This window comes from Hyla sarda, chromosome 5 (genome assembly GCF_029499605.1).
Source record: "Hyla sarda isolate aHylSar1 chromosome 5, aHylSar1.hap1, whole genome shotgun sequence".
NCBI lineage: Eukaryota > Metazoa > Chordata > Amphibia > Anura > Hylidae > Hyla > Hyla sarda.
The window spans coordinates 33,131,520-33,588,046 of record NC_079193.1 but is presented as its reverse complement, the minus strand read 5'-3'; the positions used below and the strand labels follow the sequence as shown (position 1 = coordinate 33,588,046).

General features: G+C 45.4%; 3 protein-coding genes and 1 long non-coding RNA gene across 12 annotated transcripts in view; 1 reads left to right on the top strand and 3 right to left on the bottom strand.

The window, feature by feature from the left end:
- Window positions 1-38,372: 38,372 nt before the first annotated feature.
- Window positions 38,373-107,021, bottom strand: LOC130273045 (macrophage mannose receptor 1-like). Its single transcript, XM_056519207.1, has 18 exons — window positions 106,902-107,021; window positions 91,408-91,800; window positions 85,888-86,061; window positions 84,943-85,104; window positions 82,260-82,373; window positions 81,614-81,757; window positions 80,250-80,432; window positions 77,248-77,405; window positions 77,040-77,153; window positions 75,369-75,484; window positions 72,397-72,545; window positions 67,516-67,712; window positions 66,406-66,533; window positions 61,284-61,365; window positions 49,144-49,273; window positions 48,185-48,217; window positions 41,973-42,136; window positions 38,373-38,480 (listed from the first exon to the last, which is right to left on the bottom strand). The coding sequence occupies exons 1-18, from the start codon at window positions 106,957-106,959 to the stop codon at window positions 38,472-38,474; spliced, it is 2,508 nt and encodes an 835-aa protein (XP_056375182.1). The 5' UTR covers window positions 106,960-107,021; the 3' UTR covers window positions 38,373-38,471.
- On the top strand, window positions 65,187-76,304 carry LOC130273052 (uncharacterized). The gene is made up of 3 exons (XR_008843854.1): window positions 65,187-65,310; window positions 75,930-76,053; window positions 76,144-76,304. It is a non-coding gene; the product is annotated as an uncharacterized LOC130273052 (long non-coding RNA).
- Window positions 107,022-130,365: 23,344 nt separating the features above from the next.
- LOC130273041 (macrophage mannose receptor 1-like) lies at window positions 130,366-406,415 on the bottom strand. Of its 6 annotated transcripts, XR_008843850.1 has the most exons (26): window positions 400,182-400,305; window positions 387,503-387,742; window positions 385,931-386,085; window positions 385,719-385,832; window positions 368,638-368,753; window positions 359,701-359,849; window positions 337,873-338,069; window positions 336,443-336,570; window positions 325,709-325,796; window positions 300,340-300,481; window positions 300,086-300,118; window positions 296,288-296,451; window positions 271,757-271,830; window positions 250,038-250,138; window positions 228,645-228,787; window positions 211,400-211,514; window positions 195,711-195,871; window positions 192,080-192,191; window positions 188,737-188,972; window positions 185,642-185,807; window positions 183,902-184,051; window positions 154,920-155,036; window positions 150,884-151,051; window positions 137,068-137,103; window positions 132,719-133,094; window positions 130,366-130,478 (listed from the first exon to the last, which is right to left on the bottom strand). XR_008843850.1 is itself a non-coding variant. In XM_056519198.1 (25 exons), the coding sequence occupies exons 1-25, from the start codon at window positions 406,333-406,335 to the stop codon at window positions 132,832-132,834; spliced, it is 3,447 nt and encodes a 1,148-aa protein (XP_056375173.1). In that variant the 5' UTR covers window positions 406,336-406,415; the 3' UTR covers window positions 132,629-132,831. The 6 variants fall into 6 exon arrangements, 5 of the variants coding, with proteins under 5 accessions (XP_056375173.1, XP_056375171.1, XP_056375172.1 ...); XM_056519198.1 differs by lacking the exons at window positions 130,366-130,478; window positions 400,182-400,305 and adding an exon at window positions 406,257-406,415 and having other exon boundaries at window positions 132,629-133,094; XM_056519196.1 differs by lacking the exon at window positions 130,366-130,478 and having other exon boundaries at window positions 132,629-133,094.
- A 26,789-nt stretch (window positions 406,416-433,204) lies between these two features.
- STAM (signal transducing adaptor molecule) overlaps window positions 433,205-456,527 on the bottom strand; it is a 222,722-nt gene continuing 199,399 nt past the window's right edge. For all 4 annotated transcript variants that reach the window (XM_056519183.1, XM_056519186.1, XM_056519185.1 and 1 more), the window contains 4 exons: window positions 450,949-451,065; window positions 443,254-443,421; window positions 441,371-441,406; window positions 433,205-433,497 (listed from right to left, as the gene is read on the bottom strand). In XM_056519183.1, the coding sequence (XP_056375158.1) occupies window positions 433,268-433,497; window positions 441,371-441,406; window positions 443,254-443,421; window positions 450,949-451,065 (551 nt within the window). In that variant the 3' untranslated portion in view covers window positions 433,205-433,267. The remainder of the gene's footprint in view (window positions 433,498-441,370; window positions 441,407-443,253; window positions 443,422-450,948; window positions 451,066-456,527) is intronic.

Here is a 456,527-nt window from a genome sequence, read left to right as displayed (position 1 = left end):
CTATTTACATCACTTGCCAGCGGAGTATAGTGCAGAGATGCGAGCACAAGGGAAAGCCGCTCCAACTCTGCAATAGAAAGGACAATCGCATCACCCGGGGCGATCTGTCTATTAGTACAGGTAATACAGCTCCCATCATGCTGGAAGTAGTAGTACTACCTAAAAATTTTAAAAATAGAGAAAAAAAAGTGAAACACACACACTTTATTAAACACAATATTAAAATACATTACTAATAAAAAAAATTATTATAAAAAATATGATCCCTGTTCAAAAAATAACATTAACATTTTTTTTTTTTTTTTTTGGTGGCTTCATAATTTTTTTTTATATACCCAAGAATGGAGTCTACGTTTTAGATTGCTTTCACACTATGAATATTCCGTTATTAAACATCTGTTTTCTGTATTGTACAATTAAAAACCGGATGTATAATAATGGATGAAATAACGGGTGCTAATGGCTGAATAACGTCTGTCAAAATAACAGGCATATTCATCCGTTAAGACCCGCTATAACATCCGTCATGTACCGTTATTTTATGGCCATTTAAACACCTCTGCTTACAGACTCCCGCAGCCGGGACTACTACTACTCCCATCATGGAACATACTTGTTTCCATGATGGGAGTAGCAGTGCCCCTTCTGTGGGAGTCTGCCGGTGGCTGGGGAGGCTACATTAGTGTTTGTACTACTACCCCCATCAGGGAACAGACTCTGTTACATGACGGGGGTTGTAGTACATAGTCTGAGGGATTGATCGCACCGGGTCTCACTTCTGAGACCCGATGCGATCAGAAATTATTAAACAGGGGTGCGGATGGCATGCTGCGCTCCCCTGCAATGAATGGTGTATTTTTACTTTCACTTTTAAATTCCCAGCTTGGAACCCTGAATGGCCGCCACCGAGGAGCCATTCAGGGCTCCCGGCGGGATTTTTAAACTACTAATTTGACCCCCAAATGTATGCCCCCCATGCATATTTATAATAATTAATTGGCCCAAGTTTATCCTTATCCCCTCCCCCCCCCCCCAGTGTCTATATTTCCCCTCCCGCTGCCTGCTCTTCATCTTCTTGGAGCGGGGCAGCAAGTAGCCTTCATTCATTCACCACCGCCGCCCGACATGTCCCCGCTGCTACCCTACTCCTAGCGCAATCAGCGCACCGCCGGGACATGTCTATTCTCTGCTGCTCACAGCCACCACACCCCCTCTATTCATGTCTATGGGAGGAGGAGTGACGGCTAGGATGTAGCTGTCACATGATTGGAGGGGGCGTGGTGTGACGTAACTCGGAAGCTCCAAGCTTCCGTGTTCCAGACACAGTCGCTGCTGGCATGAAGATCTTGGGGGTCCCCAGCGGCGGGCCCCCATGATCAGACATCTTATTCCCTATCATTTTGATAGGGGATAAGATGTTTTCTGGCAGAGTACCCCTTTAAAGCTCTTTAAATGGCTATGCTGCGTTCACAGCTCTTTAAATATAAATTGCTAACAGACAGGTCCCTCTACAGTTGTACAGATCAGTTGTACAGATATTTGAAAGTGATACTATTTATGGCCTGGAACAGTGCTGGCTGACATTTGTAGTTATCGTCCTCGTTCGGGCGGCAGGTTTGGGGCACAAGCTTCCTGACGTTACCGCTGCTGCTTTCCCAAGCCTGCTCGCAGTGGGGTCCAGCAGAGAAGCAGCAGTGACATCAGGAAGCTCGCGCCCCAAGCCTGCCACTTGAAAGAGGAAGATAACAGGAGAACAGGATTGCAGAATGGGAACAGGTAAGTATTGTTATCATCAGTGTAACTTGCACTACCTGCCTGTACCAACAGGTTAGTGCGGTGACACTAATGACAGTTTTCCTTTAACCGCTTCTCTCTCGGGCCATTTTTAATGTTGGCACTTTTGTTTTTCCTCCTCACATTCTAAAAATCATAACACTTTCAATTTTCCACCTACAGACCCATATGAGGGCTTGATTTTTACGCCACCAATTTTATTTTGTAATACCATTAATCATTTCACCACAAAATCTATGGCGAAACCAGAAAAAAATATTTGTGGGGCAAAATTGAAAAAAAAAAAAAACAGCCATTTATTTTGTAAATTTTTGGGGTTTCTGATTATTTTTTTTTTTTAATCAACTGGTGCCAGAAAGTTAAACAGAGTTGTAAATTACTTCTATTGAAAAATCTTAATCCTTTCACTACTTATCAGCTGCTGTAGGCTCCACAGGAAGTTCTTTTCTTTTTGAATTTATTTTCTGTCTAAACACAGTGCTCTCTGCTGACACCTCTGTCCATGTCAGGAACTGTCCAGAGCAGGATAAGTTTCCTATGGGGATTTGCTCCTACTCTGGACAGTTCCTAAAATGGACAGAGGTGTCAGCATAGAGCACTGTCGTCAGACAGAAATGAAATTCAAAAATAAAAGAACTTCCACTGTAGTATACAGCAGCTGATAAGTACTGGAAGGATTAAGATTTTTAAGTACCCCTTTAAAGGGTGAAAACCAGGAAATCACTTAAACACTACTCTACAGTTTAGTCCAGTTCAAAACCCATGCACAACTGCCACCAACTATGCTTTGTGTATATTTTCTTGACTCATTTATCCTTTAATATCTGATTAATTAAGAATAGTCAACACAACAATATGATGAAAAATAAATGGTCCCTGACAATACAGACAATGTTCTTATACTATACCTTCCACATTCTTGTATAGTCCAATCCAAAATGCACTTTGCTGGTCACTGAGTAGCTCAGTATGATGGAGGAGGAAATCCAGTTCCAGTGAATCCTCAATTGAAGTTAAACTGGCACCTATAAAATTCAATAGTGAATAATTAGTTTTTTCAGGTACACTTAAGGACTGAGTGTTTTTCCGTTTTTGCACTTTCGTTTTTTTTCCTCATCTTTTAAAAATCATAACCTTTTTCAATTTTGCACCTGCAGACTCAAATCTATGGCTAAGAAAAAAAAAATCATTGTGCAACAAATTTATTTTTTTTTAAACGCCATTTTGTAACTTTTGGGGGCTTCCGTTTCTACGCAGTGCATTTTTGGGTAAAAATTACACTCTTTATTCTGTAGGTCCATACAATTAAAATGATACCCTACTTATATAGGTTTGATTTTGTCGTACTTCTGGAACAAATCCTAACTACATGCACGAAAATTAATACGTTTAAAAATGTCCCCTTCAAACCCCTATAACTTTTACATTTTTTTTTGCATATGGGGATTTATGAGGTGTAATTTTTTGCGCTGTGATCTGAAGTTTTTATAGGTACCATTTGTTTTGGTGAGACTTTTTGATCGCTTTTTTATAAAAAATTTAATGGTATAAAAAGTGCCCAAAAATACGCTATTTTGTACTTTGGAATTTTTTTTTCGTGTACGCCATCGACCGTGCGGTTTCATTAACGATTTATTTTTATTCTTCGGACATTTACGCATGCGGCATTACCACATATGTTTATATTTATTTTTATTTACACAATTTGTTTTTAATGGACAAGGGGGTGATTCAAACTTTTATTAGGGAAGGGGTTAAATCATCTTTATTTACTTTTTTTACTTTTTTTTTGCAGTGTTATAGCCCCCATAAGGGGACTATAACATGCATTACACTGATTGTCCACACTGGTCAATGCTATGCCATAGCATAGCATTGATCAGTGTTATCGGCGCCCGACTGCTTTCGGCGCTCGTGCCTGGATCTCAGGCACGGAGCAGTCATTCGGCGATCGCACAACGAGAAGGCAGGTGGGGACCCTCCTCATGTATGTACAGGTAATTGGTTTCACTGTGGTGGTCCCGATGAGCCCGACTGAGCTGCCGGGAATGTTTTTTAACGTTAGATGCGGCGATCAACTTTGATACAGACAATCACTGCGATCGGTTCTGTCCGGAATTAGCCACGGGTTTCGGCTACCGTTAGCCACTGGGACCGATCCAATATGACCGCGTGACCCTGCGTTATATTGTGGGAGCGGACGCAGGGCATACAGGTACGCCCTGCATCCTTAAGAGGTTAAATAATTAAATTTTTTGGCCCAAATAATCCACACTCGCCCCTAGCATTCCTTCAGTGTTATATGTTTTATCCCACCTCAACTGCATCAATATATTTAATAACTGCAGCTGGGTTATATGACCACCACTAGAGTTATACAAACTTTTGAAAAGTTTGACTCAGTGGGCTCGCTAAACTTTCTGTTAGGAACTTTTTACTGCTAGGAATAAATTTAAGTAGTTTTAAAGTAGTTTACAAACACACTGCACTAGCGGATTTTGTATGCTTTTTAACACTAAAATAAAAGTGCATAAAATATCCCTTTTTGTTTGAAGATGCCCGCCAGTGTTAAAATGCACACAGAGGTATTGGAAGATACAATGTTTTCTTCCAAGCGTCCCAAACATTATCACTTTTTGGGAGTAGCAACAGGATTTGAGTTTGGAAAGTGAAGATACAATTGATTTTTCCAAGAGTTCAAAAAATGTCCCTGTTTGGAAGTAGCAACAAGATTGGTGTGCAAAAATAAAGGGGAAAAATTGCTTTTGTAGGAAATGCCGAAAAAATAATTGTTTTTTGGGGGAACATGTGGTGTGCATTTGTAGGTATTTCGGGAAATAGCAGTAAAGGTGATAGTTGGCTGGCGGTAGTTGTAGCCACGATAAAACAGGCTGTGGTGGATTGCTTGTAGCTGTAGTAGCCAGCAGACAGGACAGCAGGTAATGGTGGACTGGTGGGAGTAGTAGTTGCGAACAGACAGCAGTCAGTGGTGGACTGCTGGGAGTTGTAGCAGCCAACAGACAGCAGGGTTTTTAAATTTCTCACTGCACAGACGTGTGTTTTTCCATATAGCACGCAGACAATGTTGTTCACTTAGGGGTGATAGCGCCACCTGCTGTGCTGAACTGTCACTGATGCTACACTAGAGGGTGCACAAGATAAAACACTGATGGCAAGCTGGGCAAGTTCTGGCCAATTATCTAATCTGGAGGCCCAGAAGTCCACAGGGTCTGTTCTCATGATGTCTTAGGGCACAGCTTAGGTATGCATCAACCATGTATTGGTGGTAGTTTACATCCCTTTGGTGACGATTCATGCTAGGGTGTAATACCGAATGTAAAAACTTCAACATCATGTACTCAAACGTGAAGATGCAGCTGCTGTTCCTGCCTCTTGCCTGTGTAGTTCTGGCAGAGAGAAGAAGAGCATTGACTCAGCAAGGAGTCTATAGAGTCTACCTCTGTTCGGTAGGTGTTTGTTGCTGGAAGACTATGGCAAGCTGGCTGCATACCTTCTCACTACAAGAATCCAATTTATCCTTCTCACCAGGTAAAAAAATAAATAAAAAATCCCTCATTCTGGCTTTAAACCAAGGGTCTAAGAGTGTGGCTATCCAGTGCTGATCTCTTTCCTTTAAGCACTTAATGGCCCGACATTTGCCATTGTCTTTAGACTGTTTTTTGTGTCTAGAAAAGGCGCAAAAAAGGCGCAAGCAGGGTTTATTTGTGCCTTTTTTGCGCCTTTTTGTTTACACATTTCTGCTGATTTGGAGTTGCAATCCACTGATTTTGGCAATACACATGATATGGACGGGATTTATGAACTGCGCCTTTTTGTGAAAAGGTGGAATAAAGGCGCAAAGCCACTGAAAAGTCTCTAAAACTACTCCAGCCCAGACTTAGCTTAGCTTTTTGGTGTATGTGAAGAGAGAAATTTCAGAAAATGTGACCTGCACAAAATGTATCAAATGCTCTGTGACCATTTTAATAAATTTGGTGGTCCTACACATTACCAGCACACAAAAAAAAGGTGTAGAAAAATGCTTCACTTACACCTACAATGTTGGATGCCAGCCAATATGCTTATCAGTGCACAAGCAAGAAACAGAAAAGCTTGACATCCATGTCAGTTTTACTGCCAAGATTGATCATCATGGTCCTCTTTAGGGATGTCCCGATACCATTTTTTTAAGACCGAGTACGAGTACCGATACTTTAATTTTAGTACTCGCCGATACCAATTACGAGTACTTTTATTTTAAAGGGAATCTGACACCAAGGTGATGCCGTTTCTGACGCTGGTTACCGTGCTGATATGTGGGTTACTTGTTGTGTGCAATGGAGGTGAGTGCTGTAGTAGAGCCAAGATTTCTCTCTTCTCCATTGGACAGAACAGGGAATTTGCTTTGGCTGTGAGACCGATGTCTCCGTAGCGATTGCGCTGATGTTCACATGGTGAGCAGTGGTAGGAATTGGGTCACCTGCACTATCTACCTATAAATTCAAGTTGGTGCAGGTGACTCTGCTGTAAGATTGCCTTTAATAGTAGGTAGTATCCCCTTGTAGGTAGTATAGATAGTTGCAGACATTAGTAGCAGCCCCCCTGTAGACCGCAGCCCCACCACTGTAGACCGTAGCCCCCCTTGTAGACAGTGCCCCCCCTGTTGTAGACAGCACCCCCTCTTGACCCCCTTGTAGACAGCGCCCCCCCCCCATGTCCCCCTTGTAGACAACAGGCCCCCCCTTCTAGACAGTGTGCCCCCTCCTTGTAGACAGGGAACCCCCCTTGTACACAGCACCCCCCCTTGTAGACAGTGCCTCCCCTTGTCCCCCTTGTAGACAGCAGGCCCCCCCTTGTAGACAGAAGGCCCCCCCTTGTAGACAGCAGGGTCCCCCTTGTAGACAGCAGGCCCCCCTTGTAGACAGCAGGCCCCCCTTGTAGACAGCGCTCCCTCTTGTCCCCCTTGTAGACAGCAGACCCCCCCTATAGACAGCAGCCCCCCCTTACAGACAGCAGAGCCCCCCTATAGACAGCAGGGCCCCCTCCTCTTGTAGACAGTGCTCACCTGCGGCTGTCCTCGGGTGTTGCCGCTCCGCTGTCCCATTCTCCCAGTCGCATCATGGTGTCCTATGGAGGAGCATGTGACATACACGTCGCTCTGCTTCCTCCGTAGCCTTATGCTGGGTGCAGAGGAGGAGGTGGAGTGACGTGTGTGTCACATGCTCCTCCATAGGACGCCATGATGCGATCGGGAGAACGGGACAGCGTAGCCGGGTCGCACAGCAGCAGGTATCAGACATGGTATCGGGGACATTAAACGAGTCCCCAATACCATGCAAATGCAGAGTATCGGCACCGATACTAGTATCAGTATCGGGACATCCCTAGTCCTCTTCCTCGTTGTTATCATTATCTTTATCACTGCCACTTTGTGGCCATTTGACAGATCATATCTTTCTCCTTAGGTTCCATTTCTCATCCTCCTCATCAAACCCTCTCAAAAAGGACCTGCATACTGCTGCCTAACTCTTTTCCTAATTATAACCATAAGCGCTTGCCCCAGAAAAAGTATAAGTGGCTTTACATTACTAGTGTTCCTGTTGTCCATGGTGAGAAATCTTGCTACTTCTTCAAAAGGTCTGAAAACGTGATAGGTGTCTTTGATTTGCTGCCAATGCCTCAGCTGAAAGTCCAACTGGCTTCAAAAACTGTGTGTTTGCTTCATGAGGAAGTCTGTCACCACTTTGCTGGTACAGGGAGTCCAGCAGGTGTAATGTTGAGTTCTACGGTGTTGGAACATCACAAATGAGGGGGTGTTGAGGAAAACCATTTTGGTGCTGTAGGTCAAGGAGGGCATGTTTAAAAGCATAAGAATGGCTAAACTAACTGCAAACTTCCCTGCCCATAGCCATCACATCACTGAGACCGCCACAATTTTTCAAGAGCATTTGACGACAAGATTTATGCACATATGCCATCCAGGGAGAGGCATTTACACGCAGGACGGCCACAATGTTTGTGCTGTTATCGGCAACCATGTTTCCCAATCGCAGATTACGACCAGAGAGCCAGTGTGAATCCACCTGCAGCAGACAGACCAGCAATAATCTGTCTCTTTTGGTCTTTCTTTATGAAGAAGTTATTTCTTCTATAATATATTGATAAAAATCGGTCTATTTTTCAGCTAGTAGTTAAAAAAAAAAATTTCTTTTAAGATGTAAGTCTCAATCCTTTAATTTTTTTTAATAATGTTTATGTTGTGTTTATTGTGCATAATTTGCACAACCTGCTATTTGTTATTTGCTATTTTTATTGTCGTTCCATTTTCCCTGATAAGAAGTAGAGTTGTACATTTTACATTTTTTTTATGTTTTGTAAAAAAAATCTATCCTATTTTATTTAAGTATCTCCCAATATCGTAGAGTTTAGCACTAATTTTTTATCTAGTTTTTTTTTATATACTAGTTGAATGGTCAGCTTCCCCCCCCTCCCTTGTTATATTAGACAAAGTTGGACCAGTATAACATTGTAAACTAGCCTTATATGGGTTGTGCATTCTCTGACTGGCGTACATTTTTGTTGTGCTTTTAAATGGGTACAATGGTGTCGTTGGGCGGGGGGGGGAAGCAGAGGGGGCCATGGCCCCCTCTACATCATGATGTGCCCTCCTAAATCATATTGCCCCCGGGGCCGGACTGGCCATCAGGCTCACTGGGTACACTGGTCCAAAGGGCCATGCCCTCCAGTGGGATGTCAGCCTACTTCAACACAATTTTTTTTTTATTTTAAGTTTGGGGCTCCTCCCGCTGTGCTTCCTTTGCTGCCAGATAAAATGAGACAGGGACACTGCCTCTTTAACAGCAGTAGGGGAGCAGATGTGCGTGCCAGCATGGGGCACGTCTTCTCCTAAGGTAACCAGCAACTGCCTCTGGAAAATTTAACCTCGATGGGGGGACAGAAGTGGAGGCCGGCATAATACTGTAGTCAACCGTTCTACATTCCTGGCATCTGATTAGGAGCAGGCCACGGTGAAAATGCAGGTCAGGAGGGTTGTATGTATTATAGATGAATGTATAAATTAAGTGTGTATGTATGAAGTATGTATGTGTGTGTGTATGTATGATAGATAAATACACAAGGGACTCAAGGGACTACTATTACTACTGCCTAAAGGGGCTACTACTACTACGGCCTAAAAGGGGCTGCTGCTACTACTACTGCCTAAAGGGGGCTGTAACTACTACTGCCTAAAGGGAGCTGCTGCTACTACTACCTAAAGGGGGCTACTGCTATTACCTTGGGGGGGGGGGGTTGCTACTACTATATGTGGGGGGCTGCTGCTACTAGATATAGGAGGCTTCAACTTAAAACAGGGGAGTGCAACTATATGGAGGGGGGGATACTATTTACAATGAGAACTACCTACCAGAAGGATATATCCCCTACTCATAGGAGGCTGATATTGCCTACAGGGAGTAACTAGAGTAACTACCTACATGGGGACTTGCCTACAGGTGGCACCTTCCTATTCGGGGCTTGTGTGTAATGGGGGAAACCACATGGAGGGACCTGTCTACCTACTAGAGTGACCCACCTACTCTTCCCCCAACCCACTTATCTACCCACTGTACTGTGGGACACTACATAGTAACATAGTTCAAAAGGTTGAAAAAAAGACCAGAGTCCATTACGTTCAACCTATAACACTAATGAGTCTTTACTGAGTTGATCCAGAGGAAGACAAAAAAAAAACCTCATCTTAGAGGTAAAAATTCCTTCCCGACTCCAAATATGGCATCAGAATAAATACCTGGATGAACCTTCTGTCCCTATAAATCTCATATACATAACCAGCGATGTTATTACTCTCCAAAAATCCATCCAGACCCCTTTTGAACTCTTTTACAGAGTTCACCATGACCACCTCCTCTGGCAGAGAGTTTCACAGTCTCACTGCTCTTACAGTAAAGAATCCCCATCTGTGCTGGTGTAGAAACCTTCTTTCCTCAAGATGTGGAGGATGCCCCCTTGTTATAGATACAGTCCTGGGTATAAATAGATCATGGGAGAGATCTCTGTAAGGTCCCCTGATATATTTATACATACCGTATTGATCGGGGTATACCACGCACCGGCCTATAACACGCACCCTCATTTTACCACGGATATTTGGGTAAAAAAAGTTTTTTACCCAAATATCCATGAAAAAATGAGGGTGCGTGTGTGCGCGTGTATACCCCGATATACCCCCAGGAAAGGCAGGGGGAGAGAGGCCGTCGCTGCCCGCTTCTCTCCCCCTGCCTTTCCTGGGGTCTAGAGCGCTGCTGTCGGCCCTTTTCACCCCCTGGTTATCGGCGCCGCTGCCCGTTCTGTCCCCCTGACTATCGGTGCCAGCGCCGACAGCCAGGGGGAGAGAAGGGGCAGCGGCACCCATTGCCGGCGCCGCTGCCCCGTTGCCTCCCCCCCATCCCCGGTGGCATAATTACCTGAGTCCGGTCCGCGCTGCTCCAGGCCTCCGTCGTGCGTCCCCAGCGTCGTTGCTATGCACGGCGCGGCGCTCTGACGTCATGCGCCGCGCCGTTCAGCGCATAGCAATGACGCCGGGGATGCACGACGGAGGCCTGGAGCAGCGGAGCAGCACGGACCGGACTCAGGTAATTATGCCACCGGGGATGGGGGGAGGCAACGGGGCAGCGGCGCCGGCAATGGGTGCCGCTGCACCTTCTCTCCCCCTGGCTGTCGGCGCCGCTTCTCTCTCCCTGGCTATCGGCGCCGGCACCGATAGTCAGGGGGACAGAACGGGCAGCGGCGCCGATAACCAGGGGGTGAAAAGGGCGGACAGCAGCGCTCTAGACCCCAGGAAAGGCAGGGGGAGAGAAGCGGGCAGCGACGGCCTCTCTCCCCCTGCCTTTCCTGGGGGTGTATCGGCGTATAACACGCACACAGACTTTAGGCTAAAAATTTTAGCCTAAAAAGTGCGTGTTATACGCCGATAAATACGGTAGTTATTAGGTCGCCCCTAAGCCTTCTTTTTTCTAAACTAAATAACCCTAATTCTGATAATCTTTCTGGGTACTGTAGTCCTCCCATTCCCCGTATTACCCTGGTTACCCATCTTTGAACCCTCTCCAGCTCCACTATATCTTTCTTGTACACTGGTGCCCAGTACTGTACACAGTATTCTATGTGTGGTCTGACTAGTGATTTGTACAGCGGTAGAATTATTTCCTTGTCGTGGGCATCTATGCCCCTATTGATGCCCCCCATGATTTTATTTGCCCTGGAAGCAGCTGCCCGACTCTGGTCACTACAGCTAAATTTACTATTAACTAAGACTCCCAAGTCCTTTTCCACGTCAGTTGTCCCAAGTGTTCTCCCATTTAATACATAATCCCAGACCAAATATTTCCTCCCCATGTGCATTACCTTACATTTATCAGTGTTCAGTTTTTATGCCTTTTCTGCTGCCTACACTACTACCGGACCAGATGATACCTGGGATCGGGGAAACCAAGCTGCAGGACCCCACTCTATTCTACATGCGCATTTAGATGTTGTGCTCTGAGGGCAACACCACAGGGTGAGTGTTATAATCAGTATCTCTACACCTGTGCCTAACATACTTCACCAGGGACGCTTTCGTGTTCCTTTTTCTCTCTTTTTCTAGCGATACGCTGAGGGCAGTATGACTTACCATTCCCAGGAAGAAGACTGGCATCGTAGGACCCGGTACACCGATACCGGCACAACAGGGAACGTCAGAAGGTGAGTTAAAGTTAGTTTTTTTGCAGCCCAGGCACAGAGGCAATGAAAATATTTTCACTACAGATTTCCTTTAATGCCATTGCCAGGCTCATGCGAGCCAAACCTGGCAAAGTTTGAAAGCTTGGCATGATATGGATAGTAAGCTGATTTTACCCTAAATAACCTGTTGCCAGCAGTAATTTAAGGTAAAATCTGATGACAGGTTCCCGTTAAATACATTTGCATTACATCTATTATATGATTATATGACAAGCAATCACAGCTACCACCAATATATAATGAAATCAGTGTATTACATGTGTTATAAATTCCTTATATCTATAATTTATTTCTAGAACTTACCATGATTGAGACAATGTAAGTATGCCTCAGACCACTGACTGTTGGAGGATTCAAAAAAATAGCAATGGTTACGGAAGGGAATCCAGGACACTGATGTTGTGTTTGGACATGTTCCAGATATTCCAGGTGGGTCAGTGGGAGCAACAACTATAAGATCAAAAGGTACAGGAAGACATGAAATCTAATGAACGCTACAAATTGTGATACATATGTCCATTCTATTTTGTTATCCCTTTACAACACCGTGAGGAGAGGATCTCTGGACTCTGGCTAATACTCATGTTTTAGAGCAGGAGTACTGGGAACATTTAGAACATACTTTGAGGCATGATTAAAAGAGTTGTCCACTTTGGTGGTCTTCTGGCCAGTAGCCATTTTCCTGTGTATAGCAGGACATAATCAGGGTAATCCCCCTATATTACTCTATATGACCTAATATAGACGTCTTTACCAGTTCTATCATTATTTGAATAGTCACCTATGTTCTAGATCCATGATAATGGTGCTGATAATACAAGGTTTTGTTGTGTTGGGAAATAAGTAACTAAATGCAGATTCTAAAACTTCAGGTTGGTCTTGTTCAATAATGGTCTAACATTTATTTTTTTATTTTTTTTTTAGCAATACAATGTTTGTTGAATGTTTAAATTGTCAATATCAACTAAAATTGGCCCCTAAAAATTTACCTTAATTTCTAATCTAATCTCCATGTCTTCTATGTTCACTAATCCTAAAGCTACCGTATATACTCGAGTATAAGCCGACCCGAGTATAAGCCGAGGCCCCTAATTTCAACCCAAAATCCCAGGAAAAGTTATTGACTGGAGTATAAGCCTAGGGTGGGAAATACATCATCCCCCCGTGTCATCATCCAGACCCCCGTCATTAACATCCTCATCATCATCACCGCCTGTCATCATCCAGACCCTCATCATCATCACCTGTCATCATCCCCTTGTCATCATCACCGCCTGTCATCATCCAGACCCTCATCATCATCACCTGTCATCATCCCCTTGTCATCATCCCACACCCCCCCTTCATCATCCCCTTGTAATCATCCCACCCCCCCCTTCATCATCCCCTTGTAATCATCCCACACACCCCCCTTCATCATCCCCTTATAATCATCCCACACCCCCCCCTTCATCATCCCCTTGTAATCATCCCACACCCCCCCCTTCATCATCCCCTTGTAATCATCCCACACCCCCCCCCTTCATCATCCCCTTGTCATCATCCCACACCCACCCCCTTCATCATCCCCTTGTCATCATCCCCACCCCCCTTCATCATCCCACTCCCCCCCCTTCATTATCCTCTTGTCATCATCCGCCCTCAGTGGTTTTCAACCTGCGGACCTCCAGAGGTTTCAAAACTACAACTCCCAGCAAGCCCGGGCAGCCATCGGCCTTCGACATCATCCAGCCCCCTCTCACCCCCTTTAGTTCTGTACAGTACTCGCCTCCGCTCGGCGCTGGTCCGGTGCTGCAGGACTGTCCGGTGAGGAGGTCGTATGGTGGAATAGTGGTTCCGGGCTGCTATCTTCACCGGGGGCGCCTCTTCTCCACGCTGCGGGCCCGGAATAGAGGCGTTGCCTGGACGATGACGCAGAAGTACGTTGGTAATGAACGTACCTCTGCGTCGTCAAGGCAACGTGACTATTCTGGGGCCGGGCCCGAAGCGCTTAGAAGAGGCCTCCCCGGTGAAGATAGCAGCCCGGAACCACTATCCCACCGGACCACCTCCTCACCAGACAGCCCTGCAGCACCGGACCAGCGCCGAGCGGAGGCGAGTACTGTACAGAACTAAAGGGGGTGAGAGGGGGCTGGATGATGTCGAAGGCCGCAGTGGTCTTCAACCTGCGGACCTCCGGAGGTTTCAAAACTACAACTCCCAGCAAGCCCGGACAGCCGATGGCTTGCTGGGAGTTGTAGTTTTGAAACCTCTGGAGGTCCGCAGGTTGAAGACCACTGCGGGTGGAGAGTTCACTCGAGTATAAGCCGAGGGGGGTGTTTTAAGCACGAAAAATCGTGCTGAAAAACTTGGCTTATACTCGAGTATATACGGTATGTTCACAAAGCTATGAAAATATGCAGAATGTCCTCCCAGAAAACATTGGCGGACATACCGCACGTTTGCATGTTCCATTGGCATTAGGACCACTTGGAAATGCGCTGTCTTCATAGAAGGCCATTCACTTCCAAGCAGAATACATTTGCCACGGGAATTCAGCTGTGTGTACAGTGCAGCAGAATTCCATCAAAATTAATAGGACTCAGAATTTCCAAGCTGAATATTTCTGCAGAATTCTGCCATGTGAACATGGTCTTAAAGGGTACCTCTCATCAAAAAAACTTTTGATATATTATAGATTAATGTATGCAGAATAACTTTACAATTGCATGTTATTAAAAAATAAGCTTCTTTCTATTTAATGTTCCACTTTGAAGAAATGACCACTAGGGGTCTCCCTACCAGTCCTGGCAGCAAGCATTTCAGACTCATGCTGAAGTCCTAAACACTACCAGCTGCCAGTCTGCTTTGTTCACAAAGGAGAACACTCAGAGCTGCCAGCCTGCTTTGTGCACAGCCTGTTTGGCTGTGAACAAAGCAGGCTGGCAGCTCTGAGTGTTTAGGACTCCAGCATGAGTCAGAAATGCTTGCTGACAGGACTGATTGGGAAAAATACAATAGAAAGAAGCATATTTTTCATTAACATGCTATTGGAAAGTTATTCAACATTCATTAATCTAAAATATATCAAAAGTTTATTTGATGAGAGGTACCCTTTAAAGGGAACCTGACACAGTGAGCTAGGTGTCTGATTTGCAGATAGTAGGTTATAGAACAGTAGTCTCCAAACTGTGGCCCTCCAGCTGTTGCAAAACTACAATTTCCAGCATGCACGGACAACCATTGGCTAGGAATTGTAGTTTAGCATCATCTGGACAGTCACAGTTTAATTTTTGTTTAATTAATTTAAATCCTTGCACTTTTTGTACTTAAGAATCCAATGAGAGGTCCTTTTTTGCCATTCCCTGTATAGTTGTGATTTCAGGAAGAGCAGGGACTTTAATGAACAAAATAAAAGTTATACTGATTATTTTTCTTATAAAACGAAATCTCAATCTTCCCAGTTCCTCCTGCTCTATAACATGATGCCCATAATATGACAGGTCCCCTTTTAAAATTTAACTCAACAACTGACAATGGAAAAATGGAGCTCCAACTCTACAAAAATATATTGGAAAATGTATAACAAAGAATGTCTATCCATACACTGTATTCGGTGTCCATTTATGATCTTAGATATCTGGGAAATGATCACTTACCATCTGTTTGTTTGCAGATTGAAGAATAACTCTCATTACAAGATGATGTCTTCCATTGTCCATCCGTATCCACATATACACAGGAAAGGTCTTTGCTTGGCTCCTCAGCCGCCCATTTTGTGTAGTGAATTTTCCAGTTATCAACCCATTTATATGTGTTTTTAGTCTGAAAGAAATGTAATTGTATACAAGGAAATGTTGTAATTGATTTTATGAGTATACAGCTATAGTATGTGATGATTCACGGTACATTGCTGCGTGTGTTTGGGTTGCTGCGTGTGTGTGGGGGGGGGATGTGGCGGTTGATGGGAAATACACATTCTGCAAAAGACACAGAGAGACAGTAGAGGCTTCTTTGTAAGAGATCTCATCCCACTGCTCGCTATTGCTTTATAGCCTCTTCCATGCTGCTGATGCACTTTAGGCTGCGCACAGAGACATAGAAGTGCAGGATCTTCTCCTTTGTGTGTGTTTAGTGTATAGAGGCAAAGAAGTTCATGATTTCCTACTCTTTATTTGTGCCATATATAGAGACCTAAAAGTGCAGGATCTCTCCCTCTGTGTGCAGTGTGAGGGATACACGAAATACATAAGGCTGAAAATTATAGATGAGGCCTGCAGAGCAGAAATCTGCTAAAAATAACATGTTCAGCAAATTTCTGCTCTGCAGGCTTCCTGTATAATTTTCAGTTCTTCAGGTAGAGCCTTATGTCTATTATGTATCCCATACACCTCAAAAAGGGGGAGAAATCCTACACTTTGATGTCTCTATACACAGCACACATGCAGCAGTTTATCCTGAAAAATCACAAATGTATTTGTCTGGAACAATTTGTTATGTTTTGCAACATGCATGTGATTTTTTTTTTTTTTTTTTACAGCTTTTGCTGTAAACCAACTCTTTTGAGCATGTTAAGGCTCAAATTTGTGTTACTATAAATCTTTAGATATGTATAACACGTCCATATATAGTTACACAATTTCATCTCAATAAAAATGTTTAAAAAATATTCACACCTCATTGCTACTGTATAGGCCGATCCAAAAAGGCTCCTTATGTTTAATCAAGTGAAGTTTTAGAAAAGATGTGATGTACTCGTCTAAGATGCTGGCTAGCTGTGAATTATCCTTTAGGCACTCCTGACGCGCTTCATCCCAACTCCTCTTGGTTTTATCAAACTTGTATCTGGCATCTCCGTAGGTATAGTAGTTACTGGCAGAAGGAATGGTTGGAATAACTGGAAGACGTGGATCTAAAGCAAGGAGGTATAAATAAGTTGGAAGAAGGTAATAAACTATTAAATAATAATTATAATAATAACATAATATTTATTTATATAGCATTAACAAATGATGCAGCACTTTACAAAATAAGACATTACAATAATACACACTCATTGTTCAAACAAAAGGAGTGAGGGCCCTGTTTGCAAGAGCTTACAGTCTATTATAGCTTAAAAACCTGAAATAAAAAATGTATTTATATTATGGTAGGAGCCACATTTGGCTTGTGACCTCTTTGTGCAGATCCTGACTCCTCAATCCTATTGCCCATAAGTGTGCTAGATCCAATGCTGGGGATATGCACAGGAAGAGCTATAACATTATATTGACTGCTAAAATGCAAGTTCCTGTTAATAGAGTAAAGAGTGGGGAATAGTGTTGAGAGAACTTATTCAAAATTTTCAGTTTGATACGGCTCAGTTCGACATGAGCCGGCAATGAAATAAGCTCCTGAACCTGTTTATAACACTCCCTAATGGCTCTAAAACCCTGTAAAATACTGACAGGAATGTATTCAAGTAAGTGTTTTTAAGGCTCAGTTATAGTGATATGCACTAACCCATGGTAACTAAGAGCTTCTTTTTAGGCTTATTCACACTAAAATAAAACGGCATCGAGTATCCCTGGTTGCTGGTAGATGCCTGCCGGAGGTTTGGAATTGCACACGGAGTTATTGGAAGACGCAGTGGCTTTTTGTAAGCATTCTTGCTTAAAATAGAGAAGAACCTGATGAAAGTTTGACAGTTTTTAAATGAAGTTTAGTTTTTAAATTATTAAAATGTGAAAAAAAAACTAAAATTCGTCCTTTAGGAATGTGTTTAATTGAAAATGAAGACCCTCTTGACAGTAAAATAGCATTTTTAATTTTAAAATGTTTAAACTGAAGTTTTTAAATTTGGAAAAAAAAATTATTTACACTTAAATGTGAAGACACTTTACACAGTAATAACGTTTTTTTTATTATTATTATTTGAAAATCAGCAGCTTCTTAATCTACCAAGCGAAGAAAATGGCATTAATTTTTAGAAGGTTCCAAAAATGTTTCTTTTTGTGAGTAGCAACAGCTTTTTAGTCTACCAAGCAAAGAAGTTGGCAAGGATTTTTTCAAGGATTCCAAAAATGTTCCATTTTTGGGAGTAGCAACAGCTTTGGTGTCCCAAAATAGTGAAGAAGAATTAGCTTTTGTATTAAAAGATGAAAAAAAGAATATATTTTTTGGGATGATGGGTTGTATATGTGTAGGCCTGATTGAAATCACCAGCAGCAAGGGTGATGGTGGACTAGAGGGATTTGTAGTATCCAGAGTACAGCAGTAGGAGGTAGACTGGTAAGAGTTGCAGTAGCCTGGGAACAGCAGGAGGTTTAAAAATTGATTTGAATAAAAATTTGCCATCCAAGGCGGTCCAGGCCTGTCTGGAAGCTGTCAAATTATGCACAGCATGAATTGGGCTGCACACTGACAACCACATGGAGTCGCCCACCCTCTGCACCACATGATTGCGCACAGCAAGGAAAATGTGATTAAAATTTTACCAGCCAAGCACCCCAGGCCTGGCTAGAAGTAGTCAAATTCTGCCCAGCATGGATTGGGCTGCACACCCAACAACTGCATCGAGTGAATAACATGACTGTGCACATCGGGGGGGGGGGGGGGGGGGGTAAATGTAGCCACCAGACAGCAGGCATTGGTGGAATAGGTATACTTGTGATGCCTCTCCATGTGCTGATGTAGAAGCCTTATTGGCCTGTCTGGGCAATATTTTCTCTCTGCAGATACAGCACTGTGCCTGGTTTCCAGCATCTGTTCATTTTAGACTGCTGCTATGTTACAACCTGTAGGTATACTGTTTTTTTTTCTTTTTATTAACCCCTGTACTTGTGAGTAAAGGCGCTATGCTGCGTTTATGATGCTTTCCATATGTATTGCTATCGTACAGGTCTGCAGCAGCACAGCTTTGCTCTGTTCAGTACTTGTTCTGTTTTTTTGTTTTTGGATGAGCCTTGACAAAGGCTTGATTGGCTTTGAGGTACACGACTGGGACCGGTTTGTGATCCTTTACCTGCTCTTCACCCTTGCCGTCTCCTATTGGCCTTTGAGCTGATTGACACTTAAACCAGCAAATCATATGATGACCTGGATTATCATGGGATATGCTGGTTACCCTAACGTCATGCCACCGCCCCTGCTCCATCTTCCTTTTCTGGACACCAAAACGCCTTGCTTTTTATGTGTTTTTGCACTTTTAATTTTAACATTGCATACTAATAGTTATGGCCTTTCCACACGTGGCAGTACTAAATATTTTTGTGTTAAATTTAGTTTATTTCATTTTAAAAATGGTAAAAGGGTTTATGTAAACTTTTATTGGGGGGGGGGGGGGATTCACATTTATTACACTTTTTTAAATTATATTATTTACTATTTTTTAGTCCCCATGGGAACATATTTCTGTTTAGTGAGTCCAGCATTGGTGGCGAGTCCAGGCTGTTGATAACAGCCATTTCTCACTGGCTTTGAAGTGAGCTTAGCTTGCTTCAAAGTCATGTAGTGGGGTTAAAGGCATCAACATAAAAGAGATTTTTCAGCTGTACTTAGTCTGAACTTACCCATATATTTCTGGCAGATGTATCCTATGTCCAGACTACAATCGTCGTGAATCCAAGTACCGGCATTTAATATAGTTCCATATTGCAAAACCACACATTGAGCCTTAAAGATAAAAGATGACACATATTATTGTATATCAAATGCAAACAGCTTAGACTGGGTTATCTCTATATGGTGTATCTGTTTGCACACCAAAAAATTGCAATGAAGTACCATACAATGCATGTGAATGGGGTTTATAAACTAGGTAGAAAAATATGGTAAAAATCTCATTTATTTACACTTTATTGCCCTTTGTTGTAAAATTCTAATGAAAACTCTGCAACCCCAATTCTGCAAGAAATACACATTTTGGGGGACATGTATCAAAGATTTTACCCCTGTTTTGTGTGTATTTTTTTGCGCAAAATTTTGCGCAAGCCCTTTTTTTGCGCATTTTTTTGCTCTCGTTTTGGTAGAGCATGTCCTCCAGATGTGGCCCAATCGGGGTACCTTGGAGTGACATCTATAGTACACATGGATTTATTAACTGCGTACTTTTCCTTTACACCAAAAATTTTGCCGCAAGAGCTGTTTTTTTTTTTGCGCAAATATAAGCCATCTTGGACTTAACGTAGCAAGATGCTCTAAATCATTGATTCTATTTTCCAAAGAGTGGATTGGGGAGATTACTATATTTACCTGCAATTTATGAAGCTCATTGCGCTTGATTGATAAATTTAGCTCTTCTGCACATAATTTAGAATTCGGGAAAAGGGGTAAACTGCTTCTACCATACACAAATAATGATACATGTCCCCCTATGTACATAAAACAAGAAAAGTCATATACTGTTTTGGAATCACTTTAAATGGAATCTTTTTGGATATTGGGGGAGATTTATCAAAACCTGTGCAGAGGAAGAGTGGTGCAGTTGCCCATAGCAACCAATCAGATTGCTTCTTTCATTTTCCACAGGCCTCTTTAGAGGCCTGTGGAAAATGAAAGAAGCAATCTGATTGGTTGCTATGGGCAACTGCACCACTCTTCCTCTGCACAGGTTTTGATAAATCTCCCCCTTTGAACAAGGGCTACAAAGTGTATTTTATAATCTCTCCAAACTGTGGACCTCCAGCAGTTGAAAAACGACAACTCCCAGCATTCTTGGGATAGTGGAAGTTATTTTGCACTACAGTTCTCCTTTAAAGCGTTACCATCTTTCAAAAAAAAAAATATTTCGACATAGTGCCAGACAAAAGTTTTGGTCGCATTTTGTCTGTGGTGTGGCAGCGTACGTGTCACGATTCGGCTAGCTAGAGGTGGATCCTCTGTGCCAGAGAGGGATTGGCGTGGACTGTGTCGGTGGACCGGTTCTAAGTTGCTACTGGTATTCACCAGAGCCCGCCGCAAAGCGGGATGGTCTTGCAGCGGCGGTAGCAACCAGGTCGTATCCACCGGCAACGGCTCAACCTCTCTGACTGCTGAGATAAGCACGGTACAAGGGAGTAGACAAGAGCAAGGTCGGACGTAGCAGAAGGTCAGGGCAGGCAGCAAGGATCGTAGTCAGGGGCAACGGCAAGAGGTCTGGAACACAGGCTAGGAACACACAAGGAAACGCTTTCACTGGCACAATGGCAACAAGATCCGGCGAGGGAGTGCAGGGGAAGTGAGGTATAAGTAGGGAGTGCACAGGTGAGGATACTGATTAGGCCTGCTGCGCCAATCAGTGGCCCTTTAAATCACAGAGACCCGGCGCGCGCGCGCCCTAAGGAGCGGGGCCGCGCACGCCAGGACAACACAGACGGGGAACGGGTCAGGTATGGGAGCCGAGATGCGCATCGCGAGCGGGCGCGTCCCGCATCGCGAATCGCATCCCGGCTGGGAGTAATATCCCAGCGCACCCGGTCAGCAGGTCCGACCGGGGCGCTGCGAATGAGAGAACGCTGCGAGCGCTCCGGGGAGGAGCGGGGACCCGGAGCGCTCGGCGTAACAGTACGCCTTACTACCCGGCTGTCAGGAGTGAGAGTCTGTGTGATCCAAACTTGACTGTTCCTACAAGTACAGACCCCATTGACCAAATATTGTTGTTGCTACTAGAAAAGTGCTCAGGGTCCAGCTATTGCCCTCCAGCTGCTGTGACACTAACATCTTTGCACAGAGAACTGCTAGTACCAGCTGGCCCCCCCATAACATGTAGTGCCTTTCATTGTGGCCATGACACATGTATCATTTCCTATTTTATGCACAATAAAGAAAAACACTAAAAAGTGGACAACTCCTTACAGTCATGTACGTCTGAGAACATTGTTGTGCATTTCTCTCAACTTCTTGCACCTTCTGTAACCCTTCCCTTGTCCCTCTCTGGGTAGAGGAATACTGTGAGTATAAATTATATATAAACACTTTATATACAGATATACGCTGTTCAGTATATTTATCAGTAAATGTCTCTATTCATGCCTATAGGTACAGTGACTCCTCGACCTACGATGGCCCCAACATACGATAATTTCAACATGCGATGGCCTCTCAGAGGCCATCGTATGTTGAAGGCAGCATCAACATACGATGCTTTTTTATGTCGCATAAACGGCTATCCGGCAGCGCTGACAGCTTCAGCTGCCGCCGATTAGCCGTTTACGGTGCCCCATGTGCTCCGGTGACGGTCACTCATCTGTCCACGGGGCTCCGGCGCATCCTCTTCGGGATCCCCTGCATCGTCGGTGCTCTCCATTGTCATCATCACGTCGCTGCGCACGCCGTCCAGTCATCCAATAGGAGCGACGTGCGTAGCGACGTGATGGCGGCTACGGAGAGCGAGGATGCCGGGGAAGCAGAGGCCTTGCCGGAGCGTCGGGGACACGGCGACAGTGATGGAGGGCGACATCCCGGGCAGCGGTGACGAGGGTTGACGGTCCGGAGCGGCGGGGACAGGTGAGTACAACTTTCTCTAACAGTGGTCTACAACCTGCGGACCTCCAGATGTTGCAAAACTACAACACCCAGCATGCCCGGACAGCCAACGGCTGTCCGGGCATGCTGGGTGTTGTAGTTTTGCAACATCTGGAGGTCCGCAGGTTGTAGACCACTGTCCTATACTTTACATTGCACGGATCCCTCAACATACGATGGTTTCAACAAACGATGGTCCATTTGGAACGGATTACCATCGTATGTTGAGGGACCACTGTACAGGCCTATTCAGCCTACAGAAAAATACAGCCATGCACATAGAAAACTAAAAGGCGTTTCTTGGCCCCTGCATTGTTAATAACTAGTGTTATATATAAAATGTATAAACATAATAAATTACTTACAGAAACACCATAATCATCATCATCAAGATAATCATTATAAAAATAAAAAGAAGAAGATCTCTCCTCTGGCCAACCTTTGGCCCAGTTGGTATAATAAACTCCACTTTGATCCGTCCAAACAAACTTTGCGTCATTCCTCCTATGTAATCCAATCCATACATCAGCCTTAAAGTTTCTTAAATTAGTCATCAAAAAAGCTGAAATAAAACATATATAAGTATCATCATATGGGTAAATGTAATGTAGTTCAATGACATATGCAACAAACAGGTGAGTAATCCAGCTCACCTTCCCTTGTGTACGGTGCACGGACCGGTGCCCGGCAAGGCATCCAATGTCAAAGCAAGAATGTATAGAGGGTCCAGCACTTCGTTGCAAGCAGCTTTATTGAAGATATATCACACCATAAAAACAACAATCAGTCAGACATGTTTCGAGCGCGTGCATACGCGCTCGAAACATGTCTGACTGATTGTCGTTTTTTTATGGTGTGATGTATCTTCAATAAAGCTGCTTGCAACGAAGTGCTGGACCCTCCATACATTCTTGCTTTGAAGTGTAATGACATAGTCAATGAAAAAGGTTAATCATTTCTAGAACAAGCCGTATTGTCATGAAAAAAATTCTTAAAGGGTTTTTTTCAATGATGAGAACTTTTTGTGGCCTTTTATGTGTCTTTTTCTGCTTCTCGTGCAAACTGTCTGCTTTGTAGTCTAACTTAGTCCAACTTCTTTACTAATGTACATCCTGCAATTGACTTTATGTTCCGTCTGTACACTCTAGTTGGAAGTTCATCCAATTCTATCTTCCTACCACTACACTTTCCCATCCTGATTATAAAGCACTCCATAGAAACAGATGGTTGGCACAACGCAATACACAGAGTCCCAGATCCAGAACAATTAGGAGAATACAGCAAAATCACAGGGAGGTGGTCACTAACAGAAGAAAGCAGGCATCACAAATCCATGTAGTAGCAGGGCCTGGAGGTAGCACTCACCTAGGTTCATGATACAATATTTATTAATTTTTTTCTTTGCATTTGAAAATCACAAGACAGTAGTGCAGGACTGTTGTCAGAGGCCGCGCCGCGTCCTGCTGCCCGGCACGAGGTAGCCTGCAGCTTCTCTCCTGTACCTCTGCTCCGACGAGCTAGCGGTCCTCACCCCGCTGCTCTCCTCCTCCCTCTGGCTCCTCTCCCCGGGGCGTCTCCGGTGTGTGGCTCCCTCCTCGTGGCCCCACGGCAGCCGCATCACTGTAATGTCGCGGCGCATCTCCTGTGGTGCCAGTGCGCGCGCGTCTCTTCCTTAGGGCCGCGCGCGCCAGTCACTAAGATTTAAAGGGACAGTGTCCTTTTAATTGGTTGTTGCCTGAACCACCCTTATTTAAGGATGTCACTTCCTATGTCTCCCTGCCGGATCTTTGTGCTCAGTGCCTTTGAGAAAGCGTTCCCACTGTTCTGTTTCTGACCTGACCGTGTACTGAACCCTTGCTACGTTTCTTGACCACGAACCTGAGCCGCCTGCCCCTGACCTTACTGCTATTCCTGACTACGAGTATTCTCCCTGCCTCTAGCATCCCAGCTCCATCACTCCGAGCCAAGCGTCACCTCGGCTACCCGTCCGGACGAGTCGTGCCAGGCATAGCGACCTGGACGTCGCCTGCCGCAGCAAGTCCATCCTGCTTTGCGGCGGGCTCTGGTGAAGACCAGCGGCGTCTTAGATTCTGCTTGCCTGGTACGGCTCTCTACTCCTTCCACGCGGGTCCAGAGGATCCACCTCCTGATTCATCCCGGTGAGTGTGACAACAGTGAACATGCAGACACCACAGAGCAAAGGAGGCTACACAACTTCTTCATTATAACCCCTCCAACTACAGCCACAGGAGCCTCCCACATAGAAGGAGGGAGATAGAGTTGACTGAGTTGCCAACTGGAGTGTAGAGCAGAGAGAGGTAGTCCTTTACAAGATGTATACTAGACAGAAACTGTGGCAATAGATACAACAGAACAGACTGTTTGAATCAGAAGCAGAAGGAAAGCAAGAATAAACACAAAAGGGTAGTAAAATATCATTATTTACCAATATATTATAACTTGTTAGATGAAAAATGTTTTCTGGTGGCCCAGCACAGCTTTACTGGTTACTATACTGAATTTAGCTCAGGTGGTTGTAGTCTTTAGTGCAGGACAGCAAAGTCTTTATCTAGAAGCTGGGGCCTATATCTCTGAGTTTTCATACTTTGTAACTGTATATTTATGTGTTTCAGAGGAAAACCATGCATGAGTTCTCTGCACAGTGTTAGGGGTTATAATTGCTTTCCAAAAGTCTGTGGCATTATGAAAACAGAAGCAGTATCTGGTAACATTAATGCTAAGAGTAGTCCAACACCACCCCCTATCCCAGGATAGGGGTAGAAACATTTTTCTCTAGTAAGTGAGTTCTGGTTAGACCAGAGAAGTGTGAGCACACATGCTCTCCAGCTCCTCTCACGTTATAGTGGGCTGCATAAGTGAGCCACAGGCAGGGGCGGACTGACCGGCCGGTCTATTCGGTCGTAGTCCGAAGGCCCAGCCGGGTAAAGGGCCCGCTGCAGCTGCTGAGGATTCAGGACACTTGTCCCAGATCCCCAGTTAGACAAGCACTACTTTCAGGTGATGTCTTTCTCTATATAAATATCCCTGCACTTCTTCTGCTCTGCGAATCATTAGCGGAAACAGACAGCAGCGCAGGGATGAAGAGGACCTGATTGTTGGCTCCGCCCCCAATCACAAGAAGATGACGGGGCCGAGAGCTGACTGGCCTCCCGGGAACACAGATCGGCCGCTTCAAGTGAGGTAGAGAGATGTTCCTGTGTGCTGACTCTCTCCCCTCTGATCAGCAGTATACCCTGGGGCTGGGTGATGTGTTTAGTAGCAACCCAGTGAGGTCACTTTCCCTCCTCCTGTGTCTACAGGTCACCAACAGGTCACATTACCAGGACAAGTTTTAGGAAAAATCGCGGCAAAAATGGCGCGGTTTTACCCCAATTTTTCGAAATCGCTGTTAAACTGCACAATTTTTGCCGCGATTTTTCAAAAAATTGTTCTGGTAATGTGACCTGTTGGTGACCTGTGGACACTGGAGAAGGGAAAGTGACCCCACTGGGGCGACAACATGTGACCACACTGCTTGTTTATTTATCATTAACGCCTTAAGGGTACATTCACATGTACAGGATTTGCTGCATATTTTGTGCAGCTGACTTTGCAACCCATTAGCTTCAATAGGTAGCAAAATCAGCTGCAGAAAATATACAGCAGATCCTGTATATGGACATGGACAGATCCGCAGTGTATTTTACGCTGCGTATCCGCCAGCAATCGACCCTACAGTGCTGCCTCCATCTGTGTCTGCTCATAGCGGCAATCCACCGCTACAAGTAGACACGCTTTGAGGTGCGTGTTTGCCTCGCGCATGCGCAGGATACTCGCACACATCGAACATGCACATCAAAGCGTGTCTGTTTGTACCAACAGATTGCCGCTATGAGCAGACACAGATGAAGGCATCACTGTAGGGTCCATTGTCGGTGGATCCGCACCGAAACATGCGCTGCGGATTCGTCCGTGTAAATGAGCCCTAAAGACATAAGGCATACATGTACGCACAGTGCCTACTCCACTCCCTTGGCTAATGCCAGACATCACCAATCAGGATGATGTCCGAATAGGGGTAGGGCAGAGGTGTGACCAGGGGTCGACTGGGGTCCCTTGCTTTATTTGGTCCGGGGGCCCTGAGTGTTGACAGGTATTTTCCCAAGGTATTTACTAAGGTTTCCCTACATTTTGCACTTTTCCCTACGTTTTGCTTTTTTCTACAACTGGTCTGATCTGTCGGTTTTTCCTCAGCTCAAATCCACCACATTTTCTGTGGAAACCTTAATAAATATGTTGGGATTCTTCAAAACTGTCGGGGACACGCCCATTTTGTTGATACCACGCCTACTTTCTCCTGTGACCACGCCCCCTTATCAGGTAAAATGGAGGGTTTTGGGGGTTTTTTTGGTCACAAATTGTGTTGCATGGAACGTGAAAAACGTTAGTAAATAAACCCCACTGTCTGTATCACTGCTATGACCAGATGTCAATAAACACTTCAGTTATTGCATCTAACTTAGTGAGTGCTGGGATCTACTAAATACTGTTATTATTGCCTTTGATGCCACAATGCGCACCACCACCAGCAAGTTGTGCTGTTAATTGTCTACTATCTACTAGCTAGAGTTATGCACACCTTACCTAAGGGTCACAACATCACAAGCACTATCCCAAGTTACAGTAAGTCTTCTGCCTAGGAACTGCTGCAAGGGTAAACAGGATAATACCCACATAGGGGGAACCCAGGAGAGGTTCTCACCTTATTCAATTGCATGTCGAACGCAACTACTCATGGACAGGCAGGAAAAAAAAAGGCCCTGCAATTCTGTAGCCAACACTCCGTGAAGAATAGACTAGGAAGTTCGATAGTGTGCAGTCTTAAAGATTTCTTGATTCAAATAAATAAAATGTATGTAGAGCACCATAACAACCATACTCATGACCAACCCTTGCCAAAATCCTTCATATTCTGTTGTATATGGGTACTGTGACTGACTGTTATGAGGACACTGTCTTGAACATACAGACAGGGATGTGCACACATAGGGTTCAAAGGGGGCTTGAGCCCCTGCCCTGTTTCGCCCATGCCTCTATAATGCCCTTTTTTGCAAAACTGCAGAATTGTAGACAAAGCGAGTCCGCTCACTCTACAGCGGTGCCCAAGTCCGAGCAGTGCAGCAGCCGACACCACCACCACCACTGCAACACAATCCCCAGAGGCCGCACATTGTATTGCCCTGCCAAAGGCCCGGCAGCGCAACAGCTTGTGAAAACCAAACCCCGACCCCCTATGCCCCCCCCCCCCCCCCCGAAAACAAATGCTTCCACTGTCCACATAGGTGCCGAAAACAAAGCTGCGCAACACTGCTCCACCCCCCCCCCCCCCCCCCCCACAAAGTCTGGTCACTCAGCATCAGCAGCAGGGTCCTGCAGGGGCTGCCTGGGTATGTCACATGACCCCACCAGCGGGATAAAAGTGAAGGAGTAGGGGCCTGTCTGCCTTCTTGAAGTGAGGAGTCTCCGTTGGCTGGTAAGTGTCTGCCCTGGTCATAGATTTTAATTAGTGTGTAACCTTCAGTATACAAAGAATAAAGCACTACAACCATTGTTGTGTTTTCTTCCTTTGCATACTGGGGATTGTAGTGTTATGTTCCTTTACTGTTGGGGTTGGGTTGGAGCAGAGTCGGGGGGAATGTTGAGGAGATCAAGCATATAATGGCCAATATTCTGGCCAGCCCCCATCCATGACGTGAGAGCCGGGTGTATTGAGGAGCAGAGCGCTCAATACCCTACCCTTCTCCCTGCTCTGATGTCAAGGAAAGGGCAGGCCAGGCAGAATATTAAAGAGGCAAGGGGAGCTGCTTAAGCCAGCTCCTCGCCTCCATTGCGTGCTGGGACGCAATGACAAAAAGCTTATAACGGGTAAAGCTATGGATATACCTAAGGTAAAACTGTTAGTGACCCTTCTTTGTACAGCTATTCACCCACTTTATAACCCAATATATTGTGTTTAGTTCAGGTAAAATAGCTGTCAGATTACCTTTAAAGGGGTACTCCGCCCCTGGCATCTTATCCCCTATCCAAAGGATAGGGGATAAGATGTTAGATCGCTGCGGTCCCGCTGCTAGGGACCCCAGGGATCACCGCTGCGGCACCCCGCCATCATTACTGCACAGAGCGAGTTCGCTCTGTGCGTAATGACGGGCGATACAGGGGCCGGAGCAGCGTGACGTCATAGCTCCGCCCCTCATGACATCACGGCCCGTCCCCTTAATGCAAGTCTATGGCAGGGGGCGTGACGACCGTCATGCCCCCTCCCATAGACTTGTATTGACGGGGGTGGGCCATGACGTCACGAGGGGCGGAGCCGTGACGTAATGATGCTCCAGCCCCTGTATTGCCCGTCATTACATGCAGAGCGATCTCGCGCTATGCAGTAATGATAGCGGGGTGCTGCAGCGGCGATCCCCGGGGTCCCCAACAGCAGGACCCCGGCGATCTGACATCTTATCCCCTATCCTTTGGATAGAGGATAAGATGTCTATGGGCAGAGTACCCCTTTAAGCAAAGAGGAGCCACAGCCCTCACTTCATTCTGATGACTGCCATGGTCCTGGAAGTTGGACCCAAATGATTGACCATAGATGGCTTATCCTAAAGAGTGTAGTAGTACTGTATTAGTAAAACCCTTTAAGATACAATAACAGAACTTTACACAGGGTATTTACAAAATTATGACAGTAGAAAAAGTCTATACATGACTTACATTGTACCAAATCATCATTTATGGTGGCCAGATTTCCTCCTAAGGACTGACAGTTACGTCTGGCATTATGCCAGTGAACTCCTTCATCCTGTCCTGTGCCAAATATTCCATAACACTGAAATATATTAATAGAATTATGTTATAGTTTCATATCAAACTTCTTATGTGAAGTTAATTTAACCACATAGGAATTTACAATACCTAACCTAAATACATAGGGATAGGCCCTTATGACTGCGGATTGAAGGGAGGGGTATATGTCCTAATGCTGGGAAGTAAGGTAAAGAGAAGTTGTTGGACATGATGACTAAGTCTATTGTGCAGTATTAAAGGTAAAGTATTACCGATACAACTTACATATTTTAAACATTTAATATCTTGTTAAGGCTCTGTTACCAACATAGTAGTCTCCTACTACACATCATAATTCACTGTAGCCTACATGTAGGGCTGGATACACAAGTTACTATAGTACACTCATTGACAAAAAAAATAATGCTATAACCTAGAAAAATGGAGCAAATATAAAACTGTCTCGATACAAAAATAAACGTCCGGTGTACAATAAGAACACCCTACAAATCTGACCACACCATAGGACAACTATTTAAAATTATTTAAATTTTATTGACAATGACGTAAAGAAATCTGACAGACAACTTTATTAGTAAATCACACATAAAAGGTAAAAAAAAGAAGCACCACAAGGAAAAAAGAGGACAGGGTCACTGAGGTACATAGGTAAGGCTGCATTCACACCAAGTTTTGTACATATGGGTGCCGGATCCGGCGGGGGGAGGGGCAAACCGGGCGCTCCCGTACCCCGGCCGGATCAGCCCGTGCCTTTACTTTAACAACCCTACAGGAGTTAAACGGTGACTCAGGTCGGCTCAATATTGACCCGTATGCGGTTTCCTGACCGGACCTAAAACCGTAGTTTATTGCAGTTTTAGGTCCGGTCCAAAACCGCATATGGGTCAAAACTGAGCCAACGGAGTCACCGTTTGACTCCGGTAGGGTCGTTAAAGTAAATGCAGTCACGGGCTGATCCGGCCGGGGTACGGGAGCGCCCGGTTTGCCCCTCCCCCCGACGGATCCGGCACCCATATGTACAAAACTTGGTGTGAATGCAGCCTTACCTATGTACCTCAGGGAGGGGACCTGCCATGGCGATCTATGTCCTCAGGGAGGGGGCGTGCCGTAGAGATCTGCGTCCAGCCGAGCTCAGGGAGGGGAGATGAGGGAGGGGGCGTGAACCTCCTCCCTCCCCTTGCTCTGCCCTCCCCCAGTTCTAGCTTCGGAAATGTTCGGAGAGCTGGGGGAGGAGCGGACGCATGGATCTACGGGGGCGCAAAAAAACACCTCATACCGTCACCTGTATGTACAAAACATGGTGTGAATGCACCCTAAGTAAGACTAAATTAGTAACATATATCTGAAAGAATGCACAAAACAAAGAAGTAAGCAGGAAGAAAAGACACAAAAAAAATAGTGTACCAGAATATAGATTACATAAATAACACAGAATGTACAAAAATGCCAGGATGTAAAAGCCATGCTATGGTCAGTATATATCCATGTTAATGCATCCATTCAGGTAAAGTGCCATGTGCAGTATAAAGTACAAACTGCATATCAAAGACCAATAAAGTGCTTATGACAGGTTTATACAGCGTGAGCCAAACTGGACCCAGGACCTCAGTGCCCCAAATTGCCTTTAACAAAGCAATTTGTGAAACGTGTCAAGTGTGGTGGGGCACCGAGGTCCAGGGTGTGGTTTGGCTCATGCTGTATGTTCTTGTCGTAAGCACTTTATTGGTCTGTGATATGCACTTTGTACTTTATATTTTGTATCTGTATTTATACTGCACACGTTTGATCTTGCCACAAGAGGGTGTAAAACGTGTTTTCCACCTTGCACTATAAAAAAAAGGCTCTCAAAGGCCTCTTTTGCATAGTGTACTTCTTGGTAAAAGATTGTTGATTGCTAGATATGCCTCTATGATGCACTTGGACTGCCCACCATCTAGGTCTTTCTGACCAAACTGTTAAAGCTTTACTGTCATTAGAAACAACTTTTTTCCATGTAATACTTCCTTAAAAACAAAGCATATTCCTAATATACTTCATAAAAAAATGTGATTGATAAAGATGTGAAAAAAGGGTTTAAGGGGTCTCTGTCTTTTTAGTTTGCCAGCAAACTCAGAAAGTTCAGCCTTTTTGGTCCTTTTTTAAAACTAAAAAAAGGCTAAAATATGTGAGGGGAGAGAGGTGTGTTTATCTTCATGCTGTTCCTCAGAGCACAGACAAGATCCAGACAGATGCAGTCTTTGAGAAGCATCCACAGCATGCACAGTTACAAGCAATACAAGGTGCTAAACTATTATTCATATGCAGAATGATTTTTGTTTGGTCATTTTATGAACTTTTTTCTTGTGTATTTGCACCATATAGGTTCACATAGCTGCTTTAGGGTTATAAAAAGCATGTACTTTGCTTAAAAATCTTATTTCTGGGGGAAAAATGCAGGTTTTGTCCTTCCATATTGTTTCACATGGCTGCATTACAGTTATATAGAGCATACATAGCTGCATTACAGTTATACAGAGCATACATAGCTGCATTACAGTTATATAGAGCATACATAGCTGCATTACAGTTATATAGAGCATACATAGCTGCATTACAGTTATATAGAGCATACATAGCTGCATTACAGTTATATAGAGCATACATAGCTGCATTACAGTTATATAGAGCATACATAGCTGCATTGCAGTTATATAGAGCATACATAGCTGCATTACAGTTATACAGAGCATGCATTTAGACAGTATGTTTTACAAATTAAAAAATTTGTTTGTGCAGTTTTTCACTGTTTGTGCAACTTATGACAGGGGAAAGACTAAGAAAGCCTGAGTACAGGAAAACATACATCAAAAGGGGTATTACAAAAAGTGGTTACATCAAGGCAGACACATACAGACAGCCCAGACAGTACCTTTGTCCACCATTTAGACACAGGTGGGCTCCTACTATTACACCCCTGTCTCTGCAAGGACCATTTGCGCGTTAATTCTGCATTTGCTGTGTAGCGACACAGACTTTTTTTTGTAATATTATTAAAACACATTCCAGTTATAAACAGAATAGCAAAGAAAATTCTGATTTAATATACATTATATGCAAAAAAATCTAAGCACCTTCTTAAAGTGTACTTGTGTAGAGCAAAATATGTTATTCAGGGACCAACTTATCCCTTATCCAAAGGATAGGATGAATTTTAGATGGCCGGAGGTTCGACCGCTGGGACCCCCCACAATCTACTGTACGGGGCCTTAACTCTCTCCAGGAATAGAGCGCCACGACCCCTGTATGAATCAGCGGCAGACATGCCGCCTCTCTATATCGCTATGGGAGAGACGAAGATAGCCGAACGACTCTCCCATAGAGATACATGGAGGAGGCGTGTTGGCTTTGGGGGGTTCCTAATGCTCCACTCACGCCAGGGCCCTATACAGGAGCTCACAGGGAGTCCCCTGCACTCTAAAACGTATTCCCTATCCAAGTTTTTTTTAGCATGCTCACGTTTTACACGTTGTATATGTATGGACAATTAAGGGGCAGCGTTTTAGAACTATGTCAGTACCCCTTGGTGTTTAAGTGTATTTGGTATGTCTCATTTTTGATTGATGATTGACGAATAAGAACATGTGCTAGTAGTCGAAACTGGTTGACATTTATTTACATTGTGATGTCACCGCCGTTTGGATTGTTACAGTCACTTTCCTCTCTCTGGACTCCAGTTTTTTTTTTATATGTTGTATATTAGTGTTGAGCGGCATAGGCCATATTCGAATTTGGGATATTTCGTGAATATATGGACAAATATTCATCATATATTCGCAGCCTTTTTTTTACTATGCACCATCAATATGCCCGAAAATTCGATTGTGCGAATATTCGGGCGCCCGTCAGTCTGACACAGTAACTAGTATTGGAGCCTTGTTTACACCACAAGCTGGAAGCAGGGAGGGATGACCACTGGGATGTGTACTGGGAAAAAAAAAGCAAATATTCGGAATTGCGAATATTTAGTGCTATAATCGCGAATTCGCGAATATGCGATATTCGCGCTAAGTATTCACATTGCGAATATTTGCGCCCAACACTATTGTATATGTGATGAAAATTACCTTTCGTCCAAATGAGAGCCAATCTGATGGGCATCCACCGTCTGGTGCAGGAATAGTTGGGGAGAATGTTGCATTGCTGGAACTATTTGTCCTTTCACAGATAAATGCTTTAGGATAACCACAATTTATGTTATTCCAAAGTCCTATAAAATGAAATAAAAAAAACAAAAAAAATAAAACAAATGACATAGTTTGAGATTGTACAAAAAAATGGAGTTAGGATACATAGACTATACTTTTTAAAATAATCTTTATGATTTCTCTGTAAATTGCCTTTTTTAAATGGACTGTTTTTGGATTTGAAACAGATTTTGGACAAATCAACACATGTCAACAGGATGTAACAATGTATGAAGAAATAAAGGACATATGGAGACACAACACTGATCAGTGCAAAATATATTGTAAAATGAATCAATATTGTTAATAATTGTACCACCTACTTTAGAAAATCTAAGAAGATCACTACTTCCACTACTTTGGGGTAACAGTGAACAGAGAGGTGAGGATGCAGCCGAATAGTCTTCTATGGTACGATAACCCATTATACAATCAGGACTGGTGCATTTGCCACCCTAGGCAAATGCTAATTTTACAACCCCCTTGACTTCTCCCATTGACACGCCTCACCTTACTACTGGGGCGACACACTGTAACAAACCTCTTTGTCATGTGATTTCCTTACTTCTGGGATGACACACTGTAACAAACCCCCTCCTCATGTAATCTCATTATTAGGGTGACACACTGTAACAAACCCCCTCCTCATGTAATCTCATTATTAGGGTGACACACTGTAACAAACCCCCTCCTCATGTAATCTCCTCATTATTAGGGTGGCACACTGTAACAAACCTCCTCCTTATGTAATCTCCTTACTACTGGGGTGACACACTGTAACAAACCTCCTCCTTATGTAATCTCCTTACTACTGGGGTGACACACTGTAACAAACCTCCTCCTCATAAAATCACCTTCCTACTGGGGTGACAGTGTCACCCCAGTAGGAAGGTGATTTTATGAGGAGGAGGTTTGTTACAGTGAGTCACCCCAGTAGGAAGGTGATTATATGAGGAGGAGTTTTGTTACAGTGTGTCACCGTGACACACTGTAACAAACCTCCTCCTCATAAAATCCCCTTCCTACTGGGGTGACAGATTAACAGCTGTCAGCCCTGGAGAAATAACTCTCTTGCGGAGGGCAGAACAAGACAGCTGCCTATTTGCCTATAGGTGGAGCCGGCCCTGGATAGAGTGTGGCAAAATAATTTATAAATACTGTTTGCAAACTATGAGACATAAGCCAACTTTTTTTTCTCTCTCCCATAACACGTAGAATCCATTCTTGTCAAAGTTTCTCATGATTTTGCACATATGGAAACATCACTCACTATAGGTTTAATCCATACCTTTGGATGTAAGCACTTCAGTGCAAAACGTATCATAACTGGCATAGTCTGGTTCATTTACATTCCAGGCAACAAAGTCAACTGGAGAACCGTCCATCCACCTAAAGACAAACAAATATAGGATAATGTTATAGTGTAATAGAACACATGTATAATATAGAATGTTCAGAAAGAATTTTTACATCTGATAACCAAATGGTTACAAAAGTAGAGTCCTCCTTAAAGTGTTCCTGTCACTATAAAAAAATCTTTAACATATCAATAGTTTTTCAGTCGGGGTCTGAGATTTCAGACCTCCACCAATCACTAAAATGCAGCCCGGCATGCTCCTCTGTCCGCTCTCTGTCTATGGGACCAAGATGGCCCAATAAACTTCCATTATGAGACCATCTCAGTCATGTGACATAGAGACAGAAGAGAACATTTTAGCGACTTGTTCTACTGATCACTCTAAATACTTAGACCCCCTGACCGATCAAATCTTTTCATATGTATCTTATGTCACATATCAAAAGTTATTATTTTTTTAATAAAGACAACCCTCATGAAACTTTTATTTAGTACTATTTAGAATAAGAAAATGTGAAAGAAAGTTAGAATAAAAGGCTTAATGGGGTGTTCAGGGCAAAAACATTTCATCCCCTATCCAAAGGATAAGATGTCTCATCTATGTCTGCATTCTATGCGGGGGCTGCGTCTACAGTTCCGGAAACCTCCAAGTTTCCGGAATTGTGGACAAGATGTCACGCCACGCCCCCTCCATTCATGTTTATGGGAGGGGGCATGATGGCCGCGAGTAAGTCCATTAGAACTCAGTGTTGTTAGTGTTAGTACATTGTTGTTAATAAACCTCATGTTGGATATCTCTACCTCTATGACCTCATGCCAGACGGACATATATCATCTACATACACTTACCATTGTTGTGTATGAGGGTACACAACTCATATCGGTAAGCATTGATTTACCCTCCCCCTCCCCGGTATCCTTGTTACACGCGATACTCCACAAGGACCGTCTTCTGTTTCTCTCTTTTGAAGGGGTACTCCCGTGGAAAACTTTTTTTTTTTAATCAACTGGTGCCAGAAGGTTAAATAGATTTGTAAATGACTTCTATTAAAAAATCTTGATCATTCCAGTACTTTTTAGGGGCTTTGTACTACAGAGAAAATGTTTTTCTTTTTGCATTTCTCTTATGTCCCGACCACGGTGCTCTCTGCTGACCTCTGCTGTCCATTTTAGGAACTGTCCAGAGCAGGAGAAAATCCCCATAGCAAACATATGCTGCTCTGGACAGTTCCTAAAATGGACAGCAGAGGTCAGCAGAGAGCACTGTGGTGGTGACAGAAGAGAAATCCAAAAAGAAAAACATTTCCTATGTAGTATACAGCCCCTAAAAAGTACTGGAAGGATTAAGATTTTTTAATAGAAGTAATTTACAAATCCGTTTAACTTTCTGGCACCAGTTGATTAAAAAAAAAAAAAGGTTTCCACGGGAGTACCCCTTTTAGGATCTCTAGTGACAACTTTAATAGAACTGTGTAAGGCTGGGTTCACACCACGTTTTGTTAAATACGGCTCCCGCATACGGCTGGGAGGAGGGGGGCCGGGCTTAATCGCGGCGCCCGCACTCAGCCGTATTCGGGAACCGTATTTAATGTATGTCTATGAGCCGGCCGGAGTGAACCGCAGCCTCGGGTCGGCTTCGTTTTCGGCCGTATGCGGTTTCCCCACCGCAGGCAAAAACGTGGTCGACCACGTTTTTGCCTGCGGTCGGGAAACCGCATACGGCCGAAAAAGTAGCCGACCGGAGGCTGCGGTTCACTCCGGTCGGCTCATAGACATACATTAAATACGGTTCCCAAATACGGCTGAGTGCGGCGCCGCGATTAAGCCCCGCCCCCTCCTCCCAGCCGTATACGGGATTTGTATTTACGTGGTGTGAACCCAGCCTAAGACTCCTCTAGAGGTGGAGGTTGAAGATACTTTTGAGCCCTCATGTATTGTTGGCATCTGCTGGAATAAAAATCTTTTCACGTACAGGAGAAGAGTTGTTTCTTTTTTAGCACCTCACTCTTCCCGGTCTGCATCAACCATGCAAACAACAGTTCTATTCAGTATATCATCCATATACATTTCATGGCCAACAATAATATCAGCGCCTTTATCTGTTAAGTACCTACTTAAATTCTTTATCCGGTCCCAAACGGAGGCCAATATAATACGAGTATTCTGTTATTTTGGTTGAAATCTAAAAACAGAAAATAAAAAAATCAATGTAGTATGTGTGGTAGCTTGGGGGTGTAGGATAGGTAGTGTGTAGCTGTGCAGTGATGAAAGGGTGTTGGATTTAACCCTTAACTGTCGTGACGCCAGGGTGTGGGTTCCTCTCTGTATATATATATATCCTACCACCACCTGTCCCAGGAACGATAGGGAGGAATAAAGGATTGTCCACAACCGAAGTTTAAGTAAACTGAAGATAACTTTACTGCAGATTTTATGCAGGTTAAATGTAGTAACAGTCTTTACAGAGGACCGGACTTTAGGTTCCTCACAGGTTTGGTTGGGACCTCTTAGGGAATAAGCTTGAAGTAATTGCTTTACGCTGTTCCACTGGATTTAGGGGTATTGTTTAGGTCCAGCAGTCACGTAGGATTAGGATTGAGTTAGATTGAACTCACGGTTTTGTATTCGGCTGAAGTGAGCAGGCTTCAGGCCTAGATTTGTCTTGCAGGTATACACAGAACTCCACTCGCTGTCATATCCCAAGGGAAAGAGCCGGACAAGAGAGCGAGGATTGGATAACAGATCCCTTATATCTAAAGGGGCAGGCTTCAAGCTTATTGGTTCCCCAGACCTGTCAGTCCTAATACAAAGCATTATGGTACAACACGTGACATGAGCACCTGACCTGGAAGGTCCTTAACCTTAGCAAAACAATATAGTTATTAATCATGTGACCTAAGGTCCTGGAAGCAATATTTACACTATACATTATATATATTACAAACATATAAAATTAAAGAAGGAAGAGGTGACTAGGGGTTACCCCACTAAGAGCATCCTATCAGTGCGGAGGAACTCTGACTTTGGGGACTTATAAGACAAGGTACAGTACGTGTAGAGTACCGGGACACCACATATGTTTCTGTACACACTAGCATCATGGCCTCATGACACCTGGTTCACCCGCGCTAAACCCAGAACATAGGGGGGAGATTTATCAAAAATTTGATCAGTTAACTTTTCCTCTGCACAGGTTGAGGAATCTACCCCATAGGATTAAACTTCGGGTGAACCAGATTGGAATGATAATATGGTCCTGGAGATACACACTGTATGAGACCACGTTCACAAGATGGAAAAGCAGAGTGAAATCCGGCAAAAAAATTCAGCTTGAAAATTCCGTATTAGCAGAGACCTATTGTTTTTAATTCTGTCGCACCGTGCAAACGGCAGAATTTCCAATGTGCATTTTCAAGCGGCCCTGTCGGCAGAATGTTTCAGCCGGCAGGGCCGCTATTTGCGTATTGTATGATTGTGTTTTCTGGGTGGACATTCCACAAATTTTCCTCTGTGTGAACATAGCCTTGGTGTCTGTTGCTGATATGTTAATGAAGCCACTTTGTGCAATGAAGGCGGAGCCGGTGTCCTGAGCTTGCTTGTCCTCGCCCCCCTCTGGGTGGGCATATCATGTATAACCCTGTGTATTGGGTTCAGTGAGGGTGAACCATATGTCAGATTCATCTGGTGATCTTGGAGTCATCCTGTATGTTGTCATTTTCTCACAATGTGCCACACAGTTAACTCATTCAGTAAACAAAAGAAGTGTACCAATCAGAGAGTTGTGTGGTGAGTGCACCCTTACCACCCACTGGTTTAACTATGGATATGTTACTATTTTCATACAGACCTGCATGGTTTATCTAAACAAGATTCTCTTGTCCAACCTCTTCAATATTTGCATGTATGGTCCTTCTTTTATATGTATTTGTACACTCAGGGCTGCACTGTAGTCTATTAATACAACTCTGTTGTCAGTTACGCTATAAATAAAAGTGGATGCAATATAATTTTATTATTTCTATTAAATTTTATAGCACCCTTTTTCCAGGGTGCTATGCATTTGAGAAGGGTTAAAGGGGTATTCCAGGCAAAAACTTTTTTTTTATATATCAACTGGCTCCGGAAAGTTAAACAGATTTGTAAATTACTTCTATTAAAAAATCTTAATCCTTCCAATAGTTATTAGCTTCTGAAGTTTTCTATCTAACAGCTCAATGATGATGTCACGTCCCGGGAGCTGTGCATGATGGGAGAATATCCCCATAGGAGCTGGACAGCTCCCGGGACGTGAGTCATCAGAAAGCAGTTAGACAGAAAACAGCAACTCAACTTCAGAAGCTAATAACTATTGGAAGGATTAAGATTTTTTAATAGAAGTAATTTACAAATCTGTTTAACTTTCCGGAGCAAGTTAATATATAAAAAAAAGTTTTTGCCTGGAATACCCCTTTAAAATATACAGCATGAACATGATACAGAGTGAATAAAAGATTAATATATATATATATAGAGAGAGAGAGAGAGAGAGAGAGAGAGAGAGAGAGAGAGAGAGAGAGAGAGAGAGAGAGAGAGAGAGAGAGAGAGGGCATTGGAGCTACAAGTGGAGGGAGACAATGGGTGAGGGAGACAGCTTGTGAACTGTGAGCAGAGAGAGAAACAGCCATTCACAGTGCAGTGGCAGCAGGGTTATTATCAGGGGTCAAGTCCTGGGAAAAAAAAGTGTGGGAACTCACCCTAGGTTTCCACTTAAAGGGGTACTAGACATCTTATACCCTATCCAAAGGATAGGGGAAAAGATGACTGATCCCGAGGGTCCCGCCGCTGGGGACCCCCACATTCTCCCTTCTGCTCCTGGCGTCCATTTAGAACGTTGGGTGCAGCGCCAGAGGCTCATGACGTCACGGTCACTGCCACTCAATGCAAGTCTATGGGAGGGGGCGTGACACGCCCCTCACATAGACTTGCATTGAGGGGCAGTGACCATGACATCACGAGCCTCTGCCCTGCATCACCAATCATCCTTCACGGAACGAAGTTCGCTCTGTGCACCAGATAGCTGGGGTGCCACAGCCGAGATCGCGAGTGTCCCCAGCAGCGGGACCCCTTTAAGGGCTGGTCCTGCAGGACTCCTGCTAATGGGAACTGCGTTCCTGCTGTGGAAAAAGTGCAGGAACTCCGTTCCCATGAGTTCCTGCAGGACTTGAGCCCTGATTATTATAGATCATAGGCTTTCTTGAAGAAATGGCTCTTTAGGTTGCTCTTAAAGGTCTTGTTAGTGGGTGAAAGCCGGATGTGTCAGGGTAGTGAGTTCAAGCATATGGAAAAACACAGGAGAAGCACAAGTGGAGGTCTTGAGAGGATCAGCGATAACATGGGGAGCAGTATCGGGAGATCAGATAAAAGTTGTATGGGAGGATTAGACTAAATTTGTTGGGCAACGGGTAGCCAGTGAAGAGGTTGGCCAAGTGAAGAGGTAGAGGATAAGAGAAATGAGAGGTGGATTAGTCAGGCAGCAGAGTTGAGGGGGGATTAGAGGGGGGCATTAGTGTTTGATGGAAGGCCATAGAGGAGGATGTTGCAGTAGTCCAAGAGGAAGATGATGAGGGCATGTACCAGTAGTATAGTTGAGTCAAAGTTAAAGGTTCACTCCGCCCCTAGACATCTTATTCCCTATCCAAAGTATAGGGGATAAGATGTCTGATCCCGGGGGTCCTGCCACTGGGGACCCCAACGATCTCAGCTGCAGCATCCCGCTGTCATCACTAGCAAACTCGCTCTGTGCGTAATGACGGACGATACATGGGCTGGAGCATTGTGACGTCACGGCTCTGTCCATTGTGACATCACAGCCTGCCCCCTCAATACAAGTCTATAGGAGGGGGTGTGGTGGCCCCCAGGGGTGGAGCTGTGACATCACAATGCTCTGGCCTCTGTATCACCCGTCATTACGCACAGAGTGAGTTTGCTCTGTGCAGTGATGGCAGCAGAGTGTTACAGTCGAGATCATGGCGGTCCTCCGCGGCGGGACCCCCACGATCAGACATCTTGTCCCCTATCCTTTGGATAGGGGATAAGATGTCTAGGGAAGAGTAACCCTTTAAGGAATGTGTGGATTCAAGAAATGTTTTTGAGGTAAAGGTGGCAGGGTCTGTGTGATGGGTTTAAAACACGGAATTAAAGTGCAGAATCAAAGGTGATGCCAAGGCAGCAGACGCAGAGGACTGTATTGAGAGTCATGCGATTAACTGGAATTGATAGATTGAGTGGTGGGGTTGAGTGAGATGGGAAAAAGATAATTCATTCTGTTTTTTCAATAAGGAAGAATGAAGATCCACTCACCACCTCTAATCAGCACAGCCTGGTCTCTAAACCAATATACAGGCCCATCGCTAAAGGACAGGCAAACCAAGCAATTTCTTGGGGCCCCTAGCTGGCCTGGGGCCCCAAGTAGAGCTGGTGCTTGCTGTGCTTCCTATAAGGCTGCAGCTGTCTGAGCGCTCTATAGAGAGCCTCAGGCGACTGCAGCACTCCTGGTCACCTCCCGAGTTCCTCCCCTTCCCTGTAGTGTGGCCGAGCTCCTCTTCCTCCTGGCTGTCAGTCCATGATGGCGGTGACGGAGAGCAGGGATGCCGGGGAAGCAGAGGCCTTGCCGGAGCGTCGGGGACACCCCGGGGACGCGGCGACAGCAATGGAGGGCGACATCCAGGGCAGCGGTGACGAGCGGTGAAGGTCCGGAGCGGCGGCGACACGTGAGTATAACCTCCAATACCAGTGGTCTTCAACCTGCGAACCTCCAGATGTTGCAAAACTACAACTCCCAGCATGCTGGGTGTTGTAGTTTTGCAACATCCGGAGGTCCACAGGTTGTAGACCACTGTCCTATACTTTACATTGCACGGATCCCTCAACATACGATGGTTTCAACAAACGATGGTCCATTTGGAAAGGATTACCATCGTACGTTGAGGGACCACTGTATTGTTCCTTATGCAATTATAAGACACTTTGGCATTTACTTGATGTTTAAATTGTCAACCTTTATATGTTTTTAATGTGATTGAAAAAACGGCCTCTAAGGTGGCTCTGTTCCGTTCCCTGCCATAAGTTAGTTTGGTCTCCTCCCAGCCTGGCAGGAGACCAAACCTAGGAAGTGAGTGTGGTGCATGGCAAGGCACAGCTCTCACAGGCTTCAGTGATGTCACGCCTGCTGAGGAACACCTACTTTCTCCTGCCGGGAGCTCACACAATGTGAGCAAGGGGAAAGGTATGATAAACAGCTTTTTAAAGCACGTTGAAAAAATTTAAGGGAAAGAGGGGTGTTAGGAGTTGTTGGAAAATATAATCTGAGTCAATTTAGAAAACATGGTTTGATGACAGGTACTCTTTAAGATTTCTTTAATAAAAGCTGAAGAGTTCTTGAGGTCACCAAGGATTCCAAGCATAAAATGAGAAGAATAATATTCAGAACTTACATATCTCCAGAGAAATCTCCGCTCAGATTCACTATTAATGGTGACAAGATGGGAAAAATTGTGATTACAAAATTCTTGCGCTTTCTCCATTGGCAGTTGATCCTTGCTAATATAGTATTGGCTGTCATTATAGATTAGCCAGCCGTCACTTGTAAATTTATATTCTGTAAAGGGGATATAATAACATGATTATAATGCTAAAGTTATTCGGACTGACACATATAGTGTGTTACATATGACAGTTGTTTTTGACCATTTTTACCTGCAATAGTAAATGTTAATTCCAGCACTGGAATCATGTAAAATTTCTAATCTTTATTGATCCATGTTAAAGGGGTACTCCGGCGCTTAGACATCTTATCCCCTATCTATCCCCAGCGGCGGGACCCCCGTGATCTTCCATGCCGCACCCCGTTAGAATCAGCCCCCGGAGCGTGCTCGCTCCGGGTCTGATTACTAGCGATCACAGGGACGGAGCATAGTGGCGTCACGGCTCCGCCCCCATGTGACATCACACTCCGCCCCCTCAATGCAAGCCTATTGAGGGGGCGTGACAGCTGTCACGCCCCCTCCATAGGCTTGCATTGAGGGGGCGAGCCATGACATCACACGGGGGCGGAACCGTGACGTCACTATGCTCCGTCCCTGTGATCGCTAGTAATCAGACCGGAGCGAGCACGCTCCGGGGACTGATTCTAACGGGGTGCGGCGTGGAAGATCACGGGGGTCCCCAGTGGCGGGACCCCCGCGGTCAGGCATCTTATCCCCTATCCTTTGGATAGGGGATAAGATGTCTTAGCGCCGGAGTACCCCTTTAAAAACATGACAAAAATATTGATTTACACAGAAATGCACATTCACATATAGCAGAAAAAAATGGCCGTAAGACTGACACATTTATATAGACTCCTCCCAATTCCCTTGCAAGAGATGAGTGAGGTAAAACCTTAGAACCCAGTCTCCCTCAGAACTTTGCCTTAAATTATTGTTTGTGCACATAAGAACTTTTCTAGGTTAAAAAAAAGCAAACAAAATCCACTTGTGCAGTGTGTATTTAAATAAGCTGTTAGTAACCCTGCAATTTATTGATTATCATGAATGGCACAGACTGCTAAAAATAGCAAGTTTTTTCCGCAAACCACCTGTTTTGTGCAATAACAACTTCTTTTAACTTTTTTGCTGTCTGTGCCACTCATGCCAAGGTGACAGGAAGGGGGAGGGGGGGGGCTCATCACATGTGACTTTTGCCGCAATTTGAGCCTGGAACACAGGTGAGAGTTTAAAGCTGGCTTAGATTTCTAGACCTGGCAAATGGGCAGCCGCAGATCCGCTTACTGACATGCATTTACCTCTTAGTAAATCTAGTCCAGTGCACATGGGCCAAGCTTTAAATAATATACAAATGAAGGTAAACAGGTACCCGCACTCACCGCGAGGAAACAGCAGACTCTCCTGGACTCTAGGAAATTCCCGGCATCAGGCTGGTAGCAGGGCGCTCAGAGTGGAGGCGACTGAGTTTCGCGCTTCTTCCGGCCTTGTCTTGCGCAAAACTTTGCCGGCAGTCGCCTCCACTCTGAGTGCCTGCTACCAGCCTGATGCCGGGAATTTCCTAGAGTCCAGGAGAGTCGGTTTGCTGTTTCCTCTCGGTGAGTGCGGGTACCTGTTTACCTTCATTTGTATATTGTTGAGTGACTTTGGATTTCTTGGTCCCCAGCACCCCTGGACTCAAGGGCACCAGGACTCCGTGTGGCCACAGTGAGGCCTTATTATATGCTGTTATACAGCTGGGCATAGGTGTCGGTCCCTGTTTTCAGCAGTGCCCTCTATCTTGTGTTTGTCAGCAAGCTTTAAATAAGACTGGCATATGAAAATGCCACACATAGTAAGTCCCCCATGCAGGCTATTCTCACACAGTGTGAAATAAGACATTTTTTTCTTACAAAACTACGTCCATAAAATTGAGTCAAAATTACCAAAACCTGTGTAGAGGAAGAGTGGTGCAGTAGCCTATAGGGACCAATCAAATCATTAATTTCATATTTAAAAAGGGCTGTGAAAATTGGGCAACGGCACCTCTCTTCCTCTACGCAGGTTTTGCTAAATCTCCCCCAATGTATTGTATGAAAGTCTATGGAACAGCGGCCATAAGTGCACACATTGTTTGAAAAAAAAAAAGCCATGTTTCTTAATTGCCATTAAAATAATGAGCAGGTATATTATTTGCGGTCATATGCTCATATTTGCTTGTTTGGAAAAACTTCCCAATTTTTTACAGCTACAAAAATTACCAAAATTACACTGTGTGAACAAAATCTAATAATGGATGTGGCATTACAGTATTCAATAAAAAAATCCAATGTGTATCCTCAAGCTTGGAGATAAAGGAAATAGATTGGTTCTTTTTATTGGATTGAGCACTGAGCTTGATACAACTGGCCTGGCACTCAATACATCATGTTGTAATGGACCGGCTCTGTACAATATATGGAACCCGTCTCCTGCGACGACCACTGCCAAATGCATCACCCAGTTGTATCTAGTTATCGTGAGGGGGGTCTCAGCACTGAGACCCTGACCAATCAAAACTTTTTGATTGTCAAAAGTTTTCTATATAATGACAGTTGCAGATTACAACATGCATATGGGCAGGCCCGTCGCTACAGGACAGGCAAACCAAACAATTGCTTGGGGCCCCGAGCTGGCTGGGGGGCCCCGAGCAGAGCCCATGCTTGCCAGTCATGTAGCGACGGGGCAATTCCCCCCCATCACCAGGGCTGGATTAGCAATGGTGCTCTTGGAGCTTGTGCTCCGGGCCCCAGGCACCCAGTCAAACAAGAGGGCTCCCGAATGTCTGACATTTTTTTTTTAAATAAACTCATTTGCAGCTTTGGATTTCTTTTCACCTTACCACAATCACGGGAGGTGAGAGCTGTGAGGAAAGGAGACCGCAGAGGCTGTACAACATGGGGCCTGACTAAAGTAGGTGCCCCTGAATGTATGTGTATAAGCGTGTGTGTCTGGATATATAAGTGTGTGTACATATGTGTATGTTTATGTACTGTGCCTGTGTGTGTGTTACTACTGTGGATGACTATATGTAAAGTGCATGTGTGTATCTATATCAGTGTTTCCCAACCATGGTGCCTCCAGTTGTTGCAAAACTACAACTCCCAGCATGCCCGGACAGCCAAAGGCTGTCTGGGCATGCGGGGAATTGTAGTTTTGCAACCTCTGTAGGCATCCTGGTTGGGAAACACTGATCTATTCTATCTGTGTGTGTATGAAGCATGTATGTACAGTATGTAATGTGTACAGTGTGTGTGTATAATAAATGTACAGTATGTAATGTGTACAGTGTGTGTATAATGCATGTACAGTATGTAATATGTACAGTGTGTTGTGTGTGTATGAAGCATGTACAGTACGTAATGTGTACAGTATGTGTGTGCATGAAGCATGTACAGTATGTAATGTGTACAGTATGTGTGTATGATGCATGTACAGTATGTAATGTGTACAGTGTGTGTGTGTATGATGCATGTACAGTATGTAATGTGTACAGTATGTGTGTGTGTATGAAGCATGTACAGTATGTAATGTGTACAGTGTGTGTGTATGATGCATGTACAGTATGTAATGTGTACAGTATCTGTGTGTGTATGATACATGCATGTACATGATGTAATGTGTACAGTATATGTGTGTATGAAGCATGCATGTACAGTATGTAATGTGTACAGTATCTGTGTGTGTATGATACATGCATGTACAGGATGTAATGTGTACAGTATATGTGTGTATGAAGCATGCATGTACAGTATGTAATGTGTACAGTATGTTGTGTGTGTATGATGCATATACAGTATGTAATGTGTACAGTATGTGTGCATGAAGCATGTACAGTAAGTAATGTGTACAGTATGTGTGTGTATGATGCATGTACAATATGCAATGTGTACAGTATCTGTGTGTATGAAGCATGTACAGTATGTAATGTGCAGTGTGTTGTGTGTATGAAGCATGTACAGTATGTTGTGTGTACGAAGCATGCATGTACAGTATGTAATGTGTACAGTATCTGTGTGTGTATGAAGCATGTACAGTATGTAATGTGCAGTGTGTTGTGTGTGTATGAAGCATGTACAGTATGTTGTGTGTACGAAGCATGCATGTACAGTATGTAATGTGTACAGTATCTGTGTGTATGATGCATGTACAGTATGTAATGTGTACAGTATCTATGTGTGTATGATGCATGTACAGTATGTAATGTGTACAGTATGTGTGTGTCTGTTTGATGCATTTACAGTATGTAATGTGTACAGTGTGTTGTGTGTACATATAATGCATGCAGTGGCGGATCCAGGGGAGGAAACAGGGAAATTGCCCCCCCCCCCCCAGATTAATTTCCCCATCAGCAAACAGGACATGCCCTGGCCAGCATGGTAAGTGACCAGCGGCACATCAGCTTCAGTGCTCCAACCACCGCTCCTCCAGTCCCGGGACCTACTGCTATGGTGGTCGGACCAGAGGAGCAGTGGTCGGAGCACTGAAGTAGGTCTGTGGGGGAACATACTACACCTAATGTGGGGGAACTATAGTCTAATGTGGGGAGAACTATACTGCATCTAATGTGGGGAGACTATACTGCACCTTATGTGGGGGAACTACAGCCTAATTTGGGGGGAACTATACAGCACCTAATGTGGGGACCTATACTGCCTAATGTGGGGGAACTATACTGCACCTAATGTGGGGGACTATACTGCACCTAATGTGGGGAGCTATACTGCACCTAATGTGGGGAACTATACTGCACATAATGTGGGGGACTATATTGCACCTAATGTGGGGGAACACTGCTAGCCTAATGTGGGGAGAACTCTGCTGCACCTAATGTTGGGGGAACACTGCCTACCTAATGTGGGGAGAACTCTGCTGCACCTAATGTGGGGGGAACACTACCTACCTAATTTGGGGGAACTCTGCTGCACCTAATGTGGGGGGAACTCTGCTGCACCTAATGTGGGGGGAACTCTGCTGCACCTAATGTGGGGGGAACTCTGCTGCACCTAATGTGGGGGGAACACTGCCTACCTAATGTGGGGAGAACTCTGCTGCACCTAATGTGGGGGGAACACTGCCTACCTAATGTGGGGAGAACTCTACTGCACCTAATGTGGGGGGAACACTACCTACCTAATGTGGGGAGAACTCTGTTGCACCTAATGTGGGGAGAACTCTGTTGCACCTAATGTGGGGAGAACTCTGCTGCCCCCAATGTGGGGGGAACTCTGCTGCACCTAATGTGGGGGGAACTCTGCTGCACCTAATTTGGGGGAACTCTGCTGCACCTAATGTGGGGGGAACACTGCCTACCTAATGTGGGGAGAACTTTGCTGGACCTAATGTGGGGGGAACACTGCCTACCTAATGTGTGAAGAACTCTGCTGCACCTAATGTTGGGGAAACACTACCTACCTAATGTGGGGAGAACTCTGTTGAACCTAATGTGGGGAGAACTCTGTTGTACACAATGTGGCGAGAACTCTGCTGCACCTAATGTGGGGGGAATTTTGCTGCACCTAATGTGGGGGGAACTCTGCTGCACCTAATGTGGGGGGAACTCTGCTGCACCTAATGTGGGGGGAACTCTGCTGCACCTAATGTGGGGGGAACTCTGCTGCACCTAATGTGGGGGGAACTCTGCTGCACCTAATGTGGGGGGAACTCTGCTGCACCTAATGTGGGGGGAACTCTGCTGCACCTAATGTGGGGGGAACTCTGCTGCACCTAATGTGGGGGGAACTCTGCTGCACCTAATGTGGGGGAACTCTGCTGCACCTAATGTGGGGGGAACTCTGCTGCACCTAATGTAGGGGGAACTCTGCCGCACCTAACGTGGGGGGAAATCTGTCGAACCTAACGTGGGGGGAACTGTGCCGCACCTAACGTGGGGGCAATTGTGCTGCACCTAATGTGGTGGCCTTGTATCAATGTTCGCCCACGTTGCGCTCCCAGAATTCAAGGGCCTGCGTTACTATGTCCTGACGCCAGCCCTAGAGGGTGACGTGCTAGTCCTAAGACTGTATTAGTTAATGAGGTCTATTCTCAAGTCTATATTCATTTGGTGGGTCTGATCTTTCTTGTGTTGTATCTACCAGAACACTTATTGGCAGATCAGGTTGATGAACGGAAAATAAATTGCTTACCAATAGGTTTTGGTTCTTCCTGTAACACCGCTCCTAGACGCAAGAAGAAAGAGTAAATGTTTTATCAGAAAATGACATGTGTACAACAATCTGTCTTAGTTTTATACTGGTATAATGATATCGTGTAATATTCCAGGTCTACAGCCCTTTGCCCCCTACTCTAAGCCAATAGTGGGGCATTTTAATATAAAGACCATTGTAATTAATAAAAGACCATTGCAGCAAGAGGGATTTGTGTCTTCAATTACTGAGTATAATAAAGATTGACCCTCCAACAGCATTTACGCAGTAATACACAGTAACTACACAAATATAAGGTAGAAAGACGGATGATTGTACCAGAAGATGATTGCTAACTGCTAACTGAATGCTATAGTGGAAAAGCAATGTATGATGTTTTATTGGTATGCATTAAAGCAGACATTAAAAATTCTGATTCAGTGTACAATTTGGTTACACAAGAGGCTATCTAAAGGTGGACAGCCTCCCTAAAGAGGTATTCCAGGATTTTGTTTATTTGGCTATGCTACAGGGGCTGTAAAGTTAGTTTGGTTCATTATATAGTGTCTGTATCTGTTTCGTGGTAGTCTAGCAATTCTTCTGTGATTTTTGCCCCAAGGTTTATTTTTAATCTGAGTGTCGTCTCGGGTTTTCCCAGGTTGCAGTGTGGTCCGAGACATTAAATCACTAGTCAGGTGATCAGAGGGAGCCTGTCTACTTGGAATCACAGGGTGGAAGAAAAAGCTGGAGGCACCCTGGTCAGAAAACAGTGGTCTTTTGCATTAAAGGGATCACAGTTGTGTTTCAATGGGTGGGGTGGCTGATGTGTGGGTGGGAGAAAAAGTGACCTTATGCCTACAAACAAGAAATCATTGGATTTGGAGTTTAAGGGAACAAACTCCAACAGGAAATAGTCAGTAAAAAAATGGATAACTCCTTTAACTTTGAATGGTATTTACCTTTTTTAAGCTTACAAATCCATGGCCTTGCTTCATCACAGGGTGCAGAGTGCCAACCATTGCCTTGCAGAATCACACAGAACTCACTCCCATCTACATTGCTTTTTGTCATAAAGTTTTGATAAATCAGCTAATAAAAAAAATAAAAATAAAATCAGATAAGGGGCTAGAAAAAGAGACAATAAAAAAAAAAATGGAGGACACATACTTTGCAGACCAAAACCGTCCAAAAACCACCCTAGGAAAAGTAAATAGGGACAAAAGTACTGCCAGAGCTATAGGGGCTCAAAAGAGGCACATAGAAGTAAATTCGACAGAGGGCATTAACCCCTCAAGGACTCAGCCCATTTTGGCCTTAAGGACTCAGACAATTTAATTTTTACGTTTTCGTTTTTTCCTCCTCACCTTCTAAAAATCATAACTCTTTTATATTTTCATCGCCAGACTAGAATGAGGGCTTGTTTTTTGCATGACCAGTTGTCCTTTGTAATGACATCACTCATTATATCATAAAATGTATGGCACAACCAAAAAACACTATTTTTGTGGGGAAATTAAAAAGAAAAACGCAATTTTGCTAATTTTGGAAGGTTTCGTTTTCACGCCGTACAATTTACGGTAAAAATGATGTGTGTTCTTTATTCTGAGGGTCAATACGATTAAAATGATACCCATTATTACATACTTTTATATTATTGTTGTGCTTAAAAAAAATCTGAAACTTTTTAACCAAATTAGTACGTTTATAATCCCTTTATTTTGATGACCTATAACTTTTTTATTTTTCCGTATAAGCGGCGGTATGAGGGCTCATTTTTTGTGCCATGATCTGTACTTTTTTTTTATACCACATTTGCATATAAAAAACTTTTAATACATTTTTATAATTTTTTTTTATAAAATGTATTAAAAAAGTAGCAATTTTGGACTTTTTTTTTTTTTTTACGTTCACGCCATTCACCGTACTGAATCATTAACATTTTATTTTAATAGTTCGGACATTTACGCACGTGGCGATACCAAATATGTCTATTACTTTTTTTTTTTATGCTTTTTGGGGGTAAAATAGGAAAAAACTGACATTTTACTTTTTTATTGGGGGAGGGGATTTTTAATTTTTTTTAACTTTTACTTTTAAATTTTTTTACATTTTTTTTTACACTTGAATAGTGCCCATAGGGGACTATTCATAGCAATGCCATGTTTGCTAATACTGATCTGTTCTATGTATAGGACATAGAACAGATCAGTGTTTTCGTTGATCTTCTGCTCTGGTCTGCTCGATCTCAGACCAGAGCAGGAGACGCCGGGAGCCGGAAGGAGGAAGGTGAGGGGACCTCCGTGCGGCGTTCTTAATGATCGGATCCCCACAATAACTCTGGAATGCTTTTAATTATCATTCTGATTCCAAGATAGTTTTTTCGTGACATATTCTACTTTAACATAGTGGGAAAATTTTGTGGTAACTTGTATAATTTCTTGGTGAAAAATCCCAAAATGTGATGAAAAATTAGAAAATTTTGCATTTTTCTAACTTTAAAGCTCTCTGCTTGTAAGGAAAATGGATATTCCAAATAAAAAAAAATTTTGATTCACATATACAATATGTCTACTTTATGTTTGCATCATAAAATTGACAAGTTTGTACTTTTGGAAGACACCAGAGGGCTTCAAAGTTCAGCAGCAATTTTCCAATTTTTCACAAAATTTTCAAACTCACAATTTTTCAGGGACCGGTTCAGGTTTGAAGTGGATTTGCAGGGTCTTCATATTAGAAATACCCCACAAATGACCCCATTATAAAAACTGCACCCCCTTAAGTATTCAAAATGACATTCAGTCAGCATTTTAACCCTTTAGGTATTTCACAGGAATAGCAGCAAAGTGAAGGAGAAAATTCACAATCTTCATTTTTTACACTTGCATGTTCTTGTAGACCAAATTTTAAAATTTTTACAAGGGGTAAAAGGAGAAAATTTATACTTATGTTTGTAGCCCAATTTCTCTCGAGTAAGCACATACCTCATATGTCTAAGTAAATTGTTCGGCAGACGCAGTAGAGTGCTCAGAAGCAAAGGAGCGACAAGGGGATTTTGGAGAGTAAGTTTTTCTGAAATGGTTTTTGGGGGGCATGTTGCCTTTAGGAAGCCCCTATGGTGCCAGAACAGCAAAAAAAAAAAAAAAAAAAAACACATGCCATACCATTTTGGAAACTAGACCACTTGAGGAACGTAACAAGGAATAAAGTGAGCCTTAATACCCCACAGGTGTTTCACGACTTTTGCATATGTAAAAAAATATATTTTTTTTCACTAAAATGTGTGTTTCCCCCCAAATTTAACATTTTTGCAAGGGTTAATAGCAGAAAAGACCCCCCAAAATTTGTAAGCCCATCTCTTCTGAGTATGGAGGTACCCCATAGGTTGACCTGAAGTGCACTACGGGCGAACTACAATGCTCAGAAGAGAAGGAGTCATATTTGGCTTTTTGAGAGAAAATTTTGCTCGGGGGGCATGTCGCATTTAGGAAGCCCCTATGGTGCCAGAACAGCAAAAAAAAAACACATGGCATACCATTTTGGAAATTAGACCCCTTGAGGAACGTAACAAGGAATAAAGTGAGCCTTAATACCCCACAGGGGTTTCACGACTTTTGCATATGTAAAAAAAAAAAAAAATCACTAAAATGTGTGCTTCCCCCCAAATTTCACATTTTTGCAGGGGTTAATAGCAGAAAATACCCCCCCAAAATTTGTAACCCCATCTCTTCTGAGTATGTAAATACCCCATGTGTGGCCATCAAGTGCTCTGCTGGCGCACTACAATGCTCAGAAGAGCTTTTGGGAAAAAAATTGTTTGGAATGGAAGTCAGGGGCCATGTGCGTTTACAAAGCCCCCCCGTGGTGCCAGAACAGTGGACCCCCCCCCACATGTGACCCTATTTTGGAAACTACACCCCTCACAGAATTTAATAAGGGGTGCAGTGAGTATTTACACCCCACTGGCGTTTGACAGATCTTTGGAACAGTGGGCTGTGCAAATGAAAAATGACATTTTTAATTTTCACGGTACACTGTTCCAAAAATCTGTCAGACACCTGTGGGGCGTAAATGCTCACTGTACCCCTTATTACATTACGTGAGGGGTGTAGTTTCCAAAATGGGGTCACATGTGGGTATTTATATTTTTGCGTTTATGTCAGAACCGCTGTAACATCAGCCACCCCTGTGCAAAACACCAATTTAGGCCTCAAATGTACATAGTGCGCTCTCACTCCTGAGCCTTGTTATGTGGCTGCCGAGCATTTTGCGCCCACATATGGGGTATTTCTGTACTCAGGAGAAATTGCGTTACAAATTTTTGGGGTCTTTTTTTCCTTTTAACGCTTGTGAAAATAAAAAGTATAGGGCAACACCAGCATGTTAGTGTAAATTTTTTCATTTTTTTACGCTAACAAGCTGGTGTAGCCCCAACTTTTCCTTTTCATAAGGGGTAAAAGGAGAAAAAGCCCCCCAATATTTGTAGTGCAATTTCTCCCGAGTTCGGAGATACCCCATATGTGGCCCTAAACTGTTTCCTTGAAATACGACAGGGCTCCGAAGTGAGAGAGCACCATACGCATTTGAGGACTAAATTAGGGATCGCATAGGGGTGGACATAGGGGTATTCTACGCCAGTGATTCCCAAACAGAGTGCCTCCAGCTGTTGCTAAATTCCCAGCATGCCTGGACAGTCAGTGGCTGTCCGGAAATGCTGGGAGTTGTTGTCTTGCAACAGCTGGAGGCTCCGTTTTGGAAACACTGCCATACAATACGGTTTTAATTTTTATTGGGGGGGACAGTGTAAGGGGTGTATATGTAGTGTTTTACCCTTTATTTTGTGGTAGTGTAGTGTAGTGTTTTTAGGGTACATTCACACTGGTGTGTTACGGTGAGTTTCCCGCTAGGAGTTTGCGCTGCGGCGAAAAATTTGCCTCAGCCCAAACTTGAAGCAGGAAACTTACTGTAGGCTGCCCGTGTGAATGTACCCTGTATGTTCACATGGGGGGGCAAACCTCCAGATGTTTCAAAACTACAACTCCCAGCATGTACTGACATACCGTGCATGCTGGGAGTTGTACTTTTGCAACAGCTGGAGGCACACTGGTTGGAAAACCTTCAGTTAGGTTCTGTTACCTAACTCAGTATTTTCTAACCAGTGTGCCTCCAGCTGTTGCAAAACTACAACTCCCAGCATGTACTGATCGCCGACGGGCATGCTGGGAGAAGTAGTTATGCAATAGCGGGAGGTACGCAACTACAACTCCCAGCATGCCGAGACCGCCCGGATCGGTAAGTGGATCTTCGGCGCCGGTCCCCGTCGTTTCCCCGTCCTGCCCCGCCTATTGTGGGTGGGCAGGATGGGGAAAATGAAAGTAAAGCCCCCGATCTGCTATTGGTGGTCGCGTCTAGACCACCAATAGCAGGGATAGGAGGGGTGGCACCCGTGCCACCTCACTCCTATCGCTTCAGGGGGATCCTGGGTGTCTTAGACAACTGCGATCCCCCTTACATTCCGGGTCATCGGGTCACTATAGACCCATAATGACCCAGAATTGCGCAAATCGCAAGTGTGAATTCACTTGCGATTTGCCGTGATCGCCGACATGGTGGGGTCTGATGACCCCCCTGGGCATTTGCACGGGATGCCTGCTGAATGATTTCAGCAGGCATCCCGGTCCGATCTCCGCCAGGCGCACGGCGGGGACCGAAACTGCCCATGACGTAACTGTATGTCATGGGTCCTTAAGACCCAGGGTGTCGGGACGTAACGTTACGTCATGGGTCCTGAATGGGTTAAGGGGTTAAAGGGGTATTCCAGGCAAACCCATTTTTATATATATATATATATATATATATATCAACTGGCTCCGCAAAGTTAAACAGATTTGTAAATTACTTCTATTAAAAAATCTTAATCCTTCCAATAGTTATTAGCTTCTGAAGTTTTCTGTCTAACTGCTCAATGATGATGTCACGTCCCCATAGGAACTGCACAGCTCCCGGGACGTGAGTCATCAGAGAGCAGTTAGACAGAAAACAACAACTCAATTTCAGAAGCTAATAACTATTGGAAGGATTAAGATTTTTTAATAGAAGTAATTTACAAATCTGTTTAACTTTCCGGAGCCAGTTGATATATATAAAAAAAAAAAAGTTTGGGTCTGGAATACCCCGTTAATTTATGGACACCACAACAAATGCACAACAGATGCTTTTCCAGAAGATTTCTGCAATTGGTCACATGTTCTTCTATCCTAAGAAGGTTGGGCACTTGGTGGAAGTTAGGAGGGAAACTGGACTTCCAAACGTGAGGAATAACAGTTTGAGATGTTAATAGTAGGAACCAAGGCAGGGATTTCGCCCAGTTGGCCACAGTCAGGTAGGAAAGAGAGTAAGTAGGGAGCGGAGTCTTAAAGCATAGACACCAAGGTGACTCGCTGTATAATCTCAAGGACCCTCAACCAAAATGGTTGCAGTTTAGGGCAAGACAACCATACGTACAGCATGGAGCCCTCTGGGTTGCCGCATCGCCAGTATTTACCAGAAATGAGAAAATAAAGATGCTCCTTGTGGAGTATCGCTAGCACCATAGGCTGGAGGGGAGGGTAAATCCCTGCTTACCAATATGGGTTGTGTACCCGTATACACAACAATGGTGGGCGTATAAAGAGGAGATATGATCCCGTCTGCAGCCTTTCTGAGATGTGTAACCAGATAGAGCAAGACTTCAATGGTTCCGGATTCAAGGTGCTGATCAGGATACAAGAACTAGGGACATGGAATTCTCCACCAACTGGTTTATTAACCACAATGCAACACGTTTCGCTGTGCATGTGAAGCTTCATCAGGCATAGCAGGTAGAGGAAACACCCAAGGTTATATACCTTAGTAGTGTTAACCCTGCATAATACAATTCTCAAATTGAAGTTACATTCAAATAACTGTGAACATTCATACCACACCACAATACGAATCAATAAGATATACAGGGGGGTACTGAGGTATGTCCTTCATATAAGGATATACTGGCTAATGTCTCAACTTTACATCAGTTTTGAGGATTAGTTTATGTCATTGTTTACATCTACCACAGGAGTGAAACCATATTGTGGTCCACAAGTGCAGGTCCTCCACTCCAATGTAGGTGCACAACTGCACTTTGGTTTTGAGCACCTCCTATCACCTTAGACCACCTTAATGTAATGGTTTAATGTTAATCATGGATTGCGTATCCACACACATTTATCTGGTGTTAGGATGCCATTGTGGTGCTTATGACCGTTTGCAGGCATCCTCCATTGGATGGATTTTTTTGCTGGGGATCGTCCATAGCAACGAATCACAAGTGAAGGATCTCTACCCCAGCGAAGGTGCACAACTGCACTTTGGGTCGAGAGTTTCCTGATATAACCACGTTCATGTAAATATAAGCCGTTTTCTTTGTTTAGGCTTATACTAATGCCCCCTTTTATCTTGCTGGGTAGCATTAAGGTTCACCTGTGAGGCCGGCTATATATGAACTAACCAGTGTGGGGCTTGTAGCCTGTCTCCCCCCTCCCATTGTAGCCTGTCTCCCCCCTCCCATTGTAGCCTGTCTCCCCCCTCCCATTGTATGTGTGCTGAGCCCACACTGGAGGAGCAGTCTGCAAGTCGGATCTAAGGCTGCTGTAATTTGGTTTCTGGCTTTACTTATCTGGCCAGGTAGGTAGTTTATTGTTAGGTCCTGTACCAGTTGAGAAACCTTGGCGTTGGTTTGTGGGCTGAGGTATGTCCTTCTTATAAGGATACACTGGCTAATGTCTCAGTTTTACATCAGTTTTGAGGGTTAGCTAATGTCATTGTTTACATCTACCACAGGAGTGAACCCATATTGTGGTCTACAAATGCACTTTGGTTTTGATCACCTCCTATCACCTTAGACCACGTTAATGTAATTCAATAAGATATACAAACAAATAAAGGGAGAGGGGGAATTATTATATGTAAATAGTTTTTAGATAAAAAGTAAGAAGGAATTTTTAAATAAAGCATATGAATCGCATAAGAACCGCAAATGGGTATTTACATTACTAATCATTATGTATAAACAATTCATTAGAAGCTGGAATGGATGTTCATCTTATAGTTATGCGCAGGTACATTGCACACAAATTATTTTATAAAGATATATACTATTAATAATAATTATTTGGTATTTTGGTATTATTACTATACATTAGGGGTACAGATCATATATGCTGTATAGGTCTTTATAAAGTAATTTGTGTGCAATGTACCTGCGCACAACTATAAGATGAATCCATTCCAGCTTCTAATGAATTGTTTATACATAATGATTAGTAATGTAAATACCCATTTGCGGTTCTTATGCGATTCATATGCTTTATTTAGAAATTCCTTCTTACTTTTTATCTAAAAACTATTTACATATAATAATTCCCCCTCTCCCTTTATTTGTTTGTATATCTTATTGATTCGTACTATGGCGTGGTATGAATGTTCACAGTTATTTGTATGTAACTTCAATTTGAGAATTGTATTATGCATGTTAAGGGTTAACACTACTAAGGTATATAACCTTGGGTGTTTCCCCTTCCTGCTATGCCTGATGAAGCTGCACGTGCGCAGCAAAACGCGTTGCATTGTTGTTAATGAAGCTGTTGGTAGAGGATTCAATTTCCCACGTTCTTGTATCTTGATCAGCACTGTGAATCCTGAACCATTGAAGTCTTGCTCTATCCAGTATTTATCAGAGATAATCAAACGTATGCCAGAAAGTAGGGTTGGGACTCTAATCTACCATCTAATCAGGATTTTATAGCTGGTCTCCTGAGCTTTTCAAGAAATTAAGGTTTTTTGCAGGCCCGGACTGGCCTATCGGGATACCGGGAATTATCCCGGTGGGCCGCTGGGCCTGGGCCCGCTTTGGGGCCGAATTAACGTAGGGGCTCCAGGCCCCTACAAGAAAATAGGTCCAGTGGGCTGCACAGGCGGCCCACATAGGCCACCTGGCTCAGACAATAAATATCTTAACAGAAAAAGAGGGCCAGCCCTGCACTGTCCCAGGCTGGCCCTGCTTCTTACTTATGGCCCTGGGTGGTCGGCTGCCTGGGAGAGGCACTTTGCTGCGCTTAGACGTGAGGTCACGTCACCGTGGGGGTGACGTGACCTCACGTCTAAGCGCAGCAGCGCAACGTCGGAGTTCACTGTGCCACCGATAAATGTGCCCGCCACCCTGGCTGCTCTCTCTCTCGTACAGAGCCCTGCTTGTCCTCAAGTACAGAGCCCCGCTTGTCCTCAGGTACAGAACCCTGCTTGTCCTCGGTGTACAGAGCCCTGCTTATCCTCGGTGTACAGAGACCTGCTTATCCTCGGTGTACAGAGCCCTGCTTATCCTCGGTGTACAGAGCCCTGCTTGTCCTCATTGTACAGAGCCCTGCTTGTCCTCAGTGTACAGAGCCCTGCTTGTCCTCAGTGTACAGAGCCCTGCTTGTCCTCATTGTACAGAGCCCTGCTTGTCCTCAGTGTGCAGAGCCCTGTTTATCCTCAGGTACAGAGCCCTGCTTGTCCTCAGTGTGCAGAGCCCTGCTTGTCCTCAGTTTACAGAGCCTGCTTGTCCTCAGTGTACAGAGCCCTGCTTGTCCTCAGTGTACAGAGCCCTGCTTGTCCTCATTTTACAGAGCCCTGCTTGTCCTCAGTGTGCAGAGCCCTGCTTGTCCTCAGTGTGCAGAGCCCTGCTTGTCCTCAGTGTGCAGAGCCACGCTTGTCCTCAGTGTGCAGAGCCACGCTTGTCCTCAGTGTACAGAGCCCTGCTTGTCCTCAGTTTACAGAGCCTGCTTGTCCTCAGTGTACAGAGCCCTGCTTGTCCTCATTTTACAGAGCCCTGCTTGTCCTCAGGTACAGAGCCCTGCTTGTCCTCAGTGTGCAGAGCCCTGCTTGTCCTCAGTGTGCAGAGCCCTGCTTGTCCTCAGTGTGCAGAGCCACGCTTGTCCTCAGTGTGCAGAGCCACGCTTGTCCTCAGTGTACAGAGCCCTGCTTGTCCTCAGGCACAGAGCCCTGCTTGTCCTCAGGTACAGAACCCCGCTTGTCCTCAGGTACAGAGCCCTGCTTGTCCTCATTGTACAGAGCCCTGCTTGTCCTCATTGTACAGAGGCCTGCTTGTCCTCAGTGTACAGAGGCCTGCTTGTCCTCAGTGTGCAGAGCCCTGCTTGTCCTCAGTATGCAGAGCCCCGCTTGTCCTCAGTGTACAGAGCCCTGCTTGTCCTCAGGTACCAGGGATGTGGAAATCCTATTGCCCGACGCCCGGGACAAGTAGTTTTGGGCGCCGGGCAGGGGAATTGTTCATAGATTTAGCCCTGTATCGGGCTAACAGGGACAGACCGACTTCCCCCTTATTTTTCTTTAATGCTGGTGTGAGGTGCAGGAGCCGATGCAAGTCTGCACCTCACACCGGCGCTCAGAGTGTATGGAGGGGGCGGTGGCGGCCCCAAGCTGATTTCAGTAGCCGGAGGCCGCTGCTCAGAGCCCCCACAGCCGGTGTGAGGGGATCTCACCTCACAGCTGAGCCCGAGCAGAGCCCGAGATAGCACGTCTGCTGGAGATGATTAAGCCACGCCCCCTCATCCCCCCTCCCAGAGGATGGAGAGTGCAGCTCTGCAAAACACAGGAAGACAGGGGGAGAATGAGGACATCCACAGCTCCTCCCTCCCCTGCTCTGTACACACAGGACCTCATTCATCACGGGGAGGTTTCAAGTATTCACGGGGGAAACACAGAGCAGGGGGAGGGGAGAGGACATGTGTGTGAAGATCACATACTGCACTGCACGGGCTGGGGATTTCACCTCACACCGGCTCAGGTGAGGAGGCCGAGCATGCAGGCGGCGGGAAGGGTGGTTATATATGTATGTAATGTATGATTAGGGGGGTGTATGTGTCATGTGTATATATGTATATGTGTATGATTTGGGGTGGGCAGCGGCAGGTGTATGTATAATGTGTGCATATGTATGGTGTATGTGTCATGTGTATATATGATGTGTGTATGGTGTATGTGTGATGTGTGTATGTAATGTATGATATAGGGGGCAGCGGCAGGTGTATGTATGATGCGTGCATATATATGGTGTATGTATGATGTATGCATATGTATGGTGTATGTTTGATGTGTGCATATGTGGTGTCCCGGTACCGCATCCTATACGGTACCTATATATGTCTGTGGGTCCCCATAGCCAAAGTCCCTAGGACGTAGGGGTCCACGTTATATAGTCTGCCCTTGTCACCTCTATTCCATATAGTAAATCAGTAGTTTACTCAAGGTTTATGTAAATATAGTGATATACATGTAAATAAATGGTTAATTACCTGTACGTAGCGTACCAGGACCTGCGGGTCACATGACTAGGTGAACTCTATGGTATATCTGCTTTAGGACCTTTTGGAGGTCCTTATGATGTATGCAATCCCATCATACTGTGTAACAGTGAATGACAGGTATTCGGACCAATCAGATTTACCCCGCCCCCTGCCCATATAGCAGCGGCGGCCATTGTTCTCTCTCTTGTTCCAGGGCTGGCAAACGAGAAGGATCTGCGCAGCTATTATCGCAGTGAGTTAGGCCTGAGCCTTACGGCAACAGCTGAATCTATTCAGAATCGTGAGTGTATTAATCCCAAGCACTCTGCAAGATCACCGGACCTTATCTATCCCCTAAACCAGGACGGATCTGCAATAATTACCCTAAATTCAGAGACTTGTAATATTACTCAAGGTCCGCAACAACTGTCAGTCACTGAGCAATATAGAGACTGTATATATAAGACTGTCATCGTGCATTGGATTTACCGCAAGCATTTAAGTAAAGTTGTTCAAGTTCCTGTTCAACTACCTTGTGGACCTTCAGTCATTACATGCACCTATCGTTACTGGGAAGGGCAGCGATAGGCTGGAGAATTACCTCAGCATACTAGCCCTCAGCCTGGCGTCACGAACTATCGGGTTAATATTAACCCCTCATATACCGAAACAACATCCCCACTACCATACACCCCCCAAGGTCTACCACACATATGTATGGTGTATATTTATGGTGTGAGTGTATGTGTATATATGATGTGTGTATGTAATGTATGATGTGGGGGGGGGCAGCAGCGGGTGTATGTATGATGTCTATGTATGATGTATGTATGTTATGTATGATATAGGGGTCAGTGGCCCGGTGTATGTATGATATGTGTATGCATGTATGTCTTGTTCAGGGGCGGACTGACAAGTGTTGCTGCCAGTTGTGCCATCTAATTTTATTTATTTTTAGTGGCTTCTGGCCACCCGCACTGAATTGCACCACCAGAATCCCACCCCCCTTCATACTCGCCCGACGACGAAGAGCCCCATGGATGAACGCAAACACGCCCAAACCAAAACTCCCAGCTTGTTGCACCATAACCTAAACTGTAGAACTATAAAGTGCAACATGCTGGGAGTTGCAGTTTTGGTTCAGGTCAGCTGCAAAGCTATAGGCTGCATCAGGGCATGCTGGGAGTTGTAGTTACTAACTGCAATTCCCAGTATTCCTTGACATAGCCTATGGCTCTGCAGCTGACACGAACCAAAACTACAACTACAAATGATGTCTCATTTCCGGTTTTTTGGTGCTTCATTTAAAAAAAAGTGCTACACAGGCATTGGAGGTACACTTTAAGTGACAGCAAGCAAACCTTCTCTTTTCCTAACCCTTCCCTGCCTTGCATGATGAATGTACAGGGTTTGGCTTCCAGCACAGGGCCTTGTACATCAATCATGCAGGGCAGGGTGGAGTGGAGAGTAATGCATCCTGCAGCTCAGCCTGTCCTCTAGACTCTTGAGCTTAGAAGGAAACTTGATTTTATAACTATGCAAACAGTAATCAGCTAAGAGATGTGTATCTTTTGTCTACATGGATTTTGATACAGAAACCGTGCCAACTTCCCCATCATCAATGGAGGTCTTGGGCAGGAGAAGGGTTAATATAAGCATCCCTGGTGATCTAGTGAGGTAAAGAGGTTGATGCCAGCATCCCTGGTAACAATTGTTTTGATAACACACAAGGCAAAACTTACTGGGTTTCCATCTGACCACGTAAAACCTTCATAGATATTGTTGATCACTAGACCAATCCACATAGGCCCAAAGTCCTTGGTTCTGTAGAAATAAATAAATACATGCATTTGACCTTGTAATGTCTTGTTTCTGCTCCAGTACACTCCCTGTACCTGGATTATACATTGTGTCTCTTGAAGATGCAAACTGACTAGTGTGGCTCTAGCATTGGGGTATGTGACTTGGTGAGGCTCTAGCTTAAGTCCAATGTCTGAATTAAAACTGTAGGATTCCCACGCCACTTATTTCATATGGCCTGTGTTGTGACCCATCATCTTAGGTGTGTCCAGATCAGGTATGCCCAGGTGTGTGACTGAACCAAGAGGTAAGGGTCATTTCAGTCTTCTGTGCAATGGGGCTCCACAATTCTTCTTCCCAATGCCACCACTTTTTCTATCCTTGCCTAGGAACATGTGTCCTCTTTGTGTGTTTCTGCCCTGTCCCTTTCCTAGACTCTTTGTCTCTCTTAGACTCATTCTCAACTAACTGGCTGTAGTTCTGGGTTTTTATTACCCCAGGCCACCTTTTTCTAGAATTTTTTAGAGGTACCAGAACAAAATAAAAATCACCCAAAATTACCCTATTTAAAAAACTAGACTTAAAGTGTTTACAAGGGGGTATAGTGAGGGTTTTAGATCACATTTTTTATTGCAGGAATTCACGCAAATTCAAGTAAAGCCGAGTAAAGGGCCCACCGCTGCTACTGAGGATCGGGTACACTCGTCCTGGAACCCCAGGCAGACAGCGCTGCTTTCTGCTGTATGCGCAGTTCACGCACATACAGCAGAAAGTCTTCTCTCTGTGTGAGCCACATCTGTGGTCTAGAAAGAGAGGAGACGTAACCTCCGCCCCCACTGTGCAGTGTCGGCGCTGATGACATCACTCATCCATGCCAGCACTATGGAGGATAGAAGATACAGTCCCCTGCTGTGCTCTAGAGGAGATCGCTGAGTGTGACATAATCAGGTGAGCAACATTTTTTTTCCATCCTGGAGTGAAGAGGGGAGGAGAGGAGGGACTCTGCTGTCTATACTTAATGTTGGGGGACTCTGCTGCCTATACCTAATGTTGAGGGACTCTGCTGTCCATACCTAATGTGGGGGAACTCTGCTGCCTGTACCTAATGTTGGGGGACTCTGCTGCCTATACCTAATGTTGAGGGACTCTGCTCTCCATACCTAATGTGGGGGAACTCTGCTGCTTATACCTAATGTTGGGGGACTCTGCTACCTATACCTAATGTTTAGGGACTCTGCTGTCCAAACCTAATGTTGGGGGCCTCTGCTGCCTATACCTAATGTGTGCGAACTCTGCTGCCTATACATAATGTTGGGGAATTCTGCTGCCTATACCTAATGTGAGGGAACTATGCTGCCTATACCTATGTTGGGGGAACTCTGCTGTCTATACCTAATGTGGGGGACTATCTACTACGTTCCTGTCCAGCTAATATGGGGGACAAACCACAAAACTAATAGAAGGCCTACCTCCTACCTACATATGGGGTTTTCATAGAGGGGGCAGCTATCTGGGGGTTTTACCTACAAAAGGCATGACTACCTACCTGGGGGACATAAACTACCTGGGGGCGTGATCTACTAGGGGCCAATACCTACTGGGGACATTACCTACCTGTATATAAGCAACACCTTATTTTCTGTCCGCAAAAAAACACAAAATACTCTACACTTAGTAAATCCCCCAGATGGTTGCCCCCTCTATGAAAATGTAGGTAGTAAGTAGCCCTCCTATTAGTTAGCTTTTTTTGTTAAGGGGGCTCTGAGTGTTGTCAGTCTGCCTCTGCAGTCCTCATGCTTAGGCCATATTTTGTTGCTTTGCCATGTGGTGGGACCAAGAATAAAAGGAACATTTTTTAGGCTTTTAGGCAGAGGTGTAGCTTGTAGCTTCTGGGCCCGGATGCAAAATCTGCAACAGGGCCTCATATGTCAAATATAATACTGGTCTCTTATAGGGCAGATGTGTTTTCTGGCACCTTTAGGCACCAGGGCCCCTATGTGACTGCTACTTTTATAGCTACGCCCCTGCTTTTAGGACATCCTTATAAAAAAGGGAGTAACAGCGAGTGATGTACTGTGTGGGACACAAGGAGAACAGAACTGGGATGTTAGAAGCTTTGCTGGGCTTTCTGTTGCAGTTCTGATCTCCTCTACACACATTGACAGGAGTGAAGGAGACGGGAGCTTCGACAGAATATTCTGACTGACCAGGAACTGCTCTGATTGGTCCTCAGAAATAAGCACCTGTTCATAAATTATGTATCCATAATTGGATGTAAAAAGGCTTTCCCGGATTTAAAGGAGTTCTGAAGTGAAATATAACTTATCCCATATACATGGAGGGGGCATGTCGGCCGTGGCCTCCTGCGGGGGTAAGAATGGCAGCTTCCGGCAGACTACCGGGGCTCCATTTAGAAGATCAAAGCAGTAGGACTCCCCGCGATCCAGACAGCAAAAAATGTGCAGAATGTCCACCGAAAAATAGACATTTTGCACATTGCTTGTTTCAGTGGCACAAGGACTGTACGGAAATACACCGTCTTCATAAACAGCAATGCATTCTCCAGAGGAATCCGCAGAAACAATAAACAGGTTATTGTTTCTGTGGACACCGGAATCAGGATTTCAGAAGCAGAAACATCTGCTGTGGAAATGATGTTGTGTGCACAGTGCAGCAGAATCAGACTAAAATCAATGGGACTCTGCTGCAGCGGAATTTCTAAGCAGAAGATATCCGCAGAATTCCTTTGGAAATTCTGCTATGTGAACGTAGCCCAATAAGAGAACATTTTAGGGTTAATTTTACTTTGATACCTTTATCTGTTTTTGCATCATTTATTTTTTAATCCTTAATCTTTCTTCACTGTGCTCTTGTTTTAATAGGTAAAAGGTTTTCTTTGTGTTACATTTTGTCCCCTTTACTTTCTGTTTATCCACATTCAAGTTTATTCTCAAAAGGGAAAAACATTAGATGCTTTTAAAAACATCCAACTTAGTGTCTGTATTTTTATTTTTGAGGACATTCGAAAAAATGTATGAAGGTGTCTTATAGCAAGGTTCTCTTTGTTGCCCATTGCATCCAATTAGAGCTTAGAACAACTAATAGATTGAATATCCCAGGTATTTGAGTGTTTAAAAGTTAAAACATAACCTTTACCGTATATACTCGAGTATAAACCGACCCGAATATAAGCAGAGGCCCCTAATTTCACCCCAAAAACCCAGGAAAAGTTATTGACTCGACTATAAGCTTAGGGTGGGAAATACATCATCCCCCCCATGTCATCATCCAGACCCCCATCATCATCACCCTGTCATCATCCCCCCCTTCATCATCACCGCCTGTCATCATCCCCCCCCCCCCGTCATCATCCAGACTACTGTCATCATTCCCCCCCTCCCCTTCATTATCACCATCTGTCAATCCCTTCATCAGTGGTCTTCAACCTGTGGACCTCCAGATGTTGTAAAACTACAACTCCCAGCATGCCCGGACAGCCATCGGCTGTCCGGGCATGCTGGGAGTAGTAGTTTTGAAACACCTAGAGATCTGCAGGTTGAAGACCATCATCTAGACCCCCCCCCCCCCTTTAGTTTTCTACTCACCTCTCCTCGGTGGGAAGGAAGGGTGAGCTGGTCCAGGCCATCTATGCTGCAGGGACCTTCCGGTGGGGAGGGTTAGTCATTCCGGGCTGTCCATCTTCACCAGGAGGCCCTCTTCTCCGCTCTGGGCCAGCCCCGGACTAGTGACGTTGCCTTGACGACGACGCACAGGGACGTCTGTCCCAGCGCATGAACATCCCTGTGCGTCGTCGTCAAGGCAACGTCACTAGTCCAGGGCCGGCACGAAGCAGAGAAGAGGGGCTCCCGGTGAAAATGGACATCCCGGAACAACTAACCCTCCCCACCGGACGGTCCCTGCAGCATAGATGGCCCGGACCAGCTCACTCTTCCTTCCCACCGAGGGGAGGTGAGTAGAAAACTAAAAGGGGGGTCTGGATGATGACGAAGGCCACAGTGGTCTTCAACCTGCAGACCTCCAGGTGTTTCAAAACTATAACTTCCAGCATGCTGGGAGTTGTAGTTTTGCTACATCTGGAGGTCCACAGGTTGAAGACCACTGAGAAGGGATTGACAGGCGGAGAGTTCACTCGAGTATAAGCCAAGGGGGGGCGTTTTCAGCACGAAAAAATTGTGCTGAAAAACTCGGCTTATACTGTAATTAAGTCCCATTAAAATGTAATATCAATAGATATTCTACTAACAAGGTGCAAAAAAGTGACCAATGAAAAAGTGTATAAAATAACCACAGCATATATTAGCACCTAATAGTATAGGGTATGTTGACAGTGTAAGGTAGATAGCTAACAGTAGTTAGGTAGGGAGTTCTCTGAACGCAGGTCTGCACGGGCTGCTCTGTCTTCGTTCTGACCACCGGACTCCGAAGTTCAGAGATTGCAAACAATAGATAAATACATTTTAAAGGGGTACTCTGATGGGAAAAAAATATATTTTAAAAACAACTGGTGCCAGAAAGTTATACAGATTTGTAAATTAGTTCTATTTAGAAATGTTAAGCCTTTCAGTACTTATTAGCTACTTTATGCTCCAGAGGAAGTTGTGTAGTTCTTTTCCAGTCTGACCTCAATGCTCTCTGCTGCCACCTCTGTCCATGTCAAGAACTGTCAGCAAATCACCATAGCGAGCTTCCTCTGCTCTGGACAGTTCGTGACATGGACAGAGGTGGCAGCAGAGAGCACTGTGGTCAGACAGAAAAGAACTACACAACTTCCTCTGGGGCATACAACAGCTGATGAGTCCCGGAAGGCTGAATGAAGTAATCTAAAAATCCGGATACTGACACCAGTTTGGAAGAAAAGACATTTCCACCAGAGAACTCCTTTAAATATTTTCAAGAAAACTATAAATCAATCTGATCTGCGCCTCCTGCTGTGAACAGATAAAGAAACCTATCAAACTGAATGTGGGGTCTAACAAGCTTACAATTTATTATGTTGTCTTTAATATACTGTAATGTGTTATTTGTAACAAGATCACTGCCCACCCCATTTTATTAAGGACAATCGTCTCATCCTCCTCGCTGGTGATACTGAGCAAGTCACCTCCTAAAGCTCTGCAGAAGTATCTTGCTTCAAACCAGGTCTTTGTTTCATAATTTTCTGAAGAGTAATACTGTTAAAAAATAAATAAATAAATAAAAAAATAAAGCTTGCATACAATATTATTATAAATAGTTAAAAAGTATTTTATTTTATAATCTCCTACGGGTCCAAGCTTGGATACACTTCTGCAAAGCTCTGAGATCTCTCCCTATTAAAAAATATTTAAAGGAAAAAAAACAAAAAAAAAAAGAAAACAATATACCAGCCAAACGGGTACGTTCAGACAAGCGGATTTACAGCGTATTTTACACTACGGATCTGCTGCTGAAGGACCTCTGTATGCTGGCTTTAAGTGTGCCTGCTCGGAGCAGCAATACGCCGCTACGTGCAGACACACTGAAGCGATGTGCGAGTCGCCGCGCATGCGCGGTGTACTTGCACGCATCGCGGCCCGCTCCCCGTGCTCTATGAGCTAGGCCGAGAGCTGCCGCGATGTGCGAGTATACTGCGCATGCGCGCGGTGACTCGCACATGTCAGTGTGTCTGCTCGTAGCGGCGGATTGCTGCTCCAAGCAGGCACATGTAAAGCCAGCATATAGGAGGTCCTTCAGCGGCAGATCCGCAGCAAAATAAGCGCTGTAAAGCCGCTCGGCTTAACGTACCCTAAAGCGGTACTCCGCCCCTAGATATCTTATCTCCTATACGATGTCTGATCGTGGGGGTCCCGTAGTTGGGGCCCCCTTCAATCTCCCACAGTACCCGGCGTGTTAAACAAACGCTTGGTTCCTGCGTCAGTGGTTGTGATATCACGGTCACCCCCCTCATGGCGTGACACCATGCCCCCTCCATTCATGTCTATGGGAGGGGGCGTGTCGGTAGACACGCCCCCTCCCATAGACATGAATGGAGGGGGTGTGGCATGATGCCACGAGAGGCATGGCTGTGATGTCAGGGTCACGGCCTCCGGCTTCGAGCATTCTGAACAAAAAGTGTGAGAGTTAAACAGACAAACAGTACTTTAGGTTAGTTTTCACGTTTATAGATGTCCGTACCTTGTAGCATGCATGGCCTAGTGAACTCCAATTACTTGGACACGTTGGTTCTGCTGTTGTTGTCGGGATAGGTGGCGGTGGTGTCACTCCTTGCGCCAACTTTTTGCACACATACTTAGACTTCTCTTCACAGTCTATAACATCCCATAATCCAGCTTTGTTTCCAGTTCTCACAGCTACACAGCCCTGTCTTCTGTCTTTAAAACAAATTTAAAAGTGATTGCAAAACCATGTATTTAAGTTTGTATTATAACATTTTATATTTCCATGAATGACAATAAACTATCTATCTTTAAAAAAATTAAAAAGATTTAAAAAAAGGGCTTGATAATGGCCATGTGAGATGGCCGAAACGTTGCTTGTGATATAATGGTTAATAAAGGCACACATTGACCGCACCTTCTGGAGTGCTACTGACCATCTGTATCTATCTATTTATCTATCCATCTATCTGTCTATCTATCTCATATCTATCTATCTATCTATCTCATATCTATCTATCCCTATCTCATATCTATTTATCTTATCTATCTATTTATCTATCTGTGGTGACCCACCGGTGAATGGCGGGATCAAGGGTGTGAGTGGTGGGATCAGATGGTATAAACCCGGGGGGGGCAAGTTGTTGTTAACCCCTAGTGTTCGTGACAAATGTGTGGTCCGGAACAGCACACGCCCGGTTTCTCCGCTATCCCAGTTGCTCGTAGTGAAATAAGAGTCCACAACCAGTTATGGTCAAACGGAGGCTTTACTGAGTATAAGACAGATGGAATTATCTTCACAGCTAAGGCCACCTTTCCCAGAGAGGTGGCCAGAACCCAGAGGACCTTGCAGCTTGCTGGACCAATATACTTGTAATTAACTTGACTTGAGATTGGACTTGACTTGAGTATGTGCAGGACTTGACTAGTTTCAGTGACAGCAGACATAGACTTGAGACTTACTGGAATGACTGTAGCTTTTGGGGTCTTCCAGATGCTGATCACTTGCACTGAGATCTCTGGTGGTTGCTGTGCTCAGTAGGGTAACAGGTGGTAAGAGCTAAGAGAGTGAATTGTAATAGCTTCCTTGCATTGGCTATATAATTCTGTCTATGTCCCTATGCATACCCTGTGCAGCCCCTGATGAGGTCAAACATATGAGTGTCTGAAACACGTCGGTCAGGGCAAGGAAGGATCTATGTGACAGCTAGTGACAGCTAGTACATTTCACTACATATTTAACAGTGAGTTATTTGGAATTTCACGTCTCTATTTTGAAAGGAAACCATCATCAGTGTTTCCTACTTTACATTCACTTTATATGTGTGATAACTTTTAATGCACCAGATTAAAAGTAAAATTTTAATTTACTCCCCCTCCTTTCTGTATATTTGATTCTGTTGGGAGATTTCAGATAATTCGGTGGGTAGATACCTGCAATTATCTACAGTTGTAGTTTCTGCACAGTGTGTCGGGATCCTCAGCTAGCTGCAACATGTGACCTTGGTTATGCACCCCCTCACCCCCCGTAGTGAAAACCCATGTTGTTTAAAGGTTTGACAAAACAATGATGTACTGCACAACCTGGTTAACAGCATTTTGTTTGGCATACATTTCCACCTTTGGACACATTTGGGAAGATTTATGAAAACCTGTGCAGAGGAAAAGTTGATCAGTTGCCCATAGCAACTGTTACGCCGAGAGCTCCGGGTCCCTGCTCCTCCCCGGAGCGCTCACGGCGTTCCTCTCTCTGCAGCGCCCCGGTCAGACCCGCTGACCGGGAGCGCTGCACTGACACTGCCGGCGGGGATACGATTCGCATAGCGGGACGCGCCCACTCGCGAATCGCATCCCAAGTCACTCACCTGTCCCGGCCCCCGGCTGTCATGTCCTGGCGCGCGCGGCTCCGCTCCTTAGGGCGCGCGTGCGCCAGCTCTCTAAGATTTAAAGGGCCAGTGCACCAATGATTGGTGCCTGGCCCAATCAGTCTAATTAGCTTCCACCTGCTCCCTGTCCATATTACCTCACTTCCCCTGCACTTCCTTGCCGGATCTTGTTGCCTTGTGCCAGTGAAAGCGTTTAGTGTTGTCCAAAGCCTGTTTTCCAGATCTCCTGCTATCCTCATTGACTACGAACCTTGCCGCCTGCCCCGACCTTCTGCTACGTCTGACCTTGCCTCTGCCTAGTCCTTCTGTCCCACGCCTTCTCAGCAGTCAGCGAGGTTGAGCCGTTGCCGGTGGATATGACCTGGTTGCTACCGCCGCAGCAAGACCATCCCGCTTTGCGGCGGGCTCTGGTGAAAACCAGTAGCAACCCTAGAACCGGTCCACAGACACGGTCCACGCCAATCCCTCGCTGACACAGAGGATCCACATCCAGCTAGCCGAATCCTAACAGTAGATCCGGCCATGGATCCCGCTGAGGTGCCGCTGCCAAGTCTCGCTGACCTACCCACGGTGGTCGCCCAGCAATCGCAGCAAATTGCCCAACAAGGACAGCAGCTGTCACAGTTGACCGCCACGTTACAGCAACTTCTGCCACTGCTACAGCAGCAACCATCTCCTCCGCCAGCTCCTGCACCTCCTCCACAGCGAGTGGCCGCTCCTAGCCTCCGCTTGTCCCTGCCGGACAAATTTGATGGGGACTCTAGACTCTGCCGTGGCTTCTTGTCTCAATGTTCCCTACATATGGAGATGCTGTCGGACCAATTTCCTACAGAACGGTTTAAGGTGGCGTTCGTAGTGAGTCTTCTGTCTGGAAAGGCCTTGTCTTGGGCCACACCGCTCTGGGACCGCAATTATTCTGCCACAGCCACAGTCCAGTCCTTCTTCGCTGAAGTCCGTAGTGTCTTCGAGGAACCAGCCCGAGCTTCTTCTGCCGAGACTGCCCTGCTGAACCTGGTCCAGGGTAATTCTTCAGTAGGCGAGTACGCCATCCAATTTCGTACTCTCGCTTCCAAATTATCTTGGAATAACGAGGCTCTCTGCGCGACCTTTAAAAAAGGCCTATCCAGTAACATCAAGGATGTGCTGGCCGCATGAGAGATTCCTGCCAACCTGCAAGAACTTATCCATTTGGCCACCCGCATTGACATGCGTTTTTCTGAGAGACACCAGGAGCTCCACCAGGAAAAAGACGTTGATCTCTGGGCACCTCTCTCACAGTATCCTTTGCAATCTACCCCTGTGCCTCCCGCCGAGGAGGCTATGCAAGTGGATCGGTTTCGCCTGACCCATGAAGAGAGGACTCGCCGTAGGGATAAAAATTTATGTCTGTACTGCGCTAGTACCGAACATTTCTTGGTGGATTGCCCTATTCGTCCTCCACGTCTCGGAAACGCACGCACCCAGCTCACGTGGGTGTGGCGTCTCTTGGTACAAAGTCTACTTCTCCATGTCTCACTGTGCCCGTGCGGATTTCTCCTTCTGCCAACTCCTCCTTCTCAGCCGTGGCCTGCTTGGACTCTGGTGCTTCTGGAAATTTTATTCTGGACTCTTTGGTGAATAAGTTCGGCATCCCGGTGACCCGTCTCGTCAAGCCGGTCTACATTTCTTCGGTCAACGGAGTGAAGTTGGACTGTACTGTGCGTTACCGCACAGAACCCCTCTTAATGTGCATTGGACCCCATCACGCAAAGATTGAATTTTTCGTCCTTCCCAACTGCACCTCTGAAGTCCTCCTCGGTCTGCCATGGCTCCAGCATCATTCTCCCACCCTTGACTGGACCACCGGGGAGATCAAGAATTGGGGCCCTGCTTGCCGCAAGAAATGCCTCACGTCTGCTCCCAGTCCCGTCAGGCAAGCCTCAGTGCCTTCTCCTACACCTGGTCTCCCCAAGGCCTATCAGGACTATGCTTTGCCTCCTCATAGCCCCCGTCCTGGTAACACTCTGCCCCGTGCCAAGCTTCACCCTCTGCCCTCCCTCCCCATTCCCACTCCTTCTGAACTGCCTGCCTTTGATAAGGAAACCCTACAATCGCTCCCAGTGTCCTCGTCCCACGTGAAGCAATTACCGGACAAAAAAAGGTGGAGACCTAAGGGGGGGGGGTACTGTTACGCCGAGCGCTCCGGGTCCCTGTTCCTCCCCGGAGCGCTCGCGGCGTTCCTCTCTCTGCAGTGCACCGGTCAGACCCGCTGACCGGGAGCGCTGCACTGACACTGCCGGCGGGGATGCGATTCATATAGCATCATAGAGCGCCCGCTCGCGAATCTCATCCCAAGTCACTCACCTGTCCCGGCCCCCGGCTGTCATGTCCTGGCGCGCGCGGCTCGGCTCCTTAGGGCGCGCGTGCGCCAGCTCTCTAAGATTTAAAGGGCCAGTGCACCAATGATTGGTGCCTGGCCCAATCAGCCTAATTAGCTTCCACCTGCTCCCTGTCCATATTACCTCACTTCCCCTGCACTTCCTTGCCAGATCTTGTTGCCTTGTGCCAGTGAAAGCGTTTAGTGTTGTCCAAACCTGTGTTCCAGATCTCCTGCTATCCTCATTGACTACGAACCTTGCCACCTGCCCCGACCTTCTGCTACGTCTGACCTTGCCTCTGCCTAGTCCTTCTGTCCCACGCCTTCTCAGCAGTCAGCGAGGTTGAGCCGTTGCCGGTGGATACGACCTGGTTGCTACCGCCGCAGCAAGACCATCCCGCTTTGCGGCGGGCTCTGGTGAAAACCAGTAGCAACCCTAAAACCGGTCCACCGACACGGTCCACGCCAATCCCTTGCTGACACAGAGGATCCACATCCAGCTAGCCGAATCCTAACAGCAACCAATCAGATTGCTTCTTTTAATATTCAGAGGCCTTTTTAAAAATTAAAGAAGCGATCTGATTGGTTGCTATGGGCAACTGGTCAACTTTTCTTCTGCACAGGTTTAATAAGAGCCCCATAAAGTGTATGGACTTACCTGGCATGTTAACATTCCAGTGTGTATATAAAACCTTTTGCCCGTTGGCCCATTTATAAGTGTTCTTATTCTCCGTATCAGAAAGCCCGGTCCAGAAATATTTCTCAGGTCTAAACCCAATCAGACTTGTTATATATGACTGTTCAACCCTGCAGTGAGAAGCCAACATTATGTCGTATTTTATTTTTGGCTTAAGACAGAAAAATTAGGAAAGTTCATTGAAAATTGTGGTACAAAAATGCAAAGCAAATAAATGAATTCAGAAATAGAATACAAGGACACAAAGTTTTTCTACCAATGCCAAAGGCAACGGGGAAAAATCTCAGGGTTTTATGTTGGAATTTATAGCCTAATTGTTTTCTAAGCAACAGGTTCTTTGGAGATTAAAGGGGTACTCCACCCCTAGACATCTCATCCCCTATCCAAAGGATTGGGTATAAGATGTCTAAATGTGGGGGTTCTGCCGCTGGGACCCCCTGCGATCTCCCTACAGCACCTGCCATTTGTTTAGAATGTTGGGTGTTGCACCTGAGGCCCGTGATGTCACGGCCATGCCTCTTGTGACATTACAGTCACGTCCCCACAATGCAAGTCTATGGGAGGGCACCGGGAGCTCGTGATGTCATAGCCCAGTCCCTTCATGAAGTCATGCCCCGCCCCCTCAATGCAAGTCTATGGGAGGGGGTGTGACGGCTGCCACGCCCCCTCCCAAAGACTTGCACTGAGGGGGCATGGTGTGATGTCAAGAGGGGACGTGGCCATGACATCACCAGCCTCTGGCTCCGTATCATCAGTCATCTGGCACTGAGCGAAGTTCACTCCATGCACCGGATGACTGTGGGCCGCAGTAGACACCGTCGGGGGTCCTAGCGTGGGACCCCCGTGATCAGACATCTTATCCCCTATCCTTTGGATAGGAAGTAAGATGTCTAGAGGCAGAATACTCCTTTAATGGGGGGATTCATCAAGACCTGTGCTAAGGAAAGTAGCTGAGTTGCCCATAGCAACCAATCAGATCGCTTCATTTGTTTTTCAGAGGTCCTTTTAAAAATGAAAGAAGCGATCTGATTGGTTGGTATGGGCAACTGGTAAACTTTTCCTCAGCACGGGTTTTGATAAATCTTCCCCTATTTCCCTAAAAGTGTCAGAAGCTTAAACTAACACTTGTCACTTGTATAATAACATTTAAAGGTAATCTGTTAGTTGGTAAGAGTTTCAGACAGTGTTGGATAGCTGATAGGGTATGAAAGAAATTGGACCTTTCCTGGAGCTGGTGGTAGTTGCCAAAATCCCCTTCTTATTTCTCAGCTGAGTGTCAAGGAGGAGGGGCTGAGCTACCCACAGCCTGGCTTGTTGCTTGCCATCACCTACCAGACCCTCTTTGCTCTGTACATAAGCCAAGGAAAAGCTGAAAGGAGAGGGTGAGTAAGAAGTTGTGCAGGATGTGGCACTTGAGCAGCTAGGCCCCGCCTCCCTGACATTTGGCTGAGACAATTTTATAGGTAAACCATTACTGTAGTCTGGGCACAAATTAATACAAAATAATAACTTTTTTTTTCACAAAGTCATATTACAACTTCCCCAGGATAAGCTCACATGGGGCAGAAATACTGCTCTACAGGGAAATCTGCATCATGACTTTGTCTTTCATCTCGATTTTTTTGGACGATTTGTGGCTATTTATGGAGGATTAAAAAGTTGTCAATAAGTTTAAAAAAAATAGTAGTTAAAGGGGTACTCCGGTGGAAAACTTTTTTTTTTTTTTTTTTTATCAACTATTGCCAGAAAGTTAAACAGATTTGTAAATTACTTCTAATAAAAAATCTTAAAGGGGTACTCCGGTGAAAACCTTTTTTCTTTTGAATCAACTGGTGCCAGAAAGTTAAACATATCTCTAAATTACTTCTATTAAAAAATCTTAATCCTTCCAGTACTTATTAGCTGCTGAATATTACAGAGGAAATTATTTTCTTTTGGAGCACAGAGCTCTCTGCTGACATCACGAGCACAGTGCTCTCTGCTGACATCTCTGTCCATTTTAGGAACTGTCCAGAGCAGCATATGTTTGCTATGGGGATTTTCTCCTACTCTGGACAGTTCTTAAAATGGACAGAGATGTCAGCAGAGAGCACTGTGCTCGTGATGTCAGCAGAGAACTCTGTGTTCCAAAAAGAAAATAATTTCTTCTGTAATATTCAGCAGCTAGAAGGATTAATATTTTTTAATAGAAGTAATTCACAAATCTGTTTAACTTTCTGGCACCAGTTGATTTAAAAAAAAAAAAGTTTTCCACTGGAGTACCCCTTTAAAGGGGTACTCTGCCCCTGTCCAATGGATAGGGGATAAGATCTTCTATTGTGGGGTCCTGCTGCTGGGACCCCCACGATCTCTGTGCAGCACCCGGAGTTCGTTTAGAACACTGGGAGTGGGCGGCGGGGTTGTGACTTCACATACACGTCCCCTTGTGACACCACGCCCCTTCAATGCAAGTCTATGGGAGAGGGTGTGGTGGCCACCACGCCCCCTCCCATAGACTTGCATTGAGGGGGCTTGACGTGACGTCACGAGGGGCGTGGACCTGATGTCACAACCCCGCCACCCGCTCCAAGCATTGGGAACAAATTTTCCGAATGCTGGAGCAGTGGAGTACCCCTTTAAAGGAAAACTGTCAGCTTTCTTCCCCCTACACTAACCAGCGGTACTGGCTAGTAGTGCGAGGGACGCTGATCAGTTCGATCCTTACCGTGCCCGGATCTGCCGCGCCGTTCGGCCCTAATCTTCTATTATCGATATATTCAAATGAGATGCTAACTGACACTCTGATGTCAGTGCCGGGCCGCAGCACCGCCAAGCTCCCTTCTAAACATATAGCCTTAAGAAATAACTAAGGATGATATATATATATATATATAGAGAGAGAGAGAGAGAGAGAGAGAGAGAGAGAGAGAGAGAGAGAGAGAAATAATAATCACCTGTCCTCAATAGTCATCAGAAAGGCTCCATGATGGTCACATGTGCTGTTAGCTTGTGAAAATGTACTAGGGGCTTCACCTATCAGAAAACAATAGAAGCCGTGTCTCCTCCAACCCTGGGAACACATTAAAGGATGAGAAATCACTTTCATGCAATTTGATTACATTATTGTTTAATTCTATTATCTCTATTTACAGGAAGATGGTATGGAGTGGGGGTGGGGATGGGGTGTAACATGTATTTATGTAACACATGAATAAAGTTTAACAGTTACTGTATATATTGAAACATTGTGCAACTTTCGAATATCCATATTTAGTATTTCAGTATGTCATCATTCTTCTCATCTTTGCTTGCTGAAGACCTATACCAGGCATAGGCAACCTTCGGCACAGCAGATGTTTTGGACTACATCTCCTGTGACGCTCTAATTCCATTCAATGCTTCCTTAAAAACTAAGCATTTTACTATTATACTTCATTAAAAATTTTGATTGCTAAAGCTGTAAAAAAGGGTTCAAAAAATGCCCACTAGGGGTCTCTGTCTTTTTAATTTTGCAGGAAGGAACTGTGAAAATCCAGCCTTTTTGGGGAGAGGAGGTGGGAGAGGAGCTCATCATACTCCAGGGGAAACACTTCAGCCTCCCAGAGAAATTCAGAAAACACTCTTTACTCTTTCCAAAAGGTATTTTACATATTAACACATGCCCATTATTATTTACAGGTCTTAGGGCATATTACCACACTGGTTTAAGAATTTTCTTTCTAATTACAGCAATTAGAATGCGTCACATTGCCGCTAAGCCAATCACTGGCCACAGAGGTGTCCTGCCTCAGCCTGTAATTAGATGAGTGTCGATGTGACATATCAGGCTCCGGAACCAAGAAGTGGAGCATGGCATAGACTGAGAGCAACAATACCAGAGGATATGGGGACCCACTGAGAGGTAAGTATAGATTTTTCATGTTAGAGCAGGCAGTCTGGTCATGTTTTTACACAAAAAATAATAATAAAAAAAACTCGACCCAGCTGCAAGCTTGCCCACTTTTTACTCCAGTTTTACAAACTAACACAGATGGAGCCAATAGGTAAAAAATGTGTTCTAGAGCAGATTAAAGGGGTACTCTGGTGGAAAACATTTTTTTTAAATCAACTGGTGCCAGAAAGTTAAACAGATTTGTAAATTACTTCTATATAAACAATCTTTATCCTTCCAGTACTCTTTAGCAGCTGTATGCTACAGAGGAAATTATTTTCTTTTTGAATTTCTTTTTCTGTCTTGTCCACAGTGCTCTCTGCTGACACCTGATGCCCGTATCAGGAACTGTCTAGAGCAGTAGAAAATACTCATAGCAAACCTATGCTACCTCTGGATAGTTCCTGACATGGACAGGTATCAGCAGAGAGCACTGCGGACAAGACAAAAAAGACATTTAAAAACCTAAGAATTTCCTCTGTAGCATACAGCTGCTAATAAGTACTGGAAGGATAAAGATTTTTTTTAATAGAAGTAATTTATAAATCTGTTTAACTTTCTGGCACTAGTTAAATTTAAAAAAAAAAAAATAACGTTTTCCACCAGAGTACACCTTTAAATATTATTTAAGGACAAAAAGTTCTAGAAATAAAGAGGCAAATGTAATGATACCATCAGCCTTACTGTACTCTACCTCATCACATCCAGGGTGATCATCGATAACTGGCCCTTGGTCACTTGGCAGGGATTTTTTTTTGCACATATATGGGAACATTTTCTGACATTTCTCGTCCGCCCATTGTCCGTTCTGGTAAAAAGTTTTACAGGGAGGTTAACACCTTATAAGTGAGGACATTATTAATAATTTTACCTTCATGGTCCTCAGGTTCACAATGTCATACCTTAGTGGATAATGCAACACAATCCTCTTGTCTGTTATTGAGGTGAGATGGTTCTCCTCTCTGCCATGTCGTATACGTCACTGGAGATCCATCGCTCCATTCAAAAAATAGATGAGTCTTCAAGTCATTCAACCCAAGCCAAACATACTCTGCATCTCCTGAAAGAAAATGTTATTTATATATGATATTTAAAGGGGTTATGCAGGAAAAAACATTTATGTATGTATATATATATATATATATATATATATATATATATATATATATATATCTCAACTGGCCCCAGAAAGATAAACAGATTTGTAAATTACTTCTATTAAAAAAAATCTTAATCCTTTCAGTACTTTTTAGCTTCTGAAGTTAAGTTGTTCTTTTCTGTCTAAGTGCTCTCTGATGACACCAGTCTCAGTAACTGTCCAAAGTAGAAGCAAATCCCCCTAGCAAACTTCTTCTACTCTGTGCAGTTCCAGAGACAAGCAGAGATGTCAGCAGAGAGCACTGTTGCCAGACAGAAAAGAACAACTCAACATCAGCAGCTGGTCATTATTGGAAGGATTAAGATTTTTTTTAATAGAAGTAATTTACAAATCTGTTTAACTTTCTGGAGCCAGTTGATATATAAAAAAAAAAGGTTTTTTTTCCCCCTGGAATACCCCTTTAATTGTTATCATATACTCTCCTCTAGGTGGCAGTATTTTACTATCTTTAGCTACCTATAGAGAGAAATTATGAAATGATTCTAAGGGTTCGTTCACACTGACGAAATGATCCTCTAGGGAGCCCTGTCAGTCAGTCCGTTAGAAAGATAGGAGTTGAACGGAGAAAACAATAAAACATGTGCTTTTTTTTTTTACTCTGCTCAACTTCTGTAAAATATTGGGCACCCGACGGATCCCATTCAAGTCAATGTGATCCCCACAGAGAACAATGGCAGTGTGAATTTAGCCTTAGTTTTGTGGTTCTCACTCTGAATGCAGGTTTTGTAACAATCCCTGCTGGCTCAATGTCTGCACACTGCTTGCGCTGGTGTTTTGCATTTCCGTAATGGTAATCTTTACTACCAGGGGGCGCTGTGCAGTTACTGTATGTGATGTATTGATAGGCTAACCTACACAATAACTGGTGCAGATGCCCTATTGGTCTTTCTGCATCTCCTGAAATTTGTTTTCTAACCATAGGGCACCAACTGGGATGCCTCCAGCTGTTGCAAAACTACAACTCCCAGTATGCCCGGACAGCCTTTGGCTGTCCGGGCATGCTGGGAGTTGTGGTTTTGCAGCAGCTGAGGGCAAGATTTTGGGAAACACTGCCATAAGCCTTTTCATAAATCAGATCTAGAATAAAAGCGGTGGGATCAATGTTTGCCCCATCCTATCAAGTCATATTGTGGTGGCCCAGTACAGGACTTGCACCCCTGTACCCTTGCTGCCCTGTCAGGCAGACTCCATTCAGTGACTCCTAACCCCCCCTTCACCTATGTGCCCTAACTAGTTAAGCAGTGCCTATGTTATGTATTGTACATATATTGTTATATACCTTTAAGTAATGTTGCTATGTGTTGTAACCAAGGAAGGTACCAGTGACATGTGACCTACAGGGTGACCTATGGGACCCCTCCAGAGTCTCCCCCATATAAACCCTGGGAGGAGCTTTCTCAGTCTCTTTAGTTCCTGCTTAGCTGAGAGACAGAGCAGTGAAGTCCAGAGAGAGTGTCTGGTGTCCTGAAGAGGCCCAAAGTCTACCAGGCAGCCACAGATCCACAAGTCCGCTACCCCACAGTCAAGTCAGTCTAGTCAAGTCGGTCAAGATCAGTCTGTATCAAGTCAGCGTGGGCTTGCTGCAAATTGTCCAAAACCACTATAAGTCTCAGTGAGCCCTAAGGTCTCTAAAGTCACTGGTCACCTCCCTGGGCCTAACTGAGCTGTCAAGACTGTTACACCTGTCTACCTCAGAACAGCTGCCGTTGTTCCATAACTTGGCGTCGGAGTCATTATTTTCCCCGTGCCTAGCCCAGAATCCAGCGGTATACCTTCGGCTGGTGAAGAAGTTAAACCATGCCCTGGCGTCACGAATACAAGGGGTAAATGCCATCTGCCCCTAGGGTAATAACAACTGCCCTCACCACAATATAATCTCATATCATTGCATATTTATACTTTTAGTGAGCCAGTATATACCGTATTTTTCGCCGTATAAGACGCACTTTTTCTTCCCCAAAACTGTGGGGAAAAAGTCGGTGCGTCTTATACGGCGAATACACCCCTATCGCGGCGGGCCCTGCGGCCATCAACGGCCGGGACCCGCGACTAATACAGGACATCACCGATCGCGGAGATGCCCTGTATTAACCCTTCAGACGCGGCGATCAAAGCTGACCGCCGCATCTGAAGGGAAAGGGACACTAACCCGACTGTTCAGTCGGGCTGTTCGGGACCGCCGCGATTTCACCGCGGCGGTCCCGAACAGCCCGACTGAATAGCCGGGTTAGTGCTTACAGGACACCGGGAGGGACCTTACTTGCCTCCTCGGTGTCTTCTCCGTTCAGGAATCCCCTGTATGGCCGGCGCTCTCCTTCCTCGTCATCACGTCGTCGAGTGCGTGCGTCGGCGTGCGTAACAACGTGATGGCGGCGACGGAGAGCGAGGATACCCGGCCGGCAGCAGAGACGTTCCGGAGCGACGGGGACACGGCGACAGCGATCGAGCGACATCCAGGGCAGCGGTGACGGGTCCGGAGCGGCAGGGACACGTGAGTATTACCTCCTATGCAGTGGTCTTCAATCTGCGGACCTCCAGATGTTGCAAAACTACAACTCCCAGCATGCCCGGACAGCCAACGGCTGTCCGGGCATGCTGGGAGTTGTAGTTTTGCAACATCTGGAGGTCCGCAGATTGAAGACCACTATTGGGTTCAAAATCTTAACTTTTTTAGATTTTGCACCTATAAATTGGGTGCGTCTTATACGCCGGTGCGTCCTATAGGGCAAAAAATACGGTACTTACCGAACTCAAACTGTGAGGCAATAGCACTTGCTTCTTCAATATTGTGCACACTTACAAGATCACCCTCTTCTTTCCTACAAGATGACAAGGCGTCCTTCCAAGCCCTTGATTCACTAACCAGGTTATAGCAGTATCCATTATAAGGGGTCCATGATGAAAGACAAAATGTGGGGTCACTGGTCCCTGTAAAGATAAGAAGAAGAAAAAAACAACCATAATATGTGAACTAGAAACAATAATGTAATGTTTGTGTGTCCATTGGATTTGTTCCAATGATGCCCATGGGGGCCAATCTATGCCCTTGTTGTTTTGTTTATGGGGAAATTGCTCGTAGCCTTAGGGCTTATTCCCATTGCCATTGGGCTCTGCTACATGAAGCTCGGTCAGCAAGTCTGTCGTAACAAAGGAGTCTAACGGAGAGAAATTCAAGCTCCATTACATAAAACTCAAGCTGTATTACTTATTCAAGATGCATCTAAATGTCTCAAGAAAATAACCGGAGCGCTGACCTTTAGATCAGCATTTTCCAAACAGTGTACCTCCAGCTGTTGCAAAACTACAACTCCAAGCATGAGCATCTGCAAGTATCTGTAATCTGTCCAATCCTTTTATTCTCAGAGGACATTAAAGGGGTTATCCAGGAAAAAAACTTTTTATATATATATATATATATATATATATATATATATATATATATATATATCAACTGGCTCCAGAAAGTTAAACAGATTTGTAAATTGTAAAGAGACAAATTAGTGATCATGGGACAGAAGGGGAGTAAGATGCTGCCAGACACCTCAGGTGTCAATTAAAGGGGTATTCCAGGAAAAAACTTTTTTTTTTAATATATATATATATATCAACTGGTTCCAGAAAGTTAAACAGATTTGTAAATTACTTCTATAAAAAAATCTTAATCCTTTCAGTACTTATGAGCTTCTGAAGTTTAGGTTGTTCTTTTCTGTCTAAATAATCTCTGATGACACGTGTCTCGGGAACCGCCCAGTTTAGAAGAGGTTTGCTATGGGAATTTGCTTCTAAACTGGGCGTTTGCCGAGACACGTGTCATCAGAGAGCACTTAGACAGAAAAGAACAACCTTAACTTCAGAAGCTCATAAGTACTGAAAGGATTAAGTTTTTTTTTATAGAAGTAATTTACAAATCTGTTTAACTTTCTGGAACCAGTTGATATATATATATATATATAAAAAAAAAAAAAAGTTTTTTCCTGGAATACCCCTTTAATTGACACCTGAGGTGTCTGGCAGCATCTTACTCCCCTCCTGTCCCATGATCACTAATTTGTCTCTCACCAGTTGAATTAATCAGCTGTATCTTTGTTACATATATCATTGTTTCTTACCTGGTGATGGACCCTCTGAGGACTTGCTGTTGCCTTTCTTACAGATATAGCCCAGTTTTTGTTTGCATTCCTTGCTTTCCCACTTTGCGCTTTTTCCAGGATTTACCGCTACACAGTTCACACCGGGTTCATCTGATGGATTTCCTAAAGAAAACAACAGATATGGGTAAAGGTTATTTTTATATACGTTTTATTGTAGGCCTGTAGATTCTTGATCTAAATAAACTTTTGATTGGTTGATATTCGAGCTTCATCATAACATCATCATGTGACCAGTCCAGTGTCCAGGAATGGCCATCCTTTATGGAATATTCATGTTTCTGATAATCTCTGTTATTGTACGGTCGTATCATACATTTTTTTAAATAACTTTCAGCACTTAGTTAAATTCCCTTAGGCCGGGTTTACTTCCTTACTTACTGTTTGCCGAGTCCATTTAAATTACAAGAGTTATACAATGAACACCAAATGGAAACCTAATGGACCACATTCACAGTCAATGGGGCCCATCGGGTCCTGTCTGTGTTCATTGTTAGTGACTGTCATAGACTCTGCCGTGGAGCTCCCAGTATTTATGCAGTGCAGACTACAGATAAATGTGATAAATTGTGTAAATTACCACCCAAAGATCAACTTCAATATTTACCTGGAAGCCAGTTAAGATATCTATAGGGATCTCCACCTTCCCATCTCCAGCCATTGTTAAAGTCCAGACTATTGAGCCCAATCCATAAAGCTGTAGTGAGACCATTCAGTAATCCTACAACATATAGAGAAATAACACACTGCATTACATATATATACTATATATATATATATATATATATATATATATGTATATATGTGGTATGCCTCGGGGATGTAGGGTAGTTGGGGTGTTGCTGTAGTATATGAAGGGTTAATTTAATCCTTGTCACTCGTGACGCCAGGGTGAGGGTTAAAACTCTGAGGTAATGCTGGGACTATCGCCACCCTTCTGAAGAGCGATAGGCGAGTGTAGAATAACGGATTGTCCACAACCGGTGCTGAACTGGAAAACTTGTAGAAACTTTACTGAAGATTTTCTGTACATGCAGTAACAGTCCAAATAACAGAGTCTATATAGAGCACGGCAATGACTGACAGTCGGTTGGGACCGGTAAGCTCTCTTTGGAGTAGGAGAATTGGATTGCATAGATCCGCTGGATTTAGGGGTTGTTTTAGGTCCAGTGATCTTGCGAAGATTTCGGGGGAATTATAATAACTCACAATTTGGATTATGGCCGAGGCCGCAAGGCTTTGGCCTAGTGGTTGCCGATGGCAGCTGCACAGATCCTACCTCATCAGCAGCCCACGAGGAAAGAGAGAGATTAATGGCCGCAGCTCCCTTATATGGGCAGGGGCTGAACCGTTTTAGATTGGTCCATGTCAGCTGTCACTTACTGTTACATAGGATTGTGGGTGATCACCTGACTAAAAGCACCAAAGGTCCTTTAACAAACCATAGAGTTATGAGAACCAAGTCACATGACCCGCAGGTCCTGCGACGCTAACAAGGTAGGCATCTTAAATATACATATTTACACTTTTATATTTAAATGAATATTAGCTAACTGAGGGGTGACGAGGGGTTAACTAAAGAAGAGGACCCCCACTGTTTCTAGGGACTCTGACTTTGGGGACCCCACGACAAGGAACGGTATGAAATACGGTACCAGGACAAAACATATATATATGTTTTTCCAGCGTATAAGATGAACCCAAACTTTTGCAGTTAAAATATGGAGTTTGGGATATACTCGCCGTATAAGACTACCCCTCTACCGCGATGCACGGTACCTTACCAGTGATTGGCTGGTTGTTATATAGAAAGCCTGCTTGGATTGGTCAGCTCTCCCTGTCAGCCCAGTCCACCCTGTCTCCAAGACTGTCAAAGCGGTACATGCCTCTTTCACCAATCTGGCCCGCCCTTGTATCCTATTACCGTACCTCCTTCTCTGCCTCTCAGATCTCACACATGTGCCACCCTTGTATCCCATTAACGTACCGCCTGCGCCACCTCAGATCTCGCACACGCGCACCGCTTCACTGCTGTCCTCAGAACCGAGATCTGAGAGGCAGAGAGAGATGTATGGTAATAGGATACATACAAGGACGGGCCGGACGGTTGAAAGATGCCTGTTTTTAAGGGCACAGCACCGCTCTCTTTCTATCCATACCCGAGTGCCCTGCTCTTTCTATCCATACCCCAGGCATCATGGCCGACTGCAGCACCCACCCTATAAGACAATACCTGGCGCATAAGACGACTCTCGACTTTTAAGAACATTTTCCCTGGTTAAAAAGTAGTCTTATATGCCAGAAAATACAGTATATATGAACCCCTTAAGAACACAGCTTATTTTGGCCTTGAAGAGGTACTCCAACCCTGGACTTCTTATCCCCTTGCCAGGGGTCGCTGTGAACATTAACGTTCAGGATACTGGGTTCGGGCAGCCATGGTCGTGAGATCACACCCTGCCCCCCTCCATTTATGTCTGCTATTGACACCCATAGTGACTTCCATAGACATGAATGGAGGGGCGTAGTGTGACATCACGACCACAGACGCCCTAACCCAGTGTTCTGAACATGAATATTCAGAATGCCAGGGTGCCAGTCCGGAGATCACGGGATTCCCAGTGGTCAAACCCTGCAATCACATATCTTATCCCCTATGATGTCCTGGGGCAGAGTACCCCTATAAGGATACAGCCAACTTTATTTTTGCATTTTTGTTTTTTTTCTCCTCGCCTTCTAAAAATCATAACTCTTTTATATTTCCATCCATGAATTACTTTGAAACAAACCAGAACATAAAAATGGCACCGTCTAAGAGCTCTAAAATCCCTGTGTAACAAACACAGTTAGGTCACCTAAAAGTGTATCCAAATTTTTTTTTAAATAGCTTCATACTCCATGTTTCTGGAACCTAAGACGTGATGTCATGCAATGCTCTCTTGTGACGTCATGCCATGCCCACTCCATTCATGTCTATGGGAGGGGGCGTGACGGTCATCACACCCGCACCCATAGACAGGAATGGAGGGGGCGTGGTATCACATCATGTTTCCAGTTCCAGAAACACCAAGGTTTCTGAGACTGCAGCAGCAGGCATAGAATCAGACATCTTATCCCCTATCCTTTGGATAGGGGATAAGATGTATATGGCTGGAATACCCCTTTACCTCTACTCCTGTGTATGCATGCTAGAGAAATAGGTTTTGATAGACAACCTGTGTGTGATTCCAGTCATCATATGCCAGTCATCTGATTTATCCCTTCCATTCTGGTACCATATCGGTTCTTACCTGAGATGTAGGCTTGTTCATGTAGTTCAGTTATACTCAGCAGTTCTCCATCTTGTTGCTGGCAGCTTATTCTCGCTTGATGCCAAGTGAGGGCTGAATCGGAATTAATCTGATAGAAGACACCACTAACAGAATCCGTTGTCCACAAGATATCAGATGTGGCTGTGAAGAAAAATATGTGACTTACTAAAAGAACTATACGGTAGATTTATCAACCCCTATCCAGAAGTTGTCCAGATGTTTTCAGTGTTTAGTTTTATATTTTATGTCACTTTTGTTAATAAAAAATAAAAAAAATCTTAAGGGGAGATTCATCAAAACCTGTCCAGAGGAAAGGTTGCTGAGTTGCCCATAATAACCAATCAGATCGCTTCTTTAATTTTTCAGAGGTCTTTTCAAAAATGAAAGAAGTGATCTGATTGGTTGCTATGGGCAACTCAGTGACTTTTCCTCTGGACAGGTTTTGATAAATCTCCCCCTTAATATTTTCCAATTTGGAGCCACAGCGCTCACGCCCACCAGCAACTCCACATTAATAGGACTTGGAGTCACAGACCATGAATATGTAAAAATGAGCAGGCGTAGCCCTGCCTACAGTGCGCAATTCATGGAATTTAGCAGAGGATCTTCTGGGAGACACATCCGGACCTACTAGATGTATTTTAGTAAGTGACCCCTCGTTGGACTCCTGTTCACCCACACTATAGCCTAGTGTATTTAGTTTAGTGTGGGTGAACAGGCTGACAGTTTTCCTTTAATATAAAATATGCGCTGGAAATTTTATATTGCGTGGACCCAGCCTTGTGCTAACATTTTGTATCCTTTTACACCACTACTCCGATCTGCATTGTATAATCAATTTTCTTTGTACCAAATCAGAAGTTTGTGATTAAAAGTCAATGATATAGGTAACTTCATCGATATAAAAAGTGCTATAACACTTACATTTTGATGGACATAGTCCATACAGTCTGTCTGCGTCATAATCTGAAGTTGTAGAGCACCAGAGCCTTCCATCAGATCGTCCAACAGTTGTGCAGTCTACATAAATCTTGTTGACAAACTTGAAAGGAAACTTGCAGGGTTGACCATTACCGTTTCCTTTTACAGTGTATATTTCTGTGGAGAAACATATGTCATCATTTTCTATAATATTTAGTATTGCTTGTTCAGTATGTAATATAAAATTAACAATCGTTAATATATTAATCCTCAAAGGGATATTTTGAGTAAAAATGATTTATCCCCAGGTGGCGGCTCAGGTGGGAATGACTATGGGAGGCAACTGGGCCTTGTCTCCAAATGGATGCAGCCAAGGCATTTGACTCGGTTGAGTGGCCTTATCTATTTGAGGTCATACGTAGGTTTGGCTTTGGCCATATATATCATATAGGAGTCTATCTTGTATAAGAGACTAAGGGCAAAGGTGCTGGTTAATGGTTCCCTTCCTTTCTCACCTTGGAGAGGCACCTGACAGATGTGTCTTCTGTCTCCACTGTTGTTCGCGGTGGAACCCCTGGCCCTTCTCATCAGACAGGACCCTTAATATGTGGGAATGAGTATAGGAGGGGGTGAGGAGAGAATTGGTTTGTATGCCAATGATACCATCCTTTTTTTTATGTCCCATCCTGCGTCCACCTTGCCATATGTTATCCAGGTCATGGACCACTTTGGGTTTGTCTTGAGCCTCCGGATAAACTGGACTAAGGCTGCATTTACATCTCGTTTTTACATTACGGGTGTTGGATCCGGCTGGGGGAGGGACAAACCGGGCTCTCCCATACCCCAGCTGGACCAGTGCTGAACTCCATTTACTTTAATGAGTGGACCAGAGTCAAACGGTGACTCCGATCGGCTAATTTTTGACCCGTATGCAGTTTTGTGACCGGACCTAAAACCGTAGTATACTACGGTTTTAGGTCCGGCCAGGAAACTGCATACGGGTCAAAAATATGCCGACCGGAGTCACCGTTTGACTCTGGTCCGCTCATTAAAGTAAATGGAGTTCAGCACTGGTCCGGCTGGGGTACGGGAGAGCCCGGTTTGTCCCTCCCCCAGCCGGATCCGGCACCCGTAATGTAAAAACGAGATGTGAATGCAGCCTAAGTCAGCATTCATGCCACCTCTGGACAAAGACTGGACCAAACCAAGTGTGGCCTTCCAGTGATGTTACATTAGATTTGTCCTCCAGCATCCTTTCTTTGCTTCCCTATATTCAAGAGAAATTTAAGATATGGAGCTTTCTTCCCCTAGCTCTTGCAAGGCACATCAATCTAATTAATCATCATTTTCCTCAAGTGTTTATATGTTTTAGAGCATTCCTCTGTCCTGGTACCTAAATCCTTCTTTGTTGATATTCAGTCTTCATTTTCTCCCTTTATATGGAACCACAATAGGCCTAAGGTCTGTCTGCAATGTCCAAAGGCACATGCAGGTACATATATCACTGGGTGTTGACAGGTCCCTTACCACGCGTAGAACAAGCCCTTGCTAGATTTGCTAATTTGGCTTCCTTACAGCATTTATTGGAGGGTGCTACCGCCTGGTTATCCAGGTCTGGAGGGCGACTAAGCATTTACATGCATATAATGATGTCCCCTAAGATCTCCCACTTTGGCATAACCCTTATCTTTCCCATTCTATGGATGATTTGGATTTACAGTTCTGGATAGAAGCTGGGGAGTTAACACTAGAGCACTTATATTCTGATAATGTGGTTAAATCATTCCTTCAGCTCCACATGAAGTTTGCGATCCATTGGAAGGCTTTTTTTTAAATACTTACAGTTAAGGCATGTCGGTAATGCTCAGTTTCCAGCTGCAAGTCCTTCTATATCTCATTACCCGCTGATTGTGGTTCTTAAATCACATGGTCCTCTGGGTTTTGTGTCCATCCTCTACACCCACTTAATTTAAGCCAAAATATCTCAAACGCCCCTGCCGGAGGACAGTATTGGTGTACTCACATTCTAACTCACTGGAGATGACTGGGAATAAGTGATGTCATCGCAACCTAGTGTTTCACCTGCTGCAAATAATTAATTGATCCAACTCTATATGATCCATCACAGTTATATCACACCCATCAGACTTCATAGAATGAGGCGTTCTCCCTCGGACAAGTCATGAGTTTTACTAACCTACAGCAGACTTCTGGAACCCCTGATTTATCTCTCTGGGGTCCTGTCCGAGAAGATCTGGCCACATCACATTTGGATATTTCTCCAAGGGGTATTCTTTCAGGCCTGAAAGGTTATTGCTCTGAGGTGGATGGACCCGAGACCCCCACCTCTTGCCAAATCAAGAAAGTTGGTGAATTCTTTTCACCCATTTTCCCAGTTGGTATATAAACATCGAAAATGAAAATGTTCTTCTAAGTTTGAAAAGGTGTGTGGCCCCTGGTGTTGCTCCCCGTTACACACTGTTTCCTCTCTGCAGTTAGTTGACTGGGCCCGCCTTCCCCTTCAGAACCTACTTTCACTTATTGAGGTCTAATTAGTAGCTGTATGGGCAGTCCCCCCACAATGACGGCTTTCCCCCATAGACTAATTGTGTGATGGTAAGGTGCTAGAGATCAGTGCTGCTTAATGTTTAATGTTTCTGAGTTCTGTTGTCTCGGCAGTCCAGGCTGTGCACTGAGGACAAGCAGGTCTGTACACTGAGGACAAGCAGGGTTCTGTACACTGAGGACAAGCAGGGCTCTGTACACTGAGGACAAGCAGGGCTCTGTACACTGAGGACAAGCAGGGCTCTGTACACTGAAGACAAGCAAGGTTCTGTACTCTGAGGACAAGCAGGGCTCTGTACACTGAGGACAAGCAGGTATTTGTACACTGAGAACAAGCAGGTATCTGTACACTGAGGACAAGCAGGGCTCTGTACACTGGGGACAAGCAGGGTTCTGTACATTGAGGAAATGCAGGCCTCTGTATGCTGAGGACAAGCAGGGCTCGGTACACTGAGGACAAGTGTTGTCTGTACACTAAGGACAAGCAGGGCTCTGTATGCTGAGGACAAGCAGGGCTCCGTACACTGAGGACAAGCAGGTATCTGTACACTGAGGACAAGCAGGGCTCTGTACACTGGGGACAAGCAGGGCTGTGTACACTGAGGGCAAGCAGGGCTCTGTACACTGAAGACAAGCAGGGTTCTGTACACTGAGGAAATGCAGGCCTCTGTATGCTGAGGACAAGCAGGGCTCTGTACACTGAGGAAAGGCAGGCCTCTGTATGCTGAGGACAAGCAGGGCTCTGTACACTGAGGACAAGTGGGGTTTGTACACTGAGGGCAAGCAGGGCTCTGTATGCTGATGACAAGCAGGGCTCTGTACAATGAGGAAATGCAGGCCTCTGTACGCTGAGGACAAGCAGGGCTCTGTACACTGAGGACAAGTGGGGTCTACATTATATAAAATGTTTTTGCAAACAACAGGTACACTTTAAGGTTTGAACATTGAATACAGACGAAAAGATAGGTCTGGTTAATTAAATGGGCACTATCATTAAAACGAATGTTTGCTATTGCACGCCTTATGATAAATAAAAATCTCTCTAATGTACTTTGTTTAAGAAAAATGAAGTTCTCTATGTTTAATTTGTGTTCAAATAGTTGGCACTAGGTGTCTCCCTACTTGTCCAGAGCACTTCTATTTTAAAATCTGAATCCTTCCAGTACTTATCAGCTGCTGTATACTACAGAGAAAATTGTACAGTTCTTTCCAGTCCGACCACAGTGCTCTCTGCTGACACCACTGGCCGTGTCAGGAACTATCCAGATTAGAAGCATATTCCCATAGAAAACCTCTCCTGCTCTGGACAGTTCCTGATATGGACAGAGGTGGCAGCAGAGAGCACTGTGGTCAGAGTTCCCCTTTTACTGGAAAAGAAGATGTGCTACCAAGAAGAGAGAAGAGACTGGATGTAGCAAAACAGACAGGAAACTCATAAGGAATATGAAGCCTGAACCCCATCTATACATTTCTGTGGACATACAGCGTGCTATATATTATTACTTTATTTTGATCATTTTAAAACACAAAATCTTAACTTTGAGATGTGTAAGAAGGCTACACTTGGATGGATTCCATTATATGATGGAAAATGTAAGGACGCCCCCTTCCCATAGACTTTCATTGAGGGGGCGGGCGTGAACACGGAAGCCCAAACACACAACGTTCGGAACTCAATTTTTATATATTTATTTATTTTATTTATACAGCGCCAACAGATTCCGCAGCGCTTACAATTATGGGGTACAAACAAAGACAAGTATCAGACATAAAATTACACAATAACTATTCAAACAAGAGGTGTGGGGATATATTGAGGAAATGTTGAGGATATGTTGAGGATATGTTGGGGATATGTTGGGGATATATTGGGGATATGTTGGGGATATGTTGGGGATATGTTGGGGGTATGTTGGAGGTATGTTGGGGATATGTTGGGGATATATTGAGGATATGTTGTGGATATGTTGTGGATATGTTGGGGATATGTTGGGGATATGTTGGGGATATGTTGTGGATATGTTGGGGATATCTTGGGGATATGTTGGGGATATGTTGGGGATATGTTGGGGATATGTTGGGGGTATGTTGGGGGTATGTTTGGGATATGTTGGGGATATGTTGGGGATATGTTGAGGATATATTGAGGATATGTTTGGGATATGTTGGGGATATGTTGGGGGTATGTTGGGGATATGTTGGGGATATGTTGAGGATATGTTGGGGATATGTTGAGGCCAATTAGAGACTGTTATAGGCCTGTCTGAAGAGATGTGTTTTTAGGCCACGTTTGAAACTATGGATGTTGTTGTTGAGTCTGAGGGATTGAGGTATAGCATTCCAGAGAACCGATGCAGCACGAGTGAAGTCTTGGAGATGGGAGTGAGAAGTTCGGATTATAGAAGATGTTAGTGTGAGATCATTAGCAGATCGGAGAGAACGTGTAGGATGGTAGACTGAGATGAGAGAGGAGATGTAGGGAGGTACAGCACTGTGGAGGGCTTTGTATGTGAGACTGAGGATTTTGTACTGTATTCTGGACTGAATTGGTAACCAGTGTAGTGACTGGCACAGGGAGGAAGCGTCGGTGTAGCGGCTGGAGAGGAAGATGAGTCTGGCTGCGGCATTAAGGATGGACTGGAGAGGAGAGAGTTTGGAGAAAGGAAGGCCTATTAGTAAAGAGTTACAGTAGTCGAGGCGGGAGTGAATCAAAACAATAATGAGAGTTTTGCTTTGTTCAGGACGCTGGGTAGCGGAGTAACCCTTTAATGTTCCATGATACAGATAAAAAAAAAAATCTTTGCTGTAGTTCACAATGTGAATTCCAGTCCAGAGAACAAAGGGTTATTTACATACAGCTTAAAAGTGAATTTCAGTGGGGAATATGCTTCGGGATATGTGTGTAAAATACATTGTGTGAACAAACTCTTTAAATCACAGGGATAAAACCTTTCTTACCTTCATAAGAATTAACACATAAATCATTGTCAGTTGAATAGATTTTCCATCGACTCCCGTCTTTTGGTTGTGAAGAGAGAACAACTTTTCCTCTATCTCTGTCGGTCATGTAAAGATCAACTTTCTGGACCCCAAACAAAGTCTCATTCTTACATTCCCATTTTTGGAGGCCACTTTTGCCATCACATGTATTCAGCGTCACTGCTGACCCTTCTACTAGAGATGATACAGACAGACATTGTGATGTCCCCACATTTATAAGCTGATCTTCAGAAATCCATTGAAATTTCTGCATTGTAGACTTTTCATTACATTCAGCCATGACGAGCCCAGAATTCTCTGCTTGTAGACATTGCTTGCTGGAGTCATTGTAGATTAGAAATGTTTTGGCACCTGAAAATAAGACGATTTTTATGAATTTATTTCACTAAAATTGGATTTGTTTCTGTAAACCTATATTAAATTTCCTAAAGAGGCTACAAACAGATATAGGAAGGTTTAGCATTTCACAAGGTCAAAGTCTGCAGAGGCTTCTACGGGGTCATAGTAGGTTTTTGTGAGAAAATGTTGGATAATAGCTCAGATATATATCAGACTTCAGGCACAGCTGGCAAATCTTCCTAAGAAGCTGCCACTAGGTGATGTTAGCTGCTTATATACTGTATCTTATTTATTACATCTATTGACTTGAATTGCTGACGCTAGTGACAGCTAGAGATGCCGCAAATTGTTAGGCGTCGAACGGTTTGCAGCGAACTTCGCATGTTCGGGTTCGCCTCGCCGGGCGAACATATGTGAAGTTTGATCGCCCCCTATTCATTAACATTGCGGTAAACTTTGACCCTGTGTGTCACAGGGCAGACACATTACAGCCAATCACTAGCAGACCCTCCCTTCCAGGCCCTCCTACCTCCTGCACGGACGCCATTTTACTTTCATTCGGCATGCTGCAGGCTTAGAGAGAGGAGGGAAAGTGAAGCTGCTCTTGCTGTATAGGGAAAGCAATAGCTAGGGGGTTAATTCAGGGTCCACAACACTCCTAAACCACTAATATAACATCTGCTTTAAGGACAGCACCCAAAAAAGCCCTTTTAGGGCTCAAATATCAGTCCGTGTCTCTTGCAACAGCTGGAGGCACCCTGGTTGGGAGGGAACCACAGGTTAAAAGGGGTACTCCGGTTGAAAACTTGATTTTTTTCAAGCAGCTACAGTATTAGAAGGGCTCAAAGATCAGTCCGTGTGTTTTGCAACAGCTGGAGGCACCCTGGTTGTCTAACCACTGTTTAAAAGGGGTACTCCGCTGGCAAACTTTTTTTCAGTCCAGCAACTACAGTATTAAAAGGGCTCAAACATCAGTCCATGTGTTTTGCAACAGCTGGAGGCACCCTGGTTGGGGACCACTGCTTAAAAGGGGAACTCCGCTGGTAAGCTTTTTGCTCATTGTCACACTAGTGCAGTGATGGCGAACCTAAGGCACGCGTGCCACAGGTGGCACGCCGAGCCCCCTCTGTGGGCACACGGCCACAGGCCCCCGTCACATTCGGGACATCCCTGTGTCCCGAAAGTTTTTTTCGGGATACAAGGATGTCCTGGTTACCTCTCTGCGGCCCCGCGTTAACTTTAAAAACGCGTGACCGCCGAGAGGTGGCGCATGACATCCCGCTGGTCACTTACCATGCGCGTGTCATCCTCGGTCCTCCCTGATGCTCTGCTCTGCTTTACGGGCGCACGCATGCGTCGGGGAGGACCAAGGATGACGCGCGCATGGTAAGTGACCAGCGGGACATCATCTTCTGTGTTCCGACCCAGACATACAGCCTCCAGCCATACACTGTATGTGGCTGGAGGCTGTATGTCTGTGGGGGAACACTGCCTGTCTAATGTGGGGGGAACTTTACTGCACCTAATGTGGGGGATGGACTTTACTGCCAACCTTGTGGGGGAAATTATACTGCCAACCTTGTGTGGGGGGGGGGGGGAACTATACTGCCAATCTAGTGTGGGGAAATATACTGCCAACTTGATGTGGGGAATTATACTGCCAACCTAATGTGGGGAACTATACTGCACCTAATGTGGGGAACTATACTGCACCCAATGTGGGGAACTACACTGCCAACCTAATGTGGGGGAACTATACTGCCAACCCTAATGTGGGGAACTATACTGCCAACCCTAATGTGGGGAACTATACTGCACCCAATGTGGGGGAACCATACTGCCAACCCTAATGTGTGGGGAACTATACCGCCAATCTAATGTGGGACATTTTTCTGGTACTCTCTGCTGACCTCTCTGTCCATTTTAGCAACCGTGGATATTAGATGTATGCTAAGGGTAGCATGGTGGCTCAGAGGTTAGCACTTGCAGCGCTGGGGCCTTGGGTTCAAATCCCACTATGTGCTGCCTCAAGGGGGGCTCTAACTATGTGCTGCCTAATATGGGGGAATCTATGTGCTGCCTCAAGGCGGGCTCTATGTGCTGCCTAATATGGGGGAATCTTATGTGCTGCCTAAAGGGGGGCTCTAACTATGTGCTGCCTAACATGGGGGAATCTATGTGCTGCCTAATATGGGGGAATCTTATGTGCTGCTTAAAGGGGGGCTCTAACTATGTTCTGCCTAATTTAGGGGAATCTTATGTGCTGCCTAAAGGGGAGCTCTAACTTTGTGCTGCCTAACATGGGGGAATCTATGTGCTGCCTAAAGGGGGGCTCTAACTATGTGCTGCCTAATTTGGGGGAATCTTATGTGCTGCCTAAAGGGGGAATCTAACTATGTGATGCCTAAAGGGGGGCTCTATGTGCTGCCTAAAGGGGGTTAAGCACGTTATTCCAAACCATTTAGGAATAATAGGTGATTTATGCACTTTATGGATTAAAACCAGACTCTGCATCAACTATGTAATTTTCCATGGGAGTTTTGCCATGGATCCCCCTCCAGCACGCCACAGTCCGGGTATTAGTCCCCTTGAAACAACTTTTAAATCACTATTGTGGCCAGAAAGAGTCCCTGTGGGTTTTAAAATTCGCCTGCCTATTGAAGTCAATGGCGGTTCGCCCGGTTCGCAAACTTTTGCTGAAGCACGCATTCGCGGTTCGCGAACCGAAAATGTTATGTTCGTGACATCTCAAGTGACAGCTGGAGGCAGCCACAATTACTTGGTATTCTATGGCTGTGAGAAGGAAGATACTTTCCTACTAGCAATGTTTATGGAAGACACTCTGATGCCACTGTTTATGGTTTACTGTTTATTATTGCCATTCTGCTCACACTGTTTATTATGTGCACTCTGCTGGCACTTATTATGTGCACTCTGCTGGCACTGTTTATTATGTGCACTCTGCTGGCACTTATTATGTGCACTCTGCTGGCACTGATTATTATGTGCACTCTGCTGGCACTTATTATGTGCATTCTGCTGGCACTTATGTGCACTCTGCTGGCACTGATTATTATGGGCACTCTGCTGGCACTGATTATTATGTGCACTCTGCTGGCACTTATTATGTGCATTCTGCTGGCACTTATTATGTGCATTCTGCTGGCACTTATTATGGGCACTCTGCTGGCACTGATTATTATGGGCACTCTGCTGGCACTGATTATTATGTGCACTCTGCTGGCACTGATTATGTGCACTCTGCTGGCACTGATTATTATGTGCACTCTGCTGGCACTTATTATGTGCACTCTGCTGGCACTTATGTGCACTCTGCTGGCACTTATTATGTGCACTCTGCTGGCACTTATGTGCACTCTGCTGGCACTGATTATTATGGGCACTCTGCTGGCACTGATTATTATGGGCACTCTGCTGGCACTGATTATTATGTGCACTCTGCTGGCACTTATTATGTGCATTCTGCTGGCACTTATTATGTGCATTCTGCTGGCACTTATTATGGGCACTCTGCTGGCACTGATTATTATGGGCACTCTGCTGGCACTGATTATTATGTGCACTCTGCTGGCACTTATTATGTGCATTCTGCTGGCACTTATTATGGGCACTCTGCTGGCACTTATTATGGGCACTCTGCTGGCACTTATTATGTGCACTCTGCTGGCACTTATTATGTGCATTCTGCTGGCACTTATGTGCACTCTGCTGGCACTGATTATTATGGGCACTCTGCTGGCACTGATTATTATGTGCACTCTGCTGGCACTTATTATGTGCATTCTGCTAGCACTTATTATGGGCACTCTGCTGGCACTTATTATGTGCACTCTGCTGGCACTTATTATGTGCACTCTGCTGGCACTTATTATGTGCACTTTGCTGGCACTTATTATGGGCACTCTGCTGGCACTGATTATTATGTGCACTCTGCTGGCACTTATTATGTACATTCTGCTGGCACTGATTATTATGTGCACTCTGCTGGCACTTATTATGGGCACTCTGCTGGCACTGCTTATTATGTGCACTCTGCTGGCACTTATTATGTGCATTCTGCTGGCACTTATGTGCACTCTGCTGGCACTGTTTATTATGGGCACTCTGCTGGCACTTATTATGGGCACTCTGCTGGCACTTATTATGGGCACTCTGCTGGCACTGTTTATTATGGGCACTCTGCTGGCACTTATTATGGGCACTCTGCTGGCACTTATTATGTGCACTCTGCTGGCACTTATGGGCACTCTGCTGGCACTGATTATTATGGGCACTCTGCTGGCACTGATTATTATGGGCACTCTGCTGGCACTTATTATGGGCACTCTGCTGGCACTGATTATTATGGGCACTCTGCTGGCACTTATTATGTGCACTCTGCTGGCACTGATTATTATGGGCACTCTGCTGGCACTTATTATGTGCACTCTGCTGGCACTGATTATTATGGGCACTCTGCTGGCACTGATTATTATGGGCACTCTGCTGGCACTGATTATTATGGGCACTCTGCTGGCACTTATTATGGGCACTCTGCTGGCACTGATTATTATGGGCACTCTGCTGGCACTTATTATGTGCACTCTGCTGGCACTGATTATTATGGGCACTCTGCTGGCACTTATTATGGGCACTCTGCTGGCACTGATTATTGTGGGCACTCTGCTGGCACTGATTATTATGGGTACTCTGCTGGCACTGATTATTGTGGGCACTGTTTATTGTTATAAGGGCCATTTCTAAGTGGTCTGTGTGCTCCCTTTTCCCTAAAATTGCAGTCTCTTCTAGGTGCAGTCTTTTTCTTTTAAAATATGTTTTTAGTTAAAAACAAAATGTTCCATCACAAAGATACAAAGTAACAGCATAAGCATGGACGTTTTCCAACAAGGTGGGTGAAAAATAACAAGTGAATAAGAACTGTACAATGTGGACACTAGAAGAGCCTTGAGAAAATACACAGAAGTTGTAGTCATGTACAGACTATTCATTAGTGTCCCTGAGGATCGTGATGACCCTTTTTCCTTCCTATGACTCATTTAGTGGGTTTATCACCATTTAAAAAGTCTTTGTATTGCAAAGAAATACTTTTTATTTTTTTTTTTTTTGCTGATTTCAGAAATTATACAATTTGTAACTTCTCATCTGATAATCACAAGTTTCTGGCTATTTATGTCGGCCAAGGAGCACTTTCTTAGTCGAGAGGCCATTCCCTATGAACTATGCAAAAATTCAGATATTGGGAGATTCATTCATTTTGAAGAATTCTCCAAGGGCACAAGAAAGGCATTGGGCATTATTAGGCTCCCAAAGGATGGCTTCATTTTATTATAAGAATATCCTTAAAGAGTACCTGTCATCACAAAAACTTTTCATATGTTGGTAATTAAAGTGTACCTGTCTTCAACAAAAACTTTTTATATAATGTAGATAATACCATTATATGTATATTTGTAATATACATTGGTTAAAAAAATATGTATATATTTGTCCCTGCAGCTATTGCCTGTGTGTCTCTATGAGGAGTCCAAATACAGGAAGTGAGGGTGGACAAGCAGGACTCTGTGCACTAAGAAAGCAGGAGAGTGCACTGAGGCTCTATAACAGGCTCCTGGCTCATACATCAGGATGATTGACAAGCCAGCAGTCTGCACAGATCCCTGCTTGTCCCCCCTCACTCCCTGTATTTGGGCTCCTCATGGAGACACACAGACAATAGCTGCAGGGACAGTATTTTTTTACCTAAAAATATACACAATTTTTAACCAATGTATATTACAAATATACATATAACGGTATTATCTACATTGTATAAAAAGTTTTGTTGATGACTGGTACACTTTAATGTATTAGAAACAACTTTCTAATACTATATCATAAAAAAAAAATTATATTTATATGTTTATTTTGACTTGTAAAAACTGACCACTAGGGGTCTCCTTACATGTCCCAGCCTCAAGTCTCTCAGAGAGTTCAGACTCATGCATAAGTCCTAACTCTCATAGTGCAGCCCGGACACTGACGAGCACAGCGCAGCTCCCTGCCTGTCAGACAGACGGGAGCGAGCTCTGCGCACGCTGCGTGAACGCTGCCTGCAGTGAACGAGCTTTGAAAGAGGATTATCAAGGAAATACTGGGTGAAGATGAAAAACAAAAACTGTGGGGGGCAGGTAATGAAGAAGGCAACCTACCAGCAGCATAATATAGAGCAACAGAGATGGTGGCAGGTACTCTTTAACCCCTTAAAGTCCTTTCTCTTTCTATAACGTGGGGTTACGACGTGGCCTCGCGTCATAGCGGGTCGGACCCGGCCTCTAACGACGACCGGAACCCGTGGCTAATAGTGCGTGGCAGTGATCGCGGTGCCACACGCTATTAACCCTTTAGACACGGCGTTCAAAGTTGAACGCTGCATCTAAAGTGAAAGTGAAACCATGCCGATTAGCTCAGGGAGCTGTTCGGGATCGCCGCGGCGAAATCGCGGCATCCCGAAAAGCTGCAGGACACGAGGAGGGTCTCCTACCTTGCCTCCTGGTGTCCGGTCACCGAATGACTGCTCAGTGCCTGAGATCCAGGCATGAGCATTCAAGCGGCAGAAACATCGATCAGTGGTTTCCTATGAGAAACCATTTATCAATGTAAAAGAACAGTGCGTGCAGTGTTATATGTCCCTATGGGATAACAATGATCAGTGTGTGCAGTGTTATAGGTCCCTATGGGACCTATAACACTGCAAAAAAAAAGTTTAAAAAAAAAGTGAATAAAGATCATTTAACACCTCCCCTATTAAAAGTTTGAATCACCCCCCTTTTACCATAAAAAAATGTGTAAATAAACATAAAAATAAACATATATGGTATCACCGCGTGCGGAAATGTCCGAATTATAAAAATATATAGTTAATTAAACTGCACGGTCAATGGCGTACACGCAAAAAAATTCCAAAGTCCAAAATAGTGTATTTTTGGTCAATTTTTAAATCATGAAAAAATGAATAAAAAGTGATCAACAAGTCCGATCAATACAAAAATGGTACCCTTAAAAACTTCAGATCATGGTGCAAATAATGAGCCCTCATACCGCCCCATATGTGGTAAAATAAAAAAGTTATAGGGGTCAGAAGATGACAATTTTAAATGTATACATTTTCCTGCATGTAGTTATGATTTTTTTCAGAAGTACGACAAAATCAAACCTATATAAGTAGGGGATCATTTTAATCGTATGAACCTACAGAATACAGATATGGTGTCATTTTTACCGAAAAATTTACTGCGTAGAAACAGAAGCCCCCAAAATTTACAATTTTGTCTCACAATGATTTTTTTTTCCCGTTTCCCCGTAGATTTTTGGGTAAAATGACTGATGTCATTACAAAGTAGAATTGGTGGCACAAAAAATAAGCCATCATATGGATTTTTAGGTGCAAAATTGAAAGGGTTATGATTTTTTTAAAGGTAAGGAGGAAAAAATGAAAGTGCAAAAACGGAAAAACCCCTAGTCCTTAAGGGGTTAAATCAGCAATAAAACATCAAGTTTAGAAAAGCTACAGAATTAGACATACTATGAAAGTTTTAAAAAGGCAATAATGCAAGTCCACACTGGGAGAGAAGGGAAGGTGAACCATCAAAAAGCATGTGAAGAAACAATCAAAACTAAACAAAGAACAATAGTTGTGCCAGGTATAGGTGTAGAGGGAGTGTATGTCACTAGACATAAGAAGGGTTTCCCATAAACAGTAATCAGATAACAGAGAGTATCACAACTATCTATCGGTAATTATACACCCTACAAAGACATGCGGAAAACACCCACAAAAGTGCTTAACAAAGTATATTTCATTTATTGAATACGCCAAACATATAAAACCTTCAATAGTATTAAATAATTCATTCACAAACATGAAGGGACATACACTGTATGGGGATCAGAACACTCACAACAGGTAACAGGTAACTAATGGAAAGTTCACGCGAATGCTTCACTTTTTATTGTCTGTTCCTCTATATGTATTTCTTTAAGGGCCAGAGGAATTGTCGAATATCTTTATGACTTGTGTATGTATTTATTTATGAATTTATTTTGGTCCTATATATTTCCATTCTTAGCCCTGTAATTATTTTGTAAATGCACAGTATGTATAGTGTCTACAAGGAGAATATATAGGAGTCATATGTGAGATTCACATAGGGAGATAACATTCACCTGCACAGTCCATGCTTGGTAAGCAGCAATGGGAGTGTAATGGTTTACATGATACTATAGTAGGACTGGTGCACTATTACATTGGTTACCTTTTACATTGTGGGTGTTCCAAGCCCCATACAGTGTTCTTTGTATGTCCTTTCATGTCTGTTTCTATTTTGTATTTTTTATTATATCAATTGGTTGCGTATTGTCACTTGGTGTGGCGTTAAAGGGGTTCTCCGGTGTTTAGACATCTCATCCCCTATCCAAAGGATAGGGGATAAGATGCCCGATCGCGGAAGTCCCGCCGCTGGGGAACCCCGTGATCTTGCATGCGGCACCCCGTTTATAATCAGTCCCTGGAGCGTGTTCGCTCCGGGTCTGATTACCGGCGACCACAATGCAAGCCTACGGGAGGGGGCGTGATAGCTATCACTCCCGGGGACTTATTATAAACAGGGTGCCGCATGCAAGATCACGGGGGTCCCCAGCGGAGCAGCTATCAGGCATCTTATCCCGTATCCTTTGCATAGGGGATAAGATGTCTAAGCACCGGAGAACCCCTTTAAGCGTTTTTATTTCTTTTTGTATTGGTCATCGGGGAAGACAACAGTAGTAAGAAAAACAAAGGTAATTTCCTTCAAAAACACCCCTACGTCTGTCTCCAGATAGGGTATGGTTTTACAACTTGGCTCTATTTACTGCAATGCAACTGAGCTGCAGAACCACACCCAACCTGGAGACAGACATGGAGTGGTTTTTGAAAGAAAGTAGCTCTGTTCTTCTATTCCTGGATTACCCCTTTAAGTTAAATACAATCACAAAAGTTAATGAAAAGGGGATATAAAATTGGTCAAGCATGCCAGTCTTCATTTTTGAGCTTTTCTCAGATGTGGCTAGGATCCAAGGTGATATAACAGTGATGTCTGGGAGGGCCTTAATTGCGGACCAATCTGTTATATCATAGTCCTAGCTTGTAGGCTACTGCCTTTGTATACTACATTTTCTTGATATGTTCGGTGCAGTCAATAGTGGTGGCAAGGCCAAATGGAAAGAGCCATCTGTAAAGTATTTGTTTTTTTCTGAAAGTAATGGTGATTGTTTACAGGCAGTGTCACTCTTGAGAGGGATTGGAACCAGATCAGCAAAAATAGAATTTTCGAACCTGAGGACTTTGCGAGTACACTCTGTATCAATCTACCAATTCCAGTAGTACTGATTATGGGAACCCTCTAATTCGCATAATATATTTCCTTCCCCTGTTTTCTTAATCTTTCAAATAGTCATACAGGGTGTTTACATGCTGCTGTGTGGTGGCATGAGAGAAATTTACTTATAGATTAATTTAAAGTTAAAGGGTACCTCTCATCAAAAAAACTTTTGATATATTATAGATTAATGTATGCAGAATAACTTTACAATTGCATGTTATTAAAAAAATATGCTTCTTTCTATTTAATTTTCCACTTTGAAGAAATGACCACTAGGGGTCTCCCTACCAGTCCTGGCAGCAAGCATTTCAGACTCATGCTGGAGTCCTAAACACTACGAGCTGCCAGTCTGCTTTGTTCACAAAGGAGAACACTCAGAGCTGCCAGCCTGCTTTGTTCACAGCCTGTTTGGCTGTGAACAAAGCAGGCTGGCAGCTCTGAGTGTTTAGGACTCCAGCATGAGTCAGAAATGCTTGCTGACAGGACTGATCGGGAAAAATACAATAGAAAGAAGAATATTTTTCATTAACATGCTATTGGAAAGTTATTCAACATTAATTAATCTAAAATATATCAAAAGTTTATTTGATGAGAGGTACCCTTTAACCCAATAATCCCTTTTTCCCACACCACTAATAAAATGTGTTTATTTTATTTCTTTATTGCACACACATTGATATTTAAATTGGTATCTTTGCCACGCTATTGTAATCATATATAACAGTCCTTCAGTCCAGCTGGCCTTATCCTGTGGATAAAACAAAATGGAAGAGTGCTCCATAGCATAAAATCGCCACTGTAAGGTTCAGTTTAATGCAATGAGGAATTCTTACCAGAAGCAGTTGTGTGAGCTCACACACAACAATGGTCAGCATGGGTGAGTAGACAAGCCTGGTCTGCAGCCTCCCGACCTTACAAGACAGAGCAAGAGACGACTTCCACAGAGCGGTGGGTGGATAATGGCGCTGACCAGGAGAGGACACGTCCGGTGGAGAAAAAGGATTTATTCAAATGCAACGCGTTTCACCACGCTTGCGCGGCTTCATCAGGCATCTGCCTGATGAAGCCGCGCAAGCGCGGCGAAAGGCGTTGCATTTGAATAAATCCTTTTTCTCCACCGGACGCGTCCTCTCCTGGTCAGCGCCATTATCCACCCACCGCTCTGTGGAAGTCGTCTCTTGCTTTATCCTGTGGATGACCATATTGCTAACTGACAGCGTCTACTGTCCGCTCTGTTAGACAATAATTATTTTCAAAACCATTTCTCTCCAGTCCCCCTCGACAGTTTTGCCCCGTCCATGGCTTTATCAAGAGGCTGCAGGACTGAATGTAAAACACCGTAACTGGGGTTTTTAAAAACCTCCTTTCATGACAACACTGTGGATGTCAGACACTTAGAGGACCAATGGGACTTTGATTTTCAAAAGGAACCTATCATGCACACGAAATTCCAGATTGACAAAGTATAAGTCTTATCAGAAATCAGCCTCGCCTATCACATTCCCAGAATAGGTAGAAATGCTTTAATTCGGCCCCTCACTCCTGACATGGATCAGCTTATGTGCTACTCAAGCCCTTGCCATAGTGGTAGGCCAACTGGAATAAGATACAGTCCCCAACCCAGACTGTTGTAGAGAATAATAATGATACAAGGGAAGTAACAGCAAAGGGTTAATGCCCCTCTTAGAATTTCCTCAGTAGTTGAGTGTCCCTATATGTGATACTAAGGGAGTTATAGGAAGTCTCTGGGCAGTATTGAAAAATAGCCACTAGACAGCACTGATGTATAAGAAATGGTAATATTGGAATAGAATATTGGAGATTTTTCTTGTGAATTGTTTGGGTTGAGATTTAGATAACTCAGCATTGTCTCTTAATGTATAAGTTTTGCTTCTTTTTAGAACCCCTGCGTACAATGGCAGCATTGTGGCTCAGTGGTTGGCACTTTTGCCTTGAAGCGCTGGGGTCCTAGATTCAAATCCCACCAAGGACATTATCTATAAGAGTTTGTCTTTTCTCACTGTGTCTGTGTGGGTGTACTCCAGTTTCCTACCACACTCCAAAATGATAAAGGAGTGATTCTGCAGGTAGTAACCACAGACCACTTCTCAGTTCCTATCCTTCCTGCCTGATGTTTTGGTCACTTTTAAATGCTGGCGGTGCTTTCACTCTAGTGATAGCATGAGATGGAGTCTACAACTCACACAATTGGCTCAGGTAGTGCAGCTCATCCAGGATGGCACATTAATGCGAGCTGTGGCAAGAAGGTTTGCTGTGTCTGTCAGCGTAGTGTCCAGAGCATGGAGGCGCAACCAGGAGACAGGCCAGTACATCAGGAGTCGTGGAGGAGGCCGTAGGAGGGCAACAACCCGGCAGCAGGACCACTACCTCTGCCTTTGTGCAAGGAGGAGCAGGAGGAGCACTGTCAGAGCCCTGCAGAATGACCTCCAGAAGGCCACAAATGTGCATTTGTCTACTCAGACAGTCAGAAACAGACTCCATTAGTGTGGTTAGAGGCCCGATGTCCACAGGTGGGGGTTGTGCTTACAGCCCAACAACATGCAGGACGTTTGGCATTTGCCAGAGAACACCAAGATTGGCAAATTCGCCACTTGCACTCTGTGCTCTTCACAGGTTCACACTGAGCACATGTGACAGACATGACAGAGTCTGGAGATGCCGTGGAGAACATTCTGCTGCCTGCAACATCCTCCAGCATGACCGGTTTGGGGTGGGTCAGTAATGGTGTGGGGTGGCATTTCTTTGGGGGCCGCACAGCCCTCCAAGTGCTTGCCAGAGGTAGCCTGACTGCCATTAGGTACTGAGATGAGATCCTCAGACCCCTTGTCAGACCATTTGCTGGTGCGATTGGCGCTGGGTTCTTCATAATGCAATACAATGCTAGACCTCATGTGGTTAGAGTGTGTCAGCAGTTCCTGCAAGAGGAAGGCATTGATGCTATGGACTGGCCTGCCTGTTCCCCAGACCTGAATCCGATTGAGCACATCTGGGACATCATGTCTCGCTCCATCCACCACAGACTGTCCAGGAGTTGGCGGATGCTTTAGGCCAGGTCTGGGAGGACACCCTTCAGGAGACCATCCGCCACCTCATCAGGGGTATGCCCAGGCGTTGTAGGGAGGTCATACGGGCATGTGGAGGCCACACACACTACTGATCCTCATTTTGACTTGTTTTAAGGACATTACATCAAAGTTGGATCAGCCTGTAGTGCGGTTTTCCACTTTGATTTTGAGTGTGACTCCATATCCAGACCTCCATGGGTTGATAAAATTGATTTCCATTGATAATTTTTGTGTGATTTAGTTGTCAGCAGTGCATCCAACTATGTAAAGACGAAAGTATTTCATGCGATCAATTCATTCATTCAGATCTAGGATGTGTTATCTTAGTGTTCCCTTAATTTTTTTTGAGCAAGTAGGGAACAGGGAGGGAGGTAATAAGACTTTTCTAGCACTTCATGGACCTTGTGCATACTTTGCAATAGATCCTACTTAGACAAGGCTGATTGCTGTGAAAGGTTAATCTAAGTGTCTACTGAGAAAAGTGGAGTGTACTAGGTAGCACTGACAGAAAAAGTCCCAGTGTGCTCAAGTCCCCCACAGCGAAATGAGCTTTATGGGAGCCACTATGGAAGCAAAGCAGGCAAGTAAGGTTGCCATTGGATGCCCCTTCAGGTGCTTGTAGGAGAGGCAAGAGGTGCCAACCGGTTATGAATTGGTGGGTTGGATAAGAAGAAAGAGAGTATATAAACGCAGCAAAGCAGGAGCTCCAGCAATGTACATGCTCCCAGCTCTGCTGCTAGTACTGCCCCATAGGCACTGTCTTTTTCAATGAACTATCATTCTGATGAGAAGAAAGAAGTTCATGTTAAGAACAAATAGGAACAAGCTTTTTTCTTGTAATTTACAAATGTTAGGAGGAGGATCAGGGCAAACTGTACCTTCAATAGAGACTAACTGCAGGACCACAGTACAGGACCACAAATAAAAAAACACTGATATAGGTGAGATCATTTTCTATGACAAAATATGAAAGAAGTAAAAGGGTCGGCACAGATACCAAATATGTATATTTTTATTTATTTTTTTAATTAGCAAAATTGGAAACAGGGTTGATTTACATTTCTTTTTATATTTTTCAAAAACTATTGTTTCACGCTACTTCAGCGCTTTATCCAGTCCAAAATTTTTGGGTTGGATGTAGCGCTGAAGTATCGTGAATCAATTGTCGTCCTCTGTCTATGTTCTCCCTCGCCTCATGTCTGTGATCCGTTCCCCCAACACCTGTCTCATTTCTACTGTGTGTGCTACAGCATATCAAAAATAAAATAAAAAGGATCATCGGGTGAGTGCTCAATTACTATTTTCTGCTCTTGATTACATTGCTTATGATATCTAGATGCATCATTTGTAGTGCACCGCCCGTACCAGCTCATGGGGACAGGCTGCATGTTTGTTCCCCCGTGATATAATGTGGAGCCATGGAATAGCAGTACCAGTGTTATTTGAACTTTCTTTTGATACATATGGCTTTCCCTTGGAATCACCTCACAGTTCTTCCGACTCCTTTCCACACTGCAGCTCACATGGAGCTCTGCACACAGCAGCAATTGAACTCCGAACTAGAGCTCAGCTAAACTTAGTAGCTCCCCCCTACCCTATATACAGGGCAATTTGGGTGTTCCCATTGGGCAATCAGGGTCACATGGGTACTCTGCATCATAGCTCCTCACTAATATCCAGAATATTCCTTAAAGGGGTAGTCCAGTGGTGAAAAACTTATCCCCTATCCTAAGGATAGGGGATAAGTTTGAGATCGCGGGGGTCCGACCGCTGGGGCCCCCCGCGATCTCTCTGTACGGGCCCCGGCTCTCCTACCTTTCCTCGGGGCTCCAGCGCATCCTCTTAGGGATCCCCTGCATCGTCGACGCTCTCCATCGTCGTCATCACGTCTCTGCGCACGCCGTCCCGTCATCCAATAGGAGCGGCGTGCATAGCGTAGCGTGAGAGCGAGGATGCCGGGGAAGCAGAGGCCTTGCCGGAGCGTCAGGGACACCCCGGGGACGCGGCGACAGCGATGGAGGGTGACATCCAGAGCAGCGGTGAGGAGCAGTGATGGTCCGGAGCGGCGGGGACATGTGAGTATAACCTCCAATACCAATGGTCTTCAACCTGCGGACCTCCAGATGCTACAAAACTACAACTCCCAGCATGCTCGGACAGCCGTTGGCTGTCCGGGCATGCTGGGTGTTGTAGTTTTGCAACATCTGGAGGTCCGGAGGTTGTAGACCACTGTCCTATACTTTACATTGCACGGATCCCTCAACATACGATGGTTTCAACCAACGATGGTCCATTTGGAACGGATTACCATCGTATGTTGAGGGACGGGACCACTGTATATAATTTTCAAGTTTACAGCCTTAGGTCTTATAGGTTCCAACTGCTGTGACCCCCTGATCAAAATAGTACTGTATGAGTGGTCTCCCGAACAACAGTTGGACCCCCACCAATCAGTCTAGTGACATATCCTATTAAATCCTTCTATTGATATTTGTTATTGTGATGATACAACTGCTGAAGGATCATATATTGGTCATATAGATAGGCTGCCTGTATGTCAAGACAAATCAATAACCAGAAATATAGGAAATGTAAGTACAGGATTACTCACCCAGCAGGCAGGATGGCCACAGTAGACATAGAAGAACAAGTAATGTGAAGAAAGTCATTGTAGATATCTCATTATTCTTTCCAGTTCTCAAAAGAATAGTGTGACCATAAGTGCACCAAACACAGTCCACCAAGGGAAGGGTGTAAATGTGGTGACTAAAAAAGAAATTTCCTGTCACATGGAGAATGAAATCACAGAGGACCTCCCATCACCTTCTGACTTTTCATTTCAACAGAAAGCCACAATTCTGCTCATATGATCAAAACCTGTTGATCAATTAGTTGCATCATTTTTTTTTAGGAATTTGTGCAGATAACATTTCTTTACTGTATTGAATGCAGCAAAAAAATATTTAACTGCACAGCAATGACATGTATGTATATATATATATATATATATATATATATATATATATATATATATATACACAGTACAGACCAAAAGTTTGGACACATCTTCTCATTCAGAGTTTTCTTTATTTTCATGACTATGAAAATTGTAGATTCACACTGAAGGCATCAAAACTATGAAGTAACATATGTGGGATTATAGACATAACAAAAAAGTGTGAAACAACTGAAAATATGTCATATTCTAGGTTCTAGCCACCTTTTGCTTTGATTACTGCTTTGCACACTCTTGGCATTCTCTTGATGAGCTTCAGGAGGTAGTCACCTGAAATGGTCTTCCAACAGTCTTGAAGGAGTTCCCAGAGATGCTTAGCACTTGTTGGCCCTTTTGCCTTCATTGGGTTCAGGTCCGGTGACTGTGGAGGCCAGGTCATGTGGAGCAGCACCCCATCACTCTCCTTCTTGGTCAAATAGCCCTTACACAGCCTGGAGGTGTTTGGGGTCATTGTCCTGTTGAAAAATAAATGATGGTCCAACTAAACGCAAACCGGATGGAATAGCAGCCGCTGCAAGATGCTGTGGTAGCCATGTTGGTTCAGTATGCCTTCAATTTTGAATAAATCCCCAACAGTGTCACCAACAAAGCCCCCCCACACCATCACACCTCCTCCTCCACACCAGCACACCTGTGAAGTGAAAACCATTTCAGGTGACTACTAGTGTTGCTCGCGAATATTCGCAATTCGAATATTATTCGCGAATATCGCATATTCGCGAATTCGCGAATTTCGCGAATATAGCGCTATATATTCGTAATTACGAATATTCGTTTTTTGTTTTTTTTTTCTTCACAGTACACATCACAGTGATCACCCCTCTCTGCTTCCAGCTTGTGTGGTGTAAAGAAGGCTGTAATACTACTGTGTGAGACTGGCGTGCGGAAATTCGCATATGCTAATTTTCGCATATGCGAAATTTCGCGTATGCTAATTTTGTATATGCTAATTTTCACATATGTTAATTTTCGTATGCGCGAATTTTCGCATATGCGAAAATAAAACGAGAATATAACGAATATGCGAATATTCGCGAATATATGACGTATATTCGTCCATATATTCACGAATATTCGCGAATTCGAATATGGCCTATGCCGCTCAACACTAGTGACTACCTCTTGAAGCTCAACAAGAGAATGCAAAGGGTGTGCAAAGCAGTAATCAAAGCAAAAGGAAGAACCTAGAATATGACATATTTTCAGTTGTTTCACACTTTTTTGTTATGTCTATAATTCCACATGTGCTAATTCATAGTTTTGATGCCTTCAGTGTGAATCTACAATTTTCATAGTCATGAAAATAAAGAAAACTCTGAATGAGAAAGTGTGTCCAAACTTTTGGTCTGTGCTGTATATATATATTATTATTATTATATAATAAAGGTCAAAGAGGTAAGATTTCTCCTTGAGAAGAATACCATTGGTGGTGTGTAAGGATTCACAGGCTGTTAGCACTCCCCTGGGAATTCTGGGAAGGAGCAATATGTAAAGTAGCTCAATCACGCCCTCATTTCAGGTAGTTTTTCCTAAATATTAACTTTTTATTGCAGAGTTTTAGAAACTGGAAGGGAATTTATGCATAGCCAGGAATCTCTCCAGAATGAGAGACCATGGGTCAAGTCCTGGGGAAAAAAAAGGGTGTGAACTCAACCAAAATTTTCACTCAAGGGCTGGTCCTGCTAATTGTAACAGTGTTCCTGCTTTGGCAAAAGTGCAGGAACTCAGTTCCTATTCGTTCCTGCAGGACTTGATCCGCAGGGTGTTCTGGCTCACATGGTTAGTAGCCTGTCGATGTAGGTCCAAGAATATATTGTCTGGTTGCTGCAAACTGGCTCAGGACTTTATTTTTCCCTGTGTACTCTGCAATCTCCACTGGGGCTTCCAATATAATTACGTCTCCCACTGTGATACAATTCCTATGAAAAGCTGCTTCTCTCCTTTTGAGCAGCTCCTGTAGTGGGCTGTCTCTCTCTCTGCATACGAGCTGTTATACCACGCTGGTTTTCCCTCTGATTGGCCTGCTCCACCACACAGACCACGTACACCACACACCCAATGAAAATTGGGTGTGGCACTCGGGAAAGGGGGCGTGTTCACATAAAATATGGTGGATTTGTGCTCTGGGAACCCGATAGCTCAGAGCAGGTTTTAAAAAAAAAAAAAAACACACACAAAAGGAAAAGCACCAAATTAGTAAATAATATGGGACATTAATAAACAGGTTGGGAGTCCCATTTTGTAGGATAAAGAAACAGTCCTGCTGCTGCCTGTCTCCTTCTTCGAAGAAAGGTGATGGTCCCAGAGGCGTGATCCCACCAATAAGATGTTGATGGTATCTTCTGCGGAATACTCTTTAAATAGAGAATTGCACAATCCCAGTGTAAGAACAAAACTTGTTCTCCTTTCATTAGAATGAGTAATAGATTATCTCAGATGGAGAAATTCTCATGAATTATTATAATGTTAACAAATACAAGAGCAGCCTCTCTGCATGGGTCAGTATACAGTTCAAGTAAAGATAATAAAATCAATATAAACTAATGATCTTTTCTCTGATTTGCTGTATATCTTGAATTATTTCTATTTCATCCTGCGGTATTAATCATATTTCTTTGAAAATAAATTTAAAAGGAATCTATCAGCTGCAATTCACATTCTGCCTTTCCTATATCTGTCTGGGCTATGACATAGAAAAATAATTTTATTCTCTGGTGACAAGTGCCAAAAAGGCGTTCCTAGGCCCCTGAAGTGCTGAGGGCTGGAACACCTCCTCGCTCCCCCCTCATCTGCTGGCACTGATCCCAAATCTCATTATTGCTTCATACATATAAATTGGGCACAGGTGTGAGATTTGGAAACAGGACTCGGCTTCCACCTTACTGCCAATCAAGCAGGGACAAGGATGGGGGGGGGAGCGGCTGAGGAGGAATTCCAGCCCTCAGCACTTCAGGGGCTTGGGAAAGTCAGATATAGGAAAGGTACCATATGTCTCCTTGCTCTAGCAGTCATCTAACAGTGCCAGTAGTTTGGAGCGTGAATTACCGCGAACAGATTCCCTTGACATAGAGGATTGCTGATAGGGTAAACATTTACAGTCCCCCCTCTGCACCACATCATGCAGTGACACATTATTTGCCCCTACTTTCACTATTACAGAGCAGGGACAGCCTACGAATCATTCAGAGGCCATTTGGCCCAAACCTTACAAAATGTATCTTGAGGTAGGCCAGATTTCCTGTATCGGTTCATCTCATCTCAACATGACTAGAAAGAGGAACCAGACATGGGTGGAGGTCACCTGTGCAACATAACGTAGCTGTACGTCCGGCGTCTCTCCGGGGATGCGGGCCGACGAGCGCTCTCTCCTGACGGATCAATGAATCGCGCTGCCGACAGGGGACCCCACGTTTGGCCTGGAAGTAATGTGGAGTGGGCACCGTGCTATGGAGGTGGAGGCGAGCGGCGGAGGTCCTGCCCGGAGATACCAGGAGATACCCAGGAGTTGGGTAGATGCGGCAGTGGGAGCCGAAATGAGATGCGACAGCGGGGCGGGGGAGGAGGAGGAGCGGCGAAGAGAAGGTACCATACAACACTTATATGCTGCCAGACTGGATGAATAATTTCAGCAAAATAATAGCTAAAGAAGGCTGCCATACTGGGAATATATGTATATACTATGAATGAACAGCTCCCTGCTCAGCCAGTAAATATTACTGTGGGCACTGTTATGGTAACAAGTTCTATATACAGTTGGGATGGGGCCGTTAAAAGCCCCCGCGGCAGGCCCTATAGAGGGTGCAAAGGGGGCAGTGTAAAGAAATCCTGCTACACATCTATATGATACTTTTTTTTTTTTCACTGTGGGATAAAATAATGAAGGGCGCTGAAAATGCCAATAAAGGAAAAAACGAAATTTAGATTTGTGTTCTTGGATAAACCAGAAATATTATGAAAAGATATTAAATGCATCATCTTGCAGTAGCACGGAGCAACCAAGCTATGGTAAAGTTTGGACAGTAATACATGTGTCACGATTCGGCTTACGGGTTGTGGATCCGCTGTGTCAGCGAGGGATTGGCGTGGACTGTGCTAGTGGACCGGTTCTAAGAGGCTACTGGTTTTCACCAGAGCCCGCCGCAAAGCGGGATGGTCTTGCTGCGGCAGTAGCAACCAGGTCGTATCCACTAGCAACGGCTCAACCTCACTGACTGCTGAGAAGGCGTGGGACAGAAGGACTAGGCAGAGGCAAGGTCAGACGTAGCAGAAGGTCGGGGGCAGGCGGCAAGGTTCGTAGTCAGGATGGATAGCAGAAGTTCAGGTACACAGGCTTTGGACACACTAAACGCTTTCACTGGCACAAGGCAACAAGATCCGGCAAGGGAGTGCAGGGGAGGTGATCAGATATAGCCAGGGAGCAGGTGGAAGCCAATTAAGCTAATTGGGCCAGGCACCAATCATTGGTGCACTGGCCCTTTAAGTCTCAGAGAGCTGGCGCGCGCGCGCCCTAGAGAGCGGAGCCGCGCGCGCCAGCACATGACAGCAGGGGACCGGGACGGGTAAGTGACCAGGGATGCGATTCGCGAGCGGGTGCGTCCCGCTGTGCGAATCGCATCCCCGCCGGCCATGACAGTGCAGCGCTCCCGGTCAGCGGGACTGACCGGGGCGCTGCAGGGAGAAAGACGCCGTGAGCGCTCCGGGGAGGAGCGGGGACCCGGAGCGCTAGGCGTAACAGTACCCCCCCCCTTAGGTCTCCCCTTTTTTTTGTCCGGTAACTGCCTCCCCTGGGATGAGGACACCGGGAAAGAATGGAGGGCTTCCTCAACGGGAGGCAGTACAGCAGGAGTTGGAATGGGGAGGGAGGGCAGAGGGTGAAGCTTGGCACGGGGCAGGGAGACACAAGGACGGGAGCCATGAGGGGACACAGAGGCTTGCCTGACAGGACTGGGAGGGGGGAGAGGCACTTCCTGTGGCAGGCAGAGTCCCAGTTCTTGATCTCCCCGGTGGTCCAATCAAGGGTGGGAGAATGAAGCCGGAGCCATGGCAGACCGAGGAGGACCTCAGAGGTACAGTTGGGGAGAATGAAGAACTCAATCCTTTCGTGGTGGGGTCCAATAGACATCAGGAGGGGTTCTGTGCGGTAATGCACGGTGCAATCCAATCTGGCTCCGTTGACCGCGGAAATGTAGAGCGGCTTGACGAGACGGGTCACCTGGATGCGGAATTTATTAACAAAGGACTCCAAAATAAAATTCCCAGAGGCACCAGAGTCCAAGCAGGCCACGGCTGAGAAGGAGGAGTTGGCTGAAGGAGAAATCCGCACGGGCACCGTGAGACGAGGAGAAGCGGACTTAGAACCAAAAGACGCCACACCCACGTGAGCTGGGTGCGTGCGTGCATTTCCCAGACGTGGAGGACGGATAGGGCAATCCACCAAAAAATGCTCAGTACTGGCACAGTATAGACAAAGATTTTCTTCTCTACGGCGATTCCTCTCTTCCTGGGTCAGGCGAGACCGATCCACTTGCATGGCCTCCTCGGCGGGAGGCCCAGGCGTAGACTGCAAAGGATGCTGTGGGAGAGGTGCCCAGAGATCTAAGTCTTTTTCCTGGCGGAGCTCTTGGTGTCGCTCAGAAAAACGCATGTCAATGCGGGTAGCCAAATGGATGAGTTCTTGGAGGTTGGCAGGAATCTCTCGTGCGGCCAGCACATCCTTGATGCGACTGGATAGGCCTTTTTTAAAGGTCGCGCAGAGAGCCTCGTTATTCCATGATAACTCGGAAGCAAGAGTACGAAATTGGATGGCGTACTCGCCCACTGAAGAATTACCCTGGACCAGGTTCAACAGGGCAGTCTCGGCAGAAGAAGCTCGGGCAGGCTCCTCGAAGACACTCCGGACTTCAGCGAAGAAGGACTGGACTGTGGCTGTGGCAGGATCATTGCGGTCCCAGAGCGGTGTGGCCCAAGACAAGGCCTTTCCTGAAAGAAGGCTTACTACGAACGCCACCTTAGACCGTTCTGTAGGAAACAAGTCCGACAACATCTCCATATGCAGGGAACACTGAGACAAAAATCCACGGCAGAGTCTGGAGTCCCCATCAAATTTGTCCGGCAGGGACAAGCGGAGGCTAGGGGGCGGCCACTCGCTGCGGAGGAGGTGCAGGAGCTGGCGGAGGAGATGGTTGCTGCTGTAGCAGAGGCAGAAGTTGCTGTAACGTAGCGGTCAACTGCGACAGCTGCTGTCCTTGTTGGGCAATTTGCTGCGATTGCTGAGCGACCACCGTGGTAAGGTCAGCGAGACTTGGCAGCGGCACCTCAGCGGGATCCATGGCCGGATCTACTGTCACGATTCGGCTTACGGGTTGTGGATCCGCTGTGTCAGCGAGGGATTGGCGTGGACCGTGCTAGTGGACCGGTTCTAAGAGGCTACTGGTTTTCACCAGAGCCCGCCGCAAAGCGGGATGGTCTTGCTGCGGCAGTAGCAACCAGGTCGTATCCACTAGCAACGGCTCAACCTCACTGACTGCTGAGAAGGCGTGGGACAGAAGGACTAGGCAGAGGCAAGGTCAGACGTAGCAGAAGGTCGGGGGCAGGCGGCAAGGTTCGTAGTCAGGATGGATAGCAGAAGTTCAGGTACACAGGCTTTGGACACACTAAACGCTTTCACTGGCACAAGGCAACAAGATCCGGCAAGGGAGTGCAAGGGAGGAGATCAGATATAGCCAGGGAGCAGGTGGAAGCCAATTAAGCTAATTGGGCCAGGCACCAATCATTGGTGCACTGGCCCTTTAAGTCTCAGAGAGCTTGCGCGCGCGCGCCCTAGAGAGCGGAGCCGCGCGCGCCAGCACATGACAGCAGGGGACCGGGACGGGTAAGTGACCAGGGATGCGATTCGCGAGCGGGCGCGTCCCGCTGAGCGAATCGCATCCCCGCCGGCCATGACAGTGCAGCGCTCCCGGTCAGCGGGACTGACCGGGGCGCTGCAGGGAGAAAGACGCCGTGAGCGCTCCGGGGAGGAGCGGGGACCCGGAGCGCTAGGCGTAACAACATGGAAGAGCAGCGATACTACTCACAATGCAAAAATACATATCCAGAGAAGTAGAAAGAGGGCACAAGATATATTAACTGGGCGCACTTGCTGTGGTACTGCAATAAAATGGGCCTTCAATAAAGGAACAGATATAAGTAATAGTGTTGAGCGGCATAGGCCATATTCGAATCCGCGATATTTCGTGAATATATGGATGAATATTCGTCATATATTCGCTAAATTTGCATATTCGTAATATTCGCGTTTTATTTTCTCATATGCGAAAAATTGCATATAAAATTAGCATATGCAAATTTTCGTATATAGTCTCACACAGTAGTATTAGAGCCTTCTTTACACCACACAAGCTGGAAGCAGAGAGGGATGATCACTGTGATGTGTACTGTGAAAAAAAAAAAAAAAAAAAACAATATTCGTAATTACGGATATATAGTGCTATATTCGCAAATATTTGCGAATTCGCGAATATGCGATATTCGCGATTAAAATTTGCATTGCGAATATTCGCGAGCAACACTAATAAGTAATACAATTTGATATTAGCAGCGGGAAAAACGACATTCTTTAGAGTTGGATATATTCTTCTCTTATTGGTTACAGTAGATCCCCGGCACATTTAGGAGCAGGAAAAATTGAGTAAAAACTCAAGAATAAGGAGGAATCTGGCGGTTTTGAACGTATATAACTCAATTTGCAATTGAAGGAGTAAAAAAGGTACAAAATTTGGACTTAATTCTCTTGTCAATGCCTCATCTACCCAATGTACATTTCTATATACCTTATACTTTTTTTTTTTTTTTAAACATTTTTATATTTTTACTTTGAAATCCCCTATCTGTGATTTTTTTGATAATGATCTTTTTTTGTTTTTTTTTTCGTATTCCTCTTTTGTGTTGATTATTCAATTGGCATATATGAATTGACTCTGAGGTAAGCCTCAAAATAAATTAGGATTATGAAAATTTTGTGTAGCATATTATTTTTGTCTGTGCTTTTTACATAGTGTTGTATCAAATTGATTCCCATTTTTAGTAACTTCTAAGTCCAAAAAATCGTACAGTATTTCGATGGTATGTGAGCGCAAATTTTATAGATGGATGAACCTCATGTAAAGTGTCCTCAGTTCCCTCCCATAGCATAAACACATCATCCACATAACAAATCCACATGAGTGATATATCCAGGCCACAGGGGGGGGGGAAATCACCTCGTTTTCTAATACTGTTATGTAAATATTTGCTTGGGGTGACAGGCGAGCCCATCGAAGTTCCGCCATCTTGGAGGAAAAACTCTATATCAAAATGAAAATAATTTATTTGTGAAAACAAAATCCAATAGACCCATTAGAAAAGCAATCATCCAGTTACTTAATGATTTGCTTTTATATAATACTTCATATATATACATTGTGTGCCCTCTTTCTGGGGAATATTAGTACAGTGATCCCTCAACTTACAATAGTTTCAATATACAATGGTCTTTTCTGGACCATTGTAAGTTGAAACCAGACTCAACATACAATGTACAGATAGTCCAGATCTGTGGAACGTGTCAATCGCTGGAAGAACCGACCAATCAGAATGGGCATTCACTGGCAAAACCCCTGTATTACTGAAGTGAATGCACTGACTGGTGTCGGGTAGCGCCCCCTACAGTACAGGGAGGTATTACATGTTCTGTACTCTTTACCTGTATTACTGAAGTGCATGCACTGACTGGCTGTCTGGTAGCGCCCCTACAGTAGAGGGAGGTATTACATGTTCTGTACTCTTTACCTGTATTACTGAAGTGCATGCACTGACTGGTGTCTGGTAGCGCCCCCTACAGTACAGGGAGGTATAACATGTTCTGTACTCTTTACCTGTACCAGAGTTAGCTGCTCCTTTGGACACCAGGTGAGGGCGGCTCCATGTTTCTTTTTTAGGACATTGCCTGTACTGTACAGGACCCCGAAGAAGATCCTTTCCTCTACATAGACCAGTGTTTCCCAAGCAGGGTGCCCCCAGCTGTTGCAAAACTACAACTCCCAGCATGTAGTTTTGCAACAGCTGGAGGCTCCCTGCTTGGGAAACACGGGCATAGACAGTGATTTACAGCTCCCAGCAGATCTTTATTACTTTTATATGTAAGGATTTGCTTCATCTATATTAGTTATCTACTTATTTCTTTTCAATCCTCACTTTTTCCTATTTTTTGGATGACATTTTGCTGCCTTTAAAACCAATTACCGGCTGCTCAGTCGGGCTTTTCGGGACCGCCGCGGTGAAATCGCGGCGTCCCGAACAGCTTGCAGGACACCGGGAGGGATCTTACCTGCCTCCTCGGTGTCCGATTGGCGAATGACTGCTCCGTGCCCGAGATCCAGGCAGGAGCAGTCAAGCTCCGATAACACTGATCACAGGCGTGTTAATACACGCCAGTGATCAGCATAGGAGATCAGTGTGTGCAGTGTTATAGGTCCCTACGGGACCTATAACACTGCCAAAAAAATGTAAAAAAAAGTGTTAATAAAGGTCATTTAACCCCTTCCCTAATAAAAGTTTGAATCACCCCCCTTTTCCCATAAAAAAAAAATAAAACAGTGTAAAAAAAAATTAAAATAAACATATGTGGTATCACCACGTGCATAAATGTCCGAACTATAAAAATATATCATTAATTAAACAGCACGGTCAATGGCGTACGCGCAAAAAAATTCCAAAGTCAAAAAAAGCGCATTTTTGGTCACTTTTTATACCATTAAAAAATGAATAAAAAGTGATCAAAAAGTCCGATCAAAACAAACATCATACCGATAAAAACTTCAGATCACAGCGCAAAACATGATTTCTCATACCGCCCTGTACGTGGAAAAATAAAAAAGTTATAGGGGTCAGAACATGACATTTTTAAACGTATAAATTTTCCTGCATGTAGTTATGATTTTTTCCAGAAGTGCGACAAAATCAAACCTATATAAGTAGGGGATCATTTTAACCGTATGGACCTACAGAATAATGATAAGGTGTAATTTTTACCGAAATATGCACTGCGTAGAAACGGAAGCCCCCAAAAGTTACAAAATGGCGTTTTTTCTTCGAATTTGTCGCACAATGATTTTTTTTCCGTTTCGCTGTGCATTTTTGGGTAAAATGACTAATGTCACTGCAAAGTAGAATTGGCGACGCAAAAAATAAGCCATAATATGGATTTTTAGGTGGGAAATTGAAAGGGTTAGGATTTTTAAAAGGTAAGGAGGAAAAAACGAAAGTGCAAAAACTGAAAAACCCTGAGTCCTTAAGGGGTTAATATTGTAACTTGAGGGACCACTGTATATAGACTTTGAACATACATTACTTGTATTGATTTTAGATTTTTGGTATCTCACAAGCAATTGTCAAGTTTTTTTTACTTCTGGTTGAAAAAAGCTATCAACAAGGATCATGAGTGGCTCCAAAAGGGAAACCATACCTGAAATGGGAACTTTTTCCTTTGCCAGTTTTTACTTTCGTTTTTTCTAAAAAATGTGACTCCCTTTTAGGAATCTGTTCAGATTTCTCAGTTTCAGAAAGATCTGATGACTTAGAATGGCTCAATGGTTCAGTTCTTGTATATTCTCGGTAAGTAGTCTCTCATATCTCTTTCCAACTTCTGGAGTTTATTTTGCAGTGTTGTAGTTTTTAATTTCTCAATATTATCTGTTATTTCGCTTCGTATTTGTTCCAGTTCAGTTAATGATTTCAATGTTTTAATTTCTCGTTAAAGGAAATCTGTCACAAGTGTCACCTATAGTGTTGAGCGGCACAGGCCATATTCGAATTTGCGATATTTCGCGAATATATGGACGAATATTCGTCATATATTCGCAAAATTTGCATATTCGTAATATTCGTGTTTATTTTCGCATATGCGAAAAATTAGTGTATGCAAGAATTTGCATATGCGAAAATTAGCATATACAAAAATTAGCATAACCGAAAATGCGCATATGCGAAAATTGGCACGCCAGTCTCACACAGTAGTATTAGAGACTTCTTTACACCACATAAGCTGGAAGCAGAGAGGGGTGATCACTGTGATGTGTACTGTGAAAAAAAAAAAAAAAAAAGAATATTCGTAATTATCAACGGCCGGGACCCGCGGCTAATACAGGACATCACCGATCGCGGAGATGACCTGTATTAACCCTTCAGACGCGGCGATCAAAGCTGACCGCCGCATCTGAAGGGAAAGTGACACTAACCCGGCTGTTCAGTCGGGCTGTTCGGGACCGCCGCGATTTCACCGCGGCGGTCCCGAACAGCTTACAGGACACCGGGAGGGACCTTACCTGCCTCCTCGGTGTCTTCTCCGTTCAGGAATCCCCTGTATGGCCGGCGCTCTCCTTCCTCGTCATCACGTCGTCGGCGTGCGTAACGACGTGATGGCGGCGACGGAGAGCGAGAATACCCAGCCGGCAGCAGAGACGTTCCGGAGCGACGGGGACACGGCGACAGCGATGGAGCGACATCCAGGGCAGCGGTGATGGGTCCGGAGAGGCGGGGACACGTGAGTATTACCTCCTATGCAGTGGTCTTCAATCTGCGGACCTCCAGATGTTGCAAAACTACAACTCCCAGCATGCCAGGCTTGCTGGGAGTTGTAGTTTTGCAACATCTGGAGGTCCGCAGGTTGAAGACCACTATTGGGTTCAAAATCTACATTTTTTTTTATTTTGTACCTATAAATTGGGTGCGTCTTATACGCCGGTGCGTCCTATAGGGCGATAAATACGGTACATGATGTCATAGACATTTTCTTCCTTATCTTTGGAAATGGAAGTTAGGCCAAATTTATCTTAACACAACTGTTACTAAAAGGGTATGGGGTGATTTATCAAAACCCGTGTAAAGGAAGAGTGGTGATAAAGAAGCAATCTGATTGGTTGCTATGGACAACTGCACCACTCTTCCTCTACACAGGTTTTGATAAATCTTGCCCTAAGCGTCTACGTCTAGGACCACCCCAGATCCAGAGAAAATGTCTTCTGGCTTATTGAGAACATATACATGCTAAGCCAAACCAAATGTGCATTTGTATGGGGGTTGTCAAAATAGGGTTGTGGCCATCTATAGGCTTTAAAGTGGAATTGTCAACAGGTTTTTAAGGCATAAAGTAAGGGCATAGATTGATTTTGATCCTGATTAACCCCTCCAGCACCTCCAGCAATCTCAACATTTAAAAAGATATGCAAATTAGGCTAGATGCTAGATTACAAGGGAGAGGTGAGAAATACAGTAAAGCTGTCAATCAGGGAGGATGAAGAGGTGACCGGTGCACACAGGGGAGGGACTAAATGGTAAAGGGCCCAACTGTCCTGGGCTTTACATACAGCCGATGGGAATGCCTTATTGGTTTTGCATATATTTTATACTATATTATCTCAGCACTGGAGTGCATTCTGGAATTTTTAAAGCTTTTCTTCTGCTGTAGAGAAAAATATGTACAGTGATCCCTCAACTTACAATGTCCTTAACATACAATAGTTTCAACATACAATGGTCTTTTCTGGACCATTGTAACTTGAAACCAGACTCAACTTACAATGTACAGACAGTCCAGATCTGTGAAACGTGTCAATGGCTGGAAGAACCGACCAATTAGAATGGACATTTCACTGGTAAAACCCCTGTATTACTGAAGCGTATGCACTGACTGCACTACAGGGAGGTATTACATGTTCTGTACTCTTTACCTGTGCCAGGGTTAGCTGCTCCTTTGGACACCAAGTAAGGGGCGGCTCCATGTTACTTTTTTAGGACATTGTGTACTGTACAGGACCCTGAATAAGCTCCTGTCCTCTACATGGACTAATGTTTCCCAAGAGGGTGCCTCCAGCTGTTGCAAAACTACAACTCCCAGCATGCCCGGACAGCCAAAGGCTGTCCGGTCATGCTGGGAGTTGTAGTTTTGCAACAGCTGGAGGCACCCTGGTTGGGAAACACTGACATAGACAATGATTACAGCTCCCAGCAGATCTTTATTACTTTTATATGTAAGGATTTGCTTTATCTATATTAGTTATCTATTTATTTATCTTTAATCCTCACTTTTTCCAATTTTTGGATGAGATTTTGGGGCTTCAGAACCAATTACCAGGTTTCCATAGAGTTATGGTCTCAACATACAATGGTTTCAACATACAATGGTCGTCCCAGAACCAATTAATATTGTAACGTGAGGGACCACTGTATTAGAAAATTATTGGCCCTCATTTACTTAGAAAATCGGGTTGTAAGTCTATCTTGCTTTCTTACCCGATTGCTTTTTTCCCTGGTATTCATTATTATGTTGCATCCTGTTTGTCGCACGTGGGTTTTGTTGGTTTTTGTTTCCAACTCCTCTGAGCTGTCGGGAAAAAATCCACAACAATTGAACAAATTTGCGTTGGAAACCTTAATAAATACGTGGGAAAGCTCAGAAATGTCAGGTTCTGCCCCTTTTTCAGCTTTGGGAGAATCCACATCGGGTCCGTCGGGAAAAAATGTTGCATCGTGTCGCAGACTGGTGCATGATATCTGCGACATGGCGCAGAAAAAGATGCGACAAAAAAACCCGACAAAACAAGTCGGGTTTAGAATAGTAAATGAGGGCCATAATGTACAGTACAGACCAAAAGTTTGGACACACCTTCTCATTCAGAGTTTTCTTTATTTTCATGACTATGGAAATTGTAGATTCACACTGAAGGCATCAAAACTATGAATTAACACGTAGAATTATATACATAACAAAAAAGTGTGAAACAACTGAAAATATGTCATTTTCTAGGTTCTTCAAAGTAGCCACCTTTTGCTTTGATTACTGCTTTGCACACTCTTGGCATTCTCTTGTTGAGCTTCAAGAGGTAGTCACCTGAAATGGTTTTCACTTCACAGGTGTGCTGGTGTGGAGGAGGAGGTGTGATGGTGTGGGGGGGCTTTGCTGGTGACACTGTTGGGGATTTATTCAAAATTGAAGGCATACTGAACCAGCATGGCTACCACAGCATCTTGCAGCGGCTTCTATTCCATCCGGTTTGCGTTTAGTTGGACCATCATTTATTTTTCAACAGGACAATGACCCCAAACACCTCCAGGCTGTGTAAGGGCTATTTGACCAAGAAGGAGAGTGATGGGGTGCTGCGCCAGATGACCTGGCCTCCACAGTCACCGGACCTGAACCCAATGAAGGCAAAAGGGCCAACAAGTGCTAAGCATCTCTGGGAACTCCTTCAAGACTGTTGGAAGACCATTTCAGGTGACTACCTCCTGAAGCTCATCAAGAGAATGCCAAGAGTGTGCAAAGCAGTAATCAAAGCAAAAGGTGGCTACTTTGAAGAACCCAAAATATGACATATTTTCAGTTGTTTCACACTTTTTTGTTATGTATATAATTCTACATGTTAATTCATAGTTTTGATGCCTTCAGTGTGAATCTACAATTTCCATAGTCATGAAAATAAAGAAAACTCTGAATGAGAAAGTGTGTCCAAACTTTTGGTCTGTACTGTACATAAATCCTGCAAAATGGGAAGTTGCACAATATATTTCCCAAACAGAATGAAAGTACTTCTCTTACTTTTAAGGTTATTTTTAGCATAGGAGGAAAAGTTTTTTTTGCAATAAATTATGAAATAATACTGTTGTAGGCACATGTGATGCAAGGTTCTGTTTACTGTACTTCTGCATTGCTTCCATTTATCTACAACACCCAATGGGCACTAGCATTGATTGACAGACCCCCAATGACTTATAATGTGACTCACTGGGTTCTTCTTAGGAATTATAGTAAAATATTTTGTATGTGTCAGCAATTTTGAGCCTAATACATTTTAGGACAAATATTGCTAGAGTGAAAGAGCTTGGCACTGCTTCCCCTATGAGGGTCCTAAACTCTGATCGGCACAGGTGTGATATCAGTCCCTTGTGCTTCGGTGCGGTGCAAGCGTGGGAAACCACATAGGCTAAATGCAGATAAGAAAAGAAACACGCTGCGACTCACCACCACTTTTGCTTCGTCTTTAATGCCACAGATGGTACATCAGTACTGGTATAGGCAGTCACAAGACATCGGGACGGTGCGGGAGGGGAGAAAGGTGAGAGCCGACACTGCGGGGAGGTTCCGAGACGACCAGCTAGTTTCGTATCACATGATGCTTCTTCCGGTCTTAGAAAGGTACAGGTGTGCAGTAGTGTTGAGCGGCATAGGCCACATTCGAATTTGCGAATATTCACGAATATATGGACGAATATTCGTCATATATTCGCGAATATTCGCATATTCGTTATATTCTCGTTTTATTTTTCGCATATGCGAAAATTCGCGTATACGAAAATTAACATATGTGAATATTAGCATACACAAAATTAGCACACGCGAAAATTCGCATATGCTAATTTTTGCATATGCGAATATTCGCACACCAGTCTCACACAGTAGTATTAGAGCCTTTTTTACACCACACAAGCTGGAAGCAGAGAGGGATGATCACTGTGATGTGTACTGTGAAGAAAAAAAAACAAACAAAAAAAAAACGAATATTCGTAATTACGAATATATAGCGCTATATTCGCAAAATTCGCGAATTCGCGAATATGCGATATTCGCGAATAATATTCGAATTGCGAATATTCGCAAGCAACACTAGTGTGCAGTCATTAAATAGAGGAAATCCCGCAGATGGGCGGGCAAAGACACCTCTAGTGATGCACACGGACAATGTGAATACATGTATAACCATAAAACATTCACCAACTGTATTAACACCTTGTTTAAAACCAAACGTACTGTAAGTTGGCTAGAGGTAAGGGGATAGATCGTTTCTATCATTTTGTCCCTGTGCACCAAGTGCATCGGATTTCTTTTTTCATTAATATTTTATCTCGATCTATCCCCTGTCCTACTGCCACCACTCGTTCGATGCCTACAAACTTGAAATGCTGTGCGTTGTTATTATGGACATCTTTCACACGGGTAATTCGTTTTTGTGCCCCCTTGCCTGTATTGAGGCTATATAAATGCTCTTTTACCCTCTTGTTCAGATTTCTTTTGGTTTTCCCTATAATACATGCCACAAGTACACACTAACTCATAGATCACGTGTACTGCGGCATGTAATGAGTTGCTTTACTTGTATATGATTGCCGCCTAGTGTGAATTCAGACTTTTGCAGATTCATGTGACATATATTACAATTTTTACAGGGGAAGTTGTCTTTTGGAGCCGCATTGTTAAGCCATGTATTCATTTGTTTCTGGCTATTGTTTCGTTCTTTATTAATGTATCCTCCTATGGTTGTATTTCTTTTATAGGTTATGATGGCACAATTTTTAGTAACGCTGGCAATGTCGGGATCTGTTTCTAATATGTGCCAATGATTGTGGATTATTTTTTTTTTATGGTGTCGTTCATGGGGGAATCATGGAAACTGAACACAAACCTTTTTTTTTATCTTCATCTTGTTGTGTTTTTTTCTGTTTTTAATAATTGTGCTTCTTTTTTAGTTTTTCTTTGTACTCGCTGATATGCCCTCTCTATTACATCCTGTGGGTATGCTTGTTCTCTGAGTCTAAATTTCAGCTCCTCCGCCTGTACCTGATACCGGGATTCCTCCGTGTTAACCCTTTTCAAGTGGAGAAACTGGCCATAGGGGATCCCTTGTTGTACATGTTTAGGGTGGGAACTGTGATAATGGAGTAGGGAATTTTGGGAAATTGTTTTCCTATACCCTGTGGTTTTGATTTCATTGTTTTCAACCCACAGATGGACGTCCAGAAAATCTAATTTCTGGCCTCCAAAATGATGGGTGAAATACATATTTTGATCATTAGTATTGTTCAGGTACTGCACAAACTCTGCAAAGAGCTCTGCTGACCCGTCCCAAATAACGAACACGTCATCGACGTACCTTAAATATAACTTGATGTACCTGATATATGGATTGTTTGATGTGTAGATGTATCTACTTTCCAACATTGCCAAAAATATATTAGCGTATGTGCAGGAGACCGGGGTACCCATCGCGGTACCCCGGTCCTGCACATACCAACGTCCTGCCTGCTGAAATATGTTCTGACTTAAAGGGGTATTCCAGGCAAAAACTTTTTTTTATATATCAACTGGCTCCGGAAAGTTAAACAGATTTGTAAATTACTTCTATTAAAAAATCTTAATCCTTCCAATAGTTATTAGCTTCTGAAGTTTTCTGTCTAACTGCTCATTGATGATGTCACGTCCCGGGAGCTGTGCATTATGGGAAAATATCCCCATAGGAACTGCACAGCTCCCGGGACGTGAGTCATCAGAGAGCAGTTAGACAGAAAACAGCAACTCAACTTCAGAAGCTAATAACTATTGGAAGGATTAAGATTTTTTAATCGAAGTAATTTACAAATCTGTTTAACTTTCCGGAGCCAGTTGATATATATAAAAAAGTTTTGGCCTGGAATACCCCTTTAAAATTAGCTCGACTCCCTCTGTGACAAACTCACGAAAGGTTGCTGACTTATCTGCACCCGCAAGGAAGACCCTGAGAGCCTGTATACCTGCATCGTGCGGGATGCGAGTATATAGGCTCTCAACGTCTATGGAGGCCAAATTATAAGTTTCTTCCCACTGAAAGTCATACAATGCCCTCAGCAATTCATCCGTATTTTTGAGAAAAGCTGGTATACGGGGGAGCAGAGGTGATATTAACCATTCAAGGTAAGAAGAGAGGGGCTCGGTGGCCGACCCAATCCTTGAGACGATCGGACGTCCCAGGGGTTGGGTCGGCGATGGTTGCTGTTGTTCATCAGACGAACTTGTCTCAGTCTCAGTTGTGAGATAATCGGTTTTGTGTTTTTTGTTTATTCTTTTGTTTTTACCATATTTAAATGGTCTTTTGTTTTTACCAAATGGTCATTTTCATCAAAATCTTTCTTGTCTCTGATGTATTTGTCTCTTTTTTGAGCTTTAATCTCATCCTGTAATTTTGACAATCGATCTTCTTATTGTTTTAGCATGAAGCCTTACTTTTCTTATGAATGTGCTTTTGCACAGTACAGTCAGGGACAGGGGCAGGTGCTCAAGTAAAAAAAAAAAGGGGCACTACTAATAATTATTTAAAAAAATAGTAGTAAAGCTGCTTTACAATTTTAAATAGCTAAAGAAGGTTAGTTGTTTGCTTTGCGTGACCGAGAAAACACCATTTTAACCTCTTAAATGGGCACTCTCATAAAAAAAATTTCGCTATTGCACTCCTTATGGTAAATAAAAAATATTTCTAATATACTTTGGTTAAAACAAATGAAGTTTTCTATGTTTTATTGGTGCTTAAAGGGGTACTCCTCCCCTAGACATCTTATCCCCTATCCAAAGGATAGGGGATAAGATGTCAGTTCGCCGCGGTCCCGCTGCTGGGGAGCCCCGGGATCCCCGCTGCGGCACCGCGCTCTCATTACAGCACAGAGCTAGTTCGCTCTGCACGTAATGATGGGCAGTAGAGGGGTCGGAGCATCGTTACGTCACGGCTCCGCCCCTCGCGACGTCACGGCCCGCCCCTTTCAATACAAGTCTATGGGAGGGGGTGCGGCGGTCGTCACGCCCCCTCCCATAGACTTGCATTAAGGGGACGGGCCGTGATGTCACGAGGGGCGGAGCCATGACATCACGCTGCTCCGCCCCCGTATCGCCCGTCATTACGCACAGAGCAAACTCGCTCTGTGCTGTAATGAGAGCGCGGTGCCGCAGCGGGGATCCCGGGGATCCCCAGCAGCGGGACCGCGGCGCTCTGACATCTTATCCCCTATCCTTTGGATAGGGGATAAGATGTCTAAGGGCGGAGTACCCCTTTAAAAAAAGCTCACGAGCACATTTTCCCCCATCTTATACATAGACTTAGGGCCGAAGCCCAAACACAGGAAGTGCAGCCTGGAGTGCTGAGGGGGGGGGGGGGTCCAACCAACAGCATATGGCAGCTAAGTGTGAGAGGAGCTATGATTGGATGAGGCTGGACCCCCCCCCCTCAGCACTCCAGGCTGCACTTTCTGTGTTTGGTCCTCAGTCTGTGTATGAGATGGGGGAAAATGTGCTCTTGAGCTTTTTTAAGCACAAATAAAACATAGAAAACTTCATTTTTTTTAAACAAAGTATATTTGAAATATTTTTTATTTATCATAAGGAGTCCAATAGAAAAAATTAGTTTTAATGAGAGTTACCCTTTAAGAGATTTTTTATTTTTGCACTCTTTTTTTTCCTCCTCGCCCTTTACTCTCAACTATTCAACTTTAGATCCATATGAATACTGGAAATGAAGAAAGAAAGAGCTTGCACTCACCATCCAAAAGATGTGCTTTATTTACTTCTTGTCAGGCATGACAGGCTGGTGGAGGGTAGAGGCGGGTGGGAAAAGACTGGGACAGACTGTTTCACGCCGCTCGGGTGCTTCTTCCAGCCGGTATACCGGCTGGAAGAAGCGCCCGAGCGGCGTGAAACAAAAAGAGGAAACTTTTTTGATTTCTACACAACTCTCAGTAAGATAAATGGGGAAAAAATTGCTGCTATCAGTTGTATTCATAATTGCTCTTAAAGGGGTACTCCACTGCTCACTGTTTGGAACAAACTGTTCGTAAAGCTGGAGCCGGTGTGAGGTGGTTTTTTGCACCCCGTAGATCCATGCGTCCGCTCCTCCCCCAGCTTTCCGAACATTTCCGAAGCTAGAACTGGGGGAGGGCAGAGCAAGGGGATAGAGAAGTACACGCCCCCTCCCTCATCTCCCCGAGCTGAGGACATAAATCTTCACGGCAGGTCCCCTCCCCGAGGACGTAGAGCAGTGCTCCCAATGAGCTCTATGTGTAAAGGGGGACATGCTGCACGGGCTAAAGGGGGACATACTGCACGGGCTAAAGGGGGACATTTAGCCCGTGCAGTATGTCCCCCTTTAGCCCCTGCAGTATGTCCCCCTTTAGCCCCTGCAGTATGTCCCCCTTTAGCCCGTGCAGTATGTCCCCCTTTAGCCCGTGCAGTATGTCCCCCTTTAGCCCATGCAGTATGTCCCCCTTTAGCCCCTGCAGTATGTCCCCCTTTAGCCTGTACAGTATTTCCCCCTTTACACATAGAGCTCATAGGGAGCACTGCTCTACGTCCTCAGCTCGGGGAGATGAGGGAGGGGGCGTGTACTTCTCTCTCCCCTTGCTCTGCCCTCCCCCAGTTCTAGCTTCGGAAATGTTCGGAGAGCTGGGGGAGGAGCGGACGCATGGATCTATGGGGGCGCAAAAAACCACCTCACACCGGCGCCGGGAGCTCGTAGTGTCATAGCCCCTCCCCCTCAATGCAAGTCTATGGGAGGGGGCATGACGGCTGTCAAGCCCCCTCCCATAGACTTGCATTGAGCGGGTGGGGAATAATGTCATGAGGGGGCGGGGCTATGACACCACAAGCTCCCGACGCTTTCTCCATCGTTCCGAACAGTTTGTTCTAAATGCCGAGCAGCGGAGTACCCCTTTAACAGTAATAAAATATATTAATGGTGGATATAACATTAACTATACCTGGTTTCTCTGTTATCTATTCTGTGGATAACGGAACTGTAAAAATAATATACAACAGGTTATAAATCTGAGCTTTATGTTTTTTATAGAAAAACACTATCTATGTTCAGTGACAGCGCTCATCAGTTTTATTCAGAATTTGTTTTAAAGACAATGGCGCTGATTTCCTAAGACTGTAGTGTAGTTTTCTTTGTGGGTTTTAATTCCCTATAAGTATTTATCCACAATATTTACTAACGTTTCCCTATGTTTTGCACTTTTCCTTACATTTTGCTTTTTTTTACACATGTTCTGATCTGTAGGATTTTCCTCAGCTCAAATCCACCACATTTTCTGTGGAAACCTTAGTAAATATGTTGGGATTTTTTTTAAATGTCGGGGACACCCCTCCCCCCCCCCCCCCTTTTTTTTTGGCAGCCAAAACCTTTTCAGGTCTCATGAGTAAAATGGAGAATTGGTTGGGTTTTTACATTTTTTTTCATCTGAACAATGCCCAGGAGGTAGTGCTGGGGTTTTAAATCATACAACACAATTCCAAACCCCACACCAAGAAACAGTTCAAGGTGGGGGTGCAAAACCCCTTTTAGTTCAGTTCCCTGGAACTGTTTCTAGGTGTGGGGTTCGGTATTGTGTGCAAATTTTGGCGCAGACACAGTTTGTGGTGCACAACCTGACAAAACAAGTCAGGTTTACAATAGTAAATTAGGGCCAATGTGTCACCCAAATGCTAAACCCTATACTTTCACATGTTCTTTATTTGTGTAATTTGTCTCTCTATTCTAAATGGATTTTTTGTTAATTATAGGGACAGTCATCTTACCTGAGATTCACAGGTTATTTTTTTTGGGTGACTTGCCACTCATCTACTGGTCAAATTTCCTTCTCAATGTTTTTAACTGTGTAGTTGTGCACAGCCCATTTAGAAATACTACAGGGTGGGCCATTTATATGGATACACCTTAATAAAATGGGAATGGTTGGTGATATTAAGTTCCTGTTTGTGGCACATTAGTATATGTGATGGGGGAAACTTTTCAAGATGGGTAGTGACCATGGTGGCCATTTTGAAGTCGGCCATTTTGAATCCAACTTTTGTTTTTTCAATAGGAAGAGGGTCATGTGACACATCAAACTTATTGGGAATTTCACAAGAAAAACTATGTGCTTGGTTTTAACGCAACTTTATTCTTTCATGAGTTATTTACAAATTTCTGACCACTTATAAAATGTGTTCAATGTGCTGCCCATTGTGTTGGATTGTCAATGCAACCCTCTTCTCCCACTCTTCACACACTGATAGCAACACCGCAGGAGAAATGCTAGCACAGGCTTCCGTAGTTTCAGGTGCTGCACATCTCGTATCTTCACAGCATAGACAATTGCCTTCAGATGACCCCAAAGATAAAAGTCTAAGGGGGTCAGATCGGGAGACCTTGGGGGCTATTCAACTGGCTCACGATGACCAATCCACTTTCCAGGAAACTGTTCATCTAGGAATGCGCGGACCTGACACCCATAATGTGGTGGTCACCATCTTGCTGGAAAAACTCAGGGAACGTGCCAGCTTCAGTGCATAAATAGGGAAGCGCATCATCATGTAGCAATTTCACATATCCAGTGGCCTTGAGGTTTCCATTGATGAAGAATGGCCCCGCTATCTTTGTACCCCATATACCACACCATACCATCAATTTTTGTGTTCCAACAGTCTTGGAGGGATCTATCCAATGTGGGTTAGTTTCAGACCAATAGCGGTGGTTTTGTTTGTTAACTTCACCATTCACATAAAAGTTTGCCTCATCACTGAACAAAATCTTCTGCGTAAACTGAAGGTCCTGTTCCAATTTTTGTTTTGCCCATTCTGCAGCACCTGAAACTACGGATACTGGAAGCCTGTGCTAGCATTTCTCCTGCGGTGTTGCTATCAGTGTGTGAAGAGTGGGAGAAGAGGGTTGCATTGACAATCCAACACAACGGGCAGCACATTGAACACATTTTAGAAGTGGTCAGAAACTTGTAAATAACTCATGAAAGAATAAAGTTACGTTAAAACCAAGCACATCATTGTTTTTCTTGTGAAATTCCCAATAAGTTTGATGTGTCACATGACCCTCTTCCTATTGAAAAAACAAAAGTTGGATTCAAAATGGCCGACTTCAAAATGGCCACCATGGTCACCACCCATCTTGAAAAGTTTCCCCCGTCACATATACTAATGTACCACAAACAGGAACTTAATATCACCAACCATTCCCATTTTATTGAGGTGTATCCATATAAATGGCCCACCCTGTATATTAGTTTAAACCCAGAAAATACACGCAACTGTGCTTTAAATGGCTATGTCACATTCCCTTTCAATGCTTTTAACTGTGTTATGTTAAACACATAAAAATATTTTGTTTGACTAAAACCAGAAAATACACATTACTCACACTTAGCTGGCTATGCCGCGTTCCCTTTCAATACTTTTAACTGTCCAATATAAGAGTATAGTGGTGGTCAGCTCACCTATTCCCAGTGCACAAGCCCGATCTCCAGATGAAGCAGGAATAAAACAATGGAGGGCAAACAGATAAAGTTGTCTTCAGTCTTTATTAAAAAATCATTTAAACAAGCAAGTGACATCAGCAGATAAAATAATCCATAAAACATAAAAAAAACACAGGTTGACGCATTATAGGTCACATGATCCAGTGGTGTCAGGTGTCATAAATACGATGGTCAAAAAGGAGAAAAGCAAATGGAAAACACCTTCAGCTTAACCCCTGCCTCACCAAGAAATATCTTTACAATTTGTGGTGACAAATCATTCTGTGCATTGCGGGTGATTCTAGATGGAATGCAGAGATTATTTCTATTTTCATATGAAACCCTATTTTTAACTATGTTGTTATGTTAAACACAGGTGAAAATACTTGTTTGATTAAACCCAGAAAATATACTTAAAGGGGTACTCCGGTGGAAAACTTTTTTTAAATCAACTGGTGCCAGAAAGTTAAACAGATTTGTAAATTACTTCTATTAAAAAATCATTACCCTTCCAGTACTTTTTAGCAGTTGTATGCTACAGAGGAAATTATTTTCTTTTTGAATTTCTTTTCTGTCTGTCCACAGTGTTCTCTGCTGACACCTGATGCCCGTATCAGGAAATGTCCAGAGCAGGAGAAAATCCCCATTGCAAGCCTATGCTGCTCTGGACAGTTCCTGACATGGACAGAGGTGTCAGCAGAGAGCACTGTGAACAAGACAAAAAAGAAATTAAAAAAGAAAATAATTTTCTCTGTATCATACAGCTGCTAAAAAGTACCAGAAGGGTAAAGATTTTTAAATAGAAGTCATTTACAAATCTGTTTAACTTTCATGCACCAGTTGATTTAAAAAAAAAAATTCCACCGGAGTAGCCCTTTAACTGACAGCTAAGTTGTTTTCACTTTCAATGCTCTTTAAGGGGTACTCCGGAGGAATAAAATGTTTTCAAATCACCTGGTGCCGGAAAGTTATACAGATTAGTAAATAACTTTTATTTAATAATCATGACCCTTCCAGTACTTATCAGCTGCTGTATGCTCCACAGTCTGACCACAGTGCTCTCTGCTGACACATCTGTCCATGTCAAGAACTGTCCAGAGTAAAAGCAAATCCCCATAGCAAACCAATCCTGCTCTGGAAAGTTTATAAAACAGACAGAGGTGGCAGCAGAGAGCACTGTGGTCAGACTGGAAAGAACTACACAACTTCGACTGGAGCATACAGCAGCTGATAAGTACTGTAAGGGTTAAGTTTTTTTTACATAGAAGTAATCTGCAGAACTTTCTGCCACCAGTTGATTTGAAAACATTTTTCCCCTCTGGAGTACCCCTTTAACTGCGTTGTTATATTAAACCCAGCTGTAAGGAGTCCTGTTCTTCTCCAAAATATGATTGCCCCTGAAACCCTGAATATTCTGTCTGAAGAATGTGTTCCCTTGGCAAAAGAGTCATGGCATAAATTGGGGTATTAAAGGGGTATTAAAGGCATTAAAGGGGTACTCTGCCCCTAGACATCTTATCCCCTATCCAAAGGATAGGGGATAAGATGGGGACCCGCTGGGGACCCCGTGATATCGGCTGTGGCACCCCACTGTCATCATGATGCCGAGATCACAGGGGTCCCCAGCGGGTCCCCATCTTATCCCCTATCCTTTGGATAGGGGATAAGATGTCTAGGGGCAGAGTACCCCTTAAATTCTGGGCTGTAGATATATAGTGCTAATGCTTAGGAGCAGCTGCCATGCTGATGACAGTGATGGGAGTGAGAGAATTCCTGTGGGGATAATGCTTTACTAGGAAGAAGTGGTGACATGATTAAAGGGGTAGTCCAGTGGTGAAAAACTTATCCCCTATCCTAAGGATAGGGAATAAGTTTGAGATCGCGGGGGGTCCGACCGCTGGGGCCCCATGCGATCTCTCTGTATGGGGGCCTGGCTCTCCGGTCAGATAGCGGGTGTCGACCCCCGCACGAAGTGGCGGCCAACACGCCCCCTCAATACATCTCAATGACAGAGCCGGAGATTGCCGAAGGCAGCGCTTCGGCTCTGCCATAGAGTTGTATTGAGGGGGCGTGTCGGCCGCCGCTTCGTGCGGAGGTCGACACGCCCCCTTCCCGCGGGCTGTCGGGGCTCCGTACAGGAGATCGCGGGGGGCCCCAACGGTCGGACCCCCCGCGATCTGCAACTTATCCCCTTTCCTCAGGATAGGGGATAAGTTGTTCACCACTGAGTCACCACTGGACTTCTCCTTTAATTTATAATTTATAATTAATTTCCACTTAACAATTGTACAGTAACTTACTTTCTCTAATTTTTATATATAGATCATTTTATTACAGTATGGATCATCTTGCGCACCGTCCTATTTATTCCTTGTAGATGAGTGTCACACATGAGCCTGTTACAGCCTGGATATTATAGTGCAGTTGCACTTGGATCATACATAAGATTAGAATCTTCATGTTCATTTTCCTCGATGTTTTCCACTAAAATGTTTGTATCATGTGTCACAGCCGCACATTTACTGTCAAAGTATATTCTGCTATCCAAAACATTTTCTGGTTGTGACTTGTCCTTTTTCCTCCTATATACAAAGACGACAGCAATGGCCGTGCCAGCAACAACAAGAATAATAAGAACAACCACACCAATGGTCATGCCATGTGATGATTTTGATTCTGTAAAGAAAAATATGGATTAGAAAGTTATAACATACGTAAAACCTGTCACACTAAATATTTTATATCTATTTACTCATCTCTACTAGTTAGCAATGCAGAGTATCAGAGCTCTAAGCAAGAACAGAGTGTGGTATCCTAGTAATAAAAGCTGAATAAAAAGGCGAACACACTCCCTGAAGGGATAGCATTGTGTATAGAAGATGCTGCAGCTGGTGCCATGCAGGGAATCATAACAATAAACCATCAGTACTTTTTTTCTGTAGTAGACTGGACTGCACCTACCTCTTACTTCTGTAAGTATCTAATCGGAAGGAGGAGTTGCTGAGGAAAAGACTGAATGGATGACCATGGACTTGGGGAAGGGGGTCAAGCAGGGAGGCAAAGTGACCACCACATGGCCAAGGCTACAGATGTGTCTACCCTTACCATTTCTTTAATTTAGTTAAAGGGGTACTCCACCCCTAGACAAAGGATAGGGGTTAAGATGTCTGATCGCGGGGTCCCGAAGCTGGAAACCCCCGTGATCTCGGCTGCGGCACCCCAGACATCCGGGACAGAGGCTCGTGATGTCACGGTCACACTCCGCTTGGGGCATCACGGCCCTCCCCCTCAATGCAAGTCTATGGGAGGGGGCATGATGGCCATCAGGCCCCCTCTCATAGACTTACATTGAGAGGGGGCATGCCCGTGATGTCATGAGCCTCCAGCACCTGACATCTGTAAACGAATGCTGGGTGCAGCAGGGAGATCGCGGGGGTCCTGCCGCTGGTCCTGACATCTTATCCCCTATCCTTTTGATGGAGGTTAAGATGTCAGGGGCGGAGTACCCCTTTAAGGATTCCAATTTCTCACAAAACCAATTTAAAGGGAACCTGTCACCCGGTATCACCTGCACTAACCTGTTGTACAAGCTTGTAGTGTGGGTGACACTGATGACAATGGTACTTAGCGATCACCACTCCATGGTGCAAGTGGGGCATTCCCAAGCTCCCTGCGCATGGTGACATCTGACCGGCATCTTCCAATTATTGCCTTCTCCCCTGTGCTGAGCCGCCTCTGATACAGACGCTGGCCTAATGTCACCGTGCATGGAGAGCTTAGGTGGGACCTTGGAAGAAGGTTGTTCACCAAAACATATGTTAGGGCTGGTGTTGCCCTGGTTCCTCGGCAGACTGACATTGTGTGGGTATCCTTATGCTCTTTTTGATGTATTGTTCACTTTAATTTGCATTTGCCCTTTTTATTTAGTAAGCCTCTCTACAAGCTTTTTGTGCTTTAGCTTGTCCTTTACATCATTGCAATTTTTTCTTTATAGTGCTGCACTGCCTTTGAATACTATGTGAACATTTCTCATCTATTGCTGCTTTGTCCTGGTTTCATGAACTTTGTATTTACGCAAAAAAAAACAACAACAACAATGTTCTGTCTATTTTTTAATACACACAGAGTATAATGTGCTGATATTGTGAAAAATTGGTAAAATTATATCCTGTCTATAGAACTTCTTGGCCCATCAATATTTGTTACCGTATTTTTCGCCGTATAAGACGCACTTTTTCTTCCCCAAAACTGGGGGGAAAACGTCGGTGCGTCTTATACGGCGAATACACCCCTATCGCGGCGGTCCCTGCGGCCATCAACGGCCGGGACCCGCGGCTAATACAGGACATCACCGATCGCGGTGATGCCCCGTATTAACCCTTCAGACGCGGCGATCAAAGCTGACCGCCGCGTCTGAAGGGAAAGTGACACTAACCCGGCTGTTCAGTCGGGCTGTTCGGGACCGCCGTGATTTCACCGCGTTAGTGCTTACAGAACACCGGGAGGGACCTTACCTGCCTCCTCGGTGTCTTCTCCGTTCAGGAATCCCCTGTATGGCCGGCGCTCTCCTTCCTCGTCCTCACGTCGTCACGTACGTGCGTCGGCGTGCGTAACGACGTGATGGCAGCGACGGAGAGCGAGGATACCCGGCCGGCAGCAGAGAGGTTCCGGAGCGACGGGGACAGCGATGGAGCGACATCCAGGGCAGCGGTGACGGGTCCGGAGCGGCGGGGACACGTGAGTATTACCTCCTATGCAGTGGTCTTCAATCTGCGGACCTCCAGATGTTGCAAAACTACAACTCCCATCATGCCCGGACAGCCAACGGCTGTCCGGGCATGCTGGGAGTTGTAGTTTTGCAACATCTGGAGGTCTGCAGGTTGAAAACCACTATTGGGTTCAAAATCTTTATTTTTTTAGATTTTGCACCTATAAATTGGGTGCGTCTTATACGCCGGTGCGTCCTATAGGACGAAAAATACGGTAATTGTTTTGCTTTTATCATTTGTTAGTATGTACTGAGCATACTGGGGGTTTCTTAATCAAAAGAGGAAGACCCTACTACGTTCCTACAGAGCTCCCAGTAATATTGGTTAAAGCTAAGACATTGCTTCACAGTAAGGCTAGGTTCACACTACGGAAATTCAGCCTGCAATTCCGCATTGAAATTGCAGGCAGAAATTCTGCTTACTAAAATTTACTGTATAGTGAATGGGTTTCCATTCACCAATTCACGGTGAAGCAGAATTTGTGAATGGAAAATCCCCTTTAACATTTTCGCCTGAAGAATGGTAAAACGGAAACGGAAAATACTTGCGGAACACATTGCAGTGTATTGGAGACTGCAGTGTTTCCGTGCGGTCCTAGCACTGGCCACACTCTGAATCTCCGGGCGGAAATTTTCTTCCTGGAGATTCCGCAGTGTGAACCTAGCCTAAGGGTACGTTCACACGCGCGGATTTTCGCAGCATATTTACCTGCGGATCCGCAGGTGAAGGCCCCGCTCTATGCTGGCTTTACATACGCCGCTACCAGCAGACACAGTGCAGCAATGTGCGCAGCGTACTCGCACATCGCAGCCACTCTCCCTGCTCTGAGCTAGGCAGAGAGCTCCCGCGATGTGTGAGTATACTGCGACTCGCACATCGCAGTGTGCCTGCTGGTAGCGGCGTATTGCCACTATGAGCAGGCACATGTAAAGTCAGCATAGAGTGGGCCTTCACCAGCGGATTTTCAGCGTAAAATACGCTGTAAATCTGCGCGTGTGAACGTACCCTAAGGGTCTATTCTCACGGCAGAATTTTCGCTTGTGGAATTCTTCCTCAAATTAAAGCCCATGGAATTCTATGGGATGCCGCACACCGATTTACACTTCTGTATTTCCGCTTGCGATATGAGATAGATAGATAGAAAACAAAGCATCACTTGGTAAACACAAGCTATGGAGTGGGCTCCAAGCATCAGGAAAGCAGGAAACTGATCAGGGATCCTTGGAGGACGGCAGCGCACTGTAGATTAGAATCCAAGCAGAGGTTATGGGTGAATAAACTGCTGCTTTAGATTCTAATCTACAATGTGCTGCAGTCCTTTTGCTATAGATTGATATATAGATATATAGAGGGACATTTATCAATGTTTGCTTATGTATTCTTTTTTTTAGTAATTTTTTCCTTACTTTTTTTTTGCTTATGTGTGACTTATTTATCAACTGGTTTCAGCCTGTTGATCATTTTCTTTCACGTAAGCAATTTTTCCTTTTTTACTTTGGTAGTAGCTTTTTCTGCTCCATGTTTGAGCTGGAGTAAATTTAGTCAATTTTTTACCCTGTTGCGACTTTTTTTTTGCGCAGTTGCGACTGTCGCAGTTAATAAATACCTGACTACTACTGAAAACTTGCTTTTCTCGCTTTCCAGTCAAAATGTTGCACGAAAAATCGCCTAGTCGCAGTTGCGACAATTTTGCGACAATTATAGTAAAGAAAACCTGACTAAACCCGTTGATAAATGTCCATAATAGATGGTAAATATTTTGTGGTTAAAATTTACCCCATAGGAGACAAGGTATTACTGATGGTAATAACTGTTTCTTGCATAGCTATATTTCTCTTTATAATAAAATATATTAGTATTGGGTGTAGTGCTTACTGTACCTGTTTGCTCGATTATCGTTTCAGTGGGCAGAGGAGCTGAAAAAAATACACAGGTGATAAATCAAAATTTTGTTCATATTCAATGGAAAAAATCAGACACATTTGTTGTACTTCATCCTGTGTTCAATGACGGGTGTTAACATTTTTATAATTTCATTTTATGGTTTAAATGATTTTTTATTGGTTTTTGAGAACATTTTTACAAGAAATGTAGGCCAAAGAAAACAAAACGCGGCCAAAAGAACATTACAAAACAATGTATCATATCCGTATAGAATTAGAATCGAACAAACACTCATTAGTATTATAGGTTTTTCTATCTATAAAATTGAATAAAAAAATGATAAAGGATATTGTATAGTCATATCCGGTTAAAAGAATTAAAGTTGCATATAATCATAACCACTAAGTATTATATAATCATACTTATGATGCGTCAGCAATTGTGTTGCATTATTTTTTCTAGTCAGTTTATCTCTTCTGAATCAATATATTTATTTTTTTTGTACACTATAATGGGGGCAGTCATCTTACCTGAGCTTCTGCTCTGTTTTATTGTAATCATTTTAAGAGATGCCTTACAGCAGCTACATAGACTATAGGGCACAATACTCTGCTGACTAATTGGGGCCCCTAGCAACCAATCCGGCAGAGCTCAGCTTTCATTTGTCACACATCTTTTGCAACATGAAAGTTGAGCTCTGATTGGTTGCTGCTAGAGGCAGGAAAAAAAACTTACCGTATAGGAGTTTTCTAGGCATGCCCTGTGACCTGTGCAGAGATGGGGGAGGAGGTAAGCTGTGAATAACTTGTTGTAAATGGCCTGATCCTGTCTTATCTACTGTATATACTTGTGTCACCTTTCATTGTAATCCTGCCTGTTGTGATAAGGAGCAGACTGCTGAAAAGTTTTCTCTACAGAATATGAAATGTCAGCTTATTATTAGTGGTCAGAGTGAAAACTGCACAATTTCAGGATTATTTTCAGACTTTTGTGCTGCACTATGCATTTTAATTTCAGTATCTAATTTCCTGAACCATTCCCCCTGCTCTCCACTGTATATTTATATGCATTATGAGACAAAGCTTCCAACTCTACAGCATAAATCTTCAGCTAGAGCAAATTCAACATAGCATGAGAGATATGCTTTAAAGGGGTATTCCGGATTTAGACATCTTGAGGGGAATTCATCAATACTTGTCTATTTTTATTTTTTATTTTACTATTTTAGCCATGAAAAGTTGCCTTGTTTTTTAATTCCCTGCACTAAATTCATGAAAAGTCCCACGCCACTTGATGAATTTGGTGCTCGTGTACATTACTGAAAATTTACCTTATAGTTCTCCTACATTTCCCACCTGTTCAGGCACGGTGAGTAATTCTATAATAATGTGTCATAATGTCGGCCAGCACGCGCTCTGGGGGGGATCATCGTTCGGGTGGTGTGCAGCCAGGAGCGGAGGGGGGGGGGGTGCTTTAAGGTTCTTTTATTCCCTAGTCTTGCTTTACTCTGCTCCCCTGCGATGTACACAGTTTTACTTTCAGTTTCAAATACCCCGCCAGGAGCCCTGAATGGCCGGCACCGATTGGCCATTGAGGGCTCCCGGCAGGGTTTTTAAAGTCAGTCACTGAGGATTGTGAAGTACACTGGCGGCATTGAGCTGCATTCCCTGGCTGCCCTGATGCGCTGCAGAGGGCATAATCTATAGCTAGCGAAGCGGAGGCAAGCATGTAGCGCTATATGTCTAGCCCCCCACTGCGCCAACTATATATTTTGCACCCCGCTGTGCTAGATATAATAATTTCCCCTCATAGCGCATACATATGCCCCCCGCAGGGCTATCTTTGTAAAGCATGATATAAGCAGCACATCTGCCATCCGATAAGGGGCGGGGCGGCATGCGCAGGTGGGGTGAGGGTAGGGGTTGTACTGGGGGTGTTGGGGACTGTGTGCAGGTGTTTAGAGTACTTTTCAGGGCTGAAGTAAATTGGTGTGGTTTGTTGTGTAAAGGACAGGAGCTGCAACTTTTGTGTGACTTTCAGAGAAAAGTCGCACATCATGAATTGATCACCACTGCATAAAACTAGTCTAAAGCACTGCACATGGTAGTTCACTTTCAGATATGATCTATAGCAAAAGTCACACAAAAGTCGCAGGGGAAGTGATTGAGAATTTTGATGTGATTTTATTTTAGAATTTCCTTCCTTATCCCCTATCCTTTTGGATAGGGGATAAGGAAGGAAATTCTAAAATAAAATGTCTGATGTCTGATCATCACGAGGGGGCGTGGCCGTGACGTCACGTTTCAGTCTTGGGAGCAGCACCAGGCTCAGAATGTTGGGGGCTGCAAGAAAATTGCGGGGACCTCTGCGATCAAACATCTTATATAAAGCCGAAAATAAACAGAAAATTTGAAGGAAAAAAAATTACCAAAAAGAATAGTAGTAATAATAGTAATAAAAATTTAAGTTAAACAATATGTCATTTTCTATTGATACCTCCCCCTAATTGGGGGAATCTTTACTATTTAATAGTTCTGCAAAGAGTAAATCAATTCCCAGCTGTGGGCAGGCTTACACACTGGATTTATGTATATATATATACTAGCTGAGTACCCGGCGTTGTCCTGTTTTTCCTTCCTAATCCTTGTTGGGGAGGAAAATCAACAAAGGAGGAAGCTTTTGACTTCTTATCCCATCCCCATATATTGTTGTCATATCCCAACCCCATATCCCGTCCTCATATCCCGTCCTCATACCACGACCACCTATCCTGTCCTCCTATCCCATCCTCCTATGCCGTCCTCCTATCCTGTCCTCCTATCCCGTCCTCCTATCCCGACCTCCTATCCCGACCTTCTATCCAGTCCTCCTATCCCGACCTCCTATCCCGACCTCCTATCCCGTCCTCCTATCCCGACCTCCTTTCCTGACCTCCCATCCCGTCCTCCTATCTCGACCTCCTATCCCGACCTCCTATTCTGTCCTCCTATCCATCCCCTCCTATTCCGTCCTCCTATCTCTACCTCCTATGCCGTCCAATCTCGGCCTCCTATCCCATCCTCCTATCCTGTCCTCCTATCTCGACCTCCTATCCCGAACTCCTATCCCTTCCTCCTATTTCGACCTCCTATCTGGACCTCCTATCCCGACCTCCTATCCCATCCTCATATCCCGACCTCCTATCCCGACCTCCTATCCCGACCTCCTATTGCATCCTCATATCTCAACCTCCTATCCTGACCTCCTATCTTGACCTCCTATCGCGACCTCCTATAGCGACCTTCTATCGCGACCTCCTATCTCGACCTCCTATAGCGACCTCCTATTTCGACCTCCTATCCAGACCTGTAATATGTGTACCAGGAATTGAAATATCTCCAGTCGTACTGAAGTTATGTGGTAACATACGTTTCCCATTGATTTGAAACAAAAACCCCGACCCTCTCAAATGGGGGTAGCTAAGGGTTAAATGAACTATCCTATATTTTTAGTGGACATATAAGTAACATGTGACCAAGTATTATGGAAATATCTCCAGCCGTTTGGAAGTTATGCAGTAACATATATTTCCCATAGACTTGTATGGGACTTTAAACATAAACCCCGCCCCTGGCAAATGGGGGTGAGTAAGGGTTAAATTACCTATCCTATGTTTGTTGTTGACATATAAGTAACACGTGTGCCAAGTTGCATGTTAATATCTTTAGCCGTTTGGACATGATGCTGGAACATACATACATACATACACACATACATACACACACACACACACGTTGAGTTTTATATATATACATATATATATATATATATATATATATATATGCAGGCATTTGTTTGGGGACATTTGAATTATTGTTCAAGCATTTTTGAGCAAGCAAAAACTATGTAATATGGCACGCGATAAAGATTTTGTAGGGGAGGGACTTAATATTACTTCAAACAGGCATACAAATGTTAGCGGTATGTCTGTGGCTGTCCTTTAACGATTCAGCACGATACAGCCTTTGCAATAAAAAAATAAAATAAATAAATGCATTGTATGCATTTACTTCCATGGCAAAAACTGCATACGTCACTCAAAGCATATAAAAATACCACTTTATAAAAATATCATGGTTATAGACTAAGATTTGTTTTATTTTTTAACTCTTTAATTTCTTTTTCCATAATGCATACAAAACATGGAGTAGGAACTTACCTGTTCTGCATCCACGAGTAGAGATGAGCGAATTGAAGTTGACGAACCCAAATTCGTTACGAATTTCATGAAAAATTCGATTTGCAACGAATACGAATATCGCCGCGATTCTATCGCATGAATCGCTTCATTAAACTCCATTTTACAGCGTTCCAGCCTATTGGAGACCTAAGATGGCGGATCCACATGTGAGTGCATGGGGCAGGGGATTATGGGAGGGGGGGAAACAGCGGCGGGAATGAAGGTAGGTGGGCTGACCCTGAATCACATGTGAGATGCAGCCTATCAGTGTTCACTGACCCCTGTGATGTCACAGCCCCTATATAATCGGCGGCCATCTTTCCTCTCCTCATTTCATCTGTGCACTCAGATGGAGAGGACGGGACTGCGTGTGTGTGAATAGCTCATACCACAGAGTTACACTGCAACTGCTAGTCACATCAGCATTAGGGAAAGACAGGACTGCAGAGTGCTGTGCTGTTACTCTGAGAAGGATCATTGATTGCTAAACCTCCTATTCACGTTATTGAGCATTGCAGCAGAGAGGGGCAGATAGCTGTCGGCTGCCTCATACAGATCTCCAAGCTGCCGGAACTTTCTGAAGCATCTTATCTCCTCATTTCTCAGCCCAATTGAGTTTATTTTTATTTGCTCCACAAATCTTCTGCTGCTCAGAATTGTGTGACAGAGTGCAATTTAGGGTTTAATCTCTGGATTTTTTTTGTGGTGCTGTACTGTTGGGTCCTGCTGCTGTTTAGAAATAAGTCATATTAGTGTGTACTTTAGTGCCTTTTTACCATTTTTCACCTGTTACTCTGTCTCTGTGCTAAATTCAGTGTTATACCACACGTTATACACCTGCCGGTGTATTAAAGAAAAAAAAGTTTTTCCTACGTACAAATACACTTAACAGTGCGCTCATCATTGCAAAGGGCATACATACAACCAAGTAGTGTACTATTTAGTACCTGTTATTCTGTCTCTGTGCTAAATTCAGTGCTATTCCACACATTAGTATACACCTGCTGGTGTATTTAAAAAAAAAAAAAGTGTTTTTTCAGCATGGAAATAAGCATACCAGTGTGCTCATCATTGCAAAGGGCATACATACAACAAAGGAGTGTACTATTTAGTAACTGTTATTCTGTCTAGGGCCTACATACTGTGAAAGGACAGCCGTAAGTAATCGCCTGCTGCTGTTCTAGACAAATACTGTTTAACTCATTAAGGACGCAGGACGTAAATGTACGTCCTGGTGCGGTGGTACTTAACGGACCAGGACGTACATTTACATCCTGTGCATAACAGCGGGCATCGGAGCGATGCCCGTGTCATGCGCAACTGATCCCGGCTGCTGATAGCAGCCAGGGACCCGCCGGCAATGGCCGACGCCCGCGATCTCGCAGGCGTCCACCATTAACCCCTCAGGTGCCGGGATCAATACAGATCCCGGCATCTGCGGCAGTGCGCGATTTGTATGAATGATCGGATCGCCCGCAGCGCTGCTGCGGGGATCCGATCATTCAGAACGCCGCACGGAGGTCCCTTCACCTTCCTCCGTCCGGCTCCTGGCGTCTCCTGCTCTGGTCTGAGATCGAGCAGACCAGAGCAGAAGATCGCCGATAACACTGATCTGTTCTATGTCCTATACATAGAACAGATCAGTATTAGCAATCATGGTATTGCTATGAATAGTCCCCTATGGGGACTATTCAAGTGTAAAAAAAAAAAAAGTGAAAAAATGTAAAAGTAAAAGTAAATCCCCTCCCCCAATAAAAATCCCCTCCCCCAATAAAAAAGTAAAACGTCAGTTTTTTCCTATTTTACCCCCAAAAAGTGTAAAAAATTAATTTTATAGACATATTTGGTATCGCCGCGTGCGTAAATTCCGAACTATTAAAATAAAATGTTAATGATCCCGTACGGTGAACGGCGTGAATGAAAAGAAAAAAAAAAGTCCAAAATTGCTACTTTTTGAATACATTTTATTTAAAAAAAAAATAATAAAAAATGTATTAAAAGTTTTTTATATGCAAATGTGGTATCAAAAAAAAAGTACAGATCATGGCGCAAAAAATGAGCCCCCATACAGCCGCTTATATGGAAAAATAAAAAAAGTTAGAGGTCATCAAAATAAAGGGATTATAAACGTACTAATTTGGTTAAAAAGTTTCTGATTTTTTTTAAGCGCAAAAATAATAGAAAAGTATGTAATAATGGGTATCATTTTAATCGTATTGACCCTCAGAATAAAGAACACACGTCATTTTTACCGTAAATTGTACGGCGTGAAAACGAAACTTTCCAAAATTAGCAAAATTGCGTTTTTCGTTTTAATTTCCCCACAAAAATAGTGTTTTTTGGTTGCGCCATACATTTTATGATATAATGAGTTATGTCATTACAAAGGACAACTGGTCGCGCAAAAAACAAGACCTCATAGTAGTCTGTGGATGCAAATATAAAAGAGTTATGATTTTTAGAAGGCGAGGAGGAAAAAATGAAAACGTAAAAATTTTATTGTCTGAGTCCTTAAGGCCAAAATGGGCTGAGTCCTTAAGGGGTTAAAGAGTAGTGTAACGTATTGTAATACCCTCATAAACGCACTCAGTATGTCAGGCAGGGAAGTGCCAGGACGTGCACAAAGAAGGGGCAGAGGCCTACATACATCAGGCAGAGTTGGCAGCAGACTTGGGGCGAGTGGCAGCAGGAGTCGCAGCAATAGGCCTGAGCTCCCGTTAACACATAGCGGTCGTGTCGTCGACCCATCTCTCCTCGTCAATTGGTTTGCACACTCATCCCCATCATCACAAACGACATCTGACAACCCCAGTCAAGAGTCGGTGGGTTCCTCAGGCACAACCCTCAGTTGGCATGGCCCGGGAGCAGTCCCCGTAATCCCATTGCCTTTGTCCTATGCTGTTCCCTCTCCCAAAGAAGTATCTCATGCTTTGGGTTCAGCTCCACTATTTAGTGAGGACGATGTAATAGAGGACAGTCAGCAGCTAATGGGCAGCCAAGAATGTGAAGAGACATGCGTCGCTTGCTCCGCAAGGAGGGCAAGCAGTGATGCGGAGAGTGACGTGGGAGGTGTTGTTTCAATTGTTCAGGGTCCTGAGGCAGACACTGTAGTGGAACACGAGGAGGACATCAGTGAAGTGCACACATCTTTTGATGATGACAAAGCCGATCGCAATTGGGAGCCGGGTGCAGAAGCCGGGGCTTCATCATCATCATCAGGAGAAGAGATTTGCTCTTTGTCTATGAGGCAGCAAGGCGGTAGCACGGTTGGCAATCAGTGGTGGCAGTAGTGGAAATTCCGGAGCCAAACGTGCCAGGGGGAGACCACCTGCTTCGCGGCAAGCTACCATTCAGGGAGGTAGTGGAACAGGGGTTCCTGGAGACGGCGCCAATAGCAGTGAAATAGTGCGGACTGCAGGTGGGAAAATCAGCTACTCTGCGGTGTGGTTGTTCTTCATAAAGAATCCGGAGGACCTTAGCGCAGTCACATGCAAAATCTGTGGGCAGAAAGTGAAGCATGGCCATTGTCCCAATCTCGGCACCACGGCCCTGCGTCAACACATGATTCGCCACCATAAAGTGGCCTGGGATAACCGTGGCTCCGATGTAGGGGTCCAGCCTGCCGCATCACCCAGTGGCCATCCGCTCCCTCCGTCATCCAGTCAAGGCTCCACCACCTCAGCCGAATTGAGCATTGTGTCAAACCCTCCTTCTTGCGCTTCTGCTTCTTCCGCTCGTAGTCAGCCATTCCGCCAACAATCGATCGGCGAAGCCATGTCCAAGAGACAACAGTATGCGCCCACTCATCCAATGGCACAGAAGTTGAATGTGCTCCTGTCCAAGTTGCTGGTGTTGCAGTCCCTCCCTTTCCAACTGGTGGACTCTGCAGCTTTCAGGGAATTGATGGCTTGTGACGAGTCGAGGTGGAGAGTCCCAAGCCATTATTTCTTTGTGAAGAAGGCAGTACCAGCCCTGCATAAGTTTGTACAAGAGAAGGTGGGCCAGTCCTTGAGCCTGTCGGTGAGTTCAAAAGTGCACGGCAGCGCTGACGCGTGGAGCTGTAACTACGGGCAGGGACAATACATGTCTTTTACGGCCCACTGGGTAAATGTTGTTCCTGCACAGCCACAACAGCAACTTGGACAGGTCACACCGCTTCCTCCTCCACGCTCTCGCTCCCAGGCAGTTGGTCCTTTTACAGTGTGCGCCTCCTCCTCCCCCGTATCCTCGGCCTCCACTGCACATCCAAATCTCGGTGGCTCTTCATGGTACCACGTGTGTAGGGCACAGCGGTGTCAAGCCGTCCTTCACATGGTTTGCCTTGGCGAACGGAGTCACACAGGGGAGGAACTGCTGAAGTTCATTAGGGAAGAAATCCGAGTATGGCTTACTCCACAAAATCTGGAAATGGGAACCATGGTGACCGACAATGGGAAGAAGATTGTGGCCGCGCTGCGACAAGGAAGTGTGAACCATTCGCCCTGCATGGCACACGTGTTGAATCTGGTTGTCAAGAAGTTCATCAAGTCTTCACCCCATTTGCAAGACATCCTGACAATGGCAACGACACTGTGCATGCACTTCAGCCACTCGTACACCGCCAAGCACACTTTGCTTGAGCTGCAGCGTCAGAACGGTATCCCACAACATAGTCTCATTTGTGACGTTGCCACACGTTGGAATTTCACCCTGCATATGTTGGACAGACTATACGAACAAAGAAAAGCCATCACGGATGAGGCCCTTTGAGGAAGCCACATTTTTTGTTAGTCGCTCGAATTACGCCATGAACGACGTAATACCACTCCTACATTTACTCCAAAAAATTATTGAAAACATGGCTGGTCACGGCAATGGAGACGTTGCGCCTACATCAGAAGGCTACATGAGTCCTGTGGGGGATGAACTGGAGGAGGATGAGGGGCAGAGCGGAGCACAGTTTACGGTGGATGAGATGGCCGGTGTTTCTGGTCATTGGACAAGGGAGGAGGAGCAGGAGCAGCCAGAGGAGCTGGAGGGTTATTACGAGGGAGGCGAGACAGAGGACCCAGACACACCGTGGAAGTATGCAGTGGAGATGGAGGTAGGTAGTCCCAGCGAATCACTGTCACAAATGGCATGATACATGCTGAGTTGCTTGCGTAGTGACCCCCGAATTGTCAAAATTTGTCAACGCAATGACTTCTGGATCTCCACCTTATTAGACCCTCGCTACCGGCCCAGAATGGGGGCCTTTTTTACACCCACTGAGAGGGAGGACAAACTGACCTACTTCAGGGAGCTTCTACGTAGTCGGTTGGCCGATGCCTATCTCGGGGGGCCCTCTGCGCTCACCTTCCACTGCCACGGCTGCTGGGGAGGGGAGGGGTGGCAGGAGCAGCTCAATCAGCAGCAGCCTTTTACAATCAGAGTTTACAGTCACTGATGAGTTGCTTCCTTCAGCCGCATAGGGAAGCTACTCATCAGCAGCAGGTGGACATGGAGCAGGACCTGAACCAGCAGGTGGTGGCTTACCTCGACATGACCCTGCCAACAACCGTTGAAGATCAGCTGGAATTCTGGGCAGCCAAACTCGATTTATGGCCACAACTAGCGGAGTTTGCCCTGGAAAAGCTGTCCTGCCCGGCCAGTAGTGTGCCATGAGAGCGGGTGTTTCGTACGGCCGGGGCCATAGTCACCTCAAGGCGAACTCGTCTGTCCACTAAAAATGTGGAGAGACTGACGTTTGTCAAGATGAATCAGGGATGGATCAGCCAGGATTTCCAGCCATCAATGACAGATGGGTCTGAGTAGATTGACCATGCTCCTACAACAAAATTTTCTCTATTGTGGTTGGTTATGAAACCCTCTGGGGCAGACCTGGGCATTGTACGGCCCCCTTGCCATATACGGCCCTTTGATTGGCTCTGACCGGCCCGCGCTGATTCGGGGACAACTATGCTGCCTAATCTGGGGGACAACTATGCTCCTTATCTGGGGGACAACTATGCTCCTAATCTGGGGGACAACTATGCTCCTAATTTGGATGGACATCTATGCTGCCTAATCTGGGGGACAACTATGCTCCTAATCTGGGGGACATTTATGCTGCCTAATCTGGGGAGACACAACTATGCTCCTAATCTGGGGGACATCTGTGCTGCCTACTCTGGGGGACAACTATGCTCCTAATCTGGGGGACATCTATGCTGCCTAGTCTGGGGGACAACTATGCTGCCTAGTCTGGGGAGACACAACTATGCTCCTAATCTGGGTGACATCTATGCTGCCTACTCTGGGGGACAACTATGCTCCTAATCTGGGGGACATCTATGCTGCCTAATCTGGGGGACAACTATGCTCCTAATTTGGGGGACATCTATGTTGCCTAATCTTGGGGACATCTATGTTGCCTAATCTGGGGGACATCTATGCTCCTAATCTGGGGGACATCTATGCTGCCTACTCTGGGGGACAACTATGCTCCTAATCTGGGGGACATCTATGCTGTCTAATCTGGGGGACAACTATGCTCCTAATCTGGGTGACATCTATGCTGCCTAATCCGGGGGACATCTATGCTGCCTACTCTGGGGGACAACTATGCTCCTAATCTGGGGGACATCTATGCTGCCTAATCTGGGGGACATTTATGTTGCCTAATCTGGGGAGACACAACTATGCTCCTAATCTGGGGGACATCTATGCTGCCTACTCTGGGGAGACACAACTATGCTCCTAATCTGGGGGACATCTATGCTGCCTACTCTGGGGGACAACTATGCTCCTAATCTGGGGGACATCTATGCTGCCTAATCTGGGGGACAACTATGCTCCTAATCTGGGGGACATCTATGCTGCCTAATCTGGGGGAAAACTATGCTCCTAATCTGGGGGACATCTATGCTGCCTAATCTGGGGGACAACTATGCTCCTAATCTGGGTGACATCTATGCTGCCTAATCTGGGGGACATCTATGCTGCCTAATCTGGGGGACATCTATGCTGCCTAATCTGGGGGACAACTATGCTCCTAATATGGGGAAAACTGATGCTTCTGGCCTTGGGCCTATAATTTTTTGAAGTTTAGCAGTAGCGAAATACATGCTTAATGCAAATGTCAACATTGATCTTTAAATGTAAGGGGTTATGAAACCCTTTTGGGTACTGTGAATGACTGCTCCAGACTCATTCTGTGTCTTTCACAAACTACTTGCCTCCCTGGTGCCTCAGGCCTTGGGCCTATAATTTTTTGAAGTTTAGCAGTAGCTAAATACATGCTTAATGCAAATTTCAACAATGATCGTTAAATTCTCGACGCTCTGCCAGGGCCTTCTCCTACCCCGCCTGGGCCGATCCGAGGACCTCACTAACTAATCCAATCGCTTATAGCGACGGGCGGTGTGTACAAAGGGCGGGGACTAAATCAACGCCAGCTGATGACCCTTACTTACTGGTAATTCCTCGTTTTAAGGTTAAATAATTGCAATCCCAGATCCCTATCACGAACTGGTGTCACCAGGCTCTGTCATTGTGCTGCTGTGCGACAGTGATTCTAAGAGCGATGCCGGTAATCTGCATGTTATTCTGAATAACAATATTATTTCACTACCCCAGCACACTCCATATGCGTTTTAGGACACAGCAAAGTGTTCTATACTCCTATAGAGGCTGTATGTAGGCTAGAAATAGCCTTTTTTAATATTGATTCGCCGCGAACAAATTCGGATCGAAACAAACTTTTCGGGAAAATTCGGCGGATCGGCCGAATCGAATTTTTTAAAAGTTCGCTCATCTCTATCCACAAGCCATTAAAGGGGTATTCCAGGCCAAAACTTTTTTTTATATATCAACTGGCTCCGGAAAGTTAAACAGATTTGTAAATTACTTCTATTAAAAAATCTTAATCCTTCCAATAGTTATTAGCTTCTGAAGTTGAGTTGTTGTTTTCTGTCTAACTGCTCTCTGATGACTCACGTCCTGGGAGCTGTGCAGTTCCTATGGGAATATTCTCCCATCATGCACAGCTCCCGAGACGTGACATCATCATTGAGCAGTTAGACAGAAAACTTCAGAAGCTAATAACTATTGGAAGGATCAAGAATTTTTAATAGAAGTAATTTACAAATCTGTTTAACTTTCCGGAGCCAGTTGATAAATATAAAAAAGTTTTTGCCTGGAATACCCCTTTAACATACATAAAATTATCCATACCCTCATACCAACCTCTCCTTGCATGTGGGGAAAAAAAGAAACCCTTATTCATCATGTGTGTGTATATATATACATATATATATATATATATACATACATACATATACTTCAATTTCTTTTTTGTAAGGCAAAAGCAGGAATTTAGTAACTACACTTTAGATTCATTCCAAAGGTTCTCCTCCACTTTCTCTTTCATTCTAATCAAACCGCCAAAGAGCTTGTAACCAATCCCTGCAAAAATATATCATCCCTTAAAATAAACTATCACATCTATCTATCACTGAAATAATGACCCTTTATATTTTGTCTAATTTACCGTAGATTTTTTTTAAATTATATTCCTAACCTCACCAAGTCTGTCATCCATTATAATTCCTCACATTAGACAAAATCTATATAGGTTACCAAGTACTGTACCCCATACCTTCTCATAGTACTTCATTCTTTTTTTGTTAATAGGGATCGACCGATTATCGGTATGGCCGATATTATCGGCCGATAATCACGATTTTGGGCATTATCGGTATCGGTAATTACCTTGCCGATAATGCCCCGCCCCCCACACCGCCCCCACCGCACCGCGACCGCACCCCCCACCGTAGTGCTGGGCGGTATACCGGTATGGATTTTTGCCCATACCGCTATACCAGTCGGGCCCCTCCCCCACCCTCCGAGTCAATAAAAAATAAAAAATAAACTTACCTGTAATGGGGGTGGTCCGGGCCATCCATCCTTCCTTCCTGTAGTGTCCGGCGGCATTCCGGGTGGAGGGTGCACCGGTACGGGCTGTCCTTCTCCGGGGGTCCTCTTCTCCACTCCGGTCAGGCTCCGGCCTAGTACGCTGCATAGACGCCGCTACGCCGTGACGTCAGGTGCGTCGCTGTGCACGGGCGTCACTGCGTAGCGGCGTCTATGCTGCGTTACTAGGCCGGAGCCTGCCCAGAGTGGAGAAGAGGACCCCCGGAGAAGAAGGACAGCCCGGACCGGTGGACCCTCCACCCGGAATGCCGCCGGACACTACAGGAAGGAAGGATGGATGGCCCGGACCACCCTGACAGGTAGGGGAGAGAAGCGGGTGGCGGCGGCGGCCTATGGCACCGCAGAAGCCACTGCAGTGCATTGATTTAAAGCGCCCACTTTAAATCAATGACCTGCAGCGGTGTCCAGGGGGGATAAATAGCCGATAACTTATACCGGAATATCGGTATAAGTTATCGGCTATCGGCCCTAACCTCCACCGATTATCGGTATCGGCCCTAAAAAAACGATATTGGTCAATCCCTACTCTTTAACTACTCATTCTGTATTTTATCTATAGACTAAGATCAGATGTATATTTTGGACTCTCTTGTCAATAGTAAAAATTGTTAAAAAGTTTATGAAGATTTATGATCACTTACTTTTTAATGTTTTACATATGTACCCAATGAATCTACCGCACCATACAATGTTCCACGTTCCTTTTTCGGCATCCATCATCACACAGAATGAAGATATATCTCCATGGGGTGCCTCATTTTCCCAGTTTATGAAGTCCATGCTTGTATTGTCCAACCAAAGCCATTTTCCTAAGAGCACAAATATTTCCTTCTTATAAAAAGACACAATATATATTGTATTGTTGCAGTTGTTATTCTCCTATTACCCTAATGATTCCATTTTTTTTTTTTTAATAATCACGGTCACTCACCTACTGTAAGCTGAGGCTTTATTGTCAATATGGCGGCCACTTCAGGTCCAATAGTGTCATTGTATGTTCTAAATTAGAAATCTGTTTAGCTTTGTAGCAATCAATCCCCTACCTGTGTTTCCATGTAATGTAAATGATGCCTTTGAACCTCCACAAGTTTTATATGTAACTACTACAGCCATAGGCCTCATGCAATCCTGTCACTATCAGTCCCAGTCGCAGCACTCTCCCCCTCCGATGCTGCTTTTCCCTCTGCTGCCGCTGCACCAGGGCCATTGTGTAGCAAAGTTCTGTTTCACACACCAGTGCCCTTTTGCTTTAGGGGATTCCAGTAGTCTGGTTGAAGGAACTGCTCTTCATTGCTTTAGTTGATAGTAGGAATCTTCCTGAAATCATCTGCTTTACCACTGCACCCTTGGGTCTTTAGATCTCCAAAATTAAAGGGTTAGTCCAGTGGTGAAAAACGTATCCCCTATCCTAAGGATAGGGGATAAGCTTAAGATCACGGGGGGTCCGACCGCTGGGACCCCCTGCGATCTCTCTGTACAGGGGGCCAGGCTCTCCAGCCAGACAGCGGGTGTCAACCACTGCACGAAGCGGCGGCCAACACGCCCCCTCAATACAAATCTATGGCAGAGCCGGAGATTGCTGAAGGCCATAGAGTTGTATTGAGGGGGCGTGTCGGCCGCCACTTCGTGCGGAGGTCGACACGCCCCCTTCCCGCAGGCTGTCGGGGCCCCGTATAGGAGATTGCGGGTGGCCCCAACGGTCGGTCCCCCGCGATCTGCAACTTATCCCCTATCCTTAGGATAGGGGATAAGTTGTTCACCACTGGACTACTCCTTTAATACATTTAGTTTTATGTCCTTCCGAAACACATCAGCCCTTTACTTTTGGTACTTCCATTGCTCCAAAACACACAGTCTTCATAAACTGGAACTTTGGCCAGACTTTAAATTGGAAAGAACTTAAGCCTAAAAAAAGGCATAAACTACTTACCTTCCTCGCTTCCACCACTGCCAGCACTCTCCCAGTGATGCTCCCATGCTCAGCTCTTGCAGTGTTTGGGGTTAGCGGTTGCACTGCCCACTCACTCAATCAGCTGCGGCAGCAGTGCCCTCCCTCAGCAGCTGATTGGCAGATCAGAACCCACCCCCTGTGCATCAGGACTGGCTCCAGGAGAACGGCAGCAGTGGGAGAAAAGAAAGTAAGTACCGTATATGCTTTTTTTAATGCTTTTCCCAGGGCTGAACACATTACATTAATGAAAAAAATAAAAAATAAAAAACAGTTTTCGAGCCGTTCAACATTTTTTATTTTTTTTTGCTTCATCAGTTATTATGGACAGTTCATTTCCTATTTTTCAACTCTGGAACCTATTACTACCTTGACCAAGAACAGTAACAATGCCAAGAACTAGGCTCCTTAGGCTAAAGCACCTTGTATGATTTTGTCTCCTGTCAGGTTCTTCATTATGAACTGGGTCCCTCAAGCTCTTTATTCCTAGAGGTAGATGCTTCCTCTGCAGCTGCTGGAGCCGTTATCTCTCAGAGGGCACAAATGAATAAGACTGGCCTGTGGCTTCTTCTCTAAAGCCCTTTCTCCTGTAAAAAGAATGAATACTTGCATTCAAATTGACCTAGGAAGAGACATGACATTTGCTGGAAGGGGTCCCTCATCCGGTGACCATCTAGACCAGCCGGTAGCTCCTCTCTTTCTCTATGATATTCCACCTAGGAAAGCCTTGGTTCCACTAAACCAAAGGAGGCAGTTTTTTTTCCTGGGGTCATAAGTTGAAGTTGGCCAGTCATCCTGGTGTGCACAAGTCCTTGGATTTATCTCTCATGATTGCTGGTGGCCATGTCAGCCCCATGATACCAAAGACTTAGTGTAGGCCTGTTCGATAGATACATACAGCAAGTGTTTTCATAGCACTATGGATTTAAGTATTGATTTGCCCAGTTCTTCTTCATGGTCAAATGAATGTGGTCATCTCCAAGATGGCACCTTGTATTCTTTTATCCTTCCCTCTTTCTGCCATTTGCCTATCCTCTTTATATATTTCTTCTTCATGCCTTACCAATGCATACTGTATCAGACAGTGGAGTTTAATAAGGTTCAAGATATTGGCATGTTCTCTGTGGACTATTAGAAGTCAAGCTCAAATTCTCACTCACAGACCGTTGTACAAGTTGAATGTGTCAATCAAGTTCTGGAGAATTACCTTTGGCACTTTATCTCCTCTTAACAAAAGTTTTGGGAAAATTTACTTCCTTGGGCTGTGTTCCCCTAAAATAATTATACAGATGAATCTAGTAGAACTTTACCATTTTATTGTATACAGACAATATGCCACTTCCTGACTCCTTACTTTCTGATGTTCCTGTTGACAACTTCACGCTCTCAGGTTTAATTCATATTTGAAAGGACATTCAAAATGCTCCACTCAGAACTATCTCCAAATTTTAAAGTAATGTATATTAAAAGTCCAGGCCTCCCCTTCAGCCCAGGGATAAGGTTTTGAATGCTTCCAAATGTACAGACCTTACGACTTCTTGATACAAATTGGCTCCACATTTCTGTGGATGGTCTTTAAACAGATTTATCTAGAATGCAAGAAGTATCTCTAGAGAAGCATGCTCATCATCAATTGTTTTTCCTGCCTGTGTAAAGATGTTACATAGTTACATAGTTAGTACGGTCGAAAAAAGACATATGTCCATCAAGTTCAACCAGGGAATTAAGGGGTAGGGGTGTGGCGCGATATTGGGGAAGGGATGAGATTTTATATTTCTTCATAAGCATTAATCTTATTTTGTTCCAGGAATGTATCTAATCCTGTTTTAAAGCTGTTAATTGTTCCTGCTGTGACCAGTTCCTGAGGTAGACCGTTCCATAAATTCACAGTCCTCACGGTAAAGAAGGCGTGTCGCCCCTTGAGACTAAACTTTTTCTTCTCCAGACGGAGGGAGTGCCCCCTCGTCCTTTGGGGGGGTTTAACCTGGAACAGTTTTTCTCCATATTTTTTGTATGGGCCATTAATATACTTATATACGTTTATCATATCCCCCCTTAAACGTCTCTTCTCAAGACTAAACAATTGTAACTCCTTTAATCGCTCCTCATAGCTCTATTAACCCATTTATTCTAGTTCTGACTTGGCTTGTTGCAAACTTTATTCATCTACTGCCAGCCCTGACCTCCTGCATGTGAATTTTGCCTGCCCTTGGCCTGTTCTTTGTATCGACTGAACATCACCTTCTCTGACCTCTGCTGGCCTGACTATCCTAATTGTCTACTTCTTTGGTACTGTGCTTAGATTTGTCTTCCCTTGCTAACAGAGACAACTCTGAGGTTAATGACCTGGGATCCCCTGCAGAAGTACAGATCTCTGGATATTCGCTCATTAGTTTAGCTCATCATTAAACTCACTGCAAGGATAATTCATTGTTCAGATTAGTCAACACAACAATTCAAGAGGAAAAGAGGGAGGGATAAAGTACAAATGTGATAAAAAAAATAAAATGTTTTTTTAGTCTACATTCACAAGTACATAATTTGCTGGGGATTTCACATTTTACGTTGTGGATTTAAGATTTTATCACTGATTTACCAGCATAAAATCTGCAGCATAAAATCTGCATCGTAAAAATTGCAGGAACTAATCTGCAGCAGATTGTGTGAATGACCCTAAAAAAAAAATATATATATATACATAGAGTACATAGTCTCATACTATACTATACCTTCCACATTCTTGAACAGTCCGATCCAAAATTTTTCTTTTCGGTTGCCGACTAACTCAACATTACGATGAAGGAAATCAAGTTCAGTTGAATCTTCAATTGAAGTCAAAATGGCATCTGTAAAATTTACATAGTAAATATTTATGTCGGCTTGTAATTTCTCTACCCTTAGGGATATAGTTTATGCAGATCACTGAGATGATGCTTCTTCTAAAATAAGTTAAATACCTGATGCTTTTGGGGCCTTCAGAGGCCAGAATATTGACAGCAAAAATTCACTAATTGTAATTTTACATTCCATGGTGAAATATGGTTTTCTAATTATTTTATACTTAGAGAAGGGGAGCACTTTCCTCAAATATGGTCTTTTATAGGCTCATGGATGAAAGCATGTATAGAGATTGTATAGTATATTCACAGCTGTGTATACAAGATTTGTGGGATACAATATAGATAAAAGATAATATATTTATTTGTACGCAATGTAAATATATTTATATATATATATATATATATATATATATATATATATATCTCTATATATATAAAACTAAACGTGTGTGTATGTATGTATATGTATGTATGTATGTATGTGTGTATGTTCCACAAAAACTTTCAAACGGCTAAAGATATTAACATGAAACTTGGCACACATGTTACTTATATGTCAACAACAAACATAGGATAGGTGATTTAACCCTTACTCACCCCCATTTGCCAGGGGCCGGGCTTATGTTTAAAGTCCCATGCAAGTCATCGGGAAATATATGTTACTGCATAACTTCCAAACGGCTGGAGATATTTCGATAATACTTGATCACATGTTACTTATATATCCACTCAAAATATAGGATAGTTAATTTAACCCTTAACTACCCACATTTGTGAGGGTCTGGGTTTTTGTTTAAAGTCCCATGCAAATCAATGGGAAATGTATGTTCCCACATAACTTCCGTACGGCTGGAGCTATTTCAATACCTGGTACACATATTACAGGTCGGGATATGAGGACGTGATGGGAGGTCGGGATAGGAGGTCGGGATAGGAGGTCGGGATAGGAGGACGGGATAGGAGGTCTGGATAGGAGGTCTGGATAGGAGGTCGAGATAGGAGGACGGGATAGGAGGTCGAGATAGGAGGTCAAGATAGGAGGTCGAGATATGAGGACGGGAAAGGAGGATGGGAAAGGAGGTCAGGATAGGAGGTCGGGATAGGAGGACGGGATAGGAGGTTGAGATAGGAGGTTGAGATATGAGGACGGGAAAGGAGGACTGGAAAGGAGGTCGGGATAGGAGGACGGGATAGGAGGTCGGGATAGGAGGTCGAGATATGAGGACGGGAAAGAAGGATGGGAAAAGAGGTCAGGATAGGAGGTCGGGATAGGAGGACGGGATAGGAGGTTGAGATAGGAGGTTGAGAAAGGAGGACGGGATAGGAGGTCGGGATAGGAGGACAGGATAGGAGGTCGGGATAGGAGGACGGGATAGGAGGTTGAGATAGGAGGTTGAGAAAGGAGGTCGGGATAGGAGGACAGGATAGGAGGACAGGATAGGAGGTCAGGATAGGAGGTCGAGATAGAAGGACTGGATAGGATGGGATAGGAAGACGGGATAGGAAGTCGAGATAGGAGGACGAGATAGGAGGACGGGAAAGGAGGACGGGAAAGGAGGACGGGATAGGAGGATGGGATAGGAGGTCGGGATAGGAGGATGGTATAGGAGGACGGGATGTGGGGTTGGGATATGACAACAATATATGAGTACTGCATATGAAGTCAAAAGCTTCCTCCTTTGTTTATTTTCCTCCCCAACAAGGATTAGGAAGGAAAAGCCGGGCAACGCCGGGTACTCAGCTAGTGTATATATATATATACATATATATAATGCCATAAAAGAATAGTAGCTTCCACTCACCGCTACTGTAAACTTATTCATACGGACAATCCGTTCCGGCAAGGAGACTCCATTGATGCGGGGTACCCCGCATCAATGGAGTCTCCTTGCCGGAACGGATTGTCCATATAAATAAGTCTACAGGAGCGGTGAGTGCAAGCTACTATTCTTTTATGGCATTTTGTATTTTTGCTTCGACTTTCGCAGCTTAGCACCTCGCAGTAGCTATCTTTTTCCATTTACCGGCTTGCTGTCCTGTTCATTTGATGATTAGCATATTCCCTGGCTGGAGATATTGAGCAGTCTGATTGTGCCCTCTGAATCTGTCTTTGCTACTTTGTATAGATATATATATATATATATATATATATATATATATATATATATATATAAATTGCAAGGAATGAAGCAGCACAACCCAAACAAAGAGAGATGATGCTGGGTGCAAGGCTCTGGTCAGGAGTCCTATATATAGTATCCAAGATAGAAGTACCGTAATTCCAGCAGCACACCATGGATTGTGAAAGAGAAGAAGTGGTTTATTAACCCCGTGTCTTGCGACGTTTCGGTCGCAACCGAAACGTCGCAAGACACTGGATGAATAAACCGCTTATTTTCTTTCACAATCCATGGTGTGCTGCTGGAATTACTTCTATCTTGGATAATATATATAGTGATATGGGTGGAAATATTACAATATATAAAAAACAGCATCAATATAAAAATGTAATAAAATAAAATGTATGTAATACACATAACAATGCACTTATAAGGATATCCCCACTGGGCCCTAGTGGGGTATCTGATAGATTAAAATGCTAAAGAAAATGCATGTAAGAATATAGTCCGATAATCCGGAATGTGCAAATACAGATACAGTCCGTTAATCCGGTACCTGTGTAAAAGTCCTGTTATAAATCAGATGGCAGGAAATGCGCTTAATGGATATGGTACAGAGTCAATTTCCAGGTAAATAATATGATGTATTATGAGGACAATATTAGCTGGGTTTCTCACCACCTATGGCCGCCTGGTTCTCACTGGTGTGGACCGATGGATTGCGGCTATATAGTCCTCTCCCGTATGTCCTCAGATAGTGGTGAGCGATCTCACGCTGAACTCGCGACCCCGATGGCAGTGGGGTGTGACGCGATGTTCCGTGCAGCGAACTGCGGCCGCTCTCCAGCTGCTTGCTGATGGTAGAATGCCGACATTCTGGCAGGAGTGACAGTGTGCATGGGTGCGGCGTCCCACGTGGAGATCCGGACTGCGGGTGGTAGTTGAGGTGAGATGCCGCCAAGCAGGGCGGAAAAAGGCTGGATTAATCCCATAATGCTGGGACTTTCACAGTTAGGTACGGACACTCATAGATGCGTATTAGCAAAAAGTGTGAACAGTGCCGAAACCTAGATGCATTTCGGGGTTGCTGGGAATTGTTGCCCTCCGACCCCTTCCTCAGTAGATCAATGTGTATCTATACACATTGATCTACTGAGGAAGGGGTCAGAGGACCTGCTGCCGACGGGGCTGGGACTCGCACTGCGGGACGCACCCGCATGCGAGATCCAGTCCGTCACTCTCCGGGTGTTTCCCCTGCCTCTGCTTCCGCCTCTCTGCTCCGGCGCACGTGTCCCTGTCCCTTAGGGCGTGCGCATGCCAGAGCTTTAAGATTTAACCCCTTAAGGACCAAGGACGTACTGGTACGTCCTTGGTCCTGCTCCCGTGATATAACGCGGGGTTACACGGTAACCCCGCATCATATCACGGCGGGCCCGGCGTCATAGTGAAGCCGGGACCCGCCGCTAATAGCGCGCAGCACCGAGCCGCGCGGCTAAAAGCGAAAGTGAAAGCTGCGGGTTAACTCAGTGGGCTGTTCGGGATAGCTGCGGCGAAATCGCGGCATCCCGAACAGCTTACAGGACAGCGGGAGGGCCCCTACCTGCCTCCTCGCTGTCCGATCGCCGAATGACTGCTCAGTGCCTGAGATCCAGGCTTGAGCAGTCATGCGGCAGAATCATCGATCACTGGTTTCCTATGAGAAACCAGTGATCAATGATAAAGATCAGTGTGTGCAGTGTTATAGGTCCCTATGGGAGCTATAACACTGCAAAAAAAAAAGTGAAAAAAAAAAAGTGAATGAATATCATTTAACCCCTCCCCTATTAAAAGTTTGAATCACCTCCCTTTTCCCATAAAAAAAAAAAAACACAGTGTAAATAAAAAGAAACATATATGGTATGACTGCGTGCGGAAATGTCCGAATTATAAAAATATATAATTAATTAAACTGCTCGGTCAATGGCGTGCGCACAAAAAAATTCCAAAGTCCAAAATAGTGCATTTTTGGTCACTTTTTATATCATTTAAAAATGAATAAAAAGCGATCAATAAGTTCTATCAATGCAAAAATGGTACCGTTAAAAACTTCAGATCACGGCGCAAAAAATGAGCCCTCATACCGCCCCATACACTGAAAAATAAAAAAGTTATAGGGGTCAGAAAATGACAATTTTAAACGTATTAATTTTCCTGCATGTAGTTATGATTTTTTCCATAAGTCCGACAAAATCAAACCTATATAAGTAGGGTATCATTTTAACCGTATGGACCTACAGAATAATGATAAGGTGTAATTTTTACCGAAAAATATACTACGTAGAAACGGAAGCCCCCAAAAGTTACAATTTTGTCGCACAATGATTTTTTTTTCCCCGTTTCACCGTAGATTTTTGGGCAAAATGACTGACGTCAATACAAAGTAGAATTGGTGGCGCAAAAAATAAGCAATCATATGGATTTTTAGGTGCAAAATTGAAAGAGTTATGATTTTTAAAGGCAAGGAGCAAAAAATGAAAATGCAAAAACGGAAAACCCCCCGGTCCTTAAGGGGTTAAAGTGCCAGTACGCTCATTAGTGTAACCACCTGTGTCTTGTTGATAAATTCCTCCACCCTCCTCAGTTCTCTGTCGGATCTTTGTTGCCTTGTGCCATAGAGAAAGCGTTCCTTTGTATTGCCTTGCCATGTACCAGATCTCCTGCTCTTGTGACCTTGACCTTGCTTCACTGCCGCCTGCCTACTGAACTTCTGCTACGTCCCGACTATGCTACTGTGCCGCCTGCCCTGACCTACAGCTATCCTGACTACGAGTTGTCTCATCCCTTCTGTGCTTCGCATCTCCTCAGCCGCCTGTGTGGTTGAGCCGTTGCCGGGGGTAGCGACCTGGGTGTCGCCTGCAGCTGCAAGCCCATCCTGCTTTGTGGCGGGCTCTGGTGAAGACCAGCGGCACCTTAGACTCCGCTCCCTGGCACGGTCCAAGTCATCTGCCACACAGGTCCAGCGGATCCACATACACCGGAGTTCCTGTCTTCAGAAACGTGAGTGTTACAGTAAGATCCGACCATGGATCCCGCTGAGGAACCCCTGCCTGAAGTTGCGGATCTTTCCTCCGTTGTGATACGTCACTCACAACAGTTGTCCCGACAGGCGCAGCAATTTTCTCAACTTGCAGCCATGATGCAACAGCTTTTGGCCTTGCAGCAGCAGCAGGTACCACAATCTGGCCCACTCCCACCTCCAGCTTCTGCAGTGTCTCCTGGCTCCCAGCTGCACCTGCCTTTGCCTTCCAAGTATGATGGGGATTCCAAGTCATGCAGAGGCTTTGTTACACAGTGCCCCATGCATTTGGAGCTCATGTCTGAACTGTTTCCGACTGAACATAGTAAGGTGGCCTTTGTCATTAGTATACTTTCTGGAAAAGCCCTGGCTTGGGCTACACCCCTTTGGGACCACTGTGATCCAGTATCCTCCAATTTTATCGGCATTCTTGGCCGAATTTCGCAATGTCTTTGAGGAACCCGCACGTGCCTCTTCAGCTGAGATGGCGTTGCTGAATCTCTGTCAAGGAGATTTTACCGTTGGTGACTACGCGGTTCAGTTCCGCATTCTATCCTCTGAACTTGCCTGGAATGAAGAGGTCTTGTGTGCCACATTTAAAAAAGGACTGTCAAACAGGATTAAAGATGCCCTTGCAGCACGAGATCCTCCATCTTTGTCTGAACTTATCCACTTGGCCACACGCATTGATGTGCGTTTTGCCGAAAGACAGGAGGAATTGCGCTTTGAGAGGGAATCTGCCCGCCTGACACCTGTGTCCCAACGTTCTCCTCTTCTGTCTCTTGCGCCTCTTGACAAAGAGGTTATACAAGGAGATCATCCTCGTCTTACGCAGCAGGAGAGGTCACGACGACGCAACGAGAATTTGTGTATGTACTGTGCTAGCCCGGAGCACTTTCTCAAGGACTGTACTGTTCATCTGCACCTAGGGTATGTGGGAGAGGCATCCCTGGGTGTGAATACTACCTCTCCATGCCTAACTATTCCTGTACAAGTTTTTCGCTTCAGCCAAGTCTTCCTTCAGCGCTACAGCATTTTTGAACTCCGGATCTGCAGGTGACTTTATTGATGAGGCTTTAGTCCACAAGTATCATCTTCCTCCTACTTGGCTTGCCAAGCCCTTGTTCATCTCCTCTGTAAATGGACAAAATCTGGACTGTAAGTTTCACTTCCGTACTGAATCTCTCGTCATGCAAGTGGGAGTATTGCATAAAGAGAAGATTGAATTCTATGTCCTGCCACACTATACTTCTGAGATTCTTCTTGGTCTTCCTTGGCTGCAACGACATTCCCCGCAACTGGATTGGAGAACTGGAGAGATAATTTGCTGGGGACAATCCTGTCAAAATTTTTGCCTCCAACCTGTTCTGCGTAAAGTTGTTTCTCCTTTTCCACCTTTACCTGGCCTGTCGCCACCTTACCAAGATTTCTCGGATGTCTTCTGCAAGAAACAGGCTGAATCTATGCCTCCACATCGTCGTTACGACTGCCCTATTGATCTTCTGCCTGGTACCACTCCTCCTCGTGGGAGGATATATCCTCTTTCAGTTCCTGAGACCAAAGCCATGGCTGAGTATATTCAGGAGAATCTCCAAAAGGGATTTATCCGTAAGTCCTCTTCTCCTGCAGGAGCAGGTTTCTTCTTTGTAGGGAAGAAGGATGGCTCACTCTGTCCATGCATTGTTATGATTCTGCTAGCTGGATGTGGATCCTCTGTGTCAGCGAGGGATTGGCGTGGACCGTGTCGGTGGACCGGTTCTAGGTTGCTACTGGTTTTCACCAGAGCCCGCCGCAAAGCGGGATGGTCTTGCTGCGGCGGTAGCAACCAGGTCGTATCCACTGGCAACGGCTTAACCTCTCTGACTGCTGAGAAGGCGTGGGACAGAAGGACTAGGCAGAGGCAAGGTCAGACGTAGCAGAAGGTCAGGGCAGGCGGCAAGGTTCGTAGTCAATAGCAATAGCAGAAGGTCTGGAACACAGGCTTTGGACAACATTAAACGCTTTCTCTGGCACAAGGCAACAAGATCCGGCAAGGAAGGGAAGGGGAAGTGAGGTTAAATAGACAGGGAGCAGGTGGAAGCTAATAGACTGATTGGGCCAGGCACCAATCATTGGTGCACTGGCCCTTTAAATCTTAGAGAGCTGGCGCGCGCGCGCGCCCTGGAGAGAGGAGCCGCGCGCGCCAGAACGTGACAGCCGGGGACCGGGACGGGTAAGTGGCTGGTAAGTGGCGCATCCCGCTATGCGAATCGCATCCCCATCATGAATGTCAGTGCAGCGCTCCCGGTCAGCGGGTCTGACCGGGGCGCTGCAGAGAGGAGAATGCCACGAGCGCTCCGGGGAGGAGCATGGACCCGGAGCGCTCGGCGTAACAGTACCCCCCTCCCTTAGGTCTCCCCCTCTTTTTGTTTCCTTGTCCCTTCAAATGAGACGAGAACATAGGGGATGCCTCTTCAGTTTCCTTCTGGAACAAAAAGAAGTCCTGGGTAGCTACATCAGCGGCAGGTAAACCAGAAGAAGTGGGAATGGGGAGGGGGGGGGGCAGAGGGTGAAGCTTGTCACGGGGCAGAGTGTCACCAGGAAGGGGGCTATGAGGAGCAGATGTGAGGCATCGTTTGTGACAAGCAGGACCCCAATTCTTGATCTCCCCGGTGGTCCAGTCAAGGGTGGGAGAATGACGCTGGAGCCATGGCAGACCGAGGATGACTTCAGAGGTGCAGTTGGGCAAAACAAAAAATTCAATTTTCTCGTGATGCAGTCCAATGCTCATAAGCAAGGGCTCTGTGCGGTAACGCACAGTGCAGTCCAACTTCACTCCGTTGACTGAAGAAATGTAGAGCGGCTTGATGAGACGGGTCACCGGAATGCAGAACCTATTAACCAAAGAGGCCAGAATAAAATTTCCAGCAGAACCAGAGTCCAAGAAGGCCAAAGCTGAGAAGGAGGAGTTGGCAGAAGGAGCAATCCGCAAGGGCACAGTGAGACGTGGAGAAGCAGAATTCACACCAAGGGACGCCACTCCCATTTGAACAGGGTGCGTGCATGCGTTTCCCAGACGTGAAGGACGAATAGGGCAATCCACCAAGAAATGTTTGGTACTAGCGCAGTACAGACATAAATTTTTATCTCTGCGGCGAGTCCTCTCTTCATGGGTCAGGCGAGACCGATCCACTTGCATAGCCTCCTCGGCGGGAGGCATAGGGGTAGACTGCAAAGGATACTGGGAGAGAGGTGCCCAGAGATCAAGGTCCTTTTCCTGGCGGAGCTCCTGGTGTCTTTCAGAAAAACGCTTGTCAATGCGGGTGGCCAAAAGGATAAGTTCTGACAGGTTAGCTGGAATTTCTCGTGCGGCCAGTACATCTTTGATGTTGCTGGATAGGCCTTTTTTAAAGGTCGCGCAGAGGGCCTCGTTGTTCCAAGATAATTCAGAGACGAGGGTACGAAATTGGATGGCGTATTCGCTTACAGAAGAATTTCCCTGGACCAGGTTCAGCAGGGCAGTCTCGGCAGAAGAAGCTCGGGCTGGTTCCTCGAAGACACTACGGACTTCAGCGAAGAAGGACTGGACTGTGGCTGTGGCAGGATCATTGCGGTCCCAGAGAGGTGTGGCCCAAGACAAGGCCTTTCCAGACAGAAGACTAACTACGAACGCCACCTTAGACCATTCTGTAGGAAATTGGTCCGACAACATCTCCATATGTAGGGAACATAGTGCAGGAAGCCACGGCAGAGTCTAGAGTCCCCATCAAATTTGTCCGGCAGGGACAAGCGGAGGCTAGGAGCGGCCACTCGCTGCGGAGGAGGTGCAGGAGCTGGCGGAGGAGATGGTTGCTGCTGTAGCAGTGGCAGAAGTTGCTGTAACATGGCGGTCAACTGCGACAGCTGCTGTCCTTGTTGGGCAATTTGCTGCGATTGCTGGGTGACCACCATGGGTAGGTCAGCGAGACTTGGCAGTGGCACCTCAGCGGGATCCATTGCCAGATCTACTGTTATGATTCGGCTAGCTGGATGTGGATCCTCTGTGTCAGCGAGGGATTGGCGTGGACCGTGTCGGTGGACCGGTTCTAGGTTGCTACTGGTTTTCACCAGAGCCCGCCGCAAAGTGGGATGGTCTTGCTGCGGCGGTAGCAACCAGGTCGTATCCACCGGCAATGGCTCAACCTCGCTGACTGCTGAGAAGGCGTGGGACAGAAGGACTAGGCAGAGGCAAGGTCAGACGTAGCAGAAGCTCGGGGCAGGCAGCAAGGTTCGTAGTCAATAGCAATAGCAGAAGGTCTGGAACACAGGCTTTGGACAACACTAAACGCTTTCTCTGGCACAAGGCAACAAGATCCGGCAAGGAAGGGAAGGGGAAGTGAGGTTAAATAGACAGGGAGCAGGTGGAAGCTAATAGACTGATTGGGCCAGGCACCAATCATTGGTGCATTGGCCCTTTAAATCTTAGAAAGCTGGCGCGCGCGCCCTAGAGAGCGGAGCCGCTCGCGCCAGAACGTGACAGCCGGGGATCGGGACGGGTAAGTGGCTTGGGATGCGACTCGCGAGCGGGCGCGTCCCGCTATGCGAATCGCATCCCCATCGTGAATGTCAGTGCAGTGCTCCCGGTCATAGGGTCTGACCGGGGCGCTGCAGAGAGGAGAACGCCGCGAGTGCTCCGGGTCCCTGCTCCTCCCCGGAGCGCATGCATTGACTACAGGGGACTTAACAAAATCACGGTCAAGAACCGTTACCCTCTACCTCTTATCTCAGAACTTTTTGACCGTTTACGTGGACTTACACGGTGCGTATAACCTCATTTGTATCCGCAAGGGAGATGAGTGGAAAATGGCCTTCAATACTCGTGACAGACATTTTGAGTATCTTGTTATGCCATTTGGTCTTTGCAATGCTCCAGCCGTTTCCCAGGAATTCGTTAATGATATCTTCCGTGATCTTCTTTACACCTGTGTTTTCGTATACCTTGATGACATCCTAATCTTCTCTTCCAACTTAGAGGAGCATCGTGCTCATGTTCTTCTGGTTCTTCAGAGACTACGGAAGAATCATCTCTACGCCAAATTGGAGAAATGCCTGTTCAAAAAGTCTAGTCTTCTGTTTCTTGGCTACATAGTCTCTCATCAGGGCCTGCAGATGGATCCAGATAAGTTATCTGCAGTTTTGGGTTGGCCTCATCCCTCTGGCCTACGTGCAATTCAATGCTTTCTGGGATTCACTAACTATTATCGTCAGTTTATCCCACATTTTTCATCCTTAGTTGCTCCTATTGTAGCTCTCACTAAAAAAGCATCCAATCCTAAGTCTTGGCCTCGAGAGGCTGAAGAGGCCTTCTCCCATTTAAAGTCTGCGTTTGCCTCTGCTCCCGTGCTTACAAGACCTGATCTTTGCGTTGGAGGTTGATGCCTCATCTATTGGAGCGGGTGCCGTCCTGACACAGAAAAAAACGCCAAGGGCAAGAGTGTAACTTATGGGTTTTTCTCCAAGACTTTTTCTCCTGCTGAGAGGAATTACTCCATTGGAGATCGTGAAATCCTCGCTATTAAGCTAGCTTTGGAGGAATGGCGACATTTACTGGAAGGTTCTTCTCATCCGGTCAGCATCTACTCCGATCATAAGAATCTTCTATACCTTCAATCTGCTCAGCGTTTGAACCCCCGCCAGGCAAGATGGTCACTGTTCTTTTCCCGTTTTAACTTCTTCATTCACTTCCATCCTGCAGACAAGAACATTAGGGCTGATGCACTCTCCAGGTCCTCTGATGTCATTGGTTTGGACTCCACGCCTAGGCACATTATTCCTCCTGACCGTTTGATTCCTGCCGCTCCTGCCGAGATTCAGCAAGTTCCTCCGGGAAAATCCTTTGTGCCCACCAGATTGAGACGCAAGGTCTTGAAATGGGGTCATTCTTCCTTGACAGCAGGACATCATGGAATACGCAAGACCCTACTTCTTATTTCCCGGCACTACTGGTGGCCCCATCTTGAACGTGATGTTTCTGATTTTGTTCGGTCCTGTGTAACTTGTGCCTGTGACAAAACTCCTCGGCAAAGACCTGCAGGAGTCTTACAGCCTTTACCCATTCCAGAGACTCCCTGGTCCCATATCGCCATGAATTTCATCACCGATCTGCCATCGTCTCATAATAACACCTCATCTGGGTCGTGGTAAATCGGTTTTCAAAGATGGCTCACTTCATTGCTCTACCAGGTCTTCCTTCTGCTCCGCAGCTGGCAAAGTACTTCTTGTCACATGTCTTTAGTTTACATGGTCTTCCACAGCATATCGTTTCGGATCGAGGTGTGCAGTTTGTCTCTAAGTTCTGGCGAGCCCTTTGTAACTGTCTGGACATCAATCTGGACTTTTTCTCGGCCTACCACCCTCAGTCAAACGGTCAAGTGAAAAGGGTCAATCAAATCCTTGAGACTTCTCTTTGGCATTTTGTTTCAGCTCGCCAAGATGATTGAGTCGACCTTCTCCCCTGGGCTGAATTCTCATATAATCTGAAGGATTCCGTGTCCACGAGGTCATCTCCCTCTTTTGTTCTCTACAGACTCCATCTCCATCCTCCTCTTCCTCTCCCTGTCTCCTCCCGGTGTTCCTGCTGTTGATGAGCTGGTCCGTGACTTCTCTGGTCCGTGACATCTGGCAACAGACCCGACAGTTATTGTCCTAGGCTTCTTATTGTCCTAGGCTTCATGAAGGCACAAGCGGATAAAGGTAGAAGACCTCCCCCATCCTTCTCTCCTGGTGACATGGTGTGGCTTTCATCCAAATACATCCGCTTCAAGATCCCCTGTTACAAGCTCAGTCCCCGTTACCTTGGTCCCTTCCAGATTCTACAAAAGATCAATCCTGTCTCCTACAAACTCGGTCTACCTGCAACGTTACGTATTCCCAATTTCTTCCACGTCTCTCTCCTCAAGCCTCTTGTTGTAAACCGGTTTTCTCAGAAGAATCCTGTCCCAACACCTGTCTCTGGCTCATCAGATGTCTACAAAGTTAAACAGATCCTTTCTGCAAAAACTGTGAGAGGTAAACAATTTTTTGGGGTCGACTGGGAGGGTTACGTTCCTGAGGAGAGATCTTGGGAACCTGAGGAGAATATCCTGGACCGTGACCTTATCAGGAGTTTCCTCTCTCGTAAAAGGAGGGGGAGACCAAAGGGGAGGGGAACTGTTACGCTATGCGCTCCAGCCTCGCACGCTGGCCGTGAGCGCATGGTCCCCTTACCTTCTGCTGCCGATGGGGCTGGGACTCGCACTGCGGGACGCACCCACATGCGAGCCCAAGTCCGTCACTCTCCGGGTGTTTCCCCTGCCTCTGCTTCCGCCTCTCTGCTCTGGCACTCGTGTCCCCGTCCCTTAGGGCGTGCACGCGCTGGAGCTTTAAGATTTAAAGGGCCAGTATGCTCATTAGTGTAACCACCTGTGTCTTGTTGATAAATTCCTCCACCCTCCTCAGTTCTCTGTCGGATCTTTGTTGCCTTGTGCCCTAGAGAAAGCATTCCTGTGTATTGCTTTGCCGTTTACCAGATCTCCTGCTCTTGTGACCTTGACCTTGCTTCTCTGCCGGCTGCCTACTGAACTTCTGCTACGTCCCGACTACGCTACTGTGCCGCCTGCCCGGACCTACAGCTATCCTGACTACGAGTTGTCTCATCCCTTCTGTGCTTCGCATCTCCTCAGCCGCCTGTGTGGTCGAGCCGTTGCCGGGGGTAGCGACCTCAATACAAGTCTATGGAAGTGGGCGTGGCGGCCATCATGCCCCGTCCCATAGACTTACATTAAGGGGGCGGAGCGTGAAATCATGGTTCTCCGGCACCTGTATCGCCCCGTCATCACGCACAGAGGTTTTCCTCTGTGCTGTGATGACGGTTGGGGTGCCGCTACTGAGAAAGCGGGGTCCCCAGCGGTGGGATCCCCGTAGACATCTTATTCCCTATCCTTTGGGGCAAAGTACCCCTACACACATATACTAATAGCAGTAAAGCAGCATTCTGCATCTGTTCTGTCAGTACAAAATCTGTTTTAATTGGAAGTTAAGTGTGACAGTTTTTGGGTTTTTTTTACTAATTGTGTAAGGGTTTTATGTCACTTTTTTTGCACTTTTTAGGATGCCAAGCCTTTTGCTATGTCCTTAAATGAAAATAATTTTTCAAAGCTTGTACAAACAAATAATGCTTCTTCACTTTCAGGCACAAAACATGTTGCTACTCCCAAAAAAAGGGATAATTTTGGACCATTTGGAAAAGCTATTGCTTCCTTCGATAACTCTGTGTGTGACAAATGTGGATATTAATGGTGACAAAAGTGGATATTTTTTCTTTCTCTTGACTATAAAATAAAAATAAATAAAAGTGTGTGCATTGCCATGTTTTGACCCCTACAGCTTTTTTTTTATCTTTTATACCTACTGATCTGTTTGAGGGCTAATTTTTGTGCTGTACTTTGTGCTGTTACTTGTACCATTTTTGAATAGTATTTTTATTATTAACTTTTTATTAGTTTTTTTGGGATGTTGGGCATTTCGGAATTTTTTGCATTTACACTGTTGACTGTGCAGAATCCAGAATTGGTACTTAAATAGTTCAGAACTAGTAATAGTACAAATAGTACAAACTTTTCTATCTGGTGTCTGATGGAAAAGTCTGGGTTTGGTAAATGCCAAGAGAACATCACTTGCCTGACCATTGTATGAGCTGTAAAGTTTGGTGGAGGAGGGATCATGCTCTTGGCCCTTAGTTCCAATAAAGGGAAATAATGCATACCAGGAAATTTGTCATAAGCATAACCGTCTCCTACAACTTTATAGAAACAGTTAGGAGAGGGCTGTGATGGTGCACCAATACAAAATTATTCCTTATAATTATTTCTGAGTTTCTGATGTATTCTAAAGGTAACTTAGGTCATTTGTCTATGTATTGTGGAGGGGCAGGGTGATCTGTTGTCATGGTGGCTATAACTGGACATAAGATGGACACAGGAAGATGCTGAGCAGAGGAATGTGGATTGACCCTGCTGTGTATGTCTGGTCTGGGTGGGGCTGGATGGACACAGGAAGATGGGGGGATATTGACCAAAGGAATGCAAATTATTCCTGGTGCCCACCTCAGGTCTGGGGCAGACACCTTGGAGACGCTGGAGATGCCTTCCCTCCCCCCTACAGGAATCTGGGTACCGTAGATAAGAAGAGCTGGGTGGGGGATTCTGAGTGTAGTGTGTGATGTCCCAGAGACAGGAGCTGATGCTAGTACAGAGCCTGCTGAGACCTGTAGTACCCCGATAGCTGAGGAGTCATCTGATGGAGTTGCTGTGATGATCTCTAGGGGAAGAGTTGCTGCCAGTACAACACTGCCCTGGAGATTGGGCCCCAGAATCTGGAGAATTTCTGGGATAGAGGAGCTGAGGCTGAGGCCACCCTCTGGAACAAGGCATCGTGTTGGAGTTATCTGTGGACTTATCTGTGGATCCCTGTGAACTGAGGAGCGGATGTGCGGACCGGACCTCCCAGGGGACTTGAGGTATCACTAGATGTGGAGCTGCTGTTATCTGTGGACTGCAGACAATACATTGGAGTGTGGAGTGTTGGACCCGGAGCTGAATCCTGGGATCTGCAGTTTGTTCCTTCCCTGTGCCCAGTGACTGTCCCCTTCTGTTGCCCATTGTTTGCCCAGACTCTGGATCACCCCTCATCGTGTGGATTATGTTTTGTTTTTGTGATTTCTGCCAATAAACCTGGTGCTGTTCTCCCTATGTGGTGAACCCCGTCACAAGGGCCAATTTTGGTTCCAGAATGACTGTGCACACAGAAAGGTCTATAAAAACATGGTTGGCTAAAGGGGTTATCCACTATAAGGTGACCTTAATGCTTACCTGCCAGACAGTAATGGACCTGGTTAGGAAGAATCCGTGCTTGTCTTGGGGCTAAATGGCTGTGTTGTGAGTCCACCGTAATGCAGCTGCTTTCTTTTTGTTAAATTGCTGTTTCCTGTTGGCGTTCCCTCCCTCCAACTACAAGTCCCAGGATCCCTTGTTTTTAAGTATGAGGTCACTATTCTCCCTCCGACACATAAGCCACTTCACCCATTGAAACCCACAAGAGCTCCCTTCAATGTTGTGTTGTGATTGAATCTACAGTTCTCTGCAGCCTTGTGAAGAATGATCTCCCTCCCACCCACTGGTCACTCCACCCATTGAAGCAAGGACACCTGACTAGTGATGTAATGTCTCGGTTTGTACTGCAACCTGGGCAAAGTGAAGACAATACAAATTTTTATGATGCTAAAAATTTAAATAAGGGCAAAGGTCACATAAGAATTACGAAACCAGCGAAAAAACACAGGTAAAGACACTATATTATGAAATAGACTAACTATGCAGCTGCTGTAGAACAGCCAAAAAAGTTTGGTGGGGAAGAATTTTATTGACCATGACCTTAACCCATCAACCTCATCAAACAACCTCATCAACAAAGCCTTTCTGGGTGTATGGGAAAAATTCCCACAGACGCACTTTATAATCTTGCAGAAACTCTTCCAACAAGAGTGTAAGCTGTTATAACTGCAAAGGAGGACAAACTCCATATTAATGCCTTAAAGCTCTTCTACTTGTAATGTGTAGGTGTCCCAATTCCTAAATTGTCGAAAGTCAATTTGGCTTTGTTATTGATGTCCCTCCATGTTTGGAGTGGGGAGTTTTGTTTGTTTCATTGTTCTATGTCCAGTGTGAACTGTATTCTATGTTTCCTGACCTGTTTAGTGTTTGACATTCAATTCATCTGTTCATCCCTGCATCTCCTGGCTTCTGCTGTATATTTATTCCATATCTAGTTCATTTATTCACATCTGCCATTCATCTTGATTCCGGTTTCTGAGCTGTACGCTATATCCTGCCCTATTTGTATATTTAGATCCTGTCTGGATTATCTGGTTGTTTTCCCGTTATGTTTCTGACCTGTCCCCGACTTTATACAGTACAAGTACAACATCCACACAGGACCGTGGTGGTCACTAAAATGATGCAGGGGCCGGGATTGGTGCCATCCCGGCCCCTGCATCATTTTAGTAACAACCACGGTCCTGTGTGGGTGTTGTACTTGTCAATTGTTATTTATTACCTTATGCACTTTATTTGGGTATCCTATATGTGTACCAGCATGTAGCACCTTATGTCTATATGAACTTGATGCATGTACATTACCTGTATAGTGATCGACTTTGTTTTGACTGGTGCTTATGCATATTTATTTACAATACTAGCTTAATACCCGGCATTGCCGGGTTTTTCCTTCCTAATCCTTTTTGGGGAGGAAAATAAACAAAGGAGGAAGCTTTTGACTTCATATCCTGTCCTCATATATTGTTGTCATATCCCAAACCCATATCCCGTCTTCATATCCCGACCTCCTATTCTGACCTCCTATCCCATCATCATATCTCGACCTCATATCCCGTCCTCCTATCCCGACCTCCTATCCCGGTCCTCCTATCCCGGTCCTCCTATCCCGGTCCTCCTATCCCGACCCGTAATATGTGTACCAGGTATTGAAATATCTCCAGCCGTACGGAAGTTATGTGGGAACATACATTTCCCATTGATTTGCATGGGACTTTAAACAAAAACCCTGACACTCACAAATGGGGGTAGTTAAGGGTTAAATTAACTATCCTATATTTTAAGTGGACATATAAGTAACATGTGACCAAGTATTATCGAAATATCTCCAGCCGTTTGGAAGTTATGCAGTAACATACATTTCCCATTCAAGGAAAGTTGCTAATAGCAGCTTATAGAAGAACCGATCCTCCTGGCGCTCAACCGATGTAAGGTAATAATGAAGGTTTATTTATATGATTTCCTTCCTCCAGTCACACAACCCTGGTCATAATGTCTCAGAAGAAAGTCTCTAAGAAGAAGAATTCCAAGGAGAAGAGGGTGGTGCCCTCTGTGGCAGCCAGCAGCTAATACACGGACTCCCTGGGGTTCATGGCTGTCACGATTCGGCTTCCAGGTAGTGGATCCTCTGTGCCAGAGAGGGATTGGCGTGGACCGTGCTAGTGGACCGGTTCTAAGCCACTACTGGTTTTCACCAGAGCCCGCCGCAAAGCGGGATGGTCTTGCTGCGGCGGTAGTGACCAGGTCGTATCCACTAGCAACGGCTCACCTCTCTGGCTGCTGAAGATGGGCGCGGTACAAGGGAGTAGGCAGAAGCAAGGTCAGACGTAGCAGAAGGTCGGGGGCAGGCGGCAAGGTTCGTAGTCAGGATGGGTAGCAGAAGTTCAGGTACACAGGCTTTGGACACACTAAACGCTTTCACTGGCACAAGGCAACAAGATCCGGCAAGGGAGTGCAAGGGAGGAGACTAGATAAAGGCAGGGAGCAGGTGGGAGCCAATTAAGCTAATTGGGCCAGGCACCAATCATTGGTGCACTGGCCCTTTAAGTCTCAGAGAGCTGGCGCGCGCGCGCCCTAGAGAGCGGAGCCGCGCGCGCCAGCACATGACAGCAGGGGACCGGGACGGGTAAGTGACCTGGGATGCGACTCGCGAGCGGGTGCGTCCCGCTGTGCGAATCGCATCCCCAACGGCCAAAACAGTGCAGCGCTCCCGGTCAGCGGGACTGACCGGGGCGCTGCAGGGAGAAAGACGCCGTGAGCGCTCCGGGGAGGAGCGGGGACCCGGAGCGCTAGGCGTAACAGTACCCCCCCCCTTAGGTCTCCCCTTTTCTTTGACCGGCAACTGCCTCCCCTGGGATGAGGACCCCGGGAAAGAATGGAGGGTTTCCTCAACGGCAGGCAGTACAGCAGGAGTGGGAATGGGGAGGGAGGGCAGAGGGCGAAGCCGGGCACGGGGCAGTGTGACACCAGGACGGGGGCCATGAGGAGGCACAGAGGTTTGCCTGACGGGACTGGGAGGGGGGGAGAGGCACTTCCTATGGCAGGCAGAGTCCCAGTTCTTTATCTCCCCGGTGGTCCAATCAAGGGTGGGGGAATGAAGCCGGAGCCATGGCAGACCGAGGAGGACCTCAGAGGTACAACTGGGGAGAATGAAGAACTGAATCCTTTCGTGGTGGGGTCCGATAGACATCAGGAGGGGTTCTGTGCGGTAACGCACGGTGCAGTCCAATCTGGCTCCGTTGACCGCGGAAATGTAGAGCGGTTTGGCGAGACGGGTCACCGGGATGCAGAATTTATTGACAAAGGACTCCAAAATAAAATTCCCGGAGGCACCAGAGTCCAAGCAGGCCAAGGCTGAGAGGGAGGAGTTGGCTGTAGGAGAAATCCGCACGGGCACCGTGAGACGTGGAGAAGAAGATTTAGAACCAAGAGATGCCACACCCACGTGAGCTGGGTGCGTGCGTGCGTTTCCCAGGCGTGGAGGACGGATAGGGCAATCCACCAAGAAATGCTCGGTACTGGCACAGTACAGACAGAGATTTTCTTCTCTACGGCGATTCCTCTCTTCCTGGGTCAGGCGAGACCGATCCACTTGCATGGCCTCCTCGGCGGGAGGCCCAGGCATAGACTGCAAAGGATGCTGTGGGAGAGGTGCCCAGAGATCTAAGTCTTTTTCCTGGCGGAGCTCTTGGTGTCGCTCAGAAAAACGCATGTCAATGCGGGTAGCCAAATGGATGAGTTCTTGGAGGTTGGCAGGAATCTCTCGTGCGGCCAGCACATCCTTGATGCGACTGGATAGGCCTTTTTTAAAGGTCGCGCAGAGAGCCTCATTATTCCAGGATAGTTCAGATGCAAAAGTACGGAATTGTATGGCGTACTCGCCAACGGAAGAATTACCCTGGACCAGGTTCAGCAGGGCAGTCTCAGCAGAAGAGGCTCGGGCAGGTTCCTCAAAGACACTTCGGACTTCAGCAAAAAAGGACTGGACTGTGGCTGTGGCAGGATCATTGCGGTCCCAGAGCGGTGTGGCCCAAGACAAGGCCTTTCCTGAAAGAAGGCTTACTACGAACGCCACCTTAGACCGTTCTGTAGGAAACAAGTCTGACAACATCTCCATATGCAGGGAACACTGAGACAAAAATCCACGGCAGAGTCTGGAGTCCCCATCAAATTTGTCCGGCAGGGACAAGCGGAGGTTAGGAGCGGCCACTCGCTGCGGAGGAGGTGCAGGAGCTGGCGGAGGAGATGGTTGCTGCTGTAGCAGGGGCAGAATTTGCTGTAACATGGCGGTCAACTGCGACAGCTGCTGTCCTTGTTGGGCAATCTGCTGCGATTGCTGAGCGACCACCGTGGGAAGATCAGCGAGACTTGGCAGCGGCACCTCAGCGGGATCCATGGCCGGATCTACTGTCACGATTCGGCTTCCAGGTAGTGGATCCTCTGTGCCAGAGAGGGATTGGCGTGGACCGTGCTAGTGGACCGGTTCTAAGCCACTACTGGTTTTCACCAGAGCCCGCCGCAAAGCGGGATGGTCTTGCTGCGGCGGTAGTGACCAGGTCGTATCCACTAGCAACGGCTCACCTCTCTGGCTGCTGAAGATGGGCGCGGTACAAGGGAGTAGGCAGAAGCAAGGTCAGACGTAGCAGAAGGTCGGGGGCAGGCGGCAAGGTTCGTAGTCAGGATGGGTAGCAGAAGTTCAGGTACACAGGCTTTGGACACACTAAACGCTTTCACTGGCACAAGGCAACAAGATCCGGCAAGGGAGTGCAAGGGAGGAGACTAGATAAAGGCAGGGAGCAGGTGGGAGCCAATTAAGCTAATTGGGCCAGGCACCAATCATTGGTGCACTGGCCCTTTAAGTCTCAGAGAGCTGGCGCGCGCGCGCCCTAGAGAGCGGAGCCGCGCGCGCCAGCACATGACAGCAGGGGACCGGGACGGGTAAGTGACCTGGGATGCGACTCGCGAGCGGGTGCGTCCCGCTGTGCGAATCGCATCCCCAACGGCCAAAACAGTGCAGCGCTCCCGGTCAGCGGGACTGACCGGGGCGCTGCAGGGAGAAAGACGCCGTGAGCGCTCCGGGGAGGAGCGGGGACCCGGAGCGCTAGGCGTAACAATGGCCATGGAACGCAACGTCCCATTGACTTGTATGGGACTTTAAACATAAACCCCACCCCTGGCAAATGGGGGTGAGGAAGGGTTAAATCACATATCCTATGTTTGTTGTTGACATATAAGTAACATGTGTGCCAAGTTTAATGTTAATATCTTTAGCGGTTTGGACGTGATGCTGGAACATACACACACACATACACACGTTGAGTTATATATATATATATATATATATATATATAAATACATATATATATATATATATATATATATATATATATATATATATATGTATATAGACTAGCTGAATACCCGGCGCTGCCCGGTTTTTCCTTCCTAATATTTGTTGGGGAGGAAAATAAACAAAGGAGGAAGCTTTTGACTTCATATCCCGTCCTCATATATTGTTGTCATATCCCAACCCCATATCCTTTTTTTTTTTTTTTTTTTTTTATTCAATCTTTTTATTAAGTTTTGAACAATATGTGAGCAGTCAAAATGTTAAATAATAGGCCGTAGTGTGGGCCCTAAACAAAGCAAACATTATACAGTAAGTAATAAACATAGTACATATGGTGTACAGGAGGGAGTATTCAGTCCGCAGTGTGGACAGTCATCCAGTATTGGTGTAAAGGAAGGACAAATCAACATCAGTGAAGATAGACAAAGTATTTTGAAAGGAAACTATCTCCATATGAATACAAGGAAAATAGAAAAGAATAAAAAAAATAAAAAAAAAATAAATGTATTTTCGCCTACTTGGGCGAACCCAAAAAGATATTTAACCACAGTGTGTGTCGACACGGGGTGTGTGGAAGTGTATATCAGGAAGCCACCCTTCAATCGGGTTTCAAGTGCGGACAATGGGGGCTGGACAGCCAGGAAGACCAATGTTTCAAAAAAGATTTATATTGCGAGTGTACGAGTGCAAATGTTCTCTCATATCCACATGACAGATTAACAACAATAATTAGCTCTATGAGTTCAGGTATTAGGTCAGATTTCCAGCGCCTAGTTATCAGGAGCTTGGCTGACATCAAAATATGGGCAGTAAGTTTACGGAAGGTAAATGGGACACGATCCAAGTTTAAAAGGAGAATAGCTAGAGAGGGGGTCAGCTGAAAACCTGGTCCTAAAAATCTCTGCAGCAAACTAGTTACTTCTCTCCAAAATGGCGTAAGCTTAGGGCATCCCCATAGGATATGCAGGAAAGTGCCCTCCCGCCCACATCCGCGCCAGCAAAATTTAGAACATTCTGGGTTAATGTGGTGTAGCCTGGAGGGGGTAAAGTACCATCTAAAAATCGATTTTAGTACCGCTTCTCTGTGGTTTGTAGAGCGAAACATTGTTTTCACAAGACCTATAGCGGACATCCATTGGTCCGTTGTGAAGGATTCTCCCAACTCTTTTTCCCACTTGTCCATATATGGAAGTTTTGCTAGGTCTGTTCTACCATTAAGTAGGTTGTAGAACACATTAATCCCCTTTTTAGATTGTGCCGTAATCTGGAAGAAATGCATTATCCTAGATGGAATTAGTAGGCCACGACTAAATTTAGCAGTAAGGAGGCTTCTAATTTGTAGGCTTTTATAAAAGTCAGATCGGGGTATACCATATGTCCGTTGTAGATATGGGAAATGTACAGTATCATAGGAATCAAGCAAGTCGCCGAGGAAGTTTATTCCCCTCTCTGTCCATGAGCTCAATGATAAATCTGGGATAAAATGGGTCAGGAAATCTACGGGTACATCCTTCAATCGACACAACCTTTTAGGTAAGGGCTGAGCCAAAAACTGTCTCCACACTCTATCCGAGAGATTAACCGAGGTTAAGTGAGTTGGGGGAGGAGGGGGAGAGAGGGAGGGATCTACAGTCTGGACAAGAAGGCGAGCTCTAAGGGAAAGTGGGGCAGAGCCTTCCTTTTCAATGTCGACCCAGTATTTGTCGGGATTGTATGACCACCAGTATTGGAGTTGATCTAAAATACATGCTTTGTGATAGTCCTCTAAATGTGGGAAACCCAGTCCTCCAGCATCAGAATGAGCGGTCATAAGTTTACGGGCTACCCTAGGTTTCCTACCTGCCCAGACATAGTGATAAACAGCTCGATTTAAGGAGGTAAAGTAAGAACCTGGGATAGAGATGGGCAGGGTTCTAAATAGATAGAGTAGCTTTGGGAGGAGAAGCATCTTGAATGCCGCCAGACGACCCAACCAAGAAGTCAGCTGTGTAGAATAGGAGAGAAGAGAGGTCATGAGAGAGGTGGCCAGAGGAGGGAAGTTCGTACGGAAAGTGTTTTTGGAAGGGACGGTAAGTTGTATGCCTAGATAGGAGATAGATTCCAGCTGCCAGTCTAGTGTGAAATGGCGTTTAAGAGAGTCAATTGCTGGTTGTTGTAAGTTGACAGGTAAAATTTGAGACTTTGTGGTATTAAGCTTATAGTGTGAGATTTTGCTAAAGTCGTCCAGGAGGGCAAAAAGGTGGGGAAGGGAAGTCAGGACGTCCGTCAAGGTCAGAATAATGTCATCCGCGAACAGTGCCACTTTATGGTTCCTTTTACCTACAGAAATTCCACGAATGTCGGGATGGGTTCTTATTGCCTGAGCTAGGGGTTCAACGGAAAGGACAAACAGTAGGGGGGGAGAACGGACATCCCTGCCGTGTACCATTCGACAGAGTAAACTGGTCGGACAGTGCCCCATTTGCAAAAACCATGGCAGCCGGATTGGAGTATAGCGCTTTAATTGCGGTAAGAATGGTGCCAGAAAAGCCAAAGGCCTCCAAGGTGGAAAAAGCATACTGCCAGTTCATTCTGTCAAATGCTTTTTCAGCATCGAGGGTTAAGAAAGCTGCAGGGAGATGAAGATGTTCACAGCGTTGTATAAGGGATAGGATTCTTCTGGTGTTATCAGGACCTTGTCGTCCAGCTATGAAGCCAACCTGGTCGGCATCAATGAGAGAGGGGAGCAAGGGCATGAGTCTAGATGCCAAGATTTTAGCGTAAACCTTGATGTCTCCATTGAGTAAGGAAATAGGCCTGTAGCTAGAGGTATCGTCTGGGGGTTTACCAGGTTTGGAGATAGTTGTTATTAAAGCTGTCAGCATCTCTTGGGGAAGGGAGCCCGTGGTCATAGCCAAGTTAAACACAGTCATCAAGTGAGGGGCAAGGATGTCAGAGTATTTTCTGAAATATTCATTAGGGAGTCCGTCAGGTCCGGGGGCTTTATGTGAGGGTAACGATTTAATGGCTGTCACAACTTCTTGCAGGGAGATAGGAGAGTTAAGTGTTTGCAGTGCGGAGTCAGAGAGCCGAGGTAGAGAGACAGACTGAAGAAAGGAGTCAATGGAGAATTCAGTCGGTTGGATCGTCAGGGGGTCAAGACGCAGATTATATAGGTTTTTGTAGTAGTCTCTAAAGGCATTAGCAATGTCTCTGGGTGACAATTCGGTATTTTTAGTGGTAGGGTGGACCATAGATGCTATTCTACTTTTTCTCGTCGGGGGTTTGAGTGTCTTGGCAAGTAAGGAACCGGGCTTATTGTTCTGGGTATAGAATTTGAATCTAGATTTATGTAGGTCTTTTTCAAACCGGTATAAGAGAAGTTGGCGCAGTTTCGTACGGGCAGACACTAGTCGAGAGAAAATATCAGAGCTGGGTTTCGATTTATGGAGAGCTTCCAGCACAGCGACCCCGTCTAGCGCTTCTTGTAAGTCTCTGGCTCTCTGCTTTTTGAGCGTAGATCCAAGGCGGATAAAATCGCCCCTTATGACTGCCTTATGGGCCAGCCACAAAGTCGTCGGGGTGATATCAGAGGATTGGTTGAGGCTAAAGTATTCCAGAAGAGAGCTCTCTATTACTTTGCTATGTGAAGAATGGGCTATAATATGAGAATTCGCTCTCCAAACGAAGTCGCTATGCTGGGGCTTAGAGTCTGTGAGTGAGAGGAGCGTAGGAGCGTGGTCGGACCACGTCAGCTCCCCAATCTCTGAGTGTTCAAGTCTATCTAGGAGACCCCTTGATATCAGAATCAAATCAATCCTCGAGTACGTGTGGAATCGAGGGGAAAAATAGGTATAATCTCGCTCCGACGCATGAGACATACGCCAAGCATCAAAGTAATCATATCTAGTGAGGATGTCTCCCAGACAGAAAGAACGCTTACCACCTATTTTGGAGAGGTCCATAGATAGATTAGGCACCGAGTTAAAGTCTCCACACAAGATAACCTCTCCCACTCGGACCTCCGTGATCAAGTTAAACACTTTCTTTAAGAATCTACTCTGTTTGTTGTTAGGAGCGTATATATTCACAATGGTATAAGGGACATGGTTAACGTAGCACAGTAAGATGATAAAGCGGCTGTGAGGATCTATTATCTGTTTGGAGATAGAGACTGCCAGATCATCCCTAAAAGCAACTAGAACGCCTCTCTTTTTCTTGTCCAAGGTAGAGGACACTATGGTTGAGAACCTCCTGTGACGCAAAGTAGGGGGACTTTTAGAGGAGATATGTGTCTCTTGCAGGCACAATAGCGTAGTATCTTGCCTCTCCACTTCACGCCACATGAAGTATCTTTTTTGTGGGCTATTAAGCCCGTTAACATTCATGGACAGCAGGCGAATGCTCATGCTGGCCACTAGGAGAAATGTAGAGGTGACCAGGAGGGGGAGTATAATGTAAGTCTGACCAAGCATCTGGAGGTACAATCAGGGGTGACACACACTAACCTGTGATTCAGTGGAGGAGTCAACACACACTGGGCGTACAAAGTTGGTAGTTAAAAACCCAACTTGGCTCTGTGAGCCACAGACGGGGATGTCACACAATTGCTCCTACTAAAACCAAAAAAGAAGGAGCATTAGAACAACAAATACAAAGAGGAAATAAAATAAGAAAAATAAAAAATGTAAAAAATGTAAAAAAAAATGGCAAGAAATCAAGATAGTCAAACAGTAATAGAAAAGTGCGGTGTATAGATGGTATAGACACCGGTACAGTGGGTGTGGAAAATAAAGTCACTAACTGGTCAAGGGAATTGCTAACAGCCATTCCACTGGGTTAAGATAACATTCTAACAGGAGAGTAATCATAGTACTGGAAAGAAAGTCACTCTGGATCCTTTCTAATGGGAGAGCCGGAACGAGGAGACGGAAGCTCATCTTGATCAGGCAGCATACCCCAATCCTTGAGGATGGATAGTCCCATTTCAGCATTCGGCAAGGCGTGGACTTTTCCCTGTCTGTTGATCAAAATCTTCGCAGGGAAGCCCCATCTGTAGGGAACACCTAGGTTGCGGAGAGTTTCAGTCAGAGGGCCGAAACTACGCCTAGCTTGCAGCGTAGCCGCGGAGAGGTCTGCAAAGAGTTTAATATCTTCATAAGGATCAGCAAGAACCTTGTGTCTGCGAGAGTATTGCAAAAGTAGATCCTTGGTTTGAAAGAACGTGAACCTAGCAAGGACATCTCTTGGCAGTTCATCAGGAAGGGATCTCGGCTTGGCTACCCTGTGTGCCCTATCTATGCTATACTCGTAATCCTCCAAATCAGGGAGCAGTTGTTTAGTAAGTTGCTTCACATATTTAACAAGCTGGGACCCAGGTATGCTTTCAGGGATGCCCCTGAACTTCACATTATTACGCCTATTGCGGTCTTCTGAATCAATCATTTTGGCGTGCAGGGAATCAACCTTCTCATCTAAGGCATTATGGGCATCTTGCAACTCATTGTGGGCTTCTGCAAAGTAGGTAAGTTTAGTCTCAGTGTGGCACATTTTCTGCTCCAAGATAGAGGTAGAGGCTTGCAGTGGGTTTAACAGCTTGCTAAAGTCCGTCTGCAAAGAGCTACGCAGGGCCTGCAGCATTTCTTTAAGCATAGTGTCAGAGACAGCTGCATCACTTGTTTTCAGAGAGGAGAACTTATCATTATCAGTCTCTGGAGCAGGAGACTGAGGAGGCCCTAGGTCCCCGTCTGGGGCAATCAGACGGGGTCTCTGCTTCTGAGGACTAACCTGAGGAGATGACAGAGTGTTTTCAGCAGCGGCGCTCCACGTATTGCAGGCCTGCGAGGAGTCATCAGTATGTGCTTCTAGCACTGGTTCTCCGCTCGATCGCCTCGCTGCTTCAAAACAGGTAAGTGGTGGTGAGCTCCAGTACTGCGGCATCTCGAACGATAAGGACTGGTTGACCTTAGTGGAAGGAAGCGACTGGTAAGGGCTCCGCACAATCTCCGAGCCGTCTCCCTCACCTTGCTTCTTCTGCCTCCGTCTTCCCGCCGCGCTTCTAGCATCGCGTGCAGCGGCGCCATCTTGGGTCTGAGTGCGGGCGGAGCCCTCAGAGTGAAAATAGCTCGTTAGAGTCTGTATACCTCCTTTATGGAAGTTTCTTTTCCTGCCCGGAGTCGCCATGAAGGCTGAGACAGCCACAGAAGTAGGAATGAAGTCGCTGGCAGGTGAAAAATGCTTATTTTCCCGGTGTTACAGCAGGAGCTCTGTATTCAAGCAGCCATCTAGTCCGGCGACCAAGCCACGCCCCCCCCCAACTCCATATCCTGTCCTCATATCCAGACTTCCTATCCTGTCATCATATCCCAACCTCATATCCCATCCTCACATCTCGTCCTCATATCCCGACCTCCTATCCCGTCCTCCTATCCCGTCCTCCTATCCCGACCTCCTATCCCGACCTCCTATCCCGACCTCCTATCTCGACCTCCTATCTCGACCTCCTATTCTGTCCTCCTATCCCATCCTCCTATCTCGACCTCCTGTCCCGACCTCCTATCCCGTCCTCCTATCCCGACCTCCTATCCCGACCTCCTATCCCGACCTCATATCCCGTCCTCCTATCCCGACCTCATATCCCGACCTCATATCCCGACCTCATATCCCGACCCCCTATCCCGTCCTCCTATCCCGACCTCCTATCTCAACCTCCTATCCCGTCCTCCTATCCCGACCTCCTATCCCGACCTCCTATCTCGACCTCTTATCCTGTCCTCCTATCCCGTCCTCCTATTTCGACCTCCTATTTCGACCTCCTATCTCGACCTCATATCCCGACCTCCTATCCCGACCTCCTATCCCGACCATCCCGTCCTCCTATCTTGACCTCCTATCCCGACCTCCTATCCCGTCCTCATATCCCGACCTGTAATATGTGTACCAGGTATTGAAACATCTCCAGCCGTACGGAAGTTATGTGAAAACATACATTTCCCATCGATTTGCATGGGACTTTAAACAAAACCCCCGACCCTCACAAATGGGGGTAGTTAAGGGTTAAATTAACTATCCTATATTTTAAGTGGACATATAAGTAACATGTGACCAAGTATTATCGAAATATCTCCAGCTGTTTGGATGTTATGCAGTAACATATATTTCCCATAGACTTGTATGGGACTTTAAACATAAACCCTGCCCCTGGCAAATGGGGGTGAGTAAGGGTTAAATCACCTATCCTATGTTTGTTGCTGACATATAAGTAACATGTGTACCAAGTTTCATGTTAATATCTTAAGCAGTTTGGAAGTTTTTGTGGAACATACACACATACATACATACATATATACATACATACACACACACACATACATACACACATACATATACACACACATACATACACACGTTGAGTTTTATATATATAGATTATTTGTGTACCTTTATACCCATTACACTTTAGCACAGTGAGGGACCGGCTCCCGAGTTGTCCATCTGCTCTTTAGGGTGGATGGGCAAGTAGGCAGGGATAGTGTTTCTAGGGACAGCTTAGGGCTCACTCTCCCTGTCCACCCCTGGTCATGACAATGGCCCTCATTTACTAAGAAAATCGGGTTGTAAGTCTATGTTGCTTTCTTACCCGACTGCTTTTTTCCCTGGTATTCATTATTATGTTGCATCCTGTTTGTCGCACGTGGGTTTTGTTGGTTTTGGTTTCCAACTCCTCTGAGCTGTCGGGAAAAAATCCACAACAATTCAACAAATTCCGGTTGGAAACCTTTATAAATACGTGGGAAAGCTCAGAAATGTCGGGTAACGCCCCTTTTTCGGGTTTGGGAGAATCCACATCGGGTCCGTCGGGAAAAAAATGTCGCATCGTGTCGCAGACTGGCGCACGATGTCTGCGACATGGCGCAGACAAAGATGCGACTAAAAAAAACCCCGACAAAAGAGGTCGGGTTTAGAATAGTAAATGAGGGCCAATGTCTTATATGTCTTAAAGGGGTAGTCCAGTGGTGAAAAACTTATCCCCTATCCTAAGGATAGGGGATAAGTTTGAGATCGCGGGGGGTCCGACCGCTGGGGCCCCCTGCGATCTCTCTGTACGGGGCCCCGGCTCTCCGCCGAGATAGCGGGTGTCGACCCCCGCACGAGGCGGCGGCCGACACGCCCCCTCAATACATCTCAATGGCAGAGCCGGAGATTGCCGAAGGCAGCGCTTCGGCTCTGCCATAGAGTTGTATTGAGGGGGCGTGTCGGCCGCCTCCTCGTGCGGAGGTCGACACGCCCCCTTCCCACGGGCTGTCGGGGCTCCGTACAGGAGATCGCAGGGGGCCCCAGCGGTCGGACCCCCCGCGATCTGCAACTTATCCCCTATCCTTAGGATAGGGGATAAGTTGCTCACCACTGAATCACCACTGGACTACTCCTTTAAGTAATTAAGTAATTCTAGCTTTCTATAAAGTAATTCTAGACCTTACCATGTTGTTTGCAACTTCTGGATGCCTGAGACCACGCACTGGTGTTAGTTGATTCAAAAAAATAGCAATGGTTACGGAAGGGAATCCAGGCCTCTGATGTTGTGTTGGGACATGTTCCAGGTCTTCCAGGTGGGTCAGAGGGAGCAACAACTATAAGATCAAAAATTACAGGAATACATCAAAGTTAATAAACATTACAAACTTTCTTTGTACTATAGGAAATGTCAGGTCTGCATGAATCCCTCAGGCTTCCTGTAAATATATTCCAGAGAGTCTCTGGATCCAGGCGGATGTAAAAGTTTGGAAGAAGTTGCGCTCAAGAACATTCATCGGCAGCATACTTCATGATAAAATAAGTTGCCCACTCTGGACATCTTTTGCCTAGTGGCCATTTACACTGTGATCAGCTGGATATAAGCAGGGTATCCCTGCTATACTACATCTGAATGACCTAATGGGGTAGTATTTACTAGATTTATTACGAAGTAAATGGTCACCTTTAGTCTTAATCCATAAAAAATACAATATCATAGCTTTATTAGTCAGAGCATTGTTCACTGGTTGGCTTTCAGCTGAGTTAAAAACAAGTAGAAATAAAGTACGATACTTAAATGATATTTGGGGAGATCTATCAAAACCTGTGCAGAGGGAGAGTGGTGTAGTTGCCCATAGCAACCAATCAGATTGCTTCTTTCATTTTCCACAGGCCTCTTTAGAGGCCTGTGGAAAATGAAAGAAGCAATCTGATTGGTTGCTATGGGCAACTGCACCACTCTCCCTCTGCACAGGTTTTGATAGATCTCCCCCATTGTCCATCTGGGGCATGTTGGTCAAAACAAAAAATATGTTGCTAGATAGCAATGATGCACTGGCCCAGATCATGCAGGTACCAGAAATGCAATGAGGTACTTGTACAGTTTATGCTCAATACCGAAGAAAAGACTCCTTTTTTGGAGGCGAAGGATTAAAGGGGTATTCCAGGCCAAAACTTTTTTTTTAATATATCAACTGGCTCCGGAAAGTTCAACAGATTTGTAAATTACTTCTATTAAAAAAATCTTAATCCTTCCAATAGTTATTAGCTTCAGAAGTTGAGTTGCTGTTTTCTGTCTAACTGCTTTCTGATGACTCACGTCCCGGGAGCTGTCCAGCTCCTATGGGGATATTCTCCCATCATGCACAGCTCCCGGGATGTGACATCATCATTGAGCTGTTAGACAGAAAACTTCAGAAGCTAATAACTATTGGAAGGATTAAGATTTTTTAATAGAAGTAATTTACAAATCTGTTTAACTTTCCGGAGCCAGTTGATATATATAAAAAAAAGTTTTTGCCTGGAATACCCCTTTAATTAGAAGATGCTAGAGGTGAAATGATTGAGGGGAATTACTGGGGTAAATAGGTCCCTGACTGAAGTTATCATTACGTGGTCCTGGGAAAGGCTTAGGGCCTAGCTGTGGAGGAGAGGAGATCGGGTGCTCCTTGCTTGTCCTGTAAACCAGATTCCTGTCCTGTAGCTAAGAGGGGGGGCTAGGGAGTCTCCATTGTATTAGTCTTTTATGGAAGTTCTTATAGAAGTCCTATTGGCAACTGTAGTGAAGATGAACTTTATCCTTTATTTAACAGCTGACAGAAAAAAATGGAGCTCCCACTGTATAAACATAGATCATGAAATTGGTCTACACCATTGGATGTTGAGCTTATTTATGATCTTCGGATATCTAGGGAATGATCACTTACCATCTGTTTGCTTGCAGATTGAAGAATAACGCTCATTACAAGGCGATGTCTTCCATTGTCCATCTGTATCCACAAATACACAGGAAATTTGTTTGCGAGGCTCCTTAGCAGCCCATTTTGTGTAGCGCACTCTCCAGTTATCAACCCATTTATATGTATTTTTAGTCTGAAAAAAATATAATTGTTTACATAGCACAGTGATCCCTCAACTACAACGGCCTCAACATACAATAGTTTCAACATACAATGGTCTAGTCTAGAAAATTGTATGTTGAAACCAGACTCAACATACAATGTACGCACAGTCCAGATCTGTGAAACGTGTGAATGGCTGGAAGAATCGACCAATCAGAATGGAAATTTCACTGGTAAAACCCCTGTATTACTGAAGTGTATGCACTGACTGGCTGTCTGGTAGCGCCCCCTACAGTACAGGGAGGTATTACATGTTCTGTACACTTTACCTGTCCCAGGGTTACCTGCTCCTTTGGACACCAGGTGAGGGCAACTCCATGTTACTTTTTTAGGACACTGTGTGTACTGTACAGGACCCCAAAGAAGACAACCTGTCCTCTACATAGACCAGTGTTTTCCCAAGCAGGGTGCCCCCAGCTGTTGCAAAACTACAACTCTCAGCATGCCCAGACAGCCTTTGGCTGTCCGGGCATGCTGGGAGTTGTAGTTTTGCAACAGCTGGAGGCTCCCTGCTTGGGAAACACTGACAGACAATGATTTACAGCTCCCAGCAGATCTTTCTTTAGTTTATATGTAAGGATTTGCTTTATCTATATTAGTTATCTACTTATTTTTCTTTAATCCTCACTTTTTCCTATTTTTGGATGACATTTTGGGCCTTTTTAGAACCAATTACCAGGTTTCCATAGAGTTATGGTCTCAACATACAATGGTTTCAACATACAATGGCCGTCCTGGAACCAATATTGTAACTTGAGGGACCACTGTATATTATCTTGTTGTATCTCAATTGTTTTGTAATGTTCACAAAAAAAATCCAGAATCAGATCTACCATCTTTAACCCCTTAAGGACTCAGGGTTTTTCCATTTTTGCACTTTCGTTTTTTCCTCCTTACCTTTTAAAAATCATAACCCTTTCAATTTTCCACCTAAAAATCCATATTATTGCTTATTTTTTGCGTCGCCAATTCTACTTTGCAGTGACATTAGTCATTTTACCCAAAAATGCACGGCGAAATGGAAAAAAAAATCATTGTGTGACAAAATCGAAAAAAAAAACGCCATTTTGTAATTTTTGGGGGCTTCCGTTTCTACGCAGTGCATATTTCGGTAAAAATTACACCTTATCATTATTCTGTAGGTCCATACGGTTAAAATGATCCCCTACTTATATAGGTTTGATTTTGTCGCACTTCTGGAAAAAATCATAACTACATGCAGGAAAATGTATACGTTTAAAAATGTAATCTTCTGACCCCTATAACTTTATTTTTCCACGTACAGGGCGGTATGAGGACTCATTTTTTGCGCCGTGATCTGAAGTTTTTATCGGTATGATTTTTGTTTTGATCGGACTTTTTGATCACTTTTTATTCATTTTTTTAATGGTATAAAAAGTGACCAAAATGCGCTTTTTTGGACTTTGGAATTTTTTTGCGCATACGCCATTGACCGTGCAGTTTAATTAATTATATATTTTTATAGTACGGACATTTACGCACGCGCGATACCACATATGTTTATTTTTTTATTTTTTTTACACTGTTTTATTTTTTTTATGGGAAAAGGGGGGTGATTCAAACTTTTATTAGGGAAGGGGTTAAATGACCTTTATTAACACTTTATTTTTACTTTTTTTTTGCAGTGTTATAGGTCCCATAGGGACCTATAACACTGCACACACTGATCTCCTATGCTGATCACTGGCATGTATTAACACGCCTGTGATCAGCATTATCGGCGCTTGACTGCTCCTGCCTGGATCTCAGGCAGGGAGCAGTCAGTCGCCGATCGGACACTGAGGAGGCAGGTAAGGGCCCTCCCGGTGTCCGATCAGCTGTTCGGGACGCCGCGATTTCACCGCGGCGGTCCCGAACAGTCCGACTGAGCAGCCAGGTCACTTTCAGTTTCACTTTAGAAGCGGCGGTCAGCTTTGACCGCCGCTTCTAAAGGGTTAATACCGCACATCGCCGCGATCGGCGATGTGTGGTATTAGCCGCGGGTCCCGCCGTTGATGACCGCTGGGACCGACGCAATATGATGCAGGATCGCGGCGCGATCCCGCTTCATATCGCGGGAGCCGGCGCAGGACGTAAATATACGTCCTGCGTCGTTAAGGGGTTAAAGTGAATTCATCATGAAATTATTATTCCCTATTTAATAGAAGTTCCAACTTTCTCTTATACGAAACCATACAAAAATATTCTGCTGCCCTGTTCTCTTTCATGAGTTGTACTGGTGTATAGAAATAATTTGCATGCCATATTTCCATAAGAAGTTGGAGAGAATTTATATCTATTGTGACGATCCGTCTTGGGGATTAGCTCTGGGATCGTCCTGGACCACGCCACAGGATGTGCTTCTTCTCAATAAACCAGCAAACAAACGCTTATAATGCAAATCTGGCACCTTGCCAGTTTTATTAGACAGGTTGCAGGGTAAGAAATAAACAAAAAGCAGGAACAAAACAAAATCCTAGACCATCTGGTCACTGACTAAACAGATCAGTTTGTACTGACTAACAACCGCTGAGCTTCCCTCAGCCGGTTAAACATATGTCCCCTGCAACCTTCCACTCACAATTCATGTCAGTCTCTTTGAGCCCCTCATAGCTCGGGCTGTGTACTCCTCAGCAGGCTCTGTCTCTTCCCTACAGCCCACATGCTGTCTCCTAGGAAGAGCCCACATTAGACTGAGTCTCCATCTCATATACACCTCCCTTCCCTCCTGCCTCATTACTTAAGAAGCAGGTGAGAGCTTCTGCAGGGTGAGCCAAGGAAATACACCCTTTCCTTGCCACACTGCCACACTATTTATAATGTCCTAATGTTTTAGGGTTTGTAAAATTTAGTTTTTTCTCAATGTTTGTATCAATAATAATAATCATAAATATTCACACCTCTTTGCTACTGTATAGGCCGATCCAAAAAGGTTCTTTATGTTTAACCAAGTGGAGTTTTAGAAAAGATGTGGTGTACTCGTCTAAGATGCTGGCTAGCTGTGAATTATCCTTCCGGCACTCCTGACGCGCTTCATCCCAACTCCTCTTGGTTTTATCAAACTTGTATCTGGCATCTCCGTAGGTATAATAGCCATGAGCAGGAGGAGTGGTTGGAATAACTGGAAGGCTCGGATCTAAAGTAAGGAGGTGTAAATAAACAGATTATAAAAGAAATTACATTATAACTTACAAATCTGAAATTTGCCTTGTGACCTTTTCGTGCAGCTCCTGACTCCCCAATTCCATTTTCTGCTTCGTCAGTCTCCTCATCAACCTATTACCCATAATAGCAAATATCCAACATTGATCACTTCTACTTGATAGAAAGCTCCAGTGCTGATCTGACTATGGAAAAAGCTCTACATTACATTAGCAGAGGAGTGGAGAGCAGTAAATGACCATGGAGACAAATGTATTGTATTATAAATAAACTTTGTCGTGCATCTTTCTTACCGCCACTGCTTGAATTTCCAATTGTGGGACATTCAGTGTGATGTTTTGCCCTGATCTACCCAGAAGTGTCCAAAAACTGCCTAGAGGCAACCCTTTTGAGTTCACTTGCATATACCGTATTTTTCGCCACTATAGGACGCACCGGCATATAAGACGCACCCAATTTTAAAGGTGCAAAATCTAGAAAAAAAAAGATTCTGCACCCAACAGTGATCTTCAACCTGCAGACCTCCAGATGTTGCAAAACTACAACTCCCAGCATGCCCGGACAGCTGTTGGCTGTCCGGGCATGCTGGGAGTTGTAGTTTTGCAACATCTGGAGGTCCGCAGGTTGAAGACCACTGGATAGGAGGTAATACTCACGTGTCCCCGCCGCTCCGGACCCGTCACCGCTGCCCTGGATGTCGCTACATCGCTGTCGTCGCGTCCCCGGCGCTCCGGACGTCTTCTTCCCCGGGATCCACGCTCTCCGTCGCCGTCATCACGTCGCTACGCACGCTGCTCCTATTGGATGACGGGACGGCGCGCGCGACGACGTGATGACGTTGAAGGAGAGCGCCGCCATGCAGGGGATCCCAGCACGGAGCAGACACCGAGGAGGCAGGTAAGGTGTCCCTCCCGGTGTCCTGTAAGCTGTTCGGGACGCTGTGATTTCACTGCGGCGGTCCCGAACAGCCCGACTGAGCAACCGGTTAGTGTCACTTTCGCTTCAGACGCGGCGGTCAGCTTTGATCGCCGCGACTGAAGGGTTAATACAGGGCATCAACGCGATCGGTGATGTCCTGTATTAGCCGAGGGTCCCGGCCGTTAATGGCCACAGGGACCGACCCGATAGATGTGTATTCGCCATATAAGACGCACCAACTTTCCCCCCCCCCCCCCCCCCACAGTTTAGGGGAAGAAAAAGTGCGTCTTATACGGCAAAAAATATGGTACCTAATTCTATTCTAGTCCCACAAAAAAAGAAATGGCACTGCTAGAAGATATGTGTTTGTATGGATACTACTATGTGATTATTTTACTGTCACTAGTACAAATTTTATTGTAACTTTATTGGTGTAATGGAAGATGCACTTCCACATAGATTAACCCCTTAAGGACCGGGGTTTTTTCCGTTTTTGCATTTTCGTTTTTTTGCTCCTTGCCTTTAAAAAATCATAACTCTTTCAATTTTGCACCTAAAAATCCATATGATGGCTTATTTTTTGCGCCACCAATTCTACTTTGTACTGACGTCAGTCATTTTGCCCAAAAATCTACGGTGAAACGGAAAAAAAAATCATTGTGCGACAAAATTGAAAAAAAAACGCTGTTTTGTAACTTTTGGGGGCTTCCGTTTCTACGTAGTACATTTTTCGGTAAAAATGACACCTGATATTTATTCTGTAGGTCCATACGATTAAAATGATACCCTACTTATATAGGTTTGATTTTGTAGGACTTCTGTAAAATATCATAACTACATGTCATCTTCTGACCCCTATAACTTTTTTATTTTTCCGTGTATGGGGCGGTATGAGGTCTCATTTTTTGCGCCGTGATCTGAGTTTTTAACGGTACCATTTTTGCATTGATAGGACTTATTGATCGCTTTTTATTCATTTTTAAATGATATAAAAAGTGACCAAAAATGCACTATTTTGGACTTTGGAATTTTTTTGCGCGTACGCCATTGACCAAGCGGTTTAATTAATTATATATTTTTATAATTCGGACATTTCCGCACGCGGTGATACCATATATGTTTATTTTTATTTACACTGTGGGTTTTTTTTTATTGGAAAAGAGGGGTGATTCAAACTTTTAATAGGGGAGGAGTTAAATGATCTTTATTCACTTTTTTTTTTTTCCCTTTTTTTTTGCAGTGTTATAGCTCCCATAGGGACCTATAACACTGCACACACTGATCATTGTTATCCCATAGGGACCTATAACACTGCACACACTGATCTTTATCATTGATCACTGGTTTCTCATAAGAAACCAGTGATCAACGATTCTGCCGCATGACTGCTCATGCCTGGATCTCAGGCACTGAGCAGTCATTCAGCGATCGGACAGCGAGGAGGCAGGTAGGGGCCCTCCCGCTGTCCTGTAAGCTGTTCGGGATGCCGCGATTAGCCGCGGCTATCCCGAACAGCCCGACTGAGCTAGCCGGCCACTTTCGGTTTAGCTTTTAGCCGCGCGGCTCTGCTCTGAGCGCGCGGCTAAGGGTTAATAGCGCGCGGCGCTGCGATCGGTGCTGCGGGCTATTAGAGGCGGGTCCCGGCTTCACTATGTGTAACCCCGCGTTATATCAGGAGAGCAGGACCAAGGATGTACCGGTACGTCCTTGGTCCTTAAGGGGTTAATATTTAGCCTACACTAATGTATGTACGGTGATAAATATCTGAATGTTTGGGTATGGCACTAGATGATTCCCTAATGGGTTTATCTGCTGTAAGATCTTTAATGGGGTACTCAGTGTTTGGAACAAACTGTTCCGAACGCTGGAGCCGGCGCCGGGAGCTCGTCATAGCCCCGCCCCCTCATGACATCACGCCCCACTCCCTCAATGCAAGCGGAGTACCCCTTTAAAATATCAGATCCATCATTGCTATAACTAGGTCTGGGATCTCATAGGTCACAATATTATTTTGAGAATAAATCAAATGATTTCCAATGGTAATTATTGTGACACCCAAATAACAGCCAACTCCACTATTATATAGTCTCTGGCAATATGGTTGTAGAGGTTTTAGTCCACACCAACATGAAAAAAAATTGTTTCCACCATGTCTGAACATACCCTTATATTTCTGGCAGATGTATCCTTTATTCAGACTACAATCCGTGTCCATCCATAAACCACCATAAAATATACGTCCATATTGTAAAGCCACACATTCAGTCTTATGAATCTTAAAAAGTTAAAAGAAAAATAAACATGTATATAAAATGAATTAAACAGAACAGACTGGATAAGCTCTATATGGCCATATTCACATGTGGTGTGTCTCTTATGAATTACACATTGAAAATCTGGAACAAAGTACAGTATATAACATGTGAATGGGCTTTAAAAAACTGTACATATTGAACAGTGAAAAAGAATTGAATCTTATTGTGTTGTTATTTTTTTTTTTTTTAAAGTGAACCTACCATTACTTTTATGCTGCCTAACCCATGTCTCACCAACTTACCGGCCTTGATTGATAGATCTCTCCTTCTTTAGGTATAGGAGGAGATTTATCAATTAAGGCTGGTGGGGTGGATAGAATCTGCCTGGGACCGGCCCACAAGGTCAGGCAGCTGGAACTGATGACAGGTCCCCTTTAAAGGGGTACTCCGGTGAAAACCTTTTTTCTTTTAAATCAACTGGTGGCAGAAAGTTAAACATATTTGTAAATTACTTCTATAAAAAAATCTTAATCCTTCCAGTACTTATTAGCTGCTGAATGCTACAGAGGAAATTCCTTTCTTTTTGGAACACTGATGACATCACGAGCACAGTGCTCTCTGCTGACATCTCTGTCCATTTTAGCAACCATGCATAGCAGATGTATGCTAAGGGCAGCATGGTGGCTCAGTGGTTAGCACTGCTGCCCTGCAGCTCTGGGGACTTGGGTTCAAATCCCACTAAGGACAACAATAAATAAAGCGTTATTATTATTATAATAACATCAGCAGGGAGAACTGTGCTCGTGATGTCATCAGAGAGCATTCCAAAAAGAAAAGAATTTCCTCTGTAGTATTCAGCAGCTAATAAGTACAGGAAGGATTACGATTTTTTTTAATAGAAGTAATTTACAAATATGTTTAACTTCCTTCCACCAGTTAATTTAAAAGAAAAAAGGTTTTCACTGGAGTACCCCTTTAATGTTATACTGGGTTCAACAGAAAAAAAGAGGATAAATAATTTCAAGCTTATGTATATCATTACAGTGCATCAACACCACAGGTGCTGCAAACTCCTCCACTTATACCTGAGATGGGTCTAGGGAGAATTTAATAATCTGGTCCCAAAGATACAATATTTTCAAAACAAGACAAAATTGTCTCTTAGATTGTTCATGGTACACATTTACATACTAACATACATATCAGAAACAATATTGATATAGTTTCTTAAAATAAAACGAGCACATATGGAAATGTATGAAGACAATTAAAGTGGGACACATAAAAACTTTGGACCACCTGAGCACCATTGCATTGATGAATATGCCCCAGTGCACATTAACAGAGCTAGGAATGTTGTATTTTGTCACATGATAAAAGATGCTATGTAGCCTTCATGGCACTTGCCTGGGACTTTAGACCCAGAGTCCAGTGATGCCCCTTTGGTCCTCACTGCTGCCATTGTTTACTTCCCAGCATGACACACTCTTCCTCATCTACCTTAGTCTTCCCCGGGCACCCTGCAGCCAATCACTGACCTCAGGAGTCATCGACACAAGACCACTAAGGCCAGTGATTGGCTGCAGTATGTTTTCTGGACATTGCTACAGGATGTAAGCAAAGGCAGTGGGAAGGACCAGAGCTGCGTCACTGGACTCGGTAAGCATAACACAGGTGAGTATAGTATATCTTATTATTCTGTAACCGTAACAGGCTGTCATTTTTTCATATACATAGTAACATAGTTCATAAGGTTGAAAAAAGACCAGAGTCCATCTAGTTCAACCTATAACCCTAATGAGTCGAGGATACCCCCTTGTTATAGATACAGTCCTGGGTATAAATAGATCATGCCCCTGATATATTTATACATAGTTATTAGGTCTCCCCTAAGCCTTCTTTTTTCTAAACTAAATAACCCTAATTCTGATAATCTTTCTGGGTACTGTAGTCCTCGCATTCCCGTATTACGCTGGTTGCCCGTCTTTGAACCCTCTCCAGCTCCACTATATCTTTCTTGTACACTGGTGCCCAGTACTGTACACAATATTCTATGTGTGGTCTGACTAGTGATTTGTACAGCGGTAGAATTATTTCCTTGTCGTGGACATCTATGCCCCTATTGATGCACCCCATGATTTTATTTGCCTTGGCAGCAGTTGCCAGACACTGGTCACTACAGCTAAATTTACTGTTTACTAAGACTCCTAAGTCCTTTTCCACATCAGTCGTCCCAACTGTTCTCCCATTTAATACATAATCCCAGTGTTGAACCTAATCTGCCACTTCTCAGCCCAAACCTCCAACCTATCCAGATCCATTTGTAACAGTGCACTGTCCTCTATAGTGTTTACCGCTTTACAGAGTTTAGTATCTTCTGCAAGGATTGCTACTTTACTCTTCAACCCCTCAGAAAACAAATTTAAATGCAATCTTTAACTTCAAAACCACTTCTATTTTATTTCTTCAATTCATTAACAATTAGGCTAAATTTCCACTTGTTTTTTTTTCTGGCAGTTTTTGGAAAACTGCCACTGCAGTTTTTAAGCCGAAGTCAGAAGTGGATCCATAAGGGAGGAGAAGTATAAATCCTTTCTTTATATTTCCTATTCCTTTTGAATACACTTTTGGCTTTGGCTCAAAAACTGCCAGAAAAAAAAAAAAAAAAAAAAACAAGTGGAAACAGCCTAAAAATGTAAGCAACTTTGCAAATAGTCAGCAGCATAAATGTCCTCAACATTATGTGTCTTTATATTGTATGCAGACCTATGCATCTCCATGGTAACAGTCTGATCATGTGGTCATACTCCCTTCTATCTGTCCTATATGTCTTACTGATATACATTTGGTAGATTAGCAGAAAGCAGGGGACAGATCGAAGACAATGGCCTTGATTGAAACAGATTTTTCTTGGGGTGTGCGCCAAAATGTGGTACCACAATTTGGAGCATTGCACCACAAATTGTGTCTGTGCCAGATTTTGTGGTGCATTGCACCAAAATATACATACAAAACCCAGAAAGGGGGTGTTATGGGCCATAGAAGGGGCGTAGTCTGCTGGAAAGGGGGCGTGATTTTGCATCCCAACCTATTTACTATTGAATTCACAGAAAATCCTGGAAATTTCCACCAAGAAAAAGCTGGTGAGAAAACATTCTGGACTTGTGAATCTGTGAATCCCCGTAGTAAATAGAGAGGAATCCTGCAAGTTGGAAACAACATTTCGCACTAATAAAAACCCAACAGAGAGTCAATATGACTGTAATATCATACAACACATGGTTGGTTGTTTGCTCTCTTACCATAGAGATGCATAGATGTGCACAAAAGCTGTAGAAACAATTGTCTCACACCCTCAGCACAGTAAGAATAAATACACGTAAATACATAGATATACATAGATAAATGCTGTTCAGGTGAATGTCTCCACTTTATATCACTGAATAATTCGCAGGAATGTCACTAACTTTTTTATATGCATTAAGTATCAAAAGTATGTCTAAAAAACATAATATGTATAAACATAATAAATTACTTACAATACCAAGACTATTCCAAATTGGCATTGGTCGACCTTTGGCCCAGTTTGTATAATAAACTCCACTTTGATCCGCCCAAAGAAATTTGCGTTTGTTAAACAAGTCATGTAATCCGATCCACACATCTACCTTGACATTTTTTAAATTAGATATCAAAAAAGCTGAAAAAAAACATATCATATATGTATTACCATATGGGAAACATAATACTGATTACTGTATTTTTCGCCCTATAGGACGCACCGGCATATAAGACGCACCCAATTTTAAAGGTGCAAAATCTAGAAAAAAAAAAGATTCTGCACCCAACAGTGATCTTCAACCTGCGGACCTCCAGATGTTGCAAAACTACAACTCCCAGCATGCCCGGACAGCCGTTGGCTGTCCGGGCATGCTGGGAGTTGTAGTTTTGCACCATCTGGAGGTCCGCTGGTCGAAGACCACTGGTATAGGAGGTAGTACTCACGTGTCCCCGCCACTCCGGACCTGTCACCACTCGTCACCGCTGCCCTGGATGTCGCTCCATCGCTGTCGACGCGTCCCCGTGGTGTCACCGACGCTCCGGACGTCTTCTTCCCCAGGATCCACACTCTCCGTCGCCGTTATCACGTCGCCGTCATCACGTCGCTACGCATGCCGCTCCTATTGGATGACGGGACGGCGTGCGCGACGACGTGATGACGGCGTAGGAGAGCGCCGGCCATGCAGGGGATCCCGGCACGGAGCAGACACTGAGGAGGCAGGTAAGGTCCCTCCCGGTGTCCTGTAAGCTGTTCGGGACGCCGCGATTTCATGGCGGCGGTCCTGAACAGCCCGACTGAGCAGCCGGGTTAGTGTCACTTTGGCTTCAGACGCAGCGGTCAGCTTTGATCGCAGCGTCTGAAGGGTTAATACAGGGCATCACCGCGATTGGTGATGTTCTGTATTAGCCGCGGGTCCCGGCCGTTGATGGCCGCAGGGACCGACCTGATAGGTGTGTATTCGCCATATAAGACGCACATACTTCCCCCCCCCCCCCCTATTTTGGGGAAGAAAAAGTGCATCTTATAAGGCGAAAAATACGGTAATTACATAGTTATTGTACAATTTTACTAAGATTTCTACGGATACGTTTCTTATCGGCAGAGAGGTTGACCTGCAGTGGAGATATTCAAACCCTCAGCATGTTGACTTTTAGTAGATATAGATAGTTAATTTATTGATCATTTTCCCCATTGACTTTATTAGAGAAGCTAAAGAGATATTCCAGAAAGCAACTTTTTAGTATTTCTGCTCAGACTGGTGGTAAAGAGCAAAAAACATAACAAAACATATCTTTGTGTATTGTGGTACCACGGCTCTGGCAAACAGCTGATCGGTAGTTTGTTGGATGTCTACACTCATACCCATACCAATCATACCCTAACAACCTATTTTGTGGATAGGTCATCAATAAATGTAGCTCAGAAAACCAAATGACCCTCCTTACAGGTTAATATTTAATATTGGTATTGATCTAGGGTAATGTAGGGCTTAAAAGAAATAGGGTAACATGTTCATGGTGGTATGATAATAGTGACAAATTCCCTTTTTTTGCTGCTGCATATTTTCCTACTCATTAAATGGGCACTCTCATTAAAGTAAACTTTTTATATAATATAGATCTTTAAAAAATAAAAAATCTTTCTAATATATTTCTGTTAAAAAAAGAAAAAGTACTTTTACCATATTTTTTGTCCTTTGAAAACCTGGCCACTAGGTGTCACCCTACTTGGTCCAGGATAGCATTTTCCCCCTTACTTAATGCACGTTTGGACCACTGCTTGCCAGGGCAGTGGTCCCACTGCAGGAAGTCACGTCCGACAGCTCTCTCTCTCTGCAGAGAGCGAGCGCAGTGCTCGTGCGCGCGAGGCAAGCACCTCATTTATATATGCCCGCCCCGTGTATCTCCCCCTTTCTCCTCCTATATTATCCCGCTGCGCGCAACCCCAGTGCAGTGCGAGCGGGCGTGAAGAGAAGAGAGAGAGGAGAGAGGTGTCAGGGACCGACCGGGGGGACAGGGAGAGTGAGCCCTAAACTGACCCTAAAACATCTCTCCCTGCCTACTTGCCCATCCATCCTAAACAATGGATCGACAACTGGGAGCTGGTAACTTCCTGAGCTAAAGTGCAGTGGCGTAAAAACAAATAATAAACATAGTCGGTCACAGGCCAGAAACAGAAACCTACTAGACAACCAGATATACCAGACAGAATACAAATACTAACAGGGCAGAATATAAACTCACCAACCTCCGAAACCTACTAGACAACCAGATATACCAGACAGAATACAAATACTAACAGGGCAGAATATAAACTCACCCACAGAGCAGAATATAGTGAATTAACAAACAGTTCATAAACCGGATATCAGATAAACGGCAGACATGATAAAATGAACAAGACTAGACAGAATAGAGTATACAGCAAAATCCAGGAGATGAAGGGGATGAACAGAAGAACTGAGTGCCAAAACACTAAAACTGAACGGGTAATATAGAACACTGTTCACATACACGTACAAGTACAAAGGACAAAGATCAGATCAACCAAGCAGGATATAAATATAAGACACTGTTCACACTGGGACACAGAACCAGGATACCAAACAGGAATATGCAATACAGAGCTCAGGTAAAACTAGACTAGACTCAGAAAGTGTGAACACCGACTAAGCAGAAAGGACATACAATCCTTAACCCCTTAAGGACGCAGGATGTAAATGTACGTCCTGGTGCGGTGGTACTTAACGCACCAGGACGTACATTTACGTCCTAAGCATAACCGCGGGCATCGGAGCGATGCCCGTGTTATGCGCGGCTGATCTCGGCTGCTGATCGCAGCCAGGGACCCACCGGCAATGGCCGACGCCCGCGATCTCGCGGGCCTCCGCCATTAACCCCTCAGGTGCCGGGATCAATACAGATCCCGGCATCTGCGGCAGTGCGCGATTTGAATGAATGATTGGATCGCCCGCAGCGCTGCTGCGGGGATCCGATCATTCATAACGCCGCACGGAGGTCCCCTCTCCTGCCTCCGTCCGGCTCCCGGCGTCTCCTGCTCTGGTCTGTGATCGAGCAGACCAGAGCAGAAGATGACCGAAAACACTGATCTGTTCTATGTCCTATACATAGAACAGATCAGTATTAGCAATCATGGTATTGCTATGAATAGTCCCCTATGGGGACTATTCAAGTGTAAAAAAAAATGTAAAAAAATGTAAAAGTAAAAAAAATGTGAAAAATCCCCTCCCACAATAAAAAAGTAAAACGTCCGTTTTTTCCTATTTTACCCCCAAAAAGCGTAAACATTTTTTTTATAGACATATTTGGTATCGCCGCGTGCGTAAATGTCCGAACTATTAAAATAAAATGTTAATGATCCCGTACGGTGAACGGCGTGAACGGAAAAAAAAAAGAAAAATCCAAAATTCCTACTTTTTTAATACTTTTTATTAAAAAAAAAATTATAAAAAATGTATTAAAAGTTTTTTATTTGCAAATGTGGTAGCAAAAAAAAGTACAGATCATGGCGCAAAAAATGAGCCCCCATACCGCCGCTTATACGGAAAAATAAAAAAGTTATAGGTCATTAAAATAAAGGGATTATAAACGTACTAATTTGGTTAAAAAGTTTGTGATTTTTTTTAAGCGCAACAATAATAGAAAAGTATGTAATAATGGGTATCATTTTAATCGTATTGACCCTCAAAATAAAGAACACATGTCATTTTTACCATAAATTGTACGGCGTGAAAACGAAACCTTCCAAAATTAGCAAAATTGCGTTTTTTGTTTTAATTTCCCCACAAAAATAGTGTTTTTTGGTTGCGCCATACATTTTATGATATAATGAGTGATGTCGTTACAAAGGACAACTGGTCGCGCAAAAAACAAGCCCTCATACTAGTCTGTGGATGAAAATATAAAAGAGTTATAATTTTTAGAAGGCGAGGAGGAAAAAATGAAAACGTAAAAATTAAATTGTCTGAGTCCTTAAGGCCAAAATGGGTTGAGTCCTTAAGGGGTTAAAACCAACACATGTAACACAGACTAAAATCTACAATATATAGCAGCAAAGAGAAAGCACACAAACTGGCACTGCCCCACTCACTACCCTACCCCCGGCAACCAACGATACCGGGACGCTACAGCACGGGTACAGAAAAAGAACTAACAAGGAGGTAGATCGCTGGAGGTGCACACCTGTAAAAGGACTATGCAAAGATGTAAAAAGAAAGAGATGGGTGCACTCACACAGCTGAGATCACGCCAACACCGATCCAGGTTCCAAGGGAATGACGAGCTGGTTAGCTCATAGGGTCCAAGGAAGGGCGGTATACGGGGGGAGTCTCAGACGTAGGCCACAGACCGTATCACGCCTTCCGGCGATTCGTCAGGCCTGGATGTCACCGCTGCCCTGGATGTCGCTCCATCGCTGTCGCCGTGTCCCCGTCGCTCCGGAACGTCTCTGCTGCCGGCCGGGTATCCTTTCTCTCCGTCACCGCCATCACGTCGTTACGCACGCCGACGCACGTACGCGACAACGTGATGACGAGGAAGGAGAGTGCCGGCCATACAGGGGATCCCTGAACGGAGAAGACACCGAGGAGGCAGGTAAGGTCCCTCCCGGTGTCCTGTAAGCACTAACCCGGCTATTCAGTCGGGCTATTCGGGACCGCCGCGGTGAAATCGCGGCGGTCCCGAACAGCCCGACTGAACAGCCGGGTTAGTGTCACTTTCCCTTCAGACGCAGTGGTCAGCTTTGATCGCCGCGTCTGAAGGGTTAATACAGGGCATCACCGCGATCGGTGATGTCCTGTATTAGCCGCGGGTCCCGGCCGTTGATGGCCGCAGGGACCACCGCGATAGGGGTGTATTCGCCGTATAAGACGCACCGACTTTTCCCCCCCAGTTTTGGGGAAGATATAGTGCGTCTTATACGGCGAAAAATACGGTATGTAACCGTCAGCTACTGATATGCCATAGGCCACAAATACAAAGAGACCTCTATGACTTCTGAGCCTTGTTGTGCGCCCGCCCAGCACGTTACCCCATATGTGGATGTGTTTCCATAGTCAGGAGAAAAAGCCCTCCAAAATTTGTAACCCATTTTCTCCCCTTGAGAAAATGTTAAAAATTGGGTAACTCCAGCATTTTAGTGTAAAAAAATCTAATTTTTTAATTTACGGCCCACTGTTCAAAAAACCTGTGAGGTATAAGTACTCACTGTACCCCTTGTTACCTTCCTTGAGAGGTGTAGATTTTATGTCAGAACCTCAACCATTGCAGTGCAAACCACAACTTTAGGCCTCAAATCTCATCGGTGCTGTCTCACTCCTAAACTCTGTTTTGCACCCGCATAGTGCTTTGCCGCCATATATGGGGTATTTCCTTATTCTGGAGAAATTGGGTTACAAATTTTGTGGAGCTTTTTTTCTCTTGCTTGTGAAACTTAAAAAAATTTGGGTAATACCAGCAATTCAGTGATAAAAATCAATCCTTTAACTTTTAGGGTATGTTCACACTGGTTAATGCCGTTTTTTTTCTGCGCGGAATGCGTGCGGAATTCGCACTGAATTCCGCTCTGATTTATTTGCGGAAATGAAACAGGATAGGACACACAGTAATGCGCAAATTCCGGGCAAATTCTGCGCGGTAGCATGGCAGGCTGCCAAAATTTGTTACATTGACTTCTATGGAGTTACGAGCCGAATTCCGCTGTATCCCTATGCCCGGGCTGCAAAAGATACACGAAATAAACTTTAACTTACCTACGTCGGCCTTACGCTGGGGACTGGAACGTCGGACAGCCGTCAGCCTATCACCGGCCGCAGCGATGTCCCGCTCCGGCCAGTGATAGGTTTAACGCACTGTCATGTAAGAAGCCGTCCAGAGCTTCTTACATGACAGTGGGCTCAGCCTATCACTGGCCGGGGCGGGACATCGCTGCGGCCGGTGATAGGCTGATGGCTGTCCGACGTTCCAGTCCCCAGCGTAAGGCCGACGTAGGTAAGTTAAAGTTTATTTCGTTTATCTTTTGCAGCCCGGGCATAGGGATACAGCGTACAGCAGTGATAATTAATTGGGGGGGAGCAGAACAGCGCTGGCGGGTAACATGATTTTGGGGGTGGAGCAGAACAACGCTGGCGGGTAACATGATTTCGGGGGGGGGGGGGGGTTTGAAGCAGAACAGCGCTGGTGGGTAACATGATTTGGGGGGGAGCAGAACAGCGCTGGCGGGTAACATGATTTTGGGGGGGAGCAGAACAGCGCTGGCGGGTAACATGATTTTGGGGGGGAGCAGAACAGCGCTGGCGGGTAACATGATTTGGGGAGGGAGCAGAACAGCGCTGGCGGGTAACATGATTTGGGGGGGAGCAGAACAGCGCTGGCGGGTAACATGATTTCAGGGGGGGGTTGAAGCAGAACAGCGCTGGCGGGTCACATGATTTGGGGGGGGGAATACCGTTATATACCGTGGAACCGCCATAAGTTACAAAAATACCGTTATACACATATTTGGTCATACCGCCCAGCTTTAATGCTGTCTCATGAAATGAAAGAGGATAGGACACACAGTAATGCGCAAATTCCATGCAAATTCCACGCAAATTCCTCGCAAATTCTGCACAGAAACGCGGCAGACTGCCAAAATTTGTTACATTGTCTTCTATGGAGTTACGAGCCGAATTCCGCATGAAGAAAGAACATGTTCATTCTTCATGCGGAACGGAATTCTGTGACAGAATTCCGTTAGCGGAATTTCCTCAGTGTGAACTGCGGAGAGGTAAGTTAACTACATACTATGGGGTATGGCACTGCTGAATGAATTGGAGAAGAATAAGCGAGCAGAATTACTCATGGAAATTCCTCTCCAATTCCTCAGTGTGAACATACCCTTACGGCCCACTGTTCAAAAAACCTGTGAGGTGTAAGTACTCACTTTAACCCGTGTTACGTAACTTGAGGGGTGTCGTTTGTAAAATGGTATCACATGTGTGGCGATTTTGCTGCTCTTGCACAATGGGGGCTTTGTAAACGCACATGGCCCCCGACTTCAATTCCAACAAACTTTTCACTCCAAAAGCCCAATGGCGCTCCTTCTATTCTGAGTACTGCAGTGCGCCCGCAGAGCATGTAACATCCACATATGGGGTATTTTCTTTCTCAGGTGAAATTGCACTACAAATTTTGTGTCACCCCAGTAAGGTAATTACATGGAAGGAGGTTTGTTACAGTGTGTCACCACAGTAGTAATCAGATTACATGAGGAGGAGGTTTGTTACAATGTGTCACCCCAGTAGTAAGGTGATTACATGAGGAGGAGGTTTGTTACAGTGTGTCACCCCAGTAGTAAGGATATTACATGAGGAGGAGGTTTGTTACAGTGTATCACCCCAGTAGTAAGTAGATTACATGAGGAGGAGGTTTGTTACAGTGTGTCACCACAGTAGCAAGGAGTGTACATGAGGAGGGTGTTTGCTACAGTGTGCCACCCCAGTAGCAAGGAGATTACATGAGGAGGGGGTTTGTTACAGTGTGTCACCCCAGTAGTAAGGAGATTACATGAGGAGGAGGTTTGTTACAGTGTGTCACCCCAGTAGTAAGGTGATTACCTGAGGAGGAGTTTGTTACAATGTGTCACCCCAGTAGTAAGGAGATTACATGAGGAGGGGGTTTGTTACAGTGTGTCACCCCAGTAGTAAGGAGATTACACGAGAAGGAGGTTTGTTACAGTGTGTCACCCCAGTAGTAAGGAGATTACATGAGGAGGAGGTTTATTACAGTGTGTCACTCCAGTAGTAAGAAGATTACACGAGGAGGAGGTTTGTTACAGTGTGTCACCCCAGTAGTAAGGAGATTAAATGATGAGTAGGTTTGTTACAGTGTGTCACCCCAGTAGTAAGGAGATTACATGAAGAGGAGGTTTGTTACAGTGTGTCACCCCAGTAGTAAAGAGATTACATAAGGAGGGGGCTTATTACAGTGTGTCACCCCAGTAGTAAGGAGATTACACGAGAAGGGGGTTTGTTACAGTGTGTCACTCCAGTAATAAGGAGATTACATGATGAGTAGGTTTGTTACAGTGTGTCACTCCAGTAGTAAGGAGATTACATGAGGAGGAGGTTTGTTACAGTGTGTCACCCCAGTAGTAAGGAGATTACACGAGGAGGGGGTTTGTTACAGTGTGTCACCCCAGTAGTAAGGAGATTACATGTGGAGTAGGTTTGTTACAGTGTGTCACTCTTATACTCCGTAGGCAGCTGTATTCCTGTGGCCTGTAAGAATCCTGGAACCGTGCAGAATGTCAAGTTTTAGCTTGGACATTTTCAGGTTTTTTTTCCCGCAAACTAGGGGAGGGGGGGCGTTGTGTATTAGAAACCTTGGGTGAGTTCCCACACTTTTTTTTCCAGGACTTGACCCCTGGTGTAGTTTCCAAAATGGGGTCACATGTGGGGGGTTTCTGCTGTTCTGGCTCCATGGGAGGTTTGTAAAAGCACATGGCCCAGACTTCAATTCCAGCAAAATTCTTTCTCCAAAAGTCCAATGGCGCTCCTTCTGTTCTGAGACCTGTAGTGCAGAGCACCTAACGTCCACATATGGGGTATTTTCTTAAACGGGAGAAATTGGGCTTCAAATTTTAAGGTCCATTTTCTCCTATTACACCATGTGAAATTGAATAATTTGGAGTAACACCAACATTTTAGTGTTAAAAATCTAATTTTTTATTTTCTCATCCAAGTTCAACACAAACCCGTCAAGCACCTGTGAGGTGTTAAGGCTCACTATACCCCTTGTTACGTTGCTTGAAGGGTGTCGTTTCCCAATAGTGTGCTATGTGTTTTTTTTTTAGTTTAGTTTTTTTGCTGTTCTGGTACCCTGGGGACTTGCTAAATGCAACCATTTCAGCAAAATGCTCTTTCAAAAAGCCAAATTTCAATTTTCACGTACAAGTTCAAAGCAAAGTCGTCAATCACCTGTTAAATGGTCACTCTCATTAAAACTAATTTTTGCTATTGCACTCCTTATGGTAAATGAAAAATCTTTCTAATATACTTTGTTTAAAAAAAAATAAAGTTTTCTATATTTTATTTGTGCTTAAAAAAGCTCAAGAGCACATTTTACCCCAACTCATACACAGACTTTGGACAAAAGTCCAAACACAGGAAGTGCCGCCTGGAGTGCTGAGGGGGGTGTGTCCAGCCTCATCCAATCATAGCTCCTCTCACACATAACTGCCATATGCTGTTGGTTGGACACCCCCCCCCCTCAGCACCCCAGGCGGCACTTCCTGTGTTTGGACTTTGGTCCAAAGTCTGTGTATGAGTTGGGGTAAAATGTGCTCTTGAGCTTTTTTAAGCACAAATAAAACATAGAAAACTTCATTTTTTTTTAAACAAAGTATATTAGAAAGATTTTTCATTTACCATAAGGAGTGCAATAGCAAAAATTAGTTTTAATGAGAGTGCCCATTTAAGGCTCACTATACCCCTTGTTACTGTCACGATTCGGCTGGCAGGAGGTGGATCCTCTGTGCCAGAGAGGGATTGGCGTGGACCGTGCTAGTGGACCGGTTCTAAGTTACTACTGGTATTCACCAGAGCCCGCCGCAAAGCGGGATGGTCTTGCAGCGGCGGTAGTAACCAGGTCGTATCCACTAGCAACGGCTCAACCTCTCTGACTGCTGAAGATAGGCGCGGTACAAGGGAGTAGACAAGAGCAAGGTCGGACGTAGCAGAAGGTCGGGGCAGGCAGCAAGGATCGTAGTCAGGGGCAACGGCAGGAGGTCTGGAACACAGGCTAGGAACACACTAGGAAACGCTTTCACTGGCACAATGGCAACAAGATCCGGCGAGGGAGTGCAGGGGAAGTGAGGTATACATAGGGAGTGCACAGGTGAACACACTAATTAGACCAACTGCGCCAATCAGTGGCGCAGTGGCCCTTTAAATCGCAGAGACCCGGCGCGCGCGCGCCCTAGGGAGCGGGGCCGCGCGCGCCGGGACAGGACCGACGGAGAGCGAGTCAGGTACGGGAGCCGGGGTGCGCATCGCGAGCGGGCGCCACCCGCATCGCGAATCGCATCCCGGCTGGGGGCGGTATCGCAGCGCACCCGGTCAGTAGATCTGACCGGGGCGCTGCAGTAGCGAGGATGTTGCGAGCGCTCCGGGGAGGAGCGGGGACCCGGAGCGCTCGGCGTAACAGTACCCCCCCCCCTTGGGTCTCCCCCTCTTCTTGGAGCCTGAGAACCTGAGGACCAGACTTTTGTCTAGGATGTTGTCCTCAGGTTCCCAGGATCTCTCTTCAGGACCACAGCCCTCCCAATCAACCCAAAATTTTTTTTTCCCTCTGACCGTCTTGGAGGCCAGTATCTCCTTCACGGAGAAGATGTCAGAAGAACCGGAAACAGGAGTGGGAGAAACAAGTTTGGGAGAGAAACGGTTGATGATGAGTGGTTTAAGGAGAGAGACATGAAAGGCATTGGGAATACGAAGAGAAGGAGGAAGAAGAAGTTTGTAAGAGACAGGATTAATTTGGCACAAGATTTTGAAAGGACCCAGATAGCGTGGTCCCAGTTTGTAACTGGGGACACGGAAGCGGACATATTTAGCGGAGAGCCATACCTTGTCTCCGGGAGAAAAAATGGAGGAAGCTGTTCTTTTCTTATCGGCAAACTTTTTCATGCGAGATGAAGCCTGTAAAAGAGAATTTTGGGTCTCTTTCCATATGGTGGAAAGATCACGAGTCACTTCATCCACAGCGGGCAAACCAGAGGGCAAGGGAGTAGGGAGGGGGGGGAAGAGGGTGACGGCCGTACACCACGAAAAATGGGGATTTAGCAGAAGATTCAGAGACTCTGAAGTTGTACGAGAATTCGGCCCATGGTAGAAGATCTGCCCAGTCATCCTGGCGGGAGGAAACAAAATGCCGTAAATAGTCACCCAGGACCTGGTTAATTCTTTCTACTTGCCCATTGGATTGAGGATGATAAGCAGAAGAGAAGTTTAATTTAATCTTGAGTTGTTTACAGAGAGCCCTCCAGAATTTTGACACGAATTGGACGCCTCTATCCGAGACGATCTGCGTGGGCAAACCGTGAAGACGAAAAATGTGTACAAAAAATTGTTTTGCCAACTGAGGCGCTGAAGGAAGACCAGGAAGAGGAATAAAATGTGCCATCTTGGAAAATCGATCAACGACCACCCAAACAACAGTGTTGCCACGGGATGGGGGTAAGTCTGTAATAAAGTCCATACCAATCAGAGACCAAGGCTGTTCGGGACAGGCAGAGGATGAAGGAGACCAGCAGGCTTCTGGCGAGGAGTCTTATCCCGGGCACAGACAGTACAGGCCCGCACAAAATCAACAACATCCGTCTCCAGAGTCGGCCACCAATAGAAACGAGAGATGAGTTGCAAGGACTTTTTGATGCCCGCATGGCCTGCGAGGTGGGAGGAGTGACCCCATTTGAGAATCCCGAGACGTTGGCGTGGAGAAACGAAGGTCTTCCCTGGAGGAGTTTGCCTGATGGAGACTGGAGAAGTGGAGATCAGACAGTCAGGAGGAATGATGTGTTGCGGAGAGACCTCTACTTCCGAGGCATCCGAGGAACGAGAGAGAGCATCGGCCCTAATGTTCTTGTCGGCAGGGCGAAAATGAATTTCAAAGTTAAAACGGGCAAAGAACAACGACCACCTGGCCTGGCGAGGATTCAGCCGTTGGGCAGACTGGAGATAGGAGAGATTCTTGTGATCGGTGTAAATGATAACTGGAAATTTTGATTCCTCCAGCAGATGCCTCCATTCCTCAAGTGCCAATTTAATGGCCAGTAGTTCTCGATCCCCGATGGAGTAGTTCCTCTCCGCCGGAGAGAAGGTCCTAGAAAAAAAAACACAAGTAACAGCATGCCCGGAAGAATTTTTTTGTAGAAGGACCGCTCCAGCTCCCACTGAGGAGGCATCAACCTCCAATAGGAAGGGTTTAGATGGGTCAGGTCTGGAGAGCACGGGAGCAGAAGAAAAGGCAGACTTGAGCCGTTTAAATGCGTCTTCCGCTTGGGGAGACCAGGACTTAGGATTGGCATTCTTCTTGGTTAAAGCCACGATAGGAGCCACAATAGTGGAAAAATGTGGAATAAATTGTCTGTAATAATTGGCGAACCCCAAAAAACGTTGGATAGCACGGAGTCCGGAGGGGCGTGGCCAATCTAAGACGGCAGAGAGTTTATCTGGGTCCATTTGTAGTCCCTGGCCAGAGACCAAGTATCCTAGGAAAGGAAGACATTGACATTCAAACAGACATTTCTCCATTTTGGCATAAAGTTGATTGTCTCGAAGTCTCTGAAGAACCATGCGGACATGCTGGCGATGTTCTTCTAAGTTGGCAGAAAAAATCAGAATATCGTCCAGATACACAACAACACAGGAATATAAGAGATCACGAAAAATTTCATTAACAAAGTCTTGGAAGACGGCAGGGGCGTTGCACAGGCCAAAGGGCATGACCAGATACTCAAAGTGTCCATCTCTAGTGTTAAATGCAGTTTTCCATTCGTCCCCCTCCCTGATGCGGATGAGATTATAAGCACCTCTTAAGTCCAGTTTGGTAAAGATGTGGGCACCTTGAAGGCAATCAAAGAGTTCTGAGATAAGAGGTAGGGGGTAGCGGTTCTTTACCGTGATTTTATTAAGTCCGCGGTAATCAATGCAAGGACGTAGGGAGCCATCTTTTTTGGACACAAAGAAAAATCCAGCTCCGGCAGGAGAGGAGGATTTGCGGATAAACCCCTTTTTAAAATTTTCCTGGATGTATTCAGACATAGCAAGAGTCTCTGGGGCGGACAGAGGATAAATTCTGCCCCGGGGTGGAGTAGTGCCCGGGAGGAGGTCAATAGGACAGTCATAAGGCCTGTGAGGAGGTAAAGTCTCAGCTTGTTTTTTGCAAAATACGTCAGCATAGTCCATATAAGCCTTAGGGAGACCGGTTACAGGGGGACCCACAGGGTCACGGCAGGGAGTACTGGGAACCGGTTTAAGACAGTCCTTGAAACAAGAAGTACCCCAGCTCTTGATCTCTCCTGTGGACCAATCAAGGGTTGGGGAATGGCGTTGAAGCCACGGTAGTCCAAGGAGAATTTCGGAAGTGCAATTGGAGAGGACCAAAAACTCAATTTTTTCGTGATGAGGTCCGATGCACATTAGGAGGGGCTCCGTGCGGTAACGCACGGTACAGTCCAATCTTTCATTGTTAACATAATTGATGTAGAGGGGTCTGGCGAGACTGGTCACCGGGATGTTGAACCTGTTGATGAGAGAGGCCAAAATAAAATTTCCTGCAGATCCGGAATCCAAGAAGGCCATAGTAGAGAAGGAGAAGGTAGAGGCAGATATCCGCACAGGCACAGTAAGGCGTGGAGAAGCAGAGTTGACATCAAGAACTGTCTCACCTTTGTGCGGAGTCAGCGTACGTCTTTCCAGGCGGGGAGGACGGATAGGACAATCCTTCAGGAAGTGTTCGGTACCGGCACAGTACAGGCAAAGATTCTCCATGCGGCGTCGTGTCCTCTCTTGAGGTGTCAAGCGAGACCGGTCAACTTGCATAGCCTCCACGGCGGGAGGCACAGGAACGGATTGCAGAGGACCAGAGGAGAGAGGAGCCGGGGAGAAAAAACGCCTCGTGCGAACAAAGTCCATATCCTGGCGGAGCTCCTGACACCTTTCGGAAAAACGCATGTCAATGCGAGTGGCTAGATGAATGAGTTCATGCAGGTTAGCAGGAATTTCTCGTGCGGCCAGAACATCTTTAATGTTGCTGGATAGGCCTTTTTTAAAGGTCGCGCAGAGGGCCTCATTATTCCAGGATAATTCGGAAGCAAGAGTACGGAATTGGATGGCGTACTCGCCAACGGAAGAATTACCCTGGACCAGGTTCAGCAGGGCAGTCTCAGCAGAAGAGGCTCGGGCAGGTTCCTCAAAGACACTTCGAATTTCCGAGAAGAAGGAGTGTACAGAGGCAGTGACGGGGTCATTGCGGTCCCAGAGCGGTGTGGCCCATGACAGAGCTTTCCCAGACAGAAGGCTGACTACGAAAGCCACCTTAGACCTTTCAGTAGGAAACTGGTCCGACATCATCTCCAAGTGCAGGGAACATTGCGAAAGAAAGCCACGGCAAAACTTAGAGTCCCCATCAAATTTATCCGGCAAGGATAGTCGTAGGCCGGAAGCGGCCACTCGCTGCGGAGGAGGTGCAGGAGCTGGCGGAGGAGATGATTGCTGAAGCTGTGGTAGTAGCTGCTGTAGCATCACGGTCAGTTGAGACAGCTGGTGGCCTTGTTGCGCTATCTGTTGCGACTGCTGGGCGACCACCGTGGTGAGGTCGGCGACAACTGGCAGTGGAACTTCAGCGGGATCCATGGCCGGATCTACTGTCACGATTCGGCTGGCAGGAGGTGGATCCTCTGTGCCAGAGAGGGATTGGCGTGGACCGTGCTAGTGGACCGGTTCTAAGTTACTACTGGTATTCACCAGAGCCCGCCGCAAAGCGGGATGGTCTTGCAGCGGCGGTAGTAACCAGGTCGTATCCACTAGCAACGGCTCAACCTCTCTGACTGCTGAAGATAGGCGCGGTACAAGGGAGTAGACAAGAGCAAGGTCGGACGTAGCAGAAGGTCGGGGCAGGCAGCAAGGATCGTAGTCAGGGGCAACGGCAGGAGGTCTGGAACACAGGCTAGGAACACACTAGGAAACGCTTTCACTGGCACAATGGCAACAAGATCCGGCGAGGGAGTGCAGGGGAAGTGAGGTATACATAGGGAGTGCACAGGTGAACACACTAATTAGACCAACTGCGCCAATCAGTGGCACAGTGGCCCTTTAAATCGCAGAGACCCGGCGCGCGCGCGCCCTAGGGAGCGGGGCCGCGCGCGCCGGGACAGGACCGACGGAGAGCGAGTCAGGTACGGGAGCCGGGGTGCGCATCGCGAGCGGGCGCCACCCGCATCGCGAATCGCATCCCGGCTGGGGGCGGTATCGCAGCGCACCCGGTCAGTAGATCTGACCGGGGCGCTGCAGTAGCGAGGATGTTGCGAGCGCTCAGGGGAGGAGCGGGGACCCGGAGCGCTCGGCGTAACAGTTACATTCCTTGAGCGATGTAGTTTCCAAAATAGTGTGCCACGTGTTTTTTTTTTTTTTTTTTTTTTTTGCTGTTCTGGCACCATGGGGGCTTCCTAAATGCAACATGGCCCTCAAAAACCATGACAGCAAAATTTGTTTTAAAAAAATCCCACAGTTGCTCTTTCCCTCTTGTTCCATGTTGTGAGCCTGTAGAGCACTTTATGTCAACATATGAGGTATTTCCATACTTGAAAGAAATTGGGCTACAAATTTTGGGGTGCTCTTTCTCCTTTTACCACTTTTAAAAATGAAACAAATGGGTCTACATGTACATGTTAGTGTGAAGATACCGGAGAAGATTTCAGGAGATCCCCGCCACGGACCGGGACAAGGTTAGTAACGTTGTCATCAGTGTCACCTGCACTACCTGTCAGTACCGACAGATTACACTGGTGACAGATCTTCTTTAAGCCAGAAATAAATATAAAATCTTGGAAATCCCTTTAATAAAAAATTACAGAAAACACAGTACAAAAAGTCTATACAATACTTACATTGTACCAAATCATCGTTTATGGTGACCAAGTTTCCTCCTAAGTACTGACATTCACGTTTGGCATTATGCCAGTGAACTCCTTCATCTTTTCCTGTGCCAAATATTCCATAACACTGAAATATATTAATAGAATTATGTTATAATTTGATATCAATCTTCTTATATGAAATGAATTACACAACATAAGAATTTATAATATCATCTTAATATAGCAATAAAGCCATGAGGTGCAATTGAAAAATGTTAAAGGGGTTATCCAGAAAAAAACATATATATATATATATATATATATATACTGGCTCCAGAAAGATAAACAGATTTGTAAATTACTTCTATTAAAAAACCTTAATCCTTTCAGTACTTATGAGCTGCTGAAGTTGAGTTGTTCTTTTCTGTCTAAGTGCTCTCTGATGACACGTGTCTCGGGAACCGCCCAGTTTAGAAGCAAATCCCCATAGCAAACCTCTTCTACTCTGTGCAGTTCCCGAGACAAGCAGAGATGTCAGCAGAGAGCACTGTTGCCAGACAGAAAACAACAACTAAACTTCAGCAGCTGAAAATTATTGCAAGGATTAAGATTTTTTTATTAGAAGTAATTTACAAATCTGTTTACATTTCTGGAGCCAGTTGATTTAAAAAAAAAAAAAAAAAAAAAAAAAGGTTTTTCCTGGAATACCCCTTTAAGTTTACCTTACACATATAGAAAAGGAAAAAATTAGCACAAACTCATCTCACCATTCAATTGTTCCCATCACAGAGGGTTGTATGTGGAAGCAAGGAAAGTAGTTGGGCAGGATCCCAGGAGAACACGTAGTAGAAAAAAATTATGATTCCAGCTCCCATAAAAAGCATAAATCTTTAATCAATCCATAAAAAAATAGTGCAAAAACCCAAGATGGTAAAAGCCAAATGAAACACTGACGCATTTCGGCTGATCAATAAACCTTAATCAGGGCTTTAAACTACAGGAGGATCATACCTGATATATATATATATATATATATATATATATATATATATGTATCTGAAATCCAAAGCAGGTCAGTTTGTTTTAGACACGCCCCCAGAGTGGCGTGGTCACATGATTGGTAATTAGTTCTCTCACTCTTAATCCCTGTGGGCATCTGATGTTGAAACCGAGGATCCGTTTAATGCCTCGGGGCATTAGAGTTGTCCCTCGCAAATGTAGATAATTTTCTAACCAGCTTTTCCTCCAGTGATTTTTCCAGTAACAAAAGAGAAAAAAAACACCTGGCTTAAAGGGGTACATAAATTTACATAGGCTACATCATGTATGGTTGCATTTATAGTTTCCTTCACAGTTAATGGGGTACTCCGCTGCTCAGTGTTTGGAACAAACTGTTCCTAACGCTTGAGCCGGCGTCGGGAGCTCGTGATGTCATGGCCCCGCCCCCTCATGCCATTATGCCCCGCCCCTCAATGCAAGTCTATGGGAGGGGGCATGACAACTGTCACGCCCCCTCCCATAGACTTGCATTGAGGGGGCGTGATGTCATGAGGGGGCGGGGCTATGATGTCATGAGCTCCCAGTGACGGCTCAAGCGTTCAGAACAGTTTGTTCCAAACACTGAGCAGCGGAGTACCCCTTTAACTGTAAAGGAAACTATAAATGCAATCATACGAGATGTAGCCTATGTAAATTTATGCGCACATCCGTCAGGTTCAATCTCTATCCACCAATACCTCATATGGAATAAAATCATCCATAAATTGTGAAACGACACATGTAATCTGTTCAGCTATCTGCCGGACCTGCAACCTAAAATACATAGGATACACAACCAGGAAACTTAAAGGGGTATTCCAGGAAAAAAAACTCTTTTTTATATATCAACTGGCTCCAGAAAGTTAAACAGATTTGTAAATTACTTCTATTAAAAAATCTTAATCCTTTCAGTACTTATGAGCTTCTGAAGTTAAGGTTGTTCTTTACTGTCTAAATCCTCTCTGATGACACCTGTCTCGGGAAACGCACAGTTAAGAAGAGGTTTGCTATGGGGATTTGCTTCGTTTCCCGAGACAGGTGTCATCAGAGAGAACTTAGACAGAAAAGAACAACCTTAACATCAGAAGCTCATAAGTACTGGAAGGATTAAGATTTTCTGGAACCAGTTGATATATATAAAAAAAAGTTTTTTCCTGGAATACCCCTTTAATCCTTTCAGTACTTATGAGCTTCTGAAGTTAAGGTTGTTCTTTTCTGTCTAAGTGCTCTCTGATGACACATATCTCGGGAACCGCCCAGTTTAGAAGCAAATCCTCATAGCAAGCCTCTTCTAAACTGGGCGGTTCCCGAGACATGTGTCATCAGAGAGGATTTAGACAGAAAAGAACAACCTTAACTTCAGAAGCTCATAAGTACTGAAAGGATTAAGATTTTTTTATAGAAGTAATTTACAAATCTGTTTAACTTTCTGGAGCCAGTTGATATAAAAAATAAAGTATTTTCCTGGAATACCCCTTTAAAACAAGAATTGCTGAACATCTACAAATGCCGCAAGCTATGGATGGAACTCACAGATCGATGTCTGGACTAGCACTTCTTTGAAGACCACGCAGGAATCCTGTCCAGCTTGCAAGTTCAAGGAATTGAGAGAGTTAAAGGGGAACTCCGTTGCCCCAGCGTTTGGAACATTTTGTTCCGATCGCTTGGAGCAGGCGGTGGGTGTTGTGACATCACAGTCATGCCTCCTCGTGATCTTGCCATGCCCCTTCTCATAGACGTGCACTGAGAAGGCGGGGCATCACGAGGGGTATGGGGGTATGGGCGTGACATCATGACACCCAACACTGGCGCCCAGCATTCTAAACAAACTCCGGGTGATGCACAAAGATCATGGGGGTCCCCAACGGCAGGACCTCCACGATCAGACATCTTATCCCCCATCCTTTGCATAGGGGATAAGATGTCTAGGGGCAAAGTACCCCTTTAAACCTCCCGGCCGGGGTGGAGGCTGGGGTAAGCTGGTGTTCAGACGGGTGGCATTTTGGATTTTCCTTTTAGACACCAGACACTTACTAGGATTAAATTACAAAAATGATGTTTTTTAGACAAGAGTATTGCTAGTAATGATAGAATATCCATTTTAGTGTTGTTCGATTTCTACATTTATCCCACATACCTGATCCTGCACTGGCCTGTAGCTGCCAATCATGTGACCACGCCACTCTGGGGGCGTGTTTAGAATGAACTACCCTGCTTTGGATTTCAGGTATATATATATATATATATATATATATATATATATATCAGGTATGATGATTAAGGTAACACGTTGGTGTGTTTTTGCACTATTTTTTAATGGATTGATTAACCCCTTAAGGACACAGCCCATTATGACCTTAACCTGTTGGGGACTGTTGGGGCATACAGGTACTCCCTCGCATCCTGGTACTTAAGGACGGAGGGCGTACCTGTACGCCCTCCGTATTTCCGATCACCACTGCACACCGGGTGGTGATTGGACCGGGATGACTGCTGATATCTATCAGCAGGCATCCCGTGCAAATGCCTGGGGGGGGGGGGTGTCCTGAACCCCCAAATGTCAATTCAGACTGGCGATTTGCGGTGATTCCAGGCCAATCGGGTCACAGGTGACCCGATCGCCCGGAAAATAAGAGTCATCAGAGCTGTCACAGGCAGCATCTGATCAGCGGCGGCGGTGGTGGCAGCAGGAGGAGGCATGCCGGAAAGTGCTGCGGTGGAGGAGGCTGGTAAGTGATGGCTGGTAAGTGATCTTCACTGTGGCTGTCTGGGCATGCTGGAAGTTGTAGTTTTGCAGCATCTGGAGGGCCACAGTTTGGAGACCACTGTGAAGTGGTCTCCAAACTGTGGTCCTCCAGATGTTGCAAACCTACAACTTTCAGCATGCTCAAACTCCCAGTGGAAAACTTACTGTGAACCCCCGCCAGTGCGAATGTACCCAAAAAACACTACACTACACTAACACATGATAAAAAGTAAAACACTACATATGCACCCCCTTACACATTGTCCCCCCCCCCCAATAAAAATGAAAAACGTCTCGTACGGCAGTGTTTCCAAAACAGAGCCTCCAGCTGTTGCAAAACCACAACTCCCAGTATTGCCGGACAGCCATTGACTGTGCTGGCAGGCTGGGAGTCTTGAAACAGCTGGAGGCTCCGTGTAAATGCTCACTGCACCCCTTATTAAATTCTGTGAGGGGTGTAGTTTCCAAAATGGAGTCACATGTGGGGTGGGGTCCACTGTTCTGGCACCACGGGGGTCTTTGTAAACGCACATGGCCCACGACTTCCATTCCAACCAAATTCTCTCTCCAAAAGCCCAATGGCACTCCTTCTCTTCTAAGCATTGTAATGCGCCCGCAGAGCACTTTACATCCACATATTGGGGTAGCACCAGCTATCTTTTTTATTTAATTTTTACGTCCCAATTTAACGAAAGTTCGTAAATCACCTGTGGGGTGTTAAGGCTCACTGTACCCCTTGTTACTGTTACGCTGAGCGCTCCGGGCCCCCTGCTGGCCTCGGAGCGCTCACAGCGTGTGTCCCCAGGCAGCGCTTCGGAGTCTCGGCATGTGCATCCCCGCTCTCTAGGGCGCGCATGCACCGGGACGCTTAGATCTAAAGGACCAATGCACAGGTGATTGGTGCCTGGTCCAAACTGGTTTATTAAGGGTTAAGCCTTGTGAGAGGGAGTGAAGTTTGGACTTAATTAGGCCTCACTTGTGCACTGCCTATAAGTACCGTCTCCTCCCACAGCCTCCTGATGGATCTTTGTTGCCTTTGTGCCTGAGAGAAAGCATTCCTTGTTCCTGTGTTACCCTGCCTGTTGCCGTTCCTGTTGCTGCTGACTACCGCCTGTGAACCTGTGCTGCCTTCCCTGACCACTTGCTACATCTGACTACGCCTTTGCCTGATCCTCTTGTACCTTGCCTTATCTCAGTAGCCAGAGAGGTTGAGTCGCTACTGGGTGGAACGACCTGGGGGTTACTTGCCGCAGCAAGTCCATCCCGCTTTGCGGCGGGCTCTGGTGAAAACCAGTAACTCCTTAGACTCTGTTCCCCTGGTACGGCCCACGTCATCACCTCTCTGGCACAGCGGATCCACCACCAGCCTCAGCTACCAGCCCGGATCCTGACAGTAAGATCCGGCCATGGATCCCGCTGAGGTACCTGTTCCTGGGGATCTTGCAGCCTTGCTCACCGAGCAAGCACGTCAGCTACACCAGCTTCTAGCCCTGCTCCAGCAACTCCAGTCAGCTCAGCAGCAATCGCCACCACAGCCTGCTGTCGCTTCCCGCTCTTGTTTCCACCTGTCCTTGCCAGACAAATATGATGGAGACTCCAAGCTGTGCCGTGGGTTCCTGACACAATGCTCCTTGCATCTCGAGTTGATGGCATACCTGTTCCCCTCAGAACGTGCCAAAGTGGCATTCATAGTCAGCCTACTCTCCGGGAAGGCTCTGGCCTGGGCTACGCCGCTATGGGACCGCAACGATCCTGCCACTGCCAATGTCCACTCCTTCCTACGAGAATTCCGGACTGTTTTTGAGGAACCTGCCCGGGTTGCCTCTGCAGAGACTGCTTTATTAAACTTGTCCCAAGGAAGTTCTTCTGTGGGCGATTACGCCATACATTTCCGTACTCTGGCCTCAGAACTTTCTTGGAATAATGAGGCGCTCTGTGCTATTTTTATGAAGGGCTTGTCAAGCAACATAAAGGATGTTCTAGCCGCACGTGAGATGCTGTCCTCTCTGGGTGACCTCATCCATTTGGCCACCAGGATTGATTTGCATTTCGACGAGAGGAACTCCGTCAGGAGAAAGGAAATGTTTGTATTAGACGCTATCCTCGTTCGGCTCCTGTCTTCCTGCGTCCACTGCAACCCTCTACTGGGCCTCTTGCCAAGGAAGCCAAGCATGTGGATCGGTCACGCCTGACCCCTCAAGAAAGGAACTGCCGCAGAGACGAGAATCTGTACTGTGGCAGTACACAACATTTCCTAAAAGACTGTCCTCTCCGTCCGCCTCGTCCGGGAAACGCGCACCTTGTTACGTTGGAGAGGCGTTGCTAGCTGTGAACGCTACCTCTCCACGCCTTACGGTGTCTGTGCGAATCTGTGTCCCAGCCAAGACATCCTTCGTTGCTATTGCCTTTCTGGATTCCGGCTCCGCAACTTCATTGACGCCTCACTTATAAGCAAGTTTAATATTCCTGTGGTCCGTCTTGTCAAGTCCTACTACATTACCACTGTCAATGGTGAGAGACTGGATGCTACCGTTCTCTACCGTACTGAACCCCTCCAGATGTCTGTTGGAGTACTTCATTCTGAGAAATTGGAGTTTCTTGTTCTTCCTCACTGTACTTCGGAGATTCTGCTAGGTCTGCCCTGGCTCCAGCGTCACAGTCCTGTCCTGGATTGGTCCTCCGGAGAGATCCGAAGTTGGGGGTCATCTTGTTTTGGCAAATGTCTCCTGCCATTTCAGCTAAACGTGCATCTTATACTCCACCTCCTCCAGGCCTTCCGGAACCATATTTGGACTTTGCAGATGTCTTCTGTAAAAAGCAAGCAGAGACTTTGCCCCCTCATAGGCCTTATGATTGTCCTATAGACCTCATGCCTGGCACCACTCCACCTCGAGGAAGAATTTACCCTCTCTCTCCAACTGAGACTCAAGCCATGTCAGAGTATATTCAGGAGAACCTACAGAGGGGGTTCATCAGGAAGTCTTCCTCACCTGCTGGAGCAGGTTTCTTCTTTGTCTCAAAGAAAGACGGCTCTATGCGACCCTGCATCGACTATCGTGGTCTAAACAAAATCACCATTAAGAACCGATACCCCCTTCCACTCATTTCAGAGCTCTTCGATCGACTTCGAGGTGCCAAGATCTTCACCAAATTGGATCTGAGAGGTGCCTATAATTTGGTCCGAATTCGAGAGGGAGACGAGTGGAAGACTGCCTTTAACACACGGGATGGTCACTTTGAGTATTTAGTCATGCCTTTTGGCCTATGTAATGCCCCGGCCATCTTTCAAGAATTTGTTAATGACATTTTCAGAGACCTTCTCTACACTTGTGTGGTGGTGTATCTGGATGATATCCTGATTTATTCTCCAAACCTTGAGCAACCCCGTACTCATGTTCGTCTGGTTCTGTCTCGTCTGAGAAGAAATCACCTTTATGCCGAGTTTGAGAAATGTCTCTTTGAACGATCTAGCCTGCCTTTTCTTGGTTACATCATCTCTGCACAAGGCCTACAGATGGACCCTTCTAAACTCTCAGCAGTTTTGGATTGGCCTCGTCCCACAGGTCTATGGGCCATACAGAGGTTCCTGGGTTTTGCCAATTATTACCGGCAATTTATTCCACATTACTCCACCCTGGTGGCTCCAATCGTGGCCCTGACTAAGAAAGGGGCCAATCCTAAGTCATGGACTCCTGAGACGAAGAGGCTTTCCACACCGTGAAGTCCGCCTTTGCTTCTGCACCTGTCCTCACCAGACCGGATTCCTCGAAGCCCTTCTTCTTAGAGGTGGATGCCTCCTCTGTTGGAGCCGGAGCCGTACTAACCCAGAAGTCCTCAAAGGGGAAATCCGTCACCTGTGGGGTTTTTTCCAAAACTTTCTCGCCTGCTGAGAGAAACTACTCAATCAGAGACAGAGAACTTCTTGCCATCAAGTTGGCGCTGGAAGAATGGAGACATCTCCTAGAGGGATCTGTTCACCCTGTGAACATATTTACGGACCACAAGAATCTGTCCTATCTTCAGTCAGCTCAAAGACTTAATCCCCACCAAGCCCGCTGGTCTCTGTTTTTCGCCCGGTTTAATTTTCTTATTCATTTCAGACCGGCTGCCAAAAACATCCGGGCTGACGCTCTCTCTCGCACCTCTGATGTCACCGGAGAAGAAGTGTCACCTCAGCATATCGTTCCTCCCGAGCGATTGATTGTTTCTGCTCCTGCGGATTTATGTATTTTTCCTCCAGGCAAGACCTTCGTTCCACCTCGTCTTCGTCTTAGGGTACTCAAGTGGGGACATTCTTCACTGGTGGCCGGCCATCCAGGTCTATAAAAAACCCTACTACTGATCTCCAGAAGGTTCTGGTGGCCATCTTTGGAGAGGGACGTTAAGGATTTCGTCCAGGCCTGTGCTGTGTGCGCCCGGGACAAGACACCCCGCCAGAGACCGGCAGGCCTGCTTCAGCCGCTGCCAGTTCCAGAGACTCCATGGTCCCATATCGCCATGGACTTTGTCACCGATCTCCCACCTTCTCATGGCAAAACAGTTATTTGGGTGGTTGTGGATCCGTTTTCCAAGATGGCGCACTTTGTACCTATGCCTGCTCTTCCTTCTGCGCCACTGCTGGCAAAACAATTTCTTTCTCAAATTTTTTGTCTCCATGGTCTGCCCACACACATTGTATCAGACAGAGGGGTACAGTTTGTGTCTAAGTTTTGGAGAGCCCTCTGTGGTCAACTGAAGATTAACAAGTCTCCTTTTTTCGTGGTGTATGGACGTCACCCTTTACCACCTCTTCCATTGCCCACCTCCTCGGAAGTACCCGCTGTCGATAATCTTGTCCGGGATTTTGTATCCATCTGGCGCGAGACGCGCCAATCTCTTCTTGCAGCCACCTCTCGCATGAAGACACAGGCCGATAAGAAACGTCGGGTTCCTCCAATTTTTGCCCCAGGGGACAAAGTGTGGCTGTCTTCCAAGTACATCCGATTTAGGGTCCCAAGTTACAAATTAGGTCCCCATTACTTGGGTCCCTACAGAATCAAGAAGAAAATGAATCCCGTGGTCTATCAGCTCCATCTCCCTTCCTCCCTCAGAATACCTAATTAATTTCATGTCTCCCTTCTGAAGCCAGCAATCTTCAACGTTTCTCCCCCAAGGACATTTCTCCCACTCCTGTGTCTGGAACTTCAGATGTGTTCTCCGTCAAGGAGATTTTGGCAGCCAAAGTGGTTAGAGGGAGAAAATTCTTTCTGGTCGACTGGGAGGGCTGCGGTCCTGAAAAGAGATCTTGGGAGCCGGAGGAGAACATCCTAGACCGCGGCCTCATCCTCAAGTTCTTGGGTACCAAAAAGAGGGGGAGACCAAGGGGGGGGGGGGTACTGTTACGCTGCTGAGCGCTCCAGGCCCCCTGCTGGCCTCGGAGCGCTTACAGCGTGTGTCCCCAGGCAGCGCTTCGGAGTCTCGGCATGTGCATCCCCGCTCTCTAGGGCGCGCATGCACTGGGACGCTTAGATCTAAAGGACCAATGCACAGGTGATTGGTGCCTGGTCCAAACTGGTTTATTAAGGGTTAAGCCTTGTGAGAGGGAGTGCTGTTTGGACTTAATTAGGCCTCACCTGTGCACTGCCTATAAGTACCGTCTCCTCCCACAGCTTCCTGACGGATCTTTGTTGCCTTTGTGTCTGAGAGAAAGCATTCCTTGTTCCTGTGTTACCCTGCCTGTTGCCGTTCCCGTTGCTACTGACTACTGCCTGTGAACCTGTGCTGCCTTCCCTGACCACTTGCTAGGTCTGACTACGCCTTTGCCTGATCCTCTTGTACCTTGCCTTATCTCAGCAGCCAGAGAGGTTGAGTCGCTACTGGGTGGAACGACCTGGGGGTTACTTGCCGCAGCAAGTCCATCCCGCTTTGCGGCGGGCTCTGGTGAAAACAAGTAACTCCTTAGACTCCATTCCCCTGGTACGGCCCATGTCATCACCTCTCTGGCACAGCGGATCCACCACCAGCCTCAGCTACCAGCCCGGATCCTGACAGTTACGTTCCTTGATGGGTGTAGTTTCCAAAATAGTATGCCATGTGTATTTTTTTTTACTGTTCTGGCATCATGGGGGCTTCCTAAATGCGACATGCCCCCTAAAAACCATTTTTGCTAAATTTGCTCTCTAAAAGCCCAATGTCGCTCCTTCCCTTCTGAGCCCTCTAGTGCACCCACAGAGCACTTGACATCCACATATGAGGTATTTCCTTACTCAAGAGAAATGGGGTTACACATTTTGGGGGGCATTTTCTCCTATTACTCCTTGTGAAAATGAAAAGTTTCGAGTAACACCAGCATTTTAGTGTTAAAAATCACATTTTTCATTTTCACGTCCCACTTTAATGAAAGTTCATCAATCACCTGCGGGGTGTTAAGGCTCACTGAACCCCTTGTTACGTTCCTTGAGGGGTGTAGTTTTCAAAATAGTATGCCATGTGTTTTTTTTTTTTTATACTGTTCTGGCATCATGGGGCTTCCTAAATGGGACATGCCCCCCAAAAACCATTTCAGCAAAATTCGCTCTCCAAAATGCCATTGTCGCTCCTTCCCTTCTGAGCCCTCTAGTGCACCCACAGAGCACTTTACATCCACATATGAGGTATTTCCTTACTCGAGAGAAAATTTATTACATGTTTTGGTGGGCCTTTTTACCTTTTACCCCTTGTAAAAATGAAAAAAAAAAAAAACAATGGGGCTACAATAACATTTTTGTGTAAAGATTTTAATTTTTCTCCTCCATTTTGCTACTATTCCTGTGAAACAACTAAAGGGTTAAACTTTTTGAATGTAATTTTGAATACTTTGAGGGGTGCAGTTTTCATAATGGGGTCCATTATAGGGGATTTCCAAAATAAACACCATCAAATTCACTTCTAAACTTAACTGGTCCCTGAAAAATTCAGATTTTGAAATTTTAGGGAAATATTGGTGTTACGCCGAGCGCTCCGGGTCCCCGCTCCTCCCCGGAGCGCTCGCTACACTCTCTCCGCTGCAGCGCTCCGGTCAGATCCACTGACCCGGGGCGCTGCGATTCTGCTTCCAGCCGGGATGCGATTCGCGATGCGGGTAGCGCCCGCTCGCGATGCGCACCCCGGCTCCCGTACCTGACTCGCTCTCCCTCGGTCCTGTCCCGGCGCGCGCGGCCCCGCTCCCTAGGGCGCGCGCGCGCCGGGTCTTTGCGATTTAAAGGGCCACTGCGCCGCTGATTGGCGCAGTGATTCCAATTAGTGTCTTCACCTGTGCACTTCCCTATATCACCTCACTTCCCCTGCACTTCCCTGCCGGATCTTGTTGCCATTGTGCCAGTGAAAGCGTTCCTTGTATGTTCCTAGCCTGTGTTCCAGACCTCCTGCCGTTGCCCCTGACTACGATCCTTGCTGCCTGCCCCGACCTTCTGCTACGTCCGACCTTGCTTCTGTCTACTCCCTTGTACCGCGCCTATCTTCAGCAGCCAGAGAGGTTGAGCCGTTGCTAGTGGATACGACCTGGTCACTACCGCCGCAGCAAGACCATCCCGCTTTGCGGCGGGCTCTGGTGAAAACCAGTAGTGACTTAGAACCGATCCACTAGCACGGTCCACGCCAATCCCTCTCTGGCACAGAGGATCCACTACCCGCCAGCCGGCATCGTGACAATTGGAAAATTACTGCTGAACTTTGAAGCCCTCTAATGTCTTCAAAAAGTAAAAACACGTCAACTTTATGATACCAACATAAAGTAGACATATTGTATATGTGAATCAATATATAATTTATTTGACATGTCCCTTTTCCTTACAGGCAGAGAGCTTCAAAGTTAGAAAAATGCTAAATTTTCAAATTTTTCCTGAAATTTTGGAATTTTTCACCAAGAAATGATGCAAGTATCGATGTAAATTTACCACTACCATAAAGTACAATATGTCACGAAAAAACATTCTTGGAATCAAATTTATAAGTAAAATCATCCCAGAGTTATTAATGCTTAAAGTGATAGAGGTCAAATTTGCAAAAAATGCTCCCGTCCTTAGGGTTATAATGGGCTCCGTTGCCAAGGGGTTAAAGGTGTACTCCGCCAGTTCCAGAGACTCCATGGTCCCACATCGCCATGGACTTTGTCACTGATCTCCCACCTTCTCATGGCAAAACAGTTATTTGGGTGGTTGTGGATCCGTTTTCCAAGATGGCGCACTTTGTACCTATGCCTGCTCTTCCTTCTGCGCCATTGCTGGCGAAACAATTTCTTTCTCACATTTTTCGTCTCCATGGTCTGCCCACACACATTGTATCCGACAGAGGGGTACAGCTTGTGTCTAAGTTTTGGAGAGCCCTCTGTGGTCAACTGAAGATTAAGTTGGACTTCTCTTCTTCCTACCACCCCCAGTCCAACGGTCAAGTAGAGCGCATTAATCAAATTTTGGGTGATTATCTCCGGCACTTTGTTTCCTCTCGTCAGGATGATTGGGTAGACTTGCTCCCGTGGGCTGAGTTCCATTGGAAAACTTTTTTTTTTTTTTTTTAAATCAACTGGTGCCAGAAAGTTAATCAGATTTGTAAATGACTTCTATTTAACAAAATCTTATTCCTTCCAGTACTTATTAGCGGCGTTATACTACAGAGGAAATTCTTTTCTTTTTGGATTTATTTTCTGTCTGTCCACAGTGCTCTCTGCTGACACCCCTGTCTATGTCAGGAAATGTCCAGAGTACAAGAAAATCCCCATAGCAAACATATGCTGCTCTGGACAGTTCCTAAAATAGACAGAGGTGTCAGAAGAGAGCACTGTGGACAGACAGAAAATAAATCCAAAAAGAAAAGAATTCCCGCAGTCGCTAATAAGTACTGGAAGGAATAAGATTTTTTAATAAAAGTAATTTACAAATCTCTTTAACTTTCTGGCACCAGTTGATAAAAAAAAAAAAAAAAATAATATATATATATATATATATATATATATATATATATATATATATATATATATATATATGTGTATATATATATATATATGTTTTCTGCCGGAAAACCCCTTTAAGGACCAGAGCATTTTTTTGCACATCTGACGACTGTCACTTAGCAATTAATAACTCTGGGATGCTTTTACCTTTTATTCTGATTCCGAGATAGTTTTTTCGTGACATAGTCTACTTTAACGTAGTAGTAAATTTTCATTGATACTTGCATAATTTCTTGGTGTAAAATTCAAAAATTTCATGAAAATTTTGGAAATGTTTCTAAATTTGAAGCTCTCTGCTTGTAAGGAAAATAGGCATACCAAATAAATTACATATTGATTCACATATACAATATGTCTACTTTATGTTGGCATCATAAAGTTGACATGATATTACTTTTGGAAGATATCAGAGGGCTTCAAATTATGGCAGCAATTTTTCACAAAATTTTCAAAATCAGAATTTTTCAGGGACCAAATCAGCGGATTTGAGGGGCTTTCATATTAGAAATACCACATAAATGACCCCATTATAAAAACTGCACCCCTCAAAATATTCAAAATGACATTCAGAAAGTTTGTTAACCCTTTAGGTGTTTCACAGGAATAGCAGCTAAGTGAAGGAGAAAATTCAAAATCTTCATTTTTTACACTCGCATGTTCTTAAAGACCCAGTTTTTGAATTTTTACATGGGGTAAAAGGGGAAAAAGCCCTGCAAAGCACTTTATGTCCACACATGGGGTATTTCCATACTCAGAAGGAATGAGGTTACAATTTTGGGGGGCATTTTCTCCTATTAACTCTTGTAAAAATGGTAAATTTGGGGAAAAACTGCATTTTAGTGAAAAAACATTTCATTTTACACATCCGACTTTACCAAAAAGTCGTCAAACACCTGTGGGGTTTTAAATGGGTAATTTAAAAAAATTATTAAATTATGTAAAAAAAAATATTTCTAATATATATTATTTAAAAAAAATTGTGTTATATGTGTTCTTTTTTTTACGTTTGTAAACCTGGCCACTAGGTGTAACCCTATATGACTCAGGATTACTTTCCCCCCCTGACGTTCAGCACGTTCGGACCAATGCTGGCCGGGCAGCGTGGCACACCGTGGTCCGGAACGTGCATTCACATGAATGAGGAGAGGGAGATGCAGGCGGGTGGGGATATTTAAATTTTGCGCGCCGCACGCGCATGACTGCTATGCTCGCTCTCAGCCGATTTCCTATACAGGCAGAGAGCGAGTACAGCAGTCGTGCGCACGCGCGCCACGCAAAATTTAAATATCCCCACCCCCTGCATCTCCCTCTCCTTATTCATTGCAGCACGCAAGCTGCAGGAGAGAGAAGAGACAGGCGGAAGCAATCTCCGACCAGGCTTCAGATGACGTCGAACCTGCCCTCACCAGAGAGCTCAACTCTGAGCTCATGCAGCTGTGCCACAAAAGGTATTTTTATGGGGATTTGGGGGAAAATAAAGACAGCTATAGACGTAGTTAGTGTCAGGGACAGATGGGGAGGGGGAATAGGGAAATTTAATTTAGTGATAGCTACTCTTTAAGGCTCACTGTACCCCTTGTTACATGCCTTCAGGGGTGTAGTTTCCAAAATAGTATGCCATGTGGGTGTTTTCTTTGCTGTTATGGCACCATGGGGGCTTTCTAAATGCAACATGCCCCCCAAACACCATTTCAGCAAAATTCACTCTCCAAAAGCCCAATGTCGCTCCTTCCCTTCTGAGCCCTGTAGTGCACCCACAGAGCACTTTACATCCACATATGAGGTATTTCCTTACTTGGGAGAAATTGGGTTACACATTTTGTGGATCCTTTTTTTCCCTTTTATTTCTATAAAAATTAAAAGTATGGGGCAACTCCAGCATGTTAGTGTAAAAAATGTAATTTTTTTACAATAACATTCTGGTGTAGACCCCAACTTTACCTTTTCATAAGGGGTAAAAAGAGAAGTAGCACCCCAAAATTTGTAACACAATTTCTCCTGGGTACGGAAATACTCCATATGTGGCCCTAAACTGTTGCCTTGAAATATGACAGGACTTCGAAGTGAGAGAGCGCCATGCACATTTGAGGCCTAAATTTGGGATTTGCATAGGGATGACTCGAATGCAAGCATTACAGTTGCCTCCAATACCAAAAAAAAAACCTACGGCAGTGTGTTATAAACAGGGTGCCTCCAGCTGTTGCAAAACTCCCAGCATGCCCGGACAGTTAATGGCTGTCCAGCAATATTGGGAGTTGCTGTTTTACAACAGTTGGAGGCTCTGTTTTGGCTGATTTTTTATTTTTTTTTATTGGGGAGGGGGGGGGGGGGCAGTGTAGGTATATATGTATATGTAGTGTTTTACCATTTATTTTGTGTAGGTGTAGTGTAGTGTTTTTAGGGTACAGTCACATGGGCACGGGTTCACAGCGAGTTTCCCGCTGGGAGTTTGAGCTGCAATGGAACATTTGCCGCATTTCAAACTTGCAGCAAGAAACTCACTGTAAACCCCCGCCTATGTGAATCTACCCTGTACATTCACATGGGATGGGGGTGGGGGAGAGCAAACCTCCAGCTGTTGCAAAACTACAACTCTCAGCATGCCCTTTGGCTGGGGGTTGTAGCTACCAGTGTGCCTCCAGCTGTTGCAAAACTACAACTCCCAGCATGTACGGTCTGTCAGTACATGCTGGGAGTTGTAGTTTGCAACAGCTGGAGGAACACTGGTTGCGAAACACTGAGTTAGGTAACAAACTCTGTGTTTCGCAACCAGTGTGTCTTCAGCTGTTGCAAAACTACAACTCTCAGCATGCACTGACAGACGAGGGCATGCTGGCAGTTGTAGTTATACAACAGTTGGAGGCACACTACTAAAACTCTCAGCATGCCCTATGGCTGTCCATGCATGCTGGGAGTTGTAGCTATGCAACAGCTGGAAGTGAACTGGTTGCAAAACACAGAGTTTGTTACCTAACTCAGTGTTTCGCAACCAGTGTGCCTATAGTTGTTGGAATCACCGCTAATCGCTGGTCTGAATTGACATGGGGGGTCTCAGGATCCTCCCAGGTGTTTGCACGGGGTGCCTGATCAATAATTTCAGCAGGCATCCCGTTCTGTTTACTGGCGGTGAACGGAAATGTCCAGGGGGTACAGGTATGCCCTGGGTCCTTAAGTCCCAGAAAGCCAGAGCGTACCTGTGTGCCCTGTGTCCTAGCCAGTTTAAAGATTTATACTTTTTATCGGAGCTGGAATCATCGTTTTTTTTTCTACTACGTATTTTACCTTACATATATACAGAACTTTACCAAAATACCTGTACAACTATCTACCTATCAGAAATCCAGAATAATTTAAAGCTTCAAAAATAGGATAATAAAGAGAGAAGTGACTGCAGGTGGAGTCATAGGGATAGGCCTGTATGGCTGAGAATTGGAAGGAAGGTTATACATCATACAGTGGGGAGTGAAACACGGGAAGTTTGGGGACCTGATTACATTTCCTAGGCAGATTTAAGGGTCAAATGGGCACCGTCATATTAAAAAATAAAAAAATATATATTTTTTAATATATTGTACATCTTGGCAAAACTCTAACCTATCTAGTATAATTCAGAAGAAAATTTGATGGGTTCCTATACCATCCAGAACACAATCCTGTCCGGCTACAGCATCATCTTTGTCCTAGCTGAAGTACAGGCTGGAACAGAGTCCAGATAGTGAGGGCGGTACTAGGACTCCTCTGTGCTCGCTCCTGTCCTATCAGACTGAGGCATGAAAAAAAGGGAGGAGGGGGTTACAGAGCAGACTGCAGTGATTGGATGAATAGACCCAGCACAGCAGACTCAGGGAGGAAGATGAGTCATGCAGAGTGAGAACACAGCCCCTCCAAAGCACAGAATGACAAACCAAGTGGGCAACAAATAGAAGGTATATGTAAAAGAAATATAGGTGCTATACACATAAAAATTGTCTGTATTTTTTGTGTAGGATATGACAGGTATTCTTTAAATGAGTACTTCATCCCTAGACATCTTATCCTCTATCCAAAGGATAGAGGATCAGATGTCTGATCGCCGGGGTCCTGCCTCTGGGACCCTCCACATTTTCCAGCCCGGCGTTTTTATGTTCAGAACACTGGTTTTGGACTGCCATGTTCGTGACGTCATGCCCCTCCATTCATGTCTATGGGAGGGGGCATGAGGACTGTGATCGAATGGCCACACATCAGGGTGCCAGGCCAAAGAACACGTGGGATCCTAGCGGCCGGACCCCCTGTGATCAGACATCTTATCCCCTATCCTATGGATCGGGGATAAGATATCTTGGGGTGGAGTACCCCTTTAAGCCTCACCAACATGTGGAGACACCTTAAATATTTAATGTCTTGTGTAGGTTCTAAATTAATGTCCAACCACACATCACAATTTACCATAGAATACACTTGAGTTGGATACACAAGTTACTATATTATTTATCCTGTAGTAATATCTGATAATATTAATACTGTACTTATTTGATTAAAATTACCTTTTGTCCAAACGAAAGCCAATTTGATGGGCATCCACCGTCTGGTGCAGAAATAATTGGAGCAAATGTTGTATTAATGGAACTATTTGTCCTTTCGCAGATAAATGCTCTATGATTACCACAATTTACGTGATACCAAAGTCCTATAAAAATTTTGTAAAAGAAAGAAATGACAAATAAGTTAAAGAGGCTCTATAAAATTTGGACTAAGGTTACACAGCATCTACTCCTAGTATTGTATACTACATAGCAATGGCAGACTGACAGGGTAGTGCCGAGTGCCCTGCCTACCCTGGGGCGGGGAGGGGTGGGGCGCAACTGCCAGTACTTTTTAAATCCTATCTCTCCCCTGCATCTAGCTGGTATTTGTCAAGCAGTCACTTGGTATTTAGTCAGCCACCAATCCCAATTGTGCACATTCTCCCACTTAAAAATATGAGAGAGGCCTGTAATTTTCATCATAGGTATACCTCAACTATGAGAGACAGAATGGGGGGGAAAGAATACAGGAAATCACATTGTAGGATTTCTAATGAATTAATTGGTAAATTTCTCAGTAAAATTAGTATTTGATCACCTACAAACAAACAAGCAAGATTTCTGGCTCTCACAGACCTGTTGTCACGATTCGGCTGGCAGGAGGTGGATCCTCTGTGCCAGAGAGGGATTGGCGTGGACCGTGCTAGTGGACCGGTTCTAAGCTGCTACTGGTTTTCACCAGAGCCCGCCGCAAAGCGGGATGGTCTTGCAGCGGCGGTAGCAACCAGGTCGTATCCACTAGCAACGGCTCAAACTCTCTGACTGCTGAAGATAGGCGCGGTACAAGGGAGTAGACAAGAGCAAGGTCGGACGTAGCAGAAGGTCGGGGCAGGCAGCAAGGATCGTAGTCAGGGGCAACGGCAGGAGGTCTGGAACACAGGCTAGGAACACACTGGGAAACGCTTTCACTGGCACGATGGCAACAAGATCCGGCAAGGAAGGGAAGGGGAAGTGAGGTTAAATAGGGAAGTGCACAGGTGAATGAACTAATTAAGCCAAGTGCGCCAATCAGCGGCGCCGTGGCCCTTTAAATCGTAGAGACCCGGCGCGCGCGCGCCTTAAGGAGCGGGGCCGCGCGCGCCGGGACAGGACCGACGGAGAGCGAGTCAGGTACGGGAGCCGGGGTGCGCATCGCGAGCGGGCGCCACCCGCATCGCGAATCGCATCCCGGCTGGGAGAGGTATCGCAGCGCACCCGGTCAGCAGGTCTGACCGGGGCGCTGCGATTGCGAGGATGTTGCGAGCGCTCCGGGGAGGAGCGGGGACCCGGAGCGCTCGGCGTAACACCTGTAACTTCTTCTTTAAAGGGGTACTCCTCCCCTAGACATCTTATCCCTTATCCAAGGACCCAGCAGTGGTACCCCTGCGATCTCTCCTGCAGCCCCTCGAATCATCAGCTCTCCGGAGGGACCACACCCCTCCCATAGACTTGCATTAAGGGGGTGGGGCGTGATGTCATGAGGGGCGGAGCCAAGAAGTCACGAACCACCGGCCCCTGTCATCAGCCACGGAGCAAACGTAGCTCCGGAGAGCTGATGACTTGGGGGGCTGCAGGAGAGCTCATGAGGGTCTCCAGCAGCAGGACCCCTGCAATCAGACATCTTTCCCCTATCCTTGGATAGAGGATAAGATGTCTAGGGGCAGAGTACCCCTTTAAGAGTCTCCTCCTTAACAGTCACACTCCAAACTCCACTATGGCCAAGACCAAAGAGCTGTCGAAGGACACCAGAAACAAAATTGTAGACCTGCACCATGCTGGGAAGACTGAATCTGCAATAGGCCAAGCAGCTTAGTGTGAAGAAATCAACTGTGGGAGCAATTATTAGAAAATGGAAGACATATAAGGCCACTGATAATCTCCCTCGGTCTGGGGCTCCCCACAAAATCTCACCCCGTGGTGTCAAAATGATCACAAGAACGGTGAGCAAAAATCCCAGAACCACATGGGGGGACCTAGTGAATGACCTGCAGAGAGCTGGGACCAAAGTAACAAAGGCTACCATCAGTAACACACTACACCGCCAGGGACTCAAGTCCTCCTTCCATCAGCAAGGGCATTGAAGATGGCTGGGTCTTTCAGCATGACAATGATCCCAAACACACTGGGCAATGAAGAAGTGGCTTCATAAGAAGAATTTCAAGGTCCTGGAGTGGCCTAGCCAGTCTCCAGATATCAACCCCTGCTCTAGAGGAGATCTGCATGGAAGAATGGGCCAAAATACCAGCAACAGTGTGTGAAAACCTTGTGAAGACTTACAGAAAACGTTTGACCTTGTCACGATTCGGCTTACAGGTAGTGGATCCTCTGTGTCAGCGAGGAATTGGCGTGGACCGTGCTGGTGAACCGGTTCTAAGAGGCTACTGGTGTTCACCAGAGCCCGCCGCAAAGCGGGATGGTCTTGCTGCGGCAGTAGCAACCAGGTCGTATCCACTAGCAATGGCTCAACCTCGCTGACTGCTGAGAAGGCGTGGGACAGAAGGACTAGGCAGAGGCAAGGTCAGACGTAGCAGAAGGTCGGGGCAGGCGGCAAGGTTCGTAGTCAAGATGGATAGCAGGAGTTCAGGTAACACAGGCTTTGGACAACACTAAACGCTTTCACTGGCACAAGGCAACAAGATCCGGCAAGGGAGTGCAGGGGCAGTGAGCAGATATAGCCTGGGAGCAGGTGGAAGCCAATTAAGCTAATTGGGCCAGGCACCAATCATTGGTGCACTGGCCCTTTAAGTCTCAGAGAGCTGGCGCGCGCGCGCGCCCTAGAGAGCGGAGCCGCGCGCGCCAGCACATGACAGCAGGGGACCGGGACCGGTAAGTGACTTGGGATGCGATTCGCGAGCGGGCGCGTCCCGCTGTGCGAATCGCATCCCCGACGGCCATGTCAGTGCAGCGCTCCCGGTCAGCGGGACTGACCGGGGCGCTGCAGGGAGAGAGACGCCGTGAGCGCTCCGGGGAGGAGCAGGGACCCGGAGCGCTCGGCGTAACAGACCTCTGTCATTGCCAGCAAAGGGTATATAACAAAGTATTAAGATGGACTTTTGTTATTGACCAAATACTTATTTTCCACCATAATTTGCAAAAAAATTCTTTAAGAATCAGAATGTTTAAGAATGTGATTTTATGATTTTTTTTTTCTCATTATGTCTCTCCTAGTTGAGGTATACCTATGATGAAAATTACAGGCTTCTCTCATCTTTTTAACTCCTTAAGGACCAAGCCCATTTTCACCTGAAGGACCAGGCCAATTTTATTTTTCCGTTTTAGTTTTTTCCTCCTCTAAAATCCATAACTTCTTTATATTTCCATCTACAGACCCATATAATGGCTTGTTTTTTGCGTGACCAATTGTACTTTGTAATGAAACCTCTCATTTTACCATAAAATGTACGGCGAACCCAAAGATAACATTTTTGGGGAGGAAATTTAAATGAAAACCACAATTTTGAGCATTTTGGAGGGTTTGTTTTCACACTATATACATTACGGTAAATATGACATGTGTTCTTTTTTCTGTGGGTCAATGCGATAAAAATGATACCCATGGCTAGATACTTTTATATTTTTGTACCGATTTAAAAACTCTAAAACTTTTTGTACAAAATCAGTAATCTAAAATCGCCCTTTTTTGACCACCTATAACTTTTTCATTTTTCCATATATAGGGCAGTATGAGGGCTCATTTTTTGCGCCGTCATCTGTACTTTTTATCAATACTACATTTGCATATATAAAACTTTTAGATCATTTTTTATACATTTTTTTTTCTAAAATGTGACAAAAAAGCAGCATTTTTGGACTTGTTTAATTTTTACGTTTGCGCCATTCACCGTACAGGATAATTAACATTATATTTTGTTAGTACTGACATTTACGCACGCGGCGATACCAAATATTTTTATTTAAAAAAATTACGCTTTTTGGATATAAAATAGGAAAAACTGACAATTTTCATTTTTATTCGGGGAGGAGATTTTTCACTTTTTTTTTTTTACATTTTTCTACTTTTATTTTACACTTTTTATGTCCCCATAGGGGATTATCTATATCAATCCTTTGATTGCTAATACTTTTCAGTGCTATGTATAGGACGATCAGTATTATCTGTGATCTTCTGCTCTGGTCTGCTCGTTCTCAGAACACAGCAGAAGACCCGGAAGACGGCCGGAGCCAGGTAAGGAGACCTCCGGCCGCCATGCTGGATGATCGGATCGCCGCGGCAGCGCTGCGGGAGATCCGATCGTCCATTCAAACTACTGCAATGTCGCAGATGCCGTGACCTGTATTGATCACGGCATCGGAGGGGTTAATGGCGGACATTCATGCGATGCCGGATGTCGGCCATTACGGGCGGGTCCCCGGCTGCTACTAGCAGCCGGAACTTGCCATGTATGACGCGAGCACCGTTCCGATGCTCGCGGTCATACACAGGACGTAAATGTACATCCTGGCGCGGGAAGTCCTGCCAAACTAGGACGTACATTTACGTCCGTAGTCGTTAAGGGATTAAGTGGGAGAACTTGTACAATCGGTGGCTGACTAAATACTTTTTTTCCCCACAGTAGATCTCCACACACAACACAACTGTAATGATTGCAGAACAGTGAGTACAGCTCTGGAGTATGAATGATTTTACTCCGGAGTTACATCCTATATTAACCTGTACCAATCCTAATCCTATACCAAAGGGTATACAGGTACGCCCATGTGTCCTGGTACTTAAAGAAGTAGTGCAGTGAAATATAACTTATCCCCTATGCAAAGGATAGATCACATGGGGTCTAACTGCTGGGACCCCCCGCAATCTCCTTAATGTGGCCCCGGCAGTCTGCTGGAAGCGGCCATTCTGACCCCCACCCCCATGCGATACATGGAGGGGGCGTGTCAGCCGCCACTCCTTGCGGAGGTTGGCACGCACCTTCTAGCAGACTGCTGGGGCCCCATTCAGGAGATTGCAGGGGTCCCAGAGGTCGAACCCCTATGATCTATAACTTAGTTATCTTTTACTCCACTACTACTATAAGGACCGAAGACGTACCTGTATGCCCTGGTCCCATTTCTGGGGTTTAAACCGTTCTTACGAGCAGAGAATACTTCAAACTCGGTGGATCCCGATTGCTATGAGCAGCCAGGACCCGGTTAATGGCAGACATCACGATTGGGCCGATTCCCAACATTAACCTTTCAGACACCGCAATCAAAGCTGATCATGACATCTAAAGTGCAGTGTTAACGGTGGCTCAGTGTAGCTGATTGGAACATCTGCCGCAAGATTGCGGGTCCCGGTCAGGTGAGTGGATGGCGGGAAGGCCCTTACCTGCTTCCTCGTTGTCCGATCGGTGCTCTGAGGCTCTGGCCAGTGATGGCGGGATAGAACAGCAGAGCACCGATAACAGTAAAAGAGTGTAAAAAAAAAAGTCAATAAAAGTGAATTAAATTGTTACTCCAGTGAAAAACATTTTTTTTAAATCAACTAGTGCCAGAAAGTTAAACAGATTTGTGAATTACTTCTATTTAATTCTATTAATTGTCTGACCACAGTGCTCTCTGCTGACACCTCTGTCCATGTCAGTAAATGTCCAGAGCAGGAACAAATCCCAACAATAAACCTCTCCTACTCTGGACAATTCCTGACATGGACAAATGTGTCAACAGAGAGCACTGTGGTCAGACTGGAAAGAAATTCAAAAAGAAAAAACTTCTTGTGGAGCATGCAGCAGCTGATAAGTACTGAAAGGCAGTGGGGTAACAATAAATTTGGGGGTCCCCCTGCGAGACCTACTGAGGAGGCCCCTAAGCTCCTCCCCACAAGGTATGCCACACCCATGCTAATGTACCCACCCATACCAAATACTGTGGTGTACAATATATAGAAAAGAGGTACGGATTGAATAGCAGAATAGTGTTAGGGACTTCCAAGTCTGTGGGTGCCAGTCCTCAAGCTTGACCTAGGCTATGTAATAAAGAAGATGGAAGACGGCACTCTAATGATGTGGTGTCCAAAAAGCGTGAAGTTTTATTGGCCCATCAATATACAAGGTGATGCTTGAGAAAGACCTTATTGTCAGGTCAAAAGGTAGCATCACCTTGTATATTGATGGGCCAATAATACTTCACCCTTTTTGGACACTACATAATTGGAGTGCCGTCTTCCATCTTCTTTCTACTGTAGCGTACAATATATAGGGGGAGATTTATCAAAATCTGTGTAGAGGAAGAGTGGTGCAGTTGCCCATAGCAACCAATCAGATTGCTTCTTTCATTTTTAACACCTTGGGGACAGAGGGTTTTTCCGTTTTTGCACTTTCGTTTTTTCCTCCTCACATTTAAAAATCATAACCCTTTCAATTTTGCACCTAAAAATCAATATGATGGCTTATTTTTTGCACCACCAATTTAACTTTGTAATGACATCAGTCATTTTACCCAAAAATCTACGGCGAAACGGGAAAAAAAAATCATTGTGCGACAAAATTGAAGAAAAAAAAGGCATTTTGTAAATTTTGGGGGCTTCCGTTTCTACGCAATCTATTTTTCAGTAAAAATGACACCTTATCATTATTCTGTAGGTCCATACGATTAAAATGGTAACCTACTTATGTAGGTTTGATTTTGTCGCACTTCTGGAAAAAAACAACTACATGCAGGAAAATGTATACGTTTAAAATTGTCATCTTATGACCCCTATAACTTTTTTATTTTTCTACGTATGGGGCGGTATGAGGGCTCATTTTTTGCAATGTGATCTGAAGTTTTTAGCGGTACCATTTTTGTATTGATAAGACTGTTTAATCGCTTTTTCTTAATTTTTTCATGATATAAAAAGTGACCAAAAATACGCTATTTTGGACTTTGGAATTTTTTTGGCGCGTACGCCATTGACCATGCGTTTTAATTAACAATATATTTTTATAATTCGGACATTTCCGCATGCGGTGATATCACATATGTTTATTTTTATTTACACAGTTTTTGTTTTTTTTTATGGGAAAAAGGGGGGGGGGGGGGATTCAAACTTTTATTAGGGAATGGGTTAAATGATTTTTATTCACTTTTTTTTCCCACTTTTTTTTGCAATGTCATAGCTCCCATAGGGAGCTATAACACTGCACACACTGATCTTTTATATTGATCAATGATTTCTCATAGGAAACCATTGATCAATGATTCTGCCGCTTGACTGCTCATGCCTGGATTTCAGGCACTGAGCAGTCATTCGGCAATCGGACAACAGGAGGCAAGGTAAGGGACCCTCCTGCTGTCCTAGAGCTGTTCGGCAAGCCGTGATTTCGCCGCGGCTATCCCGAACCGCCCCCTGAGCTAACGGACAACGTTTTACTTTGACTTTAGACGCAGCGTTCAACTTTGAACGCCGTGTCTAAAGGGTTAATAGCGCACAGCACCGCAATCAGTGCCGTGCACTATTAGCCACGGGTCCCGGCTGTTATGAGGCAGGGCCACGGCGTGACCCCGCGTTGTAGACAGGGAGTGGGCGGAGGGCATACGGGTATGCCCTCTATCCCCAACAGGTTAAATAGGCCTCTAAAAAGTGAAAGAAGTGATCTGATTCCATGGGTTTGTTGCAGAGTGACCAGAATATGAAGTGTAAGGAGTTAAATGGTGATGCTATTAACTCCACAGCCTGTACAGTAAACAGCGGTGTACAGTGCACTGTATACAGTGTTCACTGTACAGTGTTCCCTATATAGGAGCCCTGACAGGAGTCCCTGCTCTAAAAGGGATTTGCAGTTTAAGAGCAGAAGGCACCGGAGCTGGGAATACAATGTAAGCCTTCTGCCAAGTCAGCCAAGAAGGAGTTTAGAGGCGATGCCATTCATCACCCCTCACATCTTTTGTGGCCAGACACAAAGCAGCAATATATATATATATATATATATATATATATATATATATGTACTAGATATATCAAATACTATTGGTAAAGAAAAATGCCCCCATTCTTCCTGATAGTATTAACAGAGTTAAAAGAAGAGGAATGCACTTGTGGTGTCCGGGTACAGGACCTGTCCTGTACCATCCTTAAATCCCCTCAGGAAGAGTCCCTTAGGTCCATTGGGCTCTCCTGCAGGGCTCCCCCTTGTTGCCTCATATAAATGCAACGTATATTCATTATGTGTATCTATTGTTCATATGTATAAAGTTGTACAGTTTGTATAAAATGTATAGGACCGTCCTTGGTTATGTGATCTACTGTCATGTGATATACCTAGAGTTCCGTGGAACCCCAGGCATTAGCAACCAATGGGCTTTAATCCAGCCCCCTAGTATATATAAGGGGCAGTGGTCTCTCAGTTAGCTCTCTTAGTTCCTGCTTCTCATCCTGTACACTAAAGCAGCATAACTTCCTGCACAATTGCCTCTAGGCCAAAGCCTAAAGAAACACAGCCACTTCTAAAATATGAGTTACAATTCTCTCTACAAATCCAGTGACTACTACTCAGCTAAGGAATATATTAGTAGCACAGTGGCCTGCCTAAATATCTCAATAACTGCAAGTCCAAGCAAGCCTGCGAGGTATCCTGTGTCCCTGTTGCCTCTGAAGGAACTGCATAATTGTAAAGACTGTTTCCTAAGCATTTCAAGTAAAAGTTCCAGTTTATTAAGAATCCTTGCTGTGGACATTCCTTTATTACAAACCGTTTTTGGGTTGGTTGATGGCGGTTACCATACCGGAATAACCACATCCAGGAGTCATGAACACTAAGGGGTTAACAACATCTTGCCCCCAGGGTTTATACCACCAGACCCTGCTACATACTGCAACACCCCAGTTACTACATCTCTTTTGGCATCCTACGAACAGGATACGAGTGTGTGCCACCTGGGCCACCCGCAATGAAAAACGGGTGTATACCTTTATTGCAAGTGCCACTAGTCCTCCCCCTATTCAGAACTGTGATTGCAAACCTGTTCAGTATTGTCGCAAGCCGCGACCGAAATTGCTCCCAAAATACTAATGGACATATTTATAGACGGGGCTCACAACAAATGGGACAAAGCCCAGCTTAGAATGCTGGGAGTGCAGAATCCTACTTTATGCTTTCCTGCTTTCAAAAGACTAGCCATGCAAGTTGTTGAGTCTGGGGCTGAGGCTGAAGAAGTTAGCGCCTCTCCCTTTGAGACACTAAGAGCGTCTGCTAGGTCAGTGCCACCATCACCATCTGCTCCTCCAAGGCCGTCAAGGAACTTGCTAGCAGTACCAGTCTGACTAGCCAGGAAGCACCTCCACCTAGAGAACCTGTCCATGCTCCCCGTCCTGCTAATTTCTGTTCCAAGTCAGGACTCTCCATTTACATCGCCCAATGCCCCTATGTAAAGGTTGTTGTGGAAGGGGTACAGTTAGAGGCCCTTATTGATAGGGGTTCCCAGGTGTCTACAATACCTAAGGATGTTTTCTATAAATACTGGGGTCCTGAATTATTATGTGAACCTGACGACGTTGCCTTTAAAGTGATGGTAGGGAACGGGAAACCAGTACCCAGGCTTGGGTACTGGGAGCCCACCATTCAAGTGGGAGAGTATGTCCTCAGAGGGCAAGGTGTAATTGTGACTAATGTAATTGATAAATGGGCAGCGGAGTTCATTTTAGGCATGAATATTATGAGACATTGTTTTGATGAGATAGTAGGGTCCTTGCATGCATCTCTCCCTCACATGTCAACCTTAGGCCGGCGAGCTGCGCAACACCACCTGAAGACTCTTCAAGCAGAACAGAAGTTTGTCAACCGCCAGTGGTCCTACAACCTCAGACAGAAACCATCATCTGGTGTTGTGCCCGATCTGGGGTCAAGAATCAAGATTATCAAGCGTTGCTGGAGCCGATACAGCTAGAAGACTACCCCTTGGTCTGTGCAACGAGGAGTCTGGTTACAGTGTCTAACGGGAGAGTCCCGGTTCGAGTAGTCAACCTGTCTGATGTTGCCACCATGCTGCCGAAATACACTCCGGTTGCTCAACTATACCATCTTGGGCCCAAAGACATACTAACCAACCCGCAAGTGGCTCTACAGCAAACTGCCCAGACAGGCCACGGATCCGACAGCAGCCATCCAGAGCCGTGGTGGACCCAGCTGCAAATAGGGGATGAGAATACCCCAAGAGAACAGGTTGGTGAAGTCATTCAAGTGGCCAAACAACACCAGGAGGCCTTCAGCAAGCACCCCACTGATTTTGGCCGGACCACGATGATCCAGCACCGGATCCTAACAGGTTATAGTCCTCCAATCAAGAAAAGGCACCGCCCGGTAGCCCCAGGTATGTACCAGACAGTCAAGAAAATGCTGACCGAGATGAAGGAGGTTGACGTCAACCAGGAGAGTCAAAGTCCCTGAGCTGATCCTTTGGTCCTTGTCAAGAAAAAAGATGGAACTATCCGTTTCTGCATGGACTACCGGAAGCTGAATAACATCACACACAAAGCTATCACGCCCCCTCCCGTAGGCTTGCATTGAGGGGCGGAGCGTGACGTCACACGGGGGCGGAGGCGTGACGTCACACGCCGCCGGCCCTGTGGTCGCCGGTAATCAGACCCGGAGCGAACACGCTCCGGGGACTGATTACAAACGGGGTGCCGCGTGCAAGATCACGGGGGTCCCCAGCGGCGGGACTCCCGCAATCAGGCATCTTATCCCCTAGCCTTTGGATAGGGGATAAGATGTCTAAGAATCGGAGAACCCCTTTAAGGAACCTTGTCTTGACCATTAAATGGTTCCTTATATGCAGCAAGTACTAAAGTTAACCAATGTCATCCTGTTCGCCAAGTTACAGAGCATGTATGGACATTTTAATGTGTACAGAAACTCTACACTTTTTCCTTATTATTTTCTTGTTCATCAGCCTGAAATTGGACATTATAATTAAATGCTTCAGGACTGCATCCAGCCCAATGGCCATTTCGCTGCTCCCCCTAAGGGGACAGATGTCGAGGGTGACTTTCATTAAGTAAGGGGGTTTGTGGTGTCCCGGTACAGGACCTGTCCTGTACCATCCTTAAGTCCCCTCAGGAAGAGTCCCTTAGGTTCACTGGGCTCTCCTGCAGGGCTCCCCCCTTGTTGTCTAATATAAATGCAATGTATATTCATTATGTGTATCTATTCAAGTAAAAGTTCCAGTTTATTCAGAATTCTTGCTGTGGACATTCCTTTATTACAAAACGTTTTTGGGTTGGTTGACGGTGGTTACCATACGGGGATAACCAGATCCTGGCATCACGGACACTAAGGGGTTAACAACATCTTGCCCCCAGGGTTTATACCACCAGACCCTGCTACATACTGCAACAGCCCAGTCACCACACACTTATCTATACTAAAGGTAGGGTCACACATACAGGCAGGGCCGCCATCATGGGGGTACAGGCAGTACCCCAGTACGGGGCCCGGTGCCCAGAGGAGCTCGGGCTCCGCGACTGACCCCGCTCACTGCCCGCAGAAAGTAGACCCTGCCCAGCTGGGTTAAGGACCCGCCGCCGCTACTTAGGATCCGGGACTCGTCCCAGATCCCCAGCAGACAGCACTGCTTTCTCCGGTGTGCGATACACACACATACAGGAGAAGGCGTCCCCTCTGTCTAAGCTGCATCTGCAGCTTACACAGAGGAGACGTGACCTCCGCCCCCACACAGCATGCAGTACAGTCGCTGATGACATCACTCATCGACCTGTACTGTGGAGGGGAGAAGACGCGGGCCCCTGCTGCTGAGGCGATCGCTTCGTGGGACATCAGGTGAGCATAATTATTTTTTTTTTACCTCTGCCTATACCTATAGGGAAGAGAGGGGAGGGAGGGGAGGTAACTCTGCCTATACCTACAGTGAAAGGGGGGTAACTCTGCCTATAGCTATGGGGAAGAGGGGGGTGGGTGAGTAACTCTGCCTATACTTATGGGGGGGAGGGTATGGGGGTTACTCTGCCTATACCTAAGTGGGGGGGGGTTACTCTGCCTATACCTATGGGGAAGAGGGGGGATGGGTAACTCTGCCTATACTTATGGAGAAAGGGGGAGGGGAGGGGGGGGGTAACTCTGCCTATACCTATAGGGAAAGGGGGGGTTACTCTCCCTGTACCTATGGGGAAGAGGGGGGGGGCACTCTGCCTACACCCATGGGGTGTAACTGCATATGGGGAAGAGGGGGGGGGTAACTGCCTATACCTATGGGGAAGAGGAGCGGGGGGGTAACTGCCTATACCTATGGGGAAGGGGGGGTAACTCTGCCTATACCTATGGGGAAGAGAGGGGGTAACTCTGCCTATACCTATGGGTAAGAGAGGGGGTTACTCTGCCTATACCTATGGGGAAGAGAGGGGGTTACTCTGCCTATAACTATGGGGAAGAGAGGGGGGGGGGTAACTCTGCCTATACCTATGGGAAAGAGGGGGAGGGTAACTCTGCCTATACCTATGGGGAAAGGGGGGGGTAACTCTGCCTATACCTATGGGGGGGTCTACCTTACTTTATACCTGGATGCCTAACTACTTACCTACATATAAGGCTATCTAACTACCTACATACCCAGCTATCTAACTATGTACCTGGCCTTCATACATGGCTGCCTAACTACCTAGCTATCCCCCTACCTACCTGGCTTTTCACCTACCTACATATCTGGCTTCCTGATCTACCTACCTAGTTACCTATTTACCCAGCTACCTACCTACCTGCCCTTTTACTGTGCAGGACACCAAGGGGGGGGCATTATTACAGTTTGTGGGCCTATAGATAGAAACATTGTGTAGAGGAGGGGAGGGCACTGGAAAAATGCAGAGTCTGACATGTTTTTCCTGCAGATGTTAAGAGATCCACATGGTGATCTGATCCGGACGGAGAAGAAAAGGAAAGTGGACGCCACTGATCAGAAAAGACGTAATTGTGAGTCCCAAAATTAAATTGTAATCACTTATATGGTGTACGCATCCTGTGTACAGCTGATATCTACCGCCATATGGTTCTGTATATAATCACTTATATTGTATACAGATTCTTTATAGTATACTGGTCTGTGTATAGTGGTTTTATTCAGTACAGTATGGCGGTATTATCCAGTTATTGTGTGGTGGTATATATTTACTCCTTGTATACCTTGTTTACCTACATTTAAAGGAGTATTCCAGCGCAAAATAATTAAGAGGCAGCCCATAGATTTCTGCCACTGATGTGTTTCCAATATGTAATTGGAAAGGCTTTGTAACTCCAAAAGGATTAGCCCCATTGTCATTTAATAAGACTAATCCTCTCCTTTTTCATGCAGAATTTAAAGGAATACTCCAGCGCAAAATAATTTATCCCCTATCCAAAGGATAGGGGATAAGTTATAGATCGCGGGGGGTCCGAGCGCTGGGGCCCCCCGGGATCTTCTGGACGGGGGCGCGGCAGTATATAAATATATAATACTTAGCAAGAAAAAATAAAAAGTGGCACCAATACCTAAAGGACGCAGCCCTCCGAGATGGACATCAACTTGCGGCGGTGCTAGGACAATATGAGTAGCACATCAATAATACGAAAAAAGAAATAACATACAGGCGTCCTGCACTAACCGCACAAGTTTACGTCAGTCAGCTCCCATCTCGGGCTGCTCCTCCGGATCAGTATATAAGGTAGCGTGGGGCGCTCAGAGGCGACTGCCAGTTGTTTCACGCATAGGAATGCGCTTCATCCGGCCTCCTGTATCCTCCTATATCTATAAATATCTATAAATATATATGGGGGAACCAAGAGGGGTGTACATATATATATATATATATATATATATATATATACAGGGGCACAAAGTGGGCACTATTAATGTGTGCAGCCATACACATGAGGAGTCTGTAAAGAAGTGGGCATTGTGCTGAAGAAAGGCGCCTGAAATGTTTGTCTGGCAGGTTCTTTGGAGACGAGTCTTCGTGATGGCCTCTAATCAAAGTAGTCATAGCTTGTGAGTCAGTAAATGTAACTGTAATCCCTTATAATGGCTGCAGAGCCCTTGCTAGTATCGACCTCTGTATGATCAGTATGTGGCACTATTGTTGAATTTTTAGGGAAGTTTCACAGTAACTAGATTAGGGTGCATTAGAATACAGCAGGATGCAGTGCAGTAAAATACTGTGCAGCACAATGTCTTACTGCACTGCACTCTGCTTTAATCTAATTAGAAATATATAATTAGAAAATAAAATAAGAATAAGGATTCTGGGGCGTGCCACGTGGTGGAAGGGGGGGGGCAGGCCTTGAGCTATGTAAGGGGCCCCGAAATTTCTGATACAGGATCTTCTGCATATTTGATGCACACTATTTGAAGCTGCAGATTTCAATGTAAGCTAATTGACTGAACACAGCTTCAAATCTGCAGCTTCAAATCTGCAGCTTCAAATAGTGGACATCATATAAGCAGAAGATCCTGTACATGTGACCCAACCATAATAGTATTTTACCTATATTTAACCCCTTAAGGATTATGCTTATGCATATGCCCTGCATCCCCGATCCAAAACTTTTTTTTTAATCAACTTGTGCCAGAAAGTTAAACAGATTTGTAAATTACTTCTATAAAAAAAATCTTAATCCTTCCAGTACTTATTAGCTGCTGAATACTACAGAGGAAGTTATTTTCTTAGTGAATTTCTTTTCTATCTGACCACAGTGCTCTCTACTGATACCTTTGTCCATGTCAAGAACTGTCCAGAGCAGCATATGTTTCCTATGGGGATTTTCTCCTACTCCGGACAGTTCTTAAAGGGGTACTCCGCCCCTAGACATCTTATCCCCTATCCAAAGGATAGGGGATAAGATGTCAGATCGCCGCGGTCCCGCTGCTGAGGACCCCTGGGACCCCTGGGAGTTCGCTCTGCACGTAATGATGGGCAGTACAGGGGCCGGAGCATCGTTACGTCAAGGCTCCGCCCCTCATGGCGTCACGGCCCGCCCCTTTCAATATAAGTCTATGGGAGGGGGCGTGGCAGTCGTCATGCCCCCTCCCATAGACTTGTATTAAGTGGACGGGCCGTGATGTCACGAGGGGCGGAGCCATGATGTCACGCTGCTCCATCCCCCGTATCGCCCATCATTACGCACAGAGCGAACTCGCTCTGTGCAGTAATGATGGCGGGGTGCTGCCGGGCCGTCCTCCTGCCCATATGCAGGTTTGGCATCTTGCCCTGTCGGCTGGCCGGGCCAGCAGTGCAAGAGCCTGGAGCGGGACAGAAGACAGAGACTAAAGCTCCTCCAGTCCTATAGCATGGCAGAGCGGGAGCTGTCAGCTGTCCTGCTCCACCATTCTCTCACCTTTCTCACACGCTGCTCCGTTCAGGCAGTGTGAGTCGCCGGGACGCCATCCACGGCAAGCCGGTGCGATGACGTCACACCATCGCACCGGCATATAATGCCCCCCTGTCATGTGCCCCTCATATTTAAAACCCCCTGTCCTGTGCCCCCCATATATAATGTCCCATGTCCTGTGCTCCTCACATATAATGCCCCATGTCCTGTGCCCCCCATATATAATGTCCCATGTCCTGTGCTCCTCACATATAATGCCCCATGTCCTGTGTCCCTCACGTAAAATGCCGCCTGAGGGGGCAGGACAGGGGGCATTATATGTGAGGGGAACATGACGGGGGCATTATATGTGAGGGGCAAAGGACATGGGGCATTATATATGGGGAGCACAGGCGAGGGGGTATTATTTATGAGGGGCACATGACAGGGCCCCCCCTGTCATGTGCCCATATAATGCCCCCCTGACATCTGCGCCTGACTTATAATGCCCCCCTGACATGTGCCCCTCACATATAATACCCTTTGACATGTGCCCCTCACTTATAATAACCCCTGTCCTGCGCCCCTCATATATAATGCCCCATGTCCTGTGCTCCTCACGTATTATGCCCCCTGAGGGGGCATTATATGTGAGGGGAACATGATGGGGGCATTATATGTGAGGGGCACAGGACATGGGACATTATATGTGAGGGGCGCAGGACATGGGTTATTATAAGTGAGGGGCACATGTCAGGGGGGCATTATATATGGGGGCACAGGACAGGGGGTATTATATATGAGGGGCACATGACAGGGGGGCATTATATGTGAGGGGCACATGACAGGGCCCTACCCTGTCATGTACCCATATAATGCCGCACTGACATGTGCCCCTGACATATAATGCCCCCCTGTCATGTGCCCCTCACATATAATGCCCCCCTGACATGTGCCCCTCACTTATAAAAAAAACCCTGTCCTGTGCCCCCCACATATAATGCCCCATGTGGGGAGGGGGGGGGGCCTCCATGTCTATTTTGCTTGGGGCTCCCAAATCCCTCCCAACGGCCCTGGCTCTAAACACACACTAACTGGCCCTGAGAGATCTTCTTCTGATACTAAACTGACAAGGCAAATGAAGCCCAAAAGTCCACACCCCCACAATAAAGCTGCTATAGTGCTTTCTTTTGTATTCATTAAGTGGAGCAGTGCACTTCTGGGCTCTGGAAAAACACAATGGGGGAGATTTATCAAAACCTGTGCAGAGGAAGAGTGGTGCAGTTGCCCATAGCAACCAATCAGATTGCTTCTTTCATTTTCCACAGGCCTCTTTAGAGGCCTGTGGAAAATGAAAGAAGCAATCTGATTGGTTGCTATGGGCAACTGCACCACTCTTCCTCTGCACAGGTTTTGATAAATCTCCCCCAATGTCCCTTACTAAGGTGTTAATAATGTATTCCCTCTCCTTAAAATGGTGGCCACAGCTCCCTGCATAGTCTTTTCTGGTGCCTCTGATCCAACCATATACTGCCTCTGTTTTGGCTGGGAACTGTATGCAAGCCATTATAAACTAACTTAATGTCATATGATCTTGATAGTTTCAAAGTATTCTCTACCCTGACATCATATCTGTGTTGCTACTTCCTGCTTCTATGCTCAAATGGCACCAATGTCATGTGTGCAATGTTACTAGGCTCATCCTAAGCGGGCCAGCCACCTTCCATAGACTTGCACTGAGGGGGCGTTGCGTGACATCACGAGGGGCATGGCCGTGACTAGGGTTGCCACCCTGCCGGTATTTCACCGGCACAGCCGGTATTTTCATCTACATTCCGGGCTGTACCGGTAAGTTTGGATGAAAAATACCGGCCATGCAATGGCCGGTATTTTTCATTCACTGACAGGGGCGGACGGAGCGGCATCCCCAGAAGAGCACTGCTTTCATGACCGGCCGTACAATGCCCAGGTCTGACACCAGCAGCCTGTGACAGGGAGAGCTCCGTGCGATGACAGGAAGAGACTGTACAGTGCTGGGGAGGGGGCGTGACCTCCTGTCTCCTCTCTCCCCCTCCCCCTCCCCCTCCCCTCCCCCTCCTTCCCTCTGCCGTGCAGTCTTACAACCCTCCATAGGCAGAGCAGGGAGGGGAGAGAAGGAGAGGCCATGTATCCTGTCTCCCTCTGCTGCACAGGGTGGGTGAGTGTCTGTGTATATATATATGTGTGTGTGTGTGTGTGTGTGTATAAATGTGTCTGTGTATATATGTGTCTGTGTGTGTATATATATATATATATATATATATATGTGTCTGTGTGTATATATGTGTCTGTGTGTATATATGTGTCTGTATATATGTGTCTGTGTCTCTATGTGTCTGTGTATATATATATGTGTGTGTGTGTAGGGGGGGTAAACTGCCTAATCTGGGGGACAACTATGCTGCCTAATCTGGGGGACAACTATGCTGCCTAATCTGGGGGACAACTATGCTGCCTAATCTGGGGGACAACTATGCTGCCTAATCTGGGGGACAACTATGCTGCCTAATCTGGGGGACAACTGGGGTACAACTATGCTCCTAATCTGGGGGACAACTGAGGGACAACTATGCTCCTAATCTGGGGGACAACTGAGGGACAACTATGCTCCTAATCTGGGGGACAACTGGGGGACAACTATGCTCCTAATCTGGGGGACAACTGGGGGACAACTATGCTCCTAATCTGGGGGACAACTGGGGGACAACTATGCTCCTAATCTGGGGGACAACTGGGGGACAACTATGCTCCTAATCTGGGGGACAACTGGGGGACAACTATGCTCCTAATCTGGGGGACAACTGGGGGACAACTATGCTCCTAATCTGGGGGACAACTGGGGGACAACTATGCTCCTAATCTGGGGGACAACTGGGGGACAACTATGCTCCTAATCTGGGGGACAACTATGCTCCTAATCTGGGGGACAACTGGGGGACAACTATGCTCCTAATCTGGGGGACAACTGGGGGACAACTATGCTCCTAATCTGGGGGACAACTGGGGGACAACTATGCTCCTAATCTGGGGGACAACTGGGGGACAACTATGCTCCTAATCTGGGGGACAACTGGGGGACAACTATGCTCCTAATCTGGGGGACAACTGGGGGACAACTATGCTCCTAATCTGGGGGACAACTGGGGGACAACTATGCTCCTAATCTGGGGGACAACTGGGGGACAACTATGCTCCTAATCTGGGGGACAACTGGGGGACAACTATGCTCCTAATCTGGGGGACAACTGGGGGACAACTATGCTCCTAATCTGGGGGACAACTGGGGGACAACTATGCTCCTAATCTGGGGGACAACTGGGGGACAACTATGCTCCTAATCTGGGGGACAACTGGGGGACAACTATGCTCCTAATCTGGGGGACAACTATGATCCTAATCTGGGGGACAACTGGGGGACAACTATGCTCCTAATCTGGGGGACAACTATGCTCCTAATCTGGGGGACAACTATGCTCCTAATCTGGGGGACAACTGGGGGACAACTATGCTCCTAATCTGGGGGACAACTATGCTCCTAATCTGGGGGACAACTATGCTCCTAATCTGGGGGACAACTATGCTCCTAATCTGGGGGACAACTATGCTGCCTGATCTGGGGGACAACTACCCGACCCTCCACAATATTTTTAGTTTGTCATGTGGCCCCATGGGATAAATAATTGCCCACCCCATTCCTCCTCAACCCTGGACATTCCTTAACCTGGAGCCGCCCGGGGAAAGGAGAAAGTGAAGACAAGAGACTGGTGAGACCTCTCTGCAAAATTGTGTATTTAATGCAGTGTTTCCCAACCAGGGTGCCTCCAGCTGTTGCAAAACTATTACTCCCAGCATGCCCAGACAGCATTTGGCTGTCCGGGCATGCTGGGAGTTGTAGTTTTGCAATAGCTGGAGGCACCCTGGTTGGGAAACACTGATTTAATGTGTGAAACTATCTGCTGCGCTCTGTATCTAATCCTGTCATGTGCGATACTGTCTGCTGAGCCTGTGTATCTAATCCTGTCATGTGTGATACTGTGAGCTGAGCCTGTATATCCAAATCTGTCATGTGGGATACTATCTGCTGAGCCTGTGTATCTAATCCTGTCATGTGTGATACTGTGAGCTGAGCCTGTGCATCTAAATCTGTCATGTGTGATACTGTCTGCTGAGCCTGTGTATCTAATCCTGTCGTGTGATACTGTCTGCTGAGCCTGTGTATCTAATCCTGTCATGTGTGATACTGTCTGATTAGCCTGTTTATCTGACGTTGCGCAGGGGGACGTCACTCATCATCAGAGAGAGCCAGCGTTGCTGTCGTGCACCACCACTACCGCCGCCGCTGGCATAAATAGGGTTTTGGTAGGTATTCTCTAAATGTAAATTTTTTTGTGCGATATAGGAAAACTCCCCCCGCATATATATTGTATCCCTCCAATCCCCTATGCCATTTCTTAAACCCCCCTCCCATCCCCATGCCATTTCTTAAACCCCTGATCCCTCAGCCCCTGTGCAATCTGGCCCCTCCCCTTTTGTAGCTCCACCCCCACATAGCCACACCCATGACCGGTATTTTTCTGAGGGAAAGGTGGCAACCCTAGCCGTGACGTCACGACCCCCGCAGCCCGCACCCAGCGTTCGGAACAAAATGCAGTCACCACGCCCACTTCCATAGACTTGCACTGAGGGGGCGTTGCGTGACATCACGAGGGGCATGGCCGTGACGTCACGACCCCCGCAGCCCGCACCCAGCGTTCGGAACAAAATGCAGTCACCACGCCCCCTTCCATAGACTTGCACTGAGGGGGCGTTGCGTGACATCAATAGGGGGCGTGGCTGTGATTTCACGACCCCCGCAGCCTGCACCCAACATTCGGAACAAAATGTTCTGGACGCTGGGGCAGTTGAATACCCCTTTAAAGTAAAAATATTGGTTCTACAGTTCAATTCGCTCAACACCAGCTCTGATCCCTGTGAAAATACTGTGTATACTGTGAAAATAATCAAACCAGAACTTTGGACCTATTAGGAATAATAAAAGAATACACCTCAAGTTATGGGGTATTATTTTGCACCATTACATTTCATTATGTAATTCAAATACTGAAGAAAACTTGCAAATTTTATTGGCAATAGAAACATTTCCCAGATCTGTATTTTATTTTTTTTTTATTTTTAGAGAACTGCCTCTTTTGCTTTCCCCTCCACTATTGTATATGCTGTTTTTGGTGTACTGTAATTGAGTGCAAGAATTAACATAGAAGTAAGGGATTCCCCATAGCAAATTGGGCTAGCCTGTGGTTCTGGTTAACACTTACAAAACCCTAACCATTTATTTGGTTTCATTTTCCGTGGGTTCATTCTTCACACTCTTATCCGTAGGGACTTGTGGAATGAAGAATACTTCCCAGATTTACAGCCCGGTTTAGGCTTCCTCTCCTATAGCAGCAACATGGTCTATCCCTATAAGGGCTCGTTCACACGGCCGTCTGTCCCCGTTGTTTTATCCCCGTTTTGTTCCCTTTCTTGCAGGCTTTAAATGGATTCAAAACGGTTAAAAAAAAAATCCCATTCATGTGAATGGGATTTTTTTACAATCCTTTTGCACCCGTCTGCACTCATTTCTGTTTTTTTTTTTTACGGCAGAAAAAACGGCACACGCAGTCTTTTTTCTTCCGTCCAAAAAACGGAAGAAAAAACGGATACAGTAAATTTAACATTGAAGTCTATGGAAAACGGATGAGCCTTTAATGTCATCCGTTTGCATCTGTTTTTTCAATCCGTTTTTTCATCCGTTTTTACTTTTGCAGAACCAAAAAATTTTTTTGGGGGGGTTTATTAACTGAACAAAAATGGATACAAGGGGATAACATCCGTTTCCATTCGTTATTGTCCGTTTTTTTTAAAGTCCGTTTTTTAATCTTTGACGGGAGAAGAACGGGACGGGTCTAGACGGGCCGTGTGAACGCAGCCAAACTGAGAAATACTTTCAGGAAAAAGTGAGGCAAAAACAAAGTTGCAAATTTACATGGTTTTGTTACATATAGAAATGTAGAGATTTAAGCCATACCATTGTATGTAACCAAATCAGTGCACAACTCATTTCTATGGACAAAGTCAAGTTGGTTTTCCTTCCAGGCAACAAAGTCAATCGGAGAACGATCCATCCACCTAATGACAAACAAATGCCACTGTCATTAAAGTGTAATATAAAAGTGTAATTTAACACATTTGTAATGGACAATGATTAGAAAAAAAACAGTTAGAGAGTACCTGTCATCATCTAAACTTTCCCTGATCCCCCTCTCCATCTGTCCCTTACTCTAACTATGCTTATCCCTGTGTTTATTGAGGTTTAAAACGCTGTGGAAATACCTTTTTTTATCCCTCTTCATTAGCTCAGGAGCACTGTCTTTCTGGGGGGTGGAAGGAGGCGGGTCCCGACAGGCATGATGTCACATGAAGCCTGGCCGGGACTCTGCTTCTGCCAGTCTTCCTGGATGCTGCTCTCCCTCTGCAGCAGTGTTTCCCAACCAGGGTACTTCCAGCTGTTGCAAAACTACAACTACCAGCATGCCCAGACAGCCAACAGCTGTCCGGGCATGCTGGGAGTTGTAGTTTTGCAACAGCTGGAGGCACCCTGGTTGGGAAACACTGCTCTGCAGTGTGCATACAGACTAAGTACAGGGGAGGGACGGCAGCCTGTCTCTATCTCCTGTGTCTCTCTGCACTAAAAAGTCAATGCTGAGAAACAGGGGCGGTGGGAGCAATTACAGAGGCAGTGATTAAGATGAATGTTGGGGGGGGGGCACTGAGCAGGGAGTGCAGTGAGATAATACAATGTATAAGATAACATGTGGTGAGGGGCACGGAGAACACAGAGCAGGGGGGAGGGGGAGGTGACTGGCTTGTAGCTCACAGGCTGGGTGCGAGTCCTGAGCTGAGAGTTCTGAACTTCCTGTGGAAGGACCAGTGCCCTTTCAGCATTAGTCCTAAAAGCTGTACACTTACTATGAAAAGCATAGGAAGCTGCCTGCAGACCAGGCATAGAAGAGAGACCCCTAGTGGCCAAAAGTATAAAATGAAAAAACTGGTATAAATATTAATATTTTTTAATGAAGATATATTACAATATCTCTTCATTAATGATTATGAACAACATATTAAAAGTTTCTGTTAATAACAGGTACTCTTTAAACATATCAAGAGTTTATCTTAACCTGTTCAGGACGCCAGGCGTATGCATACACCCTGCATCCCGAGTCCTTAATAACGTGGGGCGTATGCATACGCCCGTGGGAATTCCGGTCCCCGCCACTAGCCGGTTGGGGACCGGACCGGAATGCCTGCTGAAATCATTCAGCAGGCACCCCGGCACATCGCCCAGGGGGTTCCTGAGAGGGGGGCCCCCATGTCGGCGATCGCAGAAAATCGCATGTCAATTCAGACATGCGATTTTCTGCTATTCCGGGCTGATCGGGTCTCTGGTGTCCCGATCATCCGAAAAATAGCGATGATCGGAGCTGTCAGGGACAGCCCCGATCATCTTGAGGGCTAGGAGTGAGGTCGCAGAGCTGCGATCTCATCCTATCCCCTGCCATTGGTCAGAACTGATTCTGACCAATGGCAGAGCAGGACAGTGGGTTGCCATGGCAACCCCCCGTTCTGCCCACCCCTGGATGTCGAGGGGATCGTGGGAAGAAGATGGAGGCCATTACCTGCAGGAGAAGATGCCTGGAGATCCCCGATTGTCGCTGGAGACTGCTAGATCCTGGGTCAGGTAGGGAAACTACAGTGGGGGGGGGAATTGAAAGTGAAAGTAAAGTGATCTTTACTGTGGCAACCACTAGGAAGGCCAAACTGCAACTCCCAGCATGCCTGGACTGCCCAGGCATGGTGGGAGTTGTAGTTCTGTAACATCTGTCCCTTCAGATTTAGCAATTCTCATGAATTTTTTGAAAATTGCTGCTCTAATTTGAAGCCCTCTAATTTTTTCAAAAAGCAAAAATATGTCCATTTTATGATGCCAACCTAAAGTGGACATATTGTATTTGTGAATAAAAATAAAATGTAATGGGAATATCCATTTTCCTTACAAGTAGAGAGCTTCAAAGTTAGAAAAATGCTAAATTTTCATAATTTTCATGAAATTTTGGGATTTTTCACCAAAAAAGGATGCAAGTAATGCCGAAAATTTACCACCAAAATAAAGTAGAATATGTCACGAAAAACTATCTCAGAATCAGAATATTCGGTAAAAGCGTTTCCGCGTTATTAATTCGTAAAGCGACGGTGGTAGAATTGCGAAAAAGGGCTCAGTCCTTAAGGTGAAAAAGGGCTGCGTCCTTAAGGGGTTAAACAAAATTGCTAAAAGAAAAGTTTGTTTCTCTTTCCCATCTGTCTGTGGGCTCGTATTGCAGCTTAGGCTGCTTTCACACTATAAAGTTCTTCCGTTTAAAGATCCGTTATGAAATTCCGTTATAAAGTCTTTTATAACGGATCCTTAAACTTCCGTTAATAAATCCCATTAAAGTCTATGGGATTTTTTAATCTTCCTTTTGTACCTTTTTGGTTCCGTTAAACTAACGTCCGTTAGTTATAAAGGAAGAATAGAACGGACATGCAGTATTTTTTTCCCGTTTATAATTAACATTGAACGTCCGTTAATTATTAACATTGAAGCCTATGGCGTAACGGACGTTACAAAATACACCCGTTATTGTCCGTTAATTTAACGTCCGTTAGTGCTACTGAGCATGCTCAGTAGAGACTTCACACTCTTGAAGTCACATGGGAAAGTTGAGTAGTGCTCACACCCCCTGTCACACCCCTCTACTTTCTGGTCAGACAGCAGGAGGCAGCAGTAGGAGTCTGTTCTGGGTATCCTTATTCATCCGCCGCCATACGCCTGATAGCACCCCTAATAGCACACTATTAACAGCCCAAGAACCAGAGCAGTGCACCCTCCTGCACCCCCCCCCCCTCCAGGAGGCAGAGTAGTGCATCCTCCTGCACAAGGCAGAGTAGTGCACCCTCCTGCACCCCCCCCCCCCCCTCCAGGAGGCAGAGTAGGCAGAGTAGTGCACCTTCCTGCACCCTCCCCCCTCCAGGAGGCAGAGTAGTGCACCCTCCTGCACGAGGCAGAGTAGTGCACCCTCCTGCACCCCCCCTCCAGGAGGCAGAGTAGGCAGAGTAGTGCACCCTCCTGCACCCCCCCTCCAGGAGGCAGAGTAGGCAGAGTAGTGCACCCTCCTGCACCCCCCCCCCTCCAGGAGGCAGAGTAGTGCACCCTCCTGCACGGGGCAGAGTAGTGCACCCTCCTGCACCCCCCCCCCCCTCCAGGAGGCAGAATAGTGCACCCTCCTGCACGAGGCAGAGTAGTGCACCCTCCTGCACCCCCCCCCCTCCAGGAGGCAGAGTAGGCAGAGTAGTGCACCCTCCTCCCTCCAGGAGGCAGAGTAGTGCGCCCTCCTGCACGAGGCAGAGTAGTGCACCCTCCTGCACCCCCCTCCAGGAGGCAGAGTAGGCAGAGTAGTGCACCCTCCTGCATCCCCCCCCCCCTCCAGGAGGGAGAGTAGTGCACCCTCCTGCACGAGGCAGAGTAGTGCACCCTCCTGCACCCCCCCCCCTCCAGGAGGCAGAGTAGGCAGAGTAGTGCACCCTCCTGCACCCCCCCCTCCAGGAGGCAGAGTAGTGCACCCTCCTGCACCCCCCCCCCTCCAGGAGGCAGAGTAGGCAGAGTAGTGCACCCTCCTGCACCCCCCCCTCCAGGAGGCAGAGTAGTGCACCCTCCTGCACGAGATGGAGTAGTGCACCCTCCTGCACCCCCCCCCCCTCCAGGAGGCAGAGTAGTGCACCCTCCTGCACAAGGCAGAGTAGTGCACCCTCCTGCACCCCCCCCTCCAGGAGGCAGAGTAGGCAGAGTAGTGCACCCTCCTGCACCCCCCCCCCTCCAGGAGGCAGAGTAGGCAGAGTAATGCACCCTCCTGCACCCCCCCCCCCCTCCAGGAGGCAGAGTAATGCACCCTCCTGCACCCCCCCCCCCCCCTCCAGGAGGCAGAGTAGGCAGAGTAGTGCACCCTCCTGCACCCCCCCTCCAGGATGCAGAGTAGGCAGAGTAGTGCACCCTCCTGCACCCCCCCCCCTCCAGGAGGCAGAGTAGTGCACCCTCCTGCACGAGGCAGAGTAGTGCACCCTCCTGCACCCCCCCTCCAGGAGGCAGAGTAGTGCACCCTCCTGCACCCCCCCCCCCTCCAGGAGGCAGAGTAGGCACAGTAGTGCATCCTCCTGCAACCCCCCCCGATAGTCTGATAGCAAGCAAAGCAAACGATAGTACTCTCCCTCTCAATGCTGAAATGCAGACTGCGACAGGATCATTGTGGAATCCATTTATAACCTCCCCTTCAGGTAGGAGGAGGAGCTTCAGCTGTTGCAAGGTGTACAGGTAGGGAGAGGTCAAACAAAGGTGAATATAACGGATGTTAATAATAAGGTACTAACGGATAATAACGGATAAACATTTATCCGTTTAATTAACGGACGTTAGAAATCTATTCATCCGTTATAATAGTTTTATTCATTCGTTTTATATCGTCCGGTAAATCAGTATAGAATTGAATATAACGGATGTTTTATAACGGATTTATGAACCATAGTGTGAAAGTTGCCTTAGCTCCTTCAGTTTTACATGTCAGGCCCATTAACTTTAATAGATCTAAGCTGCAAAACCAGACACAGCCCTTGGATAAGAATGGTACAGTAAGGGGCCATAGAGGGAAAGGGCCTGTTATGTTATCATGCCATTTCTGGGTAGGTAGCCCGTCAACTAATAAGGTAAGTATATTAGAACTATGTGTTAGTCTAGTACAGAATCACAGAATTCGTTTTTTTTAGTATAAATATAATAAAAGTAACAAAGCTACACCAGTGTTCTTCAGTGATAGTTGCTACAATATATCAAATTGCCCTAGAGGTGTGGCGGAGGATGATTTTTATCACTCATTCAGCGATAGTGTCTGTTTATAAGGCTCACGGATTATGATGGTGGCAAGGCTTGGGGTTATCTGCCCTGTGAGTTTTACCCATAGTAGAGTCTTGGGATGCCAAGCTGGGGTATCACAAACTGAAAAACTTTTTTCACATTTTGTTATGTTGTAGCCTTGTACAAAAAAATAAATAAATAAAAAAATAAACAAAATTAACCCCCCCAATCAATCTGCATTTAGTACCTCATAAGGTTAACGTGAATACCGAATTTTGGAAATTTTGGGCAAATTTATTTAAAGGGAAAAAGGTTACATTTCATATTGACATAACTATTCAGGCCCTTTACTATGACGCTTGAAATTTAGCTTTAGGGGTCTCCAATTTCTACACCTTGCTTGGAGTTGCCTGTGGTAAATTCAACTGACTTGACAGGATTAGCAAAGACACAGTCCTGTCTATGTAAGCTTTAAAGGAGTAGTCCAGTGGTGACCCAGTGGTGAACAACTTGTCCCCTATCCTAAGGATAGGGGATAAGTTTGAGATCGTGGGGGTCCGACTGCTGGGGCCCCCTGCGATCTCCTGTACGGGCCGACATGCCCCCTCAATACAACTCTATGGCAGAGCCGAAGCGCTGCCTTCGGCAATTTCCGGCTCTGCCATAGAGATGTATTGAGGGGGCGTGTCGGCCGCCGCTTTGTGCAGAGGTCGACACCCGCTATCTGGCCGGAGAGCCTGGCCCCCGTACAGAGAGATCGCAGGGGGCCCCAGCGGTCGGACCCCCCGCGATCTCAAACTTATCCCCTATCCTTAGGATAGGGGATAAGTTTTTCACCACTGGACTACCCCTTTAACAGCTGACAATGCATATCAGAGCAAAAAACCAAGGGGGAAAAACTGCCTGTAAAGCACAGAGACAGAATTGAGTGGAGAAGAGTACAAAAACATTTCTGCTGCACTGAGAGTTCCCAAGAGCACAGTGGCCTCAGTATGGAAGTGACCTTCTTATGGAAGACGACAGGAATAACCAGCACACTTCCTAGAGCTGCCGCCCCATCACACTCAGTAATCAGGTTAGCAGGGTCTTAGTGAGAGAGATAACCAAGAATGCAAAGGTCACTCTGGATGAGCTCCAAAGATCCTGTGTACATATGGGCAAAACTTCCAGAAGTTCAACTAGTCATCCCTTGTGACTCTTACCACCTCCTCTCATATGCTTAAAGGGGTACTCCGGTGAAAACCTTTTTTCTTTTAAATCAACTGGTGCCAGAAAGTTAAACATATTTGTAAATTAATTCTATTAAAAAATCTTAATCCTTCCAGTACTTATTAGCTGCTGAATGCTACAGAGGAAATTCCTTTCTTTTTGGAACACTGATGACATCACGACCACAGTGCTCTCTGTTGACATCTCTGTCCATTTTAGCAACCGTGCATAGGAGATGTATGCTAAGGGCAGCATGGTGGCTCAGTGGATAGCACTGCTTCCTTGCAGTGCTGGGGACTTGGGTTCAAATCCCACTAAGGACAACAATTAATAAAGAGTTATTATTATTATAATGATTTCAGCAAAGAGCACTGTGCTTGTGATGTCATCAGAGAGAATTCTAAAAAGAAAATAATTTCCTCTGTAGTATTCAGCAGCTAATAAGTACAGGAAGGATTAAGATTTTTTTTTTATAGAAGTCATTTACAAATCTGTTTAACTTTCTGGCACCAGTTGATTTCAAAGAAAAAAGGTTTTCACCGGAGTACCCCTTTAAGAAAAAACCTGTCTTTCAACTACATCTCCTGAATCCTTATAGAAACAATGGGGGGTATTTATCAAAGAATGTATGTGGTTTTTTTCACGTAACTTTGGCGCAATACTTTGGCGCAGTGTCTTTTTGCGCCAAAGTTTGGCGCATCTTCTCCACTGTCATTTTTACAATGTTCTCAAAATCACACGGTCCTGTGTGTGATTTTAACTTTAGTCAGTAATTCATCATTTGCGCCAATTGATCTTTGCACATGGAAAACACACTTAGCACTGTCAGAAAATGTAAAGGTGTCAAAATACATTAAAAACATTTTTTTTGTGAAAGCAGCGACGCCTCCGGGGCTGCGCAATACTATCCTGCGACATAGTTGTCTCTGAGGAACCTTCACCCTCCGTTGAGCCAGCATTGGACATGGCCGCACAGGTTCAGGAAAGGTAAGCACTAAAGCAGTGTGGTCTCCAACCTGCGGACCTCCAGATGTTGCAAAAACTACAACTCCCAGCATGCTCGGACAGCCAACGGCTGTCCGAGCATGCTGGGAATTGTAGTTTTGCAACATCTGGAGGTCCGCAGGTTGAAGACCACTGCACTAAAGTAACAAAAAAAAAAAACTACCCAAGTTGAAAATAAAATCCATTTCACATGGTGGCTATAAACCCCACAAAAGAAAATACGGTAACTCACGTCGCTTGCTGATATACTGCAGGAGGGACTCCGAAATGGCCGCTCTACAGGGTAAAATACGCGTCCTCTGTGGTGGTAAGTTCTGTGTAAAAGGCGCTGGGAACAGCTGATTTCAACATTTGAGCCAAAACTACTAACAACTTGCACCAAATGATAAATTTGGTGCATGTCCACGAAAACCAAAGTGAAAAAAAAGGGTAAAAAGAAACTGTCAACAGGCAAAATTGATAAATACCCCCCCCCCCCAATATCCTGTATTTGCTTATACAAACAGACCACTGCAGTAAAGGTGCTGTTTATTGCAGTGTGCAGTATTGCAGACATGTGTCTGGCCACTGGTGCTTGCACCAACATCACAGGCATTCCCCTTCTGCACCCAGACTCTATAACTATAGGAATACCCCAGGGTCATAGGGGGGGTATTTATCAATTTTGCCTGTTGACAGTTTCTTTTTCTTTTTTTTTTTTTTTTTTCACTTTTTCGTGGACATGCACCAAATTTATCATTTGGTGCAAGTTGTTAGTAATTTTGGCTCAAATGTTGAAATCAGCTGTTCACAGCGCCTTTTACACAGAACTTACCGCCACAGAGGACAGAGCGTTTTACCCTGTAGAGCGGCCATTTCGGAGTCCCTCCTGCAGTATATCAGCAAGCGACGTGAGTTACCGTATTTTCTTTTGTGGGGTTTATAGCCGCCATGTGAAATGGATTTTATTTTCAACTTGAGTAGTTTTTTTTAATTTATTTATTGGTTACTTTAGTGCAGTGGTCTTCAACCTGCGGACCTCCAGATGTTGCAAAACTACAATTCCCAGCATGCCCGGACAGCCGTTGGCTGTCCGGGCATGCTGGGAGTTGTAGTTTTGCAACATCTGGAGGTCTGCAGGTTGGAGACCACACTGCTTTAGTGCTTACCTTTCCTGAACCTGTGCGGCCATGTCCAATGCTGGCTCAACGGAGGGTGAAGGTTCCTCAGAGACAACTATGTCGCAGGATAGTATTGAGCAGCCCCGGAGGCGTCGCTGCTTTCACAAAAAAAAAGTTTTAATGTATTTTGACGCCTTAATGTATTTTTCCATGTGCAAAATTTCTTGGCGGGGATTTGCGCCAAAAAAAATGAGATATGCGCCAACATTGCGCAAATGATGAATTACTGACTAAAGTTGAAATCACACACAGGACCGTGTGATTTTGAGAAAGTTGTAAAAATGACAGTGGCTTTGGGAGACCCCATGCTATCTGGCTCCCATATTTTAATTGTTTTTAAATGTGTGCTACATACACTGTCATATGATCTGAATAAAGTATTTATTGTCATTTATCTATTGGTGTGCGCCCTTGTGTGCTTTAGATTTTTCTTGTTTGTAATTATTAAAAATAAATGTATGACCCCATATCAGCATGGCTTTAGGAGGGATCGGTCCTGTCAAACTAATCTGATCAGGGGCAATCGCTGGATGTCGTATATCTGGATTTTTCTAAAGCATTTGATACGGTGCCACATAAAAGGTTGGTGCATAAAATGAGAATGCTTGGACTGGGGGTAAATGTGTGCAAGTGGGTAAGTAACTGGCTCAGCGATAGGAAACAGAGGGTGGTTATTAATGGTACTTATTCTGATTGGGTGACTGTTACTAGTGGGGTACCACAGGGGTCAGTCTTGCGTACTATTCTATTTAATATATTCATTAATGACCTTGTAGAGGGATTGAATAGTAAAGTAACAATCTTTGCAGATGATACTAAACTCTGTAAAGCGGTAAACACTATAGAGGACAGTGCACTGTTACAAATGGATCTGGATAGGTTGGAGGTTTGGGCTGAGAAGTGGCAGATGAGGTTCAACACTGATAAATGTAAGGTAATGCACATGGAGAGGAAATATGCAGGCTGGGATTAAGTATTAAATGGGACGACTGATGTGGAAAAGGACTTGGGAGTCTTAGTTAATAGTAAATGTAGCTGTAGTGACCAGTGTGGGGCAGCTGCTGCCAAGGTAAGTAAAATCAAATGCAACCTTTCTAATGTGGGGAAACCCCTATCTTCCTAATGTGGGGAACATGCTACCTTCCTAATGTGGGGAAACTGCTACCTTCCTAATGTGGGGAAACTGCTACCTTCCTAATGTGGGGAAACTGCTGCCTACCTAATGCCCCCCCTCCCCTTGCACCCCCATCATCCGTCAGCTCATGCTATTACCACAGGAGGTAGGGGGAATGTGGAGGGGGGTTGCTGGTGGATGATGGGGGTGCTACTGCTGGTGAGGGGGTGTTGCTGGTGGATGATGAGTGGCGCATGATGGGGGCATTATATGTGAGGAGCGCATGATAGTGGCATTATATGTGAGGGGCACATGATGGGGGCATTATATGTGAGGGGCGCATGATAGTGGCATTATATGTGAGGGGCGCATGATGGGGGCATTATATGTGAGGGGCACATGATGGGGGCATTATATGTGAGGGGCGCATGATAGTGGCATTATATGTGAGGGGCGCATGATGGGGGCATTATAGGTGAGGGGCGCATGATGGGGGCATTATAGGTGAGGGGTGTATAATGGAGGCATTATATGTGAGGGCGCATGATGGGGGCATTATATGTGAGGGGCGCATGATAGGGGCTTTATATGTGAGGGGCGCATGATGGGAGCATTATATGTGAGGGGGGCATGATGGGGGCATTATATGTGAGGGGCGCATGATGGGGGCATTATAGGTGAGGGGCGCATGATGGGGGCATTATATGTGAGGGGCGTATAATGGGGGCATTATATGTGAGGGGCGCATGATGGGGGCATTATATGTGAGGGGTGCATGATAGGGGCTTTATATGTGAGGGGCGCATGATGGGGGCATTATATGTGAGGAGCCAATAATGGGGGCATTATATGTGAGGGGTGCATGATAGGGGCATTATATGTGAGGGGCGCATGATGGGGGCATTATATGTGAGGGGCATATAATGGGGGCATTATGTGTAAGGGGCGCATGCAGCCCAGCCTCACCCAGCCACTACCTCCAGTGGCTCACAGATAATTTGAGTTTGAGACCCCTGAATTAGAATGTATAGTGAATTAATCCTTCCCTAATCTCCAGGTTGAGATTGTAGGTTCTATAATATAGAGTATCCTCCCTTCTTCTGCAGAAAACGGGGCGTGTTCTATGTATATAAGTGCATACATATAATGTATATAGCATAGTTTTGTCTTTTACCATCTAACTGACAAAATAAAAGTATATCCACAAAGAAACCTTCAAATTTCCTAAAATAGACATTACATTTTATATTGTACCTTAAAATGTTGTCACGATTCGGCTGGCAGGAGGTGGATCCTCTGTGCCAGAGAGGGATTGGCGTGGACCGTGCTAGTGGACCGGTTCTAAGTTACTACTGGTTTTCACCAGAGCCCGCCGCAAAGCGGGATGGTCTTGCAGCGGCGGTAGTAACCAGGTCGTATCCACTAGCAACGGCTCAACCTCTCTGACTGCTGAAGATAGGCGCGGTACAAGGGAGTAGACAAGAGCAAGGTCGGACGTAGCAGAAGGTCGGGGCAGGCAGCAAGGATCGTAGTCAGGGGCAACGGCAGGAGGTCTGGAACACAGGCTAGGAACACACAAGGGAACGCTTTCACTGGCACGATGGCAACAAGATCCGGCGAGGGAGTGCAGGGGAAGTGAGGTATACATAGGGAGTGCACAGGTGAACACACTAATTAGATCAACTGCGCCAATCAGCGGCGCAGTGGCCCTTTAAATCGCAGAGACCCGGCGCACGCGCGCCCTAGGGAGCGGGGCCGCGCGCGCCGGGACAGGACCGACGGAGAGCGAGTCAGGTACGGGAGCCGGGATGCGCATCGCGAGCGGGCGCCACCCGCATCGCGAATCGCATCCCGGCTGGAGGCGGTATCGCAGCGCACCCGGTCAGTGGATCTGACCGGGGCGCTGCAGTAGCGAGGATGTGGCGAGCGCTCCGGGGAGGAGCGGGGACCCGGAGCGCTCGGCGTAACAGTACCCCCCCCCCTTGGGTCTCCCCCTCTTCTTGGGGCCTGAGAACCTGAGGACCAGACTTTTGTCTAGGATGTTGTCCTCAGGTTCCCAGGATCTCTCTTCAGGACCACAGCCCTCCCAATCGACTAAAAAAATTTTTTTCCCTCTGACCGTCTTGGAGGCCAGTATCTCCTTAACTGAGAAGATGTCAGAAGAACCGGAAACAGGAGTGGGAGAAACAATTTTGGGAGAGAAACGGTTGATGATGAGTGGTTTAAGGAGAGAGACATGAAAGGCATTGGGAATACGAAGAGAAGGAGGAAGAAGAAGTTTGTAAGAGACAGGATTAATTTGGCACAAGACTTTGAAAGGACCAAGATAGCGTGGTCCCAGTTTGTAACTGGGGACACGAAAGCGGACATATTTAGCGGAGAGCCATACCTTGTCTCCGGGAGCAAAAATGGGGGGAGCTCTTCTTTTCTTATCGGAAAACTTTTTCATGCGAGATGAAGCCTGTAAAAGAGAATTTTGGGTCTCTTTCCATATGGTGGAAAGATCACGAGTCACTTCATCTACAGCGGGCAAACCAGAGGACAAGGGAATAGGGAGGGGGGAAGAGGGTGACGGCCGTACACCACGAAAAATGGGGATTTAGCAGAAGATTCAGAGACTCTAAAGTTGTACGAGAATTCGGCCCAAGGTAGAAGATCTGCCCAGTCATCCTGGCGGGAGGAAACAAAATGCCGTAAATAGTCACCCAGGACCTGGTTAATTCTTTCTACTTGCCCATTGGATTGAGGATGATAAGCAGAAGAGAAGTTTAATTTAATCTTGAGTTGTTTACAGAGAGCCCTCCAGAATTTTGACACGAATTGGACACCTCTATCCGAGACAATCTGCGTGGGCAAACCGTGAAGACGAAAAATGTGTACAAAAAATTGTTTTGCCAACTGAGGCGCTGAAGGAAGACCAGGAAGAGGAATAAAATGTGCCATCTTGGAAAATCGATCAACGACCACCCAAACAACAGTGTTGCCACGGGATGGGGGTAGGTCTGTAATAAAGTCCATACCAATCAGAGACCAAGGCTGTTCGGGGACAGGCAGAGGGTGAAGGAGACCAGCAGGCTTCTGGCGAGGAGTCTTATCCCGGGCACAGACAGTACAGGCCCGCACAAAATCAACAACATCTGTTTCCAGAGTCGGCCACCAATAGAAACGAGAGATGAGTTGCAAGGACTTTTTGATGCCCGCATGGCCTGCGAGGTGGGAGGAGTGACCCCATTTGAGAATCCCGAGACGCTGGCGTGGAGAAACAAAGGTCTTCCCTGGAGGAGTTTGCCTGATGGAGGCTGGAGAAGAGGAGATCAGACAGTCAGGAGGAATGATGTGTTGCGGAGAGACCTCTACTTCCGAGGCATCCGAGGAACGAGAGAGAGCATCGGCCCTAATGTTCTTGTCGGCAGGGCGAAAATGAATTTCAAAGTTAAAACGGGCAAAGAACAACGACCACCTGGCCTGGCGAGGATTCAGCCGTTGGGCAGACTGGAGATAGGAGAGATTCTTGTGATCGGTGAAAATGATAACTGGAAATTTTGATCCCTCCAGCAGATGCCTCCATTCCTCAAGTGCCAATTTAATGGCCAGTAGTTCTCGATCCCCGATGGAGTAGTTCCTCTCCGCCGGAGAGAAGGTCCTAGAAAAAAAACCACAAGTAACAGCATGCCCGGAAGAATTTTTTTGTAGAAGGACCGCTCCAGCTCCCACTGAGGAGGCATCAACCTCCAATAGGAAGGGTTTAGATGGGTCAGGTCTGGAGAGCACGGGAGCAGAAGAAAAGGCAGACTTGAGCCGTTTAAATGCGTCTTCCGCTTGAGGAGACCAGGACTTAGGATTGGCATTCTTCTTGGTTAAAGCCACGATAGGAGCCACAATAGTGGAAAAATGTGGAATAAATTGTCTGTAATAATTGGCGAACCCCAAAAAACGTTGGATAGCACGGAGTCCGGAGGGGCGTGGCCAATCTAAGACGGCAGAGAGTTTATCTGGGTCAATTTGTAGTCCCTGGCCAGAGACCAAGTATCCTAGGAAAGGAAGAGATTGACATTCAAACAGACATTTCTCCATTTTGGCATAAAGTTGATTGTCTCGAAGTCTCTGAAGAACCATGCGGACATGCTGGCGATGTTCTTCTAAGTTGGCAGAAAAAATCAGAATATCGTCCAGATACACAACAACACAGGAATATAAGAGATCACGAAAAATTTCATTAACAAAGTCTTGGAAGACGGCAGGGGCGTTGCACAGGCCAAAGGGCATGACCAGATACTCAAAGTGTCCATCTCTGGTGTTAAATGCAGTTTTCCATTCATCCCCCTCCCTGATGCGGATGAGATTATATGCACCTCTTAAGTCCAGTTTGGTAAAGATGTGGGCACCTTGAAGGCGATCAAAGAGTTCAGAGATAAGAGGTAGGGGGTAGCGGTTCTTTACCGTGATATTATTAAGTCCGCGGTAATCAATGCAAGGACGTAGGGAGCCATCTTTTTTGGACACAAAGAAAAATCCAGCTCCAGCAGGAGAGGAGGATTTGCGGATAAACCCCTTTTTTAAATTTTCCTGGATGTATTCAGACATAGCAAGAGTCTCTGGGGCGGACAGAGGGTAAATTCTGCCCCGGGGTGGAGTAGTGCCCGGGAGGAGGTCAATAGGACAGTCAAAAGGCCTGTGAGGGGGTAAAGTCTCAGCTTGCTTTTTGCAAAATACGTCAGCATAGTCCATATAAGCCTTAGGGAGACCGGTTACAGGAGGAACCACAGGGTCACGGCAGGGAGTACTGGGAACCGGTTTAAGACAGTCCTTGAAACAAGAAGTACCCCAGCTCTTGATCTCTCCTGTGGACCAATCAAGGGTTGGGGAATGGCGTTGAAGCCACGGTAGTCCAAGGAGAATTTCGGAAGTGCAATTGGAGAGGACCAAAAACTCAATTTTTTCGTGATGAGGTCCGATGCACATTAGGAGGGGTTCCGTGCGGTAACGCACGGCACAGTCCAATCTTTCATTGTTAACACAATTGATGTAGAGGGGTCTGGCGAGATTGGTCACAGGGATGTTGAACCTGTTGATGAGAGAGGCCAAAATAAAATTTCCTGCAGATCCGGAATCCAAGAAGGCCTTAGTAGAGAAGGAGAAGGTAGAGGCAGATATCCGCACAGGCACAGTAAGGCGTGGAGAAGCAGAGTTGACATCAAGAACTGTGTCACCTTTGTGCGGAGTCAGCGTACGTCTTTCCAGGCGGGGAGGACGGATAGGACAATCCTTCAGGAAGTGTTCGGTACCGGCACAGTACAGGCAAAGATTCTCCATGCGGCGTCGTGTCCTCTCTTGAGGTGTCAAGCGAGACCGGTCAACTTGCATAGCCTCCACGGCGGGAGGCACAGGAACGGATTGCAGAGGACCAGAGGAGAGAGGAGCCGGGGAGAAAAAATGCCTCGTGCGAACAAAGTCCATATCCTGGCGGAGCTCCTGACGCCTTTCGGAAAAACGCATATCAATGCGAGTGGCAAGATGAATGAGTTCATGTAGGTTAGCAGGAATTTCTCGTGCGGCCAGAACATCTTTAATGTTGCTGGATAGGCCTTTTTTAAAGGTCGCGCAGAGGGCCTCATTATTCCAGGATAATTCGGAAGCAAGAGTACGGAATTGGATGGCGTACTCGCCAACGGAAGAATTACCCTGGACCAGGTTCAGCAGGGCAGTCTCAGCAGAAGAGGCTCGGGCAGGTTCCTCAAAGACACTTCGAATTTCCGAGAAGAAGGAGTGTACAGAGGCAGTGACGGGGTCATTGCGGTCCCAGAGCGGTGTGGCCCATGACAGAGCTTTCCCAGACAGAAGGCTGACTACGAAAGCCACCTTAGACCTTTCAGTAGGAAACTGGTTCCGACATCATCTCCAAGTGCAGGGAACATTGTGAAAGAAAGCCACGGCAAAACTTAGAGTCCCCATCAAATTTATCCGGCAAGGAAAGTCGTAGGCCGGAAGCGGCCACTCGCTGCGGAGGAGGTGCAGGAGCTGGCGGAGGAGATGATTGCTGAAGCTGTGGTAGTAGCTGCTGTAGCATCACGGTCAGTTGAGACAGCTGGTGGCCTTGTTGCGCTATCTGTTGCGACTGCTGGGCGACCACCGTGGTGAGGTCGGCGACAACTGGCAGTGGAACTTCAGCGGGATCCATGGCCGGATTTACTGTCACGATTCGGCTGGCAGGAGGTGGATCCTCTGTGCCAGAGAGGGATTGGCGTGGACCGTGCTAGTGGACCGGTTCTAAGTTACTACTGGTTTTCACCAGAGCCCGCCGCAAAGCGGGATGGTCTTGCAGCGGCGGTAGTAACCAGGTCGTATCCACTAGCAACGGCTCAACCTCTCTGACTGCTGAAGATAGGCGCGGTACAAGGGAGTAGACAAGAGCAAGGTCGGACGTAGCAGAAGGTCGGGGCAGGCAGCAAGGATCGTAGTCAGGGGCAACAGCAGGAGGTCTGGAACACAGGCTAGGAACACACAAGGGAACGCTTTCACTGGCACGATGGCAACAAGATCCGGCGAGGGAGTGCAGGGGAAGTGAGGTATACATAGGGAGTGCACAGGTGAACACACTAATTAGACCAACTGCGCCAATCAGCGGCGCAGTGGCCCTTTAAATCGCAGAGACTCGGCGCGCGCGCGCCCTAGGGAGCGGGGCCGCGCGCGCCGGGACAGGACCGACGGAGAGCGAGTCAGGTACGGGAGCCGGGATGCGCATCGCGAGCGGGCGCCACCCGCATCGCGAATCGCATCCCGGCTGGAGGCGGTATCGCAGCGCACCCGGTCAGTGGATCTGACCGGGGCGCTGCAGTAGCGAGGATGTGGCGAGCGCTCCGGGGAGGAGCGGGGACCCGGAGCGCTCGGCGTAACAAATGTGCTACCAGATATTTCCTCTAAATTAAGTACTAGAGATTATATACAGTAAATCCTATATTGTACTTAAAGATGTACTGCCAGATATCTTCCCCAAATTAAAGGGGTACTCCGGTGAAAACCTTTTTTCTTTTAAATCAACTGGTGGCAGAAAGTTAAACATATTTGTAAATTACTTCTATTAAAAAATCTTAATCCTTCCAGTACTTATTAGCTGCTGAATGCTACAGAGGAAATTCCTTTCTTTTTGGAACACTGATGACATCACGAGCACAGTGCTCTCTGCTGGCATCTCTGTCCATTTTAGCAACCATGCATAGCAGATGTATGCTAAGGGCAGCATGGTTGCTCAGTGGTTAGCACTGCTGCCATGCAGTACTGGGGACTTGGGTTCAATTCCCACTAAGGACAACAATAAATAAAACGTTATTATTATTATAATAACGTCAGCAGAGAGAACTGTGGCCGTGATGTCATCAGAGAGCATTCCAAAAAGAAAAGAATTTCCTCTGTAGTATTCAGCAGCTAATAAGTACATGAAGGATTAAGATGTTTTAATAGAAGTAATTTACAAATATGTTTAACTTTCTGCCACCAGTTGATTTAAAAGAAAAAAGGTTTTCACCGGAGTACCCCTTTAAGTACCACAGATTTATTTCTACTTAAAGGAGAACTCCGGTATGGGTGGGAAAAAACAACTTATCCCCTATCCTAAGCATAGGGGATAAGTGTTAGATTGCGGGGGGTCCGACAGCTGGGGCCCCCTGCGATCTCCTGTACGGGGACCCAGCTCGCTCCTGCTCAATGCAGGAGCCGAGCGTTTTCGACCACAGCCGAAGCTGCGGCCGACACGCCCCCTACATACACTTCTATGGCAGGGCTGGAGTGCTGCCTTCGGCAATCTCCAGCCCTGCCATAGAAGTGAATGGAGGGGGCGTGTCGGCCGCAGCTTCGGCTGTGGTCGAAAACGCTCGGCTCCTGCACTGAGCAGGAGCGAGCCGGGTCCCTGTACAGGAGATCGCAGGGGGCCCCAGCTGTCGGACCCCCCGCGATCTACACTTATCCCCTATGCTTAGGATAGGGGATAAGTTGTTTTTTCCCCACCCATACCGGAGTTCTCCTTTAAAAATGCACTACCAGATTATGTAATACAATTATAATTAAGTCACCATTGTTGTAGACTGATAATATTTTCTATAATGTTAGTTTTAATGATACTACTACTACAGGGTTGTGGAAATTTAAAACAAAATCTACTTGCCTAAGGGACTAAAACTGAACACAATCTACTTGTCTCCTTAATGAAAATCTACTTGTCCTGGTAGAAAAAATAATTTCAACCAAAATAGTACGTAAATAATGTCTTTCTAAGTTTCTGCACTTTTAGTTTTTTCTTCCTCGCCCTATAATAGCCATAACTCTTATTTTTCCACGTTCAGACTCATATGAGGCTTGTTTTTTGTGGGGCCATGTATACTTTGTAATGACACCTTTCATTTTTTCACAACTCTGAAACCATAAAAAAGTTATTTGTGAGGGCAAATTCAATTCGCCATTCACTTTGTGGTCAAACTAACATATTATTTTGATACTTTAGGTCAGCCTTATTATGCCAATACCAAATTTGTTTAGTTTCCATCATGTTTTACTGAGTTAAACTTTTTAATAAAAAAAAAAAAAAAAAAATCCTGACCCCCTATAACATTCTATTTTCTATTTCTATTATTTGTACGAGGGCTCATTTTTTGGGCTGTAATCTGCTGTTTGTGTCAGTACCATTTTGGTATTGTTCAGTCTTTTTGAACATTTTTTGTTAATCTTTTTCTGGGATATGATGTTAACCTAAAAAAACAATTCTTTGACTTGATATATTTTTTTTTTTACATTTTTTTTTACGGGATAAATAATGTTTTTTTTTAATGGATTGGACAATTACGCACGCGCCAATACCAAATATGTTTATTTTTATTATGTTAACATATTTTATGTATGGAACATGGGAAATGGGGGTGATATGAACTTAATATGGAAGGGGTTAATGGGTGTGTTTTTTTTAAAAACTTTTATTTAAAACTTTTTTTATATACTTTATTAGGAGGAATCATGAGATTCCTCATACAGATCAATGCAGTTCTATTGAACTCCATTGATCTGTGTTCATTTGGTTAAGCCTGCTCAAGGAAGGGTCAATCAAGCCCTCCGGCTACCTCCACAGTGGATGCATTGCGGGGTCGGGCATACACCCCACTAGACCACCAGGGATGGTTAACAGGTCCCTTTAGATGCTGCTGTCAACTTTGACAGCAGTGATCTAAAGGATAACTAGCCAGCCGCTTTTTCTCCTTTTAGCCCTTATGAAAAGGAAAAGTTGGGTGCTACACCAGCCTGTAAGTGTAAAAAAATAAAAATGTTTACATTAACATGCTGGTGTTGCCCCATACTTTTTATTTTCACAAGCGGTAAAAGGGAAAAAAGACACCCAAAATTTGTATGGAAATACCCCATATGTGGGCGTAAAAGGCTCTGCGGGCGCACAACAAGGCTCAGGAGTGAGAGAGCACTATGCACATTTGAGGCCTAAATTGGTGATTTTCACAGGGGTGGCTGATTTTACAGCGGTTCTGACCAAACACAAAAAAATAAATACCCACATGTGACCCCATTTTAGAAATTACACCCCTCACGGAACGTAACAAGGGCTATAGTGAGCCTTAACACCCCATAGGTGTTTGACGAATTTTCGTTAAATTTGGATGGGAAATGAAAAAAAAAATGTTTTCACAAAAATGCTGATGTTATCCAAAATTTTTCATTTTCACAAGGGAAATTAGGAAAAAGCCCCCCAAAATTTGTAACCCCATCTCTTCTGAGTAAGAACATACCCCATACAATGCTCAGAAGAGAAGGAGCGCAATTGGGATTTTGAAGAGAAAATATGTCTGGAATTGAAGGCCACGTTTGTTTACAAAGCCCCCATAGTGCCAGAACAATGGACCCCCCCCACTTGTGACCCCATTTTGGATACTACACCTCTCATGTAATGTAATAAGGGGTACAGTGAGCTTTTACACCCCACAGGTGTCTGGCAGATTTTTGGAACAGTGGTCCGTGAAAATGAAAAATTTTATTTTTCATTTGCACAGCCCACTGTTCCAAAGATCTGTCAAACGCCAGTGGGGTGTAAATACTCACTGCACCCCTTATTAAATTCTGTGAGGGGTGTTGTTTCCAAAATGGGGTCACATGTGGGGGGGTCCACTGTCCTGGCACCACGGGGTGCTTTGTAAACGCACATGGTCCCTGACTTCCATTCCAAACAAATTCACTCTTCAAAAGCTCACTTGGCGCTCCTTTTCTTCTGAGCATTGTAGTGCGCCAGCAGAGCACTTGCCGTCCACACATGGGGTATTTCCATACTCAGAAGAAATGGGGTTACAAATTATGGGGGTCATTTTCTCCTATTACCCCTTGTAAAAATGTAACATTTGGGGGAAAAAACAGCATTTTAGTGCAAAAAATTTTTTTTTCATTTACACATCCAACTTTAACAAAAAGTCGTGAAACACCTGTGAGGTGTTAAGGCTCACTATACCCCTCGTTACGTTCCTTGAGGGGCGTAGTTTCCAAAATAGTATGCCATGTGCTGGCATCATAGGGGCTTCCTAAATGCGACATGCCCACCAAAAACCATTTCAGCAAAATTTGCTTTCCAAAAGCCAAAATGTGGCTCCTTCTATTCTGAGCATTGTAGTGCGCCCGCAGTGCACTTGACATCCACACATGGGGTATTTCCAGACTCAGAAGAGATGGGGGTTACCAATATTGGGGGGCATTTTCTCCCATTACCTTTTGTAAAAATTGTAAATTTGTGAAAAAGCCTTCTGAGCCATCTACTGCGCCCGCCAAACAATTCACATACACATATGAGATATTTCCTTACTCGAGAGAAATTGGGTTCTAAATTTTGTGGGGCTTTTTCTCCTATTACCACTTGCAAAAATTCAAAAACTGGGTCTACAAGAACATGCCAGTGTAAAAAATGAAGATTTTGAATTTTCTCCTTCAATTTGCTGCTATTCCTGTGAAACAACTTAAAGGTTAACAAATCTTTTGAATGTCATTTTGAATACTTTGGGTCATTTATGGGGTATTTATAGGGTCATTCATATAATGGGGTCATTTATGGGGTATTTCTAAAAAGAAGGCCCTTCAAATCCACTTAAAAACTGAACTGGTCCCTAAAAAATTTCGATTTAGAAAATTTTGTGAAAATTTGGAAAATTGCTGCAATACTTTTAAGCCCTCTGATGTCTTCCAAAAGTAAAAACATGTCAACTTTATGATGCAAATATAAAGTAGACATATTGTATATGTGAATAAATATATAATTTATTTGGAATATCCATTTTCCTTATAAGCAGAGAGCTTCAAAGTAAGAAAAAAAAATGCAAAATGTTAAATTTTTTCATCAAATTTTAGAATTTTTCACCAAGAAATGATGCAAGTATTGACAGAATTTTACCACTAATATAAAGTAGAATATGTCATGAAAAAACAGTCTCGGAATCATAATGAAAGGTAAAAGCATCCCAGAGTTATTAATGCTTAAAGTGACAGTGGTCAGATGTGCAAAAAATGGCCGGGTCCTGCAGTGAAAATTGGCTGGGTCCTTAAGGGGTAAAATTTCACAGAGCCGACGTGCGCGTGCTCTAGGAGGCGGAGGCGCATGCCGTCACGCTGGCAAGCAGGAAGTTTATGGAGACGATGGAGGGGGTAAATGGCAGTGGCCAGGCTGCGATCGTATCGAGGGATGCGACACGCAGCAGGAGGTAAGCCAGCATGTCTGACCGCGGCATGACTCCTAATATCAATCTCATATCTATCTCATATCTTATCTCAAAGACAAAAGGAAAAATGTCGGCGACTCACCAAATCTTTTTTCTTGAGCTTTATTTTACATACTCACATATTACAAACATGTAACGGGATGGACGGGTCCAGGGGGGGTGCAGTAGGAGACAGCGGCCGTTGTTTCGCACTGGTGTTGTGCTTCGTGGGGCATCGAAGGAGGCCCGAAACAGCACAACACCATTGTGAAACAACGGCCGCTGTCGCCTACTGTACCCCCCCTGGACCCGTCCATCCCATTACATGTTTGTAATATGTGAGTATGTAAAATAAAGCTCAAGAAAGAAGATTTGGTGAGTCGCCGATGTTTTTCCTTTTGTCTTTGAGATAAGAATTGTTGACTACTACTTGACGTCTGAGCACCACTGAACTACAATAGACAGTTATCCTTCTACATCTAACCTTATACTCCTCAAGGTATGCCGAAGTATGCAGTGCTGAACTATCTTACTTGTCCTATCTATCTCATATCTATAAATCTATATTTATAGCCAGATTATCTGTTAAGCACCTACATGAATTCTCTGTCCAGTCCAGAACGTAGACCAATGTAATAAGCATATTGCCTGTCTTTTCTTTGGTTTCTAATCTAGAAAGAAATAAAAAGATCAAAGTGAGCAAAGTCCTGCACACACTAGTGTCATGGCTTCTATTATAGGTTTTTTTCTTCTTTTTTTAACCACTTAGGGACCAAGGGCGTACAGGTACACCTTCGCTCCCTGGTACTTAAGGACCAAGGGTGTACCTGTACGCTCTGGGGAATTTCGGTCCCCGCCGTGCGCCAGGTGTGGACCGGACCAGTTTGACTGCTGGTATATATCAGCAGGCATCCCGTGCAAATGCCCAGGGGGGTCCTGAGACCCCCCCATGTCGGCGTTCGCCGCAAATCTCCGGTGAATTCACAACGGCAATTTGCCGCAATTCTGGGTCATATGGGTCTCTGGTGACCCAGAAAATAAGGGGGATCGGGGTTGTCCAAGACACCCACAATCCCCCTGAAGGGATAGGAGTGAGGTGGCAGGGGTGCCACCCTTCCTATCCCTGCAATTGGTCATCTAGAAGTGACGACCTATAGCAGATCGGGGGGGGGGGGGGTTAACTTTCAATTTCCTCGAGATGTTGCTAGGCAACTCACCGACGAGGACCGGCGCCGAAGTTCACTTAGCCATCGACGGGGGCAGCAGGCGACGATCGGCGGTGGTGATTGGCGGCAGAAGATAATGGCGATGCGGCTCCCTGGATCCTACGGAAGCCGGTGAGTTTCCTAGCAACATCTGGAGGGCTACAGTTTGAGACCACTATACAGTGGTCTCTAAACTGTAGCCCTCCAGATGTAGCAAAACTACAACTCCCAGCATGCCCAGACAGCTGTTTGGGCATGCTGGGGTTTGTAGTTTTGCAACAGCTGGAAGGTCACAGTTTGGAGATCTCTGTGCAGTGATCTCTAAACTGTGGTCCTCTAGATCTTGCAAAACTACAATTCTTAGCATGCCCACACAGCAGTTTGCTGTCTGGGCATGCTGGGATTTGTAGTTTTGCAACATCTGGAGGGCCACAGTTTGGAGATCACTGTGCAGTGGTCTCTAAACTGTGGCCCTCCAGATTTTGCAAAACTGCATGCTGGGAGTTGTAGTTTTGTACCTCCAGCTGTTGCATAACTACATCTCCCAGCATGCCCTTCGGCGATCAGTAAATGTTGGGAGTTGTAGTTTTGCAACAGCTGGAGGCACACTGGTTGGAAAATACTGAGTTAGGTAACAGAACCTAACTGAAGGTTTTCCAACCAGTGTGCCTCCAGCTGTTGCAAAACTACAACTCCCAGCATGCACGGCCTGTCAGTACATGCTGGGAGTTGTAGTTTTGAAACAGCTGGAGGTTTCCTCCCCCCCCCCCCCCCCGTGTGAATGTACAGGGTACATTCACATGGGCAAGTTTACAGTGAGTTTCCTGCTTCAAGTTTGAGCTGCTGCAAATTTCTTGCCGCAGCGCAAACTCCTAGCAGGAAACTCACGAAAAACACCCACCAGTGTGAATGTACCCTAAAAACAGTAACACAAAATAAAGGGTAAAACACTACATATACACCCCCTTACACTGCCCCCCCCCCAATAAAAATGAAAAACGTATCATGCGACAGTGTTTCCAAAATGGAGCCTCCAGCTGTTGCAAAACAACAACTCCCAGACTTTCCGGACAGCCACTGACTGTCCAGGCATGCTGGGAGGTTAGCAACAGCTGGAGGCACCCTGTTTTTGAATCACTGGCATAGAATACCCCTATGTCCACCCCTATGCAATCCCTAATTTAGTCCTTAAATGCGCATGGTGCTCTCTCACTTTGAAGCCCTGTCGTATTTCAAGGAGACAGTTTAGGGCTACATTTGGGGTATCTCCGTAATCGGGAGAAATTGCGCTACAAATTTTGGGGGGCTTTTTCACCTTTTACCCATTATTAATAGGAAATGTTGGGGGCTACACCAGCCTGTTAGTGTAAAAAAAGAAAAATGTTTACACTAACATGCTGGTGTTGCCCCATACTTTTTATTTTCACAAGCGGTAAATGGAAAAAAAGACCCCCAAAATTTCTAACACAATTTCTTCTGAATATGGAAATATCCCATATGTGGGCGTAAAATACTCTGAGGGCGCACAACAAGGCTCAGGATTGAGAGCGCACTATGTACATTTGAGGCCTAAATTGGTGATTTGCACAGGGGTGGCTGATTTTACAGTGGTTCTGACATAAACGCTAAAAAATAAATACCGACATGTGACCCCATTTTGGAAACTTCACCCCTCACGGAACATAACAAGGGGTATAGTGAGCCTTAACATCCCATAGGTGTTTGAAGAATTTTCATTAAAGTTAGATGGGAAAATTAAAAAATTATTTTTTTTCACTGAAATGCTGGTGTAACCCAAAATTTTTCATTTTCACAAGGGAAAATAGGAAAAAAGCCCCCCAAAATTTGTAACCCCATTTTTTCTGAGTAAGAACATACCACATATGTGGATGTTAAGTACTCTGGGGGCGAACTACAATGCTCAGAAGAGAAGGAGCGCCATTGGGCTTTTGGAGATTAGAAAATTTGTCCAGAATTGAAGGCCACGTGTGTTTACAAAGCCCCCATGCTACCAGAACAGTAGACCCCCCCCCACCATGTGACCCCATTTTGGAAACTACGCCCCTCATGTAATGTAATAAGGGGTACAGTGAGCATTTACTCCCCACAGATGTCTGACAGATTTTTGGAACAATGGTCCGTGAAAATGAAAAATAAAATTTTTCATTTGCATAGCCCACTGTTCCAAAGATCTGTCAAACGCCAGTGGGGTGTAAATACTCACTGCACCCCTTATTAAATTCTGTGAGGGGTGTAGTTTCCAAATTGCGGTCACATGTGGGGGGTCCACTGTTCTGGCACCTCGGAGGGCTTTGTAAATGCACATGGCCCTTGACTTCCATTCCAAACAAATTCTCTTTCCAAAAGCTCAATGGCGCTCCTCCTCTTCTGAGCATTGTAGTGCGCCAGCAGAGCACTTGACGTCCACACATGGGGTATTTCCATACTCTTACTCACAAATTTTGTGGGTCATTTTCTCCTATTACCCCTTGTAAAAATGTAACATTTGGGGAAAAACCAAACTTTAACAAAAAGTCGTCAAACACCTGTGAGGTGTGAAGGCTCACTGAACCCCTTGTTACGTTCCTTGAGGGGTGTAGTTTCCAAAATAGTATGCCATGTGGGGATTTTTGCTGTTCTGGAACCATAAGGGCTTCCTAAATGCAACATGCCCCCCAAAAAACATTTCAGCAAAATCTGCTTTCCAAAAGCCAAATAAGACTCCTTCTCTTCTGAGCATTATAGTTCGCTCGCAGAGCATTTTACGTCCTATCATGCGGTATTTCCATCCTCAGAAGAGATGGGGTTGCAAATTTTTTGGGGCATTTTCTCCCATTACCCTTTGTACAAATGGTACATTTGGGGGAAAAAACTGCACTTTAGTGAGTTTTTATGGTGTTCTGGCACCATAGGGGTTTCCTAAATGCAACATGCCCCCCAAAAATCATTTCAGCAAAATTTACTCTCCAAAATCCCATTGTTGCTCCTTCCCTTCTGAGACCTCTACTACGCCAGCTGAACACTTGACATACACATATGAGGTATTTCCTTACTCGAGAGAAATTGGGTTACACATTTTGGGGGTCTTTTTCTCCTATTACCCCTTGTAAAAATTAAAAAACTGGATCTACAAGAACATGCGAGTGTAAAAAAATGAAGATTTTGAACTTTCTCCTTCACTGCTGCTATTCCTGTGAAACACCTAAAGGGTTAACACACTTACTGAATGTCATTTTGAATACTTTGAGAGGTGCAGTTTTTATAATGGGGTCATTTATGGGGTATTTCTAATATGAAGGCCCCTCAAATCCACTTCAAAACTGAACTGGTCCCTGAAAAATTCAGATTTTGAAAATTTTGTGAAAAATTGGAAAATTGCTGCTGAACTTTAAAGCCCTCTGGTGTCTTCCAAAACTAAAAACATTTCAACTTTATGATGAAAACATAAAGCAGACATATTGTATATGTGAATCAATGTATCATTTATTTGGAATGTCTATTTTCCTTACAAGCAGAGAGCTTCAAAGTTAGAAAAATGCTAAATTTTCAAGAAAAAATTCAAAAGTTTCGACAAAAATTTACCACTAACATAAAGTAGAATATGTCACAAGAAAAACAATCTCGGAATCAGAATGAAAAGTAAAAGCATCCCAGAGTTATTAATGCTTAAAGTGACAGTGGTCAGATGTGCAAAATACGCTCTGGTCCTTAAGGTGAAAATGGGCTTGGTCCTTAAATGGGCACTGTCACCAACTTTATCTTTTGATATGTTGTAGTACTTATGTACTACAACATATCTGTAATATATTTTCGTTATTAATTTTTTCATTTTCATGGTGAATTTTACGTTTGAAAACCGGCCACTAGGGGTCTCCCTCCTAAAGGCCGGCTGCAGCACGGCGTGACATCACGCCTAAATTCGGACCGATTGCGGCCGGGCAATCGGTCCTAATTCATTTACAGTGCGCTCGCTCCCTGCCTGTCAATCAGACAGGCGAGAGCGAGCGCATTGGCTCCCCGGCCACTGGCTGGGAGGCCACTCCTCCCGCACATGTCGCCGCCGCCGCTGCCCCTGCACGCCCGCTGCCGGACTCTGCAGTATCAGTAAGTATGTAGGAGAGATGTTTAGGGGAGTTGGTGGTTATAACGGGGGTTGTGGGAGACTGGGGTTCGGGGTTTCAGACCGGGGGCGGGGTTGTGACGGAGGGAACGGGGTAGCGCCGCATGGCACTAACTTATAGTTTATCTACACAGGGTGCCTCCAGCTGTTTCACTACTACAACTCCCAGCATGCCCTGACAGCCAATAGATGTCAGGGCAAGCTGGGAGTTGTAGTGGTGAAACAGCTGGAGGCACCCTGTGTAGATGAACTAAGGGCGAAAGTGTCGGCCCCAGCAGGCATCAGTGACGTGATGCCTGCTGGGGAAGTCTGCCTGGTAGTGAGCACGCTACCAGGCAGACATAAAGTTATTTTTAATATAGTAAAAAAAATAATAATTAAAAGCAGGGAGGGGGTTAGGGATAGATGGGTAATAGGCAGGGACAGAAAAAAAAAATATATAGGATGGTGGGAGCTAGGGGTTAAATAAAGTGGATGCAAGAGTATGCGCATGCTTTATCTGAGCTGCAAAGAATCGAAGGCAACAAACAGAAAAGTGTCCATAGACTAATAATAGAGCTGTTATCTGTCATTAAAGGTTATTCTGGGGTAAATGTATTGATGAGGTGTCCACAGCATAGGTCATCGATATCAGATCGGTGGGATGTCAACCATCTCCACTGCTGATCAACCGTTTGCCAAAGTTGCGGTTTCCACATATACAGGATAAGGAGACAGAAGTAGGCAGCAGAAGTGTACATTGTGTAGTAGCTGTGCTGTGTTTAAGGAGTCCTACATTGCTAAACATCTTTAAGGGGTACTCCCTTGCTAAACATCTTTGTATTCACAGGGATAAGAGACAGAAACACACATCTGTATACATTGGCCCTCATCTACTAATAGTGTCGGGTTTATCTCTGAGTGTTTCTTCATTTACTCTGTGTATTTTTCTCCCTGATTTACTAATGTGTTGCATGGGGAAAAAAATTGTGTCGGGTTGGTTGGAAATTGTGTAAATTGTATATATGTCCCCTGCACAGCGCATGTTATATATGTCCCCTGCGCAGCGCATGTTATATATGTCCCCTGCGCAGCGCATGTTATATATTCCCCCCGCACAGTGCATGTTATATATGTCCCCCGCACAGCGCATGTTATATATGCCCCCCGCACAGCGCATGTTATATATGCCCCCCGCACAGCGCATGTTATATATGTCCCCCGCACAGTGAATATTATATATGTCCCCCGCACAGTGCATGTTATATATGTCCACCGCACAGCGAATATTATATATGTCCCCCGCACAGCGCATGTTATATATGCCCCCCGCACAGCGCATGTTATATATGTCCCCCGTACAGCGCATGTTAAATATGTCCCCCGTACAGCGCATGTTATATATGTCCCTCACAGCGCATGTTACATATATGCCCCCCGCACAGCACATGTTATATATGTCCCCCGCACAGCGCATGTTATATATGTCCCCCGCACAGCGCATGTTATATATGTCCCCCGCACAGCGCATGTTATATATGTCCCCCGCACAGCGCATGTTATATATGTCCCCCGCACAGCACATGTTATATATGTCCCCTGCGCAGCGCATGTTATATATGTCCCCACACAGCACATGTTATATATGTCCCCCGCACAGCGCATGTTATATATGTCCCCCGCACAGCACATCTTATATATGTCCCCTGCGCATGTTATATATGCCCCCCGCACAGCGCATGTTATATATGTCCCCCGTACAGCGCATGTTATATATGTCCCCCGTATAGCGCATGTTATATATGCCCCCCGCACAGCGCATGTTATATATGTCCCCCGTACAGCGCATGTTATATATGCCCCCCGCACAGCGAATGTTATATATGTCCCCCGCATAGCACATGCTATATATGTCTCCCGAACAGCACATGTTATATATGTCCCCCGTACAGCGCATGTTATATATGTCCCCTGCACAGCGCATGTTATATACGCCCCTCACAGCGCATGTTATATATGTCCCCCGTACAGCGCATGTTATATATGTCCCCCGCACAGCGCATGTTATATATGTCCCCCGCACAGCGCATGTTATATATGTCCCCCGCACAGCGCATGTTATATATGCCCCCCGCACAGCGCATGTTATATATGCCCCCCGCACAGCGCATGTTATATATGCACAGCGCATGTTATATACGCCCCACACAGCGCATGTTATATATGTCCCCCGTACAGCGCATGTTATATATGTCCCCCGCACAGCGCATGTTATATATGTCCCCCGCACAGCGCATGTTATATATGTCCCCCGCACAGCGCATGTTATATATGCCCCCCGCACAGCGCATGTTATATATGCCCCCCGCACAGCGCATGTTATATATGCCCCCCGCACAGCGCATGTTATATATGTCCCCTGCACAGCGCATGTTATATATGCCCCCCGCACAGTGCATGTTATATATGCCCCCCGCACAGCGCATGTTATATATGTCCCCCGCACAGCGCATGTTATATATGCCCCTCACAGCGCATGTTATATATGCCCCCAGCAGCGCATGTTATATATGCCCCCCGCTTAGCGCATGTTATATATGCCCCTGCACAGCGCATGTTATATATGTCCCCCGCACAGTGCATGTTATATATGCCCCCTGCACAGTGCATGTTATATATGCCCCCCGCACAGCGCATGTTATATATGTCCCCCGCACAGCGCATGTTATATATATGCCCCTCACAGCGCATGTTATATATGCCCCCAGCAGCGCATGTTATATATGTCCCCCGCTTAGCGCATGTTATATATGCCCCCGCACAGCGCATGTTATATATGTCCCCCGCACAGCGCATGTTATATATGTCCCCCGCACAGCGCATGTTATATATCCCCCTCACAGCGCATGTTATATATGCCCCTCACAGCACATGTTATATATGCCCCCCGCACAGCGCATGTTATATATGTCCCCCGCACAGCGCAATCATAAGCTCCCGGTAGCGCTATCATTGACAAGCATTTTATTAGCAGAGCATCTCTCCGGGAAGCCGCTGTCTGATGCTCTGCTAATGCTCCGCTTGTGAGTGATAGCGCTTCAGAGGCATATGCGTATAGAAGTGAAGTGGGGACCAGACATATAGCGTTATCTGGTCCCCACTTCGCTTCTATACACAGTCCTCCTGAGTACAACCACCACAGCTGCCCCATCACCTCCCCCATCCCCGGTGTTATAATCACCTGTTCCCGGGGTCCGCGCTTCTTCTGGCTCCAGCGCTGTCACTGTGCGCACTGACGGTGACGTCGCGTTGGGGACATCACTCGTCATTGTGCATCGCAGCGCACAGCCACAGCGCCGGAGCCAGAGGGATCGCGGACCCCGGGAACAGGTAATTATAACACCGGGGATGGGGGAGGTGATGGGGCAGCTGTGGTGGTTGTACTCAGGAGGACTGTGTATAGAAGCGAAGTGGGGACCAGATAACGCTATATGTCTGGTCCCCACTTCACTTCTATACACATATGCCTCTGAAGTGCTCTCACTCACAAGCGGAGCATTAGCAGAGCATCAGACAGTGGCTTCCCGGAGAGATGCTCTGCTAATAAAATGCTTGTCAATGATAGCGCTACCGGGAGCTTATGATTGCGCTGTGCGGGGGGCATATATAACATGCGCTGCTGGGGGCATATATAACATGCGCTAAGTGGGGGGCATATATAACATGCGCTGCTGGGGGCATATATAACATGCGCTGTGAGGGGCATATATAACATGCGCTGTGCGGGGGACATATATAACATGCGCTGTGCGGGGGGCATATATAACATGCACTGTGCGGGGGGCATATATAACATGCACTGTGCGGGGGGCATATATAACATGCGCTGTGCAGGGGACATATATAACATGTGCTGTGCGGGGGACATATATAACATGCACTGTGCGGGGGGGCATATATAACATGCGCTGCTGGGGGGCATATGATAGCGTTGTGCGGGGGACATGTATAACATGCGCTGTGCGGGGCATATATAACATGCACTGTGCGGGGGGCATATATAACATGCGCTGCTGGGGGCATATGATAGCGTTGTGCGGGGGACATGTATAACATGCGCTGTGCGGGGCATATATAACATGCGCTGTGTGGGGGGCATATATAATATGCGCTGTGCGGGGGACATATATAATATGCGCTGTGCAGGGGACATATATAACATGCGCTGTGCGGGGGGCATATATAACATGTGCTGTGCGGGGGACATATATAACATGCGCTGTGCGGGGGACATATATAGCATGCGCTGTGCGGGGGACATATATTACATGCGCTGTGCGGTGGACATATATAACATGCGCTGTGCGGGGGGCATATATAACAAGCGCTGTGCGGTGGACATATATAACATGCGCTGTGCGGGGGACATATATAACATGCGCTGTGCGGGGGACATATATAACAGGCGCTGTGCGGGGGACATATATAACATGTGCTGTGCGGGGGACATATATAACATGCACTGTGCGGGGGGACATAATTTACATGCGCTGTGCGGGGAGCATATGATATATAGAGATATATAGAAGCTGTGGGGACATATACATTCCCCCAGTGATTCTATATATATCTTTCCCACGGCAGGTCTTCTATTTGAGAAGCCCGCAGGGATCCCTGAATGGCTCTTCAGTACCGGCCATTCAGGGATCCTGGTGGGGAATTTGAAAATGAAAGTAAAATACATCGGACATCACTGGGGAGCGGACCATGCCGCCCGCTCCCCTGCTTAATAACTTTTGATCGGATTGGGTCTCAGAAGTGAGACCCGATGCGATCAACCCCTTTTCCCCTGTACTACTACCCCCAACATGGAACAGACCCTGTTCCATGATGGGGATAAAATTTAGTCAGTTTGAGTCATTTCCGGACAGCTCAGAGCTGTCGGGTTTTGGTGAAGAAAAATTCACAGGTTTTCCTGTGAGTTTTTCATCATACTCCAAGTGTTTTTTCTTTTTTGTCAGGAACACGCCCCTTTTTGTGATAACCACGACCATTTTGACGGGTTTAAAAAACACTCGGACTGATTATATATTTTGTCAGGTGTGCGACCAAATTTGTGTTGCATGGGCTATGCGATACAAATTTGGTCGCACAACCCGACAAAAAAGAGTTGGGTTGACATTAGTAAATGAGGGCTATTGTGTATTGTCCGTGCTGGGTTGTTACAGATCACCTTCCATTCACTTTAAAGAGTACCACTCATCAAAAAAAAAATGTTATATTTTATATTTTATTTTATATATAAAACAATTTACTAATAGGGTTCTATTAAAAATTTTTATTCTTCTATGTTTTTTTTGTGTTTAAACTGTTGGCCACTAGGGGTCTCCCTAGGAGTCCCTTTTTTGGTGATTTCAGACTCCCGCCGGCCTGGCAGCTGAGTCTGTAATCTGATACTCAGCGCAGCTCCCGCCTGTCAAGCAGACAGGCGGGAGCGAGCGCTGTGCGCGCATCCCTACCAGGTGCGCTCCTGACTCTGCTGGCCAGCTGTGTCTCAGGCTCCTCCCGTTGACAAGGAGAGTCGGTGTGAGGTGGATTTTTCAAACCCATGCAAAAGTCGGACCGCGGTCCGACTTTTGCATGGGTTTGAAAAATCCACCTCACACCGTCCCTGCCCTGCATTCCGCCTGTATGCGCGCTCCTAAACATCTTATCCCCTATCCAAAGGATAGAGGATAAGATGTTAGATCACGAGGGACCCCCTGCAATTTCCACTGCGGCACCCCAGTCATCCGGTGCACGGAACGAACTATGCTCCATGCCGGATGCCACGCCCCTTCCATTGACCTCTATGGGAAGAGGCATGATGGCTATTTACTAGCCGTCATGCCCCCTCCCATAGACATGAATGGAGGGGGCGTGGCATGATGTCACGTCCCCAGTCCTGGAAACCTGGAGATTTTCGAAACTGGAGATTCAGCACCCGCATAGAATGATCAGACACCTTATCCCCTATCCTTTGGATAGAGGATAAAATATTTTTGCCCGGAATACCCCTTTAATTATGTTTGCACTTTATTGAAAAGTAATATATTTTTCTAATTAATTCTATTGTTGTTTTCTGTATAAATGTCATTCATGTGTTACTGTACCCTTAAGAGAAGAGCTGTGTAAACCCCATGTGACCCTGTCTGCCAATGGGAACCCCTAATGTCTCCCCTATATCGTGTAGTGGGGGAGGAATCGCCCCAGTTGAGAGTGCTAGTCCAGAGTAGGCTGAGCAATAATGTGGGTGAGGCGTGTTGTGTTGTGTGTTCTAAAGGAAGGCCTAGCTCAAATTTACTTCATCTGGTCATTCTGCAAGGATCACCTGTACAGTGGAATTTCATGCCCCGGCAGAGAAGGCTTCAATACCTTGACAGAACCCTACCTACCAGGATTCATCTACCCATCTTACAAGTCAGTATTAACCCCTTAACGACGCAGGACGTATATTTACGTCCTGCGCCGGCTCCCGCGATTTTTTCAGAAGTGATACAAATTCAAACCTACCCAAGTAGGGTATCATTTTAACCATATGGACCTACAGAATAAAGATAAGGTATCATTTTTGACAAAAAATGTACTGCGTAAAAACAGAAGCCCCCAAAACTTACAAAATAGTGTTTTTTCATCAATTTTGTCGCACATTGATTTTTTTTCCCGTTTCACCGTAGATTTTTGGGTAAAATGACTAATGTCATTACAAAGTAGAATTAGTGACGCAAAAAATAAGCCATCATATAGAATTTTAGGTGAAAATTTTTAAGAGTTATGATTTTTTCAAGTTAAGGAGGAAAAATTGAAAATGAAAAAACGGAAAAAGCCCGGGTCCTTAAGGGGTTAAGGGGTTAAAGGGGTACTCCGGTGGAAAACTTTTTTTTTATTTTATTTTTTTAAATCAACTGGTGCCAGAAAGTTAAACAGATTTGTACTTCTATTACAAAACCTTAATCCTTCCAGTACTTATTAACTGCTGAATACTACAGAGGAAATTCTTTTCTTTTTGGAACACAGAGCTCTCTGCTGAATTATAAGCACAGTGCTCTCTGCTGACATTTCTGTTTTTTCCGTTTCGCCGTGCATTTTTGGGTAAAATGACTAATGTCACTGCAAAGTAGAATTGGCGACGCAAAAAATAAGCCATAATATGGATTTTTAGGTGGAAAATTGAAAGGGTTATGATTTTTAAAAGGTAAGGAGGAAAAAACTAAAGTGCAAAAACGGAAAAACCCTAAGTCCTTAAGGGGTTAAAGGGGTACTCCGGTGGAAAACTTTTTTTTAATTTTTTTTAAATCAACTGGTGCCAGAAAGTTAAACAGATTTGTAAATTACTTCTATTACAAAATCTTAATCCTTCCAGTACTTATTAGCTGCTGAATACTACAGAGGAAATTATTTTCTTTTTATAAGCACAGTGCTCTCTGCTGACATCTCTGTTCATTTTAAGAACTGTCCATAGTAGGATAAAATCACCATAGCAAAACATATACTGCCCTGGGCCATTCCTAAAATGGACAGAGATGTCAGCAGAGAGCACTATGCTCATGATGTCAGCAGAGAGCACTGTGTTCCAAAAAGAAAATAATTTTCTCTGTAGTATTCAGCAGCTAATAAGTACTGGAAGGATTAAGATTTTTTTTATAGAAGTAATTTACAAATTTGTTTAACTTTCTGGCACCAGTTGATTTAAAAAAAAATAAAGTTTTCCACCGGAGTACCCCTTTAACCCCTTGGGGACGGAACCCATTATGACCCTAAGGACGGGAGCATTTTTTGCAAATCTGACCACTGTCACTTTAAGCATTAATAACTCTGGGATGTTTTACTTATAAATTTGATTCCAAGATTGTTTTTTCGTGACCTATTCTACTTTTTGTTAGTGGTAAATTTTCGTCTATACTTGCATAATTTCTTGGTGAAAAATTCAAAAATTAGATGAAAAATTCGAAAATTTTGCATTTTTCTAACTTTGAAGCTCTCTGCTTGTAAGGAAAATAGACATTCCAAATAAATTATACATTGATTCACATATACAATATGTCTACTTTATATTTGCATCATAAAGCTGACATGTTTTTACTAGAGATGAGCAAACTTTTCAAAAATTCGATTCGGCCGATTCGACGAATTTTCCCGAAAAGTTTGTTTCGATCTGAATTTATTTGCGGCGAATTGATATTAAAAAAGGCTATTTCTAGCCTACACACAGCCTCTATAGGGGTATAGAACACTTTGCTGTGTCCTAAAACGCATATGGAGTGTGCTGGGGTAGTGAAATAATATTGTTATTCAGAATAACATGCAGATTACCGGCATCGCTCTTAGAATCACTGCCGCACAGCAGCACAATGACAGAGCCTGGTGGTGGCATCAGTGTCAGGAGACCATGTAGTGATGAATGACATAGTGTGGACATGTTGGCAGCAAGAGGAGACCATTTAGTGTGGAGTTGGCTGATGCACTAGTACACTAAACACCAGGGCTTCACAGTCCCCCCCCCCCCCCCCCCCCCAAAAAAAACAACACCATATATGAAATGTTTGACAAAGATTTCTCATTGGTAGCACCCGCTATCCAAAAATTTGAAATTTCCAGAACCAGGCCCCACCCCTGCGGCATCAGTAACCCATATATTGCCTGCATGACACAGCCTGGAGTTGGCTGATTCAAGAGTACACACCAGGGCCTCACAATCCCCCCCCCCCCCCCCCCAAAAAAAAAAACCCACAATATATGACATTTTTGACAAAGATCTCTCATAGGTAGCACCCGCTATCCAAAAATTAGAAATTTCCAGACCCAGGCCCCACCTCTGCGGCATCAGGAACCCATATATTGCCTGAAGGACACAGCCTGGAGTTGGCTGATGCACCAGTACACACCCGGACTTCACAATCCCCTCCAAAAAACAACAACATTTTAGAAATTTTTTAAAGAAATACCTTTGTGTAAGAACAAGCGCATATCCAACAGTTCACAAGACTCTATAATGCAGGACGGTGGACCGCCCAAAGATATTCTTCTCAAAAATAATAAACCACACAATGTTTGAAATTTTTTTACAAAAACTCATTCAATATGTGAGTAAGCGCATCTGTCTCCAAAAGATCAGATCACCAAAGGACTTTTTTCGCCCAAAATGATGAAGCAGAGTTAATCCCTGTCCGTATTTATTTATTTATTTATTTATTTTATTTTTTTCATAAAAAAATAACATGCAACAAGCGTTCCGTTGTGTAACGATTAGCATTCTGGAAAATTCAATTTTATTGCTGATAAAATTATCAGTAAATAAAAAAAAAAAGACTACCCAAGAGTGTTTAATTACCCCATACATTGCACCAGGAGCAGTCAGGAGTAGGCCTCAGCAGTACCCAAGAGGCTTCAATAACCCCCTACCTTTGCACGATCAATTGCGAGATCAAGCAATACCAGGTGTGTTATGCCCTCTGATTTCCAGGGCCGCAGGCGCGCTCCACTGAACGGATTAGCGTGTCTCTATCTTTCATCGACCAGTGCTGGTAATCCGCTAACACCCGGAAAGGTAAGCTGCTGCGAAGCAGGTGGTCTCCCCCGGGCATGTTTGGCTCCAGAATTTCCACTACTGCCACACCACGCTGACTGCCAACCGTGCTACCACCTTGCTGACTCAAGGGCAACCTGCAACTCTCTTCTCCCGATGATGAACCCCCCTTCTCCTGAGATCGAGCAATAACAGGTGTGTTATGCCCTCAGATGTCCGGGGCCGCAGGCGCGCTCCACTGAACGGATTAAGGTGTGTCCATCTTTTTTTGTAGCACCCGCAATCCAAAAATGTTTAATTCCCAGACCCAGGCCCCACCTCTGCGCCATCAGGAACCTATTTATTGCCTGAAGGACAAAGCCTGGAGTTGGCTGATGCACCAGTACACACAGGGCTTCACAATCCGCCCCAAAATCAACAAAATTGTATAAATATTTTTTTTTAAATTTACAACTTTGTGTAAGCACAAGCGCATATCCAACATTTCAGAAGACTCTATAAGGCAGGACGGTGGACCACCCAAAGACTTTCTTCTCAAAAATAATGAACCACACAATTGTTGAATTATTTTCAAAAAATTGAAATTCCTAGACCCAGGCCCCACCTCAGCTGCATCAGTAACCCATAGATTGCCTGAAAGACACAGCCTGGAGTTAGCTGATGCACGAGTACACACCCGGGCTTCACAATCCACCCCCAAAAAACGCAAATTTTTTTGAAATTGTCTGACAAAATACCTTTTTGTTAAAACAAGCGCATATACAGCAGTTCAGAAGACTCTATAATGCAGGATGGTGGACCTACCAAAGAAATTCTTCTCTAATATAATAAACCACACAATATGTAAAAAAAAATTTAAATAATTGAAATTCCAAGACCAAGGCCCCACCTCTGCTGCATCAGTAACCCATATATTGCCTAACGGACACAGACTGAAGTTAACTGATGCACGAGTACACACTACACACCCGTCACCCAGGCTTCACAATCCACCCCAAAAAAAACGCAATTTTTTTTCGAAATTGTCTGACAAAATATCTTTTTGTTAAAACAAGCGCATATACAGCAGTTCAGAAGACTCTATAATGCAGAACGGTGGACCACCCAAAGACATTCTTCTCAAAAATAATAAACCACACAATGTTTCAAATTTGGTTAAAAAAATTATTACATGTGTGTAAGTGCATCTGTCTCCAAAAAATCAGATGGCAAAAGGATTCTAATCGCCAAAAATGATTAAGCAGAGTTAATCCCTCTCCATCTATTTTTATTTTTTTTTCATTAAAAAATCACATGCAGCAAGCGTTCCGTTGTGTAACGGTTAGCATTCTGCAAAATTAAATTTTATTACTGATAAAATTACCAGTAAATTTAATAATAACACTACCCAAGAGTGTTTAATTACCCCATACATTGCACCAGGAGCAGTCAGGAGTAGGCCTCAGCAGTACCCAAGAGGCTTTAATAACCCCTTACCTTGCCCGATCAATTGCGAGATCGAGTAATAACAGGTGTGTTATGGCCTCAGATGTCCTGGGCCGCACTAGCGCTCCACTGAACCGATTAGCGTGTCTCTATCTTTCAAGGACAGGTGCGTGTTGCACGCTGAAACCAGTTCATGATAGGGATCTGTGATTGCAATTATTTAATCTTAAAACGAGGAATTACCAGTAAGTGAGGGTCATAAGCTGACGTTTATTAAGTCCCTGCCCTTTGTACACACCGCCCGTCGCTATAAGCGATTGGATTAGTTAGTGAGTTGGTTAGTGAGGTCCTCGGATCAGCCCAGGCAGGGTAGGAGAAGGCCCTGGCAGAGCGCCGAGAATTTAACGATCATTGTTGAAATTTGCATTAAGCATGTATTTAGCTACTGCTAAACATCCAAAAATTTAAGGCCCAAGGCCAGAGGCACCAGGGAGGCAAGTAGTTCCTGAAAGACACAGAATGAGTCTGGAGCATGCATTTGCAGTACCCAAGAGGTTTTCATAAACCCTTACATTTAAAGATCAATGTTTACATTTGCATTAAGCATGTATTTAGCTACTGCTAAACTTCAAAAAATTATAGGCCCAAGGCCTGAGGCACCAAGGAGGCAAGTAGTTTGGGAAAGACACAGAATGAGTCTGGAGCAGTAATTCGCAGTACCCAAGAGGGTTTTATAACCCCTTACATTTAAAGATCAATGTTGACATTTGCATAAAGCATGTATTTAGCTACTGCTAAACTTCAAAATATTATAGGCCCAAGGCAAGAAGCATCAGTTTTCCCCATATTAGGAGCATAGTTGTCCCCCAGATTAGGCAGCATAGATGTCCCCCCAGATTAGGAGCATCGTTGTCCCCCAGATTAGGCAGCATAGATGTCACCCAGATTAGGAGCATAGATGTCCCCCAGATTAGGCAGCATAGATGTCCCCCAGATTAGGAGCATACTTGTCCCCCAGAGTAGGCAGCATAGATGTCACCCAGATTAGGCAGCATAGATGTCCCCCAGATTAGGCAGCATAGATGTCCCACAGATTAGGAGCATACTTGTCCCCAAGAGTAGGCAGCATAGATGTCACCCAGATTAGGCAGCATAGATGTCCCCCAGATTAGGCAGCATAGAAATCCCCCAGATTAGGAGCATAGTTGTCCCCCAGATTAGGCAGCATAGATGTCACCCAGATTAGGAGCATACTTGTCCCCCAGATTAGGCAGCATAGATGTCCCCCAGATTAGGAGCATAGATGTCCCCCAGATTAGGCAGCATAGATGTCCCCCAGATTAGGAGCATACTTGTCCCCCAGAGTAGGCAGCATGGATGTCACCCAGATTAGACAGCATAGATGTCACCCAGATTAGGCAGCATAGATGTCCACCAGATTAGGATTTTAGTTGTCCCCCAGATTAGGAGCATAGTTGTCCCCCAGATTAGGCAGCATAGATGTCACCCAGATTAGGCAGCATAGATGTCCCCCAGATTAGGAGCATACTTGTCCCCCAGAGTAGACAGCATAGATGTCACCCAGATTAGGCAGCATAGATGTCCGCCAGATTAGGAGCATAGTTGTCCCCCAGATTAGGAGCATACTTGTCCCCAAGAGTAGGCAGCATAGATGTCACCCAGATTAAGCAGCATAGATGTCCCCCAGATTAGGAGCATAGTTGTCCCCCAGATTAGGCAGCATAGATGTCCCCCAGATTAGGCAGCATAGTTGTTCTTCAATCAGCGCGGGCCCGTCAGAGCCAATCAAAGGGCCGTATGTGGCAAGCGGGCCGTACAATGCCCAGGTCTGCCCCAGAGGGTTTCATAACCAACCACAACAGAGAAAATTTTGTTGTAGGAGCATGGTCAATCTACTCAGACCCATCTGTCATTGGTGGCTGGAAATCCTGGCTGATCCATCCCTGATTCATCTTGACAAACGTCAGTCTCTCCACATTTTTAGTGGACAGACGAGTTCACCTTGGGGTGACTATGGCCCCGGCCACACTAAACACCCGCTCTGATGGCACACTACTGGCCGGGCAGGACAGCTTTTCCAGGGCAAACTCCGCTAGTTGCGGCCATAAATCGAGTTTGGCTGCCCAGAAGTCCAGCGGATCTTCAACGGTTGTTCGCAGGGTCATGTCGAGGTAAGCCACCACCTGCTGGTTCAGGTCCTGCTCCATGTCCACCTGCTGCTGATGAGTAGCTTCACTATGCGGCTGAAGGAAGCTACTCATCAGCGACTGTAGACTCAGGCTGCTGCTGATTGAGCCGGTACTGCTCCTGCCACCCCTCCCCTCCCCAGCAGCCGTGGCAGTGGAAGGTGAGCGCAGAGGGCCCCCCGAGTCAGACCTGCGAGTGGATGGACAATGTGGCCACGCTTCACTTTCTGCCCACAGATTTTGCATGTGACTACGCTAAGGTCCTCCGGATTCTTTATGAAGAACAACCACACCGCAGAGTAGCTGATTTCCCCACCCGCAGTTCGCACTGCTATTGGCGCCGTCTCCAGGAACCCCTGTTCCACTACCTCCCTGAATGGTAGCTTGCCGCAAAGCAGGTGGTCTCCCCCTGGCACGTTTGGCTCCGGAAATTCCACCACGCTGATTGCCAACCCTGCTACCGCCTTGCTGCCTCATAGACAAAAAGCAAATCTCTTCTCCTGATGATGATGAAGCCCCGGCTCCCAATTGCGATCGGCTTCATCCTCATCAAAAGATGTGTGCATGTCACTGATGTCCTCCTCGTGTTCCACAACAGTGTCTGCCTCAGGACCCAGAACAATTGAAACACCGCCTCCCACGTCACTCTCCACATCACTACTTGCCCGCTTTGCGGAGCAAGGGACGCATGTCTCCTCACATTCTTGGCTGCCCATTAGATGCTGACTGTCCTCTATTACATCGTCCTCACTAAATAGTGGAGCTGAACCCAAAGCATGAGATACTTCTTTGGGAGAGGGAACAGCATAGGACAAAGGCAATGGGATTACAGGGACTGCTCCCGGGCCATGCCAACTGAGGGTTGTGTCTGAGGAACCCACCGACTCTTGACTGGGGTTGTCAGATGTCGTTTGTGATGATGGGGATGAGTGTGCAAACCAATTGACGAGGAGAGATGGGTCGACGACACGACCGCTGGGTGTTAACGGGAGCTCAGGCCTATTGCTGCGACTCCTGCTGCCACTCGCCCCAAGTCTGCTGCCAACTCTGCCTGACGTATGTAGGCCTCTGCCCCTTCTCTGTGCACGTCCTGGCACTTCCCTGCCTGACATACTGAGTGCGTTTATGAGGGTATAGAACAGCAGCAGGCGATTACTTACTGCTGTCCTTTCAAAGTATATAGGCCCTAGACAGAATAACAGTTACTAAATAGTACACTCCTTTGTTGTATGTATGCCCTTTGCAAGGATGAGCGCGCTTATTTATACGCAGAAAAAAACTCTTTTTTAGTTGTATACACCAGCCACTGTATACTAATGTGTGGAATAGCACTGAATTTAGCTCCGAGACAGAAATACAGGTACTAAATAGTAGACTACTTGGTTGTATGTCTGCCCTTTTCAATGATGAGCGCACTGTTAGGCGTATTTGTACGCAGGAAAAACTTTTTTTTTTCTTTAATACACCGGCAGGTGTATAACGTGTGGTATAACACTTAATGTAGCACAGAGACAGAAAAAAAGGTGGTATATGGTACGCTATTTGCTTGTATGTAGGCCCTTTGCAATGATAAGGCCACTGAAAAAGCGTATTTGTACTCAGGAAAACCTTTTTTTTCTTTAATACACCGGCAGGTGTATAACGTGTGGTATAACACTGAATTTAGCACAGAGACAGAAGAAAACGTAGTAAATGGCACGCTATTTGCTTGTATTTAGGCCCTATGCAATGATAAGGCCACTGTTAAGCGTATTTGTACTCAGGAAAAAAAAAATTCTTTAATACACCGGCAGGTGTATAACATGTGGTATAACACTGAATTTAGCACAGAGACAGAGTAACAGGTGAAAATGGTAAAAAGGCACTAAAGTACACACTAATATGACTTATTTCTGAACAGCAGCAGAACCCAACAGTGCAGCACCACCAAAAAAAAAATCCAGGGATTAAACCCTAAATTGCACTCTGTCACACAATCCTGAGCAGCAGAAGATTTGTGGAGCAAAAAAAAAAACTCAATTGGGCTGAAAAATGAGGAGATAAGATGCTTTAGAAAGTTCAGGCAGCTTGGAGATCTGTATGAGGCAGCTGACAGCTATCTGCCCCTCTCTGCTGCAATGCTCAATAACGTGAATAGGAGGTTTAGCAATCAATGATCCTTCTCAGTGTAACAGCACAGCACTCTGCACTCCTGCCTTTCCCTAATGCTGATGTGACTAGCAGTTGCAGTGTAACGCTGTGGTATGAGCTATTCATACACACGCAGTCCCGTCCTCTCCATCTGAGTGCACAGATGAAATGAGGAGAGGAAAGATGGCCGCCGATTATATAGGGGCTGTGACATCACAGGGGTCAGTGAACACTGATAGGCTGCATCTTACATGTGATTCAGGGTCAGCCCGCCTACCTTCATTCCCGCCGCTGTTTCCCACCCTCCCATAATCCCCTGCCCCATGTACTCACATGTGGATCCGCCATCTTAGCTCTACAATAGCCTGGAATGCTAAAAAATGGAGTTTAATGAAGCGATTCGTGCTATAGAATCGCGGCGATATTCATATTCGTTGCAAATCGAATTTTTCATGAAATTCGTAACGAATTCGGGTTCGTTAAGTTCGATTCGCTCATCTCTAGTTTTTACTTTTGGAAGACATCAGAGGGCTTCAAAGTCCAGCAGCAATTTTCCAATTTTTCACAAAATGTTCAAAATCAAAATTTTTCAGGGACCAGTTCAGTTTTGAAGTGGATTTGAAGGGCCTTTAAATGAGAAATACCCCATAAATGATCCAATTATAAAAACTGCACCCCTCAAAGTATTCAAAATGACATTCAGTAAGTTTGTTAACCTTTTAGGTGTTTCACAGGTGTTTCACAGGAATTCTAGATCTTCATTTTTTTACACTCGCATGTTCTTGTAGACCCAGTTTTTGAATTTTTACAAGTGGTAATAGGAGAAAAAGCCCCCCAAAATTTGTAACCCAATTTCTCTCGAGTAAGGAAATACCTCATATGTGTATGTCAAGTGTTCGGCGGGCGCAGTGGAGGGCTCAGAAGGGAAGGAGCAACAATGGGATTTTGGAGAGTGAATTTTGCTGAAATGGTTTTCGGGGGGCATGTCACATTTAGGAAGCCCCTATGGTGCCAGAACAGCAGAAAACCCCACATGGCATACCATTTTGGAAACTACACCCCTTAAGGTACGTAACAAGGGGTCCAGTGAGCCTTAACACCCCGCAGGTGACGACTTTTCATTAAAATCGGATGTGTAAATGAAAAAAAAAAATTCACTTAAGTGCAGTTTTCCCCCAAATGTACCATTTTTACAAAGGGTAATGGGAGAAAATGCCCCCCAAAATTTGTAACCCCATCTCTTCTGAGTATGGAAATACCCCATTATTAGGACGTAAAATGCTCAGAAGAGAAGGAGCGCCATTGAGCTTTTGGAAAGAGAATTCGTTTGGAATGGTAGTCAGGGGCCATGTGCATTTACAAAGCCCCCCATGGTGCCAGAACAGTGGACCCCCCACATGTGACCCCATTTTGGAAACTACACCCCTCACAGAATTTAATAAGGGGTGCAGTGAGTATTTACACTCCACTGGCGTTTGACAGATCTTTGGAACAGTGAACTGTGCAAATGAAAAATTAAATGTTTATGTTCTTACTCAGAAGAAATGGGGTTACAAATTTTGGGGGGCTTTTTTCCTATTTTCCCTTGTGAAAATGAATAATTTAGAGTAACACCAGCATTTTAGTGAAAACATAATTTTTTTCATTTTCCCATCCAAATTTTATGAAAATTCGTCAAACACCTGTGGGGTGTTAAGGCTCACTATACCCCTTGTTAAGTTCTGGGGGGGGTGTAGTTTCCAAAATGAGGTCACATGTGGGTATTTATGTTTTTGCGTTTATGTCAGAACCGCTGTAAAATCAGCCACCCCTGTGCAAATCACCAATTTAGGCCTCAAATTTACATAGTGCTCTCTCACTTCTGAGCCTTGTTGTGCGCCCGCAGAGGATTTTACGCCCACATATGGGGTATTTCCGTACTCAGGAGAAATTGCGTTACAAATTTTGGAGGTCTATTTTTTCCTTTTACTGCTTGTGAAAATAAAAAGTATGGGGCAACACCAGCATGTTAGTGTAAACATTTTAATTTTTTTACACTAACAGACTGGTGTAGCACCCAACTTTTCCTGTTCATAAGGGGTAAGATGAGAAAAAGACCCCCAAAATTTGTAGTGCAATTTCTCCCAATTACGGAAATACCCCATATGTGGCCCTAAACTGTTTCCTTGAAATACGACAGGGCTCTGAAGTGAGAGAGCACCATGCGCATTTGAGGACTAAATTAGGGATTGCATAGGGGTGGACATAGGGGTATTCTACGCCAGTGATTCCCAAACAGGGTGCCCCCAGCTGTTGCTAAACTCCCAGCATGCCTGGACAGTTAGTGGCTGTCCGGAAATGCTGGGAGTTGTTGTTTTGCAACAGCTGGAGGCTCCGTTTTGGAAACACTGCCGTACAATACGTTTTTCATTTTTATTGGGGGGACAGTGTAAGGGGGTATATATGTTGTGTTTTACCCTTTATTTTGTGTTAGTGTAGTGTAGTGTAGTGTTTTTAGGGTACATTTGCACTGGCGTGTTACGGTGAGTTTCCCGCTAGGAGTTTGCGCTGCGGCGAAAAATTTGCCGCAGCCCAAACTTGAAGCAGGAAACTTACTGTAAACCTGCTTGTGTGAATGTACCCTGTACATTCACATGGGGGGGGGGCAAACCTCCAGCTGTTTCAAAACCACAACTCCCAGCATGTACTGACAGACCGTGCATGCTGGGAGTTGTACTTTTGCAACAGCTGGAGGCACACTGGTTGGAAAACCTTCAGTTGGTTCTGTTACCTAACTCAGTATTTTCCAACCAGTGTGCCTTCAGCTGTTGCAAAACTACAACTCCCAGCATGTACTGATCGCCGAAGGAATGCTGGGAGATGTAGATATGCAACAGCTGGAGGTTACGCAACTACAACTCCCAGGATGCCAAGACAGCTGTTTGCTGTTTGTGCATGCTGGGATTTGCAGTTTTGCAACATCTGGAGGGCTACAGATTATAAACCACTGCACAGTGATCTCCAAACTGTGACCCTCCAGATGTTGCAAAACTACAAATCCCAGCAAGCCCAGAAAGCAAAGAGCTGTTTGGGCATGCTAGGAGTTGTAGTTTTGCAAGATCTGGAGTGATACAGTTTAGAGACCACTGTATAGTGGTCTCAAACTGCAGCCCTTCAGCTGTTGCAAAACTACATATTCCAGCATGCCCAAACAGCTGTCTGGGGATGCTGGGAGTTGTAGTTTTGCAACATCTGGAGGGCTACAGTCTCAGACTGTAGCCCACCAGATGTTGCTAGGGAACTTATCGGCTTCCGTAGGATCCAGGGAGCCGTCCTCTTCTGCAGCACGACATGCCGCCCGTGCCGATCACCGCAGCCGATCACGTCCCACAGCCTCCGGATGGGTAAGTGGATCTTCTACCGTCGGTCCTCTGTCGTTTCCCCATCCTGCCCCGCCTATTGTGGGTGGGCAGGAGGGGAAAAACGAAAGTTAACCCCCTGCCCCCGATCTGCTATTGGTGGTCGCTTCTGATGACCAATAGCAGGGATAGGAGGGGTGGCACCCCTGCCACCTCACTCCTATCCCTTCAGAGGGATCGTAGGTGTCTTAGACAACCGCGATCCCCCTTATATTCCGGGTCACCGGGTCACCATAGACCCGTATGACACGGAATCGGCGCAAATCGCAAGTGTGATAGCCGACATGGGGGGGGGGGGGGGTCTAATGACCCCCCTCGCATTTGCACGGGGTGCCTGCTGATCGATATCAGCAGTCACCCCGGTCCAGTCCCCGCCCGGCACGCGGCGGGGACCGAAATTCCCATGGGAGTATGGATACGCCCTTCGTCCTTAAGTACCAGGACGCAAGGGCGTATGCAAACACCCTTTGTCCCCAACAGGTTAAACACTGTGGATGCCCAGCCATAATCATTTCTTTTAAGAGACTTCAGTACCTAGGGATTCCCTCACACTGAACCACCCAGATAGTTCATAGAGCATAGGTGGCATCTTCTACAGATGCATTACTTGACTAAAATATTTTTATTGCCCCAGAAACATATATATTTTCCCCCCACTGGATAAAATGACAAAGGGTGTGGAATCAGAACACTTAGGGATATTTATACTTAATAATTAAAAAAAAATTGTTTAGTAGAAAATGAAGAATCCTTGAAGTCTATTTTGGTCACCAGACAGTCACAGTAACCATCATTGTGCGACTTTAAAGAGCCTTCCAGAAACAGTGCCATGCCTGTCCATCTGTTGTGTGGGGTATTACAACTTGGCTTTATTCACTTCAATGGAGTCCATCTGCAATTCCACACACAACCTGAGGACAGGTGTGGGGCTGTGTTTGGAATAAATTTATTTCATTTTTCAATTCCTGGATAACCCCTTTAATGTCTCCATATGAGGGAAAAAGTTGCACAACAATTGAAATCCCATGAGGGTCACAATTGTACCTCATAAGTATCTGCCAACTCCTAGCCTAAAATTAAGTGAATTCAATATACTCACATATTTCCAAAGGAATTTCCACTCAGATTCACTGTTAATGGTGACAAGATGGGAAAAATTGTGATTACAAAATTCTTGCGCTTTCTCCATTGGCAGTTGATCCTTGCTAATATAGTATTGGCTGCCATTGTAGATTAGCCAGCCGTCACTTGTAAATTCATATTCTGTAAAAGGGAAACAAATATCTCATTAAAACATGTATTTGAAAAGGACACAAATAATGCATTATATGTAACTGGCAACATGGCGGCACACAGGGGTGGATTGACAACACTCAGGGCTCCTGGACCAAAAAAAAAAGAAAAAAAGCAAAGGCCCCCTGCGAGGCTACGCCGCTGGTCACACTTCTGCCATGCCTCTATTCAACCCAAATCCCTCCACCACCCCTACACACAAAACAAACCAATATATATATATAGCAAACATCCAAAATCACAGCACAAGACAGGTCACGGATTTTCAAAGCAACTGGGTAGTCTTTATTATCCCCATAACAAGTGCAACATTTCGGCAGTAATAGCCTTTATCAAGCATGCTTGATAAATATATATATATATTGGTGTATGACTAAGGCTTCGTTGTAAAGCCGAAACGCGTCACTGTACCCTGTGTTCCTGTTATGACCATCTGGTGAATAAATATTTTCCTCCGAGTTTCTGGACGCTGGACTCCTCTTTCTTCTGCTGTTCAATTGGGCGAGGTCCGCGCTCTGTCCGTGCGCACCTGGGGTGAGCTGAAGCATTGCTGTTTCTCTATATATATATATATATATATATATATATATATATGTCCCGAAATCACAGCACCAGCCAGGTCATGGATCTTGAAAAACTGGTTGATAAAGGCTACCGCTGCCGAAACGTTTAATTTGATATCGGGACAATAAAGTAATCCAGTTTTTCAAGATCCATGACCTGGCTGGTGCTGTGATTTCGGGACTTTGACTACATTGATCCTGGGTTGGCTACCTTGGTATTCACAGGCACAGAGGTCGACCCCGGTGCTGTCTCATACTCCCTCTTATATATACACATATATGATACACTTTAACATAGGTAAAATAATTTTCCATGACCAATAATACCAATATACAAGGAACAACACAATTATATATACCACCACACAATAACTGCATAATACCACCATACTGTACTAAACAAAACCACTATATACAGACCAGTATACTATACAGGATCATATACAGTGCCCATATAGCAGTAGATATCAGCTGTACAGCAATCTGTATACAATTAAAGTGATTATATACAGGATCATGTGGCAGTAGATATTAGCTGTACACAGGATCTGCATGCCATATATGTGATTACAGTTACATCTAGGGACACACAATTTTCGTTTTTTCTAATCGGTGTCCTCTTTTCTTCTCCATCCGGATCAGACTGCAATGTCAATATCTTAACATCTGCAGGACTAACATGCCCTCCCCTCTCCTCTACACAATCTACCCATCTATAGGCCCACAAACTGCAATATTGCCCTCCTAGGTGTCCTGCACAGTAAAATGGCAAGTAGGTAGGTAGCCAGGTGAATAGGTAACTAGGTAGGTAGATCAGAAAGCCTGATATGTAGGTAGGTGACTAGCCAGGTAGGTAGGTAGCTAGGTAGTTAGGCAGCCATGTATGAAAAGGACAGGTATACATAGGTAGTTAGGTAGCTAGGTAAGTAGGTAGGTAGCAAGATATGTAAGGAGGTAGTTACTCAGCCAGGTATATAGGTAGTTAGATAGCCAGGTATGTAGGTAAGTAGTTAGGCATCCAGGTATAAAGTTAGGTAGCCAGGTAGTTAGTCAAGTAGATAGCCAGCACTCCCTTCCACCCAGTGGCTGATCCAGAGTCTAGTCTCGGGAGGGGCACTTTCAATGTATTTTGTGTTAGCGGACAGAAAATAAGGTGTTGCTTAAGAAAGTTACACTTAGGTAATGCCCAAAGGTAGGTAGTTTCCGATAGGAAGGTTAGTCATTCCCCCTGTAGGTAAATCCCCCAGAAATCTGCCCTTCTGTATGAAAACCCCCTATGTAGGTAGTAGGTAGCCCTCCTATTAGTTTGGTAGTATTTCCTCATATTAGCTAGGCAGCAGAAGTCCCTCACAATAAGTGCAGGCAGCAGAGTTCCCCCCCAGTAGGTGTAGGCAGCAGAGTTCCCCCACAGTAGGTGTATGCAGCAGAGTTTCTCCACAGTAGGTGTAGGCAGCAGAGTTCCTCCACAGTAGGTGTAGGCAGCATAGTCCCCCAACAGTAGGTGTAGGCAGCAGAGTCCCCCCCACAGTAGGTTTAGGCAGTAGAGTCCCCTACAGTAGGTGTAGGCAGCAGAGTCTCCCCACAGTAGGTGTAGTTAGCAGGATCCCCCCACAGTGGGTGTAGGCAGTAGAGACCCCACCCACATTAGGTGTAGGCAGCAGGGTCTCCCCACATTGGGTGTAGGCAGCAGAGTCCACTCACATTGGGTATAGGCAGCAGAGTCCCCCCACACTGGGTATAGGCAACAGAGTCCCCCCACACTGGGTATAGGTAGCAGAGTCCCCCCACACTGGGTATAGGCAGCAGAGCCCCCCCACATTGGGTATAGGCAGCAGAGTCCCCCCACATTGGGTATAGGCAGCAGAGTTCCCCACCATTGGGTATAGGCAGCAGCGTTCCCCCACATTGGGTATAGGCAACAGCGTTCCCCCACATCTGGTATAGGCAGCAGAGTTCCCCCATATTAGGTATAGGAAGCAGAGTTCCCCCACATTAGGTATAGGCAGCAGAGTACCCCCACATTCAGAATAGGCAGCAGAGTTCCCCCACATTTTAAATAGGCAGCAGAGTTCCCCCACCCCAGCCCCAACCCCCCTCCCTTCGCCAGGATGAAAAGAACATTTTGCTCACCTGAATATGTCCCACGTAGCCATCTCCTTCGGAGCGCAGCAGAGGCCCATGTCTTCCATTCTCCACAGTGCAGGCGCCGATGAGTGACATCATCGGTGCCTGCACTGCACAGCGGTGGCAGAGGTCACTTCTCCTTCCTGTGTAGGCCCCTGATGCAGCTTAACCAAAAGGAGGAGGCTTTCTGTTGTATGTGCGTAAGCAGCACATACAGCAGAAAGCAGTGCTGTCTGCCTGGGGATCCGCGATGAGTGTCCTGCATCCTCATTAATGGCGGTTTGGTGGGCCCTTTACCTGGAGGGGTCCCTGGACCATGTCCGTGTGGACTGGCTGGTCAGTCTGCCCCTGGCGGCACAGTGGACACTGGATTTGGTTAGATTTTCAACCATTGTCTTCTTATGTTTAAAATTCATTGGGCTCATTAGGTGTTCAAGTACTTAAAAAAAAAATCAGATTGTAAACTCCAATGATATACTGTATGTGAAATTTTGTTTGTGAAATTCCACATTGCAAGATGAGATGTAGATCTAATTGTCATATACTGGTCTTTTAAGAAAAACTTCCAGATTAATGTCTGGTATAATGTCTACCACAGAAGCATCAAGAGAAATTCACCCTTTTAAAAAGAATCTTCATTATTCCAAAGATTTAGAGTTCCATGTTTCCTACCAGTAGGTAGGTAACATACTTGTCAACTCTCCTGGAATTCCCCAGAGGCTCCTGGAAAAAGGGGAAACCTCTTGGATGACTTAAACAGCTGTCAAGTTTTCTTGTTCATGCCATTATTATCACTCCCAGACATGTCCATAGACAACAGAGTTTAAAACTTAACATTTTCTGTGGTGGCATTGAGTAGTAGAAAGTTCTGTGAGAACAAGGGGAGGTATGTATCTGTAGAGTCTAGTCTTGCTTACCAGTAGCCTTTGGTTCTTCCTTTAATACCGCTCCTAGAAAAGAGAGAAACAAATTTTTTTATCATCAATTTAAATATGGGCCCAATGATGTGTTGTGACTTTTTAGGTAGGTCTACGGCCCTTTCCCTTCTTGCCTCCTTACTGTAAGCCATTTTATGAAGCATTTTGTCAATGACACCCCATTCCATATCAGAAAGTGGAAATTTTGAAATTATTTTTAGAAGAACCTTCTATTTAAATAGATAGGTTTGTACCTTTTTTTATCTTGCAAAACCAGTGCGTTGCAGTGTCACAGTCTAACAATTGCCATTGAGCAAAAGAAAACTTAATCGCTCCACAGATCCTTTTCCCTTTTTCACTGTTTGGTTCACCACGGTCCCAATTTCCATAATAAAACTAATATAAAAAAAAAATATATATATATATATTATTAATCAGATAATAAAATCAAGAGTCAAATTTACAGCATTAGGGTGTACAGTATCCTGCGCATATTTGATGCGGCTTTACAGCTACAACTGTGTTCAGTCATTTATTTTACATTGAACTCTGCAGCAAAAAGTCTGCAGATTCAAATCCTGCATGTCAAATATGTGTAGGATACTGCATGTGTGAATACACCCTTAAAGGAGTACTCTGGTGCAGAGTATTCCTGCTCCGTCCTGCCCGGGCTGCAAAAAAAATGAAAGTAAACCATCACTCACCTTCCTAGGTTCCTGCGGAGCGCCACTACAGCTGATCGGTCCTCCGGTCCATCTTCTTCATACTTCCGTGTGAAAGAAACCCCACATGGCGCTCAGCCTATTATGGGCATCGCAGCGGCCGGCGATAGGCTGAGCGCCATGTGACGCTTCGTTCACACGGAAGTATGAAGAAGATGGACCGGAGGACCGATAAGCTGTAGTGGGGCTCCGCAGGAACCCAGGAAGGTGAGTGATGGTTTACTTTCATTTTTTTTGCAGGACGGAGCAGGAATACTCTGCCCCAGAGTACTCCTTTAAAGGGAAACTTTCACCCACACTAACCTTTTGGTACAGGCTAGTAGTACGGGTGACACTGATGATAATTATACTTACCTATACCCGATCTGCCGCTAAGTTTGTTCGTTATCCTCCTTATTCACACGGTAGGCTTAGTGCACAGGCGGTGCTCCTGGAGCACGCTGACATCACTGTTGCTGCTTCTTCAAATCTCCACAGCTGAGCTGAGTGAGGAAGCTACAGCGTTGACATCGGTGTGCTTCAGGAGCATCACCACCATGCACCAAGCTTGATGTCTAAATAAGGAGGGTAACAGGCGAACAGGACCACGGATCGTGAATAGGTAAGTATCATTACTAGACATAAGCGAATTTCTGAAAAATCTGATTCGGCCGAATCGCCAAAAATTTTTTCGGTTCGGACCGATTTCATATACAGCAAATCGCTATTAAAAACGGCTATTTCTGGCCTACAGAGAGGCTCAATAGGGGTGTAGAACACTTTGCCTTGTATTAAAACGCATAGGGAGTGTGCTGTGTTAGTGAAATAATACTGTTATTCAGTATGACATGCAGATTACAGGCATCGCTATCAGGCTAAGTTTCCACTTGTTTTTTTTTTGTGTGAAAACAACAAGAAAATGCCAATTCTGCCGCATGGCGTTTTTTCGTCCAAAAAACGCTGCAGACAGATGTTAGCTGTAAATCAATGAGAAATCGCAAAATTCTTATTCCACTTGGCGTTTTTCACTTTGGCATTTTTTTTATCCTTTTGGCGTTTTTTCACTCTTCTCTTGCGTTTTTGAAATTGTTGGTAATCGCAGCATCTCGAGCCACTAGCAATTTTTTTGGCAAAATCGTGGCATTTTCTTCCATAGAAGTCTATGGGAGTGAAAAAACACCAAGAAAAACGATATGTGGGTTTTAACCTTGGCATTTTTGCCGGCGGTTTTTATTCTTTTTTGGACTTTAGCGATCCAAAAAAGTGATGGAGATACCTTTTTTAATAAAATTTCGTAGGGTACCATTAAAAAATAATAATAAAAAAGATACAGTAGTGAAGGAAAAAATGGTATCTAACGTAATGTATCTTTTTTATTACAAAACTTTTATTAATTTTTAAACAGGGATCAATTTATGTGGGCGGGTGGGGACCTAAAAATGTAGCCGACAATTATAAAAATGTAGTGTATGTGTTTTTCACTTTATTTTATTTTTTTGTAATTTTTTTTAGGTAGTACTACTACTCCCAGCATGGAACACACTGTTCCATGAAGGGAGTAGTAGTACCTGTACTAATTGACAGATCGCCCGGTGCGATCCTCCTGTATAATGTATAGATGCGGCCAGCCGCTCTTCTATGGTCTCCTGCACTGACGTATATATACACCTATTTATATTTCCCGTAGAGAGCTGTGATTGGCCAGATGGTTCCAGCCAAACACAGCTCTCTGTGGGAAATCGGAATGTGTATATATACGTCAGGGCAGGGGACTAGAGATGAGCGAACTTACAGTAAATTCGATTCGTCACGAACTTCTCGGCTCGGCAGTTTCTGACTTATCCTGCATAAATTAGTTCAGCTTTCAGGGGCTCCGGTGGGCTGGAAAAGGTGGATACAGTCCTAGGAAAGAGTCTCCTAGGACTGTATCCAACTTTTCCAGCCCACCGGAGCACCTGAAAGCTGAACTAATTTATGCAGGATAAGTCATCAACTGCCGAGCCGAGAAGTTTGTGACGAATCAAATTTACTGTAAGTTCGCTCGTCTCTACAGGGGACAATAGGAGAGTGGCCAATGCATCTATACATTATACAGGAGGATCACAGCGGGTGTCAGGAGTGATACCCGCTGTGATGTGTCCTTAACTGCAGGTACTACTACTTCCAACATGGAGCACACTCTGCTCCATGCTCGGAGCTGTAGTACCTGCATTAATAGACAGATCGCAGCGGGTTTCAGAAGTTACACTAGCTGCAATCTGTCTATTAATGCAGATACTACAGCTCCCAGCATGGAGCAGAGTGTGCTCCATGTTGGGAGTAGTAGTGCCTGGAGTTAAGGACACATCACAGTGGATGTCACAACTGACACCTGCTGTGATCGTCCTGTCTATAGCAGAGATGGAGCGACTGTATACAGCGCTCACATCTCTGCTCTGTACTCCTGCCACTCATTGATATTTCCCTCAGAGCTGTGATTGGCTGCAACCATCCGGCCAATCACAGCTCTGGGTGCGAAATATGAACAGCCAGTGATGTGAATAGAACATCACTCAGAGTACAGAGCAGAGATGTGAACGCTGTATAGAGCCGCATCTCTGCTATATAATGGACAATCACATCGGGTGTCAGACTGATACCCGGGGTGATATGTCTATTAGTACAGGTACTACTACTCCTATCATGGAACAGTCTGTTCCATGCTGGGAGTAGTAGTACTACCAAAAAATGTAAAAAATAGAGGAAAAAAAGTGAAACACACACACTTTATTAAAAAATAATAAAAATGTTGTTATAAAATATATACATTTCGTTTAATAAAAGTTTTTCCATCACTGCTGCATCCTTTTATTTTTATTTTTTTGCTACCCAACAAATTTTGTGTGCAATTTCCACACAAATGAAAAAACGCCAGAAAAAACGTCAGATGCAGGAAATTTTTCAGGCGTTTTTTTTAGCCATTTTTTTAATCCCATAAAACGCAGCACAAAAAAACAAGTAGAAACTTAGCCTTAGAATCACTGCCACAGAGCGTCTGGATGTGGCAGATTTTTTATGTAATTTTTATTTAAATTTAATTTGAATTTATTAAAAAATTTTTGATTACCCATTCTGGTGAGCATTGAGCTGGCGGTCCTCCGCCAGGCGAGATACCACCTGTTCCAGCCCCTGCCTCTCAGCGCCCCCCTGACTGTGAAAGTGCAAATGTTTAATTTAATCAGTTATGGTTTATTGTTAACGCTCCAAGCTGTTTCATTGGATTCTTATGATAATTCCACAGGTAATGTATGATGTAGACAGCCCTTCGGCTGTCTGGGCATGCTGGGAGCTGTAGTTTTGCAACAACTGGAGGCACACTGGTTGGGAAACTGTCTGTTTCCTAACTCAGTGTTTTCCAACCCGTGTGCCTCCAGCTGTTGCAAATCTATAACTCCCAGCATGCACTGACAAACCATGCATGCTGGGAGTTGTAGCTTTGCAACAGCTGGAGGCACACAGGTTGGGAAACACTGAGTTAAGTAACAAACTCTCAGCATGCACGGACAGCCAAAGGGCATGCTGGGAGTGTTAGTAGTATGCCTCCACCTGTTGCATAACTACAAGTCCCAGCATGCCCTTCTGCTGTCCGTGCATGCTGGGGGTTGTAGTTTTTGCAACAGCTGAAGGCACACTGGTTGCGAAACACAGAGTTTGTTACCTAACTCGGTGTTTCGCAACCAGTGTACCTCCAGCTGTTGCAAACTACAACTCTCAGCATGCCCTTTGGCTGTCCGTACATGCTGGGTGTTGTACTTTTGCAACAGCTTGAAGCACACTGGTTGCAAAACTTTGAGTTAAGTAACAAACTCTTAGTGTTTTGCAACCAGTGTGCCTCCAGCTGTTCCATAACAACAACTCTCAGCATGCACGGACAGCCAAAGGGCATGCTGGGAGTTGTAGTTTTGCAACAGCTGGAGGTTTTCCCCCCATGTGAATGTATGGGGTACATTCACACAAGCGGGGATTTACAGCGAGTTCCTCGCTGCAAGTTTGAGATGCAGCAAATTTTCCGCTGCAACTCAAACTCCCATCAAAAAACACGCTGTGAACCCCCGCCCGTGTGAATGTACCCTAAAAACACTACACTACACAAAAAAAAAGTCAAACACTACATATACACATACCAGTACACATTTATCCCCCTCCCCTCCAATAAAAATGAGAAATGTCTGGTACGGTACGGTTTCTAAAACGGAGCCTCCTGCTGTTGCAAAACAGCAGCTCCCAGTGTTGCCAGACAGCCATTGACAGTCCAGGCATTCTGGGAGTTTTGCAACAGCTAGAGGCACCCTGTTTGGGAAACACTGCCGTAGGGTAATTTTGGTATGGGAGGCAAGTCTAATTCTTGCATCCGGGTCCTCAAATGTGCAGGGCGCTCTCTCTCACTTCGGAGCCCTGTCGTATTTCAAGGCAACAGTTTAGGGCCACATATGAGGTATCTCCGTACTCAGGAGAAATTGCCTAACAAAATTTGGGGCGCTTTTTCTCCTTTTACCCCTTATGAAAACATACTACTCCAGCATGTTATTGTAAAAAAATAAAATATTTTACACTAACATGTTGATGTTGCCTCATACTTTTACTTTTTTAAGTAAAAGGAAAAAAAGACCCCCAAAATTTGTAACACAATTTCTTCTGAGAACGGAAATACCCCATATGTGGATGTAAAATGCTTTGCGGGCGCACTACAGGTTTCAGGAGTGAGAGCACCATGTACATTTGAGTTGATTTGCACAGGGGTGGCTGATCGTTACAGCGGTAAAAAAAACAGTATAGTGAGCCTTAACACCCCACAGGTGTTTGAAGAATTTTCAGAATTTTCGTTAAAGTTGGACGTGAAAATTACTTTTCTTTTTTTCACTAAAATGCTGGTGTTATCCCAAATTTTCATTTTCACAAGAGGTAATAAGAAAAAAGCCCCCCATAATTTGTAACCCCATTTCTTCTGAGTATGCAAATACCCCATGTGTGGATATAAAGTGCTCTAAGGGCGCACTACAATGCTCAGAAGAGAAGGAGTGCCAATTGGGCTTTTGGAGAGAGAATGTGTCTGGAATTGAAGGCCATGTTTACAAGGCCCCCATGGTGCCAGAACAGTGGAAACCCCCCCCCCCCTCCCCACATGTGACCCCATTTTGGAAACTACACCTCTCACGGAATGTAACAAGGGGTGCAGTGAGCATTTACACCCCACAAGTGTCTGACAGATTTCTTGAACAGTGGTCTATGAAAATGAAAAATTAAATGTTTCATTTGCACAGCCCACTGTTCCAAAGATCTGTCAAACACCAGTGGGGTGCAAATGCTCACTGCACCCCTTATTACATTCCATGACGGGGTGTTATTTCCCAAAATGGGGTCACATGTGGGGGGGGGTTCCACTGCTCTGGCACCAAGGGGGGCTTTTTAAATGCACATGGCCCCTGACATCCATTCCCAACAGATTCTCTCTCCAAAAGCCCAATGGTGCTCCTTCACTTCTTCTTTTCCCCTTGTGAAAATAAAAAAATTGGGGTAACACCAGCATTTTAGTGAAACAAATCTAATTTTTCATTTTCACGTCCAACTTTAGCGGAAATTTGTCAAACACCTGTGGGTGTTAACAGAGGCGGCTCTCTGCTTAGGCGATTTAGGCGGCCGCCTAAGGCCTCGCGCTAAAAGGGGCCTCACGGCCACCTAAGTCATGTAATTAGAGAGCTGCAGGCTGCTGTAATTAAAAATATGTCAGCAGCCTTTCCCGGTCAAAATGTTTAATTGTTTGGCCCCTTTCTCGCTGCCCCATCGCATCTGCGGTATATTACTGTTCGTTTCGTCATGATGCTGGAGTGAGTCCCCTCCCATCCTCCTTCTGACCTGGCAATCCACCAATCCGCATTGCCGATTATGTCATGACGCGACGTAACCCCTCCCTGCATTCCCCTGCCTGCGGTACCAAGAAGAAGAGAAGAGGAAGAAAGAAGACTAGCAGCTGCTGCAGGAAAGCAAGCACAAGCAGAGCACAAGAGAGAAAAAGGTAAACAGAATAGAGAAAAGGGGAGAATAGCAGGGGAAAGGGAAGGTTGAGCAAAGAAAGGGGATATTAGAGCAGCAGATAAGAGGAAGGAGAGCAAAAAAAAATGGGAAGAGACAACAAAATGGAACAGAGCAGAAAAAAGGGGAAGAGTAGCAGAGAAGGAGAGCAAAGGATAAGGGAGCAGAAGGAGAGCAAGGAAAAGGGATATTAGAGCAGCAGATAAGAGGAAGGAGAGCAGCAGGAGAGCAAATACAATGGGAAGAAGAGACAACAAAATGGGATGGAGAGCAGAAAAAATTGGAAGAGGAGCAGAGGAAGGATAGAAAAGGGAAGGGGAGCAGAGGAGAGCAAAGAAAAGGGGAATGAGAGCAGAGAAAAGGGAAGGAGAGCAAATAAAAGGGGAAGAGGAGCAGGGAAAAGGGGAAGAGGAGCAGAGAAAAGGAGAAGGAGAGCAAAGAAAAGGGGAATGAGAGCAGAGAAAAGGAGAAGGAGAGCAAAGAAAAGGGGAATGAGAGCAGAGAAAAGGAGAAGGAGAGCAAAGAAAAGGGGAAGGAGAGCAAAGAAAAGGGGGATTAGAGCAGAGAAAAGGAAAGGAAAGCAATAAAAAGTTGATTCCTTGGCTGACATCAGAATTGAAGTTTTAAGCCAATCCAATGCTTTCCTATGGCAAAGCACTGTGATTGACTGAGATTATTAATTTAGATTATGTCAGCCAATTTGGTGCATCCAGCCCTGGCAGACTTGTGCGACTCTAGAATTAAGGTACCTTTTTTCTAAATTTAAAGGGGATGTGGGTTATTAAATAGTATACCACTATAGGGTCAGGAATACACATTTGTGTTCCTGATTCTATAGTGTACTTTGAATACCCGGTTGCCAACTTTATTTCAGTTTTAGGAGACACCAACAAGAATAACTGAGTAGTCAGACACTTTTGTTTGTGTATAGATATTTTGTAGAATATTTTAATTAGAAAAATAAGATTTGAAGAGCTGTGAACAGCGAGGTTATGATATATATTAAAGTTTGCCTTAAAATATGCAATTTTTACAGTTAATTTTAATATATATATTTTTTCATTTATTTTTTTCTTCTTTTAGGGGGCCTCAGATTTATTTTTGCCGAAGGCCTCAAAAAGTCTAGAGCCGCCTCTGGGTGTTAAGGCTCACTGTACCCCTTGTTACGTTCCTTGGAGTTGTTTCCCAAATAGTATGCCATGTGTTTTGTTTGTTTTTTGTTTGTTTTTTTGCTGTTCTAGCACCATAGGGGCTTCCTAAATGTGACATGCCACCCAAAAAACATTTCAGAAAAACTCACTCTTCAAAATCTCATTGTCGCTCCTTCCATTCTGAGCCTTGTAGTGCACCCACAGAGCACTTTACATACACATATGAGGTATTTTCCTTACTCGAGAGAAGTTGGGTTACAAATTTTAAGGTGATTTCTCCCCTTTTACCCCTTGTAAAAATTCAAAAACTGGGTCTACAAGAAAATGCGAGTCTAAAAAATTAAGATTTAGAATTTTCTCATTCACTTCACTGCTATTCTTGTGAAACATCTAAAGGGTTAACAAACTTTCTGAATGTCATTTTGAATACTTTAGGGCCGCATCAGCAGTTTGGTCACCCTCAAAGGGCCGGTTGTATCTGTAGGACCCCTCCCCCGCCACCACATACCGTATATGCCGGCATATAAGACGACTGGGTGTATAAGACGACCCCCAATTTTTACAGTTAAAATGTAGAGTTTGGGATATACTCGCCATATAAGACTACCCCTCCTACCGCAATGTACAGTACCTTGTAGTTCCCCCCACATTAGGTAGGCAGCATAGTTCCCCCACATTAGTAGGCAGCATGTTCCCCTACATTAGGTTTACAGTATAGTTCCCCCCACATTAGGTTGGCAGTATAGTTCCCCCCACATTAGGTAGGCAGCATGTTCCCCCACATTAGTTGGCAGCATGTTCCCCCACATTAGGTTGGCAGTATAGTTCCCCCCACATTAGGTTGGCAGTATAGTTCCCCCCACATTAGGTTGGCAGTATAGTTCCCCCACATTAGGTAGGCAGCATGTTCCCCCACATTAGTAGGCAGCATGTTCCCCCACATTAGGTTGGCAGTAGAGTTCCCCCCACATTAGGTAGGCAGTATAGTTCTCCCCACATTAGGCAGCATGTTCCCCCACATTAGTTGGCAGCATGTTCCGCTACATTAGGTTGGCAGTATAGTTCCCCCCACATTAGGTAGGCAGCATGTTCCCCCACATTAGTAGGCAGCATGTTCCCCCACATTAGGTTGGCAGTATAGTTCCCCCCACATTAGATAGGCAGTATAGTTCCCCCACATTAAGTAGGCCGTATAGTTCCCCCCACATTAGGTAGGCAGCATGTTCCCCCACATTAGTAGGCAGCATGTTCCCCCACATTAGGTCGGCAGTATAGTTCCCCCCACATTAGGTAGGCAGTATAGTTCCCCCCACATTAGGTAGGCAGCATGTTCCCCCACATTAGTTGGCAGCATGTTCCCCCACATTAGGTTAGCAGTATAGTTCCCCCACATTAGGTAGGCAGCATGTTCCCCCACATTAGTAGGCAGCATGTTCCCCCACATTAGGTTGGCAGTATAGTTCCCCCCACATTAGATAGGCAGTATAGTTCCCCCCACATTAGGTAGGCAGCATGTTCCCCCACATTAGTTGGCAGCATGTTCCCCTACATTAGGTTTACAGTATAGTTCCCCCCACATTAGGTTGGCAGTATAGTTCCCCCCACATTAGGTAGGCAGCATGTTCCCCCACATTAGGTTGGCAGTATAGTTCCCCCCACATTAGGTTGGCAGTATAGTTCCCCCCACATTAGGTAGGCAGCATGTTCCCCCACATTAGTTGGCAGCATGTTCCCCCACATTAGGTTGGCAGTATAGTTCCCCCCACATTAGGTTGGCAGTATAGTTCCCCCCACATTAGGTTGGCAGTATAGTTCCCCCCACATTAGGTAGGCAGCATGTTCCCCCACATTAGTAGGCAGCATGTTCCCCCACATTAGGTTGGCAGTAGAGTTCCCCTACATTAGGTTTACAGTATAGTTCCCCCCACATTAGGTTGGCAGTATAGTTCCCCCACATTAGTAGGCAGCATGTTCCCCTACATTAGGTTTACAGTATAGTTCCCCCCACATTAGGTTGGCAGTATAGTTCCCCCCACATTAGGTAGGCAGCATGTTCCCCCACATTAGTTGGCAGCATGTTCCCCCACATTAGGTTGGCAGTATAGTTCCCCCCACATTAGGTTGGCAGTATAGTTCCCCCCACATTAGGTTGGCAGTATAGTTCCCCCCACATTAGGTAGGCAGCATGTTCCCCCACATTAGTAGGCAGCATGTTCCCCCACATTAGGTTGGCAGTAGAGTTCCCCCCACATTAGGTAGGCAGTATAGTTCTCCCCACATTAGGCAGCATGTTCCCCCACATTAGTTGGCAGCATGTTCCGCTACATTAGGTTGGCAGTATAGTTCCCCCCACATTAGGTAGGCAGCATGTTCCCCCACATTAGTAGGCAGCATGTTCCCCCACATTAGGTTGGCAGTATAGTTCCCCCCACATTAGATAGGCAGTATAGTTCCCCCACATTAAGTAGGCCGTATAGTTCCCCCCACATTAGGTAGGCAGCATGTTCCCCCACATTAGTAGGCAGCATGTTCCCCCACATTAGGTCGGCAGTATAGTTCCCCCCACATCAGGTAGGCAGTATAGTTCCCCCCACATTAGGTAGGCAGCATGTTCCCCCACATTAGTTGGCAGCATGTTCCCCCACATTAGGTTAGCAGTATAGTTCCCCCACATTAGGTAGGCAGCATGTTCCCCCACATTAGTAGGCAGCATGTTCCCCCACATTAGGTTGGCAGTATAGTTCCCCCCACATTAGGTAGGCAGTATAGTTTCCCCCACATTAGGTAGGCAGTATAGTTCCCCCCACATTAGGTAGGCAGTATAGTTCCCCCCACATTAGGTAGGCAGCATGTTCCCCCACATTAGTTGGCAGTATAGTTCCCCCCATATTAGGTGGGCAGCACCCCACCTCCCTCCCCACAGACATACCGCCTCCAGCCATATACAGTGTAGGGCTGGAGGCTGCATGTCTGTGTGCTGCCCCCACTGTGATCCGGTCACCGCTCCTCTGGCCCGGGGTCACAATCTACTGCTATGGCCTATGGACCATAGCAGTAGGTGCCAGGACCGGTCGAGTGATGACCGGAACGCTGAAGAAAAGAAGATAACGCGCCACCGGTCACTTACCAGGCCGCGGCCGGAGAACGTCCTCCTGTGACGATCCTGCCGTCCTCCTGGTACTCCCGCGTCTCTATGGTTGTACCCACGGGATGTCACTGACGACGTCCTGTGCGTACAACCATAGAGGCGGAGGACCGAAGGAGGATCGCTAGAGGGCAGATGTTGGTGAAGGCTGGCGGCCGGCGGCGGCTACGCGGGCCACATGACGAGGTCTGGGGGGCCGGATTTGGCCCGCGGGCCTCATGTTTGACACCCGTGCTTTAGGGGGTGCAGTTTCTATAATGGGGTAATTTATGGGGCATTTCTAATATGTAGGCCCTTCAAATACACTTCAAAACTGAACTGGTCCCTGAAAAAATCCGATTTTGAAAATTTCGTGAAAAATTTGAAAATTGCTGCTGGACTTTGAAGCCCTGATGTCTTCCAAAAGTAAAAACATGTCAACTTTATGATGCCAACACAAAGTAGACATATTGTATATGTGAATCAACATAACACTTCTTTGGAATGTCTATTTTCCTTACAAGCAGAGAGCTTCAAAGGAAGAAAAATGCTAAATCTTTTATTTTTTTCATGGAATTTTTGAATTTTTCACCAAGAAATGATGCAAGTATCGATGAAAATTTACCACTATGTTAAAGTAGAATATGTCACAAAAAACTGTCTCGGAATCAAATTCATAAGTAAAAGCATCCCAGAGTTATTCATCAGAGATGAGCGAACCGAAGCTGACGAACCCGAATTCGTTACGAATTTCATGGAAAATTAAATTTGCAACGAATGCGAATATCGCCGCGATTCTATCACGCAAATCGCTTCATTAAACTCCATTTTACAGCGCTCCAGGCTATTGGAGACCTAAAATGGCGGATCCACATGTGAGTACATGGGGCAGGGGATTATGGGAGGGCGGGAAACAGCGGCGGGAATGAAGGTAGGCGGGCTGACCCTGAATCACATGTGAGATGCAGCCTATCAGTGTTCACTGACCCCTGTGATGTCACAGCCCCTATACCCTATATAATCGGCGGCCATCTTGCCTCTCTTCATTTCATCTATGCACTCAGATAGAGAGGATGGGACTGCGTGTGTGTGAATAGCTCATACCACAGCATTACACTGCAACTGCTAGTCACATCAGCATTAGGGAAAGGCAGGACTGCAGAGTGCTGTGCTGTTACACTGAGAAGGATCATTGATTGCTAAAACTCCTATTCACGTTATTGAGCATTGCAGCAGAGAGGGGCAGATAGCTGTCAGCTGCCTCATACAGATCTCCAAGCTGCCTGAACTTTCTGAAGCATCTTATCTCCTCATTTTTCAGCCCAATTGAGTTTATTTTTATTTGCTCCACAAATCTTCTGCTGCTCAGGATTGTGTGACAGAGTGCAATTTAGGGTTTAATCCCTGTATTTTTTTTTTTTGTGGTGCTGCACTGTTGGGTCCTGCTGCTGTTCAGAAATACGTGATTGTTCAGTGGACTGTAGTGCATTTGTACCATTTTGTACCTGTTAATCTGTCAAGGGGCTACATACTGTGCAAGTCCAAACAATAGTATTCACCGGCTGGTGTTTTACAAAAATACAGATTTTTTTCTGCGTATAGTTACGCATATATAACTGCCCTCATCAGTGCATACCGCATAGGTACATCCAAGTATTGTACCATTTAGTACCTGTTAATCTGTCAAGGTGCTCCATACTGTCAAAGTCCAAACAATAGTATTCACCGGCTGGTGTTTTTAAGAAATGCAGAGTTTTTTCTGCGTATAGTTACGCCTATTACTGCCCTCATCAGTGCATACCGCATAGGTACATCCAAGTATTGTACCATTTGGTACCTGTTAATCTGTCAAGGTGCTCCATACCGACAAAGTCCAAACAATAGCATTCACCGGCTGGTGTTTTTAAAAAATACAGAGTTTTTTCTGCCTATAGTTGCGCATCTTACTGCCCTCATCAGTGCAAACCGCATACGTACATCCAAGAAGTGTACCATCTAGTACCTGTTAATCTGTAAAGGGCCTACATACTGTGAAAGGACAGCCGTAAGTAATCACCTGCTGCTGTTCTAGACAAATACTGTTTAAAGAGTAGTGTAACGTATTGTAATACCCTCATAAACGCACCAAGTATGTCAGGCAGAGAAGTGCCAGGACGTGCACAGAGGAGTGGCAGAGGCCTAAATACTTCAGGCAGGGTTGGCAGCAGACTTGGGGCGAGTGGCAGCAGGAGTCGCAGCGAGAGGCCTGAGCTCCCGTTATCAGCCAGCGGTCGTGTCTCGACCAGCAACCCATCTGCCGTCGTCGATTGGTTAACACGCTCATCCACATCATCACAAGTGACATCTGACACCCCCAGTCAACAGTCGGTGGGTTCCTCAGACACAACCCTCAGTTGGCATGGCCCGGGAGCAGTCCCTGTCCTCCCATTGCCTTTGTCCTATGCTGTTCCCTCTCCTAAAGAAGTATCTTATGCTGTGGGTTCAGCTCCACTATTTACTGAGGATGATCTAATAGAGGACAGTCTGCAGCTCCTGGACAGCCAAGAAGGGGAGGAGACATTCGCCGCTTGCTCCGCTAGGCAGCCAAGTAGTGATGCAGAGAGTGACGCGGGAAGCGGTGTTGCAAGGGTTCAGGGTCCTGAAGCAGACACTGTTGGGGAACCTGAGGAGGACATCAGTGACATGCACACACCTGTTGATGATGATGAAGCCGATCGCAATTGGGAGCCGGGTGCAGAAGGGGCTTCATCATCATCAGGAGAAGAGAGTTGCAGGTTGCCCTTGTGGCAGCAAGGCGGTAGCATGGTTTGCAGTCAGCTTGGTGGCAGGAGTGGAAATTCAGGAGCCAAACGTGCCCGGGGGAGACTACCTGCTTCGCGGAAGCCTACCTTTCTGGGAGGTAGTGGAACAGGGGTTCCTGGAAACGGCGCCAGTAGCAGTCAATTAGTGCGGACTGTGGGTGGGAAAATCAGCTACTCGGCGGTGTGGAAGTTTTTCATAAGGCATTCAGAGGAGGTTCACGTTGCCACACGCAAGATCTTTTGGCAGAAGGTGAAGCGTGGCCAGGGTCCCAATGTCGGCAACACGGCACTGCGTCAACACATGCTTCGCAACCATAAAGCGGCCTGGGAGAACCGTGGCTCCGATGTAGTGGTCCAGCCTGCTGCATCACCCAGTGGCCATCCGCTCCCTCCTTCATCCAGCCAAGGCTCCGCCACCTCAGTCGAAGGGAGCTGTGTGTCAGATCCTCCTTCTGTCGCTCCTGCTTCTACCGCTTTTAGTCAGCCTTTCCGCCAACAATCCATCGGCGAATGCCATGTCCAAGAGACAACAGTATGCGCCCACTCATCCAACGGCGCAGAAGTTCAATGTGCTCCTGTCCAAGTTGCTGGTGTTGAAGTCCCTCCCTTTTCAAGTGGTGGACTCTGCACCTTTAAGAGAATTCTTGGCTTGTGCCGAGCCGAGGTGGAGAATCCCAAGCCGTCATTTATTTTAGAAGAAGGGAGTACCAGCCCTGCATAAGTTTGTACAAGAGAAGGTGGTCCAGTCCTTGAGCCTGTCGGTGTGTTCAAAAGTGCACGGCAGCGCCGACGTGTGGAGCTGTAACTACGGGCAGGGACAATATCTTGTCTTTTACGGCCCACTGGGTAAATGTGGTTCCTGCACAGCCACACCAGCAACTTGGACAGGTCACACTGCTTCCTCCTCCATGCTCTTGCTCCCAGGCAGTTGGTCCTGTTACAGTGTGCGACGCCACCTCCTCATCCTCCACCGTGTCCTCGGCCTCCACTGCATGTCCAAATCTCGGTGGCCCTTCATCGTACCATGTGTGTAGGGCACAGCGGTGTCAAGCTGTTCTTCACATGGTTTGCCTTGGCGAACGGAGTCACACAGGGGAAGAACTGTAAAGAAATCCGAGTATCGCTTACTCCACGAAATCTGGAAATGGGAACCATGGTGACCGACAACGGGAAGAACATCGTGTCCGCGCTGCGACAAGGAAGTGTGAAACATGCGCCTGCATGGCACATGTGTTGAATCTGGTTGTCAAGCACTTCCTCAAATCTTCACCCCATTTGAAAAACATCCTGAAAATGGCAAGGAAACTGTGCATGCACTTCAGTCACTCGTACACCGCCAAGCACACCTTCCTTGAGCTGCAGCGTCAGAACGGTATCCCACAACATAGTCTTATTTGTGACATTGCCACACGTTGGAATTCCACCCTCCATATGTTGGACAGACTATATGAACAAAGAAAAGCCATCACCGATTTCTTGCTGATCCAAGCAGATAGGAGTACTCCCCTGTGTAACTTCAATGTGAACCAGTGGCAGGTCATACGTGACACCTGCCATTTGCTGAGGCCCTTTGAGGAAGACACATTATTTGTAAGTCGCTGGGATTACGCCATGAACAACGTAATTCCACTCCTACATTTCCTACAACAAATGATTGAAACCATGGCTGGTCACGGCAATGGAGAGGTTGCGCCTACAACTCAAGGCTACATGAGCCCTGTGGGGGCTGAACTGGAGGAGGAGGATGATGAGGGGCAGAGCGGAGCACAGTTTAGGTTGGATGAGATGGCCGGTGTCTCTAGTCATCGGACAGGAGAGGAGGAGCAGGAGCAGCCAGAGGAGCTGGAGGGTTATGAGGAAGGCAAGACAGAGGACCCAGACACACCGTGGCAGTATGCAGTGGAGATGGAGGCAGGTAGTCCCTCCGAGTCACTGGCGCAAATGGCACGATGCATGCTCAGTTGCTTGCATAGTGACCCCCGAATTGTCAAAATTTGTCAGCGGGATGACTTCTGGATCTCCATCTTATTAGACCCTCGCTACAGGCCCAGAATGGGGGCCTTTTTTACACCCACTGAGAGGGAGGACAAACTGACCTACTACAGAGAGATTCTACGTAGTCAGTTGGCCGATGCCTATCGGCCACATGGTCCATCCACTCGCAGGTCTGACTCGGGGGGCCCTCTGCGCTCACCTTCCACTGCCATGGCTGCTGGGGAGGGGAGGGGTGGCAGGAGCAGTACCAGCCCAATCAGCAGCAGCCTGAGTCTACAGTCGCTGATGAGTAGCTTTCTTCACCCGCATAGTGAAGCAACTCATCAGGAGCAGGTAGACATGGAGCAGGACCTGAACCAGCAGGTGGTGGCATACCTTGACATGACCACGCCAACAACCATTGAAAATCCGCTGGACTTCTGGGCAGCCAAACTTGATTTATGGCCGCAACTAGCAGAGTTTGCCCTGGAAAAGCTGTCCTGCCTGGCCAGTAGTGTGCCATCAGAGCGGGTGTTTAGTGCGGCCGGGGCCATAATCACCCCAAGGCGAACTCGTCTGTCCACTAAAAATGTGGAGAGACTGACGTTTGTCAAGATGAATGAGGGATGGATCAGCCAGGATTTCCAGCCACCAATGCCAGATGCTTCAGAGTAGATTTATCATGCTGCTACACCAACATTTCATAATTATGGTTGGTTATGAAACCCTCTTGGGTTATCAATTAGGGTTATGAAACCCTCTTTGGTACTGCCATTGCCTGCTCCTGACTCATCCTGTGTCTTTCAGGAACTACTTGCCTCACTGATGCTTCTGGCCTTGCGCCTTTAATTTTTAGAAGTTTAGCAGTAGCTAAATACATGCTTAAAGCAAATGTCAACATTGATCTTTAAATGTAAGGGGTTATGAAACCCTCTTGGGTACTGCGAAAGCCTGCTACTGACTCATCCTGTGTCTTTCAGGAACTACTTGCCTCACTGAAGCTTCTGGACTTGGGCCTTTAATTTTTGGATGTTTAGCAGTAGCTAAATACATGCTTAATGCAAATTTCAACATTGATCTTTAACCCCTTAAGGACTCAGCCCATTTTGGCCTTAAGGACTCAGACAATTTAATTTTTAAGTTTTCATTTTTTCCTCCTCACCTTCTAAAAATCATAACTCTTTTATATTTTCATCCACAGACTAGTATGAGGGCTTGTTTTTTGCGCGACCAGTTGTCCTTTGTAATGACATAACTCATTATATCATAAAATGTATGGCGCAACCAAAAATCACTATTTTTGTGGGGAAATTAAAACGAAAAACGCAATTTTGCTAATTTTGGAAGGTTTTGTTTTCACGCCGTACAATTTATGGTAAAAATGACATGTGTTCTCTATTCTGAGGGTCAATACGATTAAAATGATACCCATTATTACATACTTTTCTATTATTGTTGTGCTTAAAAAAAATCACAAACTTTTTAACCAAATTAGTACGTTTATAATCCCTTTATTTTGATGACCTCTAACTTTTTTATTTTTCCGTATAAGCGGCGGTATGGGGGCTCATTTTTTGCGCCATGATCTGTACTTTTTTTTGATACCACATTTGCATATAAAAAACTTTTAATACATTTTTTATAATTTTTTTTTAAATAAAATGTATTAAAAAGTAGGAATTTTGGACTTTTATTTTTTTACGTTCATGCCGTTCACCGTACAGGATCATTAACATTTTATTTTAATAGTTTGGACATTTACGCACGCGGCGATACCAAATATGTCTATAAAAAATTTTTTTTTACGCTTTTTGGGGGTAAAATAGGAAAAAACGGACGTTTTACTTTTTTATTGGGGGAGGGGATTTTTCATTTTTTTTTACACTTGAATAGTCCCCATAGGGGACTATTCATAGCAATACCATGATTGCTAATGCTGATCTGTTCTATGTATAGGACATAGAACAGATCAGTGTTATCGGCGATCTTCTGCTCTGGTCTGCTCGATCACAGACCAGAGCAGGAGACGCCGGGAGCCGGACGGAGGAAGGAGAGGGGACCTCTGTGCAGCGTTCTGAATGATCGGATCCCCGCAGCAGCGCTGCGGGCGATCTGATCATTCATTCAAATCGCGCACTGCCGCAGATGCGGGGAACTGTATTGATCCCGGCACCTGAGGGGTTAATGGCGGACGCCCGCGAGATCGCGGGCGTCGGCCATTGCCGGCGGGTCCCTGGCTGCGATCAGCAGCCGGGATCAGCCGCACATGACACGGGCATCGCTCCGATGCCCGCGGTTATGCACAGGACGTAAATGTACGTCCTGGTGCGTTAAGTGCCACCGCACCAGGACGTACATTTACGTCCTGCGTCCTTAAGGGGTTAAAGGGGTACTCCGCCCCTAGACATCTTATCCCCTATCCAAAGAATAGGGGATAAGATGTCAGATTGCCGTGGTGCCGCTGCTGGGGAGCCCTGGGATCCCCGCTGCGGCACTGCGCTATCATTACAGCACAGAGCGAGTTCGCTCTGTGCGTAATGACGGGTGATACAGGGGACGGAGCAGCGTGACGTCATGGGTCCGCCCCTCGTGACATCACGGCCCGTCCCCTTAATGCAAGTCTATGGCAGGGGGCGTGACGACCGCCACGCCCCCTCCCATAGACTTGTATTGAAAGGGGAGGGCTGTGACGTCACGAGGGGCGGAGCCGTGACGTAACGATGCTCCGGCCCCTGTATTGCGCGTCATTACGTGCAGAGCGAACTCTCTCTGTGCTGTAATAATAGCGCAGTGCCGCAGCAGGGGATCCCGGGGGCTCCCCAGCAGCGGCACCGCAGCGATCTGATATCTTATCCCCCATCCTTTGGATAGGGGGATAAGATGTCTAGGGGCGGAGTGCCCCTTTAAATGTAAGGGGTTATGAAACCCTCTTGGGTACTGCTCCTGACTCATTCTGTGTCTTTCAGGAACTACTTGCCTTCCTGATGCCTCAGGCCTTGGGCCTTCAATTTTTGGATGTTTAGCAGTAGCTAAATACATGCTTAATGCAAATCTCAACATTGATCTTTAAATGTAAGGTGTTATGAAACCCTCTTGGGTACTGTGAATGCCTGACTCATTCTGTGTCTTTCAGGAACTACTTGCCTCACTGACGCTTCTGGCCTTGGGCCTTTAATTTTTGGAAGTTTAGCAGTAGCTAATACATGTTTAATGCAAATTTCAACAATGATCTTTAAATTCTCGGCGCTCTGCCAGGGCCTTCTCCTACCCCGCTGGGGCCGATCCGAGGACCTCACTAAACCATCCAATCGGTAGGGACTTAATGAACTTGAGCTTATGACCCACACTTAGTTGTGATTCTTCTTTCCTGGCAAATAATTGCAATCCCTGATCCCTATCGCAAACGGGGTTCAGCGAGTTACCCGCACCTTTCGGTGAAAGATAGACACACGATGGTCCGTTCAGTGTTTTGCACGTGCAGCCCAGGACATCTGAGGGCATAACACACGTGTTATTGCTAGATCTCGCCATTTATCGTGCAATGTAAGGGGTTATTGAAGCCTTTTGGGTACTGCTGATGCCTACTCCTGACTGCTCCTGTGTCTTTCAGGAACTACTTGACTTCATGATGCTTCTGGGCTTGGGCCTTTAATTTTAGTATTTTTGAAATACATGCATACATGCTTAATTAAAATTTCAACATTTATGGTGCAATGTATGGGGTTATTAAATACTCTTGGGTAGTGTTTTGTTCAAATTTTCTGATAATTATCACAGTAATAAACTTGAATTTTCCAGAATAATAACCATTACACCATTGAACGCTTGTTGCGTGTGATTTTTTTTAAGGAAAATTTTCAAAAAAAATTTGGAGAGGGATGAACTCTGCTTTTTTATTTCATAAAAAATTATTTTATAGAAGAATGTCTTTTGGTGGTCCACCGTCCTGCATTATAGAGTGTTCTGGACTCTTGGATATGCGCTTGTTCTTAAACAAAGGTACAAAAAACAAAAATGGCCGCTCAGGGCTATGGAGACGTCGTGCCTACATCTTACGGCCACATGAGCCCTGTGGGTGCTTGTGAGATTAGGTCCTTTATACCCACACGGCGGGGTCCGGGACACAAATTTTGATTTAAATTTCAAATAAAAAAATCACACATTTCAATGATCTCCTCATGCTGCAGCCAACTCCATGCTGCATCATTCTGGTAATATATAGAGAGCACTCGCTGTCCTAAATTTTCGTTAAAATTTTTCATCAAAAATGTTTGTCTTTTTTATTAGGGATTGTGAAGCTTTGATGCATACTCATGTATCAGCCAACTCCAGCCTGTGTCATTCAGGCAATATATGGTTTACTGATGGCGCTGCTGGGCCTGGGTCTGGGAATTTCAAATTTTCTCATAGGTAGCACCCGCTATCCAAAAGTCTTCTTCTTAAATTTCTACAATTGTTGTGTTTTTTGGGGGGGATTATGAAACCCCGTGTGTGCTCATGCATCAGCCAACTCCAGGCTGTGTCATTCAGGCAATTTATAGGTAGCACCCGCTGTCCTAAATATTCGTAATTTTTTTTTTTTTTTTAAATGGTTGTTTTTTCTAGGGGATTCTGAAGACTTGGTGTGTACTCAATGCTGCTTCCTGCTACACTCTGTCAGCCCGTTGGTCTTGTGACAGTGTGCTACTCCGCCTCCACATCCTCCACTGTGTCTTAAACCTCCACTGCCCGGACAAGTCTCAGTGGCCCTTCAGCATACTATGTGTGCAGGGCACGGCAGTGTCACGATGTTCCTCATATGGTTTGCCTTGGCAAAAAGTCTTGGAAACAATGGCTGGTCAGGGAAATGGAGACGTTGCACCTACATCTCACGGCCACATGAGCCCTGTGGGGGCTTGTTGGATTTGGTCCTTCGTACCCACACGCTGGGGTCCGGGACACTCAAAGGTTGTTTTCAATTTCAAAAAATGATGGCGCTGCTGGGCCTGGGTCTGGGAATGTCAAATTTTCTCATAGGTAGCACCCGCTATCCAAAATCTTTTTCAAAAATTTCTAAAATTGTGGTGTTTTTGGGGGGGAATTGTGAAGCCCTGCTGTGTACTAGTGCATCAACCAACTCCAGGCTGTGTCATTCAGGCAATATATGGTTTACTGATGCCGCTGTGGGGCCTGGGTCTTTCAAATTTTCTCATAGGTAGCACCCTCTATCCAAAATCTTTTTCAAAACTTTCTAAAATTGTTGAGTTTTTTGGGGGGAATTGTGAAGCCCTGCTGTGTACTCGTGAATCAGCCAACTCCAGGCTGTGTCATTCAGGCAATATATGCTTTACTGATGTTGCTGTGGGGGCTTGTTGAAATTGGTCCTTAGTACCCACACGATGGGGTCCGGGACACTCAAAGTTTGTTTTAATTTTCAAATAAAAAAATGATGGCGCTGCTGGGCCTGGGTCTGGTAATTTCAAATTTTCTCATAGGTAGCACCCACTATCCAAAATCTTTTTCAAAAATTTCTAAAATTGTGTTGTTTTTTGGGGGGGGATTGTGAAGCCCTGGTGTGTACTCGTGCATCAGCCAACTCCAGGCTGTGTCATTCAGGCAATATATGGGTTACTGATGCCGCTGTGGGGCCCGGGTCTGGGAATTTCAAATTTTCTCATAGGTAGTAGTGATGAGCGGCATAGGCCATATTCGAATTCACGATATTTCCCGGGGTGAGACGGAGTTTTACAGTGTTGTGGTTAAACTTTACTTTACTGGAAACGCTGCTGAGTTGCCCATAGCAACCAATCAGATTGCTTCTTTCATTTTTCACAAGGCCTCTGCAAAATGAAAGAAGCGATCTGATTGGTTGCTATGGGGAAGTCAGAAACTTTTCCTGGAAAAGTTTCTGAGTTGCCCATAGCAACCAATCAGATTGCTTCCTTCATTTTTCAGAGGCCTTTTCAAAAATGAAGGAAGCAATCTGATTGGTTGCTATGGGTAACTGCACAACTCTTTCTGTACACTGGTTTTGATGAATCTCCCCCAGAGAGGGAGATTAATCAAAACCTGTCCAGAGGAAAAGTTTCGGAGTTGCCCATAGCAACCAATCAGATCGCTTCTTTCATTTTTCAGAGGCCTTTTCAAAAATGTAGGAAGCAATCTGATTGGTTGCTATGGGCAACTGCACAACTCTTCCTCTACACTGGTTTTCCGCATATTAGCATATTGGTGAATATTGAGTCCTCCCTTCTTTAATGGTATAGGGAACTATGACTGGTGCATTAACTCTATGATTTTTTGCCCATTGAAACCAATAGGCGCGTTGTGGTCTATGGGGATCTCACGGCATGTAAATCAATAAAATAAGCAAAACCGTCTCGGCAGCACAATGGAATGGGAGACCACCACGGGTTCGAGTCCCAGGGGGTGGGACAGAGTGTTACAGTTAAATTTTACTTTCCTGGAAAAGCAGCTGAGTTGCCTATAGCAACCAATCAGAAAGCTTCTTTCATTTTGCAGAGGCCTTGGGAAAAATGAAAGAAGCGATCTGATTGGTTGCTATGGGCAACTCAGAGACTTTTCCTCTGGACAGGTTTTGATTAATTTCCCTCTATGGGAGAGATTCATGAAAACCAGTGTAGAGGAAGAGTTGTGCAGTTGCCCATAGAATTGCTTCCTTCATTTTTGAAAAGGCCTCTGAAAAATGAAGGAAGCAATCTGGTTGCTATGGGCAACTCAGAAACTTTTCCAGGAAAAGTTTCTGAGTTGCCCATAGCAACCAATCAGATCGCTTCTTTCATTTTTCACAAGGCCTCTGCAAAATGAAGCAAGCAATCTGATTGGTTGCTATGGGCAACTCAGCAGCTTTTCCAGTAACACTGTGACACTCTGTCCCACCCCAAGACTCAAAACCATGATGGTCTCCCATCCACTATGCTGCCAAGACAGCCCTGCTTAGCTTACTGTTTAACATGCCGTGAGATCTCCTTAGACCACAATGGGCCTATAGGTTTCAAAAGGCAAAAAATCACAGAGTTAATGCACTAGTCATAGTTCCCTATACCATTAAATAAGGGAGGACTCAATATTCACGAATATGCTCAAAAGCGCATAGATTTACGCATATGTGCATAAAATTTCGCATATGTGAAAAAAACGAATATTCATAATTACAAATATATAGTGCTATATTCGCAATATTCGCGAATTCGCGAATATACGATATTCGCAATTAAAATTCGAATTGCGAATATTCACGAGCAACACTAATAGGTAGCACCCACTATCCAAAATCTTTTTCAAAAATTTCTAAAATTGTGTTGTTTTTTGGGGGGAATTGTGAAGCCCTGCTGTGCACTCGTGCATCAGCCAACTCTAGGCTGTGTCATTCAGGCAATATATGGGTTACTGATGCCGCTGTGGGGCTTGGGTCTGGTAATTTCAAATTTTCTCATAGGTAGCACCCGCTATCCCAAATCTTCGGTTTAAATTTCTTAATTCATCTTTTAATCTTAGGGATTGTGAAGGCCTAGTGCCTACTCATGCTGCTGGTAACTCCGGGCTGTGTCATTCAGCCACTATATGGTCTCCTCATGCTGCCAACACCTCCACACTGTGTCATTCAGCTACTATATGGTGTCCTCATGCTGCCAACACCTCCACGCTGTGCCATTCAGCTACTATATGGTGTCCTCATGCTGCCAACACCTCCATGCTGTGTCATTCAGCCACTATATGGTGTCCTCATGCTGCCAACACCTCCACGCTGTGCCATTCAGCCACTATATGGTGTCCTCATGCTGCCAACACCTCCACGCTGTGCCATTCAGCCACTATATGGTGTCCTCATGCTGCCAACACCTCCACGCTGTGCCATTCAGCCACTATATGGTCTCCTCATGCTGCCAACACCTCCACGCTGTGTCATTCAGCCACTATATGGTGTCCTCATGCTGCCAACACCTCCACACTGTGCCATTCAGCCACTAAACGGTTTCCTCATGCTACCAACACCTCCACGCTGTGTCATTCAGCCACTATATGGTGTCCTCATGCTGCCAACACCTCCACGCTGTGCCATTCAGCCACTATATGGTGTCCTCATGCTGCCAACACCTCCACGCTGTGCCATTCAGCCACTATATGGTGTCCTCATGCTGCCAACACCTCCACGCTGTGCCATTCAGCCACTATATGGTCTCCTCATGCTGCCAACACCTCCACGCTGTGTCATTCAGTCACTACATGGTCTCCTGACACTGATGCCACCTCCAGGCTCTGTCATTGTGCTGCTGTGCGGCAGTGATTCTAAAAGCGATGCCGGTAATCTGCATGTTATTCTGAATAACAATATTATTTCACTACCCCAGCACACTCCATATGCGTTTTAGAACACAGCAAAGTGTTCTATACCCCTATAGAGGCTGTATGTAGGCTAGAAATAGCCTTTTTTAATATAGATTCGCCGCAAAAAAAAAAATTCGGATCAAAACAAACTTTTCTGGAAAATTCAGCGAATAGGCCGAATCGAATTTTTGAAAAGTTCGCTCATCTCAATTATTCATGCTTAAAGTGACAGTGATCAGATATGCAAAAAATGCTCTGGTCCTTAAAGGAGTACTCCGCACCCCTAGACATCTTTAACCCCTTAAGGACCAAGCCCATTTTCACTTTAAAGGGGTACTCCGCACCCCTAGACATCTTATCCCCTATCCAAAGGATGGGGGATAAGATGTCAGATCGCCGGGGTCCCGCTGCTGGGGACCCCTGGGATCTCGGCTGCAGCACCCACCTGTACGGCTTCCACCTCACACCGGCAACGCTGGAGGCTTCGGATCCCGACCACAATGGCAGAAGAGCGTGACGTCAATACTCCGCCCCGTGTGACGTCATGCCCCGCCCCCTCAATGCAAGTCTATGGGAGGGGGATGGGCATGACGTCACACGGGGCGGAGTCGTGACGTCACGCACTTCTGCCATTGTGGTAGGGATCCGAAGCCTCCAGCGTTGCCGGTGTGAGGTGGAAGCCATACAGGTGGCTGCTGCAGCCGAGATCCCGGGGGTCCCCAGCAGCGGGACCCTGGCGATCTGACATCTTATCCCCTATCCTTTGGATAGGGGATAAGATGTCTAGGGGTGCGGAGTACCCCTTTAAGGTGAAAATGGGCTTGGTCCTTAAGGGGTTAAAGGGGAACTCCGGTGGAAACAAGTAGAAAACAAATGTTTTCAAATCAACTGGTGCCTGAAAGTTAAGCAAATTTGCAAATTACTTTATGAAAAAAACCTTAATCCTTCCAGTACTTATTAGCTGCTGAATAAAACAGAGAAATTTGTGAATTTCTTTTGTCTGATAACAGTGCTCTCTGCTGACACCCCTGTCCGTGTCAGGAACTGTCCATATTAGAATCATATCCCCATAGAAAACCTCTCTTGCTCTGGACAGTTCCTGACACGGACAGAGGTGTCAGTAGAGATCACTGTTGTCAGACAGAAAAGAACTTTACAAATTTCTCTGTAGTACATCTGTAGTATACAGCAGCTGATAAATACTGGAAGGGTTAAACATTTTTAAATAGAAGTGATTAACAAATCTGTTTAACTTTCTTGCACCAGTTGATTTGAAAACATTTTTTTTTTCCCCCACCAGATTTCCCCTTTAAGGTTACCTATATAGACAGTATATTCAGAACTGGGAGCTCTCTTGACCATCTACCAAACATAATGAAAACCAAAGTCTAAACAGAGTCTTATCTGACTAAACGTAATAATACCAGTAGTAAAGTGAAGATAATTGTTTTGATAACATACAAGGCATTACTCACAGGTGAGCCATCCGACCATGTAGGGCCTTCATATGGATATCTGTACTGTAGGCCAATCCACGCACTTGAAAGGTACACATTAAATTTTCTGTACAAATAAATAAATAATCATCAATTCCGCTCCAATTCCCAGTGCTTTGGTCAATATGTCACATCACCCAGCCAATCTGGCAGGACACCACTGTGGCCAGTGATTGGCTGAGCGACAATGTATTACACTAACCCCAGCAACTCCTCTCAACTGAGCTTCACTTTCTGGTGCCGTGATAACGGAGGTTGCATGGGAGTGAGGGGGATAAATACAGTACAGTTCTGCTGGACAACCTCTTTAAGGACGTAGCTTATTTTGTTCCACTATGCCCCTAAGGAACTGTTCCACTATGCCCTAATGATCTGTGTCACCATGCCCCTAATGAACTGGGTCATTTAACCATAAATCATTGTTTCCCAATCTGTGGCTCTCAAGATGTTGAAAACTACAACTCCTATTGGACCCTGACAGCAGGACATCATGGTAGTTGTAGTTTTGAACCATTCTGGAGAAGCACAGATTGGGAAACAGTGTCCCTATATAACCTGCCCCCTTGGTAATATTCACCTGCCCCGGCTCCTGTGCTGCTCTAGGCTCCTCTGGTCAGGTCTGACTGCTGTGGATGCAGGCAGTACTAATCACTCCCGTGCCACACAGCAAGGCTGATCTGCAAAACAGGGAGCAGAGTGCACTCTTGTTCTTGCGTCGATACAGTTGAATAGAGAAAGGTGCGAATAGTGCTGGAGATCTCCAGCGGGCCACATTTTGCCTACGGACTACATGTTGGATATGATGGATCTAAGGGGTTTAACTGCTGGAATCTTAGTTATCAAAACAGGATGTTAGATACAGTCAGTACCCACTGGAGATGGCATGGGCACAGCTCCTATTGTGGTGTCCCCGTACCGCATCCTATACGGTACCTGTATATAGGTCCCCATAGCTAGTCCATAGGACGTCGGGGTCCTTCTTATCTAGTCCGCCCCTTGTCACCTCTCATCTAAGGATTAGTAGATCTAATAGTTTATTCAAGATTTATATAAATATAAATGTACAAATGTATATAATTGGTTAATTACCTGTACGGAGCGTAGCAGGACCTGCGGGTCACGTGATTAGGTAAACTCTATGGTTTTTGCTTAAGGACCTTTGGAGGTCCCATCATTCCTTGTAACAGTGAGTGACAGATATTCGGACCAATTAAAACGGCCCTGCCCATATAAGGGAGTGGCAGCCATAGCTCGCTCTCTTGTTCCTGGGCTTTGGTGAGAGAAGGATCTGCGCTGCTGTCATCAGTGAGTTTAGGCCTGAGCCTTGCGGCAACGGTTGATCGTTACCAAACCGTGAGTGTATCAATCCCTAAGCACTCTGCAAGATCACCGGACCTTATCTATCCCCTAAATCCGGACGGATCTTCACAATTAACCCTAAATTCAGAGACTTATAAAACAAGTCAAGGTCCGCAACAACTGTCAGTCACTGAAGTGTATAGAGACTGTAGTGATGAGACTGTTACTGTTCATTGAATGTACCGCAAGTCTTTATAAGTAAAGTTTATCCAAGTTTAAGTTCAGCTACCTTGTGGACCTTCAGTCATTTTATGCATGCACCTATTGTTACTGGGAAGGGCAGCGATAGGCCGAAGAATTACCTCAGCATACTAGCCCTCAGCCTGGCGTCACGAACAATAGGGTTAACCTTAACCCCTGATATACTGAAGCAAAACCCTGACTACACTACCACTACCCCAGAGGCCTACCACATTATGCTTACCCTATCTCCATGACATAATAGTATGAGTATTTGAGGGAACAACCCAGTTACAATGAGACAGAAGAAATAGGCATTCATATGATAGACAGATACATTTTATAGGTTCTATCCATCTCACAGGAACATTTATTTTTTATTTTATTTTTTTTATATTTTATAACAGCCTTTAGTCACTAAAAGCTCCCCTAGTGGTTGTATCTCAGTTTTGGGTCATGCCTCTGTCACATGATTCCATAACGTCCATGGAGTTCTATTAAACATTTGCGCTGCACCCATGTCCCTTCAAAAACTGAGCTAGCCCAGATAATTGCTATGACTGCTTCGGCTCCTTTTACTCTCTTGTCATCTAGAAGTGTATTAGGGTTAAAACACATGATTAGGTTACATTGCGGTTGTATGCATTGTAGTGTGGTTGTGTTGTGGCTGTATGCAGTAGCTGCTTTTGATATATATATATACAGTGGTGCCTCAACATACGATGGTAATCCGTTCCAAACGGACCATCGTTTGTTGAAACCATCGTATGTTGAGAGATCCGTGCAATGTAAAGTATAGGACAGTGGTCTACAACCTGCGGACCTCCAGATGTTGCAAAACTACAACACCCAGCATGCCCGGACAGCCAACGGCTGTCCGGGCATGCTGGGTGTTGTAGTTTTGCAACATCTGGAGGTCTGCAAGTTGTAGACCACTGTTAGAGGAAGTTGTACTCACCTGTCCCCGCCGCTCCGGACCGTCACCGCTGCCCTGGATGTCGCCGTCCATCGCTTTTGCCGCAACCCCGAGGTGTCCCCGACGCTCCGGTAAGGCCTCTTCTTCCCCAGCATCCGTGTTCTCCATCGCCGCCATCACATCGTTACGCACACCGCTCCTATTGGATGATGGGACGGCGTGCGCAGTGACGTGATGATGTCGCTGGAGAGCGCTCACAATGCAGAGGATCCCGAAGAGGACCAGCCGGAGCCCCGAGGACAGGTAAGTGATCGTCAGCAAAGGGCACGGGGCACCGTAAACGGCTATCCGGTGGCAGCTGAAGCAGTCTGCGCTGTCGGATAGCCGTTTATGCGATGGCCCCGACATACAAAAGCATCGTATGTTGATGCTGCCTTCAACATGCGATGGCCTCTGAGAGGCCATCGCATGTGGAAATTATCGTATGTCGGGGCCATCGTAGGTCGGGGGGTCACTGTATTGTGTTTTTCAATTTTTATACAGAAAATCAATCAAAAGAGAGAAAAGAATTGTCTACAATTTGCAGCAAGTGAGAACAACACTGGTCCATCCACATCTGGACAACTTGTAGATTTTAATACTTGTCAGTTTTAGCAATTACTCCATATTTGAATCCAAGAGAACAAAAAACGTGACTACGGATCAATGACTTTTTTGAGGTATAATCATTAAAAACTACAACAATAAAGGCCAAAGGGCCTATGCAACAACATGTACATCCAATAACATAAATTTAAAATTTTAAACTGGACACACAAAGAGGAGAAACTGCACAAAAAAGGCACTACCTCAAGGAAGAAAAAAAAAAACAGGTAGGGAACAAATGACAGATATAGGGATCACTCAAATGAGTTAGAACCAACCATAAATGAGGCATGGATTAAGCATATTCATATTACCTAGTGGTATAAAAGTACAAATGAGGAGCGCCACTGCCCAACGTTTTGCCAAAAGTAGGCTTCTTCCGGGGCGTGATCTACTAGCGGACCGGTCCGGATTAAATATAGACCCCCAGCCAATCAGAGTGGGTGCCGCGATCACGTGTCCACGACGCCACCAACGCGAGACAGGAGTGAGCAACCAACTGAGCACACATATGTTGGGCGCTCGTTCCGGTCTCGCGTTGGTTGCGTTGTGGACACGTGATCGCGGCACCCACTCTGATTGGCTGGGGGTCTATATTTAATTCGGACCGGTCCGCTAGTGTTACGTCTAGCGCTCCGGGTCCCCGCTCCTCCCCGGAGCGCTCACGGCGTCTCTCTCCCTGCAGCGCCCCAGTCAGTCCCGCTGACCGGGAGCGCTGCACTGTCATGGCCGTCGGGGATGCGTTTCGCACAGCGGGACGCGCCCGCTCGCGAGTCGCATCCCAGGTCACTTACCCGTCCCGGTCCCCTGCTGTCATGTGCTGGCGCGCGCGGCTCCGCTCTCTAGGGCGCGCGCGCGCCAGCTCTCTGAGACTTAAAGGGCCAGTGCACCAATGATTGGTGCCTGGCCCAATTAGCTTAATTGGCTTCCACCTGCTCCCAGACTATATCTGCTCACTGCCCCTGCACTCCCTTGCCGGATCTTGTTGCCTTGTGCCAGTGAAAGCGTTTAGTGTGTCCAAAGCCTGTGTTACCTGAACTTCTGCTATCCATCTTGACTACGAACCTTGCCGCCTGCCCCGACCTTCTGCTACGTCTGACCTTGCCTCTGCCTAGTCCTTCTGTCCCACGCCTTCTCAGCAGTCAGCGAGGTTGAGCCGTTGCTAGTGGATACGACCTGGTTGCTACTGCCGCAGCAAGACCATCCCGCTTTGCGGCGGGCTCTGGTGAACACCAGTAGCCTCTTAGAACCGGTCCACTAGCACGGTCCACGCCAATCCCTCGCTGACACAGAGGATCCACTACCTGGAAGCCGAATCGTGACAGTAGATCCGGCCATGGATCCCGCTGAGGTGCCGCTGCCAAGTCTCGCTGACCTTCCCTCGGTGGTCGCTCAGCAATCGCAGCAGATTGCCCAACAAGGACAGCAGCTGTCGCAGTTGACCGCCATGTTACAGCAACTTCTGCCTCTGCTACAGCAGCAACCATCTCCTCCGCCAGCTCCTGCACCTCCTCCGCAGCGAGTGGCCGCTCCTAGCCTCCGCTTGTCCCTGCCGGACAAATTTGATGGGGACTCTAGACTCTGCCGTGGATTTTTGTCTCAGTGTTCCCTGCATATGGAGATGTTGTCGGACTTGTTTCCTACAGAACGGTCTAAGGTGGCGTTCGTAGTGAGCCTTCTTTCAGGAAAGGCCTTGTCTTGGGCCACACCGCTCTGGGACCGCAATGATCCTGCCACAGCCACAGTCCAGTCCTTCTTCGCTGAGGTCCGTAGTGTCTTCGAGGAGCCAGCCCGAGCTTCTTCTGCCGAGACTGCCCTGCTGAACCTGGTCCAGGGTAATTTTTCAGTGGGCGAGTACGCCATCCAATTTCGTACTCTTGCTTCCGAATTATCATGGAATAACGAGGCTCTCTGCGCGACCTTTAAAAAAGGCCTATCCAGTCGCATCAAGGATGTGCTGGCCGCACGAGAGATTCCTGCCAACCTGCAAGAACTTATCCATTTGGCCACCCGCATTGACATGCGTTTTTCTGAGAGACATCAGGAGCTCCGCCAGGAAAAAGACTTAGATCTCTGGGCACCTCTCCCACAGCATCCTTTGCAGTCTACGCCTGGGCCTCCCGCCGAGGAGGCCATGCAAGTGGATCGGTCCCGCCTGACCCAGGAAGAGAGGAATCGCCGTAGGGAAGAAAATCTTTGTCTGTACTGTGCCAGTACCGAGCATTTCTTGGTGGATTGCCCTATACGTCCTCCACGTCTGGGAAACGCACGCACGCACCCAGCTCACGTGGGTGTGGCATCTCTTGGTTCTAAGTCTGCTTCTCCACGTCTCACGGTGCCCGTGCGGATTTCTCCTTCAGCCAACTCCTACCTCTCAGCCGTGGCCTGCTTGGACTCTGGTGCCTCTGGGAATTTTATTTTGGAGTCTTTTGTGAATAAATTCTGCATCCCGGTGACCCGTCTCGTCAAGCCGCTCTACATTTCCGCGGTCAACGGAGTCAGATTGGATTGCACCGTGCGTTACCGCACAGAACCCCTCCTGATGTGTATTGGACCCCACCACGAAAGGATTGAATTATTCGTCCTTCCCAACTGTACCTCTGAGGTCCTCCTCGGTCTGCCATGGCTCCGGCTTCATTCTCCCACCCTTGATTGGACCACCGGGGAGATCAAGAACTGGGACTCTGCCTGCCATAGGAAGTGCCTCTCCCCCCCTCCCAGTCCCGTCAGGCAAGCCTCAGTGCCTCCTCATGGCCCCCGTCCTGGTGACACACTGCCCCGTGCCAGGCTTCGCCCTCTGCCCTCCCTCCCCATTCCCACTCCTGCTGTACTGCCTGCCGTTGAGGAAACCCTCCATTCTTTCCCGGTGTCCTCATCCCAGGGGAGGCAGTTACCGGACAAAGAAAAGGGGAGACCTAAGGGGGGGGGTACTGTTACGCCTAGCGCTCCGGGTCCCCGCTCCTCCCCGGAGCACTCACGTGCACGTGCTCTCTCCCTGCAGCGCCCCGGTCAGTCCCGCTGACCGGGAGAGCTGCACTGTCATGGCCGTCGGGGATGCGATTCGCACAGCGGGACGCGCCCGCTCGCGAGTCGCATCCCAGGTCACTTACCCGTCCCGGTCCCCTGCTGTCATGTGCTGGCGCGCGCGGCTCCGCTCTCTAGGGCGTGTGCGCGCCAGCTCTCTGAGACTTAAAGGGCCAGTGCACCAATGATTGGTGCCTGGCCCAATTAGCTTAATTGGTTCCACCTGCTCCCAGACTATATCTGCTCACTGCCCCTGCACTCCCTTGCTGGATCTTGTTGCCTTGTGCCAGTGAAAGCGTTAAGTGTGTCCAAAGCCTGTGTTACCTGAACTTCTGCTATCCATCTTGACTACGAACCTTGCCGCCTGCCCCGACCTTCTGCTACGTCTGACCTTGCCTCTGCCTAGTCCTTCTGTCCCACGCCTTCTCAGCAGTCAGCGAGGTTGAGCCGTTGCTAGTGGATACGACCTGGTTGCTACTGCCGCAGCAAGACCATCCCGCTTTGCGGCGGGCTCTGGTGAACACCAGTAGCCTCTTAGAACCGGTCCACTAGCACGGTCCACGCCAATCCCTCGCTGACACAGAGGATCCACTACCTGGAAGCCGAATCGTGACAGCTAGTAGATCACGCCCTGGAAGAAGCCTACTGGTGGCGAAACGTTGGGCAGTGGCGCTCCTCATTTGTACTTTTATACCACTAGGTAATATGAATATGCTTAATCCATGCCTCATTTATGGTTGGTTCTAACTAATTTGAGTGATCCCTATATCTGTCATTTGTTCCCTACCTGTTTTGGTTTTTTTCCTTGAGGTAGTGCCTTTTTTTGTGCAGTTTTTCCTCTTTGTGTGTCCAGTTTTAAATTTTACATTTATGTTATTGGATGTACATGTTGTTGCATAGGCCCTTTGGCCTCTATTGTTGTAGTTTTTAATGATTAAACCTCAATAAAGTAATTGATCCGTAGTCAAGTTTTTTGTTCTCTTGGATTCAAGTGTTTACTTGCGTGGGATCTTCATGATATTACGGGAACCACACAATTTGGGCACAAAACCCGACAAAAAAGTTGCGATCAAGTTAGTAAATAAACCCCACTATACGCATGCGCAGCGCCCATTAAGCGTCCTTCCGTCAATTAAGCAGATAACAACAACACGTCACAGCTGCGCACAACGTCTAGGTCATGTGACCCATGACCCATCACAAGACACACAATGAGGATCGGAAGTGACGAAGGATTAGCGACGTCACGGTCATGTGAGCGGAGTGAAAGCCGGTCATGTGAGCAGAGTACAAGCCGGGCGCGATCCCGAAGACGCCCATCGCTAACCCTAAGGGAGGGGTCAGCAGTGACATCATCCAGAACGATCAGCAGCCCAGCCCATAATAGCAGCAGGACTGAATAGCAAACGAAATATAACATATGCATAATGGGCCATAATAATAATAGCACCATCATATGTACATGCAACCTAGGTAGACAGTAATATTAAGGTATAAGTATAAGAAGTTAAATGCACAAGGTTAATCACAAAAATGGGCTAACTTACAAAAAGAAAGTATATAAATATAAATAAATGGAATCCTATGGACCATATAACAACTTGCCTAATCATAATAGTAATAAGAGGAGTTATACTAACTCCTCAATGTACCTAAAGACTCTGCATGTATATATGATAATAAAACATAATATGGAATACAGTACTATCGACCAAGGAATTCACCTAAAAATGTATAATCATATTCATATATACTAAGATATATACTAAAAATGAGAGCTAATATAAAAAAAACATAAGCAAAAAGGGGGGCCCCAAGATTAAAATGACTAAGTAAAGTGCACTGTGCACAGATGACAGGACAAAAAAATTTCCCGAAAGTGCAAGAGGCAGGACCTTGCATCTTTCCTGTACTTGTCTCATGTATGAATAAAATATACAATACTTGTACCCTTACTCGACTCTGCTTTTGGATCCACCGAGGCAGCCCCACCACAGAGGTTTTTTCCCGAAACTTTACGCTTATCCTAATACCGACCCCCGAAGAGGAGACCGGTCATCTCTGCAGGCTGCAGCCCAGGACCACACATCGCTACCCCCCGCCGCTAAAGGGGTGATATGCATGAAACCAAGGTTCACACAAGGTGAGCATAAACATGACCTGCCCTATGTTTATGATTGGCTTATTCTACATATATATATATATATATATATATATATATATATATATATATATATAAAGCAGCCACCCACCCACCTAGATCACACCCTGGAAGAAGCCTTAAGTGGTGAAACGTTGGGTGACGGAGGTCTGGCACACACAGCTATCTGGTCCACTTGGTAATTACTTTGTTGTTATACACTGGTATTTGTGTTAGGCAGGTTGTTTTTCTCTACGGCTTTATACCCTTAGTCACTTATGATTGTTTAGTACTTATTACACTGTGGGGTTTTGTGTTTATTTCTTCTCCCACTTTACTTGGTTATTATATTGGGCCTTTTGTTTTTGGTGTTCCATATATTGTGTCATAGCTACACTCATTATAGAACCTATACCTACCAGACTCTCCTTCTTTTGCCTCTGTGGCTGTAGAGTTGGATTCCAGCTCATATACACATGTTTATATTTATTAAGTGATTTTAAATGTATGTCTTTTTCGCATCTATAGTAGTAGTAGTAGTTGCAGTTGTAGTTTTTAAACATCTGGAGGTCCACAGGTTGAAGACCACTGCGGCCTTCGACATCATCCAGACCCCCCACCCCTTTAGTTTTGTACTCACCTTCGCTCGGCGGGAAGTTAGGGTGAGCGGGTCCGGGCCATCTGTGTTGCAGGGACCGTCCGGTGGGGAGGGATAGTCGTTCCAGGCTGTCCATCTTCACCGGGGGGGGCCTCTTCTCCGGGCTTCAGGCCCGGAATAGAGACGATGCCTTGACGACGACGCAAAGGGACGTTGCTCATGAACGTCCCTGTGCACCGTCGTCAAGGCAACGTAACTATTCCGGGGAAGTGCGGAGAAGAGGCCCCCCGGTGAAGATGGACAGCCCGGAACGACTATCCCTCCCCACCGGACGGTCCCTGCAGCACAGATGGCCCGGACCAGCTCACCCTAAGGTCCCGCCGAGGGGAGGTGAGTACAAAACTAAGGGGGGGGGGGGTTGTCTGGATGATGACGAAGGCCGCAGTGGTCTTCAACCTGCGGACCTCCAGAGGTTTCAAAACTACAACTCCCAGCATGCCCGGACAGCCGATGGTTGAAGACCACTGAGGGCGGAGAGTTCACTCGAATATAAGCCGAGGGGGGTGTTTTCAGCACGACAAATCGTGTTGAAAAACTCGGCTTATACTCGAGTATATACGGTATGTGCCTAAATTTTTGTTTCACCATCCGTGCGACTAATTCTGTGCCCAAATATTACACCGCACAACCTACACTTTTAAAAACAGTGTTTTGTTTTTTCTTCAAGAAAATGGGTGTGGCTAACCAAAAAATGGGCGTGTTTCCGACAAAAAGCAAAAATTACTCAGAGTACTTCCAAAATCCCTCTTGAAAAAGCGTGAGTTTGGCTCACAGAATAACCTACAGCGAAGAGGACGAGTGAAAATCAAAAAATGGAGTGATTTGTAACAAGGGACTGTTTACCATTGTGGTTGGTGTGTGTTAAAGTAACTTGTTTTCTAATTTGAAGACAGTACAGTTCAACACTTTTATGAATAAAATATTGAATGCTTTTGTGATAGTTAATGTTTATTTTTTTATATATATTTTTAACATATTTGTAATATTAGGTTTAAATCAATTTAACACCCAACCTGATAAACAAGGAGAATTGTTGTAATGTTTGAAAAAATGATAACACATGAATACATTTGATTCATGGAAACATTTTTAAACAAACAAAGTCTAAACCATTTTGACTCACACAACTAATTTCTTTATCTCAAATGGGCTCTAATCTCCCCAAAAAAAGTTTGGGTTACGTCACTTCTCTGAATCACTTAGGGGGAGATTTATCAAAACCTGTGCAGAGGAAAACTTGCCCTGTTGCCCATAGCAACCAATCAGCTCGCTGCTTTCATTTTTATGAAGGCCTGTGAAAAATGAAAGCAGCGATCTGATTGGTTGCTAGGGGCAACTGGGCAAGTTTTCCTCTGCACAGGTTTTGATAAATATCCCCCTTAGAGTTTGTGCGACACAATTGACTAGTGCGACACAAAAAAAAAAAAAAACGAAATGTGCGACAGAATAGTAAATAAGCCTAAAAAAAAGAAAAAAATGAGTGATATTGAAATCACTCCGGAATAAACACTCCACTCTTAGTAAATCAGGGCCACTGTCTGAAGATAGGACCCCTGGTTATGTGTGACAAGTTCTCTTTAACAAACATTTGGAATTTTTGTGTTTCTGTGGCATAATGTGTTATTATCAGGGGTCAAGGCTTGGAAAGTGGGAACCAAGATTTACATCAAGGGCTGGTACTGCTAATGGAAATGATGTTCCTGCTGAGGAAAAAGTGCAGGAACTCAGATTCCACGCATTCCTGCAGGACTCGACAGCCCTGGTTATTATTATAACAAAATTAAGGATTACCTCGTAATTATTTGCACTGCAGCTTGATCATCCCTGTTGGTGATACTAGGCAAGTCACCTCCTATAAATCTGCAGAAATCTCTTGCTTCAAACCAGTTCTTTCTTTCATAATCCAATAATGAGTAAAACTGTTGAAAAACAAACAAACAAAAAAAAAACCTTGTATATATTTTTTCTAAATAGTTTAAAATACCTATATCCTCCTATGGGTCCAAGCTCAGGTCTCCTACAGACCACTGCATTCCCTAGTATGAGTGGATGGAGTGAAATAAAAGAATTCTATTGGTACTGGCCAACTGCATCAGTTAAGATCCCTCAACTTACAATGGCCTCAACATACAATAGTTTCAACATACAATGGTCTTTTCGGCACCATTGTAAGTTGAAACCAGACTCACCATACAATGTTACGGACAGTCCAGATCTGCGAAACGTGATGTCTGGTAGCGCCCCCTACAGTACAGGGAGGTATTACATGTTCTGTACTCTTTACCTGTATTACTGAAGCGTTTGCATTGACTGGTGTCTGGTAGCGCCCCCTACAGTACAGGGAGGTATTACATGTTCTGTACTCTTTACCTGTATTACTGAAGTGTATGCACTGACTGGTGTCTGGTAGCGCCCCCCTACAATACAGGGAGGTATTACATGTTCTGTACTCTTTACCTGTATTACTGAAGTGTATGCACTGACTGGTGTCTGGTAGCGCCCCCCTACAATACAGGGAGGTATTACATGTTCTGTACTCTTTACCTGTATTACTGAAGTGTATGCACTGACTGGTGTCTGGTAGCGCCCCCCTACAGTACAGGGAGGTATTACATGTTCTGTACTCTTTACCTGTACCAGGGTTACCTGCTCCTTTGGACAATAGGTGAGGGCGACTCCATTTTTTTTAGGACACTATGTACTGTACAGGACCCTGAAGAAGCTCCTGTCCTCTACATAGACCAGTGTTTCCCAAGCAGGGAGCCTCCAGCTGTTGCAAAACTACAATTCCCAGCATGCCCGGACAGCCTTTGTAGTTTTGCAACAGCTGGAGGCTCCCTGCTTGGAAAACACTGACATAGACAGTGATTTACAGCTCCCAGCAGCTTTTTCTTACTTTTATATGTAAGGATTTGCTTTATCTATATTAGTTATCTACTTATTTTTCTTTTATCCTCACTTTTTTTCTATTTTTGGATGACATTTTGGTGCCTTTAGAACCAATTACCAGGTTTCCATAGAGTTCTGGTCTCAACACACAATGCTTTCAACATACAATGGCCGTCCTGAAACCAATTAATATTGTAACTTGAGGGACCACTGTATATGGAAATCCAATAAAAATAAAAATAAAAAAGGCATTGGTGAACATCCAGACTATAACTCAATAAAACAGATCTATGTTTTTAAGATCTAGTTCTCACTTTGGTATATTTCCGCACCTTGTAGCATGCATGGCCTAGTGAACTCCAATTACTTGGACACGTTGGTTCTGCTGTTGTTGTCGGGATAGGTGGCGGTGGTGTCACTCCTTGTGCCCACTTTTTGCACACATACTTAGTCTTTTCTTCACAGATTATAACATCCCATAATCCAGCTTTGTTTCCAGTTCTCACAGCTACACAGCCCTGTTTTTGGTCTTTTAAGGATTAATGCAAAGAAAAAACAGTTTGAGATATTTGTACATAGTGCCCAATAAAAAACAATTCATTGTTATAAGTCTGGCAGCTAAAACCAGCATCAGCCACTGCAAGAGAATTATAATATTACTTCCAAATCTGAGCAACGTGGGCAATGCCATGGAGAGGCTTTTAGCAGGGAACATCACACCAGACCTCCTCCTGGGATTATGATCTGAGGTGACTTAAAGGGGTACTCCGCTACTCAGCGTTTGGAACAAACTGTTCTGAACGTTGGAGCCGACGCCGGGAGCTCGTGATGTCATAGCCCCCTCATGACGTCACGCCCCGCCCGCTCAATGCTGGCAGTGATGGCAGTCACGCCCCCTCCCATAGACTTGCATTGAGGGGCGGGGCGTGATGTCATGAGGGGGCAGGGCTATGACATCACGAGCTCCCGGTGCCGGCTTCAGCGTTCGGAACATTTTGTTCCAAAGGCTGAGCAGCGGAGTACCTCCTTAATGTACAGTATCCAGACCACTCTAGTCTTCACTCCAGGCAAACTAACAGTTTAGAGTTACATTGAGTTGGTCATGGAACCAGTGGTACCACCATTTCTCCCAAGTGTCCCAGGAGCTGTTTTACCATACAACAATGCCAGGCCGCATGTTGTTTGTACTACTGTGAGCAGATAGTGTGGCCTATATGTGCTACCATGGGCTGTCATCAAGCACATCTAGGACATTGTGGTAACTGCCTTGGGGGGTGTAGTGTAGTTGGGGTGTTGCTTCGGTATGTGAGGGGTTAATTTAACCCCTGTCACTTGTGACGCCAGGGTGGGGGTTAATACGCTGAGGTAAATCTTCGGCCTATCGCCACCCTTCCCAGGAACGATAGGTGCATGCTTAAATGACTGAAGGTCCACAATAGGGATGAACTTGAACTTGCATAAACTTTACTGAGGTACTTGTGGTACATCCAATTAACAGCAACAGTCTTAGCAATACAGTCTCTATACAGCACGGCAGTGATTGACAGATGCTGAGGACCATTGACTTATCCAAAGAGTTATTAGAATTAGGATTGGTGCAGAGATCCGTCCGGATTTAGGGGTCTATTTAGTTCTGGTGATCTTGTTGAGTTAATAGGGATTTAGATAACTCACAGTTTTGTAAGATGGCCGTTGCCGCAAGGCTTGGGCCTGGTTACTGCTGATGACAGCTGCGCAGATCCGTCCTCATCAGCAGCCCACGAGGAAAGAGAGGGTAGTAATGGCCGCCACTCCCTTATATGGGCAGGGGCAGGGCCCTTTTATGATTGGTCCGTGTCAGCTGTCACTCACCGTTACAATGCATGGTGGGTGAACATGTCACGGGGACCTCCAAAGGTCCTAAAGCAAAACCATAGGGTCAAGTGACCCACAGGTCCTGCTACGTTCCGAACAGGTAAATAACTAAATATATAAATTTTTATACTTATGACTATATAAATATTGAATAGAACTGCACTATACTTACTGATTAAGTGATAGGTGACAAGGGGAAAACTAGACAAGAGGGACCCCGATGTCCTAGGGACTCTGACTATGGGGACCTCTATACAGGTAATGTATAGGATACGGTACCGGGACACCACAACATCATTGGTCCTGCTTTCAGCTCAGCCAATCACTGCTCTGAGCCAAAGAGAGGGAATTCTTTGGAAACTGGCAGAACAGGAGTGTATCGGGAACCAGAAGATTTCACAGTGGGAGCAGTGTGGAAGTGAGGGAAGTATACTTTCTTTTGTTCTTTTATTCCACAGGGAAGCATAGAGTTAAGTGCTACATTTGCCAGGAAAAACCCTGATTCTCGTAAATTACGTCCCAAAATTTTTTTCCACCAAATAATGAATCAAAGTGCCATAATGTAAACTAGGTAAGCACAAGATATCTTTGTTCTGAGGGCTGCATTGTAAGATTGTTTAAAGGGGTACTCCGCTGCTCAGCACTTGGAACAAACTGTTCCGAATGCTGGAGCTGGTGACGGAAGCTCGTGACGTCATAGCCCCGCCCCTTCACGATGCCATGCCCCGCCCCCCCAATGCAAGTCTATGGGAGGGGTGTGACGGCTGTCACGCCCCCTCCCATAGACTTGCATTGAGGGGGGGGGGGTGTGACATAATGAGGGGGCTGGGCTATGAGGTCACGAGCTGCCGGCTGCTACCAGTGGAGCAGTGGAGTACCCCTTTTACCTCATAGACCACAATAAAACTTTTGTGTTCCATTGTTTCAACAGCCTTAAAGGGAAAATGACAGCAAGTTAGGGCAACCCTACCTGCTGATAGATGCTAATAGGGGACATTACCATAAGCATGGTAGCTATGCCCCTCTGAATACTAAGCCACCCCTGAGGAGACATTGTTAGTAGTGGATTAGTAGTGGGTGGCCATATCGGTGAACCAAGGGGTAAAGGAATGCCCCCAGTGCATAGAACTGCCTTATCTGCATACCAATAAAACTGATATTATAGATAAACAGTGCACCAGAGCTCCGTAAAAAAAGGTACTGTAATGCTCATTGTAACTGCCCCTATTAGCACCCATCACCAGTTTAGGATGTTCTAACCTGCTGTCAGTATTTCTTTAACATATTCCGGTTTATACACAAATATTGAACGCACCCTTTTGGGGTACATATCTTCATCATTAGAATAGTAGCATAGTTGAAGATAAAGCTGGAGCATAGGGTGAGGGAGAGGAAAGCGATCCTTCAGTTAGTCAAAGGACATAAATACATTCTCAAGAAAAAGAAGTCATACTCTCCTTAGGCCAGCCCTCTGCCAGTCCTGGAAAGCAGCTAGAAAAAACAAACTGGGAAACCATGGCGTGTCCCACACCGAAGTATACTGCGTAGCACCCTGAAAATCCCTAAAACCACACCTTATGCATTAGGAGAATAGTGGGGCAGCCAACTCCTGCAGTTTTAAACTTATATGCATCCAAGGACTCCTAAAAGAGAGGGAGTATGAAGGAATTGCTGCAGTAGACAGGCTGACGGCCCAACAAAGTCTCCATCCCACCCCCTAAGATGCTGTAATTGGGAGGAAAGAAAATACACCCACATCAGTCTTCCCCCAATGCCAATCCCCCATCAGTCTTCCTCCTCTGCAGAGTCTCGAACTTAATGCAAGCATTACAACCCCTCCAAACCAGCTCCCTAAACAGATTATTAATAGGGATGAGCGAATCGAATCTGACTATTCTGAATTTGTTACGAATTTCAGGAAAAATTTAATCAGCAAAGAATGCTAATATCGCCGCGATTCTATCGTGCAAATCACTTCATTAAACTCAATATACTGTGGTCCAGACTCCAGGGCATCTAAAATGGCGGATCCACATGTCAGGCCTATATAATCGGCAGCCATCTTCTGGAAAGTGACTCCAGCGTTCTATTGCAGAGAGAGTGGGACAGAGAGAGACACAGAAAAGCATTTTTACACAAGTTACATAGTTACATAGTTAGTACGGTCGAAAAAAGACATATGTCCATCAAGTTCAACCAGGGAATTAAGGGGTAGGGGTGTGGCGCGATATTGGGGAAGGGATGGGATTTTATATTTCTTCATAAGCATTAATGTTATTTTGTTCCAGGAATGTATCTAATCCTGTTTTAAAGCTGTTAATTGTTCCTGCTGTGACCAGTTCCTGAGGTAGACCGTTCCATAAATTCACAGTCCTCGCGGTAAAGAAGGCGTGTCGCCCCTTGAGACTAAACTTTTTCTTCTCCAGACGGAGGGAGTACCCCCTCGTCCTTTGGGGGGGTTTAACCTGGAACAGTTTTTCTCCATATTTTTTGTATGGGCCATTAATATACTTATATACGTTTATCATATCCCCCCTTAAACGTCTCTTCTCAAGACTAAACAATTGTAACTCCTTTAATCGCTCCTCATAGCTAAGATGATCCATGCCCCATATTAGTTTAGTCGCGCGTCTCTGCACCCTTTCCAACTCCGCAGTGTCCCTTTTATGGACAGGTGCCCAAAACTGAACAGCATATTCCAGGTGAGGCCGTACCAATGCTTTATAAAGGGGGAGTATTATGTCCCTGTCCCTTGAGTCCATGCCTCTTTTGATACATGACAATATCCTGCCGGCTTTGGAAGCAGCAGCCTGACATTGCATGCTATTCTGTAGTCTGTGATCTACAAGTACACCCAGATCCTTCTCTACCAGTGACTCTGCCAGTTTAATCCCCCCTAAGACATACGACGCATGCAGGTTATTAGTACCCAGATGCATAACTTTACATTTATCCACATTGAACCTCATTTGCCAAGTGGATGCCCAGACACTTAGTCTATCCAAGTCATCTTGTAACTTATGCACATCCTCTATAGACTGTACCGTGCTACAAAGCTTGGTGTCATCTGCAAAGATAGAAACAGAGCTGTTAATACCATCATCTATATCATTGATAAATAAATTAAACAACAGCGGTCCCAGTACTGAACCTTGGGGTACACCACTAATAACCAGGGACCAATCAGAGTACGAATCATTGACCACCACTCTCTGGGTACGATCCATGAGCCAGTGTTCAATCCAGTTACAAACTAAAATTTCCAAACCCAAAGACCTTAACTTACCTGTCAGACGTCTATGAGGGACAGTATCAAATGTTTTAGCAAAATCCAGAAACACTATTTCCACAGCCATTCCTCTGTCAAGGCTTCTACTCACCTCTTCATAAAAGCAAATTAGATTGGTTTGACAACTTCTATCCTTAGTAAACCCATGCTGGCTATCACTTATAATACAATTATCCCCTATGTATTCCTGTATGTAATCCTCAAGCCAAATTCCAGCCTACAAGCACTGATAAGGAAGGGAGAGAGATTGAGAGAGAATGTTCACCTGTGGGTGTATTACAGTAGGCTGTCAGCAGAAATTCTCTTCAAGCCCAAGTCCAGCCTACAAGCACAATAAGGAAAGGGAGAGAAATAGTGCACCTGTGGGTGTGTGGTAGCAGCCTTGGGGTGTAGTGTAGTTGGGTTGTTGCTTCGGTATAAGAGGGGTTAACTTAACCCCTGTCACTCGTGACGCCAGGGTGCGGGTTAATACGCTGAGGTAAATCTTCGGCCTATCGCCACCCTTCCCAGAAACGATAGGTGCATGCTTAAATGAATGAAGGTCCACAATAGGGATGAACTTGAACTTGTATAAACTTTACTGAGGTACTTGCGGTACATCCAATTAACAGCAACAGTCTTAACAATACAGTCTCTATGTAGTACGGCAGTGATTGACAGATGCCGCGGACCATTAGCTTATCCAATGACTAGCAGAATTAGGATTGATGCAGAGATCCGTCTTTAGGGATTTAGGGGTCTGTTTAGGTCCGGTGATCTTGCAGACTTTACAGGGATTGAGGTAACTCACAGTTTTGTAAGATGGCCTTGCCGCAAGGCTTGGGCCTAGCAAGTGCTGATGACAGCTGCGAAGATCCTCCTCTATCAGCAGCCCACGAGGAAAGAGAGAGATTTATGGCCACCGCTCCCTTATATGGGCAAAGGCAGGGCTGTTTTGGATTGGTCCATGTCAGCTGTCACTCACCGTTACAATGCATGGTGGGCGATCACCTGACTTCCTCCAAAGGTCCTTGAACCATAAAATCATAGAGTTTTGGAACGCATCACGTGACCCGCAGGTCCTGCGACACTACAACAAGGTAAGTACACTTTATTTATATATTTACACATTAAATCTGAATAATTTTAACTATGAAGGGGCTAACTATTGATGAGGACCCCACAGGTACCTAGGGACTCTGACTTTGGGGACCTCACCACAAGGTAACGGATGCAATCCGGTACCGGGACACCACAGGTGTATTACAGCAGGCTGCCAGCAGCGATTCATCTCAATCCCAAGTCCAGCCTACAAGCACTGATATAGAAAAGAGAGAGAGAGTGCATTTTTGGGTATATTACAGCAGTGATTCCCCTCAAGCCCAAATCCGGCTTAGGCTGGGTTCACACTACGTTTTGTCCCATACGGGAGCGCATACGGCAGGAGGGAGCTAAAACCTCGCGCTCCCGTATGTGACCGTATGCGCTCCCGTATGCCATTCACTTCAATGAGCCGACCGGAGTGAAACGTTCGGTCCGGTCGGCTCATTTTTGCGCCGTATGCGCTTTTACAACCGGACCTAAAACCGTGGTCAACCACGGTTTTAGGTCCGGTTGTAAAAGCGCATACGGCGCAAAAATGAGCCGACCGGACCGAACGTTTCACTCCGGTCGGCTCATTGAAGTGAATGGCATACGGGAGCGCATACGGTCACATACGGGAGCGCGAGGTTTTAGCTCCCTCCTGCCGTATGCGCTCCCGTATGGGACAAAACGTAGTGTGAACCCAGCCTTAGAAGAACTGATAGGGAGTGAGAAACTGTGAAAGGCCAGCCAAAAGTATACACCTGCTGGTGTTGTAAACAAATACTGTTTTAAGCTTAGTGGAGTACCTTGAACTCCCCTCATAAGTGCATACCACATATGCACATCTAAGTGGTGTACCATTTAGTTCCTGTTAAAGTCTTAAGGGACTAATTCAATGCAAGGCAAACAAAAAGTACACACCTGCTGGTGTTGTAGACAAATACTGTTTTAAGCGTACTGGAGTGTATTGTCCTCCACTCATATGCGGACTAAGTATGTCAGGCACAGAAGTGCCCGGACGTGCAAAGAGGAGTGGCAGAGGACTAAATTCACCAGGCAGAGGTCGCAGCAGACTAGGGGCGAGTGGCAGCAGGAGTCACAGCTAGAGACCTGAGCTTCCGGTATCAGTTAGCGGTCGTGTCTTGACCAGCATCTGCCGTTATCGATTGGTTAACACGGTCATCCACTTCATCACTGTTACGCCGAGCGCTCCGGGGCCCCGCTCCTCCCCGGAGCGCTCGCAGCGTTCTCTCATTCGCAGCGCCCCGGTCAGACCTGTTGACCGGGTGCGCTGCGATATTACTCCCAGCCGGGATGCGATTCGCGATGCAGGACGCGCCCGCTCGCGATGCGCATCTCGGCTCCCGTACCTGACCCGTTCCCCGTCTGTGTTGTCCCGGCGCGCGCGGCCCCGCTCCTTAGGGCGCGCGCGCGCCGGGTCTCTGCCATTTAAAGGGCCGCTGCGCCACTGATTGGCGCAGCAGGCCTAATCAGTATTCTCACCTGTGCACTCCCTACTTATACCTCACTTCCCCTGCACTCCCTCGCCGAATCTTGTTGCCATTGTGCCAGTGAAAGCGTTCCCTTGTGTGTTCCTAGCCTGTGTTCCAGACCTCCTGCAGTTGCCCCTGACTACGATCCTTGCTGCCTGCCCTGACCTTCTGCTACGTCCGACTTTGCTCTTGTCTACTCCCTTGTACCGCGCCTATCTTCAGCAGTCAGAGAGGTTGAGCCGTTGCTGGTGGATACGACCTGGTTGCTACCGCCTCTGCAAGACCATCCCGCTTTGCGGCGGGCTCTGGTGAATACCAGTAGCAACTTAGAACCGGTCCACCAGCACGGTCCACGCCAATCCCTCTCTGGCACAGAGGATCCACCGCCTGCCAGCCGAATCGTGACAGTAGATCCGGCCATGGATCCCGCTGAAGTCCCACTGCCAGTTGTCGCCGACCTCACCACGCTGGTCGCCCAGCAGTCGCAACAGATAGCGCAACAAGGTCACCAGCTGTCTCAACTGACCGTGATGCTACAGCAGCTATTACCACAGCTCCAGCAACAATCTCCTCCGCCAGCTCCTGCACCTCCTCCGCAGCGAGTGGCCGCTTCCGGCTTACGATTATCCTTGCCGAATAAATTTGATGGGGTCTCTAAGTTTTGCCGTGGCTTTCTTTCGCAATGTTCCCTGCACTTGGAGATGATGTCGGACCAGTTTCCAACTGAAAGGTCTAAGGTGGCTTTCGTAGTCAGCCTTCTGTCTGGGAAAGCTCTGTCATGGGCCACACCGCTCTGGGACCGCAATGACCCTGTCACTGCCTCTGTACACTCCTTCTTCACGGAGATCCGAAGTGTCTTTGAGGAACCTGCCCGAGCCTCTTCTGCTGAGACTGCCCTGCTGAACCTGGTCCAGGGTAATTCTTCTGTTGGCGAGTACGCCATCCAATTCCGTACTCTTGCCTCCGAATTATCCTGGAATAATGAGGCCCTCTGCGCGACCTTTAAAAAAGGCCTATCCAGCAACATTAAAGATGTGCTGGCCGCACGAGAAATTCCTGCTAACCTGCATGAACTTATTCATCTTGCCACCCGCATTGACATGCGTTTTTCCGAAAGGCGTCAGGAGCTCCGCCAGGATATGGACTTTGTTCGCACAAGGCGTTTTTTCTCCCCGGCTCCTCTCTCCTCTGGTCCCCTGCAATCCGTTCCTGTGCCTCCCGCCGTGGAGGCTATGCAAGTCGACCGGTCTCGCTTGACACCTCAAGAGAGGACACGACGCCGCATGGAGAACCTATGCCTGTACTGTGCCGGTACCGAACACTTCTTGAAAGATTGTCCTATCCGTCCTCCCCGCCTGGAAAGACGTATGCTGACTCCGCACAAAGATGAGACAGTTCTTGATGTCTACTCTGCTTCTCCACGCCTTACTGTGCCTGTGCGGATATCTTCCTCTACCTTCTCCTTCTCTGCTACGGCCTTCTTGGATTCCGGATCTGCAGGAAATTTTATTTTGGCCTCTCTCATCAACAGGTTCAACATCCCGGTGACCAGTCTCGCCAGACCCCTCTACATCAATTCTGTTAACAATGAAAGATTGGACTGTACCGTGCGTTACCGCACGGAACCTATCCTAATGTTCATCGGACCTCATCACGAAAAAATTTCCAGTTATCATATACACTGATCACAAGAATCTCTCCTACCTCCAGTCTGCCCAACGACTGAACCCTCGCCAGGCTAGGTGGTCGTTGTTCTTTGCCCGTTTTAACTTTGAAATCCATTTTCGCCCTGCTGACAAGAACATTAGGGCCGATGCCCTCTCTCGTTCTTCTGATGCCTCTGAAGTAGAGGTCTCTCCGCAACACATCATTCCTCCGGACTGTCTGATCTCCACTTCTCCAGCTTCCATCAGGCAAACTCCTCCAGGGAAGACCTTCGTTTCTCCATGCCAGCGTCTCGGGATTCTCAAATGGGGACACTCCTCCCACCTCGCAGGCCATGTGGGCATCAAAAAATCCTTGCAACTCATCTCTCGATTTTATTGGTGGCCGACTCTGGAGACTGATGTTATGGATTTCGTGCGGGCCTGTACTGTCTGTGCCCGGGGTAAGACTCCTCGCCAGAAGCCTGCTGGTCTCCTTCATCCTCTGCCTGTTCCTGAACAGCCTTGGTCACAGATTGGTATGGACTTTATTACGGACTTGCCCTCATCCCGTGGCAACACAGTTGTTTGGGTGGTCGTTGATCGATTTTCCAAGATGGCACATTTTATTCCTCTTCCTGGTCTTCCTTCAGCGCCTCAGTTGGCAAAGCAATTTTTTGTACACATTTTTCGCCTTCACGGTTTGCCCACGCATATCGTCTCAGATAGAGGCGTCCAATTCGTGTCTAAATTCTGGAGGGCCCTCTGTAAACAGCTCAAGATCAAATTAAACTTCTCTTCTTCTTATCATCCTCAATCCAATGGGCAAGTAGAAAGAGATAATCAGGTCCTGGGTGACTATTTACGGCATTTTGTTTCCTCCCGCCAGGATGACTGGGCAGATCTTCTACCATGGGCCGAATTCTCATACAACTTTAGAGTCTCCGAATCTTCTGCTAAATCCCCATTTTTCGTGGTGTACGGCCGTCACCCTCTTCCTCCCCTCCCTACTCCCTTGCCCTCTGGTTTGCCCGCTGTGGATGAAGTGACTCGTGATCTTTCCACCATATGGAAAGAGACCCAAAATTCTCTTTTACAGGCTTCATCCCGGATGAAAAGATTTGCTGATAAAAAAAGAAGAACTCCCCCCATTTTTGCTCCCGGAGACAAGGTATGGCTCTCCGCTAAATATGTCCGCTTTCGTGTCCCCACTTACAAACTGGGACCACGCTATCTTGGTCCTTTCAAAATCAAGTGCCAGATCAACCCTGTCTCTTACAAACTCCTTCTTCCTCCTTCTCTCCGTATTCCCAATCCCTTCCATGTCTCTCTCCTTAAACCACTCATCTTTAACCGCTTCTCTCCCAAAGTTGTTTCTCCCACTCCAGTTTCCGGATCTTCTGACGTCTTTTCTGTGAAGGAGATTCTAGCATCCAAGACGGTCAGAGGTAAAAGATTCTTCTTGGTCGACTGGGAGAATTGCGGCCCTGAGGAGAGATCCTGGGAACCTGAGGACAACATCCTAGACAAAAGTCTTATCCTCAGGTTCTCAGGCTCCAAAAAGAGGGGGAGACCCAAGGGGGTACTGTTACGGCGAGCGCTCCGGGTCCCCGCTCCTCCCCGGAGCGCTCGCAGCGTTCTCTCATTCGCAGCGCCCCGGTCAGACCTGCTGACCGGGTGCGCTGCGATATTACTCCCAGCCGGGATGCGATTTGCGATGCGGGACGCGCCCGCTCGCGATGCGCATCTCGGCTCCCGTACCTGACCCGTTCCCCGTCTGTGTTGTCCCGGCGCGCGCGGCCCCGCTCCTTAGGGCGCGCACGCCGGGTCTCTGCCATTTAAAGGGCCGCTGCGCCACTGATTGGCGCAGCAGGCCTAATCAGTATTCTCACCTGTGCACTCCCTACTTATACCTCACTTCCCCTGCACTCCCTCGCCGGATCTTGTTGCCATTGTGCCAGTGAAAGCGTTCCCTTGTGTGTTCCTAGCCTGTGTTCCAGACCTCCTGCCGTTGCCCCTGACTACGATCCTTGCTGCCTGCCCTGACCTTCTGCTACGTCCGACTTTGCTCTTGTCTACTCCCTTGTACCGCGCCTATCTTCAGCAGTCAGAGAGGTTGAGCCGTTGCTGGTGGATACGACCTGGTTGCTACCGCCGCTGCAAGACCATCCCGCTTTGCGGCGGGCTCTGGTGAATACCAGTAGCAACTTAGAACCGGTCCACCAGCACGGTCCACGCCAATCCCTCTCTGGCACAGAGGATCCACCTCCTGCCAGCCGAATCGTGACAATCACAAGTGACATCTGATACCCCCAGTCAACAGTCGGTGGGTTCCTCAGACACAACCCTCAGTTGGCATGGTCCAGGAGCAGTCCCTGTCCTGCCATTGCTTCTGTCCTATGCTGTTCCCTCCCCTACAGAAGTATCTTATGCTGTGGGTTCAGCTCCACTATTCAGTGAGGATGATCTAATAGAAGACAGCTACTGCCCAGCCAAGAAGTGGAGGAGACATCCGCCACTTCCTCCGCAAGGCGGGCAAATAGTGATGAGGAGAGTGGTGTGGGAGGTGGTGTTGCCAGTGTTCAGGCTCCTGAAGCAGATACTGTTGAGGAACCTGAGGAGGACATCAGTGACGTGCAGACACAACTCGATGATGATGAAACCAATCGCACTTGGGAGCCGGGTGCAGAAGGGGCTTCATCATCATCATCAGGTTGCCGGTGAGGCAGCAACTGAGCCAGCAAGGTGGTAGCATGGTTGGCAGTCAGCATGGTGGCAGAAGTGTCTAGAGCCAAACATGCACGGGGTAGACCACCTGCTTCGCGGCAGCCTACCTTCCTGGGAGGTAGTGAAACAGGGGTTCCTGGAGTCGGCGGCAGTAAAAGTCAATCAGTGCGGACTGTTGGTGGGAAAATCAGCTACTCGGTGGTGTGACAGTTTTTCATCAAGCATCCGGAGGAGGTTAACATGGCCACATGCAAGATGTGTCGGCAGAAGGTGTAGCGTGGCCAGGGTCCCAATGTTGGCACCACGGCCCTGCATCAACATATGCAACGCCACCATAAAGTGGCCTGGGAGAACCATGGCTCTGATGTAGTGCTGCATCACCCAGTGGCACGCCGCTCCCGATTTCAGCTAGCCATGGCTTCACCACCTCAGCCAAAGGGAGCTTTGTGTCATACCCATCTTCTGTCGCTCCAGATGTTCCTGCTCCTCCTACTTCCAGTCAGTCATTCCACCAGCAATCCATCGGCAAAGTCATGTCCAAGAGACAACAGTATGCGCCCACTCATCCAAAGGCACAAAAGCTGAATGTGCTTTCAAGTGGTGGACTCTGCCTTCTTCGCAAACAAATGATGGCTTGGGCCGAGCCGAGGTGGCGAAGAAGGCAGTACCAGCCCTGCAGTACCAGAAGGTGGTTGAGTCCTTGAGCCTGTTGGTGTGTACCAAAGTTCCCGGCAGTGCCGATGCATAGAGCTGAAACTACGGTCGGGGACAATACATGTCCTTTACGGCCCACTGGGTAAATGTGGTCCTGCAAAGCCACAACAGCAACTAGGACAGGTCACGCCACTTCCTCCTCCATGTTCTCAGGACGTTGATCCTGTGACAGTGTGCCACTCCGCCTCCTCATCCCCCACCGTGTCCTCAGCCTCCACTGCACGGACAAGTCTCAGTGCCCCTCCAGCATACCATGTGTGCAGGGCACGGCGGTGTCATGCTGTTCTTCACATGGTTTGCCTTGGTGAACGGAGACACACAGGGGAGGAACTGCTAAAAGTCATTCATCAAGAAATCCAGGGGGGCGTGGCTTGGCCGCTGACCGGAATGGCCATGTAGAGATAGAGCTCCTGCTAAGCATCGCCGAAAATACAGCTTTCACTGCCGATATCGACTAACAAACCCCACGGGGACCTAGCTGATGACTATGGCAACTTATGGCAGAAAATGCAACTCCAAAACGGGGCGCTACAAGCCGATGCAGCAGTTTTTTCAGGTCGGTCCTAAGAAGACGACTGAGAGCAAAGATGGCACTGAGGAGCACGCCGCGCAGGAACCCCACATGCGAGAGGCTAAAAGAACTAACTCGCAGAGAGGCGGCACTACCTGGAACCCATCCCGGCACAGCTCGGCAGTGGAGGGACAACCCCGCAGACTGCACTTCAACTTACCAGACCCGGAGAGGACTTCCCGCCGCCGCCATGGTGAGTCCACTCCTAATGACGCCCGGGACTCTGCTCTGAGTGAGAGTGCAACCCCCGCCGGGGGCCTGACAGCCTCGGTGGATGTATCGGCTCCCTCCATGTCCCCGCAAATAAGCCCTCTTAAACAACGTCCCAGGCTCCATGCCTCGAAGGGCCTGCCAGCCCTCCCTGATCTAGATGACACCCTTCCACTGCCGGAGCCTGACTTGTTTAACACTTACCCCACTTCTGACTCAGTTTTCTCATATACAATGCTAAAGGACATGCTACTGGTGTTCCGCAGTACCCTGCATAAAGACTTTAGTCAGTTACTCTCACCTGTCCTGGCCTCTATACACACTTTGGAACGCAAAATGGCCCACATAGAAACTAGCATGACCACCTTTGCGGCAGCGCATAATGAATTTGCTGACTCCTATGACGACCTGGAGGATAAAGTGGCGGCCTTACAATCGAAGCTTACAGATGCCGAAGATAGAAATCGGCGCAACAATATAAAGTTTAGAGGCATCCCTGAAGATATAGCGCCTTCTTAGCTTCTACAGTATGTTCAAGACCTTACTCACACCTTATTGCCTAATATGGAGACATATCATTACAGCATTGACAGGGCCCACAGGGTCCAAAAACCTTGCACGCTACCAGATGAGATTCCTAGGGATGTCCTGGCATGCTTTACCTTTTTCCAGACCAAAGACAAATTGCTCCAGTTCTCCAGGAAACATCCCAAACTCCCGGCTCCATATGAGGGACTTAAAATGTATGCAGATTTATCAGCCGCCACTCTGCAGGCTAGGAGAGATTTTGGCCCGCTTACTGGACTTCTCCGGGACCTTGGTCTGCCCTATAGGTGGGGATACTCGACTAAAATACTACTACAATGCCAGGGCCGGACCCTTGCCTTCTCCTCAGTAGATGAGGGTATAGACGCTCTACATTCCTGGGGCCTCCTTGCTGATGATGATCTTTATGAGCGCTACGCATCTTCCAATGGTCCCCCAGCTGTGGGCTCTGACCGGCCCAGATCTGCGGATGCCAACAGCCCTGGTTAACTGTCGGTGCTATGCAGACTGTTATATCTGCTTTTTGAGTATAGTTTCACACTTCCCATAGTGCTGGTATTCCTGTGTGTAACGTACCACCTGGTTCAAACTGTATCCTTCTACTGTCCGTCCTTTCTCCTTTTTCTTTCACCTTCCCTACCTTGTTTCTAGTTTTCTATTTTGTTTACTTAGTTATTGTGCTCTGACTGTGTCGGGGGTAGTGTGACATCCCTGTCTAGGTGTCAAGGGATACCAGTCAGGTTTTTAAACTTCCTTACAGCAGCCTCCCATAGTTCACTCCAACCTGTCCATTGTTAAGATTTATTCTGTGTATCAATCCAAGTGTTGTGTGACATCCCTGTCTAGGTGTCAAGAGACACCAGTCAGGTTTTTAATCTTCCCTATAGCAGCCCCTCATAGCTCACTCTAACCTGTCCAGTGTTAAGATTTATTCTGTGTAGCTTCCAGTTACTCCGTATATCAATCCAAGTGTTGTGTGACATCCCTGTCTAGGTGTCAAGAGACACCAGTCAGGTTTTTAATCTTCTCTGTAACATCCTCACACAGTCCATTACAGCCTCTCCACTGATAAGATCTCTAGTATGGGCATTAATATTGTTTCGCTCAATGTAACATCCTCACACAGTCCATTACAGCCTCTCCACTGATAAGATCTCTAGTATGGGCATTAATATTGTTTCGCTCAATGTAAACGGCTTCAACAGTCCGTTTAAAAGGCAGTTGTTATGGCGAGAGTTAGAACACAGGCAAGCAACAATTGCCTGTATCCAGGAGAACCACCTTTCGGCCACTAATACTCCATCTATTCGCCACAGAAATTTCCCACATGTAGTTTACTCCACCTATCGGTCAAAAAAGAGGGGCGTTTTAATAGCAGGTAGTAAAAATATTGATTTCCACATCTCAGATCAGATTGTTGACCGTAATAGCAGGTATTTGATATTGCTTTGCTCCATTGATGGCATTGACTACACTATTGTCAACTTGTATGCTCCTAACTCCCACCAAATTAGATTTTTCAGGAAGGTATGGCGAGTAATCAATAAACACAGGAAGGGGGAACTGTTAATCTGCGGGGACTTTAATACAATCTCAGACCAGACACGTGATATCTCCCAACCTACAGTCAGACGACGTCCCTCACTGACAGACACATTAAGAGACAACGACCTTTTTGACGTGTGGAGACTGCAACATGCCACAGAACGTGACTACTCCTACTTCTCCCCTAGATTCCATACGTATTCTAGGATTGACATGATTCTAACTAGCAGGTCACTTGTAGACAGAATTGAATCCACTGCAATCGGGGATATTACATGGAGCGACCACGCTCCTGTCCTCATGACTATCTCTGACCAACTGCCCAAGCACAGCGATTTTGTATGGAGAGCAAACACTCACATTATTGCACATTCCGAACACTCGCAGATGCTCGCTAACACCCTCTCTGATTATTTCCAACAGAACTGCACTCCAGATATGGACTCCACGACAGTCTGGCTAGCTCACAAAGCGGTCATACGAGGCAAATTTATCCAATTAGGGGCTTATCTTAAAAAACAACTCACTTTGCACATTGATGAAGCACTTGCACGTATTGCCACTTTGGAAGTCATCCAAAAGTGCAGACCCTCACCAGAGACAGCCTCAGACCTGATGAGAGAATGGGTCCAGTTGCACAAATTGTTGCTTTATCAGTGTGAAAAGAGCTTTAAAAAAACTAGATTGAAATATTATTCCCAAGATAACAAAACCAGTGCTCTGTTGGCAAAAAAAACTAAAGCCTGCTTATATTAAACAGAGGATCCCTGCTATGACCCACCCGTTTACTGGCAGAAAGGAATTAGCGCCCAGAGCAATTGCGAATGCTTTTAAAGATTATTATGATGCATTGTACAATCTTAACAGAGACACCAACGTTACACAGCCAGTAGCTCCTCAAATTGCTGACTTTTTAACCCCCTCAAACCTGCCAAAACTTTCTGTAGTAGCCCTGGACTCCCTAAACCGTCCGATCACGTCTCAGGAAATTTTAGATGCGATTACATCGCTCCCGAGCAACAAAACGCCAGGCCCTGATGGTCTGCCTAATGAATGCTATTCTAAATTTGGCGCTATACTAGTGCCACATTTATTGAGGGTGTTTGGAGGTGCTATGGAGTCAGGTTGCTTCCCACAAGAAATGCTCTCGGCATTGATCACCACTATCCCTAAACCCGGAAAGTCAACTAGTCAAACGGCCCACTTTCGTCCCATATCCTTATTGAATGGCGACGTAAAAATATACGCTAAAATACTTTCCTCCCGTCTTGGCCCTTTAATCCCCCAGCTACTGCACAAAGACCAAGTAGGCTTTACCTATGGGAGGCAAGCTCCTGATAATACTAGAAGAGTGATCTCCTTGCTACAACACTCAAAACACCACAAAATCACCACACCACAAAATCCCCACAGCATTCCTTACCTTGGATGCGGAAAAAGCCTTTGACAGGGTGAACTGACAGTACACATTCTCAGCCCTCGAGGCCTTTGGCTTCACTGGCCCCATTGTCAGGGCAATCAGAGCTCTTTACTCTAACCCTGCTGCTCGAGTATTTACGAATGGAGTATTATCTGACCAGTTCACCCTGTCAAACGGCACGAGACAGGGCTGCCCCTTCTCTCCCCTTCTTTTTAACCTATCAATTGAACCCCTAGCCCAAGCAATTAGATTTCACCTAGACATTAAGGGTATCCATGTCGGATCCCACAAACACAAATTGGCTTTATTTGCAGACGATGTCCTGCTGTCTCTATCAGAAGTTGAAACGTCCTTGCCCAATCTATTTAATGTAATAGCTAAATTCAGTTCTGTCTCGTATTACAAATTAAATGCCTCCAAATCACAACTTTTACCTTTTAATTTACCTGCTGATGCACTCCATACCCTCAAGTCCAACTTCCCTTTAGATTGGCAAGATCACAAAGTCACATATATGGGTATACAGCTTACCAATCCCACCTCCCATCTTTTTAAAGCCAATTTCTTACCTATGGCCAGCTCACTCTCCACATCGATGACTGAATACTCCAAAAACATCACATCCTGGTTCGGCCGTATAGCTGCATTTAAAATGATGCTACTCCCAAAGCTACTATACCTATTCCGCATCATCCCCATAGTTATTCCCAGGTCCTATTTTTGCTCGATACAGCGACAGGTGTCACAATTTGTGCGGGCCTTACGAAAACCTAGAATTCCTAAACATGTGATGACATCGCACAGACTAGTAGGAGGCCTTGGTCTCCCCCACGTGGAAGACTATTACATCGCTAGTCTACTAGACCAAGCACAACACTGGTGGTCCCTGAACCCAGACAAGTTGTGGATTGACATGGAGAATACCTTCTCCCACCCTTGCTCCCTCAAATCCCGCATACTGTTACTGACACGGAATCTCAATCCACCTACCTCACATATTACAGCACTTATGTCCACAGATAAAGCCTGGAAGTATGCCCTTAAAACATTTACATCAGACACAGCATGCTCCCTTTCTGACCTACCTCTGGACTACATAGAACACCTTATCCCTGATCTGGACCTCAAATTATGGGGCGTACATGGCATATATACTGCTAAAGACCTGATCAGTCCTATGGGTGACGTTAACTTTCCCTATCTGCAAGAGACATACCATCTACCACACAAAGAATTCTTTAAAACTCTACAAATTAGGAGCTTGGTAACCTCTAGTTTTGCAGCTGCACACAAAATGCCTGCTATCTGTCGTAGATACTTGAATAGCGACTCACACACGGAGGGAGGAATCACCTTTTTTTTACAACTTATTACACGACAAACAGACTATCGTTAAGCAACACTATATGGATAAATGGGAGAAGGACATTGGCCGGGAATTTACCATGGATCAGTGGGCAAATACCTTTAGTTACAAACACACCTTCTTTAGAGCCACTAACCACCAAGAGACAAAACTATTTACAGATGGTGCTTTACCCCCCCTAGACTACACTTGATAGACCCGACCTGTTCTAATTTGTGTTGGTGAGATTGTGAGGAGGTCGGAAGTCTTTTCCACTTGTTTTGGAGTTGTGCAAAAATTGAACATTTATGGAGGGGAATTGAGTTGCTTGTTCAAAGGCTGACACAGATCAAACACTCCCTGAAACCTTAGGTAGAGAGGAGAGACAGCACCGATCCAATAAGCATGTGCAGGTGATCATCCGAGAATGCCAACCCGGAAAGGCATACAGAAGTTCAGGGTGGATACAGCACCAAATAGCTGAGGACTCAGGCTAGTAGATGGAACAAGACTTTATTTGCCATCCATGTGCAACGTTTCGGCAATAAACTGCCTTTTTCAAGCATGCTTGAAAAAGGCAGTTTATTGCCGAAACGTTGCACATGGATGGCAAATAAAGTCTTGTTCCATCTACTAGCCTGAAACTTGAAACGGCTCTATTACTGATTGATTTGGATATGTTCTCTCCTGATGTCAGAATGCCCCTTGCTCAGCAGTTCATGTCCACAAAATTATTGCTTGCTAGACAATGGAAATCTAACCGCATTCCTACCCTGTGTGAAGTTATCAACTTAGTAAATCTTACCTGTGACTATGAGAGAGCGTTCGCGTTTGCACACAAAACTGTTCATAAATATCAGAGACAATGGGAAGTTTGGTTATCCAGCCCTCATTGCCCTCTCAGGCCTAGAGTTGGGCCTGCTTGAAGGTTCTGAGATATTTTTGCTATTTCTTACACATGTGTATTAGCCCGTGTTCTTTTGGACTATGTTCTTATACTGTTTTGTCATTTAGAGTGTTCCTCGAGTGCATTTACATTATGTGCTAATGTCATTATGTAGTGATGTTGATGTACATTACTCTTTATGTGCTTTTTCTTTGTGCTTTTCCCTGATTACTTTAACAATGATGATAATTGTGTTGTTCTTTGAAATATTTCAAAATAAAAACTTTTTGGAATAAAAAAAAAAAGAAATTGAATCATGGCTTACTCCACGAAAACTGGAAATGGGAACCAAGGTGACTGGCAACGGGAAGAACATCTTGTCTGCGCTGCGACAAGGAAGCCTGAGACATGCGAGAGTTTCCTGTGTGGGGCCTCCCTTTTTAGGGCGAGTAACACTTGCCAAGAAGGGAATAAATAGGGTGAGAATAGGGCCTTACAGGGGAATTTTTTTTACCCCCACCTGCTACAATGGACAATACGTTATTCCCTTCCACCTTTTAAAGGAAAGTGTTACTCGTCTTAAAAAGGGCAGCCCCACACAGGAACCTTTCCATATGTCCACCTAAAAACCTTGGGAAATGGCAGTGTTTGCAGGTGGAAACAGGAAGAGGTTCCTGTGTGGGGCTGCCCTTTTTAGGGCGAGTAACACTTGTCCAAAAAGGGAATTAATAATGCGATAGTAGAGACTTACAGGAGAAGTTTTTACCCCCACCGGTTACATTGAACCATGCGTTGTTCCCTTTCATCTTTTTGAGGTCTTTTCATCACATCAATACTTGGTGGTGCAGGTGGCACATGGTGTTTTTTGCACACCTTTCCTTTTGTATGATTTCCCAAAAATTTCGGGTACGTATATTTTATCCTAACAATATTATTAAAAGTTAAGTTTTACGAAATGCATTTCCTCAAAACTTACTTGTGCACACTAACACTTTTACAAAACAGACCATTTCCTTCTGCCTACCTGCCTCAGCTACTATTCTGATTCTGCCACCCGCCGGATGGCACACATCTGATGCCAAGTTCTCTTTTTTTCACCCACCTTCGTCACCGGGTATTGGTGTTGCTACCCACTGCCCCACTATGTCACCGGGTCACTTTCAGGACTCCTGATGCTGCTGATGCCAGCTCCAGGCGGTCTGATATGGCCACCTAGTTCTCCTTATGCTGATGCCAGCTCCAGGCTGTCTCATTCTGCTACCATATATTCTCCTCATGCTGCCGCCACCTCCACGCTGTGCCATTCAGCCATCATATGGTCTCCTCATGCTGCCACCAACTACAGTCTGTGTCATTCAGCCACTATATAGTCTCCTCATGCTGCCGCCAACTCCAGGGTGTGTCATTCATCCACTATATGGTTTCCTCATGCTGCTGCCACCTCCACGCTGTGTAATTCAGCCACTAAATGGTCTCCTCATGCTACTGCCACCTCCAGGCTGTGTCATTCAGCCACTATATGGTCTCCTCATGCTACCAACATGTCCACACTGTGTCATTCAGCCGCTATATGGTCTCCTCATGCTGCCGCCACCTCCACGCTGTGTCATTCAGCCACTATATGGTCTCCTCATGTTGCCACGACTCCATGCTGTGTCATTCAACCACTATATGGTCTCCTCATGCTGCCACCAACTCCAGGCTGTGTCATTCAACCACTATATGGTCTCCTCATGCTGCCACCAACTACAGGCTGTTTCATTCAGCCACTATATGGTCATTTCATGCTGCCACCAACTCCAGGCTGTGTCATTCATCCACTATATGGTCTCCTCATTCTGCCACCACCTCCACGCTGTGTCATTCAGCCACTATACGGTCTCATCATGCTGTCGCCACCTCCATGCTGTGTCATTCAGCTGCTATATGGTCTCCTCATATTGGTGCCACCTCCAGGCTGTGTCATTCAGCCACTATATGGTCTCCTCATGCTGCCACCAACTCCAGGCTGTGTCATTCAGCCACTATATGGTCTCCTCATGCTGCCGCCACCTCCACGCTGTGTCATTCAGCCACTATATGGTCTCCTCATGCTTCTCCCACCTCCACGTTGTGTCATTCAGCCGCTACATGGTCTCCTCATACTGGTGCCACCTCCAGGCTCTGTCATTGTGCCGCTCTGCAACAGTGATTCTAATAGCGACGCCTCTGATCTGCATGTCTTACTGAATAACAGTATTATTTCACTAACCCAGCACACACCCTATGTGTGTTACAGCAAGGCAAAGTGTTCTACACCCCTGTTGAGGTTCTCTGTAGGCCAGAAAGGGCCATTTTTAATAGTGATTTGCTGCAAATAAATTCAGACCGAAACAAATTTTTTGGGAAAATCCAGCGAACCGGCTGAATCAAATTTTTCAAAAATTCGCTCATCTCTAATTATTAATCTTATAAAAATATTGCAGGGACATCCAGATAGGAGCATTATGAAGTAAATAGAGCAGCTAGGGTATCCATATCATTTTTATAAGATTACTTTGCTTTGATCACATAGATGCTGCAGGCACTAGTGACAGAAGTGTTTAAGTAGATAAATGGCTGTGATCAGAGTTATGTCTAATTTCAGCCATTGCCATGTGAGGCCAGCTCAAGTACAGCCATCCTTCTGCAGCTGGTGGCTCAGGCACAGAAGCTGTGTCTGCATCTTCACTATGCCACACATTTATGGCACTGATCCTTGATCAAAGAAATTATCATCTATCCGCTTGGTTAAAACATTTTGGTTGGCAGAATGTTACATCCGCATTAACACTGACCATGATAAGAGCACAGCAAGTGTAGAATGGACTTACCTGGCATGTCAGCGTTCCAGTGTGTATACAAAACCTCTTGCCCATTGGCCCATTTATAAGTGTCCATATCCTCCGTATCAGAGAGTCCGGTCCAGAAATATTTCTCTGGTCTAAACCCAATCAGACTTGTAATATATTCCTGTTCAGCCCTGCAGTGAGAAGCCAACATTATGTCACATTTTATTATTTTAGAAAGATTAATTGTAGTTTGTGGTGCAAAAATGCCTTTACCAAAGCAAATAAATAAATGCAGAAAGAGAATACAAGGACACAATTCTAAAATTTATTAGACTTTTATGTTGGAATTTTTTCCTACTTAAATTTAATTTTTTGTATCCTAAAATAATACAATTTTCTTACATTCTTTTTGTATAAGTTCCTCAACTTTTAGGAGAGGAATCGCTAAAGTGCTATGGCCTCATGCATAAAGCCGTATTACAGCTTCCACAGTAAAAAAAAAAGCACAGGCCTGACTTGCTGCTTTTTTATGCAGCAGAAAATTTGCTGTAGTCGACATCTAACTGCAGATATTGATGCAGATAGAGAATAAACTACAGAGTATATAGAGAATAAACCACAACAATGAAAACTTCATTGCAGAATTGTGGCAGAGTTTCTGACTTCCCCATTTAATTTAGTAAGGAAAATCGTCAACAAATGTAACACAAAACACTGGTTTTCACAGCTTTTCCCCCCTAAGTGTACCACAAACAAGAAAAAGAAAAACAGGCACACTTGACACAGATTTGTTTTCCTGACAGAACAAATGTAGCACACTTGGGGGTTATTTATCAATGTTTTGCTTTATTGGTTTTGCTTTATTGGTTTCATTTTGAATTTTAAGGCAAATTAATGTCTAAAAAAGGTCTGCAAAAAGAGTTTCTGTAACGGCAGTGGAGCAGTGAATCCGCTGAACCTGTGGGGATGATTACGTGGGACGCACCAGGTAGCGGAGTCTAAGGTGCAGCTGGTTTTCACCAGAGCCGCCGCAAAGCGGAATGGACTTGCTGTGGCAGGCGGCACCTAGATCGCTACCCCTGATATGACTCCACACAGGCTGCTGAGGTGTTACCTGGTACAGGTAGGATGAGGCAATCTCTTAGTCAGGACAGGAAAGAGGTCAGGGCAGGCGGCACAGAAGCAAGTTCAGGTCACAAAGCAAGAGGTCTGGAACACTGTAGAAAACACACAACTGAAATGTTTTCTCTAGGGCTGTGAGCACAAAGATCCGGAAAGGGGAAACAGGAAGTGCTTACTCTTATAGTGTCAGCAAGCAGCAGTAACCAATTAAGGGCGTCCTGGCCCTTTAAACCATAGAGAGCTGGCACGCGCACGCCCTAGAGGGCGGGTACACACACGCCAGCGACCTGGGACAGCGGAGGAAGCAGGAGGTGAGTAATGGCCCAGCGTTCGCATGCAAGTGCGTCCCACAATGCGAACGGCGGCACTGTTGGTGGAGGAAGATGGGGCAGGAGAGCTCTCACGGCCAGCATGTCTGGACAGAGCGCTAGTTGTAACAGTAACCCCCTCTTTGGTCTCTCCCTCTTTTTAGGTCACAGAAAATTAAGGACCAGTTCATTGTCCAAAATATTCTCCTCTGGCTCCTAGGACCTTTCCTCCGGACCACACCCCTTCCAGTCCACTAGAAAATAACGTCTCCCTCTTAAGGTCTTCGTCGCCAGAATCTCCTTAACTTCGAAGACATCAGAAGAACCAGACACGGGAGTGGAAACAATATCTTTTTTTGAAAACCGATTGATAACAACTGGCTTGAGAAGGGAGTCAAGAAAATAATTAGGAATACGTAGGGAGGAAGGCTGACGGAGCTTGTATGAAACCGGATAAATTTTTTGCAAAATTTCGAATGGTCACACGAATCTAGGGCCAATTTGTAGCTGGGAACCATGAAACCCGAGACAAGACAAAATGACAAAGATAATCTCCCAGGATTTGATTTACTCTTTCTACCTGGCTGTTGGTCTGGGGATGACAAGTAGAAGAAAAGTCTAGCTTGATTTTTAGACATGAAAAGAGGGCCCGCCAGAACTTGGAAAGTAATTGCAGCCCACGATCCGAAACAATGTGAGTAAGAAGGCCATGTAAGTGAAAGATATTTTGAAGAAAGTGTTTCGCCAGCTGTAGAGCAGGTGGAAGACCAGGTAAAGGAATGAAATGAGCCATCTTAGAGAACCGATCTACAACCACCCAGATGACCGTATTGCTACAGGAAGGTGGCAGATCGGTGATAAAGTCCATAGCAATGTGACACCATGGAGTTTCCAGAATAGGCAAAAGCTGTAAGAGTCCTGCAGGTCTCTGCAGTGGAGTCTTGTCACGGGCACAGATAACACAGGAATGGACAAATATTGTGACATTGCGTTCTAGGTGTGGCTACCAATAATGCTGAGAGATTAACTGGAAGGACTTCCGTACTCCTGAATGTCCAGCCAATAAAGAGAAATGTTTCCAGTTCAAAACTCTACATCTCAGTTTAGGTGGCACGAAGGATCTTGCTGGTGGAACCTGCTGGAGGTCAACTGGAGCAGCAGAAATCAAACGCTCAGGTGGTACAATATGCTGTTGAGTGGAATCTAGCCCAACCACATGAGAGGACCTAGAGAGGGCATTGGCTCGGACATTCTTATCAGCCGGACCGAAATGAATTGTGACAACTTGCGCTTCGGCCACTCACTCTGGCCGTGAGCACATTGTCCCCTTCTCTTCCCCGCCAGCGGGGCTGGGATTTGCATCGCTCACCTCTGACCTCTGCAGCTTCCTCTCCTCACCCCCTAGGGTGCACGCGTGCCGGAGCTCTAAGATTTAAAGGGCCAGTGCACCCATAATTATCCATTGCACCTGTCACACTGTTATAAGTTTCTGCACCTCCCACATACCCCTGCCGGATATTTGTTGCCCTATTGCCTGCAAGAAAGTGTTCCTGTGTGTTGCCTTGCCATTATCTGACCTCATTGTTCCGTGACCTGACCTTGCTCCTTTGCCGCCTGCCTACTGACCTCCTGCTACGTTCCTGACTACGCTCATGTGCCGCCTGCCCTGACCTTTTGCTATCCTGACCACTAGTTGCGATATCCTATCTGTGCCTTGAACCTCGTCAGCCACCTATGTGGACGAGTCATGCCAGGGGTAGCAACCTGGGTGCCGTCTGCCGCTGAAAGTCCATCCCGCTTTGCGGCTTGCTCTGGTGAAAACCAGCGGCACCTTAGACCCCGCTCCCTAGTACGGCCTGTGTCATCTGCCACACAGGTCCAGCGGATCCACTACCACAAGTGTTTCTGTCTACTGAACCGTGAGTGTTACATGAATAAAGAAGTTAAATCTGGAAAAGAAAAGAGACCATCTAGCCTGCCGAGGGTTCAGGCGCTGAGCAGACTGAAGATATAAGACATTCTTATTACAGTTCTTTTTCGTGAGAGCCACAATCGGGACAACCAAGGAAGAAAAATGTGGAATGAACTGATGATAATAATTGTCAAAGCCCAAAAAGCGTTGTATAGCTCGAAGGCCAGAAGGTCAAGGCCAGTCCAAAACTTCAGACAACTTTTCAGGGTCCATCTGCAAACTTTGGTTGGAGACAATATAACCAAGAAATGGAAGACTAGATCTCTCGCATAGACATTTCTCAAACTTGGCATAGAGATGATTATCCCTGAGGCATTGAAGAACCTGTCAGACATGAGAGTGGTGCTTCTCCAAATTGGACGAGAAAATCAGAATATCATCAAGATACACCACTACACATGTATAAAGTAAATTGCAGAAGATGTCATTAGCAAATTCCTGGAATACAGCAGGTGTGTTACAAAGGCCAAAAGGCATCACGAGAAACTCAAAGTGTCCATCACGGATATTAAAGGCCGTCTTCCATTCGTCTCCTTCACGTATTCAAATGAGATTGTATGCTCCCCTTAAATCCAATTTGGAGAAAATCTTGCCACCCCATAGACGATCAAAGAGTTCAGAGATCAAAGGTAGAGGATAGCGATTCTTTATAATGATTTTGTTTAATCCCCGGTAATCTATACAAGGACGGAGAGAACAATCCTTCTTCCCGACAAAGAAAAATCCAGCACCGTCAGGGGAGGAGGATTTTCGGATGAAACCCTTTTGGAGGTTCTCTTGGATATATTTAGCCATAGCTAGCATCTCTGGAACTGACAAAGGATACATTTTTCCCCGGTGAGGCGTAGTTCCAGGCTGTAGATCAATTGGACAGTCATAAGAATGCTGTGGTGGAAGAGACTCGGTCTGCTTTTCGCAGAACACACCTGAGTCATCCTGATAAGGAAGAGAAAGCCTTGGCATAGAAGGAGGCGAAGAGACAGTCTTAGGCTGGGTAGACTCAAGACAGTGGTTTTGGCAAAAAGGTCCCCAACGAGTGACCTCACGAGATTTCCAGGCGAGACGTGGAGTGTGACGTTGAAGCCAAGGAAGACCAAGAAGAAGCTCTGAAGTACACTGAGGAAGCAAGTAGAACTCTATCTTCTCCTTATGTAAGACTCCTACTTGTACGATGAGAGGTTCAGTGCGGAAAAGCACCGTACAATTAAGGTTTTCTACATTGATAGAAGAGATATACAAAGGTTTAGCAAGCCGCGTCATAGGGAGACAATGTATATGGACCAAGGAAGCAGCAATAAAATCTCCTGTGGAACCTGAGTCCAAAAAGGCTGAGGCGAAGAAAGATGTTTTAGAAGAGGTATAGACTTGGACAAGCATGGTCAAATAAGGAGAGGTAGTATTCACACCCAGGGATACCTCTCCTACGTGCCCTAGGTGCAAGCGCTTCCCAGACGCTGTGGAGATAAAGAACAGTCTTTGAGAAAGTGCTCCAGACTGGAACAATAGAGGTATAAATTCTCACTGCGTCGATGGATTATTTCCTGCTGTGTTAGCTGAGTTTGATTTACTTGCATAGCCTCTTCGGCCGAAGGCAATGGAGACGATAAAGGAGAACATTGGAACATGGGTGCCAGACAGGGAAATTGCCGTGTACAGACAGGTTCCCTCTCCAAACGAAGTTCTTCCTGGCTCTCGGCAAAATGCACATGAATCCGAGTGGCCAAAAGGATTAATTCACTTAGGGTAGACGGAGGATCTCGTGCAGAGAGAGCGTCCTTGATTCTACTAGAAAGTCCTTTTTTGAATGTAGCACACAAGGCCTCGTCATTCCAGGCCAATTCGAAAGCTAAGGTGCGGAAATGAACCGCGTATTCGCCAGCTGAAGAGTCCCCTTGGCGGAGGTTCAGTAAAGCAGTCTCGGCAGCAGAGAAAACCCGTGCAAGTTTTTCAAAGATATTGCTGAATTCTGAGAGAAAGGCCTGCAGGTTTGAAGACACCGGATCATTACAATCCCACAGAGGAGTAGCCCAGGCCAGGGCTTTTCCAGACAGCAGACTGACCACAAACACCACATTAGCTCACTCTGTCGGAAACAGATCCGCCATGAGTTCCAAATGCATAGAGCACTGGGTCACAAAACCTCTACACAACTTGGGATCTCCTTCCTACTTTGTAGGCAAGGATAAACAAAGCTTAGATCTGGAAGAAACTGCAGGGAGTGAAGGAGCCTCTGGAACAGGTTTCGGGTGCTACTGTTGTTGCTGATGAACGGTAAGAAGCTGTTGCATCATAGCAGACAACTGATTCAACTGTTGTGCCTAACGAACTAACTGTTGCGACTGTTGGGCCACGATCGTGGAAAGATCCGTAACATCAGGCAGAGGCACACCAGCGGGATCCATGGCTGTATCTTACTGTAACGGCAGTGGAGCAGTGAATCCGCTGAACCTGTTTGGATGATGGCGTGGGCCGTACCAGGGAGTGGAGTCTACGGTGCCACTGGTTTTCACCAGAGCACGCCGCAAAGCGGGATGGCAGCACCCGGGTTGCTACCCCTGATACGACTCGTCCACACAGGCTGCTGAGGTGTTATGTGGATCAGGTAGAATGAGTCAATCTTGTAGTCAGGACAGGCAAGAGGTCATGGCAGGTGGCACAGGAGCAAGGTCAGGTAACAAAGCAAGAGGTCTGGAACACAGTTGACAACACACAACTGCAATGCTTTCTCTAGGGCTGTGAGCACAAAAATCCGGCAAAAGGAAACAGGAAGTGCTGACATAGTGTCAGCGAGCAGCAGTAACCAATTAAGGGTGTGTGTATGTGCCCTAGAGGGCGAGTACACACACACCGGCAATCTGGAACAGCGGAGGAAGCAGGACGTAAAGGCCTGGCGTTTGCATGCGAGCCCGTCCCGTTATGCGAACCGCGGCACCGCCAGCAGAGGAGGACGGGGCAGGAGCATGTCTTGCGTGAGCTCTAGTTGTAACAGTTTTTCTCACATTCGAGAAGTGGTTTACCTTGCCGCAGGCCAGGAAAAAAAAAAAACTTCAGTGATCAAGAGAAGGAGGTTTTAGTTGAACAAGTCTTTTTTTATATATAATTATATAACCTTTCCCCTTTTTTATTCTTTTGTTATCATCACTTTGTTGGATATTTTTTTAGACTTGGGCACATGAAATTGTGAGATGTTGGCCATTGTTAACAATCTTATTGTTTCTTACATCTTCTTTTCCATTCCTTTTTTGTACCTTAAAAAATATATCAGATTGTTTCATATGGACAACTGCTTTACTTTTCCTTTGCATGTTCTTTTTTTTTTTTTTTTACTTTTAATTTTTTTAAATGAATTGGTGCCAGAAAGTTAAACAGATTTGTAAATTACTTCTATTAAAAAATCTTAATCCTTCCAGTACTTCTTAGCAGCTGTATGCTACAGAGGAAATTCTTTGCTTTTTGAATTTCTTTTTTGTCTTGTCCACAGTGCTCTCTGCTGACACATCTGTCCGTGTCAGGAACAGTCCAGAGCAGCATACTGTTTGCTATGGGGATTTTCTCCTGCTCTGGACAGTTTCTAATACGGGCATCAGGTGTCAGCAGAGAGCACTGGGGTCAGACAGAAAAGAAATTAAAAAAGAAAATAATTTCCTCTGTAGCATACAGCTGCTAAAAAGTACTGGAAGGGTAAAGATTTTTTAATAGGAGTAATTTACAAATCTGTTTAACTTTCTGGCATCGGTTGATTAAAAAAAAATGTTTTCCATGGGAGTACCTTTTTAAGGACTCTGTTTTTCAGTTTTTGCACTTTAGTTTTTTCCTCCTTACCTTTTAAAAATCATAACCCTTTCAATTTTGCACCTAAAAATCCATATTAGGGCTTATTTTTTGTGCCACCAATTTTACTTTTCAATGACATTAGTCATTTTACCCAAAAATCCACAGCGAAAAGGAGAAAAAAATCATTGTGCGACAAAATTGAAGAAAAAACACCATTTTGTAATTTTTGGGGCTTCCATTTCTACACAGTACATTTTTCGGTAAAAATGACACCTTATATTTATTCTGTAGGTCCATATGGTTAAAATGATATCCTAATTATAGAGGTTTGATTTTGTCTTACGTATAATCATAACTAAATGCAGGAAAATGTATACATTTAAAATTGTCATCTTCTGACCCCTATAACTTTTTAATTTTTCTGCTTACGGGCTACTATGATAACTGCCTGGATCTCAGGCATGGAGCAGTCAATTGCTGATCGGACACCAAGGAACCAGGTAACGGACCTTCCTCCAGCGTCCTAGCTGATCGGGACAGCACGGTTTTACCGCGGTTGTCCCGATCATCCCGACTGAGCTACCGGGAGTCTATTTTTTTTTTTACTTTAGACGCGGCAATCAACTTTGATTGCCACGTCTAAAGGGTTAATTGTGTGCATCACCGAGATCCCGGATCCCAGCTTTGATTAGCCGCCAGGACCGACCCGCTATGACGTGGGGTCACCGTTATAGGAGGATCACAACGGGTCTCAGAAAATACACCCGGGGGGGTCTGTCAATTAGTACAGGTACTACTACTCCCAGAATGGAACAGTCTGTTCCGTGCTGGGAGTGGTAGTACCTAAAAACCTAAAAAAAAGAAAAAAAAAAAAAAGAAAGAAAAAATGAGTTAAAAAAGAAAAAAACACACATACTTTATTAAACATATAATTAAAATACATTACTACTGAAAAGTTCCACAAAATTGATTACAAAAAAATATATATTATTTTTACAATTAAATGGCCATTTTATAAATTTTTTTATATTGTTGGCTACATTTTTAGGTCCCTGCCTGCCCACATAAATTGGTCTCTGTTTAAAAATTTGTAACAATTTTGTTCTAAAAAAAATATAAATTTCGTTAAATACTATTTTTTCCATGCCTACTGTATCTTTTTTCCCCCCAATGATACCCAATGAAATTTAATAAAAAAAAGGTGTCTCCATCCCTTTTTGGGATTGCTAAAGTCTAAAAAAGAATAAATACCGCCTGCATCAACACCAAAGTTAAAACACACATGGTGTTTTCTTGGCGTTTTTTCACTCCCATAGACTTCTATTGGAGAAAAACGCCACGATTTCAGTGAAATAAAAAGCCATAGTCTCAACATGCTGCGATTTTGAAAAACTGCCAAGGAGCAGGAAAACGCCAGAGAGAAGTGAAAAAGTGCCAAAAAAATGCCAAACTAAAAAACGCCAAGTGGAAAAGGCATTTTGTGTTTTCCTTTTGACTTGCAGCTAAGATCTGGCCGTAACGTTTTTCCACTGAGAAAAACACCATGCAGCAGATTTGGCATTTTTAGTAGCGTTTTTTGCAAGAAAAAAAAAAACTATTGGAAACTTAGCCTTAGAATAAGCTAACACGACATGAACAGGTTAAAAAAATTCTCATAAAACAAAGACGGAATAGCTGCCTGTCACACTCCCCAGATTCATAGTAAACATCAGTTTGGTTAGAACAAAATTTGTGCAAGCCTTTTCCTAAGCGCGTAGCCATAAGTAATCACTTAAAGATGTTACATATAGAAATAATAATCACCTGTCCTCAATAGTCATCAGAAAGGCTCCATGATGGTTACATGTGCTGTTAGCTTCTGCAAATGTACTAAGGGATTCACCAATTAGATAACAATAGAAGCCGTGTCTCCTCCAACCCTGTGTACACATTAAAGGATGAGAAATACGTTTTGCACAATTTGGTGATTATTTTGTTAAATTTTATTATCAACTAGCTGAGTACCCTGCGTTGCCGGTTTTTCCTTCCTAATCCTTGTTGGGGAGGAAAATAAACAAAGGAGGAAGCTTTTGACTTCATATCCCGTCCTCATATATTGTTGTCATATCCCAACCCCTATCCCTTCCTCCTATCCCGACCTCCTATCCTGACCTCCTATCCCGACCTCCTATCCCAACCTCCTATCCTGACCTCCTATCCCGACCTCCTATCCCGACCTCCTATACCATCCTCCTATCCCGTCCTCCTATCTAGACCTCCTATCTCGACCTTCTATCCCAACGTCCTATCCCATCCTCCTATCTCGACCTCCTATCCCGACCTCATATCCCTTCCTCATATCCCATCCTCCTATTTCGACCTCCTATCCCGACCTCCTATCTCAACCTCCTATCTCGACCTCCTATCCCGACCTCCTATCTTGACCTCCTATCCCGACCTCCTATCCCGACCTCCTATCTCATCCTTCTATCCTGTCCTCCTATCTCGACCTCCTATCCCGACCTCCTTTACTGTCCTCATATCTCGACCTCCTATCTCGACCTCCTATCTCGACCTCCTTTCCCGACCTCCTATCCCATCCTCCTAACCTGTCCTCCTATCCCTTCCTCCTATCTCGACCTCCTATCCCGTCCTCCTATCCTGTCCTCCTTTCTCGACCTCCTATCTCAACCTCCTATCCCGTCCTCCTATCTTGACCTCCTATCCCATCCTCCTAACCAGTCCTCCTATCTCAACTTCCTATCTTGACCTCCTATCTCGACCTCCTCTCCCGACCTATCCCGACCTCCTATCGCAACCTCCTATCCCGTCCTCCTATCTCAACCTCCTAACTCGACCTCCTATCCTGACCTGTAATATGTGTACCAGGTATTGAAATATCTCCAGCCGTATGGAAGTTATATGGGAACATATATTTCCCATTTATTTGCATGGGACTTTAAACAAAAAACCCTGACCCTCACAAATGGGGATAGTTAAGGGTTAAATTAACTATCCTATATTTTTAGTGGACATATAAGTAACATGTGATCAAGTATTATCGAAATATCTCCAGCCGTTTGGAAGTTATGCAGTAACATATATTTGCCATAGACTTGTATGGGACTTTAAACAAAAACCCCGCCCCTGGCAAATGGGGATGAGTAAGGGTTAAATCACCTATCCTATGTTTGTTGGTGACATATTAATAACATGTGTGCCAAGTTTCATGTTAATATCTTTAGCCGTTTGGACGTGATCCTGGAACATGCATACATACACTCATACATACACACATACACACACACACACATTGGCCCTCATTTACTATTGCAAACCTGACATGTTTTGTCGGGTTGTGCGCCAGATTCTGTCACATTGCGCCAGAAATTCTGTCTGCGCCAGATTTAGCGCCAGAATTGAAAAAACTCCGACTAGCTCTCCATTTTGCTAAGAAAACCCTAAAAAGGGCGTGGTTGCCGGGAAAAGGGGCGTGGTCTCCAAAAAGGGGCGTGTTCCCGACATTTTCACACAAAAAAACAACATATTTACTAAGGTTTCCACATAAAATGTGGTGGATTTGAGCTGAGGAAAACCCTAAAGATCAGAACATGTGTAAAAAAAAAAAGCAAATTGTAGGGAAAGGAAGGAAACCTTAGTAAATACCGTGGAAAATAAATTGTAGGGAATTAAAACCCACAAAGAAACCTACACTTCACTCTTAGTAAATGAGGGCCATTGAGTTTTATATATATATATATATATATATATATATATATGATAGATATATGAAGGGATTTCCGAGATGGGAAATCACTCAGAATGTATATTTCCTCTGCAGCACACTATGGAAAGAGGATTTCCCATAAACACATTGGCCCTCATTTACAAAAGTCCAACCGACTCTTTTTTTCGGTTATTGCGCCTAAATTTATGCAACCAAATTTTAGTCGCACAACCGACACTTTAGAAAACACTCGGAGTGTTTTTTTTTTTCACTCTGGCATGGGCGTGTTTTATGCAAAAATGATAACCATAAAATACTCGGAGTACTTCCGAAATCACTCGAGAAAAAATGTGAATCTGCCTCACACAATAACCGACAGCCAAGAGGCCGAGTGAAATTCCCAAAAATGGAGCGATTTCTAACAAGGGACCGTTTGCCATTGTGTTTTGTGTGAAAGTAACTTGTTTTATAACCTGAAAACATTTTGTACAGTTCAACACTTTTATGAATAAAATATTGAATGCTTTTGTGATAGTTAATGTTTACATTTTTTTTTCTTTTTAACACATTTGCAATATTAGGTTTAAATCAATTTAACGCCCAACCTGATAAACAAGGAGAATTGTTGGAATGTTTGAAAAATGATAACACCTGAATACTTTTGATTCATGAAAACATTTTTAAACAAAAAAAGTCAAAACCATTTTGAGTCACACAACTAATTTCTTTAGCTCGGAGTTTGTGCGACACAATTGACTAGTGCGACACAAAAAAACATGCGACACAAAAATAACCGACATGTGCGACAGAATAGTAAATAAGCCAGGAAAAAAATGGAGTGATATAGAAAACACTCCACAATAAACACACCACTTTTAAAGGGGTACTCCGCTGCTCAGCATTTGGAAAAAGCTGTTCCGAAAGCTGAAGCCAGAGCCGGGAGCTTGTGACGTCACAGCCCCGCCCCCTCATGATGTCATGCGTCCGTCCCCTCAATGCAAGTCTGTGGGAGGGGGCGTGACGGCTGTCACGCCCCCTCCCATAGACTTGCATTGAGGGGGCGTGGTGTGACATCATGAGGGGGCGGGACTATGACCTATGACCAGCGCCGGCTCCAGCGTTCGGAACAGTTTGTTCCAAACGTTGAGCAGTGGACTCCCCTTTAATGGGTATTGTCAAAATGTTTTTTTTTCTAAGTGACACACTTTAATAGTTGAGATAAATATGATGGAATTCTGATTATTTTAGATTTTTCTCCATCGAGAGTCAGTGTGGTCACACAACAGTAGTGGTAGCTAGCAATGTTACTGTGACTGTCAATCTCCTGCACTTTTGAGTCCTGCAAAATACGGTTGGAAGTGGACCAAACAGTCACTAGTAGCCTATGTTCTTTCCATTTAACTCAATGAGACTGGTACGAGTATGCTGCGATAGACATCAGCTTACCTTTCTGACAGTATACCAACATATAACCCAAAAGTAGGGCAATTTACAGTAATAGTGTGAACCCAGCCTTATACACATTGGCCTTAAAGTGCAACTGTCATCATTTTTTAACCCCCCAGACTACTATAATGTTGTTCCTGATGACCATAAAGGGACTGCAGCCATAGCTTTATCGCTGCTCTCCCTTCTTTTATAACTTATGAAATCCTTTTATTCAGTCTGGTAGGCGTGGCTTACGGTTCGCAAAACCCCGCCTCCGCCACGCCTATCCTCTCTTTCAGCGCTCTTTCACAACGAACCCAGTGCGCATGCGGCCCTCTCAGACGTGTGCGCTGCTGCCCTGAATAGACAGAGCGAGCACTCGCTCCCTCCCGCCATCTATGCGCTCAGTGCGCATGTGCTGTACTAGATGCAGTGAACGAACAAGCTCTCTGCCTCTAGTATCTGTACAACCTGGTCGCCGGGAGCTGAAGAGGACAACAGGCATTGTTTTTTGGAGAATATCAGAGCCGGACGGGAGGGGCGCATGCGCTGTGGACCGCTGTGTCTTACTACACAGCGGTCCCAGCAATGAAAGAGAGGATAGGCATGGCGGAGGCGGGGCATTGCGAACCCCAAGCCATGCCTATCCGACTGTGCCTGACCGCTGAATAAAAGGATTTTATAAGTTACAGAAGAAGGAAGAGCAGCGATAAAGGTATGGCTGCAGTCACTTTATGGTCATCAGGAACAACATTATAGTAGTCGGGGGGGGGGGATTAAAAAATGATGACAGTTGCGCTTTAAAGGGGTACTCCGCCCCAAGACATCTTATCCCCTAGCCAAAGGATAGGGGTTAAGATGTCTGATTGCGGGGGTCCCACCGCTGGGGACCCCCGCAATCTCGGCTGCTGCACCCCAGAAATCCTGTGCATGGAAAGGATGACTGGCAATGCGAAGAGCAGGCTCCTGATGTCACGGTCACGCCCAGCTTGTGATGTCACGGCCATGCCCCCTCAATGCAGGTCTATGGGAGGGGGCGTGACAGCCATCATGCCCCCTCCCATAGACTTGAATTGAGGGGGCATGGCCATGACATCACAAGCGGGGCACGGCCATGACGTCACGAGTAGAGATGAGCAAACTTACAGTAAATTCGATTCGTTACGAACTTCTCGGCTCGGCAGTTGATGACATATCCTGCATAAATTAGTTCAGCTTTCAGGTGCTCCGGTGGCTGGAAAAGGTGGATGCAGTCCTAGGAAAGAGTCTCCTAGGACTGTATCCACCTTTTCCAGCCCACGGGAGCACCTGAAAGCTGAACTAATTTATGCAGGGTAAGTCACCTAGTCACGAGCCTCCGGCACTCCGATGCGGCACCTGATGCTCTAAACGAATGCTGGGTGCAGCAGGGAGATCGTGAAGGTCCCTAGAGGTGGGATCCCCGCAATCAGACATTGAGGGTGTGTGGCCGTGACTGTATGGCTGTTTTCATGATCAAAAAGTGGTCAGAACAATTTCCTTTTCACAGACCTGTGACGCATGGGGCAGCAAGGGCAGAATTGTGATGTGAATGAGCCCTAATTGTATTATGGAGCACTGTTCATGTGCATATATGCCTTTAAACTAAAATCTATGCCATCTTCGAGTGTAAATTCTGGTTAAAATATTTATAAAACCATCAGGCTATGGTTGTAGCCATGGCTACCATGGATGCCATACAGTTAATTTCTGGAAATGTTACAAGAGCTGCACAAATCCAAAAAAGTTGCAACTGATAAATGTGGTTCTATGGGAGGAATTTGTATACATTAATATTATAACTGAATATATAAAACTGAAAGTTTTCTTTTTTTAATTAATCTGTCACAAGATATATCACTACAAATAACTTTCAACTTTAAAAAAAAGTTACATTTCAGGAATATGTCTAACTCCTGGCCAAGCAGCACGCAGTGCCCTTTTTCACTTAAAGAGGTCATCCAGGAATAAAAAAAACAGACCTAATTTATTTCAAAGACCGCTCCCTGTCTGTTTCCAGGTTGGATGTGGTATTACAACTTGGCTTCATTCACTTCAATGGAACTGAGCTGCAGAACCACACCCAACCTGGAGACAGACAGGGTGCGGTCTTTGAAAGAAATGACCTCCGTTTTTCGATTCCTGGATAACCCCTTTAATGTAACAATCTGAAATGCATGGTGGACATGAGTAAACATTGTTTCAGTCTACATACAGTACTGTGCAAAAGTTTTAGACAGGTGTGGGAAAATTGTTGTGAAGTGAGAAAGCTTTCAAAAATACAATAGTTGATGGTTTATGTCTTATCAATGTACAAAATGCAAAGTGAATGGACAGAAGAGAAATCTGAAAAATCAATAATTGGTGTGATCAACTTTACCTTCAAAACATCCTACACTTGCAGAAAGATTTTGAAGGAATTTGGAAAGGAAGTTGCAGAACTAACCAAATATCTTCTGAGCATGCCCAAATCCTCAACTGCTTAAAGGAGTACTCCGGGATATGAAAACTAAGGATAGGGGATAAGTTTTAGATTTCCCGTATGGGGCCCCGACTCTCTGGCCAAATATCATGTGTGACCACCGCATGAAGCAGAGGCCGACACACCCCCTCAATGCAGCTCTATGGCATAGTCAGAGATTGCCATATGCAGTGCTCCGGCTCTTCAATAGAAATGTACTGAGGGAGCGTGTTAGTGACCGCTTCATTCGGTGGTCGAACACGCCCTCTCCCTGCTGAATGCCAGGGCCCCGTATGGGAGATCGTAGAAGTCCAAGCGGTTGGACCCCCAGCTATAGGGGATTTATTTTTATATACCACTATACTACTTTAACCCCTTAACGATGAAGGACATAAATGTACGTCCTGGTGAGGTGGTACTTAATGCACAAGGACGTACATTTACGTCCTAAGCATAACCGCGGGCATCGGTGCGATGCCTGGATCATGCACGGCAGGTCCCGGCTGTTGACCGCAGCCAGGGACCCGCCGGTAATGGCGGACGCCCGCGATCCCGCGGATGTCCGCCATTAACCCCTCAGATGCCATGATCAACTGCCGCGGCGATCCGATCATCCAGCACGGCAGACGGAGGTCCCCTCACCTGCCTTCCGGGAGTCTTCTGCTCTGATCTGCCTTCCCGCAGACCAGAGCAGAAGATGACCGATAACCCTGATCAGTGCTATGTCCTATACATAGCACTGAACAGGGTTAGCAATCGAATGATTGCTATAAATAGTCCCCTATGGGGACTATTAAAGTGTAAAAGTAAAAGAGTAAAAAAATAAAGTAAAAAAAAATTTGAAAAACCCTCTCCCCCAATAAAAACGTAAATTGTCCCATTTTCCCTATTTCACCCCCAAAAAGTGTTAACAAAATATTTTATATACATTTTTGGTATCGCCACGTGCATAAATATCTGAAATATTAAAATAAAATGTTAATGATACCGTACGGTGAACGGCGTGAACGTAAAAAAAAAAAGGTCAAAATAGCTGCTTTTTTATAACATTTTATTACAAAAAAAATGAATAAAAAATTTATTAAAAGTTTTATATAAGCAAATATGGTATCAATAAAAAGTACAGATCACGGCGCAAAAAATAAGCCCTCATACTGCTGCTTATACCGAAAAATGAAAAAGTTATGGGTCTTCAAAATAGGGGGATTTTAAATGTACTAATTTGATTAAAATGTTTGTGATTTTTTTTAAGCGCAACAGAAATAGAAAAGTGTGTTATCATGGGTATCATTTTAATCGTATTGACCCAAAGAATAAATAGCATGTCATTTTTACCGTAAATTGTACGGCGTGAAACGAAACCTTCCAAAATTAGCAAAATTGTGGTTTTCTTTTTAATTTCCCCACACAAATAGTATTATTTTGGTTGCGCCATACATTTTCTGGTAAAATGAGTGACGGCATTACAACGGACAACTAGTCGTGCAAAAAACGAGTCCTCATACTAGTCTGTGGATGAAAATATAAAAGAGTTATGATTTTTTGAAGGCGAGGAGGAAAAATCGAAAACGTAAAAATAAAATTGTCTGCGTCCTAAAGGGGTACTCCGGTGAAAAACTTTTTTTTTTTAAATCAACTGGTGCCAGAAAGTTAAACAGATTTGTAAATTACTTCCGTGAAAAAATCTTAATCCTTCCTGTACTTATTACCTGCTGAATACTACAGCGGAAATTCTTTTCTTTTTGAAACACAGAGCTGTCTGCTTACATCATGAGCACAGTGCTCTCTGCTGACATCTCTGTCCATTTTAGGAACTGTCCAGAGCAGCATATGTTTGCTATGGGGATTTCCTTTTACACTGGCAGTTCCTAAAATGGACAGAGATGTCAGCAGAGAGCACTGTGCTCATGATGTCAGCAGACAGCTCTGTGTTTCAAACGGTAAAGAATTTCCACTGTAGTATGCAGCAGCTAATAAGTACAGGAAGGATTAAGATTTTTTAATTGAAGTAATTTACAAATCTGCTTAACTTTCTGGCACCAGTTGATTTTAAAAAAAAAGTTTTTCACCGGAGTACCCCTTTAACCCGATAACGACCACGGACGAGTATAGACATCCAGGTTGGCGGGCGTTCCGACACCTGGACGTCTATACTGGTCCATTATTCTCATGGGTGCTGCCCAATGCACCCACTAGATCACAGCCGGGACACTGCGGAAGTGACCGCGGGCTGTAAGTGTTATGACAGAGGGAGGGAGCTCCCTCTGTCACTCCTGCAGCACCCCGCATCGCGATCGCCTGCCGCACTGCCGGGAGTGAAGTTCACTTCACTCCCAACAGTTTAACCCTTACAGCCGTGGTCAGAAGTGACCGCGCGCTGTAAGGAGTTCTGACAGAGGGAGGGGGCTCCCTCTGTCTCTCCTGCAGCACCCCGGAGCATCACGGGGTGCTGCTGCATACCTGGGCAGCCGGGGGTCCTACAAAGACCCCCAGGTCTGCCCTGGGTATTGCCTGAAAGGACGTGCCAGAGGCACATCCTAATATGCTGCCTGCTAGTGAAAACTGGCAGACAGCATATAACTGCAATGCTTTGGAATACTAAGTATTCCAAAGCATTAAAAAGTGTAAAAATAAATAAATAAATAAAATAAAAGTGTAAAAATAAATAAAATTTTTATGAAAGTGTAAAAAAAAAAAAAAATAAATAAATTAAAAAATACATTTATTAAATTAATCTAATAAAAAAAATGCATAATGTGTAGGATCGCATTGGCGGACATCCGCAGCATGTAATATGCTGCGGATGTCCACCATGTGATCCTACACATTATGCAGCAGTCACGGTAATGAGCTCCCTGCTGCGGCTGGGTAGCTTTGTGTGTCCAATCATAGCGGCGGATTTCCCGCCGGCAGTCATGAGCGGACACACTGAGCTTCCCAGCCGCAGCAGTGATGGATATATTCGCCATGAGCGGGTGCTTATTCCCGCAACATGGCGGATATATCCATCAGGAGCCTTAACTGTCACAGACAGACGCGTTATACTGCTAGCCGACCAAGGACCAATCAGAGAGGTCCCTGGTCCAGCCAATAACTAGTAGGGGTGCGGTATATAAATGGGGTCACTTGTGGTGGTGGGGGTACTGTTCTGCCCTGAAAGCCAAATGGCGCTCCTCTCCTTCTGAGTCCTACCACGCGGCCAAGGAACCATATATGGCCTAAGCGGGGGTATTTCCGAACATGGGACAAGCAGCTAAATAAAATATAGGGTGCATTTCTTTCAATATCAGAAGTGATGTACAAAAAATATGCCCCCCAAATGATGCATTTGTGAAAAATTGCAAATTTCGAATTTTTAACACTGACTTTGTAATAATTCCTGCCAAAAAACTATGGTGTTAAAATACTCACTGTACCCCCTAGCGAATACCTTGAGGGGTCTAGTTTTTAAAATGGGGTCATTTGGGGGGGGGGTGTTCCTATGTTCTACTACCGTTTAATTTCTGCAAACCTTACATAGCACATAAAAAAAGATGCACTTTTCAAATTTTCTAAATTTTCTAAATTTCAAGTTAAATTGTTAGGCTTCTAACTAATTTAAAATGTTAATTAAAAACAAAAAAAATGATGTCAAAATAAAGTAGACATCTGAAAGTATAAGTTTCATAAACTATTTGGTCAGTAAATATATGCAACCTATTAGTGTTAAAATTGCAAAAAATCGTAATTTTTTGTAAAAATTTCATGATTTTTTGCATTGTAAAAAAAAACTACAAATGATATCGGCTTACTTTTACTATGTACATGAAGGACAACTTGTGACAAAAAAACAATGTCAGAATTATCGGAATTGGCAAAACGTTACCAGAGTTATTCTCTAATAAAGACAGACATCCCCGATTTGAAAAAACAGGCCTGGTCTTTCAGGGGCGTACAGGTTTATTTGTATTGGTCCTTAAGGGGTTAAGGCCCAAATGGGCTGCGTCCTTAAGGGGTTAAGGATATAGCCTATTTTAGCCTTTTAAGGACACAGACAATTCCATTTTTGCATCTTATTTTATTTTTCCTCGCCTTCTAAGAGGCGAGGAAAAAAGGAGGGCTTTCTTTTTACCATAAAATGTGCAGCGCAAGCAAACAAAATATTATTTGTGTGGGGAAATTAAAAGGAAAACTGTAATTTTGCTACATTTAGGGGTTTCATTTTTATGCTGTACATTTTACAGTAAAACTGACATGTTTTCTTTCTTTCTTCTGTGGATCAATACGATTAAAACAATACCCATGTTTACATGCTTTTCTGTTTTACTGCTTTAAAAAAAATGTCAAACTTTATAATTAAAGTTATATGTTTACAATTGCCCTATTCCGACCTCTCTATAACTTTCTTGTAATGGCCCAGTGCGGGAGAAGTTACCCCGTACCCTTGCTGTCCTGTCAGGTAGCCTCCCTGCAGTGTCCCCTGGGCCCCCTTGCATCTGTCCTCCCCATGTAAATATGTTTCTAATGTATTATACCGTGTAATGTGTTCAGGAAGCGTTGTCACTTTAAGACTGTTTACCATGTGATATGTCATGTGATTGTTACCCAGGAGGGACCAGTGACCAGGTGATCCCAGGAGTGACCTATGGGCTCCCTGCTAGTCTCCCCATATAAGCCCTGGGTGGAGATAGCTCTTTCTCTTTCCTTACAAGTCTTTGCTGAGGTCAAGTGGAGTCCTAGAGAGAGTCCAGAGTCATTGGAGGCCTCAAGTCCAGTCTGCAGCCACAAGCAGCTACACGTAACCACAGTCTCAGTACTGTCGATCATCAGTCAAGTCAGTCACAATCACCATTTGTCAAGTCAACGTGGCCTGTATTAAATTGACCCCATCTACTACAAGTCCCAGCAAGCCCTTAAGGTCTCTGAGTCACTGGTCACCTCCTTGGGCCCTGGCTGAACTGTATAGTCTTTACCATCTGTCTACCCTCAGTAAAGCTACCATTGTCCGTAACTTGGCGTTGGAGTCATTATTGCCCCCCGTACCTAGCCCAGGATCCAGCGATGTACCTTCTGGTGGTATCTTGGATGCACCACACCCTGGCATCCCGAATACAAGGGGTTAATGCCATCTGCCCTTTGCATCACACCCTCTACCACATTCTCATTTTTCCGTATACCGGGCTGTATGAGGGCTAGTTTTTTTTAAAGCGGAGATCACTCGGGGCATCTGGGACACGCGTCCCGGATTCCCGAGTGCCACCCTCATTCCCGGGTGCTAAAGTCTGCTATTATCCTTGTGGTCCTGGTCCTGATCACCTTGCGTCTCCCCTAAGGGTTAATGTAATACCAAGCAGACTTACTGATGTTGAGATCAGGGCTCTGTGTGGCCCATAGCATCACTTCTAGAACTCTATGTGGGAGATTTATCAAAACCTGTGCAAAGGAAAAGTTGTCCAGTTGCCCATAGCAACCAATCAGATCACTGCTTTCATTTTTAACAAGGCCTCTGCAAAATGAAAGAAGCGATCTGATTGGTTGCTATGGGCAACTGGGCAACTTTTCCTTTGCACAGATTTTGATAAATCTCCCCCCTATATTCTTTAGATAGTTCTTAATAATATTGGATGTATATTTGGGTTATTTCCCTGCTGCAGAATAAATTTGGAGCCATACCTCCCTTATGGTATTGCAAGAAGTATCTGCCTGTATTTTTCAGCATTGAAACACCTTTAAAGGGGTACTCTGCTGGAAAACATTTTTTTCAACTGGTGCCAGAAAGTTAAACTGATTAGTAAATGACTTCTATTTAAAAATCTTAATCCTTCCAGTACTTATCAGCTGCTGTCTGCTCCACAGGAATTTCTTTTCTTTTTGGATTTCCTTTCTGTCTGACCACAGTGCTCTCTGCTGACACCTCTGTCCATTTTAGGAACTGTCTAGAGTAGGAGCAAATCCCCATAGCAAACCTCTTCTGCTCTGGACAGTTCCTAAAACAGACGGAGGTGTCAGCAGAGAGCACTGTGGTCAGACAGAAAGGAAATCCAAAAATAAAAGAACTTCCTGTGGAGCATACAGAAGCTGATAAGTACTGGGAGGATTACAATTTTTAAATAGAAGTAATTTACAAATCTGTTTAACTTTCTGGCACCAATTGATTTAAAAAAAAAAAATTGTTTTCCAGCGGAGTACCCCTGACCAAATCCTCAACTTATTTTGCTAACACTCTGCCACAAACTTGCAAGAAACCTCCCCCAGGCTTCACTGTTGAAGATACTTGTTGTTCCACTCTCCAACTCTTCAATTAACAAACTGCCTTCTGTTAGGCTAGGTTCAGACTACGGAATCTCCGGGCAGAAAATTTCCGCCCGGAGATTCCGAGTTCCGCCTGTGCCGACTGAATTAGTCGGCGCTAGGACCGCGCGGACACTGCTGTCTCCTATAGACTGCAATGTGTTCCGCTAGGATTTCCGCCTGAAGAAAGAGCAACCCCTTTCTTCAGGCGGAAAATTTCTAGCGGATTTTTCATCCGGATTTTCCGCTTCACAAATTCCGAATTCTGAATTTGTGAACGGAAAACCATTCACTACACTATGCATTATAGTAAGCGGAATTTCTGCCGGAAATTTCAAAGCTAAAATTCCGGCGGAAATTCCGTAGTCTGAACCTACCCTTACGGCCAAATATTTCTAATAGATTTTGACTCCTCAGTCCACAGCTGCTGCTGTCATTACTCTGCAGTTCTTATGTTTTTATACATAGTTGAGTTATTTGACCTTGTTTCCATGTTAATGGTTTGGCCACTTCTGCCCATACTTCCCTGGACAGCAGATGGGTGTACCAGGGTCCACCAGCTTCTGCCAGTACTGAGCTGATGGCACTGCTGGACTTTTTTCTGATTTTGAAGGGAAAAATGCTGAGTGTTTTAGCTGCTGCACTAGTTTTCCTTGGCCGACCACAGCATCTACAGTCCTCAATTTTACCCCTTTCTTTGCACTTTTTAAAAAGAGCTTGAACACCACATCTTGAAACCCCCATCTGCTTTGAAATCTTTGTCTCAGAAAGACCTTGCTGACGCCGTATTACTACAGTGGAGCAAAAAAGTATTTAGTCAGCCACCAATTGTGCAAGTTCTCCCACTTAAAAAAGATGAGGGATGCCTGTAATTTTCCTCATAGGTTATAACCTCAACTATGAGAGAAATAATGAGAAAAAAAAATCCATAAAATCACATTATCTGATTTTTAAAGAATTTATTTGCAAATTATGGTGGAAAATAAGTATTTGGTCACCTACAAACAAGCAAGATTTCTGGCTCTCACAGACCTGTAACTTCTTCTTTAACCTCTTAAGGACCCATGACGTACGCGTACGTCATGAGTCGGCTCCCGATCTATAACGCGGGGCCACCGCGTGAACACCGCGTCTAAAGTGAAAGTGAAACCATGCCAGTTAGCTCAGGGAGCTTTTCGGGATCGCCGCGGCGAAATCGTGGCATCCCGAACAGCTTATATGACAGCCGGAGGATTCCTACCTGCCTCCTCGCTGTCCGATCGCCGAATGACTGCTCAGTGCCTGAGATCCAGGCATGAGCAGTCAAACGGCAGAATCATCGATCACTGGTTTCCTATGAGAAACCAGTGATCAATGTAAAAGATCAGTGTGTGCAGTGTTATAGGTCCCTATGGGAGCTATAACACTGCAAAAAAAAGTGAATACAGATCATTTAACACCTCCCCTAATAAAAGTTTGAATCACCCCCCTTTTCCCATTAAAAAAAAACTGTGTAAATAAAAATAAAGATATGTGGTATCGCCGAATGCGGAAATGTCCGAATTATAAAATTATATCGTTAATTAAACCGCACGGTCAATGGCGTATGCGTCCAAAATAGTGCATTTTTGGTCACTTTTTATATCATGAAAAAATGATCAATAAGACATATCAATGCAAAAAAGGTACCGCTAAAAACTTCAGATCACGGCATAAAAAAACTAGCCCTCATACCGCCCCATACGCGGAAAAATGTAAAAGTTATAGGGGTCAGAAGATGACAATTTTAAACATATACATTTTCCTGCATGTAGTTATGATTTTTTCCAGAAGTACGACAAAATCAAACTTATAGAAGTAGGGTATCATTTTAATCGTATGGACCTACAGAATATATATAAGGTGTTATTTTTACCGAAAAATGTACTGTGCAGAAACGGAAGCCCCCAAAAGTTACAAAATGGCGTTTTTTAAATTCAATTTTATCTCACAATTATTTTTTTTTCTGTTTCGCCGTAGATTTTTGGGTAAAATGACTGATGTCATTACAAAGTAGAATTGGTGGCACAAAAAATAAGCCATCATATGGATTTTTAGGTGCAAAATTTAAAGAGTTATGATTTTTTAAAGGTAAGGAGGAAAAAACGAAAATGCAAAAATGGAAAAACCCCGGGTCCTTAAGGGGTTAAGAGTCTCCTCTGTCCTCCACTCATTACCTGAATTAATGGCCCCTGTTTGAACTTAAAAGACACCTGTCCACAACCTCAAACAGTCACACTCCAACCTCCACTATGGCCAATAACAAAGAGCTGTTGAAGGACACCAGAAACAAAATTGTAGACCTGCACCAGGCTGGGAAGACTGAATCTGCAATAGGCAAGCAGCTTGGTGTGAAGAAATAAACTGTGGGAGCAATTATTAGAAAATGGAAGACATACAAGACCACTGATAATCTCCCTCGATCTGGGGCTCCACACAAGATCTCACTCCCTGGTGTCAAAATGATCACAAGAACGGTGAGCAAAAATCCCAGAACCACACAGGGGGACCTAGTAAATGATGTAACAAAGGCTACCATCAGTAACACACTATGCCGCCAGGGACACAAATCATGCAGTACGTGATGTGTCCCCCTGCTTAAGCCAGTACATGTCCGGGCCCGTCTGAAGTTTGCTAGAGAGCATTTGGAGGATCCAGAAGAGGATTCGGAGAATGTCATATGGTTAGATGAAATCAAAGTAGAACTCAACTCGTCGTGTTCGGAGGAGAAAGAATGCTGAGTTGCATCCAAGGAACACCATACCTACTGTGAAGCATGGGGGTGGAAACATCAAGCTTTGGGGCTGTTTTTAAGCAAAGGGATCAGGACGACTGATCCGTGTAAAGGAAAGAATGAATATGGCCATGTATCATGAGATTTTGAGTGAAAACCTCCTTCCGTCAGCAAGGGCATTGAAGATGAAACGTGGCTGGGTCTTTCAGCATGACAATGATCCCAAACACACCACCCGGGCAACGAAGGAGTGGCTTCGTAAGAAGCATTTCAAGGTCCTGGAGTGGCCTAGCCAGTCTCCAGATCTCAACCCCATAGAAAACCTTTGGAGGGAGTTGAAAGTCTGTGTTGCCCAGCGAAAGCCCCAAAACATCACTGCCCTAGAGGAGATCTGCATGGAGGAATGGGCCAAAATACCAGGAACATTGTGTGAAAACCTTGTGAAGACTTACAGAGACCTCTGCCATTGCCAACAAAGGGTATATAACAAAGTATTGAGATGAACTTTTGTTATTGACCAAATACTTAATTTCCACAATCATTTGCAAATAAATTCTTTAAAAATCAGGCAATGTTATTTTATGGATTTTTTTTTCTCATTATGTCTCTCATAGTTGAGGTATACCTATGATGAAAATTACAGGCCTCTCTCATCTTTTAAAAGGGAGAACTTGCACAATTGGTGGCTGAATAAATACTTTTTTTTGCCCCACTGTACCTTGTGTCCTGTTGTTGTGCTCAGTCTTGCTAGTTGCTTGTTTTAACCTACATATGAAAATAAATGATGATCATGTATCACCTGTTTTCTATAATTGGATAATCATACACCTGACTATAATCCCATAAAATCTCTGACTTTGTGCAAGTATACCTAGAAGAACTGATGCAATTTTAACCCCTTAAGGACCTGAGGTTTTTCCGTTTTTGCATTTTCGTTTTTTGCTCCTTGCCTTTAAAAAATCATAACTCTTTCAAATTTACACCTAAAAATCCATATGATGGCTTATTTTTTGCACCACCAATTCTACTTTGTAATGACGTCAGTCATTTTGCCCAAAAATGGGGGCTTTTGGGGGCTTCCGTTTCTACGTAGTACATTTTTCGGTAAAAATGACACCTGATATGTATTCTGTAGGTCCATACGATTACAATGATACCCTACTTATATAGGTTTGATTTTGTCGGACTTCTGGAAAAAATCATAACTACATGCAGGAAAATTAATACGTTTAAAATTGTCATCTTCTGACCCCTATAACTTTTTTATTTTTCCGTGTATGGGGCGGTATGAGGGCTCATTTTTTGCGCCGTGATCTGAAGTTTTTAACGGTACCATTTTTGCATTGATAGGACTTATTGATCACTTTTTATTCATTTTTAAATGATATAAAAAGTGACCAAAAATGCACTATTTTGGACTTTGGAATTTTTTTGCGCGCACGCCATTGACCGAGCGGTTTAATTAATGATATATTTTCATAATTCGGACATTTCCGCACGCGGTGATACCACATATGTTTATTTTTATTTTTATTTACACTGTGTTTTTTTTTTTTATTGGAAAAGGGGGGTGATTCAAACTTTTAATAGGGGAGGAGTTAAATGATCTTTATTCACTTTTTTTTTTCACTTTTTTTTTGCAGTGTTATAGCTCCCATAGGGACCTATAACACTGCACACACTGATCTTCTATGTTGATCACTGGTTTCTCATAAGAAACCAGTGATCAACGATTCTGCCGCATGACTGCTCATGCCTGGATCTCAGGCACTGAGCAGTCATTCGGCGATCGGACAGCGAGGAGGCAGGAAGGCGAAGAGGCCCTCCCGCTGTCCTGTCAGCTGTTCGGGATGCCGCGATTAGCCGCGGCTATCCCGAACAGCTCGACTGAGCTAGTCGGGAACTTTCACTTTCACTTTTAGCCGCGCGGCTCAGCTCTGAGCGCGCGGCTAAAGGGTTAATAGCGCGCGGCGCCGCGATCGGCGCTGCGCGCTATTAGAGGCGGGTCCCGGCTTCACTATGACGCCGGGCCCGCCATGATATGAAGCGGGGTTACTGTGTAACCCCGCGTTATATCAGAAGAGCAGGACCAAGGACGTACCGGTACGTCCTTGGTCCTTAAGGGGTTAAAGGCAAAGAGTGGTCAAGCGGAAAAAAATGGCTTGTTCATTGCTGTTTGTTAATTGATTAAAAAAACTTATAATGCTTTTGTTTTTTAAAGCATTACAGTAAATTTATCAATACTCTACCTCATCACATCCAGGGTGATCACCGATAACTGGCCCTTGTTCATACCGCAGGGATTTTCTTTTGCACATATATGGGAACATTTCCTTACATATCTTGTCCGCCCATTGTCCATCCTGTGTAAGAATTTATTACAAGGAGGTTAACACCTTATAACTAAGAAAACCTTACTAATAGCTTTACCTTCATGGTCCTCAGGTTCACAATGTCATACCTTAGTGGATAATGCAACACAATCCTCTTGTCTGCTATTGAGGTGAGATGGTTCTCCTCTCTGCCATGCCGTATATTTCACCAGAGATCCATCGCTCCATTCAAGCAATAGATGAGTCTTCAAGTCAGTCAACCCAAGCCAAACATAATCTGCATCTAATGAAAGAACATATTACTTTTATATCTATATTAACCCCATCAAGACCAATGACGTATATTTACATGCTCTGGGCGATAGGGGTGTATAAACTGCGCTCACAATCTGACTGGTCTTCATACCAAGTGAGTACCGGCTACTTTTAGCAGCCGGGACTCATTGCTAATGCCGGTGTGAGGTGCAAACTTGCGCCCTGTGCAAACTTGCTTCTGCTCCTCCCCACAGCTCTCCGAAGATTTCCGAAGCTAAAGCTGGGGGGAAGTCAGAACGAAGACAGAACAGGGGGAGGAGATAGGACGTACACGCCTCTTTCATCTTCCCTCCCTCTGCTCTGCCTGCCTTCGGAGAACACAGGTTTGCACGGGCAGAGCAGGGGGAGAGAGGAGGTACATATGACTCCCTCCTCATCTCCCCTTCTCAGCCCCGCTTCTCCGAACGAGGGGGGTACACAAGTGCCTCCTGCACAGCTTCGCCTTCCACCTCCCCTCGCTGCATGTTCGGAAATCTCCGGACAGCTGAGGGGAGGGGCCAATGCAAAATTGCATGGGGCGCAGTTTTGTACCTCATACCGGTCATCAGCGATCATGCTGATGTCTGGCATTAACCCTTCAGATGCTGCAATGAAAGTTGATAGCAGCATCTAAAGTATTAAAATGCCAATTGCCAGTTAGACCAGTTGGAAATGAGTTAAAATAGTGGCAAGAGGGCTTTCCCTTACCTCTGTGTGGCTCTGTATGAACAGGCTGATGAGGCAGCCTGTACAAGCAGAGTGCAGATAACACGGATCAATGCTGCGCAATGGCAAATTATTTTAAAAAATATTTATTAAAATATAAATTAAGTCCTTCTATTCTAAAAGTTTAAATCACCCCCTTTTCCCAGATAAAGAAAAAAATTGTAAAACAACATAAACATGAACACGTTTGGCCTTGTCCTTGGCGTAAATGCCCGAACGAATAAAATATAATGTTTGTGATCCTGCACAGTGAAGTGTGTAAACATAAAGAAAAACTGCAGAATTGCTAATTCTTGAAAACTTCATATTCCAGGAAAAAATAAAAAATAAATTAAATTGATCATAAAGTTCAATCAAAACAAAAAATGATACCAATTAAAACTACAAGATGCTCAGTTACAAAGCTATTATACATGTTATACATGGGAGGCTTCTCTTTAGTAACCAGCCTGTCCTGCTTCCTCTGCTGCATCCCCCAATCAGATCTAACTCTGGGGCAGAAGTGCCAGCTTCTTCATACGTAAAGCTATACTTTAATTTTATAAGCTGTATAGCAGATCTAGGAATAGATGATTCAATGCTCGTCACATGCTTTAGTAGAGACCCATCAAATAGAGAAATGTCTCTGCTACTGTCAATATAAGGAAAAGTGTATCTGTAGAGAACCAGTAGATACTTACCAGACTCCTCATACAGTGAGGCAATAGCACTTGCTTCTTCACTATTGTGCACACTTGCAAGATCACCCCCTTCTTTCCTACAAGATGACAAGGCGTCCTTCCAATTCTTATTTTCAGGATCCAAATAATAGCAGTATCCATTATAAGAAGTCCATGATGAAGGACAAAATGTAGGGTCACTGGTCCCTGTAGGGTCACTGGTCCCTGTAGGGTCACTGGTTCCTGAAGGGTCACTGGTCCCTGATATAACATAATAAGAAACGTCATGACCATTAAATGTAAATGACATATCTATTGGAAATCCCCCGCCTGATCAGAAACATATGTTTATCCCTCCACTGTTTAAAGGGGTTATTTCCCCTGTAATTCACCTAAATAAAGTGTTTTTTTACAAGGCTTGGCCTTTACTCACTAGGAAGGGAATTGATAATGAGAAGTTTATGCAGGAGGACCAAGCAGATATCCAGACCACACTCAATAAAATAGATCCATTTACCTCCATGGGCCCAAATAAACTATGGCGAGGACAATGTTAGGTATCTGGGATGGGTGGAGCCAAAACAAGCTTGGAAGGTTCTAGAGCAGGGGTCCTCAAACTACAGCCCGCATTTACCCGGCACGCCGGGTGTTTTTGCCTTAGGACATCCCTGTGTTCCGAAAGATGCCTTCGGAACACAAGGATGCCTCTGAAGTCCCTGCGGCCCGCGTTTACTTTAAAAACGCGGGGACCGCCGGGAGCAGGCGCACGCAGCGACGTCGCTGACGTCCCATGCGTGCGCCCATGGCAACCGAGCGCGGAGCAGAAGAGAAGAAGCAAGGACGCGCGCGCTGGCAGTAGGTAAGTGTTTACCAGCGGCGTGTCCCTTCGGTGTTCTGACCACCGATACTCCGGTCCTGCTATGGCCGGAGCGGTGGTCGGAACACTGAAATGGGGCAGTGGGGGAACATACTGCCAACGTAATTTGGGGGACTATACTGCCAGCCTAATGTGGGGGAACATACTGCACCTAATGTCGGGGAACATACTGCACATAATGTGGGGGAACATACTGCCAGCCTAATGTGGGGGACTATACTGCACCTAATGTGGGGGAACTTTACTGTCAACCTAATGTGGGGGACTATATTGCACCTAATGTGGGGGAACTATACTGCCAGCCTAATGTGGGGGAACATACTGCCAGCCTAATGTGGGGGACTATATTGCACCTAATGTGGGGGGACATACTGCCAACGTAATGTGGGGGACTATATTTCACCTAATGTGGGGGAACTATACTGCCAGCCTAATGTGGGGGACTATATTGCACCTAATGTGGGGGAACATACTGCAAGCCTAATGTAGGGGACTATATTGCACCTAATGTGGGGGAACTATACTGCCAGCCTAATGTGGGGGACTATTTGCACCTAATGTGGGGGAACATACTGCAAGCCTAATGTAGGGGACTATATTGCACCTAATGTGGGGGGACTATACTGCCAGCCTAATGTGGGGGACTATATTGCACCTAATGTGGGGGAACATACTGCAAACCTAATGTGGGGGAACTATACTGCCAGCCTAATGTGGGGGACTATATTGCACCTTATGTGGGGGACTATACTGCCAGCCTAATGTGGGGGAACTATACTGCCAGCCTAATGTGGGGGACTATATTGCACCTAATGTGGGGGACTATATTGCACCTAATGTGGGGGAACATACTGCAAGCCTAATGTGGGGGAACTATACTGCCAGCCTAATGTAGGGGACTATATTGCACCTAATGTGGGGGGGACATACTGCCAACGTAATGTGGGGGACTATATTGCACCTAATGTGGGGGAACTATACTGCCAGCCTAATGTGGGGGAACATACTGCCAGCCTAATGTGGGGGGACTATATTGCACCTAATGTGGGGGGACTATACTGCCAGCCTAATGTGGGGGACTATATTGCACCTAATGTGGGGGAACATACTGCAAACCTAATGTGGGGGAACTATACTGCCAGCCTAATGTGGGGGACTATATTGCACCTAATGTGGGGGACTATATTGCACCTAATGTGGGGGAACATACTGCAAGCCTAATGTGGGGGAACTATACTGCCAGCCTAATGTAGGGGACTATATTGCACCTAATGTGGGGGGGACATACTGCCAACGTAATGTGGGGGACTATATTGCACCTAATGTGGGGGAACTATACTGCACCTAATGTGGGGGGGAACTACAACCTAATGTGGGGGAACTACTACCTAATGTGGGGGAACTATACTGCCAACCTAATATGGGGGAAGTATACTGCACCTAATTTGGGGGAATTGTACTGCACCTAATGTGGGGGAATTGTACTGCCAACCCTAATGTGGGGGAACTACAACCTAATGTGGGGGATCTATACTGCCAACCTAATGTGGGGGGAACTGTGATGTGTACTTAAAGTGGTAGTCCACTAATAAGATATATAAGTGTTCATAGGAATTTATTCATGTTTTGTTATCTATAGTCCGGCCCTCCGTGAACTGGCCCCCCATTTAAAAAGTTTGAGAACTCCTGTTCTAGAGGGAGCAGGACAGAAGGGGAGAGGCAGGAACTTGTCTGGTCAGGAGTCACGATGACAGGACTACAAGTAGCAGTTTGCATTCAGAACATTAGAGGTCTAGAAGTGTGAAGCCAGAGAGACCCAGCAGTGTGCACCCAGAGAGACCCAGCAGTGTGCACCCAGAGAGACCCAGCAGTGTGCACCCAGAGAGACCCAGCAGTGTGCAGCCAGAGAGCCCCAGCAGTGTGCAGCCAGAGAGCCCCAGCAGTGTGCACCAAGAGAGCCCCAGCAGTGTGCAGCCAGAGACCCAGCAGTGTGCACCCAGAGAGACCCAGCAGTGTGCACCCAGAGAGACCCAGCAGTGTGCAGCCAGAGAGACCCAGCAGTGTGCAGCCAGAGAGACCCAGCAGTGTGCAGCCAGAGAGCCCCAGCAGTGTGCAGCCAGAGAGACCCAGCAGTGTGCAGCCAGAGAACCCCAGAAGTGTGCAACCAGAGAGAACCAGCAGTGTGCAACCAGAGAGCCACAGCAGTGTGCAACCAGAGAGACCCAGCAGTGTGCAGCCAGAGAGACCCAGCAGTGTGCAACCAGAGAGACCCAGCAGTGTGCAACAAGAGAGACCCAGCAGTGTGCACCAGGAGAGCCCCAGCAGTGTGCACCCAGAGAGACCCAGCAGTGTGCAGCCAGAGACCCAGCAGTGTGCAGCCAGAGAGACCCAGCAGTGTGCACCCAGAGAGACCCAGCAGTGTGCAACCAGAGAGACCCAGCAGTGTGCAGCCAGAGAGACCCAGCAGTATGCAGCCAGAGAGACCCAGCAGTGTGCAGCCAGAGAGACCCAGCAGTGTGCAACCTGAGAGCCCCAGCAGTGTGCAGCCAGAGAGACCCAGCAGTGTGCAGCCAGAGAGACCCAGCAGTGTGCAGCCAGAGACCCAGCAGTGTGCAGCCAGAGAGCCCCAGCAGTGTGCAGCCAGAGAGCCCCAGCAGTGTGCACCCAGAGAGACCCAGCAGTGTGCAGCCAGAGACCCAGCAGTGTGCAACCAGAGACCCAGCAGTGTGCAGCCAGAGAGACCCAGCAGTGTGCAGCCAGAGAGACCCAGCAGTGTGCAGCCAGAGAGACCCAGCAGTGTGCAGCCAGAGACCAGCAGTGTGCACCCAGAGAGACCCAGCAGTGTGCACCCAGAGAGACCCAGCAGTGTGCAGCCAGAGAGACCCAGCAGTGTGCAGCCAGAGAGCCCCAGCAGTGTGCAGCCAGAGAGACCCAGCAGTGTGCAGCCAGAGAACCCCAGAAGTGTGCAACCAGAGAGAACCAGCAGTGTGCAACCAGAGAGCCCCAGCAGTGTGCAACCAGAGAGACCCAGCAGTGTGCAGCCAGAGAGACCCAGCAGTGTGCAGCCAGAGAGACCCAGCAGTGTGCAACCAGAGAGACCCAGCAGTGTGCAACAAGAGAGACCCAGCAGTGTGCACCAGGAGAGCCCCAGCAGTGTGCACCCAGAGAGACCCAGCAGTGTGCAGCCAGAGACCCAGCAGTGTGCAGCCAGAGAGACCCAGCAGTGTGCACCCAGAGAGACCCAGCAGTATGCAGCCAGAGAGCCCCAGCAGTGTGCAGCCAGAGACCCAGCAGTGTGCAACCTGAGAGCCCCAGCAGTGTGCAGCCAGAGAGACCCAGCAGTGTGCAGCCAGAGAGACCCAGCAGTGTGCAGCCAGAGACCCAGCAGTGTGCAGCCAGAGAGCCCCAGCAGTGTGCAGCCAGAGAGCCCCAGCAGTGTGCACCCAGAGAGACCCAGCAGTGTGCAGCCAGAGACCCAGCAGTGTGCACCCAGAGAGACCCAGCAGTGTGCAACCAGAGACCCAGCAGTGTGCAGCCAGAGAGACCCAGCAGTGTGCAGCCAGAGAGACCCAGCAGTGTGCAGCAAGAGAGCCCCAGCAGTGTGCACCAAGAGAGCCCCAGCAGTGTGCAGCCAGAGACCCAGCAGTGTGCACCCAGAGAGCCCCAGCAGTGTGCAGCCAGAGACCCAGCAGTGTGCACCCAGAGAGACCCAGCAGTGTGCAGCCAGAGAGACCCAGCAGTGTGCAGCCAGAGAGACCCAGCAGTGTGCAGCCAGAGAGCCCCAGCAGTGTGCAGCCAGAGAGACCCAGCAGTGTGCAACCTGATAGACCCAGCAGTGTGCAGCCAGAGAGACCCAGCAGTGTGCACCAAGTGAGCCCCAGCAGTGTGCAGCCAGAGCCCCAGCAGTGTGCACCCAGAGAGCCCCAGCAGTGTGCAGCCAGAGAGATGTAAGGAGATGAGGAGGGATGTACAGCATCACTACTCACCTCGCCGGCTGTATAGTATACAGGGGTGCATAGTATCCCCATGTATACTATACAGGAGCCGGGAATCCAGTCACTATACTGACAGGACTCCATGCTCCTATAGCACATTTGGGCGGTATACAGAATATACAGCTATCTATAGATAGCTGTCTATAGTGTATACAAAAGAGGAGATCCTCTTACCTCCCTCGCTCCCTGTCCCTGCCGGTGATTTAAAGTTTTCCTAGATTAGTAGAAAACGGAGAGCGCATGCGCAGCACTCCTCAGACAGCGTAGGGCTAACGTATGCAGCGTTAAAAGCATAGCTCTGCGCATGCGCCGTTGTCCGCACCGCGCAGGGCTAGCGTGCAGCTTTCCTCCACTACACAGTTAGTGTAGGGAGGCTAGAGTATGTTCGCGCATGCGCAGTTGGTCATAGGAGTCCGTAGAAAACTGTGTGCGCATGCGCAGTTTACTACGGACTCCAGTAATGTAACTAGTGTAGGCAGGCAGGGAGTGAGGGAAGCCAGCGTAGGGTACGCGTAGTTTAACATTAGTGTAGCCTAGCTACCTTAGATTGTAGCATAGTTAGCGTAGCTTAGGTTTCAAAGTGAAAGGAGCTAGGTTATAGGTTTTAAAGTAAAGAGACTACAACTCCCAGCATGCCCAGGCAGCTAAGGGCTGTCCAGGCAGGATGGGAGTTGTAGTTTTACAAAGTTTTAGCGTAGTTAGAGTAGTGTAGTGTTAGCGTAGTTTTACACAGGTTTAGCGTAGTTAGCGTAGTGTTAGCGTAGTTTTACACAGGTGTAGTGTAGATAGCGTAGCATAGTGTTAGTGTTGTTTTTCACAGGTGTAGTGTAGATAGCATAGTGTAGATTTCTGACACCCGTTGCGATCTGTCTAATAATGCAGATAATACAGCTCCCAGTATGGAGTTGAGTGTGCTCCATGTTGGGAGCAGTAGTACCTGCACTTAAGGACATATCACGGTGGGTGTCACATCCTGTATAAAGCATAGATCCGGGTGGCCGCTCTTCTCGCGTTGTGATTGGCTGGAACCATCTGGCCAATAGTGTTGCTCGCGAATATTCGCAATTCGAATATTATTCACGAATATCGCATATTCGCGAATTCGCGAATTTCGCGAATATAGCGCTATATATTCGTAATTACGAATATTGTTTTTTTTTTTTTTTTTTTTCTTCACAGTACACATCACAGTGATCATCCCTCTCTGCTTCCAGCTTGTGTGGTGTAAAGAAGGCTCTAATACTACTGTGTGAGACTGGCGTGCGAAAAATTCGCATATGCGAAAATTAGCGTATGCTAATTTTGTATATGCTAATTTTCACATATGTAAATTTTCGCATACGCGAACTTTCGCATATGCGAAAATAAAACGAGAATATAACTAATATCCGCGAATATATGACGAATATTCGTCCATATATTCGCGAATATTCGCGAATTCGAATATGGCCTATGCCGCTCAACACTACTGGCCAATCACATCTCTTTGCTGGAAATATGAATCATCATGAATTCACATCGCAAAACATAGTGCAGGATAGCGGAGAAGTGGCCGTGCTACTTGCTTCTATACATTATATAGGAGGATTGCAATGGGTGTCAGAAGTGACACCCGGGGCAATCTGTCTGTTAGTACAGGTACTACTACTCCCATCATGGAACAGTCTGTTCCATGCTGGGAGTAGTAGTAGCACCTAAAAAATGTAAAACAAAAATAAAGAAAAAAAGTTAAAAACACACAATTTATTAAACACATTATTAAAATACATTACTAATAAGAAGTTTAACAAAATTGATTATAACAGACAAATATATTATTTTGAGATTTAAATGGCCCCTTTCTACATTTTTATTATTGTTGGCTACATTTTTAGTTCCCTGCCCGCCCACATAAATTGATACCTGTCTAAAAATGTATAAAATTTCATTATAAACAATATGAATTTGGTTAAATACAAATTTTCCCATCACTACTGTATCTTTTTTTTTTATTCTTAATGGTACCCCCACGAAATTTTAATAAAAAAGGTATCTCCATCTATTTTTTGGATAGCTAAAGTCCAAAAAAAGAATAAGAACCCGCCTGCAAAAACGCCACAGTTAAAACCCATATGGCGATTTTCCCGAAAAAACGCCAAAAGGATTAAAAAAACGCCAAACTGAAAGACGCCAAGTGGATATGGTATTTAGCAGTTCCCAAATGACTTGCAGCTAACATCTGGCCACTGCGCTTTTTCACTGAAAAAATGCCGTGTGGCAGAATGGGCATTTTTTTAGGACGTTTTTGTGTATTCCAGACTTATAGGGCAACGGGAAAGCACTTTTAGGCCCACTTATGGCAAGACCCAGCGTCTAATGAGACCAACAACCATTTACACATCTGCCTGAGACATAACTGCATGTAGAGTTTTCAAGCAATGCAATAGTGTTGCTCGCGAATATTCGCAATGCGAATTTTATTCGCGAATATCGCATATTCGCGAATTCGGTAATATAGCACTATATATTCATAATTAGTGTTGAGCGCATAGGCCATATTCGAATTCGCGAATATTCGCAAATATATGGACGAATATTCGTCATATATTCGCTAAATTCGCATATTCGTAATATTCTCGTTTTATTTTCGCGTATGCAAAAATTCGCGTATGCGAAAATTAACATATGCGAAAATTCGCATATACAAAAATTTGCATAAGCGAAAATTCGCACGCCAGTCTCACACAGTAGTATTAGAGCCTTTTTTACACCACACAAGCTGGAAGCAGAGAGGGGTGATCACTGTGATGTGTGATTTTGCTTTCGAATATTCGCAATGCGAATTTTATTTGCGAATATCGCATATTTGTGGATTCGCGAATATTCGCGAATATAGCACTATATATTCGTAATTACGAATATTCGTTTTTTTTCCCACAGTACACATCACAGTGATCACCCCTCTCTGCTTCCAGCTTGTGTGGTGTAAAAAAGGATGTAATACTACTATGTGAGACTGGCGTGCGAATTTTCGCATATTCGAAAATTTGCATATGCGAATTTTCGCATATGTGAATATTGCATATGGTAATTTTCACATACGCGACTTTTTCGCATATGCGAAAATATAACGAGAATATTACGAATATGCGAATTTAGCGAATATATGACGAATATTCGTCCATATATTCGCGAATATTCCTATGCCGCTCAACACTAATATCTACCGCCATATGGTCCTGTATAGAATCACATATATTGTATACAGATCTCTGTACAGATGGTATCTACCGCTATATGGGCACTGTATATGATCACTTTTATAATATACAGATCCTGTATAGTATACTGGTCTGTGTATAGTGGTTTTATTTACTACAGTATGGGGGTATTATCCAGTTATTGTGTGGTGGTATATATTTACTCCTTTTATACTGGTGTTATTGGTTATGCTAAATTATATTTATCTTATACATAAAATTTAGTTTATTTTGTGTGTAGGGGTGGTGGAGGGATTTGGGTGGAATAGGGGCAGAAGTATGACCAGAGTTGGAGCATCGCAGGGGGCCCTGAGTGTTGTCAGTCTGCCCCTGTTTACATGGACACCATCATCTCCATAATATCAATCTGGGACAACTCCCAAAAATACATGTCTCCACTAAGGAAGGGGGAAGTCATTAACCCACACAAATAATAATAAAATGTAATATTGTATTAACAACTAGATTAAAATAGTGCACATACAAAATATAGAAAGTACAGCAGAGAACTGAAAAAGATAGTGTTTGAGCCAAATCCCATAAAATCACAAGATATAGTGTAACCATAATAATATTGCACTAAGGGATCAAACGGTGTAAATAATGGTCACCTGTTTTATATCTAAATAATGAGCGGGCCAAAAGAATACTAAAAACACATAGAGGGGTATTTATGAAGCATTTTACCCTGGTTTTCTTGGATAGATCTGGCTCAATATTTTGACTGTGTGTTTTTTGGGACTTTTTCTGCGACTTTTCATTTACCTGTGTTTTGCTTTGTTGCTGTGTTAGACGTGTTTTTGGTTGATTTTTTTGCAGTGGTCAGGGATTCGTGAAAATGTGACTTTTTAAAAAGTTGCATACTTTGGTGCAATCCACCAAAACTGGTGCTATTCCCCACAAAATAACAAAGCACTTGCAAACTAACTGTGGACGGCATTATTAAAGGGGTACTCCGGTGAAAACCTTTTTTCTTTTAAATCAACTGGTGGCAGAAAGTTAAACATATTTGTAAATTACTTCTATTAAAAAATCTTAATCCTTTCAGTACTTATTAGCTGCTGAATGCTGCAGAGGAAATTCCTTTCTTTTTGGAACACTGATGACATCATGAGCACAGTGCTCTCTGCTGACATCTCTGTCCATTTTAGCAACCATGCATAGCAGATGTATGCTAAGGGCAGCATGGTGGCTCAGTGGTTAGCACTGCTGCCTTGCAGTGCTGGGGACTTGGGTTCAAATCCCACTGAGGACAACAATAAATAAAGTGTTATTATTATTATAAAAATGTCATCAGAGAGAACTGTGCTCGTGATGTCATCAGAGAGCATTCCAAAAAGAAAAAAATTTCCTCTGCAGTATTCAGCAGCTAATAAGTACAGGAAGGCTTAAGATTTTTTAATAGAAGTAATTTACAAATATGTTTAACTTTATGCCACCAGTTGATTTAAAAGAAAGACAGCCATAGGCTGTCCGGGCATGCTGGGAGTTGTAGTTTTGCAACATCTGGAGGTCCGCAGGTTGAAGACCACTATTGGGTTCAAAATCTTTATTTTTTTTTAGATTTTGCACCTATAAATTGGGTGCGTCTTATATGCTGGTGCGTCCTATAGGGCGGAAAATACGGTAACTGCTGATCTCTCATTCAAATTTTATCGCATATTTTATTATTGCTTATACATATATCTATCACATAATTAATTTGATGCATCCTTGTTTTAACCAAGTATTTGATTAGTTGTAATAAGGTGGGGTTAGTGCAAGGGCCCTGCACAGCCGCACATACAATACCAATAATTCAAATGTCATTATTATCACCATTATCACTCAGCCTGTATCTATTATTTATCATTCATTTATTAGTATTATATCAATTCAATATTTATTATTAATCAATACTACTAATCAGTTATAATACCCAGTCAGTAATATACGTTAAGTAATATCATCATATCCTGACACTAGACCATTAATCACTATACATTCCATCCTGACATTCCACACAGAACACTATCATATGTGTATCCAGAGGTCTGTATCTCCATACATTATTCTATATTATACTTTGACACGTAGGGTTAACGTGTATCATACAGTACCTCGATACTCGTTCATCACCTATTAGTGTGAGCCCCCCCACCTTCAATTCATTATTAAAGGGTACCTCTCACCAAATAAACTTTTGCTATATTTTAGATTAATGAATGTTGAATAACTTTCCAATAGCATGTTAATGAAAAATATGCTTCTTTCTATTGTATTTTTCCCGATCAGTCCCGTCAGCAAGCATTTCTGACTCATGCTGGAGTCCTAAACACTCAGAGCTGCCAGCCTGCTTTGTTCACAGCCAAACAGGCTGTGAACAAAGCAGGCTGGCAGCTCTGAGTGTTCTCCTTTGTGAACAAAGCAGACTGGCAGCTCGTAGTGTTTAGGACTCCAGCATGAGTCTGAAATGCTTGCTGCCAGGACTGGTAGGGAGACCCCTAGTGGTCATTTCTTCAAAGTGGAAAATTAAATAGAAAGAAGCATATTTTTTAATAACATGCAATTGTAAAGTTATTCTGCATACATTAATCTATAATATATCAAAAGTTTTTTGAATGAGAGGTACCCTTTAAAAAGTCACTTAATTGTCGCATGGATTAAAAAGGAGTAATGCTGTAAGAAATGTGATCAGCACCGGATTAATCACATGTCCTGCACCATGCGATAAATTAGGGGCAGGTACACAGTTTACACTACATGAATTAATGGAGTAAAAAGACGTTCAACTACAGTAACCCCCCGACCTGCGATGGCCCCGACATATGATAAAATCGACATACGATGGTCTCTCAGAGGCCATCGCATGTCGATGTCAGCATCGACAAACGATGCTTTTATATGTCGGGGCCATCGCATTAACTGTGCAAAATGCTTAAGCTGCTGTCGGATAGCAGTTTAAGCATCCGGAGCAGGTTCGCCTACCTATTCCCGCTGCTCCGGGTCCACTTCGCGATCCTCCGGCGTCTTCTGTATCTTCTCCAGGGTCTGGGCCTCGCTTTCTGGCGTCGTTATTACGTCACTAGGCACACCGCGTCGGCGCAGCAGCGTAATAACGTCACCAGAAAGCGAGGCCCGTACCCTGCAGAAGATGCGGAAGAAGCCGGAGGATCGCGAAGAAGACACCGGAGCAGCGGGACAGCATCGGGAGCCCCTGGGACAGCGTCGGGAGCGGTGAGGACCTGGTCCGGAGCGGCGGGGACAGGTGAGTATAACTTCCTATACTTTACATTGCACGGATCCCTCAACATACGATGGATTCGACAAACAATGGGTCGTTTGGAACGAATTACCATCGTATGTTGAGGGACCACTGTACTCCACTTTTCATAAATACCCCCCCCCCCCCCATAATTATTGTGGGAGATTTATCAAACCTGTACAGAGGAAAAGTTGCCCAGTTGCCCATAGCAACCAATCAGCTCGCTTCTTTCATTTTTAACAAGGCCTCTGCAAAATGAAAGAAGCGATCTGATTGGTTGCTATGGGCAACTGGGCAACTTTTTCTCTGGACAGGTTATGATAAATCTCCCCCATATAGTCCCCAATCAGGAGATAGCAACCGATGACCCTATATCCTAGTATGGAGTCAAACACAGGATTCCCAAACCAGGGCCCCTCAGGATTGTACACCACACTCGCCCAAAGCGCAGCACAAGTGGACATAGGCTAAAGCCCTGAAGGCACGTTTTCATGTCTTCCTCCCTTTACTATTGTAGAGCTGCCTATTCTTTATACTCTCTGGGAATATTTATTATATTTTATGTATGTCATTTATTATATTGTATTGTATGTCATATCATGTATCTAATCATTTATGTTATTGTATGGTCTCATTATAAATTTTTATAATAAATAAAAATGGGGGGGGGGGGGTATTTATCAAAGGATTTATGTGGGGGGGTTTTCACGTAACTTTGGCGCAATACTTTGTCGCAGTGTCTTTTTGCGTCAAAGTTTGGCGCATCTTCTCCACTGTCATTTTTACGACTTTCTCAAAATCACACGGTCCTGTGTGTGATTTCAACTTTAGTCAGTAATTCATCATTTGCTCCAATCGATCTTTGGCGCAATTTTGGCGCAAATCCTCGCCAAGAAATTTTGCACATGGGAAAACCCACTTAGCAATGTCAGAAAATGATGTAAAGGCGTCAAAATACATTAAAAACATTTTTTTTTTTGTGAAAGCAGCGACGCCTCCGGGGCTGCGCAATACTATCCTGCGACATAGTTGTCTCTGAGGAACCTTCACCCTCCGTTGAGCCAGCATTGGACATGGCCGCACAGGTTCAGGAAAGGTAAGCACTAAAGCAGTGTGGTCTCCAACCTGCGGACCTCCAGATGTTGCAAAAACTACAACTCCCAGCATGCTCGGACAGCCAACGGCTGTCCGGGCATGCTGGGAATTGTAGGTTTGCAACATCTGGAGGTCCGCTGGTTGAAGACCACTGCACTAAAGTAACAAAAAAACAAAAAAAACTACCCAAGTTGAAAATAAAATCCATTTCACATGGCGGCTATAAACCCCACAAAAGAAAATAACTCACGTCGCTTGCTGATATACTGCAGGAGGGACTCCGGAATGGCTGCACAAGGGGTAAAATACGCGTCCTCTGTGGTGGTAAGTTCTGTGTAAAAGGCGCTGTGAACGGCTGATTTCAACATTTGTGCCAAAATTACTAACAACTTGCACCAAATGATAAATTTGGCGCATGTCCACGAAAACCAAAGTGAAAAAAAAGGGTAAAAAGAAACTGTCAACAGGCAAAATTGATAAATACCCCCCTATGTCGCTATACAGAACATCACCTGAGCGAAAACACTGGGGGGGTATTTATGAAAAGTGGAGTAGGTGAACGTCTTTTTACTGCATTCATTCATGTAGTGGAAACTGTGGGGGTTATTTATTAATAATGGCCTTGGCTAGATCATTTTTGTTGTTTGTCTAGATGCGTTTTATTTTTATTTTTTTTGGCGGTGCTGCTCCAAATGTATCATATTGTCACAGTGACCATGAGAAATTTCACATAGATCCACACCCAGATCATTTTTCTACCCTGCTTCCGAGGAGCTTGTTTGTTGTTTGTGTGTTTGGCTTTATTTGTTTTCATTTTAAGGCAAATGAATGGCTTAAAGGGGTACACCGCTGCTCAGCGTTTGGAATAAACTGTTTCGAACGGTGGAGCCGACGCCGGGAACTCGTGACGTCATAGCCCCGCCCCCTCATGATGTCATGCCCTGCCCTCTTAATGCAAGTCTATGGGAGGGGGTGACGGCTGACACCGTCCCCACCCATAGACTTGCATTGAGGAGGCGGGGCGTAATGTCATGAGGGGGCGGGGCTATGATGTCAAAAGCTCCCAACGGCGGCTCCAGCGTTCGAAACAGTTTATTCCAAACGCTGAGCAGCTGAGTGTCCCTTTAAAGAGGGTCTGCAAAGAGAGTCTCACATTTGAATAGTGGTTTCAAAATTATTGTTCGAGAGATGGAGGTTTTAGTTGAAAAGATTTTCATTTTTTTTTACCTTTCACTTTTTTTTTTATCTTGTTATCATCACTTTGTCGGAAATTTTTTTAAACTTGGGCACATGAAATTGTTAGATTTTGGCCTTTGCTAACAATCTTATTGGGACAGATTTATCAAACTCTGTGAGAGAAAAAGTGGAGTGACTTTCCCAGAGCAACCAATCACAGCTCAGCTAACGAGCTGAGGTAAAGTGAAAGCTGAGCTGTGATTGGTTGCTGTGGAAAAATCTCTCCACTTTTTCTCTCACACAGTTTGATAAATCTGGGCCATTGTTTCTTACATCTTTACCTTTCTTTATTGTACCTTAAAAATATATCTCTGATTTCATATGGAAAACTGCTTTACTTTTCATTTGCATCTCTCTCTCTCTCTCTCTCTCTCTCTCTCTCTCTCTCTCTCTCTCTCGTGATTTTTATTTTTTGAAAACAGACAGGAGTAGTAATCTTTTTTAGACCTGATCGGGAGGGGGTCTAGGTTTGCAGGTTTTTTTTTTGCGCTGGTTGCAAGAAAAATTTTAGCAAAAATAAAAAACATGCAGATAATAAATTCGTGAACACTGAAAAAATCATATAAATATAGATAAATTGCCAAATATACTGTGAGGCCGAGTCACAATGTTTAAAAAGCGCATTACAGACAGAATCGACAGTACAAGGCATCAAACATAGGACATTACCACAAAGTAACAGGACAGGCACCTGCGACTTTTTGTGCGACTTTTTAATCCGTGCAACAATTATGTGACTTTTTAATAACGCTGTCCACAGTTAGGCTGGGTCCACACTACGTTTTGTCCCATACGGGAGCGCATACGGCAGGAGGGAGCTAAAACCTCGCGCTCCCGTATGTGACCGTATGCGCTCCCGTATGTCATTCACTTCAATGAGCCGACCGGAGTGAAACGTTCGGTCCGGTCGGCTCATTTTTGCGCCGTATGCGCTTTTACAACCGGACCTAAAACCGTGGTCAACCACGGTTTTAGGTCCGGTTGTAAAAGCGCATACGGCGCAAAAATGAGCCGACCGGACCGAACGTTTCACTCCGGTCGGCTCATTGAAGTGAATGACATACGGGAGCGCATACGGTGACATACGGGAGCGCGAGCTTTTAGCTCCCTCCTGCCGTATGCGCTCCCGTATGGGACAAAACGTAGTGTGGACCCAGCCTTAGTTTGTAAGTGCTTTTTTATTTGGTGGCGATTAACACCTGTTTTGGTTGGTTGCACCAAAGTATGCAACTTTTTTAAAAAGTCGCATTTTCATAAATCCCTGACCACTGCAAAAAAAATCAACCAAAAACACGTCTACCACAGCAACAAACCAAAACACAGGTAAATGAAAAGTCGCAAAAAACACACTGCGCCAAAATATTGAGACAAATTTACCCAAGAAAACTAGGGTAAACTGCTTTATAAATACCCAACCTGCTGCTCTTCTATGGTCCCCTCACTGATGTATATATACACCTATTCACATTTCCCACAGAGAGCTGTGATTGGCCAGATGGTTCCAGCCACTCACAGCTCTCTGCCTGAAATATGATTAATCGGTATATATATATATATATATATAGTGACACCCGCTGCGATTTGTCTATTAATGCAGGTACTACAGCTCCCAGCATGGAGCAGAGTGTGCTCCATGTTGGGAGCAGTAGTACCTGCAGTTGAGGACATATGCGATCGTCCTATCTATTGCAGGGATGTGAGCACAGGTGAAACACGTCTGCATCTGTACATTATATAGGGCGATCGCAGGGGTGCTGCTAATGAATAAATTCATTTTTTGGAATCGAGTCAAAGTTCTGGTTTGGTCCGAATCAAATTTTTTCATGAAATTCGGAACGAATTCGATTTCGTCAGTTTCGATTCGCTCATCTCTAGTACTCTGCTGACACCTCTGTCTGTGTCTGGAACTGTCCAGAGTAGGAGCAAATCCCCATAGCAAACCTCTCCTTCTCTGGACAGTTGTTGATATGGACAGAGGTGGTAGCAGAGAGCACTGTGGTCAGACTGATAAGAATTCCAGAAAGAAATACAACTTCCTCTGTAGCATACAGCAGCTCATAAGTACTGGAAAGATTAAGATTTTTAAATAGAAGTAAATTACAAATCTGTTTAACTTTATGGCACCAGTTGATTTAAAAAAAACTTTAAAAAGTGTCCCTTTAATCATTCCTTCTTTGTGTGTGTTTGTGTGCGTGTGTGTGAGTACAGCTTAAAACCAGAGAGGAAAGGGGTACAGAGCAGGGCTGCCAAGAGCAGTGAGTCAGTAGAGTGAAGCAGGGGGAGGAGTCATCACAGTGCAGGCAAGAGAAGGACACGCCCCCTCCCTTTGAGATAATTGAAAAGACATTGAGCAGCTGTAATATGCTATTTTAGTGAAATATTGGTTAGGTACTGAATAACATATAACAGTTGTTTTTATTTTATTTATTTATTTTTTGTGGGATCTGACAGGTACGCTTTAATCCTCACTGCACAGAGAAAGACAGAGAGAAGTAAGGTGTGTGTCCATAAATTTACTATTCTGCCTTTACACTCTGTCTAATACTTCAGTCACCTCCAAAGCTGTATTCCTCATTCTGCAGTTACATCATATCTTATTCTCATGTCCCTTCCAGAGCTGCATTCATTATTCTGCTGTAACACCATGTCTCACCATCCTGTCACCTCCAAAGCTGCACTCACTATTCTGCTGTTACACTGTGTCTTATACTGCTGTCACTTTAAAAGCTGCAGTCCCTATTCTGCTGTTACACCATGTCTTCACCTCCTGCCACTTCCAGAGCTGCACTCACTATTCTGGTTTATATACCTTATCCTCCAGTCACCTCCAGACTACAGTCCTTAATCTGCTGTTATACAATGCCTTATCCTACAATTACATCCAAAGCTGCATTCACTATTCTGCTGTTACATCTTTTTTTATCCATGATACCAGACACCACCTAAACCCCTCACTCTCAGGTTTGGGGAGGGGGGGGGGTTCACACTAACGTACACGTACAGCCTGTACTCACTGCTGTGCTGCCCACACTTACAGCCTGTACTCACTGCTGTGCTGCCTACACTTACAGACTGTACTCACTGCTGTGCTGCCTACACTTACAGCCTGTACTCACTGCTGTGCTGCCTACACTTACAGCCTGTACTCACTGCTGTGCTACCTACACTTACATCCTGTACTCACTGCTGTGCTACCTACACTTACATCCTGTACTCACTGCTGTGCTGCCTACACTTACAGCTGGTAATCACTGCTGTGCTGCCCACACTTTACAGCCTGTACTCACTGCTATGCTGCCTACACTTGCAGCCTGTACTCACTGTTATGCTGCCTACACTTGCAGCCTGTACTCACTGCTGTGCTGCCCACACTTACAGCCTGTACTCACTGCTGTGCTGCCTACACTTACAGCCTGTACTCACTGCTGTGCTGCCTACACTTACAGCCTGTACTCACTGCTGTGCTGCCTACACATACATCCTGTACTCACTGCTGTGCTGCCTACACTTACAGCCTGTACTCACTGCTGTGCTGCCTACACTTGCTGTCTATACTCACTGCTGTGCTGCCTACACTTACACCCTGTACTCACTGCTGTGCTGCCCACACCTACAGCCTGTACTCACTTCTGTGCTGCCTACACTTACAGACTGTACTCACTGCTGTGCTGCCTACACTTACAGACTGTACTCACTGCTGTGCTGCCTACACTTACAGACTGTACTCACTGCTGTGCTGCCTACACTTACAGCCTGTACTCACTGCTGTGCTGCCTACACTTACAGCCTGTACTCACTGCTGTGCTACCTACACTTACATCCTGTACTCACTGCTGTGCTACCTACACTTACATCCTGTACTCACTGCTGTGCTGCCTACACTTACAGCTGGTAATCACTGCTGTGCTGCCCACACTTACAGCCTGTACTCACTGCTGTGCTGACTACACTTACATCCTGTACTCACTGCTGTGCTACCTACACTTACATCCTGTACTCATTGCTGTGCTGCCTACACTTACTACTGGTAATCACTGCTGTGCTGCCCACATTTACAGTCTGTACTCACTGCTGTGCTGTATACACTTACAGCCTGTACTCACTGCTGTGCTGCCTACACTTACAGCCTGTACTCACTGCTGTGCTGCCTACACTTACAGCCTGTACTCACTGCTATGCTGCCTACACTTGCAGCCTGTACTCACTGCTATGCTGCCTACACTTGCAGCCTGTACTCACTGCTGTGCTGCCCACACTTACAGCCTGTACTCACTGTTATGCTGCCTACACTTGCAGCCTTTACTCACTGCTGTGCTGCCCACAGTTACAGCCTGTACTCACTGCTGTGCTGCCTACACTTACAGCCTGTACTCACTGCTGTGCTGCCTACACATACATCCTGTACTCACTGCTGTGCTGCCTACACTTACAGCCTGTACTCACTGCTGTGCTGCCTACACTTGCTGCCTATACTCACTGCTGTGCTGCCTACACTTACAGCCTGTACTCACTGCTGTGCTGTATACACTTGCTGCCTATACTCACTGCTGTACTGCCTACACTTACCATGAGAGGTTGGGGGGGGGGGGTGTTGAACAGTCAGCACAGCCAAGCTTTAGGTATTGGAAGACGCCTTCCTCTCTAGTGCCCGAAGCCTGGCTGCGCTGACTCCACCTTCTCCATCAGTGTTTGTCACTGAGGCAGTTCCAGCATGGCAACTCTCTTCTGGACATCACATACTGGAGCGATTATTCTATCCCAATGGGAATGTGGTGGCCACAATCCTGTCACTGTGAGATCTCAGCATGTACAGGCTGCCTAAGAGTGACAGGAGTGTGATGACAGCAGCCACAGTACTATCACCCTCATCAGACTGTACAGGAAGATGTCTATAAAGAATGGGCATACGAGGGCCCCATGATCTTCTTTTGCCCAGGGGCCCCAATAGGTGTCAGTCCACCTCTGGGATATAATAGTGTATGTGATGATACAACCTCTGTAAGATAATATATGGGTCACAAATGCTGCTCTGATGTCCAGACATATCAATAACCACCACTATAAAAAATGTAAGTACAGGATTACTCACCCAGCAGGCAGGATGGCCACAGTAGACATAGAAGAACAAGTAATGTGAAGAAAGTCATTGTAGATATCTCATTTCTCATCAGATCTCAGTTCTTAAAGGGACAGTATGAATAGAACTCAGATGAGTCCGATGACAGTCCTCTATAGGAATAGTGTGTCAGTCTAATATGTGGTGTGTATATAACATATATAATATCCTGTCACATGGGACAATAAAGCAACCAGAGCATTCCTGTCCTAAATGCATACATAAGCTAATACTGTATCTCTTCCTGTTTATTCACGTACTTTATCACAAAGTCACAGTTCTGCCCATATCCTACCTGGCTTGGGTTCAGTTGGGTGCGTCATTGTTGATTTCTTAGGAATTATTTACAACATTTCTTGTGTTGTTTTTTTGTGGCAAAAAGTATAAATCGGCTGATTTAGCATATTCCTATTTATAGAGTAGTTTAAAAGTTCATGGTTCCCCACTAAATGCTCCAGCTGCTACTTCCAAGAAGGATTTGCATACTCTGCAGGCAGTCCTGTAGACTTTCTGGTCAGACACGGTGCTCTTTGCAGCTACTTCTGTCCATGTCAAGAACTATCCAAAACCAAAGCAAATCCCCATAACCAACCTCTCCTGCCCTGGACAGTTCCTGACAGAGGTGGCAGCAGAGAACACAGTTTACTGAAAAGACTACATAACTTCCTCCAAGGAATACTGTACTGGAAAGCTTTAGTTTTTTAAATAGAAGTTATTTACAAATACGTAAACTTTCTGGAACCAGTTGATTTGAAATTTTTCTTTCTCTATAGTACCCCTTTAGGTTAGAGTCACACATAGCACATCTGCAGGGTATTTGACATGCGTAGTGTACTCACAGACATCGTGGCCGCTCTCGGCCTAGCTCAGGGTGTAGGTGGAGTCACCGCAATGTTTGTAAGTAAACTGCACATGCGCACAGATCCCTGTGTGTCTGCTCATAGTGGTGGATTGCTGCTACAAGCACAGGCACAGCGGGAGGTTCACTCTAGGGAGTCAGTAGGAGTCAGTAGTGCATCCGCAGCATCAAATATGCTGCGGATGCACTATGTGTGACCCTACCAATAAACTGATTCTAAAAAGGTTTGTTCAAAAGTCTCTTGGGGCCTCTTTGTATGAGTCTATGTGACAGGTCTTCACTTTTCTTCTTATACATCATATGTAGAGCAGTTCCTCCTTAAACAAATGTATTTCTCAATTAGTAGATTTTTGACTGTTTAGGATGACATGAGCGTGCATGAAGCCCCATGTTTTCTGCAGTTGGTTTACAGTAAGTTAAGGTCACGATTTGATCAGTTGCTACTTGTAATCTGACATCTAGATAGGTAACCTGTTTCGGAGTAAATTTCAATGGTCCTCGATTGTTGATCAAATCCTGAACATAGCCGCCATGGCCACCATATCTGATGTCCAAATGATTTTGAAATCGTCAGAAGATATTGTAAAAGAAAGGGTGACATATATCAAAGAAATACATTTCTTCCTACTAAGCAACGTACAAAATAGTCAGCACCCATAGAGGCACCACTGCATTGGACAAAGTAGTTTCGGTTTAACATAAAAATGAAGTGGGATAAATACTTATTAATAAATACTGAATCACAATGAAAATTTTTTTAGATCATCCCCATGGTCAGAATATTTATCTAAGTGAAACTGAATTGTCTTTATGGCTAATTTATGCAGTATACCATAAGTACAGTACCAGATATACATCATTTTACAATGTACAGGATGGCCATATTAGATGGGGTACTTCAGTGGCCAGCTGTTTTCGCCATCACGACGCCTCCCATAGACTTGCATTGAGGGAACGTGACCGTGATGTCATAGTCATAGTGGCTGAATGACCCATTGTGGAGTTGTTGGTAGCAAGAGGAGACCATATAGTGGCTGAATGGCACAGCGTGGAGGTGTTGGCAGCATGAGGACACCATATAGTGGCTGAATGACACAGCTTGGATGAGGCTGAAGCATGAGGAGACCATATAGTGGCTGAATGACACAGCGTGGAGGTGCTGGCAGCATGGGGAGACCATAAAGTGGCTGAATGACACAGCATGGAGGTGTTGGCAGCATGAGGAGACCATATAGTGGCTGAATGACACAGCGTGGAGGTGTTGGCAGCATGAGGAGACCTATATAGTAGCTGAATGACACAGCTTGGATGAGGCTGAAACATGAGGAGACCATATAGTGGCTGAATGACACAGCGTGGAGGTGTTGGCAGCATGAGGACACCATATAGTGGCTGATAGAGATGTCGCGAATTGTTCGCCGGCGAACAGTTTCTGGCGAATTTAGCATGTTCGCGTTCGCATCGCCGGGCGAACATATGTGAAGTTCGATCCGCCCCCTATACTTTAACATTGCAGTAAACTTTGACCCTGTGAGTCAGAGTCAGCAGACACATTACAGCCAATCAGCATCAGTCCCTCCCTTCCAGACCCTCCTACCTCTTGCACGGACGCCATTTTAGCCTCATTCAGCATGCTGCAGGCTTAGGAAGTGGAGGGTTAGAGAAGCTGCTCCTGCTGTATAGGGAAAGCGATAGCTAGGTTGCTGCTAGGTGGTGTATTCAGGGTCCAGTTTACTCCTAAAGCACTAGTGTAACATCTGCTTTAAGGACAGCACCCAAAACCCTCCCTGGTTGGGAGGGAACCGCTGGTTAAAAGGGGTACTCCAGAATCAAACTTAAGTTCCTTCAAGCAACTAACTATTACAGTATTCAAAGGGCTGAAAGATATCAGTCCGTATGTTTTGCAACAGCTGTAGGTATCCTGGTTGGGGACCACTGCTTAAAAGGGGAACTCCGCTGGCAAGATTTTTTTCTGTAAAGCAACCAACAACTACAGTATTCAAAGGGCTGAAATATATCAGTCCGTGTGTTTTGCAACAGCTGGAGGCACCCTGGTTGGGGACCACTGCATAAAAGGGGAACTCCGCTGGCAAGTTTTTTTGCTCATTGTCACACTAGTGCAAATCACATTAGGTGTGACAGTTGCGCAAATTTAAAAAAAATACCTTTTTTGGCTGTTAAATAAAATCAGCCGTCACTGTTAGTTCATGTCACAGTTGCCATTTTTCCTGCCTGCAGGGCAAATTGTGTCACCCTAGTGCAAATCACATTAGGTGCGACAGTTGTGCAAATGTAAAAAAAATACCTTTTTTGGCTGTTAAATAAAATCAGCCGTCACTGTTAGTTCACATCACAGTTGCCATTTTTCCTGCCTGCAGTGCAAATTGTGTCACCCTAGTGCAAATCACATTAGGTGTGACAGTTGCGCAAATTAAAAAAAAATACCTTTTTTGGCTGTTAAATAAAATCAGCCGTCACTGTTAGTTCATGTCACAGTTGCCATTTTTCTTGCCTGCAGTGCAAATTGTGTCACCCTAGTGCAAATCACATTAGGTGTGACAGTTGCGCAAATTAAAAAAAAATACCTTTTTTGGCTGTTAAATAAAATCAGCCGTCACTGTTAGTTCATGTCACAGTTGCCATTTTTCTTGCCTGCAAGGCAAATTGTGTCACCCTAGTGCAAATCACATTAGGTGTGACACTTGTGTAAATTTAACCAAAAAAATGACAGGCAGAGGAAGGCCACCCCGCAGGGTCCGTCGTGGTGCTGGGATTCCCTTTGGCCCTAGAATGGCCAGTGTTCAGAGGCCACGTACCCTGAACCCCCAAAGTTCTGAGGACTTAGTTGACTGGCTATCACAAGACACCCAATCTACTAAAGCTTCCGCTCGGAACCTTGATGCACCTTCCTTATCCTCCTCTAGCTTAGCTTCGGGCACCTCTCATGCTACCACTTGCCCGCCTGCCGCCACCACCAACACTAGCACCACAGCAGCTTTACTTGATCCTTCAAGGAGTTATTTACACATCAGTTTGACATGAGTGATGCACAACCATTATTGCCAGAGGATGTAGTTAACAGGGATATGTCTCAGTCAGGCAGCATTACACACATGGACGTACGGTGTGATGATGATGTTTACCCGCTGCTGCTTCCTTTCTTGAGGTGTCAGATAGCGGTGAAGGTGTTGATGATGACAATGTGTCCATGGATGCCACGTGGGTGCCCGCTAGAAGAGAAGAAGAGGGGGAAAGTTCAGATGGGGAGACAGAGAGGAGGAGGAGACGAGTTGGAAGCAGGGGGAGGTCGTCGCAAGGAGCTAGTGGCACAGTCAGACAGCATGCATCAGCACCCGGGTCAGCCAGACGGGATGCCAATCAACGCATGCTGTTGCGACCACCAGAATGCCATCATCGCAGAGCTCAGCAGTGTGGCATTTTTTTGTGTGTCTGCCTCTGACAACAGCGAGGCCATTTGCAACCTGTGCCAGAAGAAACTGAGTCATGGGAAGTCCAACACCCACCTAGGCACAACTGCTTTGCGAAGGCACATGATGTCACATCACAAACGCCTATGGGATCAACACGTCAGTACAAACAGCACACAAAGTCAAAGCCGCCATCCTCCTCCTGGTCCAGCATCTTCAGCCAGGTCAACCACTGCTGCCCTCCTTTCCCCCTCTCAACCATCCGCCTCTCCGTCTCTCGCCTTGAGCAGTTCCTGCTCATCTGCCCACAGTCAGGTGTCTGTCAAGGAGATGTTTGAGCGCAAGAAGACAATGTCTCAAAGTCACCCCCTAGCCCGGCGTCTGACAGCTGGCTTGTCAGAACTGCTAGCCTGCCAGCTTTTACCATACAAGCTGGTGGAGTCTGAGGCCTTTAAAAAATTTGTAGCCATTGGGACACCGCAGTGGAAGGTACCCGGAAGAAATTTTTTTGCACAAAAGGCAATCCCCAACCTTTACTCCATTGTGCAAAAGGAAATTATGGCATGCCTGGCACACAGTGTAGGGGCAAGGGTCCATCTGACCACTGATATCTGGTCTGCAAAGCATGGTCAGGGCAGGTATATCACCTACACTGCTCATTGGGTAAACCTGGTGACGGCTGCCAAACATGGAATGCGTGGCTCTGCAGAGGAGTTGGTGACACCGCCACGAGTTGCAGGCAGGCCTGCTGCCACCTCCTCTACTCCTCCTACTCCATCCTCTTCAATAACATCCTCGGCCGAGTCCACTGCTGCGTCTTGCTCCACATCACCGGCACCCCCCAGCTCCCCAGGTGCTATTCCACATCCCGGATACGGCAGTGTCACGCCATCTTGGGTTTGACTTGCCTCAAAGCGGAGAGTCACACCGCACCAGCGCTCCTGTCGGCCCTGAACGCACAGGTGGACCAGTGGCTGACTCCGCACCAACTGGAGATCGGCAAGGTGGTTTCTGACAATGGAACAAATTTGTTGGCGGCATTGAGGTTGGGCAAGTTGGCACATGTGCCGTGCATGGCACATGTGTGTAATCTGATTGTACAACGCTTTGTGCTCAAGTACCCAGGCTTACAGGATGTCCTGAAGCAGTCCAGGAAGGTGTGTGGCCATTTCAGGCGTTCCTACACGGCCATGGCGCACTTGTCAGATATCCAGCGGCGAAACAACATGCCAGTGAGGCGCTTGATTTGCGACAGCCCGACGCGTTGGAATTCAACACTCCTAATGTTCGACCGCCTGCTCCAACAAGAAAAAGCCATCAACGAATATTTGTATGACCGGGGTGCTAGGAAATCATCTGCAGAGCTGGGAATTTTTTTGCCACGTTACTGGAGGTTCATGCGCAATGCCTGTAGGCTCATGCGTCCTTTTGAGGAGGTGACAAACCTGGTCAGTCGCACCGAAGGCACCATCAGCGACATCATAACATTTGTTTTCTTCCTGGAGCGTGCCCTGCGAAGAGTGCTGGATCAGGCAGTAGTGTTGCTCGCGAATATTCGCAATTCGAATTTTATTCGCGAATATCGCATATTCGCGAATATTCGCGAATATAGCGCTATATATTCGTAATTACGAATATTCGGTTTTTTTTTTGTTTTTTTTTACAGTACGCATCACAGTGATCATCCCTCTCTGCTTCCAGCTTATGTGGTGTAAGAAGGCTCTAATACTACTGTGTGAGACTGGTGTGCGAAATTTCGTATATGCGAAAATTAGCATATGCTAATTTTCACATGTGCAAATTTTTGCTTATGCTAATTTTTGTATATGCAAATTTTCGCATATGTTAATTTTCGCACACGCGAATATTCGCATATGCGAAAAAAACGAGAATATTACGAATATGCGAATATTCGCGAATATGACGAATATTGGTCCATATATTCGCGAATATTCGCGAATTCGAATATGGCCTATGCCGCTCAACACTATCAGGCAGTAGATGAGCGTGAAGAGGAAGAGTTGTGGACACCATCCCCACCAGAAACAGCCTTATCAGCATCGCTTACTGGACCTGCGGCAATGCTGGAAGAGGATTGTGAGGAAGAGGAGTCAGAGGAGGAATGTGGCTTTGAAGAGGAGGAGGAAGACCAACCACAGCAGGCATCCCAGGGTGCTCCTTGTCACCTATCTGGTTCCCATGGTGTTGTACTTGGCTGGGGGAAGAAGATTATGCCTTCCCTGACATCACTGAGGACGAGGAACGGGACATGAGTAGCTCGGCATCCGTCCTTGTGCAAATGGGGTCTTTCATGCTGTCGTGCCTGTTGAAGGACCCTCTTATAAAAAGGATGAAGGAGAACGACCTGTACTGGGTGTCCACGCTACTAGACCCCCGGTATCAACATAAAGTGCCTGACATATTACCGCATTACAGCAAGGCGGAAAGGATTCAGCAGGTCCAAAATAAATTAAGAAGTATGCTGTACACAGCGTATAAGGGTCATGTCAAAGCACAACAGGGATCTAACAGGGGAAGAGGTGAAAGTAATCCTCCTCCTCCTCCCACAAACACGCCGGCAAGGACAGGAAGCTGTACAGGCATGCTGTTGATGGAGGACATGCAGAGCTTTTTAAGTCCTACGTATCGCCACAGCCCTTCGGGGTCCACCATCAGAGAACGACTTGACTGACAGGTAGCAGACTATCTGGCCTTAACCGCAGATATCGACACTCTGAGGAGCGATGAACCCCTTGACTACTGGGTGTGCCGGCTTGACCTGTGGCTTGAGCTATCCCAATTTGCGCTCGAACTTCTGGCCTGTCCTGCTTCAAGTGTCCTGTCAGAAAGGACCTTCAGTGCAGCAGGAGGTATTGTCACTGAGAAGAGGAGTCGCCTTGGTCAAAAAAGTCTGGATTACCTCACCTTTCTTAAGATGAATGAGGGATGGATCCCGAAGGGACTGACACTGGGCGATACATTTGACTGAACAAGGCCTGATCAGATGACCTGCCTTGGCCTAAAAATGATTCACACGCTGCTGTATTTGAACTCTGAATGCCGGATGACTTGCGTGACTTATCCGCCACCAACTAGGGTTCAAGCCGCAATCTTTTAGGGCACTTTCTGCCTGGCAAAACAAACAGAAATTTTTCAGGCCGCTGCTACAGCAGCGGCTGCGACAATGCCAAATTTTCCAGCCAGGTGTACATGCCTAATTTTTCTGGCCTCTGCTGCTCCCCTTGTTATGGTGCTGCAATTTTTCTGGCTGCTGCTACAGCTGCGGCTGCGACAATACCCAATTTTTCATCCATGTGTACGTGCCTAATTTTTCAGGCCTCTGCTGCTGCACTTGTTATGGTGCTGCAATTTTTATGGCCGCTGCTACAGAAGCGGCTGCAACAATACCAAATTTTTCAGACATGTGTACATGCCTAATTTTTCTGGTACTCTCTGCTGACATCTCTGTCCATTTTTGCAACCGTGGATATTAGATGTATGCTAAGGGTAGCATGGTGGCTCAGAGGTTAGCACTGCCGCCTTGCAGCGCTGGGGCCTTGTGTTCAAATCCCACTGTGTGCTGCCTAAAGGGGGGCTATAACTATGTGCTGCCTAATATGGGGAATCTAACTATGTGATGCCTAAAGGGGGGATCTAACTATGTGCTGCCTAAAGGGAGGCTCTAACTATGTGCTGCCTAATATGGGGGAATCTATGTGCTGTCTAAAGGGGGGAATCTAACTATGTGATGCCTAAAGGGGGGCTCTATGTGCTGCCCAAAGGGGGCTAAAGCACGTTATTCCAAACCATTTAGGAATAATAGGTGATTTATGCCCTTTATGGATTAAAACCAGACTCTGCATCAACTATGTAATTTTCCATGGCAGTTTTGCCATGGATCCCACTCCGGCACGCCACAGTCCAGGTGTTAGTCCCCTTGAAACAACTTTTAAATCACTATTGAGGCCGGAAAGAGTCCCTGTGGGTTTTAAAATTCGCCTGCTCATTGAAGTCAATGGCGGTTCGCCCGGTTCGCCGGTTCGTGAACTTTTGCAGACGTTCGCGGTTTGTGAACCGAAAATGTTATGTTCGCGACATCACTAGTGGCTAAATGACACAGGTTGGATGAGGCTGAAGGCATATAGGCATATAGTGGCTGAATGACACTGCGTGGAGGTGTTGGTAGCATGAGGAGACCATATAGTGGCTGAATGACACCGCGTGGACGTGTTGGCAGCATGAAGACACCATATAGTGGCTGAATGACACAGCTTGGATGAGGCTGAAGCATGAGGAGACCATATAGTGGCTGAATGACACAACTTGGAGGTGCTGGCAGCATGAGGAGACCATATAGTGGCTGAATGACACGGTGTGGAGGTGCTGGCAGCATGGGGAGACCATATAGTGGCTGAATGACACAGCATGGAGGTGTTGGCAGCATGAGGAGACCATATAGTGGCTGAATGACACAGCTTGGATGAGGCTGAAGCTTGAGGAGACCATATAGTGGCTGAAGGACACAGCTTGGAGGTGCTGGCAGCATGAGGAGACCATATAGTGGCTGAATGACAGTGTGGAGGTGCTGGCAGCATGGGGAGACCATTTAGTGGCTGAATGACACAGCAAGGAGGTGTTGGCAGCATGAGGAGACCATATAGTGGCTGAATGACACAGCGTGGAGGTGTTGGCAGCATGAGGAGACCATATAGTGGCTGAATGACACAGCTTGGATGAGGCTGAAGCATGAAGAGACCATATAGTGGCTGAATGACACAGCTTAGAGGTGCTGGCAGCATGAAGAGACCATATAGTGGCTGAATGACACAGCGTGGAGGTGTTGGCAGCATGAGGAGACCATATAGTGGCTGAATGACACAATTTGGATGAGGCTGAAGCACGAGGAGACCATATAGTGGCTGAATGACACAGCGTGGAGGTGTTGGCAGCATGAGGACACCATTAGTGTTGAGCGGCATAGGCCATATTCGAATTCGCGAATATTCGCGAATATATGGACGAATATTCGTCATATATTTACGAATATTCGCATATTCGTAATATTCTCGTTTTATTTTCGCACATACGAAAAGTCGCGTATGCAAAAATTTACATATGCGAAAATTAGCATATACAAAAATTAGTATAAGAGAAAATTTGCATATGCGAAAATTAGCACACCAGTCTCACACAGTAGTATTAGAGCCTTCTTTACACCACACAAGCTGGAAGCAGAGAGGGATGATCACTGTGATGTGTACTGTGAAAAAAAAAAATATATATTCGTAATTACGAATATATAGTGCTATATTCGTGAATATTCGCAAATTCGCGAATATGCGATATTCGCGAATAAAATTCGCACGGCGTGGAGGTGTTGGCAGCATGAGGAGACCATATAGTGGCTGAATGACACAGCGTGCAGGTGCTGGCAGCATAAGGAGACCATATAGTGGCTGAATGACACCGCGTGGAGGTGTTGGCAGCATGAGGAGACCATATAGTGGCTGAATGACACAGCGTGCAGGTGCTGGCAGCATGAGGAGACCATATAATGGCTGAATGACACCGCGTGGAGGTGTTGGCAGCATGAGGACACCATATAGTGGCTGAATGACACAGCTTGGATGAGGCTGAAGCATGAGGACACCATATAGTGGCTGAATGACACTGTGTGGAGGTGTTGGCAGCATGAGGAGACCATATAGTGGCTGAATGACACAGTGTGGAGGTGTTGGCAGCATGAGGAGACCATATAGTGGCTGAATGACACAGCGTGGAGGTGTTGGCAGCATGATGAGACCACATAGTGGCCGAATGACGCAGGTTGGATGAGGCTGAAGCACGAGAAGACCATATAGTGGCTGAATGACAAAGCGTGGAGGTGCTGGCAGCATGAGGAGACCATAAAGTGGCTGAATGACACAGCGTGGAGGTGCTGACAGCATGAGGAGACCATATAGTGGCTGAATGACACAGCGTAGAGGTGTTGGCAGCATGATGAGACCACATAGTGGCCGAATGACGCAGGTTGGATGAGGCTGAAGCACGAGAAGACCATATAGTGGCTGAATGACAAAGCGTGGAGGTGCTGGCAGCATGAGTAGACCATAAAGTGGCTGAATGACACAGCGTGGAGGTGCTGACAGCATGAGGAGACCATATAGTGGCTGAATGACACAGCGTGGAGGTGTTGGCAGCATGAGGAGACCATATGGTGGCTGAATGACACAGCATGGAGGTGTTGGCAGCATGAGGAGACCATTGAAATATATGATTTTGAATTTTAAATTTAAGATTTTGAAATTTAAATTAAGGATTTTGAAATTGAACTTTTAACTCCCAAGTTTTAGTGTCCCGGGCCCTGGCGTGTGGGTACAAAGGTGTAGAACAATGACGCTGCACACGATTTGCATTTAAAAAAAACTTTTTTTTAGTAGTATTAACCATCAGGTCAAGTATTAGATCATAATACAAAGAAGTTCACCCAAGTGCTCACTGTACTGCACGACTGTCCATTCGGTCTCCGGATCTTATTTCACCCCTTTCACGGGCATTCCAGAGTCCATGAGGTTCACCTTCCTCTCACGAAGGAGAAGCCGCAAATGAGCGCGGGACACTTCAGTCGTTTCGGTGGCCACACCTCCTTACTCAAGCATCCCTACCGTGCACCCATCACCAATTACATAGTCATCACATCTCGCGAGAAGTTTACTCTGGAACGAGAAGGTAAATATTAAAACCTTATACAAAATATCTATTTCATTTAAAACCATGTATTAAAAACGCAGCATTATTAACCCTTTAAGGACCCAGCCATTTTACACCTTAGGACCCGGCCATTTTTTGCACCTCTGACAACTGTCACTTTAAACATTAATAACTCTGGAATGCTTTTAGTTATCATTCTGATTCTGAGATTGTTTTCTTCGTGACATATTCTACTTTAACATAGTGGTAAAATTTTGTGGTAACTTGCATCCTTTCTTGGTGAAAAATCCCAAAATTTTATGAAAAATTAGAAAATTTTGCATTTTTCTAACTTTGAAGCTCTCTGCTTGTAAGGAAAATGGATATTCCAAATATTTTTTTTTTTATTCACATATACAATATGTCCACTTTATGTTGGCATCAAGAAATTGACATGTTTTTACTTTTGGAAGACACCAGAGGGCTTCAAAGTTCAGCAGCAATTTTCCAATTTTTCACAAAATTTCCAAACTCACAATTTTTCAGGGACCAGTTCAGGTTTGAAGTGGATTTGAAGGGTCTTCATCTTAGAAATACCCCACAAATGATCCCATTATAAAAACTGCACCCCCAAAGTATTTAAAATGACATTCAGTCAGCGTTTTAACTCTTTAGGTGTTTCACAGGAATAGCAGCAAAGTGAAGGAGAAAATTCACAATCTTCATTTTTTACACTCGCATGTTCTTGTAGATCCAATTTTAGAATTTTTACAAGGGGTAAAAGGAGAAAATGTATACTTGTATTTGTAGCCCAATTTCTCTCGAGTAAGCACATATCTCATATGTCTATGTAAATTGTTCGGCGGGCGCAGTAGAGGGCTCAGAAGCGAAGGAGCGACAAGGGGATTTTGGAGAGTACGTTTTTCTGAAATGGTTTTTGGGGGGCATGTTGCATTTAGGAAGCCCCTATGGTGCCAGAACAGCAAAAAAAAAAAAACACATGGCATACCATTTTGAAACTAGACCCCTTGAGGAACGTAACAAGGAATTAAGTGAGCCTTAATACCCCACAGGGGTTTCACGACTTGTGCATACGTAAAAAAAAAAAAAATTCACTAAAATGTGTGTTTCCCCCCCAAATTTCACATTTTTGCAAGGGTTAATAGCAGAAAATACCCTCCAAAATTTGTAACCCCATCTCTTCTGAGTAAGGAGGTACCCCATAAGTTGACCTGAAGTGCACTACGGGCGAACTACAATGCTCAGAAGAGAAGGAGTCATATTTGGCTTTTTGAGAGCAAATTTTGCTCGGAGGGCATGTCGCATTTAGGAAGCCCCTATGGTGCCAGGACAGCAAAATAACCCTCACATGGCATACCATTTTGGAAACTAGACCCCTTGAGGAACGTAACAAGGGGTATAGTGAGCATTTATCCCCCACTGGTGTCTGTCAGATCTTTGGAACAATGGGCTGTACAAAATTATTAATTTGCACAGCCCACTATTCCAAAGATCTGTCAGACACCAGTGGGGTGTAAATTCTCACTGCACCCCTCATTACATTCTGTGAGGGGTGTAGTTTCCGAAATGGTCACATGTGTTTTTTTTTTTTTTTTTTTTTTTGCATTTGTCAAAACCGCTGTAACAATCAGCCACCCCTGTGGAAATGACCTCAAATGTACATGGTGCACTCTCCCTTCTGAGCCTTGTTGTGCGCCCCCCAGAGCACTTTGCGCCCACATATGGGGTATCTCCGTAGTCAGGAGAAATTGCATTACAAATTTTGGGGGTCTTTTATCCCTTTTACCTCTTGTCAAAATGAAAAATATAGGGCAACACCAGCATGTTAGTGTAAAATTTTTTTTTTTTTTACACTAACATGCTGGTGTAGACCCCAACTTCACCTTTTCATACGGGGTGAAAGGAGAAAAATCCCTCCAAAATTTGTTAGGCAATTTCTCCCGAGTACGGCGATACCCCATATGTGGCCCTAAACTGTTGCCTTGAAATACGACAGGACTCCAAAGCGAGAGAGCGCCATGCGCATTTGAGGCCTGAATTAGGGATTTGCGTAGGGGTGGACATAGGGGTATTCTACGCCAGTGATTCCCAAACAGGGTGCCTCCAGCTGTTGCAAAACTCCCAGCATGCTTGGATAGTCAACGGCTGTCTGACAATACTGGGAGTTGTTGTTTTGCAACAGCTGGAGGCTCCATTTTGGAAACAGTGGCATACCAGACGTTTTTCATTTTTATTGGGGAGGGGGGCTGTGTAGGGGTATGTGTATATGTAATGTTTTTGACTTTTTATTTTATTTTGTGTTAGTGTAGTGTTTTTAGGGTACAGTCACCCGGGTGGGGGATTACAGCGAGTTTCCCTCTGCGAGTTTGAGCTGCCGCGCAAAATTTGCTGCATCGCAAACTTGCAGCCTGATACTCACTGTAAGACCCCTGCCCATGGGAATGTACCCTGTACATTCACAGGGGGGGGGGGGGGGGGGCGGGGAACCTGCAGCTGTTGCAAAACTACAACTCCCAGCATGCACAGTCTATCAGTGCATGCTGGTAGTTATAGTTTTGCAACAGCTGGAGGCACACGGGTTGGGAAACACTGAGTTAGGAAACAGACAATGTTTCCCAACCAGTGTGCCTCCAGTTGTTGCAAAACCACTACTCCAAAACATTCTCAGGCATGCTGGAAGTAGTAGTTCGGCAACATCTTTAGAGCCAGATGTTGCCGAACTACAACTCCCAACATGCTTGAAGTTGTAGTTTTGCAACATCTGGAGGACTACAGTTTGCAGACCACTAATACAGTGGTTCCCAATCTGTGCCCTTCCAGATGTTGCAAAACCCAGTATGCCAAAACTGTACAGGCATGCTGGGAGTTGTAGTTCTGCAACATCTGGAAGGGCACAGTGGTCTCCAAACTGTGGACCTCCAGATATTGCAAAACTGCAACTCCCAGCATGCCCAGACACCAAGGGCTGTCTGGGCATGCTGGGAGTTGTAGTGTAAGGGGACCAGATGGAGCAGTCCAGATCACTTTACAGCGGTCTGGACTGCTGCAAAGGTCCCGCGCCGCCGCCGAAGATCCACTCACCTGTCGCCACCGCTGCCATCTCCGCCGCCAGGATCCGGGTCTTTAGGGACGAGGTAAGTACCGGGGCCGGGCCCCAGCACTCCCCCGTCCCCTGTCACGACCTCCGGTAAATGCCCCCCCCCCCGCCCCCCTGCTATTGGTCGGTTAGCTAACCGAGGAATCGCAGGGGATAGGAGGAGGTGGCAGGCTTGCCACCTCGCTCCTATACTTCAGCATGCTCCTGGCTGTCTGTGACAACCGGGATCATGCAAAATTTCCAGGGCGGTCGGGTCCCAGAGACCCGATCAACCCGGTATCGCCGCAGATCGCAGGGGGGATTTCCCTCGCGATTTGCGACGATCGCCGACATGGGGGGCCTACATGGCCCCCCTCGGCGTTTGCCCTGGATGCCTGCTGAAGCATTTCAGCAGGCATCCGCTTCTGATCTCTGCCCGGCACGCGGCAGGGACCGGAAAATGTACGGGGACGTCCTGGGTCCTTAAAGCCCAGGGTGCGGGGACATCCCCGTACGTCCTGGGTCCTTAAGGGGTTAATGATGTTAGCTTCACATGGAGAGACCCCCGGGACGACCCATAGTCTCGGGGGTCGACTCCATCCTGTACCCCTTGGCGATTTATGTTGATAGCTATCTACAGAAGATCGTTAAAAAAATTAGATAATTGTTTAAGTGATACTAATGAGTTTCTAGACTGTATAGAAAATCTAAAAGTGACTGATGAGACATGGCTATGTACATTAGACATAAAAAGTCTGTATACGAATATACCCATAAGGGAGGCATTAGTGATAATTAAAGAAGAACTATGTAAAGATGCTAGTCTGAGTAATGCTAAAGTTAAATTCCTTATGGATCAGCTGGAGATGGTATTAACTAAAAATGATTTTATGTTTGAAGACGATTTTTTCTTGCAGATACAGGGGACCTCGATGGGGTCCCCTGTCGCACCTAGTGTAGCTAATATTTTTATGTCCAAGTTCGAGGAGCACTTCATCCCATCACTGCCCATAGGCGCCCATGTGGCGAAATGGGTACGTTATGTGGATGACGTGTTCCTCGCTTGGACGGGCACTTATGAACAATTGTTAGAATTTATTAGACAGTTAAATAAATGTCATCCGTTGATTGAATTTACAGTGGAAGCACATCTCCAGCAGATCCATTATCTTGATGTTAAGATTACGAAAAATGGTGCACATCTGAATACTACTTTTTATAAAAAAAAGAGGCAGATAGGAATAATCTGCTGCTACGTCAAAGTCAACATGCTAGTGAAGTATTTAAAGGGATACCATGAGTGCAATTTGTGAGAGCACGTCGCATTTGTAGCACATTAGAAGAGTAATGTAATGAATAAAGAAATGCTTATTAAAAAATTTGTAGAACGAGGATATAGTGAAGAACTAGTGAGAAAGGTGGGGAATGAAATACAAGAAATCCCTAGAGAAGAATTAAGAAAAAAGAAAGCTAAACAGGGGAAGAAGGAGAGAGATGAAAATATTGCATTTTTATCTACATATAATAGACATTCACAACTAATTAAGAAAACTATAAATAAGTATTGGGGTGTACTTCGGGCAGATCCGAAGTTTGGACGGATGTTCGCAAAACCCCAGAGATTTATTTATAGGAAAGGTAAGGCAATTGCTAACTATTTAGTTAAAGCAGATATCAAGAATAAAAAGACATCTAAACAGACGTTCCTTCGGACAAAAAAGAAAGGCACATACCCTTGTCTAAGTTGCCAGAATTGCAATGAAATTATTAGAGGTGACTGTATTAATCACCCTATGAAAGGTAACAAATACCCAGTGCAAGGATATTTTAATTGTGACTCGAAACAAGTAATTTATTTACTGAAATGTCCTTGTGGACGTATTTATGTTGGACAAACCGCTAGAAGTGTGAAATGCCGGATTAGCGAACATCGGTCGTTAATCCGGAAAATGATGACAGAAGGGATAGGAGAAGAGGCTAAAAAGTGTGGAGAGGAACAGGTTAAAAAGTATGGTGAGACCGGAGTTGCAAAACATTTTGTAGAATACAGACATCAAGTAAGGGAATTAAGATGGGTGGTGATAGCGGGAGTTGAGGAATCCACTGAGGCTACGATTAAGAGGAAATTATTACAGAGAGAAGTGTATTGGATAGAGACATTGAACTCATTGATTCCCAATGGGCTCAATGAGACTTGTAATTTTTCGGTATTTCTGTGAAGCTAACATCATTAATATACGCTGCGTTTTTAATACATGGTTTTAAATGAAATAGATATTTTGTATAAGGTTTTAATATTTACCTTCTCGTTCCAGAGTAAACTTCTCTCGAGATGTGATGACTGTGTAATTGGTGATGGGTGCACGCTAGGGATGCTTAAGAAAGGAGGTGTGGCCTCCGAAACGACTGAAGTGTCCCGCGCTCATTTGCGGCTTCTCCTTCGTGAGAGGAAGGTGAACCTCATGGACTCTGGAATGCCCGTGAAAGGGGTGAAATAAGATCCGGAGACCAAACGGAGAGTCGTGCAGTACAGTGAGCACTTGGGTGAACTTGTTTGTATTATGATCTAATACTTGACCTGATGGTTAATACTACTAAAAAAAAGTTTTTTTTAAATGCAAATCGTGTGCAGCGTCATTGTTCTACATGTCTGAATATGGCGTAAGCTCCCATATTTTAAGTCACACGAAATACCCTAAGTGCAAATATACAGTACTATTTTCTATTGTGTGGGTACAAAGGGCCAAATCTAACAAGGAGTCACATGTCACATGGAAGCACAATGACGGAGCCTGGAGGTGGCATCAGTAGGAGGAGACCATATAGTGGTTGAATGGCACAGCCTGGAGTTGGCTAAAGCATGAGGAGTCCATATAGTGGCTGAATGGTACAGCCTTGAGTTGGCGGCAGATGAGGAGACAATAGGGCCTCACAATCTCTAAGAATAAAAGATGAATTTTGAAATTTCCATTGAAGATGTATGGTACCTAGTGCTACCATAAACATATATAGGTAATGTCCTAGGCCCAGCAGCATCACTAAACCATGTAGTTGCTTAATAACACAGACAGAAGCAGGCAGCAGCATGAGTACACAAGAGGGGTTCACATTAAAAGGTGAATGTTGAAATCTCTATTGAAGATGCATGTTAGATAGTGCTGCATCCAAAAATTTAAGGCCCAAGCCCAGCAGCATCAGTAAGCCAAGTAGTTCCTGAAACACACATTCAGGAGCGGGCAACAGCAGTACTCAAGAGGGTTTCATAACCCCTAAGATTGAAAGATCAATGTTGAAATGTCTATTGAAGAGGTATGTTACCTCGTGCTATTATCAAATAATTTAAGGCCCAAGCCCCCCAGCATTACTAAACCATATAGTTGCTGAAACACACAGCCTGGAGCAGGCATCAGCATGAGTTTACAAGAGGGCTTCACAACCCCTAACATTAAAGTGTTAATGTTGAAATCTGTATACAAGATGTATGTTAGCTAGTGCTAACATCAAAAATGTTTAGGCCCAGGCCCAGCAGCATCAGTAAGCCAAGTAGTTCCTGAACTACACATCCTGGATCAACTCGATTGAGCATGTATGTTTGCTAGTGCTAACATTAAAAAATTGTAGGTAATATCCAAGACAGTCCCAGCAGCATCAGAAAACAAAATATTGGCTGAATGACACATCCTGGTGGTGAGGAAAGCATAAAGAGCCCCATATAGTGTCTGAATGGCACAGCCTGGAGTTGGCAGAAGCATAAGGAGACAAAATAGTGGCTCAAAGAAACAGCCTGGAGATGGCAGCAGCAGCATCAGGAGTCCTGAAATTGACCCTGTGACAGAGTGGTGCGGTGGGTGGCAATACCAGTACCCGGTGATGAAGGTGGCTGGAATGTTTGTAACTGGGGAGCAGTGCTTTGAATCTGTTTGGCACTATCCATATTTGTGAAGTGTTGGTATAGTACCATGGTCAATCTACTCTGATGCATCTGGCATTGGTGGTTGGAAATCCTGGCTGATCCATGCCTGATTCATCTTCACAAAGGTCAGTCTCTCCACATTTTTGGCCAAGCAAGACAGCTTTTCCAGGGCAAACTCTGCTAGTTGCGGCCATAAATCAAGTTTGGCTGCCCGGAAGTCAAGTGGATCTTCAATGTTTGTTGGCATGGCGATGTCAAGGTATGCCACCACCTGCTGGTTCAGGTCCTGCTCCATTTCTACTTGCTGCTGATGAGTTGCTTCACTATGCCGGTGAAGAAAGGTACTAATCAGCGACTGTAGACTAAGGCTGCTGCTGATGGAGCTGTTTCTGCTTCTGCCACCCCACTCCTCCCCAGCAGCCATGGCAGTGGAAGGTGAGTGCAGAGGGCCCCCCGAGTAAGACCTGCTAGTAGATGGATGATGACGCCGATAGGCATCAGCCAACTGGCTATGTAGGATCTCTCTGTAGTAGGTCAGTTTATCCTCCCTCTCAGTGGGTGTAAAAAAGACCCCCATTTTGTGCCGGTAGCGAGGGTCCAATAAGGTGGAGAGCCAGAAGTCATCCCACTGCCGAATGGTGACAATTCGGCTGTCACTACGCAAGCAAGTGATCATGCATCGTGCAATTTGTGCAAGTGATTCGGAGGGACCCCCTGCCTCCATCTCCACTGCATACTGCCACAATGTTTCTGGGTCCTCTGTCTCGCCTTCCTCATAACCCTCTAGGTCCTCTAGCTGATCATGCTCCTCCTCTCCTGTCAGATGACTAGAAACACCAGCCATCTCATCAAAACTAAACTGTGCTCCACTGTGCCCCTCATCCTCCTCCTCCAGTTCAGCCCCAACAGGGCTCATGTGGCCGTGAGATGTAGGCGCAACGTCTCCATTGCTCTGACCAGCCATCGTTTCCAACATGTGTTGTAGTAGATGAAGCAGTGGTATGACGTTGTTCATCATGTAATCTTAGCGATTTACGTATAATGTGGCTTCCTCAAAGGGCCTGAGCAAACGGCAGGTATCACGTATGAGCTGCCACTGGTTCACATTGAAGTTACACAGGAGAGTACCCCTATCCACTTGGATCATCAATAAATCGGTGATGGCTTTTCTCTGTTCGTACAGTTGGTCCAACATATGGAGGGTGGAATTCCAACGTGTGGCAATGTCACAAATCAGACTATATTGGGGGAAACCATTCTGACGCTGCAGCTCAAGGAGGGAGTGCTTTGCGGTGTACGAGTGGCTGAAGTGCATGCAAAGTTTCCTTCCCATTCTTAGGATGTCTCACAAATGGGGGGAACACTTCAGGAACTGCTTGACAACCAGATTTAACACGTGTGCCATGCAGGGCGCATGTTTCACCCTTCCTTGCCGCAGAGCGGCCAAGATGTTCTTCCTGTTGTCGATCACCATGGTTCCTGTTTCCAGATTTCATGGAGTAAGCCATGCTCGGATTTCTTTACGAATGACTTTTAGCAGTTCCTCCCCTGTGTGACTCTTTTCACCAAGGCAAAGCATGTCAATAACAGCGTTACACAGCCATGCCCTGCACACATGGTATGCTGAAGGGCCACTGAAACTTGTGAGGGCAATGGAGGCTGGGGACACGGTGGAGGATGAGGAGGCGGAGTCGCACACTGTCACAGGACCAATGGGCTCAGAGCATGGAGGAGGAAGCGGTGTGACCTGTCCAAGTTGGGGTTGTGGCTGTGCAGGAGCCACATTTACCCAGTGAGCCGTAAAGGACATGTATTGTCCCTGACCGTAGTTACAGCTCCAGACGTTGGCGCTGCCGTGCACTTTGGTACACACACCGACAGGCTCAAGGACTGGCCCACCTTCTCTTCCACAAAATTGTGCAGGGCTGGTACTGCCTTCTTCGCAAAGATATGACAGCTTGGGACTCTCCACCATGGCTCAGCACAAGCCATCAGTTCTATGAAAGGTGCAGAGTCCACCACTTGAAAAGGGAAGGACTGCCGCATCAGCACCTTAGACAAGAGCATATTCAGCTTCTGCGCCGTTGGATGAGTGGGCACATACTGTTGCCTCTTGGACATGGCTTCGCGGATGGATTGTTGGCGGAGTAAAAGTAGAAGCAGGAGCATCTGGAGCGACAGAAGGAGGGTATGACACACAGCTCCCTTCGACTGAGGTGGTAGGGCCTTGGCTGGCTGAAAGAGGGAGCGGCATGCCACTGGGTGATGCTGCAGGCTGGACCACTACATCGGAGCCACAGTTCTCCCAGGCCGATTTATGGTGCTGAAGCATGTGTTGACGCAGGGTCATGGTGCCAACATTGGGACCCTGGCCACGCTTCACCTTCTGCCGACACTGGTGCACACCAGTGTACTACACCCAGTATGTAAGGGCATGCTGGGAGTTGTAGTTGTGTGGTGCACGCAGATGACAAGTGCTCTGCTCCGCGGCCGGGAACCTTGAATGTAATGCTACAGCACTGTAATTTCATATTCCCCGCCCGGAGCTGTGATTGGCTGAGGGGTCTTGGCCAATCAAAGCTTCAGGAGGGAAATGTTAAACTACAGTGCCGTAGTTTCATATTCCTGCGAGCCGGCCGGGGAGCGGAGCAGAGCTCTTGTCACCTGCCCACACCAAACAACTACAACTACCAATACAGTAAGGGTATGCTGGGATTTGTAGTCATGCAGCGCAGGTGACAAGTGCTCTGCTCCCCCGCCAGCTTCCATGAATATGAAACTATGGCACTGTAGTTTCATATTTCCCTCCTGAAGCTGTGATTGGCCAAGACCCCTCAGCCAATCACAGCTCCAGGCGGGGAATATGAAATTACAGTGCCGTAGTATTATATTCATGGTTCCCGGCCAGCTCCGCTCCCCACCGCCCGCATCTATCACCTGACATGACATGACACCACGTCACCCCACCCCCCATTTACCATATACCGCCCAGCCGCATTTAACACATCACTGAAGCCTGCTGGGGTATCACTTCCACTCTCACATGGTTTCAGTGCTGTGATGAATAGAAGACCTCAGGCTCTGTGCATGTTTCAGTCTGCAGATTTCAGTGAGGCTCTCCTGCAGCTTTCAGTCTGTGCAGCTTTCTGTGAGAATCTGTGGAGCTTTCACTTTCTGTGCAGCTGTCAATCGAGCTCAGTGCAGAGAAGCACTTCCTGAGTTTGGTCTCCTGCCAGGCCGGGAGGAGACCAAACTCACTGTATTACTTGAGGCAGGGAACAGAGTCACCTAGTGGCCATTTTTTATATTACATTTTAAACATATTTATGGTGATAATTTTAAAAGCAAGTGAATGGAAAAGTGTCTGCTAATTACACAAGGAATACTATATTAAAATTTTTATTTGGTGACAGGTACTCTTTAAAAATACCTAACATGAGTCAAGATGGAGATCTTCATAGTAATTAGTGCTGTAAAATGGTTCTTGTAAACTTCTTGCAATATAGTGTCTGTTGACCAAAATGGGAACTACCCTGATTTGCTGTGAATCTTGAATCATTCCCATCTCAAGCTGTGTAGGTACACATTTTGGATCCAAAAAGCCCAATAGCATATGAATAAAGATATAGGTAATTGTTATCAAATACAGAAAAATGTGGCTTGTTACCTGAAGTTAAGACTCTGTGGTAACTCTTAACACAGTTTTTATAGGTGCCACTTGTGACTTTATGATGACTTATGACTTTTTATTTCATTTTTTCTGGGATTTACAAAAAATTGGAAATTTTTGCATTTTCAATTTTATTCATTTACGCCATTGACCCTGTGGGATCGGCAACATTATAATTTAATCATTGAGAAAGTTGTGGAAACACCAAATATGTTTTGCTTTATTACATTTTTTTTGTTTTGTTTTTTTGAAAAATGGGAAGTGGGGTGATTTAAATTTTTATTAGCTGACGATTTTTTTTGTATTTTAAAAAAGCATTTTAAATTTATTTTACATTTTTTTGCACTTTTTATCCACTTGGGGTACTTTCATAAGCAATCATGTGATTGCTTACATAGATCAAGGCTGGTGTCAGCTGCAGATAGCCAAGCATCGAGGGGCCTCAGTTTCTACGCAGTAAATTTTTCAGTAAAAATGACACCTTATCTTTATTCTGTAGGTCCATACAATTAAAATGATACCCTACTTATATAGGTTTGATTTTGTTGTACTTCTGGAAAAAATCATAACTACATGCAGGAAAATGTATATGTGTGAAATTGTCATCTTCTGACCCCTATAAATTTTTTATTTTTCTGCATACAGAGCGGTATGAGGGCTAATTTTTTGCCCTGTGATAAGTTTTTAGTGGTATCATTTTTGTATTGATCGGACTTTTTGATAGCTTTTTATTCATTTTTTTTCATTATAAAAAAAGTGACCAAAAATATGCTAATTTGGACTCTGGAATTTTTTTGCGCGTACGCCATTGACCGTGCGATTTAATTAATTATATATTTTTATAAATCGGACATTTCTGCACATGGCAATACCATATATGCTTATTTTATACACTGTTTTTTTATGGAAAAGGGGGGTTATTCAACCTTTTATTAGGGAAGGAGTTAAATGATCTTTATTAACTTCCAGGGGCTATAATACTGCACTAACTGATCTTTTACATTGATCAATGGTTTCTCATAGGATACCATTGATCGATGATTCTGCCACACAACTGCTCATATCTGGATCTCAGCAATTCGGCGATGCAGGAGGCAGGTAGGGACCCTCCTTGTGTCTGCCAGCTGTTCAGGATGCCGCGATTTCGCCGCAGCAGTCCCGAACAGCCCACTGAGCTAACCGGCAGTACTTTACTTTCACTTTAGACACGGTGAACAACTTTGAACGCCCCGTCTAAAGGGTTAATAGCGTGCAGCACCGTAATCAGTGCAGCACGCTATTAGCTCGGGTCCCGGCTGTTGTTAGAAGCTGAGCCCGACCCGTTATGACGTGGCCCCGTGTTATAGAAAGGGGGCAGACTCAGGGCGTAGAGTTACACCCTGCGTCCTTAAAGGGGTACTCCGGTGGAAATTTTTTTTTTTTTTAAATCAACTGGTGCCAGAAAGGTAAACAGATTTGTAAATTACTTCTATTAAAAAAATCTTAATCCTTCCAGTATTTATTAGCTGTTGAATACTACAGAGGAAATTATTTTCTTTTTGGAACACAGAGCTCTCTGCTGACATCACGAGCACAGTGCTGACATCTCTGTCCATTTTAGAAACTGTCCAGAGCAGCATATATTTGCTATGGGGATTTTCTCCTACTCTGGAAAGTTCCTAAAATGGACAGAGATGTCAGCAGAGAGCACTGTGTTCATGATGTCAGCAGAGAGCTCTGTGTTCCAAAAAGAATATCATTTCCTCGGTAGTATTCAGCAGCTAATAAGTAGTGGAAGGATTAAGATTTTTTAATAGAAGTCATTTACAAATCTGTTTAACTTTCTGGCACCAGTTGATTTAAATAAAAAATAAAGTTTTCCACCCCTTTAAGGAGATAAAAACTGTTCTTTATCTAGTCTTCTAGGTGTGGAGAATATATATTCTTGTTATTGTCGCAGTCTTTGTTACAAATAGGTAATGGAAAATATCTCTGAATTTTATATATATATAATGTAGAAACGTACCGCAGCACACAAACTTCAATGCAAAAACCTGTGGTTTATTCCATCTTCAACAAGACAAATAAAGTGCAATGTTTCAGTGTTCTCACATGCATCATGCCTGAAGATGGTGATGTGAGACCACTGAAACTTTGCACTTTACTTGTCTTGCTGAAGATGGAATAAACCACAGGTTTTTGCAATGAAGTTTGTGTGCTGCGGCACTTTTCTACTTTTATTAAAGTTGTAGTCCCTAACCAAGTCTCCTATGGCTGCGAGCACCTATATGTAATCTAATCGTGGATTAGTGGATGTGCTGCCTTTCTGTAAATATATATATATATATATATATATACCTATACCTAGTACTTAGGTCGCCCCTTTGCCGTCTTTTTCAAAACTTAAAAATCCTAATTCTGATAATCTTTCTGGGTACTGTAGTCCTCCCATTCCCCGTATTACCCTGGTTGCCCGTCTTTGAACCCTCTCCAGCTCCACTATATCTTTCTTGTACACTGGTGCCCAGTACTGTATACAGTATTCTATGTGTGGTCTGACTAGTACTGTACACAGTATTCTATGTGTGGTCTGACCAGTACTGTACACAGTATTCTATGTGTGGTCTGACTAGTGATTTGTACAGCGGAAGAATTATTTCCTTGTCGTGGACATCTATGCCCCTATTGATGTAGATCATAAACATCTTTACAAATGGACCACAACCAAGATACAGTGACCCCTCGACCTACAATGGCCCCGACATACGATCATTTCAACATGTGATGGCCTCTCGGAGGCAGCATCAACATACGATGCTTTTGTATGTCGGGGCCATCGCATAAACGGCTATCCGGCAGTGCAGACTGCTTCAGCTGCCGCCGGATAGCCGTTTACGGTGCCCCGTGTGGTCTGCTGACGATCACTTACCTGTCCTCGGGGCTCCGGCGCGTCCTCTTCGGGATCCCCTGCATCGTCGGCGTTCTCCATCGATGTCATCACGTCGCTGCGCACGCCGTCCCGTCATCCAGTAGGGGAAGCAGAGGCCTTGCCGGAGCGGCGGGGACACCCCGGGGACGCGGCGACAGCGATGGACGATGACATCCCGGGCAGCGGTGACGGTCCGGAGTGGCGGGGACAGGTGAATACAACTTTCTCTAACAGTGGTCTACAACTTGCGGACCTCCAGATGTTGCAAAACTACAACACCCAGCATGCCCGGACAGCCGTTGGCTGTCCGGGCATGCTGAGTGTTGTAGTTTTGCAACATCTGGAGGTCCGCAGGTTGTAGACCACTGTCCTATACTTTACATTGCACGGATCCCTCAACATATGATGGTTTCAACAAACGATGGTCCATTTAGAACGGATTACCATCGTAAGTTGAGTGACCACTGTACTTGTTTCTCAGGTGAGATGTACCGGATCTGAGCAGGTTTACTGTATATTACAAGAGGTGTCCAGCTATAGGCTGAACATTGCTCAGCCACCATGTACCTGCTTCTTTAAGATACCACTTCATCTATGCAAAATGAGACAAAGAGAGCGGCACCCGCATCAGTTCTGCAAATATAGAAGTTGTAGAAGTTGCAGTGTACCTACATTACAGGACAAAGAATTCATAATATATTTGCACATCAGAAAAAGAAAAAAAGTCATGATATCACTCTAGTGGTAATTTTTTTTTTTTCATATTAAAAACACCATCATTATACAGATATGAGAAAAACTTATATTTCCACAATATTAGGCTGGATTTATGTCTCATTGTAACAGTATCGGAGATATACATCAGAAACCTGTCAAAAATGGTCTGGCAACGTAATCAACTAGTGGCTACAATGAGTCAATTTCCTGCACCTATATATTCCTTTTGTATGACTTAAAGGGGTATTCCAGGAAAAAAAAAAAATTTATATCAACTGGCTCCAGAAAGTTAAACAGATTTGTCAATTACTTCAATTAAAAAAATCTTGATCCTTCCAATAATTATGAGCTGCTAAAGTTGAGTTGTTCTTTTCTGTCTGGTAACAGTGCTCTCTGCTGACCTCTCTGCTTGTCTCGGGAACTGCACAGAGTAGAAGAAGTTTTCTATGGGGATTTTCTTCTACTCTGGACAGTTCCCGAGACAGGTGTCATCGGAGAGCACTTAGATGGAAAAAACAACTGAACTTCAGCTCGAATGTACTGAAAGGATTAAAGGGTACCTCTCATCAAATTAACTTTTGATATATTTTAGATTAATGAATGTTGAATAACTTTCCAATAGCATGTTAATGAAAAATATGCTTCTTTCTATTGTATTTTTCCCGATCAGTCCTGTCAGCAAGCATTTCTGACTCATGCTGGAGTCCTAAACACTCAGAGCTGCCAGCCTGCTTTGTTCACAGCCAAACAGGCTGTGAACAAAGCAGGCTGGCAGCTCTGAGTGTTCTCCTTTGTGAACAAAGCAGACTGGCAGCTCGTAGTGTTTAGGACTCCAGCATGAGTCTGAAATGCTTGCTGCCAGGACTGGTAGGGAGACCCCTAGTGGTCATTTCTTCAAAGTGGAAAATTAAATATTTTTTAATAACATGCAATTGTAAAGTTATTCTGCATACATTAATCTATAATATATCAAAAGTTTTTTTGATGAGAGGTACCTTTTAAGATTTTTTTTTATAGAAGTAATTTACAAATCTAAATAGAAATTGAGGATGTCCGGCACCGCTAGTCTGGGAGACCACAATTGGTGGTGTCAATTAGGCAATCTAAAAATGTACCGATGGTATTGCATGCTATGATTCTCCGAATGGTGGTGCAGCGATCCAATAAGAAGTAGCAGATATAGACTTTGTATAGAAGCAAAATGGAAGACGCACTCACCAATATCTTGCTGACGGTGGACACAGGCAGGGGGCGTGCAGGGGGCGGTGCCCCCTGCACGCCCCCCTGCCTGTGTCCACCTTCAGCTCCCTGTGCACTTTTGTACCCGATGATTTTATGAACTACACGCTGCAATAAAGAATTGATTCATCCCAGCAAGATATTGGTGAGTGCGTCTTCCATTTTGCTTCTATATATAATTTACAAATCTGTTTAACTTTCTGCAACCAGTTCCTGGATAACCCCTTTAAAAGCACCTCATACCCCATTGCCATACCTCTTTGACCGATCTCCGATGTATTTTTCTGACATACTGTTATGAGACGTGAATCCAGCCTAATATATATATATATTTTTTTTTTTCTAATATTTATTGATTGAGAACATGTTGTAATTGTATGGAACGTCTTTTGCCCTGGTCTTATTTATTTATTTATTATTTATTGGACATTATTTGCACAGTTACGGTTGGATTTGACTTGAATTAGGAAGATTCTGCTTCATTTTGCACAATATTTTCCACTAAGGCATTTCCGTCTTGTGTCGCAGCTTCACAGTTACTGTCAAAGTATATTCTGTTATTGAAACTATTTTCGGGTTGGGACTTGTTCCATTTCCTCCTATATACAAAGAAGACTGCAATGGCCGAGGCAGCAACGACCAATATGACCAGAAGAACCACACCAATAGTCACGCCATGCGAGGGCTTTTCTTCTAGAATAGAAATATGGATGAGAAAGTCATTACATAGACAAATTGAGACAGCACTAAATAGTTTCCACTGGAGAAACACTTTTCGCATCCAGTGAATCCAGTATTTTTAGCCAAAGAGATAGATGACATTTGCAGTAATTTACCTAATAATACGAAGGCAAATGTCATCTAAGGGTCTATTCACATCTGCATTGGGACTTTTATTTTTAACAGTAGCCATAATGTTTTTCCAGGACTGTCACAGAACAGACTTTAGCTGCATGTGACAGACCCCAATGACTTTTTATTGAGTCTATCAGGTTCGGTTGAGGTGTCCATTGTCTTGGGGGGGAGGGGAGTGGTGCATGAAATACAATTTTCCCATTAAAAACAACAAAATCTGCAACAAAGCTATCTAATGGAGCAGAAAAACATTACTCGAATGACTATTTATATAGCTCTGACAGATTCCTCAGTGCTGTATACTCAAATTCAAATTGGTGCCAGTCCCCAAAGGGACTCATAATCTGCCATGCAACAGCTGGATTCACATCATGTTTTCTCCCATATGGGAGCGCATACTGCAGGGGGGAGCTAAAACTTCGCGCTCCCGTATGTAATTCATTTCAATGAGGCGGCCGGAGTGAAACGTTCGGTCCGGTCGGCTCATTTTTTGTGCAGTATGCGGTTTTACAACCAGACCTAAAACCGTGGTTGACCACAGTTTTAGGTCCGAGGAAAAAGCGCATACAGCGCAAAAATTAGCCGACCGGACCGAACGTTTCACTCCGGCCGCCTCATTGAAATGAATGACATACGGGAGCGCATACGAAGGCATACGGGAGCGCGTGGTTTTAGCTCCCCCCTGCCGTATGCGCTCCCGTATGGGATAAAATTATGTGAACCCAGCCCAAACACATAGAGAACATAGAAACTCCTTGCCAAAGTTGTCCTTGTTGGGATTTTAACCTTGAGCCCCAGTGCTCTAGCGCTAACCACTGCACCACCATGCTACCCCTATCACTGCTCATAATTACCAATGTGGTAGTGGTTCAAACCAAAAAAAACAAAAGAACAACAAAACATCTGTATCCTATCTTGCCTAGCCAGGGACCCGCGGGTAATGGCCGACATCCGCGATCGCGGCAGCATGGTTATATTTTATGCTGATCTGATCGTCCGTGGCATGGCCGCTGGGATCAGATCAGCTAACATGGTGGACGTAGGTCCCCTCACCTGCCTCCGCCACCTTCCATGGGTCTTCTGCTCCGGTCTGAGATTGAGCAGACCAGAGCAGAAGATAGCCGATAACACCGATCAGTGCTATGCCTTATGCTTAGCACTTAACAATATTAGCAATCAACTGATTGCTATAAAAAGTGTACAAAAAGAAGTAAAAAAAAACAGGTCAAAAAATTTTGAAAAATCCCCTCCCCAATAAAAATGTAAAATGTCCCTTTTTCCCATTTTACCCCTACAAAGAGTGAAAAGAAATAATTAATGAACATATTTGTTATTGCCGCGTGCGTAAATGTCCGAACTATTAAAATATAATGGTAATGATCCCGTACGGTGAATGGAGGGAACATAAAGAAAAAAAAAAAGTCCGAAATTGCTGCTTTTTTTTCACATTTTATTTAACCCCTTAAGGACGCAGCCCATTTGGGCCTTAAAGGGGTACTCAGCCCCTAGACATCTTATCCCCTATCCAAAGGATAGGGGATAAGATGTCAGATCGTCGTGATCCCGCTGCTGGCGACCCCCAGGATTGCCGCTGCGGCACCCCGCTGTCATTACTGCACATTAGAGTGAGTTCGCTCTGCACGTAAAGACGGGTAATACAGGGGCTGGAGCATCGTTACGTCACGGTTTTGCCCCTCGTGAAGTCTCGGCCCGCCTCCTCAATACGAGTCTATGGGAGGGGGCGATCCCGGGGGTCCCCAGCAGCGGGACCGTGGCGATCTGACATCTTATCCCCTATCCTTTGGATAGGGGATAAGATGTCTAGGGGCAGAGTACACCTTTAAGGATGCAGACAATTACATTTTTACGTTTTAGTTTTTTCCTCCTCGCCATTCAAAAAACTCGTTTATATTTTCATCCACAGACTAGTATGGAGGCTTGTTCTTTGCGTGACCAGTTGTCCGTTGTAATGCCATCACTCACTTTACCCTAAAATGTATGGCACAACCAAAAAAATACTATTTGCGTGGTGGAATTAAAAAGAAAACCGCAAATTTTGCTAATTTTGGAAGGTTTTGTTTTCACGCCGTACAATTTACGGTAAAAATGACATGTGTTCTTTATTCTCTGGGTCAATACGATTAAAATGATACCCATTATTACATACTTTTCTATTACTGTTGCGCTTAAAAAAAATAGCAAACTTTTTAACCAAATTAGTATGTTTAAAATCCCCCTATTTTGAAGACCTATAACTTGAAGACCTATAAAATGTTATAAAAAAAGCATCTCTTTTGGACTTTTTTTTATTTTTACGTTCACGCCGTTCACCGTACGGTATCATTAACATTTTATTTTAATGGTTCAGATATTTACACATGCGGCGATACCAAATATGTATATAAAATATTTTTTAACACTTTTTGGGGGTGAAATAGGGAAAATGGGACAATGTTTACGTTTTTATTGGGGGAGGGTTTTTTTCACAATTTTTTTTAACTTTATTTTCTTACTTTTTTACACTTTAATAGTCCCCATAGGAGACTATTTATAGCAATCACTCGATTGCTAATCCTGTTCAGTGCTATGTATAGGACATAGCACTGATCAGTGTTATCGGTCATCTTCTGCTCTGGTCTGCAGGAAGGCAGATCAGAGCAGAAGATGCCGGGAAGGCAGCGGGGGCAGGTGAGGGGACCTCCGACTGCCATGCTGGATGATCAGATCGCCGCGGCAGCGCTGCGGCGATCCGATCATCCATTTTAGTGACCGTGATGCTGCAGATGCCGTGATCTGTATTGATCACGGCATCTGAGGGGTTAATGGCAGACATCCGCGGGATCGCGGATGTCCGCCATTACGGGCGGGTCCCTGGCTGCGATCAGCAGACGGGACCTGCCGCGCATGATCCGGGCATCGCTCCGATGCTCGCGGTTATGCTTAGGACGTAAATGTATGTCCTGGTGCGTTAAGTCTCACCTCACCAGGACGTACATTTACGGCGCTCGTCGTTAAGGACTTAAACAAAAATTTATGAAAGTTTTATGTACACGAATGTGGTATCAATAAAACATACAGATCATCGCAAAAAATGAGCCCTCATACCGCCGCTTATACGGAAAAATGAAAAAGTTATAGGTCGTCAAAAATCGAAGGATTTTAAACGTACTAATTTGGTTAAAAAGTCTGAGTTTTTTTAAGCGCAACAATAATAGAAAAGTACCGTATGTTATCATGGGTATCATTTTAATCGTATTGACCCACAGAATACAGAACACATGTCATTTTTACCATAAATTGTATGTTGTGAAAACGAAACCTTCCAAAATATGCAAAATTGCGGTTTTCTTTTCAATTTCCCCACCCAAATAGTATTTTTTATGGTTGCGCCATACATTTTATGGTAAAATCCGTGATGTCATTACAAAAGACAAAATATGAAAGAGTTACGATTTTTAGAAGGCGAGGAGGAAAAAACGAAAATGCAAAAATAAAATTTGCCTGGTCCTTAAGGTCAAAATGGGCTTGGCTCTTAAGGGGTTAAGAGACATGTAAAAAGTTTTTTTTTTATCAGTGGGGGTCTGAATGTTCAGACCCAGACTGATCACTAGAACGAGCTGCTGAGTGCATTATCTACTGACTATGGGCCATATGACCGAGACAAACTTACAATGTAAGTCTATGGGATTGTCTGGCACAGAGAGCCCTGAGTCCTAGGTTTTTAACCCCGATTGTTCTGAACACTCAGACCCAAACTGATCAAAACCTTTGGAAAAACAAATTGCAGTCAGCTACAGAAAATTTGAAAGTGTTATCCTGAGATCACTTGTTTTTTAAGGTTAAAATAAGAAAGATTAAATGATGGGCTATGACAGTGTTTTCCAAACAGTGTGTCTCCAGCTGTTGCAGAACTACAACTCCCAGTATGCCTGGACAGACTATGGCTGTCCAGACATGCTGGGAGTTGTAGTTTTGCAACAGCTGGAGACACACTGTTTGGAAAACACTGGGCTATGCGCATGATGGTTTCTCGAGGAGATTTCAAAAGTTTTTTTTACAGAATACTTTAACCCCTTAAGGACACATGACGTACCGGCACGTCATGAGTCCGCTCCCGATCTATAACACGGGGCCACGGCGTGGTCGGGCGTAGCGGGTCGGGCCCGACCTCTAACAACGGCCGGGACCCGTGGCTAATAGCGCGCGGCATTGATCGCGCTGCCGCGCGCTATTAACCCTTTAGACGTGGCGTTCAAAGTTGAACACTGCGTCTAAAGTGAAAGTGAAACCATGCCGGTTAACTCAGGGAGCTGTTCAAGATAGCCGCGGTGAGATCGCGGCATCCCGAACAGCCTACAGGACAGCCGGAGGGTCCCTACCTGCCTCCTCGCTGTCTGATATCCGAATGACTGCTCAGTGCCTGAGATCCAGGCATGAGCAGTCAAGCGGCAGAATCATCGATCACTGGTTTCCTATGAGAAACCAGTGATCAATGATAAAGATCAGTGTGTGCAGTGTTATAGGTCCCTATGGGATAACAATGATCAGTATAAGAGATCAGTGTGTGCAGTGTTATAGGTCCCTATGGGACCTATAACACTGCAAAAAAAAAGTGGAAAAAAAAGTGAATAAAGATCATTTAACACCTTCCCTATTAAAAGTTTTAATCACCCCCCTTTTCCCATTAAAAAAAAAAAAACTGTGTAAATAAAAATAAACATAAATGGTATCGCCTCATGTGGAAATGTCCGAATTCTAAAAATATATCGTTAATTAAACCGCACGGTCAATGGCGTACGCGCAAAAAAATTCCAAAGTCCAAAATAGTGCATTTTTGGGCACTTTTTATATCAAGAAAAAATTTATAAAAAGCGATCAATAAGTCCTATCAATGCAAAAATGGTACCGCTAAAAACTTCAGATCAAAAAATGAGCCCTCATACCGCCCCATACACGGAAAAATTAAAAAGTTATAGGGGTCAGAAATGACAATTTTAAACATATACATTTTCCTGCATGTAGTTATGATATTTTACAGAAGTACAACAAAATCAAACCTATATACCGTATATACTCGAGTATAAGCCGACCCGAGTATAAGCCGAGACCCCTAATTTCAACCCAAAATCCCAGGAAAAGTTATTGACTCGAGTATAAGCCTAGGGTGGGAAATACCTCATCCCCCCCTGTCATCATCCAGACCCGTCATTAACATCCTCATCATCCCCTTGTCATCATCCCACACATCCCCCCTTCATCATCCCCTTGTCATCATCCCACACATCCCCTTATCATCCCACACATCCCCCCTTCATCATCCCCTTGTCATCATCCCACACATCCCCCCTTCATCATCCCCTTGTCATCATCCCACACATCCCCCCTTCATCATCCCCTTGTCATCATCCCACACATCCCCCCTTCATCATCCCCTTGTCATCATCCCACACATCCCCTTATCATCCCACACATCCCCCCTTCATCATCCCCTTGTCATCATCCCACACATCCCCCCTTCATCATCCCCTTGTCATCATCCCACACATCCCCTTATCCCACACATCCCCCCTTCATCATCCCCTTGTCATCATCCCACACATCCCCTTATCCCACACATCCCCCCTTCATCATCCCCTTGTCATCATCCCACACATCCCCCCTTCATCATCCCCTTGTCATCATCCCACACATCCCCTTATCATCCCACACATCCCCCCTTCATCATCCCCTTGTCATCATCCCACACATCCCCTTATCATCCCACACATCCCCCCTTCATCATCCCCTTGTAATCATCCCACACCCCCCCCCTCTTCATCATCCCCACCCCCCTTCATCATCCCCACACCCCCCCCCCCCCTTCATCATCCTCTTCTCATCATTCGCCCTCAGTGGTCTTCAACCTGCGGACCTCCAGAGGTTTCAAAACTACAACTCCCAGCAAGCCCGGGCAGCCATCGGCTGTCCGGGCTTGCTGGGAGTTGTAGTTTTGAAACCTCCGGAGGTCCGCAGGTTGAAGACCACTGCGGCCTTCAACATGCGGACCTCCAGAGGTTTCAAAACTACAACTCCCAGCAAGCCCGGGCAGCCATCGGCTGTCCGGGCTTGCTGGGAGTTGTAGTTTTGAAACCTCCGGAGGTCCGCAGGTTGAAGACCACTGCGGCCTTCAACATCATCCAGCTCCCTCTCACCCCCTTTAGTTCTGAGTACTCACCTCCGCTCGGCGCTGGTCCGGTCCTGCAGGGCTGTCCGGTAAGGAGGTGGTCCGGGCTGCTATCTTCACCGGGGGCGCCTCTTCTCCGCGCTTCCGGCCCGGAATAGAGCCGTTGCCTTGACAACGACGTATCTGCGTCGTTGTCAAGGCAACGTGACTATTCTGAGGCCGGGCCCGAAGCGCTTAGAAGAGGCCTCCCCGGTGAAGATAGCAGCCCGGACCACCTCCTCACCGGACCACCTCCTTACCGGACAGCCCTGCAGGACCGGACCAGCGCTGAGCGGAGGTGAGTACTCAGAACTAAAGGGGGTGAGAGGGGGCTGGATGATGTTGAAGGCCGCAGTGGTCTTCAACCTGCGGACCTCCGGAGGTTTCAAAACTACAACTCCCAGCAAGCCCGGACAGCCGATGGCTGCCCTGGCTTGCTGGGAGTTGTAGTTTTGAAACCTCTGGAAGTCCGCAGGTTGAAGACCACTGCGGGTGGGGGAGTTCACTCGAGTATAAGCCGAGGGGGGTGTTTTCAGCACGAAAAATCGTGCTGAAAAACTCGGCTTATACTCGAGTATATACGGTAAGTAGGGTATCATTTTAATTGTATGGACCTACAGAATAATGATAAGGTGTCATTTTTACCAAAAAATGTACTACGTAGAAACAGAAACCCCCAAAAGTTACAAAATGGCGTTTTTTCTTCAATTTTGTCTCACAATTATTTTTTTCCCCGTTTCGCTGTTGATTTTTGGGTAAAATGACTGAATTGATAGAATTGGTGGCGCAATAAATAAGCCATCATATGGATTTTTAGGTGCAAAATTGAAAGAGTTATGATTTTTTAAAGGTAAGGAGGAAAAAACAAAAATGCAAAAACGGAAAAACGCTGAGTCCTTAAGGGGTTAAAGTGGTACTCAGGTGGAAAACTTTTTTTTTCTTTTTATTCAACTGGTGCCAGTAAGTTAAACAGATTTGTAAATTACTTCTAATAACAAATCTTAATCCTTCCAGTACTTATTAGTTGCTGAATACTACAGAGGAAATTATTTTCTTTTTGGAACACAGAGCTCTCTGCTGACATCACGAGCACAGTGCTCTCTGCTGACATCTCTGTCCATTTTAGGAACTATCCAGAGCAGCTTATGTTTGCCTATGGGGATTTTCTCCTACTCTGGACAGTTCTTAAAATGGACAGAGGTGTCAGCAGAGAGCACTGTACTCGTGATGTCAGCAGAGAGCTCTGTGTTGCAAAAAGAAAATAATTTCCTCTGTAGTATTCAGCAGCTAATAAGTATTGGAAGGATTAAGATTTTTTAATAGAAATAATTTACAAATCTGTTTAACTTTCTGGCAGCGGTTAATAAAAAAAAAAATAATAATAATAATAATTTCCACCGGAGTAACCCTTTAATGATTGACATCCACTACTGGTATTAATTATATCTTGAGTTGTTTCTAATATAACTGTTGAACATATATTAGTAGTGGATGTTGTATTTACTATACCTTGTTTCTCTGTTAGCGTTTCTGTGGGCAGCAGAGCTGTAAACACAATATACAACTGGTTATAAATCTAAGTTTTGAGTATTTTCAATGTAAAAATCTGATGCAATTTTGTGTTTCATCTTGTGTTATAGGGGTACTCCAGTGGAAAAAAAAAATTTTAAATCAACTGGTGGCAGAAAGTTAAACAAATTTGCAAATTACTTCTATTTAAAAATCCTAATCCTTCCAGTACTTAGCTGCTGCTGTATGCTCCAGAGGAAGTTCTTTTCTTTTTTAATTTCCTTTCTGCCTGACCACAGTGCTTTCTGCTGACATCTCTGTCCATGTCCGAGCAGGAGCAAATCCCCATAGCAAACCTCTTGCTCTGGACAGTTCCTGACATGGACAGAGGTGATAGCAGAGTGCACTGTGGTCAGGCTGGAAGGAAATTCAAAAAGAAAATAACTTCCTCTGGAGCATACAGCAACTGATAAGTACTGGAAGGATTAAGATTTTTAAATAGAGGTAATTTAAAAATCTGTTTAACTTTCTGGCACCAGTTGATTAAAAAAAAAAGGTTTTCCCCCGGATTACCCCTTTAAGTGACTGTTCTTTTTAGTGTAATGGGAGAATTATTAATATTTGTTCATTCATTGTTCTGCTGAGAGTATTTTTCTATTTAAGCAATACCTGCATAATACGGCATGTGAGAATGATTGTGATATGTGAGAATGACACTGTATGCGTTTAAAGGTACAGTAAGGCCTCATGCATCTCTATGGGCATACTGTGTAACCTAAAGGGTTTATCCAGGATTAGAAAAAACAGAGCTAATATCTTCCCAAAACAGTGCCACACCTGTCCTGAGGTTGTGTGTGGTATTACAGCTTGGCTCCATTCACTTCAATGGAACTGAGCTGCCATACGACACACAGCCTGAGGACAGGGGTGGTGCTGTTTTTGGAAGAAATAAGCTCTAATCCTGAACAAGCCCTTTAAAAGGGGTACTCCACTGCCACAGAGTCTGAAACATTTAGTTCTGAATGCTGGGTGCGGGCTGCGGGGGTCGTGACGTCACACCACGCCCCCTCATTGCAAGTCTATGGGACTTGCATTGAGGGGGTGTGACATCACGAGGGGCGTGGGCGTGGGCGTGGCGTCACGACCCCTGCACCCAGCATTCTGAACTAAACGTTGCGGGAGCAGGGGCAGTGGAGTACCCCTTTAAAGGGGTAATCAGGTGCTTAGACATCTTATCCCCTATCCAAAGGGGACCCCCACTGGGGACCCCCGTGATCTTGCACGCTGCACCCCAATTAAAATCAGTCGCCGGAGCATGTTCGCTCCGAGTCTGATTACCGGCAACCGCGGGGCTCCGGCGAACATGCTCCAGCGACTGTTTTTAACTGGGGTGCTGCGTGCAAGATCATGAGGGTCCCCAGCGTCGGGACCCCCCACGATCAGGCATCTTATCCCCTATCCTTTGGATAGGGTATAAGATGTCTAAGCGCCGGAGTACCCCTTTAAGGCTCCTGGGTCCCAGTGCAAGATTTTGTTTCAGAACCCCCACCTAAAAGACAAAGGTTTTCTTACATAGCTGTGGGTCTTTGGGGACCCTCAGGCATCAGGGCCCAGATGCAATTGCAGCTGTTGCAAAACTACAACTCCCAGCATGCTGAGAGTTGTAGTTTTGCAACAGATGGAGGTACACAATTCTGCAATTGAGCATGCCGCTTTTTTTTTTTTTTTACCCATAATGCATATAGAAATATTCTAATAGTAAAAAAAAATACAAAGGATACTGATCGTCCTATGGGATTTATTAATACATTTTAAACATAATAATCTTTCCACAAAGAAATAAAAAACTGAAAGAAAACTAATGCATGTTAATAATAACTTACTTTTCAGTGTCTTACATATATACCCTCTGTATCCAGTACACCTGGTCATGTCCCACGTTCCTTTTCTGGCATTCATCATTACACACTTTGAAGACATTTCTCCATGGGGTCCTTCATTGTTCCAGTTTACAAAGTCCATTGGTGTTTTGTCGAACCAAAGCCACTTACCTAGAAGTATTAATATCTCCATTAAAATTTTTCAGAATATCTCCCACATTCCAAGTTAGAACATTAATTTAATATTTAAGCCCTTAAAGGGGATATCCAGGAAAAAACTTTTTTTTATACATCAACTGGCTCCAGAAAGTTAAACAGATTTGTAAATTACTTCTATTAAAAAATCTTAATCCTTTCAGTACTTATGAGCTGATGAAGTTGAGTTGTTCTTTTCTGTCTAAGTTCTCTCTGATGACACGTGTCTCGGGAACTGCCCAGTTTAGAAGCAAATCCCCATAGCAAACCTCTTGTGCTCTGTGCAGTTCACGACACAAGCAGAGATGTCAGCAGAGAGCAACAGCTCAACAACTCAACTTCAGCAGCTGATAATTATTGAAAGGATTAAGATTTTTTAATAGAAGTAAATTTACAAATCTGTTTAACTTTCTGGAGACAGTTGATGTAAAAAAATATATAGTTTTTTCCTGGAATACTCCTTTAAGGACTCAACGTTTTTCAGTTTTTGCAAAATCATAACCCTTTAAATTTTCCACTTAAAAATCCATATGATGGCTTATTTTTTGCGCCACCAATTCTACTTTGTAATGAATGACATCAGTCATTTTACCCCAAAATCTACGGTAAAACCAGAAAAGGTAGGGATCCTCCTCATGTCCGTACAGCTGATCGGGACACTGCGGGTTCACCGTGGTGGTCCCGATCAGCCCGAATGAGCTGCCGGTAAGGTTTCACTTTAGACGCGGTGATCAACTTTGATCGCCGCATATGAACGGTTGATACTGGGTATAACTGTGATTGGTGATGTACAGTATTAGCTGCGGGTTCCGCATATCGGGACTGACCCGATATGAAGCTGGGTCACCGCGTGACCCCGCGATATATCGTGGGAGCCGGCGCAGGACATAAATATACATCCTGTGTAGTTAAGGGGTTAATTATGTTTCCCCTAGTATGAGGCATTTGCCATCTGCCTTTTTTTGGATCAACACAGTAGGTTGAACGTGATGGACGCTTGTATACAAATTTCCTATGGCTATGTTTACACCTCGCAATTTCCATGTGGACTTCCACACTGGAATTCTGCGCGGAGATTCTGCAGCAGCAGAGTCCCATTTTATTCCATGGGATGCTGCTGCACTTTGCACACCTCTGAATTTCTGCACCAGATGTTTCTGGCATGGAAATTCTGATTTCCTTTTCCACCAAAAAAAATAAAATAAACCTATTTATTCTTTTTGCAGACTCCACATGGAATGCATTGCCATCTATGAGACAAAATATTCCTGTGCGATCCTAGTTTTCGAAATGTCTGCATGTAGATTTTTCCGTGCTTACATTCCGTGGTGTGAACATAGCCTAACAGCACCTGCCATGCAACTCCTACATCCATAGGGCTCATGCACGTGTCTGACTTAAAGGGGTTATCCAACATAAGGAGACTTTATTACTTGTAAACCGGAGAAAAGGACAGGCGTCCTGCACTCACCGTTCAGGATCTGGTCATACAACTCCCATCTCGGGTCGCTCCTCCAGCGGGGATATCAGGACGACATGGGACGCTCAGAGGCGACTGCTGGCGGTTTCACACATATCAAAGCGCCTCATCCGGCCTCGTCGGTGAGTGCAGGACGCCTGTCCTTTTCTTCGGTTTACAATTTACTGATATCTATTTATTGTCCTAGCACCGCCGCTGGTTTCCTGCCCGGAGTGAGTATTTTTCCATCTCGTGGTTGTGAGGGCTAGTGGTTCCAGTGCCACTGTTTTTGTTTTCTCCTTTGTTGACTTTATTACTTACCTGCCAGACAGTAATGGACATGCTTAGGAAGGATCAGTGCTTGTCTTAAGGGCTTAATGGCTATGTTGTGAGATTACCAAAACACTGCTGCTTTCTTTTTGTGAACTGGTATTTCCTATTAGATTTCCCTCCCTCCAACTACAAGTCCCAAGATCAATAGTTTGTAAGTGTGAGGTCACTTTTCTCCCTTCCACACATCAGTCACCCCACCCATCACAGCACCACTGAGCTCCCTTCCTTGTGCGCTGTGCTTGAAACTACAATTCCCTGCAGCCCTGTGGAGAATGATCTCCCATCATCTGACTCGTGATGTAATATCTCAGGCCGCACTACAACCTGAGAAAAGCTGAGACAACACTCATTTTGTACGCTGCTAAAAATGAACATTGGCACAAAGGTCACATAAGAATTGTGAGACCAGCCATTAAACACTGGTAAAGACAACGTATTACGATGTACACTCATTTTAAAGACCCTGTAGCACCGTCGAATAAAGAAAAATCCCAGAATACCCCTTTAAGACTCTATATTGTACAAAGCTATATTAGGGCATATAGAAGTGAATACCGTAGCCACAAATTTTATAGAAAGGTTTCATAAGAATCTTAAAGATTAGCACTTCTTGTACAGTGGTATCACCTCATACACATGCGAAGCATGGAGACTACACAGCTTTATATTGGGAAGCTGTACATGCCCTGTGCACTGTGTCATAGTCTGAGTTCTTATGCGAACACTGCGATGAAGTGTTTTAGCGTTGTACTGGGTCCACTACAATGTGGTAGTCAGGGGGGATGCGGTGGGTGGGTTAATGATGAGGGTAGAAGTCCCAAATATATCAGAAATGTTTCCAAAGGGATATAACTTTAATTTCATACTCCAGTTCTTTAAAACGTATCCCCTAAGTGTCTGATTGTGGGAGTCTGACCGCTGAGACCCCCGTGATATCCGAAAGGGTCTTCGTCTCTCTTTCGCTCTCTGTGCATGCGTCTCACTTTACGTCAGTGATCACTCCATGCATTCTTTATGGGTGAGATGGAGATGTGTGTTGTACAGACTGTGCATAGATAGAGATAGATAGATAGATAGATAGATAGATAGATAGATAGATAGATAGATAGATAGATATGAGATAGATAGATAGATATGAGATATATAGATATGAGATAGATAGATATGAGATAGATAGATAGATATGAGATAGATAGATAGATAGATAGATACATAGATAGATATGAGATAGATAGATAGATAGATAGATAGATATGAGATAGATATGAGATAGATAGATATGAGATAGATAGATAGATATGAGATAGATAGATAGATAGATATGAGATAGATATGAGATAGATAGATAGATAGATATGAGATATATAGATATGAGATAGATAGATATGAGATAGATAGATAGATAGATATGAGATAGATATGAGATATATAGATATGAGATAGATAGATATGAGATAGATAGATATGAGATAGATAGATATGAGATAGATATGAGATAGATGGATATAGACAAAGAATAAGTCAGCCAGCGCTTTAGTTGATACCAAACTACCGAATATACTCGAGTATAAGCCGAGTTTTTCAGCACGATTTTTCGTGCTGAAAACACCCCCCCTCGGCTTATACTCGAGTGAACTCTCCACTCGCAGTGGTCTTCAACCTGCGGACCTCCAGAGGTTTCAAAACTACAACTCCCAGCAAGCCCGGGCAGCCATCGGCTATCCGGGCTTGCTGGGAGTTGTAGTTTTGAAACCTCCGGAGGTCCGCAGGTTGAAGACCACTGCTGCCTTCGACATCATCCAGCCCCCTCTCACCCCCCTTTAGTTCTGTACAGTACTCACCTCCGCTCGGCGCTGGTCCGGTGCTGCAGGACTGTCCGGTGAGGAGGTGGTCCGGTGGGATAGTGGTTCCGGGCTGCTATCTTCACCGGGGAGGCCTCTTCTAAGCGCTTTGGACCCGGCCCCAGAATAGTCATGTTGCCTTGACAACGACGCAGAGGTACGTTCATTACCAATGTACTTCTGCGTCATCGTCCAGGCAACACCTCTATTCTGGGCCCGAAGCGCGGAGAAGAGGCGCCCCCAGTGAAGATAGCAGCCCGGAACCACTATCCCACCGGACGACCTCCTCTCCGGACAGTCCTGCAGCACCGGACCAGCGCCGAGCGGAGGCGAGTACTGTACAGAACTAAAGGGGGTGAGAGGGGGCTGGATGATGTCGAAGGCCGCAGTGGTCTTCAACCTGCGGACCTCCGGAGGTTTCAAAACTACAACTCCCAGCAAGCCCGGACAGCCGATGGCTGCCCGGGCTTGCTGGGAATTGTAGTTTTGAAACCTCTGGAGGTCCGCAGGTTGAAGACCACTGAGGGCGGATGATGACAAGAGGATGATGAAGGGGGGGTGTGGGATGATGACAAGAGGATGATGAAGGGGGGGTGTGGGATGATGAAGGGGGGTGGGGATGATGACAAGGGGATGATGAAGGGGGGGGGGGGGGGGATGATTACAAGGGGATGATGAAGGGGGGTGGGGATGATGACAAGGGGATGATGAAGGGGGGGGGTGGGATGATGACAAGGGGATGATGACAGGTGATGATGATGAGGGTCTGGATGATGACAGGCGGTGATGATGATGAGGATGTTAATGACGGGTCTGGATGATGACAGGGGGGGGTGATGTATTTCCCACCCTAGGCTTATACTCGAGTCAATAACTTTTCCTGGGATTTTGGGTTGAAATTAGGGGTCTCGGCTTATACTCGAGTATATTATATGGACCTGGCCTGCAGGTGCACGCTACTAGGCCATATAATAGTTTGGCATCAACTAAAGTGCTGGCTGACTTATTCTTTGTCTGTATTGCACATACGGGGGAGTGGCTACCTCCATGTTGGCCTTGCACCCCACCCACCTCTATCAGGTGTGTATATAAGGTGTCTTGGATGTTCCAGACCCTGCCATGCTTACTGAACTGTTCACACAGAGGCATATTCACAGTGTAGGGTCCGTCCCAATGAGGCCACCTTATCGCGGTGGGACGGTCCAAGCTATTTGACCGCCGGCGGAGACAAATTTGCGAGCTAAGTGCCTCACTATTTCATAATTTCACATTTGCATCTATTACACCATAGCTTTACAGCTCTGAATGTTTTATCTGCATGTTCATGTTTCACCTATATCCTTGTGCTGGCAGTGTGCTGCTGCATTCTTCTGTTGCTAGATAGATATGAGATAGATAGATAGATAAATAGATGGATAGATGGATACATGGATAGATGGATACATGGATAGATGGATAGCAAAAACATGGGAAGAGCAACATTCCAAAAATGTCCAACACAGCTGTGGGTGCAGGCGGTCTAGGGGGCCTCGGTCCTAGGTCCAATAATGTAGTATCCAATAAAGGTGACTGCAGCACACCGAAATAGCAAAGGAAAGTGCAGCTTTATTCCAGCAATACAAAGGTACAACTTGATAATGGTGGTGTGCGACCATAGAAATGTTGTACCTTTGTATTGCTGGATTAAAGCTACACTCTTCTTTGCTATTTTGGTGTGCTGCAGTCACCTTTATTGGATACTAGATAGATAAGCTTGACAATGGCCATGTGAGTTGGTGAAAATGTCACCTATGTCATTTGGTGTTAAAAATATATAGGAGACTTCAAGGATACAGGAATTTGGGCGCTGACCAAGAAGGGAACAAGTGAAGCCAGGTAGGTAACGAACAGATTTAATCCAAGACGATGCGTTTCACCGCGCTTGCACGGTTTCATCAGGCAACATGCATCGCGGTGAAACGCGTCGCATGGGATTAAATCTGTTCGTTACCTACCTGGCTTCACTTGTTCCCTTCTTGGTCAGCGCCCAAATTCCTGTATCCTTGAAGTCTCCTATATATAACTATTGTCTTCAGGAAGGCTGCAGACCTACATCATCAAATAAACGTATATCCTTGTTGTGTGGGAACGTGCACAACCTGGCAGGGTGATCCTTCACTTTCCCCTCCTTCCCCCACACTTGTGATCCCGTTGATACTCCACAAGGGAGCGCCTGTTCTTCTTTTGTTTTACAGATTATTTGGTGTTAAAGAAAGCCATCTATTCAACTAGTATTTTGGAGTAACATGATCTTGACAGCCTATAAATGCAACATATCTCCCAAACAAAAAACCTCACTGTGGCCTAAAAGTGTATTACCCCTTCAAATAAAACACTTATTTTACACTCGTCACTGGTGGTGACTTCCTCAGGGGTGAGGAAGTCACCACCACCTGAAGAAGTCACCACCACCTGAAGAAGTCACCACCACCTGTGGAAGTCACCACCAGTGACAGTGGTTTGGTATCCTGTCCTGCATAGCACTCTTTGCTGCTCCTCCATGTTACATACTGCGCTCCGGCGGTTAGCACCGGCCGTGAGCGCAGGAGTCCCGTGTCCTCGCTCACCGTCCGTGAGCGCAGTAGCCCCGTCTCCCCGCTCACCGGTGGGGCCGGGATTCGCATTGCGGGACGCACCCGCATGAAAATGTGCCCATCACTTACCTACATCCACTTCTGCTGCTGCTGCTCCGTCTCAGCCTCGGCGCGCGTACCCCCGTCCCTTAGGGTGCGCGCGCCGGTGCTTTGAAATTTAAAGGGCCAGTGCACCCATAATTAGTAAGTGCCCCTAAACACTATATTATAAATCCCTACACCTCCCACACATCCCTGCCGGATCTTCAGTGCAAAGCGTTCCCTATTGCCTGTTTGCCATATCCGTGTATCCATACCTTCCTTGCTACGTTTTTGACTACGAACCTTTGCCGCCTGCCTTGACCTTCTGCTACGTTGACTACACCTCTGTCTCATCCTCCTGTACCTCGCCTTGCCCAGTACCTGTGTGATCGAGCCATATCGGGGGTAGTAACCTGGGTGCCGCGTGTCGCAGCAAATCCATCCTGCCTTGCGGCGTGCTCTGGTGAAGACCAGCGGCACCTTTGACTCCGCTCCTCGATACGGTCCGAGTCATCTGCCACACTGCTAGAGGATCCACTACCTGCTCCGTGACATCCGCATCCAGCTACGTGACACTCTGTTTGTGGTTTGCTACCCTCTATTTGCTTTATGTCCTAGATCATTTGTACACTGTGGTGATTTTTATTTATGTACTTTATGCACTGTGGTGATTATTATTTATGTACTTTATGCACTGTGGGGATTTTTTATTTATGTACTTTATGCACTGTGGGGATTTTTTATTTATGTACTTTATGCACTGTGGTGATTATTATTTATGTACTTTATGCACTGTGGGGATTTTTTATTTATGTACTTTATGCACTGTGGGGATTTTTTATTTATGTACTTTATGCACTGTGGTGATTATTATTTATGCACTTTATGCACTGTGGGGATTTTTTATTTATGTACTTTATGCAATGTGTCACTCTGGACTAGCAGCTACTATCATATCTTATTATTGGAGGGCAGGATAGTGGAGAGAGGGAGTTCAGGGCCTCTCTCCCGTGTTGTGCTTTGCTCCTTTGGAGCTATTTTAATTGTTTTTTAACTGCCCTTATGGTTACAAATATATGTTTTGTAGTATGTGTTTGTCATAATAATATTTGAATATTGTTATTTTGGGTGTGCACGTCATACAGTAATAGCTCTTCTATGATGTGATATATAAAAAATATTCTCTGATAAAATAGCTAATGATCTGATACTATACCTTCCACATTCTTGTAAAGTCCAATCCAAAATGTTTCTTGCCGATCACTGAGTAGCTCAGTATGAAGGTGGAGGAAATCTAATTCAGCCAAATCTTCAATTGAAGTTAAACTGCCACCTATAAAGGTCACATAGTAAATCTTTTTTGTTTGTTTGTTTGGAATCCCTGTCCTTCTAGAGAGAACATTTACTCAACTTACTCAATGATCTGATACTTCTTTAAATAAAAGCTATAAAAAGCTATGGGAATCCCTTCTTAAAGGGGTACTCCCGTGTAAACCTTTTTTTTTTTTAAATCAACTGGTGCCGGAAAGTTAAACAGATATGTAAATTAAAAAATCTTAATCCTTCCAGTACTTATTAGCTGCTGAATACTACAGAGGAAATGGTTTTCTTTTTGGAACACAGAGCTCTCTGCTGACATCACGAGCACAGTGCTCTCTGCTGACATCTCTGTCCATTTTAGGAACTGTCCAGAGCAGCATATGTTTGCTATGGGGATTTTCTCCTACTCTGCTGACATCTCTGTCCATTTTAAGAAATGTCCAGAGAGCTCTGTGGTCATGATGTCAGCAGAGAGTACTGTTCCAAAAAGAAAATAATTTCCTCTGTAGCATTCAGCAGCTCAGTACTTTTTTTTTTTTTAAATATAAGTAATTTACAAATCTGTTTAACTTTCTGGCACCAGTTGATTTAAAAAAAAATGTTTTCCACCAGAGTACCCCTTTAAGATTGTGGGGGGTCCAAGTAATTGGAGACCCTACGATCATACACGTATTCCATAAATCCCTTTATCAGCTAATCAATGGGCTGAGCAAGTAGTTCCTGCCAATTGAAACATCATCAAAAGAAGCAAAAAGTGGATGAATGATTTAACAGTGGCAGAAAATGCTCAAGTCTGGAAAACTAATTTTACCAAGAAAGGACAAAGAATAAAGGGGTATTTAAAGTTAAAGGGGTATTTCAGGAAAAAACTTTTCTATATATATCACCTGGCTCCAGAAAGTTAAACAGATTTGTAAATTACTTCTATTAAAAACTCTTAATCATTTCAGTACTTATGAGCTTCTGAAGTTAAGGTTGTTCGTTTCGGTCTAAATCCTCTCTGATGACACGTGTCTCGGGAAACGCCCAGTTTAGAAGCAAAATCCCCATAGCAAACCTCTTCTAAACTGGGCGTTTCCCGTGACAGGTGTCATCAGAGAGGATTTAGACCGAAAAAACAACCTTAACTTCAGAAGCTCATAAGTACTGAAAGGATTAAGATATTTTAATAGAAATAATTTACAAATCTGTTTAACTTTCTGGAGCCAGTTGATATATATAATAACGTTTTTTTTCCTGGAATACCCGTTTAAAGGGGTACTCCGCTGCTCAGCGTTTGGAACAAACTGAACAGTTTGTTCCAAACACTGGAGTCGGTGCCGGGAGCTCAAGATGTCATAGCCCCGCCCCCTCAATGCAAGTCTATGGGAGGGGGTGTGACGGCCATCACGCCCCCCCTCCCATAGACTTGCATTGAGGGGGCAGGGTGTGATGTCATGGTGGGGCGGGGCCATGATGTCACGAGCTCCCGGCGCTTGCTCCAGCATTCAGAACAGTTTCTTGAGCAGCGGACTACCCCTTTAAGACACATATCCCTTCATATCTGTTTGTTTTCAAACAGAACAGTTAAATAACTATAAGTTATTATGAAACTACACCAATATAACACATTAAGAAATACTAAACAAAGAGTTAGTAGTTTGTGCCTTTTTAGTACTATCCCTCTGTTGTTGCAGTTTGTTGACTATTCTATTTTCATGGAACAGTTAAGATTTTTTTCCAGTTATTTATTAATTAATTTTTTTGCAAAATTTAAGTGGAAAAGGCAGTTACATTGTTCTCCAAAGGCAGCAACAAATAGGTGGGAACACAAAAACACTATAAATCTACTAAGCAGTGCTGCCCTTTGTTTTCTCAAAATTATGTGAATTAAGACGAAAGAGTTAGGAGGTGCATATGGCCAATGGCTTTATAGGGCTAGTCATCTGGATTTACAGCACACCTTTTTTGTCTCCATAGCCCTTTCCAGTGCCAAAATATAAGCTTTTTTATTTAAAGGGTACCTCTCATCAAAAAAAACTTTTGATATATTATAGATTAATGTATGCAGAATAACTTTACAATTGCATGTTATTAAAAAATATGCTTCTTTCTATTTAATTTTCCACTTTGAAGAAATGACCACTAGGGTCCCTGTGGACCAATCACAGTGATCTGGGGTGAAAGTTCAGATCCCCCGCACTGCCCGCCCCTGGAAGTCGGGCAGAACGGGGGACGATGGCTGCGGGAGCTCGCGGGGACCTGCAGCATAGGGGGGGAACACGAGGGGACCGGCAGCCTTACCAGATCCAGCGGCGGGACCGAGGAGCAGCGCGGGACCGGCCACGTGGACGAGCAGCGACGGGACCGGCAGGTAAGTATGTAGTCCTCAGAGGCAGCAGTGAAGATCTTCACTGCTGCTTCTAGGAGTCTGAAAACTACAACTCCCAGCATGCCTAGACAGCCTTTGGCTGTCTGGGCATGCGGGGAGTTGTAGTTTTGCAACATCTGGAGGGCCCCCGTTTGGAGACCATTGTATAATGGTCTCCAATCTGTGCTCTTCCAGCTGTTGCAAAACTACAACTCCCAGCATGCACTGCCTGTCCAGGCATGCTGGGAGTTTTAGTTCAGCAACATCTGGCCCTTCAGATGTTGCCGAACTACAACTCCACGCATGCCCTTCAGCTGTCTGGGCATGCTGGGAGTTGTAGTTTTGCAACAACTGGAGACACACTGGTTGGGAAACATTGTTTCTAACTCAGTGTTTCCTAACCTGTGTGCCTCCAGCTGTTGCAAAACTATAACTCCCAGCATGCACTAACAGACCATGCATGCTGGGAGTTGTAGTTTTGCAACATCTGGAGGGCCCCAGTTTGGAGACCATTGTATAATGGTCTCCAATCTGTGCTCTTCCAGCTGTTGCAAAACTACAACTCCCAGTATGCACTGACTGTCCAGGCATGCTGGGAGTTTTAGTTCAGCAACATCTGGCCCTTCAGATGTTGCCAAACTACAACTCCCAGCATGCCCTTCAGCTGTCTGGGCATGCTGGGAGTTGTTGTTTTGCAACAACTGAAGACACACTTGTTGGGAAACATTGTCTGTTTCTAACTCAGTGTTTCCTAACCTGTGTGCCTCCAGCTGTTGCAAAACTATAACTCCCAGCATGTACTAACAGACCATGCATGCTGGGAGTTGTGGTTTTGCAACAGCTGGTGCACCCCCCCCCCCCCCCCCCCCCCCCCTGTGAATGTACAGGGTACATTCACATGGGCGAGGCTTTTACAGTGGGTTTCTCGCATCTTGAGATGCAGCAAATTTTGCGCCGGGAAACTCGCTGTAATCCCCCGCCCATGTGACTGTACCCTAAAAACACTACACTACACTAACACAAAATAAAATAAAAAGTTAAAAACACTACATATACACATACCCTTACACAGCCCCCCTCCCCCAATAAGAACGTCCGGTACACCACTGTTTCCAAAGCAGAGCCTCCAGCTGTTGAAAAACAACAACTCCCAGTATTGCCGGACAGCCGTTGACTGTCCACGCATGCTGGGAGTTTTGCAACAGCTGGAGGCACCCTGTTTGGGAATCACTGGCGTAGAATACCCCTATGTCCACCCCTATGCAATCCCTAATTTAGGCCTCAAATGCGCACGACGCTCTCACTTTGGAGCCCTGTCGTATTTAAAGGCAAGAGTTTAGGGCGAAATATGGGGTATCGCCGTGCTCGGGAGAAATTGTGTTACAAGGTTTGGGGGGCTTTTTCTTCTTTAACCCTTCATGAAAAGGAAATGTTGGGGTCTACACCAGAATGTTAGTGTAAAAAAATTAAATTTTTTACACTAACATGCTGATGTTGCCCTATACTTTACATTTTCACAAGAGGTAAAAGGGGAAAAAGCCCCCCAAAATTTGTAACGCAATTTCTCCCGACTACGGAGATACCCCATATGTGGGCGCAAAGTGCTCTGGGGGCGCACAACAAGGCCCAGAAGGGAGAGCGCACCATGTACATTTGAGGTGATTTGCACAGGGGTGGCTGATTGTTACAGCGGTTTTGACAAACGCAAAAAAAAAAAAAAAAAAAACACATGTGACCCCATTTCGGAAACGACACCCCTCATGGAATGTAATGAGGGGTGCAGTGAGAATTTACCCCCCACAGGTGTCTGACGGAACTTTGGAACAGTGGTCCGTGAAAATGAAAACTTGTACAGCCCACTGTTCCAAAGATCTGTCAGACACCAGTGGGGGGGCAAATGCTCACTGTATCCCTTGTTACGTTCCTCAAGGGGTCTCGTTTCCAAAATGGTATGCCATGTGGTTTTTTTTTGCTGTCCTGCCACCATAGGGGCTTCCTAAATGCGATATGCCCCCCGAGCAAAATTTGCTCTCAAAAAGCCAAATATGACTCCTTCTCTTCTGAGCATTGTAGTTCGCCCATAGTGCACTTCAGGTCAACTTATGGGGTACCTCCATACTCAGAAGAGAAGGGGTTACAAATATTGGGGGGTATTTCCTGCTATTAACCCTTGCAAAAATGTGAAATTTGGGGGGAAACACACATTTTAGTGGAAATTATTATTTTTTTTTTACATATGCAAAAGTCGTGAAACACCTGTGGGGTAATAAGGCTCACTTTATTCCTTGTTACATTCCTCAAGGGGTCTAGTTTCCAAAATGGTATGCCATGTGGGTTTTTTTTTTGCTGTTCTGGCACCATAGGGGCTTCCTAAATGCGACATGCCCCCCGAGCAAAATTTGCTCTCAAAAAGCCAAATATGACTCCTTCTCTTCTGAGCATTGTAGTTCGCCCATCGTGCACTTCAGGTCAACTTATGGGGTACCTCCATACTCAGAAGAGAAGGGGTTACAAATATTGGGGGGTATTTCCTGCTACTAACCCTTTGAAAAATGTGAAATTTGGGGGGAAACACACATTTTAATGAAAAAAAATAAAAAAAATTTTACATATTCAAAAGTCGTGAAACCCCTGTGGGGTATTAAGGCTCAATTTATTCCTTGTTATGTTCCCCAAGGGGTCTAGTTTCCAAAATGGTATGCCATGTGAGGGTTTTTTGCTGTTCTGGCACCATAGGGGCTTCCTAAATGCAACATGCCCCCCAAAAACCATTTCAGAAAAACGTACTCTCCAAAATCCCCTTGTCGCTCTTTCCCTTCTGAGCCCTCTACTGCGCCCGCCGAACACTTTACATAGACATATGAGGTATGTGCTTACTCAAGAGAAATTGGGCTACAAATATAAGTATACATTTTCTCCTTTTACCCCTTGTAAAAATTCAAAAATTGGGTCTACAAGAACATGCAAGTGTAAAAAATTAAGATTGTGAATTTTCTCCTTCACTTTGCTTCTATTCCTGTGAAACACCTAAAGGGTTAAAATGATGACTGAATGTCATTTTGAATACTTTGGGGGTGCAGTTTTTATAATGGGGTCTTTTGTGGGGTATTTCTAATATGAAGACC

Bases quoted from the DNA above. Each gene is read 5' to 3' on its own strand.
- LOC130273045 (XM_056519207.1), bottom strand. From the start codon at position 106,959: ATGACTTTCTTCACATTACTTGTTCTTCTATGTCTACTGTGGCCATCC. The intron at 82,374-84,942 runs GTAAGAACCGAT...TATATGTTGTAG, and splicing joins TGAACAAGCCTACATCTCAG to GATTACTGAATGGTCTCACT. The intron at 77,406-80,249 runs GTAAGTACCGTA...ATTTTCTTTCAG, and splicing joins TGCCTCACAGTTTGAGTTCG to GAGATGCAGAGTATGTTTGG.
- LOC130273041 (XM_056519196.1), bottom strand. From the start codon at position 400,299: ATGTTGAAATCAGCCGTTCACAGCGCCTTTTACACAGAACTTACCACC. The intron at 185,808-188,736 runs GTGTGAATATTT...TATTTTTTTCAG, and splicing joins GCCTATACAGTAGCAAAGAG to ACTAAAAATACATATAAATG. The intron at 137,104-150,883 runs GTAAGTGATCAT...TATTTTTTTCAG, and splicing joins CATATGTAAAACATTAAAAA to CTCCTCTGCCCACTGAAACG.